This window comes from Haliotis asinina, chromosome 15, assembly GCF_037392515.1.
Source record: "Haliotis asinina isolate JCU_RB_2024 chromosome 15, JCU_Hal_asi_v2, whole genome shotgun sequence".
Taxonomy (NCBI): Eukaryota; Metazoa; Mollusca; class Gastropoda; order Lepetellida; family Haliotidae; genus Haliotis; species Haliotis asinina.
Window position 1 is genome coordinate 31,927,130 of NC_090294.1, and position 528,563 is coordinate 32,455,692.

General features: G+C 40.1%; 2 protein-coding genes and 1 pseudogene across 2 annotated transcripts; all 3 read left to right on the top strand.

Moving 5' to 3' along the window:
• The first annotated feature begins 64,162 nt into the window (after positions 1-64,162).
• Positions 64,163-134,170, top strand: LOC137265774 (hydroxylysine kinase-like). Its single transcript, XM_067801226.1, has 6 exons — positions 64,163-64,225; positions 104,129-104,451; positions 110,911-111,033; positions 119,619-119,749; positions 124,422-124,596; positions 132,710-134,170. The coding sequence occupies exons 2-6, from the start codon at positions 104,154-104,156 to the stop codon at positions 133,156-133,158; spliced, it is 1,176 nt and encodes a 391-aa protein (XP_067657327.1). The 5' UTR covers positions 64,163-64,225; positions 104,129-104,153; the 3' UTR covers positions 133,159-134,170.
• A 41,414-nt stretch (positions 134,171-175,584) lies between these two features.
• LOC137265618 (prominin-1-like) lies at positions 175,585-473,634 on the top strand. The gene is made up of 26 exons (XM_067801049.1): positions 175,585-175,841; positions 270,934-271,252; positions 273,269-273,321; positions 273,949-274,154; positions 286,206-286,326; positions 286,687-286,753; positions 288,547-288,642; positions 290,710-290,897; positions 291,878-291,952; positions 293,211-293,274; positions 311,031-311,107; positions 312,428-312,510; positions 315,097-315,249; positions 315,994-316,126; positions 323,510-323,616; positions 338,938-339,028; positions 355,536-355,673; positions 363,553-363,618; positions 373,451-373,525; positions 373,848-373,901; positions 395,450-395,530; positions 415,344-415,412; positions 424,063-424,155; positions 439,748-439,890; positions 464,728-464,760; positions 473,172-473,634. The coding sequence occupies exons 2-24, from the start codon at positions 270,979-270,981 to the stop codon at positions 439,874-439,876; spliced, it is 2,493 nt and encodes an 830-aa protein (XP_067657150.1). The 5' UTR covers positions 175,585-175,841; positions 270,934-270,978; the 3' UTR covers positions 439,877-439,890; positions 464,728-464,760; positions 473,172-473,634.
• LOC137266131 (uncharacterized) lies at positions 396,622-399,448 on the top strand (annotated as a pseudogene).
• Positions 473,635-528,563: the final 54,929 nt, after the last annotated feature.

Below are 528,563 nucleotides of genomic sequence, written 5' to 3' on the forward strand. Positions count from 1 at the left end.
TGTTATCTGGAGACAACTTGCATGAATACAGTATGAGATTGTAACATGCTTTTCGTCAATGTTACGTATAACATTGGAACTGTTCAAATTATATGTAAACCCTCAAACCAATGGTTTCTGTTTCTGCCAGAGTACACAAGTTTCCGCTAAAAGTCTCCTGTCTGAAGTCAAACTAATAAAAGCAAGCCGAATGTTTGATGTTTTACACACTTTAACAGTAATGAAAACGTAATGTGTTTTCTGGGTACGCAACGATGTTGTCACTTTAATGATGCTGCACTTTAAGTCGAAACGAAATACATGGACTTGGGAAATTGCAAAGTTGTCTGCGCGTATGTGGTCTATTCTATTGTAGGTGTTAAACTTTGGCACCGAAGGTGGATCAACGTGCCTCCAGTTTAGAGGATGCAGCAAAAATTCGATATCACTGGATGCACGCGACGCATATTTGTACTGCGCTTAATACAGTATACAAAATGGGAGAGACGAAACGGTTATAAGCGACTTATGTACAGCAGCCTTTCGGAATTGTTTCATCTTGACTGGACATTCTCTACAATATTTCCAGCTGCCATGTCCATACTCCGTGGGATCAACTGACAAAGATGAAGAATAAGCGTGCATATAGTCTAGGATAAATAGATTACCGAAATGTAGAAAATGTATTGCGACCGCGTGATGTGGGCGAGTGAGATTAAAAGGTGGTTCGCTTGCACGCAAATCAGTGGACACCGGACATCCGGCGAAATGTATACTCGTCTATTCGTGTTGACGCCAACACTGACGTATTTACCTTCATACCGTATCGAATTTGTAAGCAAAATGGCCAGTTGTAAGGTGAGGGTATACCCAGCTCAGTCCCTGGCTACATGAAGTTGAAGAGAGACATGCCATTTTAGCTCACCTGGTCTTGATTAGCTGGGAGTTGCGGTAGGAATGGGGTTGGGGGTCGTTTGTAAATCACAATAACCAAAGAAGATTTTCGCAAAATAATATCCAGTTTTGACTACCATCAGTAGCTAGGAAAATTATAAATATATGAGCTGATCACCGGAAATCAGGTGTTCGCGGAAATGGGTAAGCGTGTACTGCACTACCGATGTGTGACTCACCAATATGTGATTAAGGATTATGTATGTAGCCGCTACTGCAGCAGGTCGTGTGACCATTATCGGACACAACCTGCAATTTTAACTTCCTAAGGAAACTCAACAAGAAAACTTTACTGGAGTCGTTTTGGCCATACACAGGCCATATACTATAGCTTATAGTATCATTTTGTGACATGTTTCCCTTGGATATATATAGAGTATCTCTCAGCCATTTTGAATCGCGCTTTTCCTAACATGACGTTATCGGTAACTTGTTTGTCAACAAATAAAGTACCGCCACTGCTCCAATGACAAAATGCTCAGAGTCAAGCTTCAAAGCTTCCGTTTTTTAAATCAAATCTAATTTTGAAACAGAGATCACAAAGACAAAACTACCCACTACGAAAAAGTAGGATTAAAACAGTTGTAGTGCTGTCAAAAAAGTGATAGATCATCTGCTTGATGTTGATATCGACTGTGAGAATAATCACAAGAATATCATGTGAAACTCTCACTAAATATAGCTTGTCAGTATGGTCACCAATTATTTCTTTCGTACTTTCATGGTAATTCTCCTGATGTTTCATGTTAAGGTCATTTTAACATAATTTTAGGGTTCCATCAGATTAGGGAAGTCCAATTACCGGCAATATCCAACAGAAAGCATGGAAAAAGCTCATGAAGCGTCATTAGCGGGGAAGGTCTCAAAAGTGCAGCAAGACAGTATTCCGTAGCCTATTAGTCTCTGTTGATCGGGATAGGGATCCAGTGGGTTGAACAAAAAGAGATTATGTCTGCTTGTGGGCATGGTTATCCCCTTGCAGAAGTTACAGCTGTAGCAACTGATCCTGTCGTCTGCTCAGGGAAGAAACAAAAAGTAGACAAGCGTCTTTCAATTAAGTGGTTTCATAATTTTCAAAATAGATGTTAAAAGGCACCGCTCTTCGAAGATTATGAGATCTAAAGCCACATTGGACAAAGGGGCAACACTTATTTTGACGAACTGTATAAGATCGAAGACTGGTACAACTCAACATATGGCACAGACATCTCTCCATTTACAACACTGAGAAAGCGATAGTGCACGGCCACACTTCTCCCTGTGTTGTTCCACGGGTTCCAAAGTTCCAGTGGCTGTCACAGCGCCAAGACCAACCAAACGACTGTTTATGGCTGTGGAAGTGGGACTGGAGTGATAGTACCCGTTACTTTGTAATTTTGGAGTAGGTCAGTGAGAAATCAGCTTTTGACATGATGTACGGGATGTACTCCCAAATACTTGAGGCACGTTGGTTGGTCACAGAGACTGGAATATGTCCAGTCTCTTCAGCAAGTACTCTGTTGAGGGAACAGAGACAACGGACATTTGCTACATAGACTTTCATGCTAAATATTTGAATGAAATAACATTGTCCATATCAACAGGAAGGTAGAATATTATAACTGTTCTAATATTCCTTTGTATTCTTCGAGAATGTGTTTCTTATCCAAGCCAAACCTGATGACGCCATATAACCGTCTTGCTCAAAGACCATCTGTGACAAGAAGATTTCACTAGAATTGAAGGAATACGCACGTGCGACCAAGGAATATTTACAAATTATATTGAAACACACAGGTTTAGCTTTACGATAATAAAAATATGTATTACACCATTTGGTACCTACTACAAAACGACCCTGTACGCGAGATTGGTGCTTGCTGATTGTCAAACACGGTCGAATAACTTGAATGAGCCACAAAAATCATGAATCCAGGAAATGAAAATATTCTGGTAGCAGGATCTTGTCTTCCGATAAGTGTGCCGCTCACTTAAATAAGTTGATAAGTAACAGGCGATATCTTAGAATCTAAGTCTAAGTCTAATCATTCTCGCTCTTTGTACATGTAGCTGAAGAGCGCCTTCTAAACACGTCTCACACCATGTAGTCGCTGCCAGAGGTGATAACCGTAAAATACACTGTGCAGCCGTAACAGGGATGTCAACTGCTGGGGAATCACGCTGTCTAACATCCCTCCCGGAAAAACAGACTATGGAGGTATTCAGGCCTATTCGCAATAACAAACAATTATCCTAAACTTTCAGTAGGTACTTCCACATAACACATGTATTGTCATGACATTCTCCATATACATGTATCCAGTTGTGCATATTTGATCACCTGTATCTTTCGTATGATGCCTGCAAGATACAGACGCAACAAAACCTGTTAACTTTCTAGAAGCAGTGTCCCAGACCCCAAATGCATTACATTCACGATGCTCATACCCTCTGCTTATGCCTGTCCTTTGTCACAGGCTCTTATGGCTTGGTGTAGCTAATAAACAACCGTGTCTCTGTCCCGCGCAAGGCAATAGCTCTGGTAAGATACTCATTACGAACTGTCTCACAAGACCAGGGAGTACCCACGTTTGTGTCACAGTTTGCTAAGTACTTTAGACACCAGGTGCTATTCTGTGAGTGTTCCCTTTCACCCCGCGTGATTCTCTGACAAATGTAAAATTTCTTTACCCGGAATATAAGATGTGATGGCAGAGCTCCAGATAAGGTGCGTGTTTGCGTATTTTACTCAGTAAAAATCACATTTACTCTATCAATTGAAAATCTCGGAATGCAAAAAAATGCATAAGAATTACCTAAAACCCAATAGGTCTATAATACCTCGTGTACTATAATCAATGAACAAAACTGGCTTGCGAATGATAATTCGTAGTGGAGCCTGAACTCTACAACAGTGTTAGCAAATGTTAAGTCATGCCTGCATATACACTCTTTTACGTGGAATCACACCACTCATTGAAAACATGCCACTGAATTAGTGGGCTGTATTTATTTACAGCAAAAAGCATCAGCTCCTGGAACCTCAAAGCCCTGCTGTATCTGTGAAGCTGAGATTATGCCAGCGACTATCCCAGAGACTGTTTGAATGTGTAAATATGTTTAATATTAAAGCCTGAGAAGTTTGCATATATGTACTCTCCATCGCAATGGGGGAAACAAAGCACATTCATTCATTCATTCATTCATTCATTCATGCATTCATTTTGACGATTACAGCAGTAGCCATTGTCCGGAGTTGACTGTAGTTGTCACGTGACTTCCATGTTGGCAATGGCTGCCAACTATTTGGGAATACTAGCATTGAGATCATATCAAAGAAATTTTGTTTCAGTTCTTTGTCGAGAGATATTTGGGCGTCCCATATTATTCAGATATGCAACGGCAGTTGTGTTGTCACCGAGGGTCTCACGTGACAGCTCAGCTTCAGTGAGCACAACGTATGTAACGCCCGGAAATCTGTCAAGATACTGATATGTCTGAGCGATTCCTCACGTGACCAGGGGGAACGTCCCTAAGACGATGTCCCTCAATTGCAACATGTTTAAGCAACAGATTTTTGCACTTTGTTGTAATCCTTTCTGTATTGGGTTGAGTGAGTGGCGATGCCATATTTATAGAATTAATAACAGATCCATGCAACACTATTTCTAGGCGAGGTTCCGTTACTGACTTTGAGGGATATAGCAATAATCCCACCTTGGTGAACAGTTCCGGGGTTTCTTCCACAAACACTCAACACTCCTGTTTGTCATGATAAGAATCATCAGTGTAACTAACATTGGTATGGCCACATGGTTTAAGGAGAGAATATGGTGGGGCGTACGATGTTTTTGAAGTAGCGAGGTGCGCAGCTACTTGCTTTGGCCATAGCAGTGAACCTACGTAGGGTTCCTTGCCAAAAGAATTCCAAATATTTCTGACTGGCAGGATGGACAGAGTAGTGAACGTCCATGAAACCATATGACGCTTACGTAGCAACCCTTTCTGACTGAGGAACCATGACAATAGTCAGCATTTTCGTAGATCTTCTTACGAAATAAAATGACACAACATGTGTCATCTTTCTTGCGTATTATATCAATACCTCATATATACTCCTCGGTTTATACCCAGGACCGCCACATTTGTAATTTCAGGAGCATAGTCAATGGTTTTCTGGTATACAACTGTGGCGTTCCCAGGCATATTGACTGGTTCTCTGATATACAATTGTGGCGCTCCCAACCATAGTGAATGGTTCTCTGATAGGCAGCAGTGACGCTCCCGGGTATAGTGAATGGATCTCTGATAAACAACTATGGCGCTCCCGGTACCGTTCACATGTGATGAATTAGATTACCGTATACATTCAAAACAAGTTTTGAGAGTGAAAACAGAACTCAGACTTGAAAACACAAGGTTATGTAGAAGTCGACCAAGTGATACTTTGTTGAAGCATTGTTCGTAGTAAATAAACATTTACTCTCAGTTGGAAATGTGATGTACACCTCTCCTTGGTGGACCTAGATAGGGGAATTTTATTCCCTGAACTGAACGTACATCACCCAGTTAGGGCTGACCCCCCGAAGCTGGTTTTCTTACTGGGTTACAGCAAGACAAGAAGAATTCTATCTTTCACTTCCGCAGCCCAGTCAGCCTTCCTCCGGTAATGACACAAACCATACTGGAAGATGGGACTTGCCCCAGGGGAAGGCACAGAACCCGACCAAGAATATTTTCGTCAAACCATCTCAAATCCACACTACTTGAGTGTGCAACAGCGACAGGATGGTGTGGATGAGCACGATAAACGATGAGCTGCCAATGAAAGGTTCTGGAAACAGTTGTGGTCTGTACCCGGCAACTGTAACCTGGAGGCACCATGGGTCAGTGATTATGACCATGAGATGCATGAGAACGTAACTAGGTCTTTTGTCTGCTACATCTCAAGAGATTGCCTGAAAAGTGTCATTAAAAAGTCCAAATCTAATACAGCTCCAGGGAATGATGGCATTCGAAGCCGGTATTGGAAACTGTTTCCCTGCGTCCATACACCATTACTTCACAGTTTTAATTCTCTTGTGGACACAGGTGATGTTCCTCCATGGTTCTGCAAAGGTCGCACAATACTCCTTCCCTAAAAAGGGGACTTGACTGATCCCAAAAACTTCCGACCTATCACGTGTTTGAATACACAATACAAATTAATCACAGGGTGTTTGACAAACCTCGTGTCATCTTACTGCTCTTGTACAAACAATGATTTTGGAAGAGGCTAAAGCGTACCACCGCAACCTCTCCATGTGCTGGATTGACTACAAAAAAAGCATATGACTCTGTCCCTCACGAATGGATTCTGAAGTCTCTTCAGTGTATTGACCTCCCTGAGCGACTACTTGATTTACACAAGTCCTTAATGAGCTACTGGTCGACTCAACTTCAGTTGCAAGGGCAAGAGCAGGGGCCCTGTGCTGATGATGAGCCTTACCAGTCTGACTGTGCCAGGATCACCCAAACCCTCTCTGTTGCATTTCTATCTCAATCTGGAAAATAATAATACTCATGGGTACCCCATGAGGTCCTTGGTTAGTCCTTCCTTCTGTCTCCATATGCATTGAGTAAAGTGTGTGTGTGTGTGTGGGGGGGGGGGGGGAATACTCACGAGCATCTGTACTTTAGGGTAAGGTAGATCGAACGGCATTGTGAGCAGACAACTCAAAATGTAGTGCAAAGAGGAAGTTCAGGTCTTGAGAGGTCTGGCGTACAAAGTCGAACATCGGGGTGTACGTCAGCTCAGTTCTGTCTGGTTAATGTCCGAACACTAAGGAGGGCATTCTCTATGGACTTCACTTCACCAAATAAGGTATACATTTGGTCAGACAAACGTTGGGCAGTGTAGACGGTACCATTGCAAAATATGGTGTCCGCTGCAGTAAGCTACTTCACGTACTTGGACGTGGTGAACAGTAGGATGTTGTTGTTAAGGCGGTACAGGAACTGGTCACCTCCATGGGTCTGGGTCCATTGCCTTCCAGGATGATCTCTGATCTGGATGCGGTCAGTCGAAGGACGATGGTGTGTCTCTGGCTCATGTACATGATGGTTCTCAAGGATTGGAACGACGACAGGGCCTGCAGAAAGTCCTCCGTCTCACGATGGTGATCTGAGAGTGTGGGTTCGAATTCTGGATGGGGCTCAACTAAAAAGAACTAGAATTTGTACTTTACTAAGAAACCGTAATCCCAAATATGACATATGTTACAGTGAAATCAATTGTGGCGTGGTGGAACTATACTAATTTGGAAATGTGGCGGCCCCGGGAGTATGTACCTACTCCTCATTTTCGTACATAGACTCTCCTGTTACACCTTCACCTCTTAGAGTCTTTACCTCCTCGTCACCAATATGATATATGTATTTAAAATATATGTGGTTATGAGTCCGTGCTTGGCAAGGTAAAGTATCAAAGTAAATGAGGCAGCCTCGTTCAGTTTTAAGAACAAAAGAGTCATGGGTGGGATCAGCAACAGGTAACAGGGTTTTAAGTTAGTAGTGCTCATAATTTTTCGGACATTACAGTCTCCCCTGGTTACTGGACACTACAGGTTTACGGTCCACTTTAGACACTCTTCTTCACAGACTTGATGGTGGGATATCCAAAGCGGATACCCTCTCAAATGACAGTTGTGAAGTGGACTCAAATGATAGTTGTACCAAGTGACAGTTGTGAAGTGGACTCAAATGATAGTTGTACCAAGTGACAGTTGTGAAGTGGACTCAAATGATAATTGTACCAAATAACAGTTGTGAAGTGGACTCAAATGATAATTGTACCAAATGAGCTGCAGAAATTGTCAGAGCTACCCCCTTGGAATAACAAATAGCAATGACTCCTTGGTTCGCCTCGCGTTCTCACGTGATTACGATCTACGTATTGATTGGTTGAAAAGTAATACTGGATAGTTTTGCCAGTATGTGTAAACGTGAATGCTGCGTCAACAGATTTTCGTGTACAGGATCCACGATCTAAAATACCAAAGAAACAAACCAAACAACAACAACCTATTCTGTGTATATTTTGCTGCCCTAGACATGATCTATCAGATTCGTAATATATTTCAGTGACTGGCTGTCATAAATGAACCATCAGTTATTCCAAAATAGGTTCAATATGGCAGGGTGTCACTAAATTGTCAGAAGGAAATGAAAAAGCTATAAGATACTTCTCAAGACCACACAGAACAAATCTGAACAAAACTCAAAGGACAAAATATCATGAAAAGAAATGTTGATTGTGAAAAAGACAACAGTAAGTGGTGATCGAAGTGATGCGGTGGCAGCTTCTGGATGTTAGCAAGGGATGATCTTTCCATTCTTCAGCAAAACTGTTGTCGGAATAACATAACATAGTACACAGAGCCTGATCCTCAATTCGTTTCGCTTATGTTCCATTGGGCTGAGGTGTGGAGACATCTCATTCCATTCAGACAATTAACCTACTGCAAGAAGGCATCAACTACTTGGACATGACAAGGTCGTGAGTTAGCGACTATGCTGTTTTTACCTGCACGTTCATAATGTCATGAACACAATACCAGCCTGCTATCTGAGCTTCTGTGGAACACAGAGATTGGTTCTTTCAGCTTTCCCACTGCTTGGCGGTCATGTTTGCCGTCGTTGGGATCCTAAATCTTCCACGCTACACTCGGCGCAACGATCTGTGCAGTCTAGACACAATCTCGATTCATTAGTGAAAGTAACTGGGACCCAGTCCTGATCTGTTTACTTGATGTAATCTTCAGCCTGCCTGCCGATGATGTTGGGTCAGTGGGATAAGAATGCATATCCTCTCTGGCCGTTGTAGAAACATTATCGCCTATTGCCTCTCGCTCGTCATTTCTGAGTGTGATGGTGGCCACAACGTTATGACGTAGCTGCTGCAATCAGGAGTAACTAGTCTTTCCGCTGAGTGGTGGGTATTTTCCCATAAGGCAGACCTCTCAAAAGACAGACGTCTTAAAACAACAAATTTTATGGCTGGTTGCATAAGGCGTATTTAAGCTGTACCCTTGATAATATTGGTATGTGCTCAGATAAAAAAGGTATAAACTATACTTTTTAAAATTAAATTAAGACCCACTGTATCAAATATACAATGCAACGTGAAGTGCTTGAGAACATTCTGAACTTCTCAGACAACTCTGTTGTCTACTAAATTTTCATTCAATTTACTAGTAAAGTTAGAGAGATGGGAATGTGTTGTTGCTATACTCTGTAGTGACTCTGGTAGCAGAACAGAACAGATTTTTAGTTCTCACTAGACTCTGTGTTGACTCCGAGTGAGCTCATTAATTGAATAAGGGTGGACAGCATGGGTTAGCTAATTAGTGTACCCCTTGAGTTTGTCTTATGGGAGGTCTGTCTTTTGGAAGTGAACCGGGTGGTGGAACGCTGTCGACTACCTACATGTCGGTGGGTAGCTGATCCACAGGTCTGATATCGATTCTAGTCTCTGCTTATCACCAAAGACGTTTGAAACGTGACTTTGTGCTGACCCACTTTCTTCAGTGTTTAGACATCTTCAGTCGTCGAATGGTTTCTCAGAGGCCAAGGGGGCAAACGTGTGTTCAGTTTTTGCACTCATCGGTAGAAAAAGTTGTGATCTCTGATAACGACGTGCTTTGGGATATTGATGTGCACATCATACCCAGGACTGCATGACCATGTTCATTCATCAAGAAAGAGGCCCTTTAGGGGAAACACAGTCGTTGTGTAGCGGAATATTTCAATCTTTATTTGTCTGATTATTTTTCCATTTCACCAAAACTGGATATTATCAGGCAGACTCAAGCATCATTCATACCTATGAAAATAATATCAAGAACCTTTATCATATCTCCCCGATATGAAAATTTAAAATATACATCTGATATAAAGCAGGAATTTTACATCTTTGCAGGCGGAAATAGAACGAAGATTCAAAGCAATCAAAATTAAATTTTGATTGTGTTTGGCAATGTCAATTTTGTGTTTGATCAAGTAATCAGGTTTAATTTCAGGCCTTACGATCCTTTCCGTACAAGACGTAAGTATCTGAGGGACCAGAGGGTGTTTCTTAAAGTCATTCTTGAAATGGGATAATAACGCGATTTCCAGTGTACACGGAGTTATACCTATAATAACCTATAATAAATTATCAGTTTGGAAAAAGGTCCCCTCAAAATCACCTTTTCAATGAAATGAAAACAGAATTTTCCTTTGATTCCGTGTTTGACGACTTTCTAGAGTTCAGGATGTGTTTTTGTACCATCACTAATATCCCACCATCGTGCCGTCCCTTCAGGTATTTTCACTGACATTTAACAACAAGTAATGTCATTAGCTAGCGTGATCCCAAGTGTCGTTGCAAGAATCCGCTAGAGTGGCCACTCCCTTCACATCATAACCCTAATAGACGCCTACTCATTCATCATTTCATAAGTAACAGTTGCGACAAAATATGACAAAATGTACATAATTAAAGACTGTACCATACATTTCCCTTGGAGACGACCTTGTCAGTTTGTTTCCGATTGATTGTTATAAGGCAGTAAATATGCAGATAACGTGTTTACATGTCTCTACATTGATGAATGTTGCATAAATTGTCTTGTACTTCATGTATCAGTATCAGTCATAGTGAATATACACGTCTGGCCCTCAACAGCGTAAGCAACGAATGTTCAACATGATATTTAGATGCCTGGTGTGCAGAAAGTTCGCTTATTTACTTGTTCCTACTTTTGTTTACACTCACCTAAATCAATATTCCAGAGAATCATCACGCTATTTAGAGCCAGCCGAGCTTCCATGTTTGCAGTCAAACCCAGATATTTTTTTGAGATCCGGCTTCGATGATAGGAACCTATGGATTGGCAAACTGCACAAACTGTAGATAACTTCATTCCGTACTACTTCTTACATCCAACACAGTATGCCAACGTTCTATACAGTGTAAATGATCAGTGTAAATATGGCGGAAATCAGACATATTTCTGTTTTTAAAGAACTGTTAAGTGTGATTTGATTCATTCACACACACACACACACACACACACACACACACACACTTAAACAAACAAACAAACAAACAAACAAACACACAATAATAATAATAATAAAACTCCTTGCGGACTGTTCATTACATTAAGTAAATTGTTGTGTCCATGCTGCCGCTCGAACTTTGGAGGAACTTCACACAGTTTCGAAAGAAAAATCACCCAACACTAAGAACAATAAACCAAGAAAAAACCGGTTTCAAGTCAAATTAACAGAAACTAGAAAACATATTTCCTGGACAGAGCTGTGCCTGAAATTAAGATCATCAGGGAATCCCATGTCTAAACGACAAAAGGCAATTTGGAGAAAATTAAAAGTACAGTACAAAACAACCAAAGAAAAGGTACTTCTCCAAATTGCCGATTCTCTTAAGGCAAAAATAAAAATTTGGACTGAAAGAAAGAAAACATGTAAGAAGAGAAACAAAGTTATCAAACAAAATAAACTATTTAGAAATAACGAAAAGCAATTCTACAGGCACCTCAAGACAAGTGGTGTTTGTGAGCATGGTAAACGGCCTCCCATGACTGCCAATGAAAGGTTCTGGAAACAGTTGTGGTCTATACCCGGCGACTGTAACCTGGAGGCACCATGGGTCAGTGATTATGACATGAAATGCATGAGAAATTAACCAGGTTGTTTGTCTGTTACATCTCACCAGATTACCTGAAGACTGTTATAAAGAAGTCCAAATCTAATACAGCTCCAGGGAATGATGGCATTCGAAACCGGTATTGGAAACTGTTTCCCTGCGTCCATACACCATTACTTCACAGTTTTAATTCTCTTGTGGACACAGGTGATGTTCCTCCATGGTTCTGCAAAGGTCGCACAATACTCCTTCCCTAAAAAGGGGACTTGACTGATCCCAAAAACTTCCGCCCTATCACATGTCTAAATTCTCAATACAAATTAATCACAGGGTGTTTGAGAAACCTCGTGTCATCCTACTGCTCTTCCAATGACATAATTTACAGAGAGCAGAGGGGGACGAGAAAGGGATGTTCGGGGTGCAAGGATCAACTTCTTGAACAGAAAATGATTTTGGAAGAGGCTAAAATGTATCACCGCAACCTCTCTATGTGTTGGATTGACTACAAAAAAGGCATATGACTCTGTCCCTCATGAATGGATTCTGAAGTCTCTTCAGTGTATTGGCCTCCCTGAGCGACTACTTGATTTACTCAAGTCCTTAATGGGTTGCTGGTCGAGTCAACTTGAGATGTACTCGCAAGGGCAGGTGCAGACTTCGGAATCTATTCCAATCAGAAGGGGAATATTTCAGGGGGACTCCTTCAGTCCTTTGCTTTTTTGTCTGTCTCTAAATCCATTGAGTTTTCTGCTCAATAGGGAGGAGGGTTACCATCCCGGGCCTCCTCAGCACAGATCCCCAACACCTCTTACTCATCTCCTCTACATGGATGACATCGAGCTCCTTGCCAAAGCAGAGACCAATTTGAAAGAACAGGTTCTCCTTGTCGAGTCCTTTTCTAATGATATTGGCATGATTTTTGGACTCGACAAATCTAATACTCTTTGAAACGTGGCAAGGTAACTAATGATGGATCGGTCAAGTTACAAGGGGGGGGGGAGTTATTGAGCATCTTGTGGAAGATCAGGCCTATATCTATCTTGGAATGCAAGTTCGAGACAAGCTCCAGAATGCCCAGATTCAAGAAAAACTTCGGGCCGAGTATAAATCTCGTTTAAAGAAAATCTGGAGCTCAGAGTTAAATGCTCGAAACAAGATCAAAGCCACCAATACTTTTGCTGTGCCAGTCCTCTCCCATTCCTTTGGAGTAGTTGATTGGACAAAACAAGACATCCAGAGTGTTGACCGCCTGACCAGAAGGATCATGTCTGATAACAGAGCACACCACCCTCGTTCATCTCTTAATCATTTATATATGCCAATCAATTCGGGAGGACTGGGTTTAATGTGGAAACTCTTCATGACAGAATTTTATTGTGTACTTTTGCACATGTTTATTTATCAGATGATCCTCTGGTGATGCATGTCAAGACTCACGATGAAAGCAAGGAATTCCACAGCTATTTTAAGCGTGCCAAGGTTGTTGGACACAATCTGAAATTGGAAGTTGATTTTGTTGATGGCGATGTACTGCTGGACGGTACAGTGATGGGAGTAAACCAGGTGAAGTCCTTCACCAAATCTGCCCAGAGTCGGTCCCTTATGGAGAAGCTGTCTGAGAAGCCATTGCATCGTGTTTACATGCAGTGTGTGGAACAGAACAGCAATCCAACCGACTCCTTCGCCTGGATGAAGTCGGCTGGTCTCAAATGTGAAACTGAGGGCTTCCTTTTTGCTGCTCAGGACCAGTCACTTCCCACTCGCAATCGCCAGAATGTTATTCTTAAAGAAAATATCAATATGAAATGTCGTCTTTGCAATGAATTTACAGAGACTGTCCAACACCTTGTCAGTGGATGCCCTTTCTTGGCACAAACAACATATCTTAAAAGACATGATGGCATGGCTCGCTGCTTTTACTTTCGTCTCCAAGAGGTCCATCCATGGTACGACCCTGAACATGTCCAAGGCGTCCTGGAAAATGATGCTTTCAAACTTCTCTGGAATAGGCCAATATACAGCCTGAGACGAATTCCAGCCAACAAACCTGATCTTGTCCTCTTTGATAAAGCCAATGAAATTATTTATATCATATAATTTTCTGTCCCTTTTGACAGCAATGTGATTGGCAAGATTCAGGAAAAGCATGATAAATATCCAAACCTCGCCTTTGAAATGTCTCGCTTGCATCCCAAGTACACTGTCGTCAGACTCCCCATTGTTCTCGGTGCCCTTGGTTTGGTACCTCCTAATCTCTTGGCGCAGATCAGCAGAGTGCCTGGGTTCTCCACCGGAAGCACACCCCTTCTGACAATCTGGGTAATGCAGAAGGCTGCAGTGTTGGGGAGCCTTCATATTCTCCGAAAAGTTCTTGGTGGGTTCGACTAAGCAGTGTTTCCTGGGAGAAGTCCCATTCGCTGTCTGGGCTGCGTGTAGAGGGGGCGAGGGCTTTGAGCTGATGATGTGCTTGACCAGCCTGACTGTGCCAGGATCACCCAAACCCTCTCTGCTGCATTTCTATCCTAATCTGTAAATAATAATAAAAATAATACAAAGCACAAACAAATGGTCTTCCCATATGTTTCACTTGTATCTACAGTAGATAATTACAATTACAGATTGTGTATTGTGGAATAATGTTATGGAGAATCGCAATTTTTAAACTAAACGCAGTGACGCGGCATGCGTGACGTCACCTTAGCGGTGAACCGAACTAGATATAAGGATATATAGTGTGCATGAGTATATAAAATGACTTGACTTCATTTCTGCTTATTGAATTTGTCTTATCATAGAAAACATAGTCAAATAGAATTGTTAAGTAATGGTAACATATAACTTGTTCTGTCTGTGACTCTTATGGTTTCTTGAAACACGTGACTCTGTTACATGTCGCTATTTAGTCAAGTCCCTAGTTTGCAAATACAAGTTTAACTGAAACTTTGTCGTACAGCACACATTATATGCAGTTTCGGACTTGCTATGAACTGATATTAGTTGATTAAATATCATTGTTAATACCTTCTATTATGCTACGACCAACATGAGATTGCCCTTTAGATAGTCAACAATGTAACATCATCAACGTCACTAATTATTACATCACACATATTTCACTGTTGTTCATTAATGTGGACTCCCACATTGTGTTTCAACCCGGTTGTTACGTGTCACGTAGCGTAGTTCATGTTTTCCTGCGTGTGTTGTTGTCATGTTGAGGCCCCTATATACAGGTGTGACACTTTATATTATTGAGTACGAGTTGTGTTCGCATCATGCCATTGATGCTTCTCCGGCTGCACTCTTTCTGGTCTTGGTTATTCCCTCTTTACCTTGTTCTGCGTTTGGAGCAGTTGGACATTTTGTGGGTTTATCTTCAAAAACACGATTTTGCTATTTCTTGAGACTATGCATGTGAAGTTTGGTTCTTTGCGTCACAATATAATGACAGTTTGCACTTTATGACAATTTGAGAGCCATCTCGGGTCCCACAGCCCCGAAAAATGTAAAGTGTGCAAATCTAGTTCCGGAAAACAAAAAATAAATGTCTCTACAAATACCCCTGGTGGAAGTGCACTGCAGTTAGAGACATTGCAGGCGTATGGATGTAGAAATGCCAGGAACCAAGCTACTGCGCAAAGCCTATACCGAGATCTGATTGGCTTGTTTGTCCCTCGGCAATCGAAGATGAAATACCACATATCGCAAGCCAGATATACAAGAATACGAGGTAGTGTAGTCGACTTCCGACACGGGCGAAATCTTCTAGACACCGCGTCTTGCTCTCCGACCGAGAGAAACAAATCCTGGAGCCACATCGGGCCACACCGTCTGTGAGTGCTACCAGATTAATCGCCAGTTTCTTGAACTGTATATGCGAGTTTGTAGAAGATGGCAAAATAGTGGATTTCGTCTACATCTTCCCGCCCAACCAATTTTGACCCGCAGCGGGCAAGGACTGCCTCGCCGTCATATCAGAACTCCCCACCGTCTTCAAACTGGACAACTCGACTTGCAAAGGTTCAGTGCCATCGCCAACTGCATCGAGAGCAAGAAATGTGTTATATGGAAAAGCAAAGCGATTGACTGCACACCGGGATTGCCTCCTGCTGGAGGTTCCGGAAGAAATCGAGATTCCCGACTGCATCCACAATATAAGACGCCTACCTCCAGTGGTGCCTTCGACACAAACACCTCGACAGATTGGCGGACAAATGTCCATACTGAAAGAAAGTTTCTTGCACATTCCTGCAGCTAGCGGGGAAAGCAGAACCACCACAGAGATATCGGAACAGTATTCAGCCCAACTACGGCGGTCCCAAGGACATGGAAGCGAGACCCCCTCCATGCAACGAATCTACACGTCTAAAAATTCTGCCATAGTCAAATACGAAGGGAAGAACCGACTGTTGTTGCTGCTCGATTCACCAACGACTGGTGGTGGAGAAACGATTCTGGTGTATGGCAACAAGATGGCAACGAGAAATGATCTGATTCCCATTATGTTTTTCCTTGGAGAGAACTGGGATTTCCATATAGACATACATGGAAGTGTGGGAGATATATACCCCGGAAAAACTATGCCACCAAAAAGAAATTTGTCGTTAGAGGACATCCAAGAAATACGGTCCCTTCACGGTGTGCTCCCTGCAAGGAAGGTCAAAAAGTGCTTTGGTATTGGATCCACCAGGCTGTACGAGCTATGGCGAGAGCCTGTTGGGAAACTTTTTGCACGTGTATATTCTCCGGAATGCCTGCGGCTTTTCGGTGTTCATTGTCACAGAGGGGATGCCGCTTCCATGTCCTTGGGTTTGATTGGTCCAGGGGAATGTGACAGCTCGACGTTACCGTGATGAAATCATCAGGCCTCATGTCCCTCCTTTCATGAACCGCCGGAACGTGATTTTTCTGCATGATTACGCTCGACCGCATACAGCGAGAATAACCAGGGATTTCCTTGCCAAGAACAACGTTCAGGTTCTTGATTGGCCCTCACGATCACCGGATCTAAACTCTATTGAACATTTATGGGACGAATTGGATCGTCGTGCGCGACCTCGTGACCCTCAGCCACGGACGTTACCTGCTCTGTTTGTGGCCTTGAGGGAAGAGTACCAACTTATTCCCATGCACTTCATCCGGAATCTGGTCCTGTCTATGGGACGCAGATGCCAAGACGCCGAACACTTGTCATTTGTGATGTGCAGTTTCTTGCATCATTTGGACCGTTAACGTTCATTCAGGTTTTCTTCATGACTGCCCTGTATTACTGAACCTAAACATTAAGTGTATAAATTGATCACAATTTTCAGCAATGCGTTTCTTTTGTTCTGAGTAGTATATTTATTACCCACGTGTGGAGGGGACACAGCTGGTGAAGACACATGTTGTGAGGATACACGTGGGACACACGCGGTGAGGACACGTGGTCAAGACGGGCAGTGAAGACGCAGACAGTGGGGACACACGTGATCAAGACAGGTGGTTAAGACACAACTGATGAGAAAACACGTGGTGAAGAGACAGGTTGTATTGAAGATACAGGTGTGAAATACTGAATGAGAGTGAGTGAATGAGAGAGTAATTAGTTCTTCATCTATGTCCTTCTCTCTGGATAGTATGAACTTTTCCTGGTCATGTATTTCCATTGGCCGTTTCATTTGTATGTGAAATATCTCGAAAACCCATATCCCGACCCAAGTGCTGGTATATCCTGTTGTATCTCCTTGAAAATTAGTTTCAGCGTAAATAATAGACAGCTCTGATGTTCAAAATGCGTTGTGCTTCAGTAACAGTAACTAAGCGGCCAGAAAACAGGGTGGAGATGGGGGCGTGCATAATACCCGAGTGAGAACGTAACAAGTGTACTGAAAACATGTGATATGCATACTTGCAACTGTTTAAGATGCGCCGTCAAGCATCAAACTTTACATCTATACATGACTGTTTCAACAAGGATAATACAAAAGATTATACTGGTAGTCGAGCGCCAAAGTTCCAATTTTAATTTGTCATTTCTTGAGAACTGTGTATCGATCCAACGTCGATAAAGGCATAGACACATAAACAACCGTAATAATAAATAGTGGCAGGATGAATATACCATAGCACAGGGATTAACATTTTGGATCAGTATCTTATACGAAATGGTAGCTTGGTGATTCTGCACATATATGTGTACCATAGCCTTTGGGAAAATAGCATTTGGAACTAAATGCTCAATCAAAGTTCGTCCCAAACTGTCATCAGTCCGTAGTTTTCAATTTTGAGCCATTTTGGTTACACTTCGCTATGATTTCAAACATTCGAAAGTAGTGATATTCAAGTCCGAGCAAAATACACCAGCACAAAGAACCCGTTCGTTGTTACGAGGAAACTTTTTCCCATGCAAACCATATCAGGTGGATTACGAGTTCAGGACAGTGCAGTATTTGATCACTGTGCTGTGGAAAAGAAGGTATAGCAACTCTAGCCACATTATCCTGTTAAAATGTCAATCCTGGGCCATGACGTTGCATCTGGTTCGAAAACTCTTATCTCTGTAGCACACACTTGTCAAATTGCCCTGAACGACAGCTGATGGAGTTGTCTGACATGCACTTGTCCGTTCATGAATCTTCACAGAACCTCGCCCCAAAGCGAACACTGTACATGACGCAGGTTTCGGTGTAGCGCTCTCAAAGCTGTCCATAGACACGTTGATATCCTGGAATTGTTAAATTACGACTCAGATAGAAACGGGGTTGACGGACATGATCTAGGGTCCTGCTTTGACGGTTTTGTCCTCTATGTGACGTAGCGTATGGCATGCGGAGGTAGCCACATGACGTTATGATACATGCGGCTTCTGTCAGTGTTAGGGAGGATACGCGGTGTCCCAGCTGGAATGGCGTGACCACTGGCGTCACGGGACGTAGCACATGTGGCATACGTGTTCACTTTGTTTGACTAATTGCTGTGTTTAGGTTTGTAGACATATTGATCATATACACATATATATATATATCCTATGTGCACAGTTTCTTTTGTGGTCAGAATATATCCATACATATCATATTCATCGTGACAGAGAAAATTAAACTGTGTTTGTAAATACAATTACTTATGAGGTAAAGGCCGCTTGAAATTGGATTCGTGAACACATTATCACTGGCCATTGAACCTAGTATATTTTGTACGCCTTGCACTAAAATCTGCGGAGATTGTTTAAAGGGACACTGGTTTGATGCAACATCAAAAGTTTCCTCGACTTCATTGTAATCGCTGTTTCCTTCCAATCAGTTCAGGATATTATCATTACCAACTCTCTCAGTTGTTATAAAACAAACGAAACAAACACTAGAATTTGGTTTGTGAAATGTGAACTGTGTGCTTTAAAGGTCGTTACTTGGGCTATGGACGAGATTGCTGTTCTTAAAGAGACTATCTCATAATGAGAATTTGATGCGAGATCAATACCTGACAAAACAGGCCATTAATGCATGTTCCATCTGACTTCACTTGGTAATAAATACCCATTCCCTTCTCTCACTTCCAACATTCTCATTAACAAGGGTTTATATCTTGAATCCTAAAGAAGGCAATAAAGCCAGCAGAGAGACATTTTATCGCGTTGATAAATAACCCTCATTTCTTGTCCATGTCGCGAAATCTTTACATGGCTTCTACTGAGTAAATGTGGGCGAGAAAGAAGTACGGGGCAGAATGCGAATACCAATAAGGATAACTCCAAGCTCGCACATTCCATATACCTAACCTCACAAATCACCATTTTTAACTACAGTAACAACAGTAATGTCTTTCTGCGTCACCCTTTTTGGATCTTCAAGCTGCGTAACATACTAGTCCTGACCACAGCTCCTGGACCGTAGACGATATAACAACGCGAAGCGATCGTAATGCACCGACAGTTTGTATGTCAATGTTGTAACATAAAGCATGGGAGTTATGATCACAACCGCGCTTCGATTGCCTTCTGGAACGGCCTCGACTTTAAGAATGGTTTCATTTAAACTTTTAATGGCGGAATGGAGACGATCAGTCAATGACATGCACGTGCGCAAAAGACTGATATATCCGGTCTGATACGTGCGGCCGGAAGTGACGCATAGAATAAAACATGGGATAGCACTGATCGGGTCACCTTCGGTTTTAATGCAACCTTACAATTTATAACGCCGAACAAAACTTGTGATGAGTGTTTTATGCAACTTACACAGTGCTGATACAAATATAAACTAGGGAAACAAACTCCAATGAGATAACACTGGTTAAGTCGCACTTACTGTGCGGCTCCGATCCATGTACAGAGGAAATTCTATATCAGATGTACATAACACATATTGCTCTTTACTTGTAAGTGGTTTTATGCTTCGAGGTTTGTGAAATTGACTTGGATATTTCTGATTTATGTACTTTTCAGTAAAGGCACCATATGTTGACCATGTATAATGTATTTGTAATATGTGGCAATGCTTTTCATAGTAAACACTAAAGTACATTATTCATCTGTGTCTACTGATATTCGGTTAAAAGGCATCGGTGTTCCATATTAAGACACGTACTACTTTTTTAATTCTGGACAGTATTACAGGGCTGATCTAAGCCACATTATAATGGAAAATTCCAGAGCAGTTACACTATAAATATGTGAAATGTTTTCCATATGTCATCTCCCTTTATTTCTTATGACAGCAGTTGTATAAAGATCTATATATTTTCTCTATATATACTCACCCGAGGCGTGTTTTGGAAGCATTACTGGGGTTCCCTGAAGGTGAATAGTATCTGTCTTATTATTGTACTCACTGGTTTGATATCACACTGGCCCTGAACCATTTAACCCCTTTCTACTGGTTTGTAAACTTAGTTAATCTTAAATTTCTGTTCTTACTGGTATTACCTTTCTTTGTTGCAGGTTGGTTTTAGATAACGTTCTTTCACGGAATGATTGTGAGTACACTTCAGCTTTAAGAAGCATCACCTTTGTAAAAATACAGATAACAGTATTGCGTGGTGGCACGTGTTCCTGTGCATAGATCTCAGGTCATAAATCAAGTGAAGTTAAGCAACGTTGTGGGCGGAGAGCTTGGCCTTGGATAGGTTACCGTGTTTGGTAGCATGACGTTAGTACTACCCCACAGCAATGCACATGCGATGTGTCTCGCCTGGGGCGAGTCTGTTTGTTCAAAATCTGCTCACCGAGCAGAAAAATGTGTACAGTGTGACTGGTCCAAGGCAGCAAAAGCAAGCTCTTGACCAGTCGATTTCATTTAGGTGAAGTATTTCGTGGAACTGCTATCCTGCCCAAGACTCGGCATGTACACGCAATGCAGTGGGTATTTTTGAGAAAGCTTCTCCACAAATGACCGACACAGTGCAGACTTTGTGAATAACTTTGGAGCACTTAGAATAGCTGAGAAATTTTCATCACGAGTTTTGACATTCATCATCATCACATAAGCACACATGGACAAAACTATACAATGTACTTCAACAAATAGATCCTGTTCTTTTAAACTGGCGTCTATTTTGGCAAGGAGGTCGATGTAAAGGAATTGAGGAAGCTGTGCGGTTCAGGTCCAGGCTGGCACTCCTCATCTGTATTGGACAAAAAGCTCAAAGGATTTAAAGACAATCTAGAAGACAAAGAACAAAGAACTGACGAGTCCCCACGGAATGTTCTGCCTTCTGACAGGAACCGAACCGAAATCTGCACCAATCATTGTGAGGTCATTTCAAGTTGAGTCATTATAGAGATCTGAATCAATCCAGGACATGGAGAGGTTGTGGCGATATGTGTCAGTCTCATTATCATATCATTCGAGGAGCAGTAGCATGACACGTGGTTTATCAAACGCCCTATAATTAGATTTTTATTGTGTTCATTAAAATTCTGGCAATCTGACTGGTTAACTTTATTGGTTAAAGAAATACACAGTCAATCCTTATAATTAAATTCAACAACAAATACTATAATCTTTCAACAATAGTTTCTTTAAACATAATCAAATTCATCCAAACAGACATCTTTGTTACCACGGATTAACATTTTCGGTGTAGTAAAGGTATTCCCCGACATTCCCCAGGTCCGAAATTAGTCCGGTTCGGTGGGCGTAGCTTTTTTTTTTAGATTCATTGGGAAATGCACACACTCCGGCGTAGCGATGACTTAGCATAACACAAGCTATGCTGACACGCCGCATGGAACTCTGGATAGGAGAGCGTGGGAACTGAAGTCAAAAGAAATGTTGCTAGTTAACCAATCAGACTGCCAGAACTTTAATGAACACAATAAAAAAATCAATTATTTAAGGATTGACTGTGTATTTCTTTCGTTGCATTGAAGTATGAAACTAAAAAGTTTGCACATCGGTTTTTAGTTTCATATTTCAGGGCAACGAAAGAAATACACAGTCAATCCTTAAGTGAAGATTTTATATTATGTATTTAACAGGAGGGCTTGTGTGAGGTGTACGGGACTGTAAGACCTTGTAAAGTCCGTATTTCCTGAAGCGCAACAAGGGTCTTACAGTCTCGTACACCCTTTCAAAACGCTGTGTAAATAATAATGTATCCGGATTTACCAGGGTGTACTAACCGTACACACGTCAAATCTGTCACGTAACACACTACACGGGTTTACAGTCCCGAATACCCTTTCAAAACACCGTGAGACGAATTTATTACCCTTAAGATCTGTTAAACAAGTTTATCTTTAAACAACAAAATGTGGAACGTTCGGCAGAATGAGTTGCACAATGTTTCGCAGTGGTATTTTCCATAAGGCCATAAAGGGAGATAACTCGGGTTGGCTTAGTTTATGATAAAAATGGATTTATGTCAAAGTCATTCGTACAACAGGTGTAGTGTGTCACGTGACAACCCTGGCAAATCCGCCGTCATGGTTTTCCATATGCTTTGTCTTTTGACCAATATGAATTCGACAAATTTATCTTAAAGGGCACCGATGCAGAGCATTTCCATGGACTGGCTGTTGCTTTGTTATTGTTATTTTTTCTCAGGTGAGTGATATTCCAGAATGCTTGACTGGTTCGTGGGTTCTGCTGCAACACCCGCATGAGCAACTGAATATATGAACAGACTGATCAACAAAGATGAAGTCATTTTTACTTCATTATTATGAAATTACTTTGTTGTTAAATCATCTACCTGTGGGACTGAAATGTGTACGTCTCTATATTGTTCTTATGATCCTAATTAGTTTTCTTATCATATATGTGTGCATTTTGAAACTTTATGAAAAAGGCACATGAAGGTTTAGGACTTCTTTATAAAGTTCCTAATGTGTCTTATGATTGGAGCAAAGTAGACACCCCACTAATTCGTTCTCATTAGGTCTTCTGCCAACGTTTTTTTGTAAAATGATCGATTTGCCACAATTGGCCTCAGACTGTATTTTCACAGTAACTGACTCAGACGGGTAGTTCAGATTCTCACGCCAGGGAATACAAGAATAAGACAACGTGTCTGAGGTACATGTATGCATGCTATACCCGACGTCTGTGGGTCAGTAAGGTGTATGTGAGTCCTAACAGTTGGCAAGTGGAGGTAGAGATGGGGAAGTACTGCCGCGTCGCAACATCTAGGTCTCCACAGATTGATCCAAGCGCACTACAAACAAGTTTCTCCACTGATAGTCCAGACAGAACGTCCACGCAATGACGGATTCCGGCGCTCCCTAAACAAGACACCCATTAAAAAGATCAAAATTGCATCTATATGGCCTGGAACCTATGGAAATTACAATTATGGAAATGTAAGACACCCTGCGTTGTGGAAAATCTGCGCCGAAGTGTGTGACCACACAAGTATCAGAGGAGATCTTGTCAATGAGATGGGCAAAATATGCTTAAAGATAATTTCAAAACATGCATGCATCCTAGTTGTGCCGTCAAATGCAATATTAATATAAACTATGCTTGAATTTGGCTTTCCACTGACTTGTAAGTTTTGTTCATACATTTGTACTTCTACACCATGTTTTTGTTCTACAACCTTAAGATCGATTGGGAATAGAAGTGTTTATGTAGAGAATCTATAGAGATACATTGTTGTCGCAAATCTACAACAATTATATAGTTTCGTGGGAAAGATCCAAGGCTTGGATTCTTGGTTGTCTTCAGAAGTGTGGGGTCTGATCAAGTCCCAGTTTCCACTTTGGCACAACTTTCTTCTCCATTCCTTCTCCATCATGCTCAAAGTACAAAAGTCACTTTTTAGTGGTGTGGTGCAAACTCACAATATTTAGCGGATACATCCAGTCTAACCAACTGGCATCTGTACAGATCTGGATGACTTTCTCACAGCTTTCTCTGTCACAGTTGTTAATGTCACCTTGCAGGAATGCATATTATCGTTTTTATAGGAAAATCCACAAGTACATACAGTCTGCAAATACTTCCGAGGCCGATTCTAGTTCTATTGTCTGTATTGTGGATCCATATGTACGTTCCGCTGTGCAGACTAATGTCACCGCGGGGCAAACTTCTTCAAGACTTTTTTCACATTTTCTGTCTAGACATTTTCAGGGTTGGAATTCTTCGAAGGATACGAAGAAAGCACGTTGATATATCTGGTCGATATATCTATTTTTCTCTCAGATCAGATAGATATTCTTCTATTGTTCCTCTTCTTTATATTCAGAATTAACATTCTAAATCTGTGCAAGATTTCCGGTTCTCCAATTGGAAACTTTGGTGTTTTGTTTTCTCATCTCCCATTGCACTGTCATATCGATCCTATGCTATATTTCTTTTCTTTACCAGTACCCTATTTTGCTTTTGCTAAGAGTTGGTATTTATGAGGCTGTGTGTATATGTCCTGTTCTACAGTTAAGAAGCACTACCCATTCCAATAGTAAAAAACAAAACTCAAGCTTTGTTCTTATATTGTCCACAGTTTTCGTAATTCCAGATAGTTTGGTAGAAGCCCTCTCCACAGAAATTGGATTTCGTTTCGTTCATCCTTTGTCATATGTAAACGACTTGCTAGCATGTATTGAAATGTGCACATTGTTATGTCTTTTCTTGGTAAAAGAGGAAGCCACGATTTATTGTGTCCAGGCCTATGGAAACTGTTCCCAGCATATGATATTTTTGCCAGTTGTTTGGCACCTAGAGTTTATGCCATACATGCTTACAATTCTATATATCCAAATAGAATCCGTTAAGTCGTTTTCTTTCGATCTATGTCAGATATCTTTGTATTTTGTAGGTAGTTCTTGCACAGAGGCTATCGTTTCTACACTCCAGTCTTTGTATGCACTTCCCATTTCCACATGTGTGACTTGTTTCTTTTTCTCCGTCTTCTGTGCCTTGTACATTTCTTCACTTTTTGTCTATGTTCTCCCTGCAATTAAGCCTCTGTCCTCCAGACATCTACACTTTTTATATTATTATGGTTTAAACATCTCTGGCTGCATTGCCTTGCTGAACCCACCATGAACCCGCCATGTCACATTTTCATCTACGTAAATACTCAGGTAAGCAGGATGCAATAAACTGGTGGTCTGATGTAGAGACTTGGGTAAAACTCCAAGGAATTGATGAAACAGAGCTTGACAGAGCTTGTGTATTTGTAAACTTCTCTTAGAAGGGCCAGCAAAACAGCTTACGTGACGATATCAAGACAGACTGGAACAGTCTCAAACAAGATTTCATGTCTAGATTTCAATCATCAGGACAGTTCAATTTATGAGTGCTAGCCATTAATCTGCAACCTGCCGAGTCAGTGTCTGATTATATCACTAGCTATAGATTAGAACAGGCGACCTCTAGGAAGTCAATACCAGTGGACATCCTAGTTGCTATAGCTGTGTACGGACTGCACCCTTCTTTCAGACAATGGGTCTACAATAAATAGCCCAAGTCTTTAGAACAAGTGCGCCAGCAGGGTGACTTGCAGCCAAGTCCTAGCTCAGTGTCCAGCAGCCTGATCAAGCTAGCCTCACAGACCAAGTCACTGAGCTTTCTGCACTAGTGATGGAAAATCAGCAGAGACCCGTGGCAGCTGCGATGTCTGCACAGCAGGAGACACTCTGAAAGATGACAGTCAGCAAAGAGTCAGGTACCAGTCACAACCTCGACAAGATGTCTTCAGTTCCATCTCATCTTGGTCAACAGTCGCAGCACAGGCAACTTGACTTGAGACGAGAACAACACTTTCTCCAGTCAAACCATGTCCAAATTAATCTCTCAAACCGTTCAGTTCACTTGCATGATGGATTAATATCCGTAAGCTTGGTTAATGCCAATGCAGGGTTTGCAAGACCACGAAAACAGTTGAAAATCCTCCCCATTCTCTGACTGTTAAAATCTCCCGCTGTGAGAACAACAGATTATTGCTACTGGAACCATTTCCTGGCCTAGAGACACTCCAACTTCAAGGAGTCAAATGTCTCGTCCAAAGTGCCAAAGGTAGACCATGCATGAGGTTTCTCAATCCAACTGATGAACCTGCTTTGCTACAACGTCAACGAATAGTAGCCACAACCTCAATCATTGACCCATCATCTATCCATATATCCTTCAGTCAACATTGCAGTTCCATCCATCTCCTCAAGTTTGAACTCCAAACTGTCTTTTGACCTGAGTGATTCACATCTCATGGAGACCCAAACGCAGCAACTTGAGTGCTTCGATTTGTCTCAAAGATCAGTTTTTTTGCACAATGGTCAGAGCTAGGCAAAACACATCTGCATCAGCATAAGATTGAGACAGAGCATACCCGTCCTGTTAGACTCCCCTTCTATCGTCAGTCATCTTTGGTTAGAAAAGAATGTGCCACACAAATTACGGAAATGTTAGATGCAGGAATAATAGGACCAGTAGTCATGGTTAAGAAAGCTGACAATAGGTATGAATTTGCCGTCGATTATCAAAAGCTGAATGCAGCAACGAAACCAATTTTCTTCCCTCTCCCACGTTCAGAGGATGACATAGATGTTATTGGTGAAAAACGTGCATAACTGTTCTCTGTTTTTAATTGTGCAAGTGGATTTTGGCAGATACCTCTTCATCGAGAAACAAAGCATAAGTCAACATTCATTGCTCAAGATGGTATTTCTTAATTAATTTCTTTAATTTCTTAATTGTCTTCCTTTTGGCCTCAGAAATGCACCCACTGCCTTCCAACCATCGATTTTGACTGCTCTTCAGTCCGTGAATTGGAAGTATATTTTGATTTATGTGGATGATTTTATTATCTACAGCAGAACCTTTTAAGAGCATTTGCATCACCTCAAATGTGTTCTGGGCAAACTAAATGAAGCTGGTCTTTTTAAAACCAAGCAAATGTAGGTTCACAACTAAAGGAGTATCATATTTTGGACACGTCTTCAGCAAAGATGGCGTGGAAGTTGACAAATCAAAGGTAGAAGTTGTTAAAAGCATCCCTTATCCTAAAACTGTCCATGATGTTAGACATTTTGTAGGTCTTGCAAGTTATTATTGCAGGTTCATTCCAAATTTCTCCCATCTAGCCTCTCCACTGTACAACTTGCTTCAAAAGGATGCCACATTCAACTGTCAGCAGGCACTCAATAGACTGAAAGTATGCTTAACTACAGCCCCTGTCCTAACATACCCTGACCCTAACAGACCATTCATTCTAACAACTGTTGCTTCCACCTCAGCTCTAGGGTACATCTTAGGTCAACGAGATGTTTTAGGTCAAGAGCATGTCACCTGTTACGGTGGCCGAGCCCTTTATGCTGCTGAGAAGAAATGGTGCATAACTCAGTTAGAATACCTGGCTGTATTGGAAGGCATTAGAACACTACAAAAATGAGCTGGTTTCCAGAACACTGAAATTGAGAAGTAACGTCATGGAAACCAACATTTCCACTTGGTATCCAAGGAGTTTCCTATAGTTTCATTGTGGTTTCCATGCAACTGAAACTGCACCATTTCAGGCTGGTTTCCAGTTCGTTTCATTACCCACTCCTCCAAGCGTGATCCAGTTGGTTTCCGTGTTATTAATTTTACTGTAGGTTTCCATGAAAACTGAAACTGATTTTTGCACCATTTCCAGCTGGTTTCCAGTGCGATTCATTACCAACTCCTCCAAGCAGGATCCATCTGGTTCCCATGTATGATTCTATTGAAGGTTTCAACCTGGTTTCCATGTTGTAGTTTCCAACCTAGTTTCCATGAACTGAAGCTTGCTCATGTCGGTCCTTTACCCGCTCCTCCGGAAAAGTGGGTTGTTTCATGTTTCACATGTAGCAAATCAGGTATTTTATACAATTGCATAATGGTAAAAAGCTTAAGGATGACAAATAACAGAATAAAACACAAATTCATTACGTTTATTTATATTCAACAATCTGTTTGTAAACAAATAATATATGGAATATTCAAATTAGTAAATGAAATAAAAACAAGGGAATAAATAGCAGTGAGTATAGAATGTTTTCTTAAACACATCAATGTAGATCAGCCCAGACCACTTGGTCTCCTAGTTTGAGAAATGTTAGCTCTTTCCCAAAGAGAGGAAGAACTTTCTGCTTCTTCTCCTCCGTTCAGTCAATCGTTTCACAGCCTTCCTGCTTTCCAGCTTCTGAAATTTAGAAAGCAAACTGTCAATACAAACAAGCATTCGTCAGCAATATCCATGGCAAGAGAAAAGAAAACTGTTCAGTATTGCTTGAGGTGAAATAAACTGAACCCCTGTCCAGTAAGCGATGAACTCAAAAAGTATAAACTGAGCATTTGACCTGAAAAGTGACAAACGTTTCAATCGCAGAACAGCTTATTGGTAGTTGATAGAGTGCAGAGACACAAAGAAATTCTCCTTTGAAAGCCATAATTTATTTTCTGAATGTTACTTACAATATGCTTATATATTATGAGTACAGAACTACGAATTATCCGTTGTTGTGAAAAAAATATTTTCTTAAAGGTCACATGCAACCAAAACATCAAACATAATTAAAATACAATTATCAATTATTCATGACATGTAATATACATTGCTGCTTCTAAAAAATAAATAAACAAAATTATAAAGGTACAATCGCGATTCAAAAGTGCAATATTTTGTACTTGGGCTGACTTCCCTCGAAATAAGCCTTCGGGCTCGGGGAATACAACCTTACCAGGGACTGATAAAACCCCGTATTTCCCTCGACAGGATGTGATAACGCATTTATCTAGCTGAATGTTTTCACTAAATCAAAACAAGACAACACGCATCGAATCGACTTGCTGCCATGTTGACAGCAGCTGATCGTTTTACCTCAATGCACCGCACGTTACCAAAGCTTGTCCATGCACTCTTTTCTCACTTCTCGCGTCGTCACCGAGGTGTAGCGGGAGGATATGACTTTCGCAGCGAGAGTATAAAAGTCGTATACTCCCGCTGGCGGATCGTGATGGATGTACATGGTATTTTATCAGAGTCACGTGGACCAATCAAAACTCGACATTCTTACATGAGACTAGATAACTTCTTTTATCATACTTGCTGCGTCGTTGCAGTATGGATTCATATATTGTTGTCAAACAAATCATATATGCACTAGAAGAAGTTGTTATCCATAAAGAATGTATACAGAGATGTTGGGTTTTGTAGATACATGTTCTCTGAATTTGCGGTCGATTCAATCAAAAAACAATTCTGTAGAGATGGTGAACTACTGCGTGGCTGGAAACTGTCATTCGTCCAAGTATAAAGCAGGACTTGAAACTGACAAGAGTTTTGCACCAGTTTCCGACAGATCCAGTCATCCGAGAAAAATAAATGTACACGTAGTTTGTTTGCAACCCACAGACATAAAAACATGTCATGTGTACAAGTATCACACCTGCCTAATTACATAATGTGACAGAGACAGGACACGGGTGCACAAGTCATAAATCAGTTTATTTCGTTTATGGCGTATAGCCTGATAGGTATTAAGTTCAAATTGCACGTGGTCAATGATTGAAGCTGTGTATTGCATATTGTCGAAAGCAGACAGGCAGGCAGACATATAGGTGTCAATAAACCAGACATTGAGCTTTCTCTGTGAAAGAGGCTGCTTACCACAATCAACAAGTTTTTTATGTAACGAGTAGATTATTTACTTGTTTGTGTACACAACCAAGACTAGACTACTGCTCACGACCTCATACTCCGGACAGGCATACTGTTTCAAGCTCCGCGAACCTATTCACTGCGTACGCGTTATGGACGCAGCGCAACGCAGCTGTTGAAACCAGTTTCCCCCCCCCCCCCCCCCCCCCCCCAGCCCTGGGGGAAATTTAGTGAATCGTTTGAACTCCGAGTTCGCGGGCTTTTTTTTCATCGCGTTTTCTTCAATTTTATAGGTTGAATTGGCATTTTTGATGATTTGTTTTGATAAGTGCATACCGAAAGGTATCAGAATCAGCAAAGTTGTGTTTTACGTTGCATGTGACCTTTAACCAATAATGTGGAGTCATTATGGGAGACAAGCTATGAACATGGGTTCACAAGCATACATCACAACTACATCATAATATGTGTTATTGTAAACTCTAAGCTGTATATTTCAAAGGATAAATTGCACTTGTTAAACAGTGTTCATTTTGAAATACCTTGAATGTACATTTAAAGAAACCACATTAACATGATTTTTAAAAGTTTCCTTTAAATGTTTAATCTGTGAAAGATATAAATTGACTAAAATACGTTTACTTACTCTGAACGTTTTGCCGTTCTTTGCGTACAAGCCTTGGGCCACTGCTTTCCCCATCAGAAAGCTCCTGAAAGGAGACATGTGCATGATGCATAGCTATTAGTGGAACATATTTCCAGTAGGAGGTTACAAGAATAGTGACTTTGTCATGCATTTTTACTGATTCCTAGGCTTTACATTATTTGGTTATTTTATATGTACGTTAAGTACTGGGCGGCTTAGGTTATACATACCTTTTGTATGTCAAAATGAGTTGGTCCTGACTGCCTTCTTCAGTCTTTCCAACACTTCCCGCCATTATGCTGGAAATGGAGAAATGGATCGATAACAAAAGTCAGGAACTTGTCATATTGCACTCTTGATAACAATAAAGCGTGAAATAAAAAGAATAAATATCAATTTTCAAAGTATAGAATATGATCATGATGGTAGAGGAAAAGAATCCAGGTCAACAAATTCATAAACTATTTTACGTTGGCAATGCATCATTGTATACCCATATATTCTTTATTTCATTGTATACCCCTATGTTCTTTATCCTCCAAGTTGGGAGAATGCAAGGTAAAAGTTGCAAAAATTAAATATTTATAACATTGTCAGATCGTTATGCAATGTAATGTCGGGAACTTTATTTATATCAAAAATTCTTCGCAACCTCATCTGTGCGTCCAACACAATCCACATTTCTTCATTCATAGTTCGTTAAATATTGATGTGATAAGCATAACACTACTACCATCAGATGACAAACTTAAATTATCTCATAAATCAGTAATATAAAAATATTCAATATTAGTTTGAAAAAATTTTTTTCTTAAAGTGCTGTGTTGACAATTTATTCCTGCAACTCCCTCATTGCATCATGATAAATGTGACCTGGAATTTGGCTCAAAAATAATTGTCAAGTTTTTGTGTCTTATAACTCTAATAACTAGGAATTTTGAATTTTCACTCAACAATGCACCAGATCTGGTCAGAGAATCCCTAACCTATAAATACATAATGACTCACTATCCCCAACTACATTGTTTTCAACTGTGCAAATGTCAAAAGCAACATGAAAAGGATTTCGTAAATAAATATTCGTTTGGAAGTTAACTTGAGTTGTGACAGCCCATTAGCAATAATACTAGAGATATTTGTGATTTTTTTTCTTGCCTGAAACCCTGCATCCTCAGAGGTAATGTTGCATGATGACTCATCAGGTTCTTCTACACCTACAACTGCGGATCCATTACCAGATCTTCCTGCACAAACTTTGCAAGGCAACTCTCCACCAGACTCAACAGTCTCCAGTGAAAATCCTATTGCAAAAGCAAATGAAACTGTGACATCAGAGTACACTCACGCGCAAACAAGCGATCACCAACATGATCACCAACATGATCACCATGGTCTGGAGACCAAACATATGGACGGATCGCACAAACGCACCATGTTTCGCAGGTCCACAGAGAAGCATGCTTTTTCACGTGCGAGCAGATCACGTGATCTTGACCACGTGGGACACTGACGAATCGATCAGTGTGTTGTACAGGATTGTTCGAGTAAGGTGACTGTTCGTCATGATTGTATTAGATTGTCCAGGTAGGATGCAGTTAATATAGTTAAATAGAATTTGAACAGACAGTTCATCAAATTAGAAGTGACCCATATGTAGCTGTAACAGTGCAGTAATCTTGGAATACTAATACATAGTATAGATAATAGATTTTAAAGTTTCACATTAAGTTTCTTTCCCCATTATAAGAGATTCACGTTTAGTTTCCCATGTTTGTTGGCTATAAATGTATGAAATAATCTAACCAAGAGAATCACGTTTTGTTCCCCAAATAGAACACGACACATAACTTTTCAATTCCACTGGGCACCACACCAACAAGATCAATTCTATGATGTTGAAAAACTCTTGAAGTACAAAAACATCAATGGCATACGTCAACTGGGATGGATATGCTACACCAACATGGAAACCACACCATAACAAGGACTTATCAGAGACTTCCACGTGCACAAAACTCAGACTGGACGCAGTCGTAAGCACAAAACATTTCACAGATGTTTTTTTCTAATCTAATAATAGGATTACCCTCGACTTTGATTGTCTAAGGCAGTTGGTTTCAGTGTAAATTGTTAGGCGTTGATAACAAACCTACAGGTCCGCCTGTGTTAGTGCTAGAAGGGTGATACTTGCAAATGTCATATCTTCAAACCCGTCGTCAACACTATCAACCCGCTGCATCATAGCTCTGAGTTATCAGTGCCAGTTACTTGTTATTATAGATTACACTCGTGTAATGTCTTATCGTCACATCAAATGCCAGTGACACAAAAATGTTGCCCAAATATGACGCTATCTGCCCCACTGTGTCCCTACAACTCTTTGGAAGCTACCCCCAAAACGTGCACCAGATATTCTACATTAAATGTTTTAACTAAATTTTCCCATTACGGGTTAATATCCTTTCCTATTAATGAACTTGATAGAATTTGCTGAGTTCCTGCTGAGAACAATACTCTACCATACATGTTTTATTATGTCAGCTGTATTTTGTTCATCGTAGTGTATACCTTTTGACTTCTCAAAGCAGAACATTTTTATCATGTCATGCAGTGTATTGTTTTACAGTGTTTAACCTTGTTTATAGGCAAAACTGCCACATGTTCTCTTTTGTCAATCATTGATTGATTAAGTGTTTATACTTAATGCGTATTATGTTATGTTGCACGAGAACAATTGACAGTCTATAACCATCAGTACTAGTAGCACTAATTCCATGTAATAACATCCATGTTTTGCTTTTGAGGACAAAAGCCTCCCGCAGCAGAAGGATATTGTCATAGTCTTAAAATCACCGTAATTAGACCATAATTATGGTGGTCATATTTCAGTAATAACTTGCATATTTACATCAATGTTTTATTCAACAATCAGAAAACATTCAGATATTCTTCACCAAGTTTTCGACTTGCGGACCACGTAGCTGGCCGTCACACATAAGTAACGTTGAATTATGCAACTCAGTCAAGCTGCCTCTGCAAGGATTATGCCCCAGGCCATAGCATGCTGTGCATGACCGGGTACAACGTCATTGTAAATAGCTTATGTGCGTTGCGTAGTGATATGAATCAGTGCACTGCATGAAGCATACATAATTGCAATTAATACTCCAGATGCTGGATTACAGCTACAATTATAGGTAACTCAGAAAATCCACAGAAGGCCAGAGTCCCTATATATACTGGGTCCAGACACCTCACTCTGCTGCGAATAAAGACTCAAGGGACTCAGCAGTCTTCTGTCTGTTTTTATGGTATGATTGTATAACTGTACTGGTTTAAGTCCTAAGTGTGCACTCCACTTATGTGTACTACTGTTTCATAGCCTTAACCGTACAAGGCAACAGATGCAAATAGTGTGTAGGTATTAGTATATTAGCTCAATTGTACATTGCCTGTTGATATGTCAAGTGATAGACAGTCATTTCATTACACAGTATGAGTACGTGTACATTGTGGTAAATACCTGCGGGTAACCCCACGTAAATACCGGCTCATGCGGATTAAGCATCATTCATTCATTCGATTAAGCATTTACAGTACTGAAATAATAGAGTATGTAAAATGCATGTATATGTAAATACATCAGTAACACTAGAATGTGTCAACAGTTACTGTATGATATACATTAGCTAGAATAAGACATAATAACTCACTGTCTAGTATAATACACAATTTACCTTGTAATTACACAAGCGTATTTGTTTTGATAAGCAATAAAGCGCAAGTCAGATTTTTGAACTCTACCAATTCAGTCTAATATCTTTCGACCAAGTAACAGCACCACTGTTATGTCGCTAATGTTATATTTAATTGTTCGATATCTACTGTATCTACCGTGTATGTTATTGTTGTATGAAATCTCTTTGTATATGTAATTTCTGGTTCTGCTACGAATAAAGACACAAGGGACTCAGCAGCCTTCTCTCTGTTTTTAAGGTGATGGCCGAGTAGTCAGCTCTGCCAAGTTAATCCCGCCCTTCCACCCCCCACGGTCACGCAATGCATTAGTATCCACTTGATCAGGTCAAGTTGAACAACCTGTACCTGGTACCGTACACTTAGTCTCAATACTTTTCGTTACACTACATTACTGAGTCTATGAAACTCTAGTAGGCGGTCACGTCAGGTAACCTTTGAGCGACATATGACCCTTCAATCAAACGCGAGAAGGCCGAGCGAATACAACCACACAACGGCTACTGTTTAGGGTTTGGCGGGAATTCGCTAGTGACTGACACTGATCCCTCAATAAATAAAAATCGGTATAAAACACAGGCATTTGGCCTGCAGTATATATGCTTAGGGCTTTCAGGTGGCATAGTTACCATTAGTTAATATTTCCGCAAGCGGATATCATTGAATATGGACAATATTTTCAGCGACTGTTTAATCACTGTTGACAGGATGCTCCATACGCATGACCCGGTAGCGGTCGTATGGAAAACATTCGGAATCGTTCGAGTACAAACCTTTCCGAGGTAAAAGTTCAGAAGGTATGTGCTAATGTCCACTTTCACGATTTAGCAAACTGTGTTCTGATTGGTCAATCTCAAAGGTTAACTGACGCGACTCCCTACCAGGTTTTGTTAGACTCAGAAGTGGAGTGAAACAAAAAGTACTGAGACTAAGTTTACTAAGACTGTCGGTTCCGTTGGAAAGCATGGAATCTCTAGTTTTCCCAAACCAATGTTGCCAGACTTGAAAGTGGCATTTTGGTGCATTTCCATGATAACCATGCTGCCTTTCAGAGAGCATGACAGCTATATATAAATGACCATATCTTTACTATAAATGATGATTTTATCATGTTTGAGAATGCACGTGATGATCCAAGTACTGCTCTAACGAACAATGTACCACAATAAGGTCAAAGGTCAAGGTCACAGGAACTCCTTTGGTGCTATTCTAGCTTGAACTTTCAGGTATAACCTATCTTTCTTAACTGCTAAGTATGGAATGCATAGGCCATGATGTATTTGGTGTCATAAGACATCTCAAAGACTGACAAAACAAGAAACAGAATCCTCTGGTATGCAGGAGAAAAACCAACAAAATACTATTGTGATTTGGAAAACCGAAATATTGTCAGCAAATCAATAAACAAAATTACTACAGAAAATAATGAGGAAATTACGGACAGCGATATGATACTAAATAATGTGAATGTGAATGATGACAGGTTTTAACTCCAACTTTCAGTAGTCAACTGAGGGACAAACTGGAAAAAAAATAGACATAAATGAAAAACCATATGCTGTTAAATTCATGCAAAATAGCAAAAGCCATGGATTAGAGGGATTTTCAGTCGAGTTTTTTCATTTTTTTTCGAGGGGAAAGAACTTCAAGTTTGGATTTTCAGATTTATTAAAGACGTTTGAAATGAACATGCTGTCTCTTGCCATGAAAAGAGGTGTTATCACGTGCACACCTAACGCAAATAAAAATAGAAACTTACTTAAAATCTGGAGACCAATTCATATGCTTTGAATAAATAATTAGTGTATGCATCTAATCGGCTAAAACTAACCCTTGATTCTCTCTTACATGAAAGCCAGACTGGATTTGTATCAGGTAGATCATTAAGTGAAAATACGAGACTACTAGTATATGACATCGTGTTTGAAACCAAAATAAGAGATAAACCGGGTTTGTTAATCCTGGTTCACTTTGAAAAGGCATTTGACATAGTTTCCAAGGATTTTGTTAACTCCTTTTAAGCCAAATTCGGCTTTGGTCCAAAGATCGCACGCCGGATCAATGCATTAACTTAAGACACTACCTCCTGTGTTATTCAGAACGGACATCTCTTAGTTCTTTGCTAATGACCGGGGCTGTATGCAAAGGGACCCATTATCACCATACCTTTTCCTTTTTGTAGCTGAAATCCTTGGATGCATGATTAGACAAAATCATAATGTTACGAGTGTGTATTTTCTGTATTTTGTGTTATTAATTAAGTAATAATTATTATTGGGTCACAACGTTTAGCGTTTGGAATAATAATTATGATGGGTCACTTTCCGTATAATAGATGGTCAGCATTTTAAAGATTTTGGTAGCAGGCCCGGGGGGACACACATTCATATTCACTGGAGTATCATCGTCAGTCACTGCCAACGCTTCATCTTGAAGCCGCCGTCAGACCTCTCGCTGTGTTACATTCTGCATAACTGTTTCTCTCTCGCACTAAGACTTTGCATGGTGAGTTTTCTATATTATATTTTGTGACCCATTGCCTTAGATTTTTGTTCACTTGTATTTGAAATCAGTATTGTGAAACTGACTTGTGACCTTGTATTACTTGCTCTCTTGCTTAGATCTAATAATGCAATATATGAATGTTTTAGACTCGTCTTTGTTCTGTTTAGCTGGTTCACAGCAGGGTTCTTACATCGTTTGTCACGACAAATTCGTAACCGTAACAATAGTATAAAGGGCACTGTAACAGATAATAAAGAATATAAAGTAGGAAATATGCCGATGATACAAGGCCGGGGGGGACAACTTAGGAATGGCCAGCGAGTCCTAACTAATATTTTATATCATTGGAAAGATCTCGAGGAGATGAATACGAAAAGTTCATTTGCCAGTGTATTCACGTGTTACTAAGCTTACAAATTGGCTCTGAAAATGCATTTCTGCACAACTTTCGGGCAGAATTTTTTTTCTACAGAAATTTCTGGCAGAATTTTTTTCCCGCTGAAATTTCTGGCAGAAAATTTTTTTCCTGCAGAAATTTCTGACAGAATTTTTTTATTTCACTATCAGAATTATCTGAATTTAACAAAATTAGATGGTATAAGATACTACTGTGTGAGTGGTAGTTTAATGTTTATTCCAAGTAATAAGCACTTAGCGTGATCAACTGGTCTGATATTTTTGTTTCGCTACCAGAATTATCTTAGTTGAATAAGATTAAACACAATCGTTAAATGATTTAATATAGACTTTCTTTAAATGATGTCGTTTTCCCTGTTCAAAGTCTATTAGTACCAGACAACCGAGTATTTTACAGTGTGAATTTAACCGTATTTCATTATAGCTTTTACAATTTAAAAGGCTTATGCATTATTCCCATCCGTTTCGTTATAACACAGTTGTAACTTCTAAGTGGATTCACGTCGTGCAAGATTAATTTAACTGTATCGGGGTGCATTTTCTAATCCCAATAAGCCTACATTGTTTTTGTATGGGATATGGGTTGAAGGTGAAAAGAGACGAAACCGGACACATACTACATACATACAATAATAACAATTAAGACGTGTGAGCCATAATTTGAATTCATCAACATGCCCGAAAAGACCAGCGTACCAGATGAGATGATAAACAAGACCTATGTCACAATGCATCAGTGTTCAAAGTGACAATACCCGCAAAAATGTAATTGCCGCGTTGAAACAATGATTTATGCCGAAGTGGCCACCGAGTATTCACACCTGTTAATTGGTGGTTTAATCAGGTTGTCTCTATAAGCGGTCATCGTTCCGGTTTGGTTGTCTTTGAGTGGACACCGCGGTTAATAATTACGCAAGCCAGAGGGGAATAAACCGAAACAATGCCAGTTGATGCTGCATGGACAATAGACGTTTTATAGAGTATATCCAGTACGTCTTGTCGGTTCAAGGTCACATGCAACACAAAGCAGTTCTTTGCAGATTCTGAATCGGTTCGGTAACAAATTATCAAAAATGCAAAATAAAGTTATGAAGTTGAAAAATAACGCGACTGAAAAAACGCTTCCCCAGCGCAGGGGGAAAAAGTGGTTTCACCACCCATAGCACATGTGCAGTGATTATTTTGAACCGGGAAGCCAACTTGAACTCGTATAAACATAAGTGATGTGTGCAAGATTATCGTTGCGGAGATGTTTCTTGTGGTTACAAGCATCCTGGTTCGGCAGTAATAACAATACACTGGTACAGTACCTGCATATTTGCCCATGTATAATTTTGTTTTTAATAATGTGTAGTACCAGAAATGCTAATTTCATAGTTCAGTCTGAAAACTGAAATATTTTAAATCATGTATATGGAAACAAAGAATACATTGATTGTGACAAGCAGTCTATATCACAGACAAAGCGCAACGTCTGTTTATTGTCACCTGTCACTCTGCTTGTCTGCTAAGGACAATATGCAGTACTCAACTTCAATCATTTACCAACTTAACACCTATCAAGCTATACACCATAAACAAACTACACTCCTTTATGGCTCGTGCACCTGGGGTCTGTCTCTGTCACATTATGTAATTACACAGACAGGCAGGTGCGATTCCTGTACACATGACATGTTATTACGTCTGTAGTACACCGGGTACTACTAAAAATGGATTGCAGAATATTAAAACGAAATCTGCGGATTTGGGTAGCTAGAATTCCAAGTATGGTTTGGTTGAAAATGTATAGTTAAAACCAGGGATACTCTACAATCTATATGGGCTCCCTGTTAAAACCAACATTGATAACATACCGAGAGTCCCAGAGAAAAGACATTGTCTTGTTGTTATGTGTTGCCCTTGATATGGCTGTGTGAGAAGGTTACTTACTTCTCTTAGCGCGTGAGGTGTGACGTACTGGGGTTCTGGGCAGGAAGTGACAGTGTTTTTATAGCTTTTCATTCCTTAATTAAAACAGTTGGGGTTTCCTAATTAACTTTTATTGTTTCATGCGGAGGATGTTTATGTTAAAGAGGAGTGGGCATTGGCGAGAGCCAGTGGGCAACTGTTACATGATTATAAATAGGTCTTAAAAGACATATTAAATCACAACATTTTGTAATATATTATAAAGGATCGAAAAAAGGAAAAATGCATTCGCACGCGCAAAAATCGTATGTATTACCACTGTATTCTAAAAAGCATAACGCCAGCAAAAATCCAATAGCCTGCGAGTATGTAAATGCTTAAATTTACTAGTACACATGACAGACAAAATGCAATAATATCTACCTAAAAACACACTTAATAGAGCATGTGCAAACACGTTTCCTCAAAGCGCAGCACTCTTTTCCGTCTCGTCTCAACATACACATTGTATCACAAGCGTTCGGTCCGGCTTTGCACGTTCCGTCAGAAGCATCTTTCACCTCTCAAATGTATCTTGAAATGTATTTAAATCCATAGATTGGTATCATATCTACCTAAACATCACATTGTAGTGTTACAAAATGCAACATGTAAAGGTAACCGGTCCCTTAAAGTGAATTACCTGTCTTTCCAACATAACCTCGACCAAAAGTGTTAAGTCTCTGTTCGGCCCGACTTGGCCCGACCTCTCAAAAGCACCTTATGCTTCACAGGTGTATCTTAAATTCTATTTAGATCCATAGTGCAGTATCACATCTACTGAAATACGGCTTCAAAGGGTTTCAAGGCGTTGTGTTTGAAACAAACACGTTGCTCAAAGTGAACCCTATTTTCTATACATTCTCAATGAAGACACAGTATCACATGCTTTCGGTCCGGCTTGGCCCGACCTCTCAAAAGCAGCTTAAACCTGACACATGTATCCACACATATGTTGAAGTCCATCGATTGGTATTATATCTACTTAAAGATTTATTTGTGATGCAATGAAATGCAACATGTAAAGATAACCGGTCCCTTAAATAACCTCGATCAAAAGTGCTAAGTCTCTGTTCGGCCCGACTTGCCCCGAGCACTCAAAAACATCCCAAGCCCCACGCATCGATAATGATTAGTGTTTATATACATAGAATAGTATTTATATATATAGAATAGTATTATACATGTATCTACTTAACTAATCCTTTTTAGAGTCTCGAAGCGAAGTATCTGAGGGAAAAAAACGTTGCTCAAAGTGCAGCACTCTCTTCCATACATATTCTCAACAAAGACACTGACCACGAGCGTTTGGTCAGGATTTTCTCTGGTCGTCAAATTTAAAGCATCTTACGCCCCATAGATGTATCTTAAATTCTGTTTTTGTCCATAGATTAGTATCATATCTACCTACATATCGCTTTATAGAGTTTCAGATGGTTGTATTGGAAACAAACACATTGTTTAAAGAGAACCCGACTCGGCCCGTTCTCTCAAGAACAGCTTAAACCCCACACGTATACTGATTAATGTTTACCTCCATAGAATAGTATTATATCTACCTAACTAGTTCCTTATAGAGTCTCAAAACGGAGTATTTGAAGCAAACACCTTGCTTAAAGTCACGCCCAGTGTTTGGTCTACTGCGCGGGCTAATGAACTTGATGGACCTGTTAATTACACCTGCATCAAGCTTGCTTAATTACCCTTGTCTAATTGCAATCAGCTAGGTGTTGTGATTCAATCAACATACTGTTGCCCTTAATTGCCTGTCAGAGCCCTTCAGAGTTATTGATTACTCCACCGTTTCTTTATAACGTTTTTCACAATGACTGACTAAATCACAAATACTAAAATGAGACATTTGTTTCATGATATATATAAACAAATACACATATAATAAACTAAATAAATAGTAGGAGATATTACACCCAATTATATGACATGAAACGCTTGGGGTTTTTTTTCAATGGTTAAGAATATAGAAGGTTTCCCGCACATTTTATATAGCATAGACATCACTGAATACTATCACAGATACAGATAGACGAGTGAGACTATTCATGGCATGATTTAAAGGGGCACTGATGCGGAGCAATTTCCGTGGACTGGTGTAAACTTTTGTTATTGCTTTTCTCCCGTGAGCACCCGGATGATATCCCAGAATTCGTGACTGGTTCGTGACCTCTGCTGCGCAGTCCGTAAGCGCAATTGATAGTTTAATTATAGACAGATCAACTGAGGTGAAGTCATTACTTCACTACAAATGTATTATGAAAACAAATGAAATACTTTGAAGGTTAATCATCTGCCAGTGGTAGAAATGGTTAAAAACTATTAGGACGGAAAAATAACGAAGCCAATGTACGTCTCTATATTTTGTCTCATAACCCTAATTGGTTTATTGTCATATTTGTATGATTCTGAAAATTAATAAAAGAACACACGATCTGCTTATACTCATAGTAAAAGTCTAACATAACAGCAACATTTATACATTGTATAGATTGCCAATGTGGATCCTATTTCACACACATGCGCGATCTAGGGTGTGTTTTCTGTCATATAGATTCTGCTGAATGCTACAACAAATAAATTAAAACAAAATGCAAATAATGAATGTAAAACAGACTAATTTTATAGCAACAATGTCAGGCTACTACCTTGTTCAGGAATGTATCCATCAATATCCACGTAAAAGAAATCGTATTCCATTCATCTGCAGCTGGTAAATAATCCTGCTCTGTGTCGCGTGTCTTACAACTGTCTAGTTTGCGAAAAAGTAACACATCGTTTCACGTCTTTCGTTGGTGAAAACCTGATAAACCTCTCATTGGTCTCCCAAGATAGCACACCTGGCAAACTAATTGTATGATGTCCACTATTCTAAGTAATTTAGTTAACCAATAATGAGCAATCAATCAATCAACGCAAGGGTGGTTAATTCTTTGAAGGGAGGATGTTGTTTTTGCACTCACTCTTTACGACAGGGTGTAGTCATCTACACACACTGCCTTTTGACAAATCCGCTGTAGAAGATAAAAGTAATTAATGAATCAGTGTGTTATCGGTTAATCCTTTGATCGATGTTTGTTTTTGTAACTCAGCTGATAAACCCTCTTGCATCACTTACATGCACATATTACATAACATACAATACATTTGCCATTACAGACCTTAATTTATAATGTTGAGTATTTACTCCAGACAGCAGAAATGCCAAATGGGAACCTTTGTTGAGTAACCGAAGTGGTGTTACTACTAATTATACCTGTTACAAATTCATTAATTGACCATCCAGAGAATGATGACAAATAACACGTGTAGGTTTACACCATCAAACGCGAGTTACAGCAAGGAAGATGTAATCTCTGCATCGCATGCAGCCTGAAAACACTTATGGACCGAAACTGTTTTGAGGATACCAACGGAATTTCGTTACATAATGAATACACACAGGCATTCGCTGTGTACTTGGGTAAATAGGTGAAATAAGAGTTTTTTTACGTAAGAGAATTTTCAGATTTCTCTACCAAAGGCAAAGTCATCGTTTTTTGTTTACGAATTCAAATAAATCAACTGTGTGTTTTTATTATCATAAATAATAAACCATTGTAGCTACCATAGCTACCAAAATTTACGTATGATATTTGCTATCACAGCTGAACCAACACTCAAAACTACCTATATATATAAAGCTTTGCAATCTTCCGTACTGAAACAAATGGCTTGCTACGTGCCTGTAGACATCATATTTTCATGTAACATGATTAAATATCGAGGTTAAAAACGCAGAAATAGGATCAAATTGGATCAGTAACTATACCATCCAAGCATCCGAAAAGAATTACACTGCTGGGATATTTGGTTACGATCAGACAAGGGATACCATGGATATTTTTAAACAAATGGCATATGATGGGCATCCGGCCTCCTGACTGTTTAGGTGAAGAAATTCTGCTAATATGGACAGGAGCCCAGTTCCTTTGTCCGTCACGGTCGAAGGAGCGGGCGCTGACAAATTTGCGGTTTGGTTTCGTAATTCGATCGTTGGCGAGAAACATTATTCGCTCCGCATCAGTGCCCCTTTAAACATATCAGAAACTTAATACCTATCACAAGATAGGTAACACGAGACATCTTACGGAATTTGCGTATGACATATTATGGTTACATTATTTGAACATACGAAACTATGAAAACACATCCAATACGTCTGTAGGTTGTCCAGCTCCGGGCCAGGAGAGATTTGTTTTCACTGCATGAGCTTCGCTACACAAAGGCTACTCGGAGATGTTGTTTCCGGATGTTGTAAACTTCCAGCTTTTCAGATAAACTTGCTTTCCTGAACACACTTACAGACAATAAAAGCATTAAAGAGGGCCATGGGAGAAGTATGTTTTCATAAACCCTCAGTGTCTCACGTAACTTTCCCCAAATGTATCCCTATAAAACTGGCCGAGCTGGGCGATACCTGTTTTCAAGTCATGTGATATGAAAATGTCTGCATTACTTGTTGGCGACTCGTTGTTGAAGTATGTTGGACGTTATACGGGGAAAGAAGGGATCGTGACAAAGTCTCTGTCCGGAGCCAAGGTGGCTGATATTCCCGATGTCTTGTGGGACATTGAGAAGTTTAAGGTAGGAAACAGTTGAAGAATGTAGGATTTTGCACAGAATGAGGATTATTTCACGTGCGTAGTCGTAATATATACTCATGGAAAAATTTAAGGGAACGCATGTTCCTTAAGGCAATTCAAAATTTCTCTTTACTAACTTCAGCGCCGTATATTATCGTTTTCGTGAAGAGCAGTTCACTCAAACTCACCATAATGTTTTCCATGCACGTGCACTACATGCTCCTGAAGTTACATGCACTTAGATTGACACGTTACATGTATGTGCACTGTCAAACACAACTGTTAAAAACATTGTTAACATGGCGAGACAGTACTTAACTTTGGCACAGAAATGGGAGGCAGTTGGCATGGTTAATGGTGGAAGCTCATTACGACAGATTGCAACAACTTTCCACAAGTCTGTTAGCGTGATATCCCGACTTTGGCATCTCTATAGAGCGACTGGTGACGTCAAAATGAGGCGTGGTCGGGGACGGAAAAAGAAAACCACTCCACGGAATGACCGAACCCTACGCCTTATTGCTGTTAGAGACAGGTTCAAATCCTCCTCCAAAATCAATACGTAATTCGGGCGAAGAACAAACGCCAGAATTTGTTCACGTACAGTGCGTAATCGTCTTAAATTGGCTGGTCTAAAAAGCCACCGTCCATTGGTTGGAATCAACATGACTGAGCAACACAAGCGCTTGAGACTGCAGTGGGCACGGAACCATCGAGGAAGAACCGTACGTCATGATCAATGGAGAAACACCATGTTTAGTGATGAGAGCAGGTACACACTAGACCATAATAACGGTCGAGTTCGAATTTTGGAGACGCGTTAGGAAACGCCACAGTGCCTGCACCATCAAACAGCCCGATCGTTATGGATTATGCATGATCGGGGCTCTGTTATGGTGTGTGGCGGGTTTACCTTTAACCACAAACAGATCCTGTGCCTGTTGATGGCATGATAACATCTGTACGATATCGTGACGAGATCTTGAACCCGATTGTGATCAACTTTGCGCATACAGCAGGTCGAATGTTCGAGTTCCAGCATGACAGTGCCCGCCCTCACATCGCTCATGTTTGTCGGGACAGACTGAGGGCTGCAGGTGTCCGGGTGTTGCAATGGCCGGCAAAAAGTCCTGACCTTAACCCCATCGAACATCTTTGGGAGGTTCTTGGCAGCAATGTCCGGGACAGACCTGTTCAACCCAACAATTTGGATGAACTTTTCGTGGCTATCCAGGAAGAAAGGCGTAGAATTCCGATTGGTACCATCCGTACACTCATTCGCAGCACGCCACGACGATGCCAAGCAGTTCTCCAGAGACATGGGGGACACACCCGATATTGATTTTCACCACTTGACATAAGCCTTTTCATCTGTATGAACTTTTCTCTTACTGACTCAAAGGTTAAAAGTCACAGCTATTTCATGCGTTAACTTAAATCTTTCCATGAGCTAGTATATATAATTGGATATTGCAACCGACAAAGCGCATATTATATTTTGATCGCCCATATGGATTCGTTTCTGAAGTAATTTTTAATTCTAAATTGTTTCCAGTTCATCATCGTCCACGCAGGGATTAATGACTTGCGTACATGCCTAGGACGCCTGGACAGGTCTTGGTCAACTTTTCGAAACTGGTTGACATTATAAAGAAACGAAAGCCAGGGTATTTCATCTAGTTTTATGTATCTATCTACAAAATGACATTTGAATGCCTGTTACGTTTTTATGAATAAGAACTGTTTAATCTGACATTTACTTATACAAGCGGTTGCAATGTAAGGTCTAAAGGCCAAGGCATTGCCCGACTACAGATTAGTTATTGAGGTAAATTCGATATTTCAGATTTCAGCGGATGGGGAAAAGATCGGACGGGTGCACATAATGTTTTGTATACTATATTTCACAGAGCCTTGTTACTCCTTTCCGGTGTCATCAGTTAGGTTTCAGTTGCTTTTGAGAGGTCGGGCCAAGTCGAACCGAAAGTTTGTGATACTGTGCCTTTATTGAGAAAATAGGGTTGACTTTAAGCAACGTGCTTGCTTCAAATACTACGTTTTGAGACTCAACAAAGAGGTATTTAGGTACATAGAATAGTCATCTGTAATTGTAAACACAAAACTGTACACGCGTAATAGGTTTAAGCTGTTTTCGAGAGGTCGGGACAAGTCAGGCCGAAAAGAGACTTAACGCTTTTGACTGAGGCTATGTTGAGAATGAAGTGAGAACAGGGCTTCACTTAAGGGACCAGTTTCCTTTACATGTTGCACTTGATAACATTATGAAGTAGTATTTAGGTACATATGATGCCAATCTATGGATTTTATTACAATTGAAGATGCATCTTCTAGGTTTAAGCTGGTTTTGAGAGGTCGGGCCAAGCCGGAATGAACTATTGTGGTTGAGATATGTTTAGAGCGTAGGGAATAGATCATATCTTGCATGCTTTAAATACTTTAAATAGTGAATTTGTGGGGTGGTATTAATTGGATGTAGACGTAGGAAACATTTTCGTGCCGATGGAAGCCTGTATCCGAATGAAGTCAAATATTAATGCATTTTAAATCATTTTTTGTTTATCGATTCCACTTTTAGACGTAACCTCGGTGAGTCAACTCGCAGGAAACTCGTCTTCATGAGTTTTAGCCGATTTATTCGTAGCAAAGTATATATGGTACGCGCTTGTGGCTTAAAATTGATTATTATGATGAAGGATGTATGTTGCATTAATCATTTGTAGGCATGGTGCTCATTAATGGGATCATTATCCAAGAATATATTTGGCCCGCCGTGGCCCGGCCCGGCCCGGCCCGGCCCGACTTATAGGCCATCCACGCCTTCATTTTTCCCGGATGACTGGGTCGGACGGAACTGGGTGCAAACTCAGATTGTCAGTTTCAAGGTCTGTATGTACAAAACCCAACATTTCAATATATAATATTCATGGATAACAACTTCTTCTATTGTGTATGCTTAGAAGTGGGTGGACGAATCATAATGATTGGAATATTTTCAAACTGTTTAACGCTGTATTTTGTACGAATCCACGAACATAGTTCTTTCTATTCCTGTTTAAAAACATGTAACCGATAATGTGCCGACGGTACACTAGAACAGTGATATAAACTGCCATCATCACAGACACATTTATACAATTTAACATTTCAACCACTGGCCTTTGTTACGAAAACACGCCAATCAACTTATCTCACTAGCTTCTGTCATGATGGGACGATAATTCACTCACTAGGGTCTTGGTTAAAAAAAAGGTAGGAATAACAAATATAAAGGACATATTGTACCACATTAGTCATTCTTGAATGGGATTAACAGGTGTGAAAACTCGGTGGCCACTTCGGCATAAATCATTGTTTCAACGAGGCAATTACATTTTCACGGGTATTGACACTTTGAACACTGATGCATTGTGACATAGGTCTTGTTTATCATCTCATCTGGTACGCTGGTCTTTTCGGGCATGTTGATGAATTCAAATTATGGCTCACACGTCTTAATTGTTATTATTGTATGTATGTAGTATATGTCCGGTTTCGTCTCTATTCGCTGTCAACCCATATCCCATACAAAAACAATGTAGGCTTATTGGGATTAGAAAATGCACCCCGATGCTGGTACTGGTACTGGTACTGGTACTGGTACTAATAGGCTTTGAACAGGGAAAACGACATCATTTAAAGAATTGAGTGAGTGTTTTTGATTTTACGCCGCTTTTAGCAATATTCCAGCAAAATCACGGCGTGGGACACCAGAAAATGGGCATCACACATTTTACCCATGTGGGGAATCGAACCCGGGTCTTCGGCGTGACGAGCGAACGCTTTAACCACTAGGCTACCCCACCGCCCTCATTTAAAGAAAGTCTATATTAAATTATTTAACGATTGTGTTTAATCTTATTCAACTAAGATAATTCTGGTAGCGAAACAAAAATATCAGACCAGTTGATCACGCTAAGTGCTTATTACTTGGAATAAACATGATACTACCACTCACGCAGCAGTATCATTACTTATACTCTCTAATTTTGTTAAATTAAGATAATTCTGGTAGTGAAATAAAAAAATTCTGCCAGAAATTTCAGCGGGAAAAAAATTCTGCCCGAAATTTGTGCAGAAATGCATTTTCAGAGCCAATTTGTGAGCTTAGTAACACGTTAACACCCTGGCAAATGAACCTTTCGTGTTCATCTCCTCGAGATCTTTCCAATGATATAAAATATGTCTTTGTAGCTTGCTCCCTTCTGTGTGTCAAGTTAGGACTCGCTGGCCATTCCTAAGTTGTCCCACCCGGCCTTATACTGAACTCTTTTTGGATGGCGCTGATAAAAGTTTACACACCGCTACTGAAACTCTAAACATATTTTATGGCATGTCAGTGTAAGGATGTCTCTGTAAGGATTTGGATACAGACTGGCAAAGGAAGCATTTGGTGTCCTAGACATAAAATTTTCTCCAGATGTTAATGACTTATGGGTCATCAATACACGAAAAAGACTGGAAGAGATCGGCATATTGCCATCAAGGAGAAACAGGCATTTAACATTAACAGTTAAAAGTCATTAAGTCAGTAGCTATTTCATACTAATACTTTGACAAACCAACCGGAAACATTTATTATTTCACAGGAGAAATTATTTTTTTAATTTATTTGGGATGACAAAATAGACAAAATCAAAAGGAACACATTGAAAAAAAGATTGCATTGAAGGGGTCTGGGTATGGTTGATATTACAGCCTTTGTTAATGCCATGAAGTTGAAAAAAAATCAAATTTAAGTATTCCATGCCATTTCCCACTGAAGGATACATTAAATTATGGTGCAAAGTTTCAGAATATTGTCGATTCTGAAAATGCGTTTTGGAAGGATCTTCGTAAGGTATGGAAACTATATTATAACCGAAATATAATAGAAGCTAATAATATTAATAAAATCTCAGTTCAACCCATATGGCTCAACCACAACTTTAAAAACCCAAATTACATTATTAGACACTGGAGTAAAAAGGAATTTTATTCATGGGAGATTTATATGATGAAAAAGGTCTGTTTTCTTTGCGTGATCTGAAAAATGAATGTGATGTAAGGGGTACTCATCTGGATCTCAGATATATTTTGTACATTTTACCTGAATCATGGGAAAAGCCTTAAAAGGATACAGACATTTTCGTGGTAATGATTTCATTAATAAAACTCCCGTGTGGACCCGGGATAGAATGTGTCCACAGCACCCCATTGCTGGTCGTAAGAGGCGACCAAATTGGGCAACCTGTTTGCCGTGGGTTGCGTCCCGTGTCGGTGGAGGACGGTAGTGTGGTGGTTGAGGGCACTGGGAGCCTGAATCGTGTTCCTTTTGCTCAACACACCACTTCGGCCCTTACTTCACCTAGACGGGTGGTAGAATCGGCCCGATTCTATCAATCGGCTGGTCATGTCGAGCCCTGTGCTTTACTTGTTTTGCACAATTTATATTCTTGCCTGTATCTTTCACGTTAGGTCTTGGCTCGTTTTGTTTTGAAATGTGTCACTTTGATTTTTGAACATGTCTAATGTAATTTGCCTATAGTTATAAGCCCAGAAGGCGGTGGCTCATGGGCCAATCTAGTGGATCAATTAATTTTCAGTTAATTCTTCTGCTGGAGTATACCATCCCAGTATCCTCGGTGCTGCCAGTCGGAGACCCACTGGCATTAAGCATAGTCTAAATGACACTCCGTGGTGGGTGGTGAGCTGGGATGATGAATCATATCCAAACTAACCATGACACAACCCAAAAAATCCAAACGAGTCTTAGATGATAGTTCTTCTGAAGAAGAGTCTTCTCATTCCCCTCCAGATAGTTCGAACAGATTTTTAGTAGTACAGTCTATTGATGGTCAGTCATTGCGACTCAATCCGTTTGCTACGGCCAAATATATCTATGGCATTGCTGGTGATGTTCAAAACATCAGAAAAATTAGAAATGGATTTCTCTTGATTGAATGTAAAACGAGGAAACAATCACACATCCTTCAATCATTGAAAACGTTGGTGAATACACCTGTCACGGTTTCACCACATAACACACTTAATACCTGTAAAGGCATTGTGAGAGATAAGGAACGCATTCTTTCAGACCTGAGTGAAACAGAACTTACAACAGAGCTGAGGGATCAAGGAGTCACTCAGATTAGACGCTTTACAAGGAAGATCAATAATGAAGTCGTCAACACCAACACCTATCTCTTTACCTTTGCCCTTCACAAACTGCCAAAAGTAGTCAAAGCAGGTTATTGTAACATCGGCGTGGAAACTTATATTCCAAATCCACTCCGTTGTTACAAATGCCAAAACTTTGGACATGGTTCACAGTCATGCACAAATTCCAAGACGTGCTACCGGTGTAGTGAACAGGGCCATGATGGGAATAAATGTACAAAACATCCTAAGTGTGTAAATTGTAACAGTGTCCTATATTCCAAACAAAGCACAAAATCATTAAATTGAAGCAAGAAAAGAATATCTCTTTCCTTGAAGCTAAACGCCTGATCCATGCAAGTCCGCCACTCGCTCTTGCTCTATCTTATTCTGCCGCAGTAACAAAAACTTTGACCACCTCTGCTAAATCAGTTGAAACCCAGACAGATATTACCTGGATCAAAACAGATCACTATTCCTTCGTTGACACTTCGTCTGTTCCTGACATTACTTCTATTAACTCATCTACGCAGACACAACACAAAAGACCATCGCCATCTCCTGTGGTTAGAAATGCCAGCAAGAATATTGATCATTCTAAACATTCTGACAGGATATCAAAGGGTCTCCGAGACCCAATACAAGTCTTCAATAAGTATGCTGTCTTGGAAGATATGGATGTGTCGCCACATCCCCGTGGGCGCAATAGAAGCAAGTCGCCACGGTCAGGGCAAAGTAGATCACTTGTACGCCCACCCCAGATAACGTGACCATTTACCATCCACTTATCCAATGGAATTGCAGAGGTCTAAGGGCCAATGTCAGCGAATTGCATTTATTAGCACAAGACTTTCGACCTTCAGCATTCTGTCTCCAGGAGACATATCTCAAGCCAACAGATAAGTTTGAATTTCGTCAATACAGTTCGTATCATTCTTTTTCACCTCCGGCGGGGAAAGCTTCTGGTGGGTGTTCTATTTTGGTGAGGCAGGATGTCATCCACAGTCCTGTTCCTCTGTCAATCTACAGGCTGTTGCAATTCGACTCACATTGCACATTACTTTTACTTTGTGCTCATTGTATATTCCACCCTCTTCGGTTCTTCAGCGATCCGAACTACAGTCATTTTATGATCAGCTCCCGAAACCATGTATAATCATGGGTGACCTAAATGGTCATAACCCTTTATGGGGAGGTACAAACACTAATTCAAAGGGAACAGTCATTGAAGACTTTATCAGTGACAACAGTCTATGTATTTTTAACGATGGCTCAAAGACCTACTTACATCCTGCTAGTGGTAGCTTTTCTGTCCTGGATCTCTCACTGTCAGATTCCAGTATGTTGAGTGAATTTTCCTGGTCAGTCCACGATGACCTCTGTGGAAGTGACCATTTTCCTTCCATTCTTATGCCAACCATCCCTGCTGATGAGCCACTTACAACGAGGTGGAACTTTTCAAAGGTCGACTGGCCTGCTTATAAATCAATGTGTGAAGAAATATTGCAACCGGATCTTTTCATGAATGTTCCTGATCCCATTCAGCTGTTTATAGACAAACTTAATGCCATTGCTGAAGAAACTATTCCAAAGTCCTCTGCAGTTTCGCATATCCGTAAACCATGGTTTGATATAGACTGTAAGAAGGCTAGGAAGGCTAGAAAAAAGGCAGAGAAGTATTTTCGTAAACACCCTACAGTGCCCTACAATACTGTTAAAATAGTAAATGCCAAGGCACGGCGAACTTTTAAACAGAATAAACGCCGGTGATGGAGAAATTATGTATCTAAGATAAATTCTAGAACGCCAATGTCTAAAGTGTGGAACATGATACAAAGAATCAAGGGCAAAGGTACAAAATCTGTGGTTCATCACGGAGATCAATTGCTTACTGACAAAACTGACATTGCAAATAAAATAGGTGAAACTCTGGCTAAACATTCTTCGTCATCGAATTACGTACCTCAGTTCCAAAAATATCAAATGCAACAAGAGCAGAAGACTATTAACTTTTCTTCCGGTAATGGTGAAGACTATAACGAAATATTTTCAATTCATGAGCTCCACACTGCACTTGCCCAAGCACACGATACTGCAACAGGTGTTGATAACATCCACTATCAACTCTTGAAACATCTGCCTGACTCGAGTCTGGAAACTCTGCTTTCTATATTTGATGGCATCTGGACTTCTGGGGACTTCCCATCTTCTTGGCGTGATGCCATCGTGGTACCAATACCTAAGCCTGGTCGAGATCATTCCGATCCTTCTAATTATAGACCTATATCTTTAACCAGCTGTGTCTGTAAAACTATGGAACGTATGGTAAATAATAGATTAGTATGGTACTTGGAAACTAATAATTTAATTCAGCAACATTCAATGTGGTTTCCGTAAACACAGAAGTACTATTGACCATTTAGTCCGTTTGGATTCATTTGTACGAACTGCCATTGTTAATAAACAACATGCGGTGTCAATCGTTTTTGATTTGGAAAAAGCATACGATACCACATGGAAGCATGGTATTCTAAGAGATTTACATGATTTTGGCCTGAGAGGCCGTTTGCCACATTTTATATCTCAGTTTTTAAAAGACAGACAGTTTCAGGTCCGTGTGGGCCCTACCCTGTCTGACCATTATTATCAAGATCAGGGTGTACCACAAGGTAGTATCTTGTCCGTTACCTTGTTTAGCATTAAGATTAACAGTTTGTCAAAAGTTTTGAATGCGTCAATAGATGGGTCATTATTTGTTGATGATTTCAACATTTCGTGTCGCGGCAAACATATGCGTACAACTGAACGCCAGTTACAGCTGTGTCTTCATAACATCCAAAATTGGTGTCTCGCGAATGGTTTCAAATTCTCAAAATCTAAGACAAATTGTATTCATTTTTGTCGGAAATATAAACCACATAAAGACCCTGAATTATTTCTTGATGGAACTCCCATTAAGGTTGTTGAACAAGCAAACTTTTTGGGTTTTGTTTTTGATCATCATTTGACATATTTACCGCATATACATCAGCTGAAAACTAAATGCTTGAAGGCATTAGACCTGTTGAAAGTTGTGTCTAATTCAAAATGGGGAGGGGACCAAAAAACCCTCCTCCACTTGTACAGGGCACTTATTCGCTCCAAAATAGATTATGGCTCAATTGTATATGGTGGGGCATGTAAAAGTACTTTACAAAAATTAGATACAATTCACCATCAAGGTTTAAGATTGTGTCTAGGCGCTTTCAGAACATCACCTATTGATAGCCTTTATGTAGAAGCGGATGAACCGTCTCTTCATCAGCGACGCATTAAATTATCTCTTCAGTACATCACTAAGTTACGTTCAAATCCATCAAATCCTGCTTATAATACAGTGTTTAATCCACAATATGAAGAACTGTTCATATACAGCTGCAAATATTGAACTGGAGACTATTTGTCCATACAGACTTTTCTCAGCGCCTCCATGGCAATTAGTGCGACCTAACGTCATACTAGATCTTACTCATCATAAGAAATCTGACACGAATGACTTAATATACCAACAAGAATACATCCAGTTACGGAAGCAATATACTTCCCATCGCTCCATATTTACTGACGGATCTAAAGATGGCGGCAGTGTGTCCTGTGCCACTGTTATCGGATCACACAATATCTCTTTCCGACTACCAGGCAATAGCTCCATATTCACAGCAGAATCCATGGCAATATTGACAGCCTTGGAATATGTTAAACGTCAGTCCCATCATAAACAATTTGTATTATTTTCTGATTCATTGTCATGTCTTCAGGCACTGAAAAACATGTCTTCTGCCCACCCTGTCATTCTAGACATACTGGAACTATACAATGCCAATATGACATCGTCCTCTGTTGGCTGCCAAGCCATGTTGGCATTGTGGGAAACACAATGGCTGATGACGCAGCGAAAGCGGCACTTGCTAAATCTGTGACGCCACTTCTTCTGCCATATCGTGATTTCAAACCTGTCATTAGATCTTATGTGCGTGCCTTAATGCAAAAGAGGTGGGACACCCAGGTAGGTTTAAATAAATTACATGCAATAAAACCGAATATTTGTTACACCTACTTGGGCTGTCAGTCCAGATTTGAAGAGGTCATCGTGAGAAGATGTCGTATTGGCCATACAAGATATACACATAACTATCTATTGAAGCTGACGATCCTCCATTTTGCATCCCTTGTGATGAAAGAATCACAGTCAAGCATGTTTTGCTTGACTGTGTTGAATATTCCATCACAAAGGATAAATATTTTACATCACGAACTATGAAGGGTCTTTTTAGCAATACAAGTACTCATTTAATAATTGCGTTTTTAAAAGAATTAAATTTTTTGACTGAGTTGTAAATAAATATTTTATGATGGGAAGTGTGAATTAAGCACTCGGATTGGTAGTGGCGGTATCCTTGAAGGGGGTTGAAGAACCATAAAATTATTGTCCTCCTGAGAGGGTACGTAAGTCCCAACACATTTCAAGCTAAATTTAATCTTCCACTGTTGTAGTTGTAGTGTTATTGTCATTTTAATTCCTGGCTAAACTTGCATACAATCGCCAACAGCTGAGGGGAAGGTGTAAATCCAGCTAGGGTCCATGCAGGTAGCAGAAGCACTATAAGTCCCCATGGACCCTAGTATGGTGATTTACCTTCAGTTGTTGGTGATAAAAAGCCCATTTTTACATGGTATTGTCTAAAATAGTTTTCTCCTTTTAAAAATACATACTAGCTAGTTTTAATTCCTTTTTGTGATACTCTAGTTGTTTTACAGTCAGTCGATGACTGGTTCTTTAAGTACCTATATTTTTGTGTATCTACAATACCTCTCGTCACTATATGGCTGCAACATTGCCGATGTGACGTTAAATTTTAACTCACTCACTCATTCATTAATAATACCCTACAGAAGGTTCAAGGAATTTTGATAATAAACTGATTTCTGACAGCGTTAAACCGCATATATATCACAAATGGGAGAACCAATTTGATTATACTGATTTTGAATGGCACAAGACGTTTACTAACTATAGAAAAGATTTAAGAGACATTAAACTTCTAGAAGTTCATACACGGAATTATTTATACTAAAAAGGAGTGAGAGAGTTTAGTTTTAGGTCGCACTCAGCAATATTACAGCTATATGGCGGCGGTCTGTAAATAATCCAGCAATCAACAACATGAGCATCGGTCTGCGCAGTTGGGAACCGATGACATGTGTCAACCAAGTCAGCGAGCCTGACCACCCGATCCTGTTAGTCGCCTCTTACGACAAGCATAGTTGCCTTTTATGGCAAGCGTGGGTTGCTGAAGGCCTGTTCTACCCCGGACCTTCGCGGGTCAATATCCACGGGCCTGTTAAAAAGGAATAGGTGAAGATGAAACTAGTTGACAATGCATCCTCTTCTTTCTGTGATGATGTGCATGAGAACTTGTGCCATGTATGCTGGGAGTGTGATAAAACCAAAAAAGTTTGGAATCACCTTCAAGATTGGATTAACCAAAATATACATCAACTGCAGCCGACAAAATCCCTTGTTTGGTTTTGACTTTAGAAAAACATCCACTATTAAATCATATAATTTTCTCTGCTAAAAGACACAATCACATTTGCGCTAAAACCAAGTAAACCCAAAATTGGACAGTTTCGTAAAGCCTTTCAAAGATATATTAAAGGTAAAAAAGTCTATTTCCGAAAGAAATGGTGATTTTGACAAATTCCACCAAAAGTGGACTCCGTTGCTCCCAGTATTCGAACCTCACGATGTGAGCGAATCAAAGATACCAGTAACATTTTGCTTGATCCACATGTTTTAGTGATTGCATGTGAAACGTGCAACTCAACTGTTTACAAATACCGACGTGTCAAGGTCAAACGAACATGCTTCATGATGAAATACGACAAATGTTTAATGTATCATTACGTATAACGTATAACATACTTACATAATTTATTTTATAAACTTTTCACACACAAGTGATTACAATTTACACCATGTATGCATCGGTCATGTATACCTATGTATATATCAGCTACTTTATCATGTAGTGTTGAGTATTCTTTACAACTGGAATAATCCTTTATAAAAGTTTAAAGGTCACATGCAACGTAAAATACACGCATACGCAGTGAATAGGTTCGCGGAGCTTGAAACAGAATGCATGCCCGGAGTATGAGGTCGTGAGCAGTAGCCTAATCTTGGTTGTGTACACAAACAAGTAAATAATATTCTTGTTGATTGTAGTAAGCAGCCTCTATCACAGAGAAAGCTCAACGTCTGATTTATTGACACATATATGTCTGCCTGCCTGTCTGCTAAAGACACAGCTATGTATGCAATGCACAGCTTCAATCATTGATCACATGATATTTGAACTTAACACCTATCAGGCTATACGCCAGAAACAAAACAGATTGATTCATGACTCGTGCTCCCGAGTCCTGTCTCTGCCACATTATGTAATTAGGTAGGTGTGATACTTGTACACATGACATGTTTTATGTCTGTGGCTTACAAACAAATCACATCCATGGATCGAACGCAAATTCAGAGATTCTTTCTACATACATTCTTTATGGATAACAACTTCTTCTAGAGTATATGATTTTGTTTGGCAACGGTATATGAATCAATGCTGAAACAACGCATCAAGTTCAATAAAAGAAGTTGTTATCCATAAAGAATCTTACTTTCTTGTGACTTTCTTGTGACTCGCCATACTTCTAAAGTGCCAACAGATTATCTTCCTGTCCACACAATGAGCCGTCAGCGTTTCAGCAAATGGACCAGCCAATTGGAAGCCGTCGTTACACTTGAGTGCGCACCCACCCGCTATGACTGGGTCCGGTCTCCCGAGGGCTCCATTTCGAGGTAAGTAATCCCAAGTACAAAATATTGCACTTTTGAATCGCGATTGTACGCTTGTAATTTTGTTTACACTTTTACAAGCAGCAATTAATGTATATTAATATGTCATGAATATGTGATAATTGTGTTTTTATCATGTTATTTATGATTTTTTTTGGTTGCATGTGACCTTTAAGATAAATGTATGGCTGATGCCAGGTTCTTTATTCATTTGTTTATTATTATTCCACCTGTATGATGGCGGTCTGTTAATAATCGTGTCTTGACAAGACAATCCAGCTATCAATATCACGAGCATCGATCTACGCAATGGGGATACGATGATATATTTGAAATGAAGTGAAGTGAATTGTCAAGCATCCTGGCCACTTGATCCTGTTAGTCACCTCTTACGATAATCATGAGTTGATGAGGACCACCTCCTACCCAGATCTCCATGAGTAGATGTCAGGATGTCCACACATATAACCCGAAACATAAACTGAGTGAGATAAAACAAATAATAAGTAACGATGAAAACTTATACCACCAGAGTTTCAGAATGAATTAGTAGTTCATGCTGACAACATTTTTACCTATCACGCTCTTCTAAGGTTCTTTATCCTGTACTTCAGAGACACATTTTTAGATTTAATATTTTTATGGGCAATATTTATTACAATAAAATTCTGCTGATCATGTCACCTTCAGCAAGCTTGTTATTGTAAATATGGCTGACTAACATCGCTTTGACACGAAACATGCCATCTCCTTACGTCCATGGGTAGTCAATGAATTCGGCATGTCTGTTGTTGTTTCAATGAAGACCTTTAGTTCAAGTGTAAACTTGTCTCTGACCTGTCCATTCTATGGTAGGATGCATACAAGAACTTTATTATTTGGAGCTGTATCCAAAACAGACATACCGGTTATTTAGAAATCATTCAAATTTTGACATGCTTACAAATCTGTTATAGAAGTGAATACGTGAGTGCACATGTAGAGAAAGACACACACTGTATCCCAAGGTGTGACATATCACCAGTAACTGGTTTCACACATTCATAGTTCACCATGGTGCCCCTCTGTTTAGAATGACTGTGATAATTGAAGTGCTGAGCAAAAAAGTACAGCACAAGTGCGTCAGAGAAACATCATTGCACCTCCATTGCACCACTGCTGTGTGTAACTTGTCAAGATTGCATACAGAAATAGTCTAGTAACGGGTCCCTTCTGTGTTGAGCAATATTTATTAATGAAGGCTTTAGACATTCTTATGATGTATATTGTGTTTTACGTGGTATTCCTGCATTGTAAGTATAGTTAACATGCCACTTGGCAGATAAGTACGATTTCCCTGTTTTTCTATCAAAGGCACCACACTATCTAGAAGGAATGTTTTAACCAACATCTCATATGTATATTGATCTCACAACATAGATACTTCAGCAATAGTGGATGACCTACGTTCATATGTTTCCCAAGACAGAATCAAAGATAAAAGAAGATTGTGGTAGTTGGAGATTCGTGAATGGCAAATTGTCAAACTAATTTGGCCACGAGAGGTTGAAAAACTTATATTTTTCCAGAACAAGTGGAAGCAGATATTCGATTAATCTTGCATACAATCTACGAGAAGATTTCTGAACATGCACAGCTGTCAGATGTGATGACACTGGTGTCTTGGTGTTACTCTTGGACTATTATAGGCTTCAACTTGAATAATCCGGTTTAAACAATGTATTGGATTGTAGAGATAATGATAAATATACAAGCCACGGATGGGTCTGACATTTTATGCCAGTGTTGACAATTTGCCACTGTATAACATATGTCATATTTGGGATTACCCTTTTTAGCCAAGTAGAAATTCTAGTACTTTATTGCTTGAGTCCCGGAATTTGAACCCACACCCTTAGAGTCAGGCACCCTTAATCGCCAGAAAGTCAGTCGCCTAAAACCATTGGAGTTAACAAAAGACCATTGATAGATTTCGATGATGTCTTTGGGGTAAGCTGGTGAATTGATGTCATAGAGGATTGAGTAGGTGGTGCCATTTGTTTTATACTGTGTTCTCCTACTGTATTTGCTGGAGGCCAGTGCAGCGATCTCAGCACGGGGGTGATGTGTTCCTGACATTTTGTCCTGGTTATGATCATGGCGGCTCTGTGTTGTACAAGCTGGAGATCGTGATGCTGATTGGGCTTTTGACTCTGGTGACATTGAAGAAAGGAAAACAACAACTGTCAACTTGCAATCGCAACGTATGTCATATTTGGGACTTCACTTCCTTAGTAAAGTACAAATTCTAGTACTTTTGGGGTTGAGTCCCATCCGGGATTCGAACCCGCTTCCTCAGAGTCAGACACCCAAACACCAGCACACAAAGTCAGCCGCCTATCCCGCTCAGCCACTGCGACTTTGCTGACTTTGTTTGCTGGCGATTAGGTGCCTGACTCTGGGGGTGCGCGTTTCTGCACTTTACAAGGAAAGTGAACCCCCAAATATGACATATGTTGCATTTGACCACTTTCTAAATGGCATTGTGTAATCACAACCTGCAATCGCCTATTTTGAGAATCTGCTGCCTAGTTCCAATGATCATGAACTCCGATTTGTTGTCGCTGAGTTTCAGATAGTTGTTGGTCATCCATATCATGATGTCAGCGATACAGTGCTCCATAAGATCAACATTAACTGGTGCAATTCCTATGTAGAGTTGGTTATCGTCTGCGTATAACCATGGAATTTTATATTGTGACTTCGGTTGATATTGCCTAGTGGAAGAATTACAGTGAAAACATAATCGGACCAAGTACAGAGCCTTGTGGTACGCCAAAGTTAGTTTCTGTGATGAGTGAAGTCGCATTATGGACCGTGATTCCCATTGCTCCATTTTACAATTGGGCCCAGAACCATTGTAGCGCTGTTCCTGTGATACCAATAGTGTGTTGTAACCTCTGCAGTAGAATGGTGTGGCCCAGGGTGTGTCGAAAGCAGCTGAAAGGTCGGGTAGTACTAGCAGCACAACCTCTTGCTTGTCCATATGTGTCAAGATGTCATTCTGAACTCTGAAAAGAGCTAGTTCAGTGCTGTGCTTTTCCTTGGACGTTGACTGAAAAAATTCGTTCAGATGATGCAAGTTCATATGACTCTTCAATCGTCTGAGAACAACTTTTGATAGAAGAGACAAGTTGGAAACAGGGCTACATTTATGGGGGTACACATGGAACAAAATTGTTATTCCTCAGTTGTGGTCTGAAATGGCTTCTTTTCACGAGGTCGTTACTGATCTTGAAATCTGGTGGTGAAAGTCGGTACCAAATAATGATAATAATTAGAACCCATTATAAAAAAAACTCACTCATAAAAGAACACATTAAACATCACAGCAAATATTTCACATTAAGAAATTTGAAACCATGACTTTTTAGCGCGATTCAGACAGTACTTGTGGGTCATGTTGCCCTTTAAGTATGATGGGTGCTCTTCCTGTGTCTGTGACGGAGCTTGCCCATATAGTGTGGGTGCTATGCCCAATAAGAGCAACAACAATCCTGCAAAATGTGCTACTCCTGTGTCGTTGCCAGAGCGTGCCCGTATAATGCAGTTGCTATGCCCAACGAACAATAACAAAAATAATCCTACTTCAATAACTTCAAAATTCTAAAATCATGAATATTTCTTAATACTGACACATGATATTATAAATGTGTTTGTGGGTGGCTTGAACTAAGAATATCCCTATCCTGACTTCAATCTATAGAAGTAATTTAGATCACATCGTTCACATGCACAAAATACATTATGGTATAGACATGAGAAGGTAGTAATGTACTGGTCTATGATCAATAATACATGGTTGCACCTATCAACAATAAATCATTGTATATCCTGAACTGAGTCCATTTAAAGTACACACAGATGACTGAAGCCCTGATGAGCTGTCATGTACACGATGTCCATCTCGAAGATATCCGTGCTGTGGTTTCTGTATGAATACAGTCTCCATATTGATGGCTATGATCACATCTTTAAATTTGTATGCGAGACTCATGTGCGTGTTTGGTCTGTGGTATCTCGCTGTTTCTTCCTTAACTTAGGTTAAGGTTGTACATTAGGTGGTAGTTGTGTGATGTTCCATTCATCACGGCGGCGTTGAGGATCCATGTTGCAGTCTCTTCGGGTTGACGTAAACCCTGGGGAATCTTTTTTTATACATGATGTTAATGGTTGATACCACATAGAGAGGTATCAAGATCGGGAGTAAGCTGAAAAGATACTCCAGCCAGGTTCTGACACCAGCTGTCAACTCGTTCATATGTGGTCGACGTAATTTACCAGAGAATTATACATGCAATACTTTGACGAAGTTGAGTTCAAACTTCTTTTGTTGGTTACACAAGACCTGACATAAACAATTATACATGAGTGATAAGTGTAGTTTTACGCCTCACTCAGCAATATTCCAGTTATATGGTGGCAGCATGAGCATCGGTCTGCGCAATGGGAAACCAATGACATGTGTCAACCAAGTCAGAGAGCCTGACCACACGATCCCGTTAGTCGTCCCTTACGACAAGCATAGTCGCCTTTTATGGCAAGCATAGGTTGCTGAAGGCCTATTATATCCCGGACTTTCGCGGGTCAAGTATACATGAATGAGTTGAGCGGTATTCCAGCTCCACCCCAGCGCATTTCCATCGAGCGGCATTATCCTTCTCGCGGTCGTCCCTACACAGTTAATGGAATACCGGAATTGACTTTGACAATATAGCTGTGAGCATATATGTACAGTATTTGACAACAATGGACAGACAAGGACTCAACAATGGGCAGGTAGAGAAACAATAGCACTTACTTGTACAGTTGGTGTGATGACAGACACAGCCAAGAGGGGTGACCAATGAAGGCCTTAAATGTCATATACAGTGGTAATTTACGGAAGTAACAATAACAAGCAGGGTGACTCACAAGGCAAAGTAGTCTGAGGTAGTGATAAATATTAATGCCGTTTATATGATAACAAATAAGTCTCAATTGGCTTGGCTACACATTATTTCTTTTTAGAATATTTGAACGATGCATGGCTGTCCTGAATTAGACACTATAACAGAATCTATACATATTTTTGCCAAAAAATAAACATGATACAGGGGACAATTGGAAATGTTATATCGATTATATGTCAGAGCGAATATGATTTTTCGTCATATATTATACGGTTACTATAGTTTCCATGAGTTACATTTATGTATTTCCATAATAACCAGGGATTGGGAAAGGCAGGGGCCATGGGCCACATTAGAATGAAAAATGACCCATTAAAATTTGGAAGTTTGCTTTTGATACAAGGGCAGTGGCCCATTCTAAATTCAGAAAATGGCTAATAATTCTGAAAATGACCCATTGTCAACGTTATTTTTCCCAATCCCTGAATAACATTTATTTTTATCAATCTGAAGGTCGCCCAATTCAATTGGTGTCCGCACATCCTGTCAACGCACCTGGATACTACTTCCAAGCAACATATATCAATTCTTCTTCAGTTATAGCGCAAACAAGTTTCTTCTTTGCACATAATTTGGCAGTGACCTTGCAAATTATTTCAGGGTCCCTAAACGAACACACACGTATTTACGAATGATTGAGACCGTTAACACAATTTACGCAAATATGCATTTATGCAACTAAACTGATTACAAAGCACGTCCGTTATATTACAGTTTGTGTATTTCAATTTACGTCATTCTCATCGCCCTTTACGTTTTATTACAATTTGCGTCAGTTTACGAATTGCTGCAAGTGTAACAATTTACGTTATAGTGCAATCTACGTCACAACATGGTTGTTTCGTCTTCAGACCGTCTTCAGACGATTTGGTGTTTCGACATCGAAGTGTGAGCTGAACAGGAGCTACATATTTCTCACAATTACTGTAGAAAGGTGACAAACACAGGACCACTGCAGACCTTGCGCATGGATTTGCTGAAAGAAGATACTGATTGAAATACAATCGACTTGAATGTGAAACGATTTGTTTACATTGTTTGCAGAATTAAGGACGTTGTTACACTGTTGGTACAATGAATTTGTTATTGTGTTCCGATGAATATGAACAAATGATATAAAGTCACGCCCACCAATGCAGACTGATTTCATAGCAACGGAATGTTGTTTTATCCGAATCACAGTCGGGGCAAAATTCACTTATTAACTTAAACTACAAATGCGAATCACAGTTTCAGCATCACTGACAGTAAAACCACTGAGGCAGCGACTGTGCACTTCAGCTTGGCGTTGAATTTACACCTGGTTGTTTGACACTTGCTGTGTTCAGAGCAGCCACACATAGCAAACCCCTGTCCACCATCTAGAGATGAAATGATATTTCATGAAATGACTGAAGAAGATTGATTGTTGTTACACAAAATGACGCGAAATAGATGACACTAGGTAGTCATTTCACGAAATGGCTGAAATCTTTAGTCATTTCATAATAAACTGATTTCACAATTTGCCTGTAACATATACAAATAAGATGTATATTGCTATTACATGCCCAGCAGGTGGTCGGCAGTTGATATCATATGAAGGCTGATGTATAGGAACTTGGAGACCAAAATTGTGCCCTACAGACGACGCACTAAGGGACGTAACTCCAATTTGTTATTGGCCGCACTGAAATCGGTCGCTCTCACCCACTGTTTTCAGACAGGCCTAACCAAATGTTATAACCCATGCAATGTTCTTCCTCACATAAACAGAAATACGCTTATGTTTTAGGCCACATATTAAATATTTTTGTTTGTTATCACTTTTTCACACACACACACACACACACACACACACACACACACATACACACTATTGGGCGAGCGAGCGGATGTTATTTTTATATTATATTTTATTTTATGTCCAAACATCCTGATTTCTGAAATTTACATCTTCACTCAGACTGAACATAAAATATAGAAGTGTAAAAAATTAGATTAATTAATTAATTAATTGACTTTTAAAAGTGAAACTTGCATTTTCTGTAGAATGAAAAATCTAAAAAAAATCTTATGTTCGGGTGGTAATGAGAAACAAGAATATTTCTATATATGGCTTTATATTCAACTGGCAAGCTAATCTCGAAACTTTCGTAACCCAACGAATTCTTTAGCCCATTCTTAACACATTGGCTACGATCAAAGTTACGAATTCTTCAGGCTACGAACGTTTCGAGAATAAGGGCACAGCTCACTATTCTGATGTCTCAGCCAGCATTTTCACATAACAGTTTGTAATCCGATATCTGTGACCCTTGTGTGTCCCGACATCCGTCTCTTGTTGTCATATTTACATAATAATACAACTTGTGTATATATGATCCCTATACAGTAATTATGGGGATTTTTGTGAGGGAAAACAGAACTATTGTAAACACAATAATTAATGCAAATATTTGACAAGAAATCCGCACATCCTATTTTTCAAGTACAATGACTGGGTTCACACATCGCTAATACAACTAGGCTTCACAAAACGGGTGGTTTTCGATCAGATTGTTGATTCAAGGGAGAGAATCCAGTGACAGCTGATTTCTCTTCGGGGCGTGGACGGTAGGTTTACAAGGCTGGTTACAGTTAGTTGTGGCAGATTTAGAAATTGTTTCAAAGTTTCCTTTATCTCTTTCCGTTTGCAAATCCACCGTATAAAGCTGCTAAGGTGTGCATGTACTTGTACGTAGATTTGTTACTCTGAGGTCATATATATATATATATACCTGTATCGATCAAATAGCATGCCTACTGACGTGTACAATATGAAAAAGTGCTAACAGGTAATTTCCATGAGGATAATTCTAGCACGTGTAACGATTTGTACATTTGAAATTATGCGTATCATGTTTCACAGCCTGTCTCGCAGTGGAAATGCCTAAAGTTAGATCTAGGCAGAGAAACCCTGGGCAATGTGGCTGCTGACACGATTACCTTTCAACCGCTCATAACCTTTCACCCTAACGGTCCATTTAACGACTGTCCTGAAGTTCTCGCTTTCCTTTAATGTAGCAGGTTGACCGTAGGGAGGAGGGACTAAACATGTACTGATGTATGCATGGCCTATATGATGGCTGACTCCCATAAGTCAGACCTCCCATAAGACAGACTCATTGATGAGTACACAAATTCCCTGAGCCATGCTGCCCAACCCAGATTGAGCTAAAAATGAAACATACAGCTTTATGGATTACAACGTCATGTTTATTATCTTGAGCGACGTTTCAATGCAGATTCTTACATCGTTTTCAAGCTAAATGTGAATACAACCAATCAATGAGAAGTTTATATACATGGTATGTTGTGACAAACAGCGGATTAACATTAACAACAGCGTGTGATAGAGTAAACAAGTGGAACATAATTGGAGGAGGCCAGTAGGGAGCTAAAACAACAATGAGGACTAGTGATGAAGCCAATGAGTGGGATGAGTAGTAACAACAGACATGCTTAGATAGTCTATGGTTTGATCAGTTCTTCATAGGCCGATGGTATGTAGTATCCTTGGTCTCCATTAATCAAAGGTTTGTGGCGTCGGATTTCGATAGCTTCCAACAGTTTCCTTTTTGTGAAGTCCTGGTTTTTGGTTGACAGGACTTCAAATTTGTCGAACTTGATGTGAAAGAAGTAGCTGACCCAGAGTCACTACAGAGTATAGTTTAGTTTTACACCGCACTCAGCAATATTTCGGCTAATTGGCAGCAGCCACAGCCTGTAGATAATCAAATCTGGACCAAATAATCCAGGGATCAAAAGCATGAACATTGATCTCCTGTGAAATATGTTGGGTACATTTTCTAGCAAAAAAGTCAATTGTACCATCTACCAGTCAGTTGGTAATCGATGACATGATATTCTAACCAATGTTTAAGCAACTTTATGTTTTTTCAGGTGAATGTTGTTGGTAAGAATTCAACATCAGAACATCAGTTTTAAAATTAATAGATTATAGAACCTACCCTTAGATCATGCGTCTAAATCAGATTGCCACTTCTGTATGAACAAATCAATGAGACTATTCTTTACATTATGGAATGAAGTTGCTTTTTAAAGATTACTGCATGGTGTGTGGCAGGTAATTTGCATGTATACGATTTTCATTTTAAGACAAAAGATTAAAAACAAACACTGACGAATGTGTGATGCAAGGTGAGTGTCAAATCTATGTTCTAAGTGATTTCTCGACCTGCTTGAAAAAATGTCAAAATCAAGTATGGGACCCCATGCATGTGTATGGGGCTACTGTGTTGTGCACATACATATTATGCATTGTATTTAGGGGTGGTAATAGGGGGAAATGGTGGTGCATTCATAAGATGTCTGTCCTTGAAACGTTTGTTAATGTTTACACTTCCCTTCCAAATTGAAACTTCATTATCCCCTACTTTGTTTCAAGAGTATATCGTGTATATGTGAGATCCACTTTTAGTTATCTAGTGATGTTAGAGACGATTATGATACCATAAATCAGATAGGTTTGAGGATTTGCCTGACGTCAATTTATTCCAAGTTAAAGTTTCCATGATTTACAAAATTCAGTAAATATATCCAAATGTAGACTAACAGCTAGTCTCTGAAATGAACATATTTTACTGAAAAAACGTTCATAGTGAAAAAAAATAATATAATGAAATGGAGCCCTGAGACTTTCTTCATTTTCAGAGACTAAACAAATCTGCAGGGCGATAATTTCTTGGAATTTCTCAACACATGCAAAGATTCTTATCACCCATTACTGACACGCCACTGAAGGTGTATGTGACTGGACTTTTTATTGCCCCCAACATCACCCTACCCAGGCTGACCCCTACTCCCTCTCAGTGTGGTGTGGGCAGCTCAGGGGAAGTATCAAGTGTCGCAACCGCATAGCTTAGGGGTAACATCTCTTGGGACTAACACTATGGCTGGAAAATTGGATGTATCCAAAACTCCAACAAAGATATCAAATATAATTTTTCTGTCAAATCAAAATACTATGTCTGCATTATATACAACAGTTTGAAATCACATGGAACAGGAGAAAACTGTTTATTGGAAGTAGTAACACAGAGCCATGTCTTTGATTGAAATGTTTTACAAGTAACAGTTAACAGGAAATGTTCAACACACACAGTGTGTAGAAAATGTTCACATGGCGTCACTCATATGGACAATACTTTGTGCCGTCTTGTAAAACCCTTTGAAAAGAATGCCATCTATTTGTACCAGTCCCGTGGAACTGAAGTCACCAAACAACTGGTCAATGATATGCGATGTTGTACAGATCCTGAAGCAAATATATCCAAGAAAGCCCATGCAAGTATAGAAAATGTGGCAAGTTTAGATTCCCTTAGCTTCTGAAAGTGAAGACAGTCTCAGTCTCCATTTTTCAGTATTCCAGGAAAGAAGATCAGGAATCTTGGATAAAACCGGACACATGTTGCCTCCCAGTGAGGGGACAGGGCAGGAGGTCCTAGCCAAGTGTGGGGCTATGGGGGAGCTGTGGGGGAGCCTCCCCATGAATTTATTCTAAACACCAGTGACAGCTAGAGATCAACTGATAATTACTAGCCATATACTGGCTGTGGATTCAGCAGATTGGTACAGACCCTGAAGCTAAGGAAATCTAGACTTGCCACATTTTCTAGACTTGCGTGGGTTTTCTTGGATATATATACTTGATGGTCTGTAGGACAGACTAATCCAAATGGTATTTTAAATGATCTTTACAGGTTGCCAATATGACAGTGTTGTCAGCACAATGTAATACAATTAATTTCAAGTGTATGCATAGTTCTCTATTGTAAAAAACAACTCATGAGGAGGAGGTAAAATATTGCTTAAATTGTCATTTAAATATAAAGTAAAAAGAAGAGGATATAAGTTTTCTCCCTGTCTTTTACCTTTAAGACAACTGAAATATTCTGATGTTTTCCTTTACATGCTGCACATGATTTTTTACCACCATACATAGATTAGATATTGTGAAAACATTCACCAGTTTTGTTCTAATTTAGTAATTGATCCACATTCCAGATTTCCATACATTATTGAAAGCTTTTCAGAAATCTATGAATGCACAAAATAACATTTCTTCTCACTTTTTAAAAGATGAGTAATGCTGAAAAGAGTAAAAATATGGTCAGAGGTCAAAAATCCTTTCTAAGCCTACTGTTGTCTTCCTTGTCTGTGCGCATACCATTATAATATGAAGGGTACAGCTTAATTAGGCCTTATGCAACCAACCAACCATAGTTTCAAGCAGTCTTTTAGGACATGTGCCTTATGGGAAGATGCCTCTATGATTAGTGCTATAGGGGGTAGGTCGAAATGGGTTTCTTTTAATGCATCAGTCTAGATCAAGTGAACGTAATCTAGATCGAGTGAAAGTAATCTAGACTGAGTGAAAGTAATGACCCTCGTCTGTTTTAGTGCTAGTGTATAGATTTGTAAAAATAGAGACTGCTTTCACTATCTGTTAAGTCCTTGTGACAAATTTTCTCAGAACCTTGTCTTCCATTTGTGGTTTTTATTTCATTTGTCACATTTTGTGACTGGTGGCAGTATCCATTGCATTTTTGCTGATTGTTTGCTGTGTTTTTCGACTAGTCCTTGGTCGTACCGTTACATTGGTGGCTGTGGTGGCAGTTGGAAAATTTGCAGCATGCATGAGTTTTGTGATCTATTTATGACACACAAGATGGAAAAACAGTGTCATCCGTGATGACAAATCAAGCAGATGAAGCATATGTAAATCAAGAAAAAGGGAGATAAGGAAAAAAGGGAGTCTGTTAATAATCAAGACAATCCATTACTGGACATAATGAGCATTGATTTTCTGAGACATGATGGCAATGGACCCGCATCAACCAATTCAGACAGCCGGACTTCACCCTCTATCAGTGTGTCAGTTTATGTAGAGTGAAAGATGGGGCATTGCAAACATATTCAGAACAGGTTGGTTTGTCCGCATCTAAAAATTCCAAGGATGGTGATCTACAAATTGGAAATTTCTTGGCTTGCTTTGTACAGATCAATGACGACATACCTTTGAGATCTCAACTCACATTTATTGCAACACATGATGATGTACGTGATGACATACCCTCAGCCCTGTCTATAGTTAAGAATGTCTGTTGGTGTGTTCTATCAACATGGTTGGCCATGGCTATCTGGAACAATCAGCCATGTTGTTGTCCTGTGAACATCACGTAAACATTACTTCGATGTATTAACATGATGTCACTTTGTTTTCAGTTAGAGAAATTCCTTAACCTGAAGGTATTTTTGCCCTTGGAGTTTGTTTGTATCGTTTGGTGTGTGTTAGTGTCCAGCAAACTCTGGTGCACCACTCTGTATTATTGGTTGTGTGTGTATTGTAGAAGGACATTTTGGGGCATTTCTGGTTATCATGTCAATACTTTAAGATTTATGGTAGTTTCAGTTTTGGAATAGAATTCTTTAGTTTAGAATTTGAATTTTGGAACTTACTTAACAATTTTGGAAAAACATTTGGTTTTGACATTGTTGACATTGTTTTGTTGTTTTGGATAATGACATGTTGAAGTTAGCTTCTGGGAGACATTGTTTGCTAATAGCTTGCTGACTGAGTCTGTTAGAATTAAAATTTTATTGTGTTGTTTGACAAGCAGGATGTTGTGATGAAGTGGTATTGCTATGCCCATTAATTCTGCCATGGAAATTGAATGAATGTTTGGGAGTCTGTATGATACATTTGTTAGAGGACCATATGGTTTTTACCCTGGTCAAATGTGGCACCAGTTTGGCCAGAGTTTATGTATGTTAGCCTGTGTTATGTTTGGGTTTGTTTGTATGTCTGTTGCTGAGGAGACTTTTGTGTTTAAGAATTTTGGTGTACATATGAAGATACAGGATGGAATGGTGCATTCTAGTTTGCTTATTTAGCTTTTGTTCTGTTATGAAGTTTTGTTATGCATTGCAGTATTGGGGTTTAAATAGCCTTAAAATGGGTTTATGAACTTGGGGTTTAGCACTTGTAAAACAATGTATGGTATGGATTTACAATTTCTTTATTATTTACAATACAGCTTTTCTGGGCTGCTTCTTGTCCTTCAGTTGTTGTATTACTGTACAACATCTAAATGAGCATCAAGTATTAAGACTTATGTTGGTGTTTATGAGTTGTTTCATTGAGGGGTTTGTTTAGGTTGATGCCTAAAAGTATATGGTTAACTGTACTCATCATAGTTCTGAGGGGATATTATTAGATAAGTGAGGTTCCTTTCTGTGTGATTGTTTTTGGAGCTTTGTATTACTTTAACTTTACTGTATTGTTTATTGAGTCGTTTCCAGTGTTGTAGTCTATGCAGCTGTAGTCTGTTTGGGACCTAATTAATGATGTGCATCACATGATAACAGGACCTGTTTGGGTTGTGATATCTGCTTCACCACCTACAAGCAAACATGGTAGTATAAAAGGTATCTTTACATTGATGAATAAGGTTGAAATAACATTTCGCCTTTGAATGTATTTGCAAAACATAGTCATCTTTTGTACCCATTAATATTTCCATCTTTATTATCATGATAACAAACAAAACCAATCTGAAGTACAGATTCTTGTACTTTTTTTGGGTTGTGTCCTATGTGGGATTCCAACCCACATCCTTTAACCAAACAGACAGTAATGAACTTGGAGAAAGTGGAAACAGATCTAAGACACCTCAGAATTGTCTACCATTGTCTGTGCTCCCTCATATTCTTCTGTGTCTCGCTGTACAACACATGGGTTACTAGAGTCACCATTGATTTTCTTGGATTTGGAACCTTGACATTTATTAGCCTCTAGAATATTCTTTGCCTGTCAATATATCACTACTTCTGATTTTTTTTGCAAGGTAATTTCACAATGACAACACAGCTTTGTGAATTTTCATGCCATGGTCGATATTTCAGATTTATTTTGTGTCATGAGGACAAGTTGTGGTTCTCATGACCTTTGCACTACAATTGTTTATAACTGTTAGTGAATCTGTTGCTTTTTCAATGATGAAAGGCTGTTTTATCACATATTTACAATTTATAAAGAATAATATGTTTTTGGTAATCTGGATGGGACTTTCACACTGAGATTGTGTTGGTAAATACAATAAATTAATCATGCCGGGACTGAGTTTCATCATGTTCCTAGAAGAATGAAGATTTTTTATGGATATCAACTTCTTTATGTGAGAACACAACGTTTCGGAGTTAATGCTTACTCCTTCATCAGGTGATTGAGAATGGGGCACAGAGCTGTATTTATATGTACAGGTGAAACAATAACAAAGTAACAAGTGGAATGAGTTAACGAAAGCTGGAAGCCAGTATAAACAAGCACTGATAGGAAGCTGACAGTTATGATAACAATGATGGAAGCCAATGGTAATGCATTACAGATGATAGGATATGTTTACATAACACAGATACGGGGTAAGGACGATGTACATGATTGGGGATAAGGATGGAAGCCAATGGTGATACATTACGCATGATTGGATGATGTTTACATAACACACGATAGGGGGCATGATACATGAGGGTTGATGAGCATGTTTACATGAGGGTTGATGATGTACAAACACAAGTAGGTAAGGATGTACTTGGGTAGATTGGCTATACATGAATTACATAGATAGAATGTACACAGATAGATGAGATTAATTTATCAATAAGTCCCAGGCACTTGGTAGGTACACTCCTTGGTCGCGGTTGATGGCTGGTTTCTATCTCCGGATCTCGATGGCCTCTTGCAGTTTCCTTTGGCGCCAGTTGTTGTTGTTGGTAGATAGTATCCTAGTGTCCTCCCATCGAATTGAGTGTCCAGGGTTCTTGAGAATGTGTTCAGAGATGGCTGATTTCTGGTCGAGTTTGCTGACTGAGGTCTGGTGTTCCTTCATTCTGGTGTTGATTGGTCTCAGCGTTTCTCCAATGTATAGGTCACCACAGTTGCAAGGGATCTGGTAGATGCATCCTCTCGGGTTAGGGTGTTCACAGCTGGGTCCTTTACCGTTGGCTTTTAGGTAGGTCTTGATGGTCTTGCCACTGGAGAGGGTGACATCGATGCTGGCTTTGGTCTTGATGAGGCGTGATATTTGATGACTGATGGGGCCAAGGTAGGGTATGGTTACTCTGATGGGTGATGGAGAAGGTTTTGGGCGGGGTTCTCGGTCCTTGAGTGTCTTGAGTTCATTGTTTAGGGCATCAGGGTGGCAGAGGGCTTTGGCACGTCTGGTAAGGGTGGCGATGATAGCTTGCTTGATCTGAGGATGGTGGCAGGAGTTGTAGTGGATGTACTGGTCGGTGTGCGTCGGCTTGTGGTATATTGAGGTTCTAAGTCCATCGTCTGTGGTGTGGAGGGATACATTGAGGAAGGGCAGGTGTTGGTTGGTCTCAGTCTCCATGGTGAACTTGATTCTTGGATGTTGGTCATTGAGGTGGTTGAGGAGCTCGCTGGGGTCGTTGTCATTGGCGATGGTGGTGAAGGTGTCGTCGACTTTGCGGTACCAACAGAGGGGCTGGAACGGAGCTGTGGAGAGGGCTGCTTCCTCAAAGGAGGTCATGAAGATTTCTGTAATGAGAAGAGAAAGAGGTGAGCCCATGGGGAGACTGTGGATCTGCTTGTATATCTTACCATTGATTGTGAAGTAGGAGGTGTCAAAGCAGCTGCGGGCGAGGTTGATGATGCTGTCTATGGTGAGCTGGGTGTCCAAGTCATCTATCCTGTTGGCTAACTTGCTGCGAAGGATGTCCAGGGCTTCTTCTAGTGGGATGTTGGTGAAGAGGTCCATGACGTCGTAGCTGATCATGGTGCCTGTGAGGTTGGATTCTTTCAGCTGGTTGACAAAGGATGAAAGGATGAAGAGTCGCTGATGTAGGACTTGCCATCTTTGCCAAATGGAGCGAGGAGACGTGTGAGGAACTGGGCGGTGTTGTAGAAAACTGAACCTCTTGAGCAGACTAGGATCTGGGCTTTGGGTGGGTTCTTTTGGATCTTGATGGTGGCTCTTCTGTATGGGGCTTGGGAGTTGATAGGGTTCAGCTCTTATGTATTTCACTTCTAAATGCCCTTCAAAGACTTGATGTTTCAAGAATATGTTAAATTTCTTAAATAATTCCTTCAAACACTTGACTGACTTTTGTCCCAGAAACTTGTTTCTGACTGACAAGTTAACTGAATAAAATATTTAGTAATTGGATCATCTTGTCTTTCTTCCTAGTGGTCTTCCAAAATGCTCTCTGAAGGAACTGTCTTCACCATAAACAATAGAAACTGGAGTGATACTCAAATATCACAATGCATTTCTAACTGAAATAAATTCAACTTTTATCATGCTCTTAAACTAAATAATTTTACATTAATACACCTATGTGTTTAGGTTCATTTGTAAAGTGCACATCTATCTACTAAGTTGCATTGCCATGTTTCAGTTCTAAATTTGGGTATGTTAATGTGTGAAACATTAACACATGCTGCCACTTGGTTTAACAACATACAACTTACGTCAAAACTGAGAAATGATATGTCCCCTACAATGTGCACATGAAAATCAGTGTTTATTTCACTGTTTTTTTGTGCTGTGTTTGGTCAAAAGTTCTCTCCTGTCCTGTCCAGAAACTTTGTCATTTTTCAGGTGCTTGCTTGTTCTTTGTTGTGTTTTTCTTCTAAATTTACCTGGTATATATTGTCCGATTTGGATTATACGATGAACATATCTACAACACCTAAACTGGAGTTTGTCGTATTAACTCTCAAGCCATTAGCCAAATTGGAAATCAAGATATGGTGTTAAAATAAAATAATTAATGAATTACTTGTGGTGAGGTAAGCTTAAACATGTGCAAAATTTTATAATTTAAGAAAATCATAACTTGGTGGTCACTGTTGATTTATTTAGTGTCACTGCCATCTCGATCAGAAAAGCAGAAAAGAACGACACTATTCATTGGCTGAAAGCATTCTCTAGACCAGTCACATTTAGTGTTAGATAAATGGGTGGGTTGATCTGTGGAAGTTCTGGTTTGATTGCTCATGAACTATACAAACATCATCTATCTGCCACAATTGTAAATTATTTTTGAAATATTTCCTGTTGTCAATGACGTGGTCTCATATATACCCTTGGAAAAAATACTGGCGCACAGGGCCAGCTATTAAATGAGGTTGTAACCATGCAATGTAATTTAACTTGCAAGCAGCATGCCACCTGCTATTTCATACACTGATGTCAGTTATGGTGGGAATTGCAGCCAATCATACACCAGCCATACGCCAACCATAGGGACCATGCAAACTATTGGGGTGATAGAGATCACATGGGCCATGTGGTCACCAGGTCTAAGATGCAGCATTACAAGCTCCACAGCCCTTGACACCCATTATGATAATGATCTATCAGCACAAATCATGCTGCATGACTTCATACCCATGGAACCTCATTTCCAACAGAGTGATGGTGGCGTTATTGCCACACCGGTCATCCAGCCTCAGCTATCCATACTGACCATGCAGACCACACCGCACAGACTGCGTGGTATACCCAGGCAGCCACCTGCCACTCAGACTGCATGGGCCAAGCAAGCAGCAGGCATTCTGACAGCTCCAGCCATTTAGATTCTTCACACCGCAGACTATCTGTACAGGGTGCAAGTTAAGTTTGGACCATTATCTATCAGATACTCCTACCTCTTCGTACCACATCTCACATTGGAGTAATCTACTGTGGTTGGAATCAATGAGTCTAGCTGTGGAAGGTTTGAATCTCAAGGCAACTGACCACATTTTAGTGATCCATCATCCATAGGCTCTATTGTTAGTAGACTAGACTAGATACATGAGCAAACTACTCACGGAAGGCCACAAATGCAGAGATTTCAATCAGTCCATACACATGATAAACAATATTTAAGGGTTTTATCTCCGGTGTGAGGAAGATCATAACAAAGGAGCTATAGATCCTCATCAAGGTTGTCTTCAGTATGCCAAGCAACATCCTTTGATGGCATCCCCAGTGGGAATTTGATATCATATTTATGAACCCAAGCACTCAGCATCAATGACCATTCACAAACTCCTAGACAAAGATTCTGTTGTTGAGCTGAACAAGGTAGAACCCTGGATTCAGGTACTTTTCCGCAGTTTTTTGTACCAAAGAAGGGTTCAGCAGAGCTCAGCAGTGATCATCAACCTGAAGATACTGAAGAATATGTGACCCAATTTTGGATGGGGTCCATATGAAACCTCAGATACACAGTTTCCATGGAAGATTCTTACGATATCCATAGATCTGCAGGATGCATATCTCCACATGTCTCTCCATCTGGACTCTCAGAAATATCTAAGACCATCATATTTCACCAGACAACAATGAACATCAGTTAGAATGTATAACAAATGCCACCCATAGCTTCGAAACCCTATCAGCAAATGCTTGCCATGACCCATCTGAGAAATGATCACAGGTGTCAAACTACTGGTGCAGTAAGATTTGGACCTAAAATGATTGAATACAGGGTGTACTGTTACAAGAGTGTATTTTCTGTAAATTGTATTATTAATTAAGTAATAATTATTATTTTGGGTCACTTTTCATATCATAAATGGTCAGTGCTACTAGCATTTTATCGGCATGATTATTAAAACTGGTCATAATCGGTAGCAATAACTTATAACAGTGTAATTTTGGTAATTTTAGTGTGATATTTTGTCCTATGGGATTTTGTCCATCCCCGTGTCTCTCTGTGTTTGTTATGACACATTCAGCAGTTGAATATGATTCTGGGATCCATGTTTGGAATATATTTATATAATCCCTATCATGAGAGATGGTTGACATTATCCTGCCATATTTTATGGAATAATATTCAACTTTTGAACAAGTTTAAAGAAACTAATTCTCTGATGATAACTGATGTTGATGTGCTTTCTTGAGTGAAGAACAATATCACAACATACATCAGATCAAGTGGAGGCAGGATAATCACAGTATATAGTCAGTGCCTTTGACCTTCAGTGAAACATCTTACAAACGTTCACTGTGTGGATGACCAGTGTTACATATTCACTGTTGCTGCTGTTACTCTACTAAACGTGTTCACAATGCAAGAAAGTGGTCAAATGCAACACCTGTTGCATTTGGACTTGCACTTTCTCAGGTGTTCATAGCTTTAGCCATGGGAGCTGTGTCAATTCCACTTGGCAGAGGAGTAAGTCTGTGGTCTAGCTATATATAGACAGTCCAGTTGACAGACTTCCATCTTCCACTTGGCACAGGAGTATACAAAGTCTGTGGTCTAGACAGTCCAGTTGTCATCAGACTTCCATCTTCCACTTGGCACAGGAGTATACAAAGTCTGTGGTGTAGACCGTCCAGTTGTCAGACTTTCATCTTCCACTTGGCACAGGAGTATACAAAGTCTGTGGTGTGGACAGTCCAGTTGTCAGACTTCCATCTTCCACTTGGCACAGGAGTATACAAAGTCTGTGGTGTAGACAGTCCAGTTGTCAGACTTCCATCTTCCACTTGGCACAGGGGTATACAAAGTCTGTGGTGTAGACAGTCCAGTTGTCAGACTTCCATCTTCCACTTGGCACAGGGGTATACAAAGTCTGTGGTGTAGACAGTACAGTTGTCAGACTCCCATCTTCCACTTGGCACAGGAGTATACAAAGTCTGTGGTCTAGACAGTCCAGTTGTCAGACTTTCATCTTCCACTTGGCACAGGGGTATACAAAGTCTGTGGTGTAGACAGTCTAGTTGACAGACTTCCATCTTCCACTTGGCACAGGGGTATACAAAGTCTGTGGTGTAGACCGTCCAGTTGTCAGACTTTCATCTTCCACTTGGCACAGGGGTATACAAAGTCTGTGGTGTAGACAGTCCAGTTGTCAGACTTTCATCTTCCACTTGGCACAGGGGTATACAAAGTCTGTGGTGTAGACAGTCAAGTTGTCAGACTTTCATCTTCCACTTGGCACAGGGGTATACAAAGTCTGTGGTGTAGACTGTCCAGTTGTCAGACTTTCATCTTCCACTTGGCACAGGGGTATACAAAGTCTGTGGTGTAGACTGTCCAGTTGTCAGACTCCCATCTTCCACTTGGCACAGGAGTATACAAAGTCTGTGGTGTAGACAGTCCAGTTGTCAGACTTCCATCTTCCACTTGGCACAGGAGTATACAAAGTCTGTGGTGTAGACAGTACAGTTGTCAGACTTCCATCTTCCACTTGGCACAGGGGTATACAAAGTCTGTGGTGTAGACAGTCAAGTTGTCAGACTTTCATCTTCCACTTGGCACAGGAGTATACAAAGTCTGTGGTGTAGACAGTCAAGTTGTCAGACTTCCATCTTCCACTTGGCACAGGGGTATACAAAGTCTGTGGTGTGGACAGTCCAGTTGTAGGATGGGACTCAAACCCCAAAGTGTTGTTTTCTGTACTTTGCAGAGAAAATATAATCTCAAATGGAACATAAGCTGTATTATTTGATAAGGTTGTCAAGACCAAGGATACAGTCATATATGTGTCATGTTTCACAAAACTCTCATAAGCCTAAGTTCTACTTTTCTCGTAGCATTTGTACCTCCTATACTGTATTAAAGGGAGTACGAATGCTACAAGAAACGTTACAGGATCTTGGCTTACCAGAGCTTTGTGAAATGGTCTCTTGTCCGCAAATGTTACTGCTGCTTGTGTAAGCAAACTGTAAACATAATGTGGACACTAAACATAAAACTTGTGAGAGGCAAATGGATTCAGTTACTTTGAGCTTGAGTAAATATGTATGTTAGTATAAATCATGTGGCCTACTATATCCTTGTGTTGTAAGTTCACAACACACCATGGCACCTGTAGGAAACACTGACATATGTTGCAGTAGGGTTCAGATATCACTTTGGCACCTGTAGGGAGTGCTGACATATTTTTAGTAGGGTGCAGATATCACTGTGCCACCTGTAGGGAGTGCTGACATATTTTGCAGTAGGGTTACACTCAATATGGCCACATTGGAGCACTGTAGTAGAAGGTTTAAAATGAGAAGTTTTATGTACGGAACAGATGTTGATTCCTGGTAATCCAAATATGCAATATTTAATGCTAACTTCTAGGAAAAGAAATTTTAAGTGATATGTGTTATCAAAACATTCTAACATGACAAGTTAATTCTGATACTGAACTTTGACATTCGTAACTACAATAATTAGCTTAAAGTAGCTGCTTGTGTGCTACAAATGTCAAACAGACAACAGTGGTATGTATATATAGGTCGAGATATATCCTGTCAGGTTCTCTTCTGTGAACACAGTATCATCACCATACAACCTCACAGGTAAGTCTGTTGTTTGATGACCTCTGTACTCCTGTATTTAAGATGTGTTTACCCAGAGCAGATAAACTATCAGCTATTGGCATGATACAAACAGGTACAAATAAAAGAGAGAGATATATTTAAGTTCTGTAATTCTAAGCATTGAAATGTTTATGAAGTGTTGGAAAATATAATAACAAAGCTGATACAATCTCTGGTTTGAACAGAAGGGGATATCCAGGGGAAAGAACATTTAGAGTGAGAAATTATGATCAAAGGCTGAGTGTGAAATATTAGTGAAGTCCAGGGGAACAGTATTGACTCAAGCTATGGTAAATGTAATATCCCCCAACACATATCCATGTTAATCTTCCATCTTCTCAATGTTATGCATGTTAATTCTTATGCCCCTTTAATGATATACATACTTACCTTAATTTAAGCAACATGTACTTTTAATGAGGTACAATCACTCCAGATGTTGATCATCATATCCCTTGATAATATGCAGACATTCGTATATTAACCATCTCCCTTTAGCTATATGCAGGCATTCCTACTGTTTATCCTCAATTACCTTTATTGATCATATCCTGCTGACAATATACAGACATTTGTGATGTTGATGACCATGTCCTTCTGACAATACACAGACATTCCTGATGTTGATCACCATGTCCTTCTGACAATATACAGACATTCCTGATGTTGATCACCATGTCCCTCTGACAATACACAGACGTTCCTGATGTTGATCACCATGTCCTTCTGACAATATACAGACATTCCTGATGTTGATCACCATGTCCCTCTGACAATACACAGACGTTCCTCATGTTGATCACCATGTCCTTCTGACAATATACAGACATTCCTGATGTTGATCACCATGTCCCTCTGACAATACACAGACGTTCCTGATGTTGATCGCCTTGTCCCTCGGACAATACACAGACATTCCTGATGTTGATCACCATGTTCCTCGGACAATATACAGACATTCCTGATGTTGATCACCATGCCCCTCGGACAATATACAGACATTCCTGATGTTGATCACCATGTCCCTCGGACAATATACAGACATTCCTGTTGTTGATCACCATGTCACTTTGACAATATACAGACATTCCTGTTGTTGATCACCATGTCCCTCGGACAATATACAGACATTCCTGATGTTGATCACCATGTCCCTCGGACAATGTACAGACATTCCTCATGTTGATCACCATGTCCCTCGGACAATATACAGACATTCCTGATGTTGATCACCATGTTCCTCGGACAATACACAGACATTCCTGATGTTGATCACCATGTCCCTCGGACAATATACAGACATTCCTGTTGTTGATCACCATGTCCCTCGGACAATATACAGACATTCCTGTTGTTGATCACCATGTCCCTCGGACAATATACAGACACTCCTGTTGTTGATCACCATGTCCCTCGAACAATATACAGACATTCCTGATGTTGATCACCATGTTCCTCGGACAATACACAGACATTCCTGATGTTGATCACCATGTCCCTCTGACAATACACAGACGTTCCTGATGTTGATCACCATATCCCGCGGACCATATACAGACATTCCTGATGTTGATCACCATGTCCTTCTGACAATATACAGACATTCCTGATGTTGATCACCATGTCCTTCTGACAATATACAGACATTCCTGATGTTGATCACCATGTCCCTCGGACAATATACAGACATTCCTGATGTTGATCACCATGTCCCTCGGACAATGTACAGACATTCCTCATGTTGATCACCATGTCCCTCGGACAATATACAGACATTCCTGATGTTGATCACCATGTTCCTCGGACAATACACAGACATTCCTGATGTTAATCACCATGTCCCTCGGACAATATACAGACATTCCTGTTGTTGATCACCATGTCCCTCGGACAATATACAGACATTCCTGTTGTTGATCACCATGTCCCTCGGACAATATACAGACATTCCTGTTGTTGATCACCATGTCCCTCGAACAATATACAGACATTCCTGATGTTGATCACCATGTTCCTCGGACAATACACAGACATTCCTGTTGTTGATCACCATGTCCCTCTGACAATACACAGACATTCCTGATGTTGATCACCATATCCCGCGGACCATATACAGACATTCCTGATGTTGATCACCATGTCCTTCTGACAATATACAGACATTCCTGATGTTGATCACCATGTCCTTCTGACAATATACAGACATTCCTGATGTTGATCGCCTTGTCCCTCGGACAATACACAGACATTCCTGATGTTGATCACCATGTTCCTCGGACAATATACAGACATTCCTGATGTTGATCACCATGTCCCTCGGACAATATACAGACATTCCTGATGTTGATCACCATGTCCCTCGGACAATATACAGACATTCCTGTTGTTGATCACCATGTCACTTTGACAATATACAGACATTCCTGTTGTTGATCACCATGTCCCTCGGACAATATACAGACATTCCTGATGTTGATCACCATGTTCCTCGGACAATACAGAGACATTCCTGATGTTGATCACCATGTCCCTCGGACAATATACAGACATTCCTGTTGTTGATCACCATGTCCCTCGGACAATATACAGACATTCCTGTTGTTGATCACCATGTCCCTCGGACAATATACAGACATTCCTGATGTTGATCACCATGTCCCTCGGACAATACACAGACATTCCTGATGTTGATGACCATGTCCTGTCACACACATGATAACATCAGACAGATTATATACTTTAACATACATTTTTATGATCTGACATCAGTACTTCCACAAATATGGATATCCTACATTTGTTCATGACGGTTTTGTTAAAAGCAAAAGATTTGAGCAAATCTGAATTCATGCACAAAGGATAACTACATTTTCATATTTTTCCACAAACACTAAAAGACTTCAAAATGCTGGCTTTACATATTTTGTTAGTGCAATTGTACATTATGCTTAGCATAAAAATGTAAAATGTATGACCTGCTGAGACTGGATGAGACTTGCAGATGACGCCTCATCTTGCATGCACAATGCACATGGTCAACACGAGCTACCCGTGCCCTGCACATGTGGCGTCACACTACCCATCCTGCAAGGAACACATGGGTCATGCTGAGAAACAATCTCATTCTTTACAGCAATCCATCTTAGCCTTGTGGATAAAAGTGGAAGCGAAGGGTTGCAAGATTGAAAATAGGTGTCACTCTACATGTTGGAAATTGTCAATAATGTTATGTAGTTAAATTTATGTTGATGGTTCTATTACAGCCCATCTAAGATATGCTACAGGGTTAATTTCAGTCCTATGGGTATGAAATTAGATGCAACAATGAATGCAAAACAGCAGTGTGTTTTCTTTGTTTTTCCAGTCCTACTGGGTGTGAAATTAGAACTACCTACTTATTTGAGAAAGAACACCATCATCAACGTCCAAAACAGAGACCATAACTGCTTAAAATGGGCAAATAAGGCAAAAAGGATATTTCAGCCTACAATCCTGTCATTGAGTCCTTGCGGCTAGAACGTATGGAACTCAAAAATCCACTTTAGTTCAAGAGATCTTCTTTTCTTCTTGGTTGAATCCGGATTGTCTTTGAGTTGGGTGATGATTTGGAATTGTAAATCGTTTTTGCCGTGATGTTTCGAGTTGAAATGAAGTGCGACGTGTTTGTCGCACTTGTGCGTGATATCAGCGTAGTTTTCGGATTCTGAAACATCTTTTAGTTTCACCTACATATTGTTTCTTGCAGTGTTTGCAAGTGAAAAGGTATACTACATTATGGGACTGGTAAATGTAGTTTCGTGTTTTGAAGGCCTTTTAGGTGACTGAGCTGGTGAAGGTGTCACTGCTGCATAATATTTTGCAGATTTAGCAATTCGCTTTGTTGCACAAATCGTCGATGAATTTGACTGTCTGTCCACTAATTTGTGGTAGTTGTCTGGGATAGGTCAAAGTGACTTTGACTAAGTGATCATTAAGAGTCTTATTTTTGTGATAAGCAGCAATATGTGGTGAGGGGAAAGTGGCTAGGCAGATGTCTGACCCACTAAGTAGGTGGCAGCGTTTTCTGACAATGGCGTTGAGTTCCATGTTCATGGGATTATAGTTACTAACTAGAACCATTTTATTGTTTATTCGCGGTTCTTTAGTGGGGGAGGATAAGAGGGATTTCCTGTCCTTTAAAGGGGCACTGATGCGGAGCGAAAAATGTTTCTCATCAACGGTCTAATTACGAAATCAAACTGCAAATTGGTCAGCGCCCGCTCCCTCGACCGTGACGGACAAAGGGACTGGGCTCCTGTCCATATTAGCAGAATTTCTTCGCCTTAACAATCAGGAGGCCGGATGCCCATCATATGCCATTATTTAAAAATATCCACGGTATTCCTTGTCTGATCGTACCAAAATATCCCAGCAGTGTATTTTTTCGGATGCTTGGATGGTATATACAGTGACTGATCTAATTTGATCCTATTTAATCATGTTATGTGAACATGTGATGCCTACAGGCACGCAGCAAGCCATTTCAGTCCGAAAGATTGCAAAGCTTTGTATTTAGGTAGTTTTGAGTTTTGGCTCAGCTATGATAGCAAATATTATGCGTAAGTTTTGGTAGCTATGGTAGCTACCCTGGTATATTATCTATGATAATGAAAACACACGGTTGATTTATTTGAATTCGTAAACTAAAAACGATGACTTTGCCTTTGGTAGAGAAATCTGAAAATCTTCTTACGTAAAAACCTCCAACTTATTACACCTATTTACCAATGTACACAGCAAATGGCTATATGTATTTCTTATATAACGAAGTTCCGTTGGTATCCTAAAAAGAGTTTTGGAGCTAAGTGTTTTCAGGCTGCATACAACACAGAAATCACATCTTCCTTGCCGTACTTCGCGTTTGATGGCGTAAACCTACACGTGTTATTTGTCATCATTCTCTGGATGGTCAGTTAATGAATTTATAACAGGTATAATTAGTGGTAACACCACTCAGGTTACTCAACAAAGGTTCCCATTTGGCATTTCTCCTGTCTGGAGTAAATACTCAACATTATAAATTAAGGTCTGTAGTGGCAAATGTATTGTATGTTATGTAATATGTGCATGTAAGTGATGCAAGAGGGTTTATCAGCTGAGTTACAAAAACAAACATCGATCAAAGGATTAACCGATAACACACTGATTCATTAATTACTTTTATCTTCTACAGCGGATTTGTCAAAAGGCAGTGTGTGTAGATGACTACATCCTGTCGTAAAGATCGAGTGTAAAAACAACATCTTCCCTTCAAAGAATTAACCACCCTTGCGTTGATTGATTGATTGCTCATTATTGGTTAACTAAATTACTTAGAATGGCGGACATCATACAATTAGTTGCCAGGTGTGCTATCTTGGGTGACCAATGAGAGGTTTATCAGGTTTTCACCAATGTGAAAAACGTGAAACGATATGTTACTTTTTCGCAAATTAGACTGTTGTAAGAAACACGACACAGAGCAGGGTTATTTACCTGCTGCAGATGAATGGAATATCATTCTTTTATGTGGATATTGATGGATACATTCCTGAACAAGGTAGTAACCTGACATTGTTGCTATGAAATTAGTCTGTTTTACATACATTTGTTGCATTTTGTTTGAATTTATTTATTGTAGCATTCAGCAGAATCTGTATGACAGAAAACACACACTAGATCGCGTATGCGTGTGAAATAGGATCCACATTGGCAATCTATACAATGTATAAATGTTGCTGTTATGTTAGAAATTTACTATAAGTATAAGCAGACCGTTAATTTTCAAAATCATACAAATATGACAATAAACTAATTAGGGTTATGAGACAAAATACAGAGACGAACATTGGCTTCGTTATTTTTCCGTCCTAATATTTTTTTTTACCATTTCTACCATTGCCAGATGATTAACCTTCAAAGTGTTTCATTTGTTTTCATAATACATTTGTAATGAAGTAAAAATGACTTCAGCTCAGCTGATCTGTCTATAATTAAGCTCTCAATTGCACATAAGGACTGCGCAGCAGAAGTCACGAACCAGTCACGAATCCTGGGATATCATCCAGGTACTCACGGGAGAAAAACAATAACAAAAGTTTACACCAGTCCACGGATATTGCTCCGCATCAGTGCCCCTTTAAGTTGGACCTGGTTTTGTTTTGTTGTATGTATTTCTTTGGATACCCTCGCTGTAAGTAATACTTGATGAGGTTGAGGCTGTTGTGTTTTTCATATTCCTCAGGAGTTGAACAAATGCGTTTCAATCGTAGAACAGGTATGAGTACGTGTTGGTGGGTTTGCAATAAAGTGTGAACTCCAGTTTGTGGAGATCTTTATTTTATGAGACCCAGGTGTCAAGAAATGCAACTTTGTTTCTTGAGAATTCAGCCGTGAATATACATACATATGATTTACACCATCCCACCATTCCATAACTGGTCACACACCATTGCCGAGGAGGAACTTATCACCGAGCCATGGGCGGTGTACAAAATTGGGACGATGTCCCAACAGAATCCATCCCGGTGAAGCCAGCTACATCCAGCCTGGATGACATCCTGAAGGAATACCAGGAGATTAAACCTGGAGCCACCCACGAGAACATTCTTAAAACTTCAATGCTACTAACTCTCACGGTATAAAGTGGGGCAGTATAAAGTGGGGCAACCAGCCAGTTGCCGCGGCACATTAGTGCTATATATCCATTTGTACCAAACGTCTTTTGTATTTCAATGAAGCTGGTTATTAAATTGTATAGAGAACAACTCACTCAATAGTAGTGTTGTCTTTCCTCCCCAGTTATCAAGCCGATAACTCGGGCCCCCAACTCTCTAGCCCAGAGAGTAGCTTTCCTAAACAACAAACACACATGTTGTTTTACCCATTTATTTGTTATTTAATCCCAACTGCAAATAGTCTTTTTTAAAACAAAAGTCAGATTATCCTTCTGACCATACAGAAACTCATTCTGTTCTCACAACATTCCAAATCGGTATCACATACCCAAACAAAGGGTAGTTTTAAAAAGCCTAATCAACAAACCAAATATGGCCAACCCATGCCGCAGTGCTCCAGCGGGGAATCTCCCACCAACAAGCTTTGCTGCCATGACGTCATGGCATGAGAACACCTATGTGATGTCATAGATAACACCGCCACTGAGATTCTCTCCATAAAAAGGCATGTGCGCCTCCAGTATCTTCGTCTGGTGAGTACACTTCGTACGAAATGCATAACATAGATACACTGTAGCCGATCAGGCCCAGTGTAGTCACACATTCCATTATAACTGCTTAAAATGGGCGTTAAGATCTGCCTTACACCCAATCACATAAAAAATTGCTACCAGACCTTCCATTTATAATAAAGATGATGGTTTAAAATTCTTGGGAATAAAAACACCAACACTGTTTTTGCAAATCACCCAAGTAGAAGAGCAAAAACATGGCTATCAGCGTCTTCAGCGGCACTGATGGCAACATTGTATATCAAGTGAGCTTCGTACAAAACGCGTAACATAGATTTCTGTCTGCAAGGCATCTCATCATGGAAAAGAGGTTGAAAGAGGACTGCTGAATTTCTTTATTAAACTGACTCAAGTCAACATGGTATTGTACAGATATTTTTTCTTTGCTTGATGTTTGCTTGGTATTTGCTTTACGTTTGCTTTGTGTTTGCTTGGCATTTGCTTAGCGTTTGTTTGGAGTTTGCTAGTATTTGCTTGATTTTTGCTTGGAGTAGTTGCTAGTTTGTACCTAGTTTGGTTAGGTTGTACCTAGTTTTCCATATAGACAATGGTGTAGATATATAGTACAAGCAAAATGCCTCCAAAAAGACACCTGTCACTAGACCAAGTGGAAGAAATTCACCAGATGTGTGGAATAATGTTGGTACCAGAAGCAAAACAATGATTTCTGGAATACAGAAGATGATAAGCAAACTGCTACACATCCAAACGAGGCAGAACCGTCCACCGGCCTCTTTCCCGTCAGTGAGATAGCTCCGTCCTCCTGCACAACCATCTTGCCTACAGCAGAACGGTTGACGTACTCACCATCCAGGACTTTTATGACTACTAGGGGAGGCTCTAGGCTTGACTACAAAGACAAAGAGGGACTTCGGGAGGACATAGAAAGCATCAAGGAGGAACAAAAAGAGGTGTGTCTGGATATCCAGAGGGTGCTAAATTCTAGAATCAACCCCAAAGTGGACCTACCTTTTACTAGCTGCCATGTTTCTCTGCAAGGTCATCAAGACTTGGAAGCACTGCACACATGCTGACAGACCTGTCAACAGACAAGCCAAGGGATCAAAGACAGAAACACCCAAACCAGTTTCCATGACCAAATCGGGGACCCCCACTACATTGAAAAAACAACAAAAAATATAAGTCAAATTGTCTTATAATTTCAATTGTAAAGTTCATTTTCTCAGTTAGTATTTTAAGATTAGAATTTGAAAAAAAAAACATTTCAAATCTGGAAAATACCCACCCGTCATAGTAAACGACTGCGATTGAGGCGAAAAAGGGCAAGGTGGAAAATAAAAAGGGCAGGGCGCAAAAGTCAAAGGGCAGGGCACTGCACCCTCCTAAATATGACTAGGGGGAACACTAGGTAGAAAACAAATATAAGTACGCAATTGGAAACAGAACTATATATTTTTTCAGCAATGAATATAGTATACAACAGGGGAAATCAAACTCGCCTGCCACCATAAAAGAGCTCAAAGTTCGAGCTAAGGAATGTGGATTGAGTGATTATGTGAGGAAAGCAAAACTGCTCACCTTCCTGGAAGAGAATGTCTGAAAGCAGTTCACACAAAGCACACCGTGGCAACTATCTCAGAGGTTGGCAGATGACCATTCAGTCTAACATCGATGTCAACAATGTTAAACCCCTGATTGCCAGCTAGATTGACGAGGAGTTGGGCAATTTAAAAAGTATTCAGCTCACCATGACATGTCACTCTAAAAAGCTCAGTCAGATGGCAGCACCGAGTACATCAAAGTATATTTCAGATGCAAACGGGAAGTCATCAACCAATCCAACTCTATCCCTTCGACCATCAATACCTCTTTACAAACTGCAAGCATCACTGGAAAAATATACCCACATGAGCTCTGGATTGGTGGTGAACACTAACAACACCATTTATCTCGGCATAGCGAATTACCAACCACTCAAGGAAGGATCCTGGCTTGCAGTGCCCACGCATTTCAGAGATAAGTGCGCCCGTCATTAATGCTAAAACCATAAGGGATGATGTTGATAATCATTGCATGGTGGTGCCGGTCATAGCTGCCTCGCACAAATATAATGGTAATGGTAATCCGTGCAGGTTTTCCTGCTAACCGACGATGATTGCCTCTGACTTCACAGGTGTAGCTTCGCACCCATCTCCTACTGGACGAGATTTGCAAAGCAAAACCATATAGCCATCAACATGTTCCGCCATGAAGCCATTAAAACCATTGTGCTCCAGATGAGGTCCATGTCCAGACACAGAATCAATTTAATTTTCATCAAGTGATCAAAAGTTTGAGTTGACTATTGTATGAAAATTGAACCAGGCCTGACTGAGCTCAAACATTTCTTATGTCCTTACAATGTGAGGAAAAACTGATTTGGACAACCTTATCCAACATTGTGTCCATGCGCATGACCCCCAACAACTGGCAAGCTCACAACAACAGCATTCATTGCCACATGTGCAACTAACATGTCGCGAGAGATCATTGTCACATCACCAAATGATACCGAGGCACCCCCCACAACTTGAAGCTTAGAATTGATCCCCAAATCATACCTATCCCTTATTCACAACCTACTATGCACACCTCATCATGCAGGCCTTCACAAAGAATGACAGTAGTTCATGTGCATCCCCAACAACGTGGAAAAATGCATCTGAGATTCATGGAAAGTGCTCAGTTGTCACCCTTCTACAGTTTATTGATACACCAATGACGAGACCCGACCTCTGTTGCTGAGGAAGTGTGTGTTTCCCTACAAATACATGAACAATTGGTGTAAGTTAGAGCAGACACAGTTACCACCCATTGACTGCTTTTATGGTGGCTTAGCCAACTCGAACATCCCCCAGGACAATTACGAGCTCACTCTCAACATGTAGAACAAACTCAACTGTCGACATTTAGGCAATTATCATGATCTCTACATAAAAGACGTGTTTGAATCAGTGTCAGCTCAAATCTGACTGGTCCTACACCAGCCATTGTCTCTCTTGGGATGCTCTGCTTAAGAAAACGGGTGGAAAACTATAACTCCTAATGGGTTATGACATGCACATACATTGAAAAAGTAATGCACGATGGGATTTCCATGGTTTCCAAATGGTACGCGAAAACCAACCACAAAAATGTGAGAGCTATGACTAGAGTAAACTAGTGAATCATCTCTGTCTCAGTGCCAACAACCTGTATCGTTTGGCCATGAACCAGTCTCTACCCCAGGGGGGTTTGAATGGGTTTCCAACATTGATGGCATGACCATCGTGCCAGATTCGAACAAAGACTAAATTCTCCAAGTTGGACTTGGACTATCCCAAGGAATTACATGAGTTGCACAACATCTATCCGCTCTGTCCCGAATGATTGACTGTGGACCAGGACTAGATGCCCAACTACACTTGTTGGGAGATAACACACTGGCTAACATGGAAAAGCTCATTCCGTACTTGATGAGCAAGTAAATATATGCTGTGCACTATCTGAGCCGGGCATGAAGCTGACCAAAATACAATGGGTTCTGAAATTCGATCAAAATCCCTGGATGGAGCCGTACATTCTGTTTAACACGGAGTTACAAAAACAATCCATGGGCAACTTTGAGAGGAAAAACCTGTATAATTTGATGAACAACTTGGTGTTCAGAAAAATGATGGAAAACTTGAGAAAAAGTGTCAGTGTGAAAATCGTGCAATCACACAAAGGAAACAAACTTGAGAAAACTCATAGCGCATCTGGCCCTTAACCAAGACAAGCTGTTCGATTGGCCATTCCAAGCTCAATCAACCAGTTTATGTAGGAATGAAGATTCTCGACTTATCCAAACACTTGATGTATGATTTCTGCTACAGCCAACTCAAACATAGATATGGCGATTGATGTGAGGTGTTGTATGCTGCCGAGTTACAGCTGAGTTTGAGAAATCATTAGGTAGGAACAAGATGTTAATCAACCTTCGTTGTCACTGGACGAAGGTAACGCACATCAAAACCACACAAATTACAGATTTGGTGCTGTTACCAGGATCGTGATTCAATCAAATTACGGAAAGAATTACAGTTGGAAATTTAATTAGCAGAATACTTCTTGACAATGTAAGTTAATCGGTGAAGTTTTTTTTTTTTTCTTCATCTGGTTAGTTAGGTACTCATTTGAAAGTTGTGATTATTTTCAACACGGTCCCGTTTGATTTGTTTTTGCTCTCCAATGCTGATCTGCTATCCTATGAGGAGCCTGGAAATACTGATTATGTGAATCAGGCTCATGTTATTCCTCCTGTGGCAGTAGCTACAAATCCAATGCAATTTGTTACATCCACACCAAATGTTCAAGTAAATAGAGACTATGATGGTTGGGAGATTTGAGTAGATATTGATGGAGTAGTAGGGTCACACAGAGCAACAGCAACTGGTTTTGTTTAATCGCCATTACAAGGTTTGGGTTTGGGTTCAGCTGGAAATGAGGTCCATCATGGGGATCCAGTAAGATCTATGTATACTGGTGGGACATCTCAAGTTGCACGCCGGGAAGGTGTACCCGGTTGCTTTGATGGAAAAGCTTGTGATTGGCAGGATTAGGTGGTACACTTTGAACAAGTTGCTAATTGGAATGGGTGGTCTGATAGTGAGAAAGCTAAACAATTGACAATGTGTCTGAGAGGTGATGCTCAAAGATTACTCAGTAGTTTAACTATGGGTCAGCTCAACAATTATTCTGCTGTTAAGCATGCACTAACACTAAGGATTAATCCAAGAGAGAGGTGTTTAGCTTACAGAAGTGAATCCGGAATCGTAAGCAAGGCAGGGATGAATCGATCACTGATTTTGGTTGTCAATTAAGGAGGTTGGCTCATCTGGCATATCCAGATGTTCCATACACATCCAAGGAGGTTCATTTAATTGATCAGTTTCTGAGTGGTTTATTGCCTTTTCTCACCCCAGGACTCTAGATCAAGCCGTGGCATATGGTATAGAATTTGTAGCAGTAGATGGTAGTCAAACTCGGAAGCCAGATCAAGTTGGTATTAACTCTGCTTCAGAACCATGTACGGAACAGCCACTTCAGAACTTAGATCAGTGAAAAAGTCTAGACCTTGTTACATATGTCAGAAAACTACACACCTTAGAAACCAGTAACCTTTGTTGGGGGAAGTTAGGTTTGACACCATTACAGGTTTTCAAGGAACTGGGTCAAGAAAACTAGTTCAGACTGACAGTGAGGCCCAAGTTTCAGTCACGGATTCTGTGGTTGGTAGGCCATCAATTGCGTGTGAACAGGCAGAGTCATCTTTGCTAGATCTAGATGTACATTCACATCCTATAGATGAGGACAAGTCTAGGTCTTTATTCACATAGTCCCTAATGGGAAGTGTATTTATCTGGACGTAGGTATAGGAAGAGGCAGTTGGTACTGGTTCACCTGTGTCCGTCATATCTCACACTGATGCTTACAGGATTGGGTTGGTACATGGGCCCTTGCAGGAGGTCAACAGGGAGTTTTTCACTGCCAACAATGCACCCATAGAAGTACATGGATACTTCTCCTTTGATATGAAATTCAAGAATACTGTGTTTGAGCAAACAATAGTGGTTGCTGAGTTGAATTCTGTGAGTAGCATTCTTCGCATGGACTTCCTAGAAAGATATTTTGGTGTTGTGGATGTGATGGGGAGAATTCTTAACACTTCAAAAGGGAAATATATTTTGTACCAGCTCAAAACATCTAACTGTGCTAGGATCAGAGTGGCTGACAAGTTGTTATTCCTGAGAATACCGAGAAGCTGATTGAGTGTAAAGTGGATAATCGTCTATGTTCAAATAGTGTCTTATTTGAACACTTGAATGGTGCCCTTTTTCAAGAGATTTCTAATGTCGTAGTTGGTATGTGTAAATATATTTGAGCAAATTAGGGTTATTCATATTTGGGAATATAACTATGGAATAAAAATTAAGAAAAGTGCTCTGTTATCATTTGACTTACCATATTTACCAGCTTCCACTGCGTTCTAAAACTGGTAGCAGAGCGTGGTTCTTAATCAGGCATTGTTGAACACTTTCTTTACATTTTTGTCATAGTTTTCGGTCACTGGATGTGGTATGGGATTAACTACACTGGTTGTGTCCAGTGTGGTTCTTTTGAAAATTGTATATAGTGTGAATAGATCTGATAAATTCAAAATGTCACAGTCAAGTGATAAGTCCCCGAAAGGGATCAGGAAAGTTAGTATTGGTGATGAGATCACATTAGAAACTGCGGCAAACCTTTCCATGCCGTCCTCAAGACAAGATGAGAATAATGAAGAAGATAAAGTTATGAAACTAAAACATCAAAAAATTATTGGGAAATCGGCATTTACTAAATCAAGGGACATGTTACAGAAACTGATTGATAGTGAACAAATCCCGTCACGAAGAGATGTTAGGGATGCCATTGATAAGGTCAATGATTGTCAGGCTGAAGCCCTTGAGGTTATTGTTGAGCTCTCTGGGTTGTTTGAGTGTTTAGGTGATAAAGACAATAGCAAAAAGGTTATGCTTGAAGGTGAACATTTGGATCAGGTATGTACAGTGGCTCAAAACGCGGCCCAGGGTTATCTAAAATCAAGGTCAGATGCTTCATCCAAATGCTCTGCAAGAGGTAAAACTGAATCAATATCTCCTACACCACAACAGTTACAATTACCAAAAACTCGAGCTTCTAGGGAACATATTGATAGCTTTGATCAGAACCCACATGTTCTCTCTCACTGTTATGACATTGGCAAAGATATGTGAAAACAGTTAAAACATGTATCAATACCAGTATTTACTGGTGATGCTAAAGCATATGAAGTGTGGAAGGCAGCATTTATTGCTTGCATAGACCAAGTACCTGCAACTCCAGAGTACAAGCTGCTTCAATTGTGTCAGTATGTAGGGGGTGAAGCTTTGAAGGTCATTCAGGATTTAGGGCACAGTGCCACTGCATATGACCTTGCCTTAGAGAGGTTGGATAGAAAGTTTGGGGGAATGCGTCGTCATATTGCATTGTAACTAGAGGAAATATGTAATTTCAGACTAGTTCGTCCAGGAAGTGCATCTGATGTCCAGCGATTTGCAGATATGTTGGATTTAGTAGTTGTGAACAAGAAAGAATCTGATAAGGTTGAGGAGTTAATTTATGGCTCATTGTATGTACAGCTGCTAAAGAAAATGACGGAATCAATGATTGGTAATTACCAAAGATGCATCTATGAGACTCAACGACAGCTGTCAGTTGAAGCTTTGCATGAGTGGGTACTGATAGAAGCAGAGTTTCATACTATTGCTTCAGAAACTGTTCGTGGAGTTTCCAAAATGGGTTGAACAATGACGAGAGATGTATGAAAACCAGGGTTGTTTTGGGGGAAACAAGCTGAAACTGGCCGGAGGTGTAGATATCACAAACTGTGTCAAGTTCAAATCTATGCCAATACCAAAGAGATGGGAAATGGCAAAACTGCTAAACCTTTGATATAGATGTTTAGGTTCCAATCATTTTGGCAAGAAATGCAATTTTACCAACACTTGTGGTATTGACAATTGCAACGCTCCACGAAATCATTTATTACATTCAAGTATCTGCAGCAATGCAACTAAAACTGCTAAAAGTGACTATGTCAAGTCCATAGACAATTCTTGCAATGAAAGGCAACTTACATCAGTTACGTCTCAAGGTGACTTTAAGGTCACAACAATGTCATCTACACATGGTCACTAGACAGAGCTTGTCTCTTTGCGCACTGTACCTGTTGTAGGAAAAAATGGTGACAAACGTATTGTTATAGATGCATTGCTTGACGATGCAAGTACTCAGACTTACATCAATGAAGATGTGTCTTGTCAACTTGGTTTGATGGGTCAAGACCAAATGGTCTCGGTCAATGTGCTCAATGGTCAAATGAGAAATTTGCCTCGCAATCTGTTCAGTTGGGTACTGAAAATTTGTATGATGCAATTGATATGTCTCTTTCTGCTTTGACCACAACCAGACTTACGGGCCAGATGAAAGTTGTAGACTGACAAAAAAACTCAAAGCATTGTCCACACTTGAAACAAATACCTTTTCCAAAAGTTCAGACTCCACTGATTGTTGACTTACTCATTGGAATAGATTACCTGGAACTCCACAGGGATGAGAAATTTCCGCGGATCCGCGGAAATCCGCGTTTTTTTACATCCCCAGGGTCATTTTTCTGAAACGTCTAAATATATATACAGTGTTAATATTGATTTTAGAAGCCATATTTAGTGTGTAATATGCCAAAATCCTAGGAGCTTCCGGGGGCCCCCTGGGCCCCCGACCAGGCTCTGCCCTGGACCTGACCCCCGACTAATTTTCAGCTGTAAATGAAAATTTCCATTCTCATCCCTGACTCCATCGTTCATACAAGTATGTAGCTGGAGGTGAGGGGCAAACTATCGCTAGACTAACCCCACTGGGATGGACTTGTGTTGGAAACATTTCTAGTCATAACAATGAACATAGTTCCACTACTTTTTTCACAGCTGGGTCGAAAAAGGACTTTGAACTCAATTCAATGCTTCAAAAGTTTTGGGAAGTAGACGACCTTACATCTGATGGTCCTGTATTCACAAAACAAGATGCATCCGTCATTTCATCTGTCCAAGATACCATCAAATATGAGAATGACAGATATGAAATTGGCATACCGTGGAAGGCTGAACCTCAGTCTCTCGCGGAAAATTATGATATGGCCTATAAACGCTTATCTAGTACTGAGAAGAAACTGTCAAAAGACAATGTTGTTGCTGAAATGTATGAGAAAACTATCACAGATTACCTCAGAAAAGGATATATTGAGATTGTGGAAAATGTAGAATTGTGAGGGAATCAGTGGTTGTTGCCACATTTTCCAGTTGTAAAACCAGATCAGACTACCAGGAAAGTGAGAGGAGTTTTTGATGCATCAGCAAAGTGCCAGGGTATACAGTCAGGCTGCGTTAGTCCGGACACTTCTGTTTTTCAACAAAAACGTTCGGATAGTGAAACGTACGTACTACTGAAACGACCCTTTGACATGACAATACAAAAACATACGAATGAATGCTTGACAAGACATTTCTTGTAGTGGGTCTTGAATGTTCTTATGATGCCAGCATCCACTGGCTGAATGTGCGATGTGGTATTTAGGGGCAAGAAGTGAACTTTCACGTTGGTCAGTTTGACATTGGCACACTTGTGTCTGGCAGCATTGTCAGTGATCCAGTGCCAGCCATTTTCTTGGTTGCCAGGGTTTGATTTGGTCTGAGTTTATAAAACAACCTGCTTTACGCCATTATGACTGACAAGTGTCATGTGCAGGTGATCTCATTTTGACACGATCAGTGTTTCATACAGCAAGTAAGCATGACAGGCATTACTCAAACTAACCAAAAGTGAGATCTACTAATTGATCAAAATCACAAACTAACAATGTGTTCAACGGGGAAGTGTCACTTAACAATTACCACTAAATGGGGCTCACGGTGTGAGGGGATTATCCGAACCTTTGTGATGTACCACCGGATTAATGAAGCAAAACTATGTGTAATTAGCTAATCTGTTACCGATAATTAACGTCCGGATACGGAGAGTGAAGCACTGGATTAATGAATCAACAGGTAATGAGTTTACGTAGTAGTTATTGTTGGGATATCGCGGGAATCGGATAGTCGGGGTCCGGACAAATGCGGACTGACTGTATCTCTAAATGATACCATACATCAAGGTCCAAAACTCCAAGGTGATTTGTTTGAAATCCTTCATCCCACATCCTATATGCTGCATTAATGTGTGACATTGCAGAAATGTATTTACAGATAGGCATATTTCCCTGCAAATTCATCAAAGGCGTTTAGAAGTTGGTGAAAAAATACAAGACACTGTTATGGATGACAACTTCTTTAATTCTTTTAACACGATGTTTCAAGGCTAATTCTTGCCCCTTCGTCAGGTGGATCTTGAAACATCGTGTTAAAAGAATTAAAGAAGTTGTCATCCATAACAGTGTCTTGTATTATATCTCCCTGCAGATCGTTCTTTCTTCAGATTTTTATGGCAACACGGGTTGTCTTTGGTGTAAATGCTTCACCTTTCCTTGCACAATATATCTCCAGAGAGAATGCTCGCAGACATGAAGATACATTTCCAAAAGCTGCAAAAACTGTCTGCAAGTCAACATACATGGACGACAGCATGGATTCGATGAAAGATATTAAGGAAGGCAAGACTCCGTATAGACAACTTACAGAACTTTGGGGCAAAGCTGGAATGAAGTCCAGAAAGTGGTTGTCGAATTCACCAGAAGTCTTAGAGATCATTCCTGTAGAAGATAGGGCATCAGAAGTCAATTTGATGAAAGATGAGTGGCCATCTGCTAAGACACTTGGACTTGTATGGATTGCTCAGAATGATGAGTTTAGTTTGAAGTTCCTCCTCAGATGATAAGTTCATACTTACCAAAAGGGGTTTTCTCAGGGAACTTGCAAAGTTGTTCGATCCACTTGGTGTCCTTTCTCCGTTTCATATTCGGGCAAAAGTTATTATGCAAAAGCTTTGGCTTTGTGGACTGGATTGGGATGATGAACTCACTGGCGAGCTGAAAGAAAAGGCATCAGGGTGGCTTTCAGAAAGGTCAGAGTTGAATGAGTTAAGGTTTCCTAGATGCTTGCAACTGAACCTTTCAGTTAAGGAACAACAGTTGCATGTTGATGCGTCAGAAGATGCTTATGGCACAGTTGTCTACTGTGTAAATACTTACCAAAATGGTGAGGTTTCCAGCCAGTTTGTGGCTTCCAAGAGTTATGTTACTCCTTTGAAAACAGTCTCGACCCCAAGACTTGAATTAATGGCTGCAGTACTGGGAGTTAGGTTACTACTGTCTGTTGACCATGCTCTAGAAGTAGGGATCTCATGTACAACTTTTTGGACTGACAGCTTGAATGTTTTGTTTTGGATAACAAACCACAGTCGGTATTTGAAAACATTTGTGGCTAATCGTGTTGGATTCATCCAAGAGCATAGTGAACCATCACAGTGGAAGCATGTTCCTACAGAACCGAACGTTGCAGATATACTTACCAGAGGAACAGCACTTCCTAACTTGTCGTCAGAGACCTGGCATTGTGGCCCAAAGTTCCTAAAATGAAAAAATGTGATTGGCCAGAACAACCACTGAAGTTAGAATCACCAAATACTGTTTACTCAAAAACATCAAATAAACTCTCACATTGTTAGCATATTCAAATTCAGTATCCCTAGTGGAACCATCAGACTTTTCATGTTAGAACAAACTTGTCAGAATTACAGCTTGGATTTGTCAACAATATCGCTGCTGATTCTTCTGAACGATTGACAGGTTGTTTATCAGCAGAAGAGATTCTTGATGCAGAAAAGCAAATAATTGTCAAAATGCAAAGAGTAGCATTTGCAGGTGAGTATCCTTCATTAAAGGCTTCAAAGCCCTTATCCAAAAGTAGCAAAATCATAGGTCTGGCTCCTTTCATTGATGATGATGGTGTCATTGAATCACGTGGCAGACTTGAGCAGTTTTTGCCATATAAAGCAAGATATCTTGCCAAGAAAGAACAGGGTCACCAAACTGATTGTGAAGCAACACCATGAAGATGCTAATCATGCATTATGGACAAATCATCTCTTGTCCATGTTGTCAAGCAGGTTTTGGATCATTGCTGCATGTGAGGAAATAAGGGAATGGGAACGCAAATGTGCATTTTGTCGTCATGGAAAGGCAAAACCTGCCACTCAAATCATGGTTCCACTGCCGAAGGTTCATCTGAGGCTTTCTCTCCATGCCTTTGATCAAACAGGTGTGGATTTTGCGGGTCAATTTATGACAATTCATTGACATGGAAAAACAAGACACAAACGTTATCTTTGTCTGTTTACTTGTCTTGCAACAAGAGCAGTTCAGCTTGAAATGGAATATGCCCTTGATACGGATTCATTTCTCAATGCCTTCTATAGAATGACAAGTAGACGAGGATTGCCATCAGAAGTCATTTCTGACAATAGTACCAACTTTTTGGAGCCGCAAATGAAATGAAGCAACTAGTTTCAAAGCTAGATTCAGACAAAGTGAAACAATCTTTAGCAAATTGGGGTGTTCGTTAGCTTTTCAATCCTCCTCAGGCTCCAAATTTCTTCGGTGTGCTTGAATCAATGATTAAGTCAGCGAAGAAGGCAATTTTTGCTATACTTGGTTCTGGAGATATTACCGATGAAGAGTTGACAACCGCTTTTGTTGCTGCAGAAGGACTCATTAACTCACGCCCTCTTACATATCAAAGTGTACACCCTGCTGATGATGTTCCATTAACACCGAACCACTTCTTACATGGCCAGTGTGGACGAATGTTTGCACCAGATTCGGTAGACACTACCTCGTTCAGTCCCAGAAAGAGATGGAGAAGGGTTCAAGAACTAGTTCAACATGTTTAGAGAAGTTGGATGAAGGAATGGCTACCTTTTCTCCAATGTAGAAAGAAGTGGTTCACTCCCAGCAGAGATCTTCGGGTTAACAATGTATGTACTAATCATTTCACCTGATGCACCATACGGTACTTGGAACCTTGGGATAATTGTCAAAACATACCCTGGTCCAGATGGGCATGTAGGTGTAGTGGACATAAAAACTGAAACGAAAATTATAATAAGGCTAGTATCAAAAGTATGTCAGTTGGAGATAGCGAGAGAGGATATATGGAGAAGATGGACAGGCGGAGAGGAAGAATGAGAGAGAAGAAGAGGGACAAGAGAAACGAAGAGGAAGGACAAGACAGATGAAGAGAAAGGACACAATAAGTGAAGAGGAAGGATGAGGAGAAACAGATGTAAAGTAAAGTGCGTGTTGTGTTATATACTACTGAGATGTGGTTCATATTCAAAAGGATTCCAGGATTGGTGTTATATCTGTGCAGGTTGAATAATATGTATGTATATTCGTGTTTTTGAAAATGTGCTTTATTTTCAGAGCTGGACTTATGTGTGTATATTCATGTTTTGAAAAGAAGTATCTCATTTCAGATGTGGACTTACATGTGCATATTCATGTTTACGAAAGTGCCTTTATTTCATGTAGCATATGTTCTTGATTCTTTGGATGTTATTTTCAGAAATTCTATGAAGTCCAACCTTATGGGTGTAGAGTTTACTGTTAGAAATATAGCATGATAATAAAACATGATTTTTCCTTTTCAGTGATCAAATATTGAACTGATTAATTAAGGATTCGCCCAAACAACCCCCGTTCATGGACACACAGTAACGTTCGCGCGAACCCATTTGCAGCTGAACTTTTCTGCTGAAACACGTGCAGATTAGCACATGGTTGTTTGCACTTCGATGTTCGACTTGAATGAGAGCAGTCACACTTTGGTGGCTCTCTCTATGTATAATTGTGTGGCTTTTGGAGTGTGTTTGGGTCTAGTTTGTAGACATATGGTTGAAAAAGTTGTAATTACACATTTGGTGTATCTGTAGTGTCGTGTCATATTTTGGACACATTATTGTAGTATTGTGTTTGGACACTAGTACTGTTGTCTGATAGTGTCTTATTTGAACACTTGAATGGTGCCCTTTTTCAAGACATTTCTAATGTCGTAGTTGGTGTGTGTAAATATGTTTGAGCAAATTAGGGTTATTCATATTTGGGAATAAAACTATGGAATAAAAATTAAGAAGAGTGCTCTTTTATCATTTGACTTAGTATTTACCAGCTTCCATTGCGTACCATGGGCTCTTAGGGCAAACAGATGTAATAACTCACAAAACAGACACAGGTGAGGCTAAGCCCACCAAGCTTCCAGCTCGTAGAGTTCCATTAGCTAGGAAACATATAGTTGAATAGGAGATAGATAAGATGCTAACACAGGGTATTATTGAACCAAGTGATAGTCCCTGGTCTGCTCCTATCTGGTTTAGTACCAAAAAAGATGGTTCCTGTAGAATTTGTGTAGATTTTTGAAATCTAAACTCAGTTAGTATTAGGGATGCATATCCTCTACTCAGGATAGACGAAACACTTGAAACTCTAAGTGGTGCCAGGTGGTTTTGTACTCTGGATTTAGCTAGTAAGTATAAGCAGGTTAGGATGAATCCTGGAGATAAACACAAAACAGCCTTTTCCACCCATTTAAGCTTACACCGCTTTAATGTGATTGATGCCTTTTGGCCTCACCAAAGCCCCTGCCACATTTGAGAGACTGATGGATCAACTCCTAGCAAAATTAAAGTGGAAAAAATGTCCTTGCTACTTGGATGATGTCATTGTCTTTGGTTCCAATATTGGACAGCCTTAGATAATCTACATCTTGTATTGGCACAGTTCCGTGCAGCTAATTTGAAATTGAAACCCTCTAAGTGTATGCTTTTCCAAACAAAGGTTACATTTCTAGGTCATTCTAGTGTCCTCAGATGGTATTCAGTGTAACCTTGAAAAGGTTGAAACAGTACAAACATGGCCAAGACCGGTAAACCAGACTGAAGTGCATAGTTTCTTGGGTTTAGTGGGCTATTATCAGCATTTTCTACTTAGTGTTTCTGAGATAGCTGCTCCCCTGGTCAGACTGACAAGAAAGTTTGTTTGGTCGGAAACTTGTGAGAGAGCATTTCAAGATCTGAAGCAGTGTTTACTCAATGCTCCTATTTTGGCTTTTCCTGAGGATGGTGGAATCCTAGATACAGATGCTAGTGCTTTTGCAGTGGGTGCTCTGTTGTCACAACTGCAGAATGGACAGGAAAAGGTTATTTCATATGCAAGCAGGACATTAGATCCTGCTCAGAGGAATTATTGTACCACCAAATGGGAATTGTTAGCTGTTGTTCTCTTTCTTCAAAATTCCTGTCATTTCTTGTTTGGCAGGAAGTATTTGCTCCGTACTGATCATGCACCTCTGATTTGGTTAAAGAATTTCAAAGGCCCTGAGGGAATGCTAGCTAGATGGTTGTGTGTGATTGAAGCTTACTCTTTTGACATTGAGTATCGTCCAGGTCCAAAGCACCAGAATGCTGATGCACTGTCCCGGAAGTCATTGAGGAGAATGTCCAGATTGTATCACAAACTATAAGGTTAATAATTGTCAACACTCTACTAGCTCCATGGAACATCTTAGTAGCAGTGCTCAAGAAGTTCAACAAGGGAGAATTGCAACAATAGATTTAGAATCATCAAAATCAAAATGTAGTGTGTCAGTGGTTGAGGCAAGTTGTTCTCATACTTCTGATAATTTTCCAGCTAACTGGCTACCAGTGTGGACTAGAGATGAGCTCTTACAGGGTCAGGAAGCTGATCCAGGGATACAACCAATTCTTGAGTTTCCTGGGAATAATTATGACCACCCGTGTAGGTCAGAAGTTCAGACTTTGTGCTTGGAAGCTAAGACCTTAGTAGGGCAGTGGAATTCCTTAGTCCTTAGGAATGGTCTTTTGTTCAGGAAAGTAGAGTCAGACTTCTTTGGTCCATGGGAACAGTTGGTAGCTCCAGCTTTTGTTAGTAGAAGTATTTTTCAACATCTACACACTAATCGTACTGCAGGACATTTTGGTCGTGAAAGAACTTGCAAGGCTGTTAAGCTTAGGTTTTACTGGCCAGATATGTCTAAGGGCATAAAAAGATGGTGTAAGGCTTGTGATTTCTATGCACGCTGCAAGCCTGGTCCAGGCCATGCCACAGTTGCGTCAGTTTCGAGTTCAGTCTCCGATGCAGTGTATAGCTTTGGATATTGTCGGTCCTCTACCAAGGAGTCGTCATGGAAATGAATATATAATGGTGTTAGGGGATTACTTTACAAAATGGAAAGAGGCTTATCCAATACCTGATCATACAGCTCAAACAGTTGCAGACAAATTAGTAACAGAATTCATATGCAGATTTGGTTGCCCAAGTCAACTTCACACATCCATTCTGTTCAAGGAAGTCTGTAATCTATTAGGCATTGATAAAAGTAGAACCACACCTTATCGTCCCCAGTCAGATGGACTTGTCGAACGATTCAGTTGAACACTTCTTCAAATGTTGTCTATCTATCAGGAACCTTTAGACTGGGATGGCCATCTTCCCTGTAAACTCATGGTATACAGAGCTACAGAACACAAGAGTACACATTGCTCCCCAAATCTAATGATGTTAGGAAGAAAAGTTAGTGTACCGATTGAACTAATGACCGGTGATCCGCCTTTTTCTGTTGCTCGAGATTGCCCAGTAGACTATGAAGAGTGGCTTTGGGATACTTTCCAGAATTTTTCAATTTGCCAGCTGCCAGTTAGGTCTCGCTGCTAACACTCAAAACAAATTATTAAGATAGAAATTTGAAGGTCAGACCTTTTGAGGTAGGCACATGTTTGGCGTTGGTATCCCCCCAAAGCAAATCAGAAGTTAGGACTGGGATGGACCATATATGATTATAGAGAAACTGTCGGCATGGACATATTCAATTCAGCAGCAACAAAACAAACCGCTGATCACTGTCCATGTTGATCATCTTAAACCTTATGAAGGCACTTCTGTACCTAAAGATTGGAACATCCAATCTGATAGGGTACCCACTATGGATACATCCACTTAAGAGGAGGTGATACTTACCTTAGATAAAGAGGACGATATGGAGAGGTCTCCAGCTCCTGTCATCAGGGCCAGAACTGGGAGAACAATTCGCCCTTGTGATAGATATTCTCCATGAATATTCATGCCGAAGTTAGATCAGGAATTTGAATTCTATCCCGGACGAGCCCCCAATTTTGTTACGTTTAAGTATTTACGATGTAAGAAATCCCCTTGTGAACCAGCAAAACAGAACAAAGACAAGTCATAAACTTTCAAATTGTATTATTATGCAACGAGAGCAAGGTATACAAAGTCACAAGTCACTATAACAATGCTGATTACAAATCCAATTCAAGAGAGACAAAATCTAAGTCAGCGGGTTACAAAATACAATATAACAAACTCACCAAAGTCTCAGTTCGTGAGGTAATCAGCTATGCCGAATGTCAACACAGCGATCAGTGTGACAGCAGATAATGTAGAATCAGGCGTTGACGGGTTTTGCTGATCAAGCATGGCAGTGATGTAACTCCAGCAAATATGAATGAGTGTCGCCCTCCACACGGCAACCAACCTTTTTATATATTCTAAATCATTTCCCGAAAGTTCGGGCACACACGGCAATCGTCAACACTGTAGAAGGCCCTCGAATAAATGTCCGGGAAGTAAACACATAGAAAACTAGGAGCAGATAAATTACGGAAAACCAGAATCCTAAAAGTGTTGACATCTATTAAAACGAACTGTGACCCATCGTAATTATTATTTAATTAATAACAAAAATATACAAAAAATACATACTCGTAACAAGCGCTTGTCAGTATTCAGTCTGTTATGACCAGTAGCTGGTTGGAGGTTACTTTGTATGTTCTGTATCAGAGCGAAACCCCTTTTTCCCCTCTTATTATGTGTGATTAATAATAAAGTTGAGATATTGAGGGTGAGTTAAGTCAAAACAGTGTGGATGGATTCATTTCTGCAGACATGGTGACTCCATACATTCCGTTTCTTTCGTATAAATCAGTAGTGGCTAGGAACAAGTACTAAATTAAATAAAAGTTGTTTGTAGGGTATTTGACCAGATCTTGTTGGGTGTTTAGGGAGGATTTCATGCACCTTTTTGTTTTATCGTGGTGCATTACAGTTATTGTAGAACCCAGTCGAGTATGCATTATTTAAAACCCAGTTTATAGCCTTCACATGAGGTTGACCTATTTTTTGTAATGTCCCAGTGAAATTTTTTACGACAGAGTCTAGTTGAGTTGATGTGACATGTAGCAATTGTGAGGTGTTGATGCACTTTGTTGTCATGTGGCACTTAGAAGTTTAAAGCATAATCTAGTAAAGTTGGCATTAGATGTGACATGTAGCATTTGTGAGATGTGATGCACATTGTTGTCATGTTGCAGTTAGATGTATACTGCAGAATTTAGTCAAGTTGGTAGCAGATGTGAGAATTGTAAACTGACTTGTTACACTGTGAACTTTTCCTGCTTCTCGAAGTGTAACCATGTCTGTCTAGGAGGGTGCAGCATTATTGTGTTAAATGAATGACTTTGTTCATATTATATTATTAGAATAAATATTCTTTGTTAAAACTACATTGTCTTCAATTGTCATTCATCCTGCTGCAGAGAGAGGAAAGACCTTGGATCAATAGAATGAGCTTGGCTATTAATTTCCAAATACATTTTCTTAAAAATGCTCGACGTACAGTCCATTGATGGCCAGACTTGATCTATTACAGGCTTGGGGCTGTGAACAGGGTGGTTGCGTGTGAAACATCCTATTACACATGTAACAATTGATAATTCCAGGGGAGAGGGACTTTATTAAGATAATGGCTGGGGCCAAGGAACATTATTAAGATAATACCTGGGGCACAGGGACATTATTAAGATAATGCCTGGGTCAGAGGGACATTGTTTAGATAATTAACCGGGGCCCCGTTTCACAAAGCTCTCGTAAGCCTAAGATCTCGTAATGTTTCTCGTAGCATTTGTACCGCCTATACTGTAACACAGAAAGTAGGAATGCTACGAGAAAAGTTACGAGACCTCAGGTTTACGAGAGTTTTGTGAAAGGGGGGCGAGGGAAGTAAGATTGTATCAGATTTGAGGGATATTAGGTTGTTTCAAAGGCATTTAGAAGTTGGAGGAATCAAACTAAAAATGCTTTATGGTTCAACTTCTTTATTATACAAGGTCACAACGTTTCGAGACAGATCTGTCTTGTGACTTACTTCACTCTAACTTGTGTTTCAGATTGGGATTTCATGGTTGGAAGAAAATGGACGGTGGAAATGGAACATCTGATGCTAATGGTAACAAATGCAGTCAGTCAACTGTCCAACAGCCAGGTGAAGTCATACGCCCAGTGGTCTCGGAGGGAGTGGTTGAAGACATTATCCACAAAATGTATGGACTGACAGTCACAGATGTAAAGGAACTTCCTAGTTATGATGACAGAAACTACTATGTGAAGGTTGAGAAGCAGCATTCTAATCCATTCATCCAAGAACTTCAGCCAGGGGGTTACCTCCTAAAAGTCATTAACAGCAAAGATTCAGTGTATCCTCAAGGTCTTGGTATGTTGTATAAAATGTCATCTTATGATAGTTTCAATACTGACAGAGTGAAATCCTTGCTCCTCATGAGGCTACTAGTATGTTAGTCCCTTAATGCCATCCTGTCGTGTTTTACAGTACAAATTTTATGGATAGCAACTATATTACTATGCCAACTTCTATATGCCTTTGAAGAATCACTGTCGTGTTTTGCTAAACAATGGTGCAACTGACATCAGTATTGTATGAAGCTCAGTAAAGGGTGTTTCATTCTCCATGACTAATGAGACCAGTTCTAGTGAGTCTTTCAGAAATGTAAAAGCTGAATGAAACCTGTTGTGACAGAATTTATATTTCTCATAAGCTCAACATCAACTCAAAATATAGGTAAAAAACATTTGAATGCTTGATACATATATACAAGTAAATGGGACCAATCACAATATGAATAATAATACAAAAATACTTGAAGAATAGTAAATGGGAATATTGTGGATCATGTCACTTCCAGTAATAGGAAATGTTTCCTTGTTTAACTTTCAAGTGGAACTAACATTGTTTAGATACCAATGGTTGTGTACTCTAGTTTTGGATAATGACAGCTGTGGCTTTTCAAACAGTTGCTGACTTTACTGGAACTGTTAAGAAATGTTTGATGGTTGTAGGTTCCTCTGCAACTTAGTCATTTGTCATAACTGAATGCATGACATCAGATAAGGTTGGACATATTAATGCTGATAGTCATAACCTTTTCAAATAGATGCAGCTACTGGGACCATTTGAGCTACTTTAAGGATACTTCCATATGTCAAATATAGAACATCAGTGTTAAGAATACTCAGTCTTGACGATCATAAGAAATCTATTCCATTTGGTGGTCAGGGAATAAAGATGTGATAATAAAGTGAAAATGAGTGGTGAACATGTCCTTTCCTACCGCGCCACCTGCCATTCATCAGCGGTTAACTGGTGTAAAATCAAAGTATCCATATCATTTCTAGCTCTAGCTTCTATTCATTACGGAGACTACACTCAAACTGATACTGGTTAATTGACTGACTTGAATAACAACCAATGAAAGTAAACTACTTCCCTTTCAATGGCTATTCATTCAGTTTAATGATTTGATCTGCAGAAGATGTGACAGGTGCTACAAATCTTAGACCTGGTGAGAAATTTTGGTTCAAAGTTTCCGACAATATAATGCTTTCTAAAATGTACTGTATTGTTACTGAACTTATGTCTGAGATTTTGTTAAGGGAAGTAATTGTATATGACAACTCAAATCGTCAAATTCTTGTGAAATTATGGATCAGATTATCTGTCACCTTTATAAACAAATGCCTTACATAAACACACAAAATGACAGTTAATAATTTCTAAACAAATATCACAGCTGGATATTATTAACTCATTAAGCCCTGGAGCCGCTCCAGTGCCCAACACCTGGCACCCCTCGCTGACTGCCTGATTGCTGCGACGAGGCTAATTAGTGCTAATCATGCCTGATTTCCCTGGCAGGTCTCAGATATGACAGGAAACTGTCTAGTCTCACAAACAAGTACTGACTATTTAATTGTGTCGTAAAGATGTAAATAGGAAAGAGGCCGATGTGAATACATATATTACAGCATTTCATGTAATTTATTACCTGTGTCTCTCATACCCCTTTGCCAGTGTGTGCTGTATTTTTATCAACACCTACGCGATCTTTGTACGTACGAGATGAACAAATATACAAATTCCTCCTGTCTCTCTCATCGTATGGACTGAATTATAATATATTATTTATAATAGAGTTTAAAAAGAGCGGGGCTTGCACTATAATCGTCTATATTTTTGCCCAATACATTGCTCGTGCTTACTATTTCAAGGAAAGTATCAATAGGTGTGTAAGTAACATGGAACATATAGAGATTTATTGTTTGTCACTTTGTTCATCTTAACTTAATGCTGCAAACATGCATTCATACACATACATACTGCATGATGCATTTATCATTACTCGATGCTAAACAAAGCTTCCCGTCATGTGATGGGATAAAATATCCTGAATGTAACGCATTATATCTCAGTTACTCATTATACTGGCTGATACTTTGACCAATCGTATCGTGAGAACCTGTCACATAGGAAGGGCAAGGTGATGGGGTGTGGCTATATTTCTGAAGAGCACGTTTGGACACTCAAAGTGATAGGGTAGAGATTGATTATTGGCTTTATCGTTGACCCATGGCTATGTTGTGTTTCGGCTGTATCAACTATCATGCAACAATTTGTGTATTGTAAACATAACATCAGTTACTGTAATGATGGATGAAAGAAACACATAAGACATATGGGAGTAGACTGACACTATGATGAGTGTATTCGTTCTCAGATGGTGAACACACATGTCTTAGTATTTTGGAAATGTAAAACAATAACGACTAAAATGCAACAATTGACGAGAATGAGTGAATTTAGTTTTACGGCGATTTTAGATATATCCCAGCTGTATCGCGTTGGCTTCACACATTGTGCCCAACGACTGACAAGAATGGTATACGGTACCATTTGTACAACACTAGTGCATAGAGCGTTATCGTCCTTGGAACAAGTCTTTATGGTAGGCCTCAAAACAGTCAACGCACAAAAACACATCACAGCTTGAACATCTGCATTTGATGTCTCGACGTTTGCCAGTCCGTTTCATTGTATGTAAGGCACACTTAAACCAAATGATGTCCCTCTCATATCATTGTGAGAGATTAAATTGTTCAAAACATCTATGTCAATGGCAGTAAAGACGAATTTACGCACATGCATAATAATCTATGAAAGAAGCGTTTTCGCTGATACATTGTTAGTGTATACTGAATATTTTAAGGAAAGTACTAATAAGCTAGACTGTGACCAACATATAACAGATTCAGTTTGTCGCTTTGGTTCATCTAGACTTAACGCAGAAATTATACGAACATACATGCATACATATTGTATACTGCTATTCCTTGCACATACATAAGACAAAGGGTCATGGGATGGGTGTCATCAAAGTTCCAGAATAGGACGTTTTGTATCTTAACTGTTCAATATAGTCCCTGATTTGTTATCTATGACCAATCGTATCATTAGATACCTGTCACATTGGAAATGACAGGTGATGGGGCATGGGCTAAATTTCTGAAGAGTATTTTCGGTCACTAGACAGCTTGGATACAGATTGACTATTGGTTAGATCGTTGACCAATCGATATGCTAGATTTCGGCTTTATCAACTCTAGCTATCATGAAAAACTTTGTGTATCGTGAACATACATAATCGTAAGTATGCCTGAAATGTGCACGTAGCACAAACACGCACTTTGACGAGTTTATCTTTTTTTGAAGCACTCAAAGCGCTACAATCCGATTATTTTTACCCCATATAACCCAATCCAATCATTGAGTAGAGATAGTATTTATTTGCGTAAACTTTTTGCGCACACTACTTGTAGATCAAACATAATGGCTTGCTAAACATTTCAATATAATCTGTACATTGTTACGAATAAATATCATAATTCAAGTACATGTATTATAGAATTAAAAAAAGTAACACGATACTGATTTATTGTGATGTATGCACTTGTAGTTGAATCTCCCCAAATATTTATGAAGATGGGCACACTTATATTTGTTTTGAAAGCAAACGAGGTTCAGAAGATTGGCAATGGGCGTGACTCCACAAAACAGGTTGTCCAATGATGTGACAGCGCATAAGTTTGTTATACACTTGTCACGGGACAAAAGTTTACCTGGACATGAATTCGACCAGAGGCTGTTATTTTGAGGTTGAAAGATGTGTTCATACATTTAGTGTTGTCTGATTGAATGATTATACGCATCAATTCCATAACTGATATATTATCCTCCTTTTATTGGTGATGGATCTGATACACGTGATCATTACACAGGGTAAGATAATTACAGAGATCAAATACAAAGGTTTCTTACACAATGCTTATGTAAATTGCATTGAAAAATCACATTTCAAATCAGCATGAAACAGCTTGAACAAAATACCCCAGTTACCTTTGTATGGTTTATGTGTACTATATATGTATACTATGAGTAGATGCAAGAGTTATCACTTCATATTCGATTCTGTATTATTGTCAGCTTTAAAAATCAATAGTTGCAAGTGAATTAGGTCTAAATTAGTAACTTGGTTTATTTCAAATCTACACGAACATGAGTGTAATACAGTATTGCTATTTATGTCTACGATTCATTATATGAACTATTACAACGAATGAATGAATGATTTAATTTAGAAGAAGGTTTTGTAACCTTGTCACCGTTAATTCAATCAATGTGCAAACATAGTATCTTAGTATTCACTCCCAGTGACGAGTAACAAACACGTACCTCCTGTAACAACATCTCATAATCCCTTTTCTCGCAGACACGTGTTCATTTGCCTGTATAAGCCCCCGACATTGCAAGCAATTGTTATCAAAACACATTAATAGTTCTTCTTATTAACACAGAAAGTAACCTCTCTCGTAAGAAAGGCTAATCTTTCATCATTACTGCTAAATTGATTACAGTACGAATTTGAATGAGAGGTGCTTTTCATAACCCCCAATATGCTGCTCTCGCTGAATAAGAGGTGCTTTTTATTACCCCCAATACGCGTCTCTCGCTGTGAGAAGCTAATTAATTTGCCGCATATACGCGGCTCTCAGCCTTAATGAGTTAAGGGAGATAATTCTATTTGTCCTTTGATGTTGGTGCAAAGGGTTGGGGTTAGGGTTTCCCTCATACTGTCACAACTGAATATGTGTATCCATAGTACACCTTTATTCTAAGCTGTCACAACTGAACTTGTGAACAGAAAGCAATCAAATGCACTGGGAGTACAACCTTGAACAAACTGATAACTTAACAGTTGTTACTATAAGTGTATTGCTCTATGCGACATGGGAAAGGCAGCATGTGGTGGGGGTAGATTTTATGGGTGCTTCCTTCAGCTCGCATTTTAGCTCAGTTATCCCCTTTAAGCTTGACCATGACCTGGAAGGAAATAGGACACTCAATGTTTTGTAAAAAGATTTTTCAGTTTTTACCTGGTAAGTTTGCTTTAGAAGAATTCATGAAGAAGTCTGTGAAAATATTTGAAGAGAACTTTGGTCTGCAAGTAGCAATCAATATGGCGATCATTGAAGGCACATCCTGGCTCTTTTTGTGCAGAATTTGAACAGTGGTTACTGAACATTGGTTATGGAAAGTTTGGAATGTCTAGAGGTGATGGTTTGAGCTCAGCACAATTTGGGAGCAAACTAAGCAAAAAAATGCTGAAAACAGGGCCAAAACTGAAAACCAAAATAACAGCCAAACGGTACATTTTATCAACTTGACGCTATAGGCAAAATTGTTGGGAATTTGATTGTACATCTGTATGATAAATTTGGAAGTTTTTGAACCGTTAGTTCTTGAGGGCTTTGCTGTCGAACTTTGAACTTATGGAATTAATTTTGAATTATCTCCCCTTTGCTATTGGGCCTAATGCCTAGAAATTTTAAAGGGGAGTATTTAAACCTCAGTGTGCATCTGTGACACTTTTAGTAAACGATTTGAAGCATTGCTTTAGGTGTTTAGTACAAAAATCGGCGGAATAATAAATAATTATAGTAATAATGATAATCTGCACACTTGCCTAAAGGCAAGGAGCCCTAATAAATAACCAAATAAATTAAAAGATATTTACAATCTGAACTCCAAATGATGCAGTACTGGCATAATCAATGTGGAATGGAACTGCCCTGGAAAAGATATACAAATGATCAACAATGACATCAGCAGTGTGTTGAAATCTAATGAACAGTATATGATGGTAGGATTAATACACCCAGTAGTTAATATCTGATCTTGCTGCACGGTATTACCAGTGTACTGTTAAACTGCAATGTGAAATTGCAACACTTACATATTGCGATACATTTATGATGTACCGATATACCAACAAACATCTATTTGTTCAATTTTAATCCATTCAACACTACAGATAAGACTTCCGCCTGTATGTTCCATAGATTTTAATGGGGAGAAAAAATATATATGTATGTTCAGGTAATATGGGTGGTGGTGGGTGGAGATTAGGTGGAAGTTTTCAAAATGATTGCAACAGGTCCACTTTTAAGTTGTCAAAGAGCAAAGTATCGACATTTCAAGGAAATCGTTAAAATTGAATAAACTCATGAATAAAATCAGCTTTAACAAAAGTTGTCAAACATACATCTAAGTTACTATTTCCCTCTTTTCCTGTGATCATGTTATTTAAGTCAAGTGACATCTCAGCCTAGTGTAGTGTTTTCGCGACTAAATGATGAACAACTTAGTCCTGGATCAACTACCACAACTGTTAATTATTTATTACTGTTGTCCACTGTGCAATTTGTCCATAGACAATTAAGTTTGCAACCAAATGATTTTGTTCTCATTTTTCTATTCCAGAAGCACAACATGCTTTCATGAAATGTCTGTTAAAGAATGGCATTCAAACCCAGATGATAATACCAAATATATATGGAGAGGAACAGTCACTGGAGATCATGTGCTCTCAAACAAACATACAAGGTAATGTTCCGAAGCATTCAAAAACTTCCATTTATATTTCAACTTAGTGAATAGTTCATGTCTCTTTGTAGCTTGATGTTTACCTCATCACCGATTCTCTGAAAAGCTGAACCATTTATATATTAATATTGCTGTCTCACTTAAACTGTAGTCTCAGGAGTTGGGATTTGTATTTAAAAGTATGTTTGCTGTTAAATATCAACCCAGAGGCATTGCAAACAAAGATAAATGGCACGCCTTCATGCTTATATGACTATCCACAGATGTTTATATGGACTGACTTTATTACAAAATGCTTGTTGCCAGATCTGTACTTATCTGTACAGTGTAACCCACAATAGAGAATCCTGAAACATTTTTCAAATAGCATTTGTAAATATTATTTAATGTCGTTCTCTCAAGAGGAAATAAAGAATGGCATGTAAATATTATTTTTAAATTAGATTACTATTTTACATTGTCACCAGTATATGTGTAACGTACATTACTAACAGTTGAATTAACAATTTCTGGAACATGCAAATACCTTGTTAAAATTCTTAAAATGATCTGAAATAGCTAAAGAAGCAATTTGGAGCATGTGTTTCAGCTAAACAGTCAATTACTCCAGGTGCCTTTACAATAAAAGCATAATTAGAGTTCATATCATTTAGTTTTTTTTAAGGATGTAATCTACGTGACGTACGTATATCATTATACAACATAAAATGCTGGATATAACTGACAATATTGAGAGAAGTGCTTCAAGAGGATGCAGCAAATTGCAGTAATACATCACACATGATACACAGATACAGTCTGTGGTACTCAATACACGTAAATGTAATCTCTGTGATGTAAAAGATGTATTGTGATGTGATCCACTTGGCAGCTACAATACATTCTTTTCATGAACAACCAATACCTGTCAACAATACAATAGTTATTATACAAAACACAGCTAATGTTAAATAAGTGAATTTGCTAGGTTATGTCGTCTTGACCTTGGTAACTTAATTACACTAAAGTGAACATTCTTAACATTATCGGACACCCTCTATTTATGCTATACTGCATTACAATGGCATCTATTTGTATTGTTTCATCAGTGCATAATGTTCATAGTTTTGTAATAATTTATGATAATAAGTGTATCGTAAGCTACAGAGCTACCATACAATGAGGGGTAACGTAGCTAACCAAAAATGTTATGTTTCTGGTAGTTCTTCTGTTTCCTCATATGGTGCCCTTTCCAAGCAAGAATACTACTATCATGAAATGATAATTCATACCAAAAATACTTTATTAATTGTAACCAGTACAAGCAATATATTAGCATTCAAATATGAGGAAAATATGAATATAGAATATTAGTTTCATCATGTATCAGTAAAAGCTTAGACAAGACTCCTCTCAAAAGTAGTAAAGCTTATCTCACAGACATTCCATTGAAAAAGGTATAAGTAATGACCACACAATTTCACAGTTAGAATCCTAGCCTGAGGTAATCAGAACACTGTAAGACAAACCATTCACTAAAACAAGGGTTATGTCTAGACGGGTTAATAAACTGCTTTGAAGAGGTAAACATGCCATCACCTACAGTAAAATAACATTATGCAAACACCAGTTAAGGGTCGTTAAAGATCCAGCCCAGAGTAAGCAATCAAGCATCCAGTAAATGTGCCAACAAGATTAATGCCACTTAGAATAGGATTAAAAGATTAAGTACTCCCCCTGTCTGGTCACTGAAGTTGTAATGGTAAGACACACCCCATTTTTGTTTATTCTGTATTTCATTGGCTATTGTAGGTTACACCCATTTTTTGTATCAGTCAGCAAATCAGAATCTTTGTATTGTTTAAATTGTAGTTAAATAGTCTCCAACTTCATTTGTCCATCAGTAGGGTTTAGACTCCCAACACAGGTCAGCTCAAGCCCTCAGCCCAGAGGGTTGTACCGACTCTCTGTGGCCACCCTTGTTACTCCATCTCTTGTAAATAAAATTGTAATTAGCTTCTTGTGACTTCGGACTCTTTGCTGAGTTAATTCCCCTGAGCAAACCAGCACGCCAGTTAGATAAGGGAGCTCACTGGTACCCTCACTTGGACCCGAGATCCATATCATAACACTACTACTAATAATAATGACAATAATAATTCACTTATATAGCACCTAGTATCTATCTGACCAGTTGCTCACTGGATGTTGTAATCAGAATCTGATTATTATTACCCAGATAACCCAAGCTGCATCTTAGGTGCTAGAATGTTATAGTCACATGACTTTATATCACCACGTACCCATTTTCTGCTGGGTGAAGAGAGGCAATTTTGAACAAACTCACTTGCCTAAGGTGAGACCACATGGGGCACATGTGCTTCATTGTGGGGCAGAACTGAAGTCCTAGAAACTCTCTGGAGTCAAGGTGCCAAACAGTCACACATCTGAGGACTGTCCCAGCTTGACATGTACAGTGCGAAACTTTAACTGATTTGTGACCTCAGCACAGGACCACTCACCACCACTTGCCACTACATTGATTTCTGGTCAATAGTGGATGATATTTTGTACAAGGCAATATTTTATTCCACATTTGTTTCATGCTACATTATAATGATTGAAACCAAGTGGTCAGGTACATTACATATGGTGGTAGATTGCATCATTTCAGTATTCTACGTTACCTCTTTGAGATGTATGTTTGTCCAAAGTTAAAAGCTGCATCCTCATAAGACTGTAAGGGTCCAAGGGAGTGTTCCCAATTCTTGATTTTTGCACACCATGTTCCATGAGTTGTTACCAGTTAAAACCTACTAACATTTCAAGACTTTAGCTTTCAAAAATATATTTGGCTATTGACTCCATTTTACAGAGAATTGATGATATACTGGTTATATTCTTTGAATACTTGTGTATCAGAGGTAGTACTTACATGTACTAGAGCAGAGGTATGTTACAGTGTCCTACGTTTAGTAAACATCATGTGTATCAGAGGTAGTACTTACATGTACTAGAGCAGAGGTATGTTACAGTGTCCTACGTTTAGTAAACATCATGTGTATGAGAGGTAGTACTTACATGTACTAGAGCAGAGGTATGTTACAGTGTCCTACGTTTAGTAAACATCATGTGTATGAGAGGTAGTACTTACATGTACTAGAGCAGAGGTATGTTACAGTGACCTACGTTTAGTAAACATCATGTGTATGAGAGGTAGTACTTACATGTACTAGAGCAGAGGTATGTTACAGTGACCTACGTTTATACATGTACTAGAGCAGAGATATGTTACAGTGACCTACGTTTATACATGTACTAGAGCAGAGATATGTTACAGTGACCTACGTTTAGTAAACATCATGTGGAGTTCCATTCTAGAAACTATGCTGAAACATTTCTGGCATATAATTGTTGTGTGGCTGTACATAGTGTAGTGTTTTTATACCTTTGAATTCACTGCCTTTATTACATTGTTGTAAATAATCCTGTAATTTCATTTCCAGCACACTTAAAAGTGAATGGATTTTCCAAAGATGTCAGCCACTGGCAGGTATCGCTACCAGTTGTTTTGAAAAGCATACCAGGGATTTACAGGATGCAAATTCCTGTGTTCTGTATGCATAAAAATTGACAATGGACTCAAAAGAGTAGACCAGTGCATCCACAGAGATCCAGAAAAAGTCCAAATTCTTATTTTAATATATTGATCATGTAAGAATAAATTATCACTGTGTCTACTACTAACAAGGTTATGATATCACTTGCAGTGTAATTACTGTGATGACCGTGATACACAATACAATAAATGACTGAATTGCAACAATATTATAACATAGTATTAATAATAATATTCAAGTGTCTGAGACCCCCGTTTTGTAAACCTGGACCCCAGAAAATTAAGAGTATGAGTCACAGGGACCCTCAAATACAGGACTCAAGGTAAATCCCTAGAATATATTATGATTTCTTTCTTGTAAGTGCAAGCCCATCACCTGAAATATACATCAGTTCTTTTCTGTGAAATTATTTTTGTATGGACACTTGTATAAAAGTAATCCTAGGTTTGAATAATATTGTTCTTATTTTGGGCATTCACCAATCGGAAACATATATACTGCTTGAGGTGGTTTATGTCAGTTTGAAACATTCTTCCTCATCCTTGATGTACACTCTCGCAAGCAAATCTCTATGAACTTTCAATATCAATGTCTGTCACTCATCTTTTGTCACAGAAATATGGTAAATATTCATCAAAGATGCCTCCATGTTGCGTAGTACCTCAAGGAGGCAAAGATGTTGGGTAACCATTTACCATAAACAGTTATCACAGAACGTTTTGGCCACTGGGCTATCAAGTAAACCCTTTCTTGTCTTCAACTCCAGCAGGAATGATATAGCAGTGTTGCAGGGTGCTGAGACTGAAAAGCATCAATGAGAAGTTCTCATCCTCCCATCACTGTTAATATGACTAAGCACACCATGTCTGCTGTTGCTGGGTACATGGAGGTCTACATGTCTTTGCCTGGGTCATGTCATCCAATACAACTATGATCACTTCTATATTATATACATTGCAACAACAAGCAGTGAGATCACAGTTTTGATGCTTCTTTTCTCTGACTATTCCGATTTATGGTACCTACTCATTCCTAGGGCATATTTCGGAGATTGTCTGCTGCGGAAACTCCCTTCTGGTTCTTTTGTCTTGTCAAGATTAGCAGCCACAAAATTTCTGAGTCCTGTGGTGGGATTCGAACGATGGACCTTCCGATCCAAAGTCGGACGCCTTGTCCTCGTGACCAAAGAGGTTAACCCCGTTAGCAAGCTGACAAGGTAAGGATGTCATCTAGGCATATATATATGTATATATGTTACATACTCCCCTGTCAACAGAAGGCACATCCCGGTCCGCATAGGTGGGTGCTGAGGCTTATTTTTTTCAAATTTGATTTGAACGTGCTCAGCCCAATGTTGGATGCCAATGTAGCGGCCACAAAATTTCTGAGTCCTGTGCTGGGATTCGAACGACGAACCTTCCAATCTGAAGTTGGATGCCTTGTCCACGTGACCAAAGAGGTTAACCCAGTCAGCAAGTTGACAAGGTTGGGATGACTCCACGCCCTGCTACACAAGCAGCCAGGGAAAGTCAGCCATCTTTTATGGATGCTTGCATCATATACTTTCTTGACTTCACAAGTCATGATCAGATTCATCTAAAGATATACATCTCAGTCTGAACTTGAATCAAGCTTGTATTGCCTGAACTGGAACACTTTTTATATGCAAGCAGGAGCTCTTTGCCATGTATATGTACGCAACAATTTTTTTTGAAGATATGATCATGTTCTTGAATATATGTCAGTTTACATGAATTGGTTATGGTTTTTCCTCTTTTCCTCTGTAGTCTTCTGTAATGCTGGAATAGTAAATTACAATCAATAGATACATAAGATTTGAGTAAAATGGTAAAGGGTGTATATGGGGTCCAAAATCTGTTTTACACTGAATGGACCACAGAGTCATATTAGTCTATGGTGAATCTGTGAAACATAACCTCAAGATCATGGGTTCATATAGCTTATAAGTAGGCCAGTAGAAGAGAGAGTTGTCTCTCCAACACACTAGATCCATTGCTCTTTGGCCTACAATCAGAGTTAGTTTTCTGGGTTTTCCAGGACTTGCACTATCAGTCACAGACACTAGATATGCAATGCACGTTCTTCAAGTCCATTAGATGTCCATTAAGTTTCCACAAGAAAACATTGTAAAGAAGAATTTGAAAAGTTTGGAAGACAACTGTTATGATATGGGTCTCGGGTCCAAGTGAGGATACCAGTGAAATCCTTTATCAGTTCCTCAGTGACTCTTTGGAGATGGGGCCTGTATCAGTGACATGCTCGTGCATGTCAGTCTTGCCTAAGTCTGCAAGGCTTGTGGAAAACATTTCTCTATTTTGTCCTAAAAACCTGAGTAGTCTTTGTTGCTCGTCAGGCGTCAGTTGTGTCTTGGTCAGATCAGAGCAATTTTGAAAACATAATCCCTTGAGTCATTGTCAGTCTTTTTACTGTCAGCGCTAACTATACGTACAAATGGCTGGTCACAGTCAATTTCAAAGACAGAGTGTCTGTCAATGTAACTAAATTTGCCTACAACTGTACCCTTGTCTAAAACTTTTTGTTCTTGGGAAGGATTCATTAGCCTAAATGTAGCAGTTTTCTTGTGTGCTTTCGAGAGGGTCTACCACGTGCTTCTTCAAAATGAGCGGTGAGGGAGGCAATTGGTTCAATGAAAATGAGGGAATCATCTGCTGTTGCCTCAGGCAGTCTTACCTTGAAATGAATTTCACTCTGAGGGGGGGACATAAATTTGGTCTATTGTTTTTGCTAATCCACTAATTTCTTGATCTGGATTGGTAAGATTTGAAGTTAATATACTGCCTATCTGAAGTGCTGTTGCCTGTTACGAGGGAATGGCAGCTACAATCTATGACTGCATCATTGTCATTGAGGAAGTTTTCACCCAGCAGGACTGACTGTGGTAATGAGGGCAGGACATGGAATTCTTGTGAAAATTCTTGATCTTCATTGACAAAATCTACCACAACTGAATCCAACACTTTGTGCAATTCGCTACCAACACCCTGAATGTGTGGGAAGGATGAGTTTCCAAATACAGGGTTGTTGAAAGCTTTGTTTAGAAAAGCAGATGAAATGCAACAAATGGATGCCCCTGTATCTATTAAACAAGTTGTTTCAGTGCCAAGTGTAACCTCAATTATATTCTTGGCAAGGGGTGTAACTAAGGACACAGTAGGAATTTCACTTCCAAAGTTACTTTCCATACCATATTGGTACTCCATATTTGTCATGACACCTTATAGTATGTACCGTATTATAATAAAGAAAGACAACAAATCAACAATGTGAACTTACTTACAATTTTTTAAGACTTTTTCTTCCTTGCTTGGTGTCTTTACAGGAGTTGGAGGTCCTTAATCCAGTGCTGAGATCAGAGGTGGATGCAGTCGCTTGTTATTCCATATGTTCTTGTAGCTGGTCGTAGTTAGTTCCTGGGCTCCGAGGTTCCGAAAATAGTTGATTCTCCGTCAACTGTTATGATATGGGTCTCGGGTCCAAGTGAGGATACCAGTGAAATCCTTTATCTAACTGATGTGCTTGTCTGCTTGGAGGAATTACCTCAGCAAAAAGTCTGAAGTCACAAGAAGCTAATTACAACTTTATTAGCAAGAGATAGAATAACAAGGGTGGCCACAGAGAGTTGGTACAACCCTCTGGGCTGAGGGCTAGAGCTCACCTGTGTTGGGAGTCTAAACCCTAGTGATGGACAGATGGAGGTGGAGATTATTTAACTACAACTGAAACAATACAAAGATTATGATTTGCTGACTGATATAAAAATGGGTAGAACCTACAATAGCCAGAATAAACAAAATGGGGGGTGTCCTACCAGAACAACTTCATTGACCAGACAGGGGGAGTACTTAATCTTTTAATCCTATTCTAAGTGGCATTAATCATGTTGGCACATTTACTGGATGCTTGATTGCTTACTCTGGGCTGGATTAACTGGTGTTTGCATAATGTTATTTTACTGTAGGTGATGGCATGTTTTCCTGATCAAAGCAGTTTATTAACCTGTCTAGACATAACCCTTGTCTTAGTGAAAGGTTTGTCTTACAATGAAGCTCTGATTACCTAAGGTTAGGATTTTAACTCTAGAACATCTGTGAAATTGTGTGGTCATAACTTAAGCAACTACATATGTGAAAAAAGACCAACACAAATCATGTACTGTTAGTCCCCTAGCCAATATCTTAGACTTCTGACAACTTAACAAGATGGCTTTGTTTCCCAGATGTGAGTGTGTATATTTAAAAATATGGGCCACTCACTTCTCACATAATGACTGCTGTCAGCACAGAACACAAGATGCCAGTTGCATTAGGCACCTGTATGTTACACCTGTTTCATGTACAACAAGCAGTGAAGCTGTGAGTACCAAAGCTCTCTATGTTATGACATGGTGTCAGAAGTGAACAAGATAGTGTTAGATATGAGACTGTCAGTAATGGCCAAGGTTAATGTTGAAGAAGTTAGATACAAGTCAAGACACTCACATTTCTTAGGGATTAGAGAAAAAGAGAAACAAAAAGACAAGAAATCACAGTGGTTACCACATCAACCAGCTAAAGGGTCAGTGTGTCCAGATATCTACGGCGTCTTTTAACTCCTTTGACTGGAGTAGTCAAAATTACTTCAAGCAAGTATTAATAGGAAAGTACATGTCAGCAGAAGGTCATTGGTAAAAATATACAAATGAATAGATAATAATCTGGGCAAGTACTATGACAATGATCAGAAATGTTTCTGTATCTTAAACATAGTTTCTTATAGCAACCAAATCAGTTATTTAGTAATGGACCTCATCTTCAGTAGGTCAAGGAAAACACAGACACAGCAAAGCTTGACATCACTAACTGAACTCAGGTGAGATCAATGTATAGACACCCCAGTGAATGAGGGAAGGAACCTGAAATTCTCTTTAACTGGTTTTGAGATTAATAGTTGTGTTTCTATGTTCAGGTGAATTCCCCAAATACCTGATTGATCTTCGTACATTTGTACCTGGGCAAGTAATACAGAAGGTTCCCTACACCCATCAGTTATTGATACAAGATGGAGTTCTTATGGCAAGGATGGCATGTGCTTTGAAGGTTTGTGTCTTGTATTTTTAAATTATCATTAAACAATGTAACAGCACTTAATCTTTTGATATAAAACATCACTTTTGGTAGAAATATATGTATCTCTGATTTTCATGAAATGTCAGGTGTATGTTATTGACTGAAAGATCTGCTTATTCTAAACCAAAGTGAAGCAGAATTCTTATCCTTGTACATCCATAATCTGTGTAGAGTTTCCCCAGCAATCAGTCTCATGTACTACAGGTCTGTCAATTACCTCCCCACCTACTTCAGATAGGTGACATTACTCACCTAGATAGCCAATGTGTGGGCATGAACAGTCTTTTAGCTTTGTAAATACTGGTAGCTTTAGAACCTGTAGGTACTAGGCCTATGCACCTTAAAAATTCTTCATATACTTGGCAGCACTAGGGCTTGGAGGTACTAGGCTTACACGTCTTCAACTTTGTATATACTGGTAGCACTAGAATATGTAGGAACTAGGTCTAGAAATCTTCAACTTTCTATATACTGGTAGCACTAGAACCTGGAGGTACTAGGCGTAGACGTCTTCAACTTTGTATATACTTGTAGCACTAGAACCTGTAAGTACTAGGCCTAGACATCTTCAACTTTGTATATACTGGTAGCACTAGAACCTGTAGGTACTAGGTCTACACATCTTCAACTTTGTATATACTGGTAGCACTAGAACCTGTAAGTACTAGGCCTAGACATCTTCAACTTTGTATATACAGTCAAACCCCGTTGTGTCGAACTCGTCGGGTCCAAGGGGAAAGTTCGACTTATCCGAGTGTTCGACACATCCGTCAGCACTGAAAAGACCAAGAACCAACACGACCCCGGTGCTTAACACATTGTTATTTTGCAGTAGGATACACATACGAAAAATATATCTTTGCAATAAACGTTTACGGCAATATTGATCTTTAAATTACAACATATACAAATGTAAATCAATTCAATCACTTTATTCGTCATGGCAAATAAATATGCTTACAAAAAGATAAGAACAAGAATAATTTAACAAACTCACAAGCAATCCCATTTAGTTGACAGCACTAATTCATTTTCCTTCGCTGAATTGCTCTGCCATGTTACTAACCGTACTGGTTAAAAAAAATGATCCTACACTTTAAATACTAAACCAAAAACAAAACATCAATTTAGATAATCCAACTTCGTTTTCCTCACTTCTCATTTTGTATTTTCAAGGAAATCACATGACCACTAACATAGACTGTCACATGACAACAACATGCGCCATTGTTTGTTTAGAGATATCCTGTCGGTCCGTGATCAACGTGTCACTGATAACAACTTAATTATTGTTAATTGTTTGAGTAAAGTTCAGTTGGTAAGTGTGCTGACAATGTGTGTATAAATGCGTAGTTAAACATGTCACTTGATTGTTGATTCCGTTAATCGTTACTTTTGATCTGTAGGTAGCACGTTTATGAGGATGACTTCCGATTGCGCAAATGAAGTTTTCAGTTGCAACAACCAGCTTTGACAGTTCGAGACAAAAGGGTAAATTTGTACTTGTTAGAGCCTTTGGGGACCCTACAATGAGTTCGACACAACCGGGAATTCGACACATCTAGTTCGACACATCAGGGTAAAAATAATGATAAATATAAGGAAATCGGCAGGGACCGAGATGTCAGTTCGACACATCCGAGAATTCGTCTCAACCGAGTTCGAGACAATGGGGTTCGACTGTACTTGTAGCACTAGAACCTGCAAGTACTAGGCCTAGACATCTTCAACTTTGTATATACTTGTAGCACTAGAACCTGGAGGTACTAGGCGTAGACGTCTTCAACTTTGTATATACTGGTAGCACTAGAACCTGTAGGTATTAGGCCTAGACATCTTCAACTTTGTATATACTGGTAGCACTAGAATCTGTAGGTACTAGGCCTAGCTAGACACCTTCAACTTTGTATATACTGGTAGCACTAGAACCTGCAAGTACTAGGCCTAGACATCTTCAACTTTGTATATACTTGTACCACTAGAACCTGGAGGTACTAGGCGTAGACGTCTTCAACTTTGTATATACTGGTAGCACTAGAACCTGCAAGTACTAGGCCTAGACATCTTCAACTTTGTATATACTTGTACCACTAGAACCTGGAGGTACTAGGCGTAGACGTCTTCAACTTTGTATATACTGGTAGCGCTAGAACCTGTAGGTACTAGGCCTAGACATCTTCAACTTTGTATATACTGGTAGCACTAGAATCTGTAGGTACTAGGCCTAGCTAGACACCTTCAACTTTGTATATACTGGTAGCACTAGAACCTGCAAGTACTAGGCCTAGACATCTTCAACTTTGTATATACTTGTAGCACTAGAACCTGTAGGTACTAGGCCTAGACATCTTCAACTTTGTATATACTGGTAGCACTAGAATCTGTAGGTACTAGGCCTAGCTAGACACCTTCAACTTTGTATATACTGGTAGCACTAGAACCTGCAAGTACTAGGCCTAGACATCTTCAACTTTGTATATACTTGTACCACTAGAACCTGGAGGTACTAGGCGTAGACGTCTTCAACTTTGTATATACTGGTAGCACTAGAATCTGCAAGTACTAGGCCTAGACATCTTCAACTTTGTATATACTGGTAGCACTAGAATCTGCAAGTACTAGGCCTAGACATCTTCAACTTTGTATATACTTGTACCACTAGAACCTGTAGGTACTAGGCCTAGACATCTTCAACTTTGTATATACTGGTAGCACTAGAACCTGCAAGTACTAGGCCTAGACATCTTCAACTTTGTATATACTTGTACCACTAGAACCTGTAGGTACTAGGCCTAGACATCTTCAACTTTGTATATACTGGTAGCACTAGAACCTGTAGGTACTAGGCCTAGCTAGACACCTTCAACTTTGTATATACTGGTAGCACTAGAACCTGCAAGTACTAGGCCTAGACATCTTCAACTTTGTATATACTTGTACCACTAGAACCTGGAGGTACTAGGCGTAGACGTCTTCAACTTTGTATATACTGGTAGCACTAGAACCTGTAAGTACTAGGCCTAGACATCTTCAACTTTGTATATACTGGTAGCACTAGAATCTGTAGGTACTAGGCCTAGCTAGACACCTTCAACTTTGTAAATACTGGTAGCACTAGAACCTGTAAGTACTAGGCCTAGACATCTTCAACTTTGTATATACTTGTAGCACTAGAAACTGGAGGTACTAGGCCTAGACGTCTTCAACTTTGTATATACTGGTAGCACTAGAACCTGGAGGTACTAGGCCTAGACATCTTCAGCTTTGTATATACTGGTAGCACTAGAACCTGGAGGTACTAGGCCTAGACATCTTCAGCTTTGTATATACTGGTAGCACTAGAATCTGTAGGTACTAGGTCAAGACATCTTCAACTTTGTATATACTGGTAGCACTAGAATCTGTAGGTACTAGGTCAAGACATCTTCAACTTTGTATATACTGGTTTCACTAAAATCTGTAGGTACTATGCCTAGACACCTTCAACTTTGTATATACTGCTGGCACTAGAATCTGTAGGTACTCGGCCTAGCTAGACATCTTCAACTTTGTATATACTGGTAGCACTAGAACCTGGAGGTACTAGGCCTAGACATCTTCAGCTTTGTATATACTGGTAGCACTAGAATCTGTAGGTACTAGGTCAAGACATCTTCAACTTTGTATATACTTGTAACACTAGAACCTATAAGAACTAGGCCTAGACATCTTCAACTTTGTATATACTGGTTTCACTAAAATCTGTAGGTACTATGCCTAGACACCTTCAACTTTGTATATACTGCTGGCACTAGAACCTGGAGGTACTCGGCCTAGCTAGACATCTTCAACTTTGTATATACTGGTAGCACTAGAACCTGGAGGTACTAGGCCTAGACATCTTCAGCTTTGTATATACTGGTAGCACTAGAATCTGTAGGTACTAGGTCAAGACATCTTCAACTTTGTATATACTTGTAACACTAGAACCTGTAAGAACTAGGCCTAGACATCTTCAACTTTGTATATACTGGTTTCACTAAAATCTGTAGGTACTATGCCTAGACACCTTCAACTTTGTATATACTGCTGGCACTAGAATCTGTAGGTACTCGGCCTAGCTAGACATCTTCAACTTTGTATATACTGCTGGCACTAGAACCTGGAGGTACTAGGCCTAGACATCTTCAACTTTGTATATACTGGTAGCACTAGAATCTGTAGGTACTAGGTCAAGACATCTTCAACTTTGTATATACTTGTAGCACTAGAATCTGTAGGTACTAGGCCTAGACATCTTCAACTTTGTATATACTGGTAGCACTAGAACCTGGAGGTACTAGGCATAGACGTCTTCAACTTTGTATATACTGGTAGCACTAGAACCTGTAAGTACTAGACCTAGACATCATCCACATTGTTTATTACTGATAATAGCTAAAAGTATTACTTGTAGGTAGCTAAAAGTAGATATTATTTGCAGAGAGGTTGAAGTTTTTGTGGACACTTTAGTTTGGGATTGACGGTTAATTTCTTCACCCATTTCTTTCAAACTAGCCATCTGTGCTGGATGACAGAAAGTTGTAATACCTGTGAGATATTATTGAGTGTATTGGTGTACAGTTGTGAAACAGCTTCATGAGCTAACCAGTTCTTATTTCAGGAATTTGACCACAGCTTCTACAAAGATCGGGACATACTTTGGTCTGTCACCAATGTCCCACTGCTGACGAAGTACACCTTCAGTCTTCAACATGAAGCTGAAAGAAACATGATAGAGGATATTGTTTCTGCCTTCAACACAGAAGTAGTCAGCAAATACCAGCAGCTGCCAAAGGGTATGTATGTAGGTATAAGGATGGATGCATGGATGCATTCATGTGTGTAGTTCATAAAGAAGGAATAAACTCAAATTTTTGGGTACTCTTTTCACCACTGCATATGAAAGACTTCTGGTAAGTCATAAACGAAACACCATTTTTGAAAAAAAACCAACTTGTGGTTAATTAATACTAAGTGCTTAAAAGTTGCTAAAAAGCTGTCTGCTTCTCTCTTGCCTGTAAACGAAACCACAGACAGCTTACGTAACTCTGTCGCCAGAGCCCTGCAGTGACATCATAGGAGGAAGGACTTTCAGTTAGTTGTAGAGAAAATGTGTAGGAAGCTCGTCATTTTGCTGATTTCTCGACATCTCCAAAGTCATGCCGAATTGTTGTGTTGCAGTCAGTTGCTCCTTGCAGTCAGGTGATGGTGTCACAATACACAGATTTCCACCAGACCCCTTAGTTTGTGCTTAAATTGAATGTTTGTGTGTGCAAAGTGAGCATTGTGGAAGCCTGTAGTATATACTAAATCGGATGGCCCTACCATGCTTCCGGGATAGAAAATGGAGATCAAGTTTCATCGAGACAGCTTACTACTCACTGCTGACCAAAAGGATTTTGCATGAATATAACGCTTTCTACCTCGGAAGCGAGGTTGTGGTCGAAGTGACAATATTATCGTAAGTAATATTATATTGACCCCTACCTCGCTTCCAAGAGTGAAATTATTATGTTATAAGCAGTGTCATGCAAAATCCTATTGTCCATATATTTTACTACCAGTAGAAAGTAATTCTGATTTCGTAGGTCGGTGAAAACAGATTTAAATAGCATTCATCCTCAGATAGGGTGCAGCCATTTTTGAAAATCATGAAGTCACAGACTAAAAATGCTTTATGGTTCAACTTCTTTATTATACAAGGTCACAACGTTTCGAGACATATCCTAGTCTCTTCTTCAGGTGAAGTAAGGGTGAAACTAAAGGGTTGTAGTATATGTACACATAACAGTAGACCGATGACAATGGGTAACAAGATATACAGGTTTCTATTAATTGATATACAGGCTTCGATTGATTGATGTACAGGCTTCAACTTATGTACAGGCTTCAACTGATTGGTGTGCAGGCTTGTGTTGATTAGGTTAACGAGTTACAGGTTTGGATAAAGATACGTCACTGACGATAAGGTGGTTTCATGCATTGGGTAAGTAAACACCTCCGTCTCTGTTGATTGAGGGCTTGTTCTGCTTGATTGCAATGGCTTCTAGGAGCATCTGTTTTTTAAGTCATTGGCGTTCCTAACTAATATCCTGGTGTTGTCCCAGACAATCTTATGATTGGGGTTGTGCATGATGTGTTCACATACAGCTGACTTCTGATCCAAATTTTGAACTGATGTTTTGTGTTCTTTTAACCTGACAGCCAGTGGTCGACCAGTTACACCAATATATGTGTCTTTTGAAATGCATTGGATCTGGTAGATGCATCCTGCTGGATTGTTGCATTTAGGTGTTGTTGGCCGGCGTCCATTAGCTGATAGTAGCGTTTTCAGGTTGGTGTCGCTACGTAAAGTGACGTCTGTTCCTGTTGTTTTCTTGATGAGACGGCTGCAAAAGAGCAAAAGCGGTCTGCAGTCCTGACAGCCTCCACAGCGAATTAAAACACCTGAAATCAACCTTCCAAGACCTTAACCAGTACCCACCCCATCTAGTCAGCAACACCATCACCAAGACCCTGAAAGAAACTCCCAAGTCAACTAAACCAGAACCTTCCCTGCCGTCAACAGGAATAGACGTCACCTTACATAGTGACACCAACCTGAAAACGCAAGAAATGCCAAATGGGGACCTTTGTCTGGTAATTTAAGTAGTGTTACCACAAATTATACCTGTTATAAATTCATTAACTGAGCATCAAGTGAATGATGACAAATAATGTGTAGGTTCATACCACCTATAACACGGATTACATCCTAGCGACACCAAGTGATTTTGACAGAATCGACTATGAAAACAAGGGTTGTAACTCAGTAACTAGGCAAAGCAGGAGACAAAACTAAATGATAGTAGATTGTGAGAACATACAGCTTTCATTTTTCACAACAGCTGTCGCAATTTCAGGTTTGTACAAACCTGCAAACAAAATAGTTTACCCCCTGACATGTAGAAGAATTCTGCATATCTATACCTACTATTACGTCACGGAGACGCACTGCTCTGATCGGTTGAAATTTAGTTTACGACTGACTATTGTGCACTGTTGTCAAAAAGGTTGATTTAAGGTAATGAAAGATCGAAATGACCAGTTTTAATGACGGGGTTTCATTATAGCGATGTCAATGAGTGATTTATGTATTTCCACCCTCTACAGTACTGTAAACAGCCAAATTTTTGTGACCATTTAATTTTCGCGAACTTGCATCAGACTTCACGACGCGAGAATAAAAACACGCGATAATATAGATATATCATACACTCTATTCAGGTAAGTCAAAGACACAAAAACAAGATAGGTGTCATTGCTCAATCACGTGCCACTGCTGGGCTAATCTGGATTAACATGGCTCAATCACATTCTATTTTCATTGCTCTAACACCCAATTAAAAAGGATTAATTCTGAAATCAATTACATTAATTTGTTGTTAGATCACTTTACAAATCTGTATATTTTATAACAGCTCAATGGTCATGTAACAAGATCACCTCGTGAAAAATGATGTGTCATTTCCTCTGTGACAGGTATCTCATGATACGATTGGTCATAGATAACAAATCAGCCACTATATTGAACAATTGAGATACAAAAACATTCTATTTGGGAACTTTGATGACACCCCATCATATGACCCTGATGTCTGATATCTATGCAAGGAATAGTATTATAGTATTATACAATATGTACACAAATATCTTCGTATGATAACGTATATTTTCTGCATTAAATCTAGATGAACCAAAGTGACAAACTGTGACAGACTAGCTTATTAGTACTTTCCTTAATTATTCAGTATACACTAGCAATGTATCAGCGAAAACTCTTCTTTCACTGAAGATTAATTGAATTAGATTCTTTGAAGTAAGCATGTGCGTAAATTCTTATTTACTGCCACTGACATAGATGTTTTGAACAATTTAACATCACACAATGATATGAGAGGGACAATTTGTTTAAGTATGTCCTACATACAAAGAATATAAACATGCGTTAAGAAAATACACATGTACACGCCACACATGTACAGGAGAGACTATAATAACATGGTCATAAAACGTTACATATATGACATGTATTCACTCCTGTTTTCTTTCAACATATATCTTTACAACGCAATTAAACAATTAAACAATCAGGACTTGCTCATATGACAAAACAGTTTCCTGTAATGTCCGAAACCTGTCAGGGATATCAGGCGTGAATAACCCTAATTAGTAGCCTTAATTAGTCTCGCCACAACCAGCCAGGCAATGAGCACAGGGTTCCAGGTGCTCTCGGGCTTAATGAGTTAAAACCATTCATTATTCTTTTCCAAACTTGGCACATTGATAGGTCTGGTGGCAGATTTGGATTTCTGAATAAAATAATTTTGTGTTTTCATGGCAACAAGTTTGACCTCGACTGAATTTGGTGGTAGTTATCTTTTCCAGAGCTCAACTGTAAAACAGTCTTCTTCCACTTTGCCTTATGCACAGTAAAACATTGACATGCTGTAATCATAATTAGTAGACGTGTTCATAAAGAGTATTTTGACAATGTGGGCAATATTGATGACTGTGTCTTCTTGTTCCCATTCCAATTTGTTCAAGAAGCTGTGACTATGATTGAAACATATCATGAAGAGGGGATCACAGATTAAGATATGTGAGTCTTGGAGTCAGCTTCCTGTATGAACAGAAAAATATGACATGTTTATCCCAGGGTTTGTAAACCCAAACTTCCATTATCATATTGACGATAGCTAGCTGTAAAGGTTTGTGTTTCCTAAGAGACATTTATATAGCTTCTTGAGTGTCACTAAGCCTCACTCAGTTTGACATGTCTCTACACAGAAAGCTGTACATTCTCCACAAAGTTGCTCCACCCCTACAGCAACTACCTATATATCCCTAACAGAATGGTAATGTCATCTTGAGAATCCATTTTCAGAGAGGAATGTCTTATACAATGTTGACATTGAGAGTTTAGATTGTGATAATGATTATACAAGTAAAGAACATAATGATGGTCATAGTGCCTTGTTCAAATCACCTTTCATAGAATGTGAAGTAAGGTTAGCAAATCTGCAGGATATTTTTGTGGTAGGCCAAATAGAAAAAGGTTTTGGCTTTGATTAGACCTCTTTAAAATCTAGACTAGGTGGGTAGTATTCTTTCTACACCTTTTCTGAAGTAAAGTACAAACTAATAATGTGTAATTGTTTATTCTGTCAAGCTTGCATCTCTGTCAGAATGACAGATGTCTATCAGTGCTTCATTCAAGTGTTTGATACTCTGTCCTTCTGTGTGGGCACAATCTATCATTATGCCATTATATACAGCTGATAATGTGAACAATCCCAGCAATTATAGGGGAGTTTCTCTAACTAGTATTCTTGGTGAAGTTTTGGGTCTATTATCAATATTAGATAATCATAGTAGCCAAACATGAGAGATTTTACACCAGGAAAACTCAACTTTGATCAAATATTTTCCTTGTGTGCAGTCAGAAGAATACCAAAGTTGTCTTCAAAACCAACTTGATATACTTTTAGCATATTCAGTATACTGAATGTGAATCTTGATAAAACAAATGTTGGTATGTTGACACTAAATGTTATGGCTTAAATTGAATGTCTGATGGTCCCATTGTACATTGTATCATATTCCCATTGTTTGAAATATTGGTATGAAATGATTAATATGTGTGAACGTTGTTGCCCAAGAAAGCCCACAGCATGCCTGTACATGTTGCTGGTCATGGTCAGCATTAAGCATATATCCATACATTACTGCATAGATATGACATTGGCTATATTTGGCTCTTGCTGACAGTTGGCAATGTAGATTATCAAGATACGATTCCTATCATCAGGTTAAGTCATTGCTTGAACCAGTCTTAGATAAATAAGACTAGGGGGATACCTTAGCCGACTATCTTGTCATTGAGGCCTTGCGGGGCGAACATGTGGAGTCTAAATATCCACCTAAGTTCGAGTGATCTCCTCTTTTGGGTGGTGCTAACAAGCTCAGGGTCCTCTCTGAGTTGTGCGATAATCTCGTAAGTGAGATCAGATTTGCCATGTTTTTCCGAGTTGAAGTGAATTGCAACAGGTTTGTCTCTGTTGTGTGTGATGTCAGCATAGTGTTCATTCAGTCTTGTTTTGAAACATCTTTTGGTTTATCCTACATATTGTCCTTTGTATTTTTTGCAGGTGAGTAGGTAGACCACATTTTTGTTGGTGCATTTATACTGTCGTTTACGGTATTTGACACAAGATACTGTACCGTAAAAAGTGTCTAAACGATTGATTACAATGCAGATTTTGCAGTTTTGTTTGTTACATGGGTCGTCAAGGAATGTGACTACCCGGCCACTGACTTGTGGCGTGTACTTAGGGTATTCTAGTGAGGCGCGTACTAGATAATCCTTCAGGGTTTTGTTCCTCCTGTAGGCCGTAATGTGGCATATTTCTGATCCGGATAGCAGATGCCATCGCTTCCGGATAATGGCATTGAGCATGTTCATTGGGTTGAAATCGCAAACAAAGACCATAGCTTTTTGTTTGGTCTTAGACGGTCTTGTAGGGTTTGTCAGGAGGGCTTCCTGTCCTTGCTGTCAGCCTTGTGTTTATTCTGTTGTATCAGTCTTATAGGATATCTTCGTTTGAGGTAGAAGTTTATAAGGTTGAGACTGTGTTTTTCATACTCCTCAGTAGAGGAGCAGATGTGTTTCAGTCTAAGGAACTGGCTGTATGGGCCCTTAGTTCTGACTTGCCTGAGGTGACATGACGTATATAACAGGTAAGAATGTGTGTCGGTTGGCTTGCAATATAGAGAGAAACATAATTTGTTGTTCTCCTTGTCTAGACTTACCCATGTGTCTAGAAAAGCTACCTTGTTGGTTGAAAATTCAGCTGTGAATTTTACAGTGGGATTAGCTTCATTGAGGTATTTTATGAAGGCTTCTAGACTGGACTGGCCTAGTGTCCATTTTAGGAAAATATGGTCAATAAACCGCATGTAGATGTGTGGTTGGTTGGCATATAGTGAGAGGAGTTTAATTTCTAATTCTCCCATGAATATATTGGCATATGATGGTGCTAGTTTAGTACCCATAACTGTGCCTCCTACCTGTAGGTAGTGTTGGCCGTTGAAGACAAAGTTGTTTTTGTGGAGTACAGATTTGAGAAGACCCAGAATGCCAGTGGCACTTATTTGCCAGTCAGGCTGGTGTCTGCGGATTGCTTTAGCGACAGCTAATAATCCCTCCTGGTTGGGGATGTTGGTATACAGTGATGTAACATCTAGTGTGACTAAGAGGACATGTTGATGAGCTGGAATATGAAGTGACTCCAATCTTTGTATGAAGAGTGTTGTGTCACAGACATAACTGGGGTATTGCGGGACAAACTCTTTTATGTGTTCGTCCACGAAGCTACTGATTTTCTCAGTGGGGGTATTGTTCCTGCTTATGATGGGACGGCCTGGAATTTTGCCTGGTGTGAGGCATTTGTGGATTTTAGGGAGTGTATAAATATCCCTGCTTTGCAGTCATTAGGTACGAGGCCTAGGAACACTTTTTGTGATATTTCTTCTTTACCATAGAGATTAGTTAAGTCTCTGGTGATTTGGGCAGAGAACGTTTCAGTGGGATCGTCCTCTAGTTTGCAATAGAATCTATCATCTGAGAGTTGTCGTAATGATTCATTTATGTAGTCCATGGTGTTTTGGATTACTACAGCGGAACCTTTATCTGCCTTTTTAATGACAATTTCATTATTGTTTTTGAGAGCAGAGAGTGCGGTGATTTCATCACGAGTGAGGTTGTGATGTTTGAATTTGGTATCTTTTAGTTTGATGAAATCATTGGTGACCGCTTTGAAGTATGATTCTAGACTGTGATCATTACTGTAAGGTGGATTCCAGTTGCTTTTGGGTGCAAACTTTCTGTCAAGAGGCGAGGTGTTGTTTGTCTCACCTGCGTCACTTAAGTAGTGAGTGAGTTTCAACTTTCTAAAAAATGCTTTTAGATCAGTAAATGACTGACTTTTATTGGAGCTAGTGGGGGTAGGGCTAAATGGTAAGCCCTTGGATAATAGGCTTAGTTCCAATTCAGTGAGTTGGTAATCAGACAGATTAACAACAAAACTCTGTGGGTAAAGTTGTGAGTTTTTATAAGTCTCTGAGTTATTATTGATATTGAGTGTGCTGAGTGCATCACAGATGGAGCTGTTGTTTAGGTTTAGGCTTGGTTGTGATCCCCCCAATAATTTTACTGAAGTGGAATGGGTCGTCTTTCTGATGTTGTTGTACCAGATCATTGAATTTCTGGTCCAATTTTTGAAACAGATTGCTTGTTTCACAGGTGGTGACTGTTTCAGTCTTATTTAACTATCTTGCTCTGCAGGAATGTTCATAATGTCTTTAAACACTTTCGACTTGACCTTAATGATATAGGATGATATTTATCTTTCCAAAATGCACTCAAATTCTGTCCTTTCCATGACATTACCAAACATGAATTCCCAATGATGAACACGTATGAACCACAATGTATTTTATTTGTCAATGTTAAAATGCTTTCTTCCTTTGTGTTCTGCAAGAACCTTCAATGCAACGTGGAGTAGCCCAATTGATTCATCAGACAATTGATTCATCAGACATTTATGCTAAGATAAACAAATTAAAACCATAGATTGATACAGTATGATATTGATGCTGTTGAAGTCGTTCAAGCAATAGAGCACTGAACTGATTTGGAACAATACTCTCACAGTAGGGAACAAATGTGGACAGGCTCATGACATTTGTTCATGTATCTAAGGAGTCTCAGGTGGTATGCAACCTTAAAGGTTGGGGAATGGGACCAAGTAGTGTGTAAAAGCCTTTCAGGTCCTTAATGTTCAAATTTCATTCTTCATTTGTTAACAGGTTACATCCACGGAGATCCAAATGAACAAAACATCCTTGTGTCTAAAGTCCCTGGAGGTGAAGACAATGAGATCAGTGGCATCTTGGACTTTTCTGATGTTGCAAACAGTTATTTAGTTCTGGATCTAGCAATAAATATTGCATACCTCATGATAGACTCTGACGTTACTGACCAGCTTGATACTCCCGGATATATTTTAGCTGGCTATGAGAGCATTCGACAGCTCACTCCAGTTGAATGGGATGTCATTTTTGTATGTATCGCAGGAAGACTGGCACAATCTCTCACTTTAGGAGCTCATGCTAACTTTTTGGAACCAGAAAACATTTATGTCCTGACTACCTCCAAGAAAGGATGGCCTCTTTTGCGAAAGTTTTGGTCACAGCCAAGGGACAGCATACTCTCAAGATGGAAAAAGATTATTGCTTCTTGCAAACCCATTGACTAAGTGTCTGTTTCAAACAGTCTGGAGATGTCCAGGCCATGTACCATGGTGACCTGTGGGCTAGGTAGTTATAGATCGTTTTAGGGAATAGTGTAGAGAGGGAATGTTCGTAAACAATACTTACTATTGAGAACTGACCTTAAACTGATTTAGCTGTGTAAAGTCTCATGAACAAAATTTTGTTGAATGAGCATCTGTATACTGTACCCTGTATATCTGTCATACATTTTACACAACTCTTCCCATCTGATATTTAATAAAGCCAGTAAAAAATATTACTGTTCATGTGGCTTGAAAGTTGATGAAGTTGCATCAACAATGAAATCCTTTGTAAATGACAGGGTTTTAAATCCTGATGGAAAATGTCTGTAGTATAAAGTCTTTGAACAGCATTTAGAAGTGATACATATAAAGGCAAGAATTGTTCGATGTCAACTTCTTTATTTGAGGGACACAACATTTCAGAGTATATTCTTATTTCTTCATCAATTAAGAATTTACTCTGAAACATTGTGTTCCTTAAACAAAGAGATTGACATCAATAATTCGTCACCTTTATGTGTAGCATACATATTATGTGCTCAGTTGTGGCAGTGTAGTGTCATCAAACCAAGAATCCTCTGGATACTTTGGAATCACTTGTGTAAACATCACTGCTGCTGCATGTATTCACTGTTCTCAAGTTTTTCCATGCCATATAACTTGTTTATATTGTCAGTGTTAAAATTAGTAATTCTGAATCAGTGTGGATGGTTCATGGGATATATATGCACCATTAGTAATCAGAAACTAAATATAGACAAGGAGCTTTTATCTTTGGTAAGACTAACCATCCATTGTTTAATTTGCATTTTCATGTTTAGTGCTTGACCCCTGGTAATGATTCTGTATGTCAGATATGATGTTCAGACATATGGTTACATAACTATGTTATGTGCACATAAACTTGTGAGTTTACTGTATTTTTTATGGTCAACTATAAAAAACAGGAGATTAAAGTGCACCCATATATAAACATTATTTTGTAATTATTTTGCTTGTGATATAGATGATTTTCTGTGAAACATAATAAACTTACATAAAAGGAACTTTCCTACATAGAATGGCAGCACATTTCCTGTGCAAAGAACTCAGGTCACAAATCAGTTGTAGTTAGCAATGTTGGTCAAACCAGAGTCCTTGGATGGGTTCCTGTGTTTGGCAGTTTGACTACTGAGAGTTTCTAGGACTTCAGTTTTGCCCCACAATGAAGCACATGCGATACATGTGTTCTCACCTTAGGCAAGTAAGTTTCTTCAAAATTTTCTCAGTTAACCCAGCAGAAAGTGGGTACCACGTGCAGCTTTAACCCTGTAGTACAGCTCATGTTGCCCTGGATAACAGTAATCAGACTGATGTCTTTTAGCAGCATTTAGAACTTGTATATGTGACCAAGATCTTTATGGATAAATCCTCTTTTTCATTTCTTTGAAACACAATGTTTTGGGGTCAATTCAGACTCCCTCATCAGAATTCACCTGATGTATTTGGCTATTGAACTCTGATGAGTACGACCCGACCTTGAGCGATCAGAAGTGGTGCCAGTTTGTTGTAGACGACCTCGCAAGTCATACATAGTACGACGGCTGCATTCCATTGCTCTTGAGACGCCAGTAACTGATCTTCCCGCTTGCAACATGCCAACGGCATGTTCACGTTGCACATTTGACAATCGTGGCATATAAAGTACTGCTACTTTTGGTTTAAAAGTGTTTTTTTATTTTTTGAGGCAAATGCAAACACGTGCAAGTATAGAAAACTTTGATACGAAGATCATGTGATCGACTGCACATGCAAAACCTGATTTGGCACTAACATCATTTGCATGACGAATGGACGGGTATGAGTGGGTTTTGTTCACGTTTTTCTAGAGTCAATACATAGATGTATCATCAGAGAAACATCATTCATTATTTTTAAAAATTACGTTTCGTGCAGTTTCTTTTTTGACTCAGTATATATAATAGTAAAGCAAATGAATTTATTTATATCATTGAATTTTCTGTCCCTTTTGACAGCAATGTCAGCAATTAAATATGCTCACTTCGCCTTTGAAATGTCTCGCTTGCATCCCAAGTACACTGTCGTCAGGCTCCCCATTGTTCTCGGTGCCCTTGGTATGGTGCCTCCTTAGCTCTTGATGCTGATCAGGAAAGTGCCAGCAGTCCTTCTGACAATCTTTAGTTATGCAGAAGACTGCAGTCCTGGGGAGCCTTCATACACTCCGACTCTCGGAGGGGGAGAAATATATTTCACAGTCCCATAACTCCTTGACGTCAATAAGTATAGAAATGCCAGTTAAAGCCATTCAGTGTTACTTCAGATGAACTAGAGAATCTATATGGAAATTGTTTTCCACAGTTATCAATATATCAGACAAATTCTATATAACATCTGATTCACTTTTTTCTTTATAACTTTAATTTGTGTGAAAATAAAAATACATTTAAAAATACCCCAAATGCTGGTAACGGCCGTTTTGTCTGTTTGTGGTGAAAACATACTAATGAATTTCACTTTAAACAAATTAAAAAGTAAATGAAACAAAGTTGAATTAATATTGTGAATCCTCATGATTTTACTCCACACTGACGTGCAATTAGTCGTTGCATTGCATGAAATTTAGATGGTATGCATGGAAGCGTGAAGCCTGGTTTGAGCGCTGTTCGCTTCCTGTTTACACATAAGTTACCCACTTTCCACGCAATGCGTGAACGAAAAGTGTGTGCATTGTCACTTATTTACATCTTGGTCAATTATTATGGATGCATTGTTTACGTCAAGTGTACGACACGGTACGCATGACTGCAGCATGGGCATGCATTGCCACATCCACATTTGCGCATGTGTGAAGCAGTCGTGGCATTATTTGTCACTATATAAAAATAGCAGGCATCACCCCCCAGGTTCATGCATCAAGATACTGGACACAAGAGAAGAAGCTGTTAAAGCAGAAAAGAACAGTGTCTATCCTCAAGGAAGATCCATAAGACTACACAGACATTACCTGAGGTTTTCTCCCGACTTGTTCCAAAAGACTGTGTAGAAGTTAACCGCTCACCAGAGAAGAAGACCACATTTATGAGAAAATTGCAGCAGGTGGCAACCACTCTTCACTTTCTAGCCACTGGTAATTCTTATGCAAGTCTGCAGTACAGTTTCAGAGTCAAAATCAGTACAATCAGCAAGTTCTTACTAGAGGTCTTCAAAGCCATCATTGGGGTCCTCAGGAATGAAGTACGCAGGTGCCTCCAAACTGACAAGGAGTAGAAGGAGGTTTGCTGAAGGTTATAGTTGCAAATGGAGCTGTCACAACTGTGTGGAGGCTGTGGCTGGCAAGCGCATTACTGTGACGGACCTACCCAAAGCTGGAACATGGAAGAACTGCACTTTGTTGTTTGTTTGGATGGATGGATGGATGGATGCATGCATGCATGCGTTTAGTTCTTAAGTAATTACAGAGCCCTTTCAGAGAAAAAAATCAGGAATGTGCATGTATAACTGATTTTAAATTTTGTCAGTCATCCATCTAACTTGATTTTCCTGAGATTCTGTGCACTTATTATCCCCTGCAACAATGAAGTTGTGGAAAATAATTAGATTGGAGTTCCGTCTGTCCTTCCATCCATAATACTATCTGAAGCATATATCCTACACTATTTGTGAAGGCTTAACCAAACTTGATACACATGTCAAACATGTCCCTGTTAGGGTTAAGACCCACATGTGAACATTTTTGTGCTTTCCATGGAAGCATTACTTAAGCTGTGACTAGTACTGTCTAGAGCAGATCTTCCAAAATATACATGCTAGCTTCATAAAACTTGGTACACGTGTCAAGCATGACCCTCATATGTGCCCTTTAGGGATTAGACCCAGATATGAATAATATTTTTTGCAGTTTCTATGACTTAGGCTGTGGCTTTGAGGAAGTCATTTTGTCTGGAACAGATCTTTAGCTTTAGCAAACTTGGTACACATGTTCGCCATGTTCACCATGATCCCTAGAAGTGCCCTATGGGGCTTACACCAGTGTATGAATTTTATTTTTGTGGTTTCCATAACAACAAGTTTAACTTTGAATGGAATTGATAGCTCTTTTGAGCAGAACTTTAAAACCGTTCATTTTTCTTTTCCAGACTTGGCACATTGATAGGTCTGGTGGTATAGTGGTGCCTTTTGGTACATTTGGATTTCTGAATAAAATAATTTTGTGTTTCCATGGCAACAAGTTTGACCTCGACTGAATTTGGTGGTAGTGACCTTTTCCAGATCAGAACTGTAAAACAGTGTCCTTCCACTTTGCCTTATGCACAGCAAAACATTGACATGCTGTAATCATAATTAGTAGACATGTTCTTAAAGAGTATTTTGTCATTGTGGGCAATATTGATGACTGTGTCTTCTTGTTCCCATTCCAATTTGTTCAAGAAGCTGTATGTAGGTAGGTAGGTAGGTAGGTAGGTAGGTAGGTAGGTAGGTAGGCAGATAGGTAGGTAGGTAGGTAGTTAGCTACGTACACACACTCAGGGGCAAAAGAAACGATACCGCATTATTGAAGTAAATTAATGAAAGATGACAAGAGATCAGAAGCTCATTGTTGTAGTTTGAAGACAAATAGGTGACGAGAATGGACAATCAAATTTATTAATCAAGGTCAATAATTGTTTAAGATAATTGCAAATGAAAAATCACATAATATTCATATGTCCTGTATTTGACCAATTCAGCATTACGAGATAAGTCATTGTCAGTGACACAGAGACGCCAATATGAGTCAATATCGAGCGTGGTCACCACTGGCATCGGGTGGGGCCGTTGTCATGTTGAAAAACAGTTCTTGGATTCTGGGGCAGGAAGGGTAGAAGAACTGGCTGAAGGACTTGGTCGATATAACACTGCCCATTCAAATTCACATCGACAACAACCATACCTGTGTCACTGCTCCCACATATCTCCTCCCATACCATAACGCTACCACCGCGGAACGTGCCGTCCGCTCTCCTCTGCGTCCATGCACTCGTTGCCGGCCGTCAGGTCTGTTCAGGAGGTATTTGCTCTCGTCCGTAAATAAGATTCTTTCCCATTGTATGCGAACCTTGAATGATACGTACCCATCTCCCACGTCGACGTCGACGCCTCAGTGCTACACCACAGTAGGGTCTGTAGGCTCAGATACCATGCTGACGAAGTTTTCTTGACACAGTTCTTCGGCTGATACGATGACACAGCGCAGTCGATGCTGATGATGTCACAGTGAGAAACTCGTTGGGCAAATATCGGGTACCCGAGGACTGCCAGTCCTCGGCCTGTCCTGTGTCCTGCTTGTCTGTCTGTAATGGGTATGCACGTGCAAGAATAAGATCACTTTTCTGGCTTCTTGCTTTGCGTGCTTGCGCGCGTGCATGTATTGTTTGTCTCCTATTGGCACACAAGGCACCCATGGGGAGGTTGGATGACGAACCAATATACCAATAATCATGGATTACCAAACCCCTAACAAAAAAAACCCAAACGTCAACTGGAAAGTGATGATCAGCATCGACCGTCTATACAAATTGATCACCGTCCACGTATTTTGATTATTGAGACCCTTGACAAGACACCTTTGAAATTAAATTCCTTTGCAATTTCAAAAGGTATCTCAGGTGAGGTGAAATGTATCAAACGCTTGCGATCAGGTTCACTGCTGATTGAATGTAGCAGAAAACAACAAGCTACCAACCTGTTATCAACTGATATGTTTGTCGGAGTCCCGGTATTAGTTTCTGCCCACAAGCAAAGGTATAGTTCGAGACCGTGAACGTCTTCTAGCAGACATGACTGAGCTCGATATAATGTCCGAGATGAAAGATCAAGGAGTATCTTTCGTCAAACGTTTCACAACACGGAAAAATAATGAGACTGTCCAAACCAACACATATCTGTTTTCATTTTCACCTCCAACTCCTCCAAAGTCAATCAAAGCAGGTTATTGCAATCTGAATGTTGACTTATATATTCTAAATCCTCTGCGCTGCTGTAAGTGTCAAAAGTACGGACATGGTGTTAATACTTGCACATTGTCTGTTACATGTTCTCACTGTGCTGAGAATATACATGTAACCGTAGATTGTGACAGTATTCACAAAAAAACGTGCAAACTGTTCAGGAAATCATTCATCCTTTTCGAAAGAATGTCCCATAGGGAAAGGCAAATGGAAATTAACAAAATCAAATTTTCCAGGAACGTCAGTTTTGCTGAAGCAAGAAAGATTGTACAATCGACTGGGCACACTGAAACGTACGCCCCTGTCACAAAAACATCTGAAACCTTATCAAAAGGAACAACTACGCCAGTACTAACGTCGTCAATCTCATGTCAGACAGACCTGACATGGGTAAATTCAGATATTCCCCAGTCTATCTCTCCTGGTGTTCCACAGTATATCTCAGAACAATCTACTCAGACAGATACAGCTCAGTCTACGCAAAAGGTCGTATCTCCTTCGATCGCAACTCCTTCACAGTCTGATAGAAACGATAAACAAACTGTAAAATCGAAACTCAAGACAAGGCCAGAAACTCAAAGAAAGCGCGGGGTAGATCCCCAATCAACCCACCCAAACGAAATGTCTTCCAGAACTATAGTACAGTGGAACTGTAGAGGATTAAAGACAAACGTTAATGGGTTACATCTTTTAGTTCAAGACCTGGCACCATCAGTATTTTGTCTGCAGGAAACTCATTTGAAACAGACAGATAATTTTAATCTCCGTCAGCTCGATGCATATCACTCTTTCTCACCTCCAGGTGACAGGGTACTGGCGGATCTTCAATCCTCGTTGAGCAAAATGTTATTCATGGCCCGCTAACACTTAAAACTAATCTTCAAGCCGTTGCAGTGAGACTCACTCTTCATACTGCATTTACAATATGTTCGCTGTATATTCCGCCTTCTCACTCACTTAACCTGTCCCAGCTGAAATGGCACCATGGTTGACCATGGTCAACCACGGCTTGCCACAGTAAACCATGGTATTACCATGGTTTACCGTGCTAAACCGTGGTCACCAACATATCTTCCCATGGTAGACCATGGTCTAACATGGTCATCATGGCTGACCATGGTCATTATAGACCATGGTCACCAGTAACCATGGTAGACCATGGTAGACCATGGTCATTGCCGTTTTGCCATGGCAGACCATGGTCATCCTAGACAAAACCATGGTAAAACATCGTGTTCTCGTTCAAAGCAGTGGTTGACCATGGTCATCTCATGAAAGTCCATGGTAGACCATGGTCATCACAGAAAAATTTTACATTTTAATAAAAAATAAAAAAATAAAAGGGGAAACCTGATGGTTTCATGACTGTGTTTCATTTATGAATAACAAATCTTGTAGGTCCTTGTTCTTACATTTATGTGCATTAAACAACTAAATTTAAACACCTCAGTGAGTGTTAAAATGTAGTGTGATTTAATAAAAAAAATAGGACACGATGTCATAAAAATAAACATAAGCGGAACTATTCACTGATTTTGCTTACTAATAATAGCTGCAGAGATACACAAACAAAACAACTGACGTCTTATACTCTTGAAAAGCAAAACAAAAATAACCCTGTGTTCATCTGAAAATAAAATAAGCATGGTTTATTTCTCCCGTCCCCTTTGTTAAAGTTGTCCATTAAACTGTGTAAATCTCGTCTGTCTCTAATACTAGGTTTTGTGTGTGGGTGCCTTTTTCTTCTTGTTTTAAAATAAACACAACAAACAGTGGACGACAGAAAAGCTAAACAATGCTCTGTCTAACACGAGGTGTCTCAGTAATATAGACAGTTCAAAGAAAAACCCACCTTTTGTTAATAGCTGCGTAACTAGTTGATACTGTAGAGGTTTTCTAATTGTCTTTAATATTGATATTTCTCCATAAAGTACAGACCCTGACGCAAATATATCCAAGACAACCCATGTAAGTCTAGAAAATATGGATTGTAGATTCCCGTAGCTTCTGCAAATGAAGAAAGTCTCAGCGCTCCATTTCATTATATTATTATAGTATTATACTATAGTATTTTTTACTCTGAACCTTTTTCAGTAAAATATGTTCATTACAGAGACAGTTGTTAGTCTATCCGTAATGTAAAACTTGGAAGTATGCTGTCAAATTTGTCTCATTTCATTGAATTTCCCCCGTGATTTTCTCGATCGCAAGTGAGTAGATACTTAAAAGTACGTCTTTCGCAGTGTTTATGGTGAAGCAAAAACATAAAACAGTAAAAACAATAAACAATTCACTTGGTACTAAAAACAGAAAGAAATGTTGAAAAGTATTTTGATATCGATGTTTTGGGTTTTTTTTGACAGCTTTCCAAACCCGTACGTCGATCTACCCGTTGAAAAAAAATCAGTGCTCTCCACTTTTGAACACATTTCACTGTCACATTCTGTTCACCACGTGCAATACGACCATTAAGAAATTAGGTCAATTTTTACTAATGAAATTAAATATATGACTGGGGATATGTACATAAACTGTCCTTCCACAGATCGATCAAGGGACGTGTACACAGAATATCAATTTTTCGCAATTCACCGTTGAAAACAATCTTGCAGGTTACGGAAAGAGGCGAGTAGTTACGAATGTTGGTGCCTCGTGCTTTCAATCTACTGATGGTTGCCGAATGGTCCCGATATCATTTGGCACGATCGTCCTATTCCGTAAGCTACAAAATGCAATGCTGTGTTGAATGAGCCGATATGGTTCGAACTGAAAACGGTCGTTGACGTCAGGCGTCAGACGTTGATTTCACGGTGCATGCATGAATGACGTGCTTGTATAAAATCATCGTGTGCTTTCGTGACAGAAAAAAGGTTGTAGGGAACCCAGTAAGGATAATGTGGATCGCGCTAAGGAATGTCTGAGACATGCGTATGTTTGGTAGCGGCACGAGGGTGAGTTAGACTTCGAATCATTATTGGAAATATATGTAGATCTTGAGGTGAAAGTGGCTGGAGGCCGATTTTCATCAGCCCTAAATTTCGACATTAAACCATTTCATCGTTTATTTAACTTTTGACGTTTTTGGTCTCCCATTTTCCTTTGTGAACAAAGTATTAAAAATGGAAAAGGAAAACAATTGGTACTCGTGCATTTACCTACTATATTGGATTAGGTCCCTTACCCTAACCCTAACCCTAAACCTAAACCTTGGAATAATTCTAATAAATAGAATACGCTCACCGAACCGGCACGAAAATGGCTGACGACCTTATTCCTATGCCAGCGTCATAGGGCATTGTTTCAAGAACGTACTTTTGAACAAAATCACTTGCAATTACGTAAAATAGTATTATGACGTGTTTTTAAAGTTTGTAGTGCTGTATGCTAAAGGTAGGCCCAAATTTCGATGTTTATGCCGAAATACTGTAATTCTAGCCATTATTACATCGTAAGATTAGAAATTATCTACTGTTGTGAAGTAACGCGATCGCGCGTCACATGACTTTCGCGCAAAACACGGTCACGCCCTTCGTTCTTCCGTAATCTATTGCGACTTCATGAGCGCTAACCATACAGCTTAATTATTACATATGCAGTTACGATTAAATTCCTGATCGTAGTAGATCTGTGTGTATATATCAGGGATACTCTATAACAGGGATTGGTCACTCGCTTGCTTTCCTTACCATTTGTACTAATTAACGTGTGCCTCGTCATGCTCCACTGCACACGTCGACTTGGTTTGTTCTCAGCGCAAATCGGCTGCGCTTAACAGTATTTCAACCAGTTTATTGTCGGAAACTATCGGCATCTCCCGGAGTAATACTCGGTAAATTGGAGTAGGCTCCCCTGAATGTTGTCACAACAAGCTGGTTACACTTCCTGTCGCCGAATGATGCATGTGTGGATTAATGAGAGGACTTGAGAATGTGTTTACACATTGCCTTGTTCAAAGACTCTGTTTATGTGACAATTTTGATACAGCGTTCGAAACGATCGCTAGCCCAGAGGCCCAGCGTCGGTTGTTAATGTATCAGGCCAACAGTTTCAGTTATCTGCAGGCCCTTGTAGTCTTCTGTCAATTAGATCTCATTTCTTTTCAACTAGCATCTTGCCCATAATTTGTATTAATGTTCAGGAATTATCCCTGATCCTTCATGTTAGGATAACTTCCAGTTTCACTTCACAGTATTATATATTCAGTGCCGCATAGGAATGTCAGCAGTCTATAACTAATGTACACTTCTCTGTGCTCCATACAGTAGTATAGGGAATGACAGTCCGAAAACACTTTTCAAAAACCCCTCTAAAAAGCCTCATTTACTAAATGAGGCTTTGGTGGGACCATTAGCTCTTGCTATTATTGCTCCTACTACAAAGCCACGCCATCACGTTTACCGTGACTTGGCAGGCGGTAACACTGTGCCGTACGGTACGATCAATAATTCTTCTCTTACAAACCCCCTACCCGGCCCATCCCTCAAGTAGTATAAGTTAGGTTCGTCGGCTTTCATATCCACTTTATCTATGTTGTAAGTTTTGACTGACCATATAGGATCGGTGGCTCGCTTACGGCTATGTTATGTTTATATCGATGAAACAGTTTAACGTGAACCGCCTACGATCTCTTTGGTGTTCATAATAAAGGCTTGCTGGGCTTTTTGTATTCCCTGTTCTATGTACTTTTTTTTCTCGTCCTCGCTGATAGCAGACTTACGAGACTTGGATCGAATATCTTGTTTCATTTCGTTATATTTTTTGAGTTCAGATAGGATTGAACGAAACTCCTCTTCTGAGATTTTACTGTCAGAGAGTGCCGTGGAAATACGCTCACTAACTGTGTTCAGCTTTGCTTCGGCCAGAACCCTGATCTCATCGTGTTTCAATGCCTTACGATGCAGTCTGCGTGATACCAACTTAAGCGTCAACCCTAACACCCCCGCTATCCCAGCTGTTATTTCAAAACCTAGAACTATAGGTGCAGCCACGATGGTGGTTAACAACACAACTCCTGCCGCCCCTAGTCCCATGCTGGTTGTCATAAGGGTAGTGTCAGCCCCGTCCACGATATTGAAAGCTCTATTATATTTTTTACATAATGCTTTCCGCGTGTCACGGTCTTGTTCTAGTTGACGTTTCACATCACATAACTGCCTCAAGCGGAACCCATCTACGGTTTCCAACGTCTTCGCTACTTCCTCTACGACTGGGTACAGACCCATCCTATAATATATATTTTGAAAGATATTTTAATTGGGTTTCAGTTAATACTCTATTAATGTATTTGAAGTCTACAAGATCTAGACTACTAGTCAGGGTAATAGGTGAGAGGTAAATAAAATTTCCTGTTGTAATAGAAACCCCACGGAGGTTTATTAAGTGGTTTATAGTACCCCCGGGGGTATCCCATTGTATAACAATACGGCAATATTGGTCTCGGTGTTCATCAAACCATTGTATTGACACCCCGGGTAAAATTTGGTGTACTAGTGAGGTGTTTTCATCGCCTGAATACTCAAAGAAGACTTCTATGATGAGTGTGCAAGGGGATGATATGCGAGGAAGATATTCGCTAAATGTTAATTTATTGTTTGGATAAGCACCTAACCTTTTTTTTATATGACCAACATGTGGTAAGTGTGCTAATTCCCTCTCCGGAATGAAATCCCCGATCCAGATGCCGTTGTTCCTAATCTTAGAGATTGATTTATATTTATCTCCTTCTATTGTGATATAAGGTGAGGTGAGTGTTAAGTTGATCAACCATTTAGGCTCTTTAAAATCTGATAACGACACCCGTTTGTACACGTTGTCTTTGAAGTGTAGGATGTATAATTCATCTTCCTCACCAGGCTGATCGAATCCATCTGTATCTCCCAGGTCGTTAAGTGTAGTGTTGGGATGATGATTAGTCATTATTATACTATTATGATATAATTTCCAACTGGTTTTCTGATAATAATTCAGGGGTTAACTTTATACCCATGAAGTGTATGTTGTCAGGCAGGAAGATATTGATTAGTGATATCTTGTTTTCTACGATCACGTTGACCCCCTGCAGACTGGTCTTGGAGTCGACACCCACCCGCACGTAAACGTTGCAAACTTGAAACTGGTGTCGTTTCACCCACCCGAGTTTGATCCCCTTCACGATCTCGACATCATTCCCCGATGGTTCCCCTAGGTAGACTTTGATAAACAGTGTTGAGTTTGCCGGTAGACTCTCTAGTATCTTAACCACGCCTTCGAATTCAGACACCAACTGCAATTTCACGTTTTGTATGGCTGGTTTACTCGATAGCATGTGGGCTGCTATAGTGTTGACTGGGCTGACGACTATGCTACGTCTCTGAGTTGGGACGTAAGCCACGAGCAGGGTTCCATTGTTCACGACTTTGTTTAGGTGGTTGTCTTTGTTATCCGTGAACACGTAAGGGGAGACGAGTCTAATATTGAGAAACCATTTGTTATCGGGTAACAACACCCACTTGTCATCTTCGGTGAAGACGAGCATATATGGTTTGTTTTTGACGACGGTAGTGCTCTCAACATCGTCTAAGTCGAACAGTTTACCTCCGAATGATGGGTATATTCTCCAGTTGTCATCACCGGTGTTGACGAGGGCGTACTTAGTGTTGGCTGTTGCTCCTGTGGTATCTATCATATCACTTAGGGCTCCACCGGAGGGGATTTCAACGCGTTTGTAAATGTTGTTTTTTAGTTGTAAGGCGTACGATTTACCATCTACTCCGGGAGCGTCGAAACCGCGTGTGTCTCCGAGGTCGGAGATCCCGATATTGACACATTTTTTCACTCCGGGCCCTTGTGCGCTGGTCATGTTACGTGAAGCGTTAAGCTGAGGTATCCTATATTTACAGGATTATGATTTATATCTAACACCGATATTGTCAGTTCAGGTATGTTGCCCTGGGTTAATCTCTTATACTGCCGTGGTGAAAACGACTCGGTTCTACCGTCGTTGAATTTCTCAGTTTTCACCGGCACTGCTCTCAGTATAGTGGAAGGGTGGCCTCCTTGAATATTATACGTTGTGCTCACCTGGCCTAGATGAATGTACAGCTCTCGGTACGGTACTAAGTCGGGTAACTTCGTGCCTGTGACGGTTGTTGTTGGTTTTATCTCGTCAGGAGACATACCGAGTATCCTCGCTAATGGTCGGCCTAGCCTCAATGAGGTTCTTCCGTTGTTGATTAACACCACTGTGCCGTTTGAGTCGTTCATCTTGAGTTCGGCTCCCAGGGGTTTGAAGACCTCGTCGTTTAGAGAGCACACGCTGTAGTAGCCGTCAGTTATCTGACTGCGAGTTCCACTGACGAACAGCTTATTGTTGCTGATATTAATGTTAGTCCATTGCGGTAGGTAGGTGATATCACAGAGTGCGACTTCGAGTTGACCTGACGTGTTATCGATCGCGTGCGTCAGCTGAACGGCCTCACCGCTCGTTATTCCAGGAAGTGTTATGTACATATTACATATATATTTATTTATATAATAGTTTTAAAATGTATTCCCCTGGTGTGTTTTACCCTAAACTGGATGTAGATTTCTCCCCCATGAAGATCGTGGTTGCTCCTGAGTTGTATTTCAATGCCCAGCTTTTAGATGTGTTCGATAAGTATAAGCTTATGGTGACTAACATTGAGGCAGTCCACGCGTGGTTCAACAACCCTATGCAGTTCTGGCAGAATCAATTCAACTTTGCTGTGTGGTGCGCTACAACGGGGTGTGGTGTGGCATTGACCGACACTCGGCGTGGACCGCTGAGTCAGTCTGTGTTCAAATTCCACGTGTACTACCAGGTCAGACGTATCCTTAAAGAGATCAGTGCCCCCCTCCCACAGGACAAAGCGTGGGACGCAACAAACAACCCATACGATAGACGGGCCTATGAACGTATTTGTAATGAATTCGAAATAAACCCGAAGACGGATTGGCGTTTGCCGGGGCCGAACCACGGGTTGGGTATTCCTTCTGATGGCGTGCGATCAGTGAAAGAACTCAGTGATCTTATACTGAAACAAGGTAAACTACGCCCGGACTTTGCTTTGTCGAGTAATGAATGGAGGGATGATCGTATGAACTTTAAAGGTGGTGTTGCTTTCACAGTCCAGAAAGTGGAGCAGTCAACCGCAGACGGGTGGAAAATGTACATGCTGGACACATCGAAAGGATTCACTCGTGCTGGTACAATACGCTTGAACGACTCGATTCGAACGTATGTGTGGTCGCTGTTGGGTGCGCAGTCGATGACGCGTTCTAACATCCTCGGTAAGGGAACTGCTTACGACGCTCAGAAACAATTCGTTTCCAACGTTGAGGATGCTATTAATTCTCCAGTTGATCTCCCGCGGGCCATCGAACGCTACCAAAACGTGTTAGAATACGCCAGATCGAAAGTTAACTACGTGTTCGGTGTGGGGCTGTATATGTCTCCGAGTGATATGCAACTGAGAGTAAAAAAAGTGGTGGGTTATAACAACAAAATAGTCATAGCCACGGCGGACCAAAAGTTGGGTATCAACCCCGATATTAACACCCCACATATCCCACGCACCCAACCACGTGAAAAGGGTATAGTGGCGCCACCTCCGGAGCCTAAAGTTCAACCAACACCACAGGAGGTGGCCCCTCATATGCAGGTCTCCTATCAGCAGCATATTGATAATAAAACAGCCCTAGTGGTTGGTGGGGTAACTTTGGGACTTATTTGGTTAAAGATTTCTTAGCCGCTACGTACACCAGACCCGCCACGGCGACGATGGCTGCCCACAGGTTTTGACTGAGCCACATGGCAGTTTTAGACAGAGCGCTCAACAACCACGAGACGATGCTACCCAGGATGCCGGGAAGGGCTTCGGCGGCTTTACCAGCCAGTTTAGCTAGGCCTTCCCCGAGTTTTTTAATCCAGTCTTTAACACCCCCACCGCCACTTGGAGTTCCCCCACCGGCAGGCCCCACAGGTGTTCCCCCTGTCAGTGACACCACCAAGGTTGATATGATGAAACCCAATGCAGTCAGAATGCTGGCGATGGTGATCCCTTGCTCCCGGAACAATATCCGAATCCTGTTGGCTAAAGTTGTATCTTCATTCAGTATTCTATCGATTGTTTCCCGAATGCGACTGATCTGGGATCGAAGATGTTCACGATTCGAGGAAGCGGCTTCCAATCGTGTACGTCTCTCGTCTTCTAAATCGCGTAGTCGTTCATTGATACGACTCTTCATATCATCGTCGTCAGTTTCGGTGAGTTTGGTTTTTTCCCTAGCGATGTGCTCGTCGATTTCGTTCAGTTTCCCCATGTTGTTCACGAGTTCTCCACGCACGCGTTTCACGGCTTCGTCTAAGCCGCGCAGTTCCCTTACCGGAAAGTCAAATCCCGGTAACGGTTTGTCCCAGTAGGTGCTCAACAGTTTTTCTATGCTGTCCGAGGCTTCTGTAGCACGCTCTGGCGTCATTTCATCTATAGTGGTGAGGTGGGATCTGGTAGCTTGCAGATCTTCTTTAACGGCCTTAGGTATTGCACCACCGTAATCAGGCATGTTTAGATGTTTAATGATAAATTCGCCACCACCATTGCGGCTGGCTAGAGTTGACAAGGCCAGTGGTTTTTTATTGATCTTGTTAAAGAGGTCAACCTTTGGGGCAGACTTAAGACGTAGAACACCCTTTTTATCAATAAAAAAATTCTTATGGTATATACCCTGTGGTTCAACGTAGTTTTTATCACTTTTTAAACCTTCGTAATAATCATTTACCGTTGTTTCTAAAAGTTGTTGGCTCAATGGTGAACTAGTAAATGAGGTCTCCTGCACATCGGATGCCTGGGCACTAGCGCCCCGCATATCATCCATAGGTATGTCTTCATCCATTAGTATTTAAATATATTTTATTTATATATAACAATGTACGGTAGAAAATTAGATCCTTTCAGAAAATTGAGAGAGCCATTAGGTGCCAGAGCCGTGCGCCAGTCGGTGACCATCACCAACAACCCCAGCAAGATAGACCAGAACCAAACTCTGCTGGTTAGATTTCCAAACCTTGGTGAGAATGACCTCATCGTACCAGGCACTGTTCGACTGGCGTTCAATATCACGTTGACCTCCGACAACGACAAACGCGAGCTAGTGCGGAACGTGGGTCGAGCCATCATCAAGAAAACGACCGTCAAGATCAGCGGTAACGAGGTACTGAGCATCGACGACAGCGACGTGTTTCACTGCTACAAGGATCTCTGGAAAAGCGAGAGAGAACGAGTCAATGATGTGTACCAGGGTATCAGCAAATCAACCCGGGCGCGCATAGGATACGTCTTCACGACAGACCAGCAAGACAAGCTATCGGACGGTGAAAAGGCTATCGCTCTAGCATACGGGAATCGATTCTGCGTGCCGCTCGACTTCGAGTTGCTCACGGGACACGCGCCGTTTTACCAGGCCGCGCTGGGTGATAGGCTAGAATACGAGCTCACGTTTAACGACTATAGCAAAGTAGTGCGTACGCCGAACGGTGATGAGGCCAGTTATGCCATAGACAACATCTCTCTGGAATTCGACATGGTCACTAGCCCTGAGCTGGCCAGACAGGTTCGAAGCCAGTACTCTGGGAAGATGGCTATCCTGTACGATCGCGTACTGAGGCATAGATCAGTCGTGCGAGATAAGAGCGACACTGTGTGGAATATCAACCTGAACGTGCCGGCGCGATCGATGAAAGGTATCCTGGTCGTCCCCGTGGAGGATTATGATCCATTCCGGAGGGACAGCGAGAAGTTTTTCAACCCCGAGATTGAAAAGGTGGAAGTGACCATCGAGGGCGTGCCCAACCAGCTGTTCAGTCATGGTATGAGACCACACCAGCAGTGGGATGAGATAAAAAAGCTACCAGTGGGGGATTACATAACAAAGGACCTGGACCTCGGCTCCGTGCAGATCGGTGAATACCTGACCACCAAGTACGCCCTATGGTTGGACATGCGATCCACGGATGATGATAAACTGCACGGTAGCGGGCGTCGTATAGATAACGGTAGCGAAGGGATAACCATCCAGATTACTAAGAAGGCTCAAACCGCTGGTAAGTTGAAATTATATCTGTACGTTATTATGGACGCGCAACTTAATATAGACAATGGGAGATTCGTGCAAGCCATCTACTGATGGGGGGTACCCCCCCACACCCCCCAACAATAAACTGCCCCACCTCCCCACTGACCCACACTGCGCTATCATATGCGGGCAGACTGGCTGTGGGAAGACCGTTTTCGTGTTGGATATGTTGGAGGGTTACTACAAGGATGTGTTCGATAACATCGTTATCATGTGCCCTACTCTGGGCATGAATAAAACATACGCGCGACCTTGGGTGATGACGGACCCGGACGTACACAAAATCGACCCTGGAACACGCCTGCAGGACTGGTTGAAAGCTCTTCACGAGAAATTTAAAGGGGAACCGACGCTGTTTATACTGGACGACTGCAGCGCTAATCGCGAGATAACAAAAAAGAGAGACATGCTATCGTACCTGGCCTTCTCCGGCCGACATGCAAATCACAGCGTCTGGGTGCTAACGCAGAAGTTCAACTCGGTGTTGAAAGACCTCAGGGAGCAGACGCGATGGGTGGCCTTATTTCACTGCAAGGACAGGGATTCGTTCGAGGAGTGTTTGAGAGAAAACGATGTGATGAGTAAATTAGAACGGGAACGGGTAAAGAAACAGCTCGCTGAAACTAAACACGCTAAGCTCGTACTAAAGACCGACCAACCAGTAGCATATATAGTTTGCTAAGCAAAGCTAAGCAAAGCTAAGTAAAGCTAAGCAAATGCTAAGCATAGCTATGATATTTGAAGTATTTGTCGTGTGCAACTTAACTTTCATTTCTCTGTGTTTTGTTTGTATTGGGTATTATATAGTTAAAACTAAATCTTACTTGTTATATTATAAGATGGAGTGTGAGGAATTGCTCGAACAATTGTCGCCCGCAGGCCCCACTGATGACAAGCGAGAGAAACTGGTGGCGTTGGCTGTTGGCGGCAAAGCCAAACATTACTTTGGAGACTACACCCCGGATAAAATTCACAAAATGTCAGCCGAAGAAATCGATAAGCTGTACGCTAGATACGAGTCCCGGCTCGGAGCAGAAATGACAAAGACAATAGGATCGGCTATGACCCAGATATACACCGGTATTGTGTCACATTTCCTTCCCATTCCACCAGAGCGCCGACTTTACCTGTGGGAGGACCTAGATAAAGACCCTTTTATCGAACACGCCGTGAGCTCTATCAGCTGCGGGCTGTACCACAAATATGGTATGTTGTTGGCTCCAGTGACGGCGGCGATTATCACGGCAAAACATTGTCAATTTGAGAGAAAGAATAATAATAATAGTATAGATGTCCGAGGTGACGGAACCAGTGAGTCCCGAGGTGACGGTGGAGACCCCAGTGGTGGTACCCCCCACACCCCAAACAGTGAGTCCCGAGGTGATACCCCCAACAGTAACCAGACAGAAGAATCCTAAGAGAGTAGCTGCCGGTAAAAAACGGTGGTGTAACCAACATAAAGTGACTAACCCAACCCGACTGTTGTTGGCTGTAGGCGTAACTGCTGCCGTGGTTATAACATGGTTATACACCTCCCACAGTGAGCCACAACCCAACAGTGAGAACAGTGAGGGTATGGGGGTATCCCCCACTATTGACCCGCATATCATGTTATAATTTAAAATATTTTATATCATATACATAATGTCTGAGGGGAAAACGTTCGTCAACGACGCATACCACGCCACAGTGGTAGCCAGTCTAGCCGTAGGGTACGCTCGGTTAACTAAAATGGTGCTTAAACAACCAACTATCAAGCTAGATTTCAACCTGCAGGATATGGGTATGCTCATAATGAACCTTGGTATGGCGATGGCCACAAAAGACATCCTAGTAAAACAAGGAATAATACCTGATAATATAATGAAATAAATATAGGGATGGCCACGATAGCTATGATGGTTGGTGGGGCGTTAGTGAATGCCCTGGCATTTTCCGGGAGTAATTTCCTCTTCTCGAAACTACGAGATGATCACGCGGCTGAAATACAGGAAGAAAGGAAGCGACACGATCTCGCTACTGAGAAATTACAAAGAGCACAGGCCGAGTACGCTAAAAAACGCCTCCAGAGGATCGATTTTATTAACGAACAACTCACGCGTGAAAACCATGCCGTTGAAACATTCAACGATGTTGATGAAGCAATGAAAGAATACTATCTACTAACTGGTAAACAATTGGAACCGCTCAATAAACCCACACTCGCTCAGTACTACACACCATCCAAGGGACAAATGAATCGTGAACTGGGCTTCATAGTGTTGGGTATAGCAGCTACTGTGTTGGTTGCTAAGCAATTAAACTAAAATACCTATATAAGTAAACATGAGACCCGCTCCATACCGATGTGAATATATACTTATGGGGAAGACCGAGGCCTGTGGTAGGAAATGCAGGAATCAGGGGTTCTGTTGTTTCCATATGGGAAGTCCTAACTACACGTGTTCTGTGTGTGGTATCGGGGTTAAAGGACACTACTGTTTATGTAAAGCTCACGGAGCGAACGTAGTCAGACATCAACTCATATACGAGAATAAAAAAGACTACATAAAAGAACGTAGGCGACTGCTCAAGATAAAATCCAATTAGAGATTGGTTCTCTTAGGTGTAAACATGTCTACTGTACATTCTTGAATATGGAAGCCTATCTTACGGTAAAACAATTAAAAGCTATAGCAAAACAGCTTGGATGCCGGCGTTATTCAAACCTGGGGAGAGCCGGGTTAATCGAATTGTTATCAAATAACCAAACACTGATCGATGCCTACATAGATTCACACAAGCTGTTGGAAGACTTACGAGAATTGTGGCCAACAAACCGAGTTTGGTTAATAAGTGATTACAAGAAATAAAATATTTTTTATCAAGAGTGGAGGAGTTACCTCCCCTTACTGTGAACCAATTAGACATTAGTTCTCTTAGGTGTAAACACAATGACTACTGTAAGCGAGCTCAAGAGGGTCGCAAAACAGAGAGGTGTTATCGGGTATTCTAGAATGCGGAAGCCAGCATTGTTGAGATTACTAGGTTTAGAAGTCCCTCCTACGGTAAAACAGTTAAAAGCTCAAGCGAAACAGCTTGGATACACGGGTTATTCAAAATTGGGGAAAGCCGGGTTAACCACATTGTTATCACATGCCCCAGTAGCACGTCCAACTGTAAAACAACTGAAAGCCGAGGCACACGATTTGGGTTTAGGCGGGTATTCTCGTATGAGAAAACCACAGCTTGTAGAATTATTACGACAGAATAGAGCTATTGACCTACAGTTTGTGCGCACTGAGCACGCCGTAGGCAATTATTTGAGAGGTTGGCGCATGCGTGTTGATAGAAACATAGACATTACAGATATCAAGCCTCTGATAGCTGATAAGGTCAACCAGGAACTAAATAATCTAGGAAGTATCAAGTTTCAGATCACAGTGAAAATGTCGCTCGATAAGCAGGTTGGGAGTACCACTGAGTATTTTCAACCTTACTTCCGAGGTAAACAAGAGGTCGTCACACATGCAGAGACCATTGACGCATCAATCGATACAAGTTTTCAGCAGATACGAGAATACCTAGAACGCTACACACACATGGGGTCCGGGTGGGCTGTAGATAAAATCGATAATGTCTATCTAGATATAGCTAAATACATGCCGTTCAGAGGTGGGTCATACCTAGCCTTGCCTCCCTACTATAAGAACAAACAAGCCATAGTAAACGTTAAGAATAGAGGAAACGATTGCTTGAGGTTATCTATCAGGTCAGCCTTATTTCCAGCTGCCACTAATCCGAACAGGCCTTCTAATTATCCACAGGACGATGGGCTCAACTGGGATGGTATAGATGAACCAACCCCAATAACCCAGATTATTAAAGTAGAAAAACAGAATAATCTGGCTATAAATGTTTTTGGTCACGAAGGTAATACAACAATAATACACAGGGTCAGCCCGGTGAAGGATTGTCAAGTTATTAATTTATTCATGATTCAAAAAGGTGAAAAGTATCACTACACGTGGATAAAACATCTCAGCCGGTTGTTACACGACCAGTCGAAACACGATGGGGAAAAACATTTTTGTGTACGATGCCTACACTGTTTCAGTCGGGCCGATTTATTAGAATCCCACCTGGAGGATTGCCAAGGTGTTGGGCAGACGGCCATACGAGTCGACATGCCTAAGGAAGGTGAAAATATCCTAAAATTCGACAATCACAAGAACCAAATGTCTGTGCCTTATATTATATACGCCGACTTCGAAGCTTTAGTGGTTGGGGAATCATCCACTAGTGGGAGTTTCACACACAAAACACAAGAGCATAAAGCCTGTTCGTTTGGATACATTGTCGTCCGTTGTGACGGGGAAACGAAAGCTCCGGTAGTGTATAGAGGTCCTGACGCGGCTGAAAGGTTTCTAAAGTGCTTGCAGGAGGAAGAAAAAATTATTAGGAATACATTGTATAAAATCGCTCCAATGCGTATGACCAGAGCCGACAAGCTAGCTCACGCCAGTAGCACTAACTGTCACGTGTGCGACTCACCACTTAACGGTGATTCGGTGAGAGATCACTGCCACATAACTGGTAAGTATAGAGGCGCCGCTCACAACGCGTGCAACCTCAAGCTTAAAATCAATCCTAAGACAATAAACATCCCCGTTGTCTTTCACAACTTGAGAGGATACGACTCTCACTTGATTATGCAGGCCATCGCGAAAATTGATGGTAATATATCATGCATCCCCAACAACATGGAGAGATACATCTCCTTCAGCTTAAACGGACTTAGGTTCATTGACTCGTTTCAATTCCTCCTGTCGTCACTCGACAGTCTGGTCAAGGCCAACAATACCTTCCCTATCACCGATCGATACACAGACGCCGAGACTAGACACCTGCTCATGAGGAAGGGCGTATACCCATATGAGTACATGGATAGCTGGGCTAAGTTCACAGAGACCAGACTACCTCCTATCGACTGCTTTTATAGCAAGCTGAATGAGGCGTCAGTCTCACGAGACGATTACTCGCACGCGATTAACGTATGGAATAAACTGGGTTGTAAGAACCTGGGCGATTATCACGATCTGTACTTGAGGACAGATGTACTGCTGTTAGCCGACGTGTTCGAGACGTTTCGGCAAACATGTTTAAAGCAGTATAAACTCGACCCCGCATGGTATTACACCAGCCCAGGTCTGTCGTGGGACGCCTTGCTTAGAAAGACCGGAGTTAATTTGGAATTGCTCACAGATTACGACATGCACCTATTCATTGAGAAAGGCTTGCGAGGTGGGATTTCCATGGCATCCAAACGATACGCTAAAGCAAATAATCAATACGTGAAAGGTTACGATCCTAACAAACCAACCAATCACATTCTCTACCTCGACGCAAATAACCTGTACGGCTGGGCTATGAGCCAGTATCTACCTACAGGAGGATTCGAATGGGTACCAAACATTGATATTATGAGCATTGCACCAGATTCGAACAAAGGGTATATCCTCGAAGTTGACTTAGAGTATCCCAAGGAATTACACACATCACACAACAGCTATCCCCTTGCACCCGAACGTATGAAAGTTAACACAGACTGGATGTCTGAGTACCAACATAACTTGTCAGGTGGTCGTGTGGCGGACGTTGAAAAACTCGTGCCTAACTTAATGAATAAGACCAAGTACATAGTTCACTATCGCAACCTACAGCTGTACCTGTCGTTGGGTATGAGGCTGACCAAAATACACAGGGTGCTCATGTTCGACCAGAGCCCATGGATGGAGCCCTACATCAGAATGAACACAGACCTACGAAAAAAAGCCACCAGTGATTTTGAGAAAAATCTCTACAAGCTCATGAACAACTCGGTGTTTGGTAAGACTATGGAAAACCTGAGGAAACGCGTAACCGTGAAACTGGTTAGATCTAGTGAGGAAGACAAGCTCAGGAAAATGATAGCCAGTCCTGCATTCAACCGTAATAAAATATTCACAGACGACCTAGTTGCCATACACATGAAGAAAAGCCACATAAAATTCAACCGGCCTGTTTACGTTGGGATGAGTATCCTCGATTTATCCAAACACCTGATGTATGACTTTTACTACAACGAGCTCAAGAAACAGTACGGCGACAGGTGCGAAGTGCTGTACACTGACACGGATTCCCTGCTGATGGAGATTCGAACCGAGGATGTATACGAGGATATGAAAAAACACATCGATTTATACGACACCAGCGACTATCCTAAGACCCATACCATGCACAGCACGGTAAATAAAAAGGTCCTAGGTAAGATGAAGGACGAGTGTGCTGGCACGCCAATAGCTGAGTACATAGGTTTGAGACCTAAGATGTACTCCATATTGAAAGCCGACAATAGTGAGATCCGGAAGGCTAAGGGGGTTAAGAAGTATGTGGTGAAACAACACATCAAACACGCCAGATTCAAGGAGGCTCTGTTCAAGACCCGTACCTTTAGGCATAAGATGAACACGCTTAGAAGTGATGGACATAAGATATACGGACTGACTATAAACAAGACGTCCCTATCGCCTATGGACACGAAACGTTGGATAGCTATTGATGGTATAAACACATACGCGTATGGACATGAAAAAATTTGAGGCTATTTATTACAGCCCGCGTGGATATTGGAAAGGAGCTAGCGCAGTAGATAAGCTAGCTAAAATGGCGCGAGTATCACCGGAGAAAGCCAAAGCGTGGCTTGAAAAACAAGCCCTGTGGCAGATCTATTTGCCAGCGCCACGCTACGTACCTAGAAGGAGTTTCGGAATTAACATACCTAATAGCATTCACCAGGCAGACCTACTGTTCCTACCTCATGATAAGAGGTACAAGTATGCCTTAACCGTAGTGGACGTAGCCAGTCGTTACAAGGAAGCCGAACCCTTGACCACGAAAGATTCAGCCAAAGTAGCCAAAGGATTAGAACGCATATACAAACGCAGCCCGCTGACTTGGCCAACAGAGCTGCAAGTTGATCCAGGACGGGAGTTCATGGGTGCCGTTTCACAACTGCTAGCCAAACACGATACAAAGGTCAGACGTGGCACGGCCGGAGCCCATCGCAGCCAAGCTATAGTTGAGAGATTTAATAGGACTTTGGCTGAGCGCTTGTTCGGCCATCAATATGCTAGGGAAATGACAACCACTGGAAAACGATCGACCGAATGGGTAGCGAGGTTACCCGAGGTGGTGTCGGCAATCAACCATGAAGTAACCCGGCTCACTGGTAAGAAACCGGCAGACGCTATCAAACTAAAATCAGTGTTAGCAGAGTCGTCTGCTCCATTGCGTGGAAAGGAGAAACAGATACCAGATAGGGCCTTAGTTAGGTATCTATACCAGCCTGGGGAACACGAGGGCGATAGCCGTAAGCGAGCCACCGATCCTATATGGTCAGTCAAAACTTACAACATAGATAAAGTGGATATGAAATCCGACGAACCTAACTTGTACTACTTGAGGGATGGGCCGGGTAGGGGATTTGTAAGAGAAGAATTATTGATCGTACCGTACGGCACAGTGTTACCGCCTGCCAAGTCACGGTAAACGTGATGGCGTGGCTTTGTAGTAGGGACAATAATAGCAAGAGCTAATGGTCCCACCAAAGCCTCATTTAGTAAATGAGGCTTTTTAGAGGGGTTTTTGAAAAGTGTTTTCGGACTGTCATTCCCTATACTACTCATACACTTCACTAATGGATTTTGTAGAGACTGTGAAACTCTCTGCAATGAAGACTATTTTGTTTTTATTGGTTTGATTTCAACAAAATGGGTATGCAGACTTTAAAGACTGCAAGTGGCAGCAAGCCCTGATGGCCAAATGGCAAACTAAAGAACTGCAAACACTGATATTATATGTATTTGAAATGATGTGTTACCCAATTAAAATCTATCATTATGTTTCAGTGGTTTTCTGTTTGTGTGGAATGCTTAGGCTGCATAAAAATATGTTTCTCAGGCACATTCTTTTCAAAAGTGACGAGTAAGACTTTGATTTTTAATTTTTGATAGAAAAAAATGTGACGAGGGAGGAACACATTTTTATTTCTTTTTCCTTCAGGAATACAGTTTGGAAAGTTCAGCACATGTTAATGAGTTGTAGATTCAGTCACTCTCATTCTTACAGACACTCAGTCTATAATGGACAAATGGACGGTCGTGGCAAAGTCGAAATTATTTTTTTTAAGAGGGCAGTTAATGAAGATGACCAGATGTCTTCCTGCATGTGCGCAATTGCATGGATACTGACAGAATGTCAACTGACACAGTCACTCCCACCTAAAAAACAGAAAGTTTAAAACCATCACAAAGCGTTAAAAAGTCCTTTGCAGTTTTGTCAAATATCAACAATAGTTTCAGAACTAAAACATTCAAGCATCAAAGGCATCCATGGCAGAATAGGACAGATGAGATATGTCATACCTCACACTTTCACCAGATAGAATATTTCCCTCAATACTTAGAGGTGTATTTGAAAGAAATGAATTTTAGGACGACTAAACACATTCAAACATTGGCTTGTAGTAATGAGTGATCAGATCAGATCAACGATATGTCATATTTTTCACACACATGAAATACTTGTGAATGTATACACCCTACCAATTATTTTTTCAATTAATAAAATCATCACTATTACTTCCAGACACCTCTCACCAGATGGAACGTTTCCCTAACAGAAATTAAAGGTGTGTGTGAAAGGTGAAAGAAGTTTTTTGAGCAATAACTAGAAACACTCAAAAAATGCTGTGTAGTATTTCAGTGGCGGATCAGAACAGATCAGCGAGATGACACGTTTTTCACACACCTCAAATACATCCTAACAATATGTTTAGATTATCAAATTATAAATATTACCTGCAAACACCTTTCGGGTCATAGTATATTCCCCTCATAAATATTTAAGGTGCATGTGAAAGAGGTTTTGGAGCAATAACTAGAAACACTCAAAGTTATACTACAGTCAGGCCGCGTTAATCCGAGCACTTCTGTTTTTCATCAAAAACGTTCGGATAGTGAAACGTACGGACCACTGAAACGAACTTTTATGAACACAACTACAGTAGGGTTACTTCCCTTTGACATGGCAATACAAAAACATACGAACGTATACAAGTTGGCTGAATGTGCGATGTGGTGTTTGGGGGCACTTGCCATTATGACTGACAAGCGTCAGGTGATCTCATTTTGACACGATCAGTGTTTTATACAGGAAGTAAGCATGACAGGTATTACTCCAACTAACCAAAAGTGAGATCTACTAATTGTTCCAAATCACAAACTAAAGACATCTTAAACTCACAAGTGTCACTTAACAATTACCACTGAATGGGGTTCATGGTGTGAAGGGATTATCCTAACCTTTTTGATGTACCGCTGGATTAATGAAGCAAAACTATGTGTAATTAGCTAATCTGTTACCGCTGATTAACGTTCGGATACGGAGAGTGAAGCACCGGATTACTGAATCAACAGGTAATGAGTTTACATAGTAAACAAGATTGGTTACAGCTACCTATTGTTCGGATATCGCGGGAATCGGATTGTCGGGGTCCGGACTAACGCGGCCTGACTGTATTTCAATGGCGGATCAGAACAGAACCGCGAGATGGCACATTTTTCAACACCTCAAAAACACCCTACCGATCTTTTTTAAATTATAAAATTAGCACTATTACTTCCAAACACCTTTCACTAGATGGTATGTTCCCCTAATGGAAATTAAAGGTGTATGTGAATGAAGTTTTTGAAGCTGAAACAAATGGACTCAAACAACGTCGTGGAATATTTCAATGGCGGATCGGATCAGATCGGCGAGATGGCACATATTTCACAAACCTCAAGTACGTCCTAACAATTTATTTTAGATTATGAAACTATCACTATTACCTGCAAACACCTTTCGCCTGATGGTAAATTCCCCTCATAAAAATTAAAGGCGTAAGTGAAAGACGGTGATGAGTAATATCTAGACACACTTCAAACAACGGCGTGTAGTATTTCAATGGCGCATCAGATCAGATCGGCGATCTGCCACATTTTTCACACACCCCAATTAAACCCCAACATGTTTTTAAGTCACAAAACTATCACTATTGCTTGCAGACACCTTTCAACTAAAGGTATATTTCCATGCTAAAACATAAAGGAATGTGTGAAAGAAGCTTTTATTGACGAAATTCAGTCTATCTTCGCTGTGTACCGATAATTGAAGCCAGAGAGTTACAAGATGCCGACTTGAAACTTTACTACAAACATATTTTCTTATACTGACACTAATTACAAATATGTGACTAGAACTGAAGTAACAGAACAGGTGACTTACCTTCTACGTGTAGGTTCCGAGTTGTCTCAACACTCAGCGAATGTAATCAGCTGTTGAAAATGAACCGAGCTCAATCTTAAATACTAAGCTGCCGCCATATTGTCTCCACTGGTCACGTGACAAAGCGAGACATACGTTCAGCGGTTTTTCGAGGAGTTTCACCTCCCCTCTCTATATAAGCTCCCTGTATATATATATGAAAACGTGTGGGCCTTATTTTTGTTTCTAAAAAAATATGTTTCCACTTCTAACTGGCACCATTCCGGGACAAGCCGAATGGAGACGATCTCTTCGCGGCACGATGCCATTGCTGCTAGTGCTATGTGTCACGTAGACCTGTGTGAGCGCTCAAAGCGAGCGAGAGGCGCCAAACACAACTTTTGCCAACAGACAACGATTTAAGCGAAGAATACCCTAACGTATTAGCGATTCACGGATTTCGAGGATAATCCAATGTTGGATATGTGAAGAAGGAATAGACTAGATTTATTGCCGATGTATGCGTCTCAGGTTGATTTCCAATGGAGATGGGCACGACCGGTAAGTAAACAACAGCAATATTGAAATCGTTTTGAGTGCCGCGATATTTAAATTGGTTTGAGTACCTTAAGGTTCGTATACGAACATAGGTAAAGGGGAAAGCAACACTCTTTGATTAGAATGACGTAAGACAGCGTAACGATATAGCAGTGTATGAAGTGTTTATGTTGTACATTCTCAGTGAATATCTCTCAAACGGTAGGAGTAATGTGTGATGAACGTTAATTTGACCTTTTATGTAATATGTTCCACTCATTTATGTTAATACACGATCAGTATCTAACGGTACTTAAAAAACCGTTATGACTTTAAAAAATTGTGTAGCACAAGGTGTCAAAGTTCACGGTGCCTGTAACGTCAGCCTGAAAGATTCCGTTTGTTCATCTTAGATGACACACACAATAAAATACGCTCAAATGATCGTAGAAGGGAGGTAATTGCTATAGGCACGTTTATGGACATTCCATTTTCTTTCTATCGTATTTGTATTCAGCTTTGTAATAACAGCTGTTTGTAAACCAGTATTGAATGTGTCAGTACATTTTGCCATTCATTTAACGTGGAAATAGGTTCAAATACTTTGAGATACGTTTTTATCAATATTATGATAGTGCTGATTATTATAAGTATTGGGAAATGCAACATTTCAGAATATTATATTTGGTTATGAATGTAGACAAGTGATTTGGAAGCCAGTTTTGTGTTTTAACTTCTATTGCATGTTTTGCAACTGATATACACTCATCACATTAAAAGAAAGTCATCAATGTATAGAAATGTTTTTAAATAACATGATTTAGTATATTACTCAGGTGAAAAATTATCCAAAATATGGGAAAATACTTAACATTTTTTAGCAGTTATAAATATACAATTAAGCAACACAATTTCAATATTTGCTTAAGAACCTTTGAAATGGGGAAACACTGTTATTAAATGTTGTTTGTGTGTTTTTCAGATTTCCATTGGACAGTTCTGAAGAAATGGTACTAATGTTGAAACACTGAAGATTAAGTTATATATCAGAGCCATTTGCTCTTCAAACTGAAGACTTAGATTCGATTCCTCTCCTGGGTACAGTGTGTGTAGCCCCTTTCTGGTGTCCGTCACGGTGCTATTGCTGGAACATTGCTAAAAGTGGTATAAAACTAAACTCAGTCACTCACTCACACACTACCCATGAAGCAATGTAGGTATCTTCTGTGACATCCCCACAGCTTTTCCTGAAGGTTCTTCCAACTTGTGTGTATCCTGTCTCCTTTGAGAGAAATTGTGATGCCCCCTGTACAACTTCCAGGTAGATAATTTGGGGCACTCGTGTAGATTCTCCGTTGATCGTGACTCTCATTATGTCTACTTTTAAATCATGTAGTCTATTGGGATTACTCTTTCTGTAATTGTATATTACTGCATGAAATGTTGTTCCGAAAGAGTTCATTTTCCTGGATAGACTGAAGGACATCCCATTTCTGTTTTCAAATAATAAATAATAATGTCTTCTGAAAAAAGATGAACATGTCCACATGCCATTTGTCCTCAGCAGTGTAACTGGATATATTATTCCAGTTTACTTTAGACTTGTACTAGCTGCTAAGGATATCCCACAATCCCAGTGCGCTTTCCAACAGCTATCTTCAAATTGTCTTTCATTTAAATCTGAGGCAATGTTAGTAATAAACTTTGTCTTCATAATTTAAACAGTTTGTCTTCAGTGCATGGGTGTGTTTTTTGTTAATTCTTCAATATTTGATATTCTAACTGATTTCTATGCCATGGTATTTGTGCTATATCAATTTTCTATGTAGATTGTGGTGTGTTATGGTTGGTTTTCAACACAGTCTCAATAGCCAAAGGTTATTCTGATGGTAAACTGTTGTGCAATCTAACGAACATGGTGTACTTACTATGGTCTCATTTTTTTCAGTAGTAATCCATGGTACACCATGGTCTCTTTCTGCAATGGTAGACCATGGTTTTACTTAACCATGGTAAACTGTGGTTCCATTTACCGCCACCATGGTGTTTTGTTACCATGGTAGACCTTGGTTAACCATGGTCCACCATGGTCTTATTTTATTCTGGTTTACCATGGTAGACAATGGTATGCCATGGTTTTTCTTTTACTATGGTTTACCATGGTACACCATAGTCACTTTTTACCATGGTAGACCATGGTTTTATTTCACCATGGTAAACTGTGGTGCCATTTACCGCCATCATGGTCTTTTGTTACCATGGTCTAATTTTGCCATTAGACAGGCGAGTTCTTTTTTCATTTTGGGGAACAGGTGGAAGTCAGAAGGAGCCAAATCAGGTGAATAAGGAGGATGGTCAATGAGTTCAAAGCCACAATCGCGGATTGTTGACATGGCCATCACCGATTTGTGAACAGGCGCATTGTCTTGGTGGAAGGGGACACCTTTAGCGATCATCCCTCGTCATTTGGCTTTGATTGTTTCTCGCAACTGGTGTTTGTTGACATCCCTTTCTTTTGCAAGTACTTGATGACTGCCCTGTATTCAGTTTTGTCCATTTCTGATGATTTCAGAGGGTAGGTTTACCAAAAAAGCTGTAGTTGAGATAAAACTATTAGTACGTTTGTAGTTCTTGTGTCTATGATTCACTAAATGATTGTTCTCATTGGTGGCAAACACCTGTCTCTACCTGGTGGGGAAAAACCACTCAGGCTGAGAACTTTTCAGCCAACCCTCGTATCTGCATCCTGCAACAGGTACCTACTCTTCTCTGGATTTATCTCTTGCAGACTCTACTGCAGTCAATGAGTTTGAATGGTCAGTCCACAATGACCTCTGTGGAAGTGATCACTTTCAGACGATACTATCAGAAATATTTCCAACTGATTCGCCATCTTACACAAGATGGAATTTTTCCAAAGCAGATTGGTCCTTATTTCAAACTTTATGCACATCTAACCTACGACCCAAATGTTTTTTTGGATATGGCTGATCCTATTCAGGTGTTTTCCAATGTTTTAACTGAAATTGCTGATGAGTGCATACCAAAGTCCTCTACAGCTCCACATGTATGGAAGCCATGGTTTAATGCAGACTGCAAAAATGCTAGAAAAGTGAGGAAAAAGGCAGAGAAATATTTCCGTCATCACCCAACTGTCCACAATTTAAATAAATTTAAAATATTAAATGCGAAGGCACGTCATACCTTCAAGCAAAACAAACGGCAATCATGGAGAAACTATATTTCCAAAATACATTCACGCACGCCTATGTCTAAGGTGTGGAACATGATACAGAGTATAAAAGGCAAAGTTCAAAATCTTAAAGACGGTGATAATTTAATAACTGACACTTCTAAAATTGCAAATAAAATTGGCGAAACTCTTGCCAAAAACTCACCATCAGCAAATTATATTCCTGAGTTTCAGAGGTATCAGAAACAGCAGGAAAAAGCAAAACTTAATTTTGATTCCAATAATGGTGAAGATTATAATGAAGTGTTTTCATTACATGAGCTATATACAGCTCTTGAGCAAGCTCATGACACTGAAGCAGGTGATGATAACATACATTATCAGCTATTGAAACACTTGCCTGAACCATGTCTTATGGCACTTTTAGATATATTTGATCAAATATGGACATCTGGGGAATTTCCTCTTTGGCGTAATGCCATTGTAGTCCCAATACCAAAACCTGGCAGGGATCATACAGATCCGTCGAATTACAGGCCGATATCTCTCACTTGCTGTGTCTGTAACACCATGGATCGTATAGTGAACAACACATTAACTTGGTATCTTGAAACCAATAACCTGATCACAAATATTCAGTGTAGTTTCAGGAAAAACCGTAGTACCATTGATCACTTGGTACGATTAGAATCCTTCGTTAAAAATGCCAAAGTAAATAAACAGCATGCTGTATTGATTTTCTTTGATCTCAAGAAAATTTATGATACGACCTGGAAGCATGGCATTTTGAAGGATTTACATGGATTTGGGATTGAGAGGCTGTTTGCCTCTTTTTATATCACAGTTTTTAAAAGACAGGCAATTTCAAGTCTGAGTGGGTTGAACCCGTCTGATCATTACTGTCAGGATCAGGGTAGTATTTTGTCTGTCACTTTATTTAGTATTAAAATCAACAGTTTATCCAAGGTTTTAAATGATTCAATTGATGGATCACTTTTTATGGATGATTTTAATATTTCCTGTCATGGAAAAAATATGCATACTATTGAACGGCAATTGCAGTTGTGCTTAAGCAAAATAAATAAATGGTGTCTTGAAAACGGTTTTAAATTTTCTAAGTCCAAAACTAACTGTATACACTTTTGTAGAAAATATAAGCCACATAAAAACCCTGAACGATCTTTAAATGGCACTCCCATCAAAGTTGTGAAGGAGGCCAAGTTCTTGGGTTTAGTTTTCGATTCTCATTTAACCTTCTTGTCGCACATTAAAAACCTTAAGGCACTAGATCTGTTGAAAGTTGTTTCCAACTCAAAGTGGGGAGGGGACCAAACTACCTTCTTACATCTATATCTATCACTCGTCCGTTCAAAACTCGATTATTTTCTCCATTGTATATGGTGGAGCCTGCAAAAGCAACCTTAAACTTCTTGATTCTGTCCACCATCAGGGCTTAAGCCTTTGCCTTGGGTCTTTCAGAACTTCACCTATTGACAGTCTTTACATTGAGGCCGATGAACCATCTCTTACACAATGTATAAAATTATCCTTACAATACATTACTAAATTACACTCTAATGAATCTAACCCTGCATATAACTGTGTGCTCAGTCCCCTTTATGAGGATTTGTACGACAAGAAATCTTCTCTTGTTCCGCCTCTAGGGCACAGAATTAAACCCTTTCTTTCTTGGGACGGCGTTGAGCTGGAAAACATAGCTCCCTCCAGTCTCCTTTCTTCTCTTCCTTGGCAGTTGGTTAGGCCCCAAGTGGACCTAACATTAACTTCATTTAAAAAATCAGAAACCAATGAATTTCAATATAAACAAGAATATAATCAATTAAAAACTAAATATAGCAACTATAAACCCTTATTTACAGATGGTTCCAAAGACTGGTGCAGTAGCCTGTGCCACTGTCATTGAATCGAGAACAATATCTTCTAGAATTCCAGATAACAGCTCTATTTTTACTGCAGAAGCAAATGCCATATCAACGACTCTCAAATATATTAAAAAACACCCTAGACATGAGCAGAATATAATCTTTTCTGACTCTCTTTCTTGCCTTCAGGCTATTAAATGTTTCTTGTAAACATCCACTTTTAATAGAAATTATTGAATTGTATAATGATCTTCCCACTGGCCAATACAACATCGTCTTCTGTTGGTTACCCAGCCATGTAGGAATCTCTGGTAATACGTTGGCTGACCTTGCTGCTAAAGCAGCACTCAACAAATCTGTGACACCACTTCATATTCCTTACAGTGATTATAAAGTCATCATTAGATCTTATATCTGTGATCTGATGCAGAAGAAGTGGGACACCAAAGTAGGCATAAATAAATTACATGCAATAAAACCTTATGGTTATACCTACTTCGGTTGTCAGTCCAGATTTGAAAAGGTAATCATGCGGCGATGTCATATTGGCCACACAAGATACACACATAAATATTTGCTTAAAGGTGAGGATCCTCCGTTTTGTATCCCTTGTGATGAAAGAATCACAGTCAAGCATATCCTGCTTGACTGTGTTGAGTATTCCATCACAAGGGATCAGCATTTTAATTCAGAAAGTATGATGGATCTTTTTAGTAAAACAAGTTCTCATTTAATCATTGCATTTTTAAAAGAATTAGGTTTATTTACTGAATTGTAAATAGATAAATATTTTGTTATTGGAAGTTTAAATTTGTAACTGTGCTTGTTAGTGGCTGTACCCTCGAAGGGGGTTGAAGTACCGTAAAATTATTGTCCTCCTGAGAGGGTAGGTAAGTCAACAAACGTTCAAAGTAAATTCTAAATTTCCAGGTTTTAAATCATAGAATAAGTTACTTTTTATTGTATGGCTAGATTTCACAAGTTGCTGATGGCTGAGGGGATGATGTAAGTCCAGCTAGGGTCCATGCAGGTAGCAAAAGTACTGTAAGTTCCCATGGTCCCTAGTATGGTGATCTACCTTCAGTTGTTAGCAACCTATAGCCCATTTTACTATTGTATTGTCCTCTATAGATAAATTGTTTTAGGTATAGTTACTAGTTTTATATTCTACTCTGTGATATTCTAGTTGTTTTACTGTCCTTCGTTGACAAGTTTTATAATAGACATATATTTCATTTCAATATTAAATGTTCTTGTCACGATATGCACAATACACAAGTAATCACTCAGGGAGGTGAATACACTGAACAGACTTCAGAATCCATTCATGAGGGACAGAGTCATATGCCTTTTTGTAGTCAATCCAACACATGGAGAGTTTGCAGTGATACGTTTTAAGTCTCTTCCAAAATCATTTTCTGTACAAGAAGTTGATCCTTGTATCTCGAACATATTTTCTCGCTCCCTTCTGGTCTCAGTAAATTATGTCATTGGAAGAGCAGTAAGATGACACAAGGTTTGTTAAACACCCTGTGAATAACTTGTATTGTGTATTCAAACAGACGTTTTTTGGGGATCAGTCAAGTCTCCTTTTTTGGAAGGAGTATTGTGCGACCTTTGCAGAACCATGGACGAATATCACCTGTTTCCACAAAAGAATTAAAACAGTGAAGAACGGTGTTTGGACTCAGGGAAACAGTTTCCAATACCAGTTTCGAAATCCATGAGGCCCTGGAGCTGTATTAGATTTGGACTTGTTAATGACACTTTTCAGGCAAACTGGTGAGATGTAACAGACAAATGACCTAGTTACTTTCTCATGCATGGCATAGTCATAATCACTGACCCATGGTGCCACAGCTGTTTCCGAAACCTTTCATTGGCATCCATGGGAGGCCGTTTATCATGCTCGCCGTCACCACTTGTTGGGAAGGAGTATTGTGCCACCTTTACAGAACCATGGAGGAACATCACCTGTGTCCAGGTTGCTTATTATGCTCACCTTCACCACTTGTTTTTCAGTTGCCTGTAAAATTGTTTTTCATTATTTCCAGTTATTTTGTTTGATGAATTTGCTTTTCTTTTCCAATTTTTACTTTCTTTCGGTCCGAACTTTTATTTTTACCTCAATGGATTCGACAATTTGGGTAAGTACCTTTTCTTTTGTTGTTTTGTACTGTAATTTTAATTTTCTCCAAATTGCTTTTTGTCATTTAGACACTGGATTCCCTGGTTTTCTTCATTTCAAGCACAGTTCTATCCAACACTCAATTATTGCCACAATTGATAACACTATGTGCACATATTATCATCTTACGACCTGCTTTTAAAACGCTAATGCACAAAGAACAAAGAAGTGATTTGGGAATAATTCCTGAATGTAAACTATATACCCCCAGCAACTGCTCACAACCCTAACTCCACCCTTAATCCCCTAGGGGAACCGCAAGCTCACCTCCGCCAATGACAATGAGAGCATATCAGTGCTAGGGCCACCACAGACACCCATTTCTCTTGGCTAAGACCCAGTATGCATCACTCAGGCTCCGAGGGCCACCACATCGTAAGACCAGAGTGCTTACACAAATCCCAGCCCCTGGTAGTATGATATGAGCGGTGAGCCCAGCCACATACCCTACCTATGTCTAGATCTAGTAGGTATTGTGAGCATCTGCCGAGAGAATACCGCCACAGATTTAGTCCAAACTAAATCTGTTTAGTCCAAACTAAACAGATTTAGTCCAAACTAAATCTCCTAACTAAATCTCACCTATCCATGAAGGTTACAGTAAACCTTACAACAAAGTTTACAAGACCTCTTGAAATTCATTCAACAACATAGCATTACCTGTTGTTGATAGGTGGACCCCATCCTCCCTATACAAACCTTTGTAGATGTAGGATGAACCCACCAACCATGCCACTGAAATAATTGAAGGTGTTAGCTCTTACTGCATGTCTATTCTGATATAACGTTTGAACACATCAGATTTCCATCGACCCCACTGTTTCACCTGTTCCAAGGGGAAACCATTTAGAACAGCATGGGATGCCCCACCGACTCGCAGACTGTGCGTATTATAGTTGACATTATATTGTTGAAACTGATTACCCGTGACAGGTGTTCCATTCATATGTATAAAAAGAATATCTGATTTGCTAGAATGACTTCTATACTCTAAATAAGCTGAAAAGGCCCTCACTGGGCAAACTTGTAAGTGTGGTTTGCCCATTACCTTCAATACTTGCGATTTCCCTACTTGGTCAGTTTTGGAGAAGCAGATTGTAACAGAGAGAGCATGTTCTTCAATGACAACATCATTAATTCTCATACCTGTGTGAGGACCAGCATCAGACTTTACTATCTCACTTACCCTGAGCAGAGCAAAGAACCCCACTGTGAACATACTGCAAAATAAGGATGTCTCATAATCTGAATTACAAACAAATGGAAGTGCACTAGCCATCTTACTCAGAATTGGTAGCGATATTGGTAATCGACTGTCTGGTACTTGGGACTCCCTGTTCAACCAAGTAACATTCTCCTGATGATGAAATTGTCTGTGGGGTCAGTTAAAGACTTTAATTTATGAGCTCTGCTTATTGCTGATATATGCTGCGCAACGGATGATGGCACTTTACCTGACATTGACATGTAACATATATACTGAAAACGTTGATTAACTGATACTGGCCAAGCGTGTGGCAGATGACACTCCTCCATGTAACGCTCGAATGAAGAACCTCCTTGCGTGTAGGCCCGCTTGGTGTTCAGAGACCATGATGCGTCCAGCAGACTCTGCAATACTCTGTCTCCAGGTCTGCCTGTGGAGCCAGTTTGTGAAACTGCTGAAATTTAGAATTTAAATAAACAGTCAGTGATGATGTTAGTTTTTCCTGGAATGTACATCCCTTTTATCCACAGGTTCAGCTTGAGACATTGCAGAGTAAAGCTTCTAACCAACACCATGACCCTTGGGGAGCTGGATGATAACTTGTTAAGAATTGTTACAACTACCTTGTTATCAGAGTGAAAAATAACTTTGGAGTTTTTGAGATGGTCCCCCCATATCATCACTGCTAACCAGATGGGAAAGAATTCCAACAAGGTGATGTTGTTTGTGTAGCCATTTCTGTGCCAATCTACAGGCCATTTACCAGCAGTCCACCTGCCACTGAGATACAAGCCGAACCCTCATCCCATACCACCTGCACTGTCTGTGTACATCTGAATTCTAGTGTTGTCATCCCATAGCCTGTTGGCAAATAATGTTATCCCATTATGGTGTCTAAGAAACGACAACCAAGTTGTCAGGTCCTCCTTTATGGCTCTTGTTATCCGGATCCTGTGCGTAGGCTTGGATATACCTTTGGTAGCATCGATCAGCCTCCTTGAGAATGGTCTACACATTGGTATCACACGACAAATGAAGTTCAACACTCCAATCAGAGACTGCATGTCTTTGAGCTGTACTTTCCGTTGTTGCTGAAACTCACAAAGAAGCTTAACACCAGCTCTAATCTTATCTTGAGGTAACCGTGACACTTGTTGTACTGTGTTCAGTTCTATTCCCAAGAATGTTAACTGTGTGCATAGTTTGACTGTTTTCCCACTTGCTACAGGGACACCTAGCTCACCACAGACAGAGAGAAACATATTCAAAGCTTTTTTACAGTCACTGGTGCCAGCCCTGCCACCAAACAGAAAGTCATCTAGATAATGCAATTGCTGCCCTCTATCCAGTCTTGTAGTTGTTACCCATTCAAGAAATCTTGCAAATCTTTCAAAAATAGCACAGCTTATCCTACAGCCCATTGGTAGACACATGTCTACATAGAAGAAACTGCCTTCAAAGGAAATCCCCAGTAACTCAAAATCCTGTTGTTGAACAGGAATTAATCTAAATGCATTTTTTTATGTCAGCCTTGACAATCAGGGCACCTCGACCTAACTCTTGTAACATTAACACTGCAACATCAAACTTGGTGTAAGTAACTGAAGCTGACTCATCACTTATGAAATCATTTATTGAATTTCCCTTCTGGGTAAGAAAGATGGTGTATTAGCCTAAACTCCCCAGCCTCTTTTTTTAGGCACCACCCCCTAGGGGAGATATTTTCAAATTAGGCAGAGGTGCTGCAGACAAAGGACCTAGCATTCTACTGTTACTTACCTCCTTTATCAATTTTGCTCTGACTACCTCAGCATGCTCTTTACAATATTTAAGATTTTTAGAGCTTGAGGCCACCCGTGGACCAGTATACTCCAAACTAAAGCCAAAAGTAAAGCCCTGCACTAGTAGCTGGCTCTCAACATCAGGGTAATTTTGGATATACTCACATAACTTTACCAAGTGAATTGGGGACTTACCTTTTGAAGGCAGCTCAACTACTTTAGCTGTTTGGCTTGCAAGTCTCAGAAGAGTGTGGGCCTGAGCAGGTTAGGCATGTGTGAGCATATTTACAAGATGAGTGTGCACATGACCTAAGGTTGAAATCCCAACATGGAGCCCTCCTCTGTTTATTTGTTATGAACCTCTTTTGGGGTATCTGACTAATTGGCCTGAACGGTTGATTGTTTGAGGGCATAATATTGACTAGCCATAGATCATGATCGATGACACCCCAAGATGTGTTGGGAAAACGAGCTATTTTTGCCTGAAACTGTAGATCATAGGTTCGCCATCCTAATCCTCTGGCCCTACATGACGCTCCATATATTTCAGGAGCTCCTGATGTTTTTCTGCAAAACTCTCCAGATAGATACTTGTAAATATCAAGAATGCATTAGTCCATTGCATAATTGTTTCAATCATGTTAATAGGCATTTTCTTAACCAGTTCAATTGCCCCACTAGCACTTAAAGCAAACCCCACCTATGTATCCTCCCAATCTGGAATGTCATTTCTCAGTAATATCCCCAACTCAACAAACTCCCCATTGTGAATTTTATTCCTAACCCCTATTTAGGGATCAGTGAACCCAGTGAATCTGGACTCCGGGTAGCTGTGCTTGGAATAATGGGAGTGGCGCAAACATCGGTAATTTGATTAATCTCAAATGGTAAATCTATGTCATTGTGAAACAAATCTGCGTTCATCTCATTTGGACTCACACTGGCATCTACTGAGACAGCATTTGACCAATTTAACCTGTGGGGAACCGACGTGGGTGCTGCCTGCTTGACCGTCAGACGGGGAAGGTGAACCGTTTGAGAACAACTGCACTTACAGTTACAAGGATTTGACTTCCCTCTCGATTCGTTTTCATCCCATTTATCGATATTGTCTGCATTTTTAGCATTAGATTTCGCTTTACCTTTACGCCCTTCTTATGCATCCGCCGTTGTATCCATACTCGTCGCTTGACCTTCTGTCGCTCTTGGCTGTGACTGCTCGGTCCGACGCCTTTTCGCGCCCGCCTTCCTAGTTTTTACGCTCCTCGTTGGGCGCGCTCGCCCCGGTGTAGCCCCTCTTCCTTGTATGATCAGATAGTATTTAGATATTTGCCTAAACATTTCACTGCACCTGGCCTTGACTCTTTCGCTGGTACAATGTGCTAAGTGAAAGAACCTTGGAGTTATGTGCCCTTGCTCATTACATCGACGAGACGTTAACGTCCGACCGCAAGTTTCTACTGATTACCTAGAGCTATAAGAGTTATCTCCCCTTAATCATGCAGATCAGAGATTTGGCAGCTCAAAGTCGATAAGAGACTTTATCCCTTAATTGGATGAATTTTAATACATTAGCCCGCTGGTTGAGAAAATACCATTTTGTCTGTTTTGAAACAGACAATCTGAGGCACCTGTGTGCCACGTGTGATTGACCAGTAAATAAATCAGTAATATTAAACATTATGTCTGTTTTTTTTAATATACAGATTACTGTCGATATTTCAATGTGAAAAGAAGGGATATTGCATTTAGTCACTACTAGCCATCTTATTTATCTTCAGCTGGTACATATTTGCTTGCTTTGTTTACACCTTGTTGGGATCAGAATTACTTTTCTTAAAATGTTTCTGGGACAAATATTATTTCTTATAGCTGTTTTCGGTGTTTTCAAGTTATAACAGTCATTATTACCCACAAGATAAATTTGTCGAGTTCTGATTCGCCACGGCGATTTTCAGTCTCATTATCACCTACGTAGGAGTTAGTATCTCCTTACGAAGGAGGTAGTACTTGGTACATCCTACGTAAGACATACTATCTCCTACGTAGGTCATACTATCTCCTACTAATTATTATCTCCTACGCAGGGCTTCGTATCTCCTGTAGGCGATGTTCGATATATGTTAATATACATTAATCTGAAATGGTCAACTTAGTTCCTCCAGAGACGGAAACCATTTCATTTTTTACTGTTTCAGTCACTATTAGAGTTTACAGCCATGTGTTTCATTTACGTTTAGAGTCTACAGTTACAGGGGTTGCGATCTGAATACCACGAGGGGCGCTTAAAATGCTGAATAAAACATATTCAGCGTGAGTAATTACTAAGCACGAGGTAGGAAATGTGAGAGCACAACCAAGAGAGGAAATGGGAGTGTACCTTTGATGGTGGCGATATTTTATTTTGACATGTCAAATATTTTTCGATCCAAAACGAGGGAAGTACGTTGCCAACCTTTGCTCGCTTCGCTAGTATATAAGAAGACTTGTCATGTTCTCTATGCTGCGCAACCCCATTTGCGCTACAGTTTGCCTGCATGTGCTCTGAGTCTACCGTTTCCTTCACATTTAGACTCGTGTGTTCAACTACACTACACATTAAAAGTTTAGACTCACCAGTATAAATGTAGCCACATCCTTCAGTCACCTGTACTAAACTAGATTTTACAAAATATTCCATTCTGTTTAAAGATACTGTTTACACATGAACTGATGTATAACAACAAATTCGTAAACGTTGACAAGACTGTCGCCATGCTTTCAACATCATGAAACTCGGTTAAAAATGGCGAATTCTTATCAAATCTTTACACCCAAACGCAGCAGTTCACATGCACGGCATTGCACATACTTTTCGGCAGTTTGTTGAATCATCCTCGTGCAATTACGGTTTGCGGTTGTTCCCGCAAGTAGGTGGAGAAATTAATTTTCATTGTAACCATATATACATATATAATATATATGGGGTGTTTTATGTGAGTCTAGACTTTAGATGGGTAGTATAATTGATGCATATTGGACCGACTGTTGTACTTTACTGCTTCGCTTTCAGTTTGACCAACTGTTACGCGTTGCTGTTAGTTCACTCTTACATGTTGCATGTAGTTACATGTTTCTATTATGCGCTTGATATTTCACAGGTCGTTGTACATTAGTCATAATCTGCGTGCACTCTTCGACTATCGGTGGCAATCTATGCGCCTTGTAATTATACAAAAACTATAATGACAATCTTTTGCCTTTTTTAATTCCGTATTGCCCATAGGCACTTAATGCCGCATTCAACACTTTTCCACTTGGTAACAATTACGAAAAAAGCAAACCACAAACGAGCGTTATATCTAATCCAACCTTGCCGAGGACGTGTCATAACGACAATTTTATATCAGAAACTTTCCCCCCTCCTCTGTGTGTGTACACACACACACAAACACACACACACACACACACACACACACACACTAAAACTAATAAAAAATCTCAATAAATCATCTTGTAACTAATAGTATTCCAAGGCTCAAGGAGTTAACACGTGGAAGTAGTCTATGGACGGTCATCATTATAATGACACCAAGTCACGTATTATGTGCACGCATGTGACTTCATACAATAAATTACAGGAACATACAATTGAATCGACCAGAAAACATGAACATCAAAGTTGAGGAGGGATTCTTTGTATATTTTTTTAACTTGAGCCTGTATAAATGTCGGGTGCCCCCCGCCATAAATTCATATCCACTCTGATACAAGCTGCATATTTTTCCGGGGCTCACATTCCAATACCCATTCTCAACGAGAAAACCACTACTCTGCTTTGCATCCATAATTTATCTGCAGCATCGATTATATGCGCGCTCTCTCTCTCTCTCTCTCTCTCTCTCTCTCTCCAATGCACCTCTTCAGCGCTCTCGCCTACTCCTCTCCCTCTGTTTCGTGTACCTCAATCTTCACCTCGTCATGCACCAACTGAACGACCTCCACGCCCGTGTTTCACGTGTCTGTACCTGCGGCGAATATCATTACAAGCCTTAATCCTTTTTTATCACGCAAACAACAGGCTCTATGCTTCGAGAATAATTGCACACTTCATGTCATTATGCTCCGTTCGAATACCATTATAAGCTTGTGCATGTTGATAGCGAACTGTGAAATGGTGGCTTGCCAGTCTACTAAGACGGGCTGTGTTGGATACAGTCCTTTGTTTAGTCCTGACATTCATGTCTTGTGCAAATAATGAAGATTGTAGTTGACCTTACACTGAAGTCTCCAGAATTTTAGTAGCTGTCTGTGGCCTTTTTCATAACCACGTATTGATCTTACCTGTATGACGCATACACTCGTCCAATCAATGACAGTAACACAATCATGTGACTGCTCCTGTTTCAGTTAGAAGACGTGTTGTGTTGAAGGTAAGGCATGTTGTTATCAGTCCGTTGGTAGAAAAATTGATGTTTAAATCATGTTATAGCTAAAATATGTTTACTCCAGTATACAAGAAGGACAACCTTCATTTTGCTGTGGATTATTATTAAAGGTAGATTCCAGTGTACGTGATTCACTGCCGGTCTACCCAATTTCATCAGTATGTGATTTTATGGCTGTTCTACTTTGCCTTGCGCAGTCTAAAACATGATTTTTCTGAAAGGTACATTAGTGACATCGACGAAGGAATATAGTTTTAATGAAGCATAGTTTATGCGATTGGCGTGTCCATAAATGAGATAATACATTCCGGGTTTTGTGAGTTGGTTATTTGGGGTTTGGAGGTTGTTGTATCATTGTTTTTGGTTGGTGGTGTACTCAGTAAATAAAGGTTAATAAAGGACAATGTAATAGGAAACTGTGATTTACATATGTTGCTGAACGTCACAGATATTGTTAAATGTTCGGCCAAAGCAGCCTACTGTCCATTACGTCTTTTAAGTTAAACTCATTAATATCGCATGGAACTGTCTCCGTTCTCTACAACACCGGATACAACAAGACATACACCTGATCAAGTTTCCAATGTAAACTTGGTTCAGTCTATCCTGTATCTTCCTGCTCGTGAGAGTGGTCGGTAGTTGTTCCGGACACATTCGATGGGTGACTGGTGGAAGGTTGTTTTCCTTAAACTTGGCGGGGTTAAGATCAGATGCTTATTTTCTGTGCAGGCAAGGTCCATCGATTTAACCAGATCCAGGACAGCCATACAACTTAAAACTGTTTCTCTTAAAATACCATTCATGAATACATCCTCTTATGGCTCCCATGCATGGATATGAATACTCCTGAAAAATTATGTGTGCAACACATGTAACTAACGCCACTGGCAATAGGTTTTTGTATGAAAACGAACATCCCGCCAGTTTCTCACTGAGGTTGGCGCGAAAGGTGTCTAAAGGGATCTGGTGGTCAGGCTCGCTGACATAGTTGACACGTGTCAACGTCCAAATGCGTAGATCGATGTTCATGCTGTTGGTCACTTAGATGTCTGGTTCAGACTCGAATGTTTACAGATCGCTTCAATATAACTTGAATATTGCTGAGTACGGCGTAAAACTCACTCACAAACTAAACTGGACCTTGACTCTGTTTGTTTTTTCACATTTAGGGTGTTTGTCATGCAACAGCGTATTCCGTTTGTTTGTAATATGAAACTCCTACAAAAAGACAGGGAGCCCAAGAGGCTGATAACTAAAAAATGTTGAGATATGGTGTTAAAAGAAAGTACTTAATGAATTATTTGAAATGGGGTAAACGTAAACATGTGCAAAAGCAAAGTTGGTGGTTGCTGTTATTTCATTAAGTGTCAGTGCGATCAGATAAAAAAACCCGACATTATTCATTGGCTGAAAGCATTCTCTAGACCTGTCACATTTAGTGTTAGATAAATGGGTGGGTTGATCTGTGGAAGTTACAGTTTGGTTGATCATGAACTGTTCAGACATCATCTAGTTACCACAATTGTAAATTATTTTCGAAATATTTCTCGTAGTCAATGACATGGTCAAATTGGGAAATGTACTGACGCACAGGACCTGCTATGAACTAAAGTTGCCATGCAATTTGCAGGCTGCGCGCCGCCAGGCAGACACTGTTTCATACACTGTGCACATATATTATTCATCAACACAAGCTGTCACGCTTAACAGTAATCAGTTATGTATCAACACAATGTCATTAAGTTTGTTTTTTTTCAGACATGAAGTTAACTGGGCATTCGATGGACGAATATCACTTAACTGTCTTAACGTGTTTGTGTCCGTTACAAAAAATCAATATTGCACGCTCTTGACTTATGAGGGACCCCGCATAGGTGTTTTTCTGATATCGTCTGTTTATTGTAACAACAGCAGTGACAAGATAAGGACGTACTTTGTTCAGTCTTGAAGACTGTATAGAGAACAGTTATTTGTCGTGTTACATGGGATGAAATCACGGTTACAAACTGGATTTCCACAGATTGATAACACCCTAAGATAACGTGACAAAAAGGCAACTTCCTAGTAACCATAATGCTTTAACAAATATGTTGTAATAAAAGAGTAAAGTGGAGTTTAGTGAGTGAAACGTGTGATCTAAAGAGCCACGTAGCCGACGTTTCCATAGCTATAAATAACAAACATTAAAATGAAAAAAAAGGAAAAAGCATCGGTCCCCGAGGTCCACCATTTAGGTGTACCTCTTTTCTTCCTGGTACGATTAATTGTGGAACGTCCTTCTATGCACCCTCCTAAAAGTGGCTTACTGAGACCTAATCGTCTGTTCGGCACTGACCCAAAAACTCATTAAGATTTACACGTATAAGACAGATTAGGCAGCATGTATGGGTATCATTTCGAAGATGCTTTATATTTTCTATTTAATGGCCAATGGCAATCCATGGCAATGACCTAAACAGTGTGAAACGGTAACACTTCATTCAGTGATGCAATAAACACAGACATGGTCAGATCAGTTCAAGCTTTAATTGTGAAGAGAAACAATAAAGTACTATTTATAATGATCTATATGCATTTTGGATAATATTTCTAAACTGAGATACTGAAGTTCTTGACAGGATCATTGGGTCGTACCTACGGTTAAACAATTCTGTACCGTTACCAACTGTAATCTGTGTTTTGCAGGAGTGATTTATAAGAGCAATGGTTTGCTTGTTCACTAAAGCAGAATTCGTGTATGAAATACAGGTGTGTTTACACCACACTGAGACGTGCACGTAGTTGACAGGACGTGCTTAACCCTGGTGATCCCAGTACCCAGAAACTTCAATTTACTTTAAATTTACTTTCAACGCAAGGTGTCACTTTTAAAACAACAGCAAACAGTTATGTATGAACCGACACAACAATGTCATTATGCTTAGGTTTTCAGACATCAAGTTAACTGGGCATTCGATGTACGAATATCACTTCACTGTCTTAAAGTGTTTGTGTCAATTACAAAAAAAATCAGTGTTGCTCGCTCTTGATTTATGAGGGACCCCCGCATTGGGATTTCTCTGATATCGTTTGTTTATCATAACAACAGCCGGTGCATGCTTTCTAAACGGTTCACAGCAGTGTGAATATTTTGTAGGACAAAAAACACACAACAGAAATCAAGCAAAGGTGATCATGTAACATTCATATTCCTTCAATAGTTTGTAAACAGTTCGAGGAAAAGTTCACCCGAGGGCATTTTTTTCACTTTTTTAAAGTTGAGAACATGTAGCAAAGGAAGTGTTCAAAATGCCGAAAACATTACATTGGAGACATTCATTTGCTTTACTTTACTCATTTACTCGATAACAAACCAATATGCAGCGATAAATGCAATGTGTATGTATGAATGAAAGAGATGAAGCACATTCACACAATGTATTACATGCATGCACGTATGTGCCTCTCCCTTTGCAAGCCTGTATAACTGGGTGTCCAGGTTAATTCAGATGCGATGTTAACTTTCAGCTAAAACCATAACCCCAGTGAAATGCTGTTTCGCAGAATCAAACAAATGAAACGATTTTTGCTTTGTACACATGCGTATGTTCTATTGAACAAGATATTCTATTGGATTCAACCAAAAAAACGTACTAGAATTTCTACTTTACTAAGAAAGTGAAATCCCAACAAGTGACATATGTTGCATTTGACCACTTTCTAAATGGCATCGTGTAATCACACCTCCAGATCTTCTGTGTTTCCATGTACGCACAAAACGATCTGTTTGGGAGATACTCAAGGCATGACGGCTTCTAGCGTTGTACATACACACATGCATGCATGCATGCATGCATGCATGCATGCATGCATACCTGTGGGCGGATCGAACCCGTCAAAGCTTCATACAGGCTGCTAAAAGTACTTGTTGAATGTTGAACCATACGTGATAAAACTGATCGAAGAATATAGAAATGTCTCTTTTCATGGATATATTGTAAACAAAATATCTAGAAGTAGTTTACAGTCACAACGAAAGTAAAGTCGTTATTCAGTTAAAACAGTTAAAAGTTTCTTGGAAATAATTCAGCTTCATACATCCCGGAGAATAACAAACGCAAAACTTGTTTGCACATGGGAAATGCTATTCATGCACATCTAAAGGCATAGCGACTACTAGCTGACCCACTGACCGTTACTGGTCAATGGTGCATGCTTTCGTGATCAAGAGTTAGCATCAAGTATTGCCTGTAACCAATTTTCCATGGAACATTTAGCGTTATTTTTTTTGCATTTTTCGTATAACATTGCGGAATGATAAATGTTTATGTTTCCTTCTCTGATGGGAAAGCAAAGTTCTCCGTGTTTTAACTTCTTTTTACACTGAATACACTCAGACGTTGACATTTTCGGAACAAACCCTATTCGGTCGAACGGGGGACCAAACTGTGCAGAATCGCAAGCTTGACCTCTGGGAAGTCTGAACATAGGTTTGAAGCTTAATACAATAGGGGGTTGATGCGCTACATCCCGATCTCAAATTTTCAAGATTAGACGATTGGTGACGAAAAACGTTATTGACTACAGCCTGTCTGTTCGTCTCCCCTCGCCACCATCTTTGATGATATTTATGCCGATTCGGGATACTATGGCTGCCGTTTTTGGATGCTATGACTGCCGTTTTGAAAGCTCGGCGACCGTTCTCGGGCGCTGATACGCGAGTTTTGTTTCAAACGGTTAGTTTTCCGTTACAGGGGGTTTGTTTCGGATTTACGGGATATTGTGGCAGTTTCTGGTGATTTTTGTTTTGTTTTGGTGTCTACGAGTTCAGTTTTGAAAATGTTCACCGTTTGTACGGTAGGCCTGATTTACGTCTCTGTATTTTGTCTCATAACCCTTAGTTTATTGTCATATTTGTATGATTTTTAAATTTAACCAAAGAACACGCGGTCTGCTTATACTTACAGTAAATTTCTAACATGACAGCAACATTTATACATTGTGTAGATTGCCAGTGTGGATCCTATTTCACACAGATACGCGATCTAGTGTGTGTTTTCAGTCATATAGATTTTGTTGAATGCTACAACAAATACATTAAAACAAAATGCAAATAATTAATATAAAACAGACTAATTTTATAGCAACAATGTCAGGCTATTACCTTGTTCAGGAATGTATCCATCAATATGCACATAAAAGAACGATATTCCATTCATCTGCAGCTGGTAAATAAATCCTTCTCTGTGTCGTGTTTCTTACAACAGCCTAATTTGCGAAAAAGTAGCACATCGTTTCACGTCTTCACATTGGTGAAAACCTGATAAACCTCTCATTGGTCACCAAGATAGCACACCTGGCAACTAATTGCATGATGTCAGCCATTCTAAGTAATTTAGTTAACCAATAATGAGCAAGCAAGCAATCAACGCAAGGGTGGTTAATTCTTTGAAGGGAGGATGTTGTTTTTACGCTCGCACTTTACGACAGGGTGTAGTCAGTAAAAATTAGTACATCTACACACACTGACCTTTGACAAATCCGCAAGAAGATAAAAGTAATTAATCAATCAGTGTGTTATCGGTTAATCCTTTGATCGATGTTTGTTTTTGTAACTCAGCTCATACTCTCCTGCATCACTTACATGCACATATTACATAACATATAATACATTTGCCATTACAGACCTTAATTTATAATGTTGAGTATTTACTCCAGACAGGTGAAATGCTAAATGGGAACCTTTGTTGAGTAACCGAAGTGGTGTTACTACTAATTATACCTGTTATAAATTCATTAACTGACCATCCAGAGTATGATGACAAATAACACGTGTAGGTTTACACCATCAAACGCGAGTTACAGCAACGAAGATGTAATCTCTGTGTCGCATGCAGCCTGAAAACACTTATGGGCCGAAACTGTTTCGAGGGTACCAAGGGAACTTCGTTACATAAGGAATACATGCAGGCATTTGCTGTGCACTTGGGTAAATAGGTGTAATAAGTATTTGTTTCTCGTAAGAAAATTTCTCTACCAGAGGCAAAGTCATCGTATTTAGTTTACGAATTCAAATAAATCAACTGTGTGTTTTTGTTACCATAAACAATAAACCAAGGTAGCTACCATAGCTACCAAAATTTACGTATGATGTTTGTTATGACAGCTGAACCAACACTCAAAACTACCTAAATATGAAGCTTTGCAATCTTTCGGACTGAAACAAATGGCTTGCTACGTGCCTGTAGACATCATATTTTCACGTACCATGATTAAATATCGAGGTTAAAAACACAGAAATAGGAACGAATTGGATCAGTCACTATACCATCCAAGCATCCCTCCAAAAAACTACACTGCTGGGATATTTTGTTACGATTAGACAAGGAATACCATGGATATTTTTAAGTAATGGCATATGATGGGCATCCGGCTTCCTGACTGTTTAGGTAAAGAATTTCTGCTAATATGAACAGGAGCCCAGTCCCTTTGTCTGTCACGGTCGAGGGAGCGGGCGCTGACAAATTTGCAGTTTGGTTTCCTAATTAGACCATTGGCGAGAAACATTATTCGCTCCGCATCAGTGCCCCTTTAGACCTATTTACCAAGTGGATGTTGTTATCAACTGCAGTGTTTGTTATTTATTCGTTTATCAAACATTATGAATATTGTTAACGCATCTCTTCAATTAAACGCGTGTTATGGTTTGACACAGACCCCTGTTGCCCCAAACGAGCATCAATAACCGAACACTTCCTCGTTATGTCACATGATCCGGAATACCCTGAAATGATTCGGAACTGCCGTAATGGAGGGGCGTTTCTTTGGTGTCCTCCCATACTGTCTGAAATGTTTAGATAAGGTACGGGTAAGTAATTAGGTGGTATGGGATTTGATTGATTAACAAATTTTAGGCAGTATGGGAATGGAAGAATCCAACTTGAGACATGAGAGGGGCGTATCACATGTCAAATAATAAATAACACAAGACAAATTAAATACATGTATATATCAACAATTTTAATAATAATTTATCTGTAATAATCTGTCAACAGTTTAATAATTCACTAGTCGATCATCTACGGTCTGTATGGTTCCCTTGCATCCTGACTCGCAGCGACGCCAGTATGTTGTGTCAGACTTGGTTCTGTTGATCTTGAATCTACATCCGCCGTGGTATGCATGTCGTCCGACGCGTTGATGATGTAGGAATGATACAGCTACTGCCGCCATCTTGAGCAATGACTGACAGTGTGTCGGAACCATTTATTTATATATAGAAATATATCCTTCTCAATGCAAACTAAACATCTCAAGTGTATTTCTTTCTGTTTCGACTATATGTTGTATTGCAAAACTCAGTAGGAACAATAACAGTAGGAAGTCCTCTACTCAAGTATTTATCTTTGTAAGCTGTAAAGGTATAGCAGCATCCCACTGCACTGAGTGTTGTTATAATCATCACATGCCCCTACTCCAGCACCCCCGTCGTATCAATTAGACTCTCCCTGAGAAGCGATATGCTTCAGTGACTGCACCCTGTAGACGGGCACTGAGCTAATTAGACAGTATGAGATTTTTTTAGTCTGAAAATTAGGTGGTACGGGTATACCCCGTTTCTTTTGTAATATCTCTGTAGTCAATCAGGACCGAATAAATTGTATGAGTCGTTTTCAAAATATGCCAGTATTTGGTTCTCATGAAATGACAAAATATAATGATTGAAAAGTTATTTTTTCATTCTTCAAATTGCATCATACACTATTGCTCCTTCTAAACATAACAGAACGCAGCCTTAATTACAATTATATTTTTTAAGAATATGTTGGATTTTTCAGCATAACCTCACCCAAGAAAACATTTTGTTACATTAATGGCAATGAAAACATTCATACTTCTTGATACAGTATTTTTAAATCAATATTATTTAAAACCTTGAAAAATACAAAAAAATATTGTTGTTACGGGAAAGATATGCCTGTTACAGGAAAGACAAAAAATGTCGCTTAACAATCTGTTTATCACATTTTATAAACATCAATATATTGAACCAAAAAGTGTGAGTTTACACAGGCTTACACCTAAGAATATATTAAAACATATGTATATTTTATACAAAAGTCCTATGTGAACCGTTGGTTTTTCTCTACCGTAACATACACGTTCTTTACAGTAACAGAATAAATTCTTTACTGTAACGGTTGCATTTCATTGTATGTACATCCAGCAAATGCTGCTAATTGCATACACATACGGTAGAGAATAATATTCGTGTAATGGTTACTCCTACATGGGGTAAGATATTAGTAAAAACTTGAACATGATGATCACAGTGACAGATATATTCTTTCCCATAACAATTACCATTCTCTGCTGTAACCACCTGAGGACAAAAATATCATTGTATAAACATAAAAATATATTGTACAAAAAGTGTGACAGGTTCACACCTAATAAGATATTAAGACACAAGTTTATATTATACATAGTTCCTGTTTAAACAGCTGATATTTCTTTCCTGTTACAATTTTTAGCGTTACAGGAAAGAATGTTTTAGGAAAGAAGTACATCAAGACAAACTACATTATGAGAAAATTAACTGTATTGTTACAGGAAAGATGCTTAATAAATATATGCTCCAAGTCCTAGTATTTTAAGTCCTTTCCCCACAACTTTCAGTCAAAAGAACATCTGGAACTTTTGTCATCATGAGAACACAGGAAGTGCCAAAGAGCATTCAGAAGTTTGGGTATCTTGGCATCAGGGATCATACATTATTTTAAATATGAGGCTGTCGTTATGGTCCTCTGTCAGCATCACGGCAGTCGTCGTTCGTCCCTCTCTCCTTGGTCCACGTCTGTCCATGGAGCATCTTCTTGGCAGTCGTCACTGCCTCTGGGGGGACTTCACGGTCCATTTGTACCCCCAGGATGATGATGTCCACGGTCCTGATGTTAAAGATGATGAGAAGTTTAATGTTGGAAATAACTGATGTGAATTGATATACTTGCCTTTATGGTCCTCTGTCGGCATCGTGGCAGTCGTCCTTCGTCCCTCCCTCCTTGGTCCACGATCCTAATTGCATAAGTAAAGAATAAATTAATGTTTCAAATGATTCATATTGACTACATAGGTAATGCATGCCAAAAGCATGTATATATGCAGATTTGTGGAAAATCTGTATCCTGAAATGCACGCTGTAAGGTGCACATGACGCCATGGTGAACAGCAAAAGATTAAAAAACACTTGCTTCCCTGGTCCCGTCGGCTTCGTGGCAGTCTTCCTCCCTCCCTCCCTCCTTGGTCCACTTCTGTCCATGGAGCGTCTTGTTGCCAGTCGTCACTGCCTCTGGGGGACTTCACGGTCCATTTCTGCCCCCAGGATGATGATGTCCATGGTCCTGATGGTAAAGATGATGAGAAGTTTAATGTTGGAAATAATTGATGTGAATTGATATACTTGCCTTTATGTTCCTCTGTCGGCATCGCAGCAGTCGTCCTTCGTCCCTCCCTCCTTGGTCCACGGTCCTAAGAGTGTAAAAAAAGAATGAATTAATGTTTCAAATCATTGATATTTACTACATAGGTAATGAATGCTAAAAGTATGTATGTACACGGAATTGTGGAAAAATCTGTATCCTGAAATGCACGTTGTAAGGTGCACATGACGCCATGGTGAACAGCAAAAGATTAAAAAACACTTGCCTCCCTGGTCCCCTGTCAGCTTCGTGGCAGTCGTCCTCCCTCCCTCCCTCCTTGGTCCACTTCTGTCCATGGAGCGTCTTGTTGCCAGTCGTCACTGCCTCTGGGGGACTTCACGGTCCATTTCTGCCCCCAGGATGATGATGTCCATGGTCCTGATGGTAAAGATGATGAGAAGTTTAATGTTGGAAATAATTGATGTTAATTGATATACTTGCCTTTATGGTCCTCTGTCGGCATCGCAGCAGTCGTCCTTCGTCCCTCCCTCCTTGGTCCACGATCCTAAGAGTGTAAATAAAGAATGAATTAATGTTTCAAATCATTGATATTCACTACATAGGTAATGAATGCTAAAAGTATGTATGTACACGGAATTGTGGAAAAATCTGTATCCTGAAATGCACGTTGTAAGGTGCACATGACGCCATGGTGAACAACAAAAGATTGAAACACTTGCCTCCCTGGTCCCCTGTCGTCTTTGTGGCAGTCGTCCTCCCTCCCTCGCTCCTTGGTCCACTTCTGTCCATGGAGCGTCTTGTTGCCAGTCGTCACTGCCTCTGGGGGACTTCACGGTCCATTTCTGCCCCCAGGATGATGATGTCCATGGTCCTGATGGTAAAGATGATGAGAAGTTTAATGTTGGAAATAATTGATGTGAATTGATATACTTGCCTTTGGTGGTCCTCTGTCGGCATCGCAGCAGTCGTCCTTCGTCCCTCCCTCCTTGGTCCACGGTCCTAACAGTGTAAATAAAGAATGAATTAATGTTTCAAATCATTGATATTGACTACATAGGTAATGAATGCCAAAAGTATGTATGTACACGGAATTGTGGAAAAATCTGTATCCTGAAATGCACGTTGTAAGGTGCACATGACGCCATGGTGAACAACAAAAGATTGAAACACTTGCCTCCCTGGTCCCCTGTCGTCTTTGTGGCAGTCGTCCTCCCTCCCTCCCTCCTTGGTCCACTTCTGTCCATGGAGCGTCTTCTTGGCAGTCATCACTGCCTCTGGGGGACTTCACGGTCCATTTCTCCCCCAAGATGATGATGTCCATGGTCCTAATGTTAAAGATGATGAGAAGTTTAATGTTGGAAATAATTGATGTTAATTGATATACTTGCCTTTGGTGGTCCTCTGTCGGCATCGCAGCAGTCGTCCTTCGTCCCTCCCTCCTTGGTCCACGGTCCTAACAGTGCAAATAAAGAATGAATTAATGTTTCAAATCATTGATATTGACTACATAGGTAATGAATGCCAAAAGTATGTATGTACACGGAATTGTGGAAAAATCTGTATCCTGAAATGCACGTTGTAAGGTGCACATGACGCCATGGTGAACAACAAAAAATTGAAACACTTGCCTCCCTGGTCCCCTGTCGGCTTCGTGGCAGTCGTCCTCCCTCCCTCCCTTCTTGGTCCACTTCTGTCCATGGAGCGTCTTGTTGCCAGTCGTCACTGCCTCTGGGGGACTTCACGGTCCATTTCTGCCCCCAGGATGATGATGTCCACGGTCCTGATGGTAAAGATAATGAGAAGTTTAATGTTGGAAATAATTGATGTTAATTGATATACTTGCCTTTATGGTCCTCTGTCGGCATCGCAGCAGTCGTTCTTCGTCCCTCCCTCCTTGGTCCACGATCCTAAGAGTGTAAATAAAGAATGAATTAATGTTTCAAATCATTGATATTTACTACATAGGTAATGAATGCCAAAAGTATGTATGTACACGGAATTGTGGAAAAATCTGTATCCTGAAATGCACGTTGTAAGGTGCACATGACACCATGGTGAACAACAAAAAATTGAAACACTTGCCTCCCTGGTCCCCTGTCGGCTTCGTGGCAGTCGTCCTCCCTCCTTCCTTGGTCCACTTCTGTCCATGGAGCGTCTTGTTGCCAGTCGTCACTGCCTCTGGGGGACTTCACGGTCCATTTCTGCCCCCAGGATGATGATGTCCACAGTCCTGATGGTAAAGATAATGAGAAGTTTAATGTTGGAAATAATTGATGTTAATTGATATACTTGCCTTTATGGTCCTCTGTCGGCATTGCAGCAGTCGTCCTTCGTCCCTCCCTCCTTGGTCCACGGTCCTAAGAGTGTAAATAAAGAATGAATTAATGTTTCAAATCATTGATATTTACTACATAGGTAATGAATGCCAAAAGTATGTATGTACACGGAATTGTGGAAAAATCTGTATCCTGAAATGCATGTTGTAAGGTGCACATGACGCCATGGTGAACAACAAAAAATTGAAACACTTGCCTCCCTGGTCCCGTCGGCTTCATGGCAGTCGTCCTCCCTCCCTCCCTCCTTGGTCCACTTCTGTCCATGGAGCATCTTGTTGCCAGTCGTCACTGCCTCTGGGGGACTTCACGGTCCATTTCTGCCCCCAGGATGACGATGTCCATGGTCCTGATGGTAAAGATGATGAGAAGTTTAATGTTGGAAATAATTGATGTGAATTGATATACTTGCCTTTGGTGGTCCTCTGTCGGCATCGCAGCAGTCGTCCTTCGTCCCTCCCTCCGTGGTCCACGGTCCTAAGAGTGTAAATAAAGAATGAATTAATGTTTCAAATCATTGATATTTACTACATAGGTAATGAATGCTAAAAGTATGTATGTACACGGAATTGTGGAAAAATCTGTATCCTGAAATGCACGTTGTAAGGTGCACATGACGCCATGGTGAACAGCAAAAGATTAAAAAACACTTGCCTCCCTGGTCCCCTGTCGGCTTCGTGGCAGTCGTCCTCCCTCCCTCCCTCCTTGGTCGACTTCTGTCCATGGAGCGTCTTGTTGCCAGTCGTCACTGCCTCTGGGGGACTTCACGGTCCATTTCTGCCCCCAGGATGATGATGTCCATGGTCCTGATGGTAAAGATGATGAGAAGTTTAATGTTGGAAATAATTGATGTGAATTGATATACTTGCCTTTATGGTCCTCTGTCGGCATCGCAGCAGTCGTTCTTCGTCCCTCCCTCCTTGGTCCACGATCCTAAGAGTGTAAATAAAGAATGAATTAATGTTTCAAATCATTGATATTGACTGCATAGGTAATGAATGCCAAAAGTATGTATGTACACGGAATTGTGGAAAAATCTGTATCCTGAAATGCATGTTGTAAGGTGCACATGACGCCATGGTGAACAACAAAAAATTGAAACACTTGCCTCCCTGGTCCCGTCGGCTTCATGGCAGTCGTCCTCCCTCCCTCCCTCCTTGGTCCACTTCTGTCCATGGAGCGTCTTGTTGCCAGTCGTCACTGCCTCTGGGGGACTTCACGGTCCATTTCTGCCCCCAGGATGATGATGTCCATGGTCCTGATGGTAAAGATGATGAGAAGTTTAATGTTGGAAATAATTGATGTGAATTGATATACTTGCCTTTGGTGGTCCTCTGTCGGCATCGCAGCAGTCGTCCTTCGTCCCTCCCTCCTTGGTCCACGGTCCTAAGAGTGTAAATAAAGAATGAATTAATGTTTCAAATCATTGATATTTACTACATAGGTAATGAATGCTAAAAGTATGTATGTACACGGAATTGTGGAAAAATCTGTATCCTGAAATGCACGTTGTAAGGTGCACATGACGCCATGGTGAACAGCAAAAGATTAAAAAACACTTGCCTCCCTGGTCCCCTGTCGGCTTCGTGGCAGTCGTCCTCCCTCCCTCCCTCCTTGGTCCACTTCTGTCCATGGAGCGTCTTGTTGCCAGTCGTCACTGCCTCTGGGGGACTTCACGGTCCATTTCTGCCCCCAGGATGATGATGTCCATGGTCCTGATGGTAAAGATGATGAGAAGTTTAATGTTGGAAATAATTGATGTTAATTGATATACTTGCCTTTATGGTCCTCTGTCGGCATCGCAGCAGTCGTCCTTCGTCCCTCCCTCCTTGGTCCACGATCCTAAGAGTGTAAATAAAGAATGAATTAATGTTTCAAATCATTGATATTGACTACATAGGTAATGAATGCCAAAAGTATGTATGTACACGGAATTGTGGAAAAATCTGTATCCTGAAATGCATGTTGTAAGGTGCACATGACGCCATGGTGAACAACAAAAAATTGAAACACTTGCCTCCCTGGTCCCGTCGGCTTCATGGCAGTCGTCCTCCCTCCCTCCTTGGTCCACTTCTGTCCATGGAGCGTCTTGTTGCCAGTCGTCACTGCCTCTGGGGGACTTCACGGTCCATTTCTGCCCCCAGGATGATGATGTCCATGGTCCTGATGGTAAAGATGATGAGAAGTTTAATGTTGGAAATAATTGATGTGAATTGATATACTTGCCTTTGGTGGTCCTCTGTCGGCATCGCAGCAGTCGTCCTTCGTCCCTCCCTCCTTGGTCCACGGTCCTAAGAGTGTAAATAAAGAATGAATTAATGTTTCAAATCATTGATATTTACTACATAGGTAATGAATGCTAAAAGTATGTATGTACACGGAATTGTGGAAAAATCTGTATCCTGAAATGCACGTTGTAAGGTGCACATGATGCCATGGTGAACAACAAAAGATTGAAACACTTGCCTCCCTGGTCCCCTGTCGTCTTTGTGGCAGTCGTCCTCCCTCCCTCCCTCCTTGGTCCACTTCTGTCCATGGAGCGTCTTCTTGGCAGTCATCACTGCCTCTGGGGGACTTCACGGTCCATTTCTCCCCCAAGATGATGATGTCCATGGTCCTAATGTTAAAGATGATGAGAAGTTTAATGTTGGAAATAATTGATGTTAATTGATATACTTGCCTTTATGGTCCTCTGTCGGCATCGTGGCAGTCGTCCTTCGTCCGTCCCTCCTTGGTCCACGGTCCTAATTGTATAATTAAAGAATAAATTAATGTTTCAAGTCATTGATATTGACTACATAGGTAATGCATGCCAAAAGCATGTATATATGCAGATTTGTGGAAAATCTGTATCCTGAAATGCATGCTGTAAGGTGCACATGACGCCATGGTGAACAGCAAAAGGTTTAAAAACACTTGCCTCCCTGGTCCCCTGTCGGCTTCGTGGCAGTCGTCCTCCCTCCCTCCCTCCTTGGTCGACTTCTGTCCATGGAGCGTCTTGTTGCCAGTCGTCACTGCCTCTGGGGGACTTCACGGTCCATTTCTGCCCCCAGGATGATGATGTCCATGGTCCTGATGGTAAAGATGATGAGAAGTTTAATGTTGGAAATAATTGATGTTAATTGATATACTTGCCTTTATGGTCCTCTGTCGGCATCGCAGCAGTCGTCCTTCGTCCCTCCCTCCTTGGTCCACGATCCTAAGAGTGTAAATAAAGAATGAATTAATGTTTCAAATCATTGATATTTACTACATAGGTAATGAATGCCAAAAGTATGTATGTACACGGAATTGTGGAAAAATCTGTATCCTGAAATGCATGTTGTAAGGTGCACATGACGCCATGGTGAACAACAAAAAATTGAAACACTTGCCTCCCTGGTCCCGTCGGCTTCATGGCAGTCGTCCTCCCTCCCTCCCTCCTTGGTCCACTTCTGTCCATGGAGCGTCTTGTTGCCAGTCGTCACTGCCTCTGGGGGACTTCACGGTCCATTTCTGCCCCCAGGATGATGATGTCCATGGTCCTGATGGTAAAGATGATGAGAAGTTTAATGTTGGAAATAATTGATGTGAATTGATATACTTGCCTTTGGTGGTCCTCTGTCGGCATCGCAGCAGTCGTCCTTCGTCCCTCCCTCCGTGGTCCACGGTCCTAAGAGTGTAAATAAAGAATGAATTAATGTTTCAAATCATTGATATTTACTACATAGGTAATGAATGCTAAAAGTATGTATGTACACGGAATTGTGGAAAAATCTGTATCCTGAAATGCACGTTGTAAGGTGCACATGACGCCATGGTGAACAGCAAAAGATTAAAAAACACTTGCCTCCCTGGTCCCCTGTCGGCTTCGTGGCAGTCGTCCTCCCTCCCTCCCTCCTTGGTCGACTTCTGTCCATGGAGCGTCTTGTTGCCAGTCGTCACTGCCTCTGGGGGACTTCACGGTCCATTTCTGCCCCCAGGATGATGATGTCCATGGTCCTGATGGTAAAGATGATGAGAAGTTTAATGTTGGAAATAATTGATGTGAATTGATATACTTGCCTTTATGGTCCTCTGTCGGCATCGCAGCAGTCGTTCTTCGTCCCTCCCTCCTTGGTCCACGATCCTAAGAGTGTAAATAAAGAATGAATTAATGTTTCAAATCATTGATATTGACTGCATAGGTAATGAATGCCAAAAGTATGTATGTACACGGAATTGTGGAAAAATCTGTATCCTGAAATGCATGTTGTAAGGTGCACATGACGCCATGGTGAACAACAAAAAATTGAAACACTTGCCTCCCTGGTCCCGTCGGCTTCATGGCAGTCGTCCTCCCTCCCTCCCTCCTTGGTCCACTTCTGTCCATGGAGCGTCTTGTTGCCAGTCGTCACTGCCTCTGGGGGACTTCACGGTCCATTTCTGCCCCCAGGATGATGATGTCCATGGTCCTGATGGTAAAGATGATGAGAAGTTTAATGTTGGAAATAATTGATGTGAATTGATATACTTGCCTTTGGTGGTCCTCTGTCGGCATCGCAGCAGTCGTCCTTCGTCCCTCCCTCCTTGGTCCACGGTCCTAAGAGTGTAAATAAAGAATGAATTAATGTTTCAAATCATTGATATTTACTACATAGGTAATGAATGCTAAAAGTATGTATGTACACGGAATTGTGGAAAAATCTGTATCCTGAAATGCACGTTGTAAGGTGCACATGACGCCATGGTGAACAGCAAAAGATTAAAAAACACTTGCCTCCCTGGTCCCCTGTCGGCTTCGTGGCAGTCGTCCTCCCTCCCTCCCTCCTTGGTCCACTTCTGTCCATGGAGCGTCTTGTTGCCAGTCGTCACTGCCTCTGGGGGACTTCACGGTCCATTTCTGCCCCCAGGATGATGATGTCCATGGTCCTGATGGTAAAGATGATGAGAAGTTTAATGTTGGAAATAATTGATGTTAATTGATATACTTGCCTTTATGGTCCTCTGTCGGCATCGCAGCAGTCGTCCTTCGTCCCTCCCTCCTTGGTCCACGATCCTAAGAGTGTAAATAAAGAATGAATTAATGTTTCAAATCATTGATATTGACTACATAGGTAATGAATGCCAAAAGTATGTATGTACACGGAATTGTGGAAAAATCTGTATCCTGAAATGCATGTTGTAAGGTGCACATGACGCCATGGTGAACAACAAAAAATTGAAACACTTGCCTCCCTGGTCCCGTCGGCTTCATGGCAGTCGTCCTCCCTCCCTCCTTGGTCCACTTCTGTCCATGGAGCGTCTTGTTGCCAGTCGTCACTGCCTCTGGGGGACTTCACGGTCCATTTCTGCCCCCAGGATGATGATGTCCATGGTCCTGATGGTAAAGATGATGAGAAGTTTAATGTTGGAAATAATTGATGTGAATTGATATACTTGCCTTTGGTGGTCCTCTGTCGGCATCGCAGCAGTCGTCCTTCGTCCCTCCCTCCTTGGTCCACGGTCCTAAGAGTGTAAATAAAGAATGAATTAATGTTTCAAATCATTGATATTTACTACATAGGTAATGAATGCTAAAAGTATGTATGTACACGGAATTGTGGAAAAATCTGTATCCTGAAATGCACGTTGTAAGGTGCACATGATGCCATGGTGAACAACAAAAGATTGAAACACTTGCCTCCCTGGTCCCCTGTCGTCTTTGTGGCAGTCGTCCTCCCTCCCTCCCTCCTTGGTCCACTTCTGTCCATGGAGCGTCTTCTTGGCAGTCATCACTGCCTCTGGGGGACTTCACGGTCCATTTCTCCCCCAAGATGATGATGTCCATGGTCCTAATGTTAAAGATGATGAGAAGTTTAATGTTGGAAATAATTGATGTTAATTGATATACTTGCCTTTATGGTCCTCTGTCGGCATCGTGGCAGTCGTCCTTCGTCCGTCCCTCCTTGGTCCACGGTCCTAATTGTATAATTAAAGAATAAATTAATGTTTCAAATCATTGATATTGACTACATAGGTAATGCATGCCAAAAGCATGTATATATGCAGATTTGTGGAAAATCTGTATCCTGAAATGCATGCTGTAAGGTGCACATGACGCCATGGTGAACAGCAAAAGGTTTAAAAACACTTGCCTCCCTGGTCCCCTGTCGGCTTCGTGGCAGTCGTCCTCCCTCCCTCCCTCCTTGGTCGACTTCTGTCCATGGAGCGTCTTGTTGCCAGTCGTCACTGCCTCTGGGGGACTTCACGGTCCATTTCTGCCCCCAGGATGATGATGTCCATGGTCCTGATGGTAAAGATGATGAGAAGTTTAATGTTGGAAATAATTGATGTTAATTGATATACTTGCCTTTATGGTCCTCTGTCGGCATCGCAGCAGTCGTCCTTCGTCCCTCCCTCCTTGGTCCACGATCCTAAGAGTGTAAATAAAGAATGAATTAATGTTTCAAATCATTGATATTTACTACATAGGTAATGAATGCTAAAAGTATGTATGTACACGGAATTGTGGAAAAATCTGTATCCTGAAATGCACGTTGTAAGGTGCATATGACGCCATGGTGAACAGCAAAAGATTAAAAAACACTTGCCTCCCTGGTCCCCTGTCGGCTTCGTGGCAGTCGTCCTCCCTCCCTCCCTCCTTGGTCCACTTCTGTCCATGGAGCGTCTTGTTGCCAGTCGTCACTGCCTCTGGGGGACTTCACGGTCCATTTCTGCCCCCAGGATGATGATGTCCATGGTCCTGATGGTAAAGATGATGAGAAGTTTAATGTTGGAAATAATTGATGTGAATTGATATACTTGCCTTTATGGTCCTCTGTCGGCATCGCAGCAGTCGTCCTTCGTCCCTCCCTCCTTGGTCCACGATCCTAAGAGTGTAAATAAAGAATGAATTAATGTTTCAAATCATTGATATTGACTACATAGGTAATGAATGCCAAAAGTATGTATGTACACGGAATTGTGGAAAAATCTGTATCCTGAAATGCATGTTGTAAGGTGCACATGACGCCATGGTGAACAACAAAAAATTGAAACACTTGCCTCCCTGGTCCCGTCGGCTTCATGGCAGTCGTCCTCCCTCCCTCCTTGGTCCACTTCTGTCCATGGAGCGTCTTGTTGCCAGTCGTCACTGCCTCTGGGGGACTTCACGGTCCATTTCTGCCCCCAGGATGATGATGTCCATGGTCCTGATGGTAAAGATGATGAGAAGTTTAATGTTGGAAATAATTGATGTGAATTGATATACTTGCCTTTGGTGGTCCTCTGTCGGCATCGCAGCAGTCGTCCTTCGTCCCTCCCTCCTTGGTCCACAGTCCTAAGAGTGTAAATAAAGAATGAATTAATGTTTCAAATCATTGATATTTACTACATAGGTAATGCATGCCAAAAGCATGTATATATGCAGATTTGTGGAAAATCTGTATCCTGAAATGCACGCTGTAAGGTGCACATGACGCCATGGTGAACAGCAAAAGATTAAAAAACACTTGCCTCCCTGGTCCCCTGTCGGCTTCGTGGCAGTCGTCCTCCCTCCCTCCCTCCTTGGTCGACTTCTGTCCATGGAGCGTCTTGTTGCCAGTCGTCACTGCCTCTGGGGGACTTCACGGTCCATTTCTGCACCCAGGATGATGATGTCCATGGTCCTGATGGTAAAGATGATGAGAAGTTTAATGTTGGAAATAATTGATGTTAATTGATATACTTGCCTTTGGTGGTCCTCTGTCGGCATCGCAGCAGTCGTCCTTCGTCCCTCCCTCCTTGGTCCACGGTCCTAACAGTGCAAATAAAGAATGAATTAATGTTTCAAATCATTGATATTGACTACATAGGTAATGAATGCCAAAAGTATGTATGTACACGGAATTGTGGAAAAATCTGTATCCTGAAATGCACGTTGTAAGGTGCACATGACGCCATGGTGAACAACAAAAAATTGAAACACTTGCCTCCCTGGTCCGTTGGCTTCGTGGCAGTCGTCCTCCCTCCCTCCCTTCTTGGTCCACTTCTGTCCATGGAGCGTCTTGTTGCCAGTCGTCACTGCCTCTGGGGGACTTCACGGTCCATTTCTGCCCCCAGGATGATGATGTCCACGGTCCTGATGGTAAAGATAATGAGAAGTTTAATGTTGGAAATAATTGATGTTAATTGATATACTTGCCTTTATGTTCCTCTGTCGGCATCGCAGCAGTCGTCCTTCGTCCCTCCCTCCTTGGTCCACGATCCTAAGAGTGTAAATAAAGAATGAATTAATGTTTCAAATCATTGATATTTACTACATAGGTAATGAATGCCAAAAGTATGTATGTACACGGAATTGTGGAAAAATCTGTATCCTGAAATGCATGTTGTAAGGTGCACATGACGCCATGGTGAACAACAAAAAATTGAAACACTTGCCTCCCTGGTCCCGTCGGCTTCATGGCAGTCGTCCTCCCTCCCTCCCTCCTTGGTCCACTTCTGTCCATGGAGCGTCTTGTTGCCAGTCGTCACTGCCTCTGGGGGACTTCACGGTCCATTTCTGCCCCCAGGATGATGATGTCCATGGTCCTGATGGTAAAGATGATGAGAAGTTTAATGTTGGAAATAATTGATGTGAATTGATATACTTGCCTTTGGTGGTCCTCTGTCGGCATCGCAGCAGTCGTCCTTCGTCCCTCCCTCCTTGGTCCACGGTCCTAAGAGTGTAAATAAAGAATGAATTAATGTTTCAAATCATTGATATTTACTACATAGGTAATGAATGCTAAAAGTATGTATGTACACGGAATTGTGGAAAAATCTGTATCCTGAAATGCACGTTGTAAGGTGCACATGACGCCATGGTGAACAGCAAAAGATTAAAAAACACTTGCTTCCCTGGTCCCCTGTCGGCTTCGTGGCAGTCGTCCTCCCTCCCTCCCTCCTTGGTCCACTTCTGTCCATGGAGCGTCTTGTTGCCAGTCGTCACTGCCTCTGGGGGACTTCACGGTCCATTTCTGCCCCCAGGATGATGATGTCCATGGTCCTGATGGTAAAGATGATGAGAAGTTTAATGTTGGAAATAATTGATGTTAATTGATATACTTGCCTTTATGGTCCTCTGTCGGCATCGCAGCAGTCGTCCTTCGTCCCTCCCTCCTTGGTCCACGGTCCTAAGAGTGTAAATAAAGAATGAATTAATGTTTCAAATCATTGATATTTACTACATAGGTAATGAATGCCAAAAGTATGTATGTACACGGAATTGTGGAAAAATCTGTATCCTGAAATGCATGTTGTAAGGTGCACATGACGCCATGGTGAACAACAAAAAATTGAAACACTTGCCTCCCTGGTCCCGTCGGCTTCATGGCAGTCGTCCTCCCTCCCTCCTTGGTCCACTTCTGTCCATGGAGCGTCTTGTTGCCAGTCGTCACTGCCTCTGGGGGACTTCACGGTCCATTTCTGCCCCCAGGATGATGATGTCCATGGTCCTGATGGTAAAGATGATGAGAAGTTTAATGTTGGAAATAATTGATGTGAATTGATATACTTGCCTTTGGTGGTCCTCTGTCGGCATCGCAGCAGTCGTCCTTCGTCCCTCCCTCCTTGGTCCACGGTCCTAAGAGTGTAAATAAAGAATGAATTAATGTTTCAAATCATTGATATTTACTACATAGGTAATGAATGCTAAAAGTATGTATGTACACGGAATTGTGGAAAAATCTGTATCCTGAAATGCACGTTGTAAGGTGCACATGACGCCATGGTGAACAGCAAAAGATTAAAAAACACTTGCCTCCCTGGTCCCCTGTCGGCTTCGTGGCAGTCGTCCTCCCTCCCTCCCTCCTTGGTCCACTTCTGTCCATGGAGCGTCTTGTTGCCAGTCGTCACTGCCTCTGGGGGACTTCACGGTCCATTTCTGCCCCCAGGATGATGATGTCCATGGTCCTGATGGTAAAGATGATGAGAAGTTTAATGTTGGAAATAATTGATGTGAATTGATATACTTGCCTTTATGGTCCTCTGTCGGCATCGCAGCAGTCGTCCTTCGTCCCTCCCTCCTTGGTCCACGATCCTAAGAGTGTAAATAAAGAATGAATTAATGTTTCAAATCATTGATATTGACTACATAGGTAATGAATGCCAAAAGTATGTATGTACACGGAATTGTGGAAAAATCTGTATCCTGAAATGCATGTTGTAAGGTGCACATGACGCCATGGTGAACAACAAAAAATTGAAACACTTGCCTCCCTGGTCCCGTCGGCTTCATGGCAGTCGTCCTCCCTCCCTCCTTGGTCCACTTCTGTCCATGGAGCGTCTTGTTGCCAGTCGTCACTGCCTCTGGGGGACTTCACGGTCCATTTCTGCCCCCAGGATGATGATGTCCATGGTCCTGATGGTAAAGATGATGAGAAGTTTAATGTTGGAAATAATTGATGTGAATTGATATACTTGCCTTTGGTGGTCCTCTGTCGGCATCGCAGCAGTCGTCCTTCGTCCCTCCCTCCTTGGTCCACGGTCCTAAGAGTGTAAATAAAGAATGAATTAATGTTTCAAATCATTGATATTTACTACATAGGTAATGCATGCCAAAAGCATGTATATATGCAGATTTGTGGAAAATCTGTATCCTGAAATGCACGCTGTAAGGTGCACATGACGCCATGGTGAACAGCAAAAGATTAAAAAACACTTGCCTCCCTGGTCCCCTGTCGGCTTCGTGGCAGTCGTCCTCCCTCCCTCCCTCCTTGGTCGACTTCTGTCCATGTAGCGTCTTGTTGCCAGTCGTCACTGCCTCTGGGGGACTTCACGGTCCATTTCTGCACCCAGGATGATGATGTCCATGGTCCTGATGGTAAAGATGATGAGAAGTTTAATGTTGGAAATAATTGATGTTAATTGATATACTTGCCTTTGGTGGTCCTCTGTCGGCATCGCAGCAGTCGTCCTTCGTCCCTCCCTCCTTGGTCCACGGTCCTAACAGTGCAAATAAAGAATGAATTAATGTTTCAAATCATTGATATTGACTACATAGGTAATGAATGCCAAAAGTATGTATGTACACGGAATTGTGGAAAAATCTGTATCCTGAAATGCATGTTGTAAGGTGCACATGACGCCATGGTGAACAACAAAAAATTGAAACACTTGCCTCCCTGGTCCGTTGGCTTCGTGGCAGTCGTCCTCCCTCCCTCCCTTCTTGGTCCACTTCTGTCCATGGAGCGTCTTGTTGCCAGTCGTCACTGCCTCTGGGGGACTTCACGGTCCATTTCTGCCCCCAGGATGATGATGTCCACGGTCCTGATGGTAAAGATAATGAGAAGTTTAATGTTGGAAATAATTGATGTTAATTGATATACTTGCCTTTATGTTCCTCTGTCGGCATCGCAGCAGTCGTCCTTCGTCCCTCCCTCCTTGGTCCACGATCCTAAGAGTGTAAATAAAGAATGAATTAATGTTTCAAATCATTGATATTTACTACATAGGTAATGAATGCCAAAAGTATGTATGTACACGGAATTGTGGAAAAATCTGTATCCTGAAATGCATGTTGTAAGGTGCACATGACGCCATGGTGAACAACAAAAAATTGAAACACTTGCCTCCCTGGTCCCGTCGGCTTCATGGCAGTCGTCCTCCCTCCCTCCCTCCTTGGTCCACTTCTGTCCATGGAGCGTCTTGTTGCCAGTCGTCACTGCCTCTGGGGGACTTCACGGTCCATTTCTGCCCCCAGGATGATGATGTCCATGGTCCTGATGGTAAAGATGATGAGAAGTTTAATGTTGGAAATAATTGATGTGAATTGATATACTTGCCTTTGGTGGTCCTCTGTCGGCATCGCAGCAGTCGTCCTTCGTCCCTCCCTCCTTGGTCCACGGTCCTAAGAGTGTAAATAAAGAATGAATTAATGTTTCAAATCATTGATATTTACTACATAGGTAATGAATGCTAAAAGTATGTATGTACACGGAATTGTGGAAAAATCTGTATCCTGAAATGCACGTTGTAAGGTGCACATGACGCCATGGTGAACAGCAAAAGATTAAAAAACACTTGCTTCCCTGGTCCCCTGTCGGCTTCGTGGCAGTCGTCCTCCCTCCCTCCCTCCTTGGTCCACTTCTGTCCATGGAGCGTCTTGTTGCCAGTCGTCACTGCCTCTGGGGGACTTCACGGTCCATTTCTGCCCCCAGGATGATGATGTCCATGGTCCTGATGGTAAAGATGATGAGAAGTTTAATGTTGGAAATAATTGATGTTAATTGATATACTTGCCTTTATGGTCCTCTGTCGGCATCGCAGCAGTCGTCCTTCGTCCCTCCCTCCTTGGTCCACGGTCCTAAGAGTGTAAATAAAGAATGAATTAATGTTTCAAATCATTGATATTTACTACATAGGTAATGCATGCCAAAAGCATGTATATATGCAGATTTGTGGAAAATCTGTATCCTGAAATGCACGCTGTAAGGTGCACATGACGCCATGGTGAACAGCAAAAGATTAAAAAACACTTGCCTCCCTGGTCCCCTGTCGGCTTCGTGGCAGTCGTCCTCCCTCCCTCCCTCCTTGGTCGACTTCTGTCCATGTAGCGTCTTGTTGCCAGTCGTCACTGCCTCTGGGGGACTTCACGGTCCATTTCTGCCCCCAGGATGATGATGTCCATGGTCCTGATGGTAAAGATGATGAGAAGTTTAATGTTGGAAATAATTGATGTGAATTGATATACTTGCCTTTGGTGGTCCTCTGTCGGCATCGCAGCAGTCGTCCTTCGTCCCTCCCTCCTTGGTCCACGGTCCTAAGAGTGTAAATAAAGAATGAATTAATGTTTCAAATCATTGATATTTACTACATAGGTAATGAATGCTAAAAGTATGTATGTACACGGAATTGTGGAAAAATCTGTATCCTGAAATGCACGTTGTAAGGTGCACATGACGCCATGGTGAACAGCAAAAGATTAAAAAACACTTGCCTCCCTGGTCCCCTGTCGGCTTCGTGGCAGTCGTCCTCCCTCCCTCCCTCCTTGGTCCACTTCTGTCCATGGAGCGTCTTGTTGCCAGTCGTCACTGCCTCTGGGGGACTTCACGGTCCATTTCTGCCCCCAGGATGATGATGTCCATGGTCCTGATGGTAAAGATGATGAGAAGTTTAATGTTGGAAATAATTGATGTGAATTGATATACTTGCCTTTATGGTCCTCTGTCGGCATCGCAGCAGTCGTCCTTCGTCCCTCCCTCCTTGGTCCACGATCCTAAGAGTGTAAATAAAGAATGAATTAATGTTTCAAATCATTGATATTGACTACATAGGTAATGAATGCCAAAAGTATGTATGTACACGGAATTGTGGAAAAATCTGTATCCTGAAATGCATGTTGTAAGGTGCACATGACGCCATGGTGAACAACAAAAAATTGAAACACTTGCCTCCCTGGTCCCGTCGGCTTCATGGCAGTCGTCCTCCCTCCCTCCTTGGTCCACTTCTGTCCATGGAGCGTCTTGTTGCCAGTCGTCACTGCCTCTGGGGGACTTCACGGTCCATTTCTGCCCCCAGGATGATGATGTCCATGGTCCTGATGGTAAAGATGATGAGAAGTTTAATGTTGGAAATAATTGATGTGAATTGATATACTTGCCTTTGGTGGTCCTCTGTCGGCATCGCAGCAGTCGTCCTTCGTCCCTCCCTCCTTGGTCCACGGTCCTAAGAGTGTAAATAAAGAATGAATTAATGTTTCAAATCATTGATATTTACTACATAGGTAATGCATGCCAAAAGCATGTATATATGCAGATTTGTGGAAAATCTGTATCCTGAAATGCACGCTGTAAGGTGCACATGACGCCATGGTGAACAGCAAAAGATTAAAAAACACTTGCCTCCCTGGTCCCCTGTCGGCTTCGTGGCAGTCGTCCTCCCTCCCTCCCTCCTTGGTCGACTTCTGTCCATGTAGCGTCTTGTTGCCAGTCGTCACTGCCTCTGGGGGACTTCACGGTCCATTTCTGCACCCAGGATGATGATGTCCATGGTCCTGATGGTAAAGATGATGAGAAGTTTAATGTTGGAAATAATTGATGTTAATTGATATACTTGCCTTTGGTGGTCCTCTGTCGGCATCGCAGCAGTCGTCCTTCGTCCCTCCCTCCTTGGTCCACGGTCCTAACAGTGCAAATAAAGAATGAATTAATGTTTCAAATCATTGATATTGACTACATAGGTAATGAATGCCAAAAGTATGTATGTACACGGAATTGTGGAAAAATCTGTATCCTGAAATGCATGTTGTAAGGTGCACATGACGCCATGGTGAACAACAAAAAATTGAAACACTTGCCTCCCTGGTCCGTTGGCTTCGTGGCAGTCGTCCTCCCTCCCTCCCTTCTTGGTCCACTTCTGTCCATGGAGCGTCTTGTTGCCAGTCGTCACTGCCTCTGGGGGACTTCACGGTCCATTTCTGCCCCCAGGATGATGATGTCCACGGTCCTGATGGTAAAGATAATGAGAAGTTTAATGTTGGAAATAATTGATGTTAATTGATATACTTGCCTTTATGTTCCTCTGTCGGCATCGCAGCAGTCGTCCTTCGTCCCTCCCTCCTTGGTCCACGATCCTAAGAGTGTAAATAAAGAATGAATTAATGTTTCAAATCATTGATATTTACTACATAGGTAATGAATGCCAAAAGTATGTATGTACACGGAATTGTGGAAAAATCTGTATCCTGAAATGCATGTTGTAAGGTGCACATGACGCCATGGTGAACAACAAAAAATTGAAACACTTGCCTCCCTGGTCCCGTCGGCTTCATGGCAGTCGTCCTCCCTCCCTCCCTCCTTGGTCCACTTCTGTCCATGGAGCGTCTTGTTGCCAGTCGTCACTGCCTCTGGGGGACTTCACGGTCCATTTCTGCCCCCAGGATGATGATGTCCATGGTCCTGATGGTAAAGATGATGAGAAGTTTAATGTTGGAAATAATTGATGTGAATTGATATACTTGCCTTTGGTGGTCCTCTGTCGGCATCGCAGCAGTCGTCCTTCGTCCCTCCCTCCTTGGTCCACGGTCCTAAGAGTGTAAATAAAGAATGAATTAATGTTTCAAATCATTGATATTTACTACATAGGTAATGAATGCTAAAAGTATGTATGTACACGGAATTGTGGAAAAATCTGTATCCTGAAATGCACGTTGTAAGGTGCACATGACGCCATGGTGAACAGCAAAAGATTAAAAAACACTTGCTTCCCTGGTCCCCTGTCGGCTTCGTGGCAGTCGTCCTCCCTCCCTCCCTCCTTGGTCCACTTCTGTCCATGGAGCGTCTTGTTGCCAGTCGTCACTGCCTCTGGGGGACTTCACGGTCCATTTCTGCCCCCAGGATGATGATGTCCATGGTCCTGATGGTAAAGATGATGAGAAGTTTAATGTTGGAAATAATTGATGTTAATTGATATACTTGCCTTTATGGTCCTCTGTCGGCATCGCAGCAGTCGTCCTTCGTCCCTCCCTCCTTGGTCCACGGTCCTAAGAGTGTAAATAAAGAATGAATTAATGTTTCAAATCATTGATATTTACTACATAGGTAATGAATGCCAAAAGTATGTATGTACACGGAATTGTGGAAAAATCTGTATCCTGAAATGCACGTTGTAAGGTGCACATGACGCCATGGTGAACAACAAAAAATTGAAACACTTGCCTCCCTGGTCCCGTCGGCTTCATGGCAGTCGTCCTCCCTCCCTCCTTGGTCCACTTCTGTCCATGGAGCGTCTTGTTGCCAGTCGTCACTGCCTCTGGGGGACTTCACGGTCCATTTCTGCCCCCAGGATGATGATGTCCATGGTCCTGATGGTAAAGATGATGAGAAGTTTAATGTTGGAAATAATTGATGTGAATTGATATACTTGCCTTTGGTGGTCCTCTGTCGGCATCGCAGCAGTCGTCCTTCGTCCCTCCCTCCTTGGTCCACGGTCCTAAGAGTGTAAATAAAGAATGAATTAATGTTTCAAATCATTGATATTTACTACATAGGTAATGAATGCTAAAAGTATGTATGTACACGGAATTGTGGAAAAATCTGTATCCTGAAATGCACGTTGTAAGGTGCACATGACGCCATGGTGAACAGCAAAAGATTAAAAAACACTTGCCTCCCTGGTCCCCTGTCGGCTTCGTGGCAGTCGTCCTCCCTCCCTCCCTCCTTGGTCCACTTCTGTCCATGGAGCGTCTTGTTGCCAGTCGTCACTGCCTCTGGGGGACTTCACGGTCCATTTCTGCCCCCAGGATGATGATGTCCATGGTCCTGATGGTAAAGATGATGAGAAGTTTAATGTTGGAAATAATTGATGTGAATTGATATACTTGCCTTTATGGTCCTCTGTCGGCATCGCAGCAGTCGTCCTTCGCCCCTCCCTCCTTGGTCCACGATCCTAAGAGTGTAAATAAAGAATGAATTAATGTTTCAAATCATTGATATTGACTACATAGGTAATGAATGCCAAAAGTATGTATGTACACGGAATTGTGGAAAAATCTGTATCCTGAAATGCATGTTGTAAGGTGCACATGACGCCATGGTGAACAACAAAAAATTGAAACACTTGCCTCCCTGGTCCCGTCGGCTTCATGGCAGTCGTCCTCCCTCCCTCCTTGGTCCACTTCTGTCCATGGAGCGTCTTGTTGCCAGTCGTCACTGCCTCTGGGGGACTTCACGGTCCATTTCTGCCCCCAGGATGATGATGTCCATGGTCCTGATGGTAAAGATGATGAGAAGTTTAATGTTGGAAATAATTGATGTGAATTGATATACTTGCCTTTGGTGGTCCTCTGTCGGCATCGCAGCAGTCGTCCTTCGTCCCTCCCTCCTTGGTCCACGGTCCTAAGAGTGTAAATAAAGAATGAATTAATGTTTCAAATCATTGATATTTACTACATAGGTAATGCATGCCAAAAGCATGTATATATGCAGATTTGTGGAAAATCTGTATCCTGAAATGCACGCTGTAAGGTGCACATGACGCCATGGTGAACAGCAAAAGATTAAAAAACACTTGCCTCCCTGGTCCCCTGTCGGCTTCGTGGCAGTCGTCCTCCCTCCCTCCCTCCTTGGTCGACTTCTGTCCATGTAGCGTCTTGTTGCCAGTCGTCACTGCCTCTGGGGGACTTCACGGTCCATTTCTGCACCCAGGATGATGATGTCCATGGTCCTGATGGTAAAGATGATGAGAAGTTTAATGTTGGAAATAATTGATGTTAATTGATATACTTGCCTTTGGTGGTCCTCTGTCGGCATCGCAGCAGTCGTCCTTCGTCCCTCCCTCCTTGGTCCACGGTCCTAACAGTGCAAATAAAGAATGAATTAATGTTTCAAATCATTGATATTGACTACATAGGTAATGAATGCCAAAAGTATGTATGTACACGGAATTGTGGAAAAATCTGTATCCTGAAATGCACGTTGTAAGGTGCACATGACGCCATGGTGAACAACAAAAAATTGAAACACTTGCCTCCCTGGTCCGTTGGCTTCGTGGCAGTCGTCCTCCCTCCCTCCCTTCTTGGTCCACTTCTGTCCATGGAGCGTCTTGTTGCCAGTCGTCACTGCCTCTGGGGGACTTCACGGTCCATTTCTGCCCCCAGGATGATGATGTCCACGGTCCTGATGGTAAAGATGATGAGAAGTTTAATGTTGGAAATAATTGATGTTAATTGATATACTTGCCTTTATGTTCCTCTGTCGGCATCGCAGCAGTCGTCCTTCGTCCCTCCCTCCTTGGTCCACGATCCTAAGAGTGTAAATAAAGAATGAATTAATGTTTCAAATCATTGATATTTACTACATAGGTAATGAATGCCAAAAGTATGTATGTACACGGAATTGTGGAAAAATCTGTATCCTGAAATGCATGTTGTAAGGTGCACATGACGCCATGGTGAACAACAAAAAATTGAAACACTTGCCTCCCTGGTCCCGTCGGCTTCATGGCAGTCGTCCTCCCTCCCTCCCTCCTTGGTCCACTTCTGTCCATGGAGCGTCTTGTTGCCAGTCGTCACTGCCTCTGGGGGACTTCACGGTCCATTTCTGCCCCCAGGATGATGATGTCCATGGTCCTGATGGTAAAGATGATGAGAAGTTTAATGTTGGAAATAATTGATGTGAATTGATATACTTGCCTTTGGTGGTCCTCTGTCGGCATCGCAGCAGTCGTCCTTCGTCCCTCCCTCCTTGGTCCACGGTCCTAAGAGTGTAAATAAAGAATGAATTAATGTTTCAAATCATTGATATTTACTACATAGGTAATGAATGCTAAAAGTATGTATGTACACGGAATTGTGGAAAAATCTGTATCCTGAAATGCACGTTGTAAGGTGCACATGACGCCATGGTGAACAGCAAAAGATTAAAAAACACTTGCTTCCCTGGTCCCCTGTCGGCTTCGTGGCAGTCGTCCTCCCTCCCTCCCTCCTTGGTCCACTTCTGTCCATGGAGCGTCTTGTTGCCAGTCGTCACTGCCTCTGGGGGACTTCACGGTCCATTTCTGCCCCCAGGATGATGATGTCCATGGTCCTGATGGTAAAGATGATGAGAAGTTTAATGTTGGAAATAATTGATGTTAATTGATATACTTGCCTTTATGGTCCTCTGTCGGCATCGCAGCAGTCGTCCTTCGTCCCTCCCTCCTTGGTCCACGGTCCTAAGAGTGTAAATAAAGAATGAATTAATGTTTCAAATCATTGATATTTACTACATAGGTAATGAATGCCAAAAGTATGTATGTACACGGAATTGTGGAAAAATCTGTATCCTGAAATGCATGTTGTAAGGTGCACATGACGCCATGGTGAACAACAAAAAATTGAAACACTTGCCTCCCTGGTCCCGTCGGCTTCATGGCAGTCGTCCTCCCTCCCTCCTTGGTCCACTTCTGTCCATGGAGCGTCTTGTTGCCAGTCGTCACTGCCTCTGGGGGACTTCACGGTCCATTTCTGCCCCCAGGATGATGATGTCCATGGTCCTGATGGTAAAGATGATGAGAAGTTTAATGTTGGAAATAATTGATGTGAATTGATATACTTGCCTTTGGTGGTCCTCTGTCGGCATCGCAGCAGTCGTCCTTCGTCCCTCCCTCCTTGGTCCACGGTCCTAAGAGTGTAAATAAAGAATGAATTAATGTTTCAAATCATTGATATTTACTACATAGGTAATGAATGCTAAAAGTATGTATGTACACGGAATTGTGGAAAAATCTGTATCCTGAAATGCACGTTGTAAGGTGCACATGATGCCATGGTGAACAACAAAAGATTGAAACACTTGCCTCCCTGGTCCCCTGTCGTCTTTGTGGCAGTCGTCCTCCCTCCCTCCCTCCTTGGTCCACTTCTGTCCATGGAGCGTCTTCTTGGCAGTCATCACTGCCTCTGGGGGACTTCACGGTCCATTTCTCCCCCAAGATGATGATGTCCATGGTCCTAATGTTAAAGATGATGAGAAGTTTAATGTTGGAAATAATTGATGTTAATTGATATACTTGCCTTTATGGTCCTCTGTCGGCATCGTGGCAGTCGTCCTTCGTCCGTCCCTCCTTGGTCCACGGTCCTAATTGTATAATTAAAGAATAAATTAATGTTTCAAGTCATTGATATTGACTACATAGGTAATGCATGCGAAAAGCATGTATATATGCAGATTTGTGGAAAATCTGTATCCTGAAATGCATGCTGTAAGGTGCACATGACGCCATGGTGAACAGCAAAAGGTTTAAAAACACTTGCCTCCCTGGTCCCCTGTCGGCTTCGTGGCAGTCGTCCTCCCTCCCTCCCTCCTTGGTCGACTTCTGTCCATGGAGCGTCTTGTTGCCAGTCGTCACTGCCTCTGGGGGACTTCACGGTCCATTTCTGCCCCCAGGATGATGATGTCCATGGTCCTGATGGTAAAGATGATGAGAAGTTTAATGTTGGAAATAATTGATGTTAATTGATATACTTGCCTTTATGGTCCTCTGTCGGCATCGCAGCAGTCGTCCTTCGTCCCTCCCTCCTTGGTCCACGATCCTAAGAGTGTAAATAAAGAATGAATTAATGTTTCAAATCATTGATATTTACTACATAGGTAATGAATGCCAAAAGTATGTATGTACACGGAATTGTGGAAAAATCTGTATCCTGAAATGCATGTTGTAAGGTGCACATGACGCCATGGTGAACAACAAAAAATTGAAACACTTGCCTCCCTGGTCCCGTCGGCTTCATGGCAGTCGTCCTCCCTCCCTCCCTCCTTGGTCCACTTCTGTCCATGGAGCGTCTTGTTGCCAGTCGTCACTGCCTCTGGGGGACTTCACGGTCCATTTCTGCCCCCAGGATGATGATGTCCATGGTCCTGATGGTAAAGATGATGAGAAGTTTAATGTTGGAAATAATTGATGTGAATTGATATACTTGCCTTTGGTGGTCCTCTGTCGGCATCGCAGCAGTCGTCCTTCGTCCCTCCCTCCTTGGTCCACGGTCCTAAGAGTGTAAATAAAGGATGAATTAATGTTTCAAATCATTGATATTTACTACATAGGTAATGAATGCTAAAAGTATGTATGTACACGGAATTGTGGAAAAATCTGTATCCTGAAATGCACGTTGTAAGGTGCACATGATGCCATGGTGAACAGCAAAAGATTGAAACACTTGCCTCCCTGGTCCCCTGTCGTCTTTGTGGCAGTCGTCCTCCCTCCCTCCCTCCTTGGTCCACTTCTGTCCATGGAGCGTCTTCTTGGCAGTCATCACTGCCTCTGGGGGACTTCACGGTCCATTTCTCCCCCAAGATGATGATGTCCATGGTCCTAATGTTAAAGATGATGAGAAGTTTAATGTTGGAAATAATTGATGTTAATTGATATACTTGCCTTTATGGTCCTCTGTCGGCATCGTGGCAGTCGTCCTTCGTCCGTCCCTCCTTGGTCCACGGTCCTAATTGTATAATTAAAGAATAAATTAATGTTTCAAGTCATTGATATTGACTACATAGGTAATGCATGCCAAAAGCATGTATATATGCAGATTTGTGGAAAATCTGTATCCTGAAATGCATGCTGTAAGGTGCACATGACGCCATGGTGAACAGCAAAAGGTTTAAAAACACTTGCCTCCCTGGTCCCCTGTCGGCTTCGTGGCAGTCGTCCTCCCTCCCTCCCTCCTTGGTCGACTTCTGTCCATGGAGCGTCTTGTTGCCAGTCGTCACTGCCTCTGGGGGACTTCACGGTCCATTTCTGCCCCCAGGATGATGATGTCCATGGTCCTGATGGTAAAGATGATGAGAAGTTTAATGTTGGAAATAATTGATGTTAATTGATATACTTGCCTTTATGGTCCTCTGTCGGCATCGCAGCAGTCGTCCTTCGTCCCTCCCTCCTTGGTCCACGATCCTAAGAGTGTAAATAAAGAATGAATTAATGTTTCAAATCATTGATATTTACTACATAGGTAATGAATGCTAAAAGTATGTATGTACACGGAATTGTGGAAAAATCTGTATCCTGAAATGCACGTTGTAAGGTGCACATGACGCCATGGTGAACAGCAAAAGATTAAAAAACACTTGCCTCCCTGGTCCCCTGTCGGCTTCGTGGCAGTCGTCCTCCCTCCCTCCCTCCTTGGTCCACTTCTGTCCATGGAGCGTCTTGTTGCCAGTCGTCACTGCCTCTGGGGGACTTCACGGTCCATTTCTGCCCCCAGGATGATGATGTCCATGGTCCTGATGGTAAAGATGATGAGAAGTTTAATGTTGGAAATAATTGATGTGAATTGATATACTTGCCTTTATGGTCCTCTGTCGGCATCGCAGCAGTCGTCCTTCGTCCCTCCCTCCTTGGTCCACGATCCTAAGAGTGTAAATAAAGAATGAATTAATGTTTCAAATCATTGATATTTACTACATAGGTAATGAATGCCAAAAGTATGTATGTACACGGAATTGTGGAAAAATCTGTATCCTGAAATGCATGTTGTAAGGTGCACATGACGCCATGGTGAACAACAAAAAATTGAAACACTTGCCTCCCTGGTCCCGTCGGCTTCATGGCAGTCGTCCTCCCTCCCTCCCTCCTTGGTCCACTTCTGTCCATGGAGCGTCTTGTTGCCAGTCGTCACTGCCTCTGGGGGACTTCACGGTCCATTTCTGCCCCCAGGATGATGATGTCCATGGTCCTGATGGTAAAGATGATGAGAAGTTTAATGTTGGAAATAATTGATGTGAATTGATATACTTGCCTTTGGTGGTCCTCTGTCGGCATCGCAGCAGTCGTCCTTCGTCCCTCCCTCCTTGGTCCACGGTCCTAAGAGTGTAAATAAAGAATGAATTAATGTTTCAAATCATTGATATTTACTACATAGGTAATGCATGCCAAAAGCATGTATATATGCAGATTTGTGGAAAATCTGTATCCTGAAATGCACGCTGTAAGGTGCACATGACGCCATGGTGAACAGCAAAAGATTAAAAAACACTTGCCTCCCTGGTCCCCTGTCGGCTTCGTGGCAGTCGTCCTCCCTCCCTCCCTCCTTGGTCGACTTCTGTCCATGTAGCGTCTTGTTGCCAGTCGTCACTGCCTCTGGGGGACTTCACGGTCCATTTCTGCACCCAGGATGATGATGTCCATGGTCCTGATGGTAAAGATGATGAGAAGTTTAATGTTGGAAATAATTGATGTTAATTGATATACTTGCCTTTGGTGGTCCTCTGTCGGCATCGCAGCAGTCGTCCTTCGTCCCTCCCTCCTTGGTCCACGATCCTAAGAGTGTAAATAAAGAATGAATTAATGTTTCAAATCATTGATATTTACTACATAGGTAATGAATGCCAAAAGTATGTATGTACACGGAATTGTGGAAAAATCTGTATCCTGAAATGCATGTTGTAAGGTGCACATGACGCCATGGTGAACAACAAAAAATTGAAACACTTGCCTCCCTGGTCCCGTCGGCTTCATGGCAGTCGTCCTCCCTCCCTCCCTCCTTGGTCCACTTCTGTCCATGGAGCGTCTTGTTGCCAGTCGTCACTGCCTCTGGGGGACTTCACGGTCCATTTCTGCCCCCAGGATGATGATGTCCATGGTCCTGATGGTAAAGATGATGAGAAGTTTAATGTTGGAAATAATTGATGTGAATTGATATACTTGCCTTTGGTGGTCCTCTGTCGGCATCGCAGCAGTCGTCCTTCGTCCCTCCCTCCTTGGTCCACGGTCCTAAGAGTGTAAATAAAGAATGAATTAATGTTTCAAATCATTGATATTTACTACATAGGTAATGAATGCTAAAAGTATGTATGTACACGGAATTGTGGAAAAATCTGTATCCTGAAATGCACGTTGTAAGGTGCACATGACGCCATGGTGAACAGCAAAAGATTAAAAAACACTTGCTTCCCTGGTCCCCTGTCGGCTTCGTGGCAGTCGTCCTCCCTCCCTCCCTCCTTGGTCCACTTCTGTCCATGGAGCGTCTTGTTGCCAGTCGTCACTGCCTCTGGGGGACTTCACGGTCCATTTCTGCCCCCAGGATGATGATGTCCATGGTCCTGATGGTAAAGATGATGAGAAGTTTAATGTTGGAAATAATTGATGTTAATTGATATACTTGCCTTTATGGTCCTCTGTCGGCATCGCAGCAGTCGTCCTTCGTCCCTCCCTCCTTGGTCCACGGTCCTAAGAGTGTAAATAAAGAATGAATTAATGTTTCAAATCATTGATATTGACTACATAGGTAATGAATGCCAAAAGTATGTATGTACACGGAATTGTGGAAAAATCTGTATCCTGAAATGCATGTTGTAAGGTGCACATGACGCCATGGTGAACAACAAAAAATTGAAACACTTGCCTCCCTGGTCCCGTCGGCTTCGTGGCAGTCGTCCTCCCTCCCTCCTTGGTCCACTTCTGTCCATGGAGCGTCTTGTTGCCAGTCGTCACTGCCTCTGGGGGACTTCACGGTCCATTTCTGCCCCCAGGATGATGATGTCCATGGTCCTGATGGTAAAGATGATGAGAAGTTTAATGTTGGAAATAATTGATGTGAATTGATATACTTGCCTTTGGTGGTCCTCTGTCGGCATCGCAGCAGTCGTCCTTCGTCCCTCCCTCCTTGGTCCACGGTCCTAAGAGTGTAAATAAAGAATGAATTAATGTTTCAAATCATTGATATTTACTACATAGGTAATGAATGCTAAAAGTATGTATGTACACGGAATTGTGGAAAAATCTGTATCCTGAAATGCACGTTGTAAGGTGCACATGATGCCATGGTGAACAACAAAAGATTGAAACACTTGCCTCCCTGGTCCCCTGTCGTCTTTGTGGCAGTCGTCCTCCCTCCCTCCCTCCTTGGTCCACTTCTGTCCATGGAGCGTCTTCTTGGCAGTCATCACTGCCTCTGGGGGACTTCACGGTCCATTTCTCCCCCAAGATGATGATGTCCATGGTCCTAATGTTAAAGATGATGAGAAGTTTAATGTTGGAAATAATTGATGTTAATTGATATACTTGCCTTTATGGTCCTCTGTCGGCATCGTGGCAGTCGTCCTTCGTCCCTCCCTCCTTGGTCCACGGTCCTAATTGTATAATTAAAGAATAAATTAATGTTTCAAGTCATTGATATTGACTACATAGGTAATGCATGCCAAAAGCATGTATATATGCAGATTTGTGGAAAATCTGTATCCTGAAATGCACGCTGTAAGGTGCACATGACGCCATGGTGAACAGCAAAAGATTAAAAAACACTTGCCTCCCTGGTCCCCTGTCGGCTTCGTGGCAGTCGTCCTCCCTCCCTCCCTCCTTGGTCGACTTCTGTCCATGTAGCGTCTTGTTGCCAGTCGTCACTGCCTCTGGGGGACTTCACGGTCCATTTCTGCCCCCAGGATGATGATGTCCATGGTCCTGATGGTAAAGATGATGAGAAGTTTAATGTTGGAAATAATTGATGTTAATTGATATACTTGCCTTTGGTGGTCCTCTGTCGGCATCGCAGCAGTCGTCCTTCGTCCCTCCCTCCTTGGTCCACGGTCCTAACAGTGCAAATAAAGAATGAATTAATGTTTCAAATCATTGATATTGACTACATAGGTAATGAATGCCAAAAGTATGTATGTACACGGAATTGTGGAAAAATCTGTATCCTGAAATGCACGTTGTAAGGTGCACATGACGCCATGGTGAACAACAAAAAATTGAAACACTTGCCTCCCTGGTCCCCTGTCGGCTTCGTGGCAGTCGTCCTCCCTCCCTCCCTTCTTGGTCCACTTCTGTCCATGGAGCGTCTTGTTGCCAGTCGTCACTGCCTCTGGGGGACTTCACGGTCCATTTCTGCCCCCAGGATGATGATGTCCACGGTCCTGATGGTAAAGATAATGAGAAGTTTAATGTTGGAAATAATTGATGTTAATTGATATACTTGCCTTTATGGTCCTCTGTCGGCATCGCAGCAGTCGTCCTTCGTCCCTCCCTCCTTGGTCCACGATCCTAAGAGTGTAAATAAAGAATGAATTAATGTTTCAAATCATTGATATTTACTACATAGGTAATGAATGCCAAAAGTATGTATGTACACGGAATTGTGGAAAAATCTGTATCCTGAAATGCATGTTGTAAGGTGCACATGACGCCATGGTGAACAACAAAAAATTGAAACACTTGCCTCCCTGGTCCCGTCGGCTTCGTGGCAGTCGTCCTCCCTCCCTCCCTCCTTGGTCCACTTCTGTCCATGGAGCGTCTTGTTGCCAGTCGTCACTGCCTCTGGGGGACTTCACGGTCCATTTCTGCCCCCAGGATGATGATGTCCATGGTCCTGATGGTAAAGATGATGAGAAGTTTAATGTTGGAAATAATTGATGTGAATTGATATACTTGCCTTTGGTGGTCCTCTGTCGGCATCGCAGCAGTCGTCCTTCGTCCCTCCCTCCTTGGTCCACGGTCCTAAGAGTGTAAATAAAGAATGAATTAATGTTTCAAATCATTGATATTTACTACATAGGTAATGAATGCTAAAAGTATGTATGTACACGGAATTGTGGAAAAATCTGTATCCTGAAATGCACGTTGTAAGGTGCACATGATGCCATGGTGAACAACAAAAGATTGAAACACTTGCCTCCCTGGTCCCCTGTCGTCTTTGTGGCAGTCGTCCTCCCTCCCTCCCTCCTTGGTCCACTTCTGTCCATGGAGCGTCTTCTTGGCAGTCATCACTGCCTCTGGGGGACTTCACGGTCCATTTCTCCCCCAAGATGATGATGTCCATGGTCCTAATGTTAAAGATGATGAGAAGTTTAATGTTGGAAATAATTGATGTTAATTGATATACTTGCCTTTATGGTCCTCTGTCGGCATCGTGGCAGTCGTCCTTCGTCCGTCCCTCCTTGGTCCACGGTCCTAATTGTATAATTAAAGAATAAATTAATGTTTCAAGTCATTGATATTGACTACATAGGTAATGCATGCCAAAAGCATGTATATATGCAGATTTGTGGAAAATCTGTATCCTGAAATGCATGCTGTAAGGTGCACATGACGCCATGGTGAACAGCAAAAGGTTTAAAAACACTTGCCTCCCTGGTCCCCTGTCGGCTTCGTGGCAGTCGTCCTCCCTCCCTCCCTCCTTGGTCCACTTCTGTCCATGGAGCGTCTTGTTGCCAGTCGTCACTGCCTCTGGGGGACTTCACGGTCCATTTCTGCCCCCAGGATGATGATGTCCATGGTCCTGATGGTAAAGATGATGAGAAGTTTAATGTTGGAAATAATTGATGTTAATTGATATACTTGCCTTTATGGTCCTCTGTCGGCATCGCAGCAGTCGTCCTTCGTCCCTCCCTCCTTGGTCCACGATCCTAAGAGTGTAAATAAAGAATGAATTAATGTTTCAAATCATTGATATTTACTACATAGGTAATGAATGCCAAAAGTATGTATGTACACGGAATTGTGGAAAAATCTGTATCCTGAAATGCATGTTGTAAGGTGCACATGACGCCATGGTGAACAACAAAAAATTGAAACACTTGCCTCCCTGGTCCCGTCGGCTTCATGGCAGTCGTCCTCCCTCCCTCCCTCCTTGGTCCACTTCTGTCCATGGAGCGTCTTGTTGCCAGTCGTCACTGCCTCTGGGGGACTTCACGGTCCATTTCTGCCCCCAGGATGATGATGTCCATGGTCCTGATGGTAAAGATGATGAGAAGTTTAATGTTGGAAATAATTGATGTGAATTGATATACTTGCCTTTGGTGGTCCTCTGTCGGCATCGCAGCAGTCGTCCTTCGTCCCTCCCTCCTTGGTCCACGGTCCTAAGAGTGTAAATAAAGGATGAATTAATGTTTCAAATCATTGATATTTACTACATAGGTAATGAATGCTAAAAGTATGTATGTACACGGAATTGTGGAAAAATCTGTATCCTGAAATGCACGTTGTAAGGTGCACATGACGCCATGGTGAACAGCAAAAGATTAAAAAACACTTGCCTCCCTGGTCCCCTGTCGGCTTCGTGGCAGTCGTCCTCCCTCCCTCCCTCCTTGGTCCACTTCTGTCCATGGAGCGTCTTGTTGCCAGTCGTCACTGCCTCTGGGGGACTTCACGGTCCATTTCTGCCCCCAGGATGATGATGTCCATGGTCCTGATGGTAAAGATGATGAGAAGTTTAATGTTGGAAATAATTGATGTGAATTGATATACTTGCCTTTGGTGGTCCTCTGTCGGCATCGCAGCAGTCGTCCTTCGTCCCTCCCTCCTTGGTCCACGGTCCTAAGAGTGTAAATAAAGAATGAATTAATGTTTCAAATCATTGATATTTACTACATAGGTAATGAATGCCAAAAGTATGTATGTACACGGAATTGTGGAAAAATCTGTATCCTGAAATGCATGTTGTAAGGTGCACATGACGCCATGGTGAACAACAAAAAATTGAAACACTTGCCTCCCTGGTCCCGTCGGCTTCATGGCAGTCGTCCTCCCTCCCTCCCTCCTTGGTCCACTTCTGTCCATGGAGCGTCTTGTTGCCAGTCGTCACTGCCTCTGGGGGACTTCACGGTCCATTTCTGCCCCCAGGATGATGATGTCCATGGTCCTGATGGTAAAGATGATGAGAAGTTTAATGTTGGAAATAATTGATGTGAATTGATATACTTGCCTTTGGTGGTCCTCTGTCGGCATCGCAGCAGTCGTCCTTCGTCCCTCCCTCCTTGGTCCACGGTCCTAAGAGTGTAAATAAAGAATGAATTAATGTTTCAAATCATTGATATTTACTACATAGGTAATGAATGCTAAAAGTATGTATGTACACGGAATTGTGGAAAAATCTGTATCCTGAAATGCACGTTGTAAGGTGCACATGATGCCATGGTGAACAACAAAAGATTGAAACACTTGCCTCCCTGGTCCCCTGTCGTCTTTGTGGCAGTCGTCCTCCCTCCCTCCCTCCTTGGTCCACTTCTGTCCATGGAGCGTCTTCTTGGCAGTCATCACTGCCTCTGGGGGACTTCACGGTCCATTTCTCCCCCAAGATGATGATGTCCATGGTCCTAATGTTAAAGATGATGAGAAGTTTAATGTTGGAAATAATTGATGTTAATTGATATACTTGCCTTTATGGTCCTCTGTCGGCATCGTGGCAGTCGTCCTTCGTCCCTCCCTCCTTGGTCCACGGTCCTAATTGTATAATTAAAGAATAAATTAATGTTTCAAGTCATTGATATTGACTACATAGGTAATGCATGCCAAAAGCATGTATATATGCAGATTTGTGGAAAATCTGTATCCTGAAATGCACGCTGTAAGGTGCACATGACGCCATGGTGAACAGCAAAAGATTAAAAAACACTTGCCTCCCTGGTCCCCTGTCGGCTTCGTGGCAGTCGTCCTCCCTCCCTCCCTCCTTGGTCGACTTCTGTCCATGTAGCGTCTTGTTGCCAGTCGTCACTGCCTCTGGGGGACTTCACGGTCCATTTCTGCCCCCAGGATGATGATGTCCATGGTCCTGATGGTAAAGATGATGAGAAGTTTAATGTTGGAAATAATTGATGTTAATTGATATACTTGCCTTTGGTGGTCCTCTGTCGGCATCGCAGCAGTCGTCCTTCGTCCCTCCCTCCTTGGTCCACGGTCCTAACAGTGCAAATAAAGAATGAATTAATGTTTCAAATCATTGATATTGACTACATAGGTAATGAATGCCAAAAGTATGTATGTACACGGAATTGTGGAAAAATCTGTATCCTGAAATGCACGTTGTAAGGTGCACATGACGCCATGGTGAACAACAAAAAATTGAAACACTTGCCTCCCTGGTCCCCTGTCGGCTTCGTGGCAGTCGTCCTCCCTCCCTCCCTTCTTGGTCCACTTCTGTCCATGGAGCGTCTTGTTGCCAGTCGTCACTGCCTCTGGGGGACTTCACGGTCCATTTCTGCCCCCAGGATGATGATGTCCACGGTCCTGATGGTAAAGATAATGAGAAGTTTAATGTTGGAAATAATTGATGTTAATTGATATACTTGCCTTTATGGTCCTCTGTCGGCATCGCAGCAGTCGTCCTTCGTCCCTCCCTCCTTGGTCCACGATCCTAAGAGTGTAAATAAAGAATGAATTAATGTTTCAAATCATTGATATTTACTACATAGGTAATGAATGCCAAAAGTATGTATGTACACGGAATTGTGGAAAAATCTGTATCCTGAAATGCATGTTGTAAGGTGCACATGACGCCATGGTGAACAACAAAAAATTGAAACACTTGCCTCCCTGGTCCCGTCGGCTTCGTGGCAGTCGTCCTCCCTCCCTCCCTCCTTGGTCCACTTCTGTCCATGGAGCGTCTTGTTGCCAGTCGTCACTGCCTCTGGGGGACTTCACGGTCCATTTCTGCCCCCAGGATGATGATGTCCATGGTCCTGATGGTAAAGATGATGAGAAGTTTAATGTTGGAAATAATTGATGTGAATTGATATACTTGCCTTTGGTGGTCCTCTGTCGGCATCGCAGCAGTCGTCCTTCGTCCCTCCCTCCTTGGTCCACGGTCCTAAGAGTGTAAATAAAGAATGAATTAATGTTTCAAATCATTGATATTTACTACATAGGTAATGAATGCTAAAAGTATGTATGTACACGGAATTGTGGAAAAATCTGTATCCTGAAATGCACGTTGTAAGGTGCACATGATGCCATGGTGAACAACAAAAGATTGAAACACTTGCCTCCCTGGTCCCCTGTCGTCTTTGTGGCAGTCGTCCTCCCTCCCTCCCTCCTTGGTCCACTTCTGTCCATGGAGCGTCTTCTTGGCAGTCATCACTGCCTCTGGGGGACTTCACGGTCCATTTCTCCCCCAAGATGATGATGTCCATGGTCCTAATGTTAAAGATGATGAGAAGTTTAATGTTGGAAATAATTGATGTTAATTGATATACTTGCCTTTATGGTCCTCTGTCGGCATCGTGGCAGTCGTCCTTCGTCCGTCCCTCCTTGGTCCACGGTCCTAATTGTATAATTAAAGAATAAATTAATGTTTCAAGTCATTGATATTGACTACATAGGTAATGCATGCCAAAAGCATGTATATATGCAGATTTGTGGAAAATCTGTATCCTGAAATGCATGCTGTAAGGTGCACATGACGCCATGGTGAACAGCAAAAGGTTTAAAAACACTTGCCTCCCTGGTCCCCTGTCGGCTTCGTGGCAGTCGTCCTCCCTCCCTCCCTCCTTGGTCCACTTCTGTCCATGGAGCGTCTTGTTGCCAGTCGTCACTGCCTCTGGGGGACTTCACGGTCCATTTCTGCCCCCAGGATGATGATGTCCATGGTCCTGATGGTAAAGATGATGAGAAGTTTAATGTTGGAAATAATTGATGTTAATTGATATACTTGCCTTTATGGTCCTCTGTCGGCATCGCAGCAGTCGTCCTTCGTCCCTCCCTCCTTGGTCCACGATCCTAAGAGTGTAAATAAAGAATGAATTAATGTTTCAAATCATTGATATTTACTACATAGGTAATGAATGCCAAAAGTATGTATGTACACGGAATTGTGGAAAAATCTGTATCCTGAAATGCATGTTGTAAGGTGCACATGACGCCATGGTGAACAACAAAAAATTGAAACACTTGCCTCCCTGGTCCCGTCGGCTTCATGGCAGTCGTCCTCCCTCCCTCCCTCCTTGGTCCACTTCTGTCCATGGAGCGTCTTGTTGCCAGTCGTCACTGCCTCTGGGGGACTTCACGGTCCATTTCTGCCCCCAGGATGATGATGTCCATGGTCCTGATGGTAAAGATGATGAGAAGTTTAATGTTGGAAATAATTGATGTGAATTGATATACTTGCCTTTGGTGGTCCTCTGTCGGCATCGCAGCAGTCGTCCTTCGTCCCTCCCTCCTTGGTCCACGGTCCTAAGAGTGTAAATAAAGGATGAATTAATGTTTCAAATCATTGATATTTACTACATAGGTAATGAATGCTAAAAGTATGTATGTACACGGAATTGTGGAAAAATCTGTATCCTGAAATGCACGTTGTAAGGTGCACATGACGCCATGGTGAACAGCAAAAGATTAAAAAACACTTGCCTCCCTGGTCCCCTGTCGGCTTCGTGGCAGTCGTCCTCCCTCCCTCCCTCCTTGGTCCACTTCTGTCCATGGAGCGTCTTGTTGCCAGTCGTCACTGCCTCTGGGGGACTTCACGGTCCATTTCTGCCCCCAGGATGATGATGTCCATGGTCCTGATGGTAAAGATGATGAGAAGTTTAATGTTGGAAATAATTGATGTGAATTGATATACTTGCCTTTGGTGGTCCTCTGTCGGCATCGCAGCAGTCGTCCTTCGTCCCTCCCTCCTTGGTCCACGGTCCTAAGAGTGTAAATAAAGAATGAATTAATGTTTCAAATCATTGATATTTACTACATAGGTAATGAATGCCAAAAGTATGTATGTACACGGAATTGTGGAAAAATCTGTATCCTGAAATGCATGTTGTAAGGTGCACATGACGCCATGGTGAACAACAAAAAATTGAAACACTTGCCTCCCTGGTCCCGTCGGCTTCATGGCAGTCGTCCTCCCTCCCTCCCTCCTTGGTCCACTTCTGTCCATGGAGCGTCTTGTTGCCAGTCGTCACTGCCTCTGGGGGACTTCACGGTCCATTTCTGCCCCCAGGATGATGATGTCCATGGTCCTGATGGTAAAGATGATGAGAAGTTTAATGTTGGAAATAATTGATGTGAATTGATATACTTGCCTTTGGTGGTCCTCTGTCGGCATCGCAGCAGTCGTCCTTCGTCCCTCCCTCCTTGGTCCACGGTCCTAAGAGTGTAAATAAAGAATGAATTAATGTTTCAAATCATTGATATTTACTACATAGGTAATGAATGCTAAAAGTATGTATGTACACGGAATTGTGGAAAAATCTGTATCCTGAAATGCACGTTGTAAGGTGCACATGACGCCATGGTGAACAGCAAAAGATTAAAAAACACTTGCTTCCCTGGTCCCCTGTCGGCTTCGTGGCAGTCGTCCTCCCTCCCTCCCTCCTTGGTCCACTTCTGTCCATGGAGCGTCTTGTTGCCAGTCGTCACTGCCTCTGGGGGACTTCACGGTCCATTTCTGCCCCCAGGATGATGATGTCCATGGTCCTGATGGTAAAGATGATGAGAAGTTTAATGTTGGAAATAATTGATGTTAATTGATATACTTGCCTTTATGGTCCTCTGTCGGCATCGCAGCAGTCGTCCTTCGTCCCTCCCTCCTTGGTCCACGGTCCTAAGAGTGTAAATAAAGAATGAATTAATGTTTCAAATCATTGATATTGACTACATAGGTAATGAATGCCAAAAGTATGTATGTACACGGAATTGTGGAAAAATCTGTATCCTGAAATGCATGTTGTAAGGTGCACATGACGCCATGGTGAACAACAAAAAATTGAAACACTTGCCTCCCTGGTCCCGTCGGCTTCATGGCAGTCGTCCTCCCTCCCTCCTTGGTCCACTTCTGTCCATGGAGCGTCTTGTTGCCAGTCGTCACTGCCTCTGGGGGACTTCACGGTCCATTTCTGCCCCCAGGATGATGATGTCCATGGTCCTGATGGTAAAGATGATGAGAAGTTTAATGTTGGAAATAATTGATGTGAATTGATATACTTGCCTTTGGTGGTCCTCTGTCGGCATCGCAGCAGTCGTCCTTCGTCCCTCCCTCCTTGGTCCACGGTCCTAAGAGTGTAAATAAAGAATGAATTAATGTTTCAAATCATTGATATTTACTACATAGGTAATGAATGCTAAAAGTATGTATGTACACGGAATTGTGGAAAAATCTGTATCCTGAAATGCACGTTGTAAGGTGCACATGATGCCATGGTGAACAACAAAAGATTGAAACACTTGCCTCCCTGGTCCCCTGTCGTCTTTGTGGCAGTCGTCCTCCCTCCCTCCCTCCTTGGTCCACTTCTGTCCATGGAGCGTCTTCTTGGCAGTCATCACTGCCTCTGGGGGACTTCACGGTCCATTTCTCCCCCAAGATGATGATGTCCATGGTCCTAATGTTAAAGATGATGAGAAGTTTAATGTTGGAAATAATTGATGTTAATTGATATACTTGCCTTTATGGTCCTCTGTCGGCATCGTGGCAGTCGTCCTTCGTCCCTCCCTCCTTGGTCCACGGTCCTAATTGTATAATTAAAGAATAAATTAATGTTTCAAGTCATTGATATTGACTACATAGGTAATGCATGCCAAAAGCATGTATATATGCAGATTTGTGGAAAATCTGTATCCTGAAATGCACGCTGTAAGGTGCACATGACGCCATGGTGAACAGCAAAAGATTAAAAAACACTTGCCTCCCTGGTCCCCTGTCGGCTTCGTGGCAGTCGTCCTCCCTCCCTCCCTCCTTGGTCGACTTCTGTCCATGTAGCGTCTTGTTGCCAGTCGTCACTGCCTCTGGGGGACTTCACGGTCCATTTCTGCCCCCAGGATGATGATGTCCATGGTCCTGATGGTAAAGATGATGAGAAGTTTAATGTTGGAAATAATTGATGTTAATTGATATACTTGCCTTTGGTGGTCCTCTGTCGGCATCGCAGCAGTCGTCCTTCGTCCCTCCCTCCTTGGTCCACGGTCCTAACAGTGCAAATAAAGAATGAATTAATGTTTCAAATCATTGATATTGACTACATAGGTAATGAATGCCAAAAGTATGTATGTACACGGAATTGTGGAAAAATCTGTATCCTGAAATGCACGTTGTAAGGTGCACATGACGCCATGGTGAACAACAAAAAATTGAAACACTTGCCTCCCTGGTCCCCTGTCGGCTTCGTGGCAGTCGTCCTCCCTCCCTCCCTTCTTGGTCCACTTCTGTCCATGGAGCGTCTTGTTGCCAGTCGTCACTGCCTCTGGGGGACTTCACGGTCCATTTCTGCCCCCAGGATGATGATGTCCACGGTCCTGATGGTAAAGATAATGAGAAGTTTAATGTTGGAAATAATTGATGTTAATTGATATACTTGCCTTTATGGTCCTCTGTCGGCATCGCAGCAGTCGTCCTTCGTCCCTCCCTCCTTGGTCCACGATCCTAAGAGTGTAAATAAAGAATGAATTAATGTTTCAAATCATTGATATTTACTACATAGGTAATGAATGCCAAAAGTATGTATGTACACGGAATTGTGGAAAAATCTGTATCCTGAAATGCATGTTGTAAGGTGCACATGACGCCATGGTGAACAACAAAAAATTGAAACACTTGCCTCCCTGGTCCCGTCGGCTTCGTGGCAGTCGTCCTCCCTCCCTCCCTCCTTGGTCCACTTCTGTCCATGGAGCGTCTTGTTGCCAGTCGTCACTGCCTCTGGGGGACTTCACGGTCCATTTCTGCCCCCAGGATGATGATGTCCATGGTCCTGATGGTAAAGATGATGAGAAGTTTAATGTTGGAAATAATTGATGTGAATTGATATACTTGCCTTTGGTGGTCCTCTGTCGGCATCGCAGCAGTCGTCCTTCGTCCCTCCCTCCTTGGTCCACGGTCCTAAGAGTGTAAATAAAGAATGAATTAATGTTTCAAATCATTGATATTTACTACATAGGTAATGAATGCTAAAAGTATGTATGTACACGGAATTGTGGAAAAATCTGTATCCTGAAATGCACGTTGTAAGGTGCACATGATGCCATGGTGAACAACAAAAGATTGAAACACTTGCCTCCCTGGTCCCCTGTCGTCTTTGTGGCAGTCGTCCTCCCTCCCTCCCTCCTTGGTCCACTTCTGTCCATGGAGCGTCTTCTTGGCAGTCATCACTGCCTCTGGGGGACTTCACGGTCCATTTCTCCCCCAAGATGATGATGTCCATGGTCCTAATGTTAAAGATGATGAGAAGTTTAATGTTGGAAATAATTGATGTTAATTGATATACTTGCCTTTATGGTCCTCTGTCGGCATCGTGGCAGTCGTCCTTCGTCCGTCCCTCCTTGGTCCACGGTCCTAATTGTATAATTAAAGAATAAATTAATGTTTCAAGTCATTGATATTGACTACATAGGTAATGCATGCCAAAAGCATGTATATATGCAGATTTGTGGAAAATCTGTATCCTGAAATGCATGCTGTAAGGTGCACATGACGCCATGGTGAACAGCAAAAGGTTTAAAAACACTTGCCTCCCTGGTCCCCTGTCGGCTTCGTGGCAGTCGTCCTCCCTCCCTCCCTCCTTGGTCCACTTCTGTCCATGGAGCGTCTTGTTGCCAGTCGTCACTGCCTCTGGGGGACTTCACGGTCCATTTCTGCCCCCAGGATGATGATGTCCATGGTCCTGATGGTAAAGATGATGAGAAGTTTAATGTTGGAAATAATTGATGTTAATTGATATACTTGCCTTTATGGTCCTCTGTCGGCATCGCAGCAGTCGTCCTTCGTCCCTCCCTCCTTGGTCCACGATCCTAAGAGTGTAAATAAAGAATGAATTAATGTTTCAAATCATTGATATTTACTACATAGGTAATGAATGCCAAAAGTATGTATGTACACGGAATTGTGGAAAAATCTGTATCCTGAAATGCATGTTGTAAGGTGCACATGACGCCATGGTGAACAACAAAAAATTGAAACACTTGCCTCCCTGGTCCCGTCGGCTTCATGGCAGTCGTCCTCCCTCCCTCCCTCCTTGGTCCACTTCTGTCCATGGAGCGTCTTGTTGCCAGTCGTCACTGCCTCTGGGGGACTTCACGGTCCATTTCTGCCCCCAGGATGATGATGTCCATGGTCCTGATGGTAAAGATGATGAGAAGTTTAATGTTGGAAATAATTGATGTGAATTGATATACTTGCCTTTGGTGGTCCTCTGTCGGCATCGCAGCAGTCGTCCTTCGTCCCTCCCTCCTTGGTCCACGGTCCTAAGAGTGTAAATAAAGGATGAATTAATGTTTCAAATCATTGATATTTACTACATAGGTAATGAATGCTAAAAGTATGTATGTACACGGAATTGTGGAAAAATCTGTATCCTGAAATGCACGTTGTAAGGTGCACATGACGCCATGGTGAACAGCAAAAGATTAAAAAACACTTGCCTCCCTGGTCCCCTGTCGGCTTCGTGGCAGTCGTCCTCCCTCCCTCCCTCCTTGGTCCACTTCTGTCCATGGAGCGTCTTGTTGCCAGTCGTCACTGCCTCTGGGGGACTTCACGGTCCATTTCTGCCCCCAGGATGATGATGTCCATGGTCCTGATGGTAAAGATGATGAGAAGTTTAATGTTGGAAATAATTGATGTGAATTGATATACTTGCCTTTGGTGGTCCTCTGTCGGCATCGCAGCAGTCGTCCTTCGTCCCTCCCTCCTTGGTCCACGGTCCTAAGAGTGTAAATAAAGAATGAATTAATGTTTCAAATCATTGATATTTACTACATAGGTAATGAATGCCAAAAGTATGTATGTACACGGAATTGTGGAAAAATCTGTATCCTGAAATGCATGTTGTAAGGTGCACATGACGCCATGGTGAACAACAAAAAATTGAAACACTTGCCTCCCTGGTCCCGTCGGCTTCATGGCAGTCGTCCTCCCTCCCTCCTTGGTCCACTTCTGTCCATGGAGCGTCTTGTTGCCAGTCGTCACTGCCTCTGGGGGACTTCACGGTCCATTTCTGCCCCCAGGATGATGATGTCCATGGTCCTGATGGTAAAGATGATGAGAAGTTTAATGTTGGAAATAATTGATGTGAATTGATATACTTGCCTTTGGTGGTCCTCTGTCGGCATCGCAGCAGTCGTCCTTCGTCCCTCCCTCCTTGGTCCACGGTCCTAAGAGTGTAAATAAAGAATGAATTAATGTTTCAAATCATTGATATTTACTACATAGGTAATGAATGCTAAAAGTATGTATGTACACGGAATTGTGGAAAAATCTGTATCCTGAAATGCACGTTGTAAGGTGCACATGATGCCATGGTGAACAACAAAAGATTGAAACACTTGCCTCCCTGGTCCCCTGTCGTCTTTGTGGCAGTCGTCCTCCCTCCCTCCCTCCTTGGTCCACTTCTGTCCATGGAGCGTCTTCTTGGCAGTCATCACTGCCTCTGGGGGACTTCACGGTCCATTTCTCCCAAAAGATGATGATGTCCATGGTCCTAATGTTAAAGATGATTAGAAGCTTAATGTTGGATATAATTGATGTTAATTGATATACTTGCCTTTATGGTCCTCTGTCGGCATCGTGGCAGTCGTCCTTCGTCCCTCCCTCCTTGGTCCACGGTCCTAATTGTATAATTAAAGAATAAATTAATGTTTCAAGTCATTGATATTGACTACATAGGTAATGCATGCCAAAAGCATGTATATATGCAGATTTGTGGAAAATCTGTATCCTGAAATGCACGCTGTAAGGTGCACATGACGCCATGGTGAACAGCAAAAGATTAAAAAACACTTGCCTCCCTGGTCCCCTGTCGGCTTCGTGGCAGTCGTCCTCCCTCCCTCCCTCCTTGGTCGACTTCTGTCCATGTAGCGTCTTGTTGCCAGTCGTCACTGCCTCTGGGGGACTTCACGGTCCATTTCTGCCCCCAGGATGATGATGTCCATGGTCCTGATGGTAAAGATGATGAGAAGTTTAATGTTGGAAATAATTGATGTTAATTGATATACTTGCCTTTGGTGGTCCTCTGTCGGCATCGCAGCAGTCGTCCTTCGTCCCTCCCTCCTTGGTCCACGGTCCTAACAGTGCAAATAAAGAATGAATTAATGTTTCAAATCATTGATATTGACTACATAGGTAATGAATGCCAAAAGTATGTATGTACACGGAATTGTGGAAAAATCTGTATCCTGAAATGCACGTTGTAAGGTGCACATGACGCCATGGTGAACAACAAAAAATTGAAACACTTGCCTCCCTGGTCCCCTGTCGGCTTCGTGGCAGTCGTCCTCCCTCCCTCCCTTCTTGGTCCACTTCTGTCCATGGAGCGTCTTGTTGCCAGTCGTCACTGCCTCTGGGGGACTTCACGGTCCATTTCTGCCCCCAGGATGATGATGTCCACGGTCCTGATGGTAAAGATAATGAGAAGTTTAATGTTGGAAATAATTGATGTTAATTGATATACTTGCCTTTATGGTCCTCTGTCGGCATCGCAGCAGTCGTCCTTCGTCCCTCCCTCCTTGGTCCACGATCCTAAGAGTGTAAATAAAGAATGAATTAATGTTTCAAATCATTGATATTTACTACATAGGTAATGAATGCCAAAAGTATGTATGTACACGGAATTGTGGAAAAATCTGTATCCTGAAATGCATGTTGTAAGGTGCACATGACGCCATGGTGAACAACAAAAAATTGAAACACTTGCCTCCCTGGTCCCGTCGGCTTCGTGGCAGTCGTCCTCCCTCCCTCCCTCCTTGGTCCACTTCTGTCCATGGAGCGTCTTGTTGCCAGTCGTCACTGCCTCTGGGGGACTTCACGGTCCATTTCTGCCCCCAGGATGATGATGTCCATGGTCCTGATGGTAAAGATGATGAGAAGTTTAATGTTGGAAATAATTGATGTGAATTGATATACTTGCCTTTGGTGGTCCTCTGTCGGCATCGCAGCAGTCGTCCTTCGTCCCTCCCTCCTTGGTCCACGGTCCTAAGAGTGTAAATAAAGAATGAATTAATGTTTCAAATCATTGATATTTACTACATAGGTAATGAATGCTAAAAGTATGTATGTACACGGAATTGTGGAAAAATCTGTATCCTGAAATGCACGTTGTAAGGTGCACATGATGCCATGGTGAACAACAAAAGATTGAAACACTTGCCTCCCTGGTCCCCTGTCGTCTTTGTGGCAGTCGTCCTCCCTCCCTCCCTCCTTGGTCCACTTCTGTCCATGGAGCGTCTTCTTGGCAGTCATCACTGCCTCTGGGGGACTTCACAGTCCATTTCTCCCCCAAGATGATGATGTCCATGGTCCTAATGTTAAAGATGATGAGAAGTTTAATGTTGGAAATAATTGATGTTAATTGATATACTTGCCTTTATGGTCCTCTGTCGGCATCGTGGCAGTCGTCCTTCGTCCCTCCCTCCTTGGTCCACGGTCCTAATTGTATAATTAAAGAATAAATTAATGTTTCAAGTCATTGATATTGACTGCATAGGTAATGCATGCCAAAAGCATGTATATATGCAGATTTGTGGAAAATCTGTATCCTGAAATGCACGCTGTAAGGTGCACATGACGCCATGGTGAACAGCAAAAGATTAAAAAACACTTGCCTCCCTGGTCCCCTGTCGGCTTCGTGGCAGTCGTCCTCCCTCCCTCCCTCCTTGGTCGACTTCTGTCCATGTAGCGTCTTGTTGCCAGTCGTCACTGCCTCTGGGGGACTTCACGGTCCATTTCTGCCCCCAGGATGATGATGTCCATGGTCCTGATGGTAAAGATGATGAGAAGTTTAATGTTGGAAATAATTGATGTTAATTGATATACTTGCCTTTGGTGGTCCTCTGTCGGCATCGCAGCAGTCGTCCTTCGTCCCTCCCTCCTTGGTCCACGGTCCTAACAGTGCAAATAAAGAATGAATTAATGTTTCAAATCATTGATATTGACTACATAGGTAATGAATGCCAAAAGTATGTATGTACACGGAATTGTGGAAAAATCTGTATCCTGAAATGCACGTTGTAAGGTGCACATGACGCCATGGTGAACAACAAAAAATTGAAACACTTGCCTCCCTGGTCCCCTGTCGGCTTCGTGGCAGTCGTCCTCCCTCCCTCCCTTCTTGGTCCACTTCTGTCCATGGAGCGTCTTGTTGCCAGTCGTCACTGCCTCTGGGGGACTTCACGGTCCATTTCTGCCCCCAGGATGATGATGTCCACGGTCCTGATGGTAAAGATAATGAGAAGTTTAATGTTGGAAATAATTGATGTTAATTGATATACTTGCCTTTATGGTCCTCTGTCGGCATCGCAGCAGTCGTCCTTCGTCCCTCCCTCCTTGGTCCACGATCCTAAGAGTGTAAATAAAGAATGAATTAATGTTTCAAATCATTGATATTTACTACATAGGTAATGAATGCCAAAAGTATGTATGTACACGGAATTGTGGAAAAATCTGTATCCTGAAATGCATGTTGTAAGGTGCACATGACGCCATGGTGAACAACAAAAAATTGAAACACTTGCCTCCCTGGTCCCGTCGGCTTCATGGCAGTCGTCCTCCCTCCCTCCCTCCTTGGTCCACTTCTGTCCATGGAGCGTCTTGTTGCCAGTCGTCACTGCCTCTGGGGGACTTCACGGTCCATTTCTGCCCCCAGGATGATGATGTCCATGGTCCTGATGGTAAAGATGATGAGAAGTTTAATGTTGGAAATAATTGATGTGAATTGATATACTTGCCTTTGGTGGTCCTCTGTCGGCATCGCAGCAGTCGTCCTTCGTCCCTCCCTCCTTGGTCCACGGTCCTAAGAGTGTAAATAAAGAATGAATTAATGTTTCAAATCATTGATATTTACTACATAGGTAATGAATGCTAAAAGTATGTATGTACACGGAATTGTGGAAAAATCTGTATCCTGAAATGCACGTTGTAAGGTGCACATGATGCCATGGTGAACAACAAAAGATTGAAACACTTGCCTCCCTGGTCCCCTGTCGTCTTTGTGGCAGTCGTCCTCCCTCCCTCCCTCCTTGGTCGACTTCTGTCCATGGAGCGTCTTGTTGCCAGTCGTCACTGCCTCTGGGGGACTTCACGGTCCATTTCTGCCCCCAGGATGATGATGTCCATGGTCCTGATGGTAAAGATGATGAGAAGTTTAATGTTGGAAATAATTGATGTTAATTGATATACTTGCCTTTGGTGGTCCTCTGTCGGCATCGCAGCAGTCGTCCTTCGTCCCTCCCTCCTTGGTCCACGGTCCTAACAGTGCAAATAAAGAATGAATTAATGTTTCAAATCATTGATATTGACTACATAGGTAATGAATGCCAAAAGTATGTATGTACACGGAATTGTGGAAAAATCTGTATCCTGAAATGCACGTTGTAAGGTGCACATGACGCCATGGTGAACAACAAAAAATTGAAACACTTGCCTCCCTGGTCCCCTGTCGGCTTCGTGGCAGTCGTCCTCCCTCCCTCCCTTCTTGGTCCACTTCTGTCCATGGAGCATCTTGTTGCCAGTCGTCACTGCCTCTGGGGGACTTCACGGTCCATTTCTGCCCCCAGGATGATGATGTCCACGGTCCTGATGGCAAAGATAATGAGAAGTTTAATGTTGGAAATAATTGATGTTAATTGATATACTTGCCTTTATGGTCCTCTGTCGGCATCGCAGCAGTCGTCCTTCGTCCCTCCCTCCTTGGTCCACGATCCTAAGAGTGTAAATAAAGAATGAATTAATGTTTCAAATCATTGATATTGACTACATAGGTAATGAATGCCAAAAGTATGTATGTACACGGAATTGTGGAAAAATCTGTATCCTGAAATGCACGTTGTAAGGTGCACATGACGCCATGGTGAACAACAAAAAATTGAAACACTTGCCTCCCTGGTCCCCTGTCGGCTTCGTGGCAGTCGTCCTCCCTCCCTCCCTTCTTGGTCCACTTCTGTCCATGGAGCATCTTGTTGCCAGTCGTCACTGCCTCTGGGGGACTTCACGGTCCATTTCTGCCCCCAGGATGATGATGTCCACGGTCCTGATGGCAAAGATAATGAGAAGTTTAATGTTGGAAATAATTGATGTGAATTGATATACTTGCCTTTATGGTCCTCTGTCGGCATCGCAGCAGTCGTCCTTCGTCCCTCCCTCCTTGGTCCACGATCCTAAGAGTGTAAATAAAGAATGAATTAATGTTTCAAATCATTGATATTTACTACATAGGTAATGAATGCCAAAAGTATGTATGTACACGGAATTGTGGAAAAATCTGTATCCTGAAATGCATGTTGTAAGGTGCACATGACGCCATGGTGAACAACAAAAAATTGAAACACTTGCCTCCCTGGTCCCGTCGGCTTCGTGGCAGTCGTCCTCCCTCCCTCCCTCCTTGGTCCACTTCTGTCCATGGAGCGTCTTGTTGCCAGTCGTCACTGCCTCTGGGGGACTTCACGGTCCATTTCTGCCCCCAGGATGATGATGTCCATGGTCCTGATGGTAAAGATGATGAGAAGTTTAATGTTGGAAATAATTGATGTTAATTGATATACTTGCCTTTGGTGGTCCTCTGTCGGCATCGCAGCAGTCGTCCTTCGTCCCTCCCTCCTTGGTCCACGGTCCTAACAGTGCAAATAAAGAATGAATTAATGTTTCAAATCATTGATATTGACTACATAGGTAATGAATGCCAAAAGTATGTATGTACACGGAATTGTGGAAAAATCTGTATCCTGAAATGCACGTTGTAAGGTGCACATGACGCCATGGTGAACAACAAAAAATTGAAACACTTGCCTCCCTGGTCCCCTGTCGGCTTCGTGGCAGTCGTCCTCCCTCCCTCCCTTCTTGGTCCACTTCTGTCCATGGAGCGTCTTGTTGCCAGTCGTCACTGCCTCTGGGGGACTTCACGGTCCATTTCTGCCCCCAGGATGATGATGTCCACGGTCCTGATGGCAAAGATAATGAGAAGTTTAATGTTGGAAATAATTGATGTTAATTGATATACTTGCCTTTATGGTCCTCTGTCGGCATCGCAGCAGTCGTCCTTCGTCCCTCCCTCCTTGGTCCACGATCCTAAGAGTGTAAATAAAGAATGAATTAATGTTTCAAATCATTGATATTTACTACATAGGTAATGAATGCCAAAAGTATGTATGTACACGGAATTGTGGAAAAATCTGTATCCTGAAATGCATGTTGTAAGGTGCACATGACGCCATGGTGAACAACAAAAAATTGAAACACTTGCCTCCCTGGTCCCGTCGGCTTCGTGGCAGTCGTCCTCCCTCCCTCCCTCCTTGGTCCACTTCTGTCCATGGAGCGTCTTGTTGCCAGTCGTCACTGCCTCTGGGGGACTTCACGGTCCATTTCTGCCCCCAGGATGACGATGTCCATGGTCCTGATGGTAAAGATGATGAGAAGTTTAATGTTGGAAATAATTGATGTGAATTGATATACTTGCCTTTGGTGGTCCTCTGTCGGCATCGCAGCAGTCGTCCTTCGTCCCTCCCTCCGTGGTCCACGGTCCTAAGAGTGTAAATAAAGAATGAATTAATGTTTCAAATCATTGATATTTACTACATAGGTAATGAATGCCAAAAGTATGTATATACACGGAATTGTGGAAAAATCTGTATCCTGAAATGCACCTTGTAAGGTGCACATGACGCCATGGTGAACAACAAAAGATTGAAACACTTGCCTCCCTGGTCCCCTGTCGGCTTCGTGGCAGTCGTCCTCCCTCCCTCCCTTCTTGGTCCACTTCTGTCCATGGAGCGTCTTGTTGCCAGTCGTCACTGCCTCTGGGGGACTTCACGGTCCATTTCTGCCCCCAGGATGATGATGTCCATGGTTCTGATGGTAAAGATGATGAGAAGCTTAATGTTGGAAATAATTGATGTGAATTGATATACTTGCCTTTGGTGGTCCTCTGTCGGCATCGCAGCAGTCGTCCTTCGTCCCTCCCTCCTTGGTGCACGGTCCTAAGAGTGTACATAAAGAATGAATTAATGTTTCAAATCATTGATATTGACTACATAGGTAATGCATGCCAAAAGCATGTATATATGCAGATTTGTGGAAAAATCTGTATCCTGAAATGCACGTTGTAAGGTGCACATGACGCCATGGTGAACAACAAAAGATTGAAACACTTGCCTCCCTGGTCCCCTGTCGGCTTCGTGGCAGTCGTCCTCCCTCCCTCCCTCCTTGGTCCACTTCTGTCCATTGAGCGTCTTGTTGCCAGTCGTCACTGCCTCTGGGGGACTTCACGGTCCATTTCTGCCCCCAAGATGATGATGTCCATGGTCCTGATGGTAAAGATAATGACAAGTTTAATGTTGGAAATAATTGATGTGAATTGATATACTTGCCTTTATGGTCCTCTGTCGGCATCGCAGCAGTCGTCCTTCGTCCCTCCCTCCTTGGTCCACGATCCTAAGAGTGTAAATAAAGAATGAATTAATGTTTCAAATCATTGATATTGACTACATAGGTAATGCATGCCAAAAGCATGTATATATGCAGATTTGTGGAAAAATCTGTATCCTGAAATGCACGTTGTAAGGTGCACATGACGCCATGGTGAACAACAAAAAATTGAAACACTTGCCTCCCTGGTCCCCTGTCGGCTTCGTGGCAGTCGTCCTCCCTCCCTCCCTCCTTGGTCCACTTCTGTCCATGGACTGTCTTGTTGCCAGTCGTCACTGCCTCTGGGGGACTTCACGGTCCATTTCTGCCCCCAGGATGATGATGTCCACGGTCCTGATGGTAAAGATAATGAGAAGTTTAATGTTGGAAATAATTGATGTTAATTGATATACTTGCTTTTATGGTCCTCTGTGGGCATCTCAGCAGTCGTCCTTCGTCCCTCCCTCCTTGGTCCACGATCCTAATTGTATAAGTAAAGAATAAATTAATGTTTCAAATGATTGATATTTACTACATAGGTAATGCATGCCAAAAGTATGTATATATGCATATTTGTGGAAAAATCTGTATCCTGAAATGCACGCTGTAAGGTGCACATGACGCCATGGTGAACAGCAAAAGATTAAAAAACACTTGCCTCCCTGGTCCCGTCGGCTTCGTGGCAGTCGTCCTCCCTCCCTCCCTCCTTGGTCCACTTCTGTCCATGGAGCGTCTTGTTGCCAGTCGTCACTGCCTCTGGGGGACTTCACGGTCCATTTCTGCCCCCAGGATGATGTCCATGGTCCTGATGTTAAAGATGATGAGAAGTTTAATGTTGGAAATAATTGATGTGAATTGATATACTTGCCTTTGGTGGTCCTCTGTTGGCATCGCAGCAGTCGTCCTTCGTCCCTCCCTCCTTGGTCCACGGTCCTAAGAGTGTAAATAAAGAATGAATTAATGTTTCAAATCATTGATATTTACTACATAGGTAATGAATGCCAAAAGTATGTATGTACACGGAATTGTGGAAAAATCTGTATCCTGAAATGCACGTTGTAAGGTGCACATGACGCCATGGTGAACAACAAAAAATTGAAACACTTGCCTCCCTGGTCCCCTGTCGGCTTCGTGGCAGTCGTCCTCCCTCCTTCCTTGGTCCACTTCTGTCCATGGAGCGTCTTGTTGCCAGTCGTCACTGCCTCTGGGGGACTTCACGGTCCATTTCTGCCCCCAGGATGATGATGTCCACGGTCCTGATGGTAAAGATAATGAGAAGTTTAATGTTGGAAATAATTGATGTTAATTGATATACTTGCCTTTATGGTCCTCTGTCGGCATCGCAGCAGTCGTCCTTCGTCCCTCCCTCCTTGGTCCACGATCCTAAGAGTGTAAATAAAGAATGAATTAATGTTTCAAATCATTGATATTTACTACATAGGTAATGAATGCCAAAAGTATGTATGTACACGGAATTGTGGAAAAATCTGTATCCTGAAATGCACGTTGTAAGGTGCACATGACGCCATGGTGAACAACAAAAGATTGAAACACTTGCCTCCCTGGTCCCCTGTCGGCTTCGTGGCAGTCGTCGTCCCTCTCTCCCTCCTTGGTCCACTTCTGTCCATGGACCGTCTTCTTGGCAGTCGTCACTGCCTCTGGGGGACTTCACGGTCCATTTCTGCCCCCAGGATGATGATGTCCATGGTCCTGATGGTAAAGATGATGAGAAGTTTAATGTTGGAAATAATTGATGTTAATTGATATACTTGCCTTTGGTGGTCCTCTGTCGGCATCGCAGCAGTCGTCCTTCGTCCCTCCCTCCTTGGTCCACGGTCCTAACAGTGCAAATAAAGAATGAATTAATGTTTCAAATCATTGATATTTACTACATAGGTAATGAATGCCAAAAGTATGTATGTACACGGAATTGTGGAAAAATCTGTATCCTGAAATGCACGTTGTAAGGTGCACATGACGCCATGGTGAACAACAAAAAATTGAAACACTTGCCTCCCTGGTCCCCTGTCGGCTTTGTGGCAGTCGTCCTCCCTCCTTCCTTGGTCCACTTCTGTCCATGGAGCGTCTTGTTGCCAGTCGTCACTGCCTCTGGGGGACTTCACGGTCCATTTCTGCCCCCAGGATGATGATGTCCACGGTCCTGATGGTAAAGATAATGAGAAGTTTAATGTTGGAAATAATTGATGTGAATTGATATACTTGCCTTTGGTGGTCCTCTGTCGGCATCGCAGCAGTCGTCCTTCGTCCCTCCCTCCGTGGTCCACGGTCCTAAGAGTGTAAATAAAGAATGAATTAATGTTTCAAATCATTGATATTTACTACATAGGTAATGAATGCCAAAAGTATGTATATACACGGAATTGTGGAAAAATCTGTATCCTGAAATGCACCTTGTAAGGTGCACATGACGCCATGGTGAACAACAAAAGATTGAAACACTTGCCTCCCTGGTCCCCTGTCGGCTTCGTGGCAGTCGTCCTCCCTCCCTCCCTTCTTGGTCCACTTCTGTCCATGGAGCGTCTTGTTGCCAGTCGTCACTGCCTCTGGGGGACTTCACGGTCCATTTCTGCCCCCAGGATGATGATGTCCATGGTTCTGATGGTAAAGATGATGAGAAGCTTAATGTTGGAAATAATTGATGTGAATTGATATACTTGCCTTTGGTGGTCCTCTGTCGGCATCGCAGCAGTCGTCCTTCGTCCCTCCCTCCTTGGTGCACGGTCCTAAGAGTGTACATAAAGAATGAATTAATGTTTCAAATCATTGATATTGACTACATAGGTAATGCATGCCAAAAGCATGTATATATGCAGATTTGTGGAAAAATCTGTATCCTGAAATGCACGTTGTAAGGTGCACATGACGCCATGGTGAACAACAAAAGATTGAAACACTTGCCTCCCTGGTCCCCTGTCGGCTTCGTGGCAGTCGTCCTCCCTCCCTCCCTCCTTGGTCCACTTCTGTCCATTGAGCGTCTTGTTGCCAGTCGTCACTGCCTCTGGGGGACTTCACGGTCCATTTCTGCCCCCAAGATGATGATGTCCATGGTCCTGATGGTAAAGATAATGACAAGTTTAATGTTGGAAATAATTGATGTGAATTGATATACTTGCCTTTATGGTCCTCTGTCGGCATCGCAGCAGTCGTCCTTCGTCCCTCCCTCCTTGGTCCACGATCCTAAGAGTGTAAATAAAGAATGAATTAATGTTTCAAATCATTGATATTGACTACATAGGTAATGCATGCCAAAAGCATGTATATATGCAGATTTGTGGAAAAATCTGTATCCTGAAATGCACGTTGTAAGGTGCACATGACGCCATGGTGAACAACAAAAAATTGAAACACTTGCCTCCCTGGTCCCCTGTCGGCTTCGTGGCAGTCGTCCTCCCTCCCTCCCTCCTTGGTCCACTTCTGTCCATGGACTGTCTTGTTGCCAGTCGTCACTGCCTCTGGGGGACTTCACGGTCCATTTCTGCCCCCAGGATGATGATGTCCACGGTCCTGATGGTAAAGATAATGAGAAGTTTTATGTTGGAAATAATTGATGTTAATTGATATACTTGCTTTTATGGTCCTCTGTGGGCATCTCAGCAGTCGTCCTTCGTCCCTCCCTCCTTGGTCCACGATCCTAATTGTATAAGTAAAGAATAAATTAATGTTTCAAATGATTGATATTTACTACATAGGTAATGCATGCCAAAAGTATGTATATATGCATATTTGTGGAAAAATCTGTATCCTGAAATGCACGCTGTAAGGTGCACATGACGCCATGGTGAACAGCAAAAGATTAAAAAACACTTGCCTCCCTGGTCCCGTCGGCTTCGTGGCAGTCGTCCTCCCTCCCTCCCTCCTTGGTCCACTTCTGTCCATGGAGCGTCTTGTTGCCAGTCGTCACTGCCTCTGGGGGACTTCACGGTCCATTTCTGCCCCCAGGATGATGTCCATGGTCCTGATGTTAAAGATGATGAGAAGTTTAATGTTGGAAATAATTGATGTGAATTGATATACTTGCCTTTGGTGGTCCTCTGTTGGCATCGCAGCAGTCGTCCTTCGTCCCTCCCTCCTTGGTCCACGGTCCTAAGAGTGTAAATAAAGAATGAATTAATGTTTCAAATCATTGATATTTACTACATAGGTAATGAATGCCAAAAGTATGTATGTACACGGAATTGTGGAAAAATCTGTATCCTGAAATGCACGTTGTAAGGTGCACATGACGCCATGGTGAACAACAAAAAATTGAAACACTTGCCTCCCTGGTCCCCTGTCGGCTTCGTGGCAGTCGTCCTCCCTCCTTCCTTGGTCCACTTCTGTCCATGGAGCGTCTTGTTGCCAGTCGTCACTGCCTCTGGGGGACTTCACGGTCCATTTCTGCCCCCAGGATGATGATGTCCACGGTCCTGATGGTAAAGATAATGAGAAGTTTAATGTTGGAAATAATTGATGTTAATTGATATACTTGCCTTTATGGTCCTCTGTCGGCATCGCAGCAGTCGTCCTTCGTCCCTCCCTCCTTGGTCCACGATCCTAAGAGTGTAAATAAAGAATGAATTAATGTTTCAAATCATTGATATTTACTACATAGGTAATGAATGCCAAAAGTATGTATGTACACGGAATTGTGGAAAAATCTGTATCCTGAAATGCACGTTGTAAGGTGCACATGACGCCATGGTGAACAACAAAAGATTGAAACACTTGCCTCCCTGGTCCCCTGTCGGCTTCGTGGCAGTCGTCGTCCCTCTCTCCCTCCTTGGTCCACTTCTGTCCATGGACCGTCTTCTTGGCAGTCGTCACTGCCTCTGGGGGACTTCACGGTCCATTTCTGCCCCCAGGATGATGATGTCCATGGTCCTGATGGTAAAGATGATGAGAAGTTTAATGTTGGAAATAATTGATGTTAATTGATATACTTGCCTTTGGTGGTCCTCTGTCGGCATCGCAGCAGTCGTCCTTCGTCCCTCCCTCCTTGGTCCACGGTCCTAACAGTGCAAATAAAGAATGAATTAATGTTTCAAATCATTGATATTTACTACATAGGTAATGAATGCCAAAAGTATGTATGTACACGGAATTGTGGAAAAATCTGTATCCTGAAATGCACGTTGTAAGGTGCACATGACGCCATGGTGAACAACAAAAAATTGAAACACTTGCCTCCCTGGTCCCCTGTCGGCTTTGTGGCAGTCGTCCTCCCTCCTTCCTTGGTCCACTTCTGTCCATGGAGCGTCTTGTTGCCAGTCGTCACTGCCTCTGGGGGACTTCACGGTCCATTTCTGCCCCCAGGATGATGATGTCCACGGTCCTGATGGTAAAGATAATGAGAAGTTTAATGTTGGAAATAATTGATGTTAATTGATATACTTGCCTTTATGGTCCTCTGTCGGCATCGCAGCAGTCGTCCTTCGTCCCTCCCTCCTTGGTCCACGATCCTAAGAGTGTAAATAAAGAATGAATTAATGTTTCAAATCATTGATATTTACTACATAGGTAATGAATGCCAAAAGTATGTATGTACACGGAATTGTGGAAAAATCTGTATCCTGAAATGCATGTTGTAAGGTGCACATGACGCCATGGTGAACAACAAAAAATTGAAACACTTGCCTCCCTGGTCCCCTGTCGGCTTCGTGGCAGTCGTCCTCCCTCCCTCCCTCCTTGGTCCACTTCTGTCCATGGAGCGTCTTGTTGCCAGTCGTCACTGCCTCTGGGGGACTTCACGGTCCATTTCTGCCCCCAGGATGACGATGTCCATGGTCCTGATGGTAAAGATGATGAGAAGTTTAATGTTGGAAATAATTGATGTGAATTGATATACTTGCCTTTGGTGGTCCTCTGTTGGCATCGCAGCAGTCGTCCTTCGTCCCTCCCTCCGTGGTCCACGGTCCTAAGAGTGTAAATAAAGAATGAATTAATGTTTCAAATCATTGATATTTACTACATAGGTAATGAATGCCAAAAGTATGTATGTACACGGAATTGTGGAAAAATCTGTATCCTGAAATGCACCTTGTAAGGTGCACATGACGCCATGGTGAACAACAAAAGATTGAAACACTTGCCTCCCTGGTCCCCTGTCGGCTTCGTGGCAGTCGTCCTCCCTCCCTCCCTCCTTGGTCCACTTCTGTCCATTGAGCGTCTTGTTGCCAGTCGTCACTGCCTCTGGGGGACTTCACGGTCCATTTCTGCCCCCAAGATGATGATGTCCATGGTCCTGATGGTAAAGATAATGACAAGTTTAATGTTGGAAATAATTGATGTTAATTGATATACTTGCCTTTATGGTCCTCTGTCGGCATCGCAGCAGTCGTCCTTCGTCCCTCCCTCCTTGGTCCACGATCCTAAGAGTGTAAATAAAGAATGAATTAATGTTTCAAATCATTGATATTGACTACATAGGTAATGAATGCCAAAAGTATGTATGTACACGGAATTGTGGAAAAATCTGTATCCTGAAATGCACGTTGTAAGGTGCACATGACGCCATGGTGAACAACAAAAAATTGAAACACTTGCCTCCCTGGTCCCCTGTCGGCTTTGTGGCAGTCGTCCTCCCTCCTTCCTTGGTCCACTTCTGTCCATGGAGCGTCTTGTTGCCAGTCGTCACTGCCTCTGGGGGACTTCACGGTCCATTTCTGCCCCCAGGATGATGATGTCCACGGTCCTGATGGTAAAGATAATGAGAAGTTTAATGTTGGAAATAATTGATGTTAATTGATATACTTGCCTTTATGGTCCTCTGTCGGCATCGCAGCAGTCGTCCTTCGTCCCTCCCTCCTTGGTCCACGATCCTAAGAGTGTAAATAAAGAATGAATTAATGTTTCAAATCATTGATATTGACTACATAGGTAATGAATGCCAAAAGTATGTATGTACACGGAATTGTGGAAAAATCTGTATCCTGAAATGCATGTTGTAAGGTGCACATGACGCCATGGTGAACAACAAAAAATTGAAACACTTGCCTCCCTGGTCCCCTGTCGGCTTCGTGGCAGTCGTCCTCCCTCCCTCCCTCCTTGGTCCACTTCTGTCCATGGAGCGTCTTGTTGCCAGTCGTCACTGCCTCTGGGGGACTTCACGGTCCATTTCTGCCCCCAGGATGACGATGTCCATGGTCCTGATGGTAAAGATGATGAGAAGTTTAATGTTGGAAATAATTGATGTGAATTGATATACTTGCCTTTGGTGGTCCTCTGTTGGCATCGCAGCAGTCGTCCTTCGTCCCTCCCTCCGTGGTCCACGGTCCTAAGAGTGTAAATAAAGAATGAATTAATGTTTCAAATCATTGATATTTACTACATAGGTAATGAATGCCAAAAGTATGTATATACACGGAATTGTGGAAAAATCTGTATCCTGAAATGCACCTTGTAAGGTGCACATGACGCCATGGTGAACAACAAAAGATTGAAACACTTGCCTCCCTGGTCCCCTGTCGGCTTCGTGGCAGTCGTCCTCCCTCCCTCCCTCCTTGTTCCACTTCTGTCCATTGAGCGTCTTGTTGCCAGTCGTCACTGCCTCTGGGGGACTTCACGGTCCATTTCTGCCCCCAAGATGATGATGTCCATGGTCCTGATGGTAAAGATAATGACAAGTTTAATGTTGGAAATAATTGATGTTAATTGATATACTTGCCTTTATGGTCCTCTGTCGGCATCGCAGCAGTCGTCCTTCGTCCCTCCCTCCTTGGTCCACGATCCTAAGAGTGTAAATAAAGAATGAATTAATGTTTCAAATCATTGATATTGACTACATAGGTAATGAATGCCAAAAGTATGTATGTACACGGAATTGTGGAAAAATCTGTATCCTGAAATGCACGTTGTAAGGTGCACATGACGCCATGGTGAACAACAAAAAATTGAAACACTTGCCTCCCTGGTCCCCTGTCGGCTTCGTGGCAGTCGTCCTCCCTCCTTCCTTGGTCCACTTCTGTCCATGGAGCGTCTTGTTGCCAGTCGTCACTGCCTCTGGGGGACTTCACGGTCCATTTCTGCCCCCAGGATGATGATGTCCACGGTCCTGATGGTAAAGATAATGAGAAGTTTAATGTTGGAAATAATTGATGTTAATTGATATACTTGCCTTTATGGTCCTCTGTCGGCATCGCAGCAGTCGTCCTTCGTCCCTCCCTCCTTGGTCCACGATCCTAAGAGTGTAAATAAAGAATGAATTAATGTTTCAAATCATTGATATTTACTACATAGGTAATGAATGCCAAAAGTATGTATGTACACGGAATTGTGGAAAAATCTGTATCCTGAAATGCATGTTGTAAGGTGCACATGACGCCATGGTGAACAACAAAAAATTGAAACACTTGCCTCCCTGGTCCCCTGTCGGCTTCGTGGCAGTCGTCCTCCCTCCCTCCCTCTTTGTTCGACTTCTGTCCATTGAGCGTCTTGTTGCCAGTCGTCACTGCCTCTGGGGGACTTCACGGTCCATTTCTGCCCCCAGGATGACGATGTCCATGGTCCTGATGGTAAAGATGATGAGAAGTTTAATGTTGGAAATAATTGATGTGAATTGATATACTTGCCTTTGGTGGTCCTCTGTCGGCATCGCAGCAGTCGTCCTTCGTCCCTCCCTCCGTGGTCCACGGTCCTAAGAGTGTAAATAAAGAATGAATTAATGTTTCAAATCATTGATATTTACTACATAGGTAATGAATGCCAAAAGTATGTATATACACGGAATTGTGGAAAAATCTGTATCCTGAAATGCACCTTGTAAGGTGCACATGACGCCATGGTGAACAACAAAAGATTGAAACACTTGCCTCCCTGGTCCCCTGTCGGCTTCGTGGCAGTCGTCCTCCCTCCCTCCCTTCTTGGTCCACTTCTGTCCATGGAGCGTCTTGTTGCCAGTCGTCACTGCCTCTGGGGGACTTCACGGTCCATTTCTGCCCCCAGGATGATGATGTCCATGGTTCTGATGGTAAAGATGATGAGAAGCTTAATGTTGGAAATAATTGATGTGAATTGATATACTTGCCTTTGGTGGTCCTCTGTCGGCATCGCAGCAGTCGTCCTTCGTCCCTCCCTCCTTGGTGCACGGTCCTAAGAGTGTAAATAAAGAATGAATTAATGTTTCAAATCATTGATATTTACTACATAGGTAATGCATGCCAAAAGCATGTATATATGCAGATTTGTGGAAAAATCTGTATCCTGAAATGCACGTTGTAAGGTGCACATGACGCCATGGTGAACAACAAAAGATTGAAACACTTGCCTCCCTGGTCCCCTGTCGGCTTCGTGGCAGTCGTCCTCCCTCCCTCCCTCCTTGGTCCACTTCTGTCCATTGAGCGTCTTGTTGCCAGTCGTCACTGCCTCTGGGGGACTTCACGGTCCATTTCTGCCCCCAAGATGATGATGTCCATGGTCCTGATGGTAAAGATAATGACAAGTTTAATGTTGGAAATAATTGATGTTAATTGACATACTTGCCTTTATGGTCCTCTGTCGGCATCGCAGCAGTCGTCCTTCGTCCCTCCCTCCTTGGTCCACGATCCTAAGAGTGTAAATAAAGAATGAATTAATGTTTCAAATCATTGATATTGACTACATAGGTAATGAATGCCAAAAGTATGTATGTACACGGAATTGTGGAAAAATCTGTATCCTGAAATGCACGTTGTAAGGTGCACATGACGCCATGGTGAACAACAAAAAATTGAAACACTTGCCTCCCTGGTCCCCTGTCGGCTTCGTGGCAGTCGTCCTCCCTCCCTCCCTATTTGGTCCACTTCTGTCCATGGAGCGTCTTGTTGCCAGTCGTCACTGCCTCTGGGGGACTTCACGGTCCATTTCTGCCCCCAGGATGATGATGTCCACGGTCCTGATGGTAAAGATAATGAGAAGTTTAATGTTGGAAATAATTGATGTTAATTGATATACTTGCTTTTATGGTCCTCTGTGGGCATCGCAGCAGTCGTCCTTCGTCCCTCCCTCCTTGGTCCACGATCCTAATTGTATAAGTAAAGAATAAATTAATGTTTCAAATGATTGATATTTACTACATAGGTAATGCATGCCAAAAGTATGTATATATGCAGATTTGTGGAAAAATCTGTATCCTGAAATGCACGCTGTAAGGTGCACATGACGCCATGGTGAACAGCAAAAGATTAAAAAACACTTGCCTCCCTGGTCCCGTCGGCTTCGTGGCAGTCGTCCTCCCTCCCTCCCTCCTTGGTCGACTTCTGTCCATGGAGCGTCTTGTTGCCAGTTGTCACTGCCTCTGGGGGACTTCACGGTCCATTTCTGCCCCCAGGATGATGTCCATGGTCCTGATGTTAAAGATGATGAGAAGTTTAATGTTGGAAATAATTGATGTGAATTGATATACTTGCCTTTGGTGGTCCTCTGTTGGCATCGCAGCAGTCGTCCTTCGTCCCTCCCTCCTTGGTCCACGGTCCTAAGAGTGTACATAAAGAACGAATTAATGTTTCAAATTATTGATATTTACTACATAGGTAATGAATGCCAAAAGTATGTATATATGCAGATTTGTGGAAAAATCTGTATCCTGAAATGCACGTTGTAAGGTGCACATGACGCCATGGTGAACAGCAAAAGATTAAAAAACACTTGCCTCCCTGGTCCCCTGTCGGCTTCGTGGCAGTCGTCCTCCCTCCCTCCCTCCTTGGTCCACTTCTGTCCATGGAGCGTCTTGTTGCCAGTCGTCACTGCCTCTGGGGGACTTCACGGTCCATTTCTGCCCCTAGGATGATAATGTCCATGGTCCTGATGGTAAAGATGATGAGAAGTTTAATGTTGGAAATAATTGATGTTAATTGATATACTTGCCTTTGTTGGCCCTCTGTCGGCATCGCAGCAGTCGTCCTTCGTCCCTCCCACCTTGGTCCACGATCCTAAGAGTGTAAATAAAGAATGAATTAATGTTTCAAATCATTGATATTTACTACATAGGTAATGAATGCCAAAAGTATGTATGTACACGGAATTGTGGAAAAATCTGTATCCTGAAATGCACGTTGTAAGGTGCACATGACGCCATGGTGAACAGCAAAAGATTAAAAAACACTTGCCTCCCTGGTCCCCTGTCGGCTTCGTGGCAGTCGTCCTCCCTCCCTCCCTCCTTGGTCCACTTCTGTCCATGGAGCGTCTTGTTGCCAGTCATCACTGCCTCTGGGGGACTTCACGGTCCATTTCTGCCCCCAGGATGATGATGTCCATGGTCCTGATGGTAAAGATGATAAGAAGTTTAATGTTGGAAATAATTGATGTTAACTCATTAAGCCCTGGAGCCGCTCCACTGCCCAACACCTGGCACCCCTCGCTGACTGCCTGATTGCTGCGACGAGGCTAATTAGTGCTAATCATGCCTGATTTCCCTGGCAGGTCTCTGAAATGACAAGAAACTGTCTAGTCTCACAAACAAGTACTGATTTTTTAATTGTGTCGTAAAGATGGAAAAGAGGCTGATGTGAATACATATATTACAGCATTTCATGTAATTTATTGTCCCTTATACCCCTTTGCCAGTGTGTTCTGTATTTTTATCAACACCTACGCGGTCTTTGTACGTACGAGATGAACAAATATACAAATTCCTCCCGTCTCTCTCATTGTATTGACTGAATTATAATATATTATTTATAACAGAGTTTAAAAAGAGGGGGGAACTTGCATTATAATCGTCTACATTTTTTGCCAATACATTGCTCGTGCTTACTGACTATTTCAAGGAAAGTATCAAGAGGTGTGTAAGAACATGGAGCATATAGAAATTTATAGTTTGTCACTTTGTTCATCTTAGCTTAAAGCTGTAAACATACATCACCATTCATACACATACATACTGCATGATACATTTATCATTACTCGATGCTAAAACAAAGCTTCCCGTCATGTGATGGGATAAAACATCACGAATGTAACGCATTATATCTCACTTACTCATTATATTGGCTGATACTTTGACCAATCGTATCGTGAGAACCTGTCACATAGGAAGGGCAAGGTGATGGGGCGTGGCCTAAATTTCTGAAGGGCACGTTTGGTCACTCAGATTGGATACATTGATTTTTTATTGTATTGTTGACCAGTGCATATGTTGTGCTTTGGTTGTATATTCTAACTATCATGTAACAATTTGAGTATTGTCTGATATCGTATCGCTATCAAGGTTCACCAGACTGCACCCATGTGTGCATATACAGTACAGAAATTGAAGCGTACGTAGCACCATCAAGTGGGTTGTCCGACAAAATAACGACACATGTTTATTTTACGCTTGTCCCGGGGCAGTCCGTTCAATAAGGGAGTAGGTGCGTGGCTACGTATAAATTCTACCGGAGACTATTGTTTCAAGACCAAAAGTAGCGCTAAATAATCTTATTACTCTAGTCTGAATGATGATACGCAAGGGTATCAATACCATGACTAATATGCTATCCTGCTTTTACTGATGATGGATCAACGGAATTAGTTGCTACATGTGATAATTACAGAGAGGTGTCAAGAAACTTTCAATAGCACATAAAGTAAGGGATTATGTCAGTGTGCCTTTCTTCACACATGTTTGGAATCTTTGTATGTAAGACATACTTAAACCAAATGATGTTCAAAACATCTATGTCAATGGCAGTAAAGACGAATTTACGCACATGCATAATAATCTATGAAAGAAGCATTTTCGCTGATACATTGCTAGTGTATACTGAATATTTTAAGGAAAGTACTAATAAGCTAGTCTTACATATAACAGATTCACAGTTTGTCGCTTTGGTTAATCTAGATTTAACGCAGAAAATATACGTTATCGCACGAACATACATGCATACATATTGTATACTGCTATTCCTTGCACATACATAAGACAAAGGGTCATGGGATGGGCGTCATCAAAGTTCCCGAATAGGGCGTTTTGTATCTTAACTGTTCAATATACTCCCTGATTTGTTATCTATGACCAATCGTATCATGAGATACCTGTCACATTGGAAACGACAGGTGATTGGGCGTGGGCTAAATTTCTGAAGAGCACGTTCGGTCACTAGACAGCTTGGATACAGATTGACTATTGGTTAGATCGTTGACCAATCGATATGCTAGATTTCGGTCTTATCAACTCTAGCTATCATGAAAAGTTTGTGTATCGTGAACATACATAATCGTAAGGATGCCTGAAATGTACATGTAGAACTAACAAGCAACTTGACGAGTTTATTTTTCTTTGAAGAGCTCAAAGCGCCACAATCCGATTATTTTTACCCCGGATAACCCAATCCAACCATTGAGTAGAGATAGTATTTATTTGCATATAGTTTGTGCGCACACTACTTGTACATCAACATAATGGCTTGCTGAACATTTCAATATAATCGGCACATTGTTACGAATAAATATCATAATTCAAGTACAAGTATTATAGAATTAAAAAAAGTAACACGATACTGATTTATTGTGATGTATACACTTGAAGTTGAATCTCCCCAAATATTTATGAAGATGGGCATACTTATATTTGTTTTGAAAACAAACGAGGTTCAGAAGATTGACAATGGGCGTGACTCCACAAAACAGGTTGTCCAATGATGTAACAGCGCATTAGTTTGTTTTACACTTGTCACGGGACAAAAGTTTACCTGGACATGCATTCGGCCAGAGGCTGTTATTTTGAGGTTGAAAGAGGTGTTCACATATCTCATTTAGTGTTGTCTGATTGAATGATTATACGCATCAATTCCATAACTGATATATTATCCTCCATTTATTGACGATGGATCTGATACACGTGATCATTACACTGGATAAGATAATTACAGAGATCAAATACAAACGTTTCTTACACAATGTTTATGTAAATTACATTGAAAAATTATGTTTCGAATAAGAAAGACACATCTTGAACAAAATACCCCAGTTACCTTTGTATGGTTTACGTGCACTATATATGTATATTATGAGTAGACACAAGAGTTATCACTCCATATTCGATTATTGTATCACTGTCAACTTTAAAAATTAATAGTCACAAATGAATTAGGTCTAAATTAGTAACTTGGTTTATTTCAAATCTACACGAACATGAGTGTAATACAGTATTGCTATTTATGTCTACGATTCATTATATGAACTATTAGAACGAATGAATGATTTAATTTAGAGGAAGGTTTTGTAACCTTGTCACCGTTAATTCAATCAATGTGCAAACAGAGTATCTTAGTATTCACTCCCAGTGACGAGTAACAAACACGTACCTCCTGTAACAACATCACATAATCCCTTTTCTCGCAGACATGTGTTCATTTGCCTGTATAAGCCCCCGACATTGCAAGCAATTGTTATCAAAACACATTAATAGTTCTGATTAACACAGAAAGTAACCTCTCTCGTAAGAAAGGCTAATCTTTCTTCATTACTGCTAAACTGATTGAAATTATAGGTACAGTACGAATTTAAAACCCCCAATACGCGGCTCTCGCTGAATAAGAGGTGCTTTTTATTACCCCCAATACGCGGCTCTCGCTGTGAGAAGCTAATTAATTTGCTGCATATATGCGGCTCTCGGCCTTAATGAGTTAATTCATATACTTGCCTTTGGTGGTCCTCTGTCGGCATCGCGACAGTCGTCCTTCGTCCCTCCCTCCTTGGTCCACAGTCCTAAGAGTGTAAATAAAGAATGAATTAATGTTTCAAATCATTGATATTTACTACATAGGTACTGAATGCCAAAACTATGTATGTACACGGAATTGTGGAAAAATCTGTATCCTGAAATGCACGTTGTAAGGTGCACATGACGCCATGGTGAACAACAAAAGATTGAAACACTTGCCTCCCTGGTCCCCTGTCGGCTTCGTGGCAGTCGTCCACCCACCCTCCCTCCTTGGTCCACTTCTGTCCATGGAACGTCTTGTTGCCAGTCGTCACTGCCTCTGGGGGACTTCACGGTCCATTTCTGCCCCCAGGATGATGATGTCCACGGTCCTGATGGTAAAGATAATGAGAAGTTTAATGTTGGAAATAATTGATGTTAATTGATATACTTGCCTTTACTACATAGGTAATGAATGCCAAAAGTATGTATATACACAGAATTGTGGAAAAATCTGTATCCTGAAATGCACGTTGTAAGGTGCACATGACGCCATGGTGAACAACGAAAGATTGAAACACTTGCCTCCCTGGTCCCCTGTCGGCTTCGTGGCAGTCGTCCTCCCTCCCTCCCTCCTTGGTCCACTTCTGTCCATGGAGCGTCTTCTTGGCAGTCGTCACTGCCTCTGGGGGACTTCACGGTCCATTTCTGCCCCCAGGATGATGACGTCCACGGTCCTGATTGTAAAGATAATGAGAAGTTTAATGTTGGAAATAATTGATGTTAATTGATATACTTGCCTTTATGGTCCTCTGTCGCCATCGCGGCAGTCGTCCTTCGTCCCTCCCTCCTTGGTCCACGGTCCTAATTGTATAAGTAAAGAATAAATTAATGTTTCAAATCATTGATATTTACTACATAGGTAATGAATGCCAAAAGTATGTATGTATGCGGAATTGCGGAAAAATGTGTATCCTTAAGTGCACGTTGAAAGGTGCACATGACACCATGGTGAACAACTAACGATTGAAACACTTGCCTCCCTGGTCCTCTGTGGGCTTCGTGGCAGTCGTCTTCCCTCCTTCCCTCCTTGGTCCACTTCTGTCCATGGAGCATCTTGTTGGCAGTCATCACTGCCTCTTCGTTTTATGTCATTTAATATTTGGGTTTAGGTTATTAATTTACTTCATATACGATGATAATGGTTTAAAATCTAACAATATACTGCTTACAAACATTCTTCTACGTGAATGCGAAAAACATATGCTGGATTGTAAAAATAAACCTGCAACAGGATGTCATGGTCGCCCATTGTCCTCGGAATTTGTCACGTATCCCTTTAAACCTTGTTGAGAAAATAAGTGTATGATCTGGATAGCTATGGGCAGTTTTATGATGTTAGTGTTTCTCTGTGATCTCAAATGTCTTGCTAATCAGTATCCATGCTCTGATGATGGTAAGACAAGAGCGTGAGAGGAGTGGAACAATGGTGACCAATCAGCCACCCGTGTACTCCTGAGACATGCTATTGTCAATCAATCAGTGCACCCACTTCCTTGCCCACCAGTCAGTATAAACACTCTATATGTGAAGGGGAAAATAAGAAAAAGAGGTTGTAGATTTGGATGGAAATTGAAAAATCTATGTACAGTCCATGTGACTAAGCACGAATGCTTACAAAACAAAACCAGTAATAGTTCAAACTGTTTGCTCAATGCTATCTTCTGGAATGTGCAGTTTTCCAAAACTAAATCCACAGAAATAGCTGACTTGCTTATGGAATATGACATTAATGTTTTATTCCTAACTGAAAGTTAGCTTCAAGAGGCAGGGGATGAAGCAATATATAGGCTAACATGTGAGAATTTAATTCTGGACTCACAAAAGTCCAGAAACTCCCCGCACTGTGGCCACTCTATCACAAGAGATTTGGCAAAAATAAACATGCAGCTGGTATGACTATGTGCTAAGGATGAAAAAATGAAAACAATGTTTTCGGCAACTCAAAATTTAAACTCGCTCATGGGCCTATGGCGAGAGTGTTTAATTTCGTCCAGTTTAAATGTTTTGGAGGTTGTAAATGAATGAAAAAATGTTAATAAGTATCATGACACAAATTTCAGCTCGATGTGACTGACTCCGCTAACTGACAGCAATTTTAAAAAATCTCGCCCATGGGTGAAAACATTGGCCCATGGACGAGAATATTTACTTTCACTGAAAATACATGTTTTTTCCATGTTTTGCAGTTTTTATATAAATGAAAGTATATTCATTAGTGTCGTGACACGAAAATCAGATTATTTTTACTTAATTCTTCTAATTTAGAGCGATTTAAAAATATCTTTAGGCCCATGGGTGAGAATATTCACTTTTACTCAAATTACATATATTTGCATGTTTTGGGGGTTGTAAATGGGTGAAAGTATGTTCATAAGTATCATAAAAAATTCAACTTATTTTGACTTAATTCCATCAAATTAGAGCGTTAAGTTAACCAAAAAACGTACTAGAATTTGTACTTTACTAAGAAAGTGAAATCCCAGATGTGATATATGTTGCATTTGACCACTTTCTAAATGGCATTGTGTAATATCTAACTGATGTTAATTGATATACTTGCCTTTATGGTCCTCTGTCGGCATCGCGGCAGTCGTACTTCGTCTCTCCCTCCTTGGTCCGCTCCTGCCCATGGAGCGTCTTCCTTAGCAGTCGTCCTGACTCTGGTTGACTTCTCGGTCCATTTCTGGCCCCAAGATGATGATGTCCATGGTCCTGATTGTAAAGACAACGGGAACTTTAATGTTTAACATCATTGACGCTTGCTACATAGATAATGAATGCCAAAAGTATGTATATATGCGGAATTGTGGAAAAATCTGTATCCTGAAATGCACGTTGTAAGGTTGCACATGACACCATGGTGAACAACAAAAGATTGAAACACTTGCCTCCCTGGTCCTCTGTGGGCTTCGTCTTCCCTCCCTCCCTCCTTGGTCCACTTCTGTCCATGGAGCGTCTTGTTGGCAGTCATCACTGCCTCTTAGGTTTATGTCATTTAATATTTGGGTTTAGGTTATTAATTTACTTCATATACGATGATAATGGTTTAAAATCTAACAATATACTGCTTACAAACATTCTTCTTCATGAATGCGAAAAGCATATGCTGGATTGTAAAAATAAACCTGCAACAGGATGTCTTGGTCGCCCGTTGTCCCCGTATATCAATAGATAATTGGTTGTGATGTCAGTACATGTGGATTGGAGCAAATACTCAAATGAATTAATAAAAATCATTGTGTAACATGATTTATATAATCATTTACAAGAAGTATGTTACAGAATATTTAAATGGTGCGTGCCGGTCCATCATTTGTTTATGTTCGGCATACATAAATGTTTAATTTATCATTCATACATAAAACATAACTTACATAACTGTACACTCTGCTTTGCATTTGGTAACTTTTGTAAATATAAGAAATTCTTAAAGTGCTACACAATCATACATCATCAGTGTCAACAGTGATAGTTCACTTCGTACACAACTGACTCAACAAGATGAGAAAAAACTTTTCCATACTCTGTCATGGTCTTCCTTTCTGCTTGAAGATGTTTTTTGTCTTAAGTCTATGGTTACTTTGGTGAGCATCCAATTTTACCATCAAGACATCAAAAATACCAATAACATTCTCATAAATGCTCTATAACGATACAATTAGTTTGTATGTGTGGAATGCACTTTACAAAGGTAAATAAACCAAAGTTCTAATACAAGATTATCATTTGACAAGCCACGAGGTTAATTCTTCAATCATATTTAGTATCAAATCTAAAAGAAGCAGTGGCGAAGAGGTAGGCAGATCTTAAGATGGACAGATTATTAAGATCAGATAATTCACTATTTCCATATAAGATTGTCTTCGAGCTTTACCCATGTTTGTAATTCAAATTTATGTACATATGTGACAACACATGCTGCATTTAAATTTTGTATTGTATGTTGTATGGTACTGGTGTCGATATAAACTGTAAAGCTGTTCACAATCTCATTTCATTTTGTTATCAATAAAAAACAAACACAATAATTAAGCACAGAAAATGAGATATGTAAATCATTCCTTCTGCTGGTGACGGCTGTGTGGAATTAGTTAAACGACCGAACCCAGTTGAGCATGCCTTATAATCCTCTTACTCCTAAAATAAACAACTTCAGTCCAAAGAGGATACCACTAGTGGGATTATTTGGCTGATTTGAGTTAGTGTTTTGATAACGCTTAGTCTTGATGAACAGTAGTCTATTTCAACAACATGGTCAATTGGTAAAATTCATATTAAAGTGACATACCTTTATTTACATGTTTGACAAACCGTTGTGTACACTTGCACTGTCCATCGTATTTCTTGGTTGGAGAAGTTACAGAGAGGAAGAGTAACTCAAAGTAATTTGATGACCTTTTGAGATCTAAATACATATATGAATACCCGATGGGAAAATGCAGTTGATCATTGCACACCAACATACGGACATTTTTGCTATCGTGAATTTGAGACTTTACATCTACAAAGCCGTTCAGAATGTCTGTCAGCGATATTTCTTCAGAGGGCACATTCAGCTCAGGTGAGTATATTGCAGATGACGCAAGTGTATTATTTGTAAAATCAGTAAGGCAATCCTGATGACGCCATGTGTTCCTTTAGCAGCATGGTTGTTGAGAAATCTTACACTCAAGACTACCATATCATCTAGCAGGGAGTTCAATACACAGAGTCATAGAGTATGCCTGCATTTAGTAAGTGTTTGGTATATTGAATCACGATATGAGAACAACAGCCCGACTAATTGGCTGATCAAAGGTTTATTACATGTCAGAAATATCCCTCCTGGGACTTAATCAGACTATGGGGGTGGAATATATTCCCCAGGTAACACCAGCTGTTTTTTGTGGTTGAGCTGAAGGACTACCTGTTGCATTTCAATTATAATGTATAATTAGTATAAGCCTGATTTTGGACGTATTCTTACAGACGTAAAACTTTCAGTTTTATGGCTTAAGAGTTAGGTTTCATCAAAAACAATAATGACGGAGCAATACAGACTAATCCCAGTATTCATGCATATACGTATTTTTGGTTCCCATATCACACGTCATTATATGGATGGAATAGTGAAATAGTGTAACAGATATATCCTTTTCAAAATCGCTAAGGCATTTCAAAATCAAATTTAACACAGATATATTTTAAACACTAAATTGATTGTTTATTTCTTTGTAAACGTTTGTAACGTTTTCAGACAAGATATTCTTATACGATGTTGTATTAGCAGTAATTCGACTTTATTTAAGACTTTAGTTGTAATACCTGCTAGTCATTTTGTTAGGTTGTTCAAAATGCTAATTGCATTTTTCCCATGAATTTACTTTCACCGACAACTGTGAGGCAGGCTCTACACAATGCTGAGTCTGTAAGAGGAATGACCCTAAATCCACAACAGACGTAAGAATATACTTTAATATGATTTAAATACAGTAACTGAAAGAGTTTCAATGCATTAAACCATTCAACAAGTAAAACTTCAGGTGTTTCTACAATAACCTCGACATGAATTTATCTTAATTGTGCTGACAATAAATTTAGAATTGTATTTTTTCAGGTTGGAAACAGGACAGAATAAGGAAGCTAAGGCAGCTCTCCCTGTTATTCCGCAAGCTGAGTTTCAAGGTATTGCAGGTCTGCTGAATGCTCTGTCCTATATGCATCAGTACACAACAAAATTAAATGACCACAAACCCACTGTCATATAAATAAGAATGCTCATTTCTTGAGCTCCAAACGTGACTTTTGTTGCACAGTAAAATTATGCAACAAAATGTGATGTTCATGGGCGATTTTGTTCAACCGTTTGAATCGGGTGCATGTGTTTGGTGACGAATTCTTGTTATAATTCTGTAATCACTGTATAATATATGTTAGTTTTATTGAAACATAAAGTTTCTGCCAGGGTATTGTATTTTGTTTGTTGCAGTGGCTATGGCAAGATGTTTGCAGACAAAAAAGGAAACCGTCTCAAGAAAGAAAAACAACCCAAACAAACACAATGATGTCATGAGAAAATGGTCTACAGTAAGTAAACATGAAAACCAATTTAACTAGCTTTCGGGAATCAAGAATTAGATGAAACTGTTTTAAGAGGATGCACTACGTAACTTGGCTTACCATCAATTAACAAGGAAGAGGGCATGTTAACTGGTGAATCTTAACTGAGATGATATCAATTAACAAGGCATTAGGCCTTGTTAATTATTGAACCCTTACTGACATGACTTGCTCATCAATGAACAAGGGATTAGGCCTTGTTATGTGTTGAGGCTTTGTTCAAGGCTGGGAGATACAGTAACAATCACCCCACAGTATTAATCCGTGTGATCTTTCAAAGGAGAAAAAAGGTTGTACCATACAACACCTGTGTTCTAATGCACTAAATACACAAGTATCAATAATACTTGTTATGAGATTATGAGAATAACCATTGATTCTATTTTCACATTGGTTTACCATTCACTTAATGCAAGTATAAACATATTGACTGTTTTCTTCAGAAATCGAGTCGAAGGGATGCAACAGGCAGACCTCCCCAGCCGTAAGAAAGCAAAATATGAACAAGTATTAAAGAATGCACAACTGCAATGCTACCCCATTGTTTTTGATTGTATATTTGATAATAAGGTGTAACATATTTTCCGTAAATTTGTAAATGGAATGTTTTGTATGAAATTTAATCTTCCTCTTTCTTGTTGTAATCTGTAAATAAACATCTAGTGTAAGCTTGACACTGTCTATTTGTTTTGAGATAATTTAATTCGCATGAAAGACGGGAGTATTATAAAAGTGAAGCAAATTCCGCATTATAGAATACCATTTCCATCAACAGTGCAGTATTGACCATATAGCACTATCAAGCGAACATCAAATTTATTTCAATGTTTTGATATGCTAAATTCCTTGTTCACGCGCCATAAACCAAATTCAGCACATTACAACTTTCACCACCTAAACAACCCACTCCTCGGCGCATTATCGCAATGATGATACTGCAAGATGTCGAACCAGCCTACAACTCATCAGAAATAATTTCAAAATGTTTTTTTATCCAGTTTTTTATCCAATAAAGATGCAGCAGAGTAGCGAGGGAAATGGAAGCAGTGTGACTCGCCACACCTCAAATATGGTTCCTATGCCATGTTAATAAAATGACAATGCCCAAAGTCGAACGAAGGCCATTCTGTGTTTTTACAGGCACAAGGTGGATAAGAACCTACTAGTATTTGGCGTTACCACTATTGATCACGAGATAAAAAAAAAAACCCAAAACATATGAAATATCAACATGTCAAATATTCCACCACTATAAGTACTAGTAGCATATATTCCATTATATCAGTTCTGCTGTTTGTAAGAAAATAAATAAAATTACAAGCGTACAATCGCGATTCAGAAGTGCAATATGTTGTACCAGGGAGCCTATTAGAGTATTGTAGAGTATCCCTGGTTGTACTTGGACTTTCGTCCCTCGTAACGAAGCCCGCGGGAGACCAAACCCAGTCATAGCTGGTGGATGTGCACTCAAGTGTAACGACGGCTGCCGATTGTCTGCTTCATTTGCTGATACGCCAAGGGCTCATAAGGTGGGGCCCATAGTGTGCTCAGAAAGATGATGTGTTTGATGGGCATTTTAGAAGTATGGCGAGTCACAAGAAAGTAAGATTCTTTATGGATAACAACTTTTTGTATTGTATATGATGCGTCGTTTCAGAATGGATTGATATACTGTTGTCAAACAAAATTATATACACTATGTAGTTATCCATAAAGAATGTATGTCGAGATGTTGGGTTTTGTAAACCCATCTCTGAATTTGCGTTCGATCCAATCAAAAATCATCTCAGTAGAGATGGTGAAATACTGGAAACTGTCTTTCGTCCAAGTACAAAGCAGGACTGGAAGCTGACAAGCGTTTGCACCAGTTTCCGTGAGATCCAGTCATCCGAGAAAAACGGATGTAGTTTCTTTGCAACCCATAGACATAAAAACATGTCATATGTACAAGAATCACACCTGCTTAATTACATAATGTGGCTGAGACAGGACTCGGGTGCATGAGTCATCAATCAATTTATTTTGTTTATGGCGTATAGCCTGATAGGTGTTAAATTTAAAATGCATGTGGTCAAAGATTGAAGCTGTGTATTGCATATTGTCTTTAGCAGACAGGCAGCCATACATATAGGTGTCAATAAACCAGACATTAAACTTTCTCTGTGATAGAGGCTGCTTCTTACAATAAACATGGGTTTTTTTATGTACCGAGTAGATTATTTACTTGTTTGTGTACACAACCAAGATTAGACTACTGCTCACGACCTCATACTCCAGGCATGCATACTGTTTCAAGCTCCGCGAACCTATTCACTGCGCATGCGTTATGGGCGCAGCGCAGCACAACTGTTGAAACAACTTCTTCCCCCAGCGCTGGGGGAAATTTAGTGAATCACTTGAACTCCGAATGCGCGGTTTTTTTTCCATCGCGTTTTTTGGGCTTCTTGCCAACAGGCAGAAGACCTATTGTTATTACTGATGTTTTTATTATTTATTTTTCCGCCGTATTTTGTTCCAGCGCTACAAAGAGCACCAGTGGACAGAATCTCTTGAAAAAAATCAGGCAGATGCCCATCGAGGTGTAGATATTCCCCATTAAAATCTCTAGGCTGTAGGCCCAATAGCAAAGGGCAGATAAATCAAAATCATTTCAAAATTTTCATTTTGAAATGCAAATAGTTCCAGAACTACTGCTGCAATGACTACCAAACGTCTTGAGCAGATGCGCAATCAAAATGTCTACAATTTCATGTGAGAAACCGAGTCGCTAAATTGCACCGTTTGGCCGCTATTTGGGATTGAAGTGTTTGCTGCTGTTTTTCAGCCACATTCTGACTACTTTGCTCCCAAAATCTGCTCCACTACAACTGCAACTGCTACCGCTTTCAAACTTGCCATACTTTGTCTCTAGGCACCTCCCTACGCACTTACATCATTGTTAAAATGCTCCGTTTTGACGGCGATACACACTGCGTTAGCTAAAATGAAGACAAAACATTTGAGACGTGCCCCAGATAAAAGGAAAACGTGCGCAGCAAATTTACTAATATTTCTGCTCAGATCGCTTTAATTATCTATCGAAAGTGCTTGCCTCTATGTACACATCACCAGAAATAATACTAGCCTTCAAAATCCCGATGTTTCTGCATATTAAAGGGGCACTGATGCGGAGCGAATAATGTTTCTCGCCAACGGTCTAATTACGAAACCAAATCGCAAATTGGTCAGCGCCCGCTCCTTCGACCGTGACGGACAAAGGAACTGGGTTCCTGTCCATATTAGCAGAATTTCTTCACCTAAACAGTCAGGAGGCCGGATGCCCATCATATGCCATTTGTTTAAAAATATCCATGGTATTCCTTGTCTGATCGTAACCAAATATCCCAGCAGTGTAGTTCTTTTCGGATGCTTGGATGGTATAGTTACTGATCCAATTTGATCCTATTTCTGTGTTTTTAACCTCGATATTTAATCATGTTACATGAAAATATGATGTCTACAGGCACGTAGCAAGCCATTTGTTTCAGTACGGAAGATTGCAAAGCTTTATATTTAGGTAGTTTTGAGTGTTGGTTCAGCTGTGATAGCAAATATCATACGTAAATTTTGGTAGCTATGGTAGCTGCAATGGTTTATTATTTATGATAATAAAACACACAGTTGATTTATTTGAATTCGTAAACAAAAAACGATGACTTTGCCTTTGGTAGAGAAATCTGAAAATTGTCTTACGTAAAAAAAAACCTTATTTCACCTATTTACCCAAGTACACAGCAAAAATGCCTGTATGTATTCCTTATGTAACGAAATTCCGTTGGTATCCTCAAAACAGTTTCGGCCCATAAGTGTTTTCAGGCTGCATGCGACACAGAGATTACATCTTCCTTGCTGTAACTCACGTTTGATGGTGTAAACCTACACGTGTTATTTGTCATCATTCTCTGGATGGTCAATTAATGAATTTATAACAGGTATAATTAGTAGTAACACCACTTCGGTTACTCAACAAAGGTTCCCATTTGGCATTTCTCCTGTCTGCAGTAAATACTCAACATTATAAATTAAGGTCTGTAATGGCAAATGTATTGTATGTTATGTAATATGTGCATGTAAGTGATGCATGAGGGTTTATCAGCTGACTTACAAAAACAAACATCGATCAAAGGATTAACCGATAACACACTGATTGATTAATTACTTTTATCTTCTAGCGGATTTGTCAAAAGGCAGTGTGTGTAGATGACTACACCCTGTCGTAAAGTGTGAGTGCAAAAACAACATTCTCCCTTCAAAGAATTAACCACCCTTGCGTTGATTGATTGATTGCTCATTATTGGTTAACTAACTTACTTAGAATAGTGGACATCATGCAATTAGTTGCCAGGTGTGCTATCTTGGGAGACCAATGAGAGGTTTATCAGGTTTTCACCAACGAAAGACGTGAAACGATGTGTTACTTTTTCGCAAACTAGACAGTTGTAAGACACGCGACACAGAGCAGGATTATTTACCAGCTGCAGATGAATGGAATACGATTTCTTTTACGTGGATATTGATGGATACATTCCTGAACAAGGTAGTAGCCTGACATTGTTGCTATAAAATTAGTCTGTTTTACATTCATTATTTGCATTTTGTTTTAATTTATTTGTTGTAGCATTCAGCAGAATCTGTATGACAGAAAACACACACTAGATCGCGTATGTGTGTGAAATAGGATCCACATTGGCAATCTATACAATGTATAAATGTTGCTGTTATGTTAGAAATTTACTATGAATATAAGCAGATCGCGTGTTCTTTTATTAATTTTCAAAATCATACAAATATGACAATAAACTAATTAGGGTTATGATACAAAATATAGAGACGTACATAGGCTTCGTTATTTTCCCGTCCTAATAGTTTTTTACCATTTCTACCACTGGCAGATGATTAACCTTCAAAGTGTTTCATTTGTTTTCATAATACATTTGTAATGAAGTAAAAATGACTTCACCTAAGTCGATCTGTCTATAATTAAACTATCAATTGCACTTACGGACTGCGCAGCAGAGGTCACGAACCAGTCACGAATTCTGGGATATCATCCGGGTACTCACGGGAGAAAAACAATAACAAAAGTTTACACCAGTCCACGGAAACTGCTCCGCATCAGTGCCCCTTTAAGAAAATAGGCACTTCTTTATATCACCGACGGCACAGGAATACGCGGCGGAATGTGCCAAAAGTTGCTGCAGCATTTAACGTTTAACGCTTGGAAAGAGCACGAAAATCTGAAGGAAAGCGGGAAGACGATTACGGCCGCTCCTTTAAACACCTGTCTCACAGGACCGCACACCAGCACTCATTTTTGTCTGTAAGTTCAGTCGTTCCGTTCAAAGTTGGCGGTATGTATGAGTTATGTGTATATAAATATAACGTGCCTTTGTGTATGTCAAAAGTACTAACGCTTACCAGATACATTTGATCTGACCTTCAATTGAAATTAATTAGAGTTATTTGCTGAAACTCCTTTTATAGACCTATGAATATATCTGACAACTAACTCAAAACGCGAAAAAGTTAAAGGTTTTTGTGTGTTCTGTAGTGCATACGTGATTTATACAAGTAAGTTCATCAACAAGCAAAGACCGAAGTGTATCAGTCAGTATCCCTTCTGTTCTAAGGCGTGGGGCCTCTGATGAGTCTCCTTGCCTAAAACAGTGTGGATATTTACCGATGCAACGAGGAAACCATGAATGTAACTTATGATTATTTTCCTATATTTTCTGTCGAGCTTCCGTATTCTTTCAATATTATAAATAATTTTACATGCATTTGAATGGATTTCAAGATCAAGACTAATTAAAAATCCATTTCCTTGCATCTCTTTCCTTTTCACCCTCATTATCTCTGCTTGAGCATGTAATGCACGTGAAATTCATTCCAGGCCGCGAGTAAACAAATCGGGAGCGTCTCGCCAGGCACCGGTGCGATAGGCTGACTTGCTGGTGTCATTTGAAGTAATTAATCACAAATGGCATTGTGTTGACACTGAAATTAATAAAAGAACACGGTCTGCTTATACTTATAGTAAATTTCTAACATGACTTTAACATTTAACCATTGTATAGATTGCCAATGTGGATCCCATTTCACACACGCCCTTTGCGCGTCCTACTGTGTGTTTTCTGTCATACAGATTCTGCTGAATGCTACAACAAATACATTGCAAAATGCAAATAATGAATGTAAAACAGACTAATGTTATAGCAACAATGTCAGGCTACTACATTGTTCAGGAATGTAACCATCAATATCCACACGAAAGAACGATATAACCCATTCATCTGTAACTGATAAATAATCCTGCTCTATGTGGTGTGTCCTACAACAATCTAATTTGACCAGCAGGAAAAGCTGTTGTTAATTTGTTTTTAAATTTATAAAGTCACAACCAATATGATTTGGACTATAGTAATGTACTATCGTCCTATGGTATGGAGCATTCAGATGATACTGGTATGATGGTATGAATATTTTAAGTCAAATTTACATCAGTTGAACCACGAAAGTGAACACACTGAATCCATCTGGACTGGTTCTATGTTTGTGCTATTAGAGTGAATTTACAAGATTCATCGCGAGCTCAGGAACAATTCAAGTTCACGTATGTCATTAAGATCAATCGTAAATTTTCCTGTATGTTTTTTACTTTAGATCAGTGGAAATGTTTGTTATGCTGCTTGAGATAGATTTACTTAATATACATATTTAAGTGACTCACATTACGTGAATCACATTCAGCTTCGGCTACCAAGTTTTATGTTTTAGGCATTTTGAACAGATCGTTGTACCGTATGCATTCTTTGATTACTGAATAGACAACCATAATGTTTGTTTCTTTCATGTTCTAATACAGGTAGTATCTGTTTCAAAGCCAATCAGAATTCAAAGTTAAAGAATGACACATTTCCCATTACTGACAGTAATATGTATTTATATTATCTGTAGCCATGACCACAATTAGAGGTACGTCACAGATGCAAAGAGCTGAATTGCATAATATCCAAGAAGCCCTCATCGCTGCTCGCAACTATATTTTTCTTTATGGTTTGAATTCGCATTTTTTATGATTTGTTTAGGTAGCTGCATACCGAAAGGTATCATAATGTGCAAAGTTGTGTTTCCCTTTTTTATGTGACCTTTTAGAAAGTTTGGTTCCATGGGATAACCTAACAAAATAATACAACATATCAATAATGCCGTATGTTCCAGGGTGGGCAGTTCTCTCTGGAGGTCTTGATGTTTCTTTCTCTTTGGGAGCAGCGTCTGGCCAGCACTATGTTGCACTATGTTCAGTTCATTAATTTGTGTCTCCAGTCCAACATGAAATTTATCATCTTGAAAACGTTGGGATGGGCTTTTCCAACAAGTTACTTTAACCTCCCATGCCAACCGCCAACTTGTTATTTGTACAGGGCACATTTCTGTCATGGGGTTCCATTCCTGAAGGTTATTGTTTAGTTATGTTAAATATAGCAGTATGTGTTAACTGCAACTAGCCCGTGTACAACAGGTGTAGTGCCACGAAGCCTAAAATTATTCAGTTAGGTACTGTTCATTTGGCTTATGGGACTTCATGCCTCTATGATTTTATGGGATTATGGTGGATTGTTGCTTGGCTGACCACAGAAAGGAAGAATCAACAGAAACAACAAAAATCAAATATAATTGTGAAATATTTCAAAAGGTGACCTATCCCATCTGTATCACTGGTACTATTGGTAAAGGTTGGATCGACCACGTGATTCATAGCAACATATACTGCCATGTGTTATGTTATCACAACACAATCTTTATCATTTAGCATATTATCAGAGGTGACAAGGTGATATTGTTTATGGTTATTGTTATTCACTGTTCCCAAACACAAAATAAGTGGGATACTGAGTCGGAATTCTTTTCTAAACAGCTTGCGCATAGTGAAAGAAACACCCATGCATCTTCACTCCACCGAACATTGTAGTAAGAACATCAGCATCCTACCCTTAACAGAGTGACCCCTGTCCACTGAGTGATCTGTCCCTCACTTTTTTCACGCCCCAATTACCTCATTAATTATATCGAGGGGTCGAACTGTAATTAGCCTTTGGGATTTATTAGGTGTGAATTTGAGGCCTTGCGGACCGTTTTGCCATCACCCACCAGTTATCTCCCCTTGTGGATCTTTACAAATTGTAAATGTCTTGTAAACATCATCTTTCCAAAATTGGAAATGTCTTGTAAACATCTTTACAAAAGATTTACAAGCTTGTAAAGGTGAACTTTTTTTCCAGTGATATAGCTGGAATATTGCTGAGTGCGGCGTAAAACTAAACTCACTCACAGATATTACTACTGCGTGAATGTAGTTTTACGCCGCTTGTAGCAGTATTACAACAATGTTACAATGGGGAACAACAAATATATAATGATGTTATACAAAGATGTTAAATGCAAAACAAATATGCCGGGTCGTGAAAATCAGCATTTAACCTGAATTTCAAACTGAAATATTGCAATACCTTACCAGATGGTGGTCACAGTTGGCCAGTACACTGTCCCCAAAGAGACCATATGGGACTTGCTCTGTCTGGGAACTACCTACTGATGGAATTAATGGTGGGTAAGCACTAAGATATGCCATCTCTATGACAGCATCATGCAGGGCATGCATGAGGAGGCCCTATCGACCTAACCGCGTAAACTACCAGTCAAGTGCAGTCAGCATTGGGCCTACTGGGGAATGCTGAGAAAGACTTGGGGCACAGAGTGTACCAACCCTAACTTGCTACAACAACCATACTAACTGGACAGTCAGACCCTAGGACCGAACCTTCTCCACAGTACCATTTGGTTCTACGTTGCTGTAGATTTTAAGGGAACGTGTTTGCACTATACACTGATAAGACATTATCGTGAACTACTATATTTTCACATTGACACAGTTTAGGAATGCAACTTCAGTACTCATGTTCTCTCAAACACAAGCGAGTACTTGCGGGGTTCTAGGGATATATTTGTGTAAATGGTAGTCCAGTTCTAAGACATACATAATTCAATCATAAATATCCTGGCACTGCACAGACACAATGTAACCATGCTATTTGTAACACTTGCAAGATTTACAATTCATTTGTATATGCTTTACAAATCCCTTTAGATAAATCATATTGCCCTTTATATAAAGATCATGCACATAGATATCTTACCTCCTTACAGGGACGCAGGCTGGATTAACATACTTATATAAATTTATGAAAAGGCTTATGGAACACTAGCACGTACAGATTACATTATACACTTCCAGAAATGATATACATACATGATATATAAGATACTTCTAGCCCGTTTACACATACAAACTGTACATTTATATCCTGTGAAATACACTTGGCCTATACCTCTATCAAGTACACGGGTAAATTGAATAAAAACTACCATACAGCATCATACACTACTTACTGAAATGCTACATGTATAGCAGGGCTTAAAATACATAATGGTCAACCTAAGATTCCAGATAAAGTAATACATGAACTTACCCTATGTTCCCTCGCGCAGAATATGTGCTCACTGGCAGAAGGGAGAAATAGTCTGCTGATGAGCCAAACGATTGAAGTTTGACCACACACAACTAAAACGATCACGTGACCCCAGAGAACAATAAACCCCAATCACAGGCCAAGCCCGTGACTGCCCAAGTGACAATACCCAAGAACCTATATACAAGAGGCTAAACTATCCAAGTGCTATAGTTAACACAGGTTTTTAAGGAAATTGAATATTGCATGCCCAGGTTTATGTCATTTAATATTTAGATTTAGGATATTGATTTACTTCATATAAGATGATGATGGTTTAAAATCTAACAATATACTACTTACAAACATACTGCTACATGAATGCGAAAAGCATATGCTGGATTGTAAAAATAAACCTGCAACAAGATGTCATGGTCGCCCGTTGTCCTCGGAATTTGTCACGTAGCCCTTTACGCCTGGTTGAGAAAATAAGTGTATGATCTGGAAAGCTATGGGCAGTTTTATGCTGTTAGTGTTTCTCTGTGATCTCAAATGTCTTGCTAATCAGTATCCATGCTCTGATGATGGTAAGACAAGAGCGTGAGAGGAGTGGAACAATGGTGACCAATCAGCCACCCGTGTACTCCTGAGACATGCTATTGTCAACCAATCAGTGCACCCACTTCATTGTCCACCAGTCAGTATAAACACTCTATATGTGAAAGGGAAAATAAGAAAAAGAGGTTGTAGGTTTGGATGGAAATTGAAAAATCTATGTACAGTCCATGCGACTAAGCACGAATGCTTACAAAACAAAACCAGTAATAGTTCAAACTGTTTGCTCAATGCTATCTTCTGGAATGTGCAGTTTTCCAAAACTAAATCCACAGAAATAGCTGACTTGCTTATGGAATATGACATTAATGTTTTATTCCTAACTGAAAGTTAGCTTCAAGAGGCAGGGGATGAAGCAATATGTAGGCTAACATGTGAGAATTTAATTCTGGACTCACAAAAGTCCAGAAACTCCCCGCACTGTGGCCACTCTATCACAAGAGATTTGGCAAAAATAAACATGCAGAATGTGCTAAGGATGAAAAAATGAAAACAATGTTTTCGGCAACTCAAAATTTAAACTCGCTCATGGGCCTATGGCGAGAGTGTTTAATTTCGTCCAGTTTAAATGTTTTGGAGGTTGTAAATGAATGAAAAAATGTTAATAAGTATCATGACACAAATTTCAGCTCGATGTGACTGACTCCGCTAACTGACAGCAATTTTAAAAAATCTCGCCCATGGGTGAAAAACATATTGGTTCATGGACGAGAATATTTACTTTCACTGAAAATACATGTTTTTTCCATGTTTTGCAATTTTTAAATAAATGAAAGTATATTTATTAGTGTCGTGACACGAAAATCAGCTTATTTTGACTTAATTCTTCTAATTTAGGGCGTTTTAAAAATATCTTTAGGCCCATGGGTGAGAATATTCACTTTTACTCAAATTACATATTTGTGGCATGTTTTGGGGGTTGTACATGGGTGAAAGTATGTTCATAAGTATCACAAAAATTTAACTATTTTGACTAAATTCCGTCAAGTTAGAGAGTTAAGCTAACCAAAAAACGTACTAGAATTTGTACTTTACTAAGAAAGTGAAATCCCAGATGTGATATATGTTGCATTTGACCACTTTCTAAATGGCATTGTGTAATCACACCTCCAGATGAGGCTATGTTTCCATGTACGCACAAAAAGATCTGTTTGGGAGATACTCAAGGCATGATGTCCTCTAGCGTTGTGTGTGTGTGTGTGTGTGTGCGTGCGCGCGCGCGGATCGAACCCGTCAAAGCTTCAACTATCTAGAAGTAGTTTACAGTCATAACGAAAGTAAAGTCATTATTCAGTTAAAACAGTTAAGAGTTTCTTGAAAATAATTCAGCTTCATACATCCCGGAAAATAACAAACGCAAAACTTGTTTGCACATGGGAAATGCTATTCATGCACATCTAAAGGCATAGTGACTACTAGCTGACCCACTGACCGTTACTGGTCAACGGTGCATGTTTTCGTGTTCAAGAGTTGGCATCAAGTATTGCCTGTAACCAATTTTCCATAGAACATTTAGCGTTATTTTTTTGCATTTTTTGTATAACATTGCGGAATGATAAATGTTTATGTTTCCTTCTCTGATGGGAAAGCAAAGTTCTCCGTGTTTTAACTTCTTTTTACACTGAATACACTCAGACGTTGACATTTTCGGAACAAACCCTATTCGGTCAAACGGGGGACCAAACTGTGCAGAATCGCAAGCTTGACCTCTGGGAAGTCTGAACATAGGTTTGAAGCTTAATACAATAGGGGGTTGATGCTCAACATCCCGATCTCAGATTTTCAAGATTAGACGATTGGTGACGAAAAACGTTATTGACTACAGCCTGTCTGTTCGTCTCCCCTCGCCACCATCTTTGATGATATTTATGCCGTTTCGGGATGCTATGGCTGCCGTTTTTGGATGCTATGACTGCCGTTTTGAAAGCTCGGCGACCGTTCTCGGGCGCTGTTGTACGGGCGCTGATACGCAAGTTTTGTTTCAAACGATTAGTTTTCCGTTACAGGGGGTTTGTTTCGGATTTACGGGATATTGTGGCAGTTTCTAGTGATTTTTGTTTTGTTTTGGTGTCTACGAGTTCAGTTTTGATTATTTGTTCACCGTTTGTACGGTAGGCCTGATTAATGAAGTATGCAACAAGATCATTTCCAAAGAAACCAACGCTTGGATAGTAAGTGCTAACGGCGGTGTGCCAGTATAGCCTTTTTCCAAGGCTGACCTTGGCTGGCTGAGCCCATGTATAGTACATAGTAATTCTATCCCACGAAAAAGACAAGTCTGGATAAGTGGACAGTATTCTAAGGACCTCAGTTTGTTATTTATCATTTTTTACAAACTGCCATTTAAACTATGAATTTTTAGCGTTCAAGTTGTGCAAGCCTTGTTTGGCAGGCTTTTCCATTGATACACATGCTCGGTTGCCAGCAGACACCCAGCCTAAACCAAACGTTCAGTGACACCTTAAACACATCATGAAACAACAGTACTCATTATACGTCGTTCGCGACTTGCTGAACGTGTTTATGTGTATAATAATTGGTCACTTATTTAGCGCTGAACTCTACGCTGCATGCATGGACCTGAATGCTCTAAGCGCCTAAAACATGATGGACAGTATTACCCCGGATAACGCAAGCTGCCTGTATGTGGGGCGCTAAAACAGTAGGAGAATAGTCATGCGGTACCCATTTTCTGCTGAGTGAAAAGAGGGAATTTTGAACAAATTCACTTGCCTAATGTGTGACCACATATGGAGAGGAAGCGATACATAGTCTTTGTGTACAATGTATTTCATGAACCTTGAATTACTGTCGCAGCTGTAGAAGATCTGTAAAACAGGGTTAAACAGTGTGAAAAGTGCACGTATATTCTGATTTACAAATATGAGTGTTCACAAACAAAGTCTGTAATACCCAAATTTTCAACGATGTTGTCGTTCGTCATCACTGCGCCGGAGTGTGGCCTTTCCATTCAGACAATTACTTAAAAATGTCATCACACATGTCCTTGTCGACATGCAAATGTGGTCTAGTACCAGGAACTATTTTTAAACTCTCTACGTAGGTGCAGAGTCTGCACATACAAACATGCATAATAACTTCTCTGAATGGAAAGTTTAGAAGTTGGTGAATCAGATAAGGACAAACGTTATGGATAACACGTTCGATATTCAGGTGATGAGAAGCTTTGATACTGATTCTTGTATCTTTGTCAAGAATAAAAGGGCAAAATGTGTGGATGAATACATCTTTATTTGGATGACGCACGTTTCCATACAGAATCTTCCATCGATGTCTAGCAAGTATGAAGACATCAAGGGAGCGCATCATTAGAGAGCGCTGCTAAAGGGAGAATCCCGTGAATGCTCATACTTGATAGTGTAGTACTCACGAACGAATCTAACCTTGCGAAAACGCATTCGTTTGTAGATGTGCATGTACGATTGTGTACTTCAGCAACGGGCAAAATACAGAACCAAAGTTGCAGCGAAATCTTGAGGTTTTTTCATTGTTTGACTCTATGGGAATATGAAAAACCTCAGCGATAAAGAAAATTAGTCGGGATATATAAATATTTTTTACGGCAGTTTTCATTGCGTCATAGAGGTCATAGAGCATGCGCTAAGCCATATGACGTCATGATTTCACTCGCTGAGTAATATTGACTTGCTGTAGGTAAGTGGTGCTGTGTTTTTTTCTATATGAAGTACCATTTCACATTGTTAGACTTGATTTGGGTTATATTTATGTTTATTGTCTCTATGGCAGTCGTTTCTCTCAGTAACTTTGGTGGAACATTTTGGAAGATTCTTCTTAAGCAGTTGTCTAAAGAGGTGTGCTTTAAAAGGCTTCATGTGTAGTCATTTTTCTGACATACCTGCGATATTACTAAGTACAGTGCTCATTTCAAATACGCTGCGTCTTCATAGGAAGCCGAGAAATAAAACAAACAACGAAAGAAGAAGTAGTAGAGAACACTTAATTTAGAATCTAGTCTGAGACATCTGACACTTCTGCAATTTGAGTACTACAATGCCATCAGCGTGTCACCTATTTTCGCTATCACTTACTTCACTAAAGGTACTTTGTGGCCGTTTTGTGCACTGATTCTGGCAACATTAACTACTGATGAAGAAGTTCAGTGAACTTTTTCTGGAACTATCGCTGAAAGGTATTGGCCAAACTGTCTTTTGATTGTGAGTTCATGATACGCTGGTCTGTTGGAGGATAAACTCGTTTGTTTGTATGTGTTTGAACTGCTTGCAATTAATGGGGCACTAATGCGGAGCGAATAATGTTTCTCGCCAACGGTCTAATTACAAAACCATGGTGCAAATTGGTCGGCACCCGCTCCCTGACTGGGCTCCTGTCCACATTAGCAGAATTTCTTCACCCAAAACAGTCGTCAGGAGGACGGATGCCCATCATATGCCATTATTCAAAAGTATCCATGGTATTCCTTGTCTGAATGTAACAAAATATCCCAGCAGTGTAGTTTTTTCAGATGCCTGGATGGTATAGTGACTGCTCCAATTTGATCCTATTTCTGTGTTTTTTACCTCAATATTTAATCATGTTATGTGAAAATATGATGCCTGCAGGCATGTAGCAAGCGATTTGTTTCATATAAGTCCGAAAGAGACCAATGAGAGGTTTATCAGGTTTTCACCAATAAGAAAGACCTGAAACGATGTCTCACTTTTTTGCAAATTAGACCGTTGTAAGACACACCACATAGAGCAGGATTATTTACCAGCAGCAGATGAATGGGATATCGTTTCTTTTCTTCACGAACCAGTCATGAATTCTTGGATATCATCCAGCTACTCACAGGAAAAAAACAATAACAAAAGGAGCAACCAGTCCATGGAAATTGCTGCGCATCAGTGCCTTTTTAAATATACCACTCGGGGCCATTTATGTTCCTAACAATAATTCACAACAACCAAAAAGTACCTTAAGTGGTACTGAAGATACCTTGTCAGTACAGGTACGTTTACATTTAAACATACTGTAGACTCTGAGTGATGTGCATGGTGACATATACATTACTATGAATGTTTATTTCTTTAATGCACTTGAATGCATTAAACACAACAGAACTGCAGTATGACATTTCGGACAAGACAATGCAGAATGGACTGGTCCTAGGGATCGTTTCTGTATTCTGATTTTGGCTTTGGTACTGCTACAGTCTACAGAGGTAAACACGTACCTTCACAAATTCCATTGACCAGTTTTACATAAAAATGTTGCAACAAGGCTGCAGTCTATGTCAGGTGTTGAAGATGTCCAGAACTGCAAAGATCAAAAACCAAATACAACAAACCACAACTCATGAATGGTGGCTGCAAGGTGAAGGACCAACAACTATTTACACAATACAATCTGAACAGCTACTTCTGTGTAAATATGGTGTTTGGTCTAGGGAAAAATCTTGTTCAAGAAGCAGAATCATTTTGCACTGCAGAAGAAATCAAAACAAAAGTTCTGCTTGCTTGAGGAACAATCAGATATCACTATATACTATATATAGTTTTGGAATGCTGTACTGTCTGGTGTGTTCGCTTCACTTATGCATGTTTACACTATGTAATAATATAGAAATATCCAATAATTTCTTCTGAAAATCCCTTTGTTCAGACAAACGAAGAGATCCAACCACCATTGACCATTGCTCCAGAGTGACCCATGCTTTTACCTGGGTTGATTTATTTCTTGAACCTGAACAATTCTTGAACAATTTCATCAAATATTGTCTCTTCATACTTATAATACTTGCATTCAAGAAATCACTTGTTTGTGGAAAGTCTGGCCCAGTTTAGCTCTATGTATCAATTCATGTAGTTAAGAAATGTGGGAACTGTCATCAATCACGTACAACAGAGTGACCCCTGAGCTGCCATTAAACGTCACTTGTGTGCTCATTACACAAAAATGTATCCATTAGTTGAAAGGCAACTTCTGCAGCATGCTTTGAAGTGACGTTGCACAATACACAGGATTTTGTGGTATGGTCATGGTACACCATGATCCAACAATGGTTACCTCTTACCATTGTCATAATCTAATTACCCTCTTAACATTCCCATTGCTTCGTTTTGGCTTGTATGCTTTGTGACTGGCTTTAAATAATTAGCATTACAAATTCAATATGCAGGAAGTGCATAAAAATATCAGGCCTTCCGTAAATGTGTCAAATCAGGAAATGTGTAAATTTCGTGGAATCTTTAGGAAATGTGTACATTTACAGAGTGAATCAGGAAATGTGTAAATTTCCCAGAAATTTACACATTTCCTGATTGGACATTTCCTGTAACCTCTATGGCGAAATTGCACCCTGAGTCACTTCATCAGAAGCAAGTCAAAACACAGGATGGAGGTGTCCTGTCTATTCACTCTCAGTGTCCTACTGTCATTGAAACTGAAACTATGAACATGGTTAAGAACTTGTCCATATCAAAGCAAGTTTCTACTTGGTCATACTGGCAATGACAATGTTAAATGACCATTATGAAAGTGGTCCAAACTTCAATGTTTCCATAAATATTGGTAGGGCCAGACCAGTTTTATTTCTTGTCTTACAGATCCAGGGGTCATATTTTTTCCAGTATAAGAAAAAAATATAAATTAATTTTCCCTGCTATAAAATGGAATCCTGATGTTTTGAATGCTTAAATGTAAACTTACAAGAACATATTTGTTCATTTTTTTTTTGCCACATATACACTTCATAAATTGCCCAAAGTAAAATGCTTTTGATGTTAATTATTTTAAAAAAATCTTACTTGACTAGTCATATAGAAAAAAATTTGACCTAGGCATAGATTCCAAATATAATAATTTTTTATATATTCTTCCTTCTTTGCAAACTTTAGTGACTTTGTCACTTACTTGTTATGTTCTGTAATGTCCTCATTAAAAGACATGTTGAGAAATGTTTGTAATGCCATATCATCTTAGGGACGGTGGGGTAACTTAGTGGTAAAGCGTTCGATTGTCACGCCGAAGACCTGGGTTCGATGGGTACAATGTGTGAAACCCATTTTCTGGTGTCCCCAGCCGTGATATTGCTGGAATATTGCTAAAAGCAGCATAAAACTAAAACTCACTCACTCACTCCATATCATCATAACACACTGTTCCATGGTAAGTTAGTCTCATTAATGCCAACAATAAATTCTGTTCTTTTATAGAGGATATCACTGTTCCTCATAGAAATATATCACTGTATTTCTTGTAAGAAGTATGCTGTACATCTGTTCCAGTCAAGAGATCTCTTTAAAGTGTACTATATATTTTGTTGCGCATCACATAAAGTGAGTATTTAGTTAATACATTGTTCGGAAGATCATGACTTGCGGTGCAGCATCTGGTGAAGATGAATTCCATTTCCTTCTTTTGTGTCCTTATTTAAGACATTTAGAGAACTTATGGCTCTTAACTCAACTGTTCTTGAATTTACTTGTAATGTCACCAAAGTATGTGTCACAATAATACTGTAAAGTTTCTTTAAGTTACACACTCCTGACAATATGGCCTGAATCGCTTGCTAAAATATTACAGTTAAGAGGCATGACAATAGCAGAATATCTTGGGAAATACTACAATGTCTGACAAGAGAGACATTTAATCCTTCTTTATTGTGGTGATCATTTGTTTGAAAGCTTTCAGTGTTGTCTGTGCATCATGACACTGACTTTAACATAACACACCTTGTGGCAATGTAATTGTGTTGTGTTATGTTGTTACGTTATGAAGTTGTTTCTGGGACAATTAATAGTGGTTTAGATGATAAAAATTTTGAAGACACATTTCACATCTGTTAATAAAAACAAACAGTGATGTCATCTGGAAGCAGAATGTCACATGAGCTCTAATTCATTATGTGATCAATAACCTTGAAGTCCCTGTAAGCTACAGAGCCTCAAAGATGTATTGAATTGTTTCAGGATGAATTGCAGTTGGAATAGCTGTGAAAGATAGCAGTTACCAGCATGATGAAAACAAAACACAAATTGTATGTGGTGCTATTAACGTATGCATCACTTTTGACATCAGCTGCCAGTCAGGACCCAGTCCTTACAAATGTCCAATCTCCTGACTCGGTTGGAAACTCTGTTGATGACTATGGCAATATAACATGGGCTGACATTCCACAAGGAGAACCATACAAGGCTAATGCTGAATACAGTGATGGAGGAATGGGACCTCTGTTTGACTTTGCTCGGAGTTTTGTCAACACGTGTCTTCAAAAGGGATTTCCATACGGTAAGTTTAGTTTTGATTTGGAGAAGAATATTCATTATAATTTGTGACAAAATTGGCTTACTGAAAACCATGCATTGTTCCATTTGGCAGTTGAGAGTTCCATGTCACTGCTAGATGATTTACTAGGTTTGCTTAGACTATGGAGGTCTTGAATTTGGCAAATATTGTTATTTGTCACTCACTGAATTAATAAGAGTGTTCAGTTTAATGCTTACCTTTGGGCAAATTCAAGCAATATCAGTATGAGGTGGGGAGATGCTATGGACTTTACACATTGTGGGAAATTAAGTAATGAGTGATGTGACATTGTAAAAGATTAATCTGTAACTCAAAAGCTAGTTATGTACAGTAGTGTACAAGTAGCACCATTCTGTCAGTGAAAAAAAAGTAGAAAAGAATTCAAAGCCAGCTGTTTAACTTAAATGTGTGTTTTATATATAACAGCAGAGTCCAAGTCAAAAAGCTCTTAAAGGTTTTAAAATCTTCATTCAAGAATAAAGTTGGTGGATTGTAACAGCCACAGTCATAACATAAGTTCTGTTCAGTTTGGCCTGAACCCAGCTATGAGTTGTAACACAAATTCAGCCATCTAACCCACTCGGCCACCACAACTTCCAGCAAAATAGAAGTCGAACAACTGGTAGTCTAGACTGCGGACTTTGTGTATCCCTCTGATAAGTGTAAATTGGCAGGGTTCAAACATCTGAAAGCCATTTAGTTAAAGTTGTCAAATGTAATGTATGTTTGAGATGACACTTTCTTAGTAAATTACAGATTCTAGTACTTTTGTGACTGAGCGGGCTAGACAGTTGACTTTGTGTGCTGGCGATTAGGTGCCTAAATCTGAGGATGTGGGTTTGAATCCTGGGTTTGATTAGAATGAGTACTTTGCTAGGAAAGTGGAATCCCAAATGTAACATTTGCTACTTTTGGCTACTTTCTAATTGGCATTGTGAAATCAAACCATGAGTTGCATTCTGAGATCTTGAAAACAAAGTGATTTTGTACATTATCACCATAGAACTATTGTCACTGAGTTGTCTATTGGGAGCTTCATGTTTTCTTTCCTGTTACCAATTTACCACTGAAACTTGATGTTTATCTTCTGTTATGTTTGGAGGATATATCAGTGTAATATCTCTAGTAATAAGGATCCCATTACATGAGGTATGATCCCAACCAGATCCCCAATTTTCCCTAGGTTGATGTTTATTTTTGGAAAGAAGTGAGGATTTACCACCTTACATATAGGCAATGGAAAGCCATTATCCACCAGGTGTTGTTGACAGTGACGAAGACCTGTGTTACTTATTTATATGATTAGTAATGTCATGTATTTTAACTGCTTCCATAGAATAGTAGGTATCTGAGTTCTCTTATTTTGGGGCAAAATAGAATCTAAAACTCTAGATCACTTCTTCATTTCTCGTCACAGCACAAGAATGTTATCACAGAATCAGTTATTGTTATGAACTGCTAAGACCTCACACCTCAGTAAAGTATCATTCATATGTGTGCTTTTCTGCAAATCTTTTGAGCAAAATTTTGAAAACATGTATCAACATTTCTCCCGAAAAGAGCACTACTCATGGCTTTAATCCATGATATTTTTTTATTACTTTTATCCCATATTAACAAGTTTTGATAACACTACCTCAAATCTTAGCAATATGATTTGTCCCTGTAACACATTTATTAGGTTGTAGGTGATAGTCGTCAAAAATATATTGTTCATCACAAAATATCCACAGTATCAAGAGGTTCATGTAACCATGATCCAGTTCATTTGAGTTCTAATTTTATCTTAAAATTTGCAGAGAACAGCAATACAGCATTTACACTGATGCTAAACAAATTACGGCATTGTCTGGTCCAGACTCGAGAATGTACAGACTGGTTCAATATAGGTGGAATATTGCTTGTGTTGGCTTTAAGCAACAAACAATGAGGAAAAGTATGTCAGGAATCATTCTTACTCAAAAATCAGAAAATTTAGTGGGTAATTCTGTTTTTCAGACCTGATTGAAAAGGTCATGAATGGACATTTTGAGATGTCAGAAGTACAAGGGGTGAGTATGTAATCCTGATCTTGATGTATGCTCTGTGTGTGTGTGTGTGTGTGTGTGGGGGGGGGGGGGGGAGTGTGTTTTCAGCTAGGTCTTAATGAAAATTAGATCACATTTGTTGTATAATGGCAAGCCTAATTGTGTTTTAAAAGTCATCGGTTTGTCTTGTTTTTAGATTTGGTGTTTTAGTTACTCTCAAAATGTCTCCCCGTTTAAAGATCTTTTCTTCTGAAATTGTCAGTCTATGGACTCTGAAGTTGTTCATCTTTTTTAGATTTTCATTTCCATTTTGATACAAAAAGTACCAGAGTGACAGTGCTGCTCTTTCAGGCTGTAGCATGAGTGAGTGAGTTTGGTTTAATGCCACTTTTAGCAATATTCCACAATATTCCACAATGTCACTGAAGGAGACGCCAGAAATAATCTTCACACATTGTACCTATGTGGGAAATCGCACCTGGGTCTTCAGCATGACGAAAGAATGCTTTAACCACTGGGCTACACCACCACCCCTTAGCATGAAATGGTAAAGTAAGGCTCAAGCCATATCATTTCTATGAAAGATATCACTCTCAATAAGGTTACTACAGTGAAGCCCATGTGCATATGTCTTTTATATTTTTTTAACAGGTGGCACTGGACTATTTAGGCTATGGGGCAGCCATTGTCGTTGGATTGCTGTTTATATTCATCTTCCCCATAATTGGTTGTTGCTTCTGCTGCTGTCGCTGCTGTGGCAACTGTGGAGGAAAACGGATCCAGAAAGATGACCCAAGTGCTTCGTGTAAGAGAAAGATTTTTGGCGTCATTCTTCTACTGATGGTGGTAATGACAAGGTCAGTTTACATAAGCATCTATAACAATGTCTTGTCATCATATCCCAGTTGTGTAGATCAATGTTCGTGCTGTTGTTCACTGGATTGTCTGGGCCAGACTCAATAATTTAGAGATTGATGTCCTATAGCTGGAATTACTGCTGAGTGTAGGGTTAAACAACCAACCAGCCAAACCAACCTCAGTTCATCAATCCAAGAACCATCAGTTGTAGGTGTGAAAGGTATTTTCCAATATCTTTTAAGCATTCAAACATGCCTTTTAGTGCCTTATTGCTATTACGCACCTAGTTTTCTTTGCAATGCAATAAAATATGATTCATTGGTTTTAGAGGTAATAGCATTGTGAAATATACGTGTTTATTGCAGTATGCATGTTTTGACATTGCTCTGAGCTCTTGACCATGCATGTAGAATTTCTTCAACTTACACGCAACCAAACACTGGATAGTACACAATAAAATGATCATAAATACATGCTTGCTTACAAGCGAGGTACATTGCAATGTACCCCACTGCCAATTGCAACTCATTCGGTACGTCATGATACTAATTTTCTGTCTCAAATAACATTGACATACAATATGATGTACACAAGTCATTGATGTTTTGCAAATGCAAATCGAAGGAAGGGAGACTTCTAAATCTGTTTTTCTTTTGAGCAAAATCTAGCAATGGCAACAATGTATATTGTACATGACAGGAACTAAAGCACATATTGCAGTAACTTCTACTGGTGATCTTTTAACGTGTGTAAAGGCTAAATGTAGATACTGAAATTAGTTTCATGAAAAAATATCTGAATGATACACAAAATATGCATCATAATAGTGAAAGTGTAATCGGAAGGATAGGGCGTTTGTGTTTTGCTAGTGTTCAACTGACCTTCACCTCAAAGAAATTGCCTAATATGTACAATAATTTTGACGTATGACATCACTACCAGTGACCAATTTCTTGCAAAATGGAGACTTCGCTGACAAGGGTACACTGGATTTTGCGAGGACTCCTCAATGATTCAGGGATTGTTTGTACATAAATGTGCAATGTAAGTACTCAGAATGATTCTGACTATCTGTGTATATGTTTTTTATCATTTTCATTGTAAACAAGAGGAGAAGCCAGAAATGCTGATAATTACTGTTTTCATTTAGCATGACTTTGCTTCAGTCATTGCGTCAATTGCATGTCGAAACATTTCCGGAAATGCTACAGTGTAAAATCAGAATTTTTCTTTGTTTACATTTCAGACAAGCACAAAGTTAAATTAAGCACTGGTGCATTATTCAAAGCAACAGTTGTCTTGATTACAGAGAATGATTCCTGCATTCAGGCAGTAACAACATTTGTTCAAATATGTTTGTTTGCTTAAAGCTATACTTTGATAGGTACTTACACAGAGTGTCTCTCTACCTTTTGGTCATTGAATTTTTTCAAGCACATCTGTGTGCATTTAGTAACTCAAAGTTAAATGTGTTATGCTTGTTTATATTTTGCATATTTTATGCAAATATGCAGCATATCTGGAGATATGTCTTGAGACATAACAGTGCATTATCACCATGTACAGATACCCTCTCTCTTTCCACTGTTTCCACTTCATGTACAGATACCCTCTCTCTTTTCACTGTTTCCACTTCATGTACAGACACCCTCTCTCTTTTCACTGTTTCCACTTCATGTACAGACACCCTCTCTCTTTTCACTGTTTCCACTTAGATAATTCGGACAGTACAACACCAAATAAGAGATCATCATACAAGCACATATCACAATCATGGTACATGTATGTGGGCACTGTACATCAATTCAGTTTTGCTAAAATATCAAACCATATTGCTTGTGAGAACACTAGGTGAAGTGGTGTTTATCAATAATTACTCTGTCACAACTCAAAAATACTTATGTTGAAATTATACAATACAAAGATAAAGTATGTTATAATTCAATTTCATAGTTTTGTACACGTCACACTGCGTTCTTCTTTAAAGAGCGTATGTCATATAGCTCTGGTTATTGCAGAATTCTGCTTCCTTATGAAGTGATGTGTGTTTATAGCTATGGTTACATGTGTTTGCTAACAGTTGTCACCTATGGTTAAAATAGATCACTCCTTGTGCTACTTTTATATTAGTTATAAGTTCCAGATCTAGAGGACTCCTCAGTGGAGTGTTCGGATCAACAATTGTAGACACAGTTTCCCTGTATTTACAAGCTTCATTAGTCTTAATGCTCACACATTCCTGTGAAAATGTGTTGGTATGGAAATCAAGCTAACAGACATGAAGCTACACACTGTCCAAAAAGTTTAGGTGTAGACAACCCATTCATTTGAATATTTGGAGTAATGTTTGTGTAAGACATGTCACTTTCCTTGTTCTGAATCATTATTGTAAATTTGACTGTCATATTTAAGGAAGGATAAATTGATACTCTTCCAGAAGTGTGATTTGCTCTACATGAAGACAACATGCTTATACAGCACAGTTTTATTCCAGTGGGTTTGCATATACAAGTGCACTCACTCAAGAATAAACTTTTAACAGAGGACCAAAATGTTCACATCAGTGTTCAAAACTAGTCAACTAAGTATCCATTAGAAAATGACAGAAATGGGAAAATGACCTGTGTAATGAAGAAATACATAAGGAATGTTGAAGCTCTGTTGAAATTTCTCGGGGTCTTTAAGGTAAATTCAATCATGATTTGAAACGAGCTTGTAGTGCTCATGAAATGTAACAGATAAAACCCACCTTGTGAAAAATATTATTAATGCAAAAAGTGTTCCAGAATTGCTTGAGTTTGATTATGAGAATACATGATTGGTTGCTTGGTAGTTAAGTCGCTGTGACCAATCTTAGATTATTTCAATTAATTGGACTACCTGTGATGTAGACACAGTGTTTCCTATGATCCATTGTGGTTTCCATTGATCCTATGTCATTATTGGGCAGTCAGCTCTGGGAGTGTTGACAAAACATTAGAAATGAAATATGAACACCGACAAGTTAGGTCATGCAAGTTAATTATTCCAGGTGGGAAGTGTTTACAATGATAAATAGTTTTTTCAACAGTATATAACAAAGCTATGTAAACTCTCTATCATATACACTAGCAATTGCAAGAATTACAACATTATGTATCAGTCACTGACTTTGTTGACTGTCTATCAACTTCAGCAAAGGTGGTGTGGAACTGTATGTGTTACAAACATGTTGTGAAATCAATTCTGTCATTTCGTGAAATAACTAATTATAAGAGGGTCAGCCATTTTACATCATTTTGTGTAACAACAATCAATATACTTCAATCATTACATGAAATTTCATTTCATCTCTATGTGGTAGTCAGGGGTTTGTGAGGTGTGGCTGCTTTGGATTAAGAAAGTGTCAACTAGGTGTGTCAAAGCATAGCTGAACAGTTTTAACAGTTAGTGACAATAAGTGATGTTGAAATTGTGATCCCTTTTTGTAGATAAGTTATTACGTGAAATTTCATGAAATGAATTTGAAGTATATTGACTGTTGTTACACAACATGATCTGAGGTAGCTGACCCTTTTAGTCATTTCATGAAATAAGTGATTTCACAATCTTACTGTAACATATATAATTTAAGGTGATATAAGTCTGTTGTATGGAGAAATTCATATTACACTCCTCTTTTGGAGTCCTATGCTAACTGCTTGGAATGAAGGCAACACGATGAACAATGTGTTGATGTTTGAAAGCATCAATCACATGCATCATTTCTTACAAGCATAAGTGTCTGATCATATTCACTTTCATCAGTTACAGATATGTAAAATATGGTAAACCTCAATTAGTCATCGATGTCCTTGTTATGTGGTGCTATGTAGTGCATGCACAGGCAAGCTGTAGCAAATAGGGTCGCGCAACAGAGGGAAATTTTAAAAAATGACAAGTCTTTCTATATGCGAGCGAAGCGAACAATGGTTGACAATGTGCTTCCCTCACTTTGGTTAGAAAAATACATCTAATATGAAAATAAAATATTGCTACTATGAAAGATAGACACCCATTTCCTCATAGGGTTTGGCTCTGAGATATCCAACCTTATATTTAATAGTTACAATACATTTAATTCAAGAGTTTAAGTGCCACCTGTGGCGTGTCATTGTTCTTTGCTTCCATTTCCTCCACCAGCTTCCAGTTTAACCAAAAACTTGAAAACTACTTTCTTAGTCTAAAGGAGAGGTGCAGTACAAATTTTGATTATTTTATTGTGATATTTTAATTTCAAAATTACAGCAATTTTAAAATGTAACCTTGAAAAATATTTTCAAATTTGGAAAGCTTCCTTCTCTAAAGGAGAGTTGCAGTGCAGAGTATGCAAGAGATTTTCAAGTTGTGACAATTTACTTGTAAAATTTAAAAAAACCAACCAATAGCTTGAAAATATTTGAATGGACTGTTTTCAAATTTTGGGTGGCCCTTCACATCCATAGAAGCAGTATGGTGTAAAGTTATATTTTGATTCTTTGTATATATTGAGAATTGTCACAAATTACATCTTTTATATTTGGGAAGAAGTCCCACACCAGATGTTTACAACCGTTTAAAGCATGTTGTTCAGATTAGGGTAATGGCTTCAGTGTTTATAGGAAAGGTGCTGTGCAGTGCTTGATACAGATCTGGTATATTTGTTAAGAACAACAATTATTTAATGTTTATTAATGTTGGGGTATTATTGAGCCTTAATCACATTTTCAGCTTTTTTCATTTCAGTCTATGTGCCCCTAACTAAGTTATCTGGAATAATTTCTCACTCCCTAAAATGCATGAAGATACCCATTTGGATGTATTGTATTGTACAGTGTATTGAAATACACTGGAAAAACTTGTAATAAAAAACATAGAAACGAAAACATAGAAAAAAAAACATAGAGCTGTCAACGCTTAAATGCTTTTGATGGTCAAAGGGAGGTGACAAGTAACCTACTCCTCTGAAGCGCCCATAAAATATAGCATAGTAATTCACAATAACATGGAGGTGGTCAAATCATGAGCACATATAAACATGACTCCAAGTTATACACAGATATCCTGAAACTCACAACTCTTATAACCTCAACATATTAATCTGTGTAACATTAGCCACTGTGGTACCATAGCATGTACGTAATGTTGGTAGAACACCTCAGAACTTTTCCATCGTCCTATAGTTTAAACAGTCTTAAGATCAACACCCATCTCTATTGCATGTGCTGCACCTGTTCGCTTTGTGTGTGGGTGTGGTGGGTGTTTTGTGTGTTAGTGAGCGGGGTTTAATGGATGCTGGGTATGATGACTTTGAGTTGGACGGGAGGGGGGATTGTTGATTTGTTGTGTTTGGGGGGTGGTGGGGCTGATTTGGGATGTGGTTGTGTTGGGGGGATTGGGGATGGTGGTGGATGGAGCGGGGAGGAGGGGGCGTTTGTTTGCTGGTTTGGGGTGGGGTTTAGGTTGGGGTTGGATAACAAGTTTGGTGGGCTTGGGGCAGGGGGACAGGTGGTTGGGATGGTTTGAGGATGGTTTAACGACCCGAATAGGGGAGATGGATGGGGACGGGGGGCAGGTTTGACGGTTTGGTTTGGTGGGGCGGGTTGGGACATGGTATGGGGAGAGTGAAGAGGTGGAGGTGTTGGAGAGTGATTATGAGGATAGTGATAGTAGTGAGTAATGTGGAGTGTAGCGGGGGGGGCAGGTTTGGGCAGATCCATGTGTTTGAGGTGCTTGTTTAGTTTAGAAAGTGAGGAAGGTAATTTGAGTGTTAGAGTTGGATGGTGTGGTCTGTTTTGTATTTATGGATTTGTAGTTTGGAATGGGTTGGCTTGGGGCTAATTCCTTTCAGTTGGTGCCAATGAATAATTACCGAGGTATATATATATATAAAACCTTGGTAATTATTCACTGGCACCAATTGAAAGGAATTAGCCCCAAGCCAACCCATTCCAAACTACAAATCCATAAATACAAAACAGACCAAAACAGTATGTACATGACGCCCCTGGTTTACAATAGATTAGCGAGGGAGGGTAGGGGGTGTACATAATGTTTGTTCAAGGTCTTTACGTGGAGCAGATGACCATAGGTGAAACCAGTCAATTATGCAGTGATGAGAAATTAGGATGTACAATAACTGTGATAGGATGTACAATAGCAGTGATATGATGTACAATAACAGTTAATCCACATCATCTTTAGACAAACACTGTTGTTTGATGAAGTCAGTTGATGGTCCATGCATTAGGAAGGAACACACTCTAGTCTTTATTCAGCTCAGGTTTTGTCCTTTTTATGTGGGGGGCTTCCATTAATTTCCATTTACGCCAGTTGCTGATTTTGACGGATAGGATTTCTATGTGCTCACCAGTTTATGGTGTGGTCAGGATTCTTAACTATGTGTTCGGAAAAAAATGATTTTACGTCTGATTTGTTGACAGACATTTTGTGCTGTTTGATCCTGGTGGCAATAGGTCTGCCAGTCTATCCAGTTTAAGTGTCACCACAGTTGCATTCCAGTTTGTAAACACATCCTGTTGGGTTGAGAGTGATGTTACAGCTGCCTTTGCTGTTGGCTTGTAACAGGGCTTTTATGGTCCTGCCGGATGAGAATGCGATGTTCCATGTGCTATTCTGAATGTGTTACACAAGAAGAGATTCTGGCCTAGCTGGGCCAGTTCTTCACCACCCCTATTTTTATATCAAAAGGGGGAGATTCTGGCCTAGTGAGGCTACTTCTTCCCCACCCTTGTTCTTATATCAAAGGAAGGAGATTCTGGCCTTACTAGGCCACTATTCCTCCACCCTTGTTCTTTTATCATATTAGGGGGAGACTCTGGCCTAGCTAGGCTACTTTTTCCCCACCCTTGTTCTTATATCGAAATGGGAGATTCTGGCCTGGCTAGGCCATTACAAACATCAAACTGACAGTAGTTTGGTACACCTTTTTGCCAAATAGTCCATTCTTGTCTCTGACTTGGGTGTAGTAATTTGAATGCTTACATGCTTTGGTTCTTTATCTGTCCAAACCATGTCACCAAAAGGATGTAAACGTTCGATTGCACATGTGATAAGCAAATAAGATGGGTAAATATACACAGGTTGCCTGCTCTCTTATCATTCTGCTCATCATCTAATGTTTATTGTATTTATGATTAAATGTAATGGAACATCATTCAAATACGCTTGTTTACTAATCCATAATCACTTATATGCTTCAAATATCCCTGAGCCATGTATACCCCTTATCAAACATTGTCTTTTCAATTTTGAATAAGATGCTATGGTGTAATTATAGGTGATAAAGCATTTGATCAATATAGATATTGTAATGGGTTGTCGTTGGGTTGATGTTTACATCTGCTTCTAACTGTTAAGATGATGTTGCCTACATGGATGCCATTTCTAAAACCAGGAAGGAATATGATTTTGAATGGATGTGGACTTTGAAGTAAAAACTGGATATTCAGCTAAAGTTTTGAATATAGCAATGATTTACAGATAAGCCAAGTGGGATTAAATGGGAATAAGTAAATTGTTATGAGATACAAAAATAAGTAAATGATAGTATAGAACAATAGTAATGATATGATATATAATAAAGTAAAGTACCTTTTGTAATCTTAAATTGTTTTTAATGACTTGGAATTAGTGAATTGTGTTAGGTCAAACATCATTATTTTCACCGGGGGTTGCATATATCTTAGTACTCATGGCACGGAGATACATACTGACAGAAAACTATTATCTTGTTAAGCTACATAACAATCAAGTTTACCCTTAATTGTTTTGTTTTGAATTTAAAGAAATCATCTATTTTTGCACTCTCTTATTCCTCAAATATATTTCTGAATATATTTTCCCCTTAATACAGTATAGGCAATCTCCAATGGCGTATGAAGATGAAGATAATCTGTACATTGTTAATGGAACTTGACATCTTATCAGTGTGTTCATTTGAACAGCAAGGTCTTGTTCTTGTTCCAGACATTTTCAAGATGAAAACAAAGTTGGGGAAGAAATAGCATAACTTAGCCAGAATCACCCCATTTTGATTCAACAATGTGGGAAAATAAGTAGCCTTTGAAGTTATAATAAGTAGCCCCCAGATACAAGGGTGGGGAAAGTTTACCCATGGAAGGTTTGGCCAGGGGAAAGTTTGGCCTGTTACACTTACACAGTCATTATACTCTGGAAAGCTATATACTGTTGGTGCTACGAGGGGAACAACTAATTGAATTGTGTATAAGACAATTTCTGTTGAAAATCTGAAAGTTCATTAGCAGTGTGATTGGAGCCAGAATGTAAGAATTTATGGCAGTGATGTAGAGGATCTGTAAGATGTAGAGTTTTATGTTTTGCTAACATTATCAAACAATTTATCTGTGCTATATATTTAAGAAATACAGTTTGCATTATACCCATGTATTGTGTAATACAGTAGACAAAAGTGTACTTAACTTGTTTGAGTGGCATTTTAGAAGTTGAAGTTGAGCTTGACAACGGTACAAGAATCTGCACCGAAACGTCGCTATCACGCAATAAAGAAGTTGTTATCCATACAATTTGTCCTAAAAGTGTACTTACACTATACCTAGGGTAAAGCAAACTGTATTATTTAAGATGCCAATATTAAATGATGATAAATGTAAGGCAGAAAAGAAATGAAAAAAGAAATGTGTTGGTGACCTAAATTTACAATCCTTGGTCACATGCTGTTCTGTGGATGTGTCTACACCCCCTACATTTCAGTGCAAATTACCAGAGAAACAAACATCTGTGATTAACATAAATGATATGGGTCAACATGATCATCACATTTTTTTTACCAAAGGAAGTTTAGAACAGTAAATCCAGATGAAGCTGACTAGTCATCAGACATTCCACAGGTGCATTGTGGTACATAGGCTTCATTAGCAAAGATGGCTGTGTCACTGATAAAGTTAAAGGACCACTAAACTCAATGTTTTGGTAATCTTTTTATCACTGCAGATGAAAGACTTTTGGTTAGTCATAACTGAAACACCATTTTTTTCTAAAAAAAACTTGTGGTTAATTAATACCAAGCGCTTTAAAGTTGCTAAAAAGCCGTCTGCTTCTCTCGCGCACGCAAACAAAACCGCAGGCAGGTTACGTAACTCTGTCCCCAGAGCCCCCTGCAGTGACGTCATAGAAGGAACGGTTTCCAGTTAAATGTATAGAAAATGTGTAGGAAGCTCGTCTTTTTGCTGATTTCTCGACGTCACCAAAGACATGCCGAATTGTTGTGTTGCCGTCAATTGTTCCTTGGGGTCGGGTGATGGTGTCACTATGCACAGATTTCCACCAGACTCTGTAGTTTGTACTTAAATTGGTTGTTAGTGTGTGCGAAGTGAGCTTTGTGGAAGCCTGTGGCATATACTAAATCGGATGGTTCGCCCCCTACCAATGGAGTTTAAGTTTCATCAAGTTTATAAAATTAAGACTGCTTACTACACATTGCTGACCAAAGGGATTTTGCATGGATATAACGCTTTCTTCCTCGGAAACGAGGTTGTGGTCGAAGTGACAATATTATCGTAAGTAATATTATATTGACCGATTCCAAGAGTGAAATTGTTATGTTATAAGCAATGTCATATAAAATCCGAATGTCCATCAATATAATACATATTTTACTACCAGTAGAAAGTAATTTTGATTTTGTAAGTCGGTGAAAACAAACTTAAATAGCATTCATCCTCAGACAGGGCGCTGCCATTTTTGAAAATCCTGAAGTCAGGGGCTAAAGTCCGTTAGAATTATTGAGATTATGATTTGTTCTCATCAAAAAGAAAATCAAAACTACTTTTTACTGGTAGTTAAAGATGCATTTGAATCATGGCCAAAAGGATTTTGCATGACACAACTTTTAACATAAGGACTTCTTCCAAGGAAGCAAGGTGGGGGTTGAAGTGACATTTATATTGCAAGCAATGTTATATTGACCTCCACATCACTTCCAAGAGTGAAATTGTTATAAGCAATGTCATGCAAAATCCTATTGTCCATCAATGAAATATATATTTTACTACCAGTAGAAAGTAATTGTCCTTTTGTAAGTCGGTGAAAACAAACTTAAATAGCATTCATCCCAAGACAGGGCAGCGCCATTTTTGAAAATCGTGAAGTCAAATCCATTTGACTTAATGAGATTATGTATGGTTTGTTCTCATCACGTTACAAAATCAAAACTACGTAAATATGTATTTGAATCATTACCAAAAGGAGTTTGCATGACACAACCTGTAACATAACATAAGCAAGGTCGAGGTCGAAGTGAAAATACTGCACGATAAATTTCTTCACTTGCTAAATTTACTTGGTTTGTAATGTTCACTCACCAGTATGTAGACACTTGTCAATATACGTCTTTATACTTGGTCTCATAATCCTAATTACTTTATAATCATACTTGTATGCATTTTGAAACTTAATAAAAGAAGCGATCTGCGAATGTATAACAGGAATGTAATATGTAGAGATTTCATAGTTTTCCTATATGAATCATAATTTGCACGCACGCCCTAGTGTATGTCGTTGGCATCATTACACTTAACGAAGAAAACAATGATTCTGTTGAAAGCTACGACAACTTATTAAAAACAAAATGCAAATATTAAAGTTACAGGAGCAATGTCAGGCTATTACCTTTATCAAGGAATGTATCCATCAATATCCACAAAAGCAAGTGATATATAATTCATCTGCAGATTTCCCAAGTGATGTGTCTTTTAACAGTCTAATATACGAAAACGTGATGTATCGTTTCAGGTTTTTCACATGGCTGTATAGTTTCATTGGTTACCCAAGATAGTACACCTGGCAACTAATTGCATAATGTGCGTCATTCTTTTTAAAAAGTTATTTAGTCAGCCAATAATGAGCAATGAATGTATTGGCGGTTAATCCTTTGAAAGAAGGGTGTTGTTTTACATAGACACAGACACGACAGAGTGTATTCTGTATAGATTAGTAAATGTACATACATAAACTCTACCTTTTGACAAATCCCCCATTTAAATCCCCATAAAACTAATTAATCAATCAGCGTGTTATCGGTTAATCCTTTGATCGATCCAGACAAAAGAAATGCCAAATGGGGGCCTTTGTCGGGTAATCTAAGTGGCGTTACCCCTAGTTATACCTGTTATAAATTCATTAACTGAGTATCAAGTGAATGATGACAAATAACGAGTAGGTTTATACCACCTTAAACCTAGCGACACCAAGTGATTTTGACAGAATCGTCTATGAAAACAAGGGTTGTAACTCGAAAACTAGGCAAAGCAGGAGACAAAACTAAATGATAGTAGATTGTGAGAGCATAGAGCTTTCATTTTTCTCAACAGCTTTTGCGATTTCAGGTTTGTTCAAACCTGTAAACGAAATAGTTTAACCCCTGAAATGTAGATGAATACTGCACAGACCCTCATTTCTATACCCACTATTACATCACGGAGATGCGCCGCTCTGATTGGTTGAAATTTCGTTTGCGGATGAGAATTGTGCACTGTTGATAAAAAGTCGATTTAAGGTAATTAAAGATCGAAATGAACAGTTTTAATGACGGGGTTTCATTTATAACGATGTCAGCAAGTGATTTTGCATTTGTACCCTATTAGAGTATATGTGACCTTTAAACATAATATTTCCACAAATGATGTTAACCAAGTGACACAAGTGCAAACCAAATCAGGATTGTAGCAGTTTTTGCAAAGTACTCAGAAACGCCTCTAATTATTGGTTGTCCCATATTCAGTGATCACAATAGGTTTTGTACGTCATTTGTGTGTGCAGAAAAAAAATTATAAATATGTAGTCCAAATCTTTTGCGTGTGAAATTTTCAGTACAATCCTGAATCATGTTAAAATTTATTGTATGTCTATATGTTGCAGTTTAAAGGTACTTTTTAAAATTATGTAGATTAGAATCTATGCGTCCAAAACATGCGCAAAATATTTTTTGCATGGTAAGCATTTCTGGTAAGCAGTCAATCCTCCACTTATTTCCACTTTGTTTTTTGTTTCAGTGCTGGTATGGTGTGTGTATTTGTTTCCAATGATCGCATGACAACAGCACTTAGTAAGTTTGGTGATACAGCTGTAGACAACATTGATGATATTTCCACATTTCTTGACAACACAATTGAGGTAAGTGAAGTATTTCCAGCTCTGCAACCTATTCACTGCGCATGTGTTATGAGCGCACTGCAGCATTGCTGTTGTTTGAATTCTTTGAACTCTGATTTTACAGGCTTTTTTTTTCATCGCTGTTTCTTTCAACTTTATAGGTTAAATTAGCATATTTGATGATTCGTTTCGGTAAATGCATACCAAAAGGTATCAGAATCTGCAAAGTTGTGTTTTACGTTGCATGTGACCTTTAAGCATTGCCCTGTTCATCATTTTAACTGACATAATCATTGACAAATAGATTGGTTTGCGTAATAAAATAGTGCAGTGAATACACTTGCTTTATCTCATGATGACCATATTTCACATTTTTCAAAGCAAGTAAAGCATGTTGCGGGAGACAACTTCAACTTCACAAAACAAGCCATCTTCCGTGACTTAGACAGTAAGTGTGTCATTTTTATGTGATTTTTTTTTGTTTTAAAAAACTATGACATTTAATCAAGATTTAATGTGAGCATGTGTGTTTTCCTTTGTTAGCACTCTCTATATTTAAAATTCTGTCCATATTTGTCTTCACACAATAAAAATCACATATTTAGGAAAGAGGCCCTCTTCATTGCGAACCTTCTGTTAACATGAATGTTATCTTAACAGCATATGACCGTTTTCACACTGAATTACATGCCAATCACATTCTCCTCATAGCCCATCTTCCAAAAAATACTACTTTCGGCAGTTCATTTTGGTGAAGAACACAGATTATTGTGACAATATCTTCTTGAAAAGGATTAAGAAATACAATTCACTCTACCCTCATGTATACTGGGTAGTGTAACAAAGTACATTTTTTGCCCAGAACTATTGTAACCTTAAATCACTTAGATGCAAGAGTCCTCATATTTTAGGGGAAACAAAAATCAGGGAAAAAATGTACTTTATGACACTATACATGGGGTTAGAGGGAACTGTATTTTCACGGTTAAGATTGAAATGATATGTTTAAATACTTACCTGCATGCCCTTATGGCACACTTGATTTGTTTGTGAAAGTGCATTAAAGTATATTTTCACTGTTATTATATTTCATGATTTAAAGTGACATTTTGGACAATGACTAATTATAAAGTGTACAGGTAAGACAGTCAGCTAATTATCAATGTCTTTTCGAAGTTTGAGGTCAGTAAATATACAAAAATACATACCTAGCATCGTTTTATGACTCATGATTTATTAGTGAATGTTACAATCCAATTAGAGCTTGTATGTTTTCAGTTTAATGGACCATGAATTCATGGCACACCTGAAATTGAAATGGCACACTTAAATTATCACGAATGTGCACATGAGGCACATTTGAAAAAAACTTATTTTCAACTTTGCGATACTTTACTTTACCAATGATAAATATAAGGCGAAACACAAACAAAAATTGGTGTCAGTGACCTATACAGGCAATTTTTGCTCAGGGTGCCCCCAATGTTAAGACGCATGTTACCAGGAAAACAAATGATGAAGAGTTTGAAGATGCTTTAAACAATATATGCATTTGATGATCCCTGACAGTACAGTGAATCAAGACAAAGCCCGCCTGCCTGTTTAGCCACTCTCTACGCTTCCATCACATGCAATTTATCAAAAATTACTGAATACCTAATCATGGATGAGTAGCCAAACCTGTTGGTCTATGTACAGAGCTAAGGTCACGAATGAGTTAAGCAACGTCAAGCACAGAGTTCTTGGATGGGTGAACAGCAGCTTGACACCTGAGAGTTTCAGTCCTGGCCTGCAATGAAGCACATATGATACATGTGGTCTCACCTTAGACTAGTCAATTTGTTCAAAATTACCTCTGTTCACCCAGCAAAAACGGGTACCTAGAGGGATAAGTCGTGACTCAAAACCATCTGGTGCCAAACTGGTAGGTTGAGTTACGGCTTACTTAGAGTGGAGTTTGGCACTATATAAATGGACACATTATCATTATTTTTTTTTCCAGGAAAGTCCCACATAAATATTTTCCATAACACCTTGGATGATTGGAAAAAGACATCTTTCATACAAAATGACTTCTTTGGCACATCCACACTCCTGCAATCAAGAATCAACCTCAGCACCTTGTTTCAGTCAATTTTATTTTACATTTGAAGTACGTTCAAAAGAACACTTTGTTACCAAAGTGGATATCATGTAAAACCTGCAATAGCTTATGCTTCTGTATTCTCATTTTGAACACAGGTTTAGGATACCTTGTGGGTATACCAGTGCGACAGTCTCTTGGTGTCTCTGGAGGTGTCAATGCAGCTTTCAGTAGCGCCCTAGCTCTTCAAGGAGGTGAGTTCTTGAAAAGGAAAATAAGACATTTTAACTGTCTTGGAAATACCAGCAGATGTTCAGCTAAGAAGGAAAATGATAGCAAATCTTTATTTCAGCAGAGATTTCACTTAAAACAGTAAATTTTATTGGCTGATTCATCCAAAGAAAGACGTCATCAAAGATAAGGCCCAACTTAGCGACAGCACAACTTAACAATAGCTGAGGGTAAATACAATATGTTATTAGATCTTGTTCTTAGCTTAGAAGATGTATTTGTGTGTGCGTGCCGAGATTAAGAGAGAGAGAGATAGACATGCATGTAACACAGATTAACACAGGTCTATTGCTGGTATGTTGACAATAGAGGTGAGGGAGAATTACAAAGAACTGGAAGTGAGTGACTGAGTTTAGTTGTACACCGCACTGAGCATTATCGGAGATATATAGTTGGGGTCTGTAAATAATCGTGTCTGGACCAGACAATCCAGTGATCAACAGTATTAGCATTCATCTGCACAATTTGGAACTGTTGACATGGGTCAACCAAGCTAGCGAGGCTGACTTACCTGATCCTGTTAGTTGCCTCTTACTACAAGCATGGGTTACTGAAAATCAATATTCTAACCCAGATCGTCATGGATAGGTCATTTTAAGGGTTTGTGGTACATGGTTTGTATAAAGATTTCCTAAATGGATGGATTTCCGCAGTGATAATTTAAGATAAATATTATTGTTACATTCTGCTGAATTTCTCTAAGATAGTGAAATTTCATTTATATTTTTTTCTTTTCAATATTTATTTCAGTTCATAATAGTTATTTACTGAAGAGGATCCTTCTGGGAGATTAGATTCAATTTTCATTGCAATAATGGCACCAAGAAATAACCAAAACACCTATATAAATAAAAGGACCAGGTGGTCATAATAAGTATGTTGATTTTGGCTAAGCAATAAGTCTTCAACAAAAAACACAATTAAGACTATTTTGGACAATAATTGAGTAGTCATTCCTTCTTTGCATAATTACCGATGTCAAATACAACTTTGCAACCATGTAGCTATAAATCATATTGTATTATCAATGTTCAAACGCTCACTAAAGTAAACTTACCTCCACCAGAAGCAGGGTCAGATCAAATGCCAGTCAATTCAGTTGTGACTCAATTACTCTGTAAGGTGTGATAAAAGGTGTCCAAAGAAGCGCACGTAAAATATTGCTTAGTAGAGCTTGCCTCTGTTCGGTTTGAAGTTTTGAAGCTGCATAAAAAAGTTATGTCAACCATGTGGTAATATTTTCATTTTTTAGGCTTTTGTTGTAAAAGATCTGTAATTCAAACAGTCAACACATAACAAATAACTTTTTTTCTGCCATTCCAACACAAAAACACAAATTGGAAATTTAAGACTTTTTATTCATTGGTTCACCTTTCTGTCAGCATCACTTAGTCTGTGATCAGCCATGTGATTCCCAAATATTACAGTCTTCTTTAGCGGCAGGGGACATTACCACATTAGTGGCAAACACTTGTGATGCATGTACTGTATGGCAGTGTTGTGAGTGATGTGTCTCCTAAACCTGGGGTTATGATTCATGTATTGTATGGCAGTGTAATGAGTGCAATGTCTTTTGAACCAGGGTGAGTGAGTGAGTGAGTTTAGTTTTACGCCGCACTCAGCAATATTCCAGCCATATGGCGGCGGTTTTGAACCAGGGATTATGACTGACATACTGTGTGGCATTGTTGTAAGTGTAGTGTCCGGAATCTGGGGTTATAATTCATGTACTGTATGGCAGTGTTCTGAGTGCAGTGTCCTGAATATGGGGTTATGATTCATGTATTGTATGGCAGCATTGCGACTGCAGTGTCTCCTGAACCTAGGGTTATGATTCACGTACTGTGTGGCATTTTTGTGAGTGCAGTGTCCAGAATCAGGAATCCTCTGGAAAACACTATGGAACATCAGCACAAGTTCCCTGAACTATACATATACAACTGATATTGTTCAAAACAAAGACATTAAGAATGTCATAACATGCACATTTTCTATTAATAAGTGAGATGCATTTATGGCCATTGTTTCAGATCTGGACAATGCCATTGCTGAGTTAAACACGGTTTTTAACCAAATTCAGTATTTGAATGGCAGTGCACTACAACTAAAGAGTGATCTTGCAGCAGTGAAAAATCAAATAGACACAGCCTGTGGTGGTTCCTCCTGTCCTGGTGCTCCAGATACATCTGGCCTAAGCTTGGGTTTTGATGAAAATCAGGTAAGACTCATTTCCAGGTCACCTTTCTCATGTTGTCACTTGTCTGCTATTATCATCATTGTCTTTGTACTGTTGACATTTTCAAGTTTTAAAATGATGGTTCAGATTTTGTTATGGGTGATCTGAACATATCAAGAACTATCAGGTTCAGAGATTGAGCTTCCAATCTACAGTGGTGCTAGTTTTGACAATCTCTCAGATGGAGATAGTCAAGGTGCCTATTTCTTTCTCCAATCACAAAGGGAAGGTGATGCTGATCGATCTGTCGGAACACAATAAAAGTCAGACAGGTGGTCCACAGCACCACTGTAGCCGAGACTTTAGTTAAGGCAATATTTTAGACTTGTCTGTGTTATATTTTGCTGGTTCTGAGGGGATTTTTTATACCTTCTGTCAAGGCACATTATTAAACATAACATAGTCAATACATAGTTGCATCAGTCTTTTTATCCCCCCTGCATGTAAGAGACTTAGTCTCAGAAGAGAGGGATGGGCTTGTTTCCGGAGCATAACATGAAAACTTCTTAATATCTTTCTGCAAAGCTTGGCAGATATGTGAGGTAGACGCCAGAGTGGTGCCTTTTGCTATTTCCAGAATTTTGGCATTTTTATGTCATCTTTTGATGATGCTTGCTATTTGATTGTAAAACATTTAATGTATTGTTCAGCTGATAAAAAAAGTAATTAAGAAGGGGTTTAAGTAATTAGAATCATGTCCAGTCAGTGCTCTGGAATCAGTGGGGCAACTGTGACTACAAGTTCTTGAATGACTATACTACATGCAGCTAGATGAGCCCCTTTGGACTGAAGGCTTTACAGAACCTAATGCCTTAAAATAAGTGAATGCTTAACTTACCGAGTCTCCAAATGGATTAAGAAACCCACCGAAAACAAATCCATTTTCGTGCATTCACATTTTCTCACACTTACCCAAATTAAGTTGATGTGCTATATATGATGCAAAGCATTATTTCTATCAGCTTCCAGACCTACAGACTGACAAATCTCAACTGGATTCAGTCAAGACGCAGAATCTGACAAAGACAATACTAGAGGTGAATATTAATGTTTAACGTATATCTACTTGATATGTTGTTGTCATCTATTAGGCGAATGTCTCTGCTATGATGATCACTTGAATAAGCAAGGTTGTGCACTGAGCCATAAACACACTGGCAAAGTTCAGACAATGATATGAGAGGGATTTGGCTTGTTTTCATTAGAAGCAAAATACAGAAAAAACAATAGTTCATTTTCTTTTAATAGAGCAAACAATATCAGACATAATGACTACCAGGTCACATCTTTTCTGGCTACCTAATGAACTATTGACCTTTTTATACAAATGTTGAGTTCCTAAATCTATGCATCGCTGTTTAAACAATCTTAAAGGATATTTCATATAACCGCAAAAATCTTTTGGACTTTGAATATTTGTAAGTGGGTTGGTTCGAGAGTAACCTGGTTTGTAATAACCCATTATGTAATAAAATCGTCCAAGTGCAAAATATAGTTATTACATAGTGGGTTGCCACAATGCTTGCAATAAGCGGAAACTATGCTTGTCATAAGAGGTGACTAACGGGATAAGGTGGTCAGGCACACTAACTTGGTTGACACATGTATTGGTTCCCAGTTGTGCAGATCGATGCTCATGATCACTGGATTGTCTGGTCCACACTCGATTAGTTACAGACTGCTGCCTCATTGCTGGAATATTGCTGAGTGTGGTGTAAAACTGAACTCACTCACTCACAAAATCGTGATGGCAGACTGATTGACATGCATTTGTCAGCATATGACACGATGTGTGATGCCCATTCCTGGTGTACCATATTGCTGGAATATTGCTCAAAGGAAGAGTAAAACTTAACTCACTCTCTCAGTCTGAATGTGTCTCGCATGCTTTTCATGCATGTTGATTGGGGTATTGTAATGAAAACTGTATGGCCTTCTATGGACTGGTGGTGATAAGTAGGCTCTAAATAAACAGTGTGGATGTTTTGAATGAATTGTGTACACATCATAAAACTGAGCTTGTGTAACCAGAAGTGCCTTTAGGACAGTCTCATAATTTTGTGTTGGGAAATCTTGTGAACACATACACAAAGTCATATGATTACTCTTGCAGTTGAATCCAAGCACACAGGGCAATTCTAAACGGGAAACCTTATCATAAGTGTACAATAATTGCCGCAATCACAAAACTGCAAAATTGCATGGCTTGGATTAATGCTGGACAATTTCAGTTGACTTAAGTAATGCAGTTTTAAAATCAGTAATCCTAAGTTCTGACACATTTATTCATTTCAGGCAAAAGGTGAATTTGATTCTGTTCCTGAGCGTGTACAAAATGAAACTGCCTCTACAGTTGAAAGTAAGTTATTTTAGAAACAGCTGTTGCTGATGGCCTGTGACAACAGCATCCATGTTAAATAAACTATTTATTGTTATTATTTGATGTCCCCAAAGAGTTAACTGATACTTATGATGCAAATCTTTGGACTGTCTGGTTTGTACTCCAGACTGTTGTTACGTGTGTGTTACCAGATCAATCCTGTTCTGTAACAGGTACGGCGCTTACCTTTGTATGTGTCTGGCTGGATGACTAGATGTATGGTTAACCAAGTCTTCAGAGATATATGCATTATGAATAAATGTCTTGAAAAGAAAAGTGAAGTGATTGCAGCTTTAAACAGCAAAGCATGCATTTAGGAACAAGAACAAAAGATAACTTTCCACACACTGTTTTCACTTACAACTTTTTGACATAGAAATTCCTGGAGCACAAACAGTGGTCTATTCTTTGTAAGCCTGTGACTCCTACTAACTGTTTTTTAACAAAAAAAACCCACAAACAAACAATCACTGTAGAAGTATGTACTATACTGTGGTTGATGTGTCACAAAATTCTTCAAATTAAAGGTGAAAACAGAGCTTTCTGGTTTCAATTTTAATAGATTCCCAAAAGATGATACTTCAGACTTTGAAATTCAAGGCAAACTCTCCTCTACTTTTTGTTTACTGTAAATCATGAAATTAGTGCATCATGGATTTAATGCAAGCTCTAGAATCTGCGTTGATAAAATGTGACACCCTGAATCGTTGATACTTAATTTCTTTTCACACTTGTTATTTACCAAATAACATGAATAGAGCTTGTTAGGCAATTAATGGAAACAAGCTGATGATGTTTTGATTTCAATGCCATACTTGAGTATGTGATTGCTTGCTACTGTTTGCCTTATGACAACATTTGGAAATGTAATCTCACCTTTAAAAACTTCAAAGCTGAGCAAACATCGCAAAATGATCCTCCATGGTTGGAGAATGTCTGGTCTGGCTGATGTGCTTGAGTGACTTTAAACAATAACCACTGGTTGTAGCCAGTGATAATTGCATGTGACTTGAAATACCTTTAATGAGGAAGTGACCTGTATTGGTGTAATGTGTAGTGTCAACAGTTCCACTATTGTTACATACTAGTAATGTGCTGATGAATAGATTCAGTGGATATCAATTAGTGTCAAGGAAATCGGTGCTCATTCTTCAATTAATATTATGAAAGATGTCTACATTGTCTTTGCATTCTGTATCATTATGATGGTCTCAATAGTAGGTATGGTTAGACTGAAATGCGTCATTATAGTAATGCAAGAAGAGAGCAGATGCATTATTTGCATTAATAAAATGCTCACTGTAATTTCATGATTTACAGTATGCAGTATAATGATTTCAGACTTTTTTGTGCTCAAGGTTACTACTCTGGTATTTATGATTAGTCATTTGATATTTAGTTGAAGATATATTATCAACCTCTATGATCCACCAGGTGTACTTAAGGTCACATGCAACCAAAAAATCAAACATAATTAAAACACATTTATCACTTATTCATGACATATAATATACATTGCTGCTTTTAAAAAAACAAATAAACAAAATTATAAGCGTACAATTGCGATTCAAAAGTGCAATATTTTGTACTTGGGGCTACTTCCCCCGAAATGAAGTCCTCGGGAGACCGAACCAAGTCATAGCGGATGGATGTGCACTCAAGTGTAACGACGGCTTCCGATTGGTCGTTTCATTTGCTGATATGCTGAGGGTTCATTGTGTGTACAGAGAGATTATCTGTTTGATGGGCATTTTAGAAGTATAGCCATGCAGGCACAAGAAAGTAAGATTCTTTATGGATAACAACTTCTTTTTGTGTACTTGATGCATCGTTTCAGTGTGGATTCATATACTGTTGTCAAACAAAATCATATACACTAAAAGAAGTCGTTATCCAGGAAGAATGTATATAGAGATGTTGGGTTTGGAAAATACTGATTTTGCGCTCGATCCAGTCAAAAATCATGTCAGTAGAGGTGGTAAACTACTGCGTGACTGGAATCTGTCATTCGTCCAAGTACAAAGCAGGACTTGAAACTGACAAGAGTTTGCACCAGTTTCCGTCAGATCCACTCATCCGAAAAAAATGAATGTAGTTTGTTTGCAACCCACAGACATAAAAACATGTCATGTGTATCACACGTGCCTAATTACATAATGTGGCAGACACGGGACTCGGGTGCACGAGTCATAAATCAACTTATTTTCTTTATGTCGTATAGTCTGATAGGTGTCAAGTTCAAATTGCACGTGGTCAATGATTGAAGCTGTGTATTGCATGTTGTTTTTAGCAGACAGGCAGACAGACATATAGGTGTGAACAAACCAGACACTGAGCTTTCTCTGTGACAGAGGCTGCTTACCACAATCAACAAGTTGTTTTACATAACGAGTAGATTATTTACTTGTTTGTGTACACAACCAAGATTAGACTACTGCTCACGACCTCAGACGCTGGGCATGTTTCAAGCTCCGCGAACCTAGTCACTGCGCATGCGTTATGGACGCAGCACAGCACAGTTGTTGAAACCAGTTTTCCCCCCAGCGCTCTGGGGGGAATTTAGTGAAACGTTTGAACTCCGAAGCGTTTTTTTTTCAACTTTATATGTTGAATTGGCGTTTTTTATGATTTGTTTCAGTAAGTGCATACCGAAAGGTACCAGAATCTGCAAAGTTGTGTTTTACGTTGCATGTGACCTTTAAAGTTTGCAAAGGATCACATATTCAAGTCAGTATGAACTTATAACATGAATTCATATTGGCCACACTGCCGCATAAAAAGTGTGGAAAAGCCACACTCCAATGCAGCGATGATATAACATCACTGCCACAGGCCAATTTGCATATCCGTGACCGGACTTTTCCGGACTGTTTGTAAACAAATGCACACATTCATTAATATGCTGAGACTGGCATGAGGCAAGCGATTCGACGAGGTTTTCATAATGTTTTACACTGTTACATAAATATTTTTCTATTTCTGCATCAGTAAGGTTTGACAATACATATTTACATTTCAAACCAGCTGTATGTTTTGCTATCGATTAGGCTTCGATGACAGCACATGGAGCCGTACAACCCATGTAAACAAAGGATCGCTACGCAAATCAAAATAGTGTTACAAGTTTAGGATAATTTCACAGTGAAACTGAACCATCTTAACAAAGATGTTTATTTAGATGTGTAGACTCATAAAAAATAAAACAGTTTTGTACATTATATTGACTGAACTGTGTGAGATGTGACGAATCGTCACATCTTTCTGGCCTGTGGCAGAGTTACTATGCTGGCTCGCCGCATGGAACTCTGGGTATAAGAGTCTGGAAAAGCATGCTGTGACAGACACCATATGCATGTGATGCAAGATAACTGTTGTTTTCTCTGTCAACATGTGGCATACGAATGACTGGGAACTACTGTATACTGGGAAATGTTTTTGGATTTTCAAGGTTAGTAATGCAACCTCAAGAATATTAAGAATGAGGACTATGATTTATGGATATACAACTTCTTTTATTCAGTGAGTGTGACGTTTCGACATAGATACTAATGTCAAGCAAATGGTACAGGGTAATGATTTTGTGGACGAATATATACATGAATTGTTGTTACAATGAATGAGAAGACGATGAGTTGTTTATACAATTAATGGGGTTGATGTACACAAGCTGATGGGAAGTTAATAAAGAGTAGGGTATAGGAGATTGGAAGCAAGTAGAGTGTTGTTATAACAAAGTAGATGGAAGTACAGAATTATTATATCAAGTGATGATATGCAAGTGGGATTTGGTTGCCGTCATCTCTGTTGATCGCTGGTTCAATCTTCATGATGTATAGTGCCTCTAGTAGCTTGTGGATTTTGTAGTCTGATTGGTTCTTTTCTAAGATTTTGATGTTCTTCCATTTGATGGAGTGGTTTGGGTGGTCGGCAATGGCTGGGATGGCAGGAGGAGAAGTGGATGTATTGGTTGGTGTGGGTCGGCTTGCAAGCAACAGGCAGTCCCACGGCATTCCAGAAGCTAGAACCAGCAGGTCTAGTGAACCAAATTGAATGTGACTGTGGCGACACCTATCTGGTGAAACCTCCAGACCCCTCATCCATAGACTCAAGGAACACCAGACATCAGTTAGTGAACAGGACTCCAAATCAAATCATAATTTCAATATTTTGTGTGGGTGATGCCTCCACAAGAAAGACTTTGATATTATGCATTGAATTGTCCGGTACCCCTTGTGCGACACTGGTCATGTTTTCAAATTCAAGCACCAACTGTAAACACGGTCTGGTTGATTCACTAACAAATGACCCGCTTTATTCGGGATGAGGCTCATGGGGACACTCTTTTGTTGCATGGGGACATATGCCGTCATGAGAATACCATTATTTAGGACTTTCATTAGATAATGCTCCTTCGACTGCACAAACACCCTGGGAGAAACAAGGGTAATATTGAGTAACCAGCTGATTTAGGGTGAGATCAACATCCATTGGTTATCATCAATGAGGTGGTACAGCATGTTTTTTTACCCCTAGATTGCTGTCAATTGCCGTGACCATTACCAATTTGTTGTCGTTGTGGACAAGATTGTACTGCGTGTCGTTTAAGAGACTACCGGTCTCGATATCATCTAAATCTCCTAGGTTACCAACCCTACCACTACAGACTTCTGGTCACCTGTAAGTTTTATTTCTTAATTCTAACCCGTATACCTTGCCCTTGATGCTGGGCTCATCGAAGGTGCGTGTGTCCCAGAGGTCAGAGATGTCAACCGCATGGCCATTCCAGGACCCGAAGATTGAGTCATTGTTGTTGACTTGCAGCATGATGCCGAGGTATCCAATATGAACAGGATTATATTTTATGTTGAAATCTGATAATTTCAATTCCGTGATGTTGCCACATGTTAATTTCTTGTACTGTTGTGATTCAGTTCTGCCATCATTATACTTTTACTTTTTCACCGGCACAGCTTTCAACAGCATGGAAGGTCATTTGCCTTGAACGTTGTCCGTCGTGCTGATCTAGGTGAATACAGAGTTCACAGTAACGGACAAGGCTCGGTAATTTTGAGCCAGTGACATCTTCTTGTTTCTCCTACCTCTGAAATTCATCCATCGTGGGTAAGGTGATATCGCAGCATGTAACCTTGAGTCGTCCCAACATGTTATCGATCACATGCTGCAGAGGAATCGGTTCATCATTCGTGATTCCAAGGAGCGTGACGTACATATTGAAGTAATATGTACGTGTCCATCATTATAATAATTCAGTATGTTCACACCCATGTACAAACAGGGAGTGTTTTATCCTAAGAGAGGAAATGTCATTGCTTTCGATCTCATGCACGTGAAAATCGTGGTGGATGCCAAGACAGGTTCCACTTTCAAGCACGATTTATTGATGTCTCTGACAAGCATAAGCTGACATTTACAAACATCTAGGCAGTATACACTTGGTTTCAGAACCTGAAGCAATTCTGGCATAATCAACTAAATTTTGCCATGTGGGGTGTGGCATGACCTTTAACAACACGAATCATGATCAGGCACATCCTGAAAGAAATCAACACCCCCGCTTCCGCAGGACAATGCGTGAGGTCCATCAAACAATTCACCGTATTTCACCATCAGTTTGCTCTACCGAGTAATGAAATTGTCTTGCCTTGAGTAAGACCTGTTTCAGAAATGCCAAGTGGAGCAGGCACTATGAAAGAAATTGATGATGATTTACTATGTCATCAATGAATGTCGAGCAATGAACGAAATCATCATCACGACTGCCGAGCAAAAGTTGGGCATCAACCCAAGATCAACTTGAGTCATGTTGCACCACCCATACGTACCAGTGAAATGGGGATAGTGGCTCCATTCCCGACACAGGAAGTCGTACACCCACAACCACAGCAGTCTCATCCTCCGCAAACAATTAGCAACATGTCGACCGTAAAACGGCACTCATGGCCAAAGGAATCGTGGCTGGGCTGTGCCTCATGGCGAGGTACATCATACTGTTACGAGTGTGTCTTTTGTGTATATTTTTGCTATTAATTAAGTAATAATTATTATTGGGTCACAACATTTAGTGTTTTGAATATTAAATATGATGGGTCACATTTAGTTTTAATAGCTGGTCAACACTTTTAGCATTCTAGTTTTCCGGAATTCATCTGCTCCTAGTTTTCGATGTTTCTACTTGCGAGAGACTTATTTGAGGGCATTCTACAGTGTTGACGATGTTCGTTTGTGCCCGAACTTTCGGGAAATGGCTAAGATATATATATAAAGGCTGGTTGCCGTGCAGAGGGTGACACTCACACTTATTTACATCACTGCCACGCTTGATAATCGTCAACTCCTGACCTACATTATCTGCTATCGCAGAGATCGCTGTGTTGACATTCTGCCATAGCTGATTCTCTCTCACACCAAGACTTTAGTGAGTTTGCTTTATTGTATTTTGTGACCCATTGACTTAGATTTTGACTCTCTTGAATTGTACCTGAAAGCTGCATTGTTATATTGACTTAGACTTTGTATATCTTGCTCTCATTGCATAATAACAGAATTTTGAACGTAAACAACTTGTCTTTGTTCTGTTTTGCTGGTTTACAAAGGGATTTCTTAAATTGTTGTCACGGTAAATCCTTAACCGTAACAAAATTGGGGGCTCGTCCGGGATAGAATTCATTTGACATTTGAGACCATTTGTGAAATATATTCCAAATTTCTGCAATTTTGCAACAATTTAATTGTTGAACCAGCAAAATGGTGTTTGAACTTGAGAAGTTTGTATTGTCCCCTGACTCTGACACAATTAGTCAGTTGAGGAAGGTTCAGACCAGTTAGAAATGAACAAAATTAGAAATGGAAATGAAAAAGTTTGAGATGGAGAAGGAAATAGAAAAAGAAATAGAGAGAGACAGAAATAGAAAGGGATTAGAATTAATTGCAAATGTGCAAAGAAATTGCTCTGAAAAAACTTGAAAACCCGTCTCAGTCCTTACATTCTTCCACTTTTGACATTGCAAGGCATGCTAGGCTTGTACCTCCTTTTAATGAGAAAGAAGTAGACAAATATTTTCTACATTTTGAGAAAGTTGCTGAAAATCTAAAGTGGCCTAGGGAGTCATGGACTATGCTATTGCAAACAGTTTTGAAGGGTAAAGCTCAGGATGCTTATTCAGCTTTGTCAGTACAGCAAAGCTCAGATTATGATCTTGTCAAGAGTACACTTAGGAAAGCTTATGAGTTAGTACCTGAGGCTTATCTTCAGAAATGCTCACAAAAGGGACAATGAGACTTTTGTAGAGTTTGCTAGAGAAAAGGAAACATTGTTTGATAGGTGGTGTGGGTCTAAGGAGGTCACAGATTTTGATGGTTTTAGACAGTGTTGATGGAAGATTTCGAGCAGAGTGTTCATGCTGACCGTAAGACTTATTTGGATGAACAAAAGGTTGATGACTTACATAAGGCAGCATTGTTGGCAGATGATTATTGTTTGACTCACAAGAGTTCCTTTAAGTCACCGGGTAATACCAAGTTTTCTGGCCAAAAGGGCTTTTCCCTGGTTAAGACTTCAGGACATGCAGGTTACAGTGGTGTTAGAACAGGTTCAAATTCTAGTGGCAAGCAGTCACATAGTTTTCAGTCTAAACCTAAGACTACCAGTGGTTCTGATCCTGTTTGTGCATATTGTAAGAATCCAGGTCATTTGATGTCTGCATGTTAAAAAAACTCCAGTTTAAAAATCAGGCTACAGGTTCCCCAAATGCTTTTGTGTCCATCGCACCTAAGCCTTTCTTTCCAGGTGGTTCTGAGGAGTTTTGTCTGTGAGAGTACGTCTCCAGATTCTGTGGTTTGGAAGGAGTTTTTGCCCTTTGTGTACAAAGGTTCTGTGTCAATTATGGGAGATAATTCTACCCCACGGCCCGTTATTATCTTGAGGGATACTGGAGCTCTTCAATCTCTGATTTTGAAGGATATTATGCCTTTTTGTGATGAGTCTTCAGCTAACTCAGATGTTTTGCTTCAGGGTATAGGTGGCAATTCTTCTGCTCCTCTCCATTTTGTGAATTTGACCTCAGATCTGATTTCAGGTGAGGTGAAAGTTGGTGTTCTTGACTCTCTCCCAGTTCCGGATGTCAATTTGTTGATCGGTAATGATCTTATGGGGGCTAAAGTTGGCACTGATCCTATTGTCACTGTTTCACCAGAGAGTTCAGATAGTACTGAAAAGTTGGAGGATGAATTTCCAGGTATTTTACCCTCTTGTGCAGTGACTCTTTCAATGTCAAAAGGCATTTCTTCCAAGACTTCTTTGCAGAATGATACCATTTATGATTTGTCAGGTACTTTTATGGATCATTCTTTGTGTGAGGTGGAGATGGATGTCTTATCTTCAAAGAGTATGAGCTCTTCAGGACTTCTTGATAAGTCAGATAGTTTGTCAGGTGGTGAACATGTTCTTTCCAGAGAGCAGCTTATTAGAGCACAGGGTGAGGATGTTGAAGTGCAGAAGTTGGCTAGTAAGGCTGTTCCTTTTGAGGAGGTTAGCAAGGTTCCACTTTGTTATTACTACAAGGATGGTGTTCTGATGAGGAAATATAGGTCCCCGGATGTTCCTGCGGAGGATGAATAGAAATTGTACCATCAAATTGTGGTACCGAAATTATTTTGAAAACATGTACTTTCATTGGCACATGACAGTCCCATGACAGGTCATTTGGGTGTAAACAAAACTTGTGAGAAAATTTTGGCACATTTCTTTTGGCCCAGTCTGAGAGATGATGTGGCTGAATTTTGTAAGACCTGTAATGCATGCCAAATTGTTGGGAAACCAAATCAGAAAATTCCTTCCGCTCCCTTGAAACCTATACCGGCTTTTGAGGAACCTTTCAGTAGAGTTATTGTTGATTGTGTTGGTCCACTACCTAAGACTAAGTCTGGTAGTCAGTATTTACTCACAATTATGTGTGCTTCTACCAGATTTCCTGAAGCAATTCCGCTTTGTAGGATTGTTGCTCCTGTGATTGTCAAAGCTTTGATCAAGTTTTTCACCTTAGTTGGTTTGCCAGATGTTGTTCAGTCTGATCAGGGCTCAAACTTTATGTCTAAAGTGTTTCAACAAGCTATGTACCAGTTAGGTATTAAGCAAGTTAAGTCTAGTGCTTATCATCCAGAGTCACAGGGAGCTTTACAGAGATTTCATCAAACTTTGAAAAATATGATCAAGACTTACTGTTTTGAGACAGTGAAAGATTGGTATGAGGATGTGCATTTGTTGTTGTTTGCTGTCAGAGAGTCAGTTCAGGAGAGTTTAGGGTTTAGTCCCTTTGAGCTTATGTTTGGTCACAGTGTACGTGGGCCACTAAAACACTCAAAAGAACAATGGCTCAATGACAGACCTGAGATCAATCTCTTAGACTATGTGTGTACATTTAGGGACAGATTAACAAAAGCAAGTGTGTTGGCTAGAAGAAACTTGAAAGTTTCACAAGAAAAAATGAAGCTAAACTATGACAAAAGGTCAAAAGAGAGAATCAGCTATGGCAGAATGTCAACACAGCGATCTCTGCGACAGCAGATAATGTAGGTCAGGAGTTGACGGGTTTCAATTATCAAGCATGGCAGTGATGTAAATAAGTGTGAGTGTCACCCTCTGCACGGCAACCAGCCTTTATATATATATTTAGCCATTTCCCGAAAGTTCGGGCACAAACGAACATTGTCAACACTGTAGAATGCCCTCAAATAAGTCTCTCGCAAGTAGAAACATCGAATAATAATTAATAGCAAAAATATACACAAAATACACACTCGTAACAATACCCACTGCACCGACGATGACCACCCACAGGTTTTGGCTGAGTCATGGGGCCATTTTCGACAAGTCCAGCAGCCAGGACACAATGCTGTCCACGATGCCTGGGAGGGCTTCCACAGCTTTGGGGGCCAGTCTCACCAAAGCATGGCCTAGCAATTTAAAGTGTTTTTTGATCTATGCCCTGACATCCAGGCTCAAATCGCTGGCGATGGTCATCACTTGTTCGCAGAAGAATGTTTTAATCCTCTCATCTAACATGGTGTCCTCGTTTAGAACTGGTTCTATCATTTCGTGCACGGGGCTGATCGAAGGGATGGAAGGATCAAAGCACTTCTCTGTTTGAGGAAGCAACTTCCAACCAGGTCCATCTCTCGTCTTCCTCCAGATCATGCAGTCTTTTCTTGATGATGTTTCTAAGACCTTGTCATCCTGTACCTGAGTTGTATTTTGATGTGAGCAATGTGCTTGTCTATTTCGTTCAGTTTCCCCTTGTTGTTCACAGGTTCTCCATGTACTTGTTTTAGGCTTGGTCTAGTCCTCATAGTTCCTGGATGGGGATGTTGAGGATTGCTACACTATTGATAATATTTTCGTTGGAATTCAACAAGATAACAAACCTGAAATTGGCCAACCAGTATTTGGGCACATTAGCCATCTTATACGATTGCATGCTGCGGCATTGGATGATCGTCACCAACAAGAGTGACATCGTTTGGAAGATCATTCTGAATTTCCCTGTGGGATCGATGAAAGAAATTTTGATCCTGCCTGTGGAAGAATTTCAGCCGTTTCAAAGGGTCAATGAAAACTATTTGAATCCTGAGATAAGTGAAATCAAGGTGACCGTCGAGGACGTCCCCAACCAGCTGTACAGCCAAGGCATGCAAGCCAGTCATCAGTGGGACGATATCCCAAAGTTACTCGTGATCATGCACCCCCGTGATCATGTGCCTGCATACCAAGGATATGAATGGTCAAGGACATTGACAACGGCATGCAAGAATGGTACGTCCTCATTGGCAAATAGTTTGAACCTCTCGGCGACGAACCCACCCTCTCTAAGTATTACACCCCTTCCAAGGGACAGCAAGCAATTAGACTGAAATATTTATTTTGTGTATAATATATTTACATGTGTATAAAGATAGGAGATGCGCACCATTCAGTGTCAGTATGTGCTTCTCAGAAAAAAACAAAACCTGTGGCAGGAAATGCACCACCAACTATTGCGACTTCCTCATGATGTCCATTTGAAAAGGCTTCGTCAACTACATGTGCAAAGTGTGCGGAATTGGTGTGAAATGTCATTATCACTGTTGCAAAGCATGGACATGGTCCTATGTCATCTCACCAAAAGAGATTATCTCAACGACCATAACTGATTCCTCAGAATAAAAATTTAAGGAAACAGCCTATTAGACATTTGACTTCACATTTGAACATATCAACCTAGTAGACATTTGACTTTGCACCTGAATATAATTATTTATTTTTGAAAAATATTTTTCACACATTGATAAAGCAATTATGATGACCATCGACAAACTCAAAGCAATGGTGGAAAAACATGGATTAGTGGGTTATTATTGCATGAGGAGACCCCAAGTGTTTACTTTGCTCAACATGACATATATCAAACTCCCGTGAAAGCTCCTATGAGCCAAAGAACAGGGGTAGAGGTTAAGGGTAGGTATCTGGAAAATGGTGGTTGATTCAAATATACCAATACTGATAAACTCAAACCCTTAATCGATAGTAAACTTCACAAATAGTTCGATGATCTGAAAAGTATCAAATACTCAACTAACAATGAAAATGAAGCTTGAAAAATCATCATCATCTTGATTGACAAGAAATCCAGCCTCGATAGACATGACCACACCTGTGTCTCAAATTTCTTAAGTGGAAAAACAGAACCCCTTGGCTACTAATGTCTTTGGTCATGAGGGAAAGAGGTTTATCATACATAGCATGAGTCCCATCTTACTATAGCCCATGCGGATACCAGGAAGGTATGTGTGAAATCCTAAAACTCACCAGTCATTCTCATCTCTGTGGATACCGCCAAAGTTTGGCTTAAAAAGCAAACCATCTGGCAAGTGTACCTGCCAGCTCCTCGATACATCCCAAGAAGAAAGTCGACATTGACATACCCAGTCGTACCCAATAAGCCGACCTCCTGTTTCTCTCACATGACAAGGTGAGAAACAAAACGTACAAGTACTCGCTGACCTCTACAGGGAAGCAGAACTGTTAACGAGTAAAAATTCAAGTCAAGTCACTCATGCCTTAGAACAGATCTATAAACGCAGTCGCTTGACCTGCCTGACTTAATTACAAGTTGATCCTGGACTTGAGTTAATGGGAACTGTTATCAAAGCCTGATGTCCAGATGAGACAAGGATGAGACAAATTAGTTTCTTGAAGTACCAACAGTTAAAAAAAACACACAAGTAGGTATGCCTGCCTTATCCAAGTTGACTAAAGTTAGCTAAACTTTTCACAGGGTAGCCTTTTGTGAGAATGCTAACCAAGATAATTGAATTTGGCTAAGCCAGCTATAGTTACCTGTTTACTTTTCACTCAAGTGGTGAAAAACACACATCTATGAGGAATTTCTGTTCACCCAGCAGAAAATGGGTACCAGGTGAGATAAAGTCACGTGACTATAACCTTCTAGCGCCTAACAGGCAGCTTAGGTTATCCGGGGTAATAATAATGATGTTCAGTATGTTTTGCGCTTAGAGCATGTCCCTTAGTGATGAGGATGAGGCGTCATATAAGTCCTCTTATTATTATGTTTTACAGATTAAGATAGATATGCAGCAGAGAGGGTTCGGGTGATCCTGGCACAGTCAGGCTGGTAAGGCTCAACATCAGCTCAGGGCCCTCGCCCCCTCTACACGCAGTGAATGGGACTTCCAACACTGCAGCCTTCTGCATTGCCCAGATTGTCAGAAGGGCTGTGCTCCTTGTGGAGAACACGGGCACTCTCCTGATCTGTGCCAAGAGTTCAGGAGGTACCAAACTAAGGGCACCGAGAACAATGGGGAGACTGACGACAGTGTACTTGAGATGCAAGCGAGATATTTCAAAGGCGAGCTCCGCATATTTATCATGCTTTTCCTGAATCTTGCCAATCACATTGCTGTCAAAAGGGACAGAAAATTCAATGATATAAATAATGTCATTGGTTTTATCAAAAAGGACAAGATCAGGTTTGTTGGCTGGAATTCGTCATAGGCTGTAAATTGGACTATTCCAGAAAAGTTTGAAAGCATCATTTTCCAGGACGCCATGGACATGTTCAGGGTCGTACCTTGGATGGACCTCGGGGTCATAGCCACAGGCATGGTGGAGACGATAATAAAACCAGGTAATATATAATGTCAGCAGATAAAATTATTATCATTATGAATTTTAGCTGGTGAAAATACTTGGAAGAGGGTCTACCATACTATTTATAGCAAAGTGGAGAGGATACATGGTATATCCACTGTGGACATGTTATAATGTTGCTGATTTTGCTCTTGTTCATCAAACCAATGTTATTAGTCTTCGATGTCCACTCTGAAACACACAGTAGAAGTATATCATCCCCAGAAACCTTGATGTGTCATGAATAGTTCTGAGACTGCATGTGAGGACTTCATCTGCTAAGGATTAAAACTGTTACTGCCTCTAAGAAGAGAATGATCACTCTGAGGTAGTTGCGTGGGTAGATAGCGGAGTGTGCTGCATGCTCAGCATGGAACTGGGGACCTGTCCTGTAAGGAGAGCAGTCTTGGAACAGCATAATACCACGTTTTCAGTCATTAACAATTATGAACAGAAGAAACGGAGATGTTTCATCAGCGGACTGTTATTTTAGTCAGCTGTGTCCAGATTGCAAAGCCTTTGTTCGCAAGTTGATAGATGGGACTATTAGTTTAGTCAGCTGCGACCAGATCACAAAGCATTGTTCTCTTAGCAAGTTTATTGTCGGAACTGTTATTGTAGTCAGTTATGTCCGCACCACAAAGCACTGTTATTGTGGTCAGTTATTTCCACACCACAAAGCATTGTTCTCAGAGCAAGTGGATTATTGGAACTGTTATTGTAGTCAGTTATGTCCACACCACAAAGCATTGTTCTCAGAGCAAGTTGATTGTTGGGACTGTTATTGTGGTCAGTTATGTCCGCACCACAAAGCATTGTTCTCAGAGCAAGTGGATTATCGGAACTGTGATTGTAGTCAGTTATGTCCACACCACAAAGCATTGTTCTCAGAGCAAGTGGATTGTTGGGACTGTTATTGTGGTCAGTTATGTCCGCACCACAAAGTATTGTTCTCAGAGCAAGTGGATTGTTGGGACTGTTATTGTGGTCAGTTATGTCCGCACCACAAAGCATTTGTTCTCAGAGCAAGTGGATTGTTGGGACTGTTATTGTAGTCAGTTATGTCCACACCACAAAGCATTGTTCTCAGAGCAAGTGGATTATCGGAACTGTTATTGTGGTCAGTTATGTCTGCACCAGAAAGCATTGTTCTCAGAGCAAGTGGATTATCGGAACTGCTATTGTGGTCAGTTATGTCCGCACCACAAAACATTGTTCTCAGAGCAAGTTGATTGTCAGAACTGTTATTGTGGTCAGTTATGTCCGCACCACAAAGCATTGTTCTCAGAGCAAGTGGATTATTGGAACTGTGATTGTAGTCAGTTATGTCCGCACCACAAAGCATTGTTCTCAGAGCAAGTGGATTGTTGGGACTGTTATTGTGGTCAGTTATGTCCACACCACAAAGCATTGTTCTCAGAGCAAGTGGATTATCGGAGCTGTGATTGTAGTCAGTTATGTCTGCACCACAAAGCATTGTTCTCAGAGCAAGTGGTTTGTTGGGACTGTTATTGTGGTCAGTTATATCCGCACCACAAAGCATTGTTTTCAGAGCAAGTTGATTATCGGAACTGCTATTGTGGTCAGTTATGTCCACACCACAAAGCATTGTTCTCAGAGCAAGTGGATTACCGGAACTGTTATTGTGGTCAGTTATGTCTGCACCACAAAGCATTGTTCTCAGAGCAAGTGGATTATTGGAACTGTGATTGTAGTCAGTTATGTCTGCACCACAAAGCATTGTTCTCAGAGCAAGTGGATTGTTGGGACTGTTATTGTGGTCAGTTATGTCTGCACCACAAAGCATTGTTCTCAGAGTAAGTGGATTATCGGAACTGTGATTGTAGTCAGTTATGTCCGCACCACAAAGCATTGTTCTCAGAGCAAGTGGATTATCGGAACTGTTATTGTGGTCAGTTATGTCTGCACCACAAAGCATTGTTCTCAGAGCAAGTGGATTGTTGGGACTGTTATTGTGGTCAGTTATGTCCGCACCACAAAGCATTTGTTCTCAGAGCAAGTGGATTGTTCGGACTGTTATTGTGGTCAGTTATGTCCGCACCACAAAGCATTGTTCTCAGAGCAAGTTGATTATCGGAACTGTTATTGTGGTCAGTTATGTCCACACCACAAAGCATTGTTCTCAGAGCAAGTGGATTATCGGAACTGTTACTGTAGTCCGTTATGTCCGCACCACAAAGCATTGTTCTCAGAGCAAGTGGATTATCGGAACTGTGATTGTAGTCAGTTATTTCCACACCAGAAAGCATTGTTCTCAGAGCAAGTGGATTGTTGGAACTGTTATTGTAGTCAGTTATGTCCACACCACAAAGCATTGTTCTCAGAGCAACTTGATTGTCAGAACTGTAATTGTAGTCAGTTATGTCTGCACCACAAAGCATTGTTCTCAGAGCAAGTGGATTGTTGGGACTGTTATTGTGGTCAGTTATGTCTGCACCACAAAACATTGTTCTCATAGCAAGTTGATTGTCAGAACTGTGATTGTAGTCAGTTATGTCCGCACCAGAAAGCATTGTTCTCAGAGCAAGTGGATTATCGGAACTGTGATTGTAGTCAGTTATGTCCGCACCACAAAGCATTGTTCTCAAAGCAAGTGGATTATTGGAACTGTGATTGTAGTCAGTTATGTCCGCACCACAAAGCATTGTTCTCAGAGCAAGTTGATTATTGGAACTGCTATTGTAGTCAGTTATGTCCGCACCACAAAGCGTTGTTCTCAGAGCAAGTTGATTATCGGAACTGTTATTGTGGTCAGTTATTTCCACACCACAAAGCATTGTTCTCAGAGCAAGTTGATTATCGGAACTGTTATTGTGGTCAGTTATGTCCACACCACAAAGCATTGTTCTCAGAGCAAGTGGATTATTGGAACTGTGATTGTAGTCAGTTATGTCCACACCACAAAGCATTGTTCTCAGAGCAAGTTGATTGTTGGGACTGTTATTGTGGTCAGTTATGTCCACACCACAAAGCATTGTTCTCAGAGCAAGTGGATTATCGGAACTGTGATTGTAGTCAGTTTTGTCTGCACCACAAAGCATTGTTCTCAGAGCAAGTGGATTGTTGGGACTGTTATTGTGGTCAGTTATGTCTGCACCAGAAAGCATTGTTCTCAGAGCAAGTGGATTATCGGAACTGTGATTGTAGTCAGTTATGTCTGCACCACAAAGCATTGTTCTCAGAGCAAGTGGATTATCGGAACTGTTATTGTGGTCAGTTATGTCTGCACCACAAAGCATTGTTCTCAGAGCAAGTGGATTATTGGAACTGTGATTGTAGTCAGTTATGTCTGCACCACAAAGCATTGTTCTCAGAGCAAGTGGATTGTTGGGACTGTTATTGTGGTCAGTTATGTCTGCACCACAAAGCATTGTTCTCAGAGCAAGTGGATTATCGGAACTGTGATTGTAGTCAGTTATGTCTGCACCACAAAGCATTGTTCTCAGAGCAAGTGGATTGTTGGGACTGTTATTGTGGTCAGTTATGTCTGCACCACAAAGCATTGTTCTCAGAGCAAGTGGATTATTGGAACTGTGATTGTAGTCAGTTATGTCTGCACCACAAAGCATTGTTCTCAGAGCAAGTGGATTGTTGGAACTCCGCACCACAAAGCATTGTTCTCAGAGCATGTTGATTATCGGAACTGTTATTGTGGTCAGTTATGTCCGCACCACAAAGCATTGTTCTCATAGCAAGTTGATTGTCAGAACTGCTATTGTGGTCAGTTATGTCCGCACCACAAAGCATTGTTCTCAGAGCAAGTGGATTATTGGAACTGTGATTGTAGTCAGTTATGTCTGCACCACAAAGCATTGTTCTCAGAGCAAGTGGATTGTTGGGACTGTTATTGTGGTCAGTTATGTCCGCACCACAAAGCATTTGTTCTCAGAGCAAGTGGATTGTTGGGACTGTTATTGTGGTCAGTTATGTCCGCACCACAAAACATTGTTCTCAGAGCAAGTTGATTGTCGGGACTGTTATTTTAGTTGTAATCTGTAATTAAGAGATTTTGGATTGTAAAACATGATTTAATGATAAATTAAGAACAATTTGCTGGGACTCGGAGAGTAGCCTTGATTATGGAGAAACCTGGATTCCACAGATTCCACTGTACATGAAAGGGGCACATATTGTGGTGTACTCTGCATTAACTCTCTACCACCTAGCTTGAACTTCACTTTATCAGGGTTTCTGGGGTGTCAAAATAAAAATTGGGGGGGTCAAACAATTTAAAAAGATAATTGAGTTTCAACTAATAATTTCTCTTTCTTTCAGGTTTATGCATCTGTCTGAATGCTAAAGAATTATTGTGTGTACTTTCAAATCAGTTTGTTACATTCATTACCTAAAGCATTGAATTGTGTGTTTTTTATAAGTGATTTGCTTGCATCACTGTTTATGACAGTATTTACTTCTGGTATTCTATTGTCTACAAATACATTAAATGAAGGATGCATCTAATACCTGTGTGTTTCATGGACTTGATTTGAGACAGAAATGTTTGTTATTTCAGCTCTAAAATCACAGGTTGACTCGTATTCCAAATCTGTTGATCCCATGATAAACATGACCACAGACTTGAAATCACAGGTGAGCATTTTCTCAACAAATGTGTCAAATAAAGACATTAACAGGTCATGCTTTTGTTTAATTTATGTCATAATACATGTAATGTTTATACTATTTGAATGTTACATCATTTGTATTGTTGTCTATATTCAGTGAAGAGCATGTGCTGTGTTTTCACTGCATATTCTGGATACCGGATAAGGTCAAATACTGAGGTATGAATTCTATCTGGTTAATACAACATGAACAGAAACATTTTGACCAAAACAGTCAAGTCAAGGACTGCCGGCATAGTTGTCATGTCAAGACCGATTTGATTCGAACCAAGCAGCTCCAACTCAGCTTCCAGTGAAGAAGTCGCACAGCCTCTACTATACCTGGCAACAGAGTGTATTGCCAAGAACAGTTTGAAACTGTCTGACAACGTCTATGGCATCAGGGCAAGGAATTTACCTCAGCAGTCAGTTCTGATGCTAAAACATTGATGTCACATCAAGCAGGCAACACATGTAATGAGGAGTTCCTAATGGGAAAAAGAGTGCAGTCATATCGCCTTCTTTATCGAGTTGAGGGCAGGACACATGAACATTACATGTGCACAGGAAAGGTGTCATTTTAGATGTGAGGTGTTTTGATCTGGGGTGGGATAAGAGTTGCATCAAGCTGCAGTAACCCGAGTGATTATGATTTAGGGGACCTTGTATACTTTGAGGTACCAAGATGGGATTTTGCATGAAGTGACACTCATAATGTTGCTCAAGTTGTAGAAGCATGATTTGTCACATATTGAATACCTCTGGGATGAAATGGATTGCTGTCAGTCATATATCATCCAACTAACTCCTAAATAAGTCCTTTGTTTAAGGAATAATCTTCCACAGAACTTACATCAGTGTTTTCTTTCCTTTCATTCATAGCAAAACAACTTTGAGAATAATTCTGTTTGCATGTCAGAGGAACTGCCTTTGTGTATGATTTTGTTAACCGAAAGTGCTTATTATTTAGTTACTTAGAGACATAGTACTGTCCGTTTGAAATTTATCTTGCATTAGACATGTTTTCCCATACCAAAAGTGTTGACTTTCAACCAGACGGAATGTTATGATGACTTGTCATTAAAGTAGCTTCTGTAACAGGTATAAAAACTTTCAAAGTTTTGGAAACTTATGTCTGATTTGATAAGCAAAGGAGCATTTGATTTCAAAATGTATTTTGACATAAGATAAAACTGAATTATCCCATTTGAAGTGTTGTTGACTGAAGCCCAAGTTCTTTGTGAAATAAATGATGAGATGTTTTTCTTGCACAATGTAATGACACTAGTTCTAATTGAATTTTTAGGCTCTTGGTTCTTTTGATTTGAATTCCATGAAGTCACAGATTAAGAGCTTCACCAAGGATGTAATGATTTATGACAGATACAGGTATGTTTTATGGTTTATGGTTTAAGGTTTATGTTTTTGAGTAAGTGAGTGAGTTTACGGCGCATTCAGCAATATATGTCAGCAATTATGGTGATGGTCAGTAAATAATCGAGTCAGGACCAGACAATCCAGTTATCAATAGCAGGATCATTGATCTGTGCAATTGGGAACCGATGGTATGTGTCTACCAAGTCAGCTGCTCCCGTTAGTCACCTCTTACAAGCACAGTCCCCTTTTATGGTAAGCATGGGTTGCTAAAGGCCTATTCTACCCTTTAAATTCAGTGGTCTGATGTTTTTGAGAGGCATGTACAAGCTGGTTGAAAGTGAATAAACATTAGCACAATTTTTATCGATGACAACTTCTGTAATTGTTTGTATGATGTTTCAGAGCTAATTCTTACTCCTTCAATGCAATACAGAAAATAATGTTGGTACCAAACTCTTACAGAAACGTGATTATTTCTAACAGGGAATTTCCAAATTTGTAAAAGATATTAGTTTCGAGTAGTGGTTGTGTTATAATATAAGAATTGGGTACACGCTAATACTATAAAGCATGACAGTTAATCTTGTAACTGCGAAGAGGACATAATGAGTGAGATGGGAATTCTCAAAGATTTTGGAGCAGTTCAGAATACCATCATGATTTGTTGAAAAGGCGTGTATGATTGATGAGTCAGTATGTTTTTACGTCTCTAAATGTGACATGAGTGATGCTCCCATTCCTCTTTTTGACCAGGCCAGTTTCAGCTAACATGATCAGCACCCCATGATCTTGCACATGTATCCATATTATGTTCCATACAAGTTAAATGAGGGAAATGCCTGAACTTATTGTTGGCCATCCTATGGATGTGGTTCAAAATATTCCAGACACATCTGAAAACATTACTGGTGGCCAGTGACAGTTTTGCAAGTTTTGAGATGTCTACAAATGATGATTTGTTATGGACAGTAAAAACACATCATCAAGCATGGATATATACTGCATGTTAATGATCTCAAACCATCTGGTACTCTTGATGCCACAGTGGAATGACTTGTCAACCTTTTAGGTTTGTTTGTATTTATTCCATTGTCTGCTAAATGGCAGACTGTGAAAATAGAATGTGTTGGCCACTGCACATGACTTTTGCCAGCAAGCGGCCATGGTTTTCAGTGTGGTATCATGAAATAAAAATTCAAATCAAAATTCATTATTACTTATAACCAGCATTAGCATTCAGATATTAGGAAAATATGAATACAGAAGATTAGTTTCAACACATACCAGTAATAGCTTAGAGAAAGACACCAGTCAAAAGTAGTAAACCTCATCTCACAGACATTCTATTGAGAAAGGTGACCACACAATTTCACAGATGTCTAGTTAAAATCCTAGCCTGAGGTAATCAGAACTCCACTGTAAGACAAACCATTCACTAAGACAAGGGTATGTCTAAAGAGTTTAATAAACTGCTTTGGGGTAAACATGCCATCACCTAAAGTAAAATAACATTATGCAAACACCAATTAAGGGTTGTTAAGATCCAGCCCAGGGTAAGCAATCAAGCATCCAGTAAATGTGCCAACAAGTACTCCCCCTATCTGGTCATTAAGTTGTTCTGGTAGGACACACCCCATTTTGTTTATTCTGTATTTCATTGGCTATTGTAGGTTACACCCATTTTTGTATCAATCAACGAATCATAATCTTGACATTGTTTCAATTTTAGTTAGATAGTCTCCAACTCCATTTGTCCATCAGTATGGTTTAGACTTCCAACACAGGTCAGCTCTAGTCCTCAGCCCAGAGGGTTGTACCAACTCTCTGTGGCCACCCTTGTGGCAACAACCGAAAGACATTCTGCACATTGCACACACAACACAACTACAACAATGAATCAAATGAGGTTGTTACAACTGAAGGTGTACTCGAGGCTGCCCGGCTTGGTTGACACATGACATCATGTTCAAATTGTGCAGTATGATGCTCATGATTGTCTGTTCCAGAAACCACTAGTGCTACTGGATCAAGTGTACTAGGATATTTGAGAACATCCACACCATCAACAGAAATACTAGCCTGTCAAAGTAAATGGACTATATCTATAAAAGATATAGATCAGAGTGTGACAGTCGTTTGAGTTTTGCTTTGTATATAGCCCAGCAACTTATGACTAACTTCCAAAAGCAGCTTGCTTGTATCCATGAAACCCAAAGCTGTACATTATTATAATCTGATCCTACAAGTGAGGTGTACCCCACCTCAAGCTAAGTCTAATTACAATGAGTTCACTCAACAGTATAAAAAGATTACAATATATTTCCAAACATGCATCATCATCTGTAACATAGTAAATCACCACTGCCTGATGGGCAGAATCAAAAAGGTTGACAGAAATAACAGACCACAGAAAGTTGTCTTTTCAAAGGTGTCAAATGTTAGGAGTGACTCCCTCTGCACATGTGTGGCATGACTATGAGCAAACTAAAAAATGTGTTTTGCTTCTTGCAGGGAATATCTATATTTGTTCAAATACTTAGTATTAGCCTGTGTTTCCTAATATGTTTCCTGTAAAGAATATAATTGGTCTTTTTTCAGGTGGTATGCAGGGATTGGCCTGACTTCACTCATAATCCTTATAGTGTTACTTTTGTTCCTTGGTCTCACTTGTGGTGTATGTGGCAGCAGTGCATCTGACCTTCCCACAGAACGAGGTTGTCTCTCTAATTGTGGAGGAAATCTGCTGATGGGGTGAGCAAGAATACTTTCATATCCAAACTACAGTTGCAGGAACAGCCCATGTGGACCTTGAGATGGATGAACAAGATGGTGATACTGTTTTTTAAGGGGGCTCCATCATCACAGATCACAATGATTTTCAAGGCTGCTGACATAACATGCTGGCCTTGCCACACATTCAGATAGTGCCTGGGCACTTGCACGAACATCGCATCTTTGTTCATTCAACTTCAAGTTAGGTGGCAGTCTAATATTCTGAAGGGAGTCCTTAATTGTTTGGACTTCGCTTTAAATGTCCAGAGAATCCACAGAATCAGGGTAACCTTGAGTTTGGATGGATTTACAGTCTGCGCTACTGGCTGCCTGGGTTGATTCAGCTGATTTGATGGTTGACAACCCTTGACGGGAAAACAATCTTGGATGTTGCTCAGAATGCTGCTGCAGGTCGTGTTGTTGAAGAAGAACTGTATTGAGTTTGTCAGCAATTTCATCTAAAGAGACTGGTTTTTGGTCTTCATCCAACATTTTGTCACATGACTGGTCACATGATTACACTTTAAATATTGTCAGTCATCTGGACCAAAGGTAGTCCAAGGTTACATACATAATTTCATTTGTCACAATCCAACAGATGCTATAGTTGCATGAAAATTCCACAGTGCTTCTAGTTTATTGTAGTTAAAGTTGAAAATCACAATGAATATTACATATTGCTTTGACAAACAATATTATAACCCTATGTTGTTCTTTACCTAGGGCTGTGTGCTTAATCTTCATGTTTTCATGGCTGTTGATGCTGCTTACAACCCTCACCTTCATAATTGGAGCACCACTGGAGCGTTTTTTGTGTCAGCCTCTTTCTGATCCTGAGTTGACCATCTTCACCAAGGTTAGTGTACACTTGAAACACACTGATAGTTGCTGTACAGCAGCAATGATAGATGTGATGATATTGTTTTTTTAAATCATTACAACTGTAGTAATAATATATAACATATATATGATATTTAGTATAAGATTTATAATGAGTGCATATCCATGACTGAATGCTCAGTCCACAGTGAGAACAGACTTGAGAGGAGAAATATGAGCAACTAAAGTTGTGAGCTAAATAGAGTCAAGTCTGTACAGTGTCAGGGGGTGTTAACTAAGATGTCTGTCTGTCTGTCTGTCTGTCTCTGTGTGCGTCAGTGTGTGAGTGTGTGTGTGAAAAGAAAGTGATGAGAATACTGGGAATACAGTAGTACATAAAAAACAAGTAGTTTCTCGAATAATTACACAGCATGGATCTTCTCCTACATGTTTCAACTATATCTTCAGGGAGAAGTGATTACAGTTAAACAGATTGTTATGACGTCACTTTTCTCTTGACATCTTAATACAACTGTATACAAATCTTGTGACGCAGTGTTGCAATGACGTCACATTGGCAGCTTTAACATTGACAGTACTAGAAGCATAAGAAAAACAAATAATTTAATTCAAATACATTGCATTACCAGTTTAATTTAACGATGAACACAATTCTTTAATGAAAAAGTTTTCTTTTGCTTTACGCTGCGTGGCATCAGTAGTAATCATTTTATGCAAAGGAAATATTTTAAATTTTATTTCCATTCCTGCTGCGCATTTGTTGATGTGAGCACTTAAGGGGATGCACCTGGTTTTGGGATCCTTAATCTGCTGTTTATGAACGCACATTCTGTCCCTCAAGCACTCTGTTTATCCAATGTATTCTTCATGAAACCCTTGGCATATAATAACATAAATAATATGTTTTGTGGAGCAATCCATGTTAGAGCGTACCTGATATAGTTGTTACCTGTTTTTGAACTTAATACATGAGCTTTCAAGTATATACTCACAAGTTCCACAATTTCCCCATTTACATTTTGAGACTCTGAATTCTGTAGGTTTAATACATGAGTCAAATGTGGCATGTGTCAATGTGTGTTTTAAGTTACAGCTTTGGCATTTACTTTTTATCATAGTTACATTTGCCATAATTCGATTCATTTTAATATCAGCATTTAAAATTGGAACATTTTGTCTTGTGATATGAAAAAGTTCCAGATTCTTTGGGTTGTATCTTGATACATAGGCCAGATTGACAGTGTTATTTATATGTTTATCATGGACTTTCAACAGTGTCTTTCTGTCTGTGTTCATTGCTTTCTTTATTCCATCTACCACAAGTAGAACTGGATACCCATGGGACTGTAGATATAATTTTAATTCTGCAAGTTATATATTTCTTGTAGATATTTTAGAGACAATCAGCCAGATACGTCTTGCTAACTTATAGGGAATGCTCCTCTTTATATGACTCGGGTGGCAATATGAAAACTGTTGATATTGTTTAGTATCTGTAGGTTGATAATATATATATCTGTTTCTTGGTCACATCCACATAGTTTTACCATAGAGTCTAAAAAATGGAATTTCAGAGTAGTTTGAGTCCATGGTAAAATGTAAATGTTTGTTCAAGTTATTTAGGATGTTATGAAAAAAAGTTAACTTTTCATCCCCAAAGGGCCATAATATGAAGCAATTGTCAAGGAAATTTTGACATGTTTATTCTGAAGTATTCAGTGACTTCGGGACCTATCTGTTGTTTCACTTTGGTTTCCAGAGTTCATTCCAAGTATCCTGAAACTAGTGTAGCATGCGTGGGTGCCATTTTAGTTAACATTGCTGGATCCTTTAATTGTCTATACTGTTCTTCGTCCAAATTAAATGTATTATTACTAAATATGAATTTAACACTTTCTATGACAAATTCCTTCAAGAATCTTGTTGGGAGTAATGCTGGATGTTCATTACACGAATCATATCATATAAAATGAATACTGCTGATGCCATGTAGAGTAAAGCTAAAGAAAACTTTTTTCATTAAAGAATTATATATATAAATTATGGTGGTTGGTGGGTTGTATGCACAAGTCTGTGTGATGTGTCTAGTGTGTAGTGGTAGTTGGTAGTGGCTTTTTTGCTTTTGCTTTAACGTCTCTTCCGCTCTACTGCTATACCGCTGGCTAGCCGTAAAAGGTGAAAGGAAAGCCGATTGCGTAAGTCTTTCCTGCCAGTACATAACCTCTCCATAGACTAGACTCTTGTAGTGCCTCCTAGTGGCAACACACGGTAACTGGACACCTTTCGGCTCCAGGCTAAACTACAGGGGATCTCGGAGCAGCATGGGCCCCAGAGGTTCAATATGCAGGCCCACCGGCGAGTGGACATGCCCTGGTATTGATCCAACCATGCCCCAGCCATGGGTAAATGGTGAGAAGGACACTTTCTATGAGCAAAGGAGATTCTACAGGAGTCCAATGGTCAAGTGTCACCAATAGGTGTTTCACCTGAGAAGCTTGGTTTATCCAAGTCCCTCTCTAATTCCCCTTGATAATGATGATCAAAGTAAACAAATGTTCATGCCGGATCGGACGTCGCCCGGAACAACAAGGAGTGTAGTGGGACTCCCAGTGACAAATCAGCTACCACCAACAACTGCTGTGCCAAATGTGGCAAACAGTATGTTAGGACAAAGCACCTCCTACAACATCAGGCCAGTTGCCAGAACAAAGAAGTTGCAAAGAAAAGTAACACCTACAAATGCAAATATTGCAACAAGGAGTATGTCTACCAAAAGAGTTATCAGAAACATACAGAGATCTGCATGAAAGAGAACAATGTCAATGATACTCAAACTGTCCAACCTATCACACAAGCCAGGGGTCAACATACTCATACCTCAAAACCACCTAAGGTGGGAAAGCATGGACACCCTGACAGACTGAAAGTGTTGTTATGGAGAGCTGTTCCAGACAAGAAACATGGAAAAACCCTCATCAAACTTACTCGAAGTAAGTTTGGGATAAGCAACAACATACCAATGGTGATAAGAGGTGTCAAGAGAAACAAAAGAATCGAAATGTGGTGTATGGATAGACAATCAGCGGAATCGCTTTTTCAACAAATTCGACAAAAATGTCATGAAAACAAATGGAGGCAGTTCTGTAGTTTGGGTTGCAATTACCTCCAAAGAAAATCACGCCACTATCGAGATGACACAACCTCTATATCTGAAGTAAATACCATAGACCTACCTCAAGACTCAGAAGCTGTACATGATGAAACTAAAGCTCTAAAAGTACTACAGTGGAATGCACAGTCACTGAAGAACAAAGTTAGTGAATTCAAGCTACTCTTACAGGAGGAAAACATTGACATAGCACTGCTCAGTGAAACAAGAATAACAGAACATGAGAACTGGCAAGACAAGTTCAAAGGCTACTGCCTATATAACTCCCCAAGGCCAAACAAGGAGGGCGGAGGTGTAGCACTATTGACAAAAAGTCATCTAGGAGTGTCAGAAGTAAAGACCTACTACTCTGAGATCATAGAGTACATCAGTGCAGATATCACAGTCTGTAAAAACTTCACATTCTGTGCCTCATCCATCTATGCCAGGGAAGGATGTAGCAGGCTGACCAACGAACTAGATGATATCAGTCAGGGTACAAACTTATATCTAGCCGGTGATTTCAACGTTAAAAGCACCCAATGGAACAGCACCCAAACCAACTCATCTGGTGCAAGACTCTCAGCATGGTTAACTGACAGCAACCTCCTGCCAATCAATGGTACTGATCACACTCATCAAAGCCACTCAACGGGGCATACTGACTCCATCGATGTAACAATTGTTAGCCCAAATCTTGCCCCTCAAATAAAGTCATGGAAAACCGTGGATGATACTCTCGGCAGCGATCACTTCCCAATCATCACAGAGATAGAACTTCCCGGTTCCCCACAAAACACCACCAAAGAAGTGAGATTCAACATCAAAAAAGCTAACAGAGAAGGATTCACATCTCTACTAGCACACAAGATTGAGGAAACACAAGCCATCATAACACACTCATCTGTTGAACAGAAGGTGGAATCAATTACCAAGTGTATTGTTGATGTGGCAGAAGAAACTTATCCTTCAACCAAACTTCACAAGAGACCACCTGCACCTTGGTGGAATGAAAGTATAAGCAAGGACAGAAAGGCTAGAAGAAGGGCCAGAAGAACTTGGAAACGCACCCGCAACTTGAGGGACAAAATAGCATACAAATGTCTAGAAGCCAAAGTAAAGAGGGATATCAAGATCGCCAAAACCACTAGTTGGAGAAATTTCATCTCAACTCTTACAAGAGACACTCCTTCCCATACTGTCTGGAGGAAAATAAAAGCAATCAACGGCAACACCAACTCAAGTCAACCAGCCCTATTCCATGATGGTGTAATGATCACTGACACGAAAGAAAAGGCACAGTTATTTGGAAATCACTATGCCAACAAGTGTTCCTCCATTGACACGGATTTCAACAAAAGTACCTTTTCTGATAGTGAACAACATATTGCTGACAACCTAGATTTGCTGTATTCTTCTGAGGCTGAGGAGGACCAACCTTTCACGAGACATGAAATGGACCTTGCCATAAAAGAACTGACACTAAAAGCTGCTGGTCCTGATAAAATTCACAACCAGATGCTGATGGACCTACCACCAAATGCAAAAGACATCATACTCAATCTGTTTAATGAGATTTGGGACTCTGGCACTTATCCATCAGCAGGGAAGACTAGCCAAATAATTCCCCTTCAAAAACCAAACAAAGATAAACAAGCCATTAAATCATACCGTCCTATTGCCCTCACCTCCTGCCTAGGTAAACTCATGGAAAAGATGATCACCAGACGATTAACATGGAAATTGGAGACAGAAAAGATCTTTCACAAATCTCAGTGTGGCTTCCGCCCAAAATCAGGTACCATAGATGCACTCATGCAGCTAACTGAACAATGTCATCAAGGATTAAGCAGGAATGAATACACGGTTATAATCCTGATCGATCTAGAAGGTGCATTTGATAAGGTGTGGTGGGATGGAGTCACCTTAAAGGCAGCTGAACTGGGAATAAGTGGCAGACTTCTTAAATTCATCAGAAGCTTCCTCAGCGAAAGACACATCCAAACCAAAGTAGGTAATGAGTATTCAGACTTAATCAGCATCAACACTGGAACACCCCAGGGTTCAATAATCAGCCCAATCCTTTTTAACATCATGATGCAGGATCTACCATCTGTAGTTTCAAAGCCACTGGGACAAGTCACATATGCTGATGATGGCTCCATATATATCACTCACAAAGATCTCAACCACATTGTGACGCATGCCAATGAATGTATGGAAGCAATAAACAATTGGGCAACCAAGTGGAAATTAAAGATATCCCAAGAAAAGACAGAATACACAGTCATCACCAGAAAACGAAAACATGTGTTGCCACTTGACAAACTTGGTATACAAATCTCTGGTCGGTCAATAGGCTACAACAAAAATCCGAAAATACTAGGGCTAACACTCGACCCTAAACTCACATGGAATGCCCATATTGACCGGTTACATCATGACTGTCTAAAGAGGCTGAACCTCATGAAGGTCATTTCATCAAAAGCTTGGGGGGCCGATTTTACCACCCTAAGAACATTCTATCTGACATATATCAGGAGTAAGATGTCATATGCCATGGAAATCTGGTCATCATGCTGCCCAACGAGAATGAAAAGACTTTCAACCTTACAAAATTGTGCTCTCCGTCTCATAGTTGGTGCTCTGAAAACCACGCCAGTTGGGTCACTTGAGATAGAAGCAAACATCCCTCCACTTCAGATCCATTCGGAATCAGTTATCCTGAACAGAAGGATTAAAAATCACTTCCTTCCAAAAGATTCTCCAGGGCATCTCAAGAAAAACAAAGCAAAGAACTCCTTCTATGCAAGATCCAGCAGGCTACTCAAGGAAAGAAACATCTATCTCCCTTCTAGGTCAGACCCCAACTTCTCTCAGCAATCATGAATGATATACCACCATGGCAATGGAAACCTCCAACCATAGTAACATCAATTCCAGAACAAGCCAATAAGTCAGAAAACCCAGTCAAGTTGAAGATGCTAGCCTTGGAGTTAATCCAGACTAAATATTCAGAATACAGAAAGATCTACACTGACGGCTCCCTGGATCCAAACAATGGAAAAGCTGGGGCAGGCATATATCTCCAAGACGATGAGAGTAGTGTCATCATTCCACTCACCCCCTGCTCAATCCTCAGTGCAGAACTTACAGCAATAGAAAGAGCCTTGCTGGAAATTAAAGATCTTTCCAACTCCGGTCCTTACACCATCCTGACTGACTCTTTATCATCCCTGCACACTCTGTTGTCATACAAACCTACTGAGTACTACCATCAAACCAAAGCCATCAACAGTCTGCTACAAACCCTGAAAACTGTCATCTGCCTACAATGGATCCCAAGCCATGTAGGGATTATTGGGAACGAAAAGGCTGACGAACTTGCCAAGCAAGCATCTGAGTGTGGCCCTCTGCTAAAACCTATGTCATCTCTACCTAGTTTGAAATGCAGAGTGAAGGAAACCTCTAGTGATAAATGGTCAAATATCTGGCTCAATAACAGCAAAGGTCGAAAGTACTTTGAACTGCAGGAAAACCCAACAGAATTTTCTACAAAAATATCAAAAGAACGGATCAAGTTACCATCTCTAGAATCCGACTGAACCACTTTCCCTGTCAGAGCTATCTAGCCAAATATCATCTGGCAATTGACCCCATCTGCACATTTTGTAATCAAGAAGAGGAAGATCTTGAGCACATCTTATTCAGATGCCCCGAATATGATGAAATCAGGTCAACAGCCAACAACAATCTTAAAGAAGCCCTTGAAAACAGAAATAATGAATGGGCTCAATTCATCAATATAATCAAGAGGAGAAACGAGAGGGTACATGCAAGGGCCATGACGCCAGAGGCATGCTCCACTACCTAACCTACCTAACCTATATAAATTATATACAACATATGTCATATTTGGGATTTCACTTTCTCAGTAAAGTACAAATTCTAGTACAGCGGAAGTCGCGGTGGCTGAGCGGGTTAGGCGGCTGACTTTGTGTGCTGGCGATTAGGTGCCTGACTCTGAGGGTGCAGGTTCGAATGCCAGATGGGACTCTACCAAAAAAGTAATAGAATTTGTACTTTACTGAGAAAGTGAAATCCCAAATATGACATATGTTGCATTTGACCACTTTCTAAATGGCATCGTGTAATCATAAATTATATATACTCCTGTTCCCATGGCAGATGAGCCATGTGGCCCCTCAGCGACATCGCTGTAATGATCATGTTGCCATTTATATGTTTCAGTTGATTGATGAGATGCACCTTCTTGGAGGAAGTGGCAATGACTCTTTCCTTGGAGAGATGCTATTTCAAGATCCTTCTATTGATCTAACAGTTGCAAGTATTTTGAAGTAGGTTGAACAGACAAAATAAAATATGCATCACTAATATAAATAGATATATCAATGGGAAAATGTAACTGTGCATAACATAAAATTGCACAAAATAAAACTTATTAGAAAAGTTATTAAAATAACCCTTAATGAACATCCAGCATAGCGCTTTGCTTGAAATTTGATGTCAGGTCAGGGTCAGTGTCTTTTTGCATGGAATAACATTCCCTAAGGTTTCTTCAATTGTTTAATGTTGTCTATACATCTGTGCTCCTTTATTTCAGTAGTATCTATCTGTTTCAAAAGTTTCATACTTTCTAACAACTGTGACACATGACATCAAATACAAAACACTCAAAAATAGAGATGATTGTCCTCTTGTACAAATGTGCAATCATTTTTGTGTAATTGTAATCATAAATCTTATCATTCTTTTCCCATGTATATTTGTGCTAGTGATGAGGTTCAAATTTGTTCACACCATTAATGATTTGAAAACATAACTTCCAGAAAGCTTTTCTCCCAAACCTGACTGACTCAGTAGCCTAAGATGGTCACTTTTGTTTCTATCTTTTTTTGTAAAGTAGTCATATCTGTTATTTTTTCTTGCAATGAATTGTTTGATTTTACAAATGTCCTGTATTGTTGAGACAAATCTGTCAAATGATAGGGAAAGCTGTTGAAGACTTGAGATGTAGATAAATCTTTTGGCTATGAGAAAGAGATCATTAACTATGTGATTGTTTGAGCCTAACCCAAATATAACACAGTATTTAGTTATTTCTGATTATTTTCTAAATAGTAATTAATAAAATTCTCTACTTTCTGCCAGAGGCTGAAAACACCTTCACCTGACCTTTCATAGTCAGCATGCCTATCTTTTCCAGGTTTGAATAACATTTTCTGTGTGAGCATCACAGCAGCCATAATAAATAACATTGCTTAGTGGCATTTCAGGTTATTTCTATATGGGTCAAAGAGATAGACTAAAGTTATGTTATATTTTGATCACCTTCACATGAAATATCATTAACAGTTAGTTTGTGTTGTGAGGCAAAACAGATATCATATTTCGTGTGTTATGTGGATCAGTTGTCTCTAGTAGTATAGGGAATGGGGGTTCTGGATCACTTTCAAAAAAAAGTCTCTACAACGCCTTATTTACTAACTAAGGCTTTGGTGGGGCCCTTAGCTCTTGCTACTATTACCCCTACTCTTAACGTGTGTAGGTAGGAGGTAACACTGTGCCGTACGGTACGATCAATAATTCTTCTCTTACAAACCCCCTACCCGGCCCATCCCTCAAGTAGTATAAGTTAGGTTCGTCGGCTTTCATATCCACTTTATCTATGTTGTAAGTTTTGACTGACCATATAGGATCGGTGGCCCGCTTACGGCTATCACCCTCGTGTTCCCCCGGCTGGTATAGATACCTCACTAGGGCCCTATCTGGTATCTGTTTCTCCTTCCCACGCAATGGAGCGGCCGACTCTGCAACTATTGATTTTAGTTTGATAGCGTCTGCCGGTTTCTTACCGGTGAGACGGGTGACTTCATGGTTGATTGCTGACACCACCTTGGGTAACCTCGTGACCCATTCAGTCGATCGTTTTCCAGGGGTGGCCATCTCCCTAGCATACTGATGGCCGAACAAGCGCTCAGCCAAAGTCCTATTAAATCTCTCAACTATGGCTTGGCTGCGATGGGCTCTGGCCGTGCCACGCCTGACCTTTGTATCGTGTTTGGTTAGCAGTTGTGACACGGCACCCATGAACTCCCGTCCGGGGTCAACTTGCAGCTCTGTTGGCCACGTCAGCGGGCTGCGTTTGTATATGCGTTCGAATCCTCTGGCTACCTGGGCCGAATCTTTCATGGTCAAGGGTTCGGCTTCCTTGTAACGACTGGCTACGTCCACTACGGTTAAGGCATACTTGTACCTCTTGTCGTGGGGTAGGAACAGTAGGTCTGCCTGGTGAACGCTATTAGGTATGTTAATACCGAACCTCCTTCTAGGCACGTAGCGTGGTGCCGGCAAATAGATCTGCCACAGGGCTTGTTTTTCAAGCCACGCTTTGGCTTCCTCCGGGGGTACTCGCGCTATTTTAGCTAGCTTATCTACTGCGCTAGCTCCTTTCCAGTACCCACGCGGGCTGTAGTAAATAGCCTCAAATTTTTTCATGTCCATACGCGTATGTGTTTATCCCATCAATAGCTATCCAACGTTTCGTGTCCATAGGCGACAGGGACGTCTTGTTTATAGTCAGTCCGTATATCTTATGTCCATCACTTCTAAGTGTGTTCATTTTATGCCTAAAGGTACGGGTCTTGAACAGGGCTTCCTTGAATCTGGCGTGTTTGATGTGTTGTTTCACCACATACTTCTTAACCCCCTTAGCCTTCCGGATCTCACTATTGTCGGCTTTCAGTATGGAGTACATCTTAGGTCTCAAACCTATGTACTCGGCTATGGGCGTGCCAGCACTCGTCCTTCATCTTACCTAGGACCTTTTTATTTACCGTACTGTGTATGGTATGGGTCTTAGGGTAGTCGCTGGTGTCGTATAAATCGAGGTGTTTTTTCATGTCCTCGTACACGTCCTCGGTTCGAATTTCTAACAGCAGGGAATCCGTGTCAGTGTACAGCACTTCACACCTGTCGCCGTACTGTTTCTTGAGCTCGTTGTAGTAAAAGTCGTACATCAGGTGTTTGGATAAATCGAGGATGCTCATCCCCACGTAAACAGGCCGGTTGAATTTTATGTGGCTTTTCTTCATGTGTAGGGCAACCAGGTTGTCTGTGAATATCTTACTACGGTTGAATGCCGGACTGACTATCAATCTCCTGAGCTTGTCTTCCTCACTCGACCGAACCAGCTTCACGGTCACGCGTTTCCTCAGGTTCTCCATAGTCTTACCAAACACCGAGTTGTTCATGAGCTTGTAGAGATTTTTCTCAAAATCACTGGTGGCTTTTTTTCGTAGGTCTGTGTTCATTCTGATGTAGGGCTCCATCCATGGGCTCTGGTCGAACATGAGCACCCTGTGTATTTTGGTCAGCCTCATACCCAACGACAGGTACAGCTGTAGGTTGCGATAGTGAACGATGTACTTGGTCTTATTCATTAAGTTAGGAATGAGTTTTTCAACGTCTGTCACACGCCCACCTAACAAGTTATGTTGGTACTCAGACATCCAGTCTGGGTTAACCCTCATACGTTCGGGGGCCAGGGGGTAGCTGTTGTGTGATGTGTGTAATTCCTTGGTATACTCTAAGTCAACCTCGAGGATATACCCTTTGTTCGAATCTGGTGCAACCCCCATAACATCAACGTGGGGTACCCATTCGAATCCCCCTGTAGGTAGATACTGGCTCATGGCCCAGCCGTACAGGTTGTTTGCGTCGAGGTAGAGAATGTGATTGGTTGGCTTGTTAGGATCGTAACCTTTCACGTATTGATTATTTGCTTTCGCGTATCGTTTGGATGCCATGGAAATCCCACCTCGCAAGCCTTTCTCAATGAATAGGTGCATGTCGTAATCTGTGAGCAATTCCAAATTAACTCCGGTCTTTTTAAGCAAGGCGTCCCACGACAGACCTGGGCTGGTGTAATACCATGCGGGGTCGAGTTTATACTGCTTGAAACACGTCCGCCTAGCGGCGCCTCTATACTTACCAGTTATGTGGCAGTGATCTCTCACCGAATCACCGTTAAGTGGTGAGTCACACACGTGACAGTTAGTGCTACTAGCGTGAGCTAGCCTGTCGACTCGGGTCATACGCATGGGAGCGATTCTATACAATGCATTCCTAATAATTTTTTCTTCCTCCTGCAAACACTTTAGAAACCTTTCAGCCGCGTCAGGGCCCCTGTACACTACCGGAGCTTTCGTTTCCCCGTCACAACGGACGACAATGTATCCAAACCCACAGGCTTTATGCTCTTGTGTGGGGGAATCCCCCCCCACAACCAAGGCTTCGAAGTCGGCGTATATGATATAAGGCACAGACATTTGGTTCTTGTGGTTACCGAATTTTAGGATATTATCACCTTCCTTAGGCATGTCGACTCGTATGGCCGTCTGCCCCACACCTTGACAATCCTCCCGGTGGGATTCTAATAAATCAGCTCGTGTGAAGCCATGTAGGCATCGTTCACAGAAGTGAGTCTTTCCTCTGTGTGCCGATTGGTCATACAACAGCCTGCTAAAGTGTTTTATCCATGTGTAGTGATACTTGTCACCTCGCTGGATCATGAATATATTGATAACTTGGCGATCCTTCACCCCGCTGACCCTGTGTACTATTGTTGTGTTACCTTCGTGCCCAAAGATATTTATAGCCAGATTATTCTGTTTTTCTACTTTAGTGATCTGGGATATGGGGGTGGGTTCATCTATACCATCCCAGTTGAGCCCATCGTCTTGGGGATAGCTAGAAAGCCTATCTGAATTAGTGCCAGCTGGAAATAAGGCTGACCTGATAGCTAACCTCAGGCAATCGTTTCCTCTATTCTTAACGTTTACTATGGCATGTTTGTTCCTATAGTAGGGGGGCAAGGCTAGGTATGGCACGTAGTTAGCTATGTCTAGATAGACATTATCGATTTTATCTACAGCCCACCCGGACCCCAAGTGTGTGTAGCGTTCTAGGTATTCTCGTATCTGCTGAAAACTGGTATCGATTGATGTGTCAATGGTCTCTGTATGTGTGACGACCTCTTGTTTACCTCGGAAGTAAGGCTGAACATACTCAGTGAGGTCCCCAACCTGCTTAAAGAGCGACATTTTCACTGTGATCTGAAACTTGATACTTCCTAGGTTATTTAGTTCCTGGTTGACCTTATCAGCTATCAGAGGCTTGATATCTGTAATGTCTATGTTTCTATCAACGTGCATGTGCCAACCTCTCAAATAGTTGCCTACAGCGCGCTCAGTGCGCACGAACTGTAGGTCAATAGCTCTATTCTGTCGTAATAATTCTAAAAGTTGTGGTTTCCTCATACGGGAATATCCGCCTAAACCCAAATCGTGTGCCTCGGCTTTCAGTTGTTTTACAGTGGGACGTGCTACGGGGGTATGTGATAACAATTCGACTAACCCGGCTCTCCCCAGTTTTGAATAACCCGTGTATCCAAGCTGTTTTGCTTGAGCTTTTAATTGTTTTACCGTAGGGGCTTCTAAACCTAGTAATCTCAACAATGCTGACTTCCGCATTCGAGAATACCCGATCACACCTCTCTGTTTTGCGACCCGCTTAAGCTCGCGTACAGTAGTCATAGTGTTTACACCTAACATAACCAATGTCTAATTGGAGTCTATCTTGAGCAGTCGCCTACGTTCTTTTATGTAGCCCTTTTTATTCTCGTAGATGAGTTGATGTCTGACTACGTTCGCTCCGTGAGCTTTACATAGACAGTAGTGCCCTTTAACCCTGATACCACACACAGAACACGTGTAGTTAGGACTTCCCATATGGAAACAACAGAACCTAGTCCTGCATTTCCTACCACAGGCCTCGGTCTTCCCCATAAGTATGTATTCGCATCGGTATGGAGCGGGTCTCATGTTTACTTATATGGGTATTTAATTTAATTGCTTCGCAACCAACGCAGTAGCTGCTATACCCAACACTATGAAGCCCAGTTCACGATTCATTTGTCCCTTGGATGGTGTGTAGTACTGAGCGAGTGTGGGTTTATTGAGCGGTTCCAATCGTTTACCAGTTAGTAGGTAGTATTCTTTCATTGCTTCATCGACATCGTTGAATGTTTGAACGGCATGGTTTTCACGCTGGAGTTGTTCGTTAATAAAATCGATCCTCTGGAGGCGTTTTTTAGCGTACTCGGCCTGTGCCTTTTGGAATTTCTCAGTAGCGAGATCGTGCCGCTTCCTTTCTTCCTGTATTTCAGCCGCGTGGTCATCTCGTAGTTTCGAGAAGAGGAAATTACTCCCGGAAAATGCCAGGGCATTCACTAACGCCCCACCGACCATCATAGCTATCGTGGCCATCCTATATTTATTTCGTTATATTTTCAGGTATTATCCCTTGTTTTACTAGGATGTCTTTTGTGGCCATCGCCATACCAAGGTTCATTATGAGCATACCCATATCCTGCAGGTTGAAATCTAGCTTGATAGTTGGTTGTTTAAGCACCATTTTAGTCAACCGAGCGTACCCTACGGCTAGACTGGCGACCACTGTGGCGTGGTATGCGTCGTTGACGAACGTTTTCCCCTCAGACATTATGTATATGATATAAAAATATTAAAATTATAACATGATATGCGGGTCGACAGTGGGGGTTACCCCCACACCCCCACTGTTGGGGGGTACCACCTCACTGTTGGGGGGTACTCCCACGTATAACCATGTTATAACCACGGCAGCACCTACAGCCAACAACAGTCGGGGGTTGATAATTTTATGTTGGTTACACCACCGTTTTTTACCGGCAGCTACTCTCTTAGGATTCTTCTGCCTGGTTACTGTTTCCCTGGTCTCCACCGTCACCTCGGGAGGGGTTTCCCTCACTGTGGGGGGTACCCCCACCGTCACCTCGGGAGCAGCATCCATCTATACTATTATTATTATTTTTTCTCTCAAATTGACAATGCTTTGCCGTGATAATCGCCGCCGTCACTGGAGCCAACAACATGCCATATTTGTGGTACAGCTCGCAGCTGATAGAGCTCACGGCGTGTTCGATAAAAGGGTCTTTCTCGAGGTCTTCCCACAGGTAAAGTCGGCGCTCTGGTGGAATGGGAAGGAAGTATGACACAATACCGGTGTATATCTGGGTCATAGCCGATCCTATTGTCTTTGTCATTTCTGCTCCGAGCCGGGACTCGAATCTAGCGTACAGCTTATCGATTTCTTCGGCTGACATTTTGTGAATTTTATCTGGAGTGTAGTCTCCAAAGTAATGTTTGGCTTTGCCGCCAACAGCCAACGCCACCAGTTTCTCTCGCTTGTCATCATCCACTACCCCAGGTACCAACAATTGTTCGAGCAATTCCTCACACTCCATCTTATAATATAACAAGTAAGATTTAGTTTTAACTATATAATACCCGATGCAGACAAAACACAGAGAAATGAAGGTTAAGTTGCACATGACAAACACTTCAAATATCATAGCTATACTTAGTATTTGCTTAGCTTTAGCTTAGCTTTGCTTAGCTTTGCTAAGCTTTGCTTAGCTTTAGCACACCCTATATGCTACTGGTTGGTCGGTCTTGAGCACGAGCTTAGCGTGTTTAGTTTCAGCGAGCTGTTTCTTCACCCGTTCCCGTTCTAATTTGCTCATCACATCGTTCTCTCTCAAACACTCCTCGAACGAATCCCTGTCCTTGCAGTGAAATAAGGCCACCCATCGCGTCTGCTCCCTGAGGTCTTTCAACACCGAGTTGAACTTCTGCGTTAGCACCCAGACGCTGTGATTTGCATGCCGGCCGGAGAAGGCCAGGTACGATAGCATGTCTCTCTTTTTTCTCGCGATTAGCGCTGCAGTCGTCCATTATGAACAGCGTCGGTTCCCCTTTAAATTTCTCGTGAAGAGCTTTCAACCAGTCCTGCAGGCGTGTTCCAGGGTCGATTTTGTGTACGTTCGGGTCCGTCATCACCCAAGGTCGCGCGTACGTTTTATTCATGCTCAGAGTAGGGCACATGATAACGATGTTATTGAACACATCCTTGTAGTAACCCTCCAACACGAAAACGGTCTTCCCACAGCCAGTCTGCTCGCACACTATGGCGCAGTGTGGGTCAGTGGGGAGGTGGAGGTCAGTAGATGGCTTGCACGAATCTCCCATTGTCTATATTAAGTTGCGCGTCCATAATAACGTACAGATATAATTTCAACTTACCAGCGGGTTGAGCCTTCTTAGTAATCTGGATGGTTATCCCTTCGCTGCCGTTATCTATACGGCGCCCGCTACCGTGCAGTTTATCATCATCCGTGGATCGCATGTCCAACCATAGGGCGTACTTGGTGGTCAGGTATTCACCGATCTGCACGGAGCCGAGGCCCAGGTCCTTTGTTATGTCAATGGTCACTTCCACCTTTTCAATCTCGGGGTTGAAAAACTTCTTGCTGTCCCTCCGGAATGGCTCGTAATCCTCCACGGGGACGACCAGGATACCTTTCATCGATCGCGCCGGCACGTTCAGGTTGATATTCCACACAGTGTCGCTCTTATCTCGCACGACTGATCTATGCCTCAGTACGCGATCGTACAGGATAGCCATCTTCCCAGAGTATTGGCTTCGAACCTGCCTGGCCAGCTCCGGGCTAGTGACCATGTCGAACTCCAGAGAGATGTTGTCTATGGCATAACTGGCCTCATCACCGTTCGGCGTACGCACTACTTTGCTATAGTCGTTAAACGTGAGCTCGTATTCGAGCCTATCACCCAGCGCGGCCTGGTAAAACGGCGCGTGTCCCGTGAGCAACTCGAAGTCGAGCGGCACGCAGAATCGATTCCCGTATGCTCGAGCGATGGCCTTTTCACCGTCCGATAGCCATCTTCCCAGAGTACTGGCTTCGAACCTGCCTGGCCAGCTCCGGGCTAGTGACCATGTCGAACTCCAGAGAGATGTTGTCTATGGCATAACTGGCCTCATCACCGTTCGGCGTACGCACTACTTTGCTATAGTCGTTAAACGTGAGCTCGTATTCGAGCCTATCACCCAGCGCGGCCTGGTAAAACGGCGCGTGTCCCGTGAGCAACTCGAAGTCGAGCGGCACGCAGAATCGATTCCCGTATGCTCGAGCGATGGCCTTTTCACCGTCCGATAGCTTGTCTAGCTGGTCTGGCGTGAAGGCATACCCTATGCGCGACCGGGTTGATTTGCTGATGCCCTGGTACACATCATTGACTCGTTCTCCCTCGCTTTTCCAGAGATCCCCGTAGCAGTGAAACACGTCGCTGTCGTCGATGCTCAGCACCTCGTTACCGCTGATCTTGACGGTCGTTTTCTTGATGATAGCTTGACCCACGTTCCGCACTAGCTCGCGTTTGTCGTTGTCGGAGGTCAACGTGATATTGAACGCCACTCGAACAGTGCCTGGTACAATAAGGTCATTCTCACCAAGGTTTGGAAATCTAACCAGCAGAGTTTGATTCTGGTCTATCTTGCTGGGATTGTTGGTGATGGTCACCGACTGGCGCACGGCTCTGGCTCCTAATGGCTCTCTCAATCTTCTGAAAGGATCTAATTTTCTGCCGTACATTGTTATATATAAATGAAATATATTTTTAATACTAAATAATGGCTGAAGACATACCTATGGAGATGTGGGATTATACTATGGATGATACAGGGGCCGAGCAGGAGACCTCATTCTCGCTAGGTGACGCACTCATGAAGGAGGACGCCGTTGACGATTATTACAACGCAGTTGAAAATAAATCCAAACTCAAGCCGTTGGGAAGGAACTATTCCAGGTTTACCCTCGATAGCAATGGCACGCTGCGTTTGAAGGCTCACCCGGAGATCGATCTCGTGAATAAACGCACGAGAGAACCGCTTGCTTTATCAACACTGGGCAGTCGACATGGGAGTGACTTTATCCGCGATGAACTAGGTTTCATAGATTACGGTGGCGCGCGACCTAAGCTTCCCCCGAAGGTCCGTCAAGATATGCAAGATTATGATATTAAAAAGGTGTTGGCCGACTACGAGAACAAGCCCTTCCCAGGTTTCGAACTTACCTTTCGGGAACTGCGGGGGTTGGACCTGTTGATGCAAACCATTCGTGGACAGCTCGCGAAAAGCACGGCCAAAGTGGGCGAGATAGACGACCACATCGACTATGAAAAGGAAAAACTCGGTGAAACTGAGGACGAGTCTATGAAAGCCACCATCGAGGAACGAATACGTAATTTGGAAGAGGAAAGGCAGGTCTGGTTGGAGACAGCGTCCGGCCACAAAGAAAAGCTTCGATCCCAGGCCAACCGTGTGCGGGAAACCATCAATCAAGTCCTCTACCGAGACACCACGTTAGCAGACAGGATTCGGATATTGTTCCGGGAGCAAGGGATCACCATCGCCAGCATTCTGACTGCATTGGGTTTCATCATATCAACCTTGGTGGTGTCACTGACAGGGGGTACTGTGGGAGTTCCCCCCACACCCCCCGGCGGTGTTAAAGACTGGATAAAAAAACTCGGGGAAGGCCTAGCTAAACTGGCTGGTAAAGCCGCCGAAGCCCTTCCCGGCATCCTGGGTAGCATCGTCTCGTGGTTGTTGGGCGCTCTGGCTAAAACTGTCACGTGGCTCAGTCAAAACCTGTGGGCAGCCATCGTCGCCGTGGCGGGTCTGGTGTACGTAGCGGCTAAGAAATTTTTAACAAAATAAGTCCCAAAGCTACCCCACCAACCACCAGGGCCGTTTTACTATCAATATGCTGCTGATTGGAGGCCTGAATATGGGGGGCCACCTCCTGTGGTGTTGGTTGAACTTTAGACTCCGGGGGTGGCGCCACTATACCCGTTTCACGTGGTGGGATGTGTGGGATATATGGGGTGTTAACATCGGGGTTGATACCCAACTTTTGATCCGCCGTGGCTATGACTATTTTGTTGTTATAACCCACTACTTTTTTTACTCTCAGTTGCATATCACTCGGAGCCATGTACAGCCCCACGGCGAACACGTAGTTGACTTTCGATCTGGCGTATTCTAACACGTTTTGGTAGCGTTCGATGGCCCGCGGGAGATCAACTGGAGAATTGATAGCATCCTCAACGTTGACAACGAACTGTTTCTGAGCGTCGTAAGCAGTTCCCTTACCGAGGATGTTGGAACGCGTCATCGACTGCGCACCCAACAGCGCCCACACGTACGTTCGAATCGAGTCGTTCAACCTGACTACCCCGGCATTAGTAAACCCTTTCGACATGTCCAGCATGAACATTTTCCACCCGTCTGCGGTTGACTGCTCCACTTTCTGGACTGTGAAAGCAACACCACCTTTAAAGTTCATACGATCATCCCTCCATTCATTACTCGACAAAGCAAAGTCCTGGCGTAGTATATCTCGTTTCAGTACATCATCACTGACTTCTTTCACTGGTCGCCCCCGATCATAAGGAATACCCAACCCGTGGTTCGGGCCCGGCAAACGCCAATCCGTCTTCGGGTTTATTTCGAATTCATTGCAGATACGTTCGTAGGCCCGTCTATCGTACGGGTTGTTTGTTGCGTCCCACGCTTTGTCCTGTGGGAGGGGGGCGCTGATCTCTTTAAGGATACGTCTGACCTGGTAGTACACGTGGAACTTGAACACAGACTGACTCAGCGGTCCACGCCGAGTGTCGGTCAATGTCACACCACACCCCGTTGTAGCGCACCACACGGCAAAGTTGAATTGATTCTGCCAGAACTGCATAGGGTTGTTGAACCAAGCGTGGACTGCCTTGACGTTAGTCACCGAAAGCTTATACTTATCGAACACATCTAAAAGCTGGGCATTGAAATACAACCCAGGAGCAACCACGATCTTCATGGGGGAGAAATCTACGTCCAGTTTAGGGTAAAACATTTGAAACTCTTATATAATGAGTATATATACTCTAACATGTACATAACACTTCCAGGAATAACGAGCGGTGAGGCCGTTCAGCTGACGCACGCGATCGATAACACGTCAGGCCAACTAGAAGTCGCACTCTGCGATATCACCTACCTACCGCAATGGACTAACATCAACGCCAGCAACAATAAGCTGTTCGTCAGTGGAACTCGCAGTCAGATAACTGACGGCTACTACAGCGTGTGCTCTCTAAACGACGAGGTCTTCAAACCCCTGGGAGCCGAACTCAAGATGAACGACTCAAACGGCACAGTGGTGTTAATCAACAACGGAAGAAACCCCTTGAGGCTCGTCCGACTATTAGCGAGGACTCTCGGTATGTCTCCTGACGAGATAAAACCAACAACAACCGTCACAGGCACGAAGTTACCCGACCTAGTACCGTACCGAGAGCTGTACATTCATCTCGGTCAGGTGAGCACAACGTACAACATTCAAGGCGGTCACCCTTCCACTATACTGAGAGCAGTGCCGGTGAAAACTGAGAAATACAACGACGGTAGAACCGAGTCGTTTTCACCAAGGCAGTATAAGAGATTAACCCAGGGCAACATACCTGAGCTGATAATATCGGTGTTAGATATAAATCATAATCCTGTAAATATAGGATACCTCAGCTTAACGCTTCACGTAAAATGACCAGCGCACAAGGGCCCGGAGTGATAAAATGCGTCAATATCAGGATCTCCGACCTCGGAGACACGCGTGGTTTCGACGCTCCCGGAGTAGATGGTAAATCGTACGCCTTGCAACTGAAAAACAACATTTACAAACGCGTTGAAGTCACCTCCGGTGGAACCCTAAGTGATATAGTAGATACCACAAGAGCAACAGTCAACACTAAGTACGCCCTTGTCAACACCGGTAATAACTGGATAATATACCCATCGTTCGGGGGTAAACTGTTCGACTTAGATGTTGAGAGCACTACCGTTGCCCGAAACAAGCCATATATGCTCGTCTTCACCGAAGATGACAAGTGGGTGTTGTTACCCGATAACGACTGGTTTCTCAATATTAGGCTCGGCTCCCCCTACGTGTTCACGGATAACAAAGACAACCACCTAAACAAAGTCGTGAACAATGGAACCCTACTCGTGGCTTACGTCCCAACTCAGAGACGTAGCGTAGTCGTCAGCCCACTCGACACTATGGCAACCCACATGCTATCGAGTAAACCGACCATACAAAACGTGACATTACAGTTGGTGTCTGAATTCGAAGGCGTGGTCAGTATACTAGAGAGTCTACCGGCAAACTCAACACTGATCATCAAAGTCTACCTAGGGGAACCATCGGGGAATGATGTCGAGATCGTGAAGGGAATCAAACTCGGGTGGGGGAAACGACACCAGTATCAAGTTTGCAACGTTTACGTGCGGGTGGGTGTCGGCTCCAACACCAGTCTGCAGGGGGTCAACGTGATCGTGGAAAACAAGATATCACTAACCAAGATCTTCCTGCCTGACAACATACACTTCATGGGTATGAAGTTCACCCCTGAACTATTATCAGAAAACCAGTTGGAAATTATATCGTAATAGTATAATTATGACCAGTCATCGTCCCAACACTACGCTTAACGACCTAGGAGATACGGAGGGATTCGATCAGCCTGGTGAGGAAGACACCTTATATATCCTGCACTTCAAAGACAACGTGTACAGACGGGTGTCGTTATCAGATTTTAAAGAGCCCAAATGGCTGATCAACTTAACACTCGCCTCACCTTATATCACAATGGACGCAGATACGTGGATCTCTAAGATTAGGAACAACGGTATCTGGGTCGGGGATTTCATTCTGGAGCTAAATAAATTAGCAGCCAATACAGGTTTTTATATCGCAAAAAATAATTTAATATCTGAAGTAGACAATAAATTAACATTTGTCCACAATGGTATTTGGCCCCCTTGGTATTTTAATGGAATATTCTCCCCCTCCACACTCATCATAGAAGTCTTCTTTGCGTATTCAGACGACAAGGTAAACACCTCAAGAGGACACCAAATTTTACCTGGGTTGACAATACGCTGGCAAACCGAACACGTACGCAAATATTGTCGTATTGTTATACAACGGAATCCCCCCCGTAAAACCCTCACGGGTATAAGCCCCCTGGGTTCTATAAACCACTTAATAAGCCTCCGTGGGGTTTCTATTATAACAAAAAATCCTATTAGCCTCTCACCTATTACCATGAATAATAATCTACACCTTGTAAGCTTCAAATACATTGAAAGACTATTAACTGAAACCCAATTAAAATATCTTTCATAATATATATTATAGGATGGGCCTGTACCCAGTCGTAGAGGAAGTAGCGATGACGCTGGAAACCGTAGATGGGTTCCGCTTGAGGCAGTTATGTGATATGAAACGCCAACTAGAACATGACCGTGACACGCGGAAAGCACTATGTAAAAAGTACCATAGAGCTTTCAATATCGTGGATGGGGCTGACACTACCCTTATGGTAACCAGCATGGGACTAGGGGCGGCAGGTGTTGGGTTGTTGGCTACCATCGTGGCCGCACCTATAGTGCTAGGTATTGAAATAACAGCTGGGGTGGCAGGGTTGGCGCTTAAGTTAGTATCACGCAGACTTCATCGTAAGGCATTGAAACACGACGAGATCAGGATTCTGGCCGAAGCAAAGCTCAACACAGTAAGTGGGCGTATTTCCACGGCACTCTCTGATAGTAAGATCTCAGAAGAGGAGTTTCGTTCAATCCTCTCTGAACTCACAAAATATAACGGAATGAAACAAGATATTCGGTCCAAATCTCGTAAGTCTGCTATCAGTGAGGACGAGAAAAAAAAGTACATAGAACAGGGGATACAAAAAGCCCAACAAGCCTTTATTATGAACACCAAAGAGATCATAGGCGGTTCACGTTAAACTGTTTCATCGATATAAACGTGACATAGGCACAGTAATTACCGCCAACTTTTTTGTAGTAGGGGTAATAGTAGCAAGAGCTAAGGGCCCCACCAAAGCCTTAGTTAGTAAATAAGGCGTTGTAGAGACTTTTTTTTAAAGTGATCCAGAACCCCCATTCCCTATACTACTTCTCTGATATTGTATTCCATGTTTCAAACTACCAAATTAGTCACCTCATGTTCATTCACCCTAAGTGATACCAAATAGTTTTCCACTGTTCACTGTATGCAACACAATATGGTATTACATGTTTTTGCATATTATGGATATTTTCCCAATGATATATTTAGGGGTTTTTTTTGCCTTGATGATTGTATCAAAATTCCTAAATGGAAGCTCTTACATTAATCTACTTTCCTACAGAATAGGTTAGCCAATTTTAAATTTATCCAAAATTAAGATCGCTGTCTAACTGCTAGCTATGGTGACTTGAGAGTTTCTGAACTATACACCCTAGCCTACTGCAACTTATTCATGATAAAGATGGAAAGTATGTCATGAAACAGTCTCTGGCTGACTTGGTGGCTATGATCACCATGGTTGCCCTGACTAGTTTCTAAGTCCCATATATGCTCTGATGTTCTATCAGCCCTTGAAAAGATTTTGTTCTGCTGACTAGGGCATCATAAAAAACAATATTTACACAAGCCAACAATATTGCAAGCTGTTGAGAACATTAAATCCTAACACAAATCATTTTGACTGAGACCCTCTAACAATCATGTTTGTTACGTTTCATCAAATTCTGATCTGAAAATCAATCCAAATATTAAAACATGTACATGTATATTGTTTCAGAGAGTGCAAATCAGGTAAAGCGGCTTACACAGCCTTCAAACTGGAAAACTTCAAAGACTTCAACATCACAGCTCTGGTTGACTACAAGAGTGTAAGTATACTGATGGTCTATGTCAAGTGTGTAACATTCAAAATATTTAATAAAGGACAATGTCAATCATTTTTGGATACACAATGCCTTTTACAAGATGGTCATATGTTAGTAATGTACAAATTCTAATACTTTTAAGTTTTTACCCCATCTGTGATGTGATGAATGGCACATCTAGTGTTAGAAATGCTTGGAAAATGTTTTTTGGCTTCATATCAATATGATGAATTTGACACAAAGATAATAGCACATATATGATATATGTACGACTCTACTTAGTTGGATATTCAAGCTCTGATTACGTAAATGCACTTCCTTCACAGTCATGAGGAAATTTTGATGTTTTAGCAACAGTAGTAAATGTACAAAGAATAAACTGTAGTAATTATGTCATAAATGTTCTCTCTGGATTATGGTTGCCAGTTTCCTGTGGGTGACACAGATGTACAGAATGACAGAAATTAAAATTTTCTTCTAAAGTGATAGCTATTGCTAGTGGTATTCCTAAATATCTACATGGGTATCTCCCTTGGCTGTGAGCTCACAGCCCTGATCACAACTCCTTCATAATTTTTTCTGTATGGTCAAGCACAGACATGTCAGAGTGGAAGAGATTGTTTGATCAAGTTATCTTGCAGACTTATGTTACGTACAGTCAGTAGACATCACATTGGGTTACGGGACCATCACATTGTTACTAGTTTAGTGTTATTGTGATATTTATTATTATTTTGTAATAGGCGTGGTTTTGATGTTCGTTACCTTCGCCCAGTGACAGCTGAGTTTGAGAAATAATTAGGTAGGAACAAGATGTTAATCAACCTTCGTTGGACTTTGCGTTGTGTATTTTTAAAATGTAGTGTTTCAGGCTGATGTGTTCTCTACTTTCAAACTCAGGAACCAGTTCGTTAATCGGGCAAGTAGGGAAAATAACAGAAACAAACAAACTAACTGACAATAATTTATTACAAAACCGAATACTATATAATTCACTATATCACAAAATAAGTGCATGCAGTGTCAGAAATTTATGACTGACCTAGATCCTCATTCTCTATGTGCATCATGCTTTGTGGGAGCCCCATGTACAGTTGATGCCCGTTGTTTGTGATGTTCGGATTTATCAACAAAGATATGGATGAATATTGAAAGAGCTTGTAAACGTGCCAGGAAAAGGAAATTATCAGAATCAACTTCAGATTCCTCAAAAAGCAACAAATCAGCCTCACAACCATCTAGTTCATCAGTTATATCGGAGCCAAAACCTAAATCAAAGTCTAGATCTAGTACGTCTTCTAGCCATATTGATTTGTCTTCCTTCAAGTCGGAAATCCAGTCATCCATGCGGCAATTCCTACATGAGTTGAGTTTGAGTTACATAATGAAGAGAAAATCTCTGGCTTACAGAGACAAAAAGGTTTCTCTGGCTCTTTAACCCCAAATGCGGCATACACATATGACTCATACGATGATGGGCATGCTTGGTCCCAAGGTCAAGAGTCTTTCCTCATGGGATGGTGTGGTGCTCTGTTTGGTTCAGTCCAACATCAGACATGTCCCTGCAGCAGGAGACACGAATGCTTCAGGCAGGAGGGACATGGTCCCTGGCTGCCAACCCTTAGGGGTCGGCTCCCAAACTAGTTTGCTTGCTGAGCTGGCTATTGTCTCACGCTTGGGTGATTCAGTGTCATCTGCACGGCATGGTCTAGATCCTGCTGTCGGGGTAAAGGCGACCGGCACAGGCACTACTCAGCCGTTGCACAACCCAAATTCCTTGGTATCCACACAGCATGGAGTAGCTTGCCCTGCGGAGAATGCAATGGATGGTGCACACTCTTCCTCAGTTTCGACTACAGTTATCAATGAATTCATTGACACGGTCAACCCGCCAATTATTCCGTTTGTCCCTGACTTCTTCGATTCCCCTGTTTTCTCAACAGCTGTAAAATATTAATATGAAAGACTGTACATAACATTTGTAAAGCTAATCAATGAATGTTGCCCCAATATATATTGGTGTGTTTACTCTTACTAGATACCTGATACACTGAACATCATAACTTCCATTCAGATCACCAATAACAAAATATTTACAAAATATGTAATATCAAATGACACCAGACGGTAAATTCACCAATGACAAGATCCATATTTATGAAATATCTAATATCAAATAGAAATATGAAATATATAATAAACCAGACCAATATCAAAGAATTGACCTCCTGATATGATATACACGTCATACAGAAAGTTTATGAATAAACTTCTTAGTTCTTTCAGTCATTCAGATATATTTGGTGACAGTTCAAAGTTCATTTCATGATGTAATCATGAAATCGTTGAGGCTGTTTTCTGATTCTCTGCGAATGTCATGGTTCTGTAACCATCAGGATCAACATCAGAATGTTCTGTCTCAAATGTATATTTCACATGACGTTTCTTGTCAGCATACATCTTCATTTTCTCTGCATACTCCAATTTCCTAGAAAAATAAGGATCAACCTTTACAGATTTCAATACAGGTTATTTTGTCTTAATGTCCCTGTTAAGAAACAACATAGCTGGAGTTTCTCCACTCGCACAATGAGTTGTAGCTCTGTGAGTTTGCAGAATTGTTGGAAGTTATACTTCCATCGCTGGCTGCAGTTCTGAAAGACTTCTTAAGAGATCTGTGAAAACGCTCAATTTTCCCATTACTTTTAGGGAAATATGGAGAAGATTTGATGTGTTAAATACCTGCCATTTTCAGATATTTACAAAACTCTCGGCCATTGTCAGTAACAATGTTTTCAGGAGATCAAGCATCTCAATCACTGGAGATGATGTAATGTCTCTAATCAGAACTGCAAACAGATATGACAAATAATAATCAATCACAGTTTGTAAATAATCTGATTGAGTAGGTCCAAAATTGTCAGTGGCAATCTTCAACCAAACTTCAGAGGTTTGTTCAACAGGTTTGAATGGAGTATCATCCTGTAGTGGTTGATTCAATACACATGATATCATTGAGTAAACGCTGACAATCTGAATCCATCTTTGGCCAGAAGAACAAAGCAACTGTTTTGTCCTGACTATTCCCATATGAGTTTCAATGTTCAGAATATTCTTTCTCAACACAGTTGGTACAATTATTCTTACTCTTCTCAACAATAATGATTCAATTAAAGAAAGTTCATCTTTGTTTTTAACATATGCACTATTCACAATTCCAGATGCCAGAATCAACTGATTTCTCTAATTTTACAAGCTCTGAATCTGCTCTCTGCAAAGTAGCAACTCATCCAGTAAAACTGAATTCAAATCCTAAACACAAGTATTAACCACAGACCTAACATAAAGATCTGCAACATTTTCAGATTTCTTTGATGACAAAGGTTGTCTAGACAAAAAGTCAGCAATATTACTCTTTCCAGGAATACGACCAATGTCAAATTCATACCCTCACAACTTCTGAAGAAATCTCTGAATGCTTGTAGGTAACAGTATAGTTTTCTGTTGAGTCAACATATGAATCAAGGGACAGTGATCAGTTAGCAAAACAAACTTCCTACCCCATATTCTTGCTGGTCATTTCATTCATCCATAAAAAGAGCGCCTCCTCCATTTTCTGATGTTTGGTGTTTCTTGCTTGAGACGGAGTCTTCAGGAATGGTAAGCCATTTCTCCTTGCTCTTCAATATGTCCCCGATTGTAGATCTCCCCACTGAGTGTCCAAATATTTAACCAAAGTGTTTACTTAGGAAATCTAAACTTGCTTTAGGATGTCCTTCTTTATACCTTGCAATCTCTCTTTTCTTGTTTTGTTTTCGCTTGGAAGGTTGACTCGCCATGTTTGCTGATAGGTGTCAAACAAACTGTGAATGTACAGCATCTTCAGTTGGGAACTTTTAATGTCTAATTAAAACAACATCCCTTAATCGACATTTCTCAAAAGTTAACAAGAGTTCAACATGTCAACTCAATGTTTATTGTTCCCAATGACTGAGGGCAGTTACGTAAACATTGCCTGGGAGGCAAGGGAGGCGCTGTTATGGTTCATGAACATGATTTACAGTATCTGGACAGTGAAGCAATTTACTGTTTATTTTACTGATTGGTTACAGCTACTCAGCGTCCGGTTCCGGAAACCAAATTTCCGGAATACTGAGGCAAATCATATAGGCATTAATTGGTAACAAGCTAAAATCATCCGGGAGACCAGACATCCGGATTATCGGCGTCCAGACTAACAAGGCTTCACTGTATTGACAGTTCATTACCAGACATAACATAGATTCTGTCAGAAACATTTTTACCACAGTGATTGAGTGTATCAAAAAAATACCCCAAACAGTTCAATGGTTTTGACTGTCCATTGACCTGTTTACACAAGAGTAGCAATGTTGTGGTGCATATATGAAATGAAACACAAGAGGTACTTAGACACCATTAAATTCCATTAAAGTACTCAAACTTTTTCCGGTACTCTTATATTGAAAAAAACATACTCCTCGTGTTGAAAAATTATCTGGAGCCTTGGTCTTAGTAGTTCTCAACAAAGGAAAATACTTGAAACACTTATCATAAGCCGTTGAAGAAATAATGCTGTTTAGTGATCCAGAACAAAGATACATGGTTTTGTTACATCCATTCACATCAACAGTAGTTGAACAATCTGAGTCAAAATAGTTTACAAACTCTGTATCTACAGAAAATGAATCAGAGTCACTATCCTCTACAAAGATTGAATTTAGCTTTGGCCCGACTTCAAAAGTCTATCCACTTCCTCACTGATATTGGCCAGACTTCAAAAGTCTATCCACTTCCTCACTGATATTGGCCAGACTTCAAAAGTCTATCCACTTCCTCACTGATAAATGCAGTATCAGGGAGCCCTAAAATTGGGTTAGGTAAATTAAAGTTAGTAGGTAAAAAAGTGAAAGGAATTCCAATTCCATTCTGTATCCAGTCCAAGACCAGTGAAGGAGTCCCAACTTGCTCCCATGCTTCAACACACAACTTGTTTACCATTGCAGGGAAGGGAGGTAACTCTACTCATCGTGTTACTCATCCTCCTGTCGGCTGCGTTTACCCGAGCCTTGTCCACAGTTATAACGCTGCTGTGGAAAATGTCTGTAAACTGGGAGTAGTTGTCATGTTGTCCACATCCAAGCCAATGTCGTGAATTCTGGGTTCCATGGTGGCTGTAGGACTCTGATTGTTGGTTAGTCACTGCAGCAATTGATGCAGCATTGCATAAACACTCCAAAGAAGCGGGCGAAAATCCACTGGTATTACACTGCAGTGCTCGAAAGAAACGGCTATTTGGGTCGAATTGCCCCTGGACTACTATGGCAGCATGTTCGTCCTGTACATAGCCCATGTGGGCCTTGAGAATGCTAAAAAGTGTGTTTATACTGTCCTCTTAAGGGGTACCATCACAACTGGTTGCGATGACCTTCAAGGTTGTCTCGACATATAAGTTAAATTGCGCCTTGTCACTTGTCACTTTGTTTCAACTTCAACTCGGGCAGCAATCTTATACGCTGAAGGCAGTCCTTAATTGCTTGGAACTGCCCTTGAATATCTAGAGAATCCACAGAATCAGGGTTACCTTGAGATTGGATGGATTCGAGGTCTGCACTACCGAGAGCTGGGGTTGATTCGGCGGAACCGACGGTTGACGACGTTTAAGGAGAAAACAATCAAGATTGTTGCTCAAAACGCTGCTCTAGGTCATTTTGCCGGAGAAGAACTGTATTTAGTTTGTCAGCAATTTCATCAAACAAGACTGATTGTGCTTCTTGGTCTTCGTCCAACATTTCGTCTCCTCTCGGGGAATACACAGAGCGTGACTGACACTGGCGACGTTTGTCGCTAGTGGATCACATGACTGGTCACATGATTACACACAAACTCTGTATCTACAGAAAATGCATCAGAGTCACTATCCTCTACAAAGATTGAATTTAGTTTTGACTTATAACCATGCTGCTTAGATTTATTCTGTCCTTTACCTCTAGACTTGTGTGAAACAGAAACACTAGCCTCAGACTTCTTAGACTTTCTACTTTTGCACATTCTAGCTACATGACCTTTCTTTTCACAAACTGTACAAGTGGCACCAACAGACCTGTGCTCTAGACCTGAATCTGGAACGTTCTGCAACAGTGTTATTCTTTGGAATGAAATAATCCTTTAATGCAGTTACAGCTGAATCTTATGAGTCTTTTTCACCAGGTAACGTGTGAAATATACGTAGACATGGAAGTCACAGACAATGAAGTAATGTTGCTCTTCTTACTATATCTTCTTTTTCATCAACTCCAATGGCTATTTCAAACAATCTGACAGATTCCATCCACAACTTGAATTCATTACTCAGGTCACTAGCATTCATGTTCAAACATGTTGGCGGTTTAAAACGTGATTCTGCCACTATCACCAAATTCTCCAATACTTCAAACGAAGTTGCAAATGTGATATACAGAAGTGGAAGTAGATTCACTATGCATTGGTTGACTGAAAAGTCATATGTGCATGAGAAAACCTGGTGGAATAAATCTCTGGCTACAGGCTGGCTATATCAAGATTAAAAAATTTCAAAGACAGTGTAGCAGTTAGTTAGAGTTCGTATAACTAACATGCCTAGTCTCATCACTTATAATCCTTGGTAATCAACATCCTCATTGCCAATGTAATGTTCAATAGGTTCGGTTCTTCATGGCATGATGACTTGTTCCCAGGAGGAGAGACAACACAACTAAGTTTTGACGATACAGCCTTTGATTCCTAAATGCCAGAGCATCTGGTGTACCATGCACATGCAAGGTTGAGAGAAATGAGAGGTGAAGCAACTCTTGCATCTGACAAAGCTGTATCACCCGTGATAGGAACATCAAAGTAGTTGTTCATATAGTAAACAGATGGATGCAATTCATACTATTGGCAATCTCAGGAATTATTGGTTGGCCGAACAAAATGATGGTTTGCCTGGTAGTAATAAAGATAGTAGATTGCTGCCTGGTGACCGACAGGACGTAACTGCAGTTGGCTGGCTGACAAAATCGCGAGATAATCACTCTTACTCTGGAATGGCACTGTTCATTGGTTATACTGGATTTGATATCTGACTCATGGGACCAAGACAAGTCTGCCAGGACACTTCATAGTAACTCTAATCATCAAAATTTCCAGTAAACAAACAGCAGTCCGCCATTGGCAAATGTTACCCACGATGCAACAGTGACAAGAATCCAGATAATACGGTCATCCTGAAGACCGGACAAGTCACAACCCATAAAATCCAGGCTAAGCAATGCTGGCTACTTGACAAGACATCATGCGCAGAAACTTGACCCATCTGTACACAAATTGCTAATAATGTCAAAAGAAAGGTGGTGAAGATGACAAACCAGGCAAAGATTGCACCCAGAAATACACCAAAAAGTTGTTATGAGTAGTCTGTTGTAACTTGAAGTAAAGCGTCGCAGCAGAATATTCTTTGATAGCAAACTTATCAAGTAATGCCGAAATGGGTAGTTGTAGAGCTGATATCTAACAATGGATTATTACCAAATTCTGTCAATTTGAATGGTAACAGTTCATTGACCTTGAACGGTCAGGTGAACTAGTTCAGCAATATGAAGAGGTTCGGCCAGGTGAAACAGTATGACATGGTAAAGCGATTCATGCTGGTAAATCAATTTAGCTTACAGATTTTATTCAGATTGGTGAGCCAGATCAGTGATGTTATCTGGATCAGTCTGTGATCTGGATGAACTGTTTCATCGAGGTGAAATGTTCCGACTGAGGTGAAATGGTTCAGCAAGGTGACAGTGAAGTGAAAAGTGAAGGGAGCCATCACAGCAAAGTGAACTGTTTCTCAGTGATTAATTGATTCAATGATGTGAGTCACTTCAGCAATAAGAAACGGTCATATATGGCGAGTTGAGTTGATGTTGTAACCCAGTACGCCATGGCAAAACGGTGACAAGCAGATTCGCTGTGGTGAATCAGTCTGGCGATTTGTTGATTTGGATTGGTGGATTGGCGATGCAGTGGAATGAAGAGCAGACATCTCATTGCACAATGTCATATTTTTATGGATTCGAATCCTGCAACAAAAACCTTTAAAAAAAACTGTGCTTTATGAGTACTGTAAACATCTGACGATGCACCAATAAAATGATCACCTTCCAACAGTGGAATTTCGAATGACGAGCACTTAATACTGTTCTTTGAATGCAGGGGTTTTGTTGGGAGATCAACCATGCTCTGTGGAATTATAATAAGCATGTTTGCCAGCCATTGAGAGAAAATGCACCTATGTACTCTGAATATGTCTTAGATAAGTGAGCACATTTCTGACAACGTCTGGGAACACAGTCCAATACTATCTACTCATGACGAATGGGGGCAAAAGAAAAACATTTTTCTTCATGCTGTGCGCAAAATTACACAACTTATGTTCAGGCACCCATGATATATTCTCACACTAACTTGAAGGATAAACTGTAAACTCTCACAATACGTCCACACAGTGGTGCAACAAGAAGAATGATCACTCCAAAATACTCACATGGTTAGATAGGGATAGAATGTTCCTGTACTTGAACAAGAAACATGAAATCTTGGTCTAAACGCTACCTTCAGCCATTCTCTTGAATCCAGATTTAAATGTCTGTACAGCTCTTTCAGCCAACCCATTTGATGCAGGGTGATATGGCGCCACACAAACATGGTCAATACCATTTTTGCTCATTGCATGTGCAAATTCTTCACTAGGGAAACAGGAGACATTGTCCGTAACAATGGTCTCAGGAAGTCCAAATATAGCAAATGCACTTCGCAGACACTTGAGTGTTGCACTAGTAGTAGCACTTGGAACAGCAAGTACATCCATCCACTTTGAATGGGCATCAGTCAGAATAAGGGACATCTTTTTCAACATCAGACTTGTGTAGTCCAGATGTAATCTTGACCATGGCTTCTCAGGCCATGTCCATGGGTGTAGCTTTGCTTCTGCTGGTACTGCACAACTTTGCAGGCAAATAGAACAGGTCTGAACCTTTTTTCTCAATGTCTTTATTTACACCACGCCACCAGACGAAGCCACAAGCCAGTGCTGGTCATAAGAGGCGACCAAATTGGGCAACCTGTTTGCCATGGGTTGCACCCCTGTGTCGGTGGAGGAGGGGATCCTGGTGGTTGAGGTCAATAGGAGCCTGGAACTGTGTTCCTATTGCCTAACACACCACTTTGGCCCTGACTTCACCTAGACAGGAGGTAGAATTGGCCCGGTTCTGTCAATTGGCTGGTCACGCCATGCCCTGTGTGTAGAACTATTTTAGCACTTTCATGTATTGGGTATTGGTGAATTTGATGTACATCTAATGTACGAATTGTTCCTATTATTCATGATCGTATTTTGCCAAGAGTCCTATGCCAGAAGGCTGTGGATCACATGGGACGATCTGGTGATGTTGACCTCTGTGTTCTATATGTCTCCAATTTCTTCTTATGAGCAGAACCAGCCTAACATTTTAATTGGTAGACAAATGTAGCTACTCATGTTGTATTTACTGGAGTATACCACTCCCGTATCCGCAGGCTGGATATCCACTGCAGTAAAACACTGTCCTTGTTGACGCGGGTGGGGACAGGGGGTGCTGAACCTATTATCAGCAGCATGTCAAATTTACCGTCTGGTTCCACGAGAAATGACAAAATAAGGCGTTTAGGGGCGGATCATCTCTCTTCAAATGAAAATGTTTCAGGTACAAATCAGCAAGAAAGTTGGGCAAAGATCATAGTTATTGGTCAACCAATGGTCAACCCCTCAAGATCAGTCCCTTCGTAGTATCAAAGACAGTACGATCTATTTGTGGAGAGGTTAAGAACATTTTACATCTCTGAGGCGGTACATTACATGTTGAGTGTGCGCGCCGATAACAATCCATCAATTTATTGCAACAACATCAGTTTGCAAATGTCAATGCTGTTGTCTCAGCTCATTGTACTCTCAACTCAAGCAGAGGCATCTTTAGGGATAGAGGCCATTGTTTGGCGGACATGTCTGAGGAAGAAGTAGTGGTTAAACTCAAGGATCACTTCACTGAAACGATTCACTGTTAAGAAGCAGGATGGTAGAATTGTACCTGGACATACTTACATGTTTACTTTTTCATTGTGCACCTTACCGAAATCAATTAAAGCTGGATATTTCAATATTGGAATGGAGGTGTATATCCCCTCTCCACTCTGCTGTTTTTCCTGTTAGAAGTTTGGACATGGTTCTAAATCCTGTTGAAACGCACCTCGTTGCAATTGCTGTAGTGAGAATCACCAAGACTCTGACTGCAGCAAAGATATTAAATTTGCCAATTGTGGAGGCAGTCATCTTTCATCTTCCAAATCCAGTCCCAATTGGCAGATGCAATCTAAAATACTTCAATTAAAGTATGAGACAAACATTTCTTTAACTGAAGCTAAAAACAAAGTCCTTAGCCAAAATCAGTTTAAGCCCTCTCCCACTATCACATATTCTGCTGTTGTCTCAAGAAGACCAGAAACAAATTCTACTTCATGTCAAACGGATTTGACCTGGATGACATCTGAGGAACCGGTTCATGTGAATAGTGTTTCTGACAGAGCTTTTCGACAACTGCTGCTTCTCAGACAATTACTCCCTTGCCAGCTGAAGTTAATCAAACAGCTATAGATGTTGAATACGCTGACACATCAAAAGCTGAAATGTCAAAATTTCAAAGAAAACGTTTAAATCGTAGAACATCAATGAAATCTCCTGTTGATACTCCCATAGAGGTTCATAATTTGTTTGAACCTTTGGAGATAGGAGATGATACTCCATCTTCAAAAAACCGAAACTACGGTACACCCTCCTCTTGTACACCATGAGCAACACTACAAATGTAGTACAGTGGAATTTCAGAGGACTTAGGAATAATTTTCATGAAGTCCAATTATTAGCACAAGATTCAAAACCATCAGCATTTAGTCTACAAGAAACATTTCTTAAACATGATGATAAGTTTGAAATGCGTCAGTACAACTTATACCATTGTTTTTCAACTCCTGGGGATAAAGCTTCGATTTTGTGAGACAGGGCATCATTCACAGCCCTGTTACTCTTAAAACTAACCTCCAGGCTGTTGCTGTCCATCTGACTTTACAAGTCACGGTCACATTCTGTTGTTTGTACATTGCCCCATCCTCGACTCTTCAGTGATCAGAACTTCAGGATTTATATTCCCATCTGCCTGGACCCTGTGTTATAATAGGCAATCTAAACGGACATAATCCTCTGTGGGGAAGCAATGATACTAACAATAAAGGTAAAATTCTTGAAGATTTTGTTTCTAATAATGACTTGGGTATATTTATCGATGGCTTGAACACATATTTACATCCAGCAACAGGTAGATATTCTGTGCTAGATCTGTCAATCACAGATCCAACCATCCTTACTGAATTTATTTGGTCAGTCCATGATGACCTGTGTGGCAGTGACCATTTTCCGACAGTAATCACTGCTATAAATCCAAGACATGATCCACCAACGTCAAAATGGAATTTTTCTAAGACTAATTGAACTTTATTTCAGACTAGTTGTACTGAAAAATTGAAATGAGAATTTTTCATAGATGCCCATGATGCAATTCTGTTACTTTCGAAGACACTGAAACAAATTGCTGAACCTAAGTCTTCTGTAAACCCACACGTTCGTAAGCCATGGTTTGATAATGAATGTAAACAGGCCAGAAAAAGTAGGAAGAAAGCCGAAAAGTATTTTCGCTGACATCCCACAATGCATAATTTAGATAAAGTTAAAATTTTAAATGCCAAGGCTCGACATGCATTTAAGCAAAATAAGCGTCAGTCTTGGAGTAAATATGTTTCCAAGATAAATTCACGTACACCTCTTTCATAGGTTTGGAATATGATACAAAGAATAAATCACAAAGGTACCAAGTCCACTGTTAACCATCTAAAGGATTGTGATAATTTATTAACTAATAAATCTAACATTGCCAATAAAATTGGTGAAACTCTCGCCAAATATTCATCTTCATCAAATTATGTCCCTGAGTTTCAAATATTTCAGAAACAACAGGAGATGAAAAGATTGAATTTTATCTCAGGCAATGGTGAGGATTATAATGAATTATTCTCACTACATGAGCTACATACCGCCTTTGAGCAAGCTCATGGTACAGCAACAGGGGCTGATGATATCCACCATCCTGAAACATTTGCCCGAATCATGCCTGGAAACGTTGATAAATATTTTTGATACAATATGGACCTCAGGGAATTTCTGGCGAAATGCCTTTGTAGTCCCCCTTTCCAAACCTGGACATACCGATCCGTCTTATTAGAGACCAATCTCTTTAACGAGTTGTGTCTGTAAAACCATGGAACGAATGGTAAATAACAGGTTAATATGGTATCGTGAAACCAATAACTTTATAACAAATATTCAATGTGGTTTCAGGAAAAATCGCAGTGCCATTGATCATTTGGTACGTTTAGAATCCTTTGTTATAAATGCTATAATCTATAAGCAACATGCTGTATCAATTTTCTTTGATCTCGAGAAAGCATGGCATTTTAAAGGATTTACATGACGTCGGTTTAAGGGGTCGTATACCTCTTTTTATATCACAGTTTTTAAAAGACAAGCAGTTTCAAGTCCGAGTGGGTTCAACCCTGTCTGACCAATATAATCAGGATCAGGGTGTCCCACAAGAAGTATTGTGCCTCAAGGGCACAGAGTTAAACCATTTCTTTCTTCGACCGGCATTGAGCTGGAAAATATAGCTCCTTCCTGTCTTCTTTCTTCTCCTCCTTGGCAATTGGTTAAGCCACAAGTTGACCTAACATTAGCTGCATTTAAGAAATCAGAAACTAATAAATTACAATATAAACAAGAATATCATCAATTAAAAAATAGCATCAATTAAATATAGCAATTATAAATCCATATACACAGAAGGGTCCAAGAATGGTGGCGCAGGTCTTGTGCCACTGTCATTGGATCCAGAAAAATATCTTCGAGATTACCGGATAATAGCTCCATATTAACGGCTCTCAAATATATCCAAAGACACCCTAGATGTAAACAATGTATCATATTTTCAGATTCTCTTTCTTACCTTCAGGCTATTAAAAATCTGTCTTGTAAACATCCACTTTTAATTAGAAATTATTGAATTATATAATGATCTTGCTACTGACCAATATGACATCGTCTTTTGTTGGTTACCAAGCCACGTTGGCATTTCTGGTAACGCAATGGATCTACACATAAATACTTATTGAAAGGTGAGGATCCTCCATTTTGTATCCCTTGTGAGGAAAGAATCACAGTCAAGCATGTCTTTCTTGATTGTGTTGAATATTCCATCACAAGGGATACCTATTTTAACTCATGTAGTATGATGGACCTGTTCAGTAATATCAGTTCTCATTTAATTATTGCATTTTTGAAAGAATTATATTTGTTGAATGATATTTTTTAAGTATTGGTAGTCTGAATTAGTAACTGAGACTGTTAGTGGCGGTACCCTAAATGGGGGTTGATGTATTGAAAATTATTGTCCTCCTGAGAGGGTACGTAAGTCCCGAAACATTCAATGTAAATTCAAGTCTACCGAGTTCTTAATCGTAGTATTCTTGTTGTTTTCATTTCGGCTAGCATTTCTTACACTCGCCAACAGCTGAGGGGGGTGGTGTAAATCCAGCTAGGGTCCATGCAGGTAGCTAAAGTATTGTAAGTCCCAATGGTCCCTAGTGTAGCAGGGACAGCTGGTATGCCGAAAGGGAGACGGCAGTATTGATAGAGTCCTCGATGTGTGTTGATTATAGTGAGTTCTCTCGAGTCTTCTCTCAGAACCAATTGCAGGTATGCATTGCTGAGGTCAAGCTTCGTAAAGCTTGATTTCCCACCTGACAAGGTTGCAAATATGTCCTCATTTCCGGGTATTGGGTATACTTCTGGCTTAGCGACCTGATTGACAGTGAGTTTATAATCTCCGCAAATGTGAATTCTTTCACCTTTTTTGGTTTTGCGAACCACATTCGTTGGGTTAATGGTGGTGGGTTGTCCCACAGTTTTAGGTAAGTATCTTCACTGTTTACTGATGTTGCTACTCCTGTGTTCTCCATTTTCAAACTGCTACCATTGATTGAAATGCTCGCCATCTACTTTTACCAAACTTGTGCTAACCATGAGACTGTGATTCCTCAACTGACAGCTGATTTGTTGCTTGGTTTCTCCTCCCTCCTTGGTTGAAACATCTATGGCAAGAAGTAATTGCTGTATATCCATCACGCTGACGGTGTGAACTTACCTGAGAACCGCGACACACACAGCTGCCTTATGTCAACAGTCTGGCACACAATGACCTGGTACACCACAACAATCACAAAGGGGGTTGTAATGGGGTTTCTTGTGGGTACTTGACCGTCTGATGAAAGTATTGCGAGAAGGTTGACATGATGAACTTGTGTCAATGTGGCATCACACTTCATAGCCTTTACATTCTTCTCTGCGAACTTCATGCCATGTGCAAGTGCAAAAGCCTGTTCATAGTCTAAAGTTCTCTCTAAAAGTCTCCTCTGTATGGGGTCATGATTTATTCCTCAAGCCAACCAAGTTATCACCAAAATCACACCTCAGTGCCAGTCGTCATAACTCTGACTCATATGCTGCCACTGTTTCTCCTTTATGTCTGTCTTGTTTATTGAATTTCAACCTTTCAACTATAACCAAAGACTGTGGATGTTGATGCACTCTCATCATGTCTAAAAGCTGTTTAAAAGTCTTGTTGCTCAGCTTCAGCAGTGCACACAAAGTCTGTAATAGTGAATATGATTTCTTGCCCATTTTGCTCAAAAGGATTACCCTCTTCTTATCGTCATTTGTTATCCCTCTAGCTACAAAGGAGTGGGAAAGTCTTTCACTGTAAACGTCCCAGTTGTCAGTGTCAGGGTCAAACTCATCAAATTCTAGCATCTGCCTGACCCTCTGGATGTCCAGATGGGTCTCCTCTTGTTCCTCTTCAATGCTTTCCATTTCTTAATGAATTTTGTTGTCGTCATTGCCCAGCCCATTCTCTTCCCACAGAGGTTACTCCTGTCATATCCTCCTACATAGGAAGGTATGACAGGAGTAACCTCTGGGGGAAGAGAATGGGCTACTTCTTCCCCACCCTTGTTCTTATGTCAAAAAGGGGAGATTATGGCCCAGCTAGGCTACTTCTTCCCACTGTTGCTCTTATGTCAAAAAGGGGAGATTATGGCCCAGCTAGGCTACTTCTTCCCACTGTTGCTCTTATGTCAAAAAGGGGAGATTATGGCCCAGCTAGGCTACTTCTTCCCACTGTTGCTCTTATGTCAAAAAGGGGAGATTATGGCCCAGCTAGGCTACTTCTTCCCACTGTTGCTCTTATGTCAAAAAGGGGGAGATTATGGCATAGCTAGGCTACTTCATCCCCACCCTTGTTCTTATATTAAAATATATATTAAAAATTATTACAAACATCAAACTGACAGTAGTTTTGACTTAAATTTCAGTGCACATTTTTGATGTAGTGTAGTGATTTGAATGCATACATGCGAGAAGGATATATATCTTGCTCCAGACACCAGACACCATTCCTGTGAAGACACATTGCATTAGTTCTTCATCTGTCCAAATCGTCACCATAAGATGTTGACATTCAGTCGCACATATAATGGAGTAAATTATTGAAATATGAAGATAAATAAATGATAATATAAAACAATAGTTATGGTTAATGGGACTTGACATCAACATGAATATATCAGTGTGTTCACATGAATAGCCAGGTCTTGTTTTTGTTTCTGGCATTTTCAAGATGAACATAAACATGACAACAAAGTTAAGAAAGAAATAGCATAGCTAGACCGGAATCTCTCCCTTTTGATATAAAAACACGAGTGGGAAAGAAGTTAATTCAAAGAGATTTAAAGTTGATTTAAAGTTTCCTCAGGGAAGATTTGGCCTGAGGGAAAGTTTAGCCTGTTACACCGGGTAGTGCATTGTGAAATGAATTATTGCATTTTACAAAAAAATATTTGCAATAACTAAGTTGGTACTATGTATAATCATTTTATGTATTATAAATACATAACCTTCTGCTTTGCTATATTGTTGAAAGTGATATTCAACCTCTGTTCCTGTTTTTATTCTGCAAAATTGTTGTCTCAGACACAGATCTGAAATATATGTTCATACCAGCCACAACCATAAAGCTATATTCACAATATGTTTGACCCATGGTCAGGCTCGCTGACTTGGTTGACACATGTCATTGGTTCCCAGTTGCGCAGATTGATGCTCATGTTGTTGATCACTGGATTGTCTGGTCCAGACTCGATTATTTACAGACCGCCGCCATATGGCTGGAATATTGCTGAGTGCAGCGTAAAACAAAATTCACTCATTCATTCACAATATGTTTCTTATTTGCAGAGCTTGGACATAGATGGACAGCTGAATGGAATGAATGTGGATCTGTCAACTCTCACTGTACTCACACCAGAAGTGCAAACACAGCTTGATGATTTCTCCTCTGCAGTTTCTGGAATACAATCTGCCAATTTTGAGTTGGTAAATATTTTGAAAGTATTTGCATGCAGCTGTGCTCGCAAATCTCATGGCCATTTACTTTGGTCTTTTAACAATCCACTAATCTACTTTTTCCATTCATCAATTATAATAAAATATTTTCTATATAGAAATCAGGAAGACTGAATTTCATGTAGCTACATTTAAACACCGGTGTTACAGAGTGAAAAACAAGGGAAATCTCTCAATATAATGGTTACTAAGACTGAAAAAAAATAAAAGAAGCACATGTACATAGATGGGTACGTAGACAGTCTGGACTGTGCATGGATATATACATATAAATAGGTTAGAAAAGCTGGAATTCAGACCTACACATTCACAATAAGGCCAGAACTGCAAATATTGCCCTTTCATATTCTTTTGATGTTACTGAGCGGACAAGAAATTCAGATTTGACAATTTGACACAATCGCATGAGGAATCAGATGACAATAAGTAGATTCAGCCATCCTCACTATTCCCTTAGTTGCAATGTACTAAATTTATCAATCATGATGGGAGGGAATGGTTTGTTAATAGAGAAGCTCTTCATGACATACTTTTGTTGCATGCTATTAGTCTGATGACCTTCTTGTGAAACATGTTAAAACCCAGTTGTTGATGCTTCAGTATGTCTATATGTGACAGAGTTAACAGATACAAAGGAGTGTCTGTCCACCAAATAAAGTACCACACACAGTTTTTCATGGGAAGGCTCTCACAACAACCACTGCATTAAGTTAATTTCTTTGAGTGGCATTTGAAAGCTGGCGTTATGAACAACTTTGTTTAGATAAAGGGGCGTAGGCATGAAAAGTGAAACAGAAGAATTTGTTTGCTACTCATGATCAGGACCCGTTAGTCACTTCCTACCTGGAACAGTCTTTGTGTTATTTTGCTTCATATACCATGCTGAAATTTTGCAGAGATCATCCCCATGAATGTATCTAACAATGCTGGAAGAAAACAACTGATTCAGTTTTCAAGTTTTGCTGCCATGGCAACCTAGTTAGATCTAAGATGGCCTTAGTTAGATCTAAGATGGTGGCAATACAGCTGAATTTAGCACTTTCATAGCATATTTGAAATTGATCAGATTTGGAGATATATCATGTTTTATGCTGTTTTCATGAATAAGTCCCATATGGCGAAACGCAGCTACCTTTGACAAACAACCATAAATTCTGACATGACAAGTTCAAAGTTTGATGCTAATGTTGCCTGCCATTTTGCAATAGACTGATCCAGTCTGTCAGTCAAAACTTGTGCATGCATCAATTTCAGCCAGTCAGCAGTCCTAGCATCCTTTGTAGATTTGTCAGACTTGTTTCCAAGGTCACACGATGCCGCTGAATCAATGTGCTTTGAATTATGCCATTAGTACTTGCTATATCTATTATATATTGCCGCGATATGATGTGTAACTTCACCAAAACCAATATGGTCAAGGCAGATCAAATTGAGGCTGATCAAGAAATGCGATAGGCCTATCCATTAAATATCAACACCATCCTTCACGAAACCTATGCCTGCTTGAGAGTAAGAATTTGCAAGAATTTCCAGACTTTCGCACATGTGCAAAATCATTACCAATTAGATGGCAAAAAACAGCAGTTTAAGACTTCCCAAATGTAATAAACATGGACAATTCTTTAACTGCAATATTGATTTTGCTTTACGTGTTTAGTTAATACTGGGCTTTGAGTTGGTAGACCATAAAGCTGAAATGAGATGAGATATTGTTGCCTTCACCCGTAGATATTCTTAAATTTTTCACACATCTGAGAATGTTTTGTGGTTTAAGAAGCACAATCTGAAGACCTACACTGCAGTACAGTATCTGTAATTTAGTGCATAATATTTGAGGAGTAACAACACCTTCTTGTTCAGACGGACAGTCTCAGCAGATGCCTTTCACGCAATGTCCAAAAATCAAAAGCATTTCAAACAAGTGTCTATAAAACCATGACTTAAATATTTCGGAATTTCTTTAAAGACACGAGACCTTGTTGAAGTGAATTACCAGACTCTGTGTGGATCAAGACGAAAACTCTTTCTGGGATACTGGACAGAATGAAATAAAATTGTATTTCTCAACTACTGAAGAGAATATTATTTGTTTTGAATTTTTGTTACAACATAATGTTTTTACATGAATGGGAGGTACATTGGTGTATTTTAAGAGTAATGCATTAATTAAAAGTGCCATTCTAATTAAATCATTGCAAATAATAGGAAGGTATGTTTGTCAAGAATCTTGCGTCCTTTAGTGAATGTAGAAAGGTTATAAAATGAATGATAAACTAATTAATTATAAATAATTATACTTACTTGACTGACATTATAGGTTCATGTGGTTTTAAAAGCAGAGCTAGGCATCCAAAAACTATATACATATCATGGCAGAGCAATCACTTGGTACTGAATTAGTTTCTTGGCTCCTGCTCTTGCTTTCCTGCTTTAAGATATTTATTTTTATAAAAAAAATAATATATTTAATAAAATCATTCTGAAAATATAACACATAAAAATGTTATTTCAACATCCAGAGAATTTGAAAAAAACAAACGATGCCCTGGTCACACCTTTGTGCAGCATTATTCAGTCTTGGAACATAATAATTTACAAAATTCTCAGTTGACTATACATGTCACTGGAATGTATATTGAAACATATATTTACCCAAATTTGATGTAATACTTCTTAGAAATCATCACCTTTTGAGGAGGTGACCAGTGTTTGAAGACTGCACCAAAGAAGTGTTTATCAAGATATTGGTTTTTGGACAAATTGTTTAAGGTTTGTTGATTATTAATTGGAAAATGACCTCCATATTGAATTGCACACTCGTTTGCAGGGGGTGAAAGCTTTAGGTCATTTTCATATGTGTTTCCTAAACTTTTCTTATGACTTTTAGTACATTTTGAAACAACTTTAATATATTTTTTATGACACTAGTAGGTATCTCAGAATTAATTTCTTGTCCTCCTGGGATATGATCTCAAATCTAATAAAGATTACCATTGTTTACGAAGCAATAATGTCCATATGTACTTTTAGTGACAAAATACTTTGAACTTAGTAAATATTCTTTACAGCTTAGGTTCATTAATAATTAGCAGTTAAATATCTCTGAAGAAAAAGAAGTTGATTATATTTAGTGTACTTCTATTTCAAACCTGTTAATTGATTGGATAAATGTACATCCTCTGTTCAAAGAATTTGCATCACAGATTTCCTGTTTCTGGAAGATGGGTCAGTGTACAGGTGCAGACTGTATCTTGGATCTTCTTTGTGGTATGGTGGTTTGACATACCTGTACATAAATGCTAGTAGTTCATGAAGTACAGAATTGTAAGTTAGGATTCCACAACAAAGTAGACATAGCAAAATAAATTGGAAAGGATGATTTAACGAATTCATTCCCATGTTTTCAGTCACTGGGTCATTTTAGGATCGTATACAGATTTTTGATGAGAAAATTGTACTGAGAATTGCTGCAGATTAGGTGCTGAATGTTCTTGGTATGTCCAGGTACATCCATGGAAACATACTGTATACAAGCCCATATGTTAACTCTTCCAAAATAAGTTCAAATATAGGTGACCCGTGAAGGTCCCGGGGTAGAATAGGCCTTCAGCAACCCATGCTTGCCATAAAAGGCGACTGTGCTTGTTGTAAGAGGCGACTAACGGGATTGGGTGGTCAGGCTCGCTGGCTTGGTTGACACACGTCATCGGTTCCCAATTGCGCAGATTGATGCTCATGTTGATCACTGGATCGTCTGGTCCAGACTCGATTATTTACAGCCATATAGCTGGAATATTGCTGAGTGCGGCATAAAACTGAACTGAGTGATGCAAATGCAAACCAAGAAAACAGATTCACTGGAGTAGTTTACTGACAGAGGCTGTTCAAGGCTATGACAACTGACATGCATAATGATGTCAGTTACATGGTGTTTGAATACGAGGAGGGCACACTAGAATGGCGCAGTGATGTCAACACATTGTGATGTAATGCAAAAAGTGCACATTTTCTTTTGATAAGGTACTTCACAGTAAACATGATCTCCCACTGAATGATCTTAGGAAGGACATCTTTAGTTCTCGGATTAGTCACGATTCAGGAATACAAAGTGTTTGTTGCTTTGTTTGTATGCATGCCTTCCGGAAGCCACACCTTATTTTGTAGAGTATGTGTGTTGGAGGCAGACCAGGACTTATTTACCCAAACCTCCATCTTTCCTGCCTTCTTGTGTTTCTTGTCTATCCTAAAAATAAATTCACAATACAGGTCCAATTGACAGTTGACACCACTCAATGAATGGACTCACCTGTTAAATATCTTGGAAAAGCTAGTGAGATCTGACAATCAATGAGCTAATGCGGTGAAATCAGATAATTACATTACCAGATCTGGAAGAGCAATCAAACCAGTTAACAAGCTAAATCTGTGAATGAAGTATAATTGTGTCATCCTGCCACACTAGTCTTGTTTATCTTTAATAACTCTGAAAGGAGCACCTGGATCCTACTCATCTTAATGCATGCTCATATGTTAAGTCATACATACTGCAGGTGCTAGTTAAATCTATTCACAATAGTCAGTATTATCATTGTTGACTGTTGCCCTCACCACTAGATAATCATGACTCATGTTTACTCTCATTTAACATTTGAGTGCCAAAAGTTAATGTATCGGTACTCATTTTAGCTTAAAGGGGGGAAATACAACATGAATACATACTGATTTTATGTAAGCATCAATCAGTAACATCTCATGTATTGTTTAGAGCAGTAAAGGAATTCTTTGACTCAAGATGTGAGTTGATCATCTTTGTTGAGTCTCTACCTAAAGTGCTTGATAAACATCTAACACTGTTAAGGATGAAGGAAGAGCACTCCAGCGGAATATCACAATCTGGCCCATTTCCTGAGGCATGAACCCACATCATGAGTATTTATCTATAGCTACCAACAAATACTTATCCACCAAGATCATAGTAGCCATTACATTGCTCTTGGTCTCATTCTGATGTTCCAACATGTCTTCAGACATCAAAGTCTTGACTTATGAACATCTAAGGCAATGTCTGCATTAGTGTTTTTTCTAACATTGTTAGAACTAGAATATTTGGACCTGGAGATGAATACATTTGTCAGAAGAAAACATGTTTCTGCCATGTTAAAGATGGCATTCTGAGAGTTTGGTGGTGCATTAACACTTCTTATATGCAGTGGAACGTCCATCACACTGTGTGCTTTGATGGAAACTCAGTTATGTCGTTAAGGTCTACCTCCCATTGCTCTAAGCTGAAATTAAAGATTGTACAGGAAAGTCTTAATAGTCAGTACTATATAACAGACACTCATTGTTCCCATGATGTGAGTTCCTGTAGAATAACGCTGTTGTGTCATAACTGCCCTTCTGAAATGGCATGTCAGTGTTCTAAAACAGGGTTCCTTAATTAGGTTCCTTGTATATACATCGTTAAAGTCAGATGTCAAAAGCTTGCAAGCAAGAAGAATGAGTAAAGTTATATATCTTATGAAAATGTTTACCAATCTGTTCTAAATGAAATTTGTGAGTTGTCTATTTCTTTAAAATTTGCCTTTTACTGGGTATCAAACTCCTTCCTTTGAATACTTAGTATAAAATTCCTGCATCAGAAAATGTATGTAGCACAGGATCAAAACAAAATGCTCATTTCTGGCTAGGCATGACAACAATTTATTCACACAGTCAGTAGTGAGTGCACCTCTTTAAGGCCAAAAAACGTCTATGAAAGTCCTGCAGATCATTCCATGTCTCAGGAATGATTTGGCAGAATTCCTGCAGCATTGGTGGAGAATTTGGATGACATCGTAAACATTGCTCCATTTTATCCGAGATGTGTTCAATGGGTGACAAATCCGGTGATTTTGTGGGCAAGGGTAGCATATTCACATTTTTCTGATTAAAATACAGCTGTACGACTCAATCAATGTGTGATCTTGTTATATAAGCCTAAAGTGTGCTTCTTACTATATATTAGGTCATGTCTTGTTTTTCCAGAATAACCGCATTTGAACTTTTTGCTTTGTTGGGACAGGTTTTACTTTTCGCTAGAAAGACCGCTTCCCAGGATTTACTTTTCCTAACTTTATATGAACATCAACGTTCAAATGATACATGAGTGTTTGAAATCAATTGAAAAATATTGTTCAAGATTGATCAAGTACAAATATTTTCACAAGCAAGATTGGAACCGCAAATCTCAGATTCGTAGTCACCACGCTGACGAAGGTGGTGGGGTTAAATTATCTCCTTATAGTTACAGTCATTACATTGATATGCACACGCTTCAGTCATTGTTATGTAGCTTCAGTAAATGATCATTTACATTGTAATTATCCATCACTCACAGTATATATGTTAGAGAAAACACTTTTCCTCAGGTTTGGTACACAATGTAAAACCATGGCGGTTTGGAAATCTCTTCCCAACCGATGGTTTTACATTGTGTACCAAAACCTCAGAAGCATTTTTCTCCTATACATATAAACCTACAGGGTGATTGTCACTATTGGACATTCAACATATGTCATATTTGGGATTTCACTGTCTTAGTAAAGTACAAATTCTTGTACTTTTTTGGTTGAGTCCCATCCAGGATTCGAACTCGCACCGTCAGTCAGGCACCTAATCGCCAGCACACAAAGTCAGCTGCCTAGCCCGCTCAGCCACCGCGACTGACCACTTTCTAAATGGCATCGTGTAATCATACTATTGGACATAGCTTCTTTTCCCAGAATAACCGCATTTGAGGTTTTTGTTTGCCATTAGGCTTTACTTTCTGAAAGTAAGACCTACTTCCTGGTTCATCTCAAGATCTCTACCCAGCTTTAACTTTTTCCTAACTCGATATGAACATCAACATTTTGGTTCAGGTAATATGTGAGTGTTTGAAATCAATTGAAAAATGTTCAGGGTACAAATACAGTGTCAAAATGTTTTCCTGGCAGGATTAGATCTGTACTTTCCAGATTACTAAGCAGACACTCTACCTTGTGGCCACCAAACTGACAAGAGTGCAGGGGTTGAATTATTTATTTATAGTTAGGTCTACTGTCATTAATCTGATTTTACTAGCACTTCAGTTACTGTTATGTAGCTTCATTTCTTGATCATCTGAGTATCCATTGTTGATGGTTTATATGCATAATAAATCACTCCTACTCGGTTAAGGTTGGGAAAGTAAGACCCGATGCTGGAGGGTGGGGAGAAGTAAGACTGAGAGCATGTATACACAAAACATCACTCCACCAGAACACATGGCCTGATGTAACGTCTACACTCAAATGCTACCGATTCCAAGTATTGTCTGTGCCACTGAAGACATCAATGTAGGTGTTCAGGCATCAGAATTGGGCATCTTGTACTGATGCCACAGATGTTTTGATGCTTAAACATCTGTCATGGTATGCAATGCAAGGGTTGCTGGCTGGGACCTGTGTCAGAGTTGCAAGGTTCAAATCCATCGCTCTGGATGCTATGTCATACTCACTGGTAGTCAATAACTTGATAGCTGAAAAATCACCAAATGTGCCAAATTGTGTTTGCATGAACATTGCATCAACAAACATGATCATGCTATGAGGAGTAAGACTGACTCTTGCCAGTAGCTTCCCATGTTTCATTTTCCTTGAAAGATGGAATAGCAAACTTGCTTCAGAAAAATTAAAGATATATTACCGACCTCTGCAAATTTTGAGTCTTCTGGCTTCAGAAGTTTGAACTTATGCATGCCTGTTATGCACATAGAGATTAGATAGTGTGATTGGCTGTATTATTTGTCCCGAGGGTGTATTTCAGTCTTTGATACTCTTTGTTTCAGCTCAACAATGATACAGTTGGAACAAACTTGACCATTCTGGCTGAAGAGTTAAGGAATATCAGTCAGGTAATGTATGATAAGTTTATCACAAAGTTTCTTATAATTCTTTTTTTCATGTGATTTTTCAAAGGCATTTTAGAAGTTGGTGTACTAATACAGGAAAAATCTTATGGATAAGAACTTCTTGAATGTATTTCTCACAACACTTCAACCTGATAATGGGGCTAGAACAAACCCAAAAACGTCATGAAAAATAAATTCAAGAAGTTGTTACCCATAAGATTTGTCCTGTATTAAAGTATTCTTATATATTAATGCATTCAGTGTAACCAAATTGTGCAACATTCAGCTGCAGTAATTTTTTTCCAACCATATTGTATTTAGGTTGATGCAATGCATGCAAGCACTAGATCTAAAAACTTGAGGCCAAGACTGTTTTGGAAAATGCTTAAACACGAATGCCAAACTGAATTATCCGTCATTTTGCAGATCTATTATAAAATCCTGTTCAGCTATGTTAACCCTATTTCACATCACCTCAGTGAAACGAAGGGCCCCTGATGGCATTGCTTTTCAATGCTTATATTGAGATTAGTTTCAGTAAGTTTTCGAATTTTTTTAATGTTTCTGGCATCAGCCATTTTTACGCGGTTACAGGAAGTTTTCATTCATAGATTTTATATGTATTGGCGGCTATATATATATGTGATACGCTGGACACAAGGAATGCAAGTAGTCTGCATATGGGACTAGACAGTGGTTTTTAAAATTATGGAAACATTAACACAAATATAAATGTAGTGTTAACCAGTCTAATGCCACATAATCACTTACAATTTATTTATTAAGCTGGTCAAGAGCCAGAAGTTCAAACTATGTTCATCAGTGAAACAAGTTGGGAATCACTGTACCCCAAAAAACCACTTTATTTTGGTGCTGTATAAACTGGTTTGTGGCAAGAACACATTCTCTGTCTGTACTTAAGGATGATATCGCACCAAACACCCATTGTGCTTCTCCTTATTCTCAGCTTTCTTGACACCGTTTTGTGAATGCAGGACGAGATTTTTTATCATTGTAACTTTGCACATCCTCCCAGTTTCCCTTGTTACAACACCAGTAATTGCTTTCCCATAATTATGTCATAAGTGTTCCCTCTGGATTATGGTTGCCAGTTTCCTGTGGGTGACACAGATGTTCAGAATGAAAGAGATTAAAATTTTTCTTCTAAGTCATAACTATCCCTAGTGGTATACATAAATTACAACATGTTTATCTCCCTTGCCTGTGACGTCACAGCAATGATCGCTAAACACCCTCATAATTTTTTCTTTATGGTCATGCACGGACGTGGAAGAGATTTATTTTATCATATTTATCTTACAGACTTATTTATGTATGGTCAATAGACATCACATTTGGTCAGTGGACCATTGCGTTGTGACTAGATTAGTTTTAATGTGATATATATTATTACTTTATTTATGAGGAAGTTTCCCGCCAAAATTTAACTTCTAAGTGCGTACAGTGTCAAACATTTATGGCTGATCTGCATTCTCTATGTGAGTCATGTTTTGGGGGAGTCTCTTGTACACTTGAACCCTAGCCAAGTTCTTGTAGCTATTGTCTTCCATGCAGCAATCCTTTCATTACTTTGAGATACATAACAAAGAAAAAGTCTTGGGCTTACAGAGGCAAATTGATTTCTCTGGCTCCTTAACCTTTAGCCTGCTGAATTAATTTCAGCATAAGGCGCTAATAAGAGGGTGGGTGATTTCAAACACTCAGTGCGTCACTAAGGAAGGAACAACTGAAAAAATATTCAGCTCATTAATACTACATACAAAAATAAACATTATTATCAAAAAATATCCAGATAATTTCAAACGTACAGATATTAATTACAAGACAAACATAAACAGAGTAAATTTTCCTAAATTTACCTGAATTACTCGATTGGTAGCCGGATGCGTTTTATACTAGGAACCGTATAAATTGTCCAATTATCGCAAACCGATTTCAATATTCTTACTACTGATATTTCATAAGTATCTGACTTTAATTTCGTATATTTGTATCGGCAAATATCCGCTCGACGACAAATTAAAAAATAATTCTGAAAAAAAATAATCGAAAACGTTCGTCGTAAACAAATAATATTTTCGATGTCATGACAGGTCTTACTGAAATGACACTATTATGTTTATTTAAACGTGTCATGTAATGAAAATAGCAGAATAAAATACATGATTCATAAGCATTCATGAGTGCAAATATCAAGTGTTATGGTTCATTAATTTTTGCACAAACCCACAAAAAGACGGTGTTAAATCATGTTACGCATACGAAAAAACAAACATGGTGCGCTTCGTCGAACTCCTACATAAAATATAGCTTTTTTGGTCAGAAGAAAGATTACAGAACTCTTCTGTGTAAGACCTGGTGAAAGAGGGAGAATTTCTCATTCTACAAGTGTTCCATGTATCATTTTCCGTTTAGTATGACGAAAGACAGACGAAAATTAAGATCGTGAAATCTAACTTGTTTTCTAGTAAGTGCAAAGGTCACCGGATGTGATGTCACAGACGGGGATTGCTTGATGAAATTCATTCGCTATTGAATATGAACAGAAAAGTTGGAGATATTTCGCCTGAATTTAGCACAAATAACTGTTTAAAGTGATTAATCAGAGCTCATAGAATTTTCTTGGTGTATTTTTGACTATATAATTTGCCGAACCAGTTTGACCTTGTGTTGGACCATGTGAAAAAAACAATAAGCTGGGATCAACATGCATCACAATTATATCTTTGCTATCTTTATATTCAATGGACAATAAAGTAATGTGCCTAATATGAATAAAAAGCCGGAAACAGTAGTCGATCAACACTGCAGATGCAAGTTTTTCAGTATCTTTTATTTGAATTTTTATTCATATTAGGCACATTACTTTATTGTCCACTGAATATAAAGATAGCAAAGATATAATTGTGATGCATGTTGATCCCAGCTTATTGTTTTTTTCACATGGTCCAACACAGAAACGTGTACAAATATCATTCTCAACAACAGGTGCGCGGATATGGGCGTGGCATTTGTGTTTCAAAATAACATTCATGCTTTTCTTTTTATGATGATGTAGTGTAGTAAGAACTGCAGTATACATGTTTTATAAACAAAAATATATTTTCAGTTATAGTTTCACATGAAATCGGAGATGATTTGATAAAAATTGCGTTCATATTACATGATTGGGAAAATTATATGTCTCACTTTAGAACAAGTTGAATTACATTCATAATTTTATGCAATGAATTAACGTTCTTGATGAATAATTACGATAGATTTGTCAATGCTTTATGTTTCATAACTGGTTACAACTTTAAATCTTTTCATATACTTTAATATGTTAAATGATAATAATATGACAATTATTTTTCTCTCTCAAATAGACAAAGGCAAAGACACTTAAAATCTGTCAATGCATTTGCAACGTGTAAATAACCAAATTTTAATTAATGTCTTTCAGTAATGTGGAAAGCTGACAGTTTTGCACAATTTTTTATTACAACTACATGTATGCCATAAAATATATGGATAGATTTTACAAATTATTTTGTGTATTTTATTTCTTCATAATATCGTGCCAAAATGTACATCAAATACAAATGGGTGATGAGTTATTTCTGTTTTCAGCAGTACCACTTTGTTTGCTGAATTATTTTGAATCGCACATGACAAATAATGTCATTTATGTTGTTGAAGTAACAGTACATGTAAATTTATCGGAAAAAGTTATCATTTGATAAAAAAGAAACCATATACATATAAGAAGTTATATTGTCTCTGGTGAAAGTAAACATGCTTCATATTCTGTAACTATATATTATTCTACCTTATTGTCTTTTCCTGGGTTTAGGAGCAATGTCACAATATGAAATGGGTCTAATGAACTTTCAAGGATTGTTTCTGTTTTCTGAAGTGTCTGATGGTGATATACTCCAATTATTTAGTGTTCAATAGCCTAAACCATCATGAAACAAGAAACATGAAGAACAGTCCTCCTTGAATAACAAAATGCCAAGGACTGAGCAGTCTTCCGTTAAAGATCTGGAAGCATTTGATATATATGTCTTTGCCATATACACATGGCAATGAAAAAAAATCCAAATTGAAATCTTAAAGAATAGCTCCAAACTGGACAACAAAAACCACTCACTGCAGAGCTCAGTATTAGGAAAAAAGAAATTTACTTGCCACCACATGATTACCTTGATGCCAAAGACTAACATAGGTTGCACCTCCTACTCAACACTTAATTATCTGTCACTTGTAGTTTTGATATTCCATATTCAAAACATCACTACGACAAAATTATTCTAGGTCTGGTATGATAATTTCATATTACTTCATGAAATTTCATCACAAGAAAAAAATGAGTCTGTCTTTCGATCACTGTCAGTGTAATCACTGCTCCAAGAGTTTGGATCATCAGTCTGTTTCCCAGATGAAGTCTATTTTAACAGTAAAATATGAACATAGACAGTGTGCAAGTAGGTAAAAAGTATGGCCATAAACATGAGGTACGTTTTGCAGTTCAGATTGCACTAGTGCAATATCTAAAAGCTGTATGGAACCACGGACTGAGCCACATGACATGATTTTTTTTATACAAATATGCACACACGTCAAACAATTTGATCTGAAACATTACCTGCATTATACTAGGTAGAATTAACTCCGAAAGCTCTGCTGTTTGGAGTAACAAAATAATTTCAATTTTGCTCCAAATTCGTGAACAAAAGATGTGATGTTTAGCTGTTTTAATGTCTAAAATAAATACTGATTCACAAAGACGATGACAGTTGTTTTCTAAGCAGTAATTAATTTTTATGAAATACATTTACTGTACGTTACATTCTCACACTAGCTCTGGTTTTGTTCGTTTCTGCAAAAGGAAAAATGATTTTTTTTCATGAGATCTTCAATCATCAAAATTGTACTTCTTGTAACGATATACACAGAAGAATATTCTGTTATTGTTATGACACACTGACAATTTATATGTCTCCCCGTGTCAGAACATTCTTTGAAAAAAATGGACAGCGAAAATCATCGACTTCGGATTTGCTAAACTAAAGATCAACACATCGACGGCTAACTTCAGGAGAAATACTACAACACAAGCAACAAATGACAACTGCTATTGAACACAACTAATAGTAAATGACTGAGGATGACTGAAAGGTAATTCTGGTGTATAGTATGGATCTTACGGGAATTTGAATCAGTTTAGAAAATGTATCAATGGTCATTTTCCAACTCGTTCACATTTTACTTCCACGAGTGCCATGCCGTGTACGTGCTTCCGGTTTCATCAAGGGTGGGTACAATTACAAATATTGTGATATTGTTTCATGATCTGCATTATATAGGTATTGAGTCGTTTTCTTGCAATGTATATGTGTTCAGATTCTGCTTATGAACGCATATTTTCAAACATCCTTCGTATCTTGTCACTTAGAAAGACCGCGAGTTTGGCCACGCCCTTTCGGGTCACCAACGGCTGTCAACTTTGTGAATGTTGGAAGTTTATCAAACCAAATCAAAATAAAATCGCTAAATCTGGTAATTTCTGTGCAGAGGCAATAACATTTACCTATTCACACCGTGTAATTAATTCCAGATAAAATAATTGGATATGTCAAAAGGATGGCACATTTTCTTTGGCATCACGATACATGTGGAGTTGTTTGTTTACCGCCGTTGCCATGATCGTTTCTGTTCGTCCAATCGATGATATAACATTGAGATTGGTTTTGTTTATATTTGTTTGAGCCGAAAGTTACTAATTTTTAGAAAATGGGAAACTTATGAGCTTTCTCTTCGTCAAGGAACAAAAAATATCGATTAAACTATCAAAAAATATTTCATTATGAAGAAAATATTAGACTGGGTACCACACGGCGTGGTGCGCTGGAAGTCAACAATGGCCGTTATTTTCGACTGCGTGCCGAGAAATTTGGCGATCTCATTTTTAATTCGCGGGCGTTTCGTTTTAAGGTATATAAACGTATTGAACATTACATATTTAAAAAGGTGAGAATTAGTACATTCCATACATAATTCATATGACACGTAAATCCGACTCTTTTAATAATTATTGCAAGCTTTATTTGGAGATGTCATTATCCTGCACTCCTGTCGAATGGGTTCGACGATAGCATTGAGAGGATTAACTCAAAATGCGGTATATACATTTGACTCATTTGATGACGGGCATGCTTGGTTCCAATGTCAAGATTAACTCCCTGTAGGGCAGTGTGGTGCAGTGTGTTTGGTTCGGTCGAACATCACCCACATTCTGAAGCCAGGTCGCTGATCCCCATAGCGGGAGACCCTTAGGCTTCAAGCGGGAGGGACACAGTCCTTGGCTGTCAACCCTTAGGGGTCAGCTCATAAGCTAGCTTGCCTGCAGAGCTGGCTATGGTCTTGGGTGAAATCTTTCGCGTCCCCAGCACAGCGTGGTCAAAATCCCATTAGCAAGGTTAAGGTGATTGGCACAGATGCTACTCAGCCATTTCATAACCTGGATTCCATGGCACACACACAGCACTGAGTAGCTTGCTCTACAGGGAATATAATGGATGGTGTACGCTCAGTTACAGCTACAGTTAACCAGAAATTCAGTCATCACGGACAACCCACCAATTGTTCTGTTAGTCCCTGATGTCCTGGATTCAGAAGGACACATGGCTTATCTGGCGACTAATCCAGAGCTAATTATGAAGGAGAGTTTGGTTATTTTACAATCCATGGATTCAGCAGAGAAGATTTTCAATGGTCAATGTCAGCAAGCTGTGGAAGCTAAGGATGCTATTACTTCCAGGAGCTTTGGCCCTTCTGAACCAGAATAGATAGATATTGCTCCTAGGGGTAAGAGAGAAGGATCACAGTCTAACTCAGGCTCCAGGTCACAATTTCATGAATGTTCAGCCTTTACCAGGGTCATGGGTACTAAGACACATACATCGACTTCATCTCAGCGGGAAGCTCCTTCTAATTCTAGGGGTAGAACAAGTGGGGATAGGTCCTTCCGTCAGGGGCTATGAAGTTTTGACTATATACCAAATGCTCATTTTACGCCTCACAATTTGGATCTGTCCCTGGAATTGGATTTCGATTTCAATTTTGTTCAGCTAGGTAGCTCTCTCTCCAGTAGGGGGTTGCCTAACACAGTATCACAAAAATTGGGAGCAAATTACAAGAGACTAAAGGATTCTGTCGATAATTCATTGGGGGTTCATCCTACCAGGTTCGGACGCCAGTCACTTGCCATCAAAGTAGTTGCAGATTTTATATTCCAGGTCATCGTCTGCTTACTGCCAAGAAAGCTATACATCAGTTACTGGAAAAGCAAGCAATAATAGAGATACCCCCCATAGGACACTTCAGGGTTCTCCCGTCTTGTTCAGAAGAAAGACATGGTAGAGATGCGCATGATTATAGATTTGAAGATCCTTAACAAAAAGATCCTACGTAAACCACGAAAATTTATAAGATGGAATTTTTTAACAATTTGCACAATCTAATTCAATCGGAAGCAATATTTGTGAGCATGGATCTCAAGGATGCTCATCTTCATATGCCTATACACCTGTGGTCACAGAGATAGCTGAGGTTCCACAGTAAATGGTCGCAGGGTATCAGTTCAGAGAGCTCAGAATATCCCTTGCTCCATGGCTATTTACGGTGGTGATAATCGTAGCTTTCCTTCATCAGGGATGTATATCCATCCACGGTTATCTGGACGATTTCTTAGTGCTGAACACAATTGCAAATAAGCTGGAAATGGAAATGGGTCTCTGACTTCCATCAAGGACTTTACCCTGCAGGGCAGAATACATCTTCAGGGAAACCTAAGTGTGGATAAATCAGAACAGAACTCTGGATCTAGACTCATCAATTGTCTGCCCGAATCATGTTAAGACAGAATTAGTTTGGAGGACTCAGGAGTCAATGTTTTTGTCCACCTCTTCAGAATATCACAGTATCACACTTTGGCCACAGGATGGGGAACGCACATGGACCAGAGGCAAGTTCAGGGTACATGGTCTCCTCAGGAGAGGGTATTCCACATCAATGTTTTGGAGATGCTAGCCAGTGTAAAAGCACCAGTTCATTGAAGTTGGAATCTGCATGGCAAGAATGTCATGCTAGCTACGGACAATTCTACGGTAGAGAATTATGTCAACAAGCAGGTGTAATGGTTAAGAATTTACTGTGACAAACTATGTAAGAAATCCCCTGTGAACCAGCAAAACAGAACAAAGACAAGTAAAAAAAGCATTCATATATTGTATTATTAGATCTAAGCAAGAGAGCAAGTTATACATGGTCACAAGTCAATTTCACAATACCGATTTGAAAACAATACAAATGAGACAAAGTCTGAGGTAGTGGGTCACAAAATATAATATAGCAAACTCACCAAAGTCTAGGTGCGAGAGAGAAACAGTTATGCAGAATGCAACACGAGCGGTCTGACAGCAGGATATTGATGATGATAACTCCAGTGAATGTCCATGTCGCAACACAGCAACCAGCCTTTTTATATATATTCAGTCATTTCCCAAAAGTTCAGGCACATACGACCATCGCCAACAATCTAGCAGTCTCCCGGAAGTACAAATTACAATTAATACAATTAATAACAAAATATACAGAAAATACATACTCGTAACACTGGGAGGAACCATATCTATGAGTCTTTTATGAGCCGTGCAGTGCCTATTTGCCACTGCGAAACGTACAAGATGTTACCTAAGGGCTCATCATATTCCCGGATGTTTCAACACTCTTGTGGACTCTTTTCAAGGCAGGACAGCTTCATTCCCACTAAGTGGACTCTACACAGGGAGGCCTTCAATATAACTGGGAACAGATGGGAGACTCTTTGATAGACCTCCTTGCAACCCGCAGAAACGATTGGCTTCCAATGTATGTCAGTCCAGTACCGGATCCTATGATATGGGCTGTGGATGCTATGTTGATACCTTGGGAAAAGACAACTGCTTACACATTCCCCTCATTCAAAATGCTACCTGAAGTTCTGGCTAAGATTTGGTCGCACAACTGTGTAGTTTATCTAGTGGCTGCCCTATAGCCAGCAAGCATGTGGTTCACCACTCTCCTCCAATTTCTCACAGACTCTCCTATTCCATTACCAGAATAGGACAATCTTCTCAATCAACCAGATTCCTCATGGGTCCACGGGAACCTGCATAACCTGTCTTTTCACTTTTAAGGTATATTCGTATTCCAGTGCTTCCTCATTCACTGGGGCCCTCCATCCTTATGTGGGATTCTGGCACCCATAATCCAGAGTTAATGTTTACGACATAATTAGGAACAATTATGGATATTTGTAGTAATTATTAGTAAATTTACCTCTAGATTATGGCATCTAGAACCCTCCCTAACCCTAGTTAAAAAGAAAAAAAAAAATATTAGGGTGTTTAGCAATCATTGCTGTGACATCACAGCTAAGGGAGATAACCATTCCTTTCATCCTCCTCATGGATGTGACTGATTTCCTTACTCTCTTATTCTCTTAAACAAATAATTAGGCCCTAATTAAACAAATAATAGGCCCTTATTCTCGAAACGTAGCCCTAAGAATTCGTAACTTTGATCATACCCAATGTGTTACGAATAGGCCAAAGAAGTTTGTAGGGCTACGAACGTTCGAGAATAGCTAGCCTGGTTTTTTCGTACCTGTGCATGGGACTAGGCTTCATGTTTTGGAAACCAGAATTTGACTAAAAGTAATATCATTAAAAAGAAGATTCCTTGCACATTGTCTGAGGTGATTATTATATCAATTTTGTGGTTTCAGGCAAATTTGACAAGTGCTGCAGATGATCTTGACAAAATTCAAAATGGCTCTTACTCTGACACTAATAATGCAAAGGTAAGACCATCTTCACATATATCCCTGTTTTGTTGTTGGTTGGTTGGTTGTGTCCTATTTACAAACTTTGTTGAATTCAGTTTCATATTTTTAATTAGTGCTTACCATCAATAGAAATGTGATTTAAATATGTTTTTGTGTTTCGTTTTGGACATTTTGAATAGATATCTAGATAAGCTACAGTACTCGGACAATGGCATGGTTTTATTTATTTTACATCAAAGGTGCTTGTATGGTTAGTACAATAAATGGAAATGTCTTTATTTGCAGGCATATATGACATGACCATTGTCATTGTCTTTGAATGTTGTTGTCTTTCCAGAATAACCTGGTAGCATCCAGTAGCAGCCTTCAGAGTTCTGTGAGCAGTATTAAAGTAAGCAGTTGCATAACCTTACACCGTCATTGTCTTATTCTAAGTGTTTTATTTGTATGATGCCTACTGAAACCTCCATGATGGTAAGTTTCATAGAGTTTTGAATGCTTCTCATTTTGGCCTTCATGAGTCTTTCAACATACCCTGGACAAAATGCAGAGCATGGTAATAGTTTATAAATGTCAGTTTCATTTGCTAGCATACAGAAGTTTTAGTTTGAAATCTATGACATTTTACAAATGTATTGTAACAAGTATTTATTACAATTTTCAAAATGAAATTTAGAAGTTAAGCCAGAATCACTTCATACAATATTTAAATTATGATCGGTATAATATAGGCCCATTGAATTGAAGCAGCAATCAGTAACAGTCCCAATAATTATAGTAAGTTCAGTCACAAACGGCCAGTCTTGAGTTTTATTTCTAGAATAGTGTTGCAGGCATGCATGTAATCACTGTTGACAGATATCTCATCCAAACTTTACTAATATGAAAACTGCAAGTCAGATAAAATATGTCCTCAACTAGAAAGAGCTTTTGTGTGTCCAACAAGCCTTTTAAAAACAGTGATAAGAGGCAACTTCCCATGTTTGGTAAAGAGAAATCAGCATTACAATGTAGACACACCAACTGTTGTGTAGTGGAAATGTAGTGCAGAGCTTTCTAACAAATGTAAATAAAAACCTAATCAACTAAGATTTGAAACTTACCTTGGCCTGAACAAGGAACTAAACATGACAACTATTACAAGTGAGAAAGCTGGATGATTTCTTTAGAATTAAACAAGATTCTCTTACAGGTCACATGCAACCAAAAAGTCAAACATAATTAAGCCTGAGAGCCACTTCACTGCTCAACCCCTGGAGCCCCGTGCTGATTGCCTGGCTGGCTGTGGCGAGGCTAATTAGGGCTATTCACGCCTGTATCCCTGACAGGTTTTGGAGATTACAGGAAACTGTCTCGTCATACGAGCAAGTCCTGACTGTTTAATTGTGTTGTAAAGGTATATGTTGAAAGAAAGCAGGAGTGAATACATGTCACATATGTAACGTTTTACGTAAATTTATTGCACTTTCTCTTGTAGACTTTTGGTGGCGTGTGCATGTGTATTTTCTTAACACATTTGTATTCTTTGTATGTAAGACATACTTAAACAAATTTTCCCTGTCATATCATTGCGTGAGGTTAAATTGTTCAAAACATCTATGTCAATGGCAGTAAAGAATTTACACACATGCCTAATTATCTTCTACGAAGGAAACGTTTTCGCTGATACGTTGCTAGTGTATACTGAATATTTTAAGGTAAGTACTAAAAAGCTAGTGTGTGACGTACGTGGAACAGATTCACAGTTTGTCACTTTGGTTCATATAGATTTAACGCAGAAAATATACGTTATCGCACAAACATACATGCATACATATTGTATAGTGCTGTTCCTTGCACATACAGAAGACAAAGTCATGGGATGGACATCATCAAATTTCCCGAAAAGGGCGTTTTGTACCTCATCTGTTCAATATAGTCCCTGATTTGTTATCTATGACCAATCGTATCATGAGATACCTGTCACATAGGAAATGACAGGTGATGGGGCGTGGGCTAAATTTCTGAAGAGCATGTTCGGTAACTAGACAGCTTGGATACAGATTGACTATTGGTTAGATCGTTGACCAATCGATATGCTAGATTTCGGCTTTATCAACTCTAGCTATCATGAAAAAGTTTGTGTATCGTGAACATACATAATCGTAAGGATGCCTGAAATGTACACATAGGACTAACAAACACTTTGATGAGTTCATTTTTCTTTGAAGCGCTCGAAGTGCTACAATCCGATTATTGTTACCCCGGATATCCCAATCCAACCATTGAGTAGAGATTTATTTATTTGCTTATACATTTTGCACACACTACTTGTACATCAAACCTAATGGACATGCTGAACATTTCAATATAATCTGCACCTTGTTACGAATAAATATCATAATTCAAGTACATGTATTATAGAATTCAAAAAAGTTACACGATACTGATTTATTGTGATGTATACACTTGTAGTTGAATCTCCCCAAATATTTATGAAGATGGGCATACTTATATTTGTTTTGAAAGCAAACGAGGTTCATAAGATTAACAATGGGCATGACTCCACAAAGCAGGTTGTCCAATGATGTAACAGCCCATTAGTTTGTTTTACACTTGTCAGGGGACAAAACCTTACCCGGACATGCATTGGGACTCGAGGCTGTTATTTTGAGGTTGAAAGAGGTGTTCATACATCTCATTTAGTGTTGTCTGATTGAATGATTATATGCATTAATTCCATAACTGATATATTATCCTCCTTTTATTGACGATGGATCTGATACACGTGATCATTACACTGGATAATTACAGGGATCAAATACAAAGGTTTCTTACACAATGCTTATGTAAATTGCATTGAAAAATCACATTTCAAATCAGCATGAAACAGCTTGAACAAAATACCCCAGTTACCTTTGTATGGTTTATGTGTACTATATATGTATATTATGAGTAGATGCAAGAGTTATCACTTCATATTCGATTATATATTTTTGTCAACTTTAAAAATCAATAGTGGCAAATGAATTAGGTATAAATTAGTAATTTGGTTTATTTCAAATCTATGTGCTATTTATGTCTACGATTCATTACATGAACTATTACAACAAACGAATGAATGAATGATTTAATTTAGAAGAAGGTTTTGTAACCTTGTCACCGTTAATTCCATCAATGTGAAAACATAGTATCTTAATATTCACTCCCAGTGACGAGTAACAAACACTTACCTCCTGTAACAACATCTCATAATCCCCTTTCAGGCATGTGTTCATTTGCCTGTATAAGCCCCCGACATTGCAAGCAATTGTTATCAAAACACATTAGTAGTTCTTCTGATTAACACAGAAAGTAACCTCTCTCGTAAGAAAAGCTGATCTTTGATCATTACTGCTAAATTGATTGAAATAATAGGTACAGTACGAATTTACGATGCGAGTCTCTCGCTGAATGAGAGGTGCTTTTTATTACCCCCAATACGCAGTTCTTGCTGTGAGAAGCTAACCAATTTGCCACATATACGTGGCTCTCGGCCTTAATGAGTTAAATCACAGTTATCCCTCAAAACCATGTAGCCGCAATACTGAGCCCAGTCAGGGCTGGTGCGTGTGCACTCATGTGTAACCAGTGTCATTGGTCACTGGTTCATTTGCTGATATGCTAAGGAGACTCTTTGTTTATGGCTTATAAGCCCAATAGGTGTTAAATTGCAGATGGTTAGTAACTTAAGTTGTGCATTGCACATTGTCTTTAGCAGACAGGCAGGGAGACATATGGGTGTCAATAAACCAGACATTGAGTTTTCTCTGTCACAGAGTCTGCTCACAATCAAGAAGTTTTGGTTTTTTTTGTAACAAGTAGATTATTTACCTGTTTATGTTCACAATCAAGATTAGACTACTGCCTAAGACCTCATACTCCAGGCAGACATACTGTTTGAAGCTCCGCGAACCTTCTCACTGCACATGCGTTATGAGTGCAGCGCAGCATAGCTGCTGAAACCACTTTTTCCACCAGCACTGAGGGAAATTTATTGAATCATTTGAACTCCGATTTCATTGGCTTTTTTTCAACGTGGTTTTTTTTCAACGTGGTTTTTTTTTCAACTTTATAGGTTGAATTGAATTTTTGTAGATTAGTTTCAGTAAGTTCATACTGAAAGGTACAAGAATCTGCAAAGTTGTGTTTTACATTGCATGTGGCTTTAAAAGTGATGAAAATAAACTTTCAAATGAAACCTGCTAAATCCTACAAATTGTCTAACGTCAAAACAGCATTCAAATACAAGTACAACAATCTAACGTCACATTAGCCAAATGAACTTAAAAATCAAACAAAAATTTCATTCTTAATCTAAAATGTCTAAACTCAAATGTGAACATGAACGAATTGGTATACCTCTAAACTGCTTTGCATTTCATGTGCACTCATATCCATCCTCGTGTGTGTTCATGCGATACAACCAGTTTGCACCAAGTGTGTTTGAGTGAGCAGTTTTAAATGAAAACTCAAAATGTCTTCAGAACACCAAAAGTTAAGTTACTTGTTCTTCATATATTTACTGCCACTGATAATTACTCGCAACTCTATTTACAATTCCACTTTACAAAATGAGGATGGAACAGTTTCTGAAAATAGACCTTGCAATAAAAATTTTAGGTAAACTCAAACTTTCAACCTTTTGGTCTTTTTGGTACAGTCTTGAAAAATATTTATCACAAGGAACATTCAGTCCAAATTTCTTACACTGGGTTAGAAACTTGTTCTAAGACATTAACTTATTGTCTTGAAAGCAAGTTGCTTCATGAAACAAGTGATTGTTATATATATAGGACATGAAAATACAGGCCAATAATGACCTCACAGGATTAGAGAGAGGGGTCTATTTAACTGCTTGTTGCAACAGGACGTATTCAGCTGCCTATTTCAAAGGTAACCTATGATTAACTGATGGTCTTGAGCATCTATTGATGTGTAGTATGTGTAAGTAAAATCCATTATGAGACACCTTGGATTGTTAGAAAAAAACACCTTTTTTTTGTTACCGACACTGTACAAGTATTTATATGTTTAATTGACAGCTTCTTTCTAAAACTCTGGCCTGGCCAAAATTTCCATACAACGTATGTTATATACTAATTCTAGTACTTTTGTTGGGTTGAGCTCCATCCAGGATTTGATCCTGACTCACAGTCAGCCACCTAACTATCTCATTCACTACACCTTCCTGTCTGACAACATGATGCATTGTACTGTGAAGCACTTTGAGTCAGAGTCATTTAAAAACAAAAATTAAGCAAGTTGATCAGACAGTAGATGTCTCTGTTATGGAGGTGCACCTACCTCTAAGATTTGATTTATCAAGGCGGTTAAGACTGCAGTTAGACTCTCCCTGTAAGAGAGAATAAGCTCATCACACAATTGATCTTTGCCCACAGTTCTGAATACCAGTAATTGGTTACGGCAATATCCTACATGGTTGAATCATGATGAAAACCCTACATCACCATGCCAGGGAATGATATGAAAGAACATGTGAGGAATCATCAGATCCAGGGATGATGAAAGAGAAAAAGACACATATAAATTGGGGAGAAATTAAGGAGTTTTTGTACTCACCTGAAAAGGAAGAATCCTTTTGGATCATAAAATTGTGAAACTGAAGTTTGATGAGGCAAGAGTATGGGAGATGAAATTTAAAGTGGCACACCTTCTACCAGTTTCTGATGCACCAACGTAAACATCATCCTGAAGCTCAAAAGAGCATTATCACAACATTCCTATATATGCCAGAGAGAGATGTCTTCAATGCATGTGGGTTACTGCATGGATCAGGGTACAGCATGCAAACAAACTTGCCTACAACATTGCAAAAATGTAGGGCTATTCTCAGCCGTCAAGGAGTACAAAACTGAACTAGTGATGAAAACGAGGGATCTAAAATCTCCATCCTGGGTATGGAGTAAATAGACTTTAAGAATGAATAAACTCAATTTTTTTGTACTCTTTTTACCACTGCATATAAAAGACTTCTGGTTAGTCATAAATGGAACACCAATTTTTTTTTAAAAAAACCCCTGTGATTAATTAATACCAAGCGCTTAAAAGTTGCTAATAAGCTGTCTGCTTCTCTCTCGCCCGCAAACGAAACCACAGACAGGTTACGTAACTCTGTCGTCAGAGCCCTGCAGAAACGTCATAGAAGGTTAGTTAGTTGAAGGTTAGTTAGTTAGTTTTCAGTTAGTTGTATAGAAAATGCGTAGGAAGCTGGTCATTTTGTTGATTTCTTGACGTCACCAAAGACATGCTGAATTGTTGTGTTGTTGTCAATAGATTTCCACCGCACCCCGTAGTTTGTGTCTAAATTGGTTGGTTGTGTGTGCGAAGCGAGCATTGTGGAAGCCTGTGGTATATACTAAATTGAATGGTTCGCCCCCTACCACACTTCCAGGATAGAAAGTGGAGATCAAGTTTCATCGAGTTTATAAAATCAAGACTGTTTACTACACATTGCTGACCAAAAGGATTTTACATGAATAGAACGCTTTCTTCCTCGGAAGCGAGGTTGTGGTCGAAGTGACAATATTATCGTAAGTAATATTATATCAACCCCTGCCTCGATTCCCAGAGTGAAATTGTTATGTTATGAGCAATGTCATGTAAAATCCTAATGTCCTTCAACAAAGTACATATTATACTACCAGTGAAAAGTAATTTTGATCTTGTAAGTTGGTGAAAAGAAACTTAAATAGCATTTATCCTCAGACAGACAGGACGCCGCCATTTTAGAAAATCGTGAAGTCACAGGCTTAAGTCCGTTAGAATTATTGAGATTATGGTTTGTTTTCATCAAGTTAGAAAATCAAAACTACTTTTTACTAGTAGTTAGATATGTATTTGAATCGTGTCCCAAATGATTTTGCATGACTCAATTTGTAACTTAACTTCTTCCACGGAAGCAAGGTGGGGGTCGAAGTGACATTAATATTGCAAGCAATATTATATTGACCTCCACCTCACTTCCAAGAGTGAAATTGTTATGTTATAAGCAGTGTCATGCAAAATCCTATTGTCACTCAATAAAATACATATTTTACTACCAGTAGAAAGTAATTTTGATTTTGTAAGTCGGTGAAAACAAACTTAAATGGCATTCATCCCAAGACAGGGCGCCGCCATTTTTTAAAATCGTGAAATCACGGACTAAAGTCCATTTGAATTAATGAGATTATGGTTTGTTTTCATCAAGTTAAAAAATCAAAACTACTTTTTACTAGTAGTTAGATATGTATTTGAATCGTGTCCCAAATGATTTTGCATGACTCAATTTGTAACTTAACTTCTTCCACGGAAGCAAGGTGGGGGTCGAAGTGACATTAATATTGCAAGCAATATTATATTGACCTCCACCTCACTTCCAAGAGTGAAATTGTTATGTTATAAGCAGTGTCATGCAAAATCCTATTGTCACTCAATAAAATACATATTTTACTACCAGTAGAAAGTAATTTTGATTTTGTAAGTCGGTGAAAACAAACTTAAATGGCATTCATCCCAAGACAGGGCGCCGCCATTTTTTAAAATCGTGAAATCACGGACTAAAGTCCATTTGAATTAATGAGATTATGGTTTGTTTTCATCAAGTTAAAAAATCAAAACTACTTTCTACTGGTAGTTAAATATGTATTTGAATCATGACCAAAAGGATTTTGCATGACACAACCTGTAACATAACATAAGCAAGGTTGGGGAGGAAGTGAAAATACTGCGCGATAAATTTCTTTACTTGCTAAATTTACTTGTTTTTTAACGTTCATTCACCAGTATGTAGACACTTGTCAATATACGTCATTATATTTTTTGTCTCATAATCCTAATTACTTTATAATCATACTTGTATGCGTTTTGAAACTCAGTAGAAAAAAGCGATCTGCAAATGTATAACAGGAATGTAATATCTAGACATATATAGTTTGCCTACATGAATCATAATTTGCAAGCACGCTCTAGTGTATGTCACCTGCATCATTACACTTCACGACAAAAACAATGATTCTGTTGAAATGCAAATATTAAAATTAAAACAAATTAAAGTTATAGGAGAAATGTCAGGCTATTACCTTGTTCATGGAATGTATCCATCAATAGCCACAAAAACTAGTGATACATAATTCATCTGCAGATTTCCCAAGTGATGTGTCTTTTAACAGTCTAATGTACGAAAACGTGATGTATCGTTTCAGGTTTTCCACATTGCTGTATAGTCTCATTGGTCACCCAAGGTAGCACACCTGGCAACTAATTGCATAATGTGCGTCATTCTTTTAGAAAAGTAATTTATTAGCCAATAATCCATCAATGTATTGGCAGTTAATCCTTTGAAAGAAGGGTGTTGTTTTTACACAGACACAGACACGACAGAGTGTATTCACTCTATATGTAAATGTACATACATAAACACTATCTTTTGACAAATCCCCATTTAAATCCGCATAAAAGTAATTAATCAATCAGCATGTTATCGGTTAATCCTTTGATCGATCCAGACACAAGAAATGCCAAATGTGGACCTTTGTTGGTAATCTAAGTTGCATTACCACTGATTATACCTGTTATAAATTCATTAACTGAGCATCAAGTGAATGATGACAAATAATGTGTGGGTTTATACCACCTAACGCGGATTACAACCTAGTGACATTAAGTGATTTTGACAGAATCGTCTATGAAAACAAGGTTTGTAACTCGGAAACTAGGCAGACTAGGAGATAAAACTAAATGATAGTAGATTGTGAGAACATATAGCTTTCATCTTTCACAACAGCTGATGCGACTTCAGGTTGTACGAAGCTGTAAATGAAATAGTTTACTCCCTGAATTGTAGATGAATTCTGCATAGACCCTCATTTCTATACCTACTATTATGTCACAGAGACGCGCTGCTCTGATTGGTTGAAATTTCGTTTGCAGCCGAGAATTGTGCACTGTTGTCAAAAAGGTCGACTTAAGGTAACTGAAGATCGTATTGAGCAGTTTTGCTGACGGTGTTTCATTTATAACAATGTCAATGAGTGATTTATGCATTTGCAACCCTTAGAGTATATGTGATCTTTAATAAACAATTTTCAACAATCTTCAGAGCAAGTCATGATTATGGTGTGAACAGAAGAGAAAAACATCAAACATCTGGCAAGGAAATTTATTTGCTGATCAACAAAACCTGATCTGTAATTCTTATCCCTAAGTTGAACATAAATTATGTTGTTACACACAATGCTTCCCAAGAAATAACTTAAAATTTCCAACAAGATTGGTTACCAAATGACTGGAAAATTTATTACTTAATAATGTTATAATTAGAATGTATAACTGGTTGTCACCCGTGTATTATGATCTTTTCAATGTTTGCACATGCAGATTATGCACGGTAAGTTTTCTGCTTCCGCACACATGGTTCTGAAGCTTGTGTGTTGTGAACTCATTAAATAATACAGACATATAGTGATGTGCCATGATTATGTCATAAAATGGCCAGTAGGCAGCGGTAGTAACAGGTGTGGGTCAAGTTAAAATGCCTTGTGTGCCCAATCTACAAAATGATGGGGGATTAAATTTCACATGGAACATTCTTATGGGTCACAGGTAATGTAGGGAGAGTAATCGTCATGGTCATCGGCTGCTTCATGTAAACAAGTTCAAGGTCAACATAGCAAACGGAAAAGAGAAGGAAAAGCTTGTCAAAGGAGGTCAGAAAAATTCATTCTTCAGATGAATTTAGCTGGATTTATACAGCTAGACATTGCAGATGCCATCCAGAGTGATCAAAGTACCATTTAAATAGAGTTCATTTGGTAATAATGAAGAAAACATGCCCAGACGTGTTAGTTTTGACAGACAGGGAGACAGGACACTTTTGAGAACTGCCAAAAACAACAGAAGAAAATCACTTGGGGATATTACAAGCATTGTAAATGAGGCATTACCAACTAACATAAGTAAGAGGACTGTTGAAAGACACAAGCTGAAATACAGGAAAAGATCAGTGAGGAAGAAATTGACCGTAAGTGCTGTGAACAGATTAAAGAGAATGTCATGGTGTAGGACACATTTTCATTGTAACTAACTGGTCCAAAGTAATATTCAGTGGTCAAAGTCAAATTGTCCTTGGTAGAAATACCAAAGTTTCTGTTTGGAGAACGCCGGGTGAGGAGTACAGACCATATTGTGTTGGCAGCAGGTTCCCTGATTTTAAGCAAAAGGGAGGACTATCTGTGATGATTTGGGAGTGGATTTCCTACCATGGAGCTGGTACAAGTTAATGGAAATATCAGCAGTGAGAAGTACGTATCTATTTTGGACGAAAATCTGTTACCTGTCATTGCTAAACACTTCACAAAAGGTGATTATCGTTTCTAAGATGACAATGCCCCATGTCATGAGTTTCATTTTACAAAAGATTGGAAAACTAATGAAATCAAATGTTTATCGTGGCCATCACAATCACCAGACTTGAACATCATAGATAATATTTGGTTGCTGATCAAAATCAGGCAACAGAGAGTTTCTCACACCATCAGATCACAGGAGGAACGTTTTCAGCAGATTCTTAGGATTTGGCAGTCAATACATTTGCAACATGTTCATGTTGCACAAAGTATTAGGCATATCAAATTTATTTTAGGGGTAAGTAAATTTTAATTTTTACTCTTCCATTACCCTCGATAAATATTGCCCCTAATCATGGCACACATTTGGTGTCTTCAAAAGCAAAATGGACAGAATTTGGAGAAAAACCAACAATACATTTTTCTTGGACTGGAGACAAGAAGTTTTTCAAATAAATCAATAACTAGAATTGAAGATAATAATGGACAGATAATACGAGAACATGACCTTATACTAAATGAAGTAAAATCATACTACAAAAAGTTGTATTCTAAACAAGAAATTAGTCATATTGACCTAGTAAAAGTTTTGGAACAAGATGTGCCAAGATTAACAGAGGATATGTCAATTAAACTAGAAGGCAAGTTATCCTAGGAAGAAGTTTTTGCTGCAGTAAAATAAATAAAAAATGAAAAAAGTCCAGGCTCACATGGATTTACAGCAGAATTTGTTAAAAAAAGTTTAGTCTGATCTAGAAAACATCCTCTTGCGATCTTTTGATACTCTAGATTCCTATCAATTTCACAGCAAAGAGGAATAATATAATAACATGTATGCCAAAAAGTAATAAACCAAAACAATTCCTTAAAAATTGGCACAAGATCTCACTCCAGTCAATCCTCTATAAAATTCCATCTGTGGCAATTGCAAATAGAATTAATGCTGTATTAGATAAAACAATGTATGAAGCTCAAAATGTGTTTATGTCAGGAATATATAATGGTGAAATAACTTCTCAAATTACGATCTTTTGGAATACACAGAAAACTATCAAATACCAGGTTTGTTATTACAAATTGATTTTGAAAAAGCCTTTGATACGTCTATTTGATTTTATGCAGCAAACCTTGAACGTTTTGGTTTTGGAAACTCACTCAAAAACTGGATTAAGACCTTCTGCAATGGAATTCAATCTTGTGTGATAGTAAATGGATTTGGATCATATTTATCTGACATAGCCATAGGGTGTCGACAAGGAAACCCCCTTGTCATCTTATATATTCCCCTTATGTCCTGAAATACTTGCTACACTCAGAAATAATAACTTAAAAGGAGTAACAATAGGGAACATAGAGCATTTACTTTCTCAATTTGCAGATGATACTGCATGTGTTCTAGAGGGTTCAGAATGATGTTTATTTGCCACCCAACAGATATGGACATTATTCGCTCTCTTCTATGGGTTAAAAGTTGATATCGAAAAAGCAAGATTAATATGGATTGGCACAAAGAAAAGATCAAGGATGAAACTATGCCCCAAAATAAAATTAATTTGAAGCCTGCAACCTTTTGACCTTCTTGGTGTAACATTTGACACTGACCTAACCATAGTAGTGAAATTGAATTTCAAAGATAAGCTAAGAACATGTGAAGCAACAATGTCTGTGTGGTCAGTTAACAACATGACACATTTCGGAAGAAATACTATCCTTAAAGCTTTCACATTACCAAAGTTAAATCATTACCAGGTCCTCCCAATTCAATGTTAGAACCCTTTCGAAAGGAAATATTTATATCCTTATGCGTCAAGAAGCCTAACAAAATTAAAAGAACACAAATTATTTGCATACAGGCTCAGAAGATTGCCATGTTACCTAGATATTACTTAAAGGTCACATGCAACCAAAAACTGAAACATTAAAACACAATTATCACTTATTCATGATGTAATAAAGTGCATTGACCAAGTAACTGAATTTTTATGGACTCACTTTTCTTGGGGGAATAGCAATTCCTCTGAAGTGACATAAATTAGGACTTTGTAATTCTACATGATTAGGCGGATGGACATTCGGATACAAATGATCAGTTTGTCAATAAAAGGGACACAGAGGTTCCGAAATAATTTGCTTTAGTATCTTCTGGCGCCTACCAGTCGGAAATATTATTTGATATTTTTGACAGATATGTCAGTGTTTGGTTGATGGATGACTTAAAGTTGATTAGCGAAGATATTTTATACTGGAAGAATTTGGTGGTACCAATAAAGTCTCGGAAAGGGACTAATGAAGGTAACTAATTATTAAGATTGGGTATGAGTCATTTTTGTATGAAGTAGGATATTATTTCGGGGGGAGGAGCCTAAATTGTCATGACTTCAATTTTGTTAATTGTCCGGTGTGCGATTCTGGGCCCCACCGTTGACTTGACAGGTTCTCTCTGTATATTGAGAGAATGGCTCAGATGAACTTATAGTATCAGAAGTTGTGCAAGAAACCAACAAGTTCTTCCAGGACGTTGTAAACTAATGTTGTGCTTAGACCATATACCTTCTGACTACATCATCCCCAGACAAAGAGCGGAGGAAATACAGATTGCCTAGGGAGAAGGGTATAACCCCCTGATGCCCTCAGGTAACATTGGGCTTACTTCCCTCAAAACAAAGCCCTCGGGAGACCGAACCAGTAATAGGGGCGGATGTGCACTCAAGCGTAACGACTTCCGATTGGCTGGTTCATTTGCTGATATGCTCTGATCCAGTCATCCGAGGAAAATGGATGTAGTTTGTTTGCAACCCACAGACGTGAAAAGTGGCATGTGTACAAGTGTCACACCTGCCTAATTACACTAACTGGCAGAGACAGGACTTTGGTGCACGAGTCATAAATCAATTTATTTTGTTCATAGCCTGATAGGTGTTAAAGAAGCACTGATGCGGAGCGAATAATGCTTCTCGACAACGGTCTAATTATGAAACCAAGCTGCAAATTGGGCAGCACCCACTCCCTTGACCGTGACGGACAAAGGAACTGGGCTGCTGTCCATATTAGCAGAATTTCTTCACCCTAAACAGTCAGGAGGCCGGGTGCCCATCATATGCCATTATTTAAAAATATTCACAGTATTCCTTGTCTGATTGTAACAAAACATCCCAGCAGTGTAGTTTTTTTCTGATGCCTGGATGGTATAGTGACTGATCCAGTTTGGTCCTAGCTCTGTGGTTTTTTTTGGCCTCGATATTTTATCATGTGAAAATATGATGTTTACAGGTACATAGCAAGCCATATGTTTCATTGAAGTCTGAAAGAGTGCAAAGCTTTGTATTTCGATAGTTTTGAGGGTTGGCCCAGCTGTCATAGCAGAAATCATACACAAGTTTTGGTAGCTATGGTAGCTAGCCTGATTTATTATCTATGATAATAAAAACACACAGTTGATTTATTTGAATTTGTAAACTAAAAACAACAACTTTGCCATTGGTAGAGAAATCTTAGAATTTTCTTACGTAAAAAAACTGATTACACCTATTTACCCAAGTACATAGCACATGCCTGTATGTATTTCTTATGTTACAACAAAGTTCCGTTGGTATCCTCAAAACAGTTTCGGCCCATAAGTGTTTTCAGGATGCATGCGACACAGAAATTACATCTTCCTTCCTGTAACTCGCATTTGATGGTATTAAGCTACACGTGTTATTTGTCATCATTTACTTGATGGTCAGTTAATGAATTTATAACAGATTTAATTAGTGGACACCACTCAGATTACTCGACAAAGGTTCCCATTTGCCATTTCTCCTGTATAGAGTAAATACTCAACATTAGTAATTAAGGTCTGATGTGGCAAATGTAGTACATGTTATGTAATATGTGCACGGAAGGGTTTATCAGCTGAGTTACAAAAACAAACATTGATCAAAGGATTAACCAATAACACACTGATTGATTAATTACTTATATCTTCTACAGCAGATTTGTCAAAAGGCAATGTGCATAGATGTACTAGTCTATACTGACTACACCCTGTTATATAGTGCGAGCGTAAAAACCACTTCAAAGAGTTAACCACCATTGCGTTGATCGATTAATTGCTGATTATTGGTTAACTAAATTACTTAGATAGCAGACGTCATACAATTGGTTGCCAGGTGTGCAATTTCTACTCAATGTGTAAAAGATCTCGGCTTCTGTGTCAGAATTCAACACTTTTGAGCCAAAATATAAAATGAATGGTTTTACCACTGAAACAGTGTCCTGAATATATCAACAAATACACGGTTTTACTAAATATCTTGTTGTGTCTAGCTCAATTTAGCGTAAATGGAAATTTCACAACACCTGAATATTTATTGAATATTCATTTAGGAAATAGACTTTTCTTCTTATGATTATGAAATTATTTCACGTCATAAGTATGCAATGAAAGGTACAAAGAGATCGCTTTTTCAGTACAGAAGTATTAGAATATGGACGTAAGGCTTGTCCAAATTAAGACATGACCTGGTTTATATATTTTTAACATTTTTCGTATAAATATTGTTTGAGTTATATATTCTGCCATTAGATATATTTTAATCAAATTTGAATTGACTTTATTATCGAAAAAATGATAATGAATCATTCTTGACAAACTCGCACCTGGTCAATCAATATTCATAATTGTTGTTTTTTTCTATAAAAACGACACAAACCAATACAATGAACAAGAGAATTCCTTTAAATATGTGTGCCCCCAACATTTCATAAAATGTACAAATCATTTTCATTAATATTATCAGTTTTACTTATAAGCTGGAATTAAGTCACTATTTATTAACCTGTACATATGAAACTGCAATATTTGTCTCAACGTACTGAACATTGTACATCACGGGAACTAAAGCACATGTTGCAGTAATGGCTACGTGTGATCTTCCAACACTTGTGTAGAGGCTTAAAATGTGGTATAGTACACTTACTGAGTCAATTTCCCATGTAAATATTATTCAAACTATCAGAAGCTTTCAAAGAATAAAAACGCATACCTTATATCCACATATGATATGATGTTGAACATGGATATATGTAGATACTGAAATCAGTTTCATGAAAAAATATCTGAACGATACACAAAATATACATGACAATACTAAAAGTGCAATTGGAATGGTATGGGCATTGTGTTTACTCTTGTTCAACCGACCTTCACCTCAAAGAAATTGCCTAATATGTGCAACAATGTTGACGTGTGACATCACTACCGATGACCGATTTCTTTCAAAATGGCGGCTTCGCTGACAAGGGTGCACAGGATTTAGCGAGGACTTTTTCCTTCATTCAGGGATGTTTTGTACATAAATGTGAGAAGTAAGTAATCAGAATTATTCTGACTATCTGTGTATTGTTATATGTTTTTATCGTTTACATTGTAAATGAAGGAAGAAGCCAGAAATGCCGATACGTACCGTTGTCGTTCTGCGTGATTTTGCGTCAGTCATGGCGTCACGCTGCACTAAAAGTTTGACAGTTTCTTATGAATTACCAAATTATTTCATTGTATCTATTTTTAATTATCTATTTCTTGCTACGATACTCTTCCCCTGAATATAATAAGCGTATTGGGCCATTGTAAGCAGTGATTAGACGTATGGATGTTGGAAAATTTCCGAAAATGCTACGCAGTGTAAAATTGGAATTTTTTGGAATTGGATTTTCACATTTCAAAACATACATCAAATAACGCTCTGAATCGCGATTTCGGATAAGGTGAAAAATGGCGACATTTACGATGAAGCCTATTTTGAAAAGCAATCTTAAGCACTTTAGCTTGGTCTGTGATAACAGTGGATGGTATCACGAAAAAGGGAATTTTCCGCAGAATTCAAAACTGTGAAGTATATATATGTGCGTGGTATATGTAGAATTTTATTGGACTTGAAAGTGAGGTATGTAGAAGAGGGACATATATGTCCCTGTGGAATCCAGGGGGTTAACTGTTAACTCTGCCTATGACCTCACAATGCTTATGACATCACAATGCTATGACAACATCATAAACATCATACCAGTAGCTACTATGACAACATAATAGAAGTAGAAGTGAATGATTACAACTAACATGACTCACAGAATAAATACATGTTATTTAGAATATATGGTAGTGTTGTTGAATTAAATTAGAAATGACAGGTCCTTATTATACCAAGTTGTAAGGTTAGACATGTACACAGATTTTTTTATAAATATAGTGCATGTATAGCATGTAAAGTAATACTATTAACAGTACATAGAAATTATTGTTCATCCATGGGTGTCTTTTTACTACAATTTTTTTCTGATGCACCAGGCACTAGGGAGGTAAACCCCTAGATCTCTGTTGATCTCCGGTACTGATCTTCTAATGAAGATTGACTCAAGAAGTTTTCTTTTCTGCCAATTATTGACGTTGGACGCCAAGATTTGAGAGTGTTGCCAGTTGATAGAGTGATTTTGATTGTTAACAATGTGTTCTGAGAGTGCAGATTTAACTTCAGATTTTTCAACTGAAGTTTTGTGTTCTTTTAGTCTAATGTTGAAAGGCCGGCAAGTTTCTCCAATGTAGCTGCTTCCACAATCACAAGAAATTTTGTATATACATCCTCTGGAATTGGACTCATTCTGGTTGCTACCACCTCTCCCATTTGCTCTCAGGATGGTTTTTAAAGTTTTATCAGAATAAAATGTCACATCCAAACTCGTAATTCTTTTAATGAGTCGGCTGATGTGATGGTTAACCTGGCCTTGGTATGGAATGTTAATCCTGTTGGGAGCTGGTTCAGTTTTCCATGAACGATTATTTCGTTGATGGAGGGTGGTGGCAACGGTCTGCTCTATTAGTTGTTTAGGATATCCGTTGAGTGTGATGAAAGTTGTTTTGAAGTGGTCGATTTCATCTTGGAAGTGTGCTGGGTCACAGATAGCCTCATCAACCTGATGAGGCTAGGATAAGCCCCGAAACGTCGTAAAAATAAACTCAAGAAGTTGCTATCCATAACATTTGTCCTGTATTACTACGCCAACTTGTAAATGCCTTTGAAGAATCACATCATGAAAATATTTCTGTGCTTGAACAACTACAGGGCAAGATATTAAGAGACGTTTACTAGTCATGTTTTTGTTGACATTCAACTTCATATTAAACTACGCACATCACTTTTATTACTTTTTGCGATTGATTTGATAATTTGTGGAGGGGATTATGTCACCTCATTGACAATGCATGTGTGCCATTATAACTATATTGTGATGCCAAATAGTTACCCATGAACAACTGTTTTGTGATTGTAATAATAATAACAGAGCAGCAAACATTGTGAATAATTCTGAGTATTCCTCCTGTTATTCATCAGGGGAATGCCTCCGATCTCTCCAGTATCTGCCTCTTGTTAGTTTATACTGGAAAGAAGAGAAGTTTCCCCAGGTTGCTCATGCAGAAAAGTTCCAATCCACAGCATGACAGTGAAGAGGAATTCTGTTGAAAATATTCTTAGACATGGTTACTACCAGAAGTTTGATTGCAGAGAAAATACTGGATTATGATAATGATGCAATATAGGTAGTATCCTTACAATCAGAAGCAATGATAAGTGATGATCTATCAGAATGTTACAACAGCAAAGATATATATACCATTTCTATCAATAAGGGGATCTGTCCATAATTTCACTCAGGAGGTCTTTGGTAAATTGGAAGTACTTATGTGTTCATTTTCTCCTGATCTCCCAGACATGTAGAGAGTGGCAGCTTATGAATTCCTTAAATGTGTTGTGATGTTTGGGAAATTAATGTTTGCACACGTTATTATCCCTGTGATAATATAAGTTATCACTTTGTGTCAAGGGAAATACAGGGTTTTATCAGTGCCTCGTAAAGGTTGTAATACAAGTCATCACTTCATGTCAAGGGAAATACAGGGTTTTATCAATGCCTTGTAAGGTTGTATTACAACCTTAACGAGGCACTGATAAAACCCTGTATTTCCCTCAACACGATGTGATAAAGCATTTATCTTGCTGAATGTTTTCACTAATCAAAACAAAACAACAAGCATCAAATTGACTTGCTGCCATGTTGACACCAGCTGATCGTTTGACCTCAGTGCACCACACGTTACTAAAGGCTTGTTGATGCACTCTTTTCTCACTTCGCATCGTCACCGAGGCATAGTGGGGTGATATGACTTTCGCAGTGGGAGTATACGACTTTTATACTCCCGCTGGCGGATCATGATGGATGTACATTTATCAGAGTCACATGGACCTATCAAAACTGGACAGTCTTACATGAGGCTAGATAAGAGACCTTGACAATATTAATGTAAGGCTTATGAAAATTATATCACATTACACTACATTACATTAACTCATTAAGCCCTGGAGCCGCTCCACTGCCCAACACCTGGCACCCGTCGCTGACTGCCTGATTGCTGCGACGAGGCTAATTAGTGCTAATCATGCCTGATTTCCCTGGCAGGTCTCGGATATGACAGGAATCTGTCTAGTCTCACGAACAAGTACTGATTATTTAATTGTGTCGTAAAGATGTAAATGGGAAAGAGGCCGATGTGAATACATATATTACAGCATTTCATGTAATTTATTACCTGTATCTCTCATACCCCTTTGCCAGTGTGTGCTGTATTTTTATCAACACCTACGTGGTCTTTGTACGTACGAGATGAACAAATATACAAATTCCTCCTGTCTCTCTCATCGTATGGACTGAATTATAATATATTATTTATAATAGAGTTTAAAAAGAGGGGGGTCTTGCATTATAATCGTCTATATTTTTTGCCAATACATTGCTCGTGCTCACTGACTATTTCAAGGAAAGTATCAATAGGTGTGTAAGTAACATGGAACATATAGAGATTTATAGTTTGTCATTTTGTTCATCTGAACTTAACACTGCAAACATATATCACCATTCATATACATACATATTGCATGATACATTTATCATCACTCAACGTCAAACAAAGCTTCCCATCATGCAATGGGATAAAGTTTTCCGAATGTAGCGTTATATATCTCACTCATTATATTGGCTGATACTTTGACCAATCGTATCGTGAGAACCTGTCACATAGGAAGGGCAAGGTGATGGGGGGGTGGCCTAAATTTCTGAAGAGCACGTTTGGACACTCAGAGTGATAGGGTAGAGATTGATTATTGGCTTTATCGTTGACCAATGGCTATGTTGTGTTTCGGCTGTATCAACTATCATGCAACAATTTGTGTGTTGTAAACATAACATCAGTTACTGTAATGATGTATGAAAGAAACACACAAAACATATGGGAGTAGACTGACACTATGATGAGTGTATTCGTTCTCAGATGGTGAACACACATGTCTTAGTATTTTGGAAATGTAAAAGAATAACGACTGAAATGCAAGAATTGAAGAGAATGAGTGAATTTAGTTTACGGCGAGTTTAGCTATATTCCAGCAGCATCGCGTGGGCTTCACACATTGTGCCCAACGACTGACAAGAATGGTATTCGGTACCATTTGTACAACACAACTAGTGCATAAAGCGTTATCGTCCTTGGAACAAGTCTTTATGGTAGGCCTCAAAACAGTCAACGCACAAAAACACATCACAGTTTGAACATCTGCATTTGATGTCTCGACGTTTGCCAGTCCGTTTCATTGTATGAAAATATACGAACATATATGCATACATATTGTATAATGCTATTCCTTGCACATACATAAGACAAAGGGTCATGGGATGGGCGTCATCAAAGTTCCCGAAGAGGACGTTTTGTATCTTAACTGTTCAATATAGTGCCTGACTTGTTATCTATGACCAATCGTATCATGAGATACCTGTCACATTGGAAATGACAGGTGATGGGGCGTGGGCTAAATTTCTGAAGAGTACGTTTGGTCACTAGACAGCTTGGACACAGATTGACTATTGGTTACATCGTTGACCAATCAATATGCTAGATTTCGGTTTTATCAACTCTAGCTATCATGAAAAACTTTGTGTATCATGAACATACATAATCGTAAGGATGCCTGAAATGTACACGTAGCACTAATAAGCACTTTGACGAGTTTTTTTTTTTTTGAAGCGCTGAAAGCGCTACAATCCGATTATTTTTACCCCGCATAACCCAATCCAATCATTGAGTAGAGATAGAGGTTCCGAAGATTCGCAATGGGCGTGACTCCACAAAACAGGTTGTCCAATGATGTAACAGCGCATAAGTTTGTTTTACACTTGTCACGGGACAAAAGTTTACCTGGACATGCATTCGACCAGAGTCTGTTATTTTGAGGTTGAAAGAGGTGTTCATATATTTAGTGTTGTCTGATTGAATGATTACACGCATCAATTCCATAACTGATATATTATCCTCCTTTTATTGACGATGGATCTGATACACGTGATCATTACACAGGATAAGATAATTACAGAGATCAAATACAAACGTTTCTTACACAATGCTTATGTAAATTGCATTGAAAAATCACATTTCATATCAGCATGAAACAGCTTGAACAAAATACCCCAGTTACCTTTGTATGGTTTATGTGTACTATATATGTATATTATGAGTAGATGCAAGAGTTATCACTTCATATTCGATTATGTATTATTGTCAACTTTAAAAATCAATAGTCGCAAATGAATTAGGTCTAAATTAGTAACTTGGTTTATTTCAAATCTACACGAGTGTAATACAGTATTGCTATTTATGTCTACGAGTCATTATATGAACTATTACAACGAATGAATGAGTGATTTAATTTAGAAGAAGGTTTTGTAACCTTGTCACCGTTAATTCAATCAATGTGCAAACATAGTATCTTAGTATTCACTCCCAATAACAAACACGTACCTCCTGTAACAACATCTCATAATCCCCATTCTCGCAGACATGTGTTCATTTGCCTGTATAAGCCCCCGACATTGCAAGCAATTGTTATCAAAACACACTAATAGTTCTTCTGATTAATACAGAAAGTAACCTCTCTGGTAAGAAATGCTAATCTTTGATCATTACTGCTAAATTGATTGAAATTATAGGTACAGTACGAATTTAAAATGTAAAACCCCCAATACGTGGCTCTCGCTGAATCAGAGGTGCTTTTCATAACCCCCAATACGCGGCTCTCGCTGTGAGAAGCTAAGTAATTTGCCGCATATACGCAGCTCTCGGCCTTAATGAGTTAAAGAGTTCTCAGCTATGATAAGGTATAAATTACTAGTATATTATTTCCATTAATGAAAATATTGTTTTTGCTTTCCTTAGCTGAGGAACTGAAAGTGTTTTCAGCATGTCTTGATATCACTACTTCCACTGTGATTTAGTAAACAAACTAATCCTTGTCCTTTCTCTCAGTTGCTGTGTACAGTTATACTGTTGATTCCTCTTCAACTTGCAGTAGTATATTTCTATAAATTCCAATATGTTATTAAGTATGTATCCCACATGACATTATTTTCATATTTTACATGAAGTTGAATTAAATCCTAATGTCCAAGGATTGTGCACAGTTGATAATGTGTTAAACATGTTTCTGTGATGCAGGCAAACATCAGTGCGGTTGTAGACAGCTTGAACAACACCCAGGAGTATCTACGGAACAATGCTTCAGAGGCAGTCAAAACAGTAAGGGAAACACATATATCTTTGATTTTAGTGCACAGTAGAATTTGTAGGATGCATTTTGTTTGGTTTTATTCAGTACCAGCCCTTTTCAGATGAATAATGAAGGAATTGACACAACATTTTGTCTGTATACTTGGACCTCATTGTATCGCGGCATTCATGGTATCGCGGCAAATGGTATTTCCGGTTTTCCGCTCGAGACACACCTCCTAGCGGTCATTTGCATATGTAAATCGGTGGTCAGACGTCAGTCGCTTGTTTACATTTTGGAAAACAAGCACGATGTATCAAATCTTCGTAAGTATTATCCACGAGGAATGTTAGCATTAAAGTCTGGAATCTTTTGGAATCTGTTTCAACCCCATCCATGAAATACTTGCAATAATATTTACGTGTCGTTTATGACCCTTCCCACTTGATCTGAACTAGGTCGCCTGCATCTTATTGATGCCATATAAGGTAACGGAAGTGACGTTAGGAGCTATATTAATCTACCGGTGGATGCCAAAAGTTGTAATACAAATAAAGAAAGAAAATGTAAAATGATCCCTGATCAATGAAAACTCAAACAAAATAAACATTAAGAAAGAATTTTATCGTACTCTTGTACACATAACTATTTATTCATATTCTCTCATTATTTAACATCATATTTTGCATTGAAATATGGTTGAAATCATGCCTAGAGTATAAAATCAAACAATTTATGAAATATAAAAGAACATTACAATGAAAATGAAATAATTTTAAGATATTAAATTTTCTGAAATATTCTTTTGTCTTTTTTATTCAAATATTTTAAAAAAGAAATCATTTTTTATATAATGGTTTCAATTTAAAAATTAGTATTTTTTCACGATTTTCGCAAAGCTAAGAGAAAACTCAATTTTCCTGCTAAGGCAAGACGACAGTATGATCCTGCTAGTTTGCAACAAGCATTTGCTGCCACCCAGACTCGGATGTCAGTTTATCATGCTGCATCAACTCTCCGGAACATGACAAGGGGTAATGTTGCAGTTGGTGCACAGCCGGGTGGAGATACCCTTCTCTCCCATGAAGAGTAGAATCAGTTAGTTGAACATGTTAAATACATGTCTTCTATAGGCTATGGGTACACCGAACTTAATGTACAATATCTTGCTGCAGACTTCACAGTCACTCGAGGTGAAAAAACACCAACTGACAAACCTTTGAGTGGCAGCTGGTTTTATGGATTCCTGAGACTCTGTCCTGACTTGAAATTGGCGAAACGTCAAAAACCCTCAATGTTGCGAGCTCAATATGCATCGAAAGAAATCCTCTCTGCATACTTCAGAGAATTGGCCACCCTCATGACGCTTCATGGTTTACATGACAAGCCTGAAAGTGTCTTTAACTTGGATGAAACGGGTGTGACAACTGAACACACACCACCCAAGATTGTATATGATGCTACATGTCAACCACAGGCTGTAACGTCACCAAGGTCCTCTACAGTAACCATCATTGGAGGAGGTAATGCTGTAGGAAATTACATCCCCCCCTCCCCCCATTATGTATTTCCTGGGAAGAGATGGAATGATGACTTGCTAAAAGGTGCTCCATCAGGATCCTCTGGTTCCATGTCAGTAAGTGGCTGGTCCAACACAAATATACTGAACATCATTGAAAACGCACCACTTGTAAATTTTGAAATAAGGCAATAGAATCTTTTGCAAATGGAAAATTAATGGTGGGAATTTTGATAATAACACACTAGATCGTAAATAACGCTCTACAGTAAAAAACGGATCGTTCGAACACATCATCGAACACATCACATGAAAACAACAAAATTCATGCACATCACACACGAAGGGCACAAATTGCATGCAGAAAGCATGCTGTTCAGGGGTATAAATGACCTTCGGCACAAAACCGTTCTCATTTTCACAGTACTTTCGTAAGTAAAGTTTTTTCGCCATGCCAAGATTGTCACCAGAGGAACGAGAACAGGCCTTGGGTATGTTGCAGGTCGGCGCTTCAAGCAGAAACATTGCACGACGATTTGGGTGTCATCATTCGACCATTCTGAGGCTTGCTAACAGATACCAACAAACAGGAACCAGCAGGGACCGGCAACGCCCAGGTCAGGCACGTGTTACCACCCCTCGTCAAGATCGAGACATTGTACGGCGCCATATTCGGGATCGAACCTTGCCCGCTGCCAGAACCGCCAACGCTGTCCAGGGTCGACGTGGTTTGATCAGCGCTTCCACCGTCCGACGCCGTCTCCGTGCGGCAGGGTTACGTTGGGTTACGCCCTTACGTTGGACCCATCCTGAGTGACAGGCATCACCGTGAACGCCGACAATGGGCTGAACAGCATCGTGTGTGGTTGTTACGACGTTGGCATGGTGTGGTGTTCTCCGACGAGTCGCGTTTTCACTTGCAAAATGCTGACGGGCGTCTACGGGTATGGCGTCGACGGGGTAAACGTTATCATCAGGATTGTGTTGTGCAAACCGATCGGTGGGGTGGAGGCAGCATTATGGTGTGGGGAGGGATAAGTTATCACCACAGAACCGCTCTGATTGTTTGTCGTGGCAGAGTGAATGCCGTTTACTACCGTGACAACATTCTTCAGAACAACGTCGTTCCCTTCTTTCACCAGCATCAAGATCTGCACACGTTTCAACATGACAATGCACGAGCCCACACTGCACGTGTTTCGATACAGTATCTGGCTAGCAACAACATTCCTCTACTTCATTGGCCTGCATTGTCACCAGATTTGTCACCCATCGAACACTTGTGGGATTACATCGGCCAACGCCTCGCACGTCGTCCACAGATCAACAACCTTGGGGAACTCGACAATGCCTTGCAGCAAGAGTGGAATGCAGTGCCTCAGGACTTTATTCAGAGACTTATCCGTTCAATGAGGAGACGTTGCACAGCTTGTGTTGCTGCTAACGGGGGTCATACACGCTACTGACTTTCCATTTTGACCCCATCTTTATTTCATTGTCAGCTGCATTAAATCTTCACTGTTTTGCTTGATTGTTTTTTGCTTCTTTTCTTTATCAAACATTGGTCTACACAAATATGTAAAATTTACATAGATTGCTCACTTCTGCTCTTAGAAATCCACAATTTTAGGGGTGGTGCGTTTTCAATGATGTTCAGTATATATTTCATGATTATCTGACCAAACACTTCATTAAGTATGCTGGTATTTCGGCAGAATCGTCAGGACCCAAGACTCTTCTTCTCGTTGACGGCCATAGATCACATGTTTCTTTGACGCTTGTGGAATGGGCGAAAATGCACAACATAATTTTATTCGTGCTGCCACCTCACACAAGCCACATCACACAACCACTGGATGTTGCTGTATTTTGACCCTTTAAATGTATGTACAACAGAAAATGCCAGCTCTTTCTTAAACAGTATCTAGGAATGAAGATCACAAAGCATGAAGTTGCCAAGCTCACACCTAAACCATACTTGAAAGCCCTCTCTCCAGAAAACCTAACTTCAGCATTCAGAAAATCTGGCATCTTCCCTCTCTGCAATCATGCATATCCTGAGATGTTGGCCTCACCGGCTAATATCTATACTGCTGTACAAGATCAGAATCAGAATCAGAATAAGGAAAATGAGGTGCAGGCATCAGGTAGCATTCCACCATCATCTTCACATGCATCAGCTAGCATTCTACCATCATCTTCACGGCCATCAGCGAGCATTCCACCGTCCTCATCACAGGCATCAACTACTAGTCCATCATCATTTTCACAGGGAGCACACAAGTTCTTTGAGGAGAAGAAAATCACTTCAGTGAGATTTGTACCACCATATCTTGGAGGAAACCTGCTCAAACAGAAAAAAACATCATGAAATCAACAAAAAAACAACACTCAAAAGAATGAATTTGTTCCTCCAGTAAAGAAAAACTAACCTTCAATAACAGTACCAAACACTTCTACTTCCAGTCCACAGCCTGGTCCATCGGCATACCATGTAGATGATTCTGACCCCAGCAATTCTTCCCATGCATCTGATGATGACTATGAAAATTGTTGTGTTTGTGGTAAGAACAGTCCTCCAGCCATGAGGTCCCTCCCCTATCTTGTCAGTGTGACAAGTGTCAGCACTGAACCCATTTGTCATTTTGCACTGACGTCACTTGTGTGAGGCACCACAGTGAATTTCTCTGTCCACATTGTGAATAAATTCTTTAAATGACTGTGAAACTAATTTGATTGAACATTTGTGCATTCTATTTTTGGAAGCCTGGTGATTTCCCGGGATAATGTTTCATTATGGACACAGTTTTGTGCAACTTGGATAGCCAAAAAATATCTCAACCATTTTCACGCTGAGGTGAGTAAAGAAATTTCATTTTCTTTCCCTATATCACTTTGCAATCCGAGTTTTAGTGTTTACCGCGCTACGATGGAGTCATCTCCTTTGGTAAATATTAACCAGCTTCTTTCGTCTAATGGCTCTCGCTGAAACGCTATCAAAGTTAAAATAATATTTTCTTCACAAATGTACTGATTAAATGTCATGTTAATTGGATTTCATGATGAAATAGGCCATATAAGTTCCAAATTCTATTGACGATTACGGATATGCTAAGTACCGCGATACAATGAGGTCGCAGGCTATAATGAATGGGCTTATGACATGGCATATTTGTCTGTCGTGGTGCCAGTGACAAATAATGCTGTCTCTTCCAGTCATTCTGTTGTCATACTTTTCACTACAAAGTTACCTGTAGCCGACTAAGGTGGATCGGTAGATGACACAAGTCCTCTTGGTTTAAGCATATTTATTTTCTGAAGTCTGGGTTGGTAAACAAGCATATTTATGCTTATATAAATACTGCCTCCACAACATAACAGTTCCAAGATCACGATGAAAATAATTGACAGTTCATGTACTCATAGATAAATAAAGCATGTGTTTATAAGTAAATGAGTCAAAGATGCAGTTAGCAGTACAATATGATGATAAGTGCAGCAAAGACAACAGGTAAACATACAGTTCTAGCTTTTTTAGATTTTTGGATTTTTAGATTTTGCAGTCATTATCATACAAGGCTTGTCTAAACATTTATGCATCGATTGCTTTTGGTTATGAAGTGATGAACAGATTAAGAAATATCCATTTCAACATTTTTGCTTAGACCCTTGTTACCATATAACACAATTTCTAAATCATATCCATAGATGTGAAAGAAGGCATTTATTCTGATTTCACAATATTTAGAACAAGAAATAATGATGTGAATTCTTGATTTGGTGCCAGCTAGAGTAGACTGGGTTTTCTGACAAATATGTTTGAAATTTGTCCTGGTTAAGATCACTGCATCCTAGTCTCAGTCAACTGGGAATTATTTGACATTTTCTACTACCATAATATACAGTATGGTTCAAAATTATTGAGAATAGCTAAAGCATTTTATATTATTAAACGAGAACAAATCAGATAAAATTGAATGTATTGTGAAAGTGAACTGACCTTTTCATGTTGTGTAGGTAACAATTTAATATTTTATCAAGTCTCCTTGAGCTTCACGGCACAGTCTAAGACGGGTAGGCATACTTCCTATCAGAGAGGTTAGTGTCTCGTGAGTTATGCTGTCCCAGTATCGGACCACTTCTCTCTTCATGTCTTCAATTTTTGTCAACCCCTTTTGATTCACACATTCCTTCATCATCCCCCAAATGTTCTCAATGGGATTTAAGTCAGGACTATACGCAGGAAATGGTAATGCAGTCACATTTTTCTCCTGGAACCACTGCTTGGCATGTTTTGCGGTGTGTTTAGGATCATTATCTTGCTGCAGAATCCAGTCATTTCCATAAAACACATGTGCACTTGGAAGGAGAAAATTATCTAATATGTTAGTGTAGCGTTGACTTGTCAGATTTCCCTCAAACACACACAGCGGGGTCGTTCCTAATAAGGATATCCCTCCCCATACATGAAACTTTGGGCTGTATTTAGGTCGTTGATACAACGGTGCTGACGCAGACTTTGTCCATATTTTCACATTATTGGGATATACCCATATTGAGCTTTCATCAGTAAAAATCACATTTTCCCAGTCAAAGTTTTCATGTGCCAAACACCACTCAACACTCCTGTCTTTATGTTCTTGTTTCATGAGAGGAGAAGGAATTCTAGTCTCTTTCTCCCATCCAAGATCAATCAAATTTCTTCTAACTGTAGATTTTGATACAACTGTTGATCCCCTTTCTATCATTTCATACCTGATGTTGGAGATGCTTGCCCTTTCCTTTTTAGACGCTAAAATTCCCAGCCGGACGCGATCTGAGAAGTCCAATTTTCTGGGTCTCCCTGCTCCTTTCTGGTGCCCAAAATCATTTTCCTCTTTAAAATTCTTCCTAATCCTATACACAGTAGAAAGAGGAGTTCCTGTTCTCTCTGCCAATGTATTTACATCATCAATTCCTTGATTACACAACTCAAAAATCAACCTTCTTTTATCTTCAGCAGACATTGTTGACAGTGCTGAGGAAAATGACGTCTGCTACAAATTCAGGGGAGGTAACTCTAATTGTACTATACTCAGTAGGCCAAGATGAGTTACCTCCCTTATACCATTACTTAGTTTTAAGTATCAGTGAATCAGTTGAGGTGTTAGGATAGCTCAAAGTAAGAAGAAAAATTCTCAATAATTATGAACCAGACTTTACATCAAAGTAAACATTACATTTAACATGTTCTTTGATAAGGATTTTGAAATCAGAGGTATACAATCTGTAACTACTGGGGGCAGTGAATTCCAGAGTTTGAATATGTCTGGGATAAATGATTCATATCTTGCTATTCGGCAGTAGATGGTTCTCAAATTAATGCCATCACATAAGGAATAACAACTATGTTGCCTGACTTATTTGGGTAACAGATTGCACAGGTAATCCAGTAATAAATGATAATACATTTTATAAAATGTTAGCAGTTTGTAGTATTTTTGCCTTTCATGTGAAGGAAGTTTTATGATAAATCTTTTCATGACTTGTTCCATGGACAGCACCACATATTGTTTGAAGAGCATGTAGTTTTTCAAAAGTGAGAGCGTGCTGATCTGTACAGTTATACCAGATATGAAAGCAGTATTCAAAAGAAGGAAGAATATAGAATTTGTCACTAGCATTTTCCCGGACAAGCGATATTTGAAACTTTTAAGGCAATTTATTATGGAACTAACACTTTTAGTAATGTTGTGAATGTGTGCATCCCATGGACAATCATTTCTAGTATTATTCCAAGATGTTTATGGCTCTCAACATCGAAAAATCACATATACTCAAGTGGGTGCAAATGCATAAATCACTCATTGACATCGTTATAAATGAAACCCCCTCATTAAAACTGCTTTAGTTACCTTAAATCGACCTTTTTGACAACAGTGCACAATTCTCAGCCGCAAACGAAATTTCAACCAATCAGAGCGGCGCGTCTCCGTGACATAATTGTAGGTATAGATATGGGGGTCTATGCAGAATTCATCTACATTTCAGGGGGTAAACTATCTCGTTTACAGGTTTGTACAAACCTGAAATCGCTACAGCTGTTGTGAAAAATGAAAGCTATATGTTCTCTACTATCTGTAGACGCAAGAAAAACAAATGACCAAAAACTCACATCCACAGGGTTTAATGGTGTGTTGTGCATTGGCAGATGTTGACATGATCACTAGCCAATGGATGAGGTATGGAAAACTGTAAATAAACAATTCTAATATTACTGAGCCATTAATATAATGCATTAATGAACTATCACCTGATATCACATTTAGAAATATTGAAAACATTTGACGAGATATCTCTGCAAAAAATAAAGTTGCAAGACTCACATTTGTCTTCCTTAGTGCCATGTTACGTTTTTTACAGTCAGAGAAGACGTCTTCACAACATGGAGGCTGCTCACACACTAAGCATATGATCCCAGCACCGCACATGCTCTTCATGGTCACATGACCAGAAATTGGTGCTGGGATATATAACAAATTAATGAAAACTGCAAAAGTTTCAGTGAAAAGCGGGTTTTGAACTCTTGATAGTTAGGTTACTATCAAGGGATGTAATATCACACACTAGGCTGAAGTGATAGGGGCACTGTGCTATGGAGACAGTACAGATTAGAAAGGCATTTATAATGCATATGAAAATTATGTGATATCTGCATGCGGAAATTATACACAAAATATACTGTATGATTCTTGTATTAACACTATCATTTAGTTTTATCTCCTGATTTGCCTAGTTTCCATGTTACAACCCTTGTTTTCATAGACGATTCTGTCAAAATCACTTGGTGTCGCTAGGTTGTAATCAGTGTTAGGTGGTATAAACCTACTCGTTATTTGTCATCATTCACTTGATGCTCAGTTAATGAATTTATAACAGGTATAATTAGTGGTAACGCCACTTAGATTACTCGACAAAGGTCCCCATTTGGCATTTCTTGTGTCTGGATCGATCAAAGGATTAACCGATAACACGCTGATTGATTAATTACTTTTATGCAGATTTAAATGGGGATTTGTCAAAAGATAGTGTTTATGTATGTACATTTACTAATCTATACTGAATACGCTCTGTCGTGTCTGTGTTTGTGTAAAAACAACACCCTTCTTTCAAAGGATTAACTACCAATACATTGATTGATTGCTCAATATTGGCTAATTAAAGTACTTTTTTAAAAGAATGACGCACATTATGCAATTAGTTGCCAGGTGTGCTATCTTGGGTGACCAATGAGACTATACAGCAATGTGAAAAACCTGAAACGATGCATCACGTTTTCGTATATTTGACTGTTAAAAGACACATGACTTGGGAAATCTGCAGATGAAGTATATATAACTCGTTTTTGTGGATATTGATGGATACATGTGAGCTCCAGATAAGCTGCATGTCCAGGCATTTTAAACAGTGAAAATGATCAGTTACACATTGAAAAAAAAATTGTAGGATACCAGTTAGGCATTAAAAAATTGCAGATACGGTAAAGGTTTTACATACATGCATAAGGAATATATTTCTAGAACTTGCAAGCGTAATGAAACAGATATAGATTGCCAAGGTGGTGTTGACAGGTAGAATGAGCAATGCAGCCCTGCATTCAGTATCCCATTGTTCGCCAACGGGTATCTTATTTTAACATTGAATGTTTGCGAACTTCGCAGGAAATTTGCTGTTGCTGAACGCAGGGCTGCTTCTGTATGTTGGCACACAATCACTCATTGGTCTGATTAAAAATACCGTCCAGTCAAATTGCTGGTCTTGTGAATAATTTCATATTTTGCTATGCAATCATCCATTGGTTTGGGTAAAAATACTGTCCAATCAAATCTCTCGTCTAACAAGTTCTATTGTTGTTATCAGCAAACATGGCGTCCTGGCTTGGTAAGAAAAGTGACTGTCAAAGCAAGATATTTACATATCTGCAGCCAAAACAAGTTTTCAAAAATTCTTGACCAATTGTCAGAAACATTATGAAAGATCTCATATCATCATGTTTTGAATCTGAGAGGTGTATTGAGGTAATTTTGACTGATGTATTGTCCAAAGTAATCAATGAACCTATATCGAAAAAAAACATGATGGCAACAAACTCAAGCTAAAGACAATGAGTGGAAGCAGAAATCTCCGTGGCTACTTTTCGAAACTAATGAAAATGAAATGAAGTTGTGCTGCATGAACTGTCAATCAGAAAAATCTAAGATGTCAATCAAAAGTGTATGGGCTTCAGAGGGGACACCGAACATACAGATTTCTAGCATTATCAGACAAAATGAAAGCATTGAACACAAACGTGCTAGTTCTGACTTTGAAATGGAGAGGAAATGGGATACAGTCGATGTAGATGTGCATGAAATTGAAGATAAAGCGGATAGTTGTTGCTGGACAACAAATACAGATATACAGAAGTCAATTTGCCATATACTGACAAAGACACTTGTGAATGACATTAATTCCGCTGGGGCATTTGCGATCATGCTTGATGAGAGTACAGATGTGACTGTTGCAAAACATTTAAGCATTTGTGTCAGATATGTGAAAGAAGGAGAACCTGTCACCAAGTTTTTGTGTAATGAGCCTATCGATGATGGTTGTACCCATACAATTGTTAAATGTGTGGCAGCTGAGTTCGAGAAGTTATGTATAGACCTAATCAAATGTGAGTCACTATCAACTGATGGCGCTGCAGCAGTGATGGGAAAGCCAACTGGTGCAGGGAAACAAATTCAAGCAAAATACTCACCCTTTTGTGTACAAACCCATTGTGTGGCCCACAGGTTAAATCTAGCTTGTGTTGACTCAGTTAAGAAAAACGAGTATCTGTTGAAGTTCAGAGACAAGTTTAATGGACTGTATAATTTCATTACTGCATCAAGCAGTAGGACACTTTCATTGAAGAAGTTTCAAAAGTTGCTGGAGGAACCCGAGCTGACTGTGAAGGAGCCATATTCTATTCTATGGTTGGGACTGAAGAAGGCTGTGGAGGCAGTGTTTGAAAGTTATGAATCAGTCCTCACAATGTTTTCCAAATTTGCAGCTGAAAAAAATGCAGCAGTAAAACGTTTGCACGAGTACTTTGCCATCTAAAATGTAGCACTTGTCACCGCAGTTATGCTTGATGTTAACACAGAACTGGAAGTTCTGAGTTGTCATCTGCAGAAACAAAACCTACTCTTCAGTGAACTGCAGCCACTTGTTGAAGGAACTCTGTGTAAAGTTGAAGATATGGCAAGTCAAGATGGCCAGGGCTTGAAGGACATGAAAACGAGGATTCAAATTGATGACAGCAAAGCATCTGTTGGTGGGGAATATTTGTTGTACACACAAACCATGGATGAAGAATTTGAAACTCTGAGAATAGAGTATTTGAAGAATGTGACAAAAAAAATTAAGTTCAGGGAAGAGGACAGTGTCTTATTTGTGGACATGAGTGAGGTGATGGAGCCACTCACAGTCAACAGTGTACCTGGTGAAGAGTCAGACGATGCTATTGCACATCTCAGTGACTTGTATGGCACCCAGAAAAATGTGAGGGTGATAGAAGGTAACCTTCAGGAAGGACTTGTTGAGCATGTAAAACAAGTTCATTCCCTACTTGATAGTGAACAACTCTTTGATGGGTGGCCCAGGTTGAAAGGTATGATAAATGACACATATTCAAAGCTTCCACCATCTCAGATCTGCTAAAGAGTGATTCTTCTTCAAAAAGATCCTATGCCAAACTGCGCCATCCTTGCCAACATTGCACTCTGTATGCAACTCACCAGCATTGAGTGTGAGAGAAGTTTCAGTGCCTAGAACCGTCTGAAGACAAAATTCAGGGCTTCTCTTAGTGCCAACACATTGGAGTTCATTTAACCCCCATCTCTCCATTCGTCACTGGTAGAGGAAACGAAGACATAAAGGGAGACTTTTCAGTGATTACACATCTCATCCTCCTAAAGTACCTAAATACCTAGTCAAAATACACAAGGACTGTAACTTTTCTGCAATGGTTAACAGAAGGAAACATGAGGATGATGTAAAGTTCCAGAATAATAGAATCAAAGTCAGTGATACATGCCTTGTTGAGCATTCAACAATTTGTCATGAACAATGGTTATACATTTAAGTAATACTCTGAGCTGTTTAACTCAAATGCATTTACATATCACCTCACATCCAACTGAAACAGTTGCTGACTGGCATTTTACAAACATCCATTGGTCACCAGAATAAGATGTCATTTTTCTGGCATTCCCCTTATCATCTCAACTCCCTGCTGTGTATGAACACAACTGACTACCATTATTTGAGTTGTAACATCCTCACAAGGTAGCTATTCACAGATAGCTCACGTAGTTGCAGCACTTTGTCCAGGAATACTGTAATTAGGTGTATGCTAACATACCATGCCAATACAAAACGTATGTTTTGCAAGGTTTCCAAATGACATATTCCGGTAAGTAAAATACCCACTTACTTCAAAAACAGTGGGTAACAGAAACTGAAATACCTACCTAATTTTCATAATATTTGGTAAAGCTCATCTGGAGCTCTGGGTACATTCCTCGAACAAGGCAAGAGCCTGGCATTGCTCCTATAACTTTAATTTGTTTTAATTTTGATATTTGCATTTTGTTTTTATTAAGCTGTCGTAGCTTTCAACTTAATCATTGTTTTCATCGTGAAGTGTAATGATACAGATGACATACATAAGGGCGTGCATGTGAATTATGATTCATATAGGCAAACTATAAAATGTCTAGATATTACATTCCTGTTATACATTCGCAAATCACTTCTTTTTATTAAGTTTCAAAATGCATACAAGTATAATTATAAAGTAATTAGGATTATAAGACCAAATATAAAGACGTATATTGACAAGTGTCTACGTACTGGTGAGTGAACGTTTTGAAGAAATGTATCATGCAGTATTTTCACTTCAACCCCGACCTCGCTTTTGTTATGTTACAGGTTGTGTCATGCAAACTCCTTTTGGTCATGATTCAAAAACATCTTTAACTACGTAACGGTATAGTTAAATTTTCATTTAAATTCCAGTGATTAGTGTGTTAGGCAATTTGTGTTTCGACTGCAGTATTTATTTCTCGCACCCACCTTTAGGTAATGTCAGTTTATAGCCCACTTTCCATAGTATCGTTACATTACTGTTAGTGTTGGGTAAGTTTTCGATACACTGAGAGTTTAGCATTTTCTTAGTCCATTACTACAGAAGTAGTGAAAAATAACGACTTTATAATTAAATATCTCTTTTGCACGTAGGAATTGGTAATATCGTAACATGAAGTTAGATAGGTTGGTTTCAGATCTTTCTATACATATATGATTAAAGATGCTATCTTTCTTGCGTACGTGCCCGAGAAGGCAATTAGAGTATTTTAGAAACACAGATTTACTAACGAAGTGAATCTGGACTGGCGATGATTGGTTGTTTTCTCTGACTTCTGCTTTGGTCATATTTAAGCGAAAGGACCAAAATAGTACGGGGTCAGTAGGTCATAAGCATGTAAACAACACACACATCAGTCAGGCACACACGTCAGTCAAATTGGATACCTAGTGGATAATATATTGGACACTTGGGGAAACTTACTCTCTGGAAATGGAACAGTCGTCTTTTAAACTGAGTGAGTACCTTCTCTAGTGTTGCTGAACTGGGGAAAGTGCGACTGCCAAGTGTCAGTCTGAGTATATTGAAGTTTTTTATTACTGACCTTTAACCTTTGAAACTTAGAGTTGGCCTGCATAATAATTAGTGTACTGCCTAGCGCCAGTTAGGGCATATTGTAGTTTTCGATCACTGACCTAAACATTTGAAAATGTAGAATGTGCTTGCATAATAGTTAGGCTATAATTATATAATAATAGCCTGATAGTTGCCTTGTTAGACCGCATTTATTCATGACTGGTCGAATGATGTGGAAGTTTTGATAGTCTGACTGTGAGTTGCCAATACTTCCGGCAGAGTGTTGTTTTCACCTGTGATAGTGAGTAGCTACCTTGTTGTTGTAGGTAGGGCAGGGTAAACTATCTCTTGTAGTTGCCTGTAGGCAGGTTCATGTTGTGACTCTGTTATATGACTACCTGTTAAAGTGAGTAGCTACCTTGTTGTTGTAGGTAGGGCAGGGTAAACCATCTCTTGTAGTTGCCTGTAGGCAGGTTCATGTTGTGACTCTGTTATATGACTACCTGTTAACCATTAGGAAATAGTAGAACATATCTGCATAATATTTCTCTGTGACAAAACAATGTCAAATCGTATGTTGACTTGCATTGTTTCTAATATAATTTTAGAAGTTCATCAACCTTGTTGCATATTTTTTTCACATTTAGGCCATCTCCAGGTGTATAGGCCTGTCAGATAGACCGTTGAATGACTATTAGTGCATTCCACCGTAACAAACTACTAGTAGCAAGTATTTTTGATTATGTTACGTTACAGGTTGTGTCATGCAAAATCCTTTTGGTCATGATTCAAATAAATATTAACTACTGGTAGAAAGTAGTTTTGATTTTCTAACTTGATGAAAACAAACCATAATCTCATTAATTCAAATGGACTTTAGTCCATGACTTTACGTTTTTAAAAAATGGCAGCGCCCTGTCTGAGAATGAATGCTATTTAAGTTTGTTTTCACTGACCTACAAAATCAAAATTATTTTCTACTCGTAGTAAAACATGTATTTTATTGATGGACAATAGGATTTTGCATGACATTGCTTATGACATAACAATTTCACTCTTGGAAGCGAGGTGGAGGTCAGTATAATACATGTATTACTTGCAATATTAATGTCACTTCGACCCCCACCTTGCTTCCTTGGAAGAAGTCGTAATGTTACAAATTGTGTCATGCAAAATCCTTTTGGTCATGTTTCAAATACACATTTAACTTCTTGTAAAAAGTAGTTTTGATTTTCTAACTTCATGAAAACAAACCATAATCTCAATGATTCTAATGGACTTTAGCCTGTGACTTCACATATTTCAAAAATGGCGGCACCCTGTCTTAGGATAAATGCTATTTAAGTTTCTTTTCACTGACTTACAAAATCAAAATTACTTTTCACTGGTAGTATAATATGTATTTTATTGAAGGACATTAGGAGTTTACATGACATTGCTCATAACATAACAATTTCACTCTGGGAATCGAGGCGGGGGTTGATATAATATTGCTTACGATAATATTGTCACTTCGACCGCAACCTTGCGTCTGAGGAAGAAAGCGTTATATTCATGCAAAATCCTAATTAAAAGACTAGCCAGAAGTCTTTCATATGCAGTGGTAAAAAGAGTACCAAAAATTTGAGTTTATTCATTCTTTAAATTGCAGAACATTTCTGCATGGGAATTGCATATTTTCTGTTCTAAGGGGATTAAAAGTAACTTGCCAAATATTTGCCCAGTTGAATATTCTGTCTAGATCACAATTGGCTGCTTCATTTGGATCGTCTACAATAACATAAATGGATGTATCATCAGCAAAAAGTCTGATGTTGCTGTTAATCTCATCCAATATGTCATTTATGTATATAATAAAGAGTAGAGGTCATAAAACTGAACCCTGTGGAACACCAGCCATGAGTCTTCATGTAGAACTAAAACCATTAATAACCACCTTTTGTACTGTATTCTGTAAATAACTTTCAAACCATTTTAGTGTAGTTTCCTTTAATTCTATTAGCCTGAAGCTCTTGAATAATTCGCTTGTGCCAGACTTTGTCAAATGCCTTGCTAAGGTCACAGAAAACTAGATGTCTTCATCTAGGCTTTTAATGATAAAGTTATACAAGCATGTTAATTGGTTGGCACTAGAGTCGCCTGGCATGAATCCCAGCTGAATATTGGACAATAAATTGTTGTCTCTAAGGTCAGGTCTCAAAGGTAACATGCTTGAATACACATTTTTCAAACATTTTAGATAAACAACTCATTGCTGCCCCAGGCCTGTAGTTGGAGCATTCATTTGTGCTTCCTTTCACTTCCTTCCACAAGGACAGAAGTACCCTTTGATATAGGGACAGATTAAAGAACTTAGGGTGTTAAGTATTTGCTGCTACTTTCAGAATTTTGTTACTAATTCCATCAGGACCTGTAGTTTTAGAGATATCAGCTGATTTGAGGATGTCTTTAACTTGCCCCTGGTTTAAGAATATCTCTGAAAATCAGTCCCTTTGTTGATGGTGTAGTTCAGTGTCAAGACTAATATTTGGATTCGGCGCATTTGATTGTTTGGTGAAATATTCATATGTGACACTGATGGCAAGGTAGAGATGCTAGATGTTTTAGTCTTGATATAATTTTGACAAGGCTCCACCATATCTTGGTACCACGAGAGGTTTTTATTCTTTCCTCTATGTTAAGGGCATGTTTCTTCTTTGCACATCTAACCGCTACGATAATTTGATTTCTAATTGATCTGAATTTCTCACAATCACTCAGTAAGTTTCTCCTTTTCGCAAGTTTATGTTGTTGGTTTTGTTTCCTTACTAATGATCTTATATTATTGTTCAACCACAGAGGACTCGAGGGGCAAATTGTGACTTTTGTTGAGAATAAATCTATCACATGCATCTGTGATTAACTTTGCCAGTAATTCTGCAATGGTATTGATATTTTTGCTTGAACGTAACACATTGATATTTATTCCATTGATGGCATTCTTCATTCCTTCTTTGTTGATTCGTGTGTAACCATAAATCTTCCATTTAAAACAACTTTATTTATGAGTCAACTCTTTTAGCATGACGTATATTGGACAACGATCACTACATGTTGGATGCCAGAATCATAGTTATATGGTTTAAACATATTTATTCATGAAAAACGAATGGATTGGCAAACAAGCTAAAAGCTTATGTTAATGCCTCTCCAATGCATTTTACAAAAGTAAATAACCAAAGTTCTAATACAGGATAGTCACATGACAAACCATGAGGTAAATGCACGTGAAACTAGTTAATGGTTAATGTTTCAAAAACAACCAATATATTTCTTAGAGCTAGTAATTCTCAACCACATTTAGTATCAAATCTACGAGAATCAATGACGAAGAGGTAGACGGATTTTAAAATGGCTAGATTATCAAGACCAGATAGTTCACTATTTCCATATAAGATTGTCTTTAAGCTGTATCCATGTTTGTAATATTCTGCATCATTTCTTAGTACAGTGTAATTAGGACAGACAAGTAGATAGTGTTTGGTATCTTCACTAGGAGCGCCCTAAGAACAGGAAGGATCGTTTGAAAGATGTCGTTCAAATTTATGATAGTTCAGATCACTACAGCCGAGACGAAAGCCTGCAGTGAATAAATGTATGTCCAGGTTGTGAGGTTATTTTTTCAATAAATGATTTTTGGGATTGTATCATTTTAACGTCATTTGGTAAGGCATTCCAAAGATCTACTGTACTTGGTAAAAAGGATCTTGAATAAAGACTTGTTTTTATGTGAATGTTGTGTAAGTTTGGTGAATCTCTTAAGTTGTATGAATTATTGACCAAAACGCTATCTGGGACAAGGGCACATAAGTAGTCTGGTGCTTTGCCGTTTATCATTTTATGGAAGAGAGATAACTTTTGTATACGTCTTCTCTCATAGTTATATTTTCATCATTTGTAAATATCAGATCATTCAGTGTAGAAGAATGTTGGGTAATTGTGGTAGGTTCATTAATAAACTGTTTTAGTCCATGTGCCTGGTGAAAGAAGTTGAAAGAGGTGTAGTTTTCCAGAGAAGATTAATATTAAAGCCCCCAGTGATAATAGTACAAATATTTAAATTGAATTTCCATTATGCATCACTTTTGTCAGTCCTGTACACGGTTCAAATCAGATAGGAATGAGATTTACACTTTACCTGGATTGTATAAGGAGTGGAATTTAGTTAAGTGTATAAAGGTTTTATGATGAATTTCAGATTTCATATGTATTTTGACTTCAAAATAGCCCACTGCCTGCCTATGATGGTCTGTAGTCAATAAAAAATGTATTGAAAACTGTCCAAGCAGTGGGAACTGGAACTGATGCATGAATGCAACATAAGATAAGGAAAAACCAATTGAGAGACTCCAAAGTGTATGTCATAGCAGCGGTATCATCAAATGTGAAAATACAAGAAAAGAACAATTGTGTAGGAAATCCATTATAAGTGTACCCATCAATATCAAGCCGGTAAGGAAGTATACCAGTGTTCAGACAAAGGTTATGGTTATCAAAATTACTATCTGGCACATTAACGAGACTATTTACGTTTGTATTTATAAACAGGAAATGATAAAATGATAAAAAAGTAAACAGCTAAAGTTTGCCGCTTATCTTGGAACACCATTCAGTGGAGTACTTCCTAAAAACAACACTTGCTGCATAGGCCAGATAAGCTTAAAACAGTTCAAAGGGATTAAATTAAATGGAATGACTAATAAATTGACACTGATGAAGGACCAGTTTAGTCAGTGTCAGCAACGCTGTTGATCTCCATATAAGTGTCATGAAACCTATCCACGCCTGCTGGATGGTTTCAGCCTTTCAAGCAGTCTCTAAGAAATGTGTGTTACGTGGCTGGCGCCTGTCTGTTCTATCAGACATACTGATTGAGTGACTTTTGTTCAGGTATCCATTGTTTGACATGTGACACATGAGTACGAAGGAGTAATGCTAGTAAATAGTCATTCTTCGCGTTGTTGTCATTGCTTGTATTGTCTAGATCTATTGTTAATTATATGAACTGGTGAAAAATAGAGCGAAGATAGGACAGGTTGTTTGCTGATTATTCATTGCATTCTACCAGCAAATTGCATCACAATATTTTTGAGAGCTCAAGTCATTCACAATTTTCACAAAAATATCATGCTCGCAAAAATTTAATGATTTATAGTATGTGACATATGTGATTCAGTGATCTGACATAATTATTATTCTTCACTGGATCTGACGCATCAAGTATTTAAAAATTTTGTAGACATAGATCATTTAATCTGGTGGATCAGGTTTGCAAGAAGGATAAGGACTATGATTTATGGATATACAACTTCTTTTATTCATTTGAACATAGATGAACATAATGTCATTGTCAAGCAAGTGGTACAGGATAATAAATTCCAAGTCAAGAGAGGCGTTATCGCAACCCTGACCCGTTGTACCAAAAACATCTCCTCAACACCTGAACTACTCAAGATCGAGCTGGACCACCTCAGACATGCCTTCACAACCTACAATGAATACCCGCCCTCCTTTGTCAACAAGACCATCAAGAGCACCCTCTATCCATCCACCAAGAGCCCCAAACAACAATCAGCTCCCTTCACCATCAGCATCCCCTACATTGGATCAACCAGCCACCACATCTGCTCCTGAAACAACAGGCCAACATCGATGTCACCTTCCAAAGAGGAGACACCATCCAGAACCTCCTGCAAGCTACAGGCAGACCCACAGCATCCCCTCATCCATAGACTAGAGGAAGACCAGACCTCAGTTACGAAACAGGGCTCCAATTCAACCATTGCCAACCACATCAGAGACCACCCAAACCACACCATCAACTGGAACAAAATCAAAATCTTAGAAAAAAACAGCCTACAAAAATTACTCAACTTCTAGAATACCCTGTACCATTTCCTTGACAACAACATTAATATCTATATCGAAACATTGCACGCACAAGATTAGAGAAGTTGTATATCCGTAAATCATAGTCCTCATTTTCAGTCTACTCAACTTATAGAATGCCTATCAAAAAGGTTTGCAAGAGTACAGAAGCAGATTAGAGTATTCTGTGATCCTGTGGCCTGCTACATTCATTCCAGTTCAACTGGATCCTCATTCCATAGACAAGGCGAGGGGGGTATTGTTGAGTGGTCAAAAAGATTTGTCACATCATTGCTGAGAGTATGTGGTGGTAGCTTGTGCATGTTCATCAACATACATACATTGACAGTGATTATATTGTATAAAATATTGTTCCTACTCAAAAAATTTTGCAGTAGAGGTATAAAACAGATCTCAGTGACTCTAGAAGGATGTTGCAAAGCAGAAATTTTCAAACCAGAGCCATTTTGATACATGTAACCTGATCTAGCTGTTAACTTGTAAAGATCTGATTCACAAGATTACTTATCTTATCGCAGTGTTCAATACCTTTTTTAATTTTGGGTCTTGTTAGGACTGTGGCTTCACGTATCGAGTAATTCCCCACAGTTCTGTTATTTTGTTGCTCCCATGTACCCTTTCATACGTGTTTGAATACAAGTGTTTTAATTCTGAGCATTATTTGCAGGAAGCAAGGAATTTTGCTCATCGATTAACAGCTATAGTCGATTCCTTTGTTGGAGATGCTCTTTATGGGGTGAGTATGCACAATAGAATCTTGAATTTAGGAAATATCTTATCAACTGCTCCTCATCACCTTAAAGACAACATGCAACACAAAGCACAACTTTGCAGATTCTGATACCTTTCAGTACAAAATATCAAAATGCAAACTGAACTTCTAAAGTTCTTTGTATTAAGAAGTGCAGAGGTGTTATATTTTGTGTATTTATATATTTTGTATTTTGTAAATTTAGTAATAATGCCACACACAGGTCACATTTTGCCATATTCTAGTATTTGCAGTTTTGGTCACTTTAAATAATCTAAATATAATTTATATTTCGGTTTCAAACGTAATTGTTGGAATCAAATGAATTATAAATGTAAACTAATATACTGTTACCTGAGGGTGTCGGGGTGTTATACCCTTCTCCCTAGGCAGTCTGTGTTTCCTCCCACTCTTTGTCTGGGGATGATGTAGCTAGACGGTATACTCAAGGATAAGTCCAGTTTGGCGTTCGAGTCCTTTTATTTTTGGTATTGTTTTTCACAAACAAAGGTCCTCAAATATTTCCTGGTTGCTGGTCTAAACACAACATTAGTTTACAATGTCCTGGGAGAACTTGTTGGTTTCTTGCACAACTTCTGATACTATAAGTTCATCTGAGCCATTCTCTCAATATACAGAGAGAAACTCTCAAGTCAACGGTGGGGCCCAGAATCGCGCACCACTCACGGGACAACTAACAAAATAGAAGTCGTGACAATTTAGGCTCCTCCCCCCGAAATAATGTCCTACGTCATACAAAAATGACTCATACCCAATCTTAATAATTAGTTACTTTCATTAGTCCCTTTCCGAGACTTTATCGGTACCATCAAATTCTTCCAGTATAAAATATCTTCGTTAATCAACTTTTAGCCCTTCATCAACCAAACATTGCCATATCTGACAAAATATCAAATAATATTTCAGACTGGTAGGTGCCAGAAGATACTTAAACAAATTATTTCCGATCCTCTGCCTGTCCCTTTTATTGACAACTGACCACTAATATCCGAATGTCCATCCGCCTAATCATGTATGATCACAAGGTCTTAGTTTATGTCAGTTCAGAGAAATTACCATTTCCCCACAGAAAAGTGAATCCATAAAAATTTGGTTACTTGGTCAATGCACTTTCCCAGTACATTGACCCTTCCTAACTTGACTTCAATTTTTCCTTATATTTTTATCAAATATTTTATAAACTTTTTAACTCTAAATGTCTTGGTTATACATGCCCCTCCTGTTGTAGAGCATGTCCCATGCGATTGATAAATGGCTTAAATTCCATCATACACATATAAACATCAATAGCAAAGATTAAGATATACATAACTTGTACAATATTAATAAGAAACATCAATAGAATACCTATATATCTGAGGACCCAAAAACTCAAAATGCCAAAATACAAGTAAATGTCTCAGATAGGATCTGTCTTTGGTTGTACCTATCTGAGAAGCGAAACAGTCATTTAATAATTAATAACCTTGAAACAGTATCCCAATGAACATAGCCGATGCAGAGGTATAAGTTAAAATTGTACAAATCGAAAAGCACGTAAAAATTCTTGTTTGGACTCTTGAACATTTTCTCATTTTTCCATTCACAAAGACTACAAAATTTTTACAACACCATTTTACACATTTGGATTATAAATTCACAAAGCATGCAACATCTAAATACAGTATGGAATAATTAATACATGAGGACACTAGTATGTCTGAGTTCACATATGCTATCATGACTGAGTTTCTTTTCTAAGTCACATGTGCTGAAATCATTGCAATGTTCTCTTGTATTAAAAAAACTTAACAAGAATTTAACTTTATGTATTCTGTCTTTACTGTTACACAAGGTGATGGAGCAGAAAGTCTACCTGACTCATTAATAAATACTGGATACAGTTCATGTCCATGTATCAGTGAAACGAACATGAATGAAATAATGTGTCCAATTAAGTGTCTGTATAAAAGATATGAAGTTCATAATAGCCATAGCATGTCCCCTATCAGAGTCTAGTTATCCGTAGAGAGATGACCAGTTGAGTGTAGGTAAATTATTATTTTGTCTTTCACTAATTTTACAACTCTCAAAGACTAAAAGAAAATACTCACAGGAATGACTTTACTTGATATGGTTAGGTGGTCTTGTCACTGGATGTTGCAGGGAGCATCAAAGTAACATAAACAGTACTGTCCTGACTGATGAAATATACCTTCGAAATTGTGTAGTGTTTGAGTATTCCTGTTCTTTGGAAGTTTATTGTTTCAAGAAATTCTGTTACCAATGTAAGATACTGTGGATTTTGGTGCATAAAGACAACTCACTCCCCTTTGACTAAAGATAGTACCCCAGTGAAATTTATAGGTATGTAAGAAGCATGTTGTCAATGGTATTTAGTTCTGTTGTCAACGGTGTATTGAAGTTCTGAAGCTGAAAGGTCCCATGAAACATCAACAATTGAAAAAAAAATCTCCTCATTTCAAATACTCTGTTCCTTCTCCTTATCCTAATGAGACAATATCTCTCCTAAGTGAAGGAATATTCAGCACTCCCAATTGGTCGTCACCAATATACCATATCACCCTCCCACAAGGGATGTTTACTACATCAAATAGACCGTAGAAGAGCGCGCATTGCTCATACTGTCTCTGTTCATGAGAAAATAACATGCAGTACTCGTGGGTCAGTCAAATATTTTATCATAAAGACCTTGTTAATATTTAATGTCCAACTGTGACCAGGCGAGAAAAAAATTGTCACCCATCGATGTAATTGGCCTCCGCTTACACTCCACGACCGATTTATAGGTCTTCACCCAGGCTACGAGACAGATCGACACCCCGTCCTTCGTCCCGAATGAATTCATCGTTAGTCTTTCGACTGTCCTCATCGTTCAGAAACCTGAGGTAGATGTTCATCTACCCCACACTAGAGAGTGTCAGTCATCTCTAGACTCTTTTGAGCTTTTATATATACCACGAATGCAGGCATGTCCCTCTGCTTCGTATACATCAATTCACGTAAATGCAATCATGTCCCTCTGCTTCATATACATCAATTCTCATAAATGCAGGAATGTCCCTCTGCTTCATATACATCAATTCTCATAAACGCAGGAATGTCCCTCTGCTTCATATACATCAATTCTCATAAATGCAGGAATGTCCCTCTGCTTCATATACATCAATACTCGTGTGCGCGGGCATGTCCCTCCGCGACTTTTCCATAACTATTTTCATAACTTTGGGTACCCATATAGACTGACACGTGTCATAACAATATTGGGACTTAAAAATATATGTAGCTACCTTATACTCGGAGTTTAGGAACATCATGTTTAGGAATTAATCTTTTGGACTTGTGCTTCCGTTTTGTTTTTCCCTTCATCGTCTTTCTGAAGTGGAAATCCTCAACTATTTCTGCTGGGAAAAACTCCCATAGGACCATTTCACTTTTTAAGACATCTAGATACCTGACCTTGTGCATTTTACCCCTGTGATACAACATACATTGTCTACTGCTTTGATTTGTCTGTTATCCACTGCATGACTGGTTTCATACCACAGTCCCTGCGAGTTTGATAGAGTTTCCTTTAACCCCTTTTCACATCTACAAAAACTGAGACACACTCTATAGTTTGTCAGTCATGTCAGCGTCAGCTACGAAAAGTGTTATTCACCTGCCTTAACTATTATATTGTCAAATTGAGATTCAAGTAAGATAACTCTTACCTGTAGTCATACCTGTTGACATGCATATGTCATCACTGACATGTATGGTGTTTATGTGTTCATTATTAAACAATATGACATTGCCACCTGCATCACCAACTGGCTACTCAGAAGGATGAGTCGTCACCTGGTGAACCAACCTGTAAAGACAGGCCACTTTGTGTATCCGACATGGAGGCAAGTACCTAGTGCGCCTGGGTGCATAGCCAAAACCATGTTAGGACATGTCACATAGTTTCTTACACAATGACTAGTAGGTTAAATACTGTTACCTGCGTCGACTTGTAGAGTGTGTTTGCTGTACTGGTCTCACTTTACATATTATCCAAGACAACTTTCTCTTTTACCTTTATAACTGCCTAAGTGAATATTTTAATGACTTAATGACTGGTAGCATTCATCCATCTGAATGATTCAACTTGATGTTCAGGTGGAGTAATACATCTAGTACCATACACATGTAAAGATTCTGTAATGGACTCAGTTGGTTCACAAACCCTTAATTCTATGTTCAGGTCATCCACATGAACATGTAATAGTGTGTCTGTACTAGACACACTATTTGCTAAAAGAACAAGCAATGAACTCTGCCATTCCAAATCCATAAATATAAGTTTCTGAGTCAGTCTATTGCGACTTATGTCAATGGCAATTTTGTTTCTTCGAAAAAAATGTAAACTTAACAATACCTGTAGTTAATGTTGAGTGGCCATGAAATTCCTGACCAATTCTTAAGATATACCTACTACATCTAACTGATTTTTATCCGCTCCAACCAATGTCCTGGCAACTTGTTTTGTAATAGGAAATGTGTTCTCACTCTTTTTAGATAAGAAAACATCTTATTTCATGCAGCTCAAACTAGCACCTGAGTCACATAGCACATTGTATTACCCTGAATCTTAACCACTACTTGTGAAAACATCATCACTCAAATCACCATCTTAATCTTACTGGGATCTGGCTCTGGATTATCTTCAGTTGTAGATTTGTGCCTACTGCTGTAAACACCATTATTTGTTAATTTGTGCTAATTTGTCAGCATTTAGTATCACACTGTGACTTTGGTGGAAGTTTGACTGAGAACCACCTAATGTAGTCTTAATTTCCTACCATATCAATAACTTTGTAATAATTCAGCAAAGCACTCAGACATACTAAAATGTGTTCTACCGCAACCTCTGAATACCCTCCTAGGATTCGGCATCTGTGTACCATCCACATGGTCCACGGTACCCAGATCTGTCTATGGACTGAAACATCTGATACAGAGCCGTTGGTTTCTGTCCCTGAGAGCAATAAAAGTTCTGTGTTCCACTAGGCTCTTGAGGCTGAAATCCTGAATGTCACTCAGCAATGCTACTCGGCAAGGAGTAGCACTATGCTGTCCATCTGAATTGTTCCTCTGAACCCTTGAGTTCTCCCTAAATGTCAAGAACAGTATCTCTCCCTCAAGGTCCTCAGTAAGCTTCACAAGTTTACCCGAGGAGGGCAATGTGCTAGCAAAAGCAGCATCTGCCATCCTAGCACTCTCAAGCACCTCATCCTTTGTATTGTGAGGCCTGGTCAAGATAAACTGCTTTATCTGAGGCTTGGCATTCCTTATCACAGCATCCTTGACAAAGTTATCGTCAAGCTGATCAAGACCTCTGGCCTCATGTTTTAGATCTTTTATGAAGTCCTCAAAGTTCTCAGAGTCCTGCATCCTACTGTACAATCTATCTGAGCTATCATACATTTTCACAGAATTCTGTATGTACCTAGCAAGAAAAGCAGCTTTTACTTACTCCCATGAATCATTGTCAAAGTCTTTTGCCTTGAACGATTTGAAAGCTTTTCCATCTTCCTGCAAATTGAAAGTTCCCTTCTTGCCCTCATCTGAATAACTGTTCAATGATATAAACTTTTCATTAAGTTTCAACCAAGCACTGGTCTTCCCTGATTCACTTAGATCAAATTTCTCCAGACTGATGTGACTAAGGGCCAAAGATTTAGATCTACTATCTAACATGAGCTAACATCATGACCTGTTAAAGCAGTGAAACTTGGTGAGAATGCTGGCAGATCAATTGAGGCTTCAGCATGGTTAATGGGAGTAGAACACTCAACTACTGTACCCTTATCATCAGATGACATGAAATATACATAATAGGTACAAACAATAGTCACAAAGTTAGATAAAAGTCAGATTCAGAGTTTCACAGAACACATACTAAACATTCAGTTAACACAGAAGAAAGTTACTAATCACACAAGTAGTCTGCTTGGGTGGGGTATGTCCCGCTGAAACTGTCCAACAGCAGGAAATCAATAACACTGTTCTGGTAGTGACCACACTGTCCAGGAAATCAATAAGTCCCGATGCCCATAGAGTTACTGTTCACTATCAGGCATGTGGAGATATGTTCACACTGCTGAAGGGGGAATTCACCCTTTTCAGTACATAACCTCCCATGAATGGCAACAGTTTCTTCCAGATCCACATAGCACATACCTATAGCAGGAGAATTGTTCACATACCTCTCATCTTGAGTTGTCAAGCCAGCCAAATCATAACATTTACACAACAGGAAAAACCCTGAGCTTGGTACGGAGAACTTGAAGCATCTCCACCATCTGTTACCTGAGGGTGTCGGGGTGTTATACCCTTCTCCCTAGGCAGTCTGTGTTTCCTCCCACTCTTTGTCTGGGGATGATGTAGCTAGACGGTATACTCAAGGATAAGTCCAGTTTGGCGTTCGAGTCCTTTTATTTTTGGTATTGTTTTTCACAAACAAAGGTCCTCAAATATTTCCTGGTTGCTGGTCTAAACACAACATTAGTTTACAATGTCCTGGGAGAACTTGTTGGTTTCTTGCACAACTTCTGATACTATAAGTTCATCTGAGCCATTCTCTCAATATACAGAGAGAAACTCTCAAGTCAACGGTGGGGCCCAGAATCGCGCACCACTCACGGGACAACTAACAAAATAGAAGTTGTGACAATTTAGGCTCCTCCCCCCGAAATAATGTCCTACGTCATACAAAAATGACTCATACCCAATCTTAATAATTAGTTACTTTCATTAGTCCCTTTCCGAGACTTTATCGGTACCATCAAATTCTTCCAGTATAAAATATCTTTGTTAATCAACTTTTAGCCCTTCATCAACCAAACATTGCCATATCTGACAAAATATCAAATAATATTTCAGACTGGTAGGTGCCAGAAGATACTTAAACAAATTATTTCCGATCCTCTGTGTGTCCCTTTTATTGACAACTGACCACTAATATCCGAATGTCCATCCGTCTAATCATGTATGATCACAAGGTCTTAGTTTATGTCAGTTCAGAGAAATTACCATTTCCCCACAGAAAAGTGAATCCATAAAAATTTGGTTACTTGGTCAATGCACTTTCCCAGTACATTGACCCTTCCTAACTTGACTTCAATTTTTCCTTATATTTTTATCAAATATTTTATAAACTTTTTAACTCTAAATGTCTTGGTTATAATACATCCATGTCTTTGTCATTCAGTAATTTGCACCATTACAGTCATTCATATTTATTTTTCAAAGCGGTAAGAATGTATTACACTGGACATGTCAGCCATTTTTGTGCCAGTTCAATCAACATATTCTGCTTTATTTCAAGGGTTTAGGGTTAGATTTACTTTTAGTGTTAGGGACTAGGATGCATGAACACCATTTGTTTTCCTTATGCATTTTTAATACTTTGTTCACATGAAAAACAGGAGAATAAAAATATTGAATAAACGATGAAATGTTTTAATGTAGAAATTTTGGGCTAATGGAAATCGGCCTCAAACTTGCACCCCAGCCACTGGATCTACATATTTTCAGTAATGATTCAAAGTTTAACTCACCCTCGTGCCATCACTAGACATGCCCATGTCTCACTCATTCCTTAGCGCAATCCACATTATCCTTACTGTGTTCCCTACAACACTTTTCTGTCATGAAAGCACCCAATGATTTTTATACAAGCATGTCATTCATGCATTCACCACTATACGGACATCTGATGCCTGACATCGACAACAGTTTCCATTTTGAATCATATCGGCTCATTCCACACAACATGATATCTTATAGATTATGGAATTGGATACCATTGTGCCAAATGGTATCAGATTGAAAGCACAAGACGCCAAGTGTACCCATAACCTCTGTAATTGTCCATAAGCTATTTGACTCTTTCTGTTCATTTCTGTCTCGTCACATGAATGACTAGCTAAATTTGCACATTGTACAACAATATGGACGTAGCTCTGTCGGTTAGCTGTTGGACTAACAATCTGAAGGTCACGGGTTTGTGTCCAATGGGTTCTCACAAACTGGTTGCCTGTCTCAATGACATGGTACCTACAGCTGAGAACGTCCTTACGAGTGATTGTGGTGCTGAATTCTAAAGGTGCTGCATGTGTATTTTTAGCCTTGTATCCTCTACTATAAATATTACACAGTTGTTCTTTAGAAGGTAGTGAGTAACGCCATAATGCCACTCAGTAGAAAGGATTGAGAATATTTTTGCATTTTACAGATAATAGGTTGAATGGAAGTTGGAAGGATTATGTCCAATTTTCAAAACAAACAACTCGGCGTTAAAGGCGTTATCTCCATAACAAACAATGAATGATGACAAGATTCCCCATTGACTTGACTTCCAATCAGTACAGGTAGTCCCTGATAGTCTCCCTTATAGGTGTGTTTCACAGAGTTGGCAAACTGGGAGTAATCAATTATACAGGTATATATTTCAGCAGTGTATGTTATATGTCTTGAATAAATGATAATTATGTTTTACTTATGTTTATTGTTTTGGTTTCATATAAGCTTTACACAAATTTGTGTTGTTTTCTTTACTGACCCTTCATTTCAATGGCCCTTGCAGTTGGAGAATGAGATTGGAAGATGCACTCCTATCTACAACATCTATGCTTCGATGTTGGTTAATGGATTTTGTCGGTACACACTGGATGCTTTGGTATGTACTTATGAAATTTTCTTTCTTTCTTTGCAATTGAGGGTGATAACCTTTTATTGCCAATTAGACATGTCAGATTGCTATGTGGCAGTGTGGTACAGTATATTACCATGTATAAGTCGAATATTGAGGACCAAAATATGAACCCTGTACAAGGGGGTCGGCTTATCTATGAGATACAATTTCATGAAAGTATTTTCCAGATCATCAGTGCTTGGTCAGGACGATTTTACAGCCTGGTTAGTGGTACACCTGCCATGAACTTTAAGACGATTACAGCCACTTTGTTATACAGTATATGATAATAAAATATGTATTAAAGAATTCAGTTTTAATTATTTCAAAATATTTTGCTCTTATTCTGTTTCGTACTTACCTATTTCACACAATAAATCCAGGAAAAAGAACTTATAATCCTCTCTGGTTGCCATTTACAAAATGACATGTGCCTATGCGATCAGCTGTTTCCTGTGACTTTACATTCGGTAATTCCTTCCTGTTGTTTTCTAATGCCATACAAACAATACAGAAGTATTGGTGATAATAGGCCCGATTGCTATTGTTTTGATATTTGCAGAAACACTTTCAAGAAGTGGGAGATTATCTGAGTAGGGGCATAATTCCTTTTCATTTGTGACATATCTTAATATCCCCTTACCCTTTTTCTTCTTTTCATTTTTACGCATTGAGAAAATTATTATACAAAGATTTCTCAAATAATATGTATGGTCGTCTTTTCCTGATTGTCAGTGGCTTTTCACTTTTTAATGGGTTACCACAGGGGAAATACCTCCATTATTCAGGCTCTAGTTGAATAACATGTGAGGCAATTTGTTTGATGGTAGATATCGTACATAAGGTCTGAACATCAACAATATCACTTTACCCTTGCCAAGAGTATTTTCATATTTGTATGAAGCAGTTTTATTGGATAAAGATTGGTTTCTAATGATGCTTGGTCAAATACATACATCTGACCTAGGGCAGTCAATGGATGCTGTCCTCTTAACTCATTAAACCAGAGAGCCACTTCACTGCTCAACACCTTTAACCCTATGCTGATTGCCTGCCTTGCTGTGGCAAGACTAATAAACATAAGTTGCTTATGAGTTTATGCAATAATATATTCCTCTCTTATGGTCAGCTCAGGTAGTCTAAACAGCGTGCACAGTCAAATGCTAAGCCTAATGCTCGTCTCTAGCGCTTGTTTACACCCCGCTTTACCACGGTCTTGGCCTTACCCCAGTCACTAAGGTACGGCAAGCACCATACATACTGTACTCGTAACACTATATCATAGTTTTCTTTCTTGTATATGTGGTTACTAATATGTTACTTACCATGCAATACACAGATATCTATACGTATACTTCAATGACTTATCCATAATACTTCTACAGTTACCAACAATGCTTATTCAGATACCCACAATCCCTTTCGGCCAGATGGACGCCATATTGAAGTCTCACATGGTTTTTCACAACAATATGCATTGAATTTACTCCTGCACTATGGAATGAGGTCAACCACGCACTTGCCGAAGGAATACCCGCGGCAATCGCGCAAGGAGTTCAGGTAACTATGACAGGTGGGCCAGAGACCAACCGGAGAACTGGTCAACACAAGTTCTCAAACGTAAGCTCGCGAGCATGGGGATGCGAATTCCAGACAACTTCCCCAAGAAAGTCCTTGTACAGATGTACATGCTCAATGTCAAAGAACAAGATCAACCACACTTGTCACCCGGACAGGCAGTTACCACCCGTTTGCCGTCGGCAACCATCACGGGGGCTGGACATGATCGACAACTGGAAGATCGGGAGGAAAGTACGATACCGATACAGACTAGTTAGACCAGAGGAGACAGTGATGCGGAACCCACCCTCCGCCACGTTCTAGCGGAATGCCGAGAATTACGAGGTAAGGTGGAGGACATGGAGGCCAGACAAGATCACAGAAACCAGGGTATTTCTACTTATTTTACTGGCCTCAATCTACAAACATTACTTAGCAGTAACACACCTGTCCTTAGTACCAACAAAGCATGTTTGTCATATTAACCAGTCCCATCTGATTCCTTGCCACACAGACCCGGCGAAAAACAAGCATAGAAAGGACATTATAGAAGGTAAAAAATATTTCAACTTAGCCAAGTTGTTATCTACAAACACGGAATCAGGAGTATACAGAATTGTGGAATTCTCTTCGGAAGGCAGTGAGTCAATACTTGTGAAAGAGGATGTCAAACTTAAGTGCCCCCTGACTTTGGGCGAATTCATAAAAGCCTTTGGCATCTACAAGGCAGTGTTTTGTGAGGCCTACCCTCATTGCAGGAACGAAATGGACAAGTATGAACGGTTGATTGTAGACATGGCCTCACAATATGGTGGATCATTATTTTATGAATACCACCGTATGTTTGCGACTATGGCAGCATCTTTTGTGTGTAAAGGGGTGATCATTGACTTGAGCATTATAGATACCAGGATCTATACCATAGTTACCTCAGGGCGACGTACTCGGGCGTGTAACATATGTCACAGCCTTACCCACACATCAGAGTTTTGCTTCATGACTAATAGGAAAGACACTACATTCCATCCATATCAGCGCAACCACGATTCTCATGGATGCCCGCGAAGTGTTGTCGAAGGAAAGGAAGGATGCAATAACTTCAACGACAAAGGTTGTAAACGCGAACACTGCTCATTCGCTCATCTTTGCATTACCTGCCATAGAGAAGGCCATGGTCGAATCAACGGTAAGGATAGTGACGAGAAAATGACTGGTGGCATCTGCTCCCATTGACGCAGAACACTTACGTGCTGAATTGGATGGACATCCAGACAGAACTTTCGTGGATACCCTTATCAATGGTCTAAAACATGGTTTCCATCCTCTAATCGAGCCCATCCCACAGACCAGTATTGAATGCACAAATAACTTGAGTGCCAGGAAACAGCCTGACGTTGTTAAGAATGCCATTCAACAAGAAGTAAACAACCAGTTTGTTTGTGGTCCATGGGACGAACCCCCTTTCAGGGAGTACAGAGTGAGCCCTCTTGGCATTGCAGAAGGCAAATACAGTAAAAGGAAAAGACTTATCCTAGACTTGTCCGCCCCTCACAATTCAAAGGACCCCAGCATCAACCAACTAATCGACAAAGAATCATGCTCCCTCACATACGTGACAATAGTTAATGCTATCGCAATCATCAAATGGTGTGGCCAAGGTGCCTGGTCATGTAAAGTGGACATATCAGATGCCTTTAAACAAATCCCTTTACACCCAGATTTTTGGAAATACTTTGGATTCAAGTGGGAGAACCAATATTACTTTTACAAACGTTTAGCATTCGGATGCAGATCCAGTCCATGTATCTTTAACTTGCTCTCAGAGGCACTTGTGTGGGTCGCCAAAAATAAATATGGCATAAAAAACATTTTGTGGCTACTCGATGATTTTTTGACAATACAAGGCTCCTGATTACGAGGCCGAGAGAACTATGGCACTGTTATCTCTAGTCTTCAATCAATGTCGCGTGCCTCTCGCCAAGCACAAGACAGTTAGACCAGTCCAAGAACTGGAATACCTCGGCATCATACTAAACAAAGTCACCAGGGAAGTACGTCTTCCACGGAGCAAGGTAGAGCACACCAGTCATTTCATTAAAGCCTTCCTGGAAAAGCACACATGTAAAAAGAGAGACTTGTTGTCATTGTTAGGACATCTCAATTTCGCCTTCAAAGTGATTATACCAGGGAGATTCTTTGTGTCCTATTTGATTCAACTATCTACTAAGGTCTCTGAACTACACCACTTTGTTCACATCAGTAATTAATGTAAACAGGACTTAATAATGTGGCAAAAATTCCTGTCAGATTGGAATGGCGTATCATTATTCCATGATTTACACATCACCAGGCATGCGGACCTGCACCTGTTCACAGACTCATCATCAATAGGCTTTGTATGTACTTATGGATCCCGATGGTTTGCGGAAGCTTGGCCAGTTGATACCCCTTTGACATTCAATCAAGGCCTATCTATGTCCTTCCTCGAATTGTACCCCAGAGTAGTAGCTGCCATTTTATGGGGTCATGAATGGAAGTGTAAACGTATTCTATTCAACTGTGACAACTTAGCTACAGTATACATCATACGGAAAGGACGTTCGAAATGTACCAGGATAATGAAACTCATGCGTAGACTTACCTGGTGTTCTGCTACTCAGAATTTTGTTATACTTGCCCAACATCTCCCTGGCGTTAAAAATTGTACTGCAGACTCTCTTTCACGGTTGCAGATCAACAGATTCAGGAAGCTGGTGCCCCATGCGGACAAGAAACGACATCCCATCCCATCCCATCCCATCCCATCCCATCCCATCCCATCAGCCAAGTACTATGGGATTGATATCATCTTTGAACCCTTTGTAGGGCGCAGCGGAGAGCCAAAGGACTAGGGCCACATACTCAACAGGATTTCAGGCATATACACAGTTCTTCACCATGTTCCACCTACTCCTCCCAACTGTGAACGGACTACCTCAACTGAACGAAGAATTGCTCATGCAGTCTGTGGCCTATTGCTTCAATACTCTCTATTTGAAATGTGAAAACCTATATAGCTGGTATATGATACGAGTACATGTCTCCAGGTGTGTATTGTGTTTTTGATCGATCAGTTTGTGGTGCCACAAACAGATTGCAAACAATACTGAAGGGATACAAGAAATTGCAATCATCTCCTTAATGGAGACTTCTGATCACTTACGCCATTTTAAAAAACATGGTAGTAGCATTGAGAAAAGGAGTGTTCGGACTGTACAATGACCTGATGATGGAAACCATGTGTACAGTTGCTTTCTTTGGATTTCTGAGATGTAATGAATTCACTTGAGGATCTGTGTTTAATCCAACCGTCAATATGTGCTTGTCTGACATTACATTAGATGAGAGTGTACCTTGTGCCAAAGTGTTGTTGTAAGTATCTAAAACTGACCCCTTTCGGAAAGATGTTGTTATCACGTTGTGTAGTACTGGAACACTAGTTTGTCCATACAGTGCTCTTAGATATTGGCTACAAGTGCGCAGAAAGAAAGGTACTTCAGAATCTCATCCCTTGTTTATCAATGCTGAAGGACAACTTATTACTAGGGCTAGATTCCTGGAGTATCTATGCAGTATTCTTCAACGAATTGGTATCAACAGCGACCTGTACAATACACATAGTTTTCCTCGTGGAGCGGCTTCAACCTGCAGTGCTGCCCGGATAGAAGGACATCTCATCCAACTTTGGGACTTTGGAGATCAGTCTGCTTTCTCAGATACATTGATGTGTCCACCTCAACATTACAAGCAGCTCAACGTGCTATTTGTTATCAGTAACTTACCCTATTCACTTTTTGGGGGCATTCATTCATGTTCACATTCATTGCTGCGGGGTCATTCATATTCACATTCATTCTCTTGGGGCCTGAAAACATTCTCACACAGGAGAAACTGTTTGGGCCCCAAAAAGTGTAAGCACCCTAGGTCGCATCCAGCGTGTTACCACCTAGTCCTAGGGTGTTCTTTGACAATCAGCCCCCTACTTTTCCCAATACGGTTTTGTTAAATAAATATTCTATTGCATTCTGTGTTATGTTATTATGTGCATAAATTAGTGCTATTCATGCCTGATATCCCTAGCAGGTTTCGGGGATTACAGGAAACTGTCTCGTCATACAAGCAAGTCCTGATTGTTTAATTGTTTAATTGTGTTGTAAAGATAAATGCTTAAAGAAAGCAGATGTGAATACCTATCATGTATGCAATGTTTTATTGCACTTTTTCTTGTAGACCATTGGTGGCTTGTACATATATATTTTCTCAACAAGTGTATGTGTTCTTTGTATGTAAGACATTAGACATACTTAAACAAATTTTCCCTCTCATATCATTGTGTGCAGTTAAATTGTACAAAAAACCTATGTCATTGGCAGTAAAGAAGAACTCTTTGAATCAGAGGGTCAGCCATTTGAATCCCCGCATGGGACTCGGAAATTTTGTGTCCGCTACATGTCTACAATTCAATATATATACTATCACAACGTAAATTTTATATTTATTAGGTAGTACTTGCATTTAGAAGAAGGTTTTGTAACCTTGTCACTGTTAATTCAATCAATGTGCAAAAATAGTGTGACAAGTAAGAAACACTTACCTCCTGTAACAACATATAATCCCCTTTCTCACTGACATGTGTTTATTTACCTTTGTAAGCCTATGACATTGCTAGCAATTGTTATCAAAACACTTTAATACTTCTTCTGATTAACACAAAAGGTAACCTCTCTCATAAGAAAAGCTAATCTTAGATCAGTACTGCTAAATTGATTGAAATAACAGGTAGAGTACGAATTTAAAGTGTAAAACGCACATCTCTCGCTGTATGAAAGGTGCTTTCTGCAGCTCTTGCTGAATAAGAGATGCTTTTTATTCCCGCCCATATGCGGCGCTTGCCATGAGAAGCTAATTAATTTGCCACACATATGCGCCTCTCTGCCTTAATGAGTTAAATGAAGACATATACAGACCCGTGCCAGTTATATTGGGCCACTTGACGTAATTTCCATAGACTTACATGTTATTTCAGTGTGGCATAAATAGTTTTCAAGAGTGAGTTTAAATTCAGTTTTAGTTTAGTAAATTTTTACAGGGAAGTGTGTAATCATCTCTGCTCTGCACACATAATTTCAAAATAGGTGAGGGGAAATGCCAAGATGGGGAAATGTCATGTTTGTCCTCGTGGTAAATTGCCCTGATGAAGAAATGTACTGCACTCATGTTTTGTATGGCCAATGCACTTACTTTACAGAAGTATAATTTATCTGTGAACCTTGTTAATTTTATGATTAACTTTTAATTGTAAAACATTCCTGTATTGTTTGTCGGTTTCACTGAGTTCTTTTGACTAGTCTTTCTTGTTTAAATTTAGTGGAAGATCAACCCCCAGCATATGGAGCTGTCAGAGTGCATGAATTATGAGCCATATCCTTTTCTCTTCCACCATAGGAAACTTTATCTCTAGGGCATATTATGTCAGCTTGTCAGTGGGCATTATATGACACTTTTATGTCCTCCTACAATTCCAATGTCATGGAGCATGTACATACAGGTGAAAACATGCCGAGGTTTTGGTAGACATAGTAAAACTAGAAGGGGAGGGAAATCCTGAGGAGGGAGCATCTACATATAGGAGAAAACATACCTCCGAGGTTTTGGTAGACAATGTAAAACCAGGTGGGGGGAGGGATTTCTCGACCCTGATGGTTTCACATTGCATACTAATGCCAAGGAGAAGTCTTTTCTCTAACATATATATCGTCATTAATGGTTAATTACGAGGTAGATGATCATTTTATGAAGCTACATAACAATAACTGAAGCACATGTAAAGTCAGGTTAATGACAGTAACTATAAATAGATAATTCAATCCCATTTCCTTTGTTGGCCCAGCTGGGGCCGTGTGGTAGAGCATCTGCCTACTAATTTGAGAGTTGCAGTTACAGTGTAATTAGCAACTTAGAAACATTCAATACCATGTTAGACTTCTCCCTCAAACTTTTTGTTCTTCTATATGCCGACAACAATAATTCTTGTATTTGGTGGTAATAAAAATGATATGCGTAAAGATATTTTTCTACACAAAGTCCCTTTAGAATATGTCAATGAATATAAATATCTTGGAGTTATTTTTGATAAAATTTTTTCTTTCAAATCAGCCATATCAAATCTCTGCCAACAAGCCACTAAAGCCATGCAGTTTGTCTTACGCAGAAGTAGAACTCTAAATTTATCAATACAATGCCAACTATATCTCTTTGATTCTATTGTGAAACCAGTTCTAATGTACGGTTGTGAAATCTAGGGATATGTTAATTTAAAACAACTTGAAAATGTACACATGTGTTTCATGAGAAAACTACTACCTGTTAAAAAAAGTACCCCATTGTTCATGCTTTATGGTGAACTAGGTAGAATCCCACTTTCTGTTGATGTTAAAACCATGCCTGGTAACGTTTTGGTCTAAATTATGTACAAACAATCCACCTAAGTTGTTTTCAACCCTATATTCTATCGTGTATAGTCTCCACAATGAAGGTACCCATGGTTGTAGCTGGGTTTCATGTATAGAGAACATTTTTAATAACATTGGTTTGAGCTGTGTATGGCTCTCACAGTCTCCTATTTCATCTTCCTGGATCAAAAATACAGCTCACTCAATCTTAAATGACAATGCTATTCAACTTTGGAGCTCAGAGCTGGACAGTTCCCCAAAAAGCCAAACATACTCTCTTTTGAAATCTCAGTTTGAATTTGAAAGTAGCCTTACGTCCCTGCCCTTTAACAAAGTTATCCCTAACTCCACTTTCGTAGTTCTTGCCACCATTTACCAGTTGAAAAAGGAAGATGGAATAGGATACCAAGAGATGAGAGAAATTGTAAATTATGTTGTTTGAATGACATTGGTGATGAATTTCATTATATCTTTAAATGTATACATTTTAGGAAAGAAAGATCAATGTATGTACCAAGTCACTTTGTAAAAAGACCAAATATGTTAAAAGTTAGATCACTATTTACGTGTAAACAGAAATCTGTCCTGAAAAAATCTAAGTAAATTCTGTAATTGTATCATGCAAACTGTAAAAACTTCTGGCTAACCACTATGCTGCTATATATTCACATCTAACTGTCATTTGTACCTCATATGCCAAGGATATCAGCCTGAGTGTAATCAAGTTCTGTTCTGTTCTACAATCTTGCTAGGGAAAACATTTGCACCTTGAGCTTCATCTTCAACAATATTTTTCAATTGATTGATTATTGAACACACACATCATTTGAATGTTGATGGTCATATAGCGTTAGGAAAATATGATTGCAGAAAGTAAAACCTGGAAAGCGGTCTTACTGACGAAAAGTAAAACCTGTCCATGCAAAACAAAAACCTCAAATGCGGTTACTCGTGGAAAACAAGAGATGACCTAACATATAGTCAGAAGCACACTTCAGGTTTATATATGGTCTTAACAACTTTGAGTCTATTGTCATTGCATATATCATTATTCCTTCTTGCCTCTCCTCATGGGCCAAAAGAGGTGGTGTCACTTGCATTATGGACATTCTAAATTTCACTAGATTTGAAACTTATACTTGGATAGTTCAAACAACAACCTGGACAAACAGACAACCATTTGGTGGGTTACCTCCTATCTCTGACCCGAGGTTTGTTTGTCATGAATGCATGAATCTCTCTCACTGCATAACTTTAACATCCCAAATGGTAGACAAAGGTTATTTTTGGCGATGGGAGATTATCTAGAGATAAATCCTGTTTTCATGCTTCTTGAACAAGAAATGAACCAGAAATGACAACCAGTGTGACAACCAGTATGTAAATATGGTATTAAAATATCTTGACAAAACTCTTTTTGAAAACTTACTATGGAACTTTAGGAAAATGTTTTGAACATGTTATGTACCAGCTCTTAGGCAGTAGTGGTTTGGCATTCCAACTCAGGACAGCTTTCATCTTCAGCCAATAGGGTTAAGTGAACTCCTTGTGTAAGAAATTGTTGTTCATCCATACAAGACACACAGAGCCTTGACTGCCTGACTAGAAGGATCATGTCTGATAGCAGCCCACCACCCTCGTTCCTCTCTTAATCATTTATATATGCCAATCACTTCAGAAGGTCAGGGTTTGATTGATGTGGAGGCTCTTCATGACAGAATTTTACTGTGTACTTTTGGAGATATTTATTTATCAGATGATCCACTGGTGAGGCATATCAAGACTCACTCATGAGGAAAGCAAGGAATTCCACAGCTATTTTAAGCCTACCAAGGTTGTTGGACACCATTTGAAATTTGAGGTTAATTTTGTTGATGGTGATGTATTGCTGGACGGTACAGCGATGGGAGTAAACCAGGTGGAGTTGCTCACCAAATCTGCTCAGAGTCGGTCCTTTGTGGAGAAGTTGTCTGAGAAGTCATTGCATTGTGTGTATATGCAGTGTGTAGAAAAGAACAGCAATCCAACCGACTCATTCACCTGGGTGAAGTCAGCAGGTCTCAAACTGAGGGCTTCCTTTTTTCTGCTCAGGACCAGTCACTTCCCACTCCCAATCGCCAGAATGTAAATCTTAAAGAAAATATCAATATGAAATGTCGTCTTTGTAATGGATTTTCAGAGACTGTCCAACACCTTGTCAGTGGATGCCCTTTGTAACAGTAACCCACCATTCCTCAGTAACTAACCATTCCTGCGGCAATATCTACTCCAGTGAGAAGAACTAGTGTTAGGTGTGTTATGTACGCACCCCTTTTTCCTTTATTATTAATTTCTACAAAATCTTCATAGCATTTGGTATCATTTGAAAGACCATGTCCTTACCTTTTTTGGGGAGGACCTCAGGAGGCCAGACATTGGTAAATATGGTTCACCTTCTTCATATGCTCTATGGGGTTGTTTTGAATAGCCAACTGTAAGGATTACCATTTACTAGACATCCATGTCTAAGTTTATTCCTTTCTTTTAAGCCAAGTACACTGTGTATACCCAAGTACACTGTCATCAGGCTCCCTATCATTTCTCGGTGCCCTTGGTTTGGGACCTTCTGAACTCTTGGCACAGATCAGGAGAGTGCCCGGGATCTCCACCGGAAGCACAGCCCTTCAGACAATCTGGGTAATGCAGAAGGCTGCAGTGTTGGGGAGTGTATCGGTATAGCTAAATTTGCATTTAAAATGGCGGCTGTTGATTCCAGTAATTAGTGTGTTCGGCAATTTGTGTTTCGACTGCAGTATTTATTTCTCGCACCCACTTTTAGGTTATGTCAGTTTGTAGCCCACTTTTCATAGTATCGTTACATTATTTTTAGTGTTAAGTAAGTTTTTGATACACTGAGAGTTTAGCGTTTTGTCAGTATGTTACTACAGAAGTATTGAAAAATAACTAATTTATAATTAAATATCTCTTTTGCATGTAATATCGTATCATGAAGTTAAATAGGTTAGTTTCAGATCTTTCTACACATATATGATGAAAGATGCTATCCTTATTGCATATGTGCACGAGAAGGCAATTTGAGTATTTTAGAAACACAGATTTACTAATGAAGTGAATCTGGACTGGCGACGATAGTTTGTTTTCTCTGAAATCCACTTCGGTCATATTTAAGCGAAAGGACCAAAATAGTATGGGGGTCAATAGGTCATAAGCATGTAAACAACACACACGTCAGTCAAATTGGATACCGAGTGGAATATGTATTGGACACTTGGGGAAACTTACACTCTGGAAATGGAAGTCGTCTTTCAAACTGAGTGAGTACCTTCTCTAGTGTTGCTGAATTGGGGAAAGTGCAACTGCCAAGTGTCAATCTGAGCATATTGAAGTTTTATATTACTGACCTTTAACCTTTGAAAACTTAGAGTTGGCCTGCATAATTATTAGTGTACTGCCTAGCGCCAGTTAGAGCATATTGTAGTTTTCGATCACTGACCTTAACATTTTAAAATGTAGAATGTGCCTGCATAATAGTTAGGCTATAATTATATAATAATAGCCTGATAGTTGCCTTGTTAAACTGCATTTATTCATGACTGGTCGAATGATGTGGAAGTTTCCATAGTGTGACTGTGAGTTGCCAATACTTCCAACAGAGTGTTGTTTTCATCTGTGATAGTGAGTAGCTACCTGGTTGTTGTAGGTATTACAGGGTAAAGTATCTCTTGTAGTTGCCTGTAGGCAGGTTCATGTTGCGACTTTGTTTTATGACTACCTGTTAACCATTAGGAAATAGTAGAACGTATCTGCATAATATTTCTCTGTGACAAAACAATGTCAAATCGTATGTTGGCCTGCATTGTTTCTAACACAATTTTAGAAGTTCATCAACCTTGTAGTGTGTTGTTTTTATGTTTAGGCTATCTCCAGGTGTATAGGCCTGCCAGATAGAAAGTTGAATGACTATTAGTGCATTCCACCATAACAGGGAGTCTACATGTACTCTGGAAAGTTCTTATGGGTCTCGACTAGGCAGTGTTTCCTGGGAGAAGTTCCATTTGCTGTCTGGACATTTGCTGTAGGACACTGAGCTGATGATGAGCCTTACCGGCCTGACTGTGTCAGGATCACCTGAACCCTCTCTTCTGCATTTCTATCTTAATCTGTAAAACATAATAAAGATCATGGTAACAATTCATTTATACGTGGCCTAGTATCCAACCCAAGCTGCCTCATACGCAGATACCCATTTTCTGCTTGGTGAACAAAGGCAATTTTGAACAAACTCACTTGCCTAAGATGTGACCATATGTATCACATGTTCTTCATAGTGGGGCAGGACTGAAATCCTAGAAATTCTCAGGAGTCAAGCTGTCAAAGACAGTCCCCTATCCAAGGAGTCCGACATTGCTTAACTTTGTGACCTGAGCTCTATGCACAGAACCACTCACTACCGTCTTTTTGTGGAAAAAATTGCCTGCAATATGCTCCTACACTTAGACAATGTTGGTAAAGTATTAGGGCTTCATACATTTGAAACTCTACTCTTCAATGGCTATGGCACTGTTTGGTTGCCCCAGACAATCAGTAATGTTTGTGTTTTTTTAAGTCAATTCAGTGAATGACTGATAAATAAACTCACTGGCAAAAGAAACGTCACCAAAAATATGTTTTATCTTGTATTCTACCTTTGTGGCCATCCAGTCAGCAGAAGGACTGTTGCCAGTCGACCACTGAAGGCTATGGCATTGACACCTGGACATCGTCGCCAAAGACTGAGATGGGTGAAAACTGTAGAGTGATGGCAGGTGAGAAACTGCCTGTCTCCAAGTGTTTAAACATGACAGGTATTCCGAAGACAGGGAGAACATACACAGCGTTGCTGCGTACAAAAGACCGACCACTATGATGCGGGTAGCGTGATGGTCTGTGGTCTGAGGGATTTGTGGCCAAATGAAGACTGATCTTATTGTGATTCAAGGTAATCTAATAGTACATTGATGGAGTTTTATGACCAGGTGTCGTGCCATTCATCCAGAATCATCCATGTACCGTGTTCCAACAAGACAATGCCATGCCTCATAAAGCACGCATCAGTGTGGACTTTCTTAATGCTTCCCTGGCCAGCTCAATCTCCCAACTTGTCCCCGATTGAACACCTATGGGACCACCTTTGACGCCAGATCAACAAGCGACAACCACCCATACAGACAAGAGAGGCATTGACATAGGCACTACAGAAAGAATGGCGAAAAATCACGATACATGTGATCAGAAGACTGACATTATCCGCTAGACGTGTTCATGCTTGCATACACGCCAGGGGTGACCACACACGACATTGACTGTATTAAACTGTATGTCTTCACTTTAGAGATGCTTATGATGAAACAGATGCTGCTCGAATATCGGACAGTCAACTGGCCTTGATTCAACTGTACACTGTGTGATCATTCATATCTGTAGTTCACATTTTCTTCATTCAGAATGTTGTAAAACCATTATTTTACCGAATATGATTGTTACATTTCCAAAATTTGAGTTTGTTGTTTTGTGACATGTGAAAAGATCGAGACAAGTTTATATTTCATCAAACCTGGCATCTGAGTTTAATTAAACAGAAGTCCACAATATGAATCTTACTGATTGCTCAAAAGTATTCTTGAACCTGAAAAATACCATTCCAGTGTAACTTATAGAGAATGAAATCCAATTGTTTTTACACATCCTACTCTAAATAACCTAAGACAATGTGAATGAGTGTACAACAGTTAGTGTCCATCTACTGGACATATTAACAATGTGGGTGAGCAGTGTTATGTATACACCATGGTCGGTGTACATCTACTGGACATGTTAGTGTGTGAGTGAGTGTGTTTAGTTTTACGCCACACTCAGCAATATTCCAGCTATATGGCAGCGGTCTGTAAATAATCGAGTCTGGACCAGACAATCCAGTGATCAACAACATGAGCATCGATCTGCGCAATTGGGAACTGATGACATGTGTCAACCAAGTCAGCGAGCCTGACCACCTGATCCCATTAGTCGCCTCTTACGACAAGCATAGTCGCCTTTTATGGCAAGCTTGGGTTGCTGAAGGCCTATGCTACCCTGGGACCTTCAGGGGTCCTGGACATGTTAACAATGTGGGAGAGGAGTGTTTTGTATGCACCATGGTTGCTGTCCATCTACTGGACGTGTTAACAGTGTGGGTGAGCAGTGTTATGTATGCACCATGGTTGCTGTCCATCTGCTGGACGTGTTAACAGTGTGGGTGAGCAGTGTTATGTATGCACCATGGTTGGTGTCCATCTGCTGGACATGTTAACAGTGTGGGTGAACAATATAAGTTGTTCCCTGATCACGAGGTGGCATGGGTTGAACGGTGAGGGAAACATAATCAAACATCAAGGATACCTCAACCCATGGTCCCCGAGAGACTCGTGAACAACATGTTTATCTAACCGAACACCTCAGTGTTAATTTGAACTGTTTGAAGCATGGGTATCTGATTGCACACTTTAGCCAACCTGTGTGAATCAAACGATTCAGATCTTGCATCTTGCTGTTTTTTCACATAGGTATTGCCTTAGTAAAGTCACAGTGATGTAATTCCCCTTCTTAATATTCACAAGAACTACATTTGAACTTTTTGTTGAAATTTTATAATAGGAAAGAGAGTCAAATGTTTTCTTAGCCATCGCTAGTTTTTTACAGACAACACAAGAAAAACAGATTTAGAGTTATCTCCATTCAATTAATTTCCATTCACCAAAACATCGGTAATTCCTGTGCATCATGCGTCATTTAATGCTACTCGAGACAAAAAACAAATACTGCGAAGTACCGAATGAGTTGCTATTGGCAGCGGGGTCTATTGCAATGCACCTCGCTTGTAAAGGGGTCCATTGAACACGACAGAAGAGCACTCAACCAATCAGACAGCAACCAGTGTGGGTGAACAGTTTTGCGTATATCCTATGGCTGGCTTTTGCACATGTACTGGACATGTTACCAGTGTGAGTGAGCAGTGTTGTTTATATCCTATGGCTGGCTGGTGTACATGTACTGGACATGTTACCAGTGTGGGTGAGCAGTGTTATGTATATGCTATGGCTGGTGTACATGTACTGGACATGTTAGCAAAGTGGGTGAGCAGTATTACATAAACACTGTGTCTGGCTAGTACACATATACTGGACATGTTAGCAATGTTGGTGAGCAGTTTTATGTATACACCATGACTGCCAGACATCTATTGAATATGTTAACAATGTGGGTGTGCAGTGTAATGTATACAGCAGTATGTCATGATGTAAAGAATGCTCCCAGTTTTTCACAATAATTTCATGCTGTCATGACTATTTCATGATTTATATTACATATCACAAAGCAAATGAAAGAGCTTTGAAAAAGCTTCCATACACAGCCAACAGTCATTTTTTAAATGTTCTTTCTGCTAAGGCCTGCACTGGATGATTAGTCAAATTTTGTAATTAACATATACTTTTGGTTGATATTTGCAGAATGGATTCTGGTTCTCCATTGGTTGGTGTATCTTTTTCTTTTTGCCAAGCATAATCTTTGCTGTGAAGTTAGCAAAGCACTACCGAAAAATGGACATTTTGGACAGCTTTGATAATCCTTTACCGTAAGTATATGTTGTCATGTAATGTGTGTTGTCATGAAACATTAGCATTCCATTATTTCGTACATTATATCCAGTTAAATAGAATTTGGTTGGTTACCCACTCTCAAAGGCTGAGCTCACCAGAGGTTTTGTTATGTAATCTAACAGTGATTTTGATATTTACAAGAATGCTTAGGGTATTTTTATCATTTAGAGTGATGGCTTTTCTTCTGATCCCTGTCAAGTTGCTTAAAGGTTTGTGCAGCATAAAACATATGTGACTGTGAAATTAAATGCACATCCCACTGAACAGCATTTTAGCATTTTTTTGGTCTGTTTGATCACTTCAGGGAACCCACTGTCTAAGGTATGGTGGTGACAAGCCTAGAAAACATAATCATGATTTGCTTTGGAAACTTCCACAAAGGCCATAGTAATGTGACAGGATAGTGGCCTGTTTTTAACCATTTCAACATCAGTTACAGTCTTTGAACTGTGTACAGGAGCCTCTCTCATGATGAATATGGGAGCCAATCATAATCTGCTGCTCAGCAGATATCACTTTACCTATATCTTTGATCATAAACATAGGAGTCTCTTGAGATTGATAGTGGTGTAAGCAATATCACAGTTGGAAGTAAGATGAAATTTATCCTGTATCTACTCTTGCAACAATGTAATAGTCGTAGTAGATTTGTGACAGTTATCAAACAGTAGTTATGATCATTAAGAATACTGCCTCTATCACATTAAACATAGTTCACCTGCACTTCATTGATGCATGAAAGACATGATGTTTCACATGATAGTGCTCCTGCTGAATTGGCTGGACAACCAGTTGTGAAGAGGATGCCTGTTAAAAAAAGATCGTATTTCATTCAGTATTATTATCCCCCCAGCATGTAATGCGTGGGGATATAGTCAATACTTCATCTGTCCGTAATCATTTTGTTTCCGGAGCATAACTCAGAAACAGTTCAATATTTTTAAACCAAACTTGATAGATATAATAATCTCAACCTATAGTTGTGCCTTTTGCTATTTACAGAGTTTTGGCATTTTTATTTTTTTTTTGTTTATCCATGGAACATTTTGGTGTTAGTCTTTAGATGGGGTAGGCAACTCAAAAATCATTCAATATTTTTCTGCAAAACTTCGTAGAAATGTGTGGCAGACCCCAAAGTGGTGCCTTTTGCTATTTATAGGTTTTTGTGATTTATTATTTTCTTGGTTTCCATGGAAATGTTTCGGACTTAGTCGCAAATTTCAGAGATGGGCTTCGTTTTCCGGAGCATAACTCAAAAACTGTTCAATATTTTTTTGCGAAAACTTGTTACATACATCAGTCAGAACCTAACGTTCTGCCTTCTGGTACTTACGGGTTTTTGTGATATATTATTTTCCCGGTTTCCATGGAAACATTTCAGACTTAGTCTCAAACTGGAGATATGGGCTTCGTTTCCGCAGCAGAACTCAAAAACCATTCAATATTTTTCTGCAGAACTTGGCAGATATATCAATCGGAACCTTAAGTGGTGCCTTTTGCTACTTACAGGTTTTTGTGATTTATTATTTTCGGGGTATCCATGGAAACGTTTCAGACTGTTTCGTTTCCGGAGCAGAACTCAAAAACTTCTTAATATCTGTCAGTAAAACTTGGTAGATATGTGTGGCAGACTCCAAAGTGGTGCCTTTTGCTATTTACGTTTTTTTTTTGTTATCTTCTGATGCCTCTTGTTTATAATTCTATGGATGTAGGGGAGACCCTAAATTGGTGCCTTTTGCTATTTACAGACTTTTGTGATTTATGATTTTTTTGGATTCCATGGAAACGTTTCCGACTTCGTCGCAAAATGGAGGGCTGGGCTTCATTTCCGGAGCAGAACTCAAAATCCGTTCTTTATTTTTCTGCAAAACTTGGTAGATATATCAGTCAGATTTTGTGATTTATTATTTCCTTGGTAACCATGGAAATGATTCAGACTTTGTCTCAAAAGTGAGAGGTGTGTTTCGTTTCTGGAAAACATCTAAAAAAATTCCTAATATCTGTCAGCAATACATAGTAGATATATGTGGCAGACCCCAAAGTGGTGCCTTTTGCTATTTATAGGTTATTGTGTTTATATTTTTCTCGGTTTCCATGGAAACGTTTCGGAGTGAGTCTCGAAATGGAGGGATGGACTTCATTTCCGGAGCACAACTCAAAAACTTCTAAATATCATTATGCAAAACTTGGCAGATATGTAGGGGAGACCCTGAAGTGGTGCCTTTTGCTATTTACAAACTTCTGTGGTTTATCATTTTCCCAGTTTCCATGGAAACGATTCTGACAGCCTCAAGGAGAGATAGGCTTTGTTTCCAGAGCAGTACTCGAAAACTGTTCAAGGTCTTACAGCAAAACGTGGCAGATATTTGAGGCAGACCACTGAGTGCTTTTGCTATTTACAATATTTTGGCATTTTTATTTTTTCTGGTTTCCATGGAAACACTTTTGATTCTCTCAAAATGGAGGGATAGGCTTTGTTTCCAGAGGACAGCTCGGAAACAATTTGATATCTTTCAACAGATCTTGGCAGATATATGAGACAGATCTTGAAGAGGTGCCTTTTGCTGTTTACAGATATATGGTGTTTTATATTTTTCATGACTTCCATGGAAATGATTCAAATTTAATCTAAGAAAACATCAAGTAACTGTCAGATGATTGTCCTTTGAAATATGTGGGGGCTTGGGGGATATGTCATCTTCTGATGACTCTTGTTTTGCCTGATTTTACGAGCAAACATGCTTTTCTGACTATCCTCTTACGCATCCCACATAATGCCCAGTTAGGCCCAGTTATTTCGACTTATCCTGTGAGCAATTATGCAAATGTTAGGGATACAGAGTAACAGCCTGAAAACAGCATTTTTCTATTTTTAGCAATACTTTAGCATCTCATCTTGTTTCATAATATCTCCAACCAAATCAGAAATCAACTTCCTGACCTTTATGTTGCACCATATTCCAGCCTTACAGCCAGCCTTATTCAAGGGCAAAGGCAACTTTACAGAAAGGTGCTCCTCCTGAATTATCTGGACGTGACTCATAAGAAGTACTACTTGTCAAATCTTTGACTTTTTGAGCTGCAGACTACATGTTTGTTTGCTTTGACTGTCACAAACATTGGTGTTTCCACACACCTCATTTGGATCTATTTGCTGCAAAGTTTCAGTGTATCAATTTGCATATGCCTTCTCATATAATCCTCACAGCATGAGTATGTCCAGCTTAGGATTCCAAAACTCACGGATTTTTTCTCCTGGACCAAGTTTATCAAGTTACCAGAATGTTAATATCTTCTCAGCCAACCCACATGAGACAGCAGTTTACACTGTCTCCATTTTCTTCTGTTAATGGCACATGTTACTCCAAATCTGTCGGCAACAAAACAGCCTCATAAGTCATAAGTCAATGTTTCTGTACAGTTTTGTACTTCAATATATAGAAATGACAGAACATATTATTTTTGCAACAATCAAGTTAAGTTTTTGTATTCTAAACATTAATGTTCATTACTTTTTCATGCAAACTGCATTTATAATATAATATAACAGTTACTGCTTCTTGTTATCCATGTCTTACATAGGCCACACACTAGTGTATTTGTTATCATTTACTTGAAGCTTGAATATTGATGGTGTCATAAGTACTAATCAGTGATGTAGCACTTGGGTTACCTTTACTATGCAAAATAAAATGTTTTTAAAGAATCAAGAACATGTCAGCTGACCAATGAGACATGACTCCGATGAAACTGTCCTGGCACAAACTTATGTCTGACCAAACTATCATATATTCAGAGATGACCATGTGTTATTATCTCAAAATGCTTTAATATGGTGAAATATTAGATTTTTACAAACACGACATGAAACTAGTTTCTTTGCACAGGTATTATTGATCCTTTGTGTGAATACTGATGGACACATTCCTCAAACAAGGTATCTTCCTGATTTGTACATTATTAAATCTACACCATTATATGGGTTTCGTTTCGCTGTTTCTGTTCTATTTTTGTATTACCCGGTTGTTCCGGTTCTGGTTTTCGGGAGGTAAATTCGTGGCAATAAAATCGCACGTTGAAAGAGAAAGGGATCTTGTCCTCATTGGCTTGGTGGCAGCGGTTTTAACCTACGCTAATGTAGATTTCAATACAGAGAGATCACGATACAAGTTCGCTTACCCTCTCATATCAGGTACAGTTGCGTCAACCTCGAATTTATCCGTTAGCAAAGCATCGGTTCTTCAAGTCATGTGTAACCTCACTTACAGAAGCGCTCATAAAATCTCAGCGACATGGCTAACGTCCGAGCCCCGAAGCAGTGGCAACTCACAAGGAATGAGACAATTAACTCGTTTGAAAACTGGAGGCATAATATAGTGCATATCTTATCCTTAGATGCAAATTTTGCTCCCTTTCTCGCTGATGGCAGCACTTGGCTGAAGAAAACTGCAACTAACCCATTGAGAGGATTGCAGTCTGATGGTGATGATATACAGGAAAACCGGCACAAAACGGATGAACAGAAAAACATACACCTCGAACTTATGCTTGAGCAGATAGCTAATTACTGTACAGTCATCAGTAGGAACTCAATAATCAAGAATTCAACATCTGTTCGAGATATCTGGCAAAAGATTAGACTCCACTACGGATTTCAATCAACTGGAGCTAATTTTCTCAACCTTGTTGACATCAAGATGCAGCCTAATGAGTGCTATGAAGATCTGTAGATCAGCGTCTGATGGCTTTTATAGAAGATAATTTACTTACCAATCGTTCTGAGATCACTCACCATGGTGAAGAAATTGACCAAGATGAAGACCTGACCCCGACACTAGAAAACATGGTCGTTGTGTTATGGCTCCAGCTTATCCATCCTCAACTCCCCCAGCTAGTGAAGCAAAAATATGGTGCTGAATTGAGGAATCAGACGCTTGCATCTTTGAAACCAGAAATCTCCCAGGCTATCTCTTCATTGATGTATGAGCTTCACAGCATTGAGGACACGAAAGCTATGAGAGCCGCAGCTATTTCTAGTGACAAACCAAGAAGTAACCATTTCAAGACTTGTCAACTGAAAGTCTGCATCTTGTGCAAGACAGCAGGCAGACCAGCATACAACACTCATTACTTAAAGGACTGCAGATATGTACCTGAAATTGACAGACGACAGATGTATGGTCGCTCTCGTCTTGTGGATGTTGATGACCCTGAGCAGGGTGACACAGTACATGGTGAGGGGACTTCTGATAGCGACGACCAGGACCACTGTGTCCTGCTTGACCAACCTGTTATTGGTCATGTCGACGTCATCCAGTCACCATTCCTCAATACATTCTATCACGAACACCCTGTAAGGCTGACTCTAGATACAGGTGCTACAACAAACATGGTCAGGGCTTCCTTTGCCCAGGCTATCAAACTTCCAACACGCCCGGCTTTGCAGATGGCTCGTCAAGCAGATGGCATAACACCCTTGGATGTAGTGGGGGAAGTTCACTGTCAGTTGACCAGGAACGACGACACATTTCATCTTGATGCTCTGGTTGTGAAGCAACTGGATGTCGACGTATTAGCCGGGAACCCTTTCCTCGTTAGTAATGACATTGCAACTCGCCATGCTGAGAAACAGATTGTAAATGGTGGTAAAATTATCGTCTACTATGGACAACAACCTTGCAGTAATGTCACAGCAAGACGGGCCCAGGCTTATGTTCTACGCGGTCCCCCACATCAGAAAACAGTGCTACCTGGGGATTATGTGGAACTTGTTACTCCCGACGTGCTCCAGCAAGATGCATCATGGGCACTTGAGCCACGATTCGATTCCCCCAGCAACATGAGGTTGAAACTGGAAATGGCCTGGCCACATGTACAGGAGGTGTCCTCAGTTGGTAATGTCATCAGGGTTACTAACACAACTAATGAGCCCCTATTGTTGAAAAAGAATGAAGATATCTGTCAAATCCGGAGCATCTCTGCTGTTGATTCGGCACCAAGTCAGCTGGAACATGACATAGGACACATGGGGACACATTGCAAGTCATCTACAACACCCTACTCAGCCACAGTAACAATTGACCCTGACAACATTTTACCACCGGATTTCAGTGGTGCCTTCAGAGAATTACATGAACAGTTTGAAGAAGTTTTCAACCCATGTGTATCCAAGTACAACGGAACAAGTGGGCCTCTTGAAGCTGTGGTGAACATGGGTCCTACACTGCCCCCTCACAGGATAGGACGCTTACCTCACTACAACAGAGAGATGTTGACAGAACTTCAAAACAAATTTGATGAACTGGAAAACATGGGCGTCTTTGCTACTCCAGAACAAGTGAACATTACTGTAGAATACCTGAATCTCTCTTTTCTGGTTTGCAAACCTGCAGGTGGATTTCGATTGGTAACCTCATTTGGTGAGGTAGGTCAATATTGTAAGCCTCAGCCATCTCTCATGCCAAATGTGGACAATGTATTGCGAGACATTGGAAACTGGAAATACATCATCAAAACAGACTTGCTGAAGTCCTTTTATCAAATTCCTTTGTGGCGAGCATCACAAGTATTGTGGAGTTGTGACGCCATACAAAGGCATCAGAGTATACACCCGCTGTGCCATGGGTATGCCTGGATCTGAAACATACTTGGAGGAACTCATGTGTCAAGTCCTTGGCCCTCTCATTCAAGAAGGTTGTGTTGCAAAATTGGCAGATGATCTTTTCTGTGGTGGGAACAGCTTCGACCAGGTCTTATACAACTGGCGCCACCTATTGTGTGCCTTAAGAGAAAACAATCTCAGACTTTCAGCAACCCAAACTGTTATCTGCCCCAAATCCACAACCATACTAGGTTGGATTTGGTCCAGTGGAACTCTTACAGCCAGTAAACATCGCATTGCAGCACTGTCCTCGGTCCCACCACCTCCAACAGTACAGGGATTGCGCTCCTTTGTTGGTGCCTATAAGGCACTCAGTCGTGTCCTTCATGGATATGCAGATCTCCTTCAACCTTTAGAGAAGGCCACAGCAGGAAAACAATCAAAAGACAAGATCTGCTGGACTGATGATCTGCACTGTGCATTCAACAAGGCCAAAGCTGCCTTGTCAGACAACAAGACAATCACTATTCCCAGACCAAGCATCATCAAAGAATCACGGTATAGCGGGAACATTGTATGCTTGTCGTGATACCAAGCCGTTACTGGCTGGCTTCTTCAATGCCAACCTGAAGACTCATCAAGTTCCATGGCTTCCTTGTGAGTTGAAGGCTCTGGCTATTGGATCCTCTGTAAAACACTTTTCTCCATTTATCACTGCCTCAACTCAAAAGGCTCAGGTACTGACTGATAGCCGTCCTTGTGTGCAGGCTTACAACAAACTGACTAGAGGTGAGTTTTCTGCAAGCTCTCAAGTCACAACATTTCTGTCAACAGTCAGTCGCTACAACGTCTCTGTGAACCACATATGTGGAGTGAACAATATCCCCACAGACTACTGCAGCCATCATCCAAGTTCGTGCTCGGATCAGAGTTGCCAGGTGTGCAAATTCATCCAGGAGGATGCAGAATCAGCTATTCGAAGTTTGAGTGTTAAAGATGTTGTAGAGGGTGCTGCACGAATGCCTTTCACAAACCATGCGACATGGCAAGCGACTCAACACGAATGTTCGGACCTCAGACGGGCACACTCCCAGCTTTATCAGGGTACTCGCCCCTCAAAGAAGCACACAGATGTACCTGATGTCAAGCGGTATCTACGAGAAGTCTGCATTGCTTCGGATGGATTGCTGGTAGTGCGTGCTAGTCAGCCATTCCAGTCTGTGCGTGAGCGCATTGTGGTTCCTAGGGCTGTTTTGGATGGTCTCCTTACAGCATTACACATCAGATTCAATCATCCATCTGCATTTCAAATCAGACAACTGTTCAATCGTTACTTCTTTGCTTTGGACTTGGACAAATGATTGAAGGCTGTTGATTCATCTTGTCATCACTGCGTATCGTTCAGGTCCGTGCCTAACCAGTTCTACCCACAATCCAGCAGCCCCCCGCCTGTGTCTGTAGGCACTACCTTTGCAGCTGATGTTATGAAACGTTTCGGTAAACTTGTGTTTGTCCTTCACGAAACTGTGTCGTCATTCACACTTACATGCTTTATCGACAGTGAACGCCGCGACGACCTGCGCAGTGCCATCATCTCACTCTGTGCTGGCGTCAGACATCTTGGTGACTCCGGTACCACAATACGAGTTGATCCTGCACCAGGTTTTGTTTCTCTGGCCAATGACTCAGTCTTGAGGACATATGCTATCCACTTGGATATTGATTCTCCAAAAAATATCAACAAAAACCCAGTTGCAGAACGTGCCATTGAGGAACTTGGCGTGGAATGCTTACATCTCCGTCCTGAAGGCGGTCCTTTGTCTTCAATTGACCTCGCCTTAGCCACTGGCAATCTGAATTCCAGAATCCGAAAGGGTGGATTGTCATCCTGAGAAGTGTTCACACAACGCGATCAGTTAACTGGAGAACAGTTACCCATCATTGACAGGCAATTGATACTACAACAGAATCTTGCCAGAACAATGAACCACCCACATAGCAGTAAATCTAAAGCTCGTGGGAAGACCCATCTGGATGGTACCACATTTCAAGTATCTGGTCACTGGAGTTTCAGAAGACAAATGACAGCTCAGGAAGTTCGTTAGGTCACAGTTTCGTTCCAAACTGTATACTGTTCGACCATCAGATTGTTACCATGTGAAACCTACCATTTCATCACCCACTGGACCCATCAGGGGTATTGAACGGGAATACCCGACTGGAGAAAACTCTCAGCCTCTACCTAACTTACCTACCCTTAACAGCGACAACGATTCATTCTGTCATAATGATGAACTCTGTGACACTGAGGTTCATGAAGATGAGCCATCAATTGCAGTTGAGCCTACTCAACAACCTGAGAACACTGCCCCTGATGACAACATGCCCCTCAGGATGTCATCCCGTCCCCGCAGAGCCCCAGCATGGCAGACCTCTGGTGACTGGATCATGAGCTAAACTCATTTCCATATTGTTTGAATCCGTGCAGCATATGTCTTACCATATACCTTTTCAGTGACTATTTTCTCAATCTGAGAGGAAGAAGTGGTTGCGCCATTATATGGGTTTCGTTTCGCTGTTTCAGTTCTATTTTTGTATTACCCGGTTGTTCCGGTTCTGGTTTTCGGGAAGTAAATTCATGGCAATAAAATCGCACGTTGAAAGAGAAAGGGATCTTGTCCTCATTGAATACTGTGTACATATACATATAACTATATGGTTTGTATATACTTTAGTAACAGAACAAAGGCTGTTAGTGTTTGGTGTTAAATATATCAAGTGTATAGTTTTAATGTCACATGTCAGTTGACATTAGTAGAATGATAAAATGTGAAGCTATAAAACTGAAAGAAATGATATATAAATGAGTCTGCCATTTTATCATTCTTGCATCAGAAATTCATAACTTCTTCCACTCTCTTGATAGTTGTCTATTAAATCTGAAAAGACTCTTCAGAGACACTTCCAAACTATGGCATCCAGTGGACTTACAAAATTCTTTTGTTCACATCTTTTCCTTTGGTAAATCCAAACTTTCAATGATCATGAGTAACCATCCATAAACATTACTGTGCATAAAAGTTTTATTCATTCCCTTGTCCATACATTGTTTGATGCCCTAACAGCTCTTGTTTCATTCAGTGCTGCAAGAATAGCATTAGTCATAAGTATAATCAGTCAAGAGTGTCATCTTTTGATCATTCAATCTTCAACAAATTCATGAGCTGTTCATCTTTTGGACCTCCCAAAATTGGAACTGTAATGCTTTGAAAGAACCATACAAGATAGAAGTATGGCTACATTATTGAGCTGGAAGGAGGCATACTTTTTGAAAATCAACAAGGCAGACATCTCATAGTTACAAAAGTTTGTTGAGTACAGGGATAGTTGTATTGTCTGCATGCAAACTATCCCAGGGCCATGGACTGTTTCTTGGCTGCAAACTGTGCTAGGAGTCTGAAGGTTATGGAACTCTAACCTTCTGTGTGCTGGACACCTGTGAAGTCAAACAGATAGACATTTCATTCAGTAACGGGCCACCAGTCCAGAATACTGTCATGGTAAAGTCTTACACATGAGCACATTTCACAATATGTGTGCTTGGTGTCTCTTGTTTACATCATATAAGAATAAACGTACATTTCTTATCATATTCATATTTTCACTTTTAGAATAGATATAAAATATATGATTGTGGGAAAGTTATTAAAATATTTCTATTATTATTATTAAAATATATTTATTCCTGATAGTATAGTATGCATCACATACATAAAGTACGTACCATTCATCTTCAATTAATAAAATACCAGTAGATTTACATGTCACTTTCAACAGCTAGGCTAAAAGAGCCATACCTGAATCTAGCAAATATAATTTTTAAATATTGAAGAAGCTGATTACACAACAAGTATTTCTCTACAGGTAACAGAAATTTAAAATATTTATAATAACAGGGATAATGAACAACAGGGATAGGTCACTTGCTTGCTTTCTTTACCATGTGTACTCATCTGTGCCTCATCATGCTCAATCGCACACAATGACTTGGCTCGTTCCCAGCGCAACTTCAGCTGTGTTCTACAGAACTTCAGCCAGTTTACTGTATCAGTCAGAATTTTACAATGAATTAATGAATGAATTATAGTAAGAATTAAGAGCAAGAATTGTATGTAAATGAATGAAAGAAATGAAGAAAAAGAATATACATGATTGAATGAAAGAATAAATGACACATCTCGGCCATCCTTCCCCAAACATGTTAAAGAACGCAAAAGTATTGCTAGAACACATGTTAACGTCATCTGTCCTTTTTAAAAAATCTATCTTGAGACATTTTTGTTTACATTAAGAATTAATTCAGATATCTTGTTGCATGTGGGGAATGGCATGGATATTAACAAAATGTTAACTGACACTGTCACACACTCCTCAAAAACATAAAGTTTAAAACTATCACAAAGTGCTGTAAACACCTGTCCAGTTTTGTCAAATAATAAGATCAACAAGAAAGAAAGAAGTTATAGAACTATAACCCTCAAGCATCACAAGCATCAATGGTGATCAGATCAGATGTGATATGTCACATTTTTCACACACCTCAAATACACCGTAACCATCTTTTTAAGTCCTAAAACTATCACTACTACTTGCAAATGCCTTTCAACTAAAGGTGTGTTTCCATTTGTGTCTAAGAATTAATCAAATATGTGAAAGTAGTTTTTATCGACACAATTTAGTCTATCTTCGCAGTGAATCGAGAATGGAAGCCAGTGAGCCATAACACACCGACTTGAAACTTTACTAGAAATCTACTGTCCTAATACTGACACCAATAACAATTATTTGACTTAAACTGAAGTGACAGAATAGTTAACTTATCTTTTACATGTAGGTTTTCAGTTGTCACAATACTCAGCGAATTCAATCAGTTGTTGAAAATAAACTGGTTATGTAACGACCCGCGACATACGTTCAGGGGCTTTTAGAGTCGTTTATAGTCTTCCTGATAGTAATTACAATTACTGTTGTCTTGTAAGATGATTCCCATGGCTGGAATAAATTGTCAGATAATCTTTGTTTAAATAGTTTCATAAAGACCTTTTCACAAGCAATCTCCTGACTTATCCAAGCAAAACCAAAACCAAATTGGAAAAAAATGTTCTTGATTTTAGATGCCCATGAAATGCGACCTACATTGTCAAACGATAGTAACATGCGTTAACAATGTTTTGGTAATCTATAATCAGACATGTTTAAAAGTCTACACCAATATTTTACTGCATTAGATGTATAAGTAAACTGTAAGGGTATTATGATAACATTCACCTAAAGCCATAATATTACATGTGGACTTTCCAACTTTTAACTCATATTTACAAAACTTGATATGAGAAGTTGAGAACAAGGATGTCCAAGGTTCCTTGGACACATTGGCCTTGGTAAGTAGAAATCAGAACAAAAATTATCATTGCAAATACCTTTATTGTTGACATAATCATGGATTTTGTCTGTCATCAAACTATTACTAAATCTTGAGGACAACGTATCTCCTTTTCTGTGTGTAGTGTGGAACCATAGCTTCATTTATCTCAGATATGTTCTTTTGTTACTTTTATCTCACTCCAGTCTTTGTCTTCATAGAATGCTTTTATTGCAAATTACTGTTATATGAAGTTTGTTATATGATGTAATGTGACACCATATCTCCATTGTCATCCTTTACCTGCAAGGATTAATGACTTCATGATAACAGATGGCAGACCAAGAAGCATCCCCAGGAAAAGCTGTGACAAGTGAGATATACTGAAGTGGGGTCAAGCATCTTTGACCAGATAGTTGGAAGAATCAAACTGAAGTAGTGTCAAGCGTCTCTGACCAAACAGTTGGAAAAAGTAGCTAAAGGGACCAAAATACATGACTCCTATATTGCATTGCCAATATTTCTTTAGATAAATATTTATAAATGTATACACTGAACTGACAGTATGTGTTATGAGAAAATTGTGTTGCCTTCTGTCCTTTGGGAAATAATGATAACAATCAATTGATAAGCTGCAGTTATGGATAAGCTGAGGTCTTAACTTGACCCTCTCAAAATGGCATGTCCAGTGTGTAAGCTCAACCACCATTCTTTGTACATCTCCTCAGTGTTATCACTCTTCAGAAATAGTGTCAACATATCCAGAGCTCCAGATAATTTTTCAAGCAATTGAGTATTTACTCCCATGTCTGGTTATGTATGAGTAATTGCATATTTTGTGGAGTAACTAGCATTTTGTATTCTCCCACTAGTTTAAAGAATTGAGTACTCTTACACATAGTGTCTTTTCCTTATTGGGTAATTAACACTTCTAAATATGCAAATATAAATGCTTCTCAAAAAAAAAAAATAGACCTAAGTCTTTTAGTAATTCTTATATTCCCAAATATAGTTGACAGCCGTTTTTGAACCGACAACATGAAAGTCACGTGACTACTACAGTCAACTCCAGACAGTGGCTACGGCTGTAACAGGATATGTATATATAGGCATAACTTAACATTAGCTAGTGCTGTTTTGGAGTTCAGGCTCCACAACGAATTATCGTACGCAAGCTTATTTAGTTCATTGAGTAACATACACAAGGCATTATAGGCCTATTGGATTTTAAGTAATTCTTATGCATTTTTTGTACTCCCAGATTGAGTAAAATACGCAAATACACGTTTATATGGGCAATTATCTAGACAAATACACTTGGTTGCTACAGGTAGATTTGTGATTAAGCATGTGCAATACATGCTGAACATGGTGTTAAATTAATACTGCTACTATTTAACACATGTGTCATAGAGCAATTCACTTCAGCATGACACAAGTCAATTTTTGAATGTTTGCAGATTTCATTAAACATGTCCAAGTTAGGGAAGCATGGGCAAATTGTTCATTCTCAGGCAAGGGAGTTAGCCTACAATGTTACCATTTATATGGAAAAGACGTGCAACCAAAGCAGACGCTATTTCAAAAAGTAGCTTTGCTAGTGGTCTTTCCAAGGCAACTTAAACGCATTTAAGTGGAAGGTGATAGGGGTGTGAGTAGGCCTACTTTTGTTAGGTCCCACCAAGTTGCGCAAACCCAAAACTTTCAAGCACAAACTGGATGATTTTGACCGGTGTGCAGTCCACCAATTTGTACAAAGTTTATATTGAGTACAAAAGTAACTGCCTATTCTAAATATGATATATGATAATTATGTCAAGAAGTCAGATGCAATACCAGGGTTCAAAGGAAAGTTTTTGAAAAAATCTGAAAGACATGGGGTTTAGGTGGCAAAAAACGAAGACAAATCATAAGGTTTTAATGGAATGAAAAGACATCATTGCAAAGCGTTTACAATACTTGCATACAATAAAAAAAAATACCAAGATGAAAATTGTCCCAATCATCTTTATCGATGAATCATGTGTGCCACATTGTCCCAAAATGTTGGCAACTTGATGACGAGGTTTAAATAAATGCGTTCAACATCTGTCCGGCACCAGACCTCTGCTTTTGTGGTTCATGCAGGGTCTGAAAATGGTTTTGTACCAACTGCTTTCCTTGTATTTGATTCAAAGATCAAATCAGCAGATTATCATGACAAGATGAATTTTGATCACTTTTCCAAACATTATGTTATTCACAATAAAGAAATTGACATCCGCAAATCTTGCTTTTCTTTCCTGCATTACACTTCAGAGATTTGACCAATATTGTATTTGGACTTATTAGTAAAGTCTCTGGTCCTGAGTGAGCATTGTTTGTTTTATAATAGAACAAATGTTATCATGTTATCATAAAGGCCAAAGTCTTTTTAAAGACTATGATGACATTGTAGTTAAGGATCTTAGTTTTTGGAGGTCACATGAGATTTTAAGCTCAAGCAGTTCACCTAAATCATGTTTCTGTTGTATGTAGCAATTGTTCATGTTAACACATGTTTATATTGGAGTTGAATGTGCTTGAATCTCTGAAATACAATTACAAAAGTTACACACGTATAGTTTTGCACTGAAGAAGATACACTCATCATGAAATTCATGTTACACTATTACCTTTATAATTATTTTGGCAAAGCTCTGTTTGCAATACAGCAATTAATCATTTTACATGGCTAAGTAAGGCTATGTATTATTGTATTTATCCATAAGCCATTGCCACTACGATAATCGTTACTCTGATACTTTAACACAGACTTACAACACATGTAGCACTATGATTGGTTTGAGGAATGGAGCCCAGATCACTTGCCCTGCCTGCTTGTCACAAACATGTTCACTGTGCTGGCTCATCTAACACTTGTCAATTAGTAGAATGATATAACAATCAAAACCCGATTCGCATGAGGAAATTGAACTTTACCAGTATTTAGATTTAGATGACAACCTGTTTCCTTCTTGTTTCAAATGGAATGCTCTGGAAGGCATACCCATATATGTAAATTGGGGTCTTTTGTCAGGTTGTGGATCATCTAATACGTGTAAAGCAGTACAGGAGATTATCAAGGATTATAGTCACTGAAGATATGGTCTTCTACCAGAATAATGGACCTGTGCATGCTTTTTGTCACATGTTCTGCAGTGCTGGATGCTGCTTTGAACTCATGGAATAGCTTCCATATCCACCCGATTTGTCACTGTCACATTGTTACTTTTATTCACATTTTACAGAAAATCCATTTGGCAAGCATCTGATGATGTTACCTCTGCTGTGTCTTCTGTTACATTCCGAAAATGAAATATCTTGAATCTCAGATATATGTGTCTTTAGTTTTGTAGATATTTGCAGTAGATAAAGTGACCTTGCCTCTCCAGTTCATTTGAAAAGGATTTAATTGATTTTTATAAGTTAAATCATGTGTGATAGGTTGGTATAATTTGTTTATGATTGAAGTTAAATCATTATTTAGGTTCATGTTAACGTTATGGATTTCGAAGGATAAGGTATGATAAGGTATTTTTTCTGACCCACCTTTGGAGATTGCTTAGCACTTATTCTTGAAATGTTTGTAGCCCTAAGAATTCTTAACTTCTGATAATAGCTAATGTGTCAAGAATGTGCTTAAGAAGTTTGTAGGGCTACAAATTTTCAAGAATAGCTAGCCTGGTGTGTGCATATGCCAACAAGACATTTTTGTACACTTTTCACTAATATACACCATAACCGAATGCATAAGTATGGATGTAATGGAATTCCTTGCTTTCTTCCTGAGTTTTGAGATGCATCACCAGAGGATCGTCAGATAAATAGAAATGTGCAGATACACAATAAAATAAGATCATGAAGAGCATCGATATAAATCAGATCCCAACCTCCCAAATTGATCTTCCTTGTCAAGCTTTGGATGTTTTTTGCGTCCAGTCAACTCCTCCATAAGAATAGGAAAGGACTGGCACAAACTATTTGTTTTAGAGCATTTAGATCTTCTTGAAGTGAGATTTATACCAAGCCCAACATTGGTCTTGAATTTGGACATTCTGAGCTTGTCTCAAACTTGCATTCCAAATTTTTTTCTTAAGAGCTTGATAATTTTTCCCAGTTCTAACTGACCTTTTGAACTATTATTTATCATTCATACCTTGCCACATTTCATTTATACCTTGCATAGAGAGCTTGGCATTTGTTGAGTCCAAATGTCATACCAATATCCTTGGAAAGGGACTCAACAAAAAGAACCTGTTCTTTCAATTTGGCATCCCTTTTGGTAAGGATTCTGATGTCATTCTTGGAAAGGGGGGGAGTTCTGTTTTGGAGGTCAGGAAAGTAACCCTCCTCTTGACCAGAAAGCTCAAAAACAGCATTTAAAAACAGACATAGAAGCAAATAATTTTCTCCTTCTAATTGGACCAGTCTCTGATGATTTCATCTTCACTGGCAAATAGATCTCAAATTAACTTGACCAGCAGCTCATGTAAAGTGACTCAAGTAAACTGAAGCACAGTCCATTTGATTTCATCTGAGACCAATGACTTGCTCACTAACTCAAAATCTGCACTGACCAACTTGGAAGATTTGTTTCTTGATATTGGACACCTGAATAAACAGTTGTCCAACAAACAATTATTATTTTGGTGTCACTTTTCACTATGTCTTACAAAGAGGGATCACTTGCTAGTAAAACAGCCATGGTTCAAATTGTACATGTGAAATTAAAATTTCAGTGCACACGCTTGTTTATTACCTTGTTCTACCAGCAAGTAAACTGTGAAGGTCTGGAATAGAATATTGGTCTTTAGTAACCCCTGCATGTTGTAAGAGGTGACTAACGGGATCGGGTGGTCAGGCTTGCTGACTTGGTAGACACATGTCATCGGTTTCCATATGACGTATACATGTAGATGAGATATTGTTGAGTGTGACGTATCACTAAACTTTCTCAGTCTACCTGCAAGTTGTCCATCCTCGTAGGAAATAGTGAAAAGTGACAACAAGATAATGATCATTTGTTAAGCAACTTTTTAAATTCTCAGATGAAATCAAACAGACTGTAGTCACTCAGGCAGATTAATGCAAACAAGACTTCAGAATCTTCACATGTATGTGGCTTGCACATTATCTTGATGAACTCCAAGAATTATGAAAGGTCATCAACAATCCTTAACATACCTCTCTTCCAGTTTTGATATGTTTATACTGTTCCCAACATGTTTATTTTTGTTTTACCGTAACTGACAATGAAAACACAGATTGCTTCTATTTGCAAAACACCTCTAAGAAGCTTCTTCATTTTAGTATTTAATCTTTTCTTGCTCAGTAAGTAAACATTAGTGAAAATACTAATGGTTAACCTATATACAAGACTATTCTGTATTCCTTTTTCAAAATATATGTGAAAGAAAATAATTCTGTAGAAAATCTTTTTTGCAAAGTAAGGTCAGTGTCAGTACCCATCAATAATCAGCTTGCTGTCAGGGTTAACCAAATGGTCATGTGGATAAAGTATCTTTGGATCAGAAGATTTGAGGTTCACATCCCAGAAATTTTATTTCCACAATGTTGGTGAGAGGTTCAAAATTTGATTGAACCAAATCTAAGTACTCTACTATGCAACCTGGGATGCTATTCCTGTTAAAGTACGTAGCAGGGTCTGGCCTCTTCCCACAGATGAAACTGGTGGTTATTTCATTTACAATATATATCTATCACTCCATACTATGTGTAATATGAATGAAATTTTAAAGGCAAGACAGTCAGGAATAAAACTTGTTTGAAAACCATGGCACTGGTATGTGCTATTGACTGAAGATAAACACACAAGTATGAATCTTCCACGTTGCATGGGTCTGTTTGTATCAACAACTACAATTCATGCAGCTCAGTGCTATCAACATTTTAATGTAAAATTGACTATACATGTTTTCACTGCCTTTTACATACTGACATAATTGATTGAAGTGTTTGGAATTATATTCATCAGACATCTCAATCTTTATTGGCATTTTGATTAAATACTTGCATTTTGGTATAGATGGAAGAGTTTTCTTGTGGGGTACAGAGAGAGGTACCGGGGTAAGTGTGATAATGAATGAGTATGTGTCTCACATATTGATACCGAGTTGTATTAACACTTACATTTGTTCTGTTTCAGGACCAAAAGTGGAAACAGGTATGTTATGCAAATATAAATATCAATAGGTGTTCTATAAATTCATTCACATGATTAGCTTTGCAAAATTCCATAATACTTCACAATAAATTTGGTCTATGGGATGGTATGGGTAATGGAATCAGTGAGTGGCAAAGAGACCTGTAACTGTACTTTTGGTACCAGAGTTTGGGGTTCCTAATTCTGTCTCTGCACTTTTGAGGGATACACACTACAAACATTGGGCACAGACATAAGCATGAGTTCAGAATGAGAATAGATGGTCATGTTGGAGCACAGGCAAACTGTAGCACAAATGGGGTTGAAAATAAAGAATATGGCAAGTCTTCTTGCATGCGAGCGAAGCGACCAAAGGTTGGCAACGTACTTTCCTCACTTCGGTTTGAAAAATATTTTTCATGTCAAAATAAAATATCGCCACCATCAAAGGTATTTTGCCATTTCCTCACTTGGTTGTGCTCTCACATTCCTACCTGATGTTTAGTAATTACTCACATGAAATATGTATTATTCAACATGTTAAGCACCACTCGTGGCATTCAGATTGTTCTTTGCCTCCATCACCCCTGCCAGCTTCCAGTAGAACGGAGTGACGGAACAAGAATTAGCAGAAATTAAAAAGAAACACCTTATTGCCTAATTTTATCATGAACCTGTTGGAGTTTATTTGTCTTATCTGTCGTCGCTATTGTTAGAACTTTTGTAACATTTATTCTACAGAAAAAAAATCACTTCTGGCATAATGTGCGAAGGAAGCAGGGGAGGTAACTTTAAGTATTCCATATGGAATAATACCCTCCTGTTCCTTCACTCTGTTGAACCGGAAGCTGGAAGGGGGAATGGAAGTGAAGAACGGTCTGACATACCACGAGTTGCACTTAAAATATTTAATTAAAAATATTGCACGTAAGTAATTGTTCAACATGGGGTTGGAAATGTGAGAGCACAACCCAGTGAAGAAATGGGTGTATACCTTTGATGGTGGTGATATTTTATTTTGACAATAAAAATATTTTTCAAACAAACTGAGGAATGTACGTTGCCAACCTTTGGTCGCTTTGCTCGCATGTAGGAAGACTGGTTATTTTCTGTATGCTGCCCAACCCATTTGCGTTACAGTTTGCCTGTGGTTATAGATGCAAACATTTGTTGAACTCCTACAGCAGAAAGATCAAACTAAATTTGTTTTTGAATAATTCCAAACATGTTGACATTTCAATATATTTGTGACAGGAGTTAGTAAATAAAACAAAATATATAATTCTAATGAACTCTTCTCTGTGACTTTATTTACAGAAACGTGTTTCTGAATTAAATTTTAAATAAGGTTATACAGTCCAACCTACAGTTGGTGTTTTTTATCGCTTCTTGCAGAAGCTCAGGAAACCTTATAATTTTCCCATAGGACACATGAACACAAAGGCTTGTAGACTCACAATGAGTTCAGATTATTATTATTAACATGGGTAAATCTAACGGTTCCAAATTCATTTCTGCTTCTCCCCCAGGCAGAAAGAATTGATCTGCTTGAGGAATATTTATTGCTGTGAGTACATATAAATGCCATGCTTTTTTTTTTATTGTGAATTGTGTTAATCTTTGCTAGGAGAAAATTATGCAGAGGAAGTAATAAGACCCCTCCTAATTATCTCAGCAATTAGGAGGAAATATTTTTTGACATATTCATTCAGTTGATATTGAGCAGTGACATCAGGTTTCTCCTAGGTCCAGGCAAGAACTTTGTAACAGAGGAGGCCTTATCAGTCGCTTTAAGAGATCTTATGAAGGGCTTTTGAATCAGATCTCATCATTATCACAGGATAAGTCAATGGACCATGATAAGTCAATGCCCAATTGACCTGAACCAAAATCACTGTTTATGACACCATCAGCCTCCATGACAGAGATATTCAGGGCATGGAGCTATCACTGGACCTTGCTCTTATGAGGAACATGAGGAGGACCTCCTAAGAGGAGGTAACATCGTGAGGACACAGAGGACATGGTCCATACAGGCCTACCAGTTACCATTCAAAGTAGAAATCAGAGAGGAAACTGAAAGTATGGGTAGCATGGACTGTCAAGCTTCATATGGGCCAATGGCCCATAATAGTATTTCTTTTATTTCAGCAAGAATGACTTAAAACTGTTGACAAAACAACGATGTATGTCTATTTGTCTGAACAGTTAATGTTTAGTCTTCCTTACCTGTCTTTTAGGTGTGCCCACCATCAATATGTGGGATTTGACGATCAAGAGTTAGATGATACATATATAATACATAGAGATTAATACACAAGCCAGTATGTCATATTGTTTTTATGAAACAAGTGTCAAAAAACATACAAATCCAAATATGGATTTTTCTGACACAAGTTTGATAAAAACAATATGACACACTCACAAATGTGTTAATTTCTTTATTATCCATTTGAATCTAACTTTTTATTTCTAAACAACTCCACATAAAACGAATCAGCTGTTTCGCTTGACGTAAAGGTCAAGGTCGCGTAAGAATACAGTGATACAGCACTATGGACGTAAACTCCCTGTGTAATGCTACTAAGAAAAGAGCGCGACATATTGACTAGTTACTCTTGCATGAAGACAAAAAATACACATTTTGAATTGCAATTTAATCTTTATCAACTTAAGTAACTGTAAGAATTGTAACTATTAATTGTTAATGGGAATGTTATTCGTCGTCAGAAGAGTCACTGAGAGGAGAGCGAGCAGCACGGCAACGGTTTGTAACGGCTTGGTCTCACTCACTGCCATTGAAGACTTGTCAGTTTTGATGTGGAATGTCCCCCCGTATATTGGACCTCCGAAGATAGTGTGAACAACATCACTAGACAAGGCTGTGCTTGTGTTTGTGTTTGTGTACGACATGCATTTGGATGTTAGATTTATTTCAAACACGCTGCCGATGATGGAACGATTGAAGATGCGCAACGCGAGCATGGAAACATGGTAGGCTGATTTCCAGTCGAAGACAACAGATTTCCCACTTCCCCAGTGTTGTGCATCAGAAAGGCATGGATAATTGTTCACACTCTGTGCATTTTTATGTCCAGACACTTGCATGATTTGCGTTGGAGCTATATTATTGTCTTGCAACTTCTGAAACAAATGGGTTGGGCACTGTGATTAGTTTGTCGCCAGTGACGTGTGCTCCACTTGTCGTTATCGAGGCGTGTTTATTTTCACCTTTTCTTGAAATCTCATATCAATAAACATGGTGTATGAAAAATTGTTTGTTTGTAACATTTTGTATTTGATAGCATTTCATTGGTGTGTTCTTGTAATAGTGAGACTGAACATTCATAGTAAATTTGTAGTAAAAAGTTATGAATGAAAAAAGTAGTTTCACATTCCAGTGGGGTCATGGTCGGATAACTGACCAATAAAATTCATTTTAGGATTTATTACACGTGTGCAACATTTGAGTTTTATGCATTCGGTTATGTTTCAGTGTAAGGATAATATTAACACTTAAGGATTAGGCTCAGTCATACATGCCCCAGGGTTCCCAGAGTACCATCATGCAATTTTGGACATCACAGGAGCTGAAACACAATATGATTGGTTTGATTAAAATTAGAAACCTGTGGTCTCAAAAACAAGTTTCTGGAATCAAGTGTGGGAGGTGGTAGTTTAAGAATTATTATTTTGTTCAGATGTGTACAACAGTAAACATAAATTGAAATTGCCAAATTATATTAGGCCCTTCTCTTAAAGTATGATGTGAAAGCAGAGGGCTATACAGAACAAAGACTGAACTAACAACTGAAAAGACAAAATTGTATTAAACTGACAAATATAACCAGGACTAGTATACATAAATGTCATCTCGCTCCATGAAATCTGAGTAAAGGTACTCCAGTGCTCCAACAATGACAGCTGTTCCCCTATCCTATTCTAATGAATATGGTGCAACTTCAATAGAAAATATTGTAAAAGGAAATGTAACTCTATCACACCTCTTAAGTCAGAAATTAGTGGCTGCTAAGTCATCTCTGCCTTTAACCAGTCAGTAAAGCTAATATAAGTTTAGCTTAATGAAGAGCTAATGTACCATCTAGTTCGTAATGACTTTTCCATTAGATCATATCCATCACTTCCATGTGTCACAGTTGGCAGATGAGGCATGAATGGTAGTATTTGCGCTAGATAGTGACTGTCATTGTGCATTCACATATTTAAACACCCAAATATGTTGAGTTAGCACTGTCCATCAATTGACTCCAAACAGGCGATTATAATGTTGAAAAGAATGGAGAGCTATGCCTCTTATGATGAAGTTCTGCATCATAGCTAGTGCTGTTCATGTGGGTGTAGATAGCAAACAGTAGGGCTGTGTATTGGCAAACAAATTGCATGGCCATTTGTGATTGTAATTTGATGCATACTGCCATTTATTGGGAGCTTAAATGCATATCAGTTTATAGATAGAAATGTTACAATACATTTAAAAAGCCTATTGTGATATTGTCTTAAAGGGAGATAAAAATGTCAGCAGTTGATAACAGGCTTAACGTCTAGTTTGGCAGTAAGGTGTGATAAGGCATTTTATGACACAGATACAGTTATCAACATTATGAAATCCACTCATATAGTTTACTGTCAGGAATAGGCAACGAAAAAAAGCACTAGCTATGCTATGGAACAGTGAAGTTCACCAAACTGATTTAGCACAGGTTTGGAAATTCCTAGAATCAGAGAAAACATTAGCAATGCAATTGTGGAGAAAGTTAATGTGTTGAAAACTGAGCTGGCAAGAAGTCACTGATGATATCATATACTGGCTATTATGAAAGAAGCAGCTCAACCCAGCCTTTTGCATCAGGTGGATCCAGGCCACCAGAAGTGGATTAATTAAGTTGCAAAAGTCTTTCCAGCCAACTCCTTCAGCACATTCCATAGTCTCTTTTCAGACTACCCATATACTGTCTCCTCAGAAACTGATGGACAAAGCAAAGATGACAAACCTATTCATGGCCATTGTCAAGCTGTTTGTGTTTGTAATCAAATAAAATGTATATTTATTTGTTAGAGTCTCTATATTTTATATATTTTGACCTAACTTGATTTGGTATCTTTTAATCATGCCCTCAAATCATCTCAAAATGCAGACTGAACTGTAAATATCTCCTTGTCTGAAATGTAACACTAACTATGTGAACTTTATTTTGCACTTTAACTCTTTGTTACTTACACACAAATTGATATAATATCAGTTTTGATGACAGCTTGTTAAGTTAATGTGTGTATGTTGACTTTTAACTGTTTTGACTACCTAACCAGGTTAAGTAGTGTGTCAGTGCCTTTATTCCATGATATTGCTAAGAAAGGCCTAAAACTAAACACACACTCACTGTTTACATTTACAATCTAATGCAGTTTGGTTTATTATACATGTACTTAGTATTGTGACTCAACATCTGTGTCCATTTGTTTTGCTATATTTCAAATTCAGATCTCCTGAAGCACAAAAGAAAGTACTTATCTCAGACTTGCTTTGTTTTCTTCAAAACAGCAACAATCTTTAGAAAAGTATTTTGTTTGTGACTTAGAAGTCACTCTATACCTGATAATCTTGGCAATTTCAAACCACTTTAATACCACTTACAACCTCAACACACTGTTTTATGCTGATCAATAAAATTATAATTATCATGATATCCACTGCACAATGCTCAACCAGACCATCTAGGGTCTTTTGGCATCATATGCACAATACTGGTGACTCGTAAAACACTTTTCAAAACATTTGTTGCTCTTGTCTTTTCTAATCATGTATTGCCTTATATTTCAACATTGCAGTTTTCTCAAGATTCATTTATTGGTATTCTTAACATCGGTTTTTTTTTCAGAAACCTCAAAATATCCATGACATTTCCATTTTGGAACAAGATATCAGTCTAAATAAACTTAGCCTCAGTACGTTTTGTTACACTACACTACTGAGTTTAACAAAACCTTATGGGAGGTTGTCAGGTAACCTTTGAGATTGACCAGTCCGAACACAGCTTACCAAATTGCGAAAGTGGACATTCACACATAACTTTTGAACTTTTCATCTCAAAACGGTTCATATCTTAACGATTCCAAAGGCTATTTAGAGTACAATCGCTTCTGGATGATGCACACGGCACATATGACAACGGTGAGTGAACAGCTGCTGAAAATAATGTTTTGGCAGTATTCAAGGATAGCATCTTGCGGAAATATTAGCAAATGGTAACCATGTCAACAGAGACCCCAAAGCGTATATACTGCAGGTCCATTAACTGTGTTATATGCAGATTTTTGTTTGTGGAGAGATCGGTGTCAGTGACCCGAATATTTTGTAAGTCCCTCCGATCCCAAAGTAGTAGCCGTTGTCTGATTGGTTAATTCTATTTAACCATCTCTTGTTTGATTGGATGGTCATAGGTCACTCAAAGTTTACCCGAAGTGACCTTCTACCAGGGTTTGTTCGACTCAGTGGTGGAGTATAACAATAACAATAACAAAGTTTACTTAGACTGAATAAGATATATATGTAAGACATATAAATAGGTATATCTATTTTTCTTACACATTATTTCTTCTTTCAGTGTTACTAACTTAGATGGACCAATATTTGGCAAGTATGTCATCCTTTGTTGTTTGCTTGTAGTATTTTAGCTCACCTGATATGACCATTAATACTAACATCACATGCCTATTACTACATATGATGATGTCTGAATTTGCCTCAGGAGCCTTATTGAAAAGTCTGTTTTTGGTGATTATGTTCAAGATGTGATGGAATTTGATTTGTTGCTTGTAGTTTGAATATCATATCTCTTTCAAAGTTAAGTAAACTGAATAATGTCATATCATGTCTGATGGTAGATAAATTGTTAACTGTTCACTGTTGACCTCTGAAGCCCAGTTGGGTGGCTCTGGTGGCCAATTAATTTAAGTTCTATGCCTTGAGCAAATCAGAAATATGAAATTCTTTTATAACTCATTAAGCCCGAGAGCCACTTCACTGCTCAACACCTGGAACCCCGTGCTGATTGCCTGCCTCCTGTGGCGAGGCTAATTAGGGCTATTCACGCCTGATATCCCTGACAAGTTTCGGAGATTACAGGAAACTGTCTCGTCATACGAGCAAGTCCTGATTGTTTAATTGTTTTGTGTTGTAAAGGTATATGTTGAAAGAAAGCAGGAGTGAATACATGTCATATATGTAACGTTTTAAATAATTTATTGCACTTTCTCTTGTAGACTTTTGGTGGCATGTGCATGTGTATTTTCTTAACACATGTTTGTATTGTTTGTATGTAAGGCATACTTAAACAAATTGTCCCTCTCATATCATTGTGTGAGGTTAAATTGTTCAAAACATCTATGTCAATGGCAGTAAAGAAGAATTTACATGCCTAATAATCTTCTATGAAGGAAACGTTTTCGCTGATACGTTGCTAATGTATACTGAATATTTTAAGGTAAGTACTAAAAAGCTAGTGTGTGAAGTACGTGGAACAGATTCACAGTTTGTCACTTTGGTACATCTAGATTTAACGCAGAAAAAATATGTTATCACACAAACATACATGTATACATATTGTATAATGCTATTCCTTGCACATACATTAGACAATGGGTCATGGGATGGGCGTCATCAAAGTTCCCGAATTGGACATTTGTATCTCAGCTGTTCAATATATGAGATACCTGTCACATAGGAAATGACAGGTGATGGGACGTGGGCTAAATTTCTGAAGAGCACGTTCAATCACCTGACAGCTTGGATACAGATTGACTATTGGTTAGATCATTGACAAATCGATATGCTAGATTTCGGCTTTATCAACTCTAGCTATCATGAAAAAGTTTGTGTATCGTGAACATACATAATCGTAAGGATGCCTGAAATATACACTTAGGACTAACAAACACTTTGACAAGTTTATTTTTCTTTGAAGCGCTCAAAGCGCTACAATCCAATTATTTTTACCCCAAATAACCCAATCCAACCATTGAGGAGAGATAGTATTTATTTGCATAAACATTTTGCACACACTACTTGTACATCACACATAATGGCTTGCTGAACATTTCAATATAATCTGCACATTGTTACGAATAAATATCATAATTCAAGTACATGTATTATAGAATTCAAAAAAGTTATACTGATTTATTGTGATGTATACACTTGTAGTTGAATCTCCCCAAATATTTATGAAGATGGGCATACTTATATTTGTTTTGAAAGCAAACGAGGTTCATAAGATTGACAATGGGCGTGACTCCACAAAACAGGTTGTCCAATGATGTAACAGCGCATTAGTTTGTTTTACACTTGTCAGGGGACAAAACTTTACCTGGACATGCATTCAGCCAGAGGCTGTTATTTTGAGGTTGAAAGAGGTGTTCATATATCTCATTTAGTGTTGTCTGATTGAATGATTATACGCATCAATTTCGTAACTGATATATTATCCTCCTTTTATTGACGATACATCTGATACATGTGATCATTACACTGGATAAGATAATTACAGAGATCAAATACAAATGTTTCTTACACAATGCTTATGTAAATTGCATTGAAAAATCACATTTCAAATTAACGTAAAACAGCTTGAACAAAATGCCCAAGTTACCTTTGTATGGTTTAATTGTACTATATATGTATATTATGAGTAGATGCAAGAGTTATCACTTCATTCATATTCGATTATGTATTATTGTCAACTTTAAAAATCAATAGTCGCAAATGGGTTAGGTCGAAATTAGTAACTTGGTTTATTTCAAATCTACACAAACTTGGGTGTAATACAGTATTCCTATTTATGTCTACGATTCAGTATATGAACTATTACAACGAATGAATGAATGATTTAATTTAGAAGAAGGTTTTGTAACCTCGTCACCGTTAATTCAATCAAAGTGAAAACATAGTATCTTAGTATTCACTCCCAATGACGAGTAACAAACACTTACCTCCTGTAACAACATCTCATGATCCCCATTCTCGCAGACATGTATTTGCCTGTATAAGCCCCCCACATTGTAAGCAATTGTTATTAAAACACATTAATAGTTCTTCTGATTAACACAGAAAGTAACCTCTGTCGTAAGAAAAGCTAATCTTTGATCATTACTGCTAAATTGATTGAAATTATAGGTACAGTACGAATTAAAAATTCTCGCTGAATGAGAGGTGCTTGTTATTACCCCCAATACGCAGTTCTCGTTGTGAGAAGCTAATTAATTTGCCGCACATACACAGCTTTCGGCCTTAATGAGTTAAATATCTAATCAGTATCCATAACGTTCTGCTTTGTCATCACTCAGTACAAACTCTTATGTCTTTCAACAGACATACTTATAAATAAGTTACAGCCAACTCATCTTTTTAGTTTTGACCAATATGACATCAACATAAAAATATTTTGGTTTTTAACTTTCAGTTAGTTGTAAATAACTGTGTACAACAAGTACAGATGTTCTCAAAAGTAGTTAGATGATGTGTATTGGTGGGATGGACCTTTCACCTTTCAGTGTTGCTCTGAGAGTTGCAGTAAACAAAAAACAGATCATAGGTTGAAAAGCATGATTGCTATTGTCTGGAGGTACTATACTATAGACAATGAAAGTACTGGAATTAAAGGACAGAGTGGTGAAAACAAAACTCTTGATGAAGGAAAGTTATTCTAAAAGTACCTGATTAAAATTAACCAAGACATACATGCCTCTATAAATCAGTCCCTGTATGAAATAAAGTCACATTATAATGCAAAATTGTTAAGTATTCAGAACCATCTAGATCATGCTGATCCCCCAGCCAGTCAACTGTGGGCAGTTCAGATTTGAGAAATACTGAGAAGACCATGGCGGTACTCTACACAGAAGAGTTGATCCCATGTCTGAAGCTGGTTGCCGTTCACCCTGGTCATGGGCGGATCAAGGAATTAAAAGAGGGGGTTAGAACCCCCTGAACGACTCCATTGGCTCCGCCAACGCAAAAAAATGAAAACTTCAATGTCATCATAAGTCATTTTCAAAAGGGTTCGAACCCCCTGAACACCCCCTCTAGATCCGCCAATGCTATTAATGTCTGTTATTGACAAGGCTTCCTCTAAGGCTTATTTTTTAAAATGATTCTTCCTGCAGTTTTCCTTGTTCGTTTTGTCCATTAAAGTTGGTGTTTTCCCTAGATTTGAATGCTAAACCCACTTTCCCGAGGTCCAGTTTTATAATCTTTAATAAAGGGGTAATACCGTATCGCGAGGGACTGTTTGTAGTTTCTCTCTCAAGAACCCTTGTGGCAACCTGTCTGTCAGGTAGTACAAATTCAGTTTACCATCTTTGATGTTGACATGGTCGACGTATGTTTTCATGGACCAAATGAGATCGGTGGCACATTTTCTACTGTCTCCTGTATTCACACTGATGAATGTTTTTTCCCGTCGATTGTCTGCTGTTGACGCTTCAGCGGAGATGGAGTTAATTCAGATAGCTTCAATGGGTTTCTCGCCCACGAGTCTAGTGACTTCATTGTTGATGGCATCTGCCACTCGTAGCAAGTATATGACCCATTCCGTTTTTCTGTTTTGGAGATGGGTGAAATCATCCATATACTGGTAGAACAGGCTTTCAGCTAAGGTGCATGCACATTGAATCTTTCAATGATGGTTGGGCTTCAGTGGGCTCCGGACCCTCTTCATTTCACCTGGACTAAGTGCTTGGCCAGTACACCACAGCTCCCATAAACAACAACAATCCATTTGCTGGACGGCAGGCCAGATCAAGCGACTGCATTTGTTTCTGATTTTGGGGCGGCAGCTATCTTGATGGAATGCATTTTGGATCACAACACAATGCACAATATATTCAGTGATTGGTGCCCTGTCCTTCACCTTGCCAAGTGCTTTTTTTTTTGTTGACTGGACTTTGTAAAGAATGCTCTTTCAGATAATCGCTGGTGTTGTACAAATGGATGCTATCAGCCATGTCCTCATACACATCCTCAGTTTGTATGTTCAATAACATCGTGTGAACGAGGAGTTCACACCTGTTGCCATACTGCTGTTTCAATTTCTTATAGTAGAAATGGTACATCAACTCTTTTGATGTTGAGAATGCACATCCTGAAGTAGACTGTTCGATGAAGCTTGATATGCCTTTTAGACATGTGCAGCACAGCGATGTTTGAGTTGCTGTAACATCGGTTGGCGGGAGGTATCGTGTTTCACCAAACCTGATCCAACCGTCCATGTATTCGAAGGGGTAGACGCCCTGCATCTCAGCGTTGGGGTATCAAAGCTGTCCGGATCACTAGACCATCAAGTGACAACAGCAGGAACTGAACGCTATCGATGAATTTCAACCTAACAAGAAGGAGAAGCACATTTCCATGTCAGAGATGCACACGAGGTTGAGATTGATTTTAAGCTTCAGGTTGCACAAGACATGAGTTGAGCCCGTCATCAACAGGATAGCTTGAAGGTCTGTCCGAATGAGTGTTGGCCCGAAACAAAGCAGATCAGATTGCTACTCTCATACAATCGTTGCCTTTATTTTTTATGTTGATGATGGCATGTTTTTTCTTGTAGTAGGGTAGCAAGTCCAGGTAGATCCCCCTTTGATTAGTTTGTACCTGGCTATGTCCAGTTAGATGAATTCGATCCTGTCCAAGGCCCACCTCGAATGCCTGTGCGTCTAGGACTGGGTTTGTGTCACGACTTTGTTTGCCTCTGAAGTAAGACTGGATGTGCTCAGTGGTGCCATTTGTATGCTGTGTGTCCAGAGACATATTTGCCATGATTTGCAATTTGAAGCTTCCAGGAACGTACAGTTCCTTTTCAACTTTGCAGCGATCATTGGTTGATGTCGTCGATGTCCATGGGTTTGCCCATAGTCATTTGCCAGCCTTTTCATATAGTTACTGACCGCGTGCTTCGTTGGCACAACCTGTAATTTGACTGGTTTGTGCTCCTTCAGCAGTTTGATCATCTTGCCTTTCCTCAGGCTGGAATAACCTCTTAAAGCGAGGTCCTTCGCTTGGCATTTGAGTTCTTTGACCATGAGAAGCTTCTTGATGTCTTGAATGTCAAGTAATCTCAAATGCTGGTCGTTCTTCAGTTTAGAAGTTACCAACCATTCTGCATTCATTTGCCATTCTTTTCAATTGTTGAACAGTGAAACTCGTTGTTGCTATATGAACGTGTGACTTTCTTTTTTGAATTTTACTCGAAAAGGTCAGTGACATTCAGTGAGATATTTTCTTTTGGTCAAGTTGATAAGATGACCTCAGACCGATGACGATAATGGCATTTCATGTCTACGCAGCTCACTTCACACATGTAGCTGACAAAGCCTTTCCGGACATTTTGTGTGTGGCTTGGTGGTGCATTTCCTGACACAGGTTTTGTTTTTTCTGAGAAATACATACTTGCATTGATTCAGGACACCTTCCTCCCATCTGTATATACACACATTAGTGTATTTTAATATAATTGCTTATCAATGTATATGGTCATGGCTAACCATAAAGTGGCGAAGATCAACTCCTGGTCTTTCTGTTCTGGAAAAGGCGTGTAATACTCCGAGAAGGTGGGTTCATTGCTGAGAGGTTGGGCGTTGATGAAATCAATTCTCTGCGTGCGTTTTTGTCATAATCAGATTGCGAAGCTTGCAATTGCTCCACGGCCAAATTGTGATGTTTACAATTCGCTTAGAGGTCTTGGTTTGGTATCTTACAAACATCTTGTCAATGTCATTGGTAGACATTTTGTGAATTTTACAGGGAGTGAGGTCCCTACCCAAGTAATGTTTGGCTTTGCCACTAATTTCTCACATTTGTTATCCTTATCCTTATCATTTGCTCGGGCAGTATGTTGCACTCCATCTTATGATACAGCAAACAATTTTCAAATCTAATAAAATATCATCCAATACACACAAAACACAGTGATAGCAAAGTCAAGTGACACACCACGCAAATTTCGAAGGTGGTTCAATGGTGCTTAAGATATGGTAACGTGCTAAAGTTTTGCGGATTTTATATGTTGAGGGTTCGTCTGTTTCCAAAAGGACTTTGGTGTGGTCTTGTTTGTTCAGAATCAAGTTGTTTTCTCTGAAGCATTCCTTGAACAAATCCCTGTCTTTGCAATGGCCTAAGAAGGCTCTGGTACAACAGCATGTCTCCTTTTTGTACCATCTCCTTGTGGGCACTGCAGTCATTCTGGACAAACAGTGTTAACTCCACTTTATATCTGTTGCAATAAGCATTCAACCTGTCCTGCAGATGTGTTCCTGGATCCACTTTGTGTGAGTCCTGGTCCATCATCACCCACACTGTCTCTGTGTACGTCTTGTTCACGTGGAGAGTCATGCAGATGAAGCATCCAGCATGAAAGCTGTTTTGCCGCATCAAGTCTGGCTGCACATGATGGTGCAGTGTGGATCGTGACGTAAATAAAAAAAATGGCTTGCACGAATTGTCCATTGTCAATATTAAGCTAATGTTAACTAACTCACTTGCCTAAGTTGAGACCACATGTTTCACATGTGCATCGTTGTGGAGCAGGACCAACGTCCTAGAAACTCTCAGGAGTCAAACTGAACAACAAATTTTTTAGACCTATGGAGCTAACATCGGACTTCATGGAGCCTTGGTGAGAACACTTGGATTTCATCAAACAAAATACAACCCTGGGACACCATCAGGGGTTCAGAATTATGACCCTCATTGTCTATCATGAGCTTTGCTTTAATCTTGATCAGCTGAGCACGACAGACACAGTTCAAGGCGAACGACCATCCATGCTGCTGAAAGTCGTGCTAATGAAAACAGAAAAGTGCAAAGATAGTAGAACCGAATCATTTTCATTTTGGCAGTAGAAGAAATTAACATGAGGCAACATCACAGAATTTCAAATTCCAGTAGCTGCATGAATCATGCAGTAAAAGCTCGCCTTCACCAACAACAATACATGGGTACACATGCCATCTCAAATTGACTGGCGTCTAAACATCACACTTATGGTCATATATCAGCATTGCTACCTCCTGTTTTCCAGGACTAGTATCAATGTCAGTTCATGAGGCTGCCTTGCTGCACTCCTTTCTGATGGTCATATATCAGAATGTGCCAGATGAGACACAGAATCAAGTTAATGCTCTGGGCTTTGAACTGTTTACATAAGCTAAGTTCAAAAAGGACCAGCTCTTTCAACAGCATTTCAATCTTTGTCCACTTTAACGGCCAGTGCCAACAGGCTATTGAGATGAAGGATGCCATGACAACTAGGAATCTAAGTCATAAGGTAGCCTCAACACTCATAACACAGAATATGTTTAGAGGGACAGAAGAGACACTGCCTCTGCTACAGTATCTTACCCTCAGCTGTCGGAGCATTTGGTATCTTTACAGGGATCACAATCTGCATCTTGATCTAACTGGAGCCTCATAAAACATCAGAGGCAGAGGAAAAGGATAGAGGCCTTTTCCTTCCTCCAGACAAGGGGTGGGAAAAAATTACTCCTCTTCATGATGACTCGGACCTTGGAATGGAAAGAGACTTGCTGGATTGATCATAATTCTTGGTTCATTGCATTGTATTTTGTGAGTTCTGACTGCACTAAATGAAACTCTTCCTCTATTAACTCAGCACCCGATTGTGCTTGTCAAGACATAGTGTTCAATGCTTTTCGCTGCTTCAATGAATTTAACCATAATCAAAGTCGGAACTTTAAGGCCAGTTCAGACTACAACAGTTGTATCAGTCATGCTACTGGTGAACAATAGTGCCTTTATGAAATATTATTTCAGTGATTATTAATGCCCCTTGGTAATTCTGGGTTAGAATGTAGGGTAACCTATGTTTGTTAGAGGGGCAGCTAAAAGGCTTGGTGAATGTGCCTCATTTACCTGAACCAGCCTGGTCGTCAGTTATGGAAAAGATAGAATATTGCTCTGTGCAGCATTAAACAAAGAAACACAATTCAATCCAATGAAAGTAATTGTATTTTTAATTATCATTTGTTTGTTTTGCAGGAACAAAGTTGGTCATGCTGACAGATGGTAGGATAACAAGTCACTCAACATGTGCAAGATTGCTGAAGACTACAGTACATACCGTCCAAGAAATATTGCTAATTAGAAAATATGCTATTTTAAATTAGAAACTGAATACTAAGTAGTGACTCACATCATAAATTTTATTTTGTATCATTTGAAATAAGGCACTATTATTGTGATTCTGGGGCCCGTTTCACAAAACTCTCGTAAGCCTAAGGTCTCGTAACTTTTCTCGTAGCATTGGTACCTCCTATACTGAAACATAAGAAGCAGGAATGCTACGAGGAAAGTTACGAGATCTTAGGCTTACGAGAGTTTTGTGAAACGGGCCCCTGCTCTCTTAAAAATCTTGAATGAATACAAATGCCAGAAATTGAGTATCTTTTAGCTATCATGCTCTAAAATGTTCAGATTATCAATAAAAGTCGTCTTCACTGTCCATATCCATTTACAAATAATATACTCTCGGAAAATTTAAGGGAACGCATGAAATAGCTGTGACTTTTAATCTTTGAAACAGTAAGAGAATAGTTCATACAAATGAAAGGGCTTGTCAAGTGATGAAAATCAATATGAGTGTACAGATTGTACCAATCAGCATTCCACGCCATTCCTCCTGGAGAGCCACCAAAAGTTCATCCAAATTGTTGGGTTGAACAGGCCTTTCCCAAACATTGCGGCCAAGAACATCCCAAAGATGTTCGATAGGGTTAAGGTCAGGACTTTTAGCCAGCCATTGCAACACCTGGACACCTGCAGCCCTCAGTCTGTCCCGACAAACATGAGCGATGTGAAGGCGGGCATTGCCATGCTGGAACTCAGAACATTCGACCTGCTGTACGCGCAGATGGGATCACAATCGGGTTCAAGATCTCGTCACAATATCGTACACCTGTTATCCTGCCATCAACACGCACAAGATCTGTCTTGTGATTAAAGGTAAACCCGCCCCACACCATAACAGAGCCCCCTCCATAACGATCATGCTGTTTGATGGTGCAGGCACTGTGACGTTCCCCAACGCGTCTCCAAACTCGAATTCGACCGTCATTATGGTCTAATGTGTACCTGCTCTCATCACTAAACATGGTGTTTCTTCATTGATGTACGGTTCTTCCTCCATGGTTCACTGCATTCTCAAGCGCTTGTGTTCCTCAGTCATGTTGATTCCAACCAATGGACGGCGGCTTTTTAGACCAGCCGATTTGAGACGATTATGCACTGTACGTGAACAGATTCTGTTCTTCGCCTGAATTCCGTATTGATTTTGGAGGATGATTTTAACCTGTCTCGCAAAGCAATAAGGCGTAGGGTCCGGTTATCCCGTGGGGTGGTTTTCTTTTTCCGTCCCCGACCACGCCTCATTTTGACGTCACCAGTCGCTCCATAGAGATTCCAAAGTCTGGATATCACACTAACAGACTTGTGAAAAGTTGTTGCAACCTGTCGTAATGAGCCTCCACCATTAACCATGCCAGTTGCCTCCCTTTTCTGTGCCAAAGTGAAGTACTGTCTCGCCATGTTAACAATGTTTTTAACCATTGTGTTTGACAGTGCACATACATGTCACGTGTAAATCTAAGTGCATGTAACTATAGGAGCATGTAGTGCATGTGCATGGAAAGCATTATGGTGAGTTTGAGTGAACTGCTCTCCACGAAAACGATAATACACGGGGCTGAAGTTAGTAAACAGAAATTTTGAATTGCCCTAAGAAACACGCGTTCCCCTAAATTTTTCCATGAGTATAGTATCTTCCAACCCACATTTCATTTGCATGTTTGAGAAGGGAAACTCTTCCTTTCCTATGTATGCTAATGTCAAAAACCTTTTCTGTGTTGTCATAGCACATTAGTTTGGTTGTTGTCACTCAGTGATTGAATCTTACAAGTAGCGTATTCTTCAAAGACTACATAGTTATTATCTATCCTTCAATACACCTGGAGAGGATCATCATTTCTTTAGCTTATACAGTTGCTAGGTGCTACAGTGCTGTTGGCCTATATTACATGATCTTCATCTGCTTGTGGGAAGTGATCACCTTAAGATGACAGACGACCAACACTAGTCCAGCTGAATTCTGATTGTTTACTCCTAGACAGATTTATTATTGAAATGCCATTATGGCAGGGATAAGTCTTGTGACTAATAACCTAGTGCCTCACTGGCCGGTTGGGTTACCTGGGACAAATAATGTTCAGATTGTTGGTATTAGCATCCACCTACTGAATGGAGTTTAGTGCAGTATAAATGCACTTAATATTTTTCACCCTTCTCCGAAACAATGGACTACCTATGAATCATCCCATCCTCCACAACCTCCTTATGGTTCTTCTCTTTGGGGGAATAGGAAAGCTCCATTCCCAATATTGAACCTGTCAGTCATTTTGTCTTCTCTGTCAAGGCATCTGTCATAGACATCATAGTTGAAAAAGATCATGAAACAGCTTTCTTTCAGCCTTGGCCACAGCAGGTGCAGTCTTGCAGCTCAATTCTCTTGACTTCTCATCCATCCAGAGTAGTATACCCATCAAAACCCTATCAGAATCCTTTATGTATAAGGCAAGAACCAGTTTACAGGTCCTGACATAACATACCCTCACTCTGCATGGCATGGAGTTACTAGAGTCGCATGCATTTCCATTTCATGCTCATTAATTATATTTTTGAGCTGGGACGAAAAAAACAACTTTTATCATCTCATCTGAGACCTCAGATAAAAACATTACTAAAACCATACATTCATTCATTCACACAAGCAGATTTACAATGGCTTTACAGCCCTGATCTACAGTGTTGTGTTGTGTCACAGTAATTTCAACCAAAGGAACTATCAGTGTTTCTGTCTACAAGTTGCAGGAGGGGGTCTTAGGTTATTGCCTGTTATCATGCCTAGAATTCAGGGGAATCGAGTCAGAGGCCACCACATATCACGTCATCAGAACCAAAACTGAAAGTTTTGCCTGATAGATCGCCAGTGAGGATATGGACCAAATATATTATGGTACTTTTATCAGTTGTTTTAGGACCTATTAGGTTTGTTTAGAGAGAAAACAATTCATGGTTAAATTTTCTCCTCTCTAAATTCTGTAGAATATTTCCTGAGGTATAACTAGATGTCACTATTGCTATTCTGTCTGATTTAATTAATTTTTTGGTCATAAGGATGATCAGACAGTTGATATCAATGCTAGTTATCCAAACAATTCTGACTAAATTACATCAGGTGAAATCCCACCCTCATCCCTATGCATGCAGATGTCAGATTTTGGAAATCAGTGAGGTTTTCCTGCCCCCCTCGGGGCAGAGGTTAAGGAAGGGAGATGCTGTTAGTAACTTAACTTACTATAGAAACTTCTAATGCTTTATGGATAACAACTTCTTTATTTGCTTGAAAACGGTTTAAAATAAAGAAGTTGTTATCCATAAAGTATTATACTTTTCTATTATCCATCAACTTCTAAAAATGCCAATCAAACAGATCATTAAAGGTCACATGCAACGTAAAATACAACTTTGCAGATTCTTACACCTTTCGGTATGCAATAACCGAAACAAATCATCAAAAATGCCAATTCAACCTATAAAGTCGAAAAAAATGTGATGAAAAAGCAGCATTGGGGGGAAAAGTGGTTTCAACAGCTGTGCTGCACTGCACCAATAGCGCATGCGCAGTTAATAGGTTCAATGAGCATGAAACAGAATGCATGAGTATGAGGTCGTGAACAGTGGTCTAATCTAGGTTGTGTACACAAACAAGTAAATAATCTAATTGTTACATAAGAAAGTTCACAGAGAAAGCTCAATGTCTGGTTTATCGACACCTATAAAATTGTCTGCCTGCCTCTCTGCTAAAGACTATGCAATACACAGCTTCAATGACCGCTTCAATCATTCACCACATGCAATTTGAACTTGACACCTATCAGGACATACGCCATAAACAAAATAAGTTGATTTATGACTGCTGCACCCAAATCCTGTCTCTGCCACTTTGTAATTAGGCAGGTGTGATACTTGTACACATGACATGTTTTTATGTCTGTGGGGTTGCAAACAAACTGCATCCAATTTTCTCAGATGACTGGATCTGATGGAAACTGGTGCAAACTCTTGTCAGTTTTAAGTCCTGCTTTGTACTTGGACGAATGACAGTTTCCAGCCATGCGGTAGTTTACCATCTCTACAGAGGTGATTGTCGAATGGATCAAATCCAAATTCAGTGAATATGTATTTACAAAACCCACCACCTCTATATACATTATTTATGGATAACAACTTCTTCTAGTGTATATGATTTTGCTTGACAACGGATATGAATCCATACTGAAACCACGCATCAACTACAATAAAAGAAGTTGTTACCCATAAGGAATCTTACTTGCTTGTGACTCCCCATACTTCTTAAATGCCCATCAAACAGATCATCTGTCTGTACACACAATGAGCCTTGAGCGTATCAGCCAATGAACCAGCCTATTGGAAGCCATTGTTACACTTGAGTGCACATATGACTGGGTTCAGTCTCCCAAGGGCTTCATTTCGAGGAAAGTAATCCCAAGTACAAAATATTGCACTTTTGAATCGCAATTGTACGTTCATAATTTTGTTTATTTGGTTTTTTTTACAAGCAGCAATTTATATTATATGTCATGAATAAGTGATATTTGTGTTTTAATTATGTTTGATTTTTTGGCTGCATGTGAGCTTTACTTACTATGACAGCTGGAATAAGAGATTCCTGGCTATATGATATGAGAGGTATCAGCAGTAGTCTTTAAATAAATGGCAACGATAAACCTAAGTCTGTTTAATGTTTGTTGCCTTACACTTTGAGTCCCATGCAGGATTAGATTCATATTTTCCTAAGAAAGTATAAAGCCACATGTCATAGTTTGTAATGAGTTGTTTTTGTTGTCTGTTATTATCATTATTATTTGTTTAAATTGTTGTAGTTGTAATGAGTATTTTCCTATCTTCCTGTGATATGTCATAAAAATAGTGAAATTTGTATTAAACTTTGAAGTGTACATTTTGAGAAGACCAAAAGAATATCATGTTTTTCATAACCTGCCTCGACAATGTAAGATTTTGTTTTGAGTCCTTGTTCCATGTCGGTCCATTTGCTAGCAAAAGTCTGAAAACATTCAAAACTGTGGAACATATTATGTCAGCATATTATGCCATTGTCACAAAAATAGTTTGATTACAACAGGGTAATATTATAATCATATCCTGGTTGACAATATGTCTTTTTCTGTTAGTGGCTTGTTTACCTTGCCTCTTGGTGAAAGACAGTTTGCATGGTACATAACCTTAATATGAATATGTTAATTTTCTGTCTTACATTTTGCATTGGTTTTAAACAATTATTCACAGAATTGTGTCTATATGTTGTCTGGATAGGAAAAACAATATGGTAAAGCTGCCTTACTGGTGTGTGAGTTAGGTTCAGTAAACATAGGACTGTGTTTTCAAAAATCATGCTTGTTTGAAACGAACTTGACATGATGAATGAAAAGATACTTGAAAGTCTCGTGGAAGAGCACTTTCCTTGCTTTGTCACTTTACTTAAAAATGATGGTTAGTTTGTAAGTAAGTTTTTAAAACGTATGTAGGTGTTCACATTGACTATGGGCCTTGAGCAATTTCAACAGATCCTGCTAAAAATGTGAGAGGCCACCTACACTTATCTCCTCTTCATATAATTGCTTGTGCAAACAGCTTTTTTGTAAAAGTTGTGATTCACCTTAGTCTGTTTGATGTTTGTTAATTGAAAATGATAACTTACTTTACTGAAAACAAGTAATTTACATGCAGCAAATAATGTTTGTTTTAAGTAGTAGCAGATTTGGCATAAATTAGCATATATTCATATTCATTTATATATTCTATTTTAATTTGGTCATTATGATAATGACACATGAAAAGAGTCAGGCACATCAGCTTAAGGTTTTGCATATTTGCATATTTTGAAATATTTGCCCACATTTAGTGTTTGGTGTTCATAGTTAGTTGTTATTGTGTATACATTAATATGTTAAGCTGGAAATTGTGCCTTTTTACAAATATATAGAGAATCCGTCCACAAGTTCCATGGTTATAGTATGTGTATGAATTCAAGAGTTTCATGTCAAAAAGTTTGTTTCAATGAATAAACCATTACTTTTAAAGGGATTGGTTCGTGTTTTCGGGTTGCAATCACACAAGTGAATCTGTTACAATTATACCATGTAATTACAATGAGGTATAATGATATCTGGTTATGTAGAATGTTGGTACTTTAAGTTAAGTACTGCATAAAGTTTGTTGTTAAGGTGTGTGCATGCGTGCATGCTTCCTATACCTCTAAATTTAAATGACCTTGAAAGCTCTGGGGGTTTCAGACCTTGAAATTTTTGTACCTTGAACATTTCTCAACATACAGTATCCTGCGGCCATGCAGTTTTCTTCCTAACCTCTTTTCCTGAGGAACTGTTAGGTGTACTGGTTTCAAATAAGCAAAATATGTTCATTTGGTGTTCTTTGAGTAAAGTTTGTTTTTAAAGTCACAAAATATTGTCATGCTATATATATTGGCGCTGAATTTATTACTAGTATCCAGTTGTTTATCCAGTTGTTCCTGCTACATCATGACTATACTTAAAAGTGTTTTGTTACTTGAAATTTGCCTTGTGTTTATTTGATGGGATATTTGCTTTGGTCTTTGTCCATGAATTGAGAAGTGCAAGTATGTAAATGTAATTTTGCAGGTTTTCATGGCTAGAGAAACAAATGTTAAATGGAGGTAGGGTGGATTGGAATGGAGTTCAGTTACATACTGCAGTGCTAGTTTTATCCCTCTGATCTCAAGACAAGACTCATAAGCTTCCAAATGCAGGCTTTCAAAAGTGAAGTTCTAAAACCACCTACACATAGTCCCAGACCATGATGGTGAATGGTGTCAACTTGACAAGCACTTAGCGAAGTTTCTGTGCCATATGTAAAATAGCCATAATCAGGTTTTGACCTAATTAATGACTTTCGTCATTCAAGGAAATCTAGACTTGCCACATTTTCTAGACTTGCGTGGGCTTTCATGGATATATTTGCTTCAGTGTCTATACAACTGACTATAAACGAAGTTGTGTTTCTTATTACTTTCATCATTCGGGCCAAGAAAAGTCGGGCCGGGCCACCGGGTACTACTAAACATCGATTGCAGAATATTAAAACGAAATGTGCGGATTTGGGTAGCTAGAATTCCAAGTATGGTTTGGTTGAAAATGTATAGTTAAAACCAACATTGATAACATACCGAGAGTCCCAGAGAAAAGACATTGTTTTGTTGTTATGTGTTGTCCTTGATATGTCTGTGTGAGAAGGTTACTTACTTGTCTTAGCGCGTGAGGTGTGACATCCTGGGGTTCTGGGCAGGAAGTGACAGTGTTTTTACAGTTTTTCTTTCCTTAATGAAAACAGTTGGTGTTTCCTAATTAACTGTTTTTGTCTCATGCTGAATCAGCAGGGGATGTTTATGTTACAGAGGAGTGGGCATTGGCCAGTGGGCAACTGTTACATGATTATTAATATGTGTTAAAAGACATATATTAAATCACAATATTTTGTAATATATTATAAAGGATAAAAAAAGGAAATATACATTCGCACGTGCAAAAATCGTATGTATTGCCACTGTATTCTAACAAGCATAAATCCAGCAAAAATCCAATAGCCTGCGAGTATGCAAATGCTTAAATTTACTAGTACACATGACAGACAAAATGCAATAATATCTACCCAAATAACGCTTAGCAGAGCATGTGCAAACACGTTCCCTCAAAGCGCAGCACTCTTTTCTGTATAGTCTCAACATACACACTGTATCACAAGCGTTCGGTCCGGCTTTCCACGTTCCGTCAGAAGCATGTTTCACCTCTCAAATGTATCTTGAAGTGTATTTAAATCCATAAATTGGTATCATATCTACCTAAACATCACATTGTAGTGTTACAAAATGCAACATGTAAAGATAACCTGTCCCTTAAAGTGAATTACCTGTCTTTCCAACATAGTCTCTGTACGGACCGACTTGGCCCAACCTCTCAAAACACCTTACACCTCACAGATGTATTTTAAATTCTATTTAAATCTATAGTATCACATCTACCGAAATATGGCTTTACACAGTTTCAAAGCGTTCTATTTGAAACAAACACGTTGCTCAAAGTGAACCCTATTTTCTAGACATTCTCAACAAAGACACAGTATCACAAGCTTTCGGTCCGGCTTGGCCCGACTTCTCAAAAGCAGCTTAAACTTAACCCATGTATCTTGAATTGCAATTAAATCCATAGACCAGATCTACATGTACCTAAATATCACCTTTTCGTGTTACAAAATGCAACATGTAAAGCTAACCGGTCCCTTAAAGTGAAGCCCTTTTCGTTCTCCATTCTCAACATAGCCTCGATCAAAAGTGCTAAGTCTCTGTTCGGCCCGACTTGGCCCGAGCACTCAAAAACAGCTCAAACCCACGCATCGATAATGATTAGTGTTTATATACATAGAATAGTATTATATTTACTTAAGTAATCCTTTCTAGAGTCCCAAGGCGAAATATTTGATGGAAAAAACGTTGCTCAAAGTACATCACTCTCTTCCATATATATTCTCAACAAAGACACTCTCCATGAGCGTTTGGTCAGGATTTTCTCTGGCCGTCAAATTTAAAGCATCTTACGCCCCATAGATGTATCTTAAATTCTGTTTTTGTCCATAGATTAGTATCATATCTACCTACATATCGCTTTATAGAGTTTCAGATGGTTGTATTGGAAACAAGCACATTGTTTAAAGAGAACCCGACTTGGCCCGTTCTCTCAAGAACAGCTTAAACCCCACACGTATACTGATGATGATGTTTACATCCATAGAATAGCATCATATCTACCTAACTAGGTCTTTATAGAGTCTCAAAACGGAGTATTTGAAGCAAACACCTTGCTTAAAGTGACACCCAGTGTTTGGTCTGCACTACGGGGGCTAATGAACTTGATGGGCTTGTTAATTACACCTGCATCCAGCTTGCTTAATTACCCTTGTCTAATTGCAATCAACTAGGTGTTGTGATTCAATCAACATACTGTTGTCCTTAATTACCTGTCAGGGGCCTTCAGGGTTATTGATTACTCCACCGTTTCTTTATAACGTTTTTCACAATGACTGACTAAAATTACAAATACTAAAATGAGACATTTGTTTCATTATATATATAAACATATACACATATAATAAACTGAAAAAATAGTAGAAGATGTTACACCCAATTATATGACATGAAACGCTTGGGTTTTTTTATCTGTGGTTAAGAATATAGAAGGTTTCCCGCACGTTTTTTATAGCATAGACATCAGTGAATACTATCACAGATACAGATAAACGAGTGAGGCTATTCATGGCATGATTTAAACATATCAGAAACTTACTACCTATCAGAAGCTAGGTAACACGAGACATCTTACGGAATTTGCGTATGACATATTATGAATACATTATTTGAAAACTCGAAACTGTGAAAACACATCCAATACGTCTCTACGTTGTCCAGCTCCAGACCAGGAGAAATTTGTTTTCACTGCATGAGCTTTTGCAACACAAAGGCTACTCTATGGTATCCTATAATTGCCATCGCGTGGCGCGTTACAAAGTGCCATCGCGTGGCGCGTTACAATGATGTCGCATAAAAAAGACTACGTCGCGCACGACGTCATGCAGAAATACACAATAGTGATCTACGACAAAAATACAAAATCGACGTACACGACGTCGCTCACGACGTCGAGGCCGACTTTGCTTAGGACGTCGAGGGCGACGTCGTGTTTGGGATTTCTTAGATTGGAAAGCCGCGAAAAAACTTTTTGTGATGCATTTGTGCTGCTAAGGATCTCTAATCAATCATTTCATTTTCAACATTGCTACGTATTTAAGTAAACTAGTTGAACGGTTAGTGCTACAACGTCTTAAGTAAAAAATCTGTCGAATGTAGTTAATGTTTGATGATTATGAAAACGGTGTTGTTTTAAGGGAAAAGACTCTGGTTTTGTACAAAATGTAAAATGTGTCAACTCAAGAAATGAAATGTGACATTTGTACCATCGGGTTGACATGTGAACCAGCGGATTTTATGAGGGAATTCAGTTCATGAAGTTGCATGCTATACGAATGTTGGAATTGACAGTTTTCATCATTACTTCCACAACGGCAAATTCATAATTGGTTTCTGTCTATTTCCCCAGGTGAAGGATACATATATAGTATTCCCAGAAATTATTGAGAATCATGTTGCGTCATGTAACTCATTACGTTTATCAACTTCTGGCGTTTTACTTACATAAACATGTTAAAACATCATCCTTTTACAGTCTCAGTCTTGTTTTAGTACTTTGTTAGACCTCCTCGCTCAGCAATGCATGCCTGAATACGCCTAGGCACACTACCCATAAAAGTTTGTAGGTAATCGTGTGACAGGGTATCCCAATATTGGACCACCTCGGCCTTCATATCTTCAATATTTCTCAGTCCCTTTTGGTTTATTCTGTCCTTCATGACTCCCCACACATTCTCAATTGGGTTTAGGTCAGGGCTGACTTGCACAAAGCGATCTTAGCGCTACAATGATTGTAACTCCTATTCTTCAACATAGGCTTAAGACAGTCGTAGCGCTAAGATTGCTTTGTGCAAGTGGGCCCTGGGCTGTAACTGGGCCAGTCTAAAACTTGAACATTTTCGCCCGACAACCACTGTTTTGTGTAGCGCGCAGTGTGTTTTGGGTCATTATCATGCTGGAAAATCCAATCATCTTCATACAATGTTTGTGCTGTCGGAAGAAGGTGACCATTTAGAATGTCAACGTATCTTTCTTTTGTCAAGTTTCCCGTAAAAACACACAATGGCGTCACTCCGCGAGCCGATATGCCACCCCACATGTGAAACTTTGGGCTATGTTTTGGTTTGACAGTATCTTTGGTCCAAATTTTCACACAATTAGGGAAAAGCCAAACAGAACTTTCATCCGAAAAGAAAACATTATCCCAGTCTTGATTTTCATGAGCCCGACACCAGTTTAAACGTTTTTCCTTTAGTGCATCTTTCATCAACGGCGAGGGAATTCCACGCTTTTTCACCCAACTAAGTCTCTGTAATTCCTACCTAACTGTATCATTGCATACCTGAGGACTTCCTCTGCTAATCATTTCATTTCTGATGTTCTCAACACTTTTCAATTTGCCCCTACTCACCATCTGCCCAAGTCTTCGGCGATCCACAACACTGAATTTCCTAGGCCGACATGCCCCTGCTTTGTGCTCTATCCCGGTTCCTGTTTGAATATTCTTCAAAGTTCTGTATACTGTAGACAGAGGAATACCATGTCTACAAGCTAACACTTTAGCATCAGCCTCACCCCTTTCAAAATCATCTAGAATGAGCTTTCTTTTCTCTCTTGCTGTAAATTCTGCCATGTCAACACAGGAAACCGTCTGTTCAAACAAGGGAGATAACTCTTGACGTAATGAGCTGCCTTCTAAGCCTTCAAGAGTTGTTTCACTTATTTAGTATGCTTAGTGCATAGTGAAAGCCCTTTTTCCAATCTTAACATCATTAGAAAATAAACAAAGATTTTCTCAATAATTTCTGGGAACACTGTATGTGAATGGTTATATGTTTATTGTGAACAAGAAGAAAAGGGGAGAATGGATCTCGTGGAGATGCATTCGAAAAGACACATCAGTTTCTACAGTGAATGACATAATCTCCCAAAACCTTGGATACCACAACCACGGATCTGTACACTAGAAAGTCAAGGTGAATCGGATATGTCTATAGGCATATCAGTCTGTTCATGTATGTTTATAGGCACATCATTCTGTTCGGGTATGTCTATAGGCTTATTAGTCTATTCGGGCATGTCTATAGGTGCATCACTCAGTGCAGGAATGTCATTACTCTGTACCGTTTGCTCAAGGTAAACACGGAAAAAAAAGATTGATATGGATAAGATCTGAAAGAGGTCTAGATCCAAACGACAGAGAGTGAGTGGGTGTGTGAGTGAGTGAGTGGGTTTAGTTTTACGCCTAACTCTACAATATTCCAGGGTCCAAACGATAGTACTCATGCATCACTCCATGACCAGTACTCAGATATCTCCACTGGCTGCCTGTCAAAGAACAGATACATCATAAGATGCTCACCCTCACATATCAGTGTATAAATGATACAGCTCCTGCTTATCTGTGTGATCTGGTGGAAGACTATGCCCCTACAAGAACTCTCCGTTCCAGTGATGAAAAGCTACTAAAGGTGCCTAAGATCAGGTTGAAGACATTTGGCGAAAGATCCTTTGCATAAAATGCTGCAGTTGAATGGAATGCTTTCCCATTTTATCTGAAATCAACTCCAACGCGAACTTAAAAAGCGTCTTAAGACCTACCTGTTCCACAGAAATGGACTGTAAACTTGTGGAATATATGATTGAACTCTGTTTGCGCTTTGATCAAAGTTTGGTGGGGAGTCCAGCGCAATATAAGAATCCATATGATTAATACTATTAAACTACGCAAAGAGTACAATCTTTTGGGCATGAATTCTGATGTAGATCTTGACTCAATGGTAAATATTAACTATACAGAAAAAAACTTGAAAAATAACAAACAGAAAAAGAGATGAAAATGTGGTCTTTAAGATTGATTTTACCTATGAGGAGGAATGTTGTCCTGAAATCATTACTTTTAATCATCTTTTTTTCTTCAGTACTCACCCCACCAGGTGATACAATTGACAAAAGATATGCTTTGACTTTAACTGGCAAAAAAAGCAACGCCAAAAGAACAATATTCACTTCTACTCTAGCATATGGAGGTATTAACGTTCCAATGATATAAAAAGAAAGCTACTATTACAGCACAAAATATTATTTGGATTAAAGGAGTTTGAATGAGGATACTTCACGGGGGAATAATAGTTCAATATACCTTCAAAAAGATGTCAAAGCTTTGGACAGCTAATGGAAAATATACTAGTACAAATGTACTGCGGAAAATCACAAATGCATTTTGGATAGATGTTCTGAAGGCATGATCTGAATTTGCAAATATTGGTCACAAAAAGGCGGTTGAGGGAAAGTATATATTAAGCCAATATCTATTGCGCAGTCATGGCATGTTAATAGTCTTTAAAGGACACCGGTCTGATTCAATACATGAAGAAAAATGGAAATACATTTCTGAGCCACATTATAAATCAAAACAGTGTCATTCACCCCCTGAAATATATTAAAAACAGTTACAATGTTGACACAAATATCCTTGAATACCTTAGCATTAAGGATGCAGTATTTGACTATTTGAGTTGGAAAAATATATCTCTTAAGATGTTGCAAAATATAAACAGGCATGTATTCGATTAAAATTGCCTATAACTATACCTAGACCTATTGTGATTTCGCATGGAATACATATATCATGATGTATCATTGTCAATGACATATTTTTGACCACTGAACACATTCATGATGGCGTCTTAAAAGTTCGTATGTATGCGTGTATGTATTCAATAAATGCCTGATGTATGTAACATGTATCTCATAGAAATAAAAGCTATAAAACTTACTACTGTGTGCATAGACACATCTCTCGATCTGTCCTGGTATGTCTACAGGTGCGTCATTCAACTGCGAGTGTCAATGGGCAACTGTGACATGATTATGTATCTTAACATATTCAATCACAGCCTTTTGCAATATGTTATAAAGCATCAAAGAAAGTAAACATTCTCTCTCTCTCTCTCTCTCTCTCACACACACACACACACGTGCGCGCGCGCGCGCGCAAATTGTTTTTGTTTTCATTGTATTCTAAAACATAAACAACACCAGCCCAAATGAGACAGTCAGTGCTTAAATTTACTTGTATACATCAAAGGCAAAATGGTATTAAATCTATCTAAATACTTCCTTATGGGGTTAAAAGCATAGTATTTGAAGCAAACGTGTTGCTCGACGTGAAACCCATAATTCTATATAAGGGGACATCAAAAAGTAGTGAACCTAACTATAGTTTGGATGCCCAGGGTTTGCAAAGTTTCCATTGTTTTGTGAAAGGAGTCATTAGCAAAGCTATATCCAAAGTATGTGGGTAATGTGATTCACGTGATATGAGTCATCACGACACATTGGAATATGATATTTGCAGAAAATGGAAACGATATGTCATGTGGTGCCTCTTGACGGTGTGACGGTGTGTGGTCATCCAGTAGAAAATGTTGTGAAATATTTCTTCACATGCAATAAATGCATGGAATTATAAAAAAAGACCCTCTTTTTATTCACAAGGAATAAGTACAGTACTATGAGTATATGCACCACTCAATAGCAATGATCTGCACAAATTATTTAAAAAAGCGCACTACACTTTGCGCAAAATGTTTGCTTCAAATACAACATTTTGGAACTTTATACAGTGACATGTAGGTATGATGTATGGATCTGGATACTTTTCATGATACCTGTGTGAAGTTTAAGTTGCTTTTGACAGTCCGGGCCAAGTAGGGCCAACAGAGACTTAACACTTTTGATGAAACTGTGTTGAAAATGGAGTGTGAAAATGGCTAGTAAAGTGGTATCTAGTTGGATATAATAATAATTTGTGAATTAAAACACAATTCAAGACACATATGTGAGGTTTAACCTGCTTTTAAGGGCCAGGCCGAACAATAGTGTCGGTGATTATGTTGGAAGTGTGTGGAAGAGATCGTTTCACTTGCAGATGGGCATGGTTTACATACAAGGGACAGTCACTGGGTGGTATTTGTTTATCTATAGAAATAAAAACAAATTCGGGTCCACGGAAATGTTTATAGACAGTTACTAAAGTATTAACCCTTTTTAAAATCCTGTTTCGTTTAACGATCATTATCCAATAATAACCCTGCAATAGTGACAGACATCGCCCGCGACGTCGCTTACGACGTCGCTCACGACGTAGCCTAAGACGTCGCCCGTTTTTTGTGTAGCCCGAAAATATTTTACAACGCGACGTTGCGCAAGAAGTCGTCTTTTTTATGCGACGACGTTCTTTTTTTACGTGCCACGCGATGGCAATTTTAGGACACCATACTACTCGGAGATGCTGTTTCCAACAGACCGATCCAGTTTGTCAGTCAAAGCTGGCGCATGCGTCGATTTCGGTTAATCAGCAGGCCGGGTGTGCATTGTGAATTTGTCAGACGTATTTCCGGGGTCAAACGAAGCCTTCGAAGCGATGTGCTTCGAATTATGCCATTCACACTCGCAGTATCTGTTATACATTACTGCGATTTAATGAGTACCTTCAACAAAACCATTTTGGTGAAGACAAACAAAATTAAGGTGGACCAAGCAATGCGATAGGCCTCACGATCAGTTAATTGTCGGCACCATCGTTCTCGAAACCTAGTCTGCTCGAAGTTTACAATTTGCATGAATTTCCACACTTCCGCACATGTGTAAAACCATTACCATTTGGATGACAACAACTAGCAGTTTTAGGCTTCGCAAGTGTTATAAACACGGATAAATTTTGTAACTACAAAATTGTTTTTGTATAACGTTTTAGTCAATACTGGGCATTAATTTGGTAGACCATAAAGCTGAAACGAGACAGGCGAGGAGGCCGTGACACAAGTAAACAAATCTGACAGCGATCTGATTACGGTTAAGGAAGACCAAAATGGCACACTTTGTTACATTAAAGAACAATGTGATGGATATATCGATCTTACATATTCTTAAATTTGTCACACATTTTATGATGTTAATGTCAAGTTAATGTTAATGTCAAAATATGAAAAGCATTGGGTGTCTATAAAACCATGCCTTAAATATTTCGGAATTTCCAAAAACAGATGTGGATGGAGACGAAAACTATGCCAGAAGAATAGAGACTTTTTGGAATATTGGAGGGAATTAAATAAAATTGTATTTCTTAACTAAGAGAATATTATTTGTCTTTAACTTTTGTTACAACATAAATTTGTTCATGCAGGAGAGGTACACTGGTACACTTTAGGAATATTACAGTCATTAAAATTGATAGCAAGATATCTTTTAAGGATCTTACATCCTTTAGTAAACGTACGTATAAAGGTAGTAAAATAAATAATAATGTAACCAATTATAAACAATAATTCCCATCTGACTGACATATTAGATTCATGTGGTTTGAAAGCAGAACCATGCATAATTAGACAACACTATGTAAATATGTCATGGCACAGCAATAGCTTGGCACTAACTTAGCAAATGCTACGTTTTGGCCACACCCTGGTCTGGCATTATTCAGTCTTGAAACAGAATAACTTACAAAATCTTAGTTGACTATTCATGTAACTGGAATGAATATTGAAACATACATTTAGTACAGATTTGATGTAATGCTTCTTAGAAATCACCATCTTTTGACGAGGTTACCAATGTTTCATCACTGAGCCAAAATGTTGTTTATTAAGATGGACAAATTGTTCAAGGTTTATTGGTGCATAGTTACTTGGAAAATTAGCTTCATATTAAATTGCACACTGGTTTGCAGGATGCGAATGCTTTAGGATACTTTCCCAAAGTTATGTTATGACTTTTACTACATTTTGAAACAATTTGAATATGTTTTTGGTAACATTTGTAAGTATTGAAGAAAAGGAAATAGATATGGTCTCAGATAAAATAAAACAAAGATTTCTAGAATCATTGTTTAAGAAGCAATGATGTCTAATTGTAATTTTATTGACACAACCCTTTGAAACTTGGAGATATTCTTTGCACCTTATGTACGTTAGTAATTATCTCTGAAGAAACCTAGTTATTTGTTTGGTAACTGTGGATCCTCTGTTCAGAGACTATACTGTCTCTGGAAGATGGGTCAGTGTACAGCTGCAGTGTTTATCTTGGATCTTCTTTGTGTTATGGTGGTGTTATATACCTGAACATAAACACTGGCAGTTCATGAAGTCCAGTATTGTGGAAGTTTGTAAATTAGAATTCCACAACAAAGTACACACAGAAAAATAAATTGAAGAGGATGATTAAAAGAATATATTTCTATATATTAAGTGTTATTTCAGGATGGTGTAGTAATTTGAAGATATATCTACTAGTATGTAAAATTACATGATGATTTCACATAAATGATTGAACTAAATTTGTACATCGGATAAAAGATCGAACTGAAGTCTCCTCGCGCAGTGTTGACAATCTATTTATAGATACCGAAACGATCTGCAACTTGAACATGTGGCAGTGTTCACGGTTATTATAAAATAACGATGGGAATCTAGAGGGGAAAAAACCTAAACAACATACTTCAGTTTCACTTCCCAGATAGCATCTTAGACGCACGTGAATTGCCAGATAGATTAATCATTTCGAAAGAAAATAGGCTTCCTACACGCAGCCACTGGCCGAGACGATTTTTCATCGGGCATGTAACTCATTTTCACTCGCTAACTACAGTCTGTCAGCTATGATGTATTAAAAATAAAATACGTGTAACTTTCCGCTTTAAATATCATTCACAAACGACGGATACAAAAGTACCACAAGCAGAAGTCATCAACGCCATTGTTACGTTTCGACGGCGGTGACGCCATTGTTATTAGTCAGAGGTTGTCCCCCCTAACGTCAAGAAACGAAGTGGGCGGGGCTTATCGACCCGGACTGGATCGGTCTATTGCTGTAAACGTCCTGCCTTTCAGATAAACTTGCTTTCCTGAACACACAAACAGTCAATAAAAACATTAAAGAGGGCCGTGGGAGAAGTATGTTTTCATAAACCCTCAGTGTCTCACGTAACTATAATAATTATAAGGAAACGGAACTCAGGGTATTTCATCTAGTTTTATGCATCTATTCAAAAATGACATTTGAATGCCTGTTACGTTTTTATGAATAAGAACTAGTAGTATATACAATGGGGGTTTTGGCTCACTTTCAAGAAATGTCTCTACAAAGCCTTATTTACTAAATAAGGCTTTGGTTGGGACCTTAGCTCTTGCTACTATTACCCCTACTACAAAAAGGTTGGCGTGCCTACTTGCTACTATTACCGTGTGTTGGTAACACTGTGCCGTACGGTACGATTCTCTTACCCGGTCTATGTCACGTTTATATCGATGAAACAGTGTAACGTGAACCGCCTAGGATCTCTTTGGTGTTCATAATAAAGGCTTGCTGGGCTTTTTGTATCCCCTGTGCTATGTACTTTTTTTTCTCGTCCTCGCTGATAGCAGACTTACGAGACTTGGATCGAATATCTTGTTTCATTCCGTTATATTTTTTGAGTTCAGAGAGGATTGAACGAAACTCCTCTTCTGAGATCTTACTATCAGAGAGTGCCGTGGAAATACGCTCACTCACTGTGTTCAGCTTTGCTTCGGCCAGAACCCTGATCTCGTCGTGTTTCGATGCCTTACGATGCAGTCTGCGTGATACCAACTTAAGCGCCAACCCTAACACCCCCGCTATCCCAGCTGTTATTTCAAAACCTAGCACTATAGGTGCAGCCACGATGGTGGTTAACAACCCAACACCTGCCGCCCCTAGTCCCATGCTGGTTGCCGTAAGGGTAGTGTCAGCCCCGTCCACGATATTGAAAGCTCTATTGTACTTCTTACATAGTGCTTTCCGCGTGTCACGGTCTTGTTCTAGTTGACGTTTTACATCACATAACTGCCTCATGCGGAACCCATCTACGGTTTCCAGCGTCTTCGCTACTTCCTCTACGACTGGGTACAGACCCATCCTATAATATATATTATGAAAGATATTTTAATTGGGTTTCAGTTAATAGTCTATAAGTGAATTTGAATTCTACAAGGTCTATACCACTATTCAGGGTAATAGGTGAGAGGTTAATAGACTTTCCTGTTGTAATAAAAACCCCACTGAGGTTTATTAAGCGGTTTATATGACCCGGGGTATCCCGTTGTATAACAATACGACAATGTTGACCTAGGTGTTCGTCATACCAGTGTATTGACACCCCGGGTATAATTTGGTGTACTCTTGAGGTATTGCTTAAATAAAAGTAGACTTCTATGATGAGTGTGTAGGGGGAGAATATTTTATCAAGATCCCAATGGGGTAAAATCTCACTGCTAAATGTTAATTTATTTTTTATTTCAGAACTTAACCTATTTTTTCCTTTACCAAGATTTATCGATGATGTTGCTTTATCCTCAAAAATAAAATCCCCGACCCAGCTACCGTTGTTACTAATCTTAGAGACAGACCCATTTTCGCCCATTGTGATATAAGGTGAGGTGGGTGTTAAGTTGATCAGCCATTTAGGCTCTTTAAAATCTGATAACGACACCCGTCTGTACACGTTGTCTTTGAAGTGCAGGATATATAAGGCGTCTTCCTCACCAGGCTGATCGAATCCCTCCGTATCTCCCAGGTCGTTAAGCGTAGTGTTGGGATGATGACTGGTCATTATTATACTATTATGATATAATTTCCAACTGGTTTTTTGATAATAGTTCAGGGGTGAACTTCATACCCATGAAGTGTATGTTGTCAGGCAGGAAGATATTGGTTAGTGATATCTTGTTTTCCACGATCACGTTGACCCCCTGCAGACTGGTGTTGGAGTCGGAACCCACCCGCACGTAAACGTTACAAACTTGATACTGGTGTCGTTTCACCCACCCGAGTTTGATCCCCTTCACGATCTCGATATTATTCCCCGATGGTTCCCCTAGGTAGACTTTGATGATCAGTGTTGAGTTTGCCGGTAGATCCTCTAGTATACTGACCACGCCTTCGAATTCAGACACCAACTGCAATTTCACGTTTTGTATGGCCGGTTTACTCGATAGCATGTGGGCTGCCATAGTGTCGAGTGGGCTGACGACTATGCTACGTCTCTGAGTTGGGACGTAAGCCACGAGCAGGGTTCCATTGTTCACGACTTTGTTTAGGTGGTTGTCTTTGTTATCCGTGAACACGTAGGGAGAGACGAGTCTAATATTGAGAAACCAGTCGTCGTTATCGGGTAACAACACCCACTTGTCATCTTCGGTGAAGACGAGCATATATGGTTTGTTTCGGGCGACGGTAGTGCTCTCAACATCGTCTAAGTCGAACAGTTTACCCCCGAACGATGGGTATATTATCCAGTTATTATCACCGGTATTGACAAGGGCGTACTTAGTGTTGACTGTTGCTCTTGTGGTATCTACTATATCACTTAGGGTTCCACCGGAGGGGATTTCAACGCGTTTGTAAATGTTGTTTTTCAGTTGCAAGGCGTACGATTTACCATCTACTCCGGGAGCGTCGAAACCGCGCGTGTCTCCGAGGTCGGAGATCCCGATATTGACGCATTTTTTCACTCCGGGCCCTTGTGCGCTGGTCATTTTACGTGAAGCGTTAAGCTGAGGTATCCTATATTTACAGGATTATGATTTATATCTAACACCGATATTGTCAGCTCAGGTATGTTGCCCTGGGTTAATCTCTTATACTGCCGTGGTGAAAACGACTCGGTTCTACCGTCGTTGAATTTCTCAGTTTTCACCGGCACTGCTCTCAGTATAGTGGAAGGGTGACCTCCTTGAATGTTGTACGTTGTGCTCACCTGACCGAGATGAATGTACAGCTCTCGGTATGGTACTAGGTCGGGTAACTTCGTGCCTGTGACGGTTGTTGTTGGTTTTATCTCGTCAGGAGACATACCGAGTATCCTCGCTAATGGTCGGCCTAGCCTTAAGGGGTTTCTTCCGTTGTTGATTAACACCACTGTACCGTTTGAGTCGTTCATCTTGAGTTCGGCTCCCAGGGGTTTGAAGACCCCGTCGTTTAGAGAGCAAACGCTGTAGTAGCCGTCAGTTATCTGACTGCGAGTTCCACTGACGAACAGCTTATTGTTGCTGATGTTGATGTTAGTCCATTGCGGTAGGTAGGTGATATCGCAGAGTGCGACTTCGAGTTGACCTGACGTGTTATCGATCGCGTGCGTCAGCTGAACGGCCTCACCGCTCGTTATTCCTGGAAGTGTTATGTACATGTTAGAGTATATATGCTCATTATATAATAGTTTTAAAATATATTCTCCTGGTGTGTTTTACCCTAAACTGGACGTAGATTTCTCCCTCATGAAGATCGTGGTTGCTCCTGAGTTGTATTTCAATGCCCAGCTTTTAGATGTGTTCGATAAGTATAAGCTTTCGGTGACTAACATCAAGGCAGTCCACGCTTGGTTCAACAACCCTATGCAGTTCTGGCAGAATCAATTCAACTTTGCCGTGTGGTGCGCTACAACGGGGTGTGGTGTGACATTGGCCGACACTCGGCGTGGACCGCTGAGTCAGTCTGTGTTCAAGTTCCACGTGTACTACCAGGTCAGACGTATCCTTAAAGAGATCAGCGCCCCCCTCCCACAGGACAAAGCGTGGGACGCAACAAACAACCCGTACGATAGACGGGCCTACGAACGTATTTGCAATGAATTCGAAATAAACCCGAAGACGGATTGGCGTTTGCCGGGGCCGAACCACGGGTTGGGTATTCCTTATGATGGCGCGCGATCAGTGAAAGAAGTCAGTGATGATTTACTGAAACGAGATATACTACGCCAGGACTTTGCTTTGTTGAGTAATGAATGGAGGGATGATCGTATGAACTTTAAAGGTGGTGTTGCTTTCACAGTCCAGAAAGTGGAGCAGTCAACCGCAGACGGGTGGAAAATGTTCATGCTGGACACGTCGAAAGGATTCACTCGTGCCGGGGTAGTCAGGTTGAACGACTCGATTCGAACGTACGTGTGGGCGCTGTTGGGTGCGCAGTCTATGATGCGTTCCAACATCCTCGGTAAGGGAACTGCTTACGACGCTCAGAAACAATTCGTTTCCAACGTTGAGGATGCTATCAATTCTCCAGTTGATCTCCCGCGGGCCATCGAACGCTACCAAAACGTGTTAGAATACGCCAGATCGAAAGTCAATTACGTGTTCGGCGTGGGGTTGTACATGGCTCCGAGTGATATGCAACTGAGAATAAAAAGAGTGGTGGGTTATAACAACAAAATAGTCATAGCCACGAAGGATCAAAAGTTGGGTATCAACCCCGATATTAACACCGCCTATATCCCACACATCCCACCACGTGAAACGGGTATAGTGGCGCCACCTCCGGAGCCTAAAGTTCATGTGCCCCCAACACACCCCCATATTCATGTGGGGGTACCCCACTATCAGCAGCATATTGATAGTAAAACGGCCCTGGTGGTTGGTGGGGTAGCTTTGGGACTTATTTGGTTAAAGATTTTTTAGCCGCTACGTACACCAGACCCGCCACGGCGACGATGGCTGCCCACAGGTTTTGACTGAGCCACATGGCAGTTTTAGACAGAGCGCTCAACAACCACGAGACGATGCTACCCAGGATGCCGGGAAGGGCTTCGGCGGCTTTACCAGCCAGTTTAGCTAGGCCTTCCCCGAGTTTTTTTATCCAGTCTTTAACACCACCGCCTGTGGGAGTGGGAGTTCCCCCGCCGGCAGGTGTGGGGGTTCCCCCTGTCAGTGACACCACCAGGGTTGATATGATGAAACCAAATGCAGTCAGAATGCTGGCGATGTTGATCCCTTGCTCCCGGAACAATATCCGAATCCTGTCTGCTAACGTGGTGTCTCGGTAGAGGACTTGATTGATGGTTTCCCGCACACGGTTGACCTGGGATCGAAGCTTTTCTTTGTAGCCGGACACTGTCTCCAACCAGACCTGCCTTTCATCTTCCAAATTACGTATTCGTTCCTCGATGGTGGCTTTCATAGACTCGTCCTCAGTTTCACCGAGTTTTTCCTTTTCACGGGCGATGTGGTCGTCTATCTCACTCACTTTGGCCGTGCTTTTCCAGAGCTGGCCACGAATGATTTGCATCAACAGGTCCAACCCCTTCAGTTCCCGAAAGGTAGTTTCGAGGCCCGGGAAGGGCTTGTTCTCGTAGTCGGCCAACACCTTTTCAATATCATAAGTCATGTTTTGAACCGATGTGGCGTCCCTGATGACTTCCAGATCTTGACGGGCCTTCGGGGGGAATCTTAGGTCGCGTGCCACCGTAATCTTCGAAGCCTAGTTTATCTTTGACTAAGTTAATATCATATTTAGTGACCAATGTTGATAAAGCAAGCGGTTTTCTCGTTTTTTGATTGAAGAGATCGATCCCCGGGTGATCCTTCAAAAACAGCTTACTCTCGTCATCAACGGTAAACTTGGTATAGTCTCGCCACAACGGTTTGATTTTGTCTCTTTTTTCAACTGCTTTATAATAAGAGTCGACGGCGCCCTTCACGAGTGTGGTCCTAGGTGAGATCTCCTGCTCGACAGCCGGATTACTGAATGAGGTCTCCTGATCGGTCCCTGTATCATCCATAGTGTCATCCCACATCTCCCTCATAGGTATGTCTTCATCCATTATTTAGTATTAAAAATATATTTCGTTTATATATAACAATGTACGGCAGAAAATTAGATCCTTTCAGAAGATTGAGAGAGCCATTAGGAGCCAGAGCCGTGCGCCAGTCGGTGACCATCACCAACAATCCCAGCAAGATAGACCAGAATCAAACTCTGCTGGTTAGATTTCCAAACCTTGGTGAGAATGACCTCATTGTACCAGGCACTGTTCGACTGGCGTTCAATATCACGTTGACCTCCGACAACGACAAACGTGAGCTAGTGCGGAACGTGGGGCGAGCTATCATCAAGAAAACGACCGTCAAGATCAGCGGTAACGAGGTGCTGAGGGATCTGCTACAGGGATCTCTGGAAAAGCGAGAGAGAACGAGTCAATGATGTGTACCAGGGCATCAGCAAATAAATCCGGGCGCGCATAGGGTATGTCTTCACGCCAGACCAGCAAGACAAGCTATCGGACGGTGAAAAGGCCATCGCTCGAGCATACGGGAATCGATTCTGCGTGCCGCTAGACTTCGAGTTGCTCACGGGACACGCGCCGTTTTACCAGGCCGCGCTGGGTGATAGGCTCGAATACGAGCTCACGTTTAACGACTATAGCAAAGTAGTGCGTACGCCTAACGGTGATGAGGCCAGTTATGCCATAGACAACATCTCTCTGGAGTTCGACATGGTCACTTGCCCGGAGCTGGCCAGGCAGGTTCAAAGTCAGTACTCTGGGAAGATGGCTATACTGTACGATCGTGTATTGAGACATAGATCAGTCGTGCGAGATAAGAGCGACACTGTGTGGAATATCAACCTGAACGTGCCGGTGCGATCGATGAAAGGTATCCTGGTCGTCCCCGTGGAGGATTACGATCCATTCCGGAGGGACAGCGAGAAGTTTTTCAACCCCGAGATTGAAAAGGTGGAAGTGACCATCGAGGGCGTGCCCAACCAGCTGTTCAGTCATGGTATGAGACCACACCAGCAGTGGGATGAGATAAAAATGCTACCAGTGGGGGATTACATAACAAAGGACCTGGACCTCGGCTCCGTGCAGATCGGTGAATACCTGACCACCAAGTACGCCCTATGGTTGGACATGCGATCCACGGATGATGATAAACTGCACGGTAGCGGGCGCCGTATAGATAACGGCAGCGAAGGGATAACCATCTAGATTACTAAGAAGGCTCAACCCGCTGGTAAGTTGAAATTATATTTGTACATTATTATGGACGCGCAACTTAATATAGACAATGGGAGATTCGTGCAAGCCATCTATTGACCTACCCACTGACCCACACTGCGCCATAGTGTGCGGGCAGACTGGCTGTGGGAAGACCGTTTTCGTGTTGGATATGTTGGAGGGTTACTAAAAGGATGTGTTCGATAACATCGTTATCATGTGCCCTACTCTGAGCATGAATAAAACGTACGCGCGACCTTGGGTGATGACGGACCCGGACGTACACAAAATCGACCCTGGAACACGCCTGCAGGACTGGTTGAAAGCTCTTCACGAGAAATTTAAAGGGGAACCGACGCTGTTCATACTGGACGACTGCAGCGCTAATCGCGAGATAACAAAAAAGAGAGACATGCTATCGTACCTGGCCTTCTCCGGCCGGCATGCAAATCACAGCGTCTGGGTGCTAACGCAGAAGTTCAACTCGGTGTTGAAAGACCTCAGGGAGCAGACGCGATGGGTGGCCTTATTTCACTGCAAGGACAGGGATTCGTTCGAGGAGTGTTTGAGAGAGAACGATGTGATGAGCAAATTAGAACGGGAACGGGTGAAGAAACAGCTCGCTGAAACTAAACACGCTAAGCTCGTGCTCAAGACCGACCAACCCGTGGCTTATATAGTATGCTAAAGCTAAGCAAAGCTAAGCAAAGCTAAGCAAAGCTAAGCAAAGCTAAGCAAAGCTAAGCAAAGCTAAGCTAAAGCTAAGCATATATAGCTATGATATTTGAAGTGTTTGTTGTGTGCAACTTAACCTTCATTTCTCTGTGTTTTGTCTGCATCGGGTATTATATAGTTAAAACTAAATCTTTCTTGTTATATTATAAGATGGAGTGTGAGGAATTGCTCGAACAGTTGGGGGTCTCCCCCACGCCGCCGGCAGGCCCCACTGTGGGTTGTACCCCCAAGCGAGAGAAACTGGTGGCGTTGGCTGTTGGCGGCAAAGCCAAACATGGTATGTTGTTGGCTCCAGTGACGGCGGCGATTATCACGGCAAAACATTGTCAATTTGAGAGAAAGAATAATAATAATAGTATAAATGGATGCTGCACAGGAAACCCCAGTGGAGGTACCCCCAACAGTGAGTCCCGAGGTGACGGTGGAGACCCCCACCCCCAACAGTGACGGTGGAAACCCCTTCAACAGTAACCAGGCAGAAGAATCCTAAGAGAGTAGCTGCCGGTAAAAAACGGTGGTGTAACCAACATAAAGTGACCACCCCAACCCGACTGTTGTTGGCTGTAGGCGTAACTGCTGCCGTGGTTATAAAATGGTTATACGTGGGGGTACCCTCCCACAGTGAGCCACCACCCAACAGTGAGCCCCCCACCCCCACGGTCGACCCGCATATCATGTTATAATTTTAATATTTTATATCATATACATAATGTCTGAGGGGAAAACGTTCGTCAACGACGCATACCACGCCACAGTGGTCGCCAGTCTAGCCGTAGGGTACGCTCGGTTGACTAAAATGGTGCTTAAACAACCAACTATCAAGCTAGATTTCAACCTGCAGGATATGGGTATGCTCATAATGAACCTTGGTACGGCGATGGCCACAAAAGACATCCTAGTAAAACAAGGAATAATACCTGATAATATAATGAAATAAATATAGGATGGCCACGATAGCTATGATGGTCGGTGGGGCGTTAGTGAATGCCCTGGCATTTTCCGGGAGTAATTTCCTCTTCTCGAAACTTCGAGATGATCACGCGGCTGAAATACAGGAAGAAAAGAAGCGGCACGATCTCGCTACTGAGAAATTACAAAGGGCACAGGCTGAGTACGCTAAAAAACGCCTCCAGAGGATCGATTTTATTAACGAACAACTCCAGCGTGAAAACCATGCCGTTCAAACATTCAACGATGTCGATGAAGCAATGAAAGAATACTACCTACTAACTGGTAAACAATTGGAACCGCTCAATAAACCCACACTCGCTCAGTACTACACACCATCCAAGGGACAAATGAATCGTGAACTGGTCTTCATAGTGTTGGGTATAGCAGCTACTGCGTTGGTTGCGAAGCAATTAAATTAAAATACCTATATAAGTAAACATGAGACCCGCTCCATACCGATGCGAATACATACTTATGGGGAAGACCGAGGCCTGTGGTAGGAAATGCAGGAATCAGGGGTTCTGTTGTTTCCATATGGGAAGTCCTAACTACACGTGTTCTGTGTGTGGTATCGGGGTTAAAGGGCACTACTGTCTATGTAAAGCTCACGGAGCGACGTAGTCAGACATCAACTCATCTACGAGAATAAAAAAGGCTACATAAAAGAACGTAGGCGACTGCTCAAGATAGACTCCAATTACAGTGCGTGAAAGGGTTACCTCCCTTTACTGTGAAGCAATTAGACATTGGTTCTCTTAGGTGTAAACACTATGTCTACTGTACGCGAGCTGAAGAACAGAGAGGTGTGATCGGGTATTCTCGAATGCGGAAGTCAGCATTGTTGAGATTACTAGGTTTAGAAGCCCCTCCTACGGTAACACAATTAAAAGCTCAAGCAAAACAGCTTGGATACACGGGTTATTCAAACCTGGGGAGAGCCGGGTTAACCGCATTGTTATCACATGCCCCCGTAGCAAAACCTCCCACTGTAAAACAACTGAAAGCCGAGGCACACGATTTGGGTTTAGGCGGGTATTCCCGTATGAGAAAACCACAGCTTGTAGAATTATTACGACAGAATAGAGCTATTGACCTACAGTTCGTGCGCACTGAGCGCGCTGTAGGCAACTATTTGAGAGGTTGGCGCATGCACGTTGATAGAAACATAGACATTACAGATATCAAGCCTCTGATAGCTGATAAGGTCAACCAGGAACTAAATAACCTAGGAAGTATCAAGTTTCAGATCACAGTGAAAATGTCGCTCTTTAAGCAGGTTGGGAGTACCACTGAGTATGTTCAGCCTTACTTCCGAGGTCAACAAGAGGTCGTCACACATACAGAGACAATTGACACATCAATCGATTCCAGTTTTCAGCAGATACGAGAATACCTAGAACGCTACACACACTTGGGGTCCGGGTGGGCTGTAGATAAAATCGATAATGTCTATCTAGACATAGCTCACTACGTGCCGTTCAGAGGTGGATCATACCTAGCCTTGCCACCCTACTATAGGAACAAACATGCCATAGTAAACGTTAAGAATAGAGGAAACGATTGCCTGAGGTTAGCTATCAGGTCAGCCTTATTTCCAGCTGGCGCTAATTCAGATAGGCTTTCTAGCTATCCCCAAGACGATGGGCTCAACTGGGATGGTATAGATGAACCCACCCCCATATCCCAGATCACTAAAGTAGAAAAACAGAATAATCTGGCTATAAATGTCTTTGGGCACGAAGGTAGCACAATAATAGTACACAGGGTCAGCCCGGTGAAGGATCGCCAAGTTATCAATATATTCATGATCCAGCGAGGTGACAAGTATCACTACACATGGATAAAACACTTTAGCAGGCTGTTGTATGACCAATCGGCACACAGAGAAAAGACCCACTTCTGTGAACGATGCCTACATGGCTTCACCCGAGCTGATTTATTAGAATCCCACCGGGAGGATTGTCAAGGTGTGGGGCAGATGGCCATACGATTCGACATGCCTAAGGAAGGTGATAATATCCTAAAATTCAGTAACCACAAGAACCAAATGTCTGTGCCTTATATCATATACGCCGACTTCGAAGCCTTAGTTTCCCCCAGTGGTGCCGCCGGCGAGGCTCCCTTCACCCACAAGACACAAGAGCATAAAGCCTGTTCGTTTGGATACATTGTCGTCCGTTGTGACGGGGAAACGAAAGCTCCGGTAGTGTATAGGGGCCCTGACGCGGCTGAAAGGTTTCTAAAGTGTTTGCAGGAGGAAGAAAAAATTATTAGGAATGCATTGTATAGAATTGCTCCCATGCGTATGACCCGAGTTGACAGGCTAGCTCACGCTAGTAGCACTAACTGTCACGTGTGTGACTCACCACTTAACGGTGATTCGGTGAGAGATCACTGCCACATAACTGGTAAGTATAGAGGCGCCGCTCACAGCGCGTGCAACCTCAAGCTTAAAATCAACCCTAAGACAATAAACATCCCCGTTGTCTTTCACAACTTGAGAGGGTACGACTCACACTTGATCATGCAGGCCATCGCGAAAATCGATGGTAATATAACGTGCATCCCCAACAACATGGAGAGATACATCTCCTTCAGCTTAAACGGACTTAGGTTCATTGACTCGTTTCAGTTCCTCCTGTCGTCACTCGACAGTCTGGTCAAGGCCAACAATGCCTTCCCTATCACCGATCGATACACAGACGCCGAGACTGGACCCCTGCTTATGAGGAAGGGTGTGTACCCCTATGAGTACATGGATAGTTGGGCCAAGTTCACCGAGACCAGACTACCCCCTATTGACTGCTTTTATAGCAAGCTGAATGAGGCGTCCGTCTCACGAGATGATTACTCGCACGCGACTAACGTATGGAATAAACTGGGTTGTAAGAACCTGGGTGATTATCACGACCTGTACTTGAGGACAGATGTACTGCTGCTAGCCGACGTGTTTGAAACATTTAGGCGGACGTGTTTCAAGCAGTATAAACTCGACCCCGCATGGTATTACACCAGCCCAGGTCTGTCGTGGGACGCCTTGCTTAAAAAGACCGGAGTTAATTTGGAATTGCTCACAGATTACGACATGCACCTATTCATTGAGAAAGGCTTGCGAGGTGGGATTTCCATGGCATCCAAACGATACGCGAAAGCAAATAATCAATACGTGAAAGGTTACGATCCTAACAAACCAACCAATCACATTCTCTACCTCGACGCAAACAACCTGTACGGCTGGGCCATGAGCCAGTATCTACCTACAGGGGGATTCGAATGGGTACCCCACGTTGATGTTATGGGGGTTGCACCAGATTCGAACAAAGGTTATATCCTCGAGGTTGACTTAGAGTATCCCAAGGAATTACACACATCGCACAACAGCTACCCCCTGGCCCCCGAACGTATGGGGGTTAACCCAGACTGGATGTCTGAGTACCAACATAACTTGTTAGGTGGGCGTGTGACAGACGTTGAAAAACTCGTGCCTAACTTGATGAATAAGACCAAGTACATCGTTCACTATCGCAACCTACAGCTGTACCTGTCGTTGGGTATGAGGCTGACCAAAATACACAGGGTGCTCATGTTCTACCAGAGCCCATGGATGGAGCCCTACATCAGAATGAACACAGACCTACGAAAAAAAGCCACCAGTGATTTTGAGAAAAATCTCTACAAGCTCATGAACAACTCGGTGTTTGGTAAGACTATGGAGAACCTGAGGAAACGCGTGACCGTGAAGCTGGTTCGGTCGAGTGAATAAGACAAGCTCAGGAGATTGATAGCCAGTCCGGCATTCAACCGTAGTAAGATATTCACAGACAACCTGGTTGCCCTACACATGAAGAAAAGCCACATAAAATTCAACCGGCCTGTTTATGTGGGGATGAGCATCCTCGATTTATCCAAACACCTGATGTACGACTTTTACTACAACGAGCTCAAGAAACAGTACGGCGACAGGTGTGAAGTGCTGTACACTGACACGGATTCCCTGCTGTTAGAAATTCGAACCGAGGACGTGTACGAGGACATGAAAAAACACCTCGATTTATACGACACCAGCGACTACCCTAAGACCCATGCCATACACAGTACGGTAAATAAAAAGGTCCTAGGTAAGATGAAGGACGAGTGTGCTGGCACGCCCATAGCCGAGTACATAGGTTTGAGACCTAAGATGTACTCCATACTGAAAGCCGACAATAGTGAGATCCGGAAGGCTAAGGGGGTTAAGAAGTATGTGGTGAAACAACACATCAAACACGCCAGATTCAAGGAAGCCCTGTTCAAGACCCGTACCTTTAGGCATAAAATGAACACACTTAGAAGTGATGGACATAAGATATACGGACTGACTATAAACAAGACGTCCCTGTCGCCTATGGACACGAAACGTTGGATAGCTATTGATGGGATAAACACATACGCGTATGGACATGAAAAAATTTGAGGCTATTTACTACAGCCCGCGTGGGTACTGGAAAGGAGCTAGCGCAGCAGATAAGCTAGCTAAAATAGCGCGAGTACCCCCGGAGGAAGCCAAAGCGTGGCTTGAAAAACAAGCCCTGTGGCAGATCTATTTGCCGGCACCACGCTACGTGCCTAGAAGGAGGTTCGGTATTAACATACCTAATAGCGTTCACCAGGCAGACCTACTGTTCCTACCCCACGACAAGAGGTACAAGTATGCATTAACCGTAGTGGACGTAGCCAGTCGTTACAAGGAAGCCGAACCCTTGACCACGAAAGATTCGGCCCAGGTAGCCAGAGGGTTCGAACGCATATACAAACGCAGCCCGCTGACGTGGCCAACAGAGCTGCAAGTTGACCCCGGACGGGAGTTCATGGGTGCCGTGTCACAACTGCTAACCAAACACGATACAAAGGTCAGGCGTGGCACGGCCGGAGCCCATCGCAGTCAAGCCATAGTTGAGAGATTTAATAGGACTTTGGCTGAGCGCTTGTTCGGCTATCAGTATGCTAGGGAGATGGCCACCCCTGGAAAACGATCGACTGAATGGGTCACGAGGTTACCCAAGGTGGTGTCGGCAATCAACCATGAAGTCACCCGTCTCACCGGTAAGAAACCGGCAGACGCTATCAAACTAAAATCAATAGAGAAACAGATACCAGATAGGGCCCTAGTGAGGTATCTATACCAGCCGGGGGAACACGAGGGTGATAGCCGTAAGCGGGCCACCGATCCTATATGGTCAGTCAAAACTTACAACATAGATAAAGTGGATATGAAAGCCGACGAACCTAACTTATACTACTTGAGGGATGGGCCGGGTAGGGGGTTTGTAAGAGAAGAATTATTGATCGTACCGTACGGCACAGTGTTACCTCCTACCAACACAAAGTAGGCACGCCACCTTTTTTGTAGTAGGGGTAGTAGTAGCAAGAGCTAAGGTCCCAACCAAAGCCTTATTTAGTAAATAAGGCTTTGTAGAGACATTTCTTGAAAGTGAGCCAAAACCCCCATTGTATATACTACTGAACTGCTTAATCTGACATTTACCTATACAAGCGGTTGCAAAGTAAGGTCTAAAGGCCAAGGCATTGTCCGGCTACAGATTAGTTATCAGCGGGTGGGGAAAAAATCGGATGGGTACACATAATGTTTTGTATACTATATTTCACAGAGCTGTGTTACTCCTTTCCGGTGTCATGAGTTAGGTTTAACCTGCTTTTGACCAAGACCAAGTCGGACCGAAAGTTTGTGATACTGTGCCATTATTGAGAATGTCTAGAAAATAGGGTTGACTTTAAGCAACATGCTTGCTTCAAATACTACGCTTTTAGACTCAACAAAGAGGTATTTAGGTAGACAGAATAGTCATTTGTAATTGTAAACACAAAACAGTACGCGTGTGATAGGTTTAAGCTGTTTTTGAGAGGTCGGGCCAAGTCGGGCCGAACAGAGATAACACTTTTGATTGAGGCTATGTTGAGAATGAAGTGAGAAAATGGCTTCACTTCAAGGGGTCAGTTTTCTTTACATGCTGCATTTGATAACATTATGAAGTAGTATTTAGGTAGATATGATGCCAATCTATGGATTTAATTACAATTGAAGATGCATGTTCTAGGTTTAAGCTGGTTTTGAGAGCTCGGGCCAAGCCGGACCGAACTATTGTGGTTGAGATGATGTTTAGAGTGTACGTAGGTAAGAGATCATATCTTGTATGCTTTAAATACCATGAATAGTGAATTTATGGGGTGGCATTAATTGGATGAAGACGTAGGAAACATTTTCGTGCCGATGGAAGCCTGTGTCCGAATAAAGTCAAATATTTATGCGTTTTAAATCATGTTTCGTTTATCCATTCCACTTTTAGACGTAACCTCTGTCAGCCAGCTCGGTCTTCATTAGTTTTAGCCGATTTATTCGTAGTAAACTATATATGGTACGCGTTTGTGGCTTAAAATTGATTATTATTACCAAGGATGTATGTTGCATTAATGATTTGTAGGCATGGTGCTCATTAATGGGATCATTATCCAATAATATATTTGGCCCGCCGTGGCCCGGCCCGACTTTTAGGTCATCCCAGTATGCCCTCGGCCCAGTACCACTGCCAAAGTGATGTCATAACTCTGAATATATCCAGCGGTATCACACCTAGTGTAATAATGCCGTAAAATTATCACATAGAGGACATTTTGTTAATGTTGTCACTCTATTTACACTCCGGCCGCGGTCTGCGGCATAAGAGGTACAAGACTACATAAATGTATTACTTAAATACAGTTGTAAAACATAAAATGGACATATATACATATCGCTTGATGTCAGGCATGAGCCGTATGTACCTTCCTGTAAGCAGTTAAAAATCGATTATACACTCGTGTGTTATCGGTTATCTTTTGTGATGGTATTGCTTGTAATGAGACATTAGCTGTTAATATATTTTTTCTTTCTTGGGTCAATGTAGGGCAGATAAACAAAAAGTGAAATTCATCTCCAATATCGTTGGTATTACAGAGAGTACATAATCTTTCATTCCTGGAGGAGGGGGGAGGGTGTTGTCTATCGACCGGTTTCAAATGAAAGATAATGGTTTGAAGTTCTGAAATTAAGTAACGCCCTCCGATTATTATGATGTAATAATTCAGATAGGCTTCATATTTGAATTCAGAGTTTTTAAGCCTCTTGAAGAATTTTCTGTGTTTGAAATCCAGGTCTGTGCATTGATGTCCTGTTTACTGTCTGTTTACTACAAGTGCTTTAAGATTATTTTTGTTTGGACATGCCTGTGTAGCCCAAATATAGCTCATTCCAATTTTGTCAAAAGTGTCCTTAATACAGACAATCACAATTGACACCCATAAGTAGACTAACAGCTGGTCTCTGAAATGAACATATTTTACTGACAAAAACATTCATAGTGAAAAAAAATAATATAATGAAATGGAGCCCTGAGACTTCCTTCATTTTCAGAAGCTAAGGAAATCTAGACTTGCCACATTTTCTAGACTTGCGTACGCTTTCTTGCATATAAATACTTAAGGGTCTGTACGACAGACTAACCCATAAGGGAAAACAGAATATTTTCAACTAAACAATCGAATAATCGTAACTGACATTCACAAGACAACTTATGTAATCTGCCTTTGCTTAAAACCAAATACATAGCTTTGGTGGCCTTCTCAGCTAGATTCTTTTTAATCAAAGTGAACGTATTATCTTTTGCATTGTGATTCCTAGGTATTTATAAGATTATGTGATGTCCAATTTTGAAATAGCATTTATAATCTTTTTTGGATCCACCAAATATAAGTATATTTGTTTTGGATGTATTTATATTAAGTCTCCATGTTTTACAGTATTTGTCGAAGCAATCTAACATATAGGCTGACGCTAGCAGAACGGTGTCGTCGGCATACAACAGAACAAACAGATTTATCGCAAACAATGGTTTTATGTCCTTAGCAGATGTAAACGAGTGCAGACAGTGAAATCTTTTGGTTTACCTTTTTGTTTACAATGTTGATAAACATCATGTGTTGGCCAATTTCCGGGTGTTAAAGCACGGGAATATTTCATTTGAAATCTCGTGCCGGTGCCGTCGGTTCCAATTGAATTCCCATGTTTCAATTACTCAATAACACCCGGAAGGTGGCCAACACATGATGTTTATCTTCTAACTGAACACCTGTACTGTTTTTTTTAATTTTGTGCGGATGGATGGATGGATGGATGGATGAATAAATGACGAGACTAAGCATTAGTCTAGGGCATCTACTGCAATTCTTGTGACGCCCTGCAACATCACTGTTTGATTATGAGTCACAACCACATGCTCATGACATGGTCAGAATCGAGTCACGAATTAGCACATATTTATCATAACAAAACAGGTTTTTCTGCAGTAAGCTGGAAACTCGCTTTTACAGTGGCCGATAGGTTCGATCACAATACTTTTCGTTTTACAGCTTCTTTTCTCATGCACGTCAAACATGATTTAAATGCTAGTCGCAAATTAAAGAACAAGATAATACCTAGTATGCCAAACTGACGTTTCCATGGCAACCCTGTGATAGTTAGGAGAGAAACCTCGTGTGTTTGAAAATCAGAGACATGCTGTACTGAAATGATGGCGACGTGTTCGGTTCGAAATGAAATTTCAGTTCAGTACAGCATGTACTGATTCCCAAACTCACGAGGTTTATCTCCATTCTACCACGACCCATTTAAAATAGAACTTCCACGCTCCGCGTAAGACACAGCTAATCCGTCACGGGACGAGAGGAGAGTTAAACTGAAGGGAGTGCGTATTTTTTAAACATTTCAAATTAAAATATTCATGTACGTGCCCGGTGGATTTCTTTCAGTCTAAGAGTCTTTGTTTATATTCACTGTGTCTTGTTCTAAAGATACGTTCAGCTTCTTTGTATCTGGCACAGTACACATTATTTATGGACCCGTGAAGGTTCGGGGTAGAATAGGCCTTCAGCAGCCCATGCTGCCACAAAAGGCAACTATGCTTGTCGGAAGTGGCGACTAAAGAGATCGGTGGTCAGACTCGCTGACGTGGCTGACACGACATCGGCTCCCAATTGCGCATCTCGATGCTCATTCTGTTTACCACTGGATTGTCCGCCGCCATATATCTGAAATATTGCGGAGTCCGGCGTAAAAAGTAAACTCACTCACTCACTCACTATGCCTGCCATTCTCAACCCAGAGCTTTCGTCTATTGCGCATTTCGTCATGCAGTTCATCTAGATTTCATGCTTTCCAATATGGTTTCATATAAATAGATAATGTCCCCACTGAGTATGGTTTGACCATGCCGTAAATAAATATCATACAGGTTGGTTTATCACATAAGCGAGTTGGTCGATGAGAGAGAGAGAGAGAGAGAGAGAGAGACGGAGGGGGGGGGGGGGGGGGGGGAAAGAGAGACTGTAATCATACAGGACAAAGTCATTCATAGTCGATAACTGATATGTACAGAAATCGGGCAAACATTATAGAGTATAATCAGACATTCACAAAGTGATGGCGTCTCTTGTACACATAGCTTGTCACAAGATATTGTTTCAAATGATCGACATGTGCTGCATATTTTATCATTATATTCACACGAGAAAATTGGACAAAGTTTTACCAATATTTTATAACGGTATGTGTTATTGAAAACTGGAAATTTACAGACCAACTGACCAATGTTAAACCTGTCAAGGGTCACGGTGATAACGAGCATAGGACTATATCCGTGTCCAGTATCTCTAAAGCTAACAGAACCAAGGTGCAATGCATGTATCTGTCTCTACGACTATTTGTAGTTCACGCTGGTCAAATCACGTGCGTGCCGAGTATACCCTCGTGGCATACTCACGACTGGCCATCGATGCCTTGGTCCATCTATATGACATAATGTGAAGTTCACAATAACAACATTATCGTGAGTTTTATTTGAACGCGATTATCTATGATAGGTGGAATAGGTATATAACACGGATGACAGTCACAAATCACGGGTGGCTGTCTTGTAAATTGTATCTATTATATTACGTTGTGCATACTATGCTGTTTTGTAACTATGCACTATGTAGATTGTAAAAACGCCCTCTGGTTTGATGTGTAGCATTTAACAATGACATTACGTTGTATACTTTTGAATGTGTATCTTGATTGATGTAGTATGTGTCGTTTATATCGACGTATGATGATTATGTACTTTGTATATCGGCATATAATGATAATGTATTTTGTCAACTGATTACCGTGTCAATATGTTCTAATAATTATTTGTACCCTACACTATTGTGACTAATTATGTAAAAATCATCCCGTGACTGTGGCGTAATAAACCCCTTGTTTATTCACTCAGGTTCTCGTGTTGTGTGTGGTTGGTATAGGTACACTTCCTAGCAGCCAAGCGAGCTGATTCCCCAAACTCGCGATTTAACAATTACAGTATATGACATATGTCTGGGATGGGGATTGTGTGAACTGTGTATCTTGGAGTGTTAACAACATTTCGTCGTCTTCATTTCAAAATTTGCATAGGTTTCAACATCAAGTAGATCGAGCAGAGATGAGAAAAACTCGTTTAGGAGAGGTAATCATTTTTCACAGTGCAATATCACATGGTCGTCATAGTCATAAGCGTGCTTGTTATAAATTTCGTGATGAAATTTTCAAACAATTGTAAGGCTGCGCTGTGTTCAGGATACAAAAATGTTTTTCAAAAGTATGTGATATGTCAGCAATGTGCGATCTCTCATGTAACGAGATAGTCCTACATTAAGTGATACTTTATGATGCCACACTTCTCCTTATTCATGTATTTGTTTGTTTACAATTTGCCTCCATTTGTACTTGATTATCGGGGCGTGTTAGCCATGGACGCTCAGAATATGTGTTTTATGAGATTGTCACAACTAGTGTTACATAAAGAGCCAAAGAACTGGGGTTTGCTTATATCAATACAGCCAATCATGGTCCACAAACCTAAATTTGCAGTCGTGGATTCAGACGGAGATCTCTTATCCAGTCGCTGAACAGTGTGGGCAAAGTATGGCTGTTTTCTAGCAAGCAAAGTTGCTTCACTTTAATGTCAAACAATAGTTCACAGTCATAAAAACTGGTTTTCAAGATCATTCTTTGCAAAATTTTAACACTGGTAGCCACAAGCATTTAAGAGAATTAATACTCCGTGTTGTTTCCTGACAACACTTTTCAATTCTAGACTTATACATGTTAAATCAGACCTTAGCGGTGTAAATGCAAGATTGCGTGTTTCAATATTCCAATAATTTTATGTGTTAACATTGTTTAAAGTTTAAACTTCATCTTGAACTCAAATTTGCTAAAACTTCAAATCCAAACATATTAGCTCGTTGGTCTAATAGTTATGGCTGTGGATTTGTAAACCTAGACTTACAGGTTCAAACCCCACTTGCACCAGCCAAAACTAATTTAACTAATATTCATAATGTATTTAAATCAGCCTCGTTTCAAGCACTTGTTTATCACATGACACCCCTAAGGTAGCACATGATCTAAAAAAGCATGCTCTTCAGTCTGTGCCTGACCACCATGCGGGAAAGTTGCTCACCTCACTGTCTGCTAATCACAGCACGTTAAGGAACAAATGTAAGTTACTTTGAATTCATATCACTTCTACTTTTATTCCTAAATTAGCTGTAGTAGTAATGAGTTACATATAATTACTGGTAAACAATTTTTGTTAAGTTTAGTAACATGCTGTTCAAGTGTATATTCAACCGTGTGTTTTTGTGCAGTTTTAGTGCACAGTGGAAAGTTTGTTAATGCTTAAAGTAAATAAGTTTGAAGTGCACTGAGCAAAGATTATGAAATTATTTTTGCTTACATTGTAAATTTTTTAACCTCATCAGAGCTGTACAGATCTCTTCATGCCCCTGATTCGTGAAACGTCTATCCCGATGTAGTACGCAAGCATTCATCTGTCAGTCAACGTCAGTCAGTCAACGTCACAGTTTTCATGAATAAATTACAGCCAGAATTATTGTAACTAAAGGTGAAAATAGTAAACTCTGATGCGAGTGTCGAAGATTTTGTTCTTGCATCTACAAGCAGTATACCGCCGAAGTAGTGGAATCAGCTGATGCAATGTTGTGATTGCCAACAGTGTAGTTTACAGTTTCACCCGTACGTATACCTTTTTTTCAGAAACGATTACTGTGTTTTTAGCAGGTTTGTATGTTAAGCGCCATTTATTGGCATATCTATGTGCAGTATTGACAGCCATTTGAAGTCCATTTGGTGAAGTACTATAACAAGTGTTGTGTCGTTAAAAATCAGTATAGTCGGAACACTCAGACCATACTCACTTAGACCATTACCAGCCTGTCTATGAGAAGAAATCAAATCATCAATAAACACTAAGGAAATCCAAGACGACATGACTGTGCCTTGACCAACATCTTGCTTAACGGGATATTTGTCAGAGTATCTTATTTAGTGTGCAGTATATGCCCAGTTGATGTAACTTGTAAAACAAACCATCGTGCCATATTCTGTCAAACGCTTTTTCGTTATCTAAAAAGGCAGCATATACTGTAGAGTTTCTCTAAGTGCAAGTTCGGATACTTTCGATAGGAGCAAAAACGCTCATAACTGCCCCGCGTTCTTTTCTAAATCCGAATTGGAGTATATCAGGGATATGAGGATTATTTTCAAGTAATTTAGTTTCTATGCGTTTAAGTAATATCTTCTCAAAAAGTTTTCCAAGACATGACGTCAGAGTAATTCCCCATATAGTTTCGGGGATCGGATTTTCTCTTTTTCTTTTTAGATTGGAATGACCATACCAAGTCTATAGTTAAAAGACACATAACGATATTTAATCATTTTGTTAAAGAGAAGACAGATGTGTGATGAGTCATTTTTCAGGTATTCGTAGCATGGACCTTTCACTGCTTCAGAGCACAAAGGTTTGTTTCTTGTGTTTATATAGTCAAGCTTCTCATCAATAGCACACGTTCTTTTGTCAATGGCCCTTATATTTTAGTCTATAATGTCATGTTGTGTTTTAACTTCATTGCTTTTACGCTTCACTTCGTCAATATAGCTATATGGGATGGGCTAAAAGTCGGGCCAAGAAAAGTTGGGCCGGGCCGGGCCACCGGGTACTACTAAAAATGGATTGTAGAATATTAAAACGAAATCTGCGGATTTGGGTAGCTAGAATTCCAAGTATGGTTTGGTTGAAAATGTATAGTTAACGATGAAAAACCAAAATTGATAACATACCGAGAGTCCCAGAGAAAAGACATTGTCTTGTTATGTTTTGTCCTTGATATGTCTGCGTTGGAAGGTTACTTACTTCTCTTGTGTGACAGTGTTTTCACAGCTTTTGTTTCCTTAATTAAAACAGTTGGGGTTTCCTAATTAACCTTTATTGTCTCATGCTGAATCAGCAAAGGAGCAGGCATTGGTGATAGCCAATGGGCGACTGTGACATGTGTTATAAATATGTGTTAAAAGACATATATATTAAATCACAACTTCTTGTAATATGTTGTAAAGGATTAAAAAAGGGAAAATGCATTCGCACGCGCAAAAATCGTATGTATTGCCACTGTATTCTAAAAAAGCACAAATCCAGCAAAAATCCAGTATCCTCCGAGTATGCAAATACTTAAATTTACAAGTACACATGACAGACAAAATGCAATAATATCTACCTAAATAACACTTTACAGAACATGTACAAACACGTTTCCTCAAAGCGCAGCACCCTTTTTCTATATAGTCTCAACATACACACTGTATCACAAGCGTTCGATCCGGCTTTGTATGCAAGTTCCGTCGGAAGCATCTTTCATCTCTCAAATGGATCTTGAAGTGTATTTAAATCCATAGATTGGTATCATATCTATCTAAACATCACATTGCAGCGTTACAAAATGCAACATGTAAAGGTAACCGTCCCTTAAAGAGAATTATCTGTCTTTCAAACATAGCCTCGATCAAAAGTGTTAAGTCTCTGTTCGACCCGACTTGGCCCGACCTCTCAAAAGCACCCTACGCCTCACAGATGTATCTTAAATTCTATTTAAATCCATAGTTTAGTATCACATCTACCGAAATACGCCTTTGCAAAGTTTCAAAGCGTTGTATTTGAAACAAACACGTTGCTTAAAGTCAACCCTTTCTTCTATACATTCTCAATAAAGACACAGTATCACAAGCTTTCGGTCCGGCTCGGCCCGACCTCTCAAAAGCAGCCTAAACCTGACATATTGATGAGTGTTTATATACACAGAACAACATGACATCTTTTTGACTAATCCTCTAGAGTCTCAAAGCGAAGTATTTGATGGAAAAAACGTTGCTCAAAGTGCAGCACTCTCTTCCATATATATTCTCAACAAAAACACTCTCAACGAGCTTTTGGTCAGGATTTTCCCTGGCCGTCAAATTTAAAGCATCTTACGCCCCATAGATGTATCTTAAATTCTATTTTTGTCCATAGATTAGTATCTACCTACATATCGCTTTATAGTGTTTTAGATCGTTGTATTGGAAACAAACACTTTGCTTACACTCGGCCCGTTCTCTCAAGAACAGCTTAAACCCCACACGTATACTGATTAATGTTTACATCCATAGAATAGTATTATATGTACCTTAATAGTTCCTTATACAGGCCCCCCTAAGTAATTGAAGGAATTACAGCAAATTTGAAGGAATTGCATCTCAAATGTAAACAAACGCAGCCCACTCGCGAAACAATTGCAGCGATATCGGTAATTTAGCGGTAATAACAGAAATACATCGGCCCTATCGGAAGCAATGTCGGTAATACTGGAAACACGATCGGCCATCTTCGGAGATTTTTCGGTCGCGAGCGGAAACTCACGCAGCAAAACATGGCGTCGTTGGAAGAAGCGCCCGTCTGGGTGAGATTTGTTTTTAGTTTCTACTATTACATTTTTATACTTATCCATCTTTGACCACCCGTGTTGAATGCGTTTAGGTATGAGGTGTTGTCGGGGCAAAAGCTTATGTTTTTAGGAAAAGATAGTCACTCTAGGAGAGTGTCACAAGTCATGCCCCTGTAGTTTGTTTACATCTGAACATCGAAGTCGTGCCGATGATTACGAACGTGCGCCAGATATAACATCATTTTTTTGTAAAATATGTTTAAATTTGTCAATTGCACTTCGTAGCTAGAAACATTATGGCTCACAAACTTCTTCATGGCGCACGTTCATGATGTTCGTAATCATCGGCACGACTTCGATGTTCAGATGTAAACAATCTCCAGGGGCATGACTTGTGACACTCTTCTGCAGTGGCAATCCTTTCCTAAAAACATAAGCTATTGCCCCGACAACACCTCATACCTAAACGCATTCAACGCGGGTGGTCAAAGATGGATAATTATGAAAATGTAATAGTAGGAACTAAAAACAAATCTCACCGAGACGAGTGCTTCTTCCAACGACGCCATGTTTTGGTGCGTGAGTTTCCGCTCGCGACCGAAAAATCTCCGAAGATGGCCGATCGTGTTTCCAGTATTACCGACATTGCTTCCGATAGGGCCGATGTGTTTCTGTTATTGCCGCTAAACTACCGACATCGCTGCAATTGTTTCGCGAGTGGGCTGCGTTTGTTTACATTTGAGATGCAATTCCTTCAAATTTGCTGTAATTCCTTCAATTACTTAGGGGGGCCTGTTATAGAGTCTCAAAACGGAGTATTTGAAGCAAACACCTTGATTAAAGTGACGCCCAGTGTTTGGTCTGCACTGCGCGTGCTAATGAACCTGGTGGACCTGTTAATTATACCTGCATCAAGCTTGCTTAATTACCCTTGTCTAATTGCAATCAGCTAGTTGTTGTGATTCAATCAACATACTGTTGCCCTTAATTACCTGACATTTGTTTCATTATATATAAAAACATATACAGATATAATAAACTGAAAAATAGCAGAAGATATTACAACCGATTATATGACATGAAACGCTTGAAAGTCTTGGGTTTTCTTTCAGTGGTTAAGAATATAGGTTTTCCGCATATTTTTTATAGCATAGACATCAATGAATACAGATATAGATAGACGAGTGAGGCTATTCATGGCATGATTTAAACTTATCAGAAACTTAATACCTATCACAAGATAGGCAACACGAGACATCTTACGGAATTTGAGTATGACATATTATGGTTACATTATTTGAACATACGTGACTATGAAAACATATCCAATACGTCTCTAGGTTGTCCAGCTTCGGACCAGGAGAAATTTGTTTTCACTGCATTATCTTTGCAACACAAAACCTACTCGGAGATGCTGTTTCCGCATGTTGTATACTTCCAGCCTTTCAGGTAAACTTGCTTTCCTGAACACACACACAGACAATAAAAGCATTAAAGAGGGCCGTGGGAGAAGTATGTTTTCATAAACCCTCAGTGTCTTACCTAACTTTCTCCAAATGTATCCCTATAAAACTGGCCGAGCTGGGCAGTATCAGCCTGTTTTCAAGTCATATGATCTGAAAATGTCTGCATTACTTGTTGGCGACTCGTTGTTGAAGTATGTTGGACATTATACGGAGAAGAAGGGATCGTGACAACGTCTCTGTCCGGAGCCAAGGTGGCTGACATTCCCGATCTTTTGTGGGACATTGAGAACTATAAGGTACGAAACAGTTGAAGAATGTAGGAATTTGCACAGAATGAGGATTATTTCACGCGCGTAGTCGTAATATATCATTGGATATTGCAAGCTACAAAGCGCATATTATATTTTGATCGCCCATATGGATTCATTTCTGAAATAATTTTTAATTCTAAATTGTTTCCAGTTCATCATCGTCCACGCAGGGATTAATGACCTGGCGTACATGCCTAGGACGCCTGGACATGTCTTGGACAACTTTTCGAAACTGGTTGACATTATAAGGAAACGGAACCCAAGCTACCTCACTTGCAAATTCAACGTCGAACCTTTTATCACCCATTCTCTTACGTATATTTCTTCTTTTTTTTAAAACATAGCTATCTAAATTTGTCTTTTCAAGATAGCAAGGCCATTTCCAACTGATTGTTCCTTTTGTCCAGTGTACGGACTCGTTGAAAAGTCCCACTAAAGTACCGTTTATGCACCTCAAAATAACATTTGAATGCCTGTTACGTTTTTATGAATAAAAACTGTTTGATCTGACATTTACTTATACAAGCGGTTGCAAAGTAAGGTCTCAAGGCCAAGGCATTTTTCCGACTACATATTAGTTATTGATATTATTAGTTCGATATTTCAGATTTCAGCGGGTGGGGAAAAGATTGGATGGGTGCACATAATGTTTTGGATACTATATTTCACAGAGCTGGGTTACTCCTTTCCGGTGTCACCCCAAGATGCCGGAATAGATGGCGAGAAGGCCGTGGGAATCATCTTGCCCTCAACGAGAAGGCTTACGCCCTCAACGAGAGATTAAAACACCTCTGTGGTGAGAATGGATTGACCTATGTCGGCCACCCTAACTTCGGGTCTTTCGGGAGAGTAAGGCAGGAGTTCATTGAAGTAAGGCAGGAGTTCATTGACTACGACGGGCTTCATCTAACTTGCAAATTTAACGTCGAACCCTTTTTTCACCAATTCTCTTACGTATATTTCTTTTTTTTATATAAACATAGCTATCTAAATTAGTCTGTTCAAGATAGCAAGGCCATTTCCAACTGAGTGTTCCTTTTGTCCAGTGTACGGACTCGTTGAAAAGTCCCACTAAAGTACCGTTGTCATCTCACACTGCACCAGTGACTACTGCCACATCGAGAGTGACTTACGCACAAGCCTGCGAAGAAACATCTGTTGGGGTCACATCTTTGCTGGGTATCGCTTCTGGGATAAACAGATCAATTGTATGCAATATATTGAACTTCATAACATTAACTCGTTGTTTTTATACCCATCTAAACATCACAATATACTACAGGTTCACTTCCCACCCCTTGTACGGGCAGCAGTGAAGAATAAGATGGCTGACACGGTGTTCCAGACCCACCTGACAGCCGCTTCGCGCCCCGCCGCCAGTAAGCAGCCAGTGAAGGTAAGATACCTAGAACACCTAAGGTAGCAACATTCTCCTCCACATACCAGCTTCCTAAACTCCCTTTATGAACTGTAGCTTTCTTCGTTCAACCACGTCTTCGTTGTTCCAGAACCACTTGACAGCCGCTTCGCGCCCCGCCGCCAGTAAAAAGCCAGTGAAGGTAAGATACTTGCAACACATAAAGTAGCATGCATTTGCTTTCAATACCTGCGAAATCCAGTCATTGTTAGTGTGCATGTGTATGTGACATTAGTTATGTATTTTAATTTTACGGTGGCAGTCATGTGCCTGTATATCTCGTAACGGATACCGAACCCAGACCCCATGACGTCCTTTCTGTTTTAGGTGAGACACGTTCCGTACAAACATAGTATTATTCCCTACATATACCTCCCTCTACCAGACAACATTCATTTGTCCATGAGATGTCTGAAATGTTTTTCGATTACTTTCAGAACATCCAGAGCACGAGAGAATCACATTCTTTCCACCATGCAGGCCAAAGGGTACGAAAGTGTACCTGTTCTCTACTGGTGGTGACCCCAACAAAAAGTTTTCAGATCATTATTAGAGTCTACAACTGGTTCAAATAACCACATGGCACTGATGAAACATCCTACTTAGTTTCCGAGCAGATCAATATAAGTGGAAAAATCAAGGCTCCAAAACGATAAAAGCAGGCAAGCAAATACTCAAGAAATATTATTTTTCAGTAGACCCACCCCCATTCACTAAACAGGAATTCCGCCATCCAGATATCCCCCATTTGGTTCTGGTGTATTACAAAGGTGACCATTTAGCATACAAGCCCAAGCCCCATGGTAACAGAGTACACGGGAATCAGGAACATCGCAGAACTGCTTCGTCTGTCCTAGCAAAGGCCAGGGAATCCACCAAAGGCCCTTCAGCAACGTATCGCGACTTAGTAAGTGATCCATCCGTTCCACATTCCAAGGCATCTTGAACCCAAGAACCCAAGCAGATCCGGAACCAAGGGGAACTTCAACAAAATCAACAGAGACTTAATCAATATACAGTGTTCAAGAACTTGCTTATCACCTTGAACCCTTTGTCCTTGGTATCACCACCTATCCAGATCTCCGAATAGTATTGGCATTAGATAATATCATGGACGACCTCAAAGTCATGGCTGACAGGAAACCCGCAACACCTATCATTCTTGGATATGACACCACATTCAATTTGTGAGATTTCTATGTAACTACTATAGTTTATCATCACGGCAATTTAAAAAAAGAACCAGTGATCCCATTGGCATTCCTTATTCATGAACGTACGTTTACGAGGGTCCATCAATATTTCTTGGAGGCAGTGAGAGACAAACTGCCTATCCTTGATTCCAGCCGGATACTATTTGTAGCCGACAGAGAGAAAGCCGTCACTAGAGCTATACAGAAAGAGCTACCACAGGCGAAGATAGTATACTGCTGGAATCACATAAAACAGGATTTTCGCTTCTGGCTGCGTCACTGGTGACCAGATAGCTGTCTACTCGAGTCATTTAGAGACTCTTCTATTGTCGAAAACCCTGGAAGAGTTCAACCTCCAATATAAAGAACTCACATCCAGTTGGACACAACTAGTGAAACTTCGACCACAATATGAAAGAATACATCTTCAACAGGGCTGCTCAGTTTGTCTTAACATCGCGTGGCATAGCTTCAAAGAACGGCATCACAAACAACAGCTCGGAATCTCTGAATTCTATGCTCAAACAACTGTGTAAAAGAACACAGACACGATCAAGTACTGTTAGCCCTATTCCATCTGCAAAACGTCTTCTACTTAGAGATTCAACGTGGTCGGGCAGGTGTAGGCGACTTCCAGCTAAAATCGAACATGGCAGACTTCACTGGAACCGTCTGATATAACCGTGCCACAAGCTGCAATGCACCCGAACAAGATTGTGGAATCAATTAAATCCTCGGTTGGCCTCAACATACCTGAACCGGAGAAAAAGCACGGCTCAGATCAGGTACCACCCAGCACGACAGTCCAGCCAAGCTACAGTCCACCCAGGGTCCACGTCTATCACAGATACACTTAGCCCGGACATAATACCAGTCTGGTGGTGTAACTCATGTACCAGAGAGGGCTTGTTTTGTGACAACTGGGAGCAAAGGTGATCCGTATGCTGTCCGGCTGCACCCAAAGGAGACCTGTCAGTGTCCATCGATGACAGTCTGTTACCATATCTTGGCTACAAAGTTATCAGTAGGTCAGCGAATAGATCAAGGCAACAAGACCATAAATCTAACAACTTTAATGAAAAATAGTCACAAACGTCAGGAAAAGAAATCTGGTAGGAAGACTCCTCGTAAATTAGATGTCGATCAGTGTAACGTTGAGCCAGCCCCCGACTCGCAAGCTTCAGCAAACAGTTCACCCAGGGAAGATGCGTCAGCGCCTTCTCCGTACACTAGATTGCATTCTATCCTTAAAACGTCAACTAAGAGTCCAGTTTTTTCCTCGCGTCGAAAAATATCCTTTGCCCTTTCCTGCACATCTCCAGAGAGTCAAAATGGTGTTCGGGAACTTTTTCCCTCCAATGAAAGGTACGTTTTCTGTTCTACTCTCGTTTTTTGAAGTAGTACATTGTAGTTCTTTCGTTCTGAGTACACCAAAATTTACTCTCTCTTTTGCTGGTTGACATTTGATTACCTACATTTGATTACCTACAATGTCATAATTACCGTTTCAGGGATGTTTGTCGGACGTCATCTCCAAAGTCGAACACGTCATCAGCCAGAACAGAGATTTCTTGTGTTTCCGAACCGTCATCACCACCCAGTCAGGAACCTGTGCAAGCGTCTGTCCCAGAACCAAATCCATCTAGTGATAGACAGTGGGTAGCGGAATTATATCTTTGTTCAAGTGATAGAGACGACATTTTGTCCGGCGCTTGGCTGAGCTCTCGTCACATGGAAGCTGTTAACATTCTCTTAAGGAAACAGTTTCCCAACATTTTCGGTCTTCAGCTAACAGAGATTGTCCCATCCCGGAATAAACAGAAGCTGTGGATTACCCAACCCTCATTTAAAAAAGTTCCCCAGATCCCATCAGTTCAAATACACCATAATTCCAGTTCTCATTGGGTTTTATCGACGATAAATTAGACGACTCGATTTACCTTCTTGACAGTCTCCAATGCACCCCAACCGAGAGTTTGGAAATCCAGTTAGCCTAAATATATGTTAATCAAGAACGAAATCTTCATGATAGAGTGCCCGATATCATGCGCTAGAACAATGGAAGTGATTGCGGTGTATTCGCATAGCTAATGCAGTTGAATTTTGCTTTGCCCCTAAAATGTTACTGGTAGACTTTAAAGTAGCTTATGACATCCTGAATATGCGACAGCATCTACTACAGTGCTTCCAGAGTGGCTACCTCACCCGCTTCCCAAAAGCACAATACAAACTTCCAACCCGACGACGATTGCCAAGGTAAGGTAGTATACTCACATATACTACACTGTTATCCAAGCAACCACTGATCGCCATGCCGTATGCTCTTGTATTTGAACTGACCTAAAACCCACACTGTTTCAGGTCTATCCATATCCAGTTGTACTGTCTCTGCAGTCTTCCAGCATCGTTTGACGCAAACATTCTGAAGTGTTCCGTGTGTTGCGAGGGCTTTCATTACCGATGCATTGGACCTGGCGTGAGTGGGGAGGAATGGGTGTGTTCTCTTTGCATGGGGTAAGATTGCAAGTAATCATAAAACTTGGGCTTGAACATCTGTAAATCATCGGCCCGTGGTGGTAATAAAACTACCGAAATGTCAGTGACAATTTTCATAGTGCGTATATAGGTAGCATAAGAGTTTGATATTACTATTTACTATACTATCATTCAAGTCTAAGATTATGTTAGATTGGGAGAAAATATGGATGATATAGATGATCAATTTTTCCTTTATAATGTCACATTTACTGATCCACAGGATTGTGCCTTGGTAATTCAGAAATATATGTTCACCCTTTTGGTGTCTGATGTTTAATTTCATTGTATGTCCCCCTTTAAATGTTGGTTACATCGGAGTACTGTAGTCAGTTAGTCAGGTAGTTACAGTAAAACCATTTTGTTCCTTTGTCTTTTGTCTTTCGGATGTGACGTAAAACCGAGGTCCATGTTCAAATGTTCACTGTGGGCTCCAGAACCCGGTTTCATTTCTGAGTCACTTCACCCATCGATTCTCTCTCTCTCTCTCTCTCTCTCTCTCTCTCTCTCTAATGATGCATTGCACTGTAATTCGTACGTGAAAGTACTTTTTACAAAAGTATCACACCAGCCACTGCCGGTTGCTCACCTGTGTGTCAGACATAATTACTAAATAGTAACTTTCGATAAGTATCAGTTTCATAATGGCGATGAAACAGTGTAGAAATAATTTATGGAAAGTGCATAATGTGAACACTTAGTGACGTTGGTTTTGTAGCTTAATCATTCTGGTGAGAACTTGTGGTCCTACGTATGTGCGAAATATTTACATGTCATATTCAGGCAGATGTCATAGGAATTCAAGATACATGGGTTACGTTTAAGCTGCTTTTGAGAGGTCGGGCCAAGTCGGACCGAAAGTTTGTGATACTGTGCCTTTATTGAGAATGTCTAGAAAATAGGATTGACTTTAAGCAACGTATATGTTTCAAATACAACGCTTTGAAACTTTGTAAAGCCGTATTTCGGTAGACATGATACTAAACTTGGTCGTGCCAAGTCGGGCCGAACAGGCATTCAAATGTCATGTTTTAAATAGATGCATAAAACTAGATGAAATGTCATGTTTTAAATAGATGCATAAAACTAGATGAAATCCCCTGGGTTCCGTTTCCTTATAATGTCAACCAGTTTCGAAAAGTAGACCAAGACCTGTCCAGGCGTCCTAGGTATGTACGCCAGGTCATTAATTACTGCGTGGACGATGATGAACTGGAAACAATTTAGAATTAAAAATTACTTCAGAAATGAATCCATATGGGCGATGAAAATATAATATGCGCTTTGTAGCTTGCAATGTCCAGTGATATATTACGTCTACGCGCGTGAAATAATCCCCTTTCTGTGCAAAATCCTACATAGTTCAACTGTTTCCTACCTTAAAGTTCTCAAGGCCCCACAAGCGATCGGGAATGTCAGCCACGTTAGCTCCAGACAGAGACCTTGTCACGATCCCTTCTTTCTCCGTATAACGTCCAACATACTTCAACAACGAATCGCCATAAGTAACGCAGACATTTTCAGGTCATAAGACTTGAAAACAGTTTTATAGGGATACATTTGGAGAAAGTTACGTGAATTACAGAGGGTTTGTGAAAACATACTTCTCCTACGGCCCTTTTAATGCTTTTATTGTCTGTATGTGTGTTCAGCAAAGCATGTTTATCTGAAATACTGTAAGTTTACAACATCCGGAAACAGCATCTCAGGTAGGTTTTGTTGTGCAAAGCAGTGAAAACAAATTTCTCCTGGTCCGGAGCTGGACAACCTAGAGACGTATTGGATGATTTTTCATAGTTTCGTATGTTTCGTATGCCCAGGTCAGGCACGTGTTACCACCCCTCGTCAAGATCGAGACATTGTACGGCGCCATATTCGGGATCGAACCTTGCCCGCTGCCAGAACCGCCAACGCTGTCCAGGGTCGACGTGGTTTGATCAGCGCTTCCACCGTCCGACGCCGTCTCCGTGCGGCAGGGTTACGTTGTCGACGCCCTTATGTTGGACCCATCCTGACTGACAGGCATCGCCGTGAACACCGACAATGGGCTGAACAGCATCGTGTGTGGTTGTTACGACGTTGGCATGGTGTGGTGTTCTCCGACGAGTCGCGTTTTCACTTGCGAAATGCTGACGGGCGTCTACGGGTATGGCGTCGACGGGGTGAACGTTATCATCAGGATTGTGTTGTGCAAACCGATCGGTGGGGTGGAGACAGCATTATGGTGTGGGGAGGGATAAGTTATCACCACAGAACCGCTCTGATTGTTTGTCGTGGCAGAGTGAATGCCGTTTACTACCGTGACAACATTCTTCAGAACAACGTCGTTCCCTTCTTTCACCAGCATCAAGATCTGCACACATTTCAACATGACAATGCACGAGCCCACACTGCACGTGTTTCGATACAGTATCTGGCTAACAACAACATTCCTCTACTTCATTGGCCTGCATTGTCACCAGATTTGTCACCCATCGAACACTTGTGGGATTACATCGGCCAACGCCTCGCACGTCGTCCGCAGATCAACAACCTTGGGGAACTCGACAATGCCTTGCAGCAAGAGTGGAATGCAGTGCCTCAGGACTTTATTCAGAGACTTATCCGTTCAATGAGGAGACGTTGCACAGCTTGTGTTGCTGCTAACGGGGGTCATACACGCTACTGACTTTCCATTTTTACCCCATCTTTATTTCATTGTCAGCTGCATTAAATCTTCACTGTTTTGCTTGATTGTTTTTTGCTTCTTTTCTTTATCAAACATTGGTCTACACAAATATGTAAAATTTACATAGATTGCTCACTTCTGCTCTTAGAAATCCACAATTTTAGGGGTGGTGCGTTTTCAATGATGTTCAGTATATGTCATACGCAAATTCCGTAAGATGTCTCGTGTTGCCTATCTTGTGATAGGTATTAAGTTTCTGATATGTTTAAATCATGCCATGAATAGCCTCACTCGTCTATCTGTATCTGTGATAGTTTTCATTGATGTCTATGCTATAAAAATGTTCGGGAAAGTTCTATATTCTTAACTAGTGAAAAAAACCAAGCCTTTCAAGCGTTTCATGTCACATAATTGGGTGTAATATCTTCTGCTATTTTTTTCAGTTTATTATATGTGTACATGTTTATAAATATACAATGAAACAAATGTCTCATTTTAGTATTTGTAATTTAGTCAGTTATTATAAAAAACGTTATAAAGAAACGGTGGAGGAATCAATAACTCTGAACGCCCCTGACAGGTAATTAAGGGCAACAGTATGTTGATTGAATCACAACTAGCTGATTGCAATTAGACAAGGGTAATAAAGCAAGCTTGATGCAGGTATAATTAATAGGTCCATCAAGTTCATTAGCCCGCGCAGTGCAGATAAAACACTGGGCGTCACTTTAAGCAAGGTGCTTGCTTCAAATACATGAGACATTTGTTTTGAGACTCTATAAAGAACTAGTAAGGCAGATGTAATACTATTCTATGGATGTAAACATTAATCAGTATACGTGTAAGATACATCTGTGAGGCGTAAGGTGTTTTTGAGAGGTCGGGCCAAGTCAGGCCGAACAGAGACTTAACACTTCTGGGCGAGGCTATGTTTGAAAGACAGGTAATTCTCTTTAAGGGACCGGTTATCTTTACATGTTGCATTTTGTAACACTGCAATGTGATGTTTAGATAGATATGATACCAATCTATGGATTTAAATACACTTCAAGATCCATTTGAGAGATGAAAGATGCTTCCGACGGAATTTGTATGCAAAGCCGGACCGAAAGCTTGTGATACAGTGTGTATGTTGAGACTATATAGAAAAAGAGTGCTGCGCTTTGAGCAAACGTGTTTGCACATGCTCTGCGAAGTGTTATTTAGGTAGATATTGCATTTTGTCTGTCATGGGTACTTGTAAATTTAAGCATTTGAATACTCGGAGGCTATTGGATTTTTGCTGGATTTATGCTTTTTAGAATACAGTGACAATACATACATTTTGCGCGTGCGAATGCATTTTCCCTTTTTTAATCCTTTACAACATATTACAAAATGTTGTGATTTAATATATATGTCTTTTGACACATACTTATAATCATGTCACAGTTGCTCACTGGCTCTCGCCAATGCCCGCTCCTCTTTAACATAAACATCCTCTGCTGATTCAGCATGAGACAATAAAGGTTAATTTGGAAACCCCAACTGTTTTAAATAAAGAAAGAAAAGCTGTAAAAACACTGTCATTTCCTGCCCAGACATATCAAGGACAACACATAACAACTAGATAATGTCTTTACTCTGGGACTCTCGGTATGTTATCAATTTTGGTTTTTTATCGTTAACTATACATTTTCAACCAAACCATACTTGGAATTCTAGCTACCCAAATCCGCAGATTTCATTTTAATATTCTGCAATCCACTTTGAGTAGTACCCGGTGGCCCGGCCCGGCCCGACGTTTCTTGGCCCGACTTTTAGGCATTCCCACTTTTAGGCCATCCCTAGCTATATCATGCTTCAGACTAGCTTCTCAGACTTGGTTATCAGATATGCAATTTCCCTGTTCCATTCTTTCGTGGGCATCTGTCACATGACACACATCTTTCTCGTATTTTTCTTGAAAGCGGTCAACTTTACAAGATATCTCCTTAAACATTGAAACTTTCTTTTATGCTTCCGTGCAAACACAAAAGTTTCGTGAGGAAACATGAAGACCTATAAAGGTGTAAGTTTAATTTTTTCTGACCAGGGATGTACAAGGATGAAGAGGATTACTATAGAGTTCTTGTCATGTGTGGGTTTTCACTTTCAGGGTAATCAATACACGTTGCAGGGTTATATCTTAACTGCATCATATCGCGGCTCTAGGTAGCCGAGAGCCGCGATGCGGTCCTATACAGTCAAGACATGACCCTGCATCGCGGCCGAGAACACCACCTTCATAAATCCTATTCAGATTCTAGCGGCCGATTACCCCTCGTATTTTCTTGAGATTTTTTAAATATACTTCCCGTGGGTTTTTGACTGAAAAGTCGATACCGATCTACTCCCAGATAGTTTCCCTACACATACACGTAACTGTCATGTTTTTATGATCATACGTTTATATATTAATGGACATGTTACCCGTAAACTTCGTGTTTCAACGATAGCGAGCTGACATGTTGACATGCTATGCGCATGCGCCAAATTTCTATAGTCTGTATCGGAAGATGTTCTGCATTAGTGGTACGCAAAACTCACTCTCGTCTCATGTTTCGCGCGCTCGTACTTCAGTTACAATCACTCTTATGTATAACGTATTTATCTGTTTTTGTGCCATGATTTATAGCTTTTCTTTGCAGAGAGGGTTGTTGTTGTTAGATATATTTTTTCTTTTGTAATTGGTAGTTTAAATTAGCAACTGAGATTGTTTGCGGCTCTGTCCTCAAAGGATGTTGAAGTAGTGTAAAAGTATTGTCCTGAGACAGTTCCTACCTCACGAACTTAAGTAAATGCAAACTTACCAGATTTTTTAAACGAGTCCTTTTTGTGATTTCCAAATATGGCTAGATTTGACTACTATCGCCAGCGGTACAAGAGATCATGTAAATCCAGATAAGGTCCATGCAGGTAGACAAATTACTGTAAGTCACCGAGATACCCGGTGATCTACCTTTAGTTGGCGCGGATCCCCAGTCCTTTTCTTAATTTCTTTTCTTTATTTTAATTTAATTCTCTATCAGTGATAATCTAGTTATTTACCTGTCCTTTCTATAATATAACTTTATCTGTTTTTATGAGTCAGTAGAAGACGCGCTAGTTTTAAATACTAACTGTGATAGACTAGTGGTTTTACCGTCCTTTGGTCGACAGGTTCTTCATACTATGCATATATATTTCGTTTTTATATCACGTATGTTCTCGTCACGATATGGCTGCAATATTGCCGATGTGACGTTAAATATTAACTCACTCATTAGAAGATGACATATCCCACCGGCCCTCACTTCTGACATATAAAAGAACAAATCTGAGACTACCTGAAGCTTGATTGTTGTTTGACAACTTCAAATCGCTTCCACGGGTTTAATAAATGAATTGTTTTAGTCACCATATGGCTGAAATATTGCTAGTGTAGTTATCAATCACTCACCATTTGAATGTCCTGACAGATAAACAACGGAATAATTTACCATGTGTTTCAATGTCTACACGTAAATTACGCGGTTTTGTGTTGTTGGGTCGTTTTGTTTTTGTTTTTGTTTTGTTTTCTTTTCTTTATAATTTTTGGTACAGTTTTTGCAGAAGTAAAGTTTCTTTGGCAATTGAAAGTGAATACGCCGTATATATTATAAACAAAACCCCCCAAAACAAACAAAAACAGAAAAAAAAACCCCAAAACGATTATATCGTTAAAAGTTAGTAACGAACGCACACCTAGAGTCATTAAACGCCTTTGTCCATAATAATATATACGTCATATAACATGTATGTAATATAAATTTCATAACCAGGATAATTTCTAATGAATATATCTGTTAATAAGAAATACTAATAACTTTCCTACAGTGAAACATTGTACCAATCTGTTGTTCTAATATCTCCTTTCAAGTATTTTTTCTTGGAAAACATATTATCAAATCCATAAAAAAATCCTATGATGTGGAAACTGAATCTGTATCATTTGATTGTATATTGGGTAAAACATTAAATCCTTATACATGTAACCTCAGAACTTCATACTACAGGGGGAGGATGCAGGTTAATTTATGCTGTTGCTTAGAGGAGGATGTTTAAAGGGGAAAATAGACAAAAATTAGTTAATCAAAATGGCAAAATGATACTGATACATAAATATCGAAAGATAATTTGACAACGTCAGTAAGTAATAGCAACGAAGAAGACAAAGCTAAGATGACTACAACACCGTGTTATTCACAGAAATTAGGATGCTGACAACAGATAAAGTCGTTCAAATTTAAAATTGTAGTTTCTCTGTATTCTTTCTGCAAAGCTGAACCTGAAAATATCATTCATATTTTATTTAAACCTACACATGTAAAATCATTGAGGAACAACCAAGTATAATTGAGTGAGTGAGTTTAGTTTTAAGCTGCACTCAGCAATATTCCAACCATATGGCGCCGGTCTGTAAATAATCGAGCTTCGACCACACAATCCAGAGATCAACAGCGTGAACATCGCAAATGGAATACGATGATACGTGTGGACAAAGT

What these genes read in the sequence shown, in the direction of transcription:
- LOC137265774 (XM_067801226.1), top strand. Translation starts at nt 104,154, where the DNA reads ATGGACGGTGGAAATGGAACATCTGATGCTAATGGTAACAAATGCAGT. An exon ending in AGTGTATCCTCAAGGTCTTG is followed by an intron (nt 104,452 to 110,910) that starts GTATGTTGTATA and finishes TTTCTATTCCAG; the next exon opens with AAGCACAACATGCTTTCATG. An exon ending in CTCTCAAACAAACATACAAG is followed by an intron (nt 111,034 to 119,618) that starts GTAATGTTCCGA and finishes TTCTATGTTCAG; the next exon opens with GTGAATTCCCCAAATACCTG.
- LOC137265618 (XM_067801049.1), top strand. Translation starts at nt 270,979, where the DNA reads ATGATGAAAACAAAACACAAATTGTATGTGGTGCTATTAACGTATGCA. An exon ending in CTGATGGTGGTAATGACAAG is followed by an intron (nt 274,155 to 286,205) that starts GTCAGTTTACAT and finishes TTTTTGTTTCAG; the next exon opens with TGCTGGTATGGTGTGTGTAT. An exon ending in AACTGCCTCTACAGTTGAAA is followed by an intron (nt 293,275 to 311,030) that starts GTAAGTTATTTT and finishes TTGTTATTTCAG; the next exon opens with CTCTAAAATCACAGGTTGAC.